The sequence below is a fragment of the Sphaerodactylus townsendi genome, linkage group LG06, assembly GCF_021028975.2.
Source record: "Sphaerodactylus townsendi isolate TG3544 linkage group LG06, MPM_Stown_v2.3, whole genome shotgun sequence".
Classification (NCBI taxonomy): domain Eukaryota; kingdom Metazoa; phylum Chordata; class Lepidosauria; order Squamata; family Sphaerodactylidae; genus Sphaerodactylus; species Sphaerodactylus townsendi.
This window is the reverse complement of record NC_059430.1, coordinates 106538848-107115563: the sequence shown is the minus strand read 5'-3', so window position 1 is coordinate 107115563 and position 576716 is coordinate 106538848. Positions and strand designations below refer to the sequence as shown.

Below are 576716 nucleotides of genomic sequence, written 5' to 3'. Positions count from 1 at the left end.
TTACCGAATTGCCACAACAAGGCCGAACCTGCCTCCTATAAAAAAAGCACCCTAAGAGATTACCTAGATGCTGAGAATTAGTGAAAGCTCATTGGCGGTAAGGGCCAAATGGGATGTCCAGAAAAAGCGTGTAGGTAAATACTCTTTAGATGTATCCCATAGTGGAACGCGTCCACCCCTCTTCCTGATGGAGAACAAGGTTAAGTGGAGAGGTGATCTCTCCTAGTAGAAAGGTCTCCTATCTTAAAAGACTGGACAGAAGGTCTTAATTTTGGTGACATAAAACAGTAATCTATAACAGTGTGCCCCAGGCCGTACCTAACAAATGTGAAATTATTAGAACAGTCATAGCATTTTAAACCATTGAGAGCCATAACATGTTATGTTTTGATAAGCCGAATGACTAGATCAGATTCCTAGCAGTGTAATTGGTCTGGGTATCCTCAGAATGACGGCTCTGATGGAAGTAAGAGTGAATAGACATAATGTCAAGTTATCATCATAACCTCTCCGCGCTTCCAAATATGAGGTTAGATTATTACCCACTCTCTGCATTGAAATCCCCAATCCATAGTAATTTCAGTTGAAGGATATTTTAGTTCCTAGCTCCTCAACAAAGCGAGGATAAATTTTGCCATCGGGTCATCACGATAGCGTTATTATTAAGCACCAGGGGGCGATATCACAGTATTAATGAATATCAGTGATGATTTGCCCCAATTAATCAGCAATGCTTGAATTAAGTGGGAGGGGGTTGATAGAATTTTTGCTGGCAGAGAAACAGAAATTAAAATGCAGAGACCACCAGAAGGACGGCCGGGCCCATGAGCGAAAGGGTATGCTCTTGTGGTGAACAACAAATTGAAACATTGGCACATCAACTGCTTTGCTGCCCTAAATCTGCTAATATCAGATCAAAATATTCCAACATTCTTTCTAGGATACCTAGTGAAATGGAAGAATCAAGTAGACTTCCTTTTCTTCTGGACAATTCTGACAATGAAACTTGTGAATTGGTTGCACAATTTTTACTGGAGGTGATGCACAATCAATAATTTATATTTTATCTTAAACCTTTGTATTTGTATACCTTTTATCTTAAACCTTTGTATTTGTATACCTTTTATCTCAGGTTTTTTATTGTGTTATGATTATTGTTATGCCAAATAAAGGCTTATTATTATTATTATATATCCCAAACCCCTCACCCATTGATCAACCATCACCCAAAGTACCGAGCAACCAAAAATGCCCTTAGAATGCCTTGTCCTCTGTTCCTTCAGAAAGGGCACAGCCAAAATGGTTCCCTGATCCCGTAGGGGGAAAAGCATTTCTGAAAGGTGAATAGAATGGCTGAAAAATAATAATAATATTCAGGGGAGCTGCACTGCAGTGCAGAAGTTGACTTTTAATTCACTGTTAGTACTCTTTGCACTTTTGCCTATTTTCCTCTGCCTGAAAATTCACCTTAAACTACAGTTTAAGAGTTGGTAATCTAGTTGGGAGACCCAGGTTTGAATCCCTACGTTGCCATGAAGGCTTGCTGACTAGCCTTGTTCCATTCACTCATTCTCAGCCTAGCCTGCCTCACAGAGACATGTGAAATGGGCTAGGCCTGTGAGGATACATGAGGAAGAGGAGAATGATGTTGTAAGCCATTTTGGGCTTCCTTGGGGAGTTAGCCATAACTTAAATAACAGGCTTCTTTCATCTTCTGGGGAGTTATGGGGCTAAGTAAAAGAGTTTCAAATCACCTCACGCTACCATGCCAAGGAGTTCAGTCACTGAGAAAGGTGGGGAAATCTGACAAAATGTACTTAGCCTGCCTCAGAAAGTTATGAGGGTGAAGGGGTCCGTCAAAACAGGATATTAGCTTGGCTTGTATTTTCATTGTAGAAAAAAAAAAACTTAGCTACAGATACAGAGGTTCTTCTGTCAACCCCCAACATAAGATTTTAAGAGTCTTCTACTCAAAGAAAAAAGTTTTTGTCAATCAGTACAGGTTCCAATACACCCTAGTTTGCCTGTACATAGAATATACAAGGATAGCCTTGAGAAGTTATAAATTGAGTTTTGTTCCAGTTTTACCTCGCTATAGAAATATGTCAGCTCAGTGTCTGCACCTGGACAAACGCACCAGCCCTGAGCTGACAGCATCTGAGTTGTAAATGAGTTTGGCTGGAGAGGGAGGAAAGAATGTTGAAGCACATGCCTGTGTGCTAGAGACATTCCTTTGCTTTGGTTCCTTGCTGCTAGATAGTTTCTAGGTCACTTAGATGGCAACAAATTCCAGCCAGGCATCTGCATTGTTTCATTCTGGAGAGCAAATATCTGAAGTCAGTGTTTCACTACTGTTTCTGCAAATACCAGCACCTGCATTTTGACCCATAAGCTGTTTGCAGATCCTTGCAAATACCACAGGCAAAAAAAGGGGGGGGAGTGGAGTAGGGAGAAGGAGAAAGCACTCTTAATTGATTACACGCTGATATGGGTGGTCTGCAAAATGCACATAAACAAATGTATAGGGCTGTCAAACATTGTGCTTGGGTTGTAGAATGCACAAGCTACCCCAGGAAGGTCTTGCTCAAACATCCTTGTGGTCTTGACTGGGGCATCCTCCTAAGTAAGAGGCAGTGGTGGGATCCAAAAATTTTAGTAACAGGTTCCCATGGTGGTGGGATTCAAACTGTGGTGTAGCGCCAATGGGGCGGGGTGGGGCACGACGGGGGCGTGGCCGGGCATTCCAGGGGCGGGGCTGTGGCAAGGACGCAGCCGCTGTGCCGGTCCTTGGGCGGGAAACGAACGCACGCCGGTGCATCTCCTGCTAGACTGCTTCAAATTCTGCGCGCTACTGCTGAGAGGAGGGGCGTAACTAAGGCAAAAATCACGTGGCAAAATCACCAATTAGTAACCCCCTCTCAGCACACACAAATAATTAGTAACCTACTCTCAGGAACCTGTGAGAACCTGCTGGATCCCACCTCTGGTAAGAGGGCATAAGGCTGCAGCCTAAGACCAGGACCAGGACAATGTGTCCTTGTATAAGTCCTAGACAGGCTTCATGTTTCTCTGGATGTGTCTGGATCTTAGCACTGACATGCATGGATCTTTAGGTTGCATCCACAGGAATGGTCAGCTAAAGAAAACAAAAGTCACAGGTTCTATGTATGGTCTGAGTCTGGCTTTCACAGTTTTGGAGGGTTTTTTGTTGACTGTAAAAGCCAGCACAAAAATTTAAGAGCCAGAATAATATTTCAACTTTCAGTATAACCACCTTTTCTAACAATGACAACAAAAAATACTAGACCCCAAATGAAATTTCTAAACACCATGGTCACCTGGTATCTGGGATTTGACAAGCTGTGGTCATTGCAGAGGGACATTCTCACACAATTTCCTTTCTGTTCTCTGAGATAAAATTAAGGAGGCTCTGTTTTGGGTGACTCATTTTAGAAGGTGGAATTGATAAGGCTTTGGAGCATGGCTTTATAGTTGTAGGTAGACTATCCATCTTCCTTCCTTCCTTCCTTCCTTCCTTCCTTCCTTCCTTCCTTCCTTCCTTCCTTCCTTCCTTCCTTCCTTCCTTCCTTCCTTCCTTGATTGCACTGTAGAGAATGCTTTGGCTAGGGTTGGCTCATTTTAATATAATTTTTGCTCTTTAGGTATGATGTTCTTTCTTTTTGTATTTGGATTGTTGGGTTGATTTTTCTATTGCCTTCAACTGAACAAATGTACACATTTGAACTAGCAATACTCAGATATATAATTCTATTACTGTTATTCTCTGTCCAAGAAGAAATAGCTCTGCATTTTGAGGGACCTTTGGGCCAGAGTCTATTTATTTTTTCAAATCATTGTATATTTGTTGCACATTCTGGAATTACCTGCAGTTTTCCTTCCTTTTTTTTGGATAGCTTTCCTAGCTTGCTTCAGAGACAGCTTCTTGTGTGTGCTAATGCACTTCTGAGCCAGCAGAAGTATTCTCTCTGGTCTATAAGCTATCCTACTGACCTGACCTGAAGTTTGCCTTGTTAACTCCTCCACTGGAGTCAGAAACAGAGAGGAACTCTTTTGTCTGCTACAAATCCAAACTTAGCTGAGCATGAATTATTGACCCTCAAGACTGTGAACAAGCTGAAGTGTCAGATAGCTGGAAATTTAAATCTGCATCAGGAAATATGGTTCATTTACTGAATAATGTATTTGTTAAGAATTGTTTGCTCAGCATCATAATAAACTCCTTTCCTGTTGGCTGCAGCATACGATATTTAGTTCTCCGCCAGTATTCCGAGAAAGGTGGGGAATAGAGGGTCCTCTGTGGGCCTATGGACTCTTGCAAAGCAGCAGCTGTTGAGGCAAAAAATTTCACAGCGAGTGTGTAAGCCTTACGAAATTGCATTGCTCACATTTTTGAACATTTCTTCAGGATAGAAGCAGTACAGTTTCCAAGCCGTAGGATTCTGTGAGCTTTACCGTGGTGTGTTTTTTTTAACCAGTTTCCAAACACCCGGCATAATGAATATTTACTAATAGATTTAGAAGGGACTTAAAATAAAATTCTTTCATATGATAATGATTATATTTGCCAAAAGGCTAATGTGGCACTTCTACGAGCCAGTGAACTAATATTTGGAAGAAAGACTGACAGAATATGAAGCCCTTCTAAATGACATCTGCTCCAAACTTTCCGTTCCATGGTGCTTTTTTTAAAAAAAAATCTAAAGGCTAACTGGCATCAAATTGTGGTGCAATAAATGTTAAATTGGAAGTCAATTAACAGAGTTTCTGAGCGTTCTAAATTTATTTTATAATGAGAGGACAGGAATTATTCCTCATGTCATACAATGGATCTTTTTGGTCAGGCCACTAAACTAGAGAGGCAACCAGCTGTAAATCAGTTTGACTGGTTGCTTACACAACAGAGCTGGAAAATACAGGATAATTATAAGTCAAGAAATAAAAATAGCTAAATTGCAAGGAGTCAAGCTCTGAAGGACTTCAGCAAGGCAATCAAGAGCATTTGAAACTGCCTTTTAAAGAGAAAATAGTCCAGTCGCAAATGCATGATTCTTTAGTAAGACATAAACTTCTAGATTCCATCAGTTAAATTGCTGCATCAGCAGTCCAAGCTGTGCATGTTCCTAGTCCATTTTGGCAGTGTAGATTTCTTCCCCTACTGTTCACCTTTGATACTTATCAGAACATTATACATCTGCTCCATGAATACATGGATGTCTGCATGCATAACACTGTAGTGTAGAAAAAATCAGCAGTGCTCCAGTGGCACAGAGTAAGGTTGCCTACTCTGGTGACCACCAATATCTCTCCCAGTACCCACTGAGATTTTCAGAAAATAGGTGGGATCATAGCTTGTTATTGACTGTTTTCATTCATATGAAGGTGTTTTCCTCAGCTGCCAGAATAGTCACAGCCACAGGAGGGTCAGGAAGATAACTGTTAACCATGGTAAACAGAACCAGCATGGTGTAGTGGTTAAGAGAAGGTGCATTTTATTCTGGACAACCAGGTTTGATTCCCCGCTCTGCCACTTGAACGGTGATGGCTTACCTGGTGAACCAGATTAACTTGTGCACTCCAACACATGCCAGCCAGTGACCTTGGGCTAGTCACAGTTCTTCAGAGCTCTCTCAGCCCCATCTACCTCACAAGATGTCTGTTGTGGGGAGAGGAAGGGAAAGGAGCTTGTAAGTCACCTTGAGTCTCATTGCAGGAGAGAAAGGGGAATATAAATCCAAACTCCTCCTCCTCTCCTCCTCCTCCTCCTCCTCCTCCTTCTTCAACAACCATGGTTGTAATACCATCCCACTTCAGGTTTTCTACTGCCTTTTCTTCTTTCCCTTCCTCCCTGCTTCATTTCTTTTTCTTCCCCTTCTGCAAGTCAGGAGGGAGGTGTTACATTTGGCTGTCCAGGAGCACCGCCTACCTCTCCAAATTCCAAATTCTGAAGAGGCCAGGAGGCACAGAAAAGTTCAAACCCCCTTCTTTAGAGACTATTCCAGCATAAACATTTGTGAGGAAGAGCTCACTTCGCCAGATGCATAAAGTGTACATCTATAAGGCCAATGAATTTATGTTAAAGGCTGCAAGCAACAGAAAGGTAGGAAAGGGAAAGATTACAGAAAGAGGATGTAACCAAATAAGCAATCAATCCACTCAGCGTGGGTTAGGACTACTGCCAGCTGTGTACAGGCATTCAAAGTAACATTCCCACACTTGGGAATAGCCTTCATTATTGGAGAAGTGAGAAAAATCTTAGCAGGTTGATTGAGATCAGTACTGGCACAGGACTTGTTCAGTCAGTTCATTCTAAGGCAGTGATTCCCAACCAGGGTTCCGTGGTACCCTGAGGTGCCGTGAGCATGTCCCAGGGGCATCGCAGCAATGCTACCAGCCCCCTTCATTTTGTGGTGTCTCCCGCCGGTGCCAGCAAGGACATGGAGCTGGCCCAGGGGGCAAGGCCTGCCGCAAGGTCAGCAGCCACTCCCCCCCAGTGCTTCCCTTCACCCTGGGAGGGGAAGGTGGGGAGGGGTGGCAAGAAGGAGCACTGGGAGGGGAAGGTGGGGGGATGGCAGGGGTGCCATGAGATATGAAGAGTGAGGTCAAGGGTACCGTGAAGTTGAAAAGGTTGGGAAACACTGCTCTAAGCGGATATGTGAACAGCTTTCTACTATTCAGAGTTGGTTGACTACTCCCCCCTACCCCACAAGTGGGGAATCAGGGATTGGCTATGACATGTGAAGGATGGAACTAGAAGCCTTCCATCACAAAGTCCTGATTCCTGGCATGTCCTGAAAGTATATTGCTACTAAAGTTCCTGGTTGGCTGCCACAGATGTCTCGTTTCCTGGCTTGAGAAACAGATATAATCGCTTTGCCAGTAAATACTAAATTCACCCTCTCCCCTTAACACTGGAAATGTTCTTGCATTTTTTTGTAAACTGCCTTGATTTTTGTTTTAAAGACAGGTAGGATAGAAAATGATTTAATAGATGAACTGTAAACAAGTTAGTATTTATCAGAGCAGAACATAAGAATATTAAATACATATTTGCATTTGCTAGAAACATTTCTCAGTGCCGTGGACTTTATGTGCAGCTGTTATTTGTAATTAAGCTGAATGTCTCCATGTGGGTAGGTGGATTAAGCAAGAGTAAAATGACATTGAAATGGCTTATTTATTATGCCTCGACATAGTTGACTAAAAACGTCATGATGCTAAGGGAATATCCAGCCAGGGAGATGAAAGCTGATAAGAATTGTCTGTGTGTCAGTATTTCCCCTCTCCTCAGTCATCTCTGACCTTGTTATTCTCTATTTACAAGGTATGTGTTCTTTCTACAATATATGTTGCACAGTTTTTACTGAAACATTCTGTTAAGACCTTGGGAGTCACAATGGATCTGTGTCTCCTGTCAGAAACAGATGTTTGTGACAGCATCTGGCTAGGAAGCTGGCTCCCTGTTAGTCGATGTCTGATCTGGTCATGCTGATCCAAGCTTCAGTAGCCTTGAGAATAGATTTCTGTAACACTTTACAGTGTTGGCTAAGAGCAGTGGACTCTAATCTGAAGAAAGAGGTTTGATTCCCCAATCGTCCACATGAAGCCTACTGAGTGACCTTGGGCTTTCAGATTTCTGTCGGCGTTCTTTCACGCTCACCTACCTCACAAGATATCTGTTTTGTAGGTGGGATGGGAAGGCAATTGTAAGCCTCTTTGAGCATCTAAAGGTAGAGAAAAGTAGATTATAAAAACCAACTCATAGCATCAGATCTACAGATATGTAAAAAGAATGGAATTACCACAAAATGGCAAACAGGAATCATTTAGAGGGGATAAATGCAGGGATAGATGAGGGGATAGAAAACATTTTGCAAGCATTCTGCAAATATTTTGGGGGATCTATGTGCAAATGGCCAGAGTTATACTAGAGAACTTTTACCAGGAGTGAGGAGGGGGAGGGGGAGGGGGAGGGCAGCCCAAGCATTGACTGGTGGGGGCATAAGGTGTTTTTAGTATGACTTTTAATATATTTGTATATCTATTATTTTAATGTTAAATTTTATCAAATTGTGTTTATATTGTTGTTACCTGGCTTGCATCTTGATATCCTCATGAGAAAGGTAATTATAAAAATATTTTAAATAATAAATCTTTCAGGAAAAAAATCTTAATTTGAATTTAACAGATATTTTGACTCCGTTCTTTCATTTTTCATCTTCATTCTAATATAAAAGCAGCCCTAGTGTTTGTGCTTAGAGAAACACTCCCATGAGAGATGCTGGCAGTCACTGGGATCTCTCAATGCTATCCTTTTGGCACAGCCTATTTCTAGGGAAAATATGCTATCAGCCCTATAGCCGAGCCCTGACTCAACGTCTGTATTTGACTCAACAGTGGAGGAAAGGAAGTCCTACCCTCCAAAGATTCAGTTCATATGCATGTGATAAGGGAGGTTAATTAACAATATTCCGCAGTACATCTTGTTTTTTCCTTGTGAAGTTATTACAGATCACAACTAACCTTTTCAATATAGATACATTGACAAAGCATTGTAAATGCCAATAAATCATTACAAGCAAACAAATACAAATGGAACTGTTTATAATTTTTACCATACCTGGACATTTCACTAGACCAAAACTTAGATTAGTGAGGTAAGTTGGATAAAAAATAAGCAAGTACATCATCCAAGATTTAGTGAGACAAGCAGGCGTATACTTAGAATTTATCCAGAATTTCAACAATTTGCTAAATTTATAAAAAGTAGTGGGATTTAAATAATTTAACAACCGGTTGTTTACAAGCACCATTTTAATAACTGGTTCTGCCAAAGTGGTGCGAACCTGCTGAATCCCACGACTGGGTACAACCTATTCCAAAGAAATAGATCAACTGGGAAAGGCGAAGGAGAAGCACTATATGTCAGGGATGATTACACGTGTGAGCAGGTCCATGACTTAAATCCTGGGAACCAGGTTGAGAGAATCTGGGTAAAGGGGGAGAAAAACAACAATGATCTCATTGTGGGGGTAAATTACAGACCCCTAAGCCAGAGTTAGATGATGCCTTCCAGGAGCACATCCCATACCATGACTGTCCTCAACTCCTCCTGCTTCCACATTTTGTTTCTTTTGGGAATGTTCATGAGTTGACTTAATCAGTCCTGGCTGAAAGTGGGATTCTTCTGCTTATTGTACTGTTCATGAAGTGCATTTTGAATGTCTCCTTTCTTGAAACAAAAGTCCAGTGGCACCTTAAGGACCAATGACATTGATTTCAATATGAGCTTTTTTTGCTCCTGCATTTTTGCTTTTGTGAGTCACAGCTCATTTCATTGTGTAGATACGTAAAATCCCATTTGGAAATGTCATGGGGGTGGAGAAGTCAAGGCATAGTGTGAATTGCACTATGAGTTCTTCAAGTGTAAATTCTTAACATAAGGGGGAAAGGGAGGAGTTAATGTAGAAAGGACAGGATGGATCCCATCATAAATCAACAGAATTAGTAGCTAACCCATAATAATTAGTAAGGGAGGTCAGAGGTTCAAACAGATAAGCAAATCAAATGGATAAGCAAATCATTTAAGTGCAAAATTAACTTATGTTGGTACAAAGTTATAATTTGAATGAACATGACTCTCCTTTATTGTCTTAGCAATTTATTTTATTGCTTTATGAGTGTTAAGGCCCCTTCGCCAGAGTTCTTTCTTGAGTGCAAAGTAAAACATTAAAATAAAAATATAAAACTGCATTAAAATCATTAGTGGTTAGTAAACAATTGAAAACTCAGCCAGAACACAAAAGCAGCATAAAATATTCAACAGCTTTAAACAATTCTCATCAAGCAATTCTCAGATTCTAAAATTGGTTTTATAAGACAAACCACTTAATTATCTCTTTTATAGTCAATAAAGATCAGCCTCTGCTTAGAAATGTCTCCTATTCTTTTTCCTAAATATTAGCACAATGCTTGCATGCACTTATACAGACTCAAATGGTCCTAGCCCTGGGCTTGAGAAGGTAGAATTTGTGAATGGCCCTTGTTTCCTGGGTGGGCTGACCATAGAAAATGAAGCAAGGAATCATTTCAGGAGCCATTCATCAAACCAACAACTTGCCATACCAAAGAGCCAGCATGAGAGAGGCTAAGGCCAGTGACTACTGTGGCCAGTAAGCTGAAGGAAACCTAACAGCGATGTATCTTGGTTTGGCAGCTGAAATCTCCAGCACTTCACAATTTCCTCTGGTTAAAAGAGAAGGTATTGGAACACCAAGGCATATTAAGAAAGGCACCACCTGCCACTGATTAGCCTCTTATGAGCAGGCCTCAGAGCAGAGATCTTTTTGGTTGTAAAAGGCAATGAGGGCATGGAATAGGGAAAAGTTGGTTGACGTAGCCTTGGCAAATGTCTCCCTGATGCTGTTTACACCCTTAAGGTCTCCTTCACATTGAGCATACATTCCTTTCAGATTGTATTCTTGGTTGCATACATGTTCACCCACTTCAGAACTCACCGGGCTCTCAGATCAGAGAATCTCCACAGTTTCTGAAAGCTCTCAAGGTGTGACCTTTCCTTTTTTTTCACAGGGAAAGTGAACGGAATCAGCATGTGTTTAGCTGTCTTCAGGTTTTCTCGCTCCTTCCTGGCTCCACTCACACAACAGCACTTTCTCCTGCTTTTCCAACCACCACTTCAGAAGGATGGCTGGGTTTTTAAAAAATCATGTTGAGGGTCCATTGCAGGAGTGACAGACCCTTGAAATTGTCATAAAATTTACATGGTCTAGTGAATTAACAGTAGACCAAAGATGGACCCACCCACCCCCCAAAAAGGCAGTAGATGGAGGTTTGTGTGAAAATGACAAGGACAAGAAAGTGGCAAGCAGGCAAAATGACAGTGAGCTCAGCTAGAGACTTTTTGCAGCTGGAGAATCCATGTAAACAAAAAACTGGGTGGGGGGGAATCCTACTGTGAAGCAAATAACTGCAGGATAAATAGTGCATGCATAAATGGCCTGAATCTTTGTAACCTGGATTCAGGTCTCAGTGGGAAGTTGTAGCCAGCCTCAGTTTGCTGCCTGGGCAACACTGCCAACATGTCCCTCATATATAGTGGAATTGGGAACGTTACAGGAGTAGTGAGGAAACTTTCAATATAGTGTACTGCTTTACTGATCATTACATGTGATAGTGTCCTCTGTCTTTAACCAGGCAAGTGTTTAAAGAATACTTCATAGTCACTTCAACTCTAATCTATTGGTATTGCACCAACACAGTTGGAGACACCAGGAACATGAACACGCTCACAACCGTATTGATAAAAATACTTCTTAAAACGTGACTAACTTATGAATTGCAGCCTCTGCAATGAAAAACTGATAGTTTTGTAGCAGGCTTTCTGAGTTTCAAGGAGAGCCGTTTCACCATTTTTATCAGTCAGGTTTTCTCCTGCCTGTTTCTTTAATCCTTTGAGAGCCACTCAGCAAATTAATGAACTGTTAACAACCTTACTACTAAGAAATCTTCGTCTGAATAATCTTTGTAGTTTGTCTTGACAGAAATAGCCATTAATGTCTCCCTCAATCACACTCAAGTGCATACTTTCCCCCGAAAGGTACCTTTTGAACAGGTTTCATAATTTCTGTTTTCTCATCAAGGTTTTAGCCACGAGCAGCCTGCAGGGCGCTAGAAGATGGTGCATATGTAACAAATGCTGTTTGTTGTGGGTTATTTGAGAATGATGAAGCTCTGGTTGGTAAACTTTCCAGGAAGTACAAGCACACCTATTTCCTGACATATTAATTACCCCAGAGCCTTTTTTCATTCTTCTTTCACAAAAAAATTGTTCCCAACCATTGATCTTTGCAAGGTTGATGAAGGTCATAACAGACCAGTTGTTTTTGTCTTACGTTGAGAATTCTGAGTTGGGAATTTCCTGGAGATTTGGGGATGGAGCCAGGAGAATGTGGGGTTTGAGGAGGGGAGGGATTTCAGCAAGGGATAATGACACAGAGTCCACCCTTCAAAGCATGTATTTTCTCCAGGGGAATTGATCTCTCTAGCCAGGAGATTGGTGGTAATTCTGGGAGGTTTCCAAGCCTCCCTGGGTAGTTGGCCAGCTTTTCTAAATGCCAGTAGAGTTTGCTTCTGTTCAGGCAACCTGATCAATTTGTCAAGTCAAGTGACATCACTTCTGATGAAACCATAGCTTGCAGTTTGTTTAATAATGGGGGAAGTTGTGAGGATCAATATATCAAGAGAATCTAAGGAAAGAAATGGTGCATAAGCTAAGATTGGATCCCAAGGCAACCCAAAGAAAGAACTGTAAGCTATCTGCATTCCTGCTCCAAGAGATCCTAGTAATGCTCTTAGATAGCTAAGAAACAAATCTCTGCTTTGCCATAGATGCTTGCTGGGTGACCTTGGGCCAATCACACACACTCAGCCTGGCGTAGTCCACAAGGTGGTTGTTGTGTTGATAAAATGGAGGAGAGGAGAACAGTGAAAGCTGTTTAGTCCCCACTGGAGAACAATAAAGTATATAAATTAATATCTTCTGTTGATGAGATCTGTTGACAGGAGTTGCCCTGTGTTTTTAAGAACAGTTGATTTTCTATACCCTGCTTTTCTCTACCTTTAAGGAGTCTCAGAGCGGCATACAAACTCCTTTCCTTCCTCTCCCCACAGTACACACCTTGGCCCCTTCCGCACATGCAATATAATGCACTTTCAATCCACTTTCACAATCGTTTGCAAGTGGATTTTGCTATTCTACACAGTAAGATTCTGGTACAAAGTGAATTGAAAGTGGATTGAAAGTGCATTATTCTGCATGTGTGGAAGGGGCCCTTGTGGGGTAGGTGGGGCTGAGAGAGTTCTGAGCGAACCTTGACTGGCCCAAGATCACCCAGAAGGCTTCATACAGAGTAAGAAAGCAAGCCCAGTTCACCAGATTAGAGTCAGCTACGCATGTGGAGGAATGGGGAATCTAACCCAGTTCTCCATATTAGAGTCCACAACTCTTAACTACCATGCCACACTACAAGTTTCTTGCAGTCATAACAATCCATTCTATTTTTACTCTGTCCTTCATTCAAGGAGCTCAGGTGTATTGAAAGTCTAGATGATTTGACTTAGAAGTATAGGAGTATGCCCAGAAAGCAGGCAATAAAATACTGAAAACTTTGGTCTTGAATGTAAATGCTTCTATTCCAGCTTTCTTGTGGTGTGCCCAGAAGGCTTTTAATATATGCACAAAGGATCTGCATAGGGATGATAAGGGAGAAATACTGAGAGGTGCTAAGCAAATATTTTAGCAAACACAAGTTGGCACAGCATAAGTGACTGGGAAAGTCTTTGAAGAAACCGCGCTTACAAAATAAGCATACTGAGAGGTCAGTGTTTGTACAGCACATCTTATACTCAATGCCTTAAATGAGATTCTTTAAAAGAAAGTTGAGCCCTATTAAAATACATTGTCGTTCCTGACTTTACTGTATACCTGAGCCTCACATATGTGAATTCAGAAAGGCACATTTTCCCATTTGCCAGCACAAAGCATGCTTGGTCAAGACATTTCTTCACTTTATGTGTTCATTCTATACTCTGGTAGATGGTTGTGCTTGGGATGCTCTGGGAGTATGTGTGGTCAAATCCCCACTACCGTCTTAGCCAGGTTTCAGAACACAAACTAACCAGGTTTGAGGGATGACCTCCCCATTGCTTGTGTGGCAGATTCCGTTTCTGGCGCTCGTTCTCCCCGTTCATCCACGTTCCGGCAGGACCTGGTTACAAGTGGCATAGACCCCATTAACACGGTTCAGAACTGACCCAAGGGGAGGGATGAAGGTTGAAACCCTGACCTGTTTCCTGCCCTGGAATGTGACGCGGAATTCAGGCAACCAATCAGCGCTGCGATGCGCATGCAGCCTTTCCTTGGTTTCATTTCTGCTTTTGCAATCGGCCAGCAGAAGGGGATGCAAACGTTAAACAATCAAACATGTAACTTTGAATCGTTAATGGTTTACACAGGTAACGATTAGCTGTTTGGAGTTAAACATTAAACTTTTATATGTTGGGTTTTTTTGATCATGCCCCGACAATGTTCGTTTCCGCAGTGGGAAAAGGTCCTGCCCCATCAAGGCATGCCAGCCAATCAGGGGAGGCCAGCAAAGCGAGCTCGCCTGGTAGTGGGGATTGCTAAGAGTTCTGCAACCGGGTGTGTCTGCTGTGTGCTTGCTGCGGTGGGGAGGGAGAAACTCCGATGAAGAGGAGATGGTTTCACAACTAACAGGTTTGGATCTGCGTGCAAATTTCAAGTGGGGATTCGACCTCTGTGTGTTTATTTATGAAAATGCCCCTGCAACCTAACAAGTTAGCATGTCAGGATTTTAGCCTGTTGTCTTTGATATGTCAGCTTTTAGTGCATATTGCGTATTTTTATATGGACAGCATTCAGACATTCTTGCAGAACAGGTGGCCCTAGCCTCATGTAACCTTGTCCCTATCTTGCTCATTGTCTCTTCCTTTAATCCTGGGCCTCTCCCCATCCTGTCTCTCTTGGAAATCTTCAGGCATTTCCCGGTCATCTGAGGATTAGGAAGTTCCAAGGCAGCTCTGGATTGGGAAATACCTGGAAGTTTGGGGGGTGATGCCTAGGGAGGGTGGGGTTGGAGGAGGATGGGGACCTCAATAGAGTATAATGCTACAGAGTCCATCCTCCAAAGCAGTCATTTTCTCAAGGGAAACTGATCTTGATTGTCTGGAGATCAAAAGATCTCTAGGTTCCACCTGGAAGTTAACTACCCTACAACCCCTGGCTCTTTTTAGTAGGCCAGCAAATGAACAGGGGGAAAAGTATTTTATTGACAGTGTGACTCATTTCTGAAGCAAACGCAGAAGTGTTGTCATGCCGCTCTAGAGCAGCATTTCCAATGACTTCATGCTGTTGTGTTGATAGCTCCCCCTTCTGGCTGGCAGCCCTAAGTGCTGGGTACCTGGCAACCAAAAGTCTGCAGAAGATGAGACGAAGGGAAAACTGTGTAATAGATGCTTTGGGAGTTTGATGGGACAGAAAGGTATCTGTTTGGCATCACTGGGGCCATTTCCATGTGGACTGTCTGACCTGGGCTTAATGCTGTTGGGAGGCTGGATTCCCTGCCCCCACACTTCCCTACAGCATTGTGGTGCATTCATTCACCCTCCTGGGTCTGCCCACTATTTTCTTTTTTAAAACTTATGGTGGGATGGCTGCCATATTGCAGAATGGCTGCCATGTGGTTGAGAAAGTTTGGGATTTTTCCATCCACATGGCAGCCATTTCCCCTCATCTTGCCACTTTGTTGGCCATTCCCCCACCACTAAGGGGATTTAAAAAAACTGGTAATTGCATATGTTATACTGATATACTGGTATAACAATAAGTGTAACATTTGCTGTGAATTCTCAGCTTCCTTTTTGTTCAAGTTAAGTTTCTAGTGCTTTCCATTGGGGAGATATAAAGAGACTTTATTTAAAAAAAATGAAACAGGAAATACACAGAACTCTTTGCAGACTGTTATAAAGGTAAATCAATGCAATTATATGAAATTGCCATTTTATTAAAAAATTGAAACCGCTCCAGTGGCACAGGAGAAAGGGAATGACTGTTGTTGGGGGACTTGGGTAGGAAAACTATGAGGAAGTCTGCCACGTTAAAACTTCATCACTGCAGCACCATACCGGCAGTCACACAAGCTGGTCCCCCTGTGAAAAATAACGTTTTTTCTCAGTCTTGTCACCAAGTTCCCCTTTGGGTACCAATATGGGGGAACAGGACAGAGGGAAACTTTTTTCTGAGAACTCAAGAGTGGCATTTGGCAATCTTAATTTATTGCAGAAGAACCCACTAGGCCGCGTTCAGGCACTGTTGGATGGTGTGCTGCTGCTGAGCCTTGGAAATAGTTTGTAGCTAGAGTGACTTCTCCACATGGGAAAATCCAGTTGCAGATGGCTACTGCATTGCGGCGCTACTTCAGTATCTAGTGACATGTGGATGTAGCCTTAGAAGGTGAAGCTTACCTATTTTCTGGACACGGCTAAGTAATGTGATCCACAGCACTATGCACAATACATCAGGAGAAAAGCTATGCAGGAGAAAGTGAACATAGCTCTTGTATCTACCATAGCAGATGCTTAAAAGCAGACATTTTCAATTGGGCATTGGGTTTCATAACTTAAACAATTACTTTGAGTGTTTAACTACAGTTTCATTCATACTTCTAGAAGACGGCAATGCACACAGTTTATTTTACCCATATGTATCTAATTATCCAATTTACATTAAAGCACTTCCAAGGAAATGTGCGGGATTTGAAGTTCAAACTCTGTTCTCATTTTGATTACAATATGGCTAGAAAAGATTTCAGTGGAACTTACTGAGAAGCTATCGGTTGTCTCTTCCTCTCTCAGTTTGTTGTTTCTGCCTCTCCCTTTTTGGTTTTTCCCTCCTGTACAATTGTAGAAACATTTCTAATAGAAGGACCTGTCACCCATTATTCTGTAAGAAGCTACCTATGTAGCCAGTATTCTTATTTCCATTGTTTTTGTTGTTATTAACCAGGGACACTTTTTTTATTTATACCCCACTTTCTTCCCACTGTGGACCCAAAAGTTTTTCCTCTATTTGATCTTCACAACAACCCTATGAGGAAGGTTAGGCTGAGAATATGTGACTGGCTAAATGTTACCCAACAAGTAGAGTGGATATTCAATCCTGGGTCTCCCCAGTTTGACACTAATCATTGTACCACACTAGCTTGTAACAAATACCTTAATACTAGGCCCTGCTGCTTGATTTTTTTCAGTAAGGCCATTTCCGCACGGGCAATGAATGGCGACCTGGAGACGGTAAAAACGCCGTCTCCAGGCCGCCATTCGCACAGGGGGCACAGCTGCAACGCAGCCGCGCCGCCCTCGCGCCGCCCACCCGGCCTGAAGCCGGCGTTTTCCCAGAGCGCTTCCCAGCGCTCTTTTTGGGGAAACGCCGCAGTGAAGCCGCTGCTGAGCGAACGGCAGCGGCTTCACGCCACCTCCCCCACCCGGCACTCACCTTGTCCCCGGCCTGCCGGTGGCGTCGCCCGGGGACACGCCTGGGGACCGGGACACCTGCCCTGGCGCCTGGAGCTGGAGCAGAAGCAGGCGGGAGAACCAGGGGCATACGTCCCTGAAACAGGCCTCGGAGACGGCGCCGAAGCTGAGTCTATGCCGGGTCGGCCGGGCGCCGGCGTTCCGTGGCGCCGGCTGCCCGGCTGTTCCCAGGACCGTCCATGCAGATGGTCCTAGCGTTGTCGGGTCGGCGTCATAAACACCGACCCGGCCGTTTCCGCCTTCGTGCAGAAACGGCCTAAGTCAGGGAGTTTCTCCTTTTCTGGTATATGGCTGATGCACCAAACATGGCTATCTCCTTTGATTTCCTTAGGCTCATTCCACACATGCAGAATAATGCACTTTCAAACTGCTTTCAGTGCTCTTTGAAGCTGTGCGGAATAGCAAAATCCACTTGCAAACAGTTGTGAAAGTGGTTTGAAAACGCATTATTTGTGTGTGCGGAAGGGGCCTTAGTTGGAGGAAGAACCCTAAGGTTCCTTGCTGTGAATTCCAGGTAGTGTTGAAAAACAGATGTGGAAGGAGATCATTACAACAGAAGGAACAGCATCTCTTCTGTCTCTGCTGCATTCTGGACTCCACCGCTCTTTTTTTGCTTGCTGGCTCCTAGATTTGATCAAAAACATTTTCAGTCTGTTAGTAATATAGTTCCAGTAATATAGTTAGACCAGCACCTTAAAGACTAACAATATTTATTCCAGTATGAGCTTTTTTTGAGTTACAGCTGACTTTCACAGATACAAAAGAAAAGAAGAAAATTATTTGCCTCACTTCAAGAAAGTTGTAGAAAGGATGAAAGGGGAAGGAGTTGGGGAAAGAGAGGCCGGAGGGTCCTAAATCAGGTATGATTCTATAATTACACACAACAGATGATGAGAAATGTCAGAGTTTTGTTTCTCTGTCCTCACCCCTGAGCCATAAGGGAAAGGATAGCCTATGAATAAATAAATTTCATCTCAAGGATATTGAGAATATATCACACATCAGCTCAAGATAAACCGGGGGTGGGGGGTGGGGGTAGGTTGTCATTTTTGTGCATCATGCAGTTCTGTTTGATCAGTGAATCTTTACAACCAGGCAGACTGACGTAAATGTAGAGTTCAGTGCAATGCTACGCATTTTTTAAAATCTACTATTCCCACTTCTCTTTGAGAATAGGAAAAACAGAATCGCTTTGGATGTTGCAGGAAGGTAATTAGTTCAGCTGTCCTAACCATCTTTCGCCCCTTCAAGGATTTTATGTTAATAACTGCCTTATTTTTAATGGATTTTGTGAACATTGCTGGCATTACTTAAACTCATTTTCCTTTTGCCTGAGGTGTATTTTTTTTCTGCTCAAGGACAAAGTTGAGTAAGGGCATCTAAATTATTTTATCTCTAGACCTACCCTTAGAGCAAGTGCCCAGGACACAGTAGACACAGAATTTCTTTGCAATGTCCATTGTATTATTGTTACTGTTGTTGTTGTTATTTTCCACTTGTTCCCAATCCCATTAAGATTGATTTTGTTTTTAATTTGTATGGCAGCACCATATTAAGAAAAGTAGAAATAATATCTACACTTTCCCCAACAAATATCCAGAGCACTTGACTGCTATTGAGAGCTCAGGGACAAACTGCAGGAAAAGTCAAGGATGGAGCCGTGATGGACGCCAGCCTCAATGGGCTACTGGGCTACCAAAAGTAGATGGGGGCACTGGGAAGGGAGAGACTGTAATTCCAGCATCAGAAGGTATGAGGAATTAAAAGCTCCCTCCCACCTGCCGCTATTCTAAAGGGTTCTATACTTCTTCCCCTATTTTTATGAACTCAGTTCCACCACACACCCCTCCTCCCACTAGGGACTTGTTTTTTACAGCTGAATTACATGTTGGAGAATCTGATCACAGATTCCAGCCCTCATATGTCACTTAGCTCTCAGACAAATGAAATATCTTTTTAATGTATTGTCGAAGGCTTTCACGGCTGGAATCACTGGGGTGTTGTGTGGTTTCCAGGCTGTATGGCCGTGTTCTAGCAGCATGCTCTCCTGACGTTTCACCTGTATCTGTGGCTGGCATCTTCAGAGGATCTGAAATCCTCTCAGATCCTCTGAAGATGCCAGCCACAGATGCAGGTGAAACGTCAGGAGAGAAGGCTGCTAGAACATGGCCATACAGCCCAGAAACCACACAGCACTCCAGAAATATCTTTTAATTTCAGCACAGAGCTCCATTAATTCCTCATTATTTTATTCCTCTGCTATTTTGGAAAGCAGGAGATTGCTGCTCCCACTTTTGTGGGTGGTGGGAAAGGACTATTATAAAGCCTACCTTCCCATGGGTGAAACAACAGGGCACTCTTGTGGACTGTCTGGTTACTCCATCCTTGGCAGGTGACTGTTCTCCCACTTCACCATCTTCTTCCTTAATTCAATGCATTTAATCTCAAAATGGAGTTGCTTGTAATTGTTGCAAAATAGCTGCAGCTCAGGCATATCCTGCAAGATCCATTATCTAGAGAGGTGGTTTTGATGTGCGGATGACAAGGAAGAAGCACGCTATTTGGTGTTTTTGTCTGCAATAAAATCAGTATACATCCACTTGCCATTTTCATGTGGCTTGGATGTGGAGGCTGTGAGACATGAAAAACTAGGATTAGGCACATCACAGAGTTTTTAAAAAGATACTCCCATTTTACCACTAAACAGCAAAACAGACAGAAATGAAATCTCATGTCCATACCAACCTGACCTAAACTACATGATAGTGGAAAGTGCCGTCAAGTCACAGCCGCCGTGGCGACCCCGTAATGATTTTAAGGCAAGAGAGTTTGGAGGTGGCTTTCCATTGCCTGCCTCTGCATGGGCTGAGAGAGTTCTGAGAGAACTCTGACTGGTCCAAGGTCGCCCAGCAAGCTTCATGTGGAGGAGTAACGAATTGAAACCACTTCTCCATATTAGAATCTGCCAGTCTTAATTACAACACTACACTGGCTCTCAAAACCAGGAACCCAGTCTAAATTAGCCCTGTTTTGCTTTCAACCTAGGATGCACATGTATAGATGGACTCCTTTTCCACCCCACCCCCAAACAAAAACAGTGAGCTGCTTAGCCAAACAGCTATCTGGGACAGTAGAAACCTATCGAGAACTTTTTCCAGTAAGGCTTAGATGTAGGAAGAACCTGACAGTAGCCATTTCTCAGGGGTGTTCTATAGGAAAACAGAATACAGTCATTTTAAGATTATCAACTCTTCTAGCATTCTTACTGACAGAAAATTGCTTTTAACACTGAAGGAATAAAAGTATTCGGAAGGGGGGGGTGGGGGGAGATGAAAGGAGCTATGCAATCTGTTGGCTGCTTCTTCCAAAGGGAATAATAATGTGAAAGGCAAGAATATAAGTTTATGGAAGCATGGAATGAATGCAGAGAAGCTGGTTTAATGTCAGAAATTATCAAGAGGTATAAGCCTAAAAACTTACATTTGAAATGCATCGTATATGAAACTCAGAATATGTGCAGGTATACTGTATACTTTGGCTTCATAATGCTTCACATTTTTTTAACTTGTGCTGCTGAGTAAAGATTAAACTGGAAGTGAAAAAGTCACCCTGAATTACAGTAAGCTTTTATGTATTCATTTAAAAATATGGCAGATTAATCTGACATTTGAGGAGGGAAATACAGTTTCTTTCAATACTTTATTCTGTTATCTAAACATGGCTTGGCTTCCATTAGCACAGGTTAGTGGATACTGTCATTTAATCTAGCTACATTTCTGGGGGAAAACTGTTAAATCCCATTCTGGTGGTTTCTGGGTTGCCTAGTAGGCCTTGTCATGTGTGGATAAATGTAGATATGATGCCAAATCTAGCAGAGCATGGGTCAGTCTCTCAGTCATGCTAGGCCTTACCTGTGGTCTCATTTTAATTTAATAATTCTCTGCTCCTGACTCAGAGCAGTCTATATGTTTAAATAGTTGCTGACATGATGTGGAAGGGAAAACATTTCATTTATTTAAAATAAATGTATATGCTGCCTTTCTCCCCTGTAGAGCTCAAGGCAGCTTACAATATCAATAAAACATAGGGTTGCTAGACACCTCCCAGGGATGGGGGATCCCCCAATTTGGAGACCCTCTCCCAGTGCTGTCCAGCTGATCACCAGGGGTCTTTCCAGGTTTATAATGAGGCCTATCCCTTGTTCCAATGTGATGATGTCACTTTTAGAGGTGATGTCATCACATCCCGAAGGGTGAAGGAAACGCTCTGGTATTTGGCAAATCTAGCTTCTACCATAGACTTTTTGCCCAAATATCCGAGCATCTTCCTTGGAGGCAGCAACATAATGATGTGTCTTCTGAATGTAACTAAGGCACAGATCACTATGGCTACATCTGACTGACCCAGGAAAGGACACAGTTGATGCACCAGCCAGAGCTGGGCAAAAGCAGTTAGAGCCACAAAAGCGGTTTTCTAAGATAACCACTATGTCAAGTAGTATTCCCAAGCTGCAAATCTGGCTTTTAAAGGAAAGTATAACCCTCTCCAAGATAAGAAAGATCTGAAGTCCCTGGCCTCTCTGTTAACCCAGATAACCTCTGTCTTGTCAGGATGAGGTTTCAGCTAATGGAGGGTAGAGAAAAATAAGGTTCACATACCCAACTGTTGAGTTCACTTTGAGTGAAGAAAAGTGTGATCTTAGTCCTTTGTGGGTGGTTACTGGGTTGGATCATATGATTTCCTCCTGCTGTGTTGGATCCCACAACTTTTGTCTGCTGTGTCTTTCTATTTCGGATGAGAAGTTGGTAAACAAGAAACCAGCTTCATGGAAAGGACTTGCTTCCAGGGAAAATAAGAAATAAACCTACGATAGAAACTGATTCATAAATTCTTCAGTAATTAATATAAGTCAGCCATTGGCATTTTCTAGGGTCAATTTTAATTGGTTTAACAAGTTTACTTCTCAGTTATCTTTGTTATAACTTGATCGGGGAGAAAAATTGGCATGCTGGGAGATAAACCAAAAGTAACACAGGCTGTGGGTAACGGCATTCTGATCCTTATATCTCTTTTTACAATGGGTGGGAGTCATTCATGCTCAGCAAATGGAATTTCTTGGAGGCTGTCAACATGATTTGCTTCAATGACTTATGCTTGCTTTAAACAGATTTCTTTAGCAAATCCCCAGTTGGCAGTTCTCTTGTGAGGATTGTGTGGCTCCGAACTGAAAAGCAAAGAATTGACAGAACAGGTGAGGATTATCAGGATAGTTTAGAGTTTCTATGTCTCCTTGAGCAACAGCCTAGTCCATGCTAATGTATGAGGAGAGATGCTGCTAATCTTTAGCTCAGCAAGCTCTTTTTAAAGCACAAACTGTTACCTGCTGCCACTGAATCTTAGGCTGCTTCTGCACGGCCATGCTGGGGGTTGGGTTGGCGTACATGACGCCTTCCAGCTGCTGCCATTCGGGAAGCGTGGTGGGAAAATGGCAGCTTCGTGTTAGTTAGTGCGCTGTAAATGGCCCATGCGGAAAGGGCCTTAGCTAGCAGTAGGATAAAGATCCATAAGGACTGAGACCGAGGGATAACATATGGCTGCAGTTAAGCTCTGTAAAAACATGTGAAGGGCTGTGCTGATTAAAAAGTTTCTGATAGTCTAATCCAATATTTTTATTTTTTAAAAAATGTATCCTAGCCACAAACACACTAATCTGGACATGAGGCAAATCACTTGTTTGAATCTCATGGGCTGTACCAATTTCCCATTGAGATTAGCAACGCTGGTTTTCTATTAAAAATCTTTAGCTATGGAAAATTAGGTTAGGAGGATAAGTTTTTGTTTCTTTTTGTTTTTTAATTGCCTCAAATTGCAAGTTGATATATTAGAAAAGAGTTAGGAAAAACGAGGAACCTATGTTGGGCTTGTGGTTAAATAAACAATGTAATAATGTTATGGATAAGACTGACAATAGGCTCTGGATGGGAAGTCAATTAGCTATATGTAGTTTATGCAGCATAAGCTTTTGTTTTGTAAGGAGAATAGGGTGGCTGGATCACATTTTTTCCTTTTTGTGTTAGTTTTGTTGTAGTTGTAAAAAACCCAATAAAATTATAATTTTTTTAAAAGAGATTAGTGACATTGGTTTTCATATCTAATCTGACCTTATTGCACATCTATTATCTGGCAAAGTTTGTACAGCTCTGATCCCCCAAATCTGCCTGGATTTGCACATATGAAATCCTACAGCCAGCCACACATATATTAATTTTCTAGTTCCTTTGTGCAGAAATGTTCCCTTTTTTTTTGTATAGGGGAGCATTCCCATTGTATTTGATCAAGTCTATCAACAGGGGAAAATACTGTACTGAAGGATGCATAAAGACATATACTAAATGAAGTATAATAAATGTAAGACAGTAACTGCTAAATATATAAAGTGTAAAGACAGAAATCAGTGTACACAAAGTCTGCAAATCACCAACAAAACACAAACTGATCATACACCAAAGGATCCACACAATATTCTACAACTTACAAAGACTTCACAATCTAAACATGTGCATTTCACAACTGGTCATATCCAGGGGTGATCAAATACAGCTCTCATCTTCAGATGGAAAAAATAATTGGACAGGTTTTCTAGATGTTTCTCTTCTGTTTCGTGGGGGAAACTCCCATTTCCCCAGCAGAGCAATAGGAATCGCTGTCCAGCCTGAAGGAGCTACAAGAATTATTCTTTGCAAGCTGCAAATATTGTAAGTACCGGTATTTGTATATATAAACGGGTACAAATTTAGGTAAAACATCTCATATCATCATTTAGTAATCACGTAATAGCAGAATTGCATAAACCATTTGTAGGTATTACCTTAAAGCCGATCAAGACTGGGTCAAGACGCAGCAGAAAAAGGTGCTTCAGTGAGCATGAGTTAGGTTTGCTGGCTGCATTATTTAAGTCTTTGCTGCATAAACAGCTAGGACTGCTATCACCATCAAAGCAATGATCCTATTTCTCTGACTAATCAATTACTTTAATAGTGCAGTGACAGATAAAGCTACTGAGGAGGAAATAGGGAAGGAGATAGATCTTATGGAATCCAGTTTAAAAAAATCAGACTCAGCCGAGTAGATTTGAGAATAGGATTCAAGAATTAGGTCTCACTAAAAGAGCTTATGGATAAACTAAAAGAATTAAAACAAAAGAAATTTACTAGAGTTACAAGAGATTATAAAGCCAATAAAGTTTATGCATGGAATCAAAATTTTTAAAAACTATTTTAAAAAATGATATGATTAGGTGAACAACTTAGCTCTTCTGAGGGAGATACTACAGATCGAGTGGAGTTAGCTACTACATCTGAGGACAGCTATGATTAAAAAATAGTAGGAGCCATTATTTTCTTGATAGGTCCAGCAAGAGAAAATTAAATCAACCCAATTTTTTTGGAGAAGCTGGAAGAAATCATAGTTGTTAACCTGTCATCTAGAGCCCTTTCACCAGAAGAGACACTTTGTTACTTTGCTTACTGGTTTTAAGGTAATTCCTTCAAGGTAAGGTAATTTGATAACAAACTTAAGGTAACTTGATGGCCAAAACCAAAATTATAAGACATTACAGTGGTTCATCTCTTACTTTCAAAAGTCTGTCAGTGGTACAGGAGGGCACATCTACACTTGGGAAGAAAATGAAATCCACACTAGAGCCAAAACTCTCCTCTGCAACAATACTGATTTTTGTTTTCAAAAAATGTGCATTTGTTATTTGTCTCTTCTATGATGCTTGCAGCGGTCTCTCATCCACATTGTTGTTTAGATCCCTTTGTGCTTAGATTTATTTCTGTAGCTCCCTGCACCCCTTACTGTGCAATCCTAAACAGAGTTACTCCCTTCTAAGCCCATTGCCTTCAGTGCCCTTAAAAATATACAATTCTATTTTCGAAACAACTCATGATAACAACAGAATTAAATAATTTCTCTTTGATCTCACTACCTTGACTGAATACTAGACATTTGGATGTTTCAAAGTTGAGAAGTTTTATGTTGTTGAGACACAGTGTTTTACCTACTAAGCTGTGGTTTGACAAACAAAATAAGATCTTAAAAGAAGTTTGCTTATGTACATGCCACAATGGCTCTTATGATACCTTGGAACACCTTTGACTGTAACAAGAAGACTGAGGAATGCAAACTCTTGATTGACCCTGTTCTCTGTAAATACCTGGGTAGAGATTTAAAACAACCCATTATCTCTTATTTTAACAACTGGATCCAATGAGAGGACAACTCTTAATATGGCCAAGTTTGCATAGTGTATCTGCAAAAGGATTTTGAACTTTTTAATTTTAAATTAGTGATTATTTTAATTCAGTCTAGATTCTAACTTAGTTTTGTATTTTCTATTGTGTATGCTTGCCAATTTTATTTTTATATGATGACTGGTCAATGACTGTACTAAACTTACTTACTCACAATTCTATTTCTACCATTCTTTTTCATGATATTTGATGGTTGACACCTACGAAAATTAAACCAAGTCATAACCAGCAAGAGTAGAGTACTTTCATCATCATCTAATATTTCATATTAATCTCAAATCTCAAAAAAAAAATGTCTTTCCTGCTCTGTCTCAAGCATTCCCCCCTCCCCCGATCACTGTGGGGAACCATCTGATCAAACTGAGCCTGTTATTTTTGGAAATGTCACAGTGACATTTCATCATAATATCTTGAAATCATGTTGAATAGTATTCATGTCTCCTCTCTGATGGTCATCTCTCATCACTGGGCTATGTCACATCAAAGAAAGATACAAGCAAGATCTGGAGCATTTTTTTCTGGCTTTCTGTTGGGATTGCTCAGCGCTTCAGGGGAAAGGTTTTGCAAGTAGAGAAACTCATCATTCATTCTCTGAGCCTCCTACCTGCTTTCACTTTTGAAGATATTTAAAATCTGTGATACACCTCTGAAGATGCCAGCCACAGATGCAGGCGAAACATTAGGAACAAGATCCACCAGACCACGGCCACACAGCCCAGAAAACCCACCAGAACCAGTTGAATTTGGCCGTGAAAGCCTTCGACAATACAAGGATATGTTTTATTCTTCCTGTCTCCCCTCACCCCCACTCTTACTTCCAGTTTCCACTGAGCAGTTCACACCTGCCATTTTCTTCCCTCTTCAGGAGATTCTTTGCTGCTACCATTTGCAGAATATACCCATAGATTTCCTCTGCTTGCAGCTCATCTGCGTGTCTTTTCAGTGTATAAAGTTCATTAATAAAGTTATTTTTTCCTGGCAATCCCATGCACATGTCCTTTTTTCTCTTTTTTGTTTTAAATGGGATATCTATGATGACACGAATTGCCTGTGATTCTCACCTGCCTTGAAGAGGGCAGAAAATGGTGGGTGTGAGCTGCTCAGTGGAAACTGGAAGTGAGAGCTGGGGTGGGGGGAGGTAGGAAAAAGAACTGCTTTCCCTGCCAGTGGTTTATTTGTCCATGCTAAATGGACAAAAAAAGCCAAAACATTTCTTTTTACAACATCTTCAAGACGTTTTATTTATGTTGTGCAGAAAGGACCATTGTCTCCCAGTGACATCAACTCAGATTTTGACCAGTTAACTGAATATACAGGTAAGTCTCCAAAGGTATTAATCATATTCAGTAATGCAAGAGTGGAAAAGTGAGGTTCCATAATGAACAGACATCTATATAAAGAACAATTTTAAAACTCAAAGAGTTATATACAGTCATGAACATTGCTTTGTCTAATGGTACAAATCAGAGGTTCCAGTCACAGACAACAAATAAGACGAAAAAAAAGGGCAACTGTGATTAGTTCCCCTCTCAAGAGGAAATGACATAGAAAATATGCCTTTAGTCAGCACCTGGATCTGGGAAATAGAAAAAAATATTCTAATCCATTTCAAAAAATTGTGAGGAAAATTAAATTTAGTCAATAAATTTTCAGTATATTTTGTCAAAAAGTTTTTTCAGCATCCAGTCAGAGGCCCCTTCATCATTACCTAAAATAATAAGTATGCTAAACCACTTTCACAATTGTTTGCAAGTGGATTTTAGTTGGTCTCACACAGCTTCAAAGAGCACTCGAAAAAAAGAAGCTTGAAAGTGGTATTATTCTGTAATAAAAGCGGAATGAGCCAGAGAGTGGCAACTTGATCAGATTTCGTACTATTTAAAGCAGCCAAATTAATGACCATCCTAAAATTATCAGAGCCTTGCCTACCTCATATAAATTGTTGCCGGTCTACATGTACCAATATTGTATCAAGCTTTTGAAGTCTGTTAGCAAGAACACCACTTAATAGCATCTACATTCATCAAAGAAATAGATATAAAAATTTGTACCTTGAGCAAAGTCTTTAGCGGGTTTGAGGATCATGGTGATACAGGTATCATATGATGACAGAGACAGTGAGACAGACTCAAAAATATTGTTATACAGTTGTTAAGTCTGGGAATTAATAAATCTGAAAAGATTTTATACCATTCAAAAGGAAAGCCATCTGGTCCTGGAGATTTGCCATTATTCATGTTCATTATCACTGCTTCTATTTCATTCATGTTCAAAGGTTCGGCAACAATCTGTTGCTGAATAATATCTAACTTTGAAAGATCAAGGTGAGAGAAAAATGTTTCTGAATGTTTTTTCCTCAACATTCCTTGCCTTTACTGCTCCATTAAAAATAAAACATAAGAAGCTGTAAAATTTATTTCAGTAGAGGCAGTATGTATTGTACTCTTTTCATCTTTGATCAAAGGAATTATTCTGTTGCTATCTTAAATGATATGATGTACCCCACCCGGGTCTCACCATTTTTTCAATATGACTTGCAACAACAAGCCACAGTGCACTCTGCTTCTCACCTGGATCGGTACAATTTCATCTATATTTGACCTTTTCCAATTCCCAGTGAAAATCTGTTGTGGAAGATTTAACAAGTTGGCTTGACAATATTTCAATTTATCTTTCAATATTACTTTTCCCATTTCTTTAAATAACTTCTTAAAAGAAGCATATACAGGGATTCTCTATCTAATAAAAGTTTTGCAAGCATCCTATTCAATAGCTTGAATACTAGCTGTTTCTTGAGTAATATTAAAATACTCTAATAACTCAACCATCCTCTGATTTTTAAAAGTCTCAGCATTAAGAAGAGAAACATTAAAATGCCATAAGCCAGTTGATCTAACTCAGAATTAAAAATGTAATATGGGACGTGATCAAAATAAGAATAACATATCCCAGGCAATAATCGGGGCATCAGACAAGCTGAAACAAGAAAATAGTCTAACTAGAAATAGAAGAAATAAAAGTATAATCTCTGTCCATCAGGTGCAATATATGCCAGGAATCAATCAAACCTAGTTCAGTCATGTAGGCTTTGAGTGGAAATCTTACTAAATATTTTATGTTTCCATGGGAGGTGTGCTTTGATCCAAAGTTGCAAGTAGTATGTATTTTAAATTCCCCCCCCCCAACCAACAGATAGCCATATCTAAAAGATCCCCTCCATTCCTTTCTTTTGGATTACCTTTTGGGTTATTTACTGAGATCCAGATCTCCCCAGCTTTTCTTCCCTTTTGGAAATCCATATAGAAAATAATAGCTTCTTATAGATTCAGCTTCTAAGTGTCTTAAATCAAGTTCTTTCCTCTGGGTTTTTCCCCTTTCTTGAGTGGAACACATTGCACAGTGTGTGGTGCTAGAAATATTTGTTATCTCATGATCACACACTTTATTATCAAGCATAAGCTTATTTTATGGTTTTAATCACGTACAGTTCACTATCTATATCTTAGCATTTAATACTGAACGCTTTGTGTAGTCTTCAGCGCTTGAATTTTGCCTAATTCTCCTGCCCCGGTCTTTGCATTATCCCCTTAAAGAATCTTTTTCTGATTTTATTCCATCCAGATTCTCTGTATTCCTTAGAAGCTTGTAGAGGTACTTCAGCACTTAGTCAAAAGATATCTTGTAACTGTTTAAGTGGGTCACTGCCCATATGAGTAAGAAGCAGTGGAAAAAGGGTTTTCTTCAGATCTGCCGTTCCCATTCTGTAATATTAGCCCCATTGTGTATTAAAGTTTGTTACTGTTTGATGGAGTTCTTTTCTTCTTCTGTAATCTGAGCAGTGGCACAAAAAACTCACAACACTGACTGCAAAGTCACTTAATTTGCAGTAAAAAACCAATTGGCCATGCTGTCAGGGGCTGATGGGAATTGTAGTCCATGAACATCTGGAGAGCCGCAGGTTGCAGATCCCTGGTCTTGGTATAATTGTCTTAAACTTTTTTCCTGTGTTTTTGCTATTTTTAAATATTGTTTCTTCTCTGAAATGGGGTTGGCCCTCTGGCCTCATCCCATAGTTGATTAATCTTCAGGTTAAGTCCTGTTGGCAGCAACAAATGACAACACACTTTTTGGTTTTCTTTTGAAAGCTCAGACGTCTCAGAACTGGAGGAGATACTCATCTCCTCAGGGCTTGGGGGAAATGACCTAATATCCTGCCTCCAGGGATTGTGGGAGAAGGAGTACTCAAATGTCAGGATGTTCTCCTCTTCCTCAAATAGAAGGAACCTTCATGCTGAGCCTAAGATTCCTTCCTCTTAGGCTATTCAACCAGTATACTATTTCCTTGAGTAGCCCCCTGACATTAAAATATTATGTTAGGTATTTGCATGCACTTGACTCAAGGCAACTCAAACAAATTACTGCTGCCTGGTGTCACAGCAAGGGTGTGTTCTGTGGAGCTACTCAGGAGCTGGACTTGGCTGCTCCTGTGGCCCCACAGTGTGGGAGATGCTGTTTGAAGTGCTGTGAATAATGTGCTTGCCTGCAAAGGCTTTCTAATGTTGGGAATAGCAGCCTATAATTCTGCATTAGTGTTAGATTAATGTGTGATGTTGCATTAACTCTGGCTGCCTTCTGAAATGTGAAACACTCTGTAATGACAGCAGATTATGCTGGACGTAGGGAAGAGGAAAGCGTTTTAGATTTATGAACTCTGAATTTCCCTGGAGCAAATATATTTCCAGCTTTATTTTGTCACTGAACTGAAGTGTTACTTCAAGTACTAAACAATCTCAGTTAACTCCCTCAAAATGTTATTTCTTTGACATCTCTGCTCATTAATATTAGGTTCAGAAGGATAAGAGAGTGTTATTTTTTGGCTGACTCTTTTTTTAAGCTGTACGGGGGGTGGGGGTCGTCTGGTTTGACAAGAAACCAATTTCACTACCTCATATTGGCAGTATTCTGTATTTTCTTCTACCCCAAGCACACGTCTTGAGAGTTCAGTAGGCACACTGTTCACCCATATCTTTGTGAAAATAACAGCTAGATACTGGGCTGCACAATTCATTTAAGATGTTTTGAGGCAGGAAATAAAATGTTTCCTTCATGGAGTTCTGCATTGTTTTTCCACCCAAAACGTTTTATTTCCAGCCTCAAAATATTTTAAATTAATCCTCTTTTTAAACAATTCTCTGGCTGAAAATGTCTTCAGTTGCTGTGCAGTCTATTGACTATGTTTCCAACACTTCTTTGCTTTCCTGAAGTTCCTCCTTGGTGCCACCTTCTGAGTTCACTCAGTTCCCCCTTGCCTGTTTATTTGCAGCATTTTGCTGTTTGTTCTTTTATTTGTGTGGGGGGGGGGGGATGCAATCTTTGAAGCATTGATTATACAAAGAGTAAGGAATGCAGCATAAGACTCTGAAGCACTGAAGTATCAATTCAACATTAAACTTTAAAAAGATGGAAAAATCAGGTAATGATAGCCCGGAATTTTTTCGGGGGGATGAGTGCAAACAAAAAAAAAGGGGGGGGAGGGTTGAAAATGTTTTACAAGATTTGTCTGAAAAGAGCCAGTATCTGAGTTTCTCAGGAAGCTTAATTCTGTGCCAGTGCAAAATCAAAGGGCACACAGAGACAGATGGTAGATGTAACCACAAGCATGTATCTTCAGCAAATGTGCTGAAATGAGTGGACAGGGGAGCCATTTCCCCCCCACAGAAGCACCTTCAGCTATGTCAGGGTTGTGCAACACAAAGGACAGAATCCTGTCTCTGGGAGTAGTAGCAAACCAACCGCACGCATAACGCTTTTCAAAAGTCCTATGTAATCTGCAACCCAAAAACTCAAGCAAGAAGAGATTTTGAGATTAACTGAACAGAGAAAGAGCAAAGCTCCTGCTGACCTAGCACACTTTCATGCAAAAATATGGTTTGGCATGAACAGTGGGGGGGGGGGGCTGCTTGTATATTTATCTAGGCTACAAGATATGCAATATATGCAATTGAGTGAAGCCTTTTGATCCTATGTTTATTTACCTTTCTGTCTTCATAGTTTTTGTTTTTAACCCCTAGAGATATTTTCCTAGCCTCTGACCAGGAATGGTGTTGTAGGGTGTGCCTTTTGCAATGCCTGCATTTTTTCCCATCTGACTCATTAAAAAGCTGATGTTTATAAGTTGTCCACAGGGTGTGGATAATATACCATCCAAAATTACTTATAATACTTTTAGAAGTTCATAGTAAAATGAAATAAATCAGGAAGAAAAGTGTGGTGTAGTGGATAAGAGCGGTGGACTCTGATCTAAAGAGCCAGGTTTTTATTTATTTACTAGCAGGGCCTGGCCACGCGTTGCTGTGGCTTATTGTGGCGAAATGGGAAAGGAACAGTAGCAGCAAATCAATTGCAGAGGCCAGCAGTACGTGCTCATGCAAACACGCAGCCTGATACTGTGCGATGTCATTGATGTGTGTGCCCACATTCCTGGGGAGGGGGGGTGGAAAGGCACCCCTCCCATACATCTAGGCTGGCTGGTCATGATCCTTTACCTGGGAGTAAGTTTGGTTGGTGGCAATGGGTGTCGCTTCTGAGGAAACCCTCTAAGGGGCGCGATGCAGCCATTCGTGCGTATGTCATGATTGCTGTAACGAGCTTACTCTCGGAGTAACGCGTTTGATTTTCTAATCTGTAACCGCAGTGTTCAGGGAATCTAGGGTGCCTGGTCCCTCCCTCCCATCCCTTGCATGTTGCCCCTCCCTCTCTTCCCTCGCTCACTTCTCTTCCCTTGCATGCCACCCCTCCCCCTCCTTCCCTTCCCTTTCCCACTCTGCTAGGGTGGGTGGGTCATATCAAGATGCTGAACCCCCCTGCCTCCTCCTCCCTTGCATGCCACCCCTTCCTGTCTCCCCTCCCTCACCTCTCTCTTCCTTGCATGCCTCCCCCTCCTCCAGGTCCCTTTCCCTCTCCCTCCCCCTCTCTCTTCCCTTGCATGCCAATTCTCCCTCTCCTTCTCCCTCCCTTCCCTCTCCCTCATCTGTATGTGTGTGTATGCGTTTGACTTCCACTTGAGTTACTGCCTATGTACTGTTTCCACTGCTCATATTTGGCCATCTGAGTGAACATTCTAAGCTGCACGAACATTCTAAGGATGACAGTTACACACAGGCAGCTGCATGTCCTTCACCATGGAGCACCAGGAAAAAGGTGTTTTACTGGGGCCAGGTGTGAAATTTCATGTATGTGAACATCTAAAAACACTCTCACCTGGCTGACTATAGTGGCTGGGAATTTTCAGAGGAATTGGCCCAGCAATTACTGAGTTATACTATCATCAACAAAAACACTGTTAGCTTTTTATATAGATAGATTTATTTATTTATTTTTTGGATTTTATAGACTGCCTTATCCCCGAAGGGCTCTAGGCGGTTCACAATACAATATCATGTGCAGTAAATTACGTAAAATACATTTAAAGCATTTAAAATTCAGTATGCAGCATAACAAATCAACTGATGGCAGCCTAAAAAACCATGTTGGCCGGGAGGGGCTGGCAGCGCCTAAGGATGAATATAGGGCACTGCCAGGGATGACAAAATATTGCAGGGGTCTCATGAGGGGGGCAGCCAATTTGCGGCCAGCCTCACCAAAGGTTGGTTTACCCACTCTTACACATGAAGCCTGCTGGATCACCTTGGGCTAGTCACAGTTCCCTCAGGACTCTCTCAGCCCCACCTACCTCACAAGGTATCTGTCGTGGGGAGAGGAAGGGAAGGAGTTTGAAACTGCTTTGTGACCGCTTACAGTTGAGAAAAGCGGGGTATAAATCTAAACACTTCTTCATCATTTTCATTTGCTTAGGGACATTTTTTGTTCCTAGGGTTCTACTATGTGATTGTCCATAGGAGGCCTCATGCCAATTGTCTCCATTGCCTGCTACTGGAGCAGCAGTGGGGGAAACATAGAAAAAACAGTTGTCAGTCTCTGTGCCAGTACAACATCCCAGAAGTGAGATAGCAATATCACCAAAGTCCCATGCCCCCTTTTATCATGGCCCCAGTCTCCAATCTTTCCTCTGATTGCCAGGCTTGCCAACCCAAGGTGCAGTCCAGGGACAATTGTATCACTCATCTTCTGCTTATGTTGTGAACATATCTGACTGCTGTGGTGAAATGGCAAAGGCTGAAGAAGCTGATACTGAATCCTGACAAGACAGAGGTAATATTGACTGAGAAGGCCACGATCCTGAAGGACATGGTGCTCTGAACCTTTGTTGGGATCCAGCTGTCGCTAATTGACTCTCACTGACTCAGCTAAAAGCCTCAGGGTGATAGGCAAGTGCCACGCAGCTGTGCAGCATCTGACCTGGAAGAGGATGCCTGCCCCAGAACCGCACCAGCATAACTGCGGACACCAGCATGACTAAGGGCAGGCTAGGAGTGTTCCCAGGGGTAGAACCAACCTGAATTGATTTTTACCAGGCTTTTGGGCCAGGAACACCCCCAGTACCATCGAGTCCATTTGGTCCTATGAGAGATTCTCTGGTGCCTGGGTTTTTCTCCTTTTCCTGTGCTGCCTGGATCCCCTCTGGGGGTGGTATGGTGGCATGCCAGCAGTGCCATCCTCCGCCACCATAGCCCTCTGGATTGGGTTGTAAAAGTCATCACTACCATAGGCCAGGCTCTTTAAAAGAGCCTAATCAAAACTAGAGGATAGTCCCTTTAGAGAAAGTTAGGTTAACATATAATTTTGACATCACAGCAATGGAACAATTGGATCTATTCATAGTTGCCAGCTACTAACTCCTTCCCTCACTGCCTTCAGGAATGGCCCAAATCATTTTTTTTTATTTCTGACATAATTTATCTTACTTGGGTTTCTTACATTAGTCAGTGTTATACAGAAATAATATCATGTGAGCTTTCCGAACAGGAGGAGCCCATTTGTCAAGTTGTGACATATTGGCTTCCTTGCAGAAATGTATATGATCCTATCAAGTGCAATCCACCATACAAAAGGAGAAAGGAATATTGATGCAGTTGTGCCATTCTGAAATATGCGTGATTAATGAGGTACAGTCTAGGCTTATTAATCTTTGGATTTTCATGTTACCTCATGAACTGTGAGGTAATTTACAAATGTACTGCTATCCTTTGATAAGTTGCTTTGATAAGCCTACATACACATGCATACACATACATATATATAATTTAAATTCACTTCCATAGTAAGTCACACTTCACATTAGTCTTCATTTTCGATATCTACTAACCATCATCTTCCCAACCAGTTGCTTCCCCAGCTGTTTGGTTACATTACATATCCAGTCAGTCTCAATATTTATCTTTTTGTTCAAGAAAACAACTTTATACTCCCTCTGTTATAGTTAGTACAATGCCAGCCCAAGTTCTTAAGTGACAGAAAGTCATTAATACCATGTTTTCACCTGCAGACCATCTTCTGGTCTTTGCACTAGGATTCCTGTTGGGAAATGTAATCACTCTGTTCATCTAGTGACTTGCTTGACATGATCCAGCCAACAATGGCAGACAGAAATTTGTTGGTCATGCTTCTGGAGGAAATTGGGAAGAATGGTTCAAATGTTAATGGTCTTGATGTTCAGTTGTCAGAATCACAGAAGCCCACTGAGATTACTGGTGTTCATTCCCAGGGAACTGGGTCGAATCTAGTCGACTCTGCAGTGGGGAATCAACCTGAGTCTCCTTACAGGAGAGAAAGGTAGGATATAAATCCAAAATCCTCCTCCTCCTCTTCTTCTGTTAGTATTGTAATGTATTGTAATGTTACTAAAGCAACAGGGGAAGTTACATCCTTTTAGCTATTTATTAATGTCTATTTCCCTCTTCGTTCTGAGGGTTCCCAGGGGTGCCTATAAGAATAACAACTGCTTTGAAATAGATCACAATAAAAGTAAGAAGGGTTTATAGCAAGAAATGACTCTCCTGGGGAGAAAGGTGAGGGAACAGCAGATATTTAACAATAAACTCTAGTGAGCTCTGCTTGTGCCTACAATATAGACCTCTTCCTTGGTGCAGCAAGACCAAGAGTGGCAGAAGCCTGACAGCAGGCGGTCAAGTCTGCGATCCAGCCTGACTTGTGCCCTCACTAAACCAGTTACAGATTTAAAATGCAGTCTTTACAAATGTACTTAAAAGTCAGGCAGCTGGTAGGTATTCTCTCTTAGGACAAATGCCGTCTGCGAAGCGGACAGGGAGCAGACGCAGGAAGTACTCAGCAGTTCAAAGCTCTGATTGGAAGCACAAACGGAGTACATTCATCTTGACTTAAATGTTTGTCTTCCTAAGAAAGCTTTTTGAAAGTGAAAAGTTCATCGGGGCTGTTCTCACAACATGTTTCGATCAATGGGCCCAAACTTTACATTCCTGGAACCCAATGACCAATTATAATATTGACTTTTTATGAAAGAGCCAGCACTCAACTTCAGTCTCTGCAAGAAAGAAGACTGGTTCCTGGTTCCAGATTGTCTTGTAGGGACTACTTTCTCCTCTCTCCCATAGATGAAAACAGTAACTGATTATATATCTACTGTAGGATCACAGTGCTGCAAAACTGCTGTAAAGTACAGTGGAACCTCGGTTTTCATTGCCTTCAGTTTTCATTGGTTTCGGTTTTCATCGATTTTTTCAGTGAAAAATTTGCCTCGGTTTTCATCAATTTGCCTCAGTTTTCATCAATTTGCAGTAGGGTGCAGGGGTTTGTGGAGAAAAATCACCCAGACAAAGCTGTTGCAGGCCATGTCTGCAACTTGTTTAATGACCATGTCTTGCCCTATTTCAGACAAATCTTAAAGAGGCATCAGAAACAGACCTCTTTGGACAGCTTTCTGGTGCGAAATCGGTCCACTGGCTCTGGAGCTGGTCCTAGTGTTATTGTTTGTTACTGTTTTCAGCATTAAAAACTATGTTTATTCACCAAAAAATGTGCTTTTGTTATGTTTTTTGGAGTGCCTAGAACGGATTAATTGGATTTTCATTGATTCCTATGGAAAAGTTTGGCTCGGTTTTCATCGGTTTCGGTTTTCATCGATTCTTTTTGGACGGATTACCAACGAAAACTGAGGTTCCACTGTATAGTGTACACTATTGAAAAATACAGTCAAACACAACCAGCAGCACCAGTTGTACTTGCACCTGTATATTAAAGATCAGAATTTTGCATTAGGAAACTCTGTGATTTCTCTAATGCTCCATTCGCCCAATTGTATTCAATGCTTGGATTTATCCCATGGTATCTTCACAATCACACCTCTGAGGCCCCTTCCGCACATGCAGAATAATGCACTTTCAATCCACTTTCACAATTGTTTGCAAGCGGATTTTGCTATTCTGCACAGTAAAATCCAGCTGCATTGAAAGTGGATTGAAAGTGCATTGTTCAGCATGTGCGGAAGGGGCCTGAGAGATTAAAAAAAGTTGATGTGATGTGCCCCTGGGCACCTGAGGGGCATTTTATGGTAGATAAATTATTGGAAAAGATGTGCAAACTGTATCTGCACTTAAGTAGCTGCACTGGATTAGATGCTAAGATCTGATTGATTCACACAGACCCATGTCCAGAGGATCCATTAGCTCACACCCAAGGTCTGCCCCATTAGTTCTATATCCACAGAGATAGTTGGTCTTTTCTTTGCTCTAGGTAAGATAGATTGCCAGAATCCCTGCTTTCCCATGACCGAGTATTAATGTGGTTCTGTTTCCTTGTCATGTGCCCCCCCCACACACACACACACACATACACAAGACAGCCCCCTGAACGAGTTGCTCCTTTTGAACCCTCTCATTCGTCTCACAGGACTGGTTGATTGTCTTCAGCCCTAGTGTTTTCCTGTCCTGTTTGTTTCTAAAATATATCTTTTCTTTAACTTTCGCACAATGTCACCATTTCCAGTTGTATATAAAATCTTTAATTTAAACTTGATTGTTATAAAATCCTCCTAGGCCATATTTCTGCCCAGGATCTTGTAAGACTTCAAATTTTTTGACCCCCTCTTCCCACAACAGCCCTCCAACTCCCCAGTCCTGCTGGGATCCCCATCTCCCTAAGAGTGGTATTGGGAAGGGGGTGAGGGGCTGAAGAAGTGACGTGGCAGTTTCAGACAAGATCCAGCCCCTGAGTTGAGCTTTCCCATAAGTCAAAGGCAAGTTATTACAACCATCTTTACAAAACTCTGTTTTTTAGTGGGCAAACAGCTCCTAATGAAAATGAGCATTCTTTTATGCATCATTTACAGACTCAGAAGATCATTTGTCATTTTGTGCTCTGTACGGTGGGTGATTTGGGGTTTGTATACATAGTTTAATTGTGTTGTTTGTGAACATTAAGCCTTCAATGGTAACGGGGAAGCATGCTTTCAGGAGGTGTAAATTCCATTAAAACCTCTCTGAGTAAATGGGTGTTCAGCTCTGGTGTCCAACTGGGTAAAAGAGAAAGCATTAAAATTTACCCTAATCTATTTTTCCCTTGGTCATTTTTCTTAGAAGGGTGTAACTATATTTCTGGACTGCATAGTAACTCATCGCTCTGAGTACGAAATGAAAAAGGAAAAAAAAGCCTCTCCAATTTAGTTCTTCATTCTAAACAAAAGAAGCAAATTCTCTTCTTGTTAATGTACTGGTTGCTCTAGAGAACAAATTCACTCACTGTTTGAGCTGCTAAGAAGCAGGTACTGACTGGTACAATAAATACCTCAAAGGCCTGATTCACTGTAACTGATCTGAAGACCTTGCTTATTGAAACCATCTGGGCTTCTAGCTGATACGGTGATGAAGAAGTTGTGTTTGCAGCTACCAAAATATATATTTAATGTTAAAGTGCATGATTCTCAATCATATCTTTAGGAAATATTGTTCAATGCCCCCCACTTCACTGAGTAGTAATAGGCTTTTGGTGTAAAGCCGTCATGGTATAGTGCAGGGGTCCCCAAACTACGGCCCGGGGGCCAAATGTGGCCCCCTGAAGGTATTTATCCGGCCCGCCAGGCATGGTGGCGATAGCTCCATTCATGTTCAGTGGGGGCTCGAGGGAGAGGAGGAACCAGCCCCAACGGCTGTTGATTGCAATTACATGATGGCACCCCCAAATCTCCATGAATTTTCTGACCCAGAGTTGGAAACCTTACATGTGGCAACTCCTGCTCTGCCCTTCCCTCTCAGCTACTCCATGTGTTGCTCTCAGGCTTTCTGTTCCGCTTCACTCCCATTGGCATCAGCCAGGCTGGTGAATAGCTCACTGGCTGCTAGGGAGGAAGAACCCAGGAAGATACCTAATCCTGGGTTAGATGGAATGCTTCATTGGGAAAGTTCTGCTTTTTTTTTTTACAGGGGAAGGTATTCCACAGCCTCCCCAACAATATTTGGAGCCCACCCTATACTTGACATATTTTGGTCACTGTTCTAAAAATAGACCATGACAGAAAGTCTGAAAGGTGAAATCAAACATTTTACAATCATTTGTGCATAGGAATTTGTTCATAGTTTTTTTTAGTCCGGCCCTCCAACAGTCTGAGGGACAGTGAACTGGCCCCCTGTTTAAAAAGTTTGGGGACCCCTGGTATAGTGGTTAAGAGCAAATGGATTCTAATCTGGAGAACCGGGTTTGATTTTCCACTCCTCCACCTGAGTGGCAGAGGCTTATCTGGTGAACCAGATGTGTTTCCGCACTCCTAATTCCTACTGGGTAACCTTGGGCTAGTCACAGTTCTTTGGAACTATCTCAGCCCCACCAACCTCACAAGATGTCTGTTATGGGGAGAGGAGGGGAAAGGAGCTTGTAAGCCACCTTGAGTCTCCTTACAGGAGAGAAATAAACTGGAGAAAACTGGAGAGTTTTATGTATGTATTTCTGTGTTGTAGTATTTGTTCATTTTGCAACAGGCAGGGAATCTTGATTATCAGTTCTGGCCTGTAAAGCAATATCCATTCCCCAAAAGTGACAAAGTATTCATGGACACACACACACCCCCAACCCCTTCTCCTTTGCTTACTAATGATGGGGCTGCTATTGCAGCATTTTCAGCTTACGGTATGTCTTGGGGAGGCTGAGAGTCTTAGGCAGGTGTACTCAGAAGTAAGTCCCCTTTTGTCAGTTGGGCTTATTCTTATAAAAGCAGCCCAAGACAGACATAGGCCATTTATGGATGCACTGCTTACCTCATGGCTGTTTGCTTTGCAGTAAGTATTTTTGGTGGGTTTTTGTTTAGACAGGGATCCCCCGGCTGTGAATAGTCCCTAGCCAAGCTAATCTGCCATTTTGCCCATCCCCCACTTCCTTGTCCTTTTAGAGTAACTTCCATCTGGGGAGGTTGCCTCTGCCATTTTGTTTTTTTAAATTTGGTGCTATCTTTGGTCTAGCCAGCGTTAATTCACTAGACCATGTACATTTTATGCGTGATTTTTAAAGCCCTTTTGATCCTTCTGAAGTGGTGTCCTGAAGAACAGGAGAAAGCACTGTGGCATGTGTGGAGGAAGGTGGGGAGGGGTGAGGAAACCCAAAGAAAGTGAATGCTGATTCCCTTTGCTTTTCCTGCGAAGGGAGAGGAAAAGGCACACTGAGGGCTTTCAGAAACCATTGGGGTTCTCTGATCTGAGAGCCCAGCGAGTTCTGAAGAGGGGGGAATGTGTGCATAACCAAGAATCCAACCGGAAGGGAATGGACCATCAATCCAAAGGAGGCCACAAGTATGTAAATGGACAGAGAGTCTATTGGAAAGTGTGTGAAGTAGTTCTGGTGGTGCGATTGTCAAAGGAGGAGCTTTTTCTCTTTGCTGCCCTTGGGGCAGTCAAGCCCTGTTCTGCTCACATCTTTGGGATTATTCAACACTTGTTGATTCCTAAAACTATTAGGAAATTATAGTGAATTGTATATTGGCTATGATTTTGCATAATTGTTTGCTGATAAAATCAGTCAGAGTAAGAGATCTTCCCAGCCTTCAGGAAGATTTGTCAAGCAAATTTTATTACTGAGAGTTTGGGAGTGACTGTTTTTCATTGGAGGCTTGTTGCTGGTTTCATATAATCTGTAATTTGGTTAATTGTTTATGTTTCATTGCTGATTCCACCATGAACTGCCCTCGTCCCTTATGTGTGTTGAGGAAAAGATGAGTTATAAATGTTTCAATAAAAATATAAGGAGGCAATAGCTGCCAGCCATCAAGACTGTTAAAAATACTTAAGGTTGTAAACTGTACAAAACTCATGACATGTGATAAGTTCCACACAAACTAAGGTTGCCAGATACACCCTGTTTCTTATACCCTTGACCCCTAGCTTTTGGGATCTTGCAAGGTTCCATCTTGTTCCCTACGCTTTTCAACATCTACATAATGCTGCTGGGTGAGGTTATCCAGAGATCTGGGTCAGGCTGTCAGCAGTATGTGGATTGCATTCAGCTGTATGTCATGCTTCTGGGCAGATCTCAGGGAGGCTGTACAAACTGTGAACTGGCAAAAACAGTTCTTGGGGGGAGGAAGCTAATCAACCAAAGCTTAATCTCAACAAGACAGAAGAGCTACTAGTATGTGGAAAACCTGGTTTGGGATTAAGGTGTTCTCTGTTCTGAACAGAGTTGCACTCTCTGTAGCTTGGGTGCTCTTGGAGCCAGGCCCACTGCTGGATAATCAGATGACAGCTGTCTTTCACCAGCTTTGACTGGTTAGCTGCAATTGTTCCTGGGTAGAAAAGAACTGGCCAAGATGCTCCATGCCCTGGTAACATCTAGATTAGATTACTGCAATGAGGCTGCTCTTCAAAAGTGGTTGTTGACTGGAGTATAGGTTGTTGGGTGGAGTGAGTTGTACTGTATCACTCCAGTCTTGGCCCATTTACCTTGGCTCCCAATTTGTTTCTGAGGACAATTCAAGGTGTTGCTGTTGACTGCTAAAGCCCTATATGACTTGGGGCCAGCATTCTTAACTGCAGTAAAAACCTAATACCATTTTTGGGGGGTTGCTTTAGGTGGCCTTGCCTTCTGAGATCAGGCAGGTGGCAAACCAGGAGAGGGCTTCCTCAGTTATGGCACCAAAATTCTGGAACTTTCTCTCCAAGGATTTCCCATCTGTTACTGTCTGCCTCCAGCAGGTGAAGATTTCTTTAAGAAATGCCTGGTGTTTCCTGCGTCATCCCTTCTTCCTGTCCTGACTTTTAACAATTGCTTTGTGTATTTTATATTTGGATTGTAATCATTTTTAAGATGTGTTTTTATTATGCTTTGTTTCAACTGTTAGCTACCTTGGTGACCCTGCACTGGGCAGAAAGATCACTTCTAAATCTTATAAATTTAAGAAAAACAACTGCAATTGAAATTCTGTGTTCATGACTTTATATCAATGGGAATTTTACTTTTAATGTGCATTAATTAGTGGAGATTATGGGTGTCAAACGTATCAAGCATGAACTTCTGAGAGTTGGAAATAATATAAAAACTTCATACTTTTTAAAAATGTTAAAGATTTGATCTGTAAATGTATTGGACTTTATTGCAGAAAGGCTGAAAAATGATATTATTGTTTGACTATTAGATTAGGGTTTTTATTAGATTATGATTACCCATCTATTATAGAATTAGGTCTATTATAGAATTAGGTGATGTGAATATTTATTTAGGGAGGCTCATGCTCCGAGGGCTAAACTGCAAACTCTGAAATGGTACAAGTGGCTTATTAGTTTTACGTGGTTATTTTTTTTTTCATGGAAATCTCATTCTCCCTGTGGGCTGCTCTGAGGGATAAGCCAGATCCACCATTCTTAGTGATCATGAACTTTGGTTTCATTAGGATTATACAAAGAACCCCGCCATAGATCTTGGCGAGTTTGCATGTTTCATACTTCTGTTGCTAAGATGTAAAAACAGACCCGTTTCAGTGACATTGTCTGCATTTGATTTATAGTCACAAAGGAACATGAACCAAGGCCTTAAAAGAGGTGGCAGAAGAAAATCAGAGCAACAAGGACAGTCATACAGGCCTACTTAAAAAAATCTAGGCAATTTTACAATGTAGTTGTGTGTCATGTTTTACAGTCTTTTGGATTCTGTGGGGGTATAGTGACTAGATCCAACTGAGACTGGGAAATGCAAACCATTATATCTGATGTCTGCAGAATGGCTCCAGTAAAATCTTGTCTGATCTTATAAAAGAAGTGTGAGGATAAATTTCTGAACATCATGAAGTTCTCATCCCCTCAAAGTACAATTATCACCCTATTTAATTTCAGATGTCTTTGTCAATTACAATTACTTTGATAGCCATGGCTTGTGGCATGCTGTGAAACACAGCACACATCTAAACAGGCCTTTGAAACAAAAGAAGAGCTTGAAGTGGGAGCATTTATCATCTTCTGGTAGGACCCACAAAGAGGAATTGTAATGCCTCAAAGTATCATTAAACCTATCTAATAAACTAGGGTTAGTAATATAATAATTAATATTGGGGTAGTGGTGCTTATTCAGCAGTTTGCATTTGGACTAATTCAAATATTAGCAAAGCCTCGAACAGCAGGGACCCAACATTATTGCTGAAGAAGCAAGTTAATGCAGCTCCAAAACAGGCTGACTCCCAGCCCATAAGATTGCCCCTTACCTTGATAAAGCTGATCTGGCCACCTGAATTTATGCCACATTAACATCAAGACTAGACGAATGCAATTCACTTTGCGGAGGTCTCCCCTCAAAATCAGTTTGGAGACTCCAGTTGGTAAGAATGTTGGCGATTATCAGGGACTAGATGGAACATGCATATTACTCCCATTCTGCAGTTACTGCACTGGCTGCCCATTAGTCACTGGGCTCAGTTCCAGGTAATGTAAGGTGACCAGATGGTCACCTTTGTAAACCAGGACGGGTGGGTAGGCGGGCAGCCGCGCACACGCACACAGCCACAGGAGCGCACTTCCTTGTGGGGCACTCCCGTTTCCTGACCTGTGACAGGGCGGGAAATGGGAGCGCCCCACAAGGCTGTGCGCTCCTGCGGCCGCGTGCACGGGAGGCTGCTGCACTGCCTTGCACCCCAGAAGGCAGTGCGGCAACCTTCCAAAAATCGGGACACTTGTAAAAACCTGCAAGACGCGGGACAAATTGTTTTAAGGCAGGACTGTCCCGCCAAAAGCGGGACGTCTGGTCAGCCTAAGGTAGTGGCATATAAAGTCTTTCATGGTCTTTGATTCCTATATCCCCCCATGCAATGCCACAACAGTCTTATTTATTTATTTATTTATTTATTTATTTATTTATTTATTTATTTATTTATTTATTTATTTATTTATTTATTTATTTATTTATTTATTTATTTATTCGATTTGATAAACCGCCCTACCCCTGGAGGGCTCAGGGCGGTGTACAACAACAAACAACAACACAATAAAACAAATCGAATAGCCCTGGTTTAGTCATCTGAGCAAGGCCTTATGCAGGTGCCAACCTCCAAATGTGTAAAATCCACTGCCCACAAACACGCCTTCTCCACTGTAGTCTCCCCTGTATAGAATGACCTGTTTGAAGAGCTCAGGGAGGTGCCCACTTCCCTAGCTTTTTATGAACTATGCAAAATTGAATTACTCAAGAGGTATTTTCTATGCAGATAATAGGGTTGCACTGTACCAGAATTGCTCAGATAAATTATGAAGGGCTGTAGTCTATACTACTATGTATAGCTTGCTATAAGTAAGATCCTACTTTGCCATTTTTTGCATCTTTTAATGTGTTCTTCCATTCTGTTTTTAGATTTTCATTGGTTCTACAACCTTAATCCAAGCATATTGTTTAGTGAACATCCCATCTTGTTGATTATACTCTGTGTAATCCACCTTGAGCTCAAGTGAGAAAGGTAGACTATAAAAGGCACAGCTAAATAAGTAAATTTTGCACCTAATTTTTTGTTTTGTAGATACACTGTTTCAATGGAATTTAGTTGCCGTTTCACTGGAGTAGAGGGTTATTTTTGAAAATAATAGCAAAAGCTGCTGAGGGCATTTTTTCCTTAAAACTATAAGTTTTAAGACTATTATCTAGGAGATGGGAATTTAACCTAAGGATTGTACTCATTTATGTAGAAACGTCTGCTTTGTCTATTCGAAGTTCCAATCTCTGGATTAATTATTCAGTGATGGAGTCACAGTGAAAACTAGACATACTGATTGCTTGACACATATTGTAACCTATTTATTACAACCTAGATATTTGTTTATGAAATGTAAGGGTCATCTTTCAGGTAGCTTCAGAATGCCAATCCTGAATAGTCCATATCTGGAAAGTTTCTTTATTGAAATTTTTTTTCCATATAATAGAAATGGATTAAATAAATTTTTACAAAAGGTTTAGAGAAAGTGTCAAGAAGGTTTGTTGGGTGTTACAGTCAATCTATTGTGTAAAACCTTTCACCTGTCTGAGCTATTGTGTAAAACCTTTCACCTGTCTGCACACCTATGAATGGAAAACGTGTAATGTGTATCAAGTGGTTTAAGTTTACATTCTTTCTGCTAACAGTCATTTGAAAGAATTTGAGATTGCAAGGATTAACTGGGTGTAGCTTGATAAAACAGTGCCCGGGGCTCACCCTGGGTGCCGTGCTCCCCCCACAGCTACACATCCCTGATCTGCACATGGAGTTTGAGAGTGGGGCCAGCCAGTTTGCCCTGCCCCCAATGCTCACATGGAGTTCTGGAGTGGGGCCAGCTGGTTCACCCTGCCTCTGATCTCCACGTGGAGTTCAGGAGTAATGCAGGCCTGTTTAATGTCAGGCTCAGCTTACCCAGGTCCAGCTTTAAACGGAAGGCTAGAAGCCTGCAGTTTAAAGCTTGATACAAGCCTCACGAGAGCCAGTGTGGTGTAGTGGTTAAAAGCAGGTGGATTCTAATCTGGAGAACCCGGTTTGATACAAGCCTCACTGAGACCAGGATCAAACTGGGTACTGGGGGCTGGTCAGGTCTAGCTTTTTTTTACCATTAGCTCCATCCTGAAGATCCACCTGGCTGAGTGAGCTGAGATCAGCATCAAATGGGCCCATGCTACACCCAAGCTCTTCATGAAGGTCAGGGGTGGGGCAAGCTGGTTGACCCCACTCCTGAACTCCATGTGGAGTTCAGAGGTGGATGAGCCCCACTTGCCAGAGTTCAACTGAGCTCCTGCAAGTTCAGGGTTGGGGCACAGTTCTGAGGGGGGGCGCAGCCCTGCATTGCGCCCCTGAGGAAGTACCACCTGGGGCTCCAGCCCCCCCCATATCCCTTTGCTATATCACTGCCCAATATAGGTATGCTGAATTCAAAGGAGACAATAAGTGCATAAATGGCCAACAAGACAAGTCTAGTGGCACCTTGAATATTAACAGCATTTATTCCTAAATTAACTTTTGTGAGTTAGAGTTCATTTCTTCAGATGCTGAAAAGAAGGAAGTAATCATATTCTGCATTTGTATTCTTCTTCACCTCCCTTCTTTGTTATTTTTTCCTATTAAATTATCCCTATGAAAGTATGATTTCTTCTTCATAGCAGCTGCAGTAGTGAGGTCTGAATCACAAACACTTTTGCTGGAATAAATGGCACCATGTCTGTTTTGTTCTGCTACAATACACTATAAAAATTTTAAAAGCTTTTAAAAAAGCTTTTTACTAATCCTCAAATCTAATTTAATAAAGTGAGGTACTGTATTCATTATCAAAAAGTACCACAGAATACAATTACAGTATACAAGAAATGGACATTTAAACATTATTAGTTCCCTAAGAAAAACTTTAGTTCCCTAAGAAAAACTGGACTAAAACTTAAACAGTCATTCACTTCTTTGCAGTTCCTACTTCTGATCTATTTAAAGATTCTTTTGTTTGTCTTAATGTTTTAAATATGTTCCTCATTTTAAACAAAATGTTCCTCATTCTCTTTTTGCTTACCTTATCAACATATTACATTTGTTTTCTAAGAACCAGCACTGCTCCTTGTTCACCTCTTTTGGGCAAGACATCTTTTTAGAAGATGTCTTGGATTTTATGGCTTTCTTGATTTGCTTATTGAGCACACTGACATTCATTGAGGCCCCTTTCACACAGCACTGGGAGAGCAGGTTGCAGGCAGGATAAAGTAACCAGCTCTCTGCTGTCCCATTTGCATGCCTCCGTGCAGAAAGCGAACAGAGCCCACAAAACCAATGAGCGCTGCCATCGTGCCTAAAAAGCTCACCTCCCACGCTATGTAGCTGCACAGGGAGAACCTTTAAAAACCGGGAAGCAAGTGCTTCTTGGGGCAGCCATAGTTAAAACGAAAGAATCGCTGATAGTGTGATTCTTGAAAAACACTGCTGATGGGGGGAACACGGGGTGGAATTGCATTAGGAGTGGGATCCATGCCAAGTTACACACATGCACACACACACACACACACACACACACACACACACACACACACACACGAGTTTTATACTGTGGTTAGCTCAGGTTTATTGGCCCGTGCAGAAGGGGCCGGAGACTTGCTGATATTGTGCGGTGCACATTTTATCTGAGCTTTCATTATTGGGGATTTAAGTAATTTCTAAGCACCCCGAAGAGATTTAACCTCTTTTAACTTCCTGACCTGGATAGCCCAGGGTAGCCTAATCTCAACAGATCTCAGAAGTTAAGCAGTGTTGACCGTTGTTAATATTTGAATGGGAGACTACTATGGAAGTTCAGCGTCACAATGCAGAGGCATGCAATTCCAAACTTCCTCTGAACGTCTGCTACCTTGAAAACCTCATAGGGTCACCATAATTCTGCTGTGACTTGACAGCGTAAAACAAAAAGCCCTCCTTTTTATTCTCTAGAGACATTTCTTTTTCTAAAATCAAATGGGGTTGTGTTAGACTGTTGGGGCAACCTCCCATTCACAGATATTCTGATTTCATTAGCATTGTGATAATCGTGCATCCTTTTGGCAATGGAAACAACAGCATCTCCATGGGGATTATTTATGATGGAAAAAACCAACTTGACGCCAGCCATCAGTTCTGCTTGCATGCGGTGGTAGTGAGGATAAAAGGGCCCATATGAGTTTGACAGTAAGTCCCATTGAAGTAAATAGGATCCACTTATGAATAGACTTCATTAGGCTTACTCACCTTGTAGGGTTGCTAGATCCAGGTTGGGAAATTCCTAGAGATTTTGGTCTTTGAGAGGGTGGAGTTTGGAAAGGGGAGGAACCTCAATGGGGCACAATGCCATAGATTCCATCTTCCAAAGCAGCTATTGCAAAGCAGCCTCTGTCATCTGGAGATCAGCTGAAATTCTAGGAGGTCTCCAAGTCTCAATGGAGGTTGCCATCTCTGTCCCTGAGGTTGTCTTCACAGAGCTCTCATGAATTGCCTCCAATTGCCTGTGATTGGGAGCCCTGAAAGACTACGCAGTATTGGTCAACCTATGCATGTCTACTGTGTTTCTCACATGTCTCTACCCCTACCCCAAGGACGTTCTGTATTTTTTCAAAGGAAAAGGGGTGTTTTTGTTTTACTTCTGTGAGCAGAAAGGTTAAATTGAAAATATCTACACAGAGTCTTCCTAGAAACCTGAGCTGTTTCAAAATGAACCCCCAGGCTTTCTGTGAAATTAGACACTGGGAAACAGTTTAACATCCTAAAGCCAATTGCTTCATTTTCCAGGGGGCTATAAAATTGAAACGTGAAACTACACTCTTCAGTATTTATATGCACACTCTGGTTGTATTTCAGAACTCTGGGACTTGAACAGAACATCAGTCTTTCATAGTCCATCTGGATACCTTGGTCTTCATGTAATGCTTCTGGATGAGTATCAAGATCGACTCTTTGTGGGAGGAAAGAACCTGGTTTATTCCCTCAGTCTAGACCAAGTCAGTGAGGATTACAAAGAGGTATAGTAACCACTTCTGTACTGTATAATAACCTCAAGAAAAATTTGTAGGGATTATATTTTAGAGAGAACAAAACATCGCTCAAATGTTTAGAAATGGAGTCCACAGAGATCCACAACCAGAGTAAGTGTATTATGAAATGTCACATTTAAATGTAGATTTCAGCAAAGCAGTTCCTGATAAATTGTTTCTAGTCCACATTGAGTTATCTATTTTATTAGCTAGCTATAAATTTTTAATCCATCCTTTTTCCAAACAGCTCAAGGTGGCATATATTTTTGTCCTCACAACAGCCCTGTGAAGTAGATAAAGCTGTGGTGACTTCCAGATAGCCTTAATGTTTTATCTCTCTCTTTTTTTACCCACCACATTATTTCCCCACATAACACCCTTGTTAGCAATTTCTTGCTGTCCCATTTTTATTTTTCCCCCACTCTTTCTGAAATCTGTTTCACATCTATCATTTTTTTCTAAAATGGCATGATTTTTATTTTGGCCTGGCAGGGTGGGATGTCAATCCTTTCTTTAAAAAAATGCATCCTAGCATTATAACCATCCAGCAGTAAACTGTGTATGTGTTGAACAGACCATCATGGCCAATCAGAAGGCATAAAACCAACAGCCAATCATTGCCTTGTTATATCATGGTACATTCTTTGGAGCACATTTCAAAAACCAAATCTGGGCATCATTTTTTAATTCTGTATGAAGTGCATGCTACAAACCTGAACAACATGTACTCAAAAGAGAAAAGCAAGACCATGGGAGTATGTGAGGGTTTCTAGGGAGAATGTGAGACCATGGACTTGCTTTTGATCTGGGGTGAGGAAATGGTACAAGAGGCACTCCTCTCCTTCCTTTGGAACATCAGTTGCTTTGAGCACATTGCAATACAAATGTCCATCCATGGCCACAGTCAATTGAGGCTGCAGTACCGCACCAAAACAAGGATACTGTGGCTCGAATATGAGATGGTTGTTGCCTGCAATAGTCGGGCACAGCACTCCTGCAACCTGCCCTTCTGACTCAGAGTTGAACTGCATTCCGCGGGGTGATGCCAGCATTAAACTCAAGACAGCAGCAAAGCTTGCAGTTCCAAATTCTGGAGGAAACAGACACTCTGCCCTTGGATTTGCAGGAAGGATACAAGGAATTCTTCACCCACGACCTAGTCACCACTAGCATTGGTGACTTGCCCGGGTCCATTTCAGAAAACCCAGGTATGTTGCTGTTATTGCGCCTTCTAGCTTTTTCCCCCATGGTCTCAATGATATCACAGTGTTGGAGAATGTTTGTGTGGTTCCCAATAGCTAGGGCTTCAAAGTTATAAAATTCTAGCTTACTATTCTGAGGGGGGGGGGAGTTAAATGGTGCTGTCTTCCAAACGGTACAATGTAAATAGCAATACTCTACATTCGCTTCTCCTTCGGAAATCCCCAGTCCACAAACCTTGACTGCACAAGGAAGAATTAGATGAAACCAAGATAGATAATTTCATTGAACAAAGCTGAGGTATCATATTTATGAGGGGGAATCGCTCATTCAAAAATGGGGTGAGGGTATGTTTATGTAGAGCCTTTTAAAGAGGAAGGATCCAGAGACAAGAGGGTTCATTGAGTGTTGGTGTTGGCTGGGAAGTCCCAATTCCAGGGAACTCTTCCAAAGATTTGATTCTGGAGATCTGTATTCCTGGTCAGGGAAGGGTTGTGAAGGCCACATTCCTTGAGAAGCTCCAAAAAACCCGACTTTCATTTTGGGCCTTGTCATCTCTAAGGAAATGACCCTCCGAGTAATATTGGGGGGGGGGGACATTCAAGGAATGATTTTATTTATTTATTCAGTGACATTGTATCTGAGGAGGAATGATTCTCAGTGCATTCCAGTGACACCCGTCCATAGTGAGACAGAAGGTTGGGAATGCTGTTATCTTGCTCATCTACATATATGGGAGGTATACCGGAAGGGAAAAAAAAACCATGGAAATCTAATTGTTACTTTTCTTCCCCACAATTGCAGTTCCAGAAGTGCTGATGAGGTGGATGTTGCTCAGCTTTCCCCCACCATTTGACGAGCCAAGTGCTCAGACTAAGAGGAGAATTATTGCTGGAATGTACAATGTTGCAAAGTGCATAATAGCCAAGCAGCAGCATAAAGAACATGCAGTTGTGGGGTGATGACTTGAGTCCTTACAAGCATGCTGTCTATCCTTCAAGCTACAACAGCCATCCTCCTCTCCCAGCATCCATAAGGTGTCAAGAGACCAATATATTCCAGTATAAATCCAAAATTGAATGCATACTCGATTCATACAATTCAAGTGGAATAGCCGAAAAGGGAATACTTTACCATTGAATTGGATTATAGTCCCGTATCGGCTAAGTTATATACATATTGAGGATGTCTTCACTGAAGAAGAATTGTTAAAAACACAAATAAACGCATGTCGCATTTTGAAGCTGCCCATTTCAGCTTTCTAGTGATGCTTTTGGAAATTATCACAGACAACTTCGATCCAGGTGCGGTTAATTACACTGTTACGTGCACTCTTCTGGAAGCCTTGAGTCAACCACATTGTCTCCTTATTTACATTGAAGTCTATTCATTTGGCCAATGACTTAGGCCGTTTCCACACGGGCATTAAATGGCGGCCTGGAGATGGTAAAAACGCCGTCTCCAGGCCGCCATTCGCACGGGGGGCGCAGCTGCAACGCAGCCTCGCCGCCCTCGCGCCGCCTGCCCGGCCTGACGCCGGCGTTTCCCCAGAGCGCTTCCCAGCGCTCTTTTTGGGGAAACGCCGCCGTGAAGCCGCTGCCGAGCGAACGGCAGCAGCTTCACGCCGCCTCCCCCACCCGGCACTTACCTTGTCCCCGGGCCTCCAGCGCGTTGCCGAGGCCTGGGGACACGCCCCCCTGCCCTGCGCCGCTGGAGCAGGCACGCAGGGCCAGGGGGCTGTCCCCAGGCCTTGGCGACGCGCCGGAGGCCCAGGGACATGCCGGGTCGGCCGGGCGCCGGCGCTCCGTGGCGCTGGCTGCCCGGCTGTTCCCAGGACCGTCCGTGTGGACGGTCCCAGCGTTGTCGGGTCGGCGTCGGAAACGCCGACCCGGCCGTTTCCGTCTTCGTGCGGAAACGGCCTTAGTTTTTGGATTATCATATTTATTGGTTACAATTTGCATTCAATTTTGGATTTATACTGGAATACACTGTCCATGGAACAGCAATAAGATATATTCACCATTCTTTGGGAGATTTTCATTTCACTGTGTTGCAGCAGTGCTGCCTGTGTGAACGGCTGCCCAGGGATCGGTGTTTTTCTGTCCCTGGGCCGCTGTTTTTGGCCCCGGGTGGAAAGGGCCAGTCAGTCTAACATACTTCACAGGGTTATTATGAGGGAGGAGGGGAGCTCCTTGGAGGTAGAGAGGGATAAAAGTGTACAAAATAAATAGACTTAATGAACTGAAACTACCACTTACGGCTCCAACGAAATAACATATGTAATACTTCCACTTTCAGTGACTATTATACTGTGGAATCAAATTAGCCATTTAAAAATTGAAATTAAAATTCTCTATTCTCATTGACTGACCTGTTGATTGAATCAAATGCCTAGTATATTAATTACGTTTTCTTCAAGTACTCTTTGCTAAGTCATTTGGATAATACATTACGGCTACAATCTGATCCAACAGCAATAATTGTGTAAAACAGGTAAATGTTTATCCGCAGTTTCCTGTTTTGGTAACAAGAGCCAAAAGTCACAGGCGAGGACTGTAATCCAGGCAGCTTCTCCCTAGACATTGTAACTCTTTTGATCTTGAGCCATGTGGGGTCAAAAAGTGATGATTTTAGCAGAGGTGTATTTACTGACGATGACACCCAAGGGCAAGCAGTGACATTGCTCCCCCCCCCACCACCACCACCACCATCTGAGAAAAATATTGGAAGGGGAGCACAGTGGCTGTAAAATTGCCCTCTTCCACCTGCCTCGGTTTGGAGGACACGTAAGCTACTCTCTTCTGCTTCCAAAAAGATCTAGCCTGTGCAGCTTTTCTTGGGATGGTAGAAGTTGCCTGCCCAGTGCACACCCTCCCATCTGCTAACCCTAGGTGCGACAGGGATTCTCCCAGGTCTGCCCAGCAGGGACAGGAGGAAGACAGGTTCCACTACATCCACATACTAGTCCCCCCTCCTTGCATTCAGGAGTCATCCATAGTGGAGCCAGCAAAGAGATCAACAGGGGCAGGAGGGTGGGGTACTGTAGGGTCTCGACCTTCTTCCTGCCTGAAATCTGACTATGTCAAAGGGGGAGGGGGGCATTTCCCAGCCAGGTTCACTGGCCTGCTCTTGCAAGATAAACAGCAAGCCTCCCTGCTCAATTTTTAGACTACTTTTCTCCCACCAGTCATGATGGCAAGGGGATGATTGGATTGTGGCTCACCTCAAAAGACCCTGAGGCTCCTTGATTCAGAGATGCACGTGCGCCTGGCAGAGGACTTCAATCCCAGGTGATCCTGCTCTCCTGCCATCTACCATGCAAAGCCAGACAGTGTAAGAAGCACAATCCCAGTGATGCCCCCCCCCCAATCCAGTATGCTTGGTTGGATTTCCCAAAGCAGCCAAGGGCTTTCTGAGCAGTCAACCAGGATTCTCCTCCGCTTGATGGGAATAAGCCTGTACTGCATGGCTGCTGGTGGTGGAAATAAATCAGGTGGGGGCCCAGCTGGGGGAAGGGAGGCCCTGTGGCTCACCTGACTATGTATTGTCTTCTTGCCCAGTTGCTTCCCCACTCTCTCACTCCCACCCGCTTCCCCATTCAACATAAGACCATTCCAGCTGCCTTCCTGGCCTGTGGGCAGTGGGGGGGAAAGAGGTGGGTAGGTGATTAAATGTGCCCCCCATGTGACCTAGCCAAGTGGTGCCTGAGGAGGTGCCTGAGGAGAGATCCCCCTCCTGCCCCCCACCAAATTTGGTTGCAGTGTTGTTCAGAAACACTGAAGAAAGTGGTTTTGAAGCTTGGCCTTCTTCAGAGCATGTGGGGCTTTAAACTGCAAAACAAAAACACTTTTATCCCAGATGCATGTCTTTTATCAATGAACAATCCAATCGTTCCTTTTCGGCCATGAGGAATCTCTTACAAATAATGTATGCATGAAATCTTAAAAGACTAGAGTGGATATAATATCCTGCATTTTTATGAAGCAACAACTTGATAATAGTGTAATTGGGAAGGAGTATGAGGTGGTCTCTCTCTCTCTTTCTCTCTCTCTGGACCCAACCATAGATGACTGTCTATTCAACTGTTCCTCAAAAGTTCACTCTTTGATTCCACAAAAGGTGAAAGATTTTAACTTATTGAACTAATAAGCACTCTGCCAATTAGGTTTTAGTTTTGGTTTATAATTTCGAAAGAAACCCACAACCTACTATAGTTCCCAAAGATTAATGGATTCCACTTCAGTTCTTAGAGTAGTAAGATCCTTCCTGAGAGAAGCCCAGGGGATCTCAAGGCTGCGTGGGAATTTAAACCCAGGTTTGCCAAGTCCCATTTTCTGTTCACTCCCTCACAATAACTTGAGCTATTCAACAAACATTTCTTTCAGTAATGATAAATTTACTCAAGAGAATACATAGAAGCTCTTGTTGCATTATCTTGAAAATAACTAGAGGTATTATGAATACTTGTTTCACATCCATTTTTTTTACATTGATATAAATGTTATATTTTACAATTTACCATTGTTCTCACCATTGAACTGAAAACAAACTACTGACAGTTTTTCCAATGTGCCACATCAAGCTTGAATGCTTTTTATACAGAATGTTTAAGGGAAGAACTGGGCAATACCGAAGACCATTGCTACTGCCAAAAACTGTATCCTTGAGTCTAATATTCAGTAGGATATTTTTTGCCTATTAATTTATGCCCATTTTTGCAAGTCCTGCATTCCGCTGCCAACAGGAACACCTCCCTGCCCTTCTCTAAGTGTAAGTCCTTCAAATCATGATCTCCTTCAATTTCCTCATCTCCAGACCAAATATTCTCAAGTCCCTCACCCTCTTCTCATAGGGGGACTTTCCCCACTCACCGTTTGTTGCATGATAACCCAGTCAAATGACCCAGGATTTTCAAGCGCTCCCCACCATGCCAGCGACGACAGCGCAGTCGCCCTGAATTTGCCGCTCTCTCCACTCCTCAGCACGCGTCAATTTTGTTGCTGTTTTGAACAGCAACTTTTGGGAAACTGCGCCCTGGGTGCAGGGGTGTGGGGAACTTCAACAGCTAGCGCGATACTGAATTTCGCGCCGCTCACCATGACGTGTGTGCTCCTGACCAATCAGGCAACAGCAGGGCGTGTCTACATGGTGACGAATCCACATCAATTTCAGGAAGGGGGGAAAAATCCTCAAAAGCGGCACAACTTCCAATCACAACGAAGACATGCCCCCCCCCCCCCCCCGCACCACCAAACACGTGGTCTTGGGGAATGCTTCATTTCCGAGCAGCACAGTATTTAGGTAAGGGTTACGATGCAAACAGTGCTGTGGGGAGCATTTTTTTGCGCTGGAAAGCAGCGGAGTGTAAAGGGATTACATGCGCTATCATTTCTGAAGTGGGGAAAGGCCCAGGGTTTGGTCTTCAGGCCTCTGATCTTCTTTGTCACTCTCCTCTGTACCTTTTCCGTACTGTCCACTTCCTTTTTGAACGAAAAAAGGTAACATTGAATAGGATTGCACTACAAGAGTGGGCATCTTTGAAATTGTTACAAATATTGTTGTCACCCCAATAACTCCCCCCTCCAAAAAAAACCCCTCAGGTGGTTTTATTGAGAAGGAGCCAAAACCAAAAATAGATAACAATGATAAGTCTATCTGAGTTCAGTTGTGCAAATGTTCAGACATCTTGGAATGGCCAGTTTTTACAGGCAACTATTTCCAGATCTATAACTTATATAATTTCCAATACCTGTTTCACTGTTTGCATAGACTTAGCAAATTTGTAAGTAGAAATTTGTGTAGCCAAATATAATATTCTTTCGCCAGCATAAAGCGTGCTTTAAAGTTGCCTCCTACTATCATTAGCTTTGCTCTTAATTATTTTTCTTTGACTTTCTGAAAAAGTTAAATATATGCATTGATGAATGTTATGAAAAATGTGTCAGACAGGGACTCATGAACGTGCCAATTATTTAATAATTCTGTTAGAATGAAAGATCACACATAAAGGCAGTGAAGTGAGTGTAACTATAATGACATCCTGGCTCAAATGCTCTTGAGAAATGATTGATCTGTTGTGATTCCTACAATGCTAAAAGGTTGTCATCTTGGCAAGCACCCAACAGTATGTAGCTTTGTATGTAGCTTTTGCAGCAGACTCTCAAGCAATACATACCAAAGCTGAAGGAATCGTTTATGATCTGCTCTTTTTTCTTTCTTTCTTCTTGCTTTGTGCACAATGCAAACACAGCTTACATTTTCTGTATGGAAAATATTTGGCAATTAAACACTTGAAATTAAGAGGAGTGACATATTTAAAAGGGCTTCAGATTCACTTATGTGCTGTTCTGTATATGCAGAAGAATCTTGGCCAAAGTGCTTTCTCCAGGCTGAGATTTATCTTTGATAAGCCTTTTGTTAGCCCAACATCCTGCCAGTGCAGAGTTAGAAAGCTTTTCAACCGGAGTACTTCGGACCACCCCCAACTACCCACCCACCAGTCCATGCTTCAGTGAATCTCAGACTAGGAAAGACAGTGGTCTGCATCTTGGCTTGAAGTTGCATACAAGCTGGTCTAACTTTTTATTTATTCTTTAATTCATTGATTTGTTTAGGGCATTTGTTGCCACCACCCTCACCAAATGGGAAATTCAAAATCTATCACAAATATGTCAATTTAAGCAATTTAAATAAACAAAATAGACCAGCCTATATCCAACAACCACAGCAACAGCAACATCCTGGGCTGGCATCCATGGGAGTGTCCATTAAGGCCCACAGCCTCTGAGTCTCAGGCAACAGCCCTTTGTCATTCATCCATATCCAGACTAGGTAACATTTTTCCCTGTTGGCAAGCAAATAAATCATGCTCACCCCTCTCTGTCGGAATAATACCGGAACAGGGGCACATAGCCAAATATCTTGAATTACTAACTGAACCCCAACAGAGATGGATTATCACAAGGGCCAGATCAAGTACCTTCCCATCGGCCATTACAAAGGGTCGTTACTTATCCATCCCTCTCCAGGATCGGGTTTGTCCACACTGTAAAAATCAAGTGGAGATTCTTGCTCACATTATTCTTGACTGTCCGAGATATGTGGGCATTAGTAATGTCTCTCCCAGGCTGGCCCTAGACGAACCTGAAAGTGACTCTGACTATTCTGTTGTGGAGCTTCTGTTAAACAACACAGATGTCATGCTCTTGGAAAAAGTAGCAAAATTGCTTTTACAAGTGACATAACTTTCTAAGGCCCTTTCCGCACGGAGGTGGAAGGGCTTGGGTCGGCGTTTCTGACGCTGACCCGACGACACTGGGACCGTCCACATGGACAGTCCCAGAAAGAACTGGGAAGACGGCGCCGCTGGGCGCCGTCGCCATGTCGACTTATCTGCTCTCCGGCCCTCCGCGCGTTGCCGGGGCCTGGGGACACGGCTCCCCTGCCCTGCGCGCCTGCTTCCATGTCACAGAGCAGGGGGGCGTGTCCCCAGGCCCCGGCGACAGGCCGGAGAGCAGGTAAGTGAAGGGAGGGAGGGGGGAATGCCGGGAAGCCTTCCAGCCGGCGTTTCCAGAAAAGTGCGCTTCCCAGCGCACTCTGAAAACACTGGCTTGGTGCCGGGCGGGCGGTGCGAGGGCGGCGTGGCTGCAAAGCAGCTGCGCCCCCTGTGCGAATGGCGGCCTGGGCCGTCCCCAGGCCGCCATATTCCGCCCGTGCGGAAACGGCCTAAGTAATGTATACTGCTATATACAGTCTTCCTGTCTGCGTTTTGAATGTACTCTTGATTTGTATTTCAAAAATGTCTGGCAATGCTCTAGAATCTATTTTTAAACACCAAATAAAGGTGGTGGTTGTTGTATTTTTCCCTGTCCCTTCTATCTTTCTGGAGAATGATTGCATTAATTAGACTAACCCACAGAGGCAAAATCCATCATGGATTATATACCTTTGTTATTCAAATGGAGCCATCATGATGATCAGAGACCTATGACAAAGACAGGGATTGGCCACATCCTGCTTTTGAGTTTCCAGAAGAAGGCAGCTGTATTAGTTAATAGAACATTCTGGGTTACACTGGGATTAGCAAAATAACTACGCACATTCATAAGAGTAAAAAGGTAAAGATAAAGGTAGACGCCTGTGCAAGCACCAAGCCATGGGGTGATGTCACATCATGATGCATTCTGGGATTTAAAGCCTGAAGTGTTTTGTTCATAAGGAAACAGAATTGTCCTTCATGAACAGTATCTCATGAACAGTCCAAAATGCACTTCAACAATTAACATGTAAAATGGCAGCCTCGATCTCATGTCTCTGGGCTTAAGTGAGAGGCACTCACTGATTTAACTTCTGGAGGCTCAGGGAAAGGAGTGGAAGCTTGAAGAATCCCAGTGAGAGCAAACTATCATTTAGAAAGAGAACAATATGACAAAAAATGTACAGTGGTTGACTAGGAAACATTGGGACTTCCCCTGGTAACTAAGGTCATCAGGGTCAGGCACATTTCAGTCATATCTCCAGTCAGACCTTTTCCTTATACTTGATTTACTCTTCATTTTCTTGTGAGTCAAGCCACAAGCATTGGGAATCAGTTTGGGCAGGGTTCTTCGTCACATCTGCTCCCCCGCCCCCGTGCATTTTTACAATTATGGAGTCAGTTTATTTTCTTCCACATAAGACTTAAATAATGAGGATTTTCAAGGCAGGGTGCTATAGTCACTGTCATTATTTGGTAACATCAGCCCCCCCCCCCATTTTAAAAAAGGCCCTAAGACAGTGGTAGCGAACCTATGGCATGTGTGCCAGAGGTGGCACTCAGAGCCCTCTCTGTGGGCACGCACGCACAGAGTTCATCATGTGGGGGGCGGAAAATCACCCCCTACATGCACACACATCTAGGCTGGCCTGGGCCACTGAGCATGACATGCGCACACCGTGGTGAGCAGGGAGGACTCACCCCCTACATACACATCTAGGCTGGCCTTGCTTCTGAGTAAACCCTCCTAGGGTTGTGATTCACCCATTCGAAGCGTTGCACGGTTGCTTCACCAAGCTTACTCCTGAGTAACATGCACCTCGGAGCAAACATTTTTTTCTAAACTAAAACCTCAGTATTCAGGTTAAATTGCCATGCTGGCATTTTGCGATAAATAAGTGGGTTTTGGGTTGCAATTTGGGCACTTGGTCTCAAAAAGGTTCGCCATCACTGCCCTAAGATATCAATATATTACTGTAGTGCTGAAATGATAGCTTAAGAAGGTTCCCTCAATTCCCAGCTTCCACTAAAAAAAAAAGTAAAAAACGAATCCTGTATCTGTTTCCCTCATGGATATAAGAAAAAAACGCATATCTCTGTGAAGGAAGAGAATAGAAATTTACTTTTAAAACCATGAAAGCTGGAAATTCAGATAACTTGCTGAAACTTATCATTATAACACTACAACAATATATCAATACTTTGGGCTGGTTTAGCAAAATTAAATCACTGATCTTGAGGTTGTCAGAGTGAGGGATGACTTAACAGTGACAACAGTCCAATCACTGAAAAGTGGGCTGAAGGTAGAAAGGATTAAAAAGGATTAAAAAAAAACTGTTGGAAACATTACACACTAGAAAAGTCAACTCAAATCAGTTTTCAGAGAAGGATTGGGGTAAAAGGGGTCCCAAAAGAGCCAGGAAAAACCCGGGGGGAAAACACACATATACACAAACGAAGTGAAAGCTAAAAGCAGGGGAAAAAAATGCTTGCAAAAACTGGTATAAACTGAAGCAGTATGTGGTCAGAACCCATGAAAAAACCTCATGGGAAAATTCCTCAGACTGTGACCAACATGCATGACTTTGTTTTATTTACAAGAAAATGGAAAACTGAAATTGGTTTAGAGGCAATCCACCTGCCATAGTGCCGCAGTATGGGCAGGAGCAATGAAAACAGAATAAAAAATCCAGATTGCTATTTATATGAGTGTTCATGTAGACTAATATCATTTGTACAGAGTATTAAAAGACTTCTTTTTTTATTACAGATTCATTGGCCTAGTACATCTGTGCAAACAGAGGAATGCAAACTCAAAGGAAGATATGCTGTAGGTATTAACAACAAAATTCCTTCATTTTCTAGTTAAAGCATGTCTTAATACCGTGTTTCCCCGAAAATAAGACAGTGTCTTATATTAATTTATGCTCCCAAAGATGTGCTATGTCTTATTTTCAGGGGATGTCTTATTTTTCCAGGGGATGTCTTATTGTTCTGCTCGGCAGGCATGCTTCCAAACAAAAACTTTGGTACGTCTTACTTTCAGGGGATGCCTTATATTTAGCACTTCAGCAAAACCTCTACTATGTCTCATTTTCAGGGGATGTCTTATTTTTGGGGAAACAGGGTAACAGTGTTGCAGGGAACTAAAATGAACTGGGAAGCAAAGTTTATGCAGCAGTTAAGCACATGCTAGCATTTTTTCTTAGAGCAAAAGGTAGAGTTATAATGACAAGCAATAACTTTATTGAGCTAATTTCAATTTCCACCCAATCAATTCAGTCTAAATACTGGTTGCCACAAGTGGCCTCTGTGCATGCTACTCTGAGCAGCAGGCATGTCTGCACTTGCCTGCTTCTCTTCATGGAAGAGTGAGAAAAGTGCATACTGGGGTTTTTTGATGTGGTGCTAGGCATTCTGCAGACAAGGGAAGAGGATGTGAATGGAGAAAGGAACGGTTCCTAGGTTACTTATAGGCAACAGAGAGAAAAATACTGTTTCTTTAGTTAAGGCAAACAGAGCGCCCCCTGCTGTCACAAAAATCTGGGGTTGCCCTGTAATAAACTGAATTATGACACCTCACAGTTTCTCCCATACCTCTCTCCTAAAGTGTCTGCTACTACAGATCATGCACCCAATTTAAGGAATGTTATGAAAAGTGTGTTGTGAGAACCAGAGGTGTATCTAGGAAAAATGGAGCCTGGAGACAAAATCTGAATTGTCTTCCCCGCCCCCCCCCCCCCCCCCGCCAGGTGCCCAGGTCTACCGCCCAGAGCCCAGGTCTATCGCCTGGAACACATGCTGGCATCCAGGTCTATTGCCTGGAGCTCTCGCCAGCATCCAGGTCTACTGCCTGCAGCTTGTGTCAGCATCCAGGTCTACCTCTTGGAGCCACCACTGGCGTCCAGGTCTTCCACCCGGAGCTGGTCCAGCGCCCCGGTCTATGTGCACCCATGTCCCCATAGGTGGTATGCCCCTTGTGAAAATCCCAGCTGAGGTACCCCTGTGGTAACTAGAGAAATCCTGGACAGCCTGTTCCAAAGTGTTCTGGCAGCCAAGGCCGTACAATAGTGAAGAAATGATAAGCCTTTCCTTGCTTCTTCTCCTGGGCTGCATGTTGGCTTGGTGGGTCACTATTTGTACCTTCCTGTACAAAACAGGACCTGGGGTGGGAGCGGGTTGAACAAGATTCCAGTGGTTGGCTGGAAAAAGCAATTTGTGTAGCTTCATCCTGCAATGGTTTCAAACATTTGTCTTTACCTCATGGATCTTCAGGAGAAGAATGAGAACCTAGAACAGTGATAGCGAACCTTTTCGAGACCGAGATCAGTTCAAAGGCTTCGATTAACAGCAGAGAGCATAAATGCACATTACATGAATAATTGTTCAAAGGTTTCCATGTTACTGTAATAACAAGTGGATTTAAAAAAATATATATCCTAAGTCCTACTTAACTGCATTCCTTATTCTCTGACAATAGGAAGAGTGTGCAAATTACATCCGTGTCCTGCATCGGTACAACAGAACACATCTCCTAGCCTGTGGGACGGGAGCCTTTGATCCCACCTGTGCTTTTATCAGAGTTGGCCATCAATCGGAGGTAAGCAGTATATCCTACTAGTCTTTTGTGGACACAAGTAAACATATCTCTATACGAAGAAAGCGTCCAACAAACATGATATTAACTACAGAGATCAAAGAAGAAGGTAGGAAATGTTTTCACATCAATGTTGTCTTAAGGGCATGAGATTCTTATCCAGGAAGGCTGGGAGTTAGACAGACAATGTTAGGCTTATACGTTGTGAGCCATGGGAGCAAGAGGGGAGCCTTTTTTTCTTTAGGTCGCCATCTCTGTGTTGGGAAATAACTGGAGATTTGGGGGGTGGGGTAGAGTCTGAGGAGGGTAGATTTTGGGGGTGGGACTTCAATGGTCTATTTTTCTACAATGGTGGTGGTTCCCTCCACCATAGGGCCTACCCCCTTGGGCATGAGACCTCCTCCCTCACTTCTGAGGCTGATCCAACCACTGGGGAGCTGGCAGAAGTGATGGGAGATGATAGCGGCAAGGCAGGCCTGGCACCAGGGGGTGCCACTGGAGCTCATTCTTGCTTTAATTTTGGTATATTTTAAATTTGGCACACTAATTGCCTTTTCTCAAGTTTTCGCATTTTTTTTTGCAAACCTAGGAGGAATGTGGCCTGGCTGTATTTGCTTCCATTGTGCAGACTTTTTGCTCTTTTGAGGACCAGTTCAACATTATGATATTTTACAAAATTACACTGAAAATAGTCACCATTGTCATGGAAAGTTTTGATTTTTCTCATGATGAAATGTATAGCAATTGTGTCAGTATATCTAACTCTGAACAGGGCGAGTGTGGATCAAAAATACACGCAGTGCGATTAGGAACAGAAGGGACATTTTTTCTGTGAACCTGAGGGAAGCTCTGGGTTTGGAGCAAAATTTGATATCTGAATCAAATGCACTAAGGTGAAATAAAAACTCCACAGAATGTCCGCTGCTATCTTGTAATACTACATTCTGAGATATTGGTGACCATTGGTGGGGGGTGCTAGGTGACCACAACATGGCTGCTGAACCATTCAAGCATTGATTTCTGTCAGTTAAAGATTGAAGGAGGATACGTTTTAAAAGTTTAAAAAATGGGAACAAGAAAAGAACACAGGGAAAAAGAGAGGCAAAAAAGATGGTGATGGTGGAGATGAAACGCTGTGTCGTGTTCTGCTTTTAAGACAGATAAGGTTTTTTATTTAAAAAAAAATATTTCAGCTGATATAACCCTGCTTCTTATCTTGCAACAGTCCAAAGAGCCATAGTTTACCAAGCAAACGGAGATTCATAGCTTGTTAAAAAGACGGAGGTTATAAAGAAAGAAAAAGACGGAGTTTATAAAGAGAGAAACTACTACTCCTGAAAGCAGCCAGAGAGAAACTCCTTGGAGCATATAAGCAACAGGGGCGCCTTTTACAGTTGGCTGTTTTTGCCAGCTGAGCATTGCTGAATGGGAGAGCCGGAATGCTTGCTACCTTTTCATCTATCTGCTAGAGATTTATGACAGCAGTTACTACTGACAGTTGGCGAACAATGGGGAAGAAAAGGTCCCTCTCCTCACCCAAGCAGCCTAAGCAGAAGCAGCCTAAACAGACTAAAACTGATCAATTTGTGTTCGATAATAATTAGGTTTATAATAATGAGGTTTATAATTATCATAATCAGAGGCGTAGCTGGGCCAGAGTGCGCCCGGTGCACACTCTGGCTTCCCACCCACCCCCCACCCCGCAGCAGCGCCCCCCCCCACTCCCACTCCCACTTACTTTAGAAAACCGAGCAGGCTGGAGAACAGGCCTTCCTGTTCTGGTGGGAACTACATTTCCCAGGGTCACACGCCCCCCCCCGTGGCGCCCCCCCCACACACACACTTATTTTAGAAAACTGAACAGGCTGCAGAACAGGCCTTCCTGTTCTGGGAAATGTAGTTCCCACCAGAACAGGAAGGCCTGTTCTCCAGCCTGCTCGGTTTTCTAAAGTAAGTGTGTGTGTGTGGGGGGGCACTGCAGGGAGCAGGGGAAAGGGGGGGCTGATGGGATTTTGCGCCCCCCACGTGACCTAAATTCATGCACCCGGTGCTTCGCGCGCACACCCCCTCCCCCTGGGAGCTTCGCCGCTGATCATAATAATGAATTCTTTTTCTGTGAAGGACTGGTGTTGTCAAATAGATACTCAGCTCTTCACTATTCTCCACTTGAGGATGCTGCCCCTTTACAGATAGCAATTCAGCCCTGAATGCAAGCCAGCAATCTGGCAACAAGCAATCTAACCCAGAGCATGTTCCTCATAGGTGCACTACGAAGAAGGAATGTTCATAGTCTGACAAAGGGAGAGAGGGAAATAATCTTACCTTATTTACCCATTCTCTACAAATGTCAGCCTGTGTACACTAACTGAACTTTTGTCTAAGGAAGTCATTCTAATGTCCACATCTCTTGACCTGCTGCTGTCTAATTTTAATAAAATTGGTCCTAAAATTTTTGATGTTAAAAATATACTCAAGCACTCTAAGTGCTCTCTGTCACACAGGCAGCAGCTAGTCAAGAAAGCCCTCTCTGTACCAACGATATTATATGTAATTCATTTGCTCTGGTGCTTCAAAGGAATCAAATAGCTATGCTAAAAGGTGGACTTTTGAGGAACCACAATAGATGGATTAGTTTTTTTAACAATAAGAAACTCCTTGAGTCAATTATTGGGTTGTGCATCTTGGGAGACCCAACTATGGATCTGTGAACTATTGCCCCAACATTTTAGCTATAAGATTGGCTATAAGTATTGACTTTTAACTCAGCGAAGCCCCCAACTTTGCTTTTGAAACATAGCCAATTTTACTTTCAACAGTTTGACATCATTGTAACGAGAGTTTTCAAAAACAATGTAAGAAGTCCACTCAGTGGGATGGCAACAAATGAATGGAGGACTGATGATTTAGTTCCTTATATTCAACCTAAAGTGCCTGCTGTGACTGTGGATGCACCACCTCAACCTCAGACTAGCATCTTTGCTCTGGAACCAGCAGAGAGGGGTAGCAGCAGAAGAGACTTGGCCAAGAAGAGCAGAGTGACCTGCTGGTGTTCATTTTGGAGGGCTTTTCTCAAAGCCACAGCTTTTAAAACAGTGTTATTTTAACAGGGGTTATCTCTTTTTCTCCTTGTAAGGCTGCTGAATCTGGAAGGTGGGGCTTAACAGGGGTTAACAGAGTTCATCTCTTGTTCCTCTTTGTCCTAAGAGGTGGGGCTTTTGTCCCTGAGAGGTGGGGCTTTAATTCAGTCTCTGGAACCAGCCTTGAGAGGAGTAGCTTGGCAGAAGAGGACTTGGCCAGGAGGAGAAGAGCAGAGTGACCTGCTGGTGTTCGATTTTGGAGGGAGCTTTTCTCAAAAGCCACAGCTTTTAAACACAGTGTTATTTTTTAACAGTGGGTTATCTCTTTGTCCCTTGTAAGGCTGCTGAATCTGGAAGGTAGGGGCTTAACAGGGGTTAACACAGGAGTTCATCTCTTGTTCCTCTTTGTCCTAAGAGGTGGGGCTGTTGTCCTGAGAGGTGGGGCTTTAATTCAGTCTCTGGAACCAGCAGAGAGGAGTAGCAGCAGAAGAGACTTGGCCAGGAAGAGCAGAGTGACCTGCTGGTGTTCATTTTGGAGGGCTTTTCTCAAAGCCACAGCTTTTAAAACAGTGTTATTTTAACAGGGGTTATCTCTTTTTGTCCTTGTAAGGCTGCTGAATCTGGAAGGTGGGGCTTAACAGGGGTTAACAGAGTTCATCAATTTAAATTTAATTTTTTAAAAAAAAATTAATAAGGACATATTTGACAGATAGTACGTGCAGATAGCTCCAGGGGGGCAGTGACTAAAAGCTTAATATCTAAATATCTAAACAAATCAGATATGAAGGCAGAAAGCCGGCAGGGGGATGGGGGGTTTCCAGTGTTTTGCTCTGAGTGTCACATGTATGCGATTACATCTGCCACTAGGACAGAAGTACGTGGGTGTGCCCACTCGCTGCAATGAGTCTCCCTGGCACCTCAAGGAACGTGTAGCGTTCTCTTGAAGCCAAGGTGGCAGACCTGGAGAGGTTAAGCTGAAAGAGGCAGAGGGAGGGTGACAGAGCCGAGGGCTATCAGGGACTCTAACAGCTCGGGTCCCATCTCCCAAAGGCAGTGACATTACATCTCTTCAGATGTCATGGAGAATGAAAGGCCTTGAGGGATGGAGGTGTGCCAGTCCTGAGTGTGGGGAAGATGCTCCCTTAGATGGGGATCCCTTCCCTTAACTGGCAGGATCAGCTATCCTTCCTCAAGCACTGAGGATACCCCCCTCGAGGAGAGGTGGGGGCCTCCTTGCTTAGTGGGTGATCTCGACTCACAGGAAATGCAGTAGAGAGTTGGGTTTGTGAGAGGCGTGATGACCGCGATGGGTGACTTCATTGGCCTGGCCCTGGTGCGTCAAGGTTGCGGATGTCACTGCCTTCGCCTAGATGGAGGCTTTTAGACAGTGGCTGGGGTGAGAGTCAGCAGTTGTGGTCCATATATGGCAATCCAACGACATTGGGAAATGTAGCCGGAAATGGAGGTTCTGGAAGCTAAATTTAGGGCTCGCTAGGAAACAGGTTGGAAGTCCAGGACCTCCAAGGTGGCATTCTTCAGAAAATGCTACCCGTTCCATCGCCAAGCAGGGCGAGCTAGGCAAGCCTGAGAGATATGGGCAGGGTCCTAACAATGCGTGGGATATGAGAGAAGGTGGTGTAAGGCAAGAGTGGTTTCTAGATTTGTCAGGAACTGGGGGAACCTTTGGGACAAGGTAGGCCTGTACAAACGGGACGGGCTTCATCTTGAACCAAAGAAGGAACCAGGTTGCTGGCTCAACATTAAAAAAGGTGGCAGAACAGCTTTTAAACCTGATCACTGGGGGAAAGTTTCCGACAGGAGCTGAGGTGACTTCTCGGTTCCGGAATACGAAAGAGTATCTATGGGGATGCAGACAGAGAGGGGAGGTTTTTTCTAAATCAACCACATACAAGCGAGGGAAACATAGCAATGTGCATGTGACAAGGGATAGGCCTGTCTAAAAGACTTGAGGGTAAAGCACATAAATCCCAGGTTAAGCATTACGACAGAGACAGGGTATACAGGGTGTCTCTATAAAGCTAATAGGTAGAAGCATTCAATTCCTAAAATGGGGAGCTAGAATACAGAGTTTTGAAGGAGGGACTTTGATATAGTGGGCATTACAGAGACATGTGGTGGAAATGAGGAGAACCAGTGGGATATGCTGTTATACCAGGCTACAGAGGAAGTCTCTATAGGAAGGATAGGACAGGGCGCATTGGGGGTGGAGTTGCCCTTTACATCAAAGCAAAGAGAGCATAAGTATCACTATAAAATAGACAATGCAAGGAGAGTTGGTTCCCCTACAGAATCACTGTGGATATCAATACCTAGGTGTGAAGGACAGTTTAATATTAGGAATATATTATCGTCCCCCTGACCACAAAGTGCAGCCAAGAGGATTCTGAGATGGAAAAAAAAAAAGAAATTAGAGAGGCCAAACAAAAGAAACAAAAAAAAAAAAAAAAATGTAGTGGTAATGTGTAAGTGATTTTTAACTATCCCCATATAAACTGGAAAAAAAAATGCATGTTCAGAGTCATAGTAAGGAGAGAGCATTCCTGGATATGCCTAAAATGACTGTATGGCTTAGGAGCAGATGGTTGTGGAACCAAACCAGGGAGAGAGGTGATCCTAGATCTAATTCTATGTGGGACCCCAGTGACCCTGGTGCAGGAAGCGTCCAGTGTTGTTGGAGCCGATAGGGAACAGCCGCACCACAATGCTAAGTCAGATCTATGGTATCTCAGCATGTGCAAACAAGTGGCAACTACTAATAGCCGTGAAGTTACATCTTCGCCTTCAGAAAGGGAGGTATTTCTCAAAGATGAGGGGAGATAGTGCGCAAAAAAGCTGAAAGGGAAAATCAAGAGAGTCAAAACTGTCCAGGATGCTTGGAGGTTATTTAAAAACACAGTAATAAAGCTCAGCTGGAAATGCAGGTTCCACAGGTTAGAAAAGCTGCAGCACCCAGTCCAAAAGAAAGCCACCATGGTTAACAAGAGAGGTTGAGGAAATTATCAGAAAAAAAAGAAAATCGTCTTTAGAAAAAATGGAAGTCCAGTTTGGCTGGATGAAGAATATGAGAGGGAAACACAAATGGTGGCAAAAGAGAAGCAAGCATTAGCTGTAAGGGAGGCAAAAAAGGATTATGAGGAACGCGATGGCTATGAACATCAAGACCAGCAACAAAACAGTTCTTCAAGTACATCAAAAGCTGGTGGAAGCCAGCAAGAGAAGCCGTAGGCCCGTTAGGGATGACAAAGGAAACAAAGGGTGTGCTAAAAGATGGCAGGGAGATTGCAGAGAAGCTGAATGAATTCTTTGCATCTGTCTTCACCCAAGAGGAGGTGAGGAACATTCCTGCACCTGAACCAAGCTTCTTAGGAGGCTAATCCGAGGAACTAGCTTAAGATAGTGATAGACAAGGAAGAAGTTCTGGCAGCCATTGATAAACTAAATGTTACCAAATCCCCTGGCCCAGATTGCATTCACCCAAGAGTTCTTAAAGAGCTCAAGCATGAAATTGCTGATCTTCTCACTTTAATATGCAACTTTATCCCTGAAATCAGGCTCCATCCCTGAAGACTGGAAGATGGCCAATGTCACACCAATCTTTAAGAAAGGATCTAGGGGGGACCCGGGAAATTACAGGCCAGTCAGTTTGACATCTGTTCCTGGTAAATTAGTAGAATCTATCATTAAAGATAAAATTCATTAAACATGTAGAGTGCCAAGACCTTGCTGGAGAAAGAGTCAGCATGGCTTTTGCAGAGGCAAATCTTGTCTTACAAACTTACTAGAATTCCTTTGAGGGTGTAAACAGGCATGTGGACAGGGGTGAACCGGTGGACATTGTCTACTTGGATTTCCAAAAGGCTTTTGACAAAGTTCCTCACCAGAGACTGCTGAGAAAACTCAGCAATGAAGGAATAATAGGGGAAGTCCTCCTATGGATTAAAAAACTGGTTGGAGAAACAGGAAACAAAGAGTGGGTGTAAAATGGGAAGTTCTCACAATGGAGAGATGTCGGGAGTGCAGTGTCCTCTAAGGATCCGCTTTGGGACCAGTGCTCTTTAACCTATTCATAAAATGACCTGGAAGTAGGGGTGGGTAGGCGTGGTGGCCAAGTTTGCAGGATGATACCAAATTAGGTAGGGTGGTGAGAACCACAAAGGATTGGCAAGAGCTCCAAGCCGGACCTTGATAAATTAGGATGAGTGGGCTCAGAAATGGCAAATGCAGTTCAATGTAGCAAAATGTAAAAGTGATGCACATAGGGGCAAAAAAAAATCCAAACTTCACATTAAGACGCTTACAGGGGTCAGTGCTATCAGTCACAGACCAGGAAAGGGATTTAGGCGCCTTAGTTGATAGTTCCATGGGAATGTCAACTCAATGCATGGCAGCTGTGAAAAAAAGGCAAACTCTCTATGCTGGGGATCATTAGAAAAGGAATTGATAATAAAACTGCAAAGATTGTCATGCCCTTATATAAAGCAGAGGTGCGACCGCATTCTGAGTACTGTGTCCAAAGGCAGTTCTATCGCCGCATCTCAAAAAGGATATTGAGGAGACAGAAAAAGTGCAGAGAAGGGCAACAAGGATGATTGAGGGACTGGGAGCACCTTCCCTATGAGGAGAGGCTGCAGCGTTTGGGACTCTTTAGTTTGGAGAGGAGGCGGCTGAGGGGGGGGATATGATTGAAGTCTACAACATTATGCATGGGGTAGAAAATGTTGACAGAGAGAAATTTTTCTCTCTTTCTCACAATACTAGAACCAGGGGGCATTCATTGAAAATGCTGGGGGGAAGAATTAGGACTAATAAAAGGAAACACTTCTTCACTAATGTGTGATTGGTGTTTGGAATATGCTGCCACAGGAGGTGGTGATGGCCACAAACCTTTATAGCTTTAAAAGGGGCTTGGACAGATTTATGGAGGAGAAGTCGATTTATGGCTACCAATCTTGATCCTCTTTGATCTTAGATTGCAAATGCCTTAACAGACCAGGTGATCGGGAGCAACAGCCGCAGAAGGCCATTGCTTTCACATCCTACATGTGAGCTCCCAAAGGCACCTGGTGGGCCACTGCGAGTAGCAGAGAGCTGGACTAGATGGACTTTGGTCTGATCCAGCTGGCTTGTTCTTATGTTCTTATGTTCTTTGTTGGACTTAAATTAAAGAGGATTGGAACCAGCTTGAGTCTATCACTAAAGAAATAGGGAACTCTCATCAAAAGATACTTCATGTATTAGAACAGTGGTTCTCAACCTTCCTAATGTCGCAACCCTTTAATACAGTTCCTCATGTTGTGGTGACCCCTAACCCTAACATTTACCCATTTTACAGATGGAGAACACTGTTGCAGAGAGTCTTAGGTGACCCCTGTGAAAGGGTCATTCGACCCTCAAAGGGGTCTCGACCCACAGGTTGAGAACCACTGTATTAGAAGGTAGCAATTTAGCTACTTCATCTGAGCTACAGATCTCGTATGATTTATTCAAATGCTTTGTCATTCTTGCCAGCCGCTACTAGAATCTCTCCGCACACAGCAGCCAACCCTCCTCCTCCACAAATACTTAACCAGCATAATAGTTACTCCTTAAAAACATCAAAGTGGGGAGGGAATGGCTGGATCTTGATTTAGATCTGAGATTCTCAAAAGTTATACAGGATAATACTCACTCATTGGAAACTGGAAAGACCTGGGCACAAGAACTGAAAGAAATAAATGAAACTTCACCTACATCAGTCCCAAGGCAACCCAATGAGTCTTATAACGTGATACCATCAAATCCCTCTAATGCATTGGTCCATGTACACTAAAGATGTTTTACCACTAGCTAATTTAGAAAATGAGGTTTATAATGATTTTATTCACTTGCCACATGATGAACAGGAAGGTATAATTGCTAGGCTGGAAACGACTAAGTCTAATTTAATTCAGCTTTTGTCCTCATGCCCTACGCCTTTGTCCCTCAAATCTTCAGGTTGTGACAAGCTAAATAATGAAAGGTCCTAATATCTCACCTAAGATTTCTTTCTCAGCTAAGCAGGACACAGATGTCATTTAGTAAATGTGTTTCTGTGTCATCTCACAATGTTAAGTCTGTGAATGGGTGTGTTGTTTACAGTGACACAGGGGATTTGGACAGGGTGGAACAACTGATCTGACTGACTAAATCAACCAAATTCTCATGCCCAAATTCAAGCTTTAAATTACTTTCATGGAATATAGCCAGGTGGGGATCCAAAAGGGATGACCATGATTTGATGGATTTGTTTCTAACTTTGATTGTGTTCTATTACAAGAAACTTGGTCAGTAGACTCTCCAAGATTGAAAGGTTTTCTCTCCTTCCATCTATCTATCTCCTTCCATCTATTTTAAGGTTAATCCAAGGGGACATCACCAAGGTGGCCTCTGTATCCTTATTAAAGAAAAATTACATTCTATTTAAAAATATCTTGAACCATGTAACCCACTTGCCCTGGCTTTAATAATGGATTTGCATCCAAAATCATTATTACTTGGCAATGTATATTTGCCTCCCAATGATATAGAATTGGAACTTGGCAATCACTGGAGACAACTTAGTGATTACCTGTCTAACTTGGAAATGATGTTTCCCAATACATTTTCTCTTATACTGGGCAATTTTAATTCCCAATTTGGTAAGGAAATTACTGATTCTCAAACACTTAATGAGTTTGACAATACTAACTTGCCTGTTTCAAGTAACTTTAATGATATAAAGTTCTGCCAAACTTACAGTAAATTAGTTCTAAATGGCTCTAACCACTTCCCTGGCTCTGGTCACTTTACCTTTATCTCTGCCAGAGGATGAAGTATAATAGATCATAGAATTTGCTCACTTAATATTATGGATCTAATTTACCATTTTGGGATTGAGAAAAGGACCAAAAGTGATCATCTATCATTAGTCATAACTGTTAAAAAATACTAGTTTTCCCCCTAAAAATACTGATAGGAATCAAACCACTTCAAAAGAGCTTTACAGGAAAATGCATTGGTCGCCTAGAATAGCTAATCTTTTATCATCAACTCTGAAATCTGAACCTTTTTTGTCTCTTAAGAGATCTGATAATCAGTTCTGAGCCTAGTTCCCTGCGTCTGGAATGTTTTTTTAGAAATAGTTTCTAAATTGCACTTGTTAGCAAAGCCTATCCAACTAAAATTGGGATCTGATCCCAGCTGGTTTGATTTTGAATGTGTTTGATCAAAAAGACACTTGAGGCAGATTTTTAAGCTTTTCTGTAATACTAATGACACTTCTTTTTGGAGTGTCTATTTACAACATAAAAAGGCACACCAGTCACTTGAACCCAGTATATTAACAAACAATGGACTATTTTATATGATACCTTAAAATCTAACGATATCAAACAATTCTGGGCATTAGTGAATGGATCTATAAGACATTCATCAGTGATAAGTGTAACAGAATCACAATGGTCTGAATACTATTCAGAACTCCTCCATGATTCCAAAGAAACATCTGGCATATGGGAGAATTCACATGGTGATAATCTCCTGTCATGGCCATCCCCTGAACTAGATGAAATCCTTCAACTAATCTGCCATCTTAAGAGAAATAAGGCTCCAGGTATTGATGGGATTCCTGGTGAGGTTCTCCTGGAACATGCCGATTGGTGGGCTCCCATATTAGTGAAGTTATTTACTTTTATTAACCAGGATGGTATAATTTCTGAAACTTGGCCATCGTTGATTGTAATGCCAATTCATAAGAAAGAACCCACAAATAGACTGGAAAATTATAGAACTATTAGCCTTCTCTCTATTTTGGGCAAACTTTATGCAAAATATCTAGAAAGTAAGTTAAAAACCTGGATAGAGAATAATATAATTGACCCGGAACAGGGAGGCTTTAGAGCTGGGAAATCTTCAATGGATCATTGGTCATTCTTTCCTTCCTTTTTGTAAGTACATTAACAAAGGACAGAAAAAACTGTACATTGCATTCTTGGATTTGAGAAATGCTTTCGATACAGTTTCTAGAAACCTTTTCCAGCTTAAACTGTCTCGTTTGGGTATGGAACCTTGCTAACTTATGCTAATCCGAAAAATGTATTATGGCATTGGCAAATTAAACTTGGCAAATTAAACTGGATCACTTAGGTTCACTATCTAATAAAATTAAAACTAGGTTAAGCAGGGCTGTGTATTAGCCCCGCATTTGTTTAATTTATATATTATTATTATTATTATTATTATTATTATTATTTATTAAACTTGCTATACCGCCCTATCCCCGGAGGGCTCAGGGCGGTGAACAACATAAAATCATACAGAACATAAAAATCTTAAAACAGGTACATTCTACAATAGGGCCCGCGAGACCCATATACCACCCTCTTCCAAAAATGAGGAGGGGTCCCAATGATGTTAGGGGACCCTACTAGCAGGGGGGGCGGGGCATTATCGGCGGCTGGACTCTCCAAAGGCCCGGTGGAATAATTCGGTTTTACAGGCCCTGCGGAACTCTCCAAGGTCCCGCAGGGCCCGAACAGCTGATGGTAATGTGTTCCACCAGGCCGGTGCCAGGGCTGTAAAGGCCCTGGCCCGTGTGGAGGCCAGCCGCGTCATCGAGGGGCCAGGGATCTCCAGTAGATTCGCCTCTGCTGATCGCAGAGGACGAGCCGGGACATATGGGGTAATGCGGTCCCGAAGGTACGAGGGTCCCAGGCCGCGTAAGGCCTTAAAGGTCAACACCCACACCTTGAACATGATTCGGAATTCGATAGGTAACCAATGCAGGCGGCGCAACACGGGGAGCTGTGTTCACGAAAGGCACCCCCTGTGAGCAACCGGGCCGCCGCATGTTGGACCAATTTCAGTTTCCGGATCAGGCGCAAGGGAAGGCCCGCGTAGAGCGAGTTACAATAGTCCAGTCTGGAGGTGACCGTTGCATGGATCACAGTGGCTAGGTCAGTGTTGGAGAGAAAGGGGGCCAGCCGACGGGCCTGTCGAAGATGGAAAAACGCAACCCGGGTTATATGGGCCACCTGGGTCTCCATTGAAAGAGACGAATCCAGGTGGACCCCCAGGCTGCGAACGGAGGGGGTCGGTGCCAATATGGCCCCCTCCCACACCGGCGGCTGGAAATCCCCAATCTCACCCCCACGACCAAGCCAAAGGATCTCCGTCTTCGATGGATTAAGTTTTAACCTGCTCTGTTGTAACCAACCAGCGACCGCCTCCAAACATTGCTGTAGAGCTGCAGGGGCAGCGGCAGCTCCCCCCTCCATCAACAGAGTGAGCTGAGTGTCATCAGCGTACTGATGGCAGATCAGCCCAAAGCTCCGTACCAGCTGAGCAAGTGGTCGCATATAGATGTTAAATAACAGTGGGGACAGCAATGCCCCCTGAGGCACACCGCAATGAAGCGGGCACCTCCGGGAAGCTTTGTCCCCACACCACACTTGCTGACTACGCCCCCGGAGGAACGAGGCAATCCACTGAAGGACAGTGCCCCGAACCCCGGAAGCGGCCAGGCGGTGGGTCAAAAGGTCGTGATCGACCATATCAAACGCTGCGGTGAGATCTAACAACACCAGCAGCGCCGATCCGCCTCGGTCTAGCTGCATACGGAGCGTATCTGTGACAGCGAGGAGAACCGTCTCCGTCCCATGCCCAGCACGGAAGCCGGACTGGAAGGGATCGAAGGCCGATGTGTCATCCAGAAAGCCCTGAAGCTGCTCCAACACCACTCTCTCAATTACCTTCCCCAGAAACGAAAGATTCGAGACGGGGCGGTAATTGGCCAGATCTCCAGGATCTAAGGATGGTCTTTTCAAGAGCGGGCGGACCACCGCCTCCTTCAACCCATCTGGAAAGACTCCTTGCTCAATGTTCTTATACTCTTATACTCTTTCTCATGGAAAGATGACAGGAGATTTATGAACAAATCCACCATTTCCTGGACATTCTTTGTTCTAGAATGCTCTGTTGGTCTTAGTGCCTTGGGGACAGAACTAGGTAAGCACCAGGACCCAAGCGGAGCATTCTAGAACAAAGAAGATCCAGGAAATGGCAGACTAATTCACAAATCTCCTGTCATCTTTCCATGAGAAAGAGTATAGCTGTATATTTTAATTGCCTTTTTATGTATCAATATATTGTAAGATTCTTATTATGTATATTCTAAATTGTAATGGCCTCTGGCTATAAGCAATGATAAACAATGATAAACTTGACACAGGTGCTTACTAGCTTGCAACAATGCAGGGAGAGAGACACCCACAGTGAATACTCAGCAAAGGGAGTGTGTGAATCAGTTCAATAGAATATTTGGGTTGGGTCTGAGGTCCTTATGTGACCATTCGTCAAACCCTACAAGAAGAAGAGGAGTAGGAGTTTGGATTTATATCCCACCTTTCTCTCCTGTAAAGAGACTCAAGGTGGCTTACAAGCTCCTTTCTCTTCCTCTCCCCACAACAGACACCTTGTGAGGTAGGTGGGGCTGGGAGAGTTCCGAAGAACTGTGACTAGACAAAGGTCACCCAGCAGGAATGTAGGAGTGCAGAAACACATCTGGTTTACCAGATAAGCCTCCGTCATCCAGCTGGAGGAGCGGGGAATCAAACCTGGTTCTCCAGATTAGAATACACCTGCTCTTAGCCACTATACCATGCTGAAAGAGTAGCATGCTAATCTCAATCTAATTCAAAGATTCTAGGCTGGCCAAAATGCTCCAAAGCAAAGCTTTTACCAGGATGGGCTCCACCTCTGGCCCCAGGTATATCATGAAGCAAAATGCTTGGTTGGTTGAGGGCTTCCCTACGGCCACTGTTCCCAATAGGCTAAGGCCAAAAAGAACTTTCCAAGGGAGTTGAGGTTGGTATATCTTTATTTGTTTGTTTGTTTGTTTATTATATTTTAGACCGCCCTCCCCAGTAGGCTCAAGGCGGTGTACATCATAATTAAAACATAAAATAAAATGTAAAACAGTAGTTCAATCTGTAATTTAAAACAATCAATATGGCGACAGTCCCCTCCCCCCAACCCCATCCACTGGAGGCCTGGATGACACGAGGGTCTGATAGCTATCCTGGCTGGCCAAATCCTGGTGGAACAGGTCCGTTTTACAGGCCCTGAGGAAACTTTGAAGGTCCCACAGGGCCCTGGTCTCCTTAGGGAGCCTGTTCCACTGGGAAGGGGCCAGGACTGTGAAAGCCCTGACCCTTGTAGAGGCCAGCCGGATCTTGACACCACAGAATTGTTATGCAAGCAAACAAAACTTAGAAAACCAAACAAAAACAAAAAAGTGCTTACACGGCCCACTTGTACCTTTCAAGAGTCGTTCATCATCTGGCTGGGTCCGGATGTGTGCTGTGCGCCCCATCGTGTGGAAGATAGCAGCATCTCTCCCCCAATAGTCACTGTAAAGCCCAGCAAATAAATCACCACCTGTGAACCAGATATATTCAGAATGAGGATGCAGGAGTGCTAGGATGGGCTTGGTCAGTTCTCTCTTGTCTGATTAAGCCCAGACAAAATAAGTATCTCTTCCTGAAGTGTATCACTGTATTGCTTAATGCTTCTTTCCCATACACTTCCTTATATGCAGAAATCAAGCACACCAGGGAGAATGGTTTAGCTTAGCCTTCTCCCTGGCATGTTATTTTGCCTCCATGGAACAGAAGAGGACCCACCCACACAGAGCCTGAAGTTTTAAAGGAGAGCAAAAGCAATAGCCACTTAATTTTGATGTTCTGGGCCTAACAATTCATAGTTGCAGGACTAAAACTTGTTAAGCACACCATCAGTGAATCAGCTCAGTATATCCACTCACTTGAAAATAAGTTAAAGGCTAAGATTAAGATTGCAAACTTTTGACGTATCTCTTTTAAGAAAAAGAGTTTATCAGATTCCATGCTTTCCTCTCCAGGATTAAAAGAGTCTTACTTTTTGGCCAGTAGATGGCTCCCTTGTGCCAGAAAATCAAAGCGGCAACTTTATGCGCAAGTTCCAGGTTAGACAGTGGAAATTTTATTGCCTCACTTCCAAATCTGTTTCCCTTTCATCCTTTTTAAAACTCTAAGCAAAACCAAGCAGAACAGGCCAATGCAGCTATCCTTGTTCGCACATTTTCCCAAGGATTTGCACATTTTCCTTGCCATTGTCATAGAAGTGTGGATTCATTCCACTCTAAGCCATGTATTGAATAGGTAATGCTATAATTCCAACCTCTGTAACTCTTATCTTTTCTTTTCATTTTTTATTGAAAGATTTTTATATAAAAAATAAAAAATGACAAGAACTGAAACAAAAAAAGATAAAAGATGCTGGAGGGGGAATACAACAAAAGTAAACTCTATAACTATACATAATGATCCTGAATACTTTACAGCAAGCTGTCAACTGTGGCAGACTCGGAGATGTTTACTGGTTTCCCTGAGCTGTCACATGACTGTAAATGGATATTAACTTGAAACAGAAAACTGTAATAGCAATGAAATAGAAATTAACAAATATGCGCCAAACAGCTACTGCTCAGAAAAAACTAAGGCCGCTTCCGCAGGGCAAAGGGGGCGTGTCCCCAGGCCTCGGTGACGCGCCGGAGGGCCGCAGGACAGGTAAGTCACCCGGTCGTGGGGGGAGGGAAGGCGCTTGGAAGCCGCTGCCATTCGCACGGCAGTGGCTCCAAGCCGCCGTTTCCCAAAAACCTCGCTTTCCAAGCGAGGTTGGGAAACGGCGGCTTTGAAGCAGCTGTGCCCCCTGTGCGAATGGCTCCCTGGGGACGGCATTTTTGCCGTCCCCAGGGCGCCATATTCTGCCCATGTGGAAGGGGCCAAAGTTAGTTCGTAGAGGAAAGGTTAACCCAATTCTTCTCAACAAAAGGTAGATGGGTCTGCCGAGTGGCTAAGATTCTTATATTTGTGTCTGTGTAGCTACAGAAATAGCTCATCAATTTAAAAAAATAGAAAAACTATAGATTGCCAGAATCAGCAGGAAGACCTAGGTACAACTATATACTTTTTGGGCTGAAAAGGTGTCCATAATCAGAGCCACCAGGGCAAACATACTAGGGCAATCTTCAGCAAATGGTGGCAGGGAGAATCCCTTCAGCTGCACACAAAATTTTGGGTGCAAGCTGAGGGTGAAACTAACCAGAGAGCAAAATAGTCAGGCAGGAAACAGCCTCTTTTCCCCTCTGTCGCCTCCACTGTCCTGAACATACACCAAAAGCCACCTTTCTTTAAGATGTCCCTTAGATGTCTTATTTTGGGTGTGCAGAGTGAAAAGAGGCAGTTGCCTCTTTTTAAGATGTCCCACAAATTTCATTTTTGTGCTGTGCAGAATGGACCATAGATTTGTGGAGGATCATAGATATTTGAAGTATACAACTTGATATGGTAACTAAAGGGAACCTCCACATCCAGAGGCAATGAACCTCTGAATACCAGTGCAAGAGGGAATGTCAATCCACTTTTGCAATTGTTTGAAAGTGGGTTTTGCTATTCTGCACAGTAAAATCCAGCTGCAAATGCATTGAAAGTGGATTGAAAGTGCATTATTTTGCATGTGCGGAAGGGGCAAGAGTATCCCCAGTCACAGAAACCTGATGCAGGCATTTTAAAACAGGGTGTCACTGGAGTCCACCCAGAGTGTGGGAGGAGCCCCAGCTGGCACCCAACCCTATTTATCTGTAATAGGGGTGTAATGGGAATCCTTGGTGGTTCCCTTCCCTATGGGATATCTTCCTCCTCTTCTGAGAAGTTTTCATTTGGTGTCAAGGATGGGGCAGCACAGAGACCATTATGTGCTTCTTCTCCCAGGCTATAGATATCCTTGGCAGAAAGAAGGGAAGGGTGAGCTGTGAGAGGAATTCTTAAGCTATATTTTCAAACATCAAACCAACTGGTGATCTTTTATTCCCTCCATGAAGTGTGCCTTGGCCAAGGATAGAGGCAAAGATGCTTCTATTCTGTTGAGCATTGAGAGGTCAGAAGATTTACAAGGGCATTTTTCGCTGTGCACAATGAAATCCTTCATGAATTGTGCTTAAAATGTAATTTATTGAAAACTGAAAGCAAAATATTAGCTATGTTACAATTACAGTAATGTTTTGAAATTAAATATAAGATAATGCTACAACGAAAGGTTCTGGGAAAATGTAAACATTCCTAGTCTGAGAAAATTAATTTTAGTTAAATTGCATACCTTCTCCATAAAATTGAACTCAAAGTGACATACAAAACTGAAAATACATCAAAGCAACACTTTCAAGAGGGTTTTTAAAAGGCAATCTAAACCTGTCCAAGACTCAGAAGTATTGAATAAGTAGGTTTTCTTTCTAAATAAACAGCTGTGTAAACTGGGTGTTACATAGATATGTAGTTTTTAAAAACATATTATCAAAAGAAAAAAAACACAAAATGTATCCAGGTTATGCTTTGATGATTAAAAGCTCCCTGTAACTGCTTTTTTAAAAAATTCATCATAACTAACTGGAAAGGTACTGCAAGATAAGCTAGCATCTGAGCTTGGAGATTCAGGTGCAACAGATACCAGATTCAGCCCAAATCTGGGTGAATCTGGGCATATTTGGGCCAAAATCAGCTCGAATATGTGCTGCCCGAATATGAACGAGTCTGAATGCAAGGTATTCAGGATTGTGGGGGGCATTTTTTGGTGTTTTTTCATGTTTCAGCCTTTAGGGGCGCATTTTTAAAGTTAGCAGCAGCAAAAATTTCCAGGTCCCTTACTGAGACTGATATTACCATCCAAGTTTGGTGAGGTTTGGTTCAGGGGAGCCAAAGTTATGGACCCTCAAAGGGGTAGCCCCCATCTCCTGCTAGCTCTCATTGGAAACATTGGACCCATTGGACCCCCTGAACCAAACTTCACCAAACCTGGGTGGTATCATTACAACTCTCTTTGAATGGTGCCACTAGCTTTAAAAATGTTCCTCCTGCAGGGCCAAATGTGAAAAAATACAAAAAAATACCCCCCAAAATCAGACAGACCCGAATTTTTGGGGTATACCCGAATATTCAGGTATATACGAATGTGTTATTTGTCTTATTCGGGCCTACAGATAATTTTATGCCCAAATAAATCCGAATGTTACCAAATTTCTAGGGTATTGACCAAGCCTACTTGCATCCTCTTGGTTAAAGCAGCATGTTCTATCTACTTTTCTGTTATTCTTTTTGAAATTCTTTTGTAATTCTTACCTTATTACCAGTTCATTGATTCAGAAATGGAATTGCATCCATTTCCTTTTAGCAGCCATAAGACAACACATGAAAAGGCCATCAAAATGTAAGACAGGAAGTTTTCAAGGCAATACATAAACCAATAGAGCTTTTAAAAAACAGGGAGCACTATATAGTCTATATTTCCTTGAGAATGCTGGTACTCTCCAATGGAAAGTGAACAGGTATTGAGAAAGTGCTTAATGTGGGCTAGATCATGCTCCAAATTTTTAACTAAAATTTAGTTAAAAGGAAAGGCAGGAAGAAAGACAGGAGGGTACTATGAGAGGAAGGACTCCCCTCCCAGGTGTGGTTGTGTGGTGCTTGGAGAGCACTGAGTCAAGAAGCAAACTGCATCCATTCTCCCTAATGCAGGGCAAGTAGTGGGAAAGACCCTTGCTTGCCTGAATCACTTCGCTTTTGAACACCAGCCGTGTTCATGTTCAAAACATGAATGAAATACAGAAATTTATCTATTACATCTGAATCAGGGGCTTACTACCCAAGGGGACATATGGGGGCAAATGTCCCTGGGATGCGGCCATTTAGTCACATAGGGAGTGGAAAATCGCCCCCAGACCCCTCCTCCCCCCTGGGTCCATACACTGACTTCAAGACCTGGTGCAAAAAAAGTTGTTTGGTCATGGTGGGGGAGGGTGGCAGCCCATACCGGGGGGGGGGGGCGCAGAAAACTCCGATTTTGCACTGGGCTACATTTCCCTAGATACGCCTCTGATCTGAATCCTGACCTTGCTCCGGGGCAGTTGACTGAGAACCTTTCGAAGGTTAGAGCCAGAGGGGTGAGGTAGTTGGAGTCCTCAACCTGTAAGAAAGGGTGAGTCTCAGACCCCCAACCATCACACCACTCTGACTCCCTAGCATGGCTAGGAGATCCTGCTCTCTCTTCCATAGGATTCAATGAGTGATCAAGGAGCAAATCCAGAAAGACCTTGGGGCATTACCAGAAAGACCTTGTGGCATAAGGCATTACCGTGGATAGTCGAGATGAAGGAGGAGCTGGAGTCAAAGGGGCATCTGCCACGGCCTCTCTCCAACTTGTGAGCTTCCAGGTGAAACAGATGGGCCTGGAAAAGCAAGACACACAGGAAGCGTTAGAAATGCAATATAGCCTTCAAAAGAATATGTCCTCCAACGTGGTTGATCACAAGCTCCGTAAATCTCGACAGGGCTGTTTCACACACCACAAGCTCTCCATGGCTCTCCATCACACAAATGTGAACATTTTGTGGAGAAGCCTAGTTCTCACTGTTTCCCCCTGCCACTAGGGCAAATGCAACAGGCAAGAACAACTGGGTGCAACAATAACCAGATGAGTTTTCATGGCATTTTGATTGTCAAGGGACAATGCTCAGCAGTAGTTCAACATACAACACAGGAATACCTCCTTTATTCCCTTTTGGTACGATTTGAGACAGAATTCTTCCACAGAGATGCAACTTAATGTCCACTCAGTTTCCTGCAATGAACTGAATCAAAACTTGCCTCCAATCATCTAGTTCCTTATTCTTGTACCCAAATAGCTCTGTTGGTGACATTTTTCCTTATCTTTTTATTTATTTATTTTGTTTATTATTTTTCACATTTTTATCCTGCCCTATCTCAAAGGGCTCAGGGTGGGGTACAACAGTTAAAACACAATAAAACAAATAACACAATATTAAGCATTAAAACTATAACAACACCCAGCACATTGAAAACAGTAGAATAAATAGCTATAAAAAATAGATGACGACTACAGAGTCTAACCGACTCACTCCCCGCCTCCCCCCTCCTTTTGTTCCCACCTTATTGGCCTTTGCATGGATGCTCCCCCAGCCCCTCTAGAGCCCCTTCTCCCCCGTCCCACTAATGGTGTAATGGTTGGCAGCAGTGGATTCTGATCTGGAGTACTGGATTTGATTTTCCACTCCTCCACATGAACGGCAGACTCTTATCTGGATTTGTTTCCCCGCTCCTCCACATGTCAGCTCATTTCTGTTTTCGAAAAAGTACTTTCTGAATATTTTGTAATCTTTTTGCATATACTGTGTTTCCCTGAAAATAAGACAGGGTCTTATATTAATTTTTCCTCCAAAAGATGTGTCAGGGCTTATTTTCATGGGATGTCTTATTTTTTTCCATGATTTTGCGCCCCCCACATGACCAGATCAGCTGCGCCAGGGAATCTGTAACTAGGGTTTATTTTTGGAGTAGGGCTTATATTTCAAGCATCCTCCAAAAATCCCGAAAAATCATGCTAGGGCTTATTTTCGAGATAGGTTTTGTTTTCGGGGAAACAGGATATTTATTTCTAGGCTTCATTACTGGACATGTGAAAAGCCAGCTGAAATAGACAAGTCTGCTCTAAAAAGCTTATAGTCTAAACTTTGAGGATGGCAACAGGAAGATTTGGGTTGGCGGGAGCAAGGAAGGCAATATGTGCAAATACGGTTTGGGTTTTTGGGGGTGGGGTAAGGTCTAGGGAATTGTGCCAAAAGGCTCCCCGGAAGAAGAGGAGGAACATGAAGGAAGAAAAAAAAGGGAGACGGAGGTAGCAAAGGACAGAGTCCTTTGAAGGAGAGTCAAGATTCCTGACCTCCACTAAACAGTTCCACCCATTAAGTTCTTTGGCACCATAGACCAGGTGAGAAGGAGATTAAAGAAAAAGCCACAGAAGTCTGAATGGAAGTTCTTCCACTCTGATAACAGAAAAGCAACACTGGTTGCATTTCGACCCAGCAGCTGAATCCCTGTGGCAGTTTTTGGCGCAATTCTGTACGGAAACACAGTGTACAGAAACGGGAGTTGCTGCAATTGTAACTGACTAATTGCTCATAGCCCATTAAAAATAATGGCTTTGATGTCTCTCTGGGCAGCAAGCACTGGAAAAGAAATCACACAGCAGATAAAAAAAGATAATAACATATTTGTTTTCTTTTTAGGACCGCATGACATTTTAAACCAGTGGTCTTTGCTGATAGAAGAGGAACATAAAAATAAATTAAGCTAAAATGAGTAGCTGGAAATGAAAAACTAATTCTATAGGGAGATACTAAAAATGTTGGCAGTATGTAGAATTGATATTTGAAACTATTTCTATAGAAAAGAAGCAGTCGAGATCTCCTCATGTTTAATTTTGCAGAACTGTTTGAATATTTTGCGGTAGATGCTCATAATTTTTTTAAACAACACCCCGTTAGACTTGCATGTACCAGAAACATTGGCCTTGACTGACAGCACGTTCTCTCTTGGCTGCTGGGACTATTTATGGTGCTTAAGAAGGAGTCCTTTTCCCTGTGCCTCCTGCAACACCAACTCTATCTCAAATGTCAAGGGGGCGCCATGTACTCATTGATTCAACATGTAAATGTATTGTATGCACTGTTAAAATTCTAGATTACATTCAGAATTTTAACTGCACACACCAAACTATATATCAGTGACGCTTGGACCCCCACTGGTGTCAGCAGTGGGACTGGATCTTCATATCTGAAGGACGGGCTCATTCCCTATGTTTCACCTCAACAGTTTTTCTCACATTTGAGTAGGGCTGTCTGAGGGTGCCAACAGGAAAAATCAACAACCACCTGGACATGTACATTCTTCTTGTGCCCCCCCCCCCTCCACAATATGCAATATCCTGCCTGAGGAACTTTTGCAAACTATGCAAAACTGAATTATTCAGGGGAGCATTCCCATTAGAGCAGGGGTAGGGAACCTGCGGCTCTCCAGATGTTCAGGATCTACAATTCCCAGCAGCCCCTACCAGCATGGCCAATTGGCCATGCTGACAGAGGCTGATAGGAATTGTAGTTCCTGAACTATCTGGGAAAAACTTGAGTTCCGGATACCAAACAAGCTGTCCGCTATAGCTCTAGCATAACTAAATGACATAGAAAGATGCCTTAAATAAGGGAAAGGGAACGTGACTATTTCTATATGACTGTTTCTATATGACCGTACTAAGTAATTTCTGCATCTTTTGACATGTCATGTCAATATTTATGCTTGGTTTCTTTGTCTCACGTTTCTGCTTGGTTTCAGATGTCTGTGATCCTAATCCTATCAAATTAATTATTGGATGTCCCAGCCTGTTGATTGTATTGACTTGCATTGTATAATCCACGGTTTAGCAATCTCAGAGGCAGTTCCGCATGGAGCCAAAAACAGTAGTGTAGGCTTTAAAACTGTGTGAAAATAATGGAGTGCTAAAAAAAGGGTTTAAAAAATGGTTGTAAACTGGGTTTTACACAACATTTTTCACGCAGTTTTCACACAGTTTTCACACCACTTTTTTTGGCCCATGTGGAATCCGCCTGAGTGGGAAAGGCAGACTATAAAAAACATATAGTTGCCAGATACATCCTGGCTATGGGCAGGGGGACTCACCAGCAGCAAACTAAAGCCTAGGCCTCTTGCTGGTAACGCATTAATATCACTTTTGGAAGTGATATTATCATGTTACCAGTGTGTAACAAGAGATTCCTCCTGCATCCTATATGAGGATCTGAATGAAACAATGTTCAAGGTTTTGCCTGTGACCAGAGACAGGAGCCACATCTGGCTCAGAGGCCAGACCTGTGGCTTGAGACTTACTCAGATCCTCTCCAGGTTGAACCCCTGGAGCCCTCCCTGTCCCTTGCTGCCGTAGGGCAGTGGCATGCTCCTCAACTGTCTTCCAGTTCCACCAGGAGCAGTGAGGCAGGGGCTGGAGCAGCAACTATGCTGCTGGAGGCCAGTTCCTGGAAATTAGGGAGGGAGAGACAGCAAATGAGTCCTCCTCCCTCCATTTTGAGGCACGTGCAGACTCTGTGGAGCTGGAGGGGTTGACCTGGGGAAAGCCAGGAGAGATGACTGTGCCATCAGGGGACGTCACAGCCTGTGCAAAACTGATTATTAGCAGAGTTCTACAAGATATATCTTATGAAAGGTGATTTATGACCTTTAACTCTGATAATACAAAAGAGTAAGGTAGAGTTCAGTTCTCTGAACTATTAACCAGCAGCCAGAACATCTGTAGAAACCTTTATGTTTTATTGAGAAAAAATATTTATGGAGCAAGACAGAAAAAAGTATAAGCATGAAAAAGTTAACCCTACAATTACTGTGAAGACAAATGTCAACATTATCAAAGTTCCTGGCACTGCTTAAACATACTATGGCAAGTACTGAAAAAAAAATCAGGTTTCAGCTTTTGTCTCACTGCTTTCATTGTTTATCTAAAATGCCATTATCTCACCTAGAGATTTCACCTATTTTTCTTCTAAGAATTCTAGCCTGAGAAATCTGATTTGCTTGTCACAAGAGTGCTCATTTATTGAAGAATATCAATCTTATCTATCTTATCCATTATAACGTGATCCATTACATGTATCATGTAATCATATCTGAATAACTGATTGGTTTATAACTAAATATGAGATAATCAACATAAGCGTAAATAAACTAAATCTTCTTCTTTATCCATTTAGTCATGTCCGACTCTTGGATACTCTGTAAACCAGTCCCCTCCATGCTTCCCTGTTTGCCACAACTTCTTTCAATTGGTCAATGTTCATGCCCATGTCCCTCTTAATGGTTTCCAACCAATGGGTCATTGGCCTACCCCGTTTCCATTTACCACTGACCATTCCAAGTAGCATCTCTTTTTCCAGTGGTTTTTCCCCCCACTGGAAAAACCAAAGCAACATGTGCATATAGGTTACATCTGATATAGGAAGATAAGAAGGCCAGTCTGAGCTGTTATGACCCAATCCTATGGGGGGAGACTGATTTGGATCGTGGAGTCAGAGTGGGGCTGCACCAACATGTTTGCCTCCTCCACTTGTGCAAGGGGCACCCCCAGAGGTGGGATCCAGCAGGTTCTCACAGGTTCCCGAGAGTAGGTTACTAATTATTTGTTTGTGCCGAGAGGGGGTTACTAATTGGTGATTTTGCCATGTGATTTTTGCCTTAGTTATGCCCCTCCTCCGCTCCTCAGCAGTAGCGTGCTGGTCGCGGCCCTACTAATTTGCTCCAGGGACACCTGCTTGAATAATGCTGCATTCGCCGCAGCACTCCGAGTGGAGTGCGCTGTGACCCTGGTAGGCACTGGGAGATTGTTGGCCTTATGGGCCTCGATTATGCAAGCCCTAATGTTAGAGCTAATGGCTGCTGAGGACATGGGCTCTCCTACTCTGGGAGGAACTACGTTAATGAAGAGAGACTCCTCGGTTCGGATAATGATCTGATCTCCTCGGTTCGGATAATGAAGGCCTTAAGCGACCTCCGAACATCTAGATGGTGCCACAGATGCTCCCTAGGATGTGAAGGGTTAGGACAGAAGTTCGGCAGGATTACCTCCTGCCTTAGATGGAACCTGGTGGCCACCTTGGGTCTAAAGGTGGGGTCAAGCTTCAGGAAAGAACTGACATAAGTTGGCATTGACTGACATAGCCCGCATCTCTGAGACCTGCCTGGCCGAGGTGATGGCCACTAAGAATAGTAACTTCATCTGGAGCCACCTAAGATGTATGGACTGCACTGGCTCAAACGGAGACTTTGTCAGTGCATCCAGTACGGCATGGAGCCGCCAAGATGGAAAGTGATGGGCTATTGGTCCCTGTGACTGCTGCACCCCTTTAATAAACTTCAGAATATCCGGGTGCCTATTCAAGGGGACCCCCTGTACCTCAAGGACAACTGTAACTAAGGCCGCCAGCTGGCAGCGAAGGGTAGCTTCATGGCCCAGGGTCAGTGGTGGTGAACCTTTGGCACTCAGATGTTATGGACTACAAATTCCCATCAGCCTTCCAGCATGGCCAATTGGCCATGCTGGAGAAGTGATAAATCCTGCTGGAACATCTGAGCTGCCCACCATTAATTATAGGTGAACCCATCCTGCAGAAACTCCAGGATGGATGGCAAGGAAGGCGACTCGGGGTCCAGGTGTTTCAACCTACACCACCTAACAAAGGCTTTCCAGGAGGAATTGTAAATCCCTATAGTGGATCACCTCCTAGCTGCCAGTATGGTATCTACCACCCTCCTAGAGTACCCCTTCTTTCTCAGGGCCCTCCACTCAAGTGCCACGCGGTCAACCTGAGCCAACTGGGATCGCGGGGGGGGGGGGGGAACAGAGAGGAGGAATTAAAATTCCAGTCACCCAAATTAGAAAGAAAAAGGGATTGCAAGTATCCCCCCACCCCCACCAGGGAGTTTGCCTTTAAGCCTGGCACCAGGGATTTCCTGAGGATGGTCTCCCACGAGAAGGACCAGGTCGGACATGCTTGTGCCAACTCCCCTGCTGCCCCTGTTGTGTGGGCGACAGCACTGAGCCCCTTCCCCGGGCGTCTGTCCATAGTAGGCAGATTGTTGTCTGTAGTATTCTGCCCAAGCCGCACTATTGTCTGGATGAGGGTTAGAACTTCTGCACTGTGACTGAGTGTCTGTCAGTTGTTTTCTACATTGCATCCTACAAGGTGGTCTACTCCGAGTAACTGCTTCAACACCCTCCCCTGCCAATGGCCAAGGGGAACCTGGCAACTCTATCTTAGGCCATCTCATCTAACATATATCTTGTGAACAGGCTTTGTAACGCCTTGCCCTTGTTGGAAGAAAGGGACTTTACGCTGTTTCCTGCCTCATCCTACAGAGGGGGTTTTTTACTTGCAAGCTAGTGACTAGATAGGGACTTAGGAATTTGTCACCTTTACTCTATCATGCTGAGTCTATCCCTTTGATGTAGACTGATACTCTTAGGGACTTCCTCCCTTGCTTCCGCTTCTTCTCGAACCTCTCCATCTTACCTTCACCATGCCTAGGGAGAGGATGTGTCTCCTACGCATCCGCCTCCATCCAGCTAGATTAGAACAGATAGTGAACCTAACTCTCCACCTTTCTATCCAGAATGGAGTTCACTAATAAATACTCTTTTCATTAGATTAGAAACTACAAATGACTCTGACTTTCTTTTGTGCCTGAAGTTCTCTCTAGCAATCTCAACCACGCGTTTGTGCTCAGGTAAGCTTCCCTGTGTTTAGCCTCTGTGCACTCTGCTACTTTTCAAGGGATACACACGCACCAGGTGTGGATCTCCCAACAGCCCTGAAGGCCAATTGTACTTGACATTCTGGAAATAAGTAAAGACAATTTTTTTCCAGGGTCTCCAACATTCTTACATTTTTATTGTTGTAGTCATACCTTTCATAGAGTTTTCCAGCTGTTAATTTGCTTTGCTTGTTTTTTTAGGGTTTTTGAATAATGGTTTCTTTTTTGTTTTTATAAATGCTTTTTATAGTTCTAGCCTTTTATGCCGCTATTGTGCCTGTTATTAAGGTTAATTTTATACATAGTCTTGAATGCTTTCATAGAAGGGCAAAATAACAGGCAGAATATAAATAAATAGAACCGATTAAAAAAACCCTGTGCCCAGATGCTCCATAGATTTTACACGGACTCTGTAAGGGAACAAACAGGACAATATGGCATCAATTCAGGCTTTACCCCAAACCTCATACCAACCATTCATTCTTAGGATGTTTAAGGTCTTGGAGACATGATCCATACAGCAGTAAATGTCAGTTCAGTGCCTAATTTATGATGTTTTTATACTCTCACTGGAAGTCCTTGTTTGAATGATAAATCTGTCAGGTAACCAGTATACCAACCTGAAATACTACTAAAATTGAGAGTCAGCTAGCTCTTGCCATTATGACCTCAGATACTGCTAGGTCTCATGCATCACCACAGCCGGATTCCACCTTTGCCATGACAGATCCAATCTTAGTGCCACCCTTAATCTGTCAAATTCCTGCAGGTTCTACCCTGAATGGCAAAGTTACCTCTTAAAAGCTCACATAAGATCTGTATTCCTGAAACAAAACTTTGCAATCTATTTCTTATGGCTACTATGTACCAGTCGGGATGCAAAAGATAAAGCAACAGAAACCAAGCTCTTGTTACTGAAATTTGTAAAATATGTGGCCTCATCCAAAGGGGTGGCCAAATCTGCCACTAAGAGAGGTGTGGGGCCATGCCAGCAGATGTGCCCTCCCTGGGGCACCATTGGCATAGCAGGGGAAGTTGGCGGGCATGGGTGGGGGAGGAGCCAATGCTCGTTGGCTCCCACCTGGCCATTGTCTCTGTTGCACTGGCAGCTGGGGCTTTGGACTCATGCCACCATTAATATCAATGGTTCATTAATATCAATGGGGACTTTCTAGTGGGTGGGGTTCTTGTGTTTTTAGCCTGCCCACGCCATCAGAAAGCCTCCTTGGGAATAGCAGGCTGGTGTGGTTGTGGCACCACAACCAGGGGCCCAGCCATTTGGATGGGACTGCCCAACATGTTGTGCGGGGGGGGGGGACCCTAATAGCTCAAGGAAGGCAACTGAACCAGAATAATTTCCCCAACAGCATGAATCTTTAAAAAGTAATTAACATTTTAAATGAATGACTACATTAAAAAGATGAAGATGGCACCCAAAGGGGCTGACCTTTTTTTAAAGCTAGGGGCGTTAAAATATCTGAAGAGGCACTTGATAAAAATCATAAATTAATTTGGGGTCCTTCAAGACTCATTCTTGAATATTATTAGCTACTTCTGAATTTATTCTGGTTGTTACCACATTATAGCATAAGGAGTTTATGAAGAAGGAAGCAAGTACAAAAACAAGACATTTACTTATTCTATCACACAGCAAGTGTAATCATTAGGGGAGCATGAAGGATCACTTGAATATGGAAAGTTAAGACACCAGTGTGGATTATTGGTAACATCTGTCAAGCAAAGCTGAGTACTTATTGTTGTCTTTAACAGATCGTAATTAACCAAAAGTTGCAAGTTTCATGTTAATAAAAGTTGGAAAAATGTCAAACCAGTAAGTATGAATTGTAAAAATTGTTGTAGAAGCTATGGCAGACAAAGATTAAACTTCCCATCTGTAGGTCTAATAATGGGAAACAGAAAGAAACCAGTGTAAGGGAAATACACATGTTCAGACATTGTTGAAGACTCTGCTATCATTGTGCGAAAGCAACACTGGGAAACAGCAGAGTAGGGAAGGAACAGCAGCTTGTGGTCAGCTTAGTCAGAAGATATCCAAGGAAACTCTGCTTAATGGGTGCTTTGGTGCTCCTTTACTGGCTCTTACCACTTATGTATCATAGCTGGCCAATTGTGAGAAGGCTCCTGCTGTGCTGAAGCTTTGGCAAAAAAAGTATACTATCTATTTGGCAGCAGAAAAGGTAAAATGCCAGAGACGTACTGGGGTTTCACGGTACATTTTATCTAGTGCATTATCTGTGGTTTCATGATCAGAGAGTTGTTTAACTGTGTTTAACCATAATATCTGGATGTAGCCAAAGTGTGCAATCCAGTTCCAGTTTTGTCATTCATTTGCACTGTCAATGGATTTCAATTTCGGGGCAGTTCTATTGCACAAGATAAATCAAAAGCAGAAGAATGCAAGAGCCCTGACAGCAACACAGGAAACCTTCCACAAAGGTGTGTCCCACAGTTGTAAACCCGCACATATTCACCAGAACGAATGTCCTACTGAAATTTATTTCTAGCTGTTATAGTGCTTGCATGTTCTCCCAAATCACCTCTGGATCTACTGGGTGCTGTTGTTTTGAAATATGTCCTATATGTGGAGCCAAACCTTTTTATTGACTCAGAAATTTTGTTTTCTCTTCCTTGTCTTTGAGGCATAGACATGTCCAGGGGAACTTGGCTGCAAGGATGCAGTCATTCTTGAGAGCTGATTCCTGAACTTGAGAGGTCAGATGAGTGAACAAGGACAGGAATGGGCTGTGAAAACATGATTTTGAATGTCAGCAAATCCCAGGGAGCCAGCCTAGTTGAAAGAATGGCACCTAGGTACAATTCCTGAAAATCAGATTGTGACTTTGTTTATAATCCTGGCTTTTTTTGTGTCTTCTCTGTAACATAACCAAACCAAATACTATCAACTGAGAACTCTGATTGTATAAATATTTATTTTTTGTTATTCTGAGCCATCTTTTCTGACATATCATTTTGCAGTCCAAACAATCGCATCCCTGTGCAATTATTTTGCCTGGATCTGTTTCCTCATGACCTCATCTCCACATTCCAGTGTACAGGAGGTTTGAGCAGGGGAACATCTGGTTTCAGTGAGCCAACAGGAGTTAGCCCTTCCCCAGATGAAAGTGTGACCAATTTTGATTTACCCAGAAGAGACTGCACGCGAGCGCGAGTGTCTGGTCAAGAAGCCAACCAACTAGAGAGCTACCAATTAAAACGGCAGGCTGTTTATCAAGTAAATCCAGTCACATAATCCAAACACAAGACCCAGCAGCTCCTCTGGATTTATTTAATGGTTGCACTCCTCTCTGGCTACACCTTTTCCAGCACCATGTTTACCATCTAAAGTGGTGCTGCATGAAAATACAACATGGACTTCAAAAGCATGTGCCCCAGAGCATAAACATGCTACGGAAAGAACTGTTAGTTTATAAACTTTAGTTTTGTGGATTATTGCTGAGGTTTGTTTTTATTACTGAGGTTTGTTTTTATTTGTTCAGAGTTTGAAAGCCAACTAATGAGCTATTTGATTGACTATCTGGCAAGGTGTCATTTTAAAGAAATGAATCATCAGTAATGATGGGGCCTTCTGAATGGAGGGAGGTAAGCACATATTTATGTCAGGAATGATGGAGAGATCCAATTACACCCAATGCAGAAAGGCAATAGAACCATCTGCCCCAGTGGAAGGAAAGAAGACTCAAGCAGATAAGAGGGCACCGAGCCGCCTCTTGGTAGGGACTAACAGTAGTCTGATTATTTAAAATGCAGTTGGAGATAATGCCTGTCCAACAAATACCATACACAGGGCATATATGACCTGAGATCTACAGTTATGCATCCATGTACACACACAGCCCACATGCACAATTCATCCATACCTTTCAATGTTTCATAATACAGATGTATGCGCATAGGCCACGAGTCCCACTTGGCAAGGAGTGAGGAAGGGAAGAAGAGTTTGCATTTCTAACCCGCTTTTCCCAAGTGTAAGGAGTCTCAAAGCAGCTTTCAAACCTTTTCCCTTCCTCTCCCCACAACAGACACCTTGTGAGGTAGGTGAGGCTGAGAGTGTTCTGAGAGAACTGTGACTAGCCCAAAGACACCCAGCAGGCTTTATGTGGGGAATCAAACCTGGTTCTCCTGACAGAATCCACATGCTCTTAACCACTACACCAAGCTGTCTCTCATGAGCCTAAACCCTGTTTCAACTTCCTCTACATGTTTATGGCAAGCATGAGTAATGACATATAAATCCCTTGTGTATATTTTTGTGTATTTTTGTGTATATTTTAAACAGGAAGATATAGCTGTTTCTTGGCATTGTAATTAAGACTGCATTATTCCACACTGGTAACCACTGATGGAGGCACTGGAATGTAAGACTCCAAGGCAGAAAAAATTAGGGAAGGCTATGACTTGTCTTTTTAAAAAATGATCTTTCCCCCCTCTTTCTTGTTCTTGTTCTGCTCCTTGTAATGAGATGTGAATAGGGTTGCCATGTTCCTGTTGGGAATGGAAGATCCCCCCCCCACCCGCTGTGAATCCTTCTCAGATGGGGGGCAGGATGAGAACAGGGGGAGAATGGGTGAGTGGTTGCTGGTGTCCTGATGTACTGGTGTCATAGAATTTGGGCTGAATGCTAAAGCATTGCCAGTGACATCATTACAACTGTGGCAAATGCCCCCCACCCATGGTTAGTCTCCCTAGTGCTGGCAACCATAGATGTGGAATGCACAAATGCTCAACAAAGCTGTGTTTTCCCTGTCCTCCTCCTGTCTTCTGTATCTTGGAAGTGTCATTCTTCCTCCTTCAAAGCGACAGTGTTAAATTTTTTCCATAATACTTTGCTACAAAAGTATTAAGACAAGTTTTCCTTGGAAAGGTCAAGTATCTGTTCTCTAAAGAAATGGTTTTGCTTAACTTAACCTGATTTAGAAATACACGTTAGCTTTAATGGTGACGATTTAACTGATGTGAGGTGCAGGAAGTCAGCAAATGTGGTCAACTTTACTACAACTAATTTTGCTTCTGGGGTGTTTAACACTTGTTTCAACAGCATTACCCACTTATTTTATAATAAGTAAATGCTGAACACAGGAAAATTAAAAAAAAAGAAACGTAGTGTTCCATCACTTTAAAAATGGGAATGAAACCCTCAAATATGGTGTTGCGCACAGACTTTAAAAAAGCAAAAAGGGGTACAAAGTTCAGAGAACAAAACTCCTGCCACTATCAATTTATTCACTTTTTAGGTACCAGAGGACTCTCTAAAAAAACTTAAACCCACCATGCTATTAGTAGACTCATGCAGTCATTTTACCTACCACAGGATGAAACAGAGTTTCAAGGCCTCATGCCTGAATAATAGAACTAATCCAGTATAACAGATGGCTTATTAATATTACAATATTCTTTTATCCACATTTACTTTGCTTGTCAGATGTAGAGAAGGGCGAGCCACAGCTTAATTTTGCTTATGGGGACCATTAATAGAGGGCTTTTCAACTCGTCAGTTGTAAGTTTTATATCTTTTTCTGTCTGTCTCCAAGGGCTCTCCCATTCCACATTTAAGCCCTGTGACAGCTGTATCTGTTCGTTTCATTATTCCCCTGTGAAAACTGGAGAATTTTGCATGTAGGCTCAGAGCACTGAAACAATTAAGGAAATCTGCTTGCATGCTGTATTCAAGGGTGGAGAGCAGAAACAGCACGTTTTGCAGCAGCATCTGAGCCCCAATAGCCCTGTGGAATTTAAAAGGAAGAACAGATACTCCTTCACAAATAACTTCACCAACAATGACATGCTTTGCTCCATCCTAAAATATGGTTAAGTGTGCATGCCCTCCTCAAGACAAGCTCCCACTCATAAAAGAAAACAAGTTCCTCCTCATAAATGAAATCATGACTAGGGCATTAATATGGCCTTCAACAAATATACTATGTTGACTGCACCCTCTGTAATTACTTAGCTAGATTTTCCTCCTAAAATACATTTGACCAATTTGTTGTTCTTGGAAAGCCGCAGATGATTGCACGCTGGTAAAAATTTCCAGATTGTACATACAAACTTCTGGCCCCCAAAATCAGCCAAGTCTTGAAATATGCTAGTTAACTGCAAGGGCCTCTGGAATGACTTGTGAGGACCTCTGGAATGACTTGTTCTGTGAGGGCCTTTGGAATGACTTGTGGCCACAGGGCTGAGAAGTGAGAGTTCATGGTGGTAGCTGGGAGCAATGATGATTGGCCACCACAGTGACATGGATAGCCAACTGGACACCTGGGCCTGCTGTTCTTAATGAGCGGCAGCCAGGTCTAGTGTCATCATTTGGTTTCAGTTTTGCCAGAGAGGAAGAGGAAGAGGGGGGCAGCAAGAGATTGAGGGATGGTGGCGGCAGTGATGTTCTCAGCAAGTTGCAAACAGCACCTTGGTTGGGCTCAGTGGCAGTGGTGAAGAGGAAAGCAGTCCATCTGCTGAATCTATTCTCAGAAGGAAATATGGACATGGCAGGAGGAGGAACAGCAGCATTAAAACAAGGGCAAAGCTGAACAGCAGTAGCAACTAGGCATTCCCAACCCACATGAGCTGTCTTTTGTTCTCCCACTTCTACCCCATATAGAGCTGAATCATTCCACCACCACCCCCACCCCTGACTGGCTGCACTGCAAGTTAAGCCCACCTCATCCCCCTCCCGGGGATGCTTCCACCCTAGCCTGAGGTCAATGTGCTGTTGTGTTACCATTTAACAGCCCAAGTAGCTCAGAAGATGAGGCCCCCTGGAAACAGGCTCCAACCAAATGGAAGTGCACCCCCTCTCTCAAAGCCTGGAAGGTGTCATGAGGAGGGAAGACATCTGATGGTGACAGGACTTCTGGTAAGTCATCCTCTGATAAGGAATCTTCCACATGACAGGGGAGTACTGGATGCCTGCTGCCCAAGTTCTAGGTGTGCTAACATGGGCTGTCCAGAGAAGGAAGGGGGGACAGGACTGGCCATCTGGGATGCTTGGTCCTCTACATTCCTCTCCTTACCCCTATCTGCCTATAGGAATCACGAAGACCCTCCTAGGCATCCACATCACCAGTAAGGTGATGAGCACATCTCTAGTAAGGTATTAGCACATCCTCAATAGATGCTACAGGGACATATTCTCATTCTTCAATCTGGAAGCCAAAGTTGGCAGGTGCAGGTCATGATTTGACCAAAAGGGATAAAAGGGAGGATGACCACACATTCCATAACTTGATGGGAGGGTATGCAGTCTTGATAAAGCTGGTTCAGTCTACTTACCCAGGCTGGGGCTGGCATCTGCCCAACCACTCCAGCAATGTTCTAAGGGCTCTGGCTTTGGTGGGTGATACCTCTGACAATGATTATAAAGAGGCACTCTGTATGGGGGCATCTCACAGCCAAGCAGCTATGATTAATGATAAAGTATGGCTCCAAATAGGTGGGCTCCAAATCAAGGGCAGACCAGAGCAGTTCTGGACATCTGAAGGGGCGGTTAGGCAGGAGTCTGCTCGGAACGTGCACTAGGCGTATAATCAGGGAAATACCGCTGTGCGTGCTGCAAATTTGGATACAATTGTGATAGCTGTTTCGGCCCCCACCCTAGGCCTTGCTGCCCTCATTCCCACAATAACTGCCGGCCCTTTTAGGGCAGCGAAGCCTCCATTGCAGCCAGTGGCAAAAAAAGGATGGGAAGGGTCAGGTATCTCCCCTGTGGCCTCCTCCAGCTCCTCAAAGTAAACCCATATTTATTGGTATGACCCTTGGCCTTCGGACCCTTCCCTCATTGTTAAAACATTAGCCTAATGAGCTGCCATCTGCTTGTCCAGGAGGGGTTCCTTCTCACTGCCCCTTCTACTCTTATAGCAGTCCCTTGACACTTTGTCACACATCATAATAACCACACAAAACACGAACCAGGCAGGAGGGCCAATAACAGTTAGTAGGGGACACTACATCAAACAAAAATATAATTACAAAAATATATGGGCCACATTCACAAGGACTTATTTAGGACACACATCTTTCTTGGGCCCCTGCTGCAAAAGTCCCTGAAAATGTTTTGTCAGTGTTTTGCAAATGATTTCAGAAACCTCCCTATTTGTCTGCACTCACCCCCTCGAAAATGCTTCCTGACCAGCATTTGGCGATTGTTCTGGGTTTCTTTTTTTAACTTCTTAGATTTGTAGCTACAAAGCTTCAAAACTCTGCAGTGATTCTCTAGGAGGTAATGTCTATGCAGGTATGTACACATGACCTCCCCCAATTTTTTTTTAAAACCTGACAAAAATACAGTGTGAGATGGCTGGCGCAAGTGCAGAAAATGATGCCAATGAGAAAGTCTGGGGAATGGGGATTGCAGGAATGTGTGGGAAACATTTTAAAGAGATCGCATAGCAAGTGAAATTGTTTTCAAAAAAGAATCGCTAGGGAACAACTTACAAATAAAACATTTTCAGGCAGGAAATAAAACGTTTTGGGCTAAAAACCATGCAGAACTCTATGGAGGAAACATTTTGTTTCCTGCCTGAAAACATTTCATTTGTCTTGTATGGAAAGGGCTCTTATCAAACAGGATACTGATGTCATTCTTATAACAACAGCTCTAACCGCAGCAACAGTGTAACACTTGGTGAACAATATGTGATGTGTATACAGTGTTTTTACACCAATGTAAATATATTTCATGAATTCTGCTTCCAGAAATTACATAGAGATGTTCAATATCCTAGGAAACAGCTGATCCTGTTCAATCTGTTTGAATTCCTCCCTGGGAAATCATTCAACATTACTTTTTTCTTGTTTGGAATTATGCCACAGCTTATATGTAAACACACATTGATTGATTGTTTATAATAACATGCAAACTATTTTGACAAACATTACAGCATGTTTGGACAGTGTTTGCAAATGGAAAGAAGAGTCCTTGGGAACTTCATTTTTTTCAGATTTCTTCCTGTGACTGAAGGGAAATCAATTGCTGTTTATACTCATAAGTCACTTGGTTCGCTTAACTGTGAGTTTAAGGTTCATGCAACAAACAGATGTAAAATTAAATTTATTTCTCCTGTCTGTATGTGATATCTTTCTTCGGTTTATAACTGGGGAACAATGACAGTAGCTAGATTATTGGTAATCCAGCATATGTCTCAAGAAAATCACGTTCTGTTGCAAGCTTGTAATGATGATTTGGAAGAGACTTATGAGATCTGTCAGTCTTCATAGCTAATTTTCTTTCCATGCAGATTAAGTTTGGATATCTTACAACTACAATTTTCTCACCAATACTAGCCCTATCCTGAAAGATTTTGGAATAAAGGCTGTTTAGGTTATCCAAACCAATTAGTCAATAGGTCATTAGATAACATTTGAGATAGTGATTCTCAAGGGACAGTGATTTCTCAAGGGTAGTTAAATATTCAGGAACTAAGAAGGAAGTTGAAGTCAGGCAAGTAACAGTTTATCCACTGTACCAAGCTTTCTCTCAATAGTACAAATCCATGCTTATGAGCTCACTGCATATGCTAATTTTTTTCATGCCGGCAGTGAAATAGGAACCTTTAAAAATGCTGGAAGTAAGGATGAGAGAGGTTGCTAAGAATGATGGAAGTAAGCTGGAAGTAAGGATGCTGGAAGTAAGGATGAGAGAGGTTGCTAAGAATGACCAAATTAATTTGGAGCCTCCATCCAGTCATAAAGTCAAGTAGGCATCATGTTGATTTTAACATGGTATAATTTGGCTCACACATTATTTCTCTCCACAGTAACAAAGACGGGTGCAGGTATACCTGAGGTTCTCTCCAGACTGAAATTTCTCCAAGAAAGTAATAAATGAACTTGAACAATGAGAGACTAAGTCCTTGTGTCACAAAATAAGGACAGTTACATTGAGTGGTTTCATTTCTGCTACAAATGCTACTGACAGCTTGAATGGGTGAAATGTTTCTTTAAAAACTAGCTGTGAATTATAACATGAGTGGATGAATCAGAGAGAGAGAGAGAGAGAGAGAGAGAGAGAGAGAGAGTCAAAAAGACTATTTCACCCATGAGCTCTCATTTCATTTTTTCCCCTATTGTATCTTAAAGTAATTTTTTCTCATCACCAGAGGAGACAAATCAAGAACACAAGTGGAGGACCAGTGAGAATTTGCAGGGCCATTTAATTGTCCTCGATAACCACCTCCTCTCACTATTTTCTCTTCCTTCTTCCCTGACACCTCAATAGCCTTTCCATGTTTCCTTCTCTCCCTCTCACCCACCCAACGTCCTACCAATATCTGTCTCGCAGTCCTCAGCTTTTGTTCTTTCAGGCAGTCTCACCCCTTTTCTTCTCTTTTGCCCATCCAATTTCCTTGTTGTATTCTGCCCCTCAACTTCTTTCTTTTTTTCACTCTTCATCTTTTATTAGCATAAAATCAACAGTAAAGAAACACCCAGCAACAAAATGCAGTCATTTTAAAATAGTCCCTAGAAATAAAGAAACTGTATAAATAACATCAGAAATGGTCCTCTAATAAGAAACGCACAGCACATTTGGAGTTTTGGATATTCCTTAGCGATAACAGAGGGTGAATTAATTGAGATCGTACATCAGCATACACATTGCACTCTAAAAGAACATGAGATGGAATTAAGAGAGCCATAATGACAAAATATTTGTTGCTTTGGAACTTGTTGGTATCTAATTTATTTATTTATTAAATTTATAGGCCGCCTCATCCCCGAAGGGCTCGATCTTCCTATTGTCCCAGCTGAAGGGAAGCTATTAAAATGGGCCAGCATGAAGGCTCAACACTGTTCAGCAGTTAGTATAGAAACAAGATCATTGGCTGTGGCCCCATACCTAGGAGTGATTCCCAAAGTTTGAGGAGAACAAACTGCAATATTAGTTGAGTAAAAGATGTGTCGCTTATGATCTCTCAACCTATCTTTAATTTGAGACAGAATAAACAGTTTGCTACTATTTTGCATGGTCAGATCAATTCCAGTTCTTTTGATTTTTGTAGTAATTGCTTCAGACCACCATAATAAATAGTTATCTTTGAGAATTATCTTTGAGAAGGTGATAAATTATATCATTCTTATCAGTTCTAAACTGAATGTTAAGCCAATACTTTACTGTGGAAATCCAGGCCTAAGTTTCCAGTAGGGATAATTTTGAGGCATAATGTGGCGAGTGTTACACTATTAGGGACACCCATAACTCTTCTCAAAAAACAGGATTGAATTTGTTCAATTGCTGAATTAAAAGCTTCAATCCATATTGTTATCCCATAGAGGATTTTTGGTATCACCTTTGCCTGGAAAATCTTTAAAGCAGGGTCCATTGATTGGCAGCCCTTCCCATAATAGAACTGTACAATGCCTAAAGATATCCCAGAGGTTACAGAACATGATCTTTGTAAAGAAGAAGAAGAAGAGTTTGGATTTATATCCCCTCTTTCTCTCCTGCAGGAGACTCAAAGGGGCTTACAATCTCCTTGCCCTTCCCCCCTCACAACAAACAGTTGGAATTATAAAAAAAAAATCAGGCCAAGGTATTTGAATGATTTAACCTGCTCTAAATAGATGTTATACATTTTCCATGTGAATAGATGCCAACGTTTCTAAAATATGACAACTTAAGATTTTACATGATTAACTTCCAATTTGTTCAAGTCACAACTCTTGTTTGCAATAAAATGGCAGTGTTATCAGCATATAACAAAAGTGAGATGGAGCTACTACCTAATTTGGGAGGGTGGCCTATCCCTAGGAACGAGGATGGACAGGTTCAGGGATACTCTGCTTCGTCCCTGGTGTTGATCAATGCCAGGTCCATAAACAATAAGACCGCAGTTCTCCGGGATTTTCTCGGAGATCTGCAAGTGGACCTGGCTTGTGTCACCGAAACCTGGGTCCGTGAAGGTGAGACCGTTGCTCTGAACGAGGTCACACCACCAGGTTTCGCGTGCCTCCACCAGTCTCGAACCCAGGGCCGGGGGGGTGGCGTGGCAATGTTCATCCGCAATTCCATCCCCTTTCAGGGCAGTCCCTGGCCCCGAGATCACTGGTATGGGAGTGTAGTCGGCCTCCAGAGTGGTTGGCCACGGAGAGGTTGGCTATCCTTCTGGTGTACCGGTCGCCTAGCGCACCGAGGGACGGCCTTCTGCGGTTGCTGGAGGTGGTGGGTCACTGGGCGCTATGTTTCCCGGACTTATTGTCTTGGGTGATCTCAACGTCTATGTCGACACCGCTTCTTGTATGGCGGTTGGGTGGACCTGGTGTCATCCATGGCTACACTGGGCCTCTCCTTAATAAATTCTGGCCCTAATGCGCATGAGGCCGGTCACATGCTGGATTTGGTCTTTGGGTCGGGGGTTAACCTGGTCGGGTCCTCTACAGACAGAGTGCCATGGTCCAAACCACTATGCCCTGAAGCTGCGGCTGGACATGCCAATGCCATTCCCGTCTAGGCGACGGGTCGATTTTTTGCCCGCTGAGACTTATGGATCCAATTGGTTTCTGGAATGCTCTTATGGGACCCTCTGAACCTGCCGGCACACTCGATGAGCAGGTGGAGGATTGGAACTCCCGCCTCTCTGATGCCATCGAGACTGTTGCTCCCTGGCGGCCCCTTCGCGCCTGGCCATGCAGGCTCTGTGGTATAATGGAGGAGCTTCGCCACATGAAACGGGTGCTCAGACATCTAGGATGAAAGTGTGGGAGGAAATTGCGTGGCGGTTAAGCTGCGCCAACATCTTATAGGATCGCTTATGAAAGCCTATGATGTATGTAATGGCGACGAAGGAGGCTTAAGAGGGCCTTCTTCTCCTCCTCTCTCGCATCTGCTAGCTCTCGCCTCGCACAATTATTCAGGATAATTCGATCTTTGACCTCTTTATCAGAGTGGTTCTACAAATCATGGATTGGTTGTTAGCTGTGAGGCTTTTATGAGTTTTTTTTCAGAGATAAGTCACGTCTCACTACAGGGACCTTCCGGCCACCTTAACTAAGCAATGAGAGCTTAACTGGAGGCTCCCTTGCCGCCTTCAGGCCCTAGTTTGGCCCAGTTTTCCCTGCTCTCTGAAGCCGCGCTTGCTGACAGGGCCCTGGCTGCTGTTAGGACCTACTACCTGTCCTCTGGATCCGCGTTCCTTCCATTGGATTAAATCGTGCCGGGAGGAGCGCCACGACCCCATCTGTTGAAGATCATCAATGACTCCTTTGAGCAAGGAGTCTTTCCAGATGGGTTAGGAAGGAGGCGGTGGTCACCGCTTCCGCCTTGAAAAGCACTTCACATCCTTAGATCCTTGAGATTCTGGCCTACTCACTCGCCTCGAATCTTTCGCTTCTGGGGAAGGTAATTTGAGAGAGTGGTGCTTGGAGCAGCTTCAGGGCTTTCTGGATGACACATCGGCCTTCGATCCCTTCCAGTCCCAAGCCTGCGTGCTGGGCATGGACGGAGACGGTTCTGCTCCTCCCGCTATCAAGAAGATACCCGTATGCAGCTAGACCGAGAGGATCGGCGCTGCTGGTGTTGTTAGGATCTCACCGCGAAGCGCTTGATATGGTCGATCACGACCTTTTGACTCCAATCCGGGCCTGGCCGCCTCCGGGGTTCGCACTGTCCTTCAGTGGATTGCCTCGCTCCTCCGGGCGTAGTCAGCAAGTGTGGTGTGGGGACAAAGCTTCCCGGGAGGTGCCCGGGCCCCATTGCGGTGTGCCTCAGGGGGGGCATTATTGCTGTCCCCACTGTTATTTAACATCTATATACCACTCCTGCTCAGCTGGTACGGAGCTTTGGGCTAATATCTGCCATCAGTACTGCTTCGATGACACTCAGCTCATTCTTCTGTTGATGGAGGGGAGCTGCCGCCGCCCCTGCAGCTCTACAGCAATGTTTGGAGGCGGTCGCCAGTTGGTTACAACAGAGCAGGTTAAAACTTAATCCATCGAAGACGGAGATCCTTTTGGCTTGGTCGCGGGGGTGATTGGGGATTTCCAGCCGCCGTGGGAGGGGGGCCATATTGGCACCGGCCCTCCGCTCGCAGCCTGGGGGTCCACCTGATTCGTCTCTTTCAATGGAGACCCAGGTGGCCCATATAACCCGGGTTGCGTTTTTCCATCTTCTATTGCGTCTGGCCCGTCGGCTGGCCCCCTTTCTCTCCAACACTGACCTAGCCACTGTGATCCATGCAACGGTCAGCCTTGGTGACTGGACTATTGTAACTCGCTCTACGCTGGCCTTTCCTTGCGCTCTCGATCCGGAAACTGAAATTGGTTCAACATGCGGCGGCCCGGAAGCGTCACAGGGGGGTGCTCTTCGTGAACACATCTCCCCTGTGTTAAGCGCTTCCTGCATTGGCTACCTATCGAATTCCGAATCATGTCTAAGGTGTGGGTGTTGACCTTTTAAGGCCTTATTACGCCCGGGACCCTCGCACCTTCGGGACCGCATACTCCCCATATGTCCCGGCAATTTCGCCCTTCCGCGCATCAGCAGAGGCTTAATCTACTGGAGATATTGGCCCTTTGATGACGTTTCGGTTGGCCTCATTATCGGCCAGGGCCTTCACAGCCCTGGCACCGGCCTGGTGGAACACATTACCACCAGTTATCTCGGTTCCCCAAGGACCTTGGAGAGTCTTCGCAGGGCCTGTAAAACCGAACTATTCCAATCAACCTTTGGAGAGTCCAGTCACGATAATGCCCCGCCCTCACTCTTTCGCTAGTAGGGTCCCCTTTAACATCAGCTGGACCCCTCCTCATTTTTGGAAGAGGGTGGTATATGGGTCTCGCGGGCCCTATTGTAGAATGTACCTGTTTTAAGATTTTTATGTTTTTTGTATGACTTTATGTTGTTCACCGCCCTGAGCCCTCCGGGGATAGGGCGGTATAGCAAGTTTAATAAATAATAATAATAATAATAATAGGACTTACTATTTTCATAGTATTTTCAGATTTCATATCTAGGCATATATTTTATCGTCCAAAGCATAAAGAGAAGTACAGTAGGTGATAAAAGGATCGATATCAGACAGAAGTGCAATCAGCTTTTCTGATTCTGGAAGGCATTGTGGACCCAATCCTTTGTCCTCAAGGGGCAATGAATATAAGAGCCATGTATACATTGATGTACACGTGCCATGCCTGTCTCATCAGGTTGCACAGGGCAGGGGAGGGACACACACTCTTGTGGGGAGAGGGCAGGAAGGTTCATAAGCTGCTTTGAGAACTTTGGTATAAATTCAAACTCTTCTTCTCCTGAAGGGAACAGCTAAGATCTTCATGGCAAACAGCTCTGGCTGCTGTAGAGCATCTTCCCTTGCTGCTCCTTATGTCCAGAACCCTTCCACAGAACATTGGCATGGTGTTCCCTTGTGCACTTATTTCAGATGGCTCTATGAATTCCACTGTTCCATGAATTCCTACACCCTATCTTCATCACCAGATGCCATTTTTTTAATATGCAGAATTGTTCACAGTCATCCTTTGCTTCCCTTCCCTCGATGTGTTCTTTCTTTACTATGGAACTTTAGGCTGTAATGTCCTTGGGGCAGAGATCTGTTTTTTTTTCTTGTTCTAAGTACTGCTGACAGCACAGCACATATTGACAGTTGCAGAGGGTTTCTTCTCTTTATCCCTTAACAAATGCTGTGAATTCAGGGTTATCTGGGGGGGGGAGGGGTAAACTCTTCTAGAGCTATATCATCGTACAGCCAAACTAGGCTTTGCTTTTGTAACAAATGCAGCTAACATGGTGAACATTTTCCTATTTCTTATTCTAAAATCATTTGCCAAAAGAATGAGTCACCCCACCCAAAGTCATCACTAGCTCAGAGATCATAATGCATGTGAGCTTTCTTTCTTTTTTGTTCTGTCACATTGACTGTTGCAGTCCAAATCTGAATCCTCATGGACCGGAAACCAAACTTTAAAAAGCGGTGGGAAAACTACAGTTCTGAGCATTGCAAGAAGATCCAGTATTGGAGCCCACCTCACATGTTGGCCACCTCTTCCTTAGGCCATTCTTTGGTTTTGGTGGTGGGGTTTAAAATTTAGTTGCCCAAACATGCACATGCGTGCAAGTATTTCCTTTCTTCCTATTAGATTCTTTTTAATAATTGTGATGTTTCTCCCTTTTTAATGTCTTAAAGAACCTAAATTTGTTAGTGCCTATATGGTTCCGGACAACGAAGACCAGGAGGATAACAAGGTGTACTATTTCTTTACCGAAAAAGCTGTCGAAGTAGAGACAGGAGCCCATGCCATCTACTCTCGAGTAGGAAGAGTCTGCGCAGTAAGTGACTCTCATGTATCATCCCAAAGCTGACGGTTGGTTTCCCTTTTATTTGTCCATATCCTTTGAGTCTGAGGAAGCTAAAGTAAAGATCCCTGTCAGTCTTCATCTCAAAGAACCACTGAGCTCCTGAGGTGAGGTGTGGGGGGGGGAGGGGTCACCCGCCTTCTTGTGGTTCTGGCATAGCTCAGATAGGAATTGCAAGGCTCGTTCCCTACTGAGGGGCATAAAATAAAGCATGATGGGAAATGTGAACAGCGTTAAAGGCAGAGAGTCTGGAAAGACAGCAGACACCTGAATGAAAGGCTCCACTGATTGGTTTGGCCTGCTCTATATCTCAATTCTGCCATGTGTGTGCTTCGGCATTTCACTCAAAGCCGATGCTGAGGGGGAAAAAAATGAATTACAAAATCTCAGTGCTAATCCTGACAGAAGAAACCAAAGAGCTTTTCTTGGTTTGGAAATGTTTGTCAGATATGAGTCACAGTTCCTCAGAAGAAAGTCCAGTGCATTGTAATAGACAGATTTCTTCTGTACAGGCTTATACCCTAGGGGGCAGAGTCGACCAGTTTGTTCAAGGGGGTTGTGTGAAAAAGATGAAAATGAGAGATTGAGTGAGGTGTTAGAAACTGCGAGAAGTCTGTGTTGTTCTTTGTCTGGAAATTATTATCCTAAGTGAGAAGTGAAGAGAATAAATCTTTATGTGGAAGGTATTAGCAAAGGGGCGAAAGGTGAAAATAAGTCTTTTTGACTAGGTTTATTTAGTGAACTTTTAGAAAGAAAGAAGACCTGCGCCTGTCTTGGAACAAGGAAGCTCGTGATCCTAAGAAAACCGTTACACTTTTTTGAACCACACTGAAACCATTATGCTATTAATCTTCTAAAAACCTCTATTTCTGTTTTTAAGTAAAGACAGATGTTTAATTTAGAGTAAAGGATCTCCTTTTACCTCACTGCTGCCCCCCTTTCCCCCACGCTGATCATTCCACCCAATATATCCTGTATTTTGGGTTTAAGTGAGAAGTCTAAGGCGAGAACCTTTAATGGCAGCAAAAAATCATTAGGGAACGCTAAGGAAGTTCAGGAGGTAGCATAATACAAGTCATTGCAGAGCATTAAACTGAGATGTTACATACCAGAGTTTCATGAAGGGGGTAAACATTCAGGCTTAAGTATTGCTGAGAGAAATGAACGTGGATCTCATATGAATCAGAGTGCAGCCTGCCAGCCCAGTTACACATGTCTTATCTTGGAGGAAATGCTTCTGAACTCTACAGGAAGCAGAATTGCCAACTTGAGGGCAGGAACCTCCTGGGGATAAGGAGGTGAAGGAGCCTGGAAGGGTACAGTATCATACCATAGAGGCCACCCTCTCAAACCACCCTTTTATCCAGGTGAACTTTGTTGTATGGAGAACAATTGTAATTTCAGGAGATTGTGGAGGTTGACAACCTGAGTGGAACTGGGTCATTGTGCATTCTCTACTAGGGTGCCCTAAAACACTTTGCTTGATTTTTCTGAAGGGTGAGACACTTGCCGTTTAGCAAAGAAATTGGCACTAATCAGTTCTCTCTTACGGCACACAACAAGCCCATCTGGCTCCCACTTCACAACTGATAATCAGATTCTGGTTCAGTGGTCATGTTTGCCCCTCCCCATTTATACACTTATTAAGTGTGGAACACAAGATGTCCAAGACATGTCTTTTGACCTATGTCTTGATCTTCAAAACAATTAATAATGCCTTCAAGTGGAGTATTCGCCTTCTTCCTTTTATTGAAATGCTGTGTGTATGTTTATTCATACATTTATCACAACATTTTCAAAAGCAGAACGGCTATAGTAATCGTATGGGGTTTCAGTGACATCGCTGAAGCCAAGTGGCAGCCAACCAGAGTCATCTACTTCTAGTGAAACAGAACTTGCAGAACTTGAAAGGCCACCCATGGTAAAGAAAGGTACTTTTGGACAGAATGTAGAACAGCCTGTTGCTCTAAAAGTGTTGGGCCTTGGTAAATATTGAGGATTGTTTTCTAGTGTCCAACTGTAGATAAGCACTTCTTATTTGTGAAAACCCTTTTTTCCATTCCACCTTCACTGCAAAGCAAGATTTTAACCTTTAAGCCTTCTAAGTTCTGATCTGATGCTTGAGAATGAAGTAACTGGGTTTTGAGTTAAACAAATCTTTTATGGTATTGCAGTTGCTGGACTAATGCTAAGGGTGATTAATAAAACAAAGAATTTAGCTGGCTTACGTATTTGGCTCACTGAATTGGCAGAAGTGACCAACCATTTTCAAGAAATTAATAATGTCTGTGCAGTTAAAACTAATCATACCCCCATGATTTTAATTAACCATTCTAACCAAACCACAGCTTTTAATGAAAAGATTGATAGCACTCTGTAGTCTGGGTAGAATATGGAGTTTGGAATAAAAACATAAGCTATGTAAGTGATTTATTGTTTCAGAGTTTATGATTTAATATAAAATAACAGGTTTTGCTGTAGAGAGCCCATTTGCCCTGATCACTATTTGAAAGAGCTTTTGAGTGGCTTTCCCGGCCATACCAACACATTTGGAAGCAGCTGCTGATTGCAGCAAAACCTCCCTTTTGATTGTGGGTGTCTCGTGACTCCCCTTTCCACACGTTGTGGCAACTGAGTGGAGGAGTTGCCATTTGGAAACATGTTCATGTGACTTCTAGTTGGAAATCATAAACTGGAGCACAGATGGAATCTTGTCTGTAGTGTGGTGGAATTAGGGCAGTGATGTGATGATGAGCAGTGAAACAGGAAGAGCCTTTGACCTGGGGAGAATGCAGAAGACATTCCCTCATGTATGGTGGTGTGGTGAACCAGGAAGCACAACTCAGTTGCACTTCCTCTTTCTCCCAAACTCATTGTCATGTTGAAACATTCTGAATGCCCAAAGCTAAGAAAAGGAGGTTGTCAGGAGCTAGACATGAACCATGCCCATTATTCAAGTTGCTACTTTGTAAATAAACTTTCTTGCATGTTACTTTCATTGTCTATAATCTCTGTTCTCGTCGTTTATATCTAGAATGACATGGGTGGACAGCGGATGCTGGTGAATAAGTGGACCACTTTTCTCAAAACCCGGTTGGTCTGCTCCGTGCCAGGAACCAATGGCATTGATACCTACTTTGATGAGCTAGGTGAGCTGGATGCTGCTTCTGGGCAGGTTGGAGATATTCTGGGAAGACTCAGAATGCTTGTAATTTCAGCATAATTACTGAAATTTTCAAAATATGATGTTTAGCTGAGTATTGAAATGGTTTCTCCATGTGTGAAATGTTCACAGAGCATTCGTGCCATTACTCTGCCACGCTCAACCCCCACCCCCCACCCCACCCCAACTTCATAATGCCTCAGTCTCGTCTGCTGCCAATCTTTTCCTCCCCTCTGTGATTGCCAGCCAGGGACATATCTTTTGCTGTTTTGTCTTAGGGTTGCTGAGAATTTTGCTGTGAACACAATCAGTGGTCAAACTTTTCATGTCTGAAGGTAGCAATTAGATGTCAGCCAATCATTTGGTCTGTTCAGTTAGTGCCAAGTAGCCATGAATGCCTGCCAAAACTGTTTGCATCAGGTTATCTGAAAACTGAACATGTGCAAGGAAGCTGCTGATGCAAAGTGATTAGCAACCATTAGCATCCCTGAGGACTACTTAGCCAAACACCAAAGGGTAAGATTTTATTGAAACACGGCACTTATAGATGATGAATTTATATGATTTATGAGTGGTATAACTATATTAAAAAGTGCCTGTTGAGCATAGCAGCTATGCAGCAAGCACGGGGAGAGAGTAGGCTTCAGTTGGTTGTGTGAGAACCTGTATGCTCGAAAAACCAGTAGTGCTGTACTGCAAGGTAACAAGCAACCTGTTTCATGTCCATAAACAGATCACTGAACTATCAAACTGCTTGTTTAAAAATCACAATCAGCAAACAGGGCACTAGCTGAACCGACAGGTATTCAGGCATCCCAACTTTCTGTGGGCAAACTCTTAAATGGATGTCCCTGAGGTGGGCGCAAATAAAGACCAAGAGACGGGGATATTTGCTTAAGGATTCTACCTCACTAACAGGTGGTTGCTAACTTTGAGTTGGGAAAATTTCTGGAGATCTGGTTGCAAAAAGTTCTGGATAACTCTGGTCAGTCCTGAGACAAGTATAGGCATGCACTTAAGAAACTCTAATCATCTCGTTAGCTTTCCTATACCAGATCATTTAACTCCTAGCCAGAATTTACACAAGTAAATCTCTGCTGCCATTCTAAGACCTTTTTTATTGAAGCATAATTATTGTGTTCTAAACATAGGCTGAATCAACAAAGCACTATACCATCCTTCGGACATTGTTACATAGATAATTGAAAGAGAGCAATTGCATGAGTCCATAAGAGTCTCTTGCCCGAAAGCAAGCAGGTCATAGGCAAGGAGCCCCTTCTGAGAAGAAACTCTCAATCAATACAACTTGCCCTATTTATACAAAATTACAATCATCTCCTTACAATAGCTAACTGTTTCATATAAGGGAGCACATTCTTGGAATTCTCAGACACCTAAATGAATTGTATCTATTGGCAATAGATGTCTTCTAATCTAGACAAAGCCATATAATTGTTGTAACTCTGTCTTCTTTTTACTGATTTTTCATGCTATTCTGTTCTGGGTCTCTAGTTTCCCTTCTTGGAATACTTTCCTGAGAGGCTAGGAATGTTCTATGTGTGCCACAACACCCTCTGTGATTTTTTTTGTTCAAGTCCAGCAACTGGTCCCTTATTTTTCTGGCCATATTTGTGACAAGAACTCCCCCCCTCGAAGATGCCATTTTTTTCTATGGGAGCTAAGCTCTGGAGTCTGGAGATCAGTTGTGATTCTGAGAGAACTCCTTGCCCCCCCCCCCCCAGCTACATCTTAAAGCTGACTTCTTTCAAAAGCAGAACCGGCTAACTCCCCCATCACACTTCTTCTTTGCAGAGGATGTCTTTTTACTCCACACTCGGGATAGCAAAAACCCAGTGATCTTTGGACTCTTCAGTACTACAAGGTAAGCAGATACAATGTGAGGGTGTGAGGTAAATGATGAAAAAGTCTTGATACATCTTGAGGAGGAACCAGTGGTGGAACTGTGTGATGGAATGGCTGCAAGCAAATGGGCAGGGAAATACACACGGACAGGTGATGGGGTGTGTGTGAACAGCTGGAGAGATCTGAACGCCAGCTGCTGCCCTACCTCAGGGTATATTGAAACTGGCCCAGTCTTCTGCATATAGCAAAGGGATGGGTGGAGGGCTTGCTGAGCATGAGATGTGCTTGTCCAGTTACTTTTCAGGAGAGATTCCTGCCTGGGTCCAAAGCATGAGAGTCAGGCTGCCCTATTGGTTGAGGCCCGAGACAAATGTGGCACAGATGGTGGAACTATATAAGGCTGATTGGAAGCACATGTAGCCCCAGTTCAAATAGGGACCATCCAAGCAAAGAGGGCTGGTCCCTGCTTGTTTCACTAATTAAACCTTCCCTTCCTGCATGTTATTTACTTTTCACTAGAAAATATTAGTCTTTCACTTTTCCTCCCTAATGGTGCAGAGGGGACGGAGGAGTATTGATAGGTAAAATCAAGTAGGGTATATCTTCACTCATCTACATGTGACCAGGGTGTGAATCAGACCATTTGCATGCAAGTTACCTTTTGTGAAGATGTGTGACCTTTGCCACATCTGTGGTGTCTCTTCAGAATTTCCCATCTATTGGGCAGAAAAATCTAGAGTGGGGGCAGTTACGCTCATATAAAAAGGGGCAGGTGCTACCTGCCACCATCCTCTGTTATGACTAAATATCTCCCTCTCCTTCCAACATCTGCTTTCTCGTTTTATGTTCTCATTCTATTGTCAATTTCCCCATTCAAACAATAACTCACTTGATGGGTTCAAGGATTTTACTGAAGACATGAGAAAGACAGGAGAAGACAGTTCTGGCGAAAAGCAGTGATAATATGTTGCAGTACATCCCCACCCCACATGTGAACCAAGACAGTTAGGAAAAGTCCAGCCTGAAGGCCCGTCCCAGCCACCGAACTCCAAGGCCAGAGAAGCAGATAAATCAGCACCTGCAAATGCTAAAGCTCTCCCCAGCAATTCCCCCCTCCCAGCAACGGCATCCTGATCACTTCAGTGAATGATGCTATTCAATGCCAGAAACATACTGTCACTTCTATAATCTACTGTAACCACTTTCAAAGGTCACATTAGCATTCCAAAGACAGTTCTGGAGCCCACCTCTGTGTTGAATTGTCTAGCACGCTGTCTAGCAGTTTAAGAACTTGACCTTCAAGGTTCTTGTGAATTCCCACCTTGTGAATTCCCAACTGCTCACTGCCCTCTACTGTCCAAGTGTGCTAAAGTGTTCAGTTTGTTCATAACAAGTTTGCATGCATACACTGATGCTTGTGGGTGAAGAGGGCTTTGCTCGTCTTACACACGTATTTGTATATGACGATTTCTGTTTTCTGCACCATATTCTATCTTCGTGTCTAATTTCATCTGGAATTTTGCTTTAGTGTATCTCCTGACTTTTATTTTATAGCAACATATTCCGAGGATATGCTATATGTGTCTATCACATGGCCAGTTTCCGTGCAGCTTTCAATGGACCGTATGCACATAAAGAAGGACCTGAATACTACTGGTCTGTATATGAAGGAAAAGTGCCATACCCAAGGCCTGGATCAGTAAGTGTGAGGGTTAGGGTTGGTCAATACTAAAAAAATTCAGTAAAATTCGGATTTGGGTATTTTGGGGCATAAAATGATTTGTATGCCCGAATCCGAATCATAGCCGATTCGGATATGCCCGAAAATTCGGGTAAATCCAAAAAATTCCCAGTCCGCTTTTATTATTTTTTTTGAATTTTCTTTGGTGTTTTTACACGTTTTAGTCTTCCAGTAGGTGCAATTTTAAAGCTAGCAGCACTAAACTTTCCTGGTGGATATCGATATCTGGAGATACCGTCCTGATGATTTTCCTTAAAGTTTGGTGCAGTTTAACATGGGGCAAAGTTATTGGACCCTCAAAGTGGTGCCCCATCCCCCTATTGTTTCCAATGGAAGCTAACAGGAAATGGGGGCTACACTTTTGAAGGTCCATAACTTTGGCCCCCCTGAACCAAACTTCACCAAACTTGGGGAGTATCATAGGGACAGTACTTGTATGATACCCTGAAATTTTGGTGACAGTAGCCTTCTTAAAACTGCACCCCCCCTCATAGTCACCCAAAGAAATTTCCCCAGATTCTGTGCTCTGTAGTGGGCTGGCTGGCCTCCATTGCAGCCAATGGGGAAATTTTGTGGGAGGGCCGTGGAGTAATATTTCTCATGGTAAACCCACGAAAACTTTCAGGGTGTTCTTCAGGAGAGTCTCTTCATGACACCATCCAGGTTTGCGACCGTTGCTATCAAAGGGGTTCAATGTTATTGGTAGGGTCCATCTCCCACTGCCCCCATAAGCAAAGTTCCTCAAACCTGGATGGTGTCATCCAAAAGCGACTCTCCTGAAGATACCCCTGAACATTTTGTGACTGTACCTTGATAAATGTGCACCCCACATTGGCCCTCCAACACCAGAAATTCCCCATTGACAAGCAACGCAGATATGTCATCGAAAAAAAAAAGAATCTTTTGGGCAAATTTTAGTGCCTGCAGGGGCGCATTTTTAGACATTGTCAGTACCTGAATATCAGGGTATTATCGGGATCGACTGTCCTGATGACAATTCCTTGCTTGGTGCAGTTTGGTTTAGGGGGGCCAAAGTTAGTGCTGACCCCTCAAAATGGTAGCCACCATCTCCTTTAGCTCTCATTAGGAAACAATGGGGGATAGAGGCCCTCCTTTGAGGGTCCATAACTTTGGCCCCTGAACCAAACCACTGCACTTCAAACTTAGTGTCATCAGGACAGTCTCCTGATGATTACTCCTGAAATTTGGTGCCGACTAGCTTTAAAAAAATTCCGGTTTTCATGTTTCACCGCCTTCCTGCAATACGAAAACCTGCTTATGGAGCAGTGAGCAGTGAAACACGCTAAAACCAGCATTTTTGAAGTTAGTGACGACCAAACTTTCAGAGTATCGAGTCAGGAGGATCACTGTCCTGCGATGATAATTCCTGAAAGCTTTGGTGCAGTTTGGTTCAGGGGAGTTAAAGTTAAGTGGACTCTCAAAGCAGTAGCCCCCTGACCCCCTGTCAGTTCCCATTGGAAACAATGGGGGATAGTAGCGACCCCTTTCGAGGGTCCATACCTGGAATCCAAACTGCACCAAACTTTGGTGGGCAACATCGGGACAGTCACCCGATGATACCCCTGATAATTTGGTGCCGATACATCTCTCAAAATACGTCCCCCTGCAGGCACCCCTCAGAAATTTTGCCCAAGATTCTTTGTTCTGCAGTGACTTAGCTAGTATTAAGCTGTCAATGGGGAATTTCTGGTAGAGGGCTGTGAGGTGCACATTTCTTGAAGGTATGGTCACAAAACTTTCAGGGTATCTTCAGGAGAGTCTCTGGATGACAATCATCCAGGTTTGGGGAATTTTGCCTTCAGGGGGTTCTAATTCCCTATGGGACCCAAAAAAGGTGGGTAGGGTCCATCTCCCCACTGCCCCCCCTTTGAAGTAAAAGTTCCCCAAACCTGGATGGTGTCATCCAGAGACTCTCCTGAAGATAATAAACTCCTGAAAAGTTTCAGTGGGTTTACCATGAAAAATGTGCACTCCATTGCAGCCCTCTATCAGAAATTCCCAATTGACAGCAATGCAGCTAAGCCACTGCAGAACAAAGAATCTTGTGCAAATTTCTAGTGCTTCGCAGGGGGTGCATTTGTAGATGTATCGGTACCAATATTTCAGTGTATCATCAGGAGACTGTCTCGATGATAATTTCCAAGTTTGGTGCAGTTTAATTCAGGGGGGGCCAAAGTTATGGGTCTCAAAAGCGGGTAGCCCTCATCTCCTGAGTTCCCATGGGAAAGAATGGGAGATAGGGACACCCCTTTTGGGGGGCCATAAATTTGGCCCCCCTAAACCAAACTGCAATTGTCTTGGAGGGTATCATCAGGACAGTCTCCTGATGATACACTGAAAATTTGGTCCTGATATGTTTAAAAATGCGCCCCCTGCAGGCCAAAACGTGAAAAAACACCAAAAAATAAAAATGCAATTCGGCTGGTGATCCGAATCTCATGGATTCGGATCTGTTAGGATTCGGACAGCTCAGATTCGGACCCTGCTCGTCCAAATCCGTCCGAATCAGTGCAGATTCGGTAAAAATTCGGATTTGGACTGTCCGAATCTCCAACCCTAGTGAGGGTTTTGATAACTAAAATGGAGGCTTGATGGCAATGTTGGGGCAGCTGGCAGGTTTTGTGCTTACCTGAGCGTGCCCTTTGCATCCCCCTATCTTGCATTTGGAACTCGACTATGGTGAAGGCAAAAACAGACACAGGTTGACTAGCCTCTAGTAGCAGAAATTCTACTGGGGAAGTAAGATCTCTGGTGCAGCAGAAGCATTCTACATGCATAGCTAATGCAGATTTGCATCCACATCTACACTGAAAGTCTCACATTGTGCCTCTTTGACATGACCAGGCATGGCCTTTGTCATAGATAGGCATGCCATACGCCCTTTCCACTTCTGCTAGCTGCTGTTTGAGGCTACAATGGGACTTCAAGGAGATTTTCTGTGTTGCCACCAAGGACTAGAATATGTAGGCTTCCCTCCTCCAACCTCTCCTCTCTTGTCACTGAGATGGATAAGTGCTACATGGTACTGAAGGGGATGTTCTGGCACAGATCTGTATGCAGACATGATGGAAAAGATTTTGAACTGAGTCTGAGTGACAGAATCCTCCATAGCCTACTCCTTGGGGTTTCACTTGGTTCCATCCAGTTAGTTCTGCAGTCGTGTTCCCATGTGCACTGGAACAGCATCTTCCGTTCAGTCAAAATATTGTTTCAGTGGTTGAGCAAAAGCCACCTATGAATGACTATTGAGAAGAAGGTCAACCTTTCGGAGGCATTTCCCTCTAGAACTCGATGAAAGCTTTGCTGTTGCATCAATTTAATTATTTGATTTCTGGGAGGATACTTGTGAAAATGACCCTACGCAAACAGCTGCAGAAGGCTATGAAACATCAAGCCCGAATATGCTAACATGCCAGTAGCTCACTAAACCATTTAGAGTTTTTTTTTCAAATTTCTTGCTTTAATTCAACTAAACATTATGTTCTCAAACCTTGCTCAAGTTGGAACTTTTCAATGAGATTTGGCGTTCCTGTTCCCTTGGCTTCGGTTGTGTGTGGAAAATCAGCCATTCAAGCTTTACTGAAAGTCACAGACTTTACCTTCTGTGATAAGCAGCCAGTAAAAATTCCACCGCTGGTGGATTAGAAAATTTGTTTCAAAAACAACATAGAACAATTTCTTCAGAGTAGCAAGCAAAATAAATATAGACCCATTTGACGAGTGCAGGAAGTTATGAATGTCAGTTTTTGCCTAATGCAAATTTCTCGCTGGCTCTTTTGAGTAAACATAAAGAGTATTTTATTTCCCTTTATTGACTAAAAATCCTATTTAAATAGAGAGAGGCTGCTACTGTGGTTGTGCTTGAAATGTTTCTTCAAACCACAGTGTTCTCAAGTGCCATGGAGGAAATAAATGACTGCTATAATATTTCTAGCAGAATCCTTGAATGGTGCTGATTAAAAAGCACAAGGCAACTTTTGAATTGAAGCATCCATGTTGAATTGGGGGATATGAACCATTATTTTTATTAAAGAGTTAAAACTTTCTTTTTCAAGAAAATGATGTTTTTTGAAAGCAACACAAAACAGAAGCTGGCATAGTTGAACTGCAGAAGGAAAGGTGTGATTACTTTACCCTTCTCTTGAAGCATATACTTGCATGACACTTAGACCCCTTCTGCACATGCAGAATAACGTACTTTCAATCCACCTCCAATGCACTTTGCAGTGCAGAGTAGCAAAATCCACTTACAATTGTGAAAGTGGATTGAAAGTGCATTATTCTGCATGTGCAGAAGGGGCCTTACGTGTCCACACATGATTTTGATGATCCAAGTAAGAGTATCAGTAATGCAGTCTTCTCTGCCTTGTGTTTGCCAGTGTGCCAGCAAAGTGAACGGAGGTCTATATGGAAGTACCAAAGACTATCCTGATGAAGCAATTCATTTTGCTCGAAGTCATCCCCTGATGCATCAGCCTCTTAAGCCTGTTCATAAGAGACCAGTCCTTGTGAAGACGGATGGGAGATACAGTCTCAAACAAATAGCGGTAGATAGAGTGGAAGCAGAAGATGGACAATACGATGTCTTATTTATTGGGACAGGTAAATAAAGGCAGAGAAAAGCTGTGAAATTCACACTGGCTGGAAACAGTCAAAGTGGTTACATCAATCCACTTTCAATGCACTTTGCAGCTGTGCGGAATAGCAAAATCCACTTGCAAACAATTGTGAAAGTGGATTGAAAGTGCATTATTCTGCATGTGCAGAAGGGGCCTTAGGCATTGTACTCCATTGAAGAAGAGTTTGCATTTCTATACCCCCCTTTCTCTCCTGCAAGGAGACTCAAAGGGGCTTACAATCTCTTTTCCCTTCCCCCCCCCACACAAACACCCTGTGACGGTGGGTGGGGCTGAGAGAGCGCCAAAGAACTGTGACTAGCCCAAGGTCACCCAGCTGGCATGTGTTGGAGTTCACAAGCTAATCAGGTACCCCAGATAAACTTGCACAGCTCAAGTGGCACCGCGGGGAATCAAACCCGGTTCTCCAGATTAGAGTGCACCTGCTCTTAACCACTACACCACGCTGAAGTCCATCTTCTGCCCAAAACCCACACTTCTCACACTCTACCCCCAAAATCTCCAGGTGTTCCCCAACCCAGAGCCAGCAATCCTACTATAAATGCCCCCCAAACATACCATTTCTTTGCCGGAATACCTCCCCTCTTGCTTTTTAGACATTTCCCTAAGATCTTCAACCATTGCTTCAATCTGACCACCCTCCCTTCCCCCTCCTCTCTTTCCAAGGCTGGAAAGTAAAGAAGCTTGTTTTTGGACCTATGTGCTTTCCTTATAATTGGCACTTGTTTCATCACACGCTCTGCCATGTTGCTTTGCCTGTCTCCAAAGCAGCCCAACTATTTCTCTGGTGTTGTAGCTATTTTTGGCGAAACACTAATTATTCTATTCCTTCAACCTCATCCGCTCCACAGTTGTGTCGATAATGAGTAACCTGTCTTTCAAAATAGTTATAAGGGTTCCTTAGCTCAGCTTTGAATGCTTTGATTATGTGCAGCTTTGAATGCATGAAATTAAGAAGAAGAAAAGTTTCGATGTATACCCCACTTTTCAATAAGTGCTGTTCGACAGTGGAATACAGTGCCTCGGAAGGTGGTGGAGTCTCCTTTCTTGGAGGTTTTTAAACAGGCTGGATGGCCATCTGTCAAGGGTGTTTTGATTGCATATTCCTGCATGGCAGGGGGTTGGACTTGATGGCCCTTGTGGTCTTTTCCAACTCTATGATTCTCAACTGTAAGGAGTCTCAAAGCAGCTTACAAACTCCTTCTCTTCCTCTCCCAACAACAGACATCTTGGGAGGTAGGTGGGGCTGAGAGAGTACTGAATGAACTAGTCCATGGTCGCCCAGCAGTCTTCATGTGTAGGAGAGGGGAATCAAACCAGGTTCTCCAGATGAGAATCCACCACTCTCAACCAATACACCATTCTGATTACACAGATGTTACTTTTGTCCATCCCCTGTGTCTCATATTGGCACCCAGATGTGCAGAGGTTCCATCTGGTGAATAACCACAGGACACGTCTTGGAATTAAAATGGGCCGCAGCCTTTTTTATTGAGGCAGAAGCTGGGCAAGCAAGAGGAGCACATCCGTTTAGCAGCCGGTCAGCACCTCTGGCTGACCCCGGCACCGACCCCAATCCATATTGGGGGGGATAGAGGTACTGGGCCACCTGGGCGCCCACCCGTTGTCGCCCCCTTCCTGCTGGGGTGCCAGGCTAGATTGCAGAGGCCTCCGCGGCATGCACCATGAGCGTGCCCCACCCCAAGCCTCTTATGGAGGCCCCCAACCGCGGGACATCCGGTGCACAAGCTGGGCCTCTCCATAATGATGCGTTCCTCTGCCCAAACCACCAAGGCTGCGACAAAATATAGCAGCAAACCCTGCCCAAATAGGGGGGGTGGGTGGGTCTAGTGCTGTTATTTATATTTTCATATTTTGATTATAGCATCCTTTACTTTGGCAACAGATACAAAAATAGTTATCTGTGTTAAATTCTATTTGTTTGGGGTTTTTTTAATCTACCTTCAGATAATGGGATTGTTCTGAAAGTCATTACAATTTACAACCCAGACACAGAATCAATGGAAGAAGTGATTCTCGAAGAGCTGCAAGTGTTCAAAGTAAGTTGCTTTTTTCCTATCTTATCACACTCAACAGCCCCTACAAATCATACCTCTGCACACTGTGGAGGCTTCTGAAATAACAGCAAATAGCATCCAGGCAGACTAACTATATATTGTCAAGAGCACCTCAGGATTTCATGGTAAACATGGCAACTATGGGACTGTCTCACGTAATAACAGGCCCCACACACTGTGCAGGTCATATTTTTGATTTGGTGCTTTGTTCTCAGCAGGAAAAAGGTAATCTGAAGGGGGTGGGGGATTGAAGATAGTTCCCCTGTCATTGACAGATCACTGCTTTCTGGGGTTTAAACTTACAGGAATACCAAAGCTCCACAGAGGTGGAAGATTGATTATGATGGTCCATCCCCATAGCCTGATGGATTCAGTAGGTTTTCAGACTGGGGATTTTCCTGTTGATATGGTTGGAGCTCCTGTCAATGCCCTGGTTAACTTCCGAATGGGAAAATGACCCAGGCAATTTACATAATTGCACCTAGGTGCCCTCTCTCAGATCTCTTGAATCATTTAGGGGCTGCAAGGGAGATGGCTAGAGCGATGGTGGAGAACATCTCGGGACAAATCTGACAAGGCGCAGGGTAGAGCTCATTTGAAAGCCTACTCCATGGTAGTGATTGCATCAGAGAAACAATATTTTTCCACCACCATTGTATTCATATGGTGTAGACCTTCAGAACTCTTTCAGGTGGTCAGAAGCCTACTAGGTTTTGGCTGAAAGTAGGACGTAGACAGCTCTGCAGCCTGCTACAATCATTTCGCTATGTATTGTGCAGATAAAATCTCTCACATCCATTCTGACTTTGACTCTACATTAGCTGCAATGGGACCAAATTGTCCAAGGGTTCTGATTTGTCCAGTGATGTGGAATACCTTTCAGCTTATCCAGTATGAGGATATAGACAGGATTCTTAAATGTTTGAGAATCACAGCCCAATCCAGAGGAGTGGGGTGAATGGAATCGTGGAAGCGGATCAGGCTTACGCTGATGTGGGTGCCCCTCCCACTGGCATTGTGGGCAAACATGCAGGTGGGTGAGTGCAGTGCACCTCTGTGAAGCCTGAACCTGAAGGAGCCCACCATCCCACAATTACACCAGTGTACGAGGTCACACTGGCACACTGCAGGGGGGGGGTAGCCTGGGGGCATTCCCAAGGGTGGAAATGACTTTAGTTAGCTTCTATTGGGCTTTCAGACTGAAATCACCCCCTCCCCAGCCACAGACTTATGCCACCAGACTTACGCCACCGTAAGTCATTTTAATCAGTGAGGGTTTTTTTTCAGATGGCTAGTGTGAGTGTATGTCGGGGGGTGGGTGTTTTTGTTTTTTGGCCTTCACTGGTCATATGAAACTCCCATGGAGGTTCTTCTGCCGCCCCCCCCCCCCTCAAGTGTCTCTGCTTGAGGTGCCCTGTTTTTGGTTGGGACAGAAAGGGGGAATGCAAGCCAGTTTCTACAGTTCTTAAAATGGCTTCATTCAAGGAAAGAAAGAAGACCCTAACTCCTCCCAGGGTCTAACTAAACAGAGTACTTGCTTATCCTCAGGCTGTAGGAAGCTGCAGACTTGGTTCTTATCTGGCTGCTGTTGGATGGTTGACAGTCTCTTGCTTCCTTGTAGCTCTGGAATCCTTGCTCTTTGCTCTCACTGTAGATAAACTTGGCTTGCTCTCTTTTTAGCCCACCATATAAACCTATGGACCTCTCTTAAAACTACCCTAAGGTTATATGGACGTTACAAACAGTGCGGACATCCTCACCCTTAGCACCTCATTGACTAACTGAACAAACTAACACAGAGGGTTTCTGGGTGGGGAAAAGGAAACTGCCTGCTGGGAAAAAGTCTTAAAGGGGCAAGGTCTAACTAGAACACTCTCCCGAGAAAGACTTAACAATAAGGCAGAACCAAACTGACTAAGGGTGAACTAAATCTTAAAAGGGAAATAAACAAAGGCTCTGTGGGGGCATGACAAAGGTGGTGCAATGGCACAGAAGCAGTGCCATCCCTGACCACCATGCACTCTAGATTGGATTGTTACTACCTGTTTGTACAACCCTTGCCCCTTCTGACTGCTTAAATTTGATGGTGCAGGGGCGGGGGGGTGGGCAGTGCTGATAAACTGAGTCTGGGAGACAGAAAATTACTCCCTGACAGATGAGATGGTTGATTCTGCCTAAAGAAATAGACTTTGGATGAGACTGCTAATCCATACCTAATAATCACCTGGTCCTCTAGAATTGAGAAACAGTTCCATGAAATAATAAACAGTTAAATCTTTCTGGAATTGTGGTGTGAAAACAGTGCAGACTGAGTCATGATCTGACTCACTTCTGCGCTCTTATGAAAGAATACCGAACATTAAGGCTTTATATGCTACTAATACTAACCAACAAGCAAGGAAAGTTAAAAGACTATTGCTAGATGGCTTTGACCAAAAATGCCAACAATGAAAACACCGGCTACGAGCCATATACTTAAGATAGAGAGCTGCCAATGAACCTGTGCATTAAATTAAAGGGGACAAATGTCTTTATTCCTAGGTGCCAGTTCCTATTATCTCAATTGAAATTTCTTCAAAAAGGGTGAGTACAGAAGATATGGGTCTGATGATGAGTGCAATTAAAAATGCAGTTGCCTGTGAATCTTCTTTAAATCAAAATTCAGTGACTTTAGTGAGCCCTTTTCTGAGAAAACTTCTATAGGATATGTAAAGAAAGCTACAAGAATGAACACAAAACTAGAACATGTAAAGGATATTTTGTACATACCCAAGGTCTGCTTCTCACTGAAGTGGTAAATCTGTGTCTGGGCTGTTTTTCTATATGAAATACATTGTCCACTCATCTAAGGGACTGAGGTTCTGAACTAGCCTTTTGTATAGCATGGTGGCTTGCTATTTGTCGGGATTCTTTTGTATAGATCAGGGGTAGGGAACCTGCGGCTCTCCAGATGTTCAGGAACTACAATTCCCATCAGCCTCTGTCAGCATGGCCAATTGGCCATGCTGGTAGGGGCTGATGGGAATTGTAGTTCCTGAACATCTGGAGAGCCGCAGGTTCCCTACCCCTGGTATAGATGAACCTTTCATAAGGAAGGCATGCCATCTCTCACCTGCAATAGTCTTAAGTGGTACTACAGCCCAGTGTTTTACTGAAATTTACCTATAATGAAGGTGGCAATTTGGGAGGTCCTATGCAGGTAAAATTTCAGTTGAAATTCTGAAGGCTGTTCAAAGAATTTTAGAGAAATTAGTGAAATTATTCAGGGGGAGTTTGTCTAACGATGCTCAATCTTCATGATTTGTACAGGATAGGAATTTTACCACACATTCTACCTGTACTGTGAGTCACATCAAGCTCTCTGGATGGGATGTATTAAAAATTTCATGAGCTCTTTCCCCCCACCCCCCCAAAAAAAAGCACCTCCACACTTCCCTTCTCAAAGGTCTAAGACAGAGTACAATTATTAACCATGCTGCTTGTTCTGCCTACTGGCTGGAATTCAACTCTCAATTAGAATGAACACAGGAGTTGTAATTCTGCCTCAGTTTCAGCCAGTTGAAACTGCTACCTCCAGACACTGCTGAAATTCAGTCAGAGATTGTTATATTAGCAAGCAGGCCAACAAACCAGTTCCTCAGAACTTTCCTCCAGTGGAAGGAAAGAAAGATGCATCTGTGGCCCTGAGCTGATGATGTCATGGAAGTTCAGAATTGGAGCATGCTGAGAAAAAATGCAATTCAATAAACACCAAATAATTATCAGCCAAACCACCTTTGAAATTTGGACACAGCTTCTGAAAGGCTCCCCAGATCCCAGCTGCTCAGAAGTTTTCCTTACCACCAACTCCCCTCCCACCAGTGACAAAGGGAGGGGAAACTACGCCCGGGGCATGAGCTGCCTACGCGCCCTCCCACCCCCGAAATGGCCCCGCCCCATCGCCATTGCCGCTACAGTTGCCATCTAAGGGTGGAACTCATTCCAGACCAAGTCCCTGTCTAAATAACTACACCACACTTTTGTCAATTGGCCACAGTCAATTGGTCATAGCCATTCTTTATTAATCAAGCAGAAGTGTGAGGCATAGCATGGGTCTTGATCTGATCATATAAACATCACAGCGAAACGCCCATGGGCGGATACCCCGTACTGGAGCTTCGTTCCGCTGTGGGGCTTTGCTGGGCAGTCGTTCCTGGCAAGAGGTGCTCCCCAGATGCCCTGTTTGGCAGGGCAGTTGCCCCTTGCCACTGTCTGCCATTCCCAAGGGGAAGTGGTAGCTCGCTAGCTCCCTTCCCCTGGCCCTTCCAGATCAATACCTATGTGCCAAAACCGCCGATGGCTATGACAAGTTAGCATGCATTAACAAAGCCAGGCAAAATTAGGGAGAGGTGGGCGGGCAAATTGCTAGCCGGCCCAAGCACATGGCCAGCACAAAGGAGGGCCTGGCCCTTTAAAGGCTTGGACCAACCCTCCCCTTTCCTGACGTGACCTGTGGGCAGCCGGCGCACCAGCGCTGCCCTGGCCCAACATGGCCATCCGCCTGTTTCCGCCCCCATTGAGGTCAGAACAGGAAAACTCCACCTTACCCACCCCAAGTGGCAACTGCGGCCCGTGGTGATTTACCGTTGTTTATGTCTCCATTGCTGCTATGCGTCTGCCTCCCACACAATTCAACATTGCTAAATGGTAGGGCTGGCAACAGCAGGGGAGATGTTATGTTTAAAATCTAGGAGATTGACCAGAGCATGCATGAATGCCACATAGCAAGGAAGCTGACATTTCTAGTGCTTCTTGACTCAAAGGCTTAAGAGGGATGCATAGAAATGTTATTCCAGCCCCCACACAAGTCCATAAAAGATCCATAAAGAGGGGTTTAGGTAAATTTATCTAATGTGTATCCTTCTCCCTTGCAAGTGTATGGGTTAGAAAAGTGGGATTCAACTTTTTTGGAAATACTGAAAAATTTTCAGGTCTGTTATACCCAGGTCTGTTATACCCAAATCCAAAAAATACTGATGGGTTTTTTGGCACACCTCTAGAACCCCATTCATCCCATTTAAAGAGGGGCACCAGACAGGAAGCCTCTAAATTAGCCCAAGATGGACAGTCCAACTAAGAAAAGCAATCTCAATAATAGATTCAGAAATATGACTCACAACATAAACTAAAATCAGGAAAACAAAATCATCTTTCATTAAATGGGAGTTTCATCCTCTTTAAGGAAATCCTGGTAAGGGACCTCATATAACTTTCAAAATAAATTATTAATTTTGTGAATATATCTGTAAAGTATATGAAAAGGAATTGCATGTAAAACATATATAATCCAAATTATAATTTTTATTAGTGTATTAACTTTACTCCATATCAAAAGGTCGCCCATCTCTTCAAATCCTAAAATAAATCCGCAATCAACTAGTTAACATTTACCCTAATTATGTGCTTAATTGTTCTAAGAATCAATATTCCAAGATAAGTAATAACATCTGGGCACCATCAAAAATGTCCATCAGCAAATACACTCCATTATATATTGTCTCCCAATGGCCTTAACTCAGATTTTGTCCAATTAATTGAGTAACCGGACAAATCTTGGGTTGGATATAAGTTGAAAGTCTGGGAGAATGCCAGCCCCTATCTAGAGATTCCACCATAATGACAAAGGGGGGGTGGGGGTGGAATTATGTAGCTGAAGTCAGAACAATCTAGTAATTGCACAAGTCAAGGCTAGCAGTTATCCTTATGAGAGTTATTTTGTATCAAGGAATCCTCAGGAACCTTGAAGGGTATTAATTGACTGTGACTGAAAGACATCTGGACTCTCTTAGAATGAATTTGATGTTCTCTGGTTACACTAGAGGATTAAGAGGTTTTGCATGTACATACTGCTGAGTCATTATATGAGTTTGAATGTTATTGTAAGAAATTTATAGGCATATAGTACACATTTTTTTGTTGATACAATCAAAACTGTCTAGTTGGTTTTGAAGTTTCACTTTCATGTTTGACTGCTAGCCTTGACTTGTACAATTACTAGATTGTTCCTACCTGGAGACTGGCAGTCCTACCTCAAACACAGCTAGCTATCTGTGATTTGCATTGGGAGTAGTATCCAGGATTTTTAACAGCTGCATTTCAGACAGAAATTCAACAGGTGATACTTACTTCCACTATATCGTATGCCAAGAACAGTTTCTCCTGTTTAATGTCTGCCATGCAGCTTTTAAAGACAAACATTTCAGTCGACACAAGATGTATTCTCACAAGACTAACCAGGTAGAGTCCCTGGAGTTCTTCTCTAGATGGAAAAAAAATGATGTACCTCTTAGCAACCCTGAGAGATTACAACTGGATTTTTCAAATAAAAATAGAATAATCCATTATTATTAAAACTGTTTCAGTTTGATAAAAACAGGACAGAGTTTGCCCCTCAAAACCAGTTTCCCTTCTCTCACCCTTCCCCCAACAATTTTTTTGGACTGCTACATTTTCTTCAGTTTTTTCTTCAGCTTCCAAAGCAGTGAGCATATGGACTTGCTACCGTTTTGCACCTTATTATCTCATACACCATGATTGTTCATTGCACGATGTTTGGAATTCTAAAGTGCCTACTTGTTATGATCTGCAACCCTGTGAAATGTTCCAATACCTCCTTCCCCACCCCACCCACCCCATATTCATACACAGAAAAAGAAACTTCATGACACCGCAGTTGTTAATGTGACTCACTCAAGTGAGTGAAGACAAAAGATTCAGCCTGAATGTGAATAAGATTCCTGTGAATAAGATTCCCCTGAATATGAAGATTCAAATAAAACAGCATATTTTAGTTATTAAATATATGTTTCCATGGTTCCGCTGCACTCTCATGTTAGTAAGAAATGGCATCCTCTGAGGGTGTTGTGAAAATGTAGTGCATGAAAGGACGGGGCTGGGCTTATAGGAGTTAGATCAAATCTCAACTCTGATGCAAACTCACCTCTGATGCAAACATAGGCTAGCCACCATTTTTCAGCCCCATCAATGTGGCAGTCATGATCCTCACTTACCTCCTTCAAAGACCTCTCCTGAGTTGGGGAAATTATTCCTTTCCCAGCTCAAAATTAGCTGACAGGCTATTCTAGGCTGGATCACTATTATCCAACACTAGTTTTATCAGCAAAATTTCTCTGTTATGTCAAGGTGCCAGTTTGTGTGCTATATAAATTAGACTAAAGATTACTATTTTGTTTTATTTAATGGATCATCTACATATGTCAAGCTTGGTCTCTTCTGAACAGGGTTGCCAGCCTCCAGGTAGGTTTCAATAGAACATATTGAGACCAGAGTGGAGTATCAGGCCAGAGTCTCTGTCCTGGAGAGCCAGTTCTTATACAGCAGTGCATAAAAGAACCTTAAGGATTTTTGGTAGCCTTTTTAGAAGAGGATTTGTTTGGAAAATTACAAGCTAACAGGCCACTGTGAAGGTTTCACAAAGTCATTCAACAACCGGGGAATGACAGCCCATGTACACATGGTTTATGTTAATTTGTTGTTGTGAGCCCACTGTAGAGGGAGTATTTGGTTTAGGAATCTTTGTGTAAATTATCACACAAAAATAAGCCTGTGTACATATTGTTTATGCTGTTAAGTTTAACACAATATAAAAGCTTATTTCTAATTGTTTAAGTGTTTATTGAATCTTAGAGATACTGGCACGACATACAGGTGCTTGCTTGGATTTCTAATCTTTGAGCAACCTACCTACCACTTTCAGTATGGTAGCTTCCAGGTAGAACCTGGAGATCTTCTGAAACTACAAACAATCTCTAGACTGCAGAGATCAGTTCTCCTGAAGAAAATGGCTTCTTTGATGATTGGACTGTATAGCATTATATCCTGTTGAGAGCCCTCCCCACCTACAAGCCCCAACCCCATATATCCAGTAATTTCCCAAATCATATATCCAGTAATTTCCCACAGTTGGCAACCATTCTTCTGGATGGCAGTGCACAATATAGTGCCTGATTCTTTGAGCATGCTGAAGTACAATGTTGGTCCTGTCCTTTCCTTTCAGCAACAAATTTACGTTGGTTCTGAGTCGGCCGTGGCCCAGCTGAAGTTCCATCAATGTGACATGTATGGGACAGCCTGTGCTGATTGCTGCCTGGCAAGAGATCCTTACTGTGCTTGGGATGGGATTACTTGTTCCAGATACTACCCCACAGGGACACAGGCGAAGAGGTGAGACACACCTGGCATTCAAGATCACACAACAAATTAGTTCCCTACAAAAGGTGTCTATTCCAGCCTGAGATGGTACTGCTGAGGCCATACTTGCTGAGCTGTTTCCCATTTGTAAGTCTAATGACAAAACAGAATGAATAATACATGTTTGAAAGGGTGAAATGGTTTTTTGATGATATGCATTGCTTCACTTGAAGTAATGTAGGCATCAAAATTCGGCGGTAATCTGAATGCTGAAAAAAGAAAATCTCGACCAAATATCTTTCATATATAGGGAGCAACTATAAGGTTTAAAAAAAGGTATCAGGGCATGACCCCAACCTACCTTCAACCTGACAGACCTCTCAGCAAATCAAGCACAAGAGATCTTGTCATTCCTAGTTGGCTCTGTGATCTCCTTTTCGTGACCACAACTTAGCTTCTGCTTCTTCTCTGTCTATGGCGGGTGAAAACACAGACTGCCATGCTGCAGGGGGCTTGCAGCGATTGTGAATGTCTGAGCTAGTGGGCAGAAACAAGACTGCCAGTCGATGGCCAAACCTTCAGCTCTGGCACTTCAGATCTGAAGGTGAAAGTCTAGCACATCTGAATTTTCTTCTGCTTTCAGACTAATATGCAGTGGCGTACCGCCTATGGAGACATGGGGCCACCCATGATGCTGGGCACACGCCTGTGGGGGTGCCCAGCCGGCTCCTGACCACCACCTGCCACCGCCGCACCGCTGCTGCCACCCATCTGCCTGGCCAGCCAGCCGGCCAGCCCCCTCACTCACTTACCCTTTCCTTTCCCCCCAGGCTCTGAGGCTCGGCTCCAGGGAAGCTGCCTCTCGGGCAGCCTGTCTCTATGGCTTTCTATTTTCAGACGTTCATTCCCTTACACGTAGTAGAATAGTCCTTTCATCACTATCTCCTATGAATTTGCTGATTCTGGAATGTGCTTCTGATTGACAAAATGTCACCTTCTATTGGTAACCATACCAGTATGGTATGGTTCAGTGCAGTCTCAACAACAAGTCCCAACACTAACACCTGAGGTGTGGGCTTAACCCTATTTTGGTTGCCATAAACATGATTTTTTTTTAGTTTCAGGTAGGAAACTTAAGGACTGCTTTGTTTCAAAGTGTTTACTTTAGCTATGGGTAATTTCTCCCCCCCCCCCAATCTTTGGCTGAGCTGCTGCCTGTTAAACTAAAATGTTTGTAAAGAGAAAATGTGTTCAGAAAAACACAAAATGAAGGCAGAGTAATAAGCAAATGACTGCACAAGGAACATTGGTAGAGGGAGAAATCAACCCAGCATTTATTTATCTGCACATTGTAGGCCAGTCATGTTCCACATGCGTCATTTCTCAATGCCTACATGCCGATTCCTCCACAAATTCACAACATGGATGAGCTAAACTGTAAAGGAGCCTTCCTTGAATAAAAATAGAGGTCAGATGCCCTTCAATGCTGCCTTGGATACCAAGCATAGAATTTCATCAAGCACTGCTAAGGAGTTCTTGTCATATTCCATCCAGACACCAGTTGTAGCAGAGAAACTATTTGATTAAACTGATTCCCTTCACAAACTGGGTAAGGCTTCTAAAGTTAGCTAATAGCAAGCTTGAGAATCTCTTCTCATTTTTTCCCTCTTTTCTAGACGTTTCCGCAGACAAGATGTACGACATGGAAATGCAGCTCAGCAGTGCATTGGCCAGCAATATATCGGTAATTGTCATGCTTTAGTGAGTACATAGAGTTTGATGGTAGTGGCTTTCATCAGAAGAATCCACAACCAGTTTCATGAAATCCAGTGATGTAGGTGTAGATTTTTTATGGAGGGGGGTTCGGGGGCAAGGCCACACCCCCACCTACCCCTGGGGGCATGGTCACATCTCCCCAAGCCCCACCCCTGGCCTCAGTGCTTATAAAAGCAGCTCTCCGAGGCCAGAGATGGCAGACTCCCCTGACCACCCCGCCCCGCCCCCCCACCGGCTGGGCTCCCAGCTGGTAGCTGGCAGTCCCTTTTCCCTCCCCTCCAGGCAGAGGGGTAGCTAGGGAAAATGGAGCCCAGTGCAAAACCTGAGGTTTGTGCCCCCCTTCCCTACATGGGTGGCTGCTGTCATGCTGGAATCCACCCCCAAACAGCATCACTTTCAATGGTGTTTAAATTAAGGAGCTCAGATTCTCCTTTTAAATCCACCTTAAAGGGAGAATCTGGAGTCCCCAGTTAAAACAACATTGAAAGTGATGCTGTTTTGGGGTGGATTATCCCCCAACCTGAAACAGCATCACTTTCAAGGTTTAATCTGGAGAACTCCATGCCGAAGGGGTTGGATTCAAAAGAAGAATCTGGGGAAATTTGGGGGGTGCCTGCTGGCTGGGGTCAATTGTTAAGCTTGCATCACCAAACTTTCAGGGTATTTTAGGAGACTCTCCTGATGATACCCCCCAGGTTTGGTGAAGTTTGGTTCAGGGGGTCCAAAGTTATGGACCTTCAAAGGTGTAGCCCCCATCTTCTATTTAGCTCCCATTGGAAACAATGGGGGATGGGGCACCCCTTTTGGTAGTCCATAACTTTGGACCCCCTGACCCAACCTTCACCAAACCGGGTGCTATCAGCAGGAACCTCTCCTGATGATATCACCTAGATTTAGTGAAGTTTGGTTCAGGGGGTCCAAAGATATGGACCCTCAAAAGGGTAGCCTCATCTACTATTAGCTCCCATTGGAAACAATGGGGGATGGGGCACCCCCTTTGGGGGTCCATAACTTTAAACCTCCTGCACCAAACTGCACCAAACTTGGCTGGTATCATCAGGGGTTTGAACCCGAGAACCCCCCCCCCTTACCCCCCTTGATGAAATCTCACAACATTAATCGTGTATTTCTTCCTGTCTAGTGTATTCTAAATGCCATATTTCTGGATATTCTCCCATATGCCAACTGTGATCTGCAGACAGCTTTCTGCTTGTGCACTTGTCCCTTAGGGCAACTCATACAGTCACAGGCTTCCTCTGTGGTAGCCCCAGTCCTTTGGAATGGCTTATCAGTGTGGGTGCTGAGAGTATATTCTGAGAGTATATGCTGAGAGTGGCTACATTTAGGGAGTTTGGGATGGGTAGCCTGCAGTAGTAGATCAAAGTTCAAGCCCACTTGCACCTTGAAGACCAACAACATATGTAAAAAAATAGTATGTGATGAATGAAATAAACCCATGAAAGCTGGAGAATGTTGTTGGTCTTTAAGGTGCTTCTGGACTCCAACTTTTTTCTGCATTTAAAAAGACAATTCTGTCTCAGGGCATTTGGGAGAAGGGATTTTTCCCCCAGAAGACTGAGGTGTGTGCTTTTAATGTACACACTGTACTAATACTGTTTTGTATCCTTGCAACTTGTTCTTGTGCTGTTAGCAATGCTCCCTGTAAACCGCACGGGTGCATGGCCACAGGTGTCACGCAGGTAACAGGCCAACCAGCAGGGGGAGCTCTCCCAGGCAGCTCAGTTCCACTCAGTGATTTGGAAGTTCCACTCACTGGTGCGGAGTGATTAGAGGGATATTGGCTTTTTAGCCACCCTAAGACACAATATTTTAAATAATAATAAATCTGAAAAATTGAGCTAGGCCACTGTTTAGGCATATTTTAGTAATGAAAACTGTGCAGCATACCAAGAAAGAGTGCTTAGTTTGTAAAAAAAGAAAGAAAGAAAAGAAACCAGTGTCTTAAATGTGGGGGCTCTAGCTTGGGAACTTCACCCTTCAGAGGAGTCCTCAAGGCTTCAGAGAAGAGAAAGTAAAAAGAATAGCATTTTCTCAGGAACTCTTGTAGCACCATGCACAGGCACACATGTGCATTTCCTCCACATTCATTGGTCCTTTTGTATCCTCATAACCCAATGCAGATATAAATGCTCCCAGATCAGGAGCAGCAGCCAGACTCTGGCATTGTTACCTGCATGACTCTGATGCTCTGTATGCGTAGCCTCCTGACAGTTTTCTCAATCTGGCACCTTCTGTGTCAGTCTGTTCCTGAATCTTCCTGCCAGCTGCCCTCCTGGTTTCAGTCTCATCCTGGGCTTAGAACAAAAGGCAGAGCTGAAAGAAGGCGAGGCTCTAAGAATCAGCAACCAGCAACTTCAGGAGTTCAGGATCTAGCATCTGGAGCCAAAGTTAGGCAAAGATTCTGTCAGGTTAATCTGGCCACTGTAAGAATGTGTTTTATTCTTCTAAATAGGGACTGATCTGTTGAGTGGAAGCTATTCTGTATGCCTGCATACTGTCAAAAGAAATATGTCAAAGAAATGCTAAAGGCCTTAATGCATTCACAACTTCTGTGAATCATTACCAATACCAAGAATCACATAAGTGAATTATTGTCTTTGTTACCACCAACTGTTCCAATTGCAACATTACAATGCACTCCTAAACAAGGTTTCACCTCTCTTCTGGGGATTTAGAAGGGTATAATTCTGCCTAGGAGTGCACTGTTAGATAGATGTCTGATAAATCTAACACAGAAGAGTCAGCATTTTGTTTTTACTTTGCTAGATACCTTGCCAGAAAAAACAGGAGTTTTGTGCCAATCAGATTAGAATTTAGAAGGGAAATATTTCATAACACAAATATCTGGCATATTTGTCCTGTGATGTAAGGAAATTCCATGCTGTTGTCTGAAGAGCTTGATGCTGATCAATGTCAGTAGAATGTAGAATGTATGTGAAGACCTGTTGACAGATAGCATGCACAGCAAAGCCAGGTCAGACTCTAAACTGCCCCAAGGATCTTTGACTTGGAATGTGACTGACAGATAATTTTTATAAGGAAAGAGTTTATAATTCTTTACAGTCCTCTTACACCTCTGTTCCAAAAGCTGCTAGCAGAAGGATGAACAAATGCTATCTCCAGCAAATGACAATCCAGCATTGTATGGTTCAAGGGCCATGTTAATATTGCAGTCGCAAATATGGTGCCAAACAAAGTAGAAAGAAAGAATGTTCATTTCAGCACAGATTTTCTAGATAAGGTTGGAACCATGGATCTGTCCTGCTAACGGAAGCACTTCTCTACAGCTGAAGAAAAGCATTTCTACTAGCAAAACAGAGTTGTGGGATCCATGCCCACGGCAACAAAAATTACTTCATGCTTTTAGGTGAATTCTAAATGCTTCCATTAATCACTGGGATAACTATGTTTTAGTTTTGGTTTGAAAAGTGGACTCCAAATGTGTTCCCAGAAATTCAACAACAGCTCTGCAAGAATTGCTGAGCTCAGGTGTTGTGTGTTTTCTGCTTTGTAGGAGAAACTCTGGATCGGACTGAAGAGCGAGTAGTGTACGGCATTCAACACAACAGCACTCTCCTGGAATGCACTCCCAGGAGCTTGCAAGCCAAGGTGATCTGGTTTGTGCAGAGATCACATGAAGCTAGAAGAGAAGAGGTACGTCCTCACTCAGTTGAGGAGAAAAGTTTGCATTGGAGACAAAAGCCCTTTCCACACAAACAAAATAAAACATTTTGAGGCAGGAAATGTTTCCTCCAAGGAGTTCCATATGTTTTTTAGCCCAAAACATTTTATTTCTCCCTCAACATATTTTATTTGCATACTGGTCCCGATTTTTGAAAACAGTTTTCCAGAAGCAATTATTTTGTGGAAGTGATCTGGGCAGATTTCTTTAAAACATTTCCCACGCCACTCTGGAGTCCCCAGACTTCCTCGTTGATGCCCTTTTCCTAGTTCATGCTGGCTGTCTCATGCTGAATGTATGTCATTTTTTTAAAATGGGGGAGTCGTGTCTACATAGCTACGTAGTCATGATCCCTAGAGAATCACAGCATGAGATTTTGAAGCCTCATAGCACTGGATCTAAGAAGAAGTTTTTTAAAAGGAATTATCACACAATGGTGACCAGGAAGTGTTTTCAAGGGGATGAAACAGGAGATTTTGAAGACGACATCTTTTGAAGACATTTTGGAAACGTTTGCAAAAAAATGTTCAGGGGCTTGTGCGGAAAGGGCCAAAATTTCTTTCCTGTTGTTTCATCTTATGTTACAATGATCATCATGCTCATATGGCAACCATCATAACAACATTAAATCATAAGAAGCAACATTTCAAGACTTTCTATTGTACATTAGGGTTGGTAGATTGGAAAAAAATTTGGCCGCAGGTCGGGTTCTGGCCCAGTTCAGGTGTGTGGGGTCGGATCTCCCGAGATCTGAGCCTGCCAGGCTTGGATCCACCGAAATTACAGCAGCATCCGAGATTCTTGGATGCGTTTTTATTTTTTTTGGTGTTTTTTGTGTTTCGGCCTGCAGGGGTGCATTTTTAGATGTATTGGTACCAAAATTTCAGTGTATCATCAGGAGACTGTCTTCATGATACCCCCCAGGTTTGGTGAATTTTGGTTCAGGGGGGCCAAAGTTATGGACTCTCAAAAGGGTAGCCCCCATCTCCTTAGCTCCCATTGGAAAGAATGGGGGATAAGAGCACCCCTTATGGGGGTTCATAACTTTGGCCCTCCGGAACCAAACTGTACCAATCTCGGGAGGTATCATCAGGACAGTCTCCTGATGGTACCCTGAAATTTTGGTGCTGATATGTTTAGAAATGCGCCCCCTGCAGGCCAAAATGTGAAAAAACACCCCAAAAATTAAAACACAATTCGGCTGGTGATCCGAATCCCATGGATCAGATGGGATTCGGACATCTCAGATTCAGACCCTGCTCATCCGAATCCATCCGAATCAATGCAGATTCAGTCAAAATCCAGATTTGGACTGTCCGAATCTCCAACCCTCTTACATATTTCACAAGAAAAGGAATGGCATATGACCAAACAAACTTTTCATCAATTGCCTCCCAGAGAGGGATTGCAAGTTTGGTACTGTACATAATACATCATTGGGGTGATGTCATGATGGGGCCATTGGGGGGGGGATTTGCTTTTGCTTTTGCAGGTGCTGTGTTATCACTTCTAGCTGTGGCCTTGGAGTTCTGTGGCTGGGTAGAGACTCCAGGCTTGACAATGTGAACTGTCTGCTTCTCATATGGGGGTGGGGAACTCTTACTCATATTATCGAGAATTTGGTGTGTTTTTAGCCAGAACTCTCTTCCTATGTTCCTGACATGTCTACAATAACAGCCTTGAACCAATCAAGGGAATTATTGTCTGAATGGGGAATCTGATATTAAGAGAGTTCTGGTGAAAAACATGCTATGTCAATCTCCAAAAGCCACAGTGGGAAGAGATCATACTCCCAAAGAGATGGCCTCTTCTGATCTAAGGTTTTCTTTTTGTCCCCTATTTCATCCAAGCAGGGAAAGGAACAGAAAAGTGGTAGGGCTGATAAGGAATTAAATTCTAATTCATGTGAAACGCACACACACGTGTGCGTGTGTGTACATGCATATATACATACACACACTTATACATCTATAAACACACACACATATACATATATGTTTGTGTATACGTATATATGCACATATGTGTGTATATGTATATATGAACTATAGACAGAATCTTTTTTATCCTTACACAATTTTATACATTTTCTCAGGTGAAGATTGATGATCGGCTATTCAAGGTGGACCTAGGCCTCTTGTTCTTAAGACTGCACAAGACAGATGCGGGGATATACTTTTGCCAGACAGTGGAACACAGCATTGTCCATACAGTAAGAAAGATCACACTTGAAGTTGTGGAAGAAGACCGTGTAGATGACTTGTTCAACAAAGACTATGAGGAGAATGTTTCCCAAAAGATGCCCTGCCCCGTGCAGAGCAGCATCTCCCAGGCCTCTAGGCCATGGTACAAGGAATTTTTGCAGCTCATAGGTTACGGCAACTTCCAGAGAGTAGAGGAGTATTGTGAAAAAGTGTGGTGTACAGATAAGAAGAGGAGACGGCTGAAGATGTCTCCATCCAAGTGGAAGTATGCTAACCCACAAGAGAAGAAGGCCCGGAACAAGGCTGAGCATTATCGTGTCCCCAGGCATACTGCTGCCTCCTGATGGAGAAGATGTTTATTCATTCAAGATGATTCTTTTTTTTCTCTTTCCTTTTTTCTTTTTGGACCCAAGGAAAGGGGATGGAACTCAGTCTTGTATTTGATAATATAAAATGTTGAGACTGGAAATGGGGGGGATAGAGTGTTTTAGTAAGTTATACACCTGGTGTTTGCTTAGGTGCATTTTTTTTTAAAAAAATCTGCATAATGCTTACTCTTATATGTCCTGAGGTCTGCTTTCATTTAAGGGAAGCCTTTCCGCCTTCATGTTTCCCACATTCGGTCCAGCCAGGAACAGGTGTTTTGTACATTTGAGTCTGTTGTGAGGATATGTTAGTGAATACAAATGCCGAACCACTGGCCATCAGAGCAACTCCATAATGTATAACTTCTTGTGTCTTTCACGTTCTGTTGTTTGTTTGTTTTTCATATGACATGTCCTATGTGGACTTTTGGAATTCACACAGAAAATCAGAGGGCTCGTAGCAAAAACGATGACAGATCACCAATCCAGGTTAAAAGTAAAGAGAAAGCAAAAACCTATGGAATGTGATGAATGTGACTCATCAAAAGTTAATCATGATTACCTCTCACTGCAAGACCGCAGAATGAGTTCTGAGTAACCCTAAAGCCCCTCTGATTGGGCACGTGTGTTTCACAATTCATTTCTGCTGGCCTGTGCCCAAAATATTTAATGTTCCTAAGACAATGCAACAAGAATTGTTGAAGCTGTGCAGGGGTGTACCAGGGGGAAATGCCGCCCGGGGGCAACACCTGGCCAAGCGCAGCCTGATGGTGCCGGCACAATCCCCTGGCAGGGGAGGGGCCTCCTGACTGCGTGGCTGGGCCCAGCCTCAGGCGCCGGCCATAGTCAGCATGGCCTGATGGCGCCAGCAAGATCCCCCATGTGGGAGGGGTCTTCCTGGCTGCACAGTTGGGCCTGGGCCTCAGCACAAGGGGAGCGCCTGGGAGCTGCTCAGGTCACAGGAGAGACCAGGCGTGGGGGCTCGGCGCCCCCCCCCCCGGTGACCCAATAGCATGTGCCCAGGTACACCACTGAAGCTGTGCAACAGGGTTTTTTTGCTAAGAATATTGTAGAGCAATTCCTCTGTGCCCACCTAAGGTAATTTGGAATCTGCCGTTTTTGTAGAAATGATATCCAACTGAAGGAAATGGGCCAGTTCTTTGCCTCACCCTCCTCTCTCCATCATGTGCCACTTCTTCTTGCAGAGGATTCTCCTGCTATTGAATCGCTCTGTTCCGTATTAATTTGCCTTCTGTGAGGGCCACATGTGTCTGTTTATGTGCATAGAACAAACTATTCTTAAGAAATGTAGAATAAATATATCCCAGGATGTGTTTCCTTAATATCACAGTAACCAACAAATTGCCATCTGTCCTTTATTACAACCACCCACGCAATTAAGTGCAGGAAATTTCTACATGTTTCTGCCTTTGACTTAGTGTTAGTATTCAGCCCACCACACCTCTTTATTACAAGTCAGGTGCACGCAAATGCACCCTTTTTTCCTCTTAAAAGGTTGAAATAGGGACTCTAGGAAGCCATTTGCACAGCATCTGTAATATGGGTGCCCTCTTGTGGCAAAGGAAGCGTATTTTTCTCTGCTCTATCCAGTCCTTCAAACTTCAGCACACAACAGGTAGGTCTGCCCAAAGTTACACGGAGTTGTTCACGTTAATTTTTGTGAGCACTTAAAATTACCTCCCGTGGGCAAGACTTTTCAAAACTTGTTGCAAAATCGCACTCCTGTTTGAATATGTTCTCAGTGCCACATTATTTTTTTGCCTATGCCAGTGGTGGCGAACCTTTGGCATTCCAGATACAGGATTGGACTACAATTTTATCAGCCCCTGCCAGCAATGCAGGCAGTGGGCCGACAAACGTAGCCCATGATGGGAATTGTAGTCCATAACATCTGGAGTGCCAAAGGTTCGCCACCACAGGCCTATGCCTTCACTGTTCTGGGCTGCATTTGCCCTGACTATTGCGTAATCTGAGACAATCTGTTGCTCCGAGATTGTTGTGGCATTGTTAATGGTTTTTATCGGCACGAGTAGACACAATGTTGTGTTGTTCAACTGCCACAGCATCCTGTGAGGCAGACCATTAATGCTCCCGTTTGATGGGGGGCTAGATGGGTGGCAGAGGATGAGTGTGACTCTTCCAGAAGAACAGAGATTCAAATCAGGGTCTCCAGGATCTCTTTCCAACATTGGCTCAGATTTGTTTGGTTGGAGTAGCACTTGATACATTTGCTTAAAGAAGCCTTGCTTTGCCAAGTCTAGCACTCAAGTGGTTCTGGTGTTGTTGTACAAAGGACAGTGAATACTATAAGGAAGTGCCATGCTTGCTTCTTCAAGAAGAGACAGTCCTGAGATCCAATTACTTCATGGAACAAGGCCTGCATGGTGAGTTACCCTATTAAGAGTTCTAACAAGGTAATATGCCTTTCTGTTACTTCAGTAGAAGAGAGGCCAGTGTAAATGTTAATTATTATTCCTACCTAAAACTAGCTTCTCTTTGTATTGACTAATTAAATGTGACTTGAACTGTCTGATATCTCCAAGTGGTGTGTGTGGATTATTGTGCAATCACGAGATGGCTGTGGTGATGGGGCAAATGAGTTTGAATACAGATCTGATTCATTTCAGTTGGATTTGGTGGGGAGATCTTCACCGTGCCCCAGGCATGGTCCTGAGAAGAGATGGGCAGCTGTCTACTTGTGATGGCGTCCTTAAGTCTCATGGCTTGGTCTTCAAGGACTGAAGCATGGGAAGGAGAGATCCAGTTAGTCCCTCTGGCTTTCCTTTCTGCTTCCATGAAAAGCAGAGATGGATTCACTCAAGTCATTGTGGTTGTCTAGCTGCAACAAATAACAGGCCAACTGTTCTAAAATGTAGTTTTGTCACAAGTAAAAGTGCAAATCCAGCTGGGGTCCTGGGTATAAAAGTGGGTGCTGTGTTGGGGGGTTTGCAGGGTGAGAGCCCAGGATGAGGCTTCAGGGAGGAGAGGCTCCCATAAAGTCAACAAAGACACTTCAGGCCACACTGTAGCAACAAATACTTCTTTATTGCACTGATCTGATGTGATGTAGCTGCACCCAACACAGAGATAGTTGCCCCTCACTTCCCTGCTTTCTCTGCACCTTGGCTCCCTAGCTCTGTTGCTGCCACATGTTGCTTGGCCAGATCTTCCTCCACCAGTTCTGTCCAGCTTGTGCACGCTATTTCTTTTAAGGCCTGCCCCAGAAGCTGGAAGATGCACAAAAACACACTGTAGGCATTTTGCACAAGCATAGTGGCTGGATGCTTTTGCTCTGCAACCCATCTTTCAGTCACTGTAGCAATGAGAATTTCTACAGTGATGCAGTTTTTCAAGATGCTTGGATATCAGCTGGCCTACAAAGTCTACATTTTACCATCCACAAAGCAACTGCTAATCCAGAAGTGACATCACATTGCTCCAAAGACTGAGGCCCCTTCCGCACATGCAGAATAATGCACTTTCAGTGCACTTTGCAGCTGGATTTTACTGTGCGAAATAAGCAAAATCCACTTTCAAACAATTGTGAAAGTGGATTGAAAGTGCTTTATTCTGCATGTGCGGAAGGGGCCTTAATCAGTATTTGCCCCTTACTTAATTTACTTTGTTTACAGTCTGCCTTCCTCACCAAGGCTAAAGGTAGATTGCAGTATTATAAAACAATGCATTATTGCAGTATTATAAAAACCCCTTTGAGGGTTGGGCGGTATAGAAAAATTAATAAATAATAATTAAAAAAGTATAAAACATGCAATAAAAACAATAAGCTAATATAGTTTTTGCAGGCGTTAAAGCTACAACCCAATTCCCTTCATAAAATGTCCTCTAGAATAGCCAACATGGTGTAGAGCAGTGGTTCTCAACCTTCCTAATGCCGTGACCCTTTAATACAGTTCCTCATGTTTAAGGTGACCAGATTGTCACCTTTGTAAACTGGGACGGGCGGGCGGGTGGGCGGCCGTGCACGCGCATGCATGCACAGCCGCAGGAGTGCACTGCCTTCTGGGGCGCTCCCGTTGCCCGCCCTGTCACAGAGCGGGAAACGGGAGCGCCCCAGAAGGCAGTGCTTTTGTGGCCGCGTGCGTGGGAGGCTGCCGCACTGCCTTCTGGGGCGCTCCCGGTTTCCTGTCCTGTGACAGGGTGGGAAACTGGGGAGTGCCCCAGAAGGCAGTGCGCTCCTGCGGCCGTGTGCGCGGGAGGCTGCCGCACTGCCTTGCGCCCCAGAAGGCAGTGCGGCAGCCTTCCAAAAATTGGGACAGTTCAAAAAACCCGCGGGATACGGGACAAATTGTTTTAAGTTGGGACTGTCCCGCCAAAAGCGGGACGTCTGGTCACCGTATTCATGTTGTGGTGACCCCCAACCCTAACATTTATCCATTTTACAGGTGGAGAACACTGATTCAGAAAGTATTAGGCAACCTCTGTGAAAGAATCATTCGACCCCTAAACGGGTCGCAACCCACAGGTTGAGAACCGCTGGTGTAGAGGTTAAGGTGTCAGATTAAGACCTGGGAAACCCAGGTTCAAATAACCACTTGTGCCATGGAAGTTTACTTGGTGACACTGGGCCAGTCATGCAATCTAAGCCCTGATAGAATGATAGAATACGCTATGTTGACTTCATGAACTGTTAATGATTAACTACACTCTTATATTAGTTTTACATTGTTCTCATGAATGTCTGAATATTCCTCTAACCCCTCTGCACACATAAAATCCCAACCCAAGCAGCAAGTTTTTTAGCCTAGCCTTTTCTCAGACATTTTTAAATATACAGCACACATAATTCTGACATGGGAAACACCAAACACACCTCATGGTCCTTTGCAGCCTGATAAAAGTACAGCCCAAGAAACACTTTATGTGGTAAATACACAGCTAGAAGCTAAAATGACTTAACTGAAGCTACTGCACTTTAGTCAATGGAAAAGACAATAATGCTAGAGACTGTATGAAGAAAGTAGGAAGATGGTAGGCAAAGAGGAAGACCCACCATGAGATGGGTTGACTAAATAAAGGATTGCAAGACCTGAGCAAGGCAGTTAATGAGAGGACATTTTGGAGGTCATTGATTCCCTGCCTGTCCCTTGGAAGTTTACTGGGTGACATTGGGCCAGTCATAGACTCTAAACCCTGACTCTGGGGCCCTTTCCGCACCACAACAGTGCAGGGGTGCATCGGCGTAAACAATGCTGACGCACTCCCCTGGGACCATTCACATGGACGGTCCCAGGAGAGCGGCAGGCGGCGGCACAGCCTTCGCACAGGCTGCGCCGTCGCCGAATGCCTACCTTGTCTCCTAGCTTCCAGCTCGTCGCAGAAACCAGGGGACATGCCCCCGCAGCCTGGAGCGACAGCTCTGGAGTCGCAGGCCGGGGGGGGTGTCCCCTGGCCTCTGCGACAAGCCGGAAGCCAGGAGACAAGGTAGGCGTTCAGGAAAGGGGGGGATGGCGTCTTCCAGCCGCTGCCATGCGAACGGCAGCAGCTGGAAGCCGCTGTTTCCGAAACCCATGGAGCGAGGTTTGGAAACAGCGGCATCATGTTGCTGGGGGATTGTGTTTTTAGCTGTTTTTAGCGTCCCTGGGTTGCTGTATTCCGCCCGTGCGGAAACAGCCTGGCTTTTAAATGTTAGAACAAATATTAGCATAAATCAGTAACAACTTGATGGCAAATAATGCCCATGAATTGACCTCAACCTCCCCCTTTCTCAAGGTGCAAAATCAGGCTCTTTGGGAAAGGCCAAGCCTATCAGATGAGGAGGCAGATCTACTCATGGCCTTTGGCAAAGCCAAGCATAACACAGCTCACAGTTTTAAAACCAGAAGTGGGGAAAGCGAAGAGTCTGTCATCTTCTCCTTTAGCTCTTTCAGCTTCAGGGTGCTCCAGGGCAAGGGGGTGGGAAAGAGGGGCACATGAGGCATTCTAAACCATTAATAGGCACCAGGCTCCAAAACTCTTCTTCCCTTGTGAGTGTTTACAATGTGCCTTAAGCCCCATCTCCAAAAGGCTCCTGTGCCACAGCCACTGTCCATGCAGGTAGACAAGGGATTGGAAGGCCTTGCAGGTGAAAAAGCAGAGGGTACCTCGGCCAGGGGAAGAAGGGAGATTACCAAAACCAAGGAAGGTTAACTGAGGACCTATGCCTCCCTCTATATAGAACTTGACATAAACTGAAGCTGAATTCCACTAACTTCAGTACGTGTACAGTTTATATTCCAAGTTCAAATGATACTTGCTTGTAACTGCATCACACCGGATCATGAGTTTTTAATTATATAACTACTTTATAGAGATATATGAAATGATTAACAGATTCTGTCAGGCCTACGTGAAGATTTGGGACATTGAGGTTAATCCAGTATTTTCTCTGTGAACAAACCTCCTCAGTCTAACGAAAACTCTTAAAACACGTCAGTAATCCTTCACTGAAATGGTAACCCTGCATAAGATAAGGTTGTACCAATTTCCAACAACAGAGCAAAGCGAGATGGCCGTCTTGCTTGGAACTGTCAGGCCAAGAGGAAAAGATGGATAGAAAATACAATTTACTGTGAAATATGGAAACAGGCCAGCATAGGAGTTGGTTCTAGTGGGTGACAGCCAGAGGTGGGATCCAGCAGGTTCTCACAGGTTCCCGAGAGTAGGTTACTAATTATTTGTGTGTGCCGAGAGGGGGTTACTAATTGGTGATTTTGCCATGTGATTTTTGCCTTAGTTACGCCCTCCTCTCAGCAGTAGCGCGCAGAACATGAAGCAGTCCCGCAGGAGGTGCACCGGCGTGCGTGGCAGCCTGCGCCTGCGTGCATTCGTTTCCCACCCAAGGACCGGCGCAGCAGCTGCATCCTTGCCACAGCCCCGCCCAGGAATGCCCCGCCCCCGGAATGCCCCGCCACGGCCACGTCGTGCCCTGCCCAGCCCCATTGGCACTATGCCACAGTTTGAATCCCACCACCATGGGAACCTGTTAATAAAATTTTTGGATCCCACCACTGGTGACAGCCACTTGCATACTGTTTCTATGGGGTAAATTCCTCCTTGGTCAATGATACAGACCTCGCCCAGCTCCTTCCTCCTGGAATGCACCACCAGCCCATCCCCTATCCAAAACATACAGAATAGTTGTGAGCATTGTCTGATTATTGCTGGTTCTGACAACCTTCCTGTCCATGAGGCAAACACATAGCCAACACCATTTTCAGTAGCTAGAAACTCCCTTTTGTCCAGTCCAGGAAGCACTACATCCTTGTTGAGAAAACCGAGACACCATTCAGCATACATCCTTATCTTAACTAATGTCTCTTATTGTTTCCTAAGTCAGTTTTGAAATGGGTTTTTGATGCATCTTATAACATACTGGAGATAGGATGAGCATGCAGAATGACAAATGCAAAATGACTCTGTGTCATAAGGTGCTGATACAGTCACCTTGAAACAACATATGTGTATTTCAAGGCAGGGGATTCCATAACATGTAGCATTCATATGCACATTGATTTGGAAATAAATCAAGGCCCTGGGGCTACAATGCCCAGGGGCATGGCTGGAAGTGGCATGGCTGGAGGCATTCCTAGGGCATGGTTTCTGGAGGTAGAACCAGTGGAGTGAACTATCCAGGAGGTTTATGGCCTGATGGGGTGACCCTCTGGTCCCAATGTAGTAATGATTGGGGTGAGCACTGACACTGTGGGCAGAGCATCCACAAACATTTGGCAAGGCCTGATAGCTTGTGACAGGGACTCTCAGGAGGCACTTAGCAGCTGAACCATGCCTTTTACCCTTGGAATCCTTGTTGAAGGCTTAGGAGACTGTGATGGGGTGGTTGCACAGATGTTGTTCACTCATGACCTCAATGGCAGAAAACCCTTAAATAACTTTTAATAAACAGGGAAACAGTTTTAGTCTGTCCCTCTTCAGAGGCATGTCATGATAAGATGTGTATCTCTCCGTGACATGCCTCTGAAGATGCCAGCCATAGATGCAAGTGAAATGTTAGGAGCAAAAGCTACCAGACCACAGCCACACAGCCTGGAAAACCCACAACGGACAGTTGATTCCAATCATGAAAGCCCTTGACAATACAATCAAAGCTCCAATCATCAAATGCTTGAAGAAGGCAGCTTTCACACTCAAAACCTTATACCCCCAAAATCTTGTGGGTTGTTACGGGGCTACTGGACTTGAATCTAAGGCCCCTTCCGCACATACAGAATAATGCACTTTCAATCCACTTTCAATGCACTTTGCAGCTGGATTTTGCAGTGCGGAATAGCAAAATCCACTTGCAAACAATTGTGAAAGTGGATTGAAAGTGCATTATTCTGCATGTGCGGAAGGGGCCTTTACTTTTTGATCATGTTATGCCTTTATGGAGGGAAAGGATTAGTTCTGGAGTGGTGAAGAACTGTATCTATTGGAACACAACAGCCAACTAACTAAGCCACAGCTAGGTCTCAGTGACTGTGACGACTCCTCTAGTAGGCGAGCTTGAACTGACATCTAGCTCACTAGCAGAGCTTGAACTGACATCTAGCTCACTAGCAGAACTGACTCACTAGCAGAACTGACATCTAAAATGGATCCCCGCTATATATGTGCTTCTGAGAATGATCAATGACATGTTTTTACAGAAGTACTAGGTGGATATAACATAACTACCAGGAAGCCTGCTCAGCCCAGCCCATGAAAAGCTAATTTCTTTAATAGCTGAAATAGATGTTACACTAGTTAGTAAAGGGACCCAAATGCCATGACTATGCTTACAATGTAAACAGGGTGTTAAGTTTAAAAATAGACATCCCTAAAGTCACCATATGGAAGGAACAATATTGCCAAGAAGCAAGAAATCCATGAAGTTAAAAGAGGGGGCTGCTATGCAGACGGATGCCTCTCATGCAGTGATGCGATCCTGGAGAACTTAGCAACTGCTCGTGACACTCTGTGTATGTTCTTCTGCTTGATCGAATAAATTACTCCTCTTGGCTTCTGTTGCCTTCAGCTTTGCACTGAAAGAAAGAGACACTTTTAAAATTTATTTTGCAATTCACTTAAAGGCAACATTTGATTTTTGTCTTTGTCAACAAATGCACTTTGTGTAACCACGCTTTGAAAAGCCAGCTGGAAAAGCTCTCCTGGATTTCAAATGAAAGAATAAATCAATACTCTTAGTATAATTTAACTAAGTGACTATTTCACTTCAGGCTAAAGCACTTTTTTTTTTAAGTAGCCGTGTTAGAGTCTGCAGTGCTAAAAAAGCCTTTGCTGAAGAAGAAGAAGAAGAAGAAGAAGGAGGAGGAGGAGGAGGAGGAGGAGGAGGAGGAGGAGTTTGGATTTATATTCCCCTTTTCTCTCCTGTAGGAGACTCAAAGGGGCTTACAATCTCCTTGCCCTTCCCCCCTCACAACAAACACCCTGTGAGGTAGGTGGGGCTGAGAGAGCTCCGAGAAGCTGTGACTAGCCCAAGGTCACCCATCTGGCGTGTGTGGGAGTGCACAGTCTAATCTGAATTCCCCAGATAAGCCTCCACAGCTCAGGCGGCAGAGCAGAGAATCAAACCTGGTTCCTCCAGATTAGATACAACGAGCTCTTAACCTCCTATGCCACTGCTGCTCCTTTGATGGTGGACATGAAACAAATAGAAGGGACTAGCTATGAGGTCAGGGGGTGCTCATTCAAATCTCTCCTATGCTGTGGACTGGCACATTTACTGATTTGGAGAGGTTTTGCTTGCCATGGGGTGCAGAAAGCTTTTTTTTCTTTTGCCCCACCATTACTCAAGTGCTTGTCATTGGCCCTTTCTGTACAGACACTTTAAAACATTTTGAGGCTGGAAATAAAACGCTTCCTCCAAGGAGCTCCATGTGGCTTTTACCCCGAAAGGTTTTATTTGCAGCCTGAAAACAGTGTCAATGCATCCTCAAGGACAGCCATTCTTTTGCTGAAACATTTTGAAAACTTCCTTAGTTGCTGTGCGTATCTCTTTTAAAAGGTTTCTAAGCCTCTCTGCAGTCCCCAGACTGCAGTCCCCTTGGTGCCATTTTTAGAGCTCACACCATTCCATGTCACCTATTTATTTTCGTTCAGATTCTTTCTTTCTTTTTAATTTTGGAGAGTGAAATCTATGAAGCATTGATTACACGATCTATGGCGAATTGCAAGACAAAGCAGTAAAGCACAGAACCATCAAATCCACAAAGAATTTTTAAAAGACAAGATTAGTTCAAGGTGGTGAGTGTGGACAAACGGAGGAGAGGGGTCGAAGGGGGGGATACTTGTGAATATTGGATAGCAGGCACACATCCTACCAGAGCCACATGATTCTTATCCTACAAAATATGCTATCAAATCATTCTCTATCTATCAATCTGAACTGGTTCCACTATAAAAGATGGCATTAAAACTGGGTGGATTGCCTTTCCACAAGAACACCAATGCTTGTATTACTTGTACGGATCCTAGCAGTGCTTCAATTTTCCAGCAGTCACTCCCAGAGCACTGTTTGATCACAGTTCTTGTTTGCCTGATATTTGCTCAGTAAATATAATGGATTGAGTTTTAATTGCATAATGCAGCAAACCACCATCTCACTATTGCAATAGGGTACAAAGCCATAGAGTTCATAGAATGTCATGATACACAGAGATATTCCAACACCATCATTTAATCAGCAAATACATCTGTGCTTAATGACATTACAAAAATTGTTTATTAGTACATGATGGATCTGCTCCAATATAGAGTCTAAGTTCAGAATAGAGAGGTTAATTCCCAATTCCCAATATGCATATTGATCACATTAATATTGTTATTGATCTAAGTTCGAGCTGCGTTCGACCTAAGTGCTCCGCACAACCACTGGGATCGACGTGGTTTTGTACCAGCTTCGCCCCATGTAATGGTCAAATTTCTGACTCCAGTTGGGAACTATTACTTTTTCAGGGAACCACGCTCAAACTCAGCTCGATTCCAGTAAAGTGCGGAATCTCTGGTGCCTGGAGTCCCCCATTCAGCCAATCATAGCTGAGTGTTTCGGGCATGCGTACAGCTGGAGAACCGCCGTGGTGAAAATTACACCTAATTTTTCCCCCTCTTCTTTTTAGTTGTTTAAACAAAAAATCATTACAACTCACTTACTGATCAGTCATCGCAAACATTGTTGTCTCTGCCTTGCAAACATTGTAGTCACATGCAAGTTTGAATGATTTACTTTGGTGAACGATTAGAGAAACATTTTTTGTATGTACATTATAAAGATTGTAAAGATTTTAAAAATTATAAAGATTATGAAGATTTTCAATCCTTGTCTTGGGACAAGTGAATTAGCCTGTTTGGGTGGGAAAGTGGATTGACTGTACTTATATAGAGCACTCACCCCAAAATAATATTTTGAATATGGTAGAATCATTCTTGTTGTTGCCTGCTGCCCTCACTGTGTTCAATGACCTTTACCAGATGGTCACCTTTGTGAACCGGGATGGGCGGCCCCGCGCACATGCGCGCGCAGCCGCAGGAGCACACGGCCTTCTGGGGCGCTCCCGTTTCCCGCCCTGTCACAGAGCGGGAAACGGGAGTGCCCCAGAAGGCAGTGCTTTTGTGGCCGCGTGCGTGGGAGGCTGCCACACTGCCTTGAGCCCCAGAAGGCAGTGCGGCAGCCTTCCAAAAATAGGGACAATTGAAATAACCTGCGGGACGCGGGACAAATTGTTTGAAGGCGGAACTGTCCCGCCAAAAGCGGGACGTCTGGTCAGCCTAGGCATACAGAGTAATAAATAAATAAAAATGCAGTAAGTAATATAAGCAGGTCATGTTCCTTGCTATTTTCAGCCGTCTTTTCCAGTGTCTCCTGTTTCTTGCTGTTGAGAAGGAAGTTAATTTGCAAGTCAGCTGGACTGTGTTAATTAGCGATCTCTGCTGTTGCATATATACTCAGTCTGAAAAGCCAAAAGAGATGAAGGGATTAAAGAGACAGATATATCACAGGCTAACCTCTTTGCTGAGCACATTCACAGGAAGGGGGGTAGTTCCTGCTTTGTCCACTATAGCCAGAAACAGTGCACCTGGAAGACCACTACACTGCGAGGACTGAGCCTGATTTAAGGTATGCGGTTTTGTGTAATTAATCCCAAATGTTCATGTTAACCTTTCCCTGAGAAAGTGCTTGAATCAGTCTTGGGAGGATTTTGAGTAAGGAGTTGTATAATTCGCATTATGGTTTGTGAATCTGACCAGCCTAGAAATCTAAATGTTAGCTGGTACATTCAGGTGGATGGATCTGAGTCAGAAATACAAACAAAAAGTACATAACGCTTGGTATTTTTTCCATCTGTGGAAGTGTGTGTCACAACACATTATGAAAGCCATTTAATGGTGCAAGAATAAACTTATTTAAGTATAATTATACAACTGGGATGATCATTTCATAGTAGTTAAGTAATTTGAATACCATCTGTTAAGTGAAATTAGAATCTGTGATTTGAAATTATATGTTTTATAATTTATATTATATATATTATTATTATATATATATTATACTGTAATGCATTGTTGTTGGAAGACGCTCTGAGTCTGATGTGGCTGGGAAGGAGTGGAGTATGAACTGAATAAATATAATAAAATTTTAAAAATAAATAATCCACCTCCCTTTCCACATGGATGCCCCTGAATCAAACTGGTGTTAACAGGTCACATTATTAAGCTGAGGAATAAGAAGAGTTTGCAGTTAGGCAAGTTAAATGTGGTTTAAATACTGCCAGCATGATGTAGCAGTTAAGAGCGTTGGACTCTAATCTGGTGAACTGGGCTTATTTCCCCACTCCTATACATGAAGCTTGTTGGGTGACTTGGACTAGTCACAGTTCTCTCGGAACTCACTCAGCTCCTCACCTACCTCACAAGGTATCTGTTGTAGGGAGGGGAAGGGAAGGTGATTGTAAGCCACTCTGAGGCTCATTCTGCACATGCAGAATAATGCACTTTCAAACTGCTTTCAGTGCTCTTTGAAGCTGTGCAGAATAGCAAAATCCACTTGCAAACAGTTGTGAAAGTGGTTTGAAAATGCATTATTTTGCGTGTGCGGAAGGGGCCTGAGTTTCCTTAAAGATAGAAAAAGTGGGGTATAAAAACAAACTCTTCTTCTTTTAAATGTTACTCAGGGGAATACAGATTATTTGTAGCATCTTAATAGTGTGAAGTTATTTATAAAGAAGTAGAAGTGTTTGCTATTTTTTTTCTACTGTGGTTCCAGTTCCTTCAACAACTGTGGCACCCCAGCTCTTGATACAGCGCTTTTTCAAAGTTTCCTAGAATCTTTTGAACTGATAGGACAGATATTTTTCAGTTCTGGATAAATCATTCTTTCATTCATCAACATTCAGAGTTTTTCTGGTTGCTATTTGTTCCTTTCCTAGCCTCCATTATTATCACCTATATACTAATAGTCCCCTTGCAAGAGCTCCCTCGGGTCACAGCACAGGGTCATCTCTAGTAGGTACTCAGGTGGGTTGTCTTCTGCTGCTGAGGGTGCTGCTGAAAGCCAGCTAGGTTCCTTCAAGCTGCTGGACTCCTGAGTGGATTCCCTTTAGGTTGCGACCTGACAGGTGATTTCCCCAGCAGCGGGGCTTCCAGCTGCAATCCACCTGCAGTCCTCAGAGGTAAATGCAGGGGCAAAGGTCTCACCCCAGGACAGTGTATTTGATCCTTTTTGTCCAGGGGTGGACTGATCAACTAGAAAAAAGCAAACCGTATAGATTTTAGTAGATTTGATCATAATGCAGGGTATTATGTGAACTGTGGGTTGCATCTAGAATGGCCCTGGGGAGAAAGTATCACAGTGGCCCCCAGAAATACCATTCTGTTCCCTGCTGCTCACCAGCTGCTGCTGCTGCTGCAAAAAAGAAGAGATTCCATCTAAACATTAGGAAGTATTTCCTGACGATAAGGGCTGTTCAGCAGTGGAATACACTGTCGGAGGGTGGAGTCTCCTTCTTTGGAGGTTTTTAAGCAAAAGCTGGATAGTCATCGGTTTGGAGTGCTTTGATCGTGTGTTCCTGCACGGCAGGGGGTTGGACTGGCCCTTGTGGTGCCGTACAACTCTATGATTCTAAACTTCCTCCTTGAGCCTGCTGCGCCAAGAGAGCCTTCTGCATCGTTCTTCTTTATTATGTATCATTTCTTGTGGATTAGTGTCCCAAGCAGGTAGCAGATTTGAGAACATTTGTCATCCAGCTGGAAGGAAGAAAACAGCAACTGTCAGGATAAGGTGGTGCCTCATTAATTCAATTACCTGTGAACACCAGCTATTTATATCTATGCGGTACTGCTTGGGGGGAGGGTTGTGCTTTTGAATACCAAGTTAAGGCTATTGTCAATATGCAAACCCATTCCCTTTTGGTTGTTGTAGGTTTTCCAGGTTGTGTGACCGTGGTCTGGTAGATCTTGTTCCTAATGTTTCGCCTGCATCTGTGGCTGGCATCTTTAGAGGTGTATCACAGAGGGAAGTCTGCTACACACTGTGCCCAGTGAGAAGGGAATGTTTTTAGTGGGGTATAAATTGTCCATGTCCCAGGGTGGGGAACCAATCAGTAAGTGTTCGGGTGGAACTTGCTATGCAAAGGTGTGGTTGACTGCATTGTCTTGTGGGTGGGGTTTTTCAGTCCAGGGAGTGATTCACATTTGCATTTCCTGCAGCAGCAACAGTCTTAGAGAATGCAAGCCCTGTGTCTGGGTGGAGTCCATTGTCCATGAACATAGTATGCCCTTGGCCTTTGATTCTGGCGTATTTAATTGCTGGTAGCCAAGTTTTGTTAATTCTCAAAGTCTCTTCCCTCAATTCTTCAAAGTCTCTTCCTGCTTTCAAATAGAATGTTATGTCCAATTTTGTTTAGAGCATGTTCTGCAACTGCAGATTTTTCAGGATGGATAAGCCGATAGTGTCTTTCGAGGTCCTTAATGCGAGTCTGAATGCTGTGTTTTGTAGTTCCAATGTAAACCTTTCCACAGCTGCAAGGTATGCAATAGACTCCTGCAGAAGTGAGAGGGTCTCTCTTGTCCTTCGCTGAGTGTAGCATCTGCTGTATTTTTCTGGTAGGTTTGAAGATGGTTTGTAGGTCATGTTGTTTCATCAGTTTCTCTATTTGATCTGTGATTCCCTTGAGGTATGGTAAAAATATTTTTTCCTGTTTCTCCTCAGTCTTCTGGATTTCTCTTGGTCTTAAAGCTCTTCTGATTTCTGTTGTGGAGTAGCCATTAGCCTGCAGAACCCAGTCTAGATGATTGATTTCATCAGGGAGGAGGTGAGGTTCACAAATTTGTTTTGCACAATCTGTCAAAGTTTTGATTATGCCCCTTTTTTGTTGTGAGTGGTGGTTGGAGTTTTTATGTAGATACCGATCTGTGTGTGTTGGTTTTCTGTATACTGTGTGGCCCAATTGATGGTTGGGTTTGCAAAAGACCAAGACATCTTTAAAAAGGCAGTTTTCCTTCTTTTTCAGTTTCCATGATAAATTGGATGTTTGGGTGGATGCCGTTAAGGTGGTCCATTCCCTTTTGGTAGCCCCACTGGGTATGACCACTCCAGCCATATAAGTCAGACTTAAAGTTGCCAACTTCAAGTTGGGAAATTCCTGGAGATTCAAGGTGGGATGGGGGGCTGGAAAGGGCAGGGCTTGAGCAGGGGAGGTAACATGACATACAACCCTCCTTCCAAAGTGGCCATTTTGTTCATGGGAACTCATCTCTATCCTTTGGAGATCGGTTGTAATTGTGTGAGATCTCCAGGTGCCCCCTGGATGTTAGCAGCCACAGCCACGTTCCAGATTTGGCCCATGACCCCCCCCCCCAATCCAAGGTTCACTTTCCCAATAGGGTTTATGTTTCAGAGGTGAGGAGGGGTATACCCCGAGGAGAAGCATTTGGGAAAAAAATGAGGACACAAATGTTAGGGGAAAAAAATCAATGTAATATTTACAGAAAATAGTTATATCACCAGTACCCCTGAATAGCATACTGGGGAGAAGCATTCCAGTGCGTCATGGGTGTGGGGGAGAAGTGTCCCAATCTCAACAAGAGGGAAAATGAGAATGAGACAAAGTTCTCCTTTCGACTATCAACAAGCTGATCAGCTGGAACAAAAGGCACATCATGCGCACTGCAAGCTGTTTCTGTGATTGGAACGTAGAAGCTGGTGCCTGTAGAGGGACAGGGCTTCAAAGAGGGACAGTTGGTTTTATGTGGCTTAGCAGCATTTCCAGGGGTAGCATTTCTGGGCGTCGTTGATTTTTTTCTATTGGGGCTTTTCCACACTACGTGTTTGCTCCAGCTTGGCTTCTTAACTGCATCAGTTTTTCCACTCCCTAACACATAGTATGGCTTGTTGTCACTCCTCTCCCATTCTGGGGGCAGGTTTGGGTTTTTGCTGTTGTTTTTTTGGTTTAAAAAACTGGGATATCAGCTGGTGGGAAAGAACACTGTGTGTAAGGAAGGGGCAAAATGACACGGTTACGAATCCAAATTGGAACAGAAACTCAGAGCAGAAAAGGCCTGGCTGTCCAAGGGTTGCCACTGCCAGCCTCTGAGTGGTGCAGGGAAATGTCCTGCAACTACAACTAATTTCCCACAACTACAACTGATCTCTAGAGATCAGCTCCTAAGAAAATGATTGCTTTTAAGAGTGAATTGAATGGCATTATACTCCACTGAGGTTCCTCCTTTCTCCAAACCTATGGTGACCAGACGTCCCGCTTTTGGCGGGACAGTCCCACCTTAAAACAATTTGTCCTAAGGCCCTCGCGGGTTTTTTTTTGAACCGGCCCCGGCATTTTTTTTTGCACTACAGCTTCTGGAAGCCTCCAGAAGGCAGTGCTTTGAAGCTCTTAGCGCCACAAGACGTCGGTACAGGGAGCGCACCTGCCTCTCTAGGGGGCAGCCAGATCCCGGTTTACAAAGGTGACAATCTGGTCACCTTATCCAAACCCCACCCTCCCCAGGTTCCTCCCAGGGCTGGCAGTCCTAACATTGGATGTGCTTCGCCCTGTGCCTTTACCCATGGAATGACAAATTTAAATTCAACACATGTATGGAAATGATGCAGTGATAGGAAAAAATCCCCTCTCTATGAGCCTGGCTCTTTACCAGCTGTTAGAAGCACGAGGCCCTTGCCAAACAAACCCGGACCACAGAGAACTCCATGGTAGTTAATTGGGCTGGCAACCATTTCTATTTTCCAGCAGGGCTTTTGTTCCCTTACCAGCTGCATGATGACAAGCAGAGATGAGGCAAGTAAATAGAGGTGCCAGTCTTCAGGTAGGGCTTTGGTATCTCCTGCTGATATAACTAATCTTGAGGCTACAGGAATCAGTTCCCCTGGAGAAAATGACTCCTTTGGAAGGTGGACTTATGGCATTGTGTCCTGCTGGGGTCCCTCTGCTCCCCAAACCCTGCCCTCCCCAGGTTCCACACCCCAAATCTCCAGTTATTTCCCAATCCAGAACTGGCAACCCTTCAAGTGATGCAATTCCTATCATTGTATTTGCATACAACTTTACTGCCTTATCTTCTTAAAGATGTAGGCATTCTTCCAGGAAAACACAGGCAGCCGTTTCTTTGACAGCAAGAAGGTGAGAGAATCTCTGGACAGATGAGAAAAGCATCTGTCACTAATTCTGCCTAAATCAGGCCTTCCCACTGTGTCGTTCAATAAGCCAAATGCTGCAATGTGGTATAGTGGGCTGAGTAGTGAACTACAACCTCAGAGACTCAGGTTCAGATTCTCTGCAATCAACATGAAGCTTGCTGGGTGATCTTGGGCCAGCCACCTCATCAACTTAGCCTATCTCACAAGGTCGGTGTGAGTATGAAAGGAGGAAGACGACTCATGCATGTCACTGAGAGCTTCTTGGGGGAAGGGAAGAATAAAAATGTATTATATAGATGAATCCAGAATATATCTAGACAGACAGATTCATTCAATTTGGCACCAGAGATGCTTGACAAATCTCTTTTTGCCAGTGGTCTGAGACTAAAAAACTGGGGAGGGGGATGTCAAGCAGTTGGCGTGGTTGGTTGGGTACTACTGTCTCAGTGTGTAACCCTGTTTTAATCATGAGTGTAACAATTGGAGGCTGTGTAAGGCATGTGTTTGAGAAAGAGAGAAAACTTTTTCCCATTGAAGCTATGTGATAACTGTTCAGGAACTTAAGGAGCTCATATATTGAGATTTTTCTGGGCTTTGATATTTGCATCTAGAATTCTGCAGCTTTATCATTAGTAGTTTTCAAAAACTGAGTAAGAGTGTTTAAGGATCTGATGTCTGCATATGTTTTCTATCCAGTTCTTTGGTTTACTAGTTCAGTATTTTGCCCTAATTAGTAAAATCATAAAGGTACTGTAAAATTTCTCGTGATCTATCTTTATTACTGCCCGTGTGCCTTTAATCATGTAGAAGACCTTGCCTGTTATTTTTTCTAGTGTCCATTATGTGACAGTATTCAATCTAGACTGAACCAAGCTGTTCCACAATCTTTGGGTTCAAATGAGGATTGCATCTGTTTTCTTTTGGCAGATGTAAACCCAGCAATTACATATAGGGTTGCCACTTTTATGGAAAAGATTTGTGCATGTCAGCCTTCAAAAACAGATCTTTCAGTCCTATTTTGTCTATGGTTTATCTCATTGTATATTTTATTTTTTGTATCTTTTACTAATACACATAAGTATGATTTTATGTTATGTTGTTAAGGCCTGTGGCTATAATGCTTAATAAATATTTACATTCACATTACATAATGGTATTTAAAATCCCAAAAGTGCAGAGTGTAAAGACACCCACTGAAATAATAACTAACAACTGCTTTTAATATTGTATTTTATTCTAGAATAGAAATGGCAAACTCTAGATAGTGCATTATTGATAAGAAATTTACATTATAAGATTCATGCATGCATAGGCCTGTTTCTGCTTAAGTCTCTGATCACTAAATAATAAAATTCTGGTAAATGACATAGGTTAATAGTTCTTTTAGTGCAAGATGGCCAGTAAAACTCTGAATCCAGGAGAATGAATGGCAGGGTTCTCTTCAGGATGAGCAAGATGGGGTTGCTGTTGGCAGAGTGATTAGAAATGTGAATGGTGCACAATCTGGTTAAAGTATGGATAAAGTTTTGTCTCCAAGTCATAGTTGACTCATGGCAACCCCTAGTGGAGTATTCAAGGCAAGGGACATTCAGAAGTGGTTTGCCATTGCCTGCCTCCATTTCACCATGGTATTCCTTGGAGGTCTCCCATCCAAATACTTGCCATGGTTGAGGTTGAGAGTGTGTGATTGGCCCAAGGTCATTCAGCTTCCATGGTGCGAAAGGGGATCTGAATCTGACTCCTTAATCACTATACTGCCCTGGCTCTACCATACTTGATATTACTGAGTAGAGAGATATAGGCTCATTCCGCACATGCAAAATAATGCACTTTCAAACTGCTTTCAGTGCTCTTTGAAGCTGTGTGGAATGGCAAAATCCACTTGCAAACAGTTGTGAAAGTGGTTTGAAAACGCATTATTTTGCGTGTGCAGAAGGGGCCATTGTCTCCTACTACATAACTAGAAGAGGAAAAGGTGTTATACTCTCTGCTCTCTCTCAGCAAGTGGTGTAGTGGTTAAGAGCGGAGGGCTCTAATCTGGTGAAGAAGGTTTGTTCCCCTTCTCCTACACATAAATCCTACTGGGTGGCCTTGGGCTAGTCACACTTCTCTGAGAACTCTCTCAGGGCCACAAGGTATCTGTTATGGGGAGAGGAAGGGAAAAGGAGTTTGTAAGCTGTCTCGAGACTCCTTAAAGGTAGAGAAAGGTGGATTAGAAAAGCCAACTAATTCTCTTCTTGTCTTATGTAAAATCTTTTCTTTCTTTTTTTTTTGGGAAAAATATAAATAAATTATTCAAAAGAGAATTCCAACCCTTCCCCCCCTTAAAAAAATAGAATCCAAATAATCTAGACTACTCATAGGGAAACCCATTCTGAATAAAAAAAAACTTCACACTGTTTTCAAGTGCACCTCCTTATTGACTGGCCCAAGGTCACCTGGCAAACTTCCATGGCAGATTGAGGATTTGAACCAGGGTCTTCTAGATCCTGACCTGATATTGTAACCACTATATTACATTGCCTGTCAGCTTTCCCTTCTCTCTCTCTCTCCCCCCGCCCCCAGCTGCTTTTCACCTGGAAAAGTTTGGTCCAGTTGCAAATGCAGGTGGAAAAGCTGGTACTTCCAAGTTATTCAGGTTATTCAGGTGAGCTTTGCGTTTCCACTGTCAGGCCCAGCCAAATTGCACATAATGTGTGGAGGCTGCCCCTAGGTCCATGCAACTTGTGTGGCATTGATTTGTCTGGTAGTCACTCTTGCCCCCAGGTGAATAGCACACATTTGTATGGGTAGACGTTTTCCTGGTGGTTGCTGCTGAGACGGTCCTGATGAGTACTCCTTCTAGGGCAGGACAGATCAGGAGTGCATTGGAAAGCCAAAATAGCCCTGGAAAGGACCCTCCTCCTTGCATTTTACTGACAGGAACCAACATCGGAAGGGTGGCGATATTATGGTTGCCTAGCAACTCTCATAATGGATAGTGAGATCTCAGAGGATATCCATTTCTTAGCAGCACTGCTTGTAATATGGGGTGTTAATTCCGCCCCCAATTTTATTTTCTTTGTATTTCATATTTTCCTACAAACCTGCATCTTTTCTTGGGTTTGTCCAAACACCAGTCTTCTTTGTTAACAGCTCCACTCTTTGGATATAAGGATCCCAGGTAATCATATTTTTCTTAATTCTTTCAGACTCGGATTTTTGTAAGTTATACAACCTTTTTATCAGGAATTTCTCATTTTTGCACAGATTATCTCATAACAGATATAAGGATCCACAGAGAGTCAGTGTTGATAATTAGATCTATTGATGATGGTGAAATAGAGTTGCCATCCCCCACCCCCCCACCCCCCGCTGGTGGGGGTAGGTTTGCCAGATCCAGGTTGGGAAGCTCCTGAAGGTTTTGGCATGAAGCCTGGGGAGGACTGGGACCTCAGGAAGTTACACTGCCATAGAATCTATGGCCCCTTCCGCACACGCAAAATAATGCGTTTTCAAACCACTTTCACAACTGTTTGCAAGTGGATTTTGCCATTCTGCACAGCTTCAAAGAGCATTGAAAGCAGTTTGAAAGTGCATTATTCTGCATGTGCGGAAGGAGCCTATGCTCCAGAACATCCATTTTCTCCATGATCTCTGTAACCTGGAGATTAATTTCATTCCAGGGAACCCCCAGATCTTATCCGGCGGTGACATCCCTGTGTTGAGAAGCAAAACACAGATTGTAAAGAGCTCCACAATGATCTCTTCCATCAGCTGAGTAGGCAACAATATACCACAAGAAGTTCAGTGCTCAAGAGATCCCGAGGTCATGGCAGACAGATTGCTGAAAATGTCAACATTATCAACATCAGTGGAGAGAAAAAAAGCCAACTCCGTGCCAGATATTATTAGGAAAGGGACTGAAAACAAAACTGCCGCTACCAGTATATGGCTATGTTTTGAATCCTGTGTACAGTTTTAGTTGCTGTATCTTCGACATGATACTGAAACACTGGAAAAGGTGCCAAAAATGATGAAGTACCCAGCTTTAGCTTAGTACCCAGCTAAGCAGAAATTCCAAGGAGTCTGGGGTTTTTCAGTTTAAATTACCACCAGGAGAGAGACATAACAAAGGTTTATAAAAGTATGCATGGGGTATAGCAAGCAGGTAGAAGAAATGTTTCTCCTTCTTCCATAATACTAAAAAATGCAGGCAGCACTGAAGTCCATTGCAATAGACAGAACACTCAAAGCATTGTGTGTTGACACAAACTCATGGAGTTCATCAGTAGCCATCAGCCACAATGACTAAATGGAACCTCCATGTTCAGTGGCAGAAACCTTACAAATACTAGTACTAGAGGCAATGGGGGAGGGGTTGAAATGGCATGCTGGACTAACTGTACCATTAGTCTGTTTTCACGCAACTGTTATGATGTGTTCTTAAGAGAGGATTGGAGTCTCAATGGGCTGAGAGAAGGAAGCAGCTAGAAGCAAAACTATCAATTTGACACCAAGATTCTTGAGGAGGGGGGAGTTCAGCAATGAAAAAGCAGCAAATGCATTGAAATTATACACTATGACCGTGGTGGCGAACCTTTGGCACTCCAGATGTTATGGACTACAATTTCCATGGACTACAATTGGCCATGCTGGCAGGGGCTGATGGGAATTGCAGTCCATAACATCTGGAGTGCCAAAGGTTCGCCATCACTGCACTATGTCAATGTCTCTGTCTTTGAGAGAATGTGCAAACTTAAGGGACCAAAATGACAAGAAGGTGCTACATAGTGTACGGTTGTGAGTTGTTCTAGCAGCCTCTGTGGCGTAACATGATGGTTAAGAGTAATAGAGAACCAGGTTTGATTCTAATCTGGTGAACGGGATGTGTTTCCCCACTGTTCCATATGAATCCTGCTGGATGACCTTGGGTTAGTCACAGTTCTCTCAGAACTCCCTCAGCTCCACCTACCTCCCCCCCACCCGTATCTGTTCTGGAGAGAGGAAGGGAAGGAGCTTGTAAGCTGTTCTGACATTCCTTACAGTTGAGAAAAGCAGGGTATAAATCCAAACTGGACTGTCTGTTGTAGGCCAAATGTAGTTCTGATTTTGCTATTTTTATGGGGGTGGGGTGGGGTAATCTATCCTTGCAATTTAATAGTTTTGTATTTCTTGCAACATCGTAAGATGGCCTCAGGGACCCTTTGAGTTAAGAAGCAGGATAGAAATGTGAAATATTTACATCAACCCTATCTTCAGAGCATGTTTCAAAAGTACAGAGGTGGGTATATGTGGGTGCATATGTACATGTGTGCTGTGTGTATATACACACTTGCACACGGGCACACACAGAGGATGGTAAATAATTATTTGTACTGATGACTGTCCTGGGTTTCTGCTGCCATAAACAGGCTTAAAAGGGACGAGGTTAGGACTGTTTTCTGTGGGTGGCTATGCATGGTGTCCCCCGAGTCTCTCCTGCAGTGTGTGTGTTGCGGGCCCTTTAAATGCTGGCCTGCAGGGCGGGAGCAGCTGCTCCGACTGCAGGGGGAGGCGAGGCGAGGCGCCGCACGGAGCTGCTCGCCTTCTGCACGGCGGAGCATGCGCGCTGTGGCTCAGGCGGGGGAGAGTGGAGGAGGAGGAGCGCGCGCCGGGCCCTTTTCTGTTCCTCCGGCAGCGGAGGGAAGGGGGCAGCCCAACCCATCCCAGCAGTGAGGAGACGCCGCCGGACCGAGACGCGGGGGACGCCCAGGAGGCTGGAGCGGCGCGCCTTCCCGGGGCCAACTGCAGGGCGCCATGGGCAACGAGGCGAGCCTGGAGGGCGAGGGGGCCGAAGGCGCGGCGGACGGCGGGTCCCGAGGGCCGGCCTCCATCCCAGCCGGCGTGCAGGAGGACCTGAGCCGGCTCAGCGAGGAGGAGAGGAAGCAGATCGCCGCCGTCATGGCCAGGGCGCAGCAGGGCCCCCCCGGCGCGGAGCCGCCCCCCATGCCGAAGCACGCTCTGGCTGCCAGCGGGTGGGTGGCCGGGGGGGTGTCTCGGGCTCCAAACGCGCGCGCACGCGGCCCACCTCACTGGAGAGTCTGACTGGGCGAGGCCAGAGACCCAACAGCCCAGGGACCCCGCTCTGCCTCCCCACCCCACCCCACCCCACCCCACCCCGGCCCGGCCCAGAATCTTCCTCGCCTGTGCTGGGCTCCCTGAGCTAATATGGAAGCCCGCGAGACTTCCGCCGGGCTGCGGAGCCCCCGCGCCTCCGCTTCTGGGCCCTCAGCCCCGGGCGTGCCCGGCTCCTTCGCAGCCGGGGGGCCCCAGGCTCGCCTGGGCTGTGGAGCTGTTCGCCAGGCTGCCGCCTTTCAGCAGCGCTGTCCATGGTGCTGAAATGGCTCGCGCTCGAGCGCAGCAGGGATTTCCCAGCCTTTGGTTGCTGCGGTGCCCACGGAAGGGCAGTCTGGGCGCGAGAAAGCAGCCTTTGAGTTGTGACCAGACTGCAATAATTAAATCCTGTCTAGGGCCCAGCACCCTTTCCTGCATGGAGCCTTGCAGTTTATCTTGCAAACTCTCTTCTGACCTGCCCTAGATAAATGTCAATTACATTTATGCCATGCAAGACTTATGTAAGCAAATTCTGGGGGAGGAAAAAGGATTTGATATTTGGACATGACTAGCACTACAGAATTGCAGCCAGATTAATAGCATCCCTCCTGTTGGATGGTGCTGGCTTCTTTATCTATGACTGTGCAGAGATGCTGTTGCTTGTGGCACACATGATAATTACACTGTATCCCAGCATGGTGTGTGGTCACATGGATTTCAAAGAAAAAGCTTAAATTGTCTTTCCCTTTCTCAGGGAGGACAGGCAATTCCATGATAAGCTGTGTATTATTTTTGTGACTGTTGCAGACACGGATTGGGTAATTTCTGCAAATGAAGCATTTTCCCTTCCAGTTTCTTACGCCCTGCTCTTTGTTGTTTCTGTGGAGACCATACAGGTTAGAGGTCTGTTTAAATTTAGTGTGCAACAAGATGAATTCATGTGGGATTCCCCTCCCCTTTAAATGTACAAGGGTTCCTGAACTTGACCCAGTCTGAAATTGCTTGTGATTTGGTTCCATCAGTTTACCATGCAGTTGGTTATTTTATGTTGAACCTTGGACAAGCAGCTGCTTTTGGAGATCAGGGAAATAAAGCTCAACAAGTTCCCATTTCCCTGAATGGAGCTCCCTACATACATTCTTGCTATTTATACAGTTGTCAAGCTATTGATGCTGCGTCAGGGCTGGCGTTTCACAACCATTAACATGGAAATTGTTCCACAGAAGAAGTTTTCTGTATAGATCTTGTAGCATATTAATAATTCACAGTTGAACATACAGATAGTTTTTTTAAACAAAAAATCCCAGAAGTCCATAACTAGTCACTCTATCAAGATAAAATAACGACTTTCTTGTGTTGGATGCATTTTTATCAGTCAATAGGATTATTTTTAAGGAGCCATGTCCATTTTATTGAATTGTCTGTATATGCAAGAGGGGAAGGGGTGTCTGTTTCTTCCTCTTGCCAACAATTTTGAAAAGGCTTTTAATTAGATCGCTACTATTTCACATGTATATTACCTTTAAATGGCATGAATAGTGCCATCTCTCTTTAAATATTTAATTTCCCTGCTTCCTGAGCAGTGGTCGTTTAATAATCATCCTCAGAGCGTAATAATAACCTGTTTGTTTTATCATTCAGTGTATGAAATTGTATTGACTGCTTGACTGTCTGGCCAGGAGTGAGGGGTTGTCAGTCATTTGCCCCTTTTCCTTTTGGATTTGGTTGAAGGTCCCTGTGAAGGTGGATGTAACATCTGTGAAGGTGGATGTAACATCTGCCCCAGCAAAGCGCAGAGTTACTAGTGTTTGGTTTTGTTTATGCATTGCTTGTGTTGAGTACCAGAGACTGTGTGGTACCACAGGGTGCTCTGGTGGAACTGGTGGAGTGATCTTGGGCATGATGCTGGAAACCCTTAGGATGATGGCTCTGGGAAATGTAAACTTTCAGACCAAAATTATTTTTCATGTTGTGCTCATGGGTTTCTGGTTGCTCCACAGAGTTGTGTGAGAACACATACAGTGAGTGTGCATTTTTTCACCAGTCACTTCGTTGGTGATCTGCTTAAGGTGATAAATGTCTTAAAACTTGGTATTCTAGTGACTAAAAGGGTAGTGCCAGTAGTGGCAGGGATGCTGGGATGCTGCCACAGCATCCACGCCATGTCCCAGCACTGGGGGAGGGCGACAGCAGTCATATGGTGGCAGTTTTGATCCTCTGCTGAGGTAAGCGCCCCCAAGAGGACAAATCCACTGGTGTGTCACCACTACTCTGTCAAGTGGATTCAGTCACCCCCTCTTTGGATTGGGCTCTTCCTCGCTTATACCAGACGTTCATTGCCTATTCCAACATTGTACACCAGACGTTCATTGCCTATTCCGACAATTATGTTGTGGAAGACACTGCCCGTGAATACAATGATGGTGGTGAGCTTTAAGGGAGAATTAATGGAAGAGAGGTCCTTTAGTTGCTACTAACCATGGTGACTAAAAATAACTTCCATATTCAGGCATGATAAACCTGTGACTATCAGAGCTGTGTGGCAACATCAAGGGGAGGCCTGAGCCTCTCTGCTCTGTTTTTTGGCCCTCCAGGACAAATGTTTGGCCACTGTGTGAAAGAGGATGCTGGACTATATGGACTGATCCAACAGAGCTCTTTTTATGTTGATGGATAACTCACTCTAAAGTAGACAGACCCCACCACAGAATGCAGTTGTTGGTCTGCGAAATGGTAGTGATGGCAGTTCTTCTTTGCCTCCATTTCCTCCAAAGCATTTCAAGCAGCACAACTGTTCAATGTAGTCCGTTGGTTGGGAACACATAGAAGCAAGCCCCCATCCGAGGGTGGCTCAGCCCAGTTCTGTGAAGCTTTACCCACCAGCTCTGCTAGTCCATTCCACAATATCAGGGCAGGAAGATGAACCCTCTCTGCTTCTGACCAATCTGAATGCAAGAGGCATCAGCAGCATCCGCTTTTCGGAGTTATATGTGTTGTTTCAGGTTGAATTTTCTGATCTCTGTGGGCAGGATTTTTGGGGTTATGCCTCCATCTTCCAGTTAGTTGTTTGCCCTTCCTGGATGATAACAATCACACCAAGTAACGTTAAAAGCTGCTGCCAAAACTACTGGTGGAAGGTGTTATCCCAGGTTCAGTTCAGTGCTGGTTTTACCTTTAAACTGCTGCCCTTTGTTAAAGATGGGAGACTTGTGGGTCCTCTGTTCTTCCTCTTCTCGTTGGCCTTCCGACCTTCACGCTGGCAATAAAAGCAAAGCCATATCAGCTGAATTCAGTTACTTGTTGCTTTGTCTCTGTTGGAAGAAATCTCAAGCTGCATTTCATCACGTAGGGCCAGGATTCTTCAACTGCAACCTACATTGTTCCATGGCCCAATTTTCACTTTCCTGGAGTCTCCAAGGCCAGATGTAAAGAATAGAAGATACTGCTGAACAGCCCATGAGCAGACAGTAAGGCAGGCCATTTAAAATATATCTCCTCATGCAGGCCATTTAAGGCTCTTTCAGCCCAGGTGGTCAGCAAAGGAATTGGCATGTACCTTTTCCATGTCAAAACAGTCCTGAATAATAGCAACGCAACTGAAATCTCTGTCAATGAACCTGGGGCATGTACAGACCAGAGAGCAGATTGAATGTTGATGTTAATTTTTAAAACTTCCAAATGTTCTTACACAGAGAGGCCATAACATTATAAAGAAAATAACGTCTGAAGAACATGCAAATTAAAATATATATGTATATAATAAAGAGAACAGTGTTGCTCTGTAACCCTAACCATACTTGCCAGGAATGAAGATGTTGACAATTTTATGTTAACATTCTTAGAATCAAGTGGAGTTTGACCAGTTCCACAAGAGGATATCTGCCAGTCTCTCTTGTAACTAGAACAATGCTGTGTCTTTAGCCACCTGGAAGATGAATCAACTTAAGGTGGCATAAACAATGGCTGCAATAATTATATTTAAAATATCTCTCTCAATACCTTGAGACTGGGATGCAGAATATGTCAGGAACTACAGTTCTTCTGTGAATGGCTTTTTTCAAACACAGCCTCAATAACATATGCCATACATTTTGCAAGAGGCCAGTGGAATTTTCTGGTAATTTAGGTAGTACAGGAGACAGGGAAACCCTTATTCTCCATGCAATTTGGAGCAATATCTCATTTCAAATTGTGATTTTTATTCCTTAGTAATATCCGATTCATTGGCCCCCTTATTTGTTGAATTGACTTTTCTTAAAGTTGTAATGTGTGTTAGAGGCCATCTAGCCTAACCTCCAGCCTCCTTTTAAGAAATCCAAAGCCAGAGCATCCCTCACAGATGGCTGTTCAGCATCGAGGACTGCCATCAGCTCTGGAGAAAAATATGCTGTCCCCTTGATAGAGGCTTGATGGGATACGATTGACCTCTGGCTATGAAAAGCTTCAGTTGCACATTTCTGCACTTTCCCCCCCTCCAGGTAGTTGACAGCCTATCTGGACCTGCTTGTGAACCATAATTAATTTCTGCAGGGCTCCCTGAGAGCAGAACGACCCATTGAGCAACAGGATTTTGTATTCCCTTCTATGCTTGTCTCAGAGGAGGTGAGTCCACACCTTTTGAGATCAGTCGAGGGATGCATATTCTGACCTAGCCATCTGCTGATCCCCATCCTGCTTGGTTCCAGTCATACTTTTTTTTTTACAATAAGAGCTGTTCAACAGTGGAATCAGCTGCCTAGGGAGGTAGTGAGCTCACAGACAGCCTTTAAGCAGCGGCTGGATGAACACTTGTTAGAGATGCTCTAAGCTGATCCTGCATTGAGCAGGGGGTTGAACTGGATGGCCTGTATGGCCCTCTCAACTCTATGATTCTACTTTGTACTGTGGGTGTTTTCCACAGCTTTAGTTTGAGAGGGCAACCACTTTCAGTCACCAAGCCGAATATCTTTAAGCACAGCTTTGCAGGGGATTTAGTCCATTGAACAAAGAGGAAGTGGTTTGTGTTTTATCATCTGCAAAGCTGGCTTCCTACTGTGTGCCTGAGAGTTTTGAAGGAGAGGAGAAAGGATGTTTAGCTTTTCCAGGGGTGCATATTGGCTATAATCTGTTGTGCCAAATCGAGAATGGCAGAAAGTGCTATTGTTCCCTGAATGCCATGTTACCCATATTTTTGACTAAAGTTTAATGTAGCATCATAAGCTTGTTCACTTGATAGTACGTTTCTTGCACTGCCAAAAGAAGAATTGTGCAAGCAGGGGCTTAACTGGGGTTACTTCTGGCAAGAGTTTGCTGGTTTCCTCGGCTTATAAGAAATCACCAATGAGAATTTTCTGAGGTATACATGGGATGCGGTGGTTTGACTAGAACAGTTTAGTTGCAAAATGATACTTAGTCCTTGGAGATCTACTGATCCCTAATATCAGGAACAAGTATATTCTGAAAAACGTAAGCATTGTTAATAATAATGGGTACCACTGTATAGGTGTGTGCTTTCAAAATTGCTGCCTGGTATTACTTGGATTTATCCCTCTTGAGCAACTTAAATGAGTTTGGTGTAGTGATACAATACATGTCTACTCAGAAGTAAACCCCACCTTTGCTCAGTGGTGCTTAATTTCAGGTCAATACACACACATATACAAGATAAGGCTAAGCTTTAGTAACCCTGAATGTGCATTAAACAGCTATCTGTATCCAGCCTTTTCAAGGTTTTTTATTCCAGTTTCTTGCTCTGAGTCAAAGAAATCTGTAGTAAACATCAATAGTAGTAATATTTCTGCATTTCCACCAAACTCAGTAGTTTATGTGGATCAGTGTTATATAGGAACCAGGATCTAAAAGCGAAAACCTAAAGATTAGTAATTATGCCTACAGCTAGTTTTATGTGCATATACGATTAGGAAAGTGTTATCTTAATTATGAAATGTGGGACTTGGAACTTTGTAAGGCCAGCTGAGAATTCCTCGGGGCTTTTCTCGCTTGTGATATACTTACGTCCTAAAAGTTGTTTTATGAGTGAAGCAGGTGCCTGTGGAGCTGGTTTTATGAATCAGTAGATAAAATAACAATTTAAACCCCATTTTACAGAGGGGTGGTGGGCAGGCTAGTCTCAGAAGCCTTTTCACAGTGGGAAGGCTTGCCAGAAATGTACAAATTCTAGCCAATCATTAACTCAGTCCAGTTTGTGATACTATTTTTAATGTTCTCAGAAATGTTTAAAGTATTTTTTTCTGGTAAGATGGCAACAGTATTAATAAGCCCATTTCCTAACAGAATGCTGCTTTACCTGCTAGACGAATAAATATTGGAATAAACAATAGTTCAGAACAAGGTTGGAGCCTATGGGAAATTGGAAGAGGGGCAACTGTTGAAAAATCCTACAAAAATCATCCTGTCCAGAGTTTTGCAAGCTTTGAGGGGCCTGAGCAGGCTGACTTCTTCCCCTCTTCCTGTTTTGTTTTAGTGAACTTGGCTCCTCAAAAGATTTGGTGATCCTGAGTTATTGTAATCCTTGTTAGGTGTGTTTGTTTTTTCCCTTTTGGGTTCATTTATAAGGTAATATTTTTCTGCAAATGGAGAAGACCTCCTGAGGTGCATAGTAACCCATTATCTTATTTATTTTAGGTTTTATTCTACCCTTCTCCCAGGGAGCTTGGGTCAGCCTACCTATTGCTGTTCCCTATGATTGGCAGCCTTGAGATCTCCCAGCATTATAATTGATCTCCATTATACCTTGCTGAGATCCCTTCCCTCCCCAAAATTTGCCCCCTTCCCCCAGGAACCAGCCCCAAATCTCCAGAAATTTCTTAACTGGGAGTTGGCAGTCCAGGTCTCTCACATCCTACCAGAGGTCTGCAACCTGCGGCTCTCCAGATGTTCATGGACTACAAATCCCATCAGCCTCTGCCAGCATCGCCAATTGGCCATGAACATCTCCATGAACATCTGGAGAGCCGCAGGTTGCAGACCCCACCTAGTCCATCCCTGTAACCACGATCCTGCCCTATCAGATACAGTGATCTTCTTGACAAGGTTTCTGGCCTATTTTAAATGCCTAATAAAGGTTGTGTTGTTGTTGTTTCTGGCATTGCCGAATCATACCGATGCCCGTCTAGGCCAGCCTTTTGATTCCAACAGAAGCATCCAGGAAGGAAAGAGATGGCAATCTCTTCTGCCTTTTTGGAATCTGGTATTCAAAGTTTTATAGGAGCTCCATGTAGCTGTCAAGGTGGACAGCTGTTCATAGACCTGAGAGTTTGTCTAATCCTTCTAAGAAACCAGCGAAACTAATGGCCATGATCGTACATTGAGAGAATGTGTTCAGTGAGTTAATGATGCATTGAGTGAAAAAGTACTTCATTTTACTATTTTAATCCTTTCCCCAGTTAACTCTGTTTAATGACACTGAATTCTGATATTACAGAGGTATTAATACACATATTAATCGGACCCCTCAAGCACTTCTGCTCAGTCAGCGGAGTGTGGAACTTGGCCATCTGGTTTGGCCCAGGTCCCAAGTAACTAGACATCAGTGAGTTCAGCTTTGCCATCAGCAGAAATAAGTAAAGATCTATGGTTTTTTGTTACTCTGTTAGCCAGAAGACTTCCAAAAAATAGATTCTGAAATGCCTTTCCAAGAAGATAAAATATTATTTTAATTGTTAGATCCTAGCTCATTTAATAAGCAGCCAGTTCTGATCACCATTTGGGATAATTGCAGCTTTTGTCAGATCCTAAATTTTAACAGTAAGGTTCATTTGTATATATAGCTTTTTGGAGAGGCAGGATAAAAAACATTCCAAATATTTTTTTAAAAAAAATCTTGAAGTTTGGGTTTTTTCCCCTTGAAAGGAAAAAACATGCAGCCAAACACCTGCATATTTATTAAGAGATGGGTTTACAGGGAAAAAGTATGACTCAGTGATTTGCACATACAGAGTGTATCTGACAGCGTCTCCAATTCAAGGGCCTTTGGTGACAGCTGTTGAGACCAGGGTGATGACTTATTTAGGACTGCTGGCTTGATACTTGCAGAGAACATTCATGCACAAGAGAAAATACACTCTGTTTGGCCCAAGATGCAGAGGCTATAGTCACAGAACTGATGCCTCATCCAAAGCCCTGTGGCCTCAAGGGGTTGCCATGTAAGGAAATAGGGGAGCCAGCAGGGTGTAGTGGGTAAGAGTGGTGGACTCTAATCTAGAGAACCGGGTTTGATTTCCTGCTCCTCCACATGAAGTGGGTGACTTTGGACCAGTCACAGTTTTTTTTCAGAATTCTCTCAGCCCCACCTACCTGTCATGGGGAGAGGTCAGGAAGGAGATTATGCTTTGAAATTTTTTTCATGACAGAAAAGCAGGGTATAAATCCAAACTACCATTCCTACTACTACTACTACTTCCTTCATTATGTTCATGGAATAATAATTATTATTATTATTCATCGACATAGCAGTCCCCGGTGACAGCAGATACCGTGATTTGAAAATCGAGCTTCAGCATCTATGGCACAAACCAGCTGAGGTCGTCCCAGTGGTAATCAGCACGCTGGGCGCCATCCCAAAAACACTAGGGCAGCACTTGAAACATCTTCGAATTGACAAAATTAACATTCAAATTCAGAAGGCAGCCTGCTGGGATCCACACGAATACTACACCGATACATTACAACTTCCTAGCCTCTGGGTGAGGCTCGAATTGTAATGAAGACCAACAACCAGCTAAAGATCTGGCAGCTGTGAAATCAACAACAACAACAACAATAATAAAAGAGTTTGGATTTATATCCCCCCTTTTCCTTTATATCTCCTTTTCCTTCCCCCCTCACAGCAAACACCCTATGAGGTAGGTGGGGCTGAGAGAGCGCAGAAGAACTGTGACTAGCCCAAGGTCACCCAGCTGGGGTGTGTGGGAGTGCACAGGCTAATCTGAATTCCCCAGATAAGCCTCCCCAGCTCAGGCGGCAGAGCAGGGAATCAAACCCGGTTCCTCCAGATTAGAATGCCCCTCCTCTTAACCACTATGCCACTGCTGCTTCTCTGCCCCATGTTTCAAGAAAGTGTACAAGGCTTAGAGCTGCCATTCTCTTACTGGGGGGCAGAGGATCCCCCACCTCCTATGGGTGCTTCCTTGCTGGCATGTTGAATGGAGAGGGCTTGCTGGCATGTTGATGTCTGTAGTAGCTCAGGCTCTCTATGGCAAGTTCGTACAAGGTCATCAGCACTTTCCTAGTATATTTAGAACATTGCTTTGCTGAAACCTAACCAGAGAAGCTCAAATGAGAGCAGCACTAGTCAGAGAAGCTCTTAAACAATAAGATTTTGAAAGCTTCATTAATATTGTGTACCCATATTTGGCAAGTACGTATGCATGCAAGAGAAATGGACATAGGATCATTAAATGGAAGTTATACCTGGGAACCCAACACAAACATTGTTGGAGCATAGCTATGTCGTATTTCTGTTTGTGGACACTTAACGTTTACTTTATTCACTTCATGTGATTCTCTGTACTGTGCTCGATTTGCACATTGCATTTATTAAAATCACACTGCGCTGTCATGAGTTGCATTGTTTTGCCTGCAGCTGTGGTAGTGTTGATATCTCTTATTGCTTTAGTTCTACCACACCATTGGTTTTGGGTTTTTTACATTGCTGAAATCTTGACATATATAAATAAATTGGAACCTTTCCATTGACAATCCACTATCATAAATAACACACTACCTAGAAATATTAAACTAATACGGAGAAACATTTTGTGACATCCCGTTGTTTAAAACCTACCGGTATCCTGCTGGCCTCCCAAAGGACACAAAGGTCAGTTATTTTATATATAACTATATATAGTAGAATAGTATAAATATAGTATAGTATAGTATATATAACGGCAGGCAGGCAGGCAGGCAGGCAGGCAGGCAGGCAGGCAGGCAGGCAGACAGACAGACAGACAGACAGACAAGAACAAACAAAGAAATTGGACTATTTATAACAAATTTTAAACATACAAACTAGGCCAAAATTGAAACTTGTTGCAAATACAGGTGATGGTCTCTGTGACTGAGTTGGTTGATACGCATAAAGAAAGCCATTTGGAACAATATTGCATGTCTCACTGTTTATTTAGCATGAACGGTTCATTTCTAATGCAACTCTTAGTAAAAAAAAATATTGAACAGTTGTTTGTTTCTCAGGCTGGGGAATTCGTAATAGGTTTGAAAAAGCTATTTGCCATAGGGAATAAGATGAGTTTATGGACTGCTGGCTATTGCTGTGGATGGCTGAGAACTTAAACATAAGCACAGTGAATGTGCTGAGGATCACTGTGCCCTCTAGAAGAAGAAAAAACTGCATTGCCTTTCAGCAATAGTGAAGTGGTACTCCAGTGAACACATGAAAATTACTTTCTGACTTCTTTCCTGCAAGGCTGGGCCTGTAAAAATGCTGTATTTCTGCTACACCTAGAGGCATTTTAAGTGTCTTTCAGTCTCTGCCTGAGTCTGTGCTAGTTCATAATGAGGATTTTTAAAATTAGCATTTGACCTGTAATTACAGATTCTGCTGTCATAGACAAAGTCATAAACTTTTTTTTCCTTTGATACAATTTGTGTTCGGCAATAAAAGACCTGAAAATTGTAGTTAAAGCTGGAAAAAGGTTGATTCAGGGTATCGGCTTTCTTGACTTCTCCAATAATTTTCACGTTTGCTGAACCTGAACAGTAAGCCCCACACAGTTGGATGCAGCAGTATTCACTTGTGCAGGGCTGCGGTGAGGAGGGGTTGCTTGCAGAGAACAGGGAGATCTACTTTCTGCATGCAACCCAGTTTCCTCCTTCTCCAGCAGCCAAGACAAGCAAGGACTTGCTTCTAGAGAATGCAACTAAGATAGACCAAAGCCAGAATAGACCAAGATAGACCAAAGCCAAAATTGTCTATTCGGCTTTTTCAGCACCAGGCTCATTCAGCTCTGCTGAATAACCCCTCATAAGGGTTGAGGGGGTTGGGGTGATTTGGGTTTACCACCACCTCTGAGTTTCAAATGCTCTCCTGAATACACAAGTTTGTGCAAATGAGGAGCCTGATAGAACCATTTGCCTCTGCCTCAACAAACCTTTGCTGCCTGCTGGGACAGTGAAAATAGAAGGGGGTCATTACCACTTCTTATTAGGGGTTTATGAGCCCAGAAGAAAATGACAGGGTTTTTTTCTATCCTGGATCTGCTTTTTGATGTTTAAATGTGGCCTGATGTGTGTTCTGTCCCTTTAAATGATGAGGGAATATGGAAGATGTCTGCAGATTTACTGGGAGCTCCTGTTGACTGTTGTGTTCATCGGTTAACATCAGAATTGCCAAGGAGCTCCCTTTTGGACTTCTTTAAAGCTACTGTATAGATCATAGGTGTCAAACTCAGGCCCTCCAGGTGTTCATGGCCTACAATTCCCAGCAGGCCCTGCTAGCGTGGTCAATTGGCCCTGCTGGCATGAGCTGATGGGAATCGTAGAACACCTGGAGGGCCTGAGTTGAAACCTATGGTATAGATGATGCATCCATGCATTGTCTTACTGTGCAGGGAGGGGGTGGGTGCATGAGCTCTGTGGCCTTGCCCCACTGCTTTTGTGTGATCACTGATTTGTCCGCATGGTGCAAATGCATGGAGGAAGTGTCCACCCTATGTTTTCTCCCTGTGATCAGTGATGCTGCAGCCCAAATGTTGATGATCAATGGGGGGAGGGGACATAGGCCTGGACCCTTCCTCCATATGTTCTTGCTGTATAGATGACTATGGGGTGATCATGGGGTTTGTGCCCACTCCCCAGATGATAAAGGGGTGTGTGACCAGGTTCTCGGTACAGGGCTCAAATCTTAAGTATTGCAAGGAATGTTCCAATATTCACCATGCTCCTGATGCCTATCACAATGTACCTGTCTGGCTAATGTATCTCTTTCTTTTGGCAGGCATCCTCCCCTTGATAGCAGCCAGCAGCCAAGACAAGCAAGCAAACCTCCAGACCCCAGACCCACCACTCTGAGCAAAAGCAGAACAGTTGATACACTGAAAACAGAGCAGCGGGTACCTGGGAGGAGCCCATCGGCCACGAGTCTGAGACAGTCTCAGTCAAGGACTGATTTCAAAGAGGATCCCAAGCCAAGCATGATGCCCAGCTTCCTCTCTGATGCCAACCCATTCGGCGCAGTCACTTCAGTTGTAAACAAATTCAACCCATTTGATTTGATATCTGACTCAGATTCAGCCCAGGAAGGAGCTGCCAAAACCCAGAAATCTGTTCAAAAGGAGCAGGAGAGGCCTGAGCAGCAAAAAGGACCCCCCAAGCAACCCACTCAACAATCTCCAAAGCTAACTGGTCCGGTCCAAGGAGCCGTTCCTCAGAAAACAGGACCTTCCAAACAACAGCAGCCCCCTGGAGTATCTAAACAAGGTCCACCTCGAGGTCCTAGCCAACCAGCAGGTCCTCACGCAGAAGAAACCAAACAGCCACAAGGGCCACCCAAAACTCAGCCCCAGCGGCAAGACCCTGCAAAACCTGTGCAGCAGCAGAGCCCTGCAAAGCCCCCTGCACAACAAGCAGGTGCCACAAAACCATCCTCCCAGCGACCTGATGCTGCTGAACCATCTTCCCAGGCCCCTGCTCCCACTAAGCCAGGAGCTCAGCAAGGCAAGCCTCCAGGCAAACCACTATCTCAGCAGCCTGGTGGGCCTACAAAAGCCATCCCTCAAGCAGCAGGGCCCAGTAAACCATTGTCCCAACATCCAGGAGGTCCTGCAAAGCTGCCTCCTCAGACGGCCAGCCCTGCGGCGCCACCTTCAGGGCAGCCTAGCAGTCCGCAGCCAGAAAGAGCTGGAAAACCCTCCAGGGTGCAACCAGGACCCGGGAAGGTTTCTCAGCAGCACCCTGTAGCTCCATCTCAGCAGGGGGCCCCACCTGCAGAACCAGCTCCAAAGAAAGTTTTCTGCTCTCTCTGCAACACCACTGAACTGTTGTCGTACCCACCAGACAAGGCCAATTGCAACACTTGCACCCAGTGTCAAACGGTCGTCTGCAGCCTGTGTGGGTTCAATCCTAATCCACACATAACAGAGGTAAGTCGCCCCTTCTCATAAAGTAGGGCCCCAGCATAAAAAAATGAAAGATTGAACATTTACCTGTGGGCGGGCGGGCCCTGCCTGGTCTGAGCTGCTTCTTCAGCTGCCTCAGCTGTGGGCTTGCTGGGCCTAAGCCTCCTCTCTTCCCTGCCTTCCCCTTTGAACAAGGCTTCTGAGGCCTCTAAGGCCTTCACCCTCCCTGCAAGAGGCTCCTCTGCAGCCCTCCCATCTCCCGCAGTGCCACCTGGTGCGGGACTCAGTGGGGTAAGTCCGGGCACTGTAGCCGAGCTCGGACACAACCTTTCTGTTCAGCAAAATGAGACTACTTGGTGCTTGTCAGATGTGTCTTTAACTGGGCCGAGTGCATTAAAAATCCAATTTTTTAAACAATCTTCTTTTTTTTAAGAAAATAATTTTATTATGCAGTTTACAACCATAGATATTTTATGACAGTCTACTAGTACTTGCCTATTCAATTAAAAATATTGAAGCATAAAATTCAGGAATTGCAATTGCAAACTGCAGATCTCTAAATGGTACTTCATCTAATTCCATTTAATTTGAGAACATCTGAGAGGTATAAAAGAAAACAATGACCACATAATACCCTGTTAGATATTATTTAATTTTGAGAGGAATCCAAGGACTCTTAAAAAGTATTCCATTTTGGACGTTTGGTGAGAGACCCAATTTTCTTTTACAGTCCCTGGGCAAGCATCTCACTCCAGAAGGGAATGCAATGGATGTACTAAAATGAACACCGCAGTTTCCAAAGTGCTTGATTACATACATATGTAAGAGGCAATCTAAATTGCATATTATTCCCTGCATATATATAGATGTGCTGTCAAGTAGGCCTCCGTCAGACTTTCATGTGGAGGTTCCTAGTTCTCCATGGCTGCATAGTCTAGTTCTCCTTTTCACCTGCTCTCTGGTATGTTGTGGTGCACCAGACATTCCTTTGCAATCAGGCTTTCTCTGAGCTGAGAAAAGCCTATAAAAACATCATGACCTGAAAGTGCTGGCATTTCACCAGGGAGCCACATCATGACTTGGCCAGAAACTCCATTGAGTTTTTCAGGAGAGTGCTAAAGTGTCTTTGTCCTGTGCCCGGGATGGGGTCCCCATTGGGGGCCCAGTTGCCAACCCACCTTCCCCTGCCCGGATGTTGGAATCTCCAGCCTCACTCCCATTCTCCGGGGAGTGGACTAAGTGGGACAGCCGCTTTAACCACAGGTTGAGCTAGCTGCCCAAAGCTGACCTAGGGTCCGCAGAAAGCTAGGGAGAGAGAGTGAGGCAGCCCCCCTATCAGCCTCTGGGCAGCTGGTTTCTCCTTCCCTCTCAGTTCTTGCCCCCTCTGACTGTCCGCCGCTTCCCTTCCTCTCCAAGACCTTCACCGCTGTTGTCCCCTCCTCTCCTCCACTTGGTCTCCCCCACTGTCATGCTCCTTGTCCCACTCCTTCCTTCTCTTTCCCCTGCCACACACGCACATACTCCCTCCTTCTCGCCCTTCTCCCCTCCGTCCTCGTGCTTCCTCCCTTTTATCCCCTCTGCACTCCGTGGGGTTGAAAACCCCGCCCCCATGCCCCCGCGCTTCCTCCCACCTTCCGGATTTGGCCCAACAGGGCCCAGCTGTCCCCACCCTCCATCCGGGAGAGCCAGGTGTCGCTCTGCTCCCCGGCTGCCCCGTCGACAGGGCTCGGAGCCGACTCGTCCCTCATTGGTGCAGTGACGGGGCTCCCCTCCTATCACGGCAGCGCCCTGCGTCCTGGGGGATGCGCCCGCCATCTGTGGGCAGAGCTGTGAGTCCGGGGAGGGGGTGGGAGCAACCTCCGCTGGCCGCAGGCAAGGCCGTAAGTCTGGGAAGGGGGTGGGGGCTACCCCCACTCCCAGACAATCTCCCAAGGACAATGCCAGTGCTTCTATGTCATACCGGAAGTAATGTCATCATAGTAAGTCCCCACCTCTCCCTATCTCCCATTGGTTTCCAGACCATGTCTGTCAATCCTAGCTGATGGACTGTGGTGGAGCTAGTCCCCAAATCAAGGAGAACATTGAAAGTTGTTTTCTTTTTTGACACATTCTCAGTTGAAAGTCCCCTAGGAATCTGTCACTATATAGCTCTGGATGTCTAACAAATGAGGAGATAACACTACAAAGTAGAAATTCATTCTACATCCACACAAAAATAAATAAAGACTGGTTGGCCAGGGAATGCCCCAATTCATCTTGGATTCTCAATATTCTCTCAGTGTTGAACATTCACATCTTTTTTTTCCCTCTGACCATTAACAGATCAAGGGTGACACAGGTGATCATTGAGGCTTGGTAATTTTAATTAATGATGCTCAGAGACAAGGCCAAAATAACACTGCAGTACTTGACGTTTTTATCAAACTTTGCAGTCTAATTGAGTCATCCAAGACACTATGGAGTTCTGTTACTACTATTTGATCTATAAACTCTCCTAGAAAAAGGGAGATTTCTAGACTCCAACTGGCCATCGTTTTCTCATATGAAGAAGGCTTCTAGAACAAAGGATGAATCACTGCCTCCCTCTAACAAGTCCCCTTAGACAAAGAAGCATTGATCATTTTTGTTAGAAACTCCCCCACTTTTTCCTCCACTGCAAGTTTTTATTATCTGGGAAGGAGAAGTAAATTAAATGGGTTTAGGACTGAGGAGTAAAGAGAACAACAATGCAGGAAGAACTGGTGGCGATATTTTTAATTATATGAACTAAAATAGTAGTGGCTCAGATTCTAAGTTGGAGTTGAGAAGTTGTTCTCTTATCTGTGTCAGCCTTGCCTTGCTTGATGTAGAAGAAGAGGAGGAAGAGTCTGAATTTATACCCTCCCTTTTCTCTCTTGTACGGAAAGTCAAAGGGGCTTACAAACTCTTTTCCCTTCCCCTCCCCATTACAGAGATCTTGTGAGGTAGTAGGGGCTAAGAGAGTTCTGAAAACTGTAACTAGACCAAGGTCACCCAGCAGGAATGTTGGAGTGAGCAAACAAATCTGGTTCAGCAGATAAGACTCTGCCACTCATGTGGAGGAGTGGGGAATCAAACTGGGTTTTCCAGATGAAGACAATTGTAGCTGAATCAGATAGTCAAATGTGCAACACATATTATGTCATCATCTAATTTTAAGATGGAGGTTGAAGCTGATTGTTGATTGTTGTGTTTAACTGAAAAAGTTGTTTTAGTTATCATGATTTAATGTGATGGTTTTATTGGTTGTACATCGCCCACAGCCCTTTGTGTATGGGGAGGTGTATTAAATCTGACAAACAATAAATAAATAAATAAATAAGAAATGTTGAGACATTTGTTCAAACTTCTGGTTTGTTTTAAGTCTTTAAATGATTGTTAGCACAATCCTCTGTTACAATAGCAGATGTCCAATAAATAAGCCAGCTTATGTGAAACAGTACAACAATATTGGTTATGTTGCTCGCTGTACCTGAATGTAGTAATTATCTTGTTAAAGTACGCTTATAATCAACAGGTGGATTTGATCAAGTTGGCCATTTCCTTTTTGGAATATGTAATGTTGGCATTTTCTGAATTAATTATTTAATTCTTTCAAGCTAATTGAACTTCTGTTGTTGCTGTTGTTCATTCAGATTAAAGAATGGCTCTGCTTAAACTGCCAGATGCAAAGAGCGTTGGGTGGTGACTTAGCTCCAGTTCATGGCCATGGACCACAGCCCACCTCACCCAAGCCCAAAACTCCCACTCCGCCCTCAGCAACCAAACCACCTTCTCAGCCACAGAAGCCCATCTTGACTAAGTCACCAGAACCCCCAAAGCCACAAACTCCATTGAAAACTCTGGTAGCTGAAGTTCAGTCTGTGGAATCCCCACCTAAATCCAGCCAGGCCAAACCACCAGTGACGGAAGTTGAACAGAAGCAATCAAGAATGCAAAAATCCACAAGCGGTGCTGTGCCTACCCAGGTAGCTTCAGAGACCAAGAAGGATGCCCCTGTTCCCAAAGCAACACCATCCCAACCACAAGTGACAACTCCTCAGAGATCAGAGCCTGCCAAGCCATCTCAACCCACAGCCCCCGCAGATTCCAAAATCACACCGCAAGTGTCTCAGCAGAAGCCTGACCCCAAAGCTGTTTCTCAGCCTGTGCCCAGCCCAGATGTTAAAGCTCAAATGCAAGCTGAGAGAGTGGAAATGAAAGAAAGTCCGAAGAAAGCACCACCCCATGTGAGCCCTCAGCCAGATACCCAGAAGCATCCCAAAGGGCAGCAGACTCCCGCCGGTCAAAAGCCTGCTCCATCTCAGCCACAAGCTCCTCCTCAGCAGCCACAGGTGACACCAGAGCCATCTCGGCGCTTTAGTCTTAATGTGGGTGGCATCACTGATACCCCGAAGCCACAGCCAACAACCCCTCAAGAAACAGTGACTGGGAAGCTCTTTGGATTTGGGGCTTCCATTTTTAGCCAGGCTTCCAATTTAATCTCCACAGGGCCACAGCCAGGGGCTCAGTCATCGGGTCCTCCCTCTGGGTCCCCATCAAAGCAGCCTCCTCCTCCAGCCCAGCCAGCTTCCCAGAAAGATGCCCCTCGGGCTCAGCCATCTCCCAAAGCAACTCCTGTGAAAAGAACCGTCGGGCCTTCTGCACCAGGAAAGCCTGAGATACCCAAAACAGAAGGTCCCCCCACTGTCAAAGAAGGTGAAGGGGATAAGAAGCCTGTGCCTGGCAAAGATACCAGACCCCAAACTGCTACAGCAAAACCAAGTGTGGAGGAGACTTCACTGCCAGCCGCTGCTTGCCCTCTCTGTAAAACTGGACTCAATGTGGGCTCTACGGATCAACCCAATTACCAGCAATGCACAGAATGCAAGAATGTTGTATGCAACCTCTGTGGATTTAACCCCATGCCGCACATCACAGAGGTAGGCAAAACTGTATTAATACTCTCTTAATAAGTTTTCTTAATAATAAGGCTTCTGCCAGTTTTAAGTATAAGACGGCCAAACTAGAAGTTTCTGTATCCATGGGTCTGATCTGTGTATGCTGACACCATTCAAAGGTTGAAGTTGTCCATTTAAAAATGCTGTCAGCGCCCAATCTTGGTAAGGCCCACAGTGTGGTGATACCAGGTGATGTGCCCCCCCAGTGCCTTCTTCAAGTACTGAAACACTGTTTCCTGAGGGTACTGTAAGGTTTAATTTGGCTCACAATTTGTCACCAGAGTTACTTCTTGTTTCTTTGTAAGACTTGGCTCTGGTAGTTTTTGGTTCCTTTAAAGGGTTGCATCTATGAGTTTTTCCTTTCTTTGTGAAGCTAGAAGGTACTCTTGGTATGAAAAGGATCCAAAGAAGCTAATACAAGAAAAGGGAATGAACACAGCGAAGACACTGTAGTAATTTGTGGTGTGGACATGTCTGCTATTCTAGTATGGCAAGAATATTTGCTCTTCTTTCACAAGACAGGATGATGGATGTTTTTGGTGTTTATTTCTTAGTCACAGAGGGTTCAGCTCAGCAGATAACATGGAGGACCTCAGTCTCTTCCTTTTTTGAATTTTGTGTTTGGGACATGTTGCCATCATAAATAAAATGTTGCCTTGTAAAATGAATTTCTTGCTCCTCTGAGGAGGGGGATTTTACTATGGAATGGCTTCCTTAGTCTGATGCAATATGGGTATCCATCAGGATTATACTGTAATTTGAAACCAATGGAAGGGAAGCAGTGAGCATCTCAAGGCTTTTTCTGTACTCACAAGTAGGTGGTGGGCAAAATGCAGGTGAATGAATACGCTCCTGCCACTGCAACTTTCTGCTCTGCTTATAGCCAGAGGGATCCTTCCAAATAGAAACCCAGGGCAAGATTCTGAGTGGATGTAAAATTAATGATTCTGTATGAGGGAACACTTATTTACCCAACAGCTGTGTGTCCAGTGTTTGAAATCTTTCTCAGAGAAATAGAAGTGGGTTTGTTTGTTTAAGCCAGGATAAATACATTTATCTGAATGGAAACTTGTCTGAAGGGTACTAAATTGCTGATTACTGAATAAATGATACTGGATAGATTGCAAAGGCTTATAGGGCCATGTGGGATAGATTAGCATGGATGCTAGTTTATGTTCTCCCCCACCTCCAGTTTACTTCTCGAGGAGGAATTCTGTTTACCAACCCTTTAATGAACCTTCCTGTCATTCTCCTGGTATTAATTTTAGCATCCAACACAAGAAGATATGTCAGCTGCAGGAGCAGGGAGCCCGAGTGACCATTTTGTGCAGAATTTTCTGTCTCAGCGTTTCCTTCTGGGAACATAAATGAGGATCCGTCACAAGTCAATACAATTTTGATTAATTTCATGGACTAGAAAGTTGCGGGGAGGGGGGCTGCTGGGAAGATCAGGAACTTGAATGAACAAAACAAACCAAGTACTGTTCCCTCCCCATAACAATCTCTTTAAAAGAAAAAAAAGGAGTGAAAGAAAAGAACATTAATGTTTTTGTTCAAGCTGTATAGGAAATGGTGGTTGTGGGGAGGGGACAATCTGGATATTTCATCCCTTAAAAATAAACACACACACAATCTGCAGAAACATATCCGTTCAAGGTATGGCTTCAAGTGATTGGTTCTCAGAGATGTAATCTGAAGGTCTGAATGTGAAATCTGTTGTCTTTAATTCTACTTTACCTGACTCCTGATGGGCTTTCTTTACCTGTGAGCTTCTCCTTTACTTGTGAGTGACAATATCCAGATCCTGTACATTTTGGAGTAACAGGGAAGAGTGTATGATTTACAGGTTGGCTTGAGTTGCAGCCTATTTTCATTGAAGCAATTAAGCATTGACTGTGACACTTGTCACTCACAGAATGAGCAATTTTGAGAGCCATAATTGCCCAGGATGACTTCCATCATCGTTTATTTCGATTACCTACATTAAGCCCTGGCATAATAGGCTGCTGGAGAAATAATGCATCTAACGGTCGATTCTTGTTGCATCAAGGCATACAAAGTCTGCCAAACTGAACTAGAATGGCAAATATAATCAAGACCTACAAGTGATATCACAGCCTTAATTGACTTCCCAGGAAATCCTACAGCATCTCTTGATGTCGTGATAGCACTTCCAGTTCTTAAACCCTTCTTCCAAAAGCCCCTGCCTATACTGGGTACAGGTTTGGCAAGTCTAGCCTTGGTATTTAGTTTGCTGATCCCAAGCCTCCACTTTGTAGCCAAGTTCCTTGACTTCCCCTTCAGCAAGTCTGCAGGGCAGTTTCACTATAGAGTTGAAAAGGGAGAAAGATCTATTAAACATGCTTAGGAACATTCCGCATGTCCAGCAGATTTGAGGATAACACACCCGCCACACCCAAAGCAGAACCTTAGTTTCAGACAAAAGGGGTCAACTATATCCTATTTTGAAAATGCGTGTGATACTTCATAGTTGTCGTTGGGGGTGGGGGGTTGCCCATGCATGACCTCTGTTCAGGAGGAAATGGTTAAAATTTGGACTACACACCCCAGTTCAGATTTACACACCTCCAGTTGACATGTCTGAAAAAACAGGGATATCCAAAACACTGGGCAGTTTCCACTTACACTGGAGACCATGAAGTGTGTGGTTAGCTAAAATAAATTGTCAACCCAGTGCACTGCAGTGGTTTAAAAAGGCTGGGGTTTATTAGGAAAGGGATTGAAAACAAAGAGGCCAATTTTATAATTCCCCTGTGTAGATCTATGATGTGACATCATTCAGAATACTATGTGCAGTTCTGGTAATTGTATCTAACGGGGGCATTGCAGGGCTGGGAAAAGTACAGTAGAGGGGAACCAAGACAGTTAAGGTGATGGAGCACCTTCTTTTAAAATTTTAAATTATGGAATTGGTATATCATAATATCTGTAAATGGTTATTGACTGAATTGCCCCCTGAGCCCCAAAGGGAAGGTCGACACAAAGATCTAATTAATCTAAAATCATATGAGGAAAGGTTGAAGAATCTGGGACTTTTCAGTTTAGAAAAGAGATTACTAAGTAGAGACGATGGAGGTTTATACAATTATGTATAGGGTGGAGAATGTGGAAAGAGATAACTTTTTCTCTCTCCCAAAGTCCTAGAACTTGAGAGCGTCCAATGAAGTTGATGAACAGCGGGCGCATCAGGGGAGTTTTCCGGGGAGGGGTGGGAAGTTAGTGAGTTACTTTTAATTTTTTTTAAAGCCACACCATTAAACCAGTTTTTAGGCGTTTAAGCGCTGCGATGTCTGGTGCAAATCAAGACACACAAAATGCAAGCATTTCCAGGGATGAAAGTGTTCAATTGCCTGCAACAAGCCAAGGTTATGTTTTACCTGAAGGGAAAATCATGCCAAATTCAATTTTTGTAGGAGGAATAGATATACGGATGGATGAGACTGAAATCCGGAGCTTCTTTGCTCGATATGGCACTGTTAAAGAAGTAAAAATAATCACAGATAGGACTGGTGTGTCCAAGGGGTATGGATTTGTATCGTTTTTGGACAACGTTGATGTACAAAAAATTGTTGAATCGCAAATAAACTTCCATGGAAAGAAACTCAAGCTGGGACCTGCAATAAGAAAACACCCGAATTTATGTACCTATCATGTGCAGTCTAGGCCGGTACTTATTAATTCACCTACACCTCAGTTCCACAGTGTTTGGAGTAACCAAGAGACATATATGCATCCTCCAGCTGTGATGAGCCCTATAACACAATATGTTCAGGCATATCCTTATGGTTCACCAACTTTACTAATTCAGCAGCAAGTCCCTGTAGGATACCAACCAACTTACAATTACCAGGTTCCACCCCAGTGGCCTCCTGGAGAGCCAAGAAATTACATCATGCCTCCGGCTTATACCACTGTCAATTATGGTGGTGAAATGGATCGTGGCCTGAACCATGGAATATTCTATGGCTGATCCATCACAATCGTGTGCAAACAGTCCACAAAAGGAGAAGAGGGCACATCATTTCAGAAGAAGCCGCGCTGTACTTAAAAGTGTTTGACTTGATACTTTCACTGAAGACCTGAAGTATTACTGAGATACTGTCATCTGGTTTAATTCCAATTCGGAAGTCATAGCAAACCAAAAATGCTTGACAGTTATGTAGCCTTACTAACAAAGGTTCCTTCAAGTTGAAGTTGATTTGCAGTTAGATGTTATCTATTTCTCAATGTCTATTTTATCTTGTTGAGATGTTTATGTTCTGTTTCTAAATAGAATTTCTAATAGTTGGAGTTCTTACTGTTGCATTGTGTTTCTATTTAAAGCAATATTTTACTTCTTGTTGGCACTTAGCCATTTCTTACATTTTAACTTTTTACTAATCTGACTACTACTAACTGCTAAGAGTTCTTGTTGGAGGTGGTTGTTTTAAAACTACTTGAATCAGTGGAATAGATCTCAGTTGCACCTCATTAGTGCCTTAAATAAATAATGGTGCATTTGCCAATTCAATCAGTGCGGACTTCATTCAGTGACTGTTTCTTGGTGGACTTAGAGTTGGATATAGTAATCTGTTGGTGCATAAACTGAATCTGTCCTGGATTTCCCTTTTTTCCTCTTAGTCCTTTGATGGACAGTTGATTCTAAGACAGGGTACACATGGGAGAATAGCTGCATGGGTTGAGGCTGTAGTTTATGTGTGGGGGTGTGAAACTTTCATTTTCTATCTTTTTTGTAAGGAAGTGAACTTGATACCTTATTCCTCCCACTGTGGCCCTCTGACCGTCTAATTCACATGTGTCCCTTGAATCAACTTTCTTATGGTAGGGAGGGGATACAGGAAAGAGCTGCAAACAGCAGCACTTTCCACTGATAGATGACTTGATTGAACCCTTTGTTTAAATGTACACTATCACTTTTTGAGATCTGATAATAAAAAGTGTACTCAAGGATGTAACTAGCAGTATTAATTATACTTGGTGAGTTACTTTTTTTATATTGAACCAACTTAAATACCTGTATTGTAATTGTGAGTATTACATGTAGTCTCTTGTGTGTTTAAATTGGTCAACTTTAAATCAAAGAACTTAGAAGAAACTGTTTAATTATGTAAACTTTAGTTTTGTATCAGAATTAAAAGTTGATGAACAAAAGGAAAGATTTCTTTACAGAGCAAGTGATTAAAATGTGGAATTCTCTGCTAGAGGATGTGGTGATGGCCACAGACATAGACTCAGTCCCTATGCCTTGCTGTTGGGCCTCCAGAGGAATTAATTGGCCACTGTGTGATACAGGATGCTGGAGTAGATGAACCACTGGTCTGATCCAGCGGGGTCTTGTTACATTCTGTTGTCATGTTCTTATTTCATAATAATAAGGCTGGACTGGAAAATTAGGGGAGAATGTTAAAAAAAGGAGAACTTCCTTAATTTGACAGCATCAACAACCTTATTTACTTCATATAAACGGTTCTATTTTATATATTCTGCAAAATGGGGGGAGTCTTTCTGATTTTATCAGGCACACTGTTCCACCAAGTGAAAGCCACTACAGAGAATGCTCAGGTTTGGGCAACTGATGATTGCACCAGTTGGCAGAATGGCACATTTAGCAGGTTTTGCCTTGATGAGTGGAGCTGCCCAGAGGAGAGACAGTCCAGCAGGTGTGCAGGCCCTAGCCCATGAAAGGACTTTTACAGGTGGATTTTACCTGAAAATTAATCCGTAGTCAATGGAGAGACTAGATAAACATGTTAATAGAGTCCTAGTAGTGATGATTCATGTGTTGATTCATGTGCTAGAAGGAGACTTAACAGGGCAGTCCAGAACACAGTTACTCCGGTCTAAGCCCATTGAAGTCAATGGACCTAGACTGCAATAACTCTGTTTCAGATTGCATTGTCAGTTACCTAAGAATGGTGTTCTTTACATATCCAATTCATTGTTCGACTAGATGGTGAGGTCTTTTTTGAAACTCAGCCTTGCGTCTAGCAAAAACTCTATCATAACCCATTCCAGAAGAATAGCTGTGTAAAGTTGCTGGCAGCACAAACATCAAAGGGCATTTATGTGTAAATGTATTTGTATCTTTCTCACACACACCCCTTGAATGTAGAAAAAGTAGTGGCTTTTTTGGAAGGTGAGGTCAAAAGGCATGCAAAGTATGATGGAAATGGGAACAGCAGTCAAAAGAGGAACATGGCCAAATGATCCAGGATTGGACGGCTCAGATTTAGGAAGTACAAAGTCAGGAACTAGCTTTGGTAGCAAACCCTGAAACCCATCTCTTCCCCACTGGCATGTTCACAAAACCCATCAATATCAGCCATGCCAGTTCTCCAGTGCGTATGCTGTCATGTGCTAGTAATGGCCTTCTGCCATTTACATGCGCTCTAGTGACAAAGAATGGCTGCAGAAGATAATTGTCCATCTTGGGACAATTGCCTCTGCGTCAACATTCAGTAAGTAGTTGTTCTTTGTCTTTGGAAGACAGTGATGTTTTCCTGATTAGTCTTGATTCACCTTGTATCATTTGACCAGCTTGTGTGTGATCACAAGCTAAATGTTTGCAAAACTGTGGTGTGGAGGCAGAAAGAACAGCTTTTGTGCTCAGCTGTGATGGATGCAAATGGCTCTGATTCTAAAAGAAGAATGCCTTGTGGGTAGTAAAGGCACATGGCAGGATGACGAGGCAATGCTCAACTGGAAATAAGCTTCTTTCTTTTTCTTTGCCAGGCTTACAAATAGCCCCAAGGTCTTAAATCTGGAATTCATTGTTAGGAGAGCAATGCTTTCTCCACTTCTCTGAACACTGGGAAGTTGCTGGGCAGCACGTCGGGCATGTAGCGGAAGCCATCATAGGACATTATTCCGATATTTGCTTTATTTTCCAATACACAAATATGACATAGGTGGAGGAAAGAGGTACACCTGTAGGGCAGCATATCCACTACCTATGTCAGAGCTATAGAGAGGGAGAGAGTCCTGTTCCCCCAAGATGTTTCACTACTGCCAGCTCACAAATCTGTTTCTCTGCTTCTTCTTCTTCCAAATGGTTATTTTCCCACACTCATGTGTACCTGACCCCTCCCTTCAGCTGCCGTACTTTTTAGTAGAGTCTCCCTCAGAGACCTCTGAATCAATATTTGAATCTTCTCCTCTGATCTGTAGGAAGAACAGCAAGATTGCCAGCCCAAATTCCTTAGCTCAACCCTTTTAAACCTGTGGGTATTACTGAAAGTCTAACACAACCTGAAGGCTACAGCCATGAAATGGTTGCCATGAAATGGCTGCCACAGGATGCTAAGCCTACCACAAAATGGCTGCCACAGCTTATTTTCAGTCACACAGTGAAGATCCTTATGCTGTATTGGCAGCTGCTGCCCAAGCAATATTTTAAAAAACCAATCAAACCTTCAGTGCCCAGTCAGGAACATTACTGGGAAAAGATCCTCCTGACTCTTAAAAAGCCCATGGCAGGTGCCTGGAAAGTTGTGGTGGGCACCACTACACCCATGGGTACCATGTTGGGGACCCCTGGCCTAAGGGGACCCTTGTGAGCTGCCTTTGTAGGCCAAAATGTAGTTGCTGCATCCCAAAGTCCCACCTGTGTGAGGGTCATGTTCTTAGATTAGGAGTGAGGGGTTTGGAGATACTTAGGAGGTGGTACGATTGCCTCCTTCCATTACCTAGAAGGATGCCATATGGAGGATGGGACAGATAAGTTTTCAGTCATGTTGGATAATAGTACTCAGATTAATGGATATAAATTGTATCCAAAAGAAGAGGAAAAGTTTGGATTTATACCCCACCTTTCTCTCCCGTAAGGAGTCTCAGAATGGCTTACAAACTCCTTCCCTTCCTCTCCCCATAACAGGCACCTTGTGAGGTAGGTGGAGCTGAGAGAGTTCTGAGAGGACTGTGACTAGTCCCATTTCACCCAGTAGGCTTCATGTGTAAGAGTGGGGAAACAAATCCAGTTCACCAGATAAGAGTCCACTGCTCATGTGGAGGTGTTCCAGTATAAAGTCCACTCCTCAACCAGTAAATCTGAGGAAGAACTTCCGGGTGGTCAGGTGTATTCAACATTGAATCATTCTCCCTTATGTAAAAGTAGATTCTTTGTTGCTGGTTGTTTTTAGCTATTGATTGGATACCTACTTGTCAGAAATACTATTGATGTACTATCTGCATGGGCAGGGGTTGGACTAGGTAGCTGTGGTGGTCCCTTCCTATGCTGAGATTAAATAAACAAACAAACAAATAAACTCAATTTTCATTCATATGATTTGGGAATATCCAACAATCCCAGGTTTTTTATATTTTCTGTTTGTTGTTTTATTTCTGTTTTCTTGTGCCCTGTGTCACACATTATTACTTTCAGGGTTTGTTTGTCTGTTTTGAATTGTATTGTTTTAAGCATTATTATCAGTTCTTTTTTGGGGCGGGGGGGGCCCTGGGCTTCAAATTGCAATATTCTGCTGAACTGAACTGATAATATCCTTCTCAGTGACTTTACTGTGGGTGCACTTTGGATTGTGTGACACCATAGCAGCTTGGGATTTTGACACATACAAGGGAAGTTGGCTTAGTTGGCATGTGGAGCTGTTAAACTGGCAAAGTTTAGGGATGCCTTCTTGGATCATAGACAAGACCTGGTGACTTTGGCTACCGATGAAACAGTCTTTTTTGTTAACAGCTGTATGTCTAGATACATTTGTTCTCACCCAAGGTTTCTATGTAACTTAACAAAAAGACTGAATAACAGGCAGCCCCATCCAGAGGGCTGGACACCCAAATGCAGCACTGCAGCCACGCTGCCCTGCCATTCCCAAGGGGGATTTCCAGTTGTGTGGGGAGGCAAAGAACACGGAAAAGCCTCCTTGCCACCGGAAAGCTCCCATTGGACTTAACGGACTTATGCCACCTCCTGGACACATCTCCATCCTAAGATGTTTGAATGGGGTATTTCCAAAAAGACTGGTTTAGGAAAGTTAGAACAAAGCAAAGTTAAAACCTGGAGCATGGGCAAATGGATGATGACTAACTCCATAGTCTGTCTCAGAAAAAGATATTAGTAGGAGTGTATATTCCTCCACCACAGAATTCAACATGGTGGACTTTCTTTGTTAACGAATACTACAACATCCTAGTGCCTACCCAGCCCTGCTCCCCCCGCCCCAACCCATTTGAAAGTAAAAATACATGCTCTTGTATCAAAGTACTATGTTCAATAGGGCACATAATAATGGTCTTGACAAAGGCAGCATGTAAAAATGAATGATAAGTCTCAAATTCATTCTGGACTATATTCTAGTGTGGAAGCATACAATTTTCTCAATCAGTGCACCTCAACTAACTGTACTAACATCTTTTTCTGAGACAGAGTATAGATAGTTAACTGCTGCCAATTTTTGTAACCAGAAGTACTATGTTAGCAAAAAATGATAAGACATAGCTTCTGAAGCTTTCTATCTTGGAGTATGATAGTAGAAAGCCACTGATTTTAAGAGAAATGGGAGTATCTAATAGTTCTTGTTGTGGACTCATTGAATATGCTCTCTTTGGATGAGACCTTTAAAATGGCTAAAAATTGTTGGACATAGAGTTCCAAAGCTTAATGTTGCCGATCCAGAAAACATGTTCCCCAACTAGCATGGATTTCCCAAATCCTAAACAAAGACGAGCCCTGGCAATTGCAAGGTTTAATGTATTACCATCAGCTTTTCTAACTGGAAGATGTAAGAAAATCGAACATACTAAAATATTCTGTCCCTGTAATAATGGCATTGTGGAAATGCTTATGCATTCCTTAGGTTAAAGTTTAAGGATACGATTTTGTATAAGGATAGTATAAAGGATACGAGCTGTTTATGGTTGCTGAAATACTAGAGAATACCTCACCTGCTGAATAATAATGTTTTGCTATTCTGAGACTGTTGCAAAAAAATTTTTTAGAAATAATGAAAGTGTAATAGCTTTTTTAAAAAATGTGCATACATATTGTTAGGGAATGGGCAATTCCATGAAACTTCTGGGACAGGTTTGGTATGCTGTTAGTTGTACCCTGTGTCCCCGAAAATAAGACATCCCCTGAAAATAAGACGTAGTAGAAGTTTTGCTGAAGTGCTAAATATAAAGCATCCCCCGAAAGTAAGACGTAGCAAAGTTTTTGTTTGGAAGCATGCCTGCCGAACAGAACACCAGAGCATGCAGCTGTGGAGCGGAAAAATAAGACAACCCCTGAAAATAAGACATAGCGCATCTTTGGGAGCAATAATTAATATAAGACACTGTCTTATTCTCGGGGAAACACAGTATGCATTGGCTCAAGTTCCTTCAGAAGCCAACATTTTCACCAAGAAATCGTAGTCTGAGCAAGAAATTTCAACAAGAAATTATAGTCTAAGCAAGATGTCATTGAACTTGATCATGTTATACGCCAGTAATTTGATATGATACCTTTGTGTTATGTAATTATCATACCCGTGGAACTTATGTAATCATTTTGAGAGAGATCAATGGCTTTATCCTTGATATGCTAAAACCTTTAGCTTTCCTTACTACTCTTTTTTATGTTCTGCCAAAGGACCGACAGTCATAAAATTGATTGTCAGCCTCTTATTTTCCTTTTTTTCTGGAGCACATGAACCTGACTCTTCTATAAGAAATGTAAGATCTGAACACTTGGCAGGCAGGTAGGTTGACTTGACAATAATAGCCACATCATTTCCACGTGGAGGAACAGTCTAGCAAGGCCATTCCATCTGTTCAAAGATTCCTCCATTCTACCAGTAATGCAAAATTGAGTCATGCAAAGAAGTGCCTTTGTTGAGTCATACCCAAAATGTTGCTTGAGATATTGCTGAGGCAGATGGGAAGGCAAGCCAAACATTTCGTTCCATTTATATTCTAATTGTTTGGGCTTAATATATGAACCAAACTTCTCATAGTGACTGGCAGTACCATCCTAAGACCATGTGTTATTGTCACAAGCTTTTTTTGTGGGTCCACATGGCAAATATTTCTGTATGAAGCTAGGAAAACTTCATGGTCCAAAGTTAATGAAATACAGGAAGTTCAGGGTCAGATGCAATTCAAATGTAACCAAGAAAAAGCAGAGACCATTCAGAATAGCGTTAACAACTAACATCAGCTCCACTCCCAGGAACACCTCTCACACACACCCCCCCCACACACACACACACAACTCTGGTATACAAGAGGGATGCTAGCACAACCTTGCTACAGCCCAGACTTCAGGTTTTGCATCAGTGGGGCTGTGGGATTGGCAGTCACTGGCTCGTCTGCCCTCTCTGCTGGAGAGAGTGCCCTGGGGAGGGCAATGCACCAGTGACTGTCTATCCCGCAGCCCCACTGATGCAGAATCTGAAATCTGGGCTGTAGCGAGGTTGTGCTAGCATCCCTCTTGTACACCAGAGTCATTGGGGGCAGGGGTGAGGTGTTCCTGGGGGTGGAGCTGATGCTAGTTGGTTCCCACCTGGGATAGAGGGCTGGGGGACAGTGCCTTAACCCTTGGACTTATGCCACCTTTTCAGTGGTCCAAGTCTTGCATGCCCTATGGGGCTTTTCAGTGGTGTATGCTTCAGGGCTTTTACTGCTCCCTGTGCTGCCGATAAACTTTCTTGGAGGCAGCGGGGTGATACCGCACCACTCCCTGAAGTCCTTTTGCCTCCCCACCTTTGGATGGTGCCATTAATCAGTTAACACCTGTATTTGAATTTGAATGTTTATTTAGGTTAACAACCAGTAATATAATAATTCATAAAAGGCCGAATTCCAAATTTTATGAACACTTGTAACAAGAGAGCCAGAGTGATGTAGTGGTTAAGTACAGTAGATTCCTAATCCGGAGAACTGATTTTGATTTCCCTTTCTCTCACATGAAGTCTGCTAGGTGACCTTGAAGCAGTCACAATTCTCCCAGCCTCTCCTGCCTCATAAGGTGCCTGTTGTGGGGAGAAGAAGGGAATGCTATTTTAAGCCACATTGAGACTTCTTAAGGTAGAGAAAAGCAGGGTATAAAACCTACTCTTCTTCTTCTGTAATGACTGAGGAATCCCAGGTCATTTAAAAGTCCTTGGGAGAAATAAAGACTCTTGATAAAGATTAATGTAGTAGTTCAGGCACAAAAACAAAACAAAAAAGGATAGCTGCAGAAGGAAACTATAACAAAATTGTTGCCTGGATTCAATCCTTTCTTCTTGTAATGTGGACAAATTCAGTTCCATTCCAGATAAAATAACTGATGTGAAATCCCAAGTATGTTGAATCCACGTTCCAGTTGTGCCTTATTTACTCCAACCATGTGTGTTTGATGTCCATTCGTTATTTTTTCTGACAGGTGTCTGATCCAAGGCATCAGTTATACTGTGTGTGCGTTAAAAGTGTTAAACCGGACAGTGAGCGCTAGGCTAAATATTTCATGAACCACAAGTGATACTCTGTTGGGTTTTAAATAACTGATTGGCCCTTTTATTTTGAAACAACCTCACACCACAAGATTTTCAGAAGTGTAGTAAGTTAACTGTCAGTATCGAAGCACGCGGAGCAAAAGTTGTATTTTACTAGTTTTCTGGCCATCCCCCAGGGAAAATATAAATGGTTCTGCCCTCCTTTATTTTACCTCCCAGCAACCCTGTGAGGTAGACTGGTCTGAAAGAGAATGACTGCTTAAGATCACCTAATTCATTTTTAGACAGCAGGGATTTGAGCACAGCTGTCCCCAGGCCTGGTCTAAAACTCTAACTGCTACACTGCATTGGATGTAGCTTGCTTGGTATTGGATAACTAGATATGCTGGGGGTGGGAATTAACAAGCAGCAAAATGCCCACTTGCCTTCCCTCTATGTGTGTGTCTGTGTAAAGTTTATCTTCTGTCTATTAGTATATATAGTGGCATATACATAGGGTTTTGTATATTTCATACCAGGGAGAATTAGAAAAAAATGTCATAAATATATTGGACTGGATCAAAAAAGGAAAAGAGCAGCTACTGCTAGACTGTATGTGTGTGCATATACATACCACATACACGCATGCAACGCATTAACAGGTATGTTCTAAATCTGTTCTGCCTCCATGTTTGCAGGAGCTTGTTCAAAATCTTGCGCATGCCAAAGAACATCTTTACACTGAGTTTTAGTTTCTTGAAACCATACTTTACTGGAACAAGACGTGAAGCAGCATAGAGCAAAGAAAAGTACATTGATTTCATTCTGAGAAATTTAAACACATGCCTTTAATTCCTTTAAGCATTCTCTGACAGTGAATAAGACTTCCTTCTTTAGATGGCCTTCAAGTTGCCACTTCCTGGGTGTTCCCTGCTTCAGGCATCAACCATTCTCCACTGTAGCTCCCACCTTATTGAATGGGCTTCCTGGGGAGTTTTCCTTTAGAGACTTTAAGGAGGTGCTACAAGACCATTTTATTTGTGGGGGCTTTTAATGGGATGTGGGCTGCAGGCATTTTTAAAGTGGGTTTCTTTGGGGATTTATTGTACTATATATGTTTTTAATTTGCATTTCTAAGCTATTAACGAGAACCAGCATGGTGTAGTAGTTAAGAGCAGGTGGATTCTAATCTGAAGAACCGGGTTTGATCCTCCACTCCTCTACCTGAGTGGCAAAGGCTTATTTGGTGAACCAGATGTGGTTCTGAATTCCTACATTCCTGCTGGGTGACCTTGGGCTAGTCACAGTTCTTCGGAACTCTCTCAGCCCCACCTGCCTCACAAGGTGTCTGTTGTGGGGAGAGGAATGGAAAGGGGCTTGTAAGCCACCTTGAATCTCCTTACAGGAGAGAAAGGTGGGATATAAATCCAAACTCTTCTTCTCTTCTTCTTCTACTTTAAGACTAGATATAAATATTTTTAACAAATATACAGTACTGGCTGTTGTGAGTTTTCTGGGCTGTGTAACCATGATCTGGTAGTTTTTGCTCCTAACGTTTCACCACATCTGTGACTGTCACCTGGGCATGTCATGGTGATGCAACGTGTCACTAAAGATGCCAGTCACAGATGTGAGAAAAGCTTTAGGAGCAAAAACTTACCAGACCATGACCAGATAGCCTGGAAAACCCACAACAGGCAGTTGATTCTGGATGTGAAAGTGTTCGGCAATACAAATGTACTGTACCTTTATTAGACTGGGGGTGGCTACCTGTACCCCATGAAATTTTCATGCTATTCAAGACTTTTTAAGTAAAAATAAGCTACACCTTAGCACCAATTTACCTTTATTGGACCAATTTATCTTTATTGAATTTCTGACCAAGTGGAATAAATGATTTATTTGCATTCCTATGGTTCAAGATACATAGATTACTTACTTTTAAAGGGCTGGGGTCCACTGCTCTTGAATACAAAGGGTCTGTTCATCAGTTAATTAAAGAGCAACTTTGTCACTGCATGTTTTCAGGACAGTTTGGTTGGCATAATTAAATTAGACCTAGGAAGGAAAGGTTGACAATCATGTCTTTGAGAAACTAAAGTTACTGACAAAGTTGATGACGATGACGATGATGATGATTGGTGTTGGACAAATTCGTATTTACTCACTGACAAACATTTGGGTCCTATATCTAGGATGATTTTTTGTGTGTGTTCATATTCTTAGGCAGTTTAGTTACAGATATCTTATATTAGATGCTTCTGAAAACAGACTTTAAAAAAATCCTTCATATTGATTCAGTGATTTTAGATTTTTGAGATTCCCCTTTCCAAGAGATAACATTACTTAGGACAGGATAAAGCCAGGATAAATCACCTGTACCTTACAGCTCAGTTTACGCAACCAGCGATGGCACCTGCCTGTTAGAATCACCATATGATTTTGACACTCGCAGACATTTCAAATATAGTTGGCTTTTTAACACATTTTGTTGGTTGTATTCCAAATATTTTTGCACATGAGCTCTTTTGTAGCTGTCCTTGCCCCCCCCCCCCCCCGGGTACACCCAATTGGCATTATCAGCTTTTCTTGGTTGTCTTGGGTCAACTGGTTGAGTTGGGCTGTATGGCTTATAATTTCAGTGGGCTCCACTTGACCATTTTGTCTGTCTGGCTTTCAAAACTGAGCATGTTTCCATTAATCCAGGGTTCTAGATGAGGTCACAAATAGTTCATTTCATTTCATTTATTAGATTTTATAGACCACCCAACCCCTGAAGGGCTCTGGGCGGTGTACAAGAAACAATCAATACACAATAAAATATAAATTATGAACAACAAACATTAAAATCCCTTAAAACACAATAGCAGCAGTATCATAGAACCAATGACAATTCATATTAATCATTAATAATCAGTAGTAATCAATGGCGTCTGATCCTAAGGCCGGGAGGGGACCAGCAATGCCAACAACAGAGATGGAATACACGGCAGTGCCGGAGATGCAATACACGGCATCAAGAGGAGGCAGGCAATCCGTGGCTAGCCTCCCCCAAAGCCCGGTGGAATAATTCAGTTTTACAGGCCCTGCGTAGCAACAGTCTTTCATGTTTGGGGCATACTTTGGTCTGCCTGCAAATTGTCCAACAATCCAATATATTCTGAGGGTGAATGCTGGTGAAAATGCAAGAAGTCAATTGTGAGCATGTGTCAATAGTTACTACTCTGCCGGCTGACGTGCCCAATTCTACCAACTGTACCAATGCAACATTATTCAAAACACTACTTGTTTCACCTCATAACCCAGCAATTAGTATTATCTTGTAAGGTGTCTTACTCAAGACAAAATGGGGATTCTGAGCAGGGTAGGTTCAATTTTGGAATGCATTGTTTCCAAAGATGACTCAGCTGCACAATAGGACTTTCTCATATAATTAGATAGCTCCTGCCTATGTGGAATTAACTCTACATGCGTGCAAGAAATCTTTTGGAGCGAAACTGTTTCTGTATGAGGTTATTTGCATTAAACATCCTTGTGGAAGTTTTAGTGTGGTCTGATGAAATTTATTTTGTACTTTTTCAGCAGGAAATGCTAAGCTGACTGTATCCTTTTATAGATTTAAAAATACTCTCCCTATTTTCACAGCTGCTATTGCTCATATGTCACAATTGCATATGCCAACTGGAAGTGTAAATTCTGTATCAGAGCTTTGGACATTCAGTAAGCCTGAACCAGGAAAAAAAAGATATTGTCAGTATTTTTTGGGGGGAGGGGGGTTCACCTGAATAAAAGGCAATAAGTAGGAGGAGCCAAAAAAATCAGATCCTGAAAAATTTCCGGGGGGTCCATTTAGCCTGCCACCTAGAAAAGAAGAAAGAAAACTCCTCCACCTCATTTACTTGGACTACTTGCAGCCTAAAGGTCCAGTGTTGAACTGCGCGTGCTGCCTCCAAAGTCCACATGGCCTTTGGAGGTAGAGTCATCAATTTAAAGCTGGACCCAGCCAGGCTGAGCCCAGCATTCAACTGTGGATTCCACTGTTGAAGTCCACGTGGGTTTCAAAGGCAGAGCCCATAGTCTAAAGCTGGACCCGGACAGGTAGAGCCCACAGTTCAATGCTGGGCTCAACCTGGCTGCAGTTGAAAGCTGGGCTAAGTCTGACCAGTCCCAGCATTCAATTCTGCACCTGCATCCAAGACCCACATGATATTCAAAGACAGGTATATTTTTCAGGTTCAATTTTAATTTCCAAACATTTTGGGGGGATGGGTTTTTTTTTTAATTTCTGGGTTTATTAAATCTAAACCCCCCAAAATACCAAAAAAGGTAGCTGTCCCTACTCAGTAAGTGTATTTAGTTATTTCTTTTTTCCATTTATACCCCACTTTTCTCCACAGTGGAGACCCAAGGTGACTTCCAAGTAGCTTGCTACATTTAAATGGCCACTTTTTGTTTTCAGTTTAGACTAGAATGCTGTTAAACTGGACTCAGGTTGATATAAACTCTGGTCCCACTAAAGTTGGGAAAATTCCAGAAGATGTATTAGGTCAGCCCATGCTCACTGAGCCACAAATCTTCACAGAATCCTGGGGAAGCCCCCCCCCCCCAAAGGAAATGTCACCACAAATTGAGAAATTTATATGATTCATTATGTGGATGTGATGGTGGAAAATGCCATCAAGTCACATCTGATTTACAGGGACCCCATAAGGTTTTCAAGGTAAGAGGTGTTCAGAGGGGATTTGCCAGTGCCTGCCTCCGTGTGGACTTAGAGAGTTCTGAGAGAACTAGGGCTGTCCCACGATCATCCAGCAGGCTTCATGTGGAGTCGTAGGGAATCAAACCCATTTCTTCAGATTGTAGAGTCCACCACTCTTAACCAGAGAGATTTTAAAACTCATTTACAATTACACGGGGAATTAAGGTTGAGAGTGTGTATAGAATGTGTTGATCCTCGACTGCAATTTGCTGTATAGAATTTGTCGATCCCTGACTGTAATTTGCTGGTCTTTGACTGTAATAAAGTGGGAAAAAAATGAAACTCATTGTGGAGCGTTCATGGAGCCCAGACTCCAAATAAAATGTGTTTCTTGACAAAAGAAACGTCTAGGATTTCCTTCATGCCAACCAAGTTGAGCAGACAGATGAAACAGCAAACAGAAATGTACTGAGAATGAAATTCTTGAGACTTCCTTCTGAAATAGCCGTTTAATTAAAGACAGGTAGAATACGGGCAAAACTGTTAAGATGATAGTTGAAAATGTTGTGCTGGAGTGTTTGTTTTTTTAAGCCAAGTCTCTCTTGTATTATAAGAAAGAGCCAAATGCAAAAAGTGCAGAAATAAAATGTTCTAAAGAAACTAGTAGAGAAAATGGAAAACCTTTGGTCCTCTGCAAAATTATTTGTTTTTTTTAGTTGCGTGTGTTTTTCAGAACATAGCTTTCTCTCCAGGTCCCTCATTGGGCTAATGAAAGAATTAACAAAAGTATAATCATTCTATTAGTTCTGCTTGGGTGTTCAACTATTTAGTTAATGAGATGTGTGCCTTGTAGTAGTACAGAGACCACGGCTGTTTCCACACACACACCGACTTTCTCCCCAGACGGAGAAGTGGTTCCTCACGGAGCTGCCTCTCCGTCGGCCCCCTTCACTCACCGTCCCATCCAGCACTGCTCTGGAGGCAGTGATGGGATTCAAAACCGAATAAACTGTCTGGGTGGTGGGATTCAAACAATTCCCACAGCTGGAGCCATTTATAAGCACCATTCTTAATAACCGGTTCTCCCAAGCAAAGTGGTGCTAACCTGTTGAATTTATCCACTGTCTGGAGAGCTGGAGGGACACACCCACGCTGCCTCCGACCCCTGGGCATGTTCCCCAGCCCTCCAGAGCAACGCAGGACAGGATGGTGAGTGGAGGGAAGGGGGGAAATGGCATCTTCCCAGTGGTGAAGTGTCTACACTTGCAACTGTGGGAAGACATGCTTTAAAACTCCCCTTCATGAATGCTTCCTCAGGATTGTTTTTGCTGGCCCTGGGGTGCTCGACTCACTCATGGGGTAGAAAGAGCCCAAGATTCTTAGGCAGCTGGAATGCTTCAGGGGTGTCAGGAGAAATATCTGGCCAAACCTAACCTGACCATTGCTACCTTGTGGCTGCCATATTCTGCAGCAAAAGAAATTGTGAACTCAAATCAGTATGTGAAATCTATCTGTCCTCCACTTGGAAAGCATTTTGGCTCTAGAACGCCCAGCCAGATGCTGCAACCTGACAGCAGAGACCACAACTAGCAGACTGTGTCTAAGGACCCTGTCCCAGAAATAAGCCTAACTGAATAACTTGAGGGTTACTTTGATGGAGATCCACGTAGGCTCGCTCTTGTGTCTGTCAGGGTCCAGGCTCTCATCCTTGCGCCCCTTTCTTTTAGCCACTATGTCTCTTGAGCAACTAATTTGTCTCCCTCCCTCGTCCTTCTGTGAGATACACGTTCTTGACTTGGGGATGAAAAACTGTCCCATCACTCACCGAAGCTGAACTGCAAATTGTTTACTGCACCACTATTTACAGTGGATCACCAACCCTAAATTATAGCGAGCTTTTAAACACCGGCCTGATTCCACCCACGCCCTTCTATGCTGCCTCCCATGGCAGATATCAAATAAATTGATAAAACAGAGGAGGCTATGTCCATGCAATATGGGTCAGGTGGAGACACTCGATCATACCCTCTTTCATTGTGTAAGGTTTGCAAAAATCAGAATGTCACAATCTGCACTTCTATCCTAATTTCTGTATAACAATCTAACTGATGCTCTTAAGATACCTATGCTTTTGAACAACATGGATCCCACAGTGTGTGAGAATGTAGCAAAATTTCTGCTAACAATAATAGACGTAAGTCTAGACGAATACCAACCAATGTCTATGTATTATGACCACATATAGCCAGCAGTAATTTTGCTAGCTTCTGTCAGTATCTGATGACGTTTAAGTGAGTTAACTTAGCTGAAGCTGGGAAAGTCCCAGGTTACAGAAGGATCCATGTATATATTCTAGTATTTAGTATCTTTAGCAATTCAGTGTCTATAATTGTGAGTAATAATGGGCAAAATTTTGTGCATGCTGATTTTGTACAAGGTTTATTTTATGCCAATAGTTGGCCTATGACTGGCACTGCACCACCAAAATGTAAATTCAGTGGATATTAGCTGAGACGATGAAATAATTTGGTTGGATGTATTGGCTTGGAGCTCATGGAGGGCTACTGTGGACAGAGGGACAGTTTTTAACAATTCTGATCTTCCACCCCAGACCTCTAAAGTTCTCTGTTTTGTTTCTGGGGGACTCTGTCCTTCTGAAGCAGCATTTGTGGGAGTGTACATGTCCTTGTGTTTAGTAATTTCTGCCTAGGTTTCTGCAGCACCTCTTCTGTTCTAGCCCTTGAATTACATGGGAGCAAAGGATGGTCCACCATTCAGATCTTCTAATGGGCTGCAGTGTTTAGAAAGTTTCCTTATTCTCTATTCAAAGCATCCTCCCACTCCCAGCTCACTTTTCTGGAGTTCTCTGCCCTATCTTTCCATGCCTGGTCAAGCAGGGCAGTCTGGCATTCACCCTGAATGACTGTTTCCTCCATCCAGATCCACCATATTATGGCCCCAGTAGGACTTCTCTTGAGCCTGGCTGCCTGCCCACCAACCACCCATTTCTATTCTCCTGTCTATACCTTGTTCACATGTTGCAGTGAGCACCCATACAACCTCCACATACCTGTGTACATTTTTAAAGAAAGAACCAATGTGTGTTTACTCAATGCATTTGTAAAGATCAAGTGTACACTGTACACTGTTTGTTCATGTGTTCACTTTATCTTGTGAACAGTGCTATACACTTTCTTGGGTCAAATAGTTCCTCCTCTTATTCACACCTCAAAGGTTTCAGCTGTTCAGACCCTGGCTGGGGGAACTTCCCAGCCTCCCTAACTACTTTCAGACTTTCATTTCGAATATTGGACTGTTTCATTCTGAAATACATTTCTGGAACCAATATTTGTGGGCTCTGCAAGCAACCCTGCCTGAATCACATTCACGAACATCTGGGAAAAAAATATCAAGATTCTGTGATCTCATTAGATCTGTATTATTTGCCACCTTTATTTCAGTTTCATGTAAAAAAATATCTTAAATGTTAGCTGTCCTAATGTACTTGCTAATGAGACGTTTGAATTATTCTTGCCTTTTTATAAATGAACTTTTCGTGTCACAGCTGTTATCGATTAGGGCTAACTCTAATTTGTCTGCAACAAAGGACAGGATGTTTTGGCGTTAGCAAAATCCAAATGATGGTGATTGAATTAAAATTCCTTCTGTTTCCTCACAATAATTTCTCAGTTGTAATTACATGTGAAAACAATAGTTACTATTTTGGGGTTGCTGTGCCATCAGTCTGTGAAATGATCTTTAGAACAGATGAACTCTGGTAAATTTTGCCTTGTGTACATTCTCTGGAATGGGTCCTCTGAAGTGACTGTGTCCACCTCCACTTCCGCACGGCCATGCTGGGGGTTGGGTCAGCGTACATGACGCCGACCCAACCCCCCCCGGGACCGTTCACACGAATGGTCCCGGTAACAACAGGGAAGAGCGAGCATCTGCATAGCGATAAGCAATCGACTTACCGGGATTCCCTCTGCGACGCTTCCGGTATTTCGCTGAGGCCAGGACATGCCTCCCTGCCCTGCGTGACCGCTCGGAGTCATAGGGCAGGAGAGCGGTCCCTGTGGCTTCAGCGACGGCAACTGGGCGTCGCGAAGCTAAATCAATCAGGAAAGGGGGATGGCGCCTTCCAGCTGCTGCCGTTAAGCCGCGGCAGCGGCTGGAAGCTGCACCGTTCGAAAAAAAAAAACCCGTGCTTTCGAGGTGAGGGTGAAAATGGGCGACTTCGGCAAGGCTGAAACGAGCGAGGCTGACGCAGCTTGCTAAGAAGCTGTGCTCCCCCCCATGCAAAACAGCTCCCCCTAAGGCGGTGCGGTTTTGCTGTCCCACAAATTTTAGGGCGCTGTAAACAGCCCGTGCGGAAAAGGAAAGGGCTTTCCTAAGGTAGAGTTGCCAGTCCTGGCCTAGCCTGTCAGTGGCTCACTGGGGGTAGGGGGAGAGTGGGGGATGGCCATCAGAGCAGTATGACATGACAACTCTCTAGGAAAAACAGGAAACTTTATGGTAAACCCATAGGGGTTTTTATTTTGTAACGAGGACTGACATCACTTTCAGGTTTTCTCAGAAGTGTTGTCATATAGATAGCAGTTCCACTAATTCTCCCATCAGTTGCTGAAGTGCCAGTGGGCAAGACTGATAGGCACAGGGAAATAGCCCTGCCCCCGAGGCAAAAGCCGGTTACCAATAACCATCCAAAAGCTCCTTCAGTTTTGGTGCTGTGTGGTTTCCGGGCTTATGGCCGTGTTCTAGCAGCATTCCTCTCCCTTGACGCTTAAGCCTTGCATCTGTGGCTGGCATCTTCAGAGGGATCCTGATGTTGGGAAAGCAAGCGGAGTATATATATCTGTTGGAGTGTCCAGGGTGGGTGGAGAAACATTGTCTGTGAGTAACAAAGAAGGCAACCAGGTCAATAGTTGAGGGCATCTGAATAGAAGTATGAGTAACAATGAAGACTATAGCATGGGAGTAACAATGGAGATAGCAAGGTCACTGGTGGGAGCATCTGAATAGAAGTATCCTGGCCTTTGTTTCTTTTGTCTATGGTCATCCTGTGTTTGTGTGGAGCTGGTTAGACACTGTCTTGACTCTAGTATTTTTCAACACTGGCAGCCAAGTTCTGTTCATTTTCAACTTGCTATAGTCTTCATTGTTACTCCTTGCTTCTATTCAGATGCCCTCAACTATTGACCTGGTTGCGCCTTCTTTGTTACTCACAGACAATGTTTCTCCACCCACCCTGGACACTCCAACAGAATTATATATATACTCGCTTTGCTTTCTCCCAACATCAGATCCCTCTGAAGATGCCAGCCGTACAAATGCAGAAGTGAAACGTCAGGAGATAATGCTGCTAGAATGCGGCCATAAGCAGCCCGGAAACCAACCATTACCAGCACCCAAATGATTCCGGCCGTGAAAGCCTTCGACAGCTCCTTCAGTGTTCAGAGATGTATTGTTTTTTCCCCAATTCTGCGCAGAAGAGGAAACTCTCCTTTGTCAAGCAGGACAGAGAGGAGGTTCGAAGCATTGCTGTCTGCGTAACTTAATTTAAACCCTCTTACAAACATCCCTCCTTGTCTTTTGGCCATTGGCTGGGTCAAACTGCCCATCATGTTACCCATTTTTCTCTTCTCCCTATACTTACTTGTTAGTATACTTTGTCTCTACCTATTGGCTGGGCTACTCCTAAAATCTCCCCCCTTTCCAAAGCCCACCTTGCTTTCCACAATTGGGCATATATTCTTTATGTCATCTTGCCCCGTTCAGAGATTTTGGTTGCTATATCAACTAAGCCTTTATTTCACCCTTGTCAAATGTTTTCTGAGCTTCTGCTAACTTCTTACGCCCCTACTGAGGGGCCCTTGTTTTCCCAAACCTTCTGAAAAGCTCAGTGTCAGACTGCCCCATGAGTTTCGTTTCTTCCAATTAAAGTAAGTTTCTGAAGTGCTTGGTCCCCTGTGAATTACTCTCATACAACTTGTATGATTAAATACAATGGCTTAAAACATGATAAGCTAGCATATCCATATCAAGACCTTCCAAGGGCAGGTATTCCACCTCCCCTCAAATGTCAACCCTAGTCTAAGGCCTTTTCCCTTACAATGGTGAGCCTGCATTTGAACTTCTAACTGCACTGGTTGGAGGTTCTTATAACTGTGATCAATCATCACACCCACAAAAGCATTAAGAATAAATAACAAGTGGTAAAGCACACCACTGGTCTTCTAGAGCAGGGGTAGGGAACCTGCGGCTCTCCAGATGTTCAGGAACTACAATTCCCATCAGCCTCTGTCAGCATGGCCAATTGGCCATGCTGGTAGGGGCTGATGGGAATTGTAGTTCCTGAACATCTGGAGAGCCGCAGGTTCCCTACCCCTGTTCTAGAGAATGTTTTCTCCATTTATGCCCTCATGTGTTAGAATAAAGAAGCAGGGATTCAGTGCTTTTCATAGAAAGGAAGTGATGATCAGGAGAAGGGGTTTGCGCTCAGGTTGCCCAGTGAAGGAAACAAGCTTGGGATTGCCCAAAAAATGTGTGTACCTGCCTGCAGTGGTGAGGATGACTTTGTGATTGACTAGAAAAACCTGTTGCCCCCTGGCATCTTGTCTCTAAAAGTAGGACCCATGAGAAAAACCTTTTTCTCATGTTGTGTAACAATTTGTTGATCTTTAATTACAATTTAGATAACTTTGCAGGCACTTCTGGAGGCGTTATGAAACAAAGGCATAGTTCTTGAATTCAAAAACAAAAGATCTTCAGCAGAAAGCAGTTCTGCTGCTAGTTCTTTGCCAGCAAGCCCACGTGGGGGGGGGGGAGAGACTGCTGAAGGGTGTGTGTGTGTGCTGAATATACAGAGACCTGAACAGATCAAGTTTGCATCATCCCTTCTTGTGGATTCTCTCCTTCCTCCGAGCAATCCTTGTCATATGCATGCTTTCTCTCTTGGGCAGAGGATGCCTCAAACGAATCAATTTCGAAGTATTTTAAATTAAAGCAGCTGTTGCTGTTCACTTCTGGAAGAGAAAGAAAAATAGGGCTACACCAAAGCAAAATGACAGCAAAAACAAAAATAGAAAAAAAGATTCCAGGTGACAGCTTTGTTATCATGTAAAACCTCTCTGCATTTTGCTGTATAAGCTTCATCCGTGGGGGTATATAAAAGCTTATAATTTTGCTGGAAATAAAAATAGTAGAAGAACTACTCATAAAATATAACTACCTATATACTGCAGTAGTACTTAAGCTGCGACCGATGTATAAGGCGAAAGGCACCTTTATTTTTAAATACCACCAAAACCTGGGAAACTTATTGACTCACAGTAATAAGCCAAGGCGTGGAAAATGCAGCATCTTAGTTTTAGTTTATTGATTTGGATACTGCTCCCTCCCCTCCTCACCGAGAGCTCAAGGCATGGCTTGAGCCTCTTGCACGGAGGTCTATGGCTGGCTGGGGAAGAGGTGAAGATCTTCTCCTCTTCCCCAGCCAGCTGGGCAGCTCTCGATGAAGCGAGGGTGCCAAGTCAGCAACCCTTGACTGGAAGCCTCTGCACGGAGGTCTCTCGGCTGGCTGGGGAAGAGAGGGAGATCTCCCCTCTTCCTCAGCCAGCTGGTCAGCCTCCGTGACTCGCGTATAAGCCAAGGGGGGCATTTTTCAGCCCGGAAAATGGGCTGAAAAACTCGGCTTATGCGCGAGTATATACGGTATCTCAACCATATACATATAGATCATTTAAAAGAATTCCTCTCTGAATATACACATTTCCCCCCAGAATAACCCATATACAAATTAGTAACCTCCATTGCCATAGAGGACCCCATGGCAATACCCTGAACCTGCCCAGAAAATTTATTTGAAAGAAAAATAATTATCAGTTAATACAATGTTATTGTAGGTGAATGGCAGTCTTGGCTCTTCATTAGCGTATTTTCTATAACCCATAGTGCTTCTAATGTGGAATATTTGTATACTTCTAACCTTGCTTAGCTTATCTCCTTATTTAAAATATCAAAAACAAAACGCTTCATCATTCTTCACTCAGTAATAGAACACAATTACCGTGGAAGGATTCAGCTCAAAGTGGCTCTGATCTGTATTTGTTTTATATATTTGTATTGTCTTGCTTCATGTCCAATATATAGCTTATTTATCTTATTTCCTATTCTGATTAATATGTGTCCTTTCTTGACTTAATTGTATCCTGTCTTTTAAATTCACATTAATTTCAGTTGTTTATAACATTTTTAAAATGTGGTTTTTCTAGTTGTATTTACTGAAAAAAATGATTTTAAAGATCCCCTGAGGAAGCTTATACAGCAATACACATAGGGACTTTAAATTACATTTAAGCTGTTCAACTATTAATCCCTCTTTTTACTGTTTAACTGTTCTTCTGTGAAGGAAAATGGCATTTCTTGCACATGTACATCAGTGATCTTACCACCAATGAGAGAACCCTTCAGCCAATCAGGTGTGAACTTAACTAAAACATTTCTCATTGTAGGTGGTAATTTTGAACATTGTAGAAAAAATATTTTCATGGCACTAAGAAGTTACATTTCTCAGTTACATTTCCAGAATCTGGAGATTCTCTCTCTAAATGGCTACCAGAAGAAATCAACAAAGCTTGTGAACCATTTTTGAAATATATATGTGTGTGTGTGCAATGACCATACCAAGCCAATTCTGATGCTTGGTTACAGGTTGTTAAGAAAATCTGTAGTAAATCAAGCATACCGAAAAGTCCTGTGTGACTGAAGGTAGGCCATCACAACTATTTTGTGCATGACGATGCCTCCTGCAGCAGCCATTTTGTGGTGGTGCCCATTACTTTGGATCAGATTTCTAAAGGTGTCTACAGTCTCAGAAAGCTTAGGAACCCAAGCTGTAAGAAATGTCAGGTTTCTGGCGGTTTTCAGTCTGCTTGCTTTATTGTAATTGACCAATGAGGAAAACTGGTAAAGAATTATAGTAAATAAATACTACAGAAACATAATAAGCAAACCAAAACTTCATGATATGATTTTCTGTATGTGATTTTCTGAGTGGCAATATGTAGCCACTCAGTAGTTCATTTTGTATCTAGATCTGGTAGTAGATTAAAATAGTATAGTATATGAAGTATTCTTTTACAATTGTGTAACTGCACAATTGTGTAACTTAAATTTTATCCTCTTAGAGTAAGAGGAAGTAAACAAAGACAAAATCATGGGTTCCAGGGAGGAAAAAAAATCAGAGTAAATTCTCTGAGGTTTAAGCCTGAAATCTAGTTGACATCTTCCTGCCTCTGAAATTCATAAGGAACATTGTTCTGACAGTGCTCTCATAATCATCCACTGTTGTGTCACTTCAAAATGCAGGTGGAGAAACATTTTAGGATCACTTTATGAAAAAGTGTGGACTACTTCAAACTACTGTTCTGTTCAGGGTTTTATGATTTCAGAAGCATGTTGTTCGTGATTATCTTTTACTGCCCTGTGTCTGTGCAAACCCAACGAGTAGTACTAAAAGCAGATACGCTGTTTATCTATGTCTATATCAAGTACAAATACAAAAGAAAAATTTAATATAGTGAGGAAAATATAATACAAGGAAAATACTATACTGTGGCTACAAAATAGAAAAAACAATATATAAGGTGTTTAATAAAGTAATAATCATGCAGGAACAAGCAAAACACATTCAACAAATTTGACTATACTGATATATATACACTGTGTCTAAAAAGACTATGTAATCTCAATAAATAACCCGTGTCAATGTCAGAATCCAGAAAATGCCATACGAAAGGGAATAAATCTCAAATTCCCGATATAATCCAGTCCACAGCATATAATCCAGATAATATAATAATCCCTCTTTTGTAAGGAGAAAGAAAACTCCCGTCTTCCTCAGCAAAGAACTGTATATCAGGGAGATTAACCCCTCCTCAAGATCAATTTGTGTGGCACCAAATCAGCCTGTAGTAACTGTCATGTCTACATATGCTGCTGCCAGTAGACGCTTCACCAGATCAAAGTTCACATACTCTACAGCTGTTAGCGGATAAGCTATCCCAGCAACTCAGAAACAACGCTGCAAGGCTTGTCAGTCCATAGCACAGGTGTGATGATATAAAGGGTAGAGAATCTAGTAATGTCACAGGGTGGGCCATAGTGAGGACCTAAATATTTGTGTTGAGTGGTTAGTTCTTCCATACACTACTACCCATTATACTACGCAGTATTTGGGAATGTATGCCATTGCAGACATGTGGCTTTGAAAAGATTGACTGTTAATCATCCTTACGATTTTTTTAAAATCAAGAAATGTGGACTACCTGTTAACTATAGCTGAGCTGTTAGTATTGGGTTATTGCCTGCCATTTCCAGGTGACATGTGGAGCCCTACATTGATGATGATGATGATGATAAAGAGTTGGTTTTTATATGCTGCATTTCTGTGCCTTGAAGGAATTTAAAAGTGGCTTACATACACCTTGCCTTCCCCTCCCCACAACAGACACCTTATGAGGTAGGTGATGCTGGAAGAGTTCTGAGAGAACTGTGACTAGTTGAAGATCATCCAGCAGACTTCAGGTGTAAGACTGGGGAAATAAACCTGATTCACCAGGTTAGAGTATGCCGCTCATGAGGAAAACTGGGGAATCAAACTTTGTTCTCCAGATCAGTGTCTGCTGCCCTGAATCATTATGCCATGCTGGTTTCTTCTGGTATTTTGAATATGTGGGCTGACTTCCCTTAAGAAGGCCAAGGCCTCAGGCCTCACCTCAGAACTCCCCCCAGATCTGGGATTACTCTACAACCAAAAATGCATAGTAGTCATCAGATTTGAACATCTGAACCGCTCAGTACAGAAAAAAATTCTCTCGGTCAAAAATTTTGAAGGGCATGATATCCAGGCAGTCTGAAGCACTCTCACTACAGAAAAATTGGGTATTTGGAAGGAGCTAAATAGATTTGTGCCAAAAATAACCAATTGTCTGAAGATGTTTTATATTGTCTGTCAATCCATATCCTGCCAAATCCTTGCTAAGATCACTCTACTGTGCCCTAGTGTAACATATATAGACGCTTAGGCACCTTCGGGCAGTAGAGTATTGAGAGCCCAAGGGGTTAACATAGAACTTCACATGGTTGGCTAGAGAGAACTGCTTAGCCTCACCTACCTTACAAGGTGTATGTTGTGGGAAGAGGAAGGGAAAGGAGTTTGTAAACCCCTTTGAGTCTCCTTACAGGAGAGAAAGGGGGGTGTAAATCTAAAACTCTTCTCATAATCTGGGCACCACAATTCAAGAAGGATATTGACAAGCTGGAGCATGTCCAGAGGAGCACAACCAACATGGTAAAAGGTCTGGAATCCATACCATGGAGAAGAGACCGTTAAGGAGTGACAGGATAGCCATGTTTACATATCTGAAGGGATACCATGTTGAAGAGGGAGCAAACTTATATGCTGCTGCTCTAGAGATTAGCACACTCAGTATTGGGTCCAAACTACAAGACAAGAGGTTCCACCTAAACGTTAGGAAGAATTTCCTGATGGTAAAGGCTGTTCAACAGTGGAATATGCTGCCTTGAAGGGTAGTAGCATCTCCTTCCTTGGAGATTTTTAAACAGAGGCTGGATAACCATCTGTCAGGACTCCATGACAGAGGTTTCGACTGGATGGTCTCTGCCAACTCTAAGATTCTATGTTAATCTTTCTTTAGAGGACTTAACCAACTGTGTTAAATTCCTATGAAAATGGGGAAAGGTTTAAGGTTTTTTTGTTTGTCTCTGTTATCTTGTTTTCTGTGTGAGTTATTTTATTTGAGTTGTGTTTTCATTTATAATTACTGATATTTGTTTACATTTATTATTCACATTTAAATTATTTATATTCTCAAATGATCAGTAGTTGTTCAGAGGGGGAGTGGCTGACTGCTCTTGATTGTCTCTGGCATTGTCTCAGGTTCATTCTACTTTATTAGTTTTGTATGTTTTATTTCTTGCCAGGAGCCTTCAATTGATGATGTATTATTAAGAGGTAATTGATTACCTCTTTGAAGACAACACCACTAGATGCTGCCATAGTGTATTTAGGGAACATTTTATAGGATTTTGCTGTTTTGCTGTTTGGACTCAATCCAGTCTTCTTGGTTTTATTATGCAGTTTTTAATAACTGGATTTAAATAGAACTAATGTAATTATTTAGTTCTTTATTAATTACAGGATCTATTTTTATTTATTTATCTGCCATAACCAGGTTTTACTATATATTATATATTAAGCTTTGGGGGAAGAAAAAAAGGACTTCCAGAGGGGAACATTTTCTTCCAGTAAGTAAATCACAAGAAGCTTGAGTTAGTTGTGGTTAGGAAACTTTTGAGCCAAAAAATATACGCGAAAATTCCTGTTTTGGGTTGTTAATTTGGTTTCCCGGAACAGTATTAAGAATCTGGGCTTCTCAGTGAAAACAAAACAACGCTCCCTGACAATCCATGTTGTTTGGAGTTTGGGTACTTATCCAGCCAGCAGGAGTATGTACATACATATGTCTTCTTGTTTAATTCTGTTCATTTTTCAAGCAATGGCATCATTCCTTCTAATTAAATCCTGGCAAGGGTCTGGCATTGAAATGCATGTTGTCTGCAGTTTGCACTTGAAGAAATGAGCTATTTTGGGGCAAGCAGGTAGAACACAGCTGCTTTGCTTCGTGTGCTTGGGGTTTTATGTGTCAATAAAGCGATCACCTGGCATCTTTTTTTCCTTTTCTGATTTGCTGGCATGTTGCTAGATATAGCCCTATTTTTGTTTTTTCTAACTGCATTATCAGATTGTTATTGGAGAGCTACTGTCTATCAGTCAGAGCAGACTAGATTGGCCAGGACAGTCCAAGAGTCTGACTCTGCAGGAGGCAGCTTCTGGTATTCAAGTACTATACTTTTCCTATTGGTCACCTTCCCATCTTTTTCTCTGAAATTACTCTCCAGTTAGCCTCTTACAGATTAGCAGATTGCTTTTTCTGAAACAGTTCATCAGCTGATTTCTTTGAAATGTGATATTCCATGAAAATCAGTCAAGTTTTCGGAGACTGTTCCTACACAAGGGGTGGGGTGGGAAAAGTAGCGAATGCTGAAGAAGTGAGGACACATGAGAACAGTGTACCCTGTCCCCATACTGCTTGCTGCTCTCACCACCCTACCACCCCCACTCCTTTATCATGTCGGTGCAGAAATATAGATAGGATGCAAATTTTGCTTGGCTCCCTTGTGGACTGTTCCCCTTCCCCTTAACAACTGAGCCGCTCACAGCCATCCCATAGTTTCCCCTTTGAGCAGGAGTAAGCTTCTGCCTAAAGGGGAAAGCCCCAGGAGGCAAACACCTCATGCTTGGAATAAGTGCAACATCATGTGGAAGCGAAATTAAATTACTGCAGTGGAGGGAAAGTGCAGCCAAAGCTCAGTGAAGAAGGCACTACATCTAGAAGAGTTACTCTGAACTTGGCAGGAACTCAAAAGAGCTTTTCAGGTCCCCTGTTTAGGACAGCTCCACTTTGCATGTATAATAAGGAGGCCCACAAAAAAATGCCCTCCCCAAAAGAAGTGGAAATCACCACGGGCGATACAACTGGGTACATGAGTCATTTCGTGGTGAAATAAATTTGTAATTCCACATCAGAACTGTGTCTTGCATCACATTTGTTCTATGAAAAGCGAATATGAAGAGACATATGCTTAAACTTTAATCTTTTATTGAACAAAGAAAAGATTATTTTTATTGAGCAAGACAGAAAAAATGAAGGCAAAGAAGAATTAACTCCACAAGTACTGTTGAAATGAGTGGTAAAGTTTCCGTCATTGCCACATCTTATTACTCCTAATGGTAGTTTTAAAACAAATCATGTTTCAGCTTTCATCTCACTGCTTTTAGGGATTATAAAAAAAAATCCCAAAATACCCCAAATCTTACCAAGAGATCTCGCCTCCTAGTCCTCTGAGATTTCCAGACAGAGAAATCTGGCTTGTCACAGGAATACTTATTTATAGAAAAATATCAGTTTTATCTTTCTCTAAATTTGAATTATCACGATCATGTGGTTATTTCTGGGTATCTGATTGGTTACCACTAAATCAGAGATAAACAACATAAATGTTAATAACCAATCAACAAGAGTATGTGTGAGGTCATCTGATGCAGCAAGATAAGAAGGCCAATCAAAACTCTTAAAAAGCCATTGATCTAGTGTTTTTCTGTCACTGTTCCAACCAACCGTCTAAAATAAAGGAAGTTCTAAGCAACAGGTGTGTAATCTCTTAATTTGCAAATTCAGCAAGAAAAGGGAAGTGATATCATTGCAATGTGACACCCTTGTTATTCTTTAGTGTGGTGTAGTGGTTAAGAGCAGTGGATGTTGATCTGGAGAACTGAGTTTGATTCTCCACTCTTCCACCTGAGCGGCAGACCCTTATTTGGTGAACTGGATTTGCTCCCCACTCTGACATATGAAGCCCACTGGGTGACCTTGGACTAGTCACCAGTGACAAAGGGAGGGGAAACTGTGCCCGGGACATAAACTGCTCGGTTCCTGCCTGGGTCTGCAAAACCTGGTGATGTTAAAAGGGCCTCTGGGTTGGGCATAACTGTATCTGCACATAGCATAGGTGCTGAAGAATGTATCAATATATCTACTTCTCAATGTGGCCAGTTCTGTGCAGACATAAATCTGAAGACAGGAGTCATGAACAGGCAAGACGATCTTTCTACAAACCTGAGAAAAGCCCCAGGTTTACAGGGGGAAAAATCTGATTGGGGGACGTGGTAGCTCTTCTAAAACACCTCTCAGAGCTCATCCTTTTGTCTGTCTCAGAGCTAATGCGAGGGAGGGAGCAGCAGTGGCATAGTGGTTAAGAGCAGGTGCATTCTGATCTGGAGGAACCGGGTTTGATTCCCTGTGGAGGCTTATCTGGGGAATTCAGATTAGCCTGTACACTCCCACACATGCCAGCTGGGTGACCTTGGGTTAGTCACAGTTCTTCTGAGCTCTCTCAACCCCACCTACCTCACAGGGTGTTTGTTGTGAGGGGGGGAAGGGCAAGGAGATTGTAAGCCCCTTTGAGTCTCTTTGCGGGAGAGAAAGGGGGGATATAAATCCAAACTCTTCTTCTTCTTCTAATGCTGCTTGCCACCTGGTTACCATTATCTTTATAGGCAGGGTGGCAAGTCACCTGTGCCTATTAAGAGTTCTTGCAGTCTCTGGGGGTTCTTGAAGCATCACTTAGCCTGCAAAGCTTGCCCCATGGTCTTTAAAGGTCCCTGAGAAATCAGATAGAAATGTAGACTGCTCTTGCTTCTGATAGGCAGCAAGGATGGTGAGAGGCAGTGAGGTGGCTGGGCAGAAAGAGATGTGTCTGGGGCACTGATCAGGAGGGGGAAGCATGAAGTAGCAGGAACTGGGGAGGTGGGCTCAGGTAGCTAATGCGTTAAATGTGCCTGTTGTATTCTGTGTTTCGATTCTGAATCTCCAAGGAGCATCATTTGCTTAATTGGCCTACTAATTATTGTGCTGCATTAAGATCAAACACATTTTAATTTTCTTATGCTGCCTTTTTAGTCATTTTCCTATACTTGAGTAAAATTTAATTTTTACTCCGTTAATTAGACAACATCTGAGAGCATCTTTGAAGTTGAAACACACAACTGAAGTGGCTGCAAGGAGATATCATTTTTAAAACCCCAGCATTTTATTCTCTTTCGAGAAGTCCTCTTACAGACCATGTTGTATACATTTGGCTTAGTACCCTACATACAAAGGGTCTGGTATGGAATTAGAAGAGCCATTTAGATCATTATCCCAACAGACCGGAATGAATTTTGAATTTCTTCCGAAGAAGCTGGTTGGTAGGAGAGTATTTACTGAAGTTATGACTCTGCCTTCTGAATGGGCTTTTCCATTTGATGCCCAACAGTACTTGTTGGGAACATTTCCATTTTCAGACACTTTGACAGGAAATGCACATTGAAAGTGTAGATGTTTCTCTGTATAACTCTGTTTGATGTGTACTTCTGATTCATCAGCTCCACAGAAGACCTTTGCATGGCTTCATTCCAACTGGATAAGGGCTCTTTTTAAGGAGGAGGGTTAAAATGAAAGAGCCTTTGTTTCACTTTTCTTGATCCACCTTTGACAGCCATGTTGACTGCAAGCACGTGTGCTGCCCTGTTCTCCTTTGAGTACAGTAGAATGAAAATGTGATACATTGAATGATCAGTTTGTTTTATTGGGGGGAAAACAGTTAAAAACCTTTGCCTATGAAACTCAATAAAAACAAGTTTTTTAAAAAAGAAAACAGGTGTAGGAAACTGGGAATCAGTAAAACATACTATTGTCGAAGGTTTTCACGGCCGGATTCAACTGGTTCTGGTGGGTTTTCCAGGCTGTGTGGCCGTGGTCTGGTGGATCTTGTTCCTAACTTTTCGCCTGCATCTGTGGCTGGAATCTTCAGAGGTGTATCACAGAGGGAAGTCTGTTACATATGTGGACTTCCCTCTGTGATACACCTCTGAAGATGCCAGCCACAGATACAGGTGAAACGTTAGGAACAAGATCCACCAGATCACGGCCACACAGCCCAGAAAACCCATCAGAACCAGTAAAACAGACTGTTTATAATCCTTCATTTTCCATCTGATCAGTCCCTGTGACCAGCCAGCCATCTTAGGGTGTCCACTTGCATTCGTATAGTCAGGCATAAAACACTGGGGCAAAATTGGAATTGTCCAGTCTATTATCTGCACAACTCCCAGATGCATGTAGTAAATCTATTAGGCAATAAAAGAAGCCAGGGAGACAAAGCACTCAACCAGCAAAAAATTACATTACCCTAACAAGATACAGATTAGAAACTAAGAGATCAGAGGGAAAATAAAGGCAATAAGCAATAACATGACAAAAGCCAAAACATATTTTCCAACCATAATATTTATTATGTTTTGTTTATTATGTTATTTTTAGTAATGCATGATATATTTATTATGACACTTTTAACTTTAAAATACCCAAATAATATTAAATTCTGTTCCTCTCCATAGTGTTTTCTATTATGCTTTTCTGTTTGTGTGGTGTTTAGTAATGCATAATGACACATTTCTTTTGATACTTTTAGCTTTGAAAATACCCAAATAATAACAAATCGTGTTCCTCTCTATTGGCTAGTCCAGAGCAGTCCAACCTAGAGAAAGGAAATAAGTGATATACTGTTTAGGATGGGGAGAAAAGCTGTTGTGGGGGAAATAGAATGGAGCCTCAGAAAGAATGGAAGGATTCCATGACCAGTTGGCTATGGGGAGAGATTGGCTGGCTGGTGGACAGACTGATTCTGAACAAGAGAAAGAGAAGATAAGCAAAAAAAAAGATAATGTAGGTTAAAAAATTGAATTGAAGCAAAATGGGAGAGGATGAATTATGTTCCACCTGTCTTGAAGAACTGAAGGTCCAGGTTTGCAGTGTTGTGGTAGCAGAAGATGGCTGGATGACACCATTGCCAGAGTTTGGGTGGCACTATGCCATTCTTATCGACCTGTGTTTCAGTGGTGACACCTAACCATTGGCCTGATTGAGAAATTTGCAGTACTCATTGGTGGATTTGGGGCTACAGTCTGACTAGTGCAGGTGAAAGCCTGATGACATTGTTGGTGCAGTGGTCAGAATCCAAGCTGTAGATGGCTGACTGGGGCTAACTTATGAGGGAACGGGTACCTGAATATTTTTAACACCACCTGTGGCAGGCAGTAGGTTTTCATTTAATGGTTTTCTGGTACTCAGGAGATGAGCCAACTTCCATTTCTGGCAGATAAGTACATAAGAACATAAGAACTAGCCTGCTGGATCAGACCAGAGTCCATCTAGTCCAGCACTCTGCTACTCGCAGTGGCCCACCAGGTGCCTTTGGGAGCTCACGTGCAGGATGTGAAAGCATTGGCCTTCTGCTGCTGCTGCTCCCGAGCACCTGGTCTGCTAAGGCATTTGCAATCTCAGATCAAGGAGGATCAAGGTTGGTAGCCATAGATCGACTTCTCCTCCATAAATCTGTCCAAGCCCTTTTTAAAGCTATCCAGGTTAGTGGCCATCACCACCTCCTGTGGCAGCATATTCCAAACACCAATCACACATTGTGTGAAGAAGTGTTTCCTTTTATTAGTCTTAATTCTTCCCCCCAGCATTTTCAATGAATGCCCCCTGGTTCTAGTATTTCTTTGCTTGGAATTTTATTTGCAAGTGAGAAACAAAAGGGCCTTTGGTTATGTTGTCTTGCAAGCCGAGGTCATTGTAGGTTAGCCAAAAAGTGTGAAGGGCTCATAGGGTAATCAGAGAAACCTGTGATGATTCTGTCCTGCTACCATTTAGGTGTCAAATGGGCTTCCTTGCTGTTTTTCTGTCTTTCATTCAATATTTATGATTCTTGAGATTTTAAAAAAAGAATGTTTTTCTCTTCACCTCTGTTACCCATAGACCAGAAATTGTCGAAGTCTTCAGGTCAAAAAACCCCAAGTTGGGGTGCTGCCAGACTCTGTATGAAAGAAGGATATTTTCTGGGGCACTTTTCCCCATTGCTAGAATAGGGATGCAAGCTATATTAACATCTGTTTTCATTCATTATGGTAAAGTTACCCCAGTGCTGCAAGTGGAGCTTCCTCTTGGTTTGAGAAATGGATCTAACAAGCTTTCACGTGGGCACGCAGACAAGCCCTTGGAGCGAGACATATAGAAAGCACAGTCTGCTGACCTAGCCTACTTCCCCATCCCAACCTCCATGTATTCACTAGATTTTGCCCAGCATTCACACCCCTACTTGTACCAGTCTGTTTCCAAGCTCAGTTCAAGGTACTGGTTATGATCTTTAAAACCATTCATGATCTGGAACCGACATATTTGAAGGACGTTCTTTTTCCAGATGTTCCTGTGTACCAATCAGGCAGTCATCTGTTGGCTGTGCCATCACTTAGCGCAGCCCATCTAGCGACAACGGGAGCCCAGGCTTTTTCTGTTGTGTCTCTGACTCTGTGGGATGGACTGTCTGAAGATGTGAGAGGGGAAGGCCTCCCTGGAGATCTTCAGGAGGCACTGCAAGGCCGGCTTGTCTGCCAGGACTTTTGAGGGATATTAAACAGCTGGCATCTTTTACGGGGAAGGAGGAGAGATTTGGAGTTTGCTATTTTATTTTGGTTTTCACTGACAGTGTTTTTAACTATTATTGTAAACCGGCTTGAACCAAGAGGAACTGCAGGATATAAATATTTTAATGCACATTAAAGTGCAGGTGATGTGCATCTGAGACTATGTGCAGAGGCACTACACATGGGACATTTCAACAAGTGAAGTTGGCGGGTGGATTGGACCCGCCTAAGAGAGCCTGATTTTCCTTCTCCTTGTGTGCAACACAAATAAAATGTTGTGAGGCTGGTAAATCAAACGTTTTCCTGCAGGATTTCCACATGGTTTTTATTTTTCCCACCTGAGTTTAAAGCTTCCACTTTCATTTTCTTCACAGCTCACCCCCCCCCCATTTTTCTGCCACTGCAGGGATTCTCTGTTCTGCCCATTATTTGCTGCATGTGTTTCCCACAGAGGTTTCTTCTGCTTGCATCGTAGTCGCCCGCCTTTTCAGTATCTAAAGTACATGAATAAAGTTAATCCTTCCTGTCAATTCTGCGCATGTGTGGGTTTTTTTCCCTTTTTTTCCAATGAGGTGTCTTTGAAGCTACACAGATTCGATATTAGAATCAGCAATAAGTGCATAATTTGAGTCTCTGTAGCTTCAAAGGCATCTCACTGAAAACAAAAAAGGAGAAACAACACGTGCGCAGAATCAGCAAGAAAAACTAATTCTATTCATGTAATTTAAACACTGAATAGGCGGACGGCTGCAATGCAAGCAGAGGAAATTGTGGGAAATGCAGCAAATGGCAGGCAGCATGGAGAACACAAGCAGCAGAAAATGGTGGGCGAGACAAGTGACTGGAAAAAGAACCGTTTTCACTGAGAACACTTTATTTTTCCATGCTATGTGGACAAAAAAAAAGCCAAAATGGTCCTTTTAAAAATGTTTAAACAACATTTTAAATGGTCTGTGCAGAAAAAGCCCCAGACATATAGGTATACATGTTTCTTTCCAAAAGAAAGGAATGCCTGCCCAGATCAATGGTTTTAAATTGTTTAACAACTTCCAAAGAAGGAGACTCCACTACACTCCAAGGAAGTGCATTCCACTGTCAAACAGCCCTGACAGCCAGGAAGTTTTTCCTAATGTTTAGGTGGAATCTCTTGCACCTTGAACCCATTACGCTGTGTCCTCATCTCTGAGGCAGCAGAAAACAAGCTTGCTCCCTCTTTGACATGGGATCCTTCAGATATTTAAACATAGCTATCATGTCCCCCTTAACCTTCGCTTCGCCAGTCTAAACATCCCCAGCTCCCTAAGCTTCTCTTCATAGGACATGGACTCTAGACCTTTTACCATTTTTGTTGCCCTCCTCTGGACCCATTCCAGCTTCTCAATATCCTTCTTAAATTGTGTTGCCCAGAACTGTACACAATATTCCAGGTGAGGTCTAACCAATGCAGAATAGAGAGGTACAATTACATCCCTCGATCTTCACACTGTACTACTATTGATACAGCCCAAAATTGCATTGGCTTTCTTGGCCGCCGCATCACACTGCTGACTCATGTTTAGTTTATGGTCCACTAAGACTCCCAGATCCTTTTCACATGTAGTGTTGTCAAGCCAGGTGTCACCCATCCTTTTGTGTGATAGTAGTGGGTCTTTTTCCTTCCTCTTCTATATTAGCCTTAATTTCATGTGTGTTATTGCAGGAACATAATGCTGTTTTAAAGCAACAGTGATCACAATGTTCAAATTTGGTTCTGAAGTTGTGAAATTGACAGAACTCTTCATACTTCATTAACTGGCCACGGAAAATTCAGCAGTAATGAAGCAGAATGTGTGCATGACCAGTGAAAGATTCTTAAGGAATCCTTTGTTCTGATTGCTCTGATAATGTCTTTTCTCTACAACACAATGACTGACAGTTACCTCCTTGATTTTTTTCTGAAGGAAATGGATCAGTACTTCATATCATTATGGGATTGCCTATAGCCTGCCTTGACCATCTCCTTGGAGAACCACTTGAATAGCACCTCACTATAATACAGGCTTGTTTATCTCTCCTAAACTGCTTTGCAGAGTCAAAGGCCAAATAAATACCCCAGCCTTGCCATTAATCTGCTGTTCAGCCTTCAGTTTTTTAGACTTGAAATCCTGACTGTCTTTGGCCATAAGCAAACAAGGCATTCCTTGTGCTTAAGTGGATCATGAGTGAGGTCTTGCTTGGAGAAAGTTTTGTTGCAGAGTGTGGCTCGGATCATTCACACCTAATTGTTTCCATGGATCTTTCTGGGAAGGGTGATTTCTGAGAGTCAGGTGTAAATGACTGCAGGGTGAGAGAAATGACTGCTTATGTTCAAGGAGGAAGGACTCATGTGGAGGATTTGCACAATTTGTTTTCCGTTCAGTGTGGTGGAGTGGTTAAGAGTGATGGACTCTAATCTAGAGACCCGGGTTGGATTCCCCACATCTCCACATGAGTGGCAGAGTCTAATCTGGTGAATGAGTGTTTCCTTACTTCTCCACACATGAAGCTTGCTGGATTACCTTGGGCCAGTCACAGTTCTCTCAGAACTCTCTCAGCCCCTCCAAAGGTGTCTGTTGTGGGGAGAGGAAGATCAGAAAGTTGTAAGCCATTTTGAGACTCCTGAAGGACAGATAAAAGCAGGGAATAAATCCAAACTCTTTTTCTTCATCCAGCCCCTTGTAGAATAGGATTTTTTAGGGAAATGAAATTATAAATTTACTGTCATATTCTTCCAAAAATATTATACACATTAGCTGGAGACCCCCTACATTCTGAGGCCCTAGGCTCCAGTCTGCTAAGCCTATAGGTAAATCTGGCACTGTTCAGCTGATATTAGGAGGAAAAGCATTGCTATAAATTATTATTGAGTCCTTGAAAAATATTTCTCCAAACTATTGTATATGTGCTGGTTTAGTGCTTGCTGTCTTGGTGAGGGCTTCCTTCTGCGAGCACATCAAAATATGCACTATCCATACAAACCAAAGATATTTAGCCTTTTTAAAAAAACAGATATGTGTTTGGGTGAAATTCTCACTGTAGGAGTTTTTGGCATACTCTGTTCTTTCACTCAGCTCTCCTTCCACCCCCATACCCAAATTTTCAGCTGTTTGTTCTGTACTTTTCTGGGCCTTGTGTCTGAATTAAATGTTCTGCCTCACCAGTGAACATTCTGGCCTTGATACATTATAGGAAGTTTGTGCTGATTTGAAGCAGAAATTGTATAAAGGTACATCTATCCTGTGTCTTGGTAGGCATGCCTAAGAAGTGTTTGAATTTATACCCCACCTTTTTCTCCTGTACGGAGACTCAAGGCAGTTTACAAATTCCTTCCCTTCCTCTCCCCACCACAGAAATATTTTGAGATAAGTGGGGCTGAGAGAGTTCTGGTAGAACTGTGACTAGCCCAAGGTCACCCGTGTAGGAGTGGGGAACAAATCCAGTTCGCCAGCTAAGAGTCTGCTGCTCATGTAGAGGAGTGGGGAAATCACACCCACTGGCGCTCAAAGTTCATCAAAGGCAGTGGGGATTGTGTGCATATTTGATGGGAAGGTTGTACGTCGGTTTTATCTTAAAATGTGAACAGGGATGGAATTTTCACTGAATGTAGATGATAAATGCCTTAGAATTCTTGGCATGCTTTAGAGCTACATGTGTTTCAGTCTGAGAGAAAGGAAGGCAGTCTACAGGACATTGTAACCACTCTGTTGTAGAGGCAGGCAGCCACTCCAGCACCCAGTGGAGGGGAATCCAAGACCCTGTGCAGACAGTGGAGTGGGAGGCAGGCTCCTGTGCAGACTTGCATGGATTTTGTGGAAGGGCTCCTCCTCACCAGGCCAGCCTTTTCCCATACTAGGGAACCCAAGTATGGGTTGAGCTCTCTGGATTTTCACTTTTAGGAAAGATACCCATTTTGCTGCTTTTTCTTCCTCTGATTATGCTCCATCCCTCTTTCCCCTCTAGTTTTCTGCTTTAGGACCCCCACACTAAGGAGCAATCAGAAACCTCCAGGACTGGAGTTGCGCTGGGGCATTCCCACCTCTTCCAGCTGAGATCATGGGCCTGGCCTGAGCCAGCAAGGACCAAGCATGCTTTCTGCTGCTATCATGGCAACAGCACATCTCCTTTCAGTGATGAGAGCCATCTTCCAACCTCATGGCAACTAGTAGCTGAGTCATCAAACAGCTCGAGCACTTGGCAACATGAGAGAGAGAGAGAGAGAGAGTGTGTGTGTGAGTGTGTGTGAGTGTGTGTGAGTGTGTGAGTGTGTGAGTGTGTGTGAGTGTGTGTGTGTGTGTGTGAGTGTGTGAGTGTGTGAGTGTGTGTGTGTGTGTGTGTGTGTGTGTGTGTGTGTGTGTGTGTGTGTGTGTGTGTGTGTGTGTGTGTGTGTGTGTGTGTGTGTGTGTGTGTGTGTGTGTGGCCCGTTAGCCACAAAGCTGCTGTCTCTAAGCCGGGCAGGATTCTGTAAGTGTCGTCTTGCAAGGTAGTTCAATGAATAAAAGGTCATAGAATTCAGAGAAACGAAGCAACAAAGTGGTAGGGGAATCACAAAGAATCTCTGGGGCCCACAAGATTGTAAGATTCATTACAAGATCCTAAGAAGTTATAATTTCCTGTGTTTGCTCAAATCTTGCTTGTTCCACCAGAAAGGGGCTGGCGCAGGCTGAACCTTGACAGAACCTCAAAGGTTTCTAAACCCACCTTGTCTAGATGGGTCCAGGTTCTCCACTTTAGATGCCAGGCCAAAACACTTGTTTTTACCCAGACTTAACATTTTAGGCTGTCAGGTGGTCAATAGTCCCTCTAATTGTTCCCCAGACACTGAGTCGCCTGGAATGGTTCCCCCTGCCAGGCGGCCTCTTATCTCCACAACACCAATATGGTAGCCATGTGACATACAGAGAACATTGCAAGTGGTACTTTATGCTATTTTTATACTTGCCTATATGATACTAGTTTTATGACTTTATTGTACTGTTCATACCTCATGAGCCACTTCAAGTAGGTCTGAAGAGGCGGCATATACATTTTGTAAATCCATCTATAAAACTGCTGGCTGTTTCCCTATAGCAGTTATCCACAACTGGATTTTCCTGTGTCATTGTGAGTGATTGTGATAATGCGCAATCTCCAGCAATGTATGATCACAACCTACCCTTATATTGCCTTGCTGTGTTAATGTACCGTCATGTAGTGGCAAAGATTTTAACTCTGTTTCCATAATGTCCCAAGAAATTGCCTCCTAACAGACTTTGTGACTTAAGGAGGTAGTATAAAAAAAGCACATGGAAGATTTTTGATCTAAAGGTCATCTTCTGACTTACCACTTAAATAACTTCTAGAGCCACAGCATTCTCTAGCTTGTGTGATTTATTTTGGAGTACTGCTGTATATCAGCTTGCAGCGACAATTTGGTTTCCCTTCCACTTAGAAAGCATCTGGTGGCATCATAACACCAATGACTATCATCTAGCAATGCAGCACATAGGCTCTGCATGGATGTGATGTTTCAGGATAGAATGCATGGCCCTCCTGAGCTGGCTGTTATTACCTGCATTCATTCAGTTCCTATAACTCATTCAGATGGTCTAATCCACATTAGCAAGGATAATTATGTTAGAATGGATGGGCCTCATTGTCAGCAGCAGAAGGGTATTGTGCTAGGATAAGGTTGCCACCCTCCAGGTTGTAACTGGAGCTCTCCTGGGATTACAGATGATCTCCATGTGACAGAGATCAGTTCACCCGGAGGAAATGACTGGTTTGGAAGCTGAACTCTGACATTATACATGACTGAAGCCCTTCTCCACTCCAGAGCTTGCCTTTCTCAGGCTGCAACCCCAAAATCTCCAGAACTGGCAAGAAAAAAAGAGATTACTCTGCTTTTCTCTACATAAGGAGTCTCAAAGTAGCTTATCAGTATCCCGACACACACACACACACACACACACACAGAGAGAGAGAGAGAGAGAGAGAGAGAGAGAGAACCTTGTGATGTAGGTGCGGCTGAGAGTTCTGAGAGGCTTCATGTGGACAAGTGGGGAATTGAACCTGGTTTTCCAGATCAGAGTCTGCCACTCTTAACCACTGCACTACACTGTCCAGGTAGCATTCAGGGGGTTTGCTGAGAATTCTGGAAGCTGGTGGGTAAAGATCATCCTCCAGAAAGGTATATTTCTCTATAGAGGCAAGAGGCCAAAATTAATCCAACTTTTGTATCAATTAGCACCTTATGTTTTCGTGCTGTGCCCAAAACTTAGATGGTGTTCTCCAAAGTGATCTCCTGATTCTCCTAGAAACAAGTACTGTAAGTCATTAACTGGTGCCAATGATACAGATGTAACTGACTAGTATATGTGTTTATGCCATATTTGTCGCATAAACTTAACTATCTCAGCCTATATAATTCACGATCATGCAAACTGACCCAACGGCAAACCCTCAACCAGTGGGCATGCAATGGGCATGCAGGAGTCTGCCCTGTGCGCCCACTGATTGAGGGTTCGTCCCACTTAAAACACAGCAAGAGGCCACCTAGCCAGTCTGGAAAGTCCTACCGGGTCTGCGAACAACCTCCCCCATCTGCCCTCCCCTCCCACTTCCCACAAACCCTCTCCCCACCACTACATCAAGCCTCAGAGAGACGGCACAAAGTCAGCAAATCCCCACCAGCCCAGAAAAAGCCATCCTGCTTCCCCGCACTCTCTCCCAACCCCCAACCCAGAAGCAACCTGTCTGCAGTGGGCCAAAAGCAGCAGGCCACCCTCCCTCCCAGCCTGGGAAACCCTCCTCATCCCCCCAGCAGCTGACCCAGGAGCCCATCGCTTGCAGTGGGGCAAAGGTGGCAGTCTGCCCTCCCCCTTTGCAGTTGCAGCTTCTTTCAGACTACACAGGGAAGCCAGTGAAATCCACAAACACTGGGACAGTTTCAACAAAAAGGAAGAGAGTCTAAAAATCAACAAAACCTGGCTACCAGTACTAAAAAACACCAAACTCACACATTCAAACTCAGACATTCAAATGCAACTACAAATGCAACCGTACCTGGACACATGCTAATGTGATTGAAAATGCAGTTGCAAATACGATTGTAAATGTGGTTGCAGATTCAACTGCAGATTCAACTGCAGATGTAGATGCAATTGCAAATGAACTTCACCTGGACTCCACCTGGACACATGCAAATATGCCTCATACCACTCCCACCTGTGAGGTGGACAAAACATATACTCCACCACACAATCACTCCAAACTGTGCCATGAAGAGAAACATGTCTTACCATGACGTGCCACATTCATATATATATCCTTGTGTGTGTGTGTATGTGTGTATGGTAGCCATGTGACATACAGAGAACATTGCAAGTGATACTTTATGCTATTTTATACTTGCCTATATGTGTGTGTGTGTGTGTGTGTGTGTGTGTGTGTGTGTGTGTGTGTGTGTGTGTGTGTGTGTGTGTGTGTGTGTGTGTGTGTGTGTGTGTGTGTATGCGTGTGTGTGTATATATATATATATATATATAGGCAAGTATAAAATAGCATAAAGTATCACTTGCAATGTTCTCTGTATGTCACATGGCTACCATACACATATACATATATACATATATGTATGTATGTATGTATGTATGTATGTATGTATGTATGTATGTATGTATGTAAAGAATGCTGTAACAAAACAAGCTGCTAGGTTCATTTTTAATGCTTGAAAAAAATAAGATTTTTGCAGCAGTTTTAGCGGGCTATACTGAGAACATGTCAGTACAAATATATCTAGTTTCCAGCAGTTTGGGAGCTGTTAATGAAGACCATGTAATGCTTCTGTAACAGAGAGAAAGAAGCCAAACTAGTGAGTCCTATCTCAAAATGTAAAATGTTACTTTGTTTCTAACCATGTGACTTTTGCCCATTGGAGGTGGGAGACACTGTAACTAATGGGGAAGGAAAGTGGCTTTTGATGCATGCACCATCATGTGGTTTTTTTCCCCACAATCAAACCTGCTGGAATTCATCAAACACAGATGATCAGTGTGCAAAACATTCCACTCCAGTGATCACAAGTTGAGAGAAGGACACAGCTGAGATTTCCTTTGGGAGTGAACATTTCAGATAGTAAAACATTTCAAACAGTAAATGTTCATTAGCTATTTAAAAGTACATAAAACATATAAATAGACAAACAGGAGGGCTAATAAGAGTTATTGAGGGAATGCCAAATGAAACTAAAAGTTTTCACCCACTAGTGAAGGGTAACCATAGAGGGAGACAGTTGGCTCTCCCTCTGTCTCTTTTGTCTCCCTCTACAAACTGGTGAGCATCTTGCTTGCTTATTCATAAGCATCTAGTTGCACTTATATCACTGTATGGAAGTGGAACTGGGAATTTATATTTATACTCTTATGGGCACCTATGTGGAGCTTTATGAAAGCAAAGGTCGACCTATGCAGCATCAAAGAAGATAGAGTACCCTCATCCCCAAAGCCACCGAGTTTTCTAAGGCACTGAAAAGATACAGCTGCCACTGCTTGACCAAATATACACCAAAGCTGCTAGATTGGGAAAGAACTTATAGAAAGTATTTTGGGTGTCAATTAATTATACCATGTTTTGAGGAAATAATTAAATGGTTATGCTCAGCTGTTCCTCTGTTGCTTTTTCATAGCCACCAGGACTTAGTTGAGATTGAATAGTGGCAGTTCGTAGTAACTGGAAAGTTCATACCACAACTTCACCAGTGCCCAGAGGCTCTGAATCAGAACTTCCACTTAGGGACTCATTTGTGTAGCACTCATACTCTCAGGCAAAGTGACATTTATCACATGAAACCGCAAGCATACCTGGACTTCTGCAGGCTTCATCTTGAAGAAGGTTCTTCTGGCTCCCGCTAATGCTGCAGATGTGTATTTTTCTGAAACTATTTTGTTGCCATAGTTACTCCTAACAAGTTATATAAAACAAATTGCTTATTGATGCACAACAGCAAAATATGTGTATTTTCTTTTGGTCTTTTCCATATGCCCTTGAGCATGCTTGCTTTAAATGCTGCATTGCGTTTGACTGAAAAACTGATAATGCTGTTCAGTTTGATGGCTGTTGTTTTTAACCGCAGGCCAATTGTAGCTTTCTTTTCATTCCTGCTGTTCTCCCCTGAGATTATATGATTGCCCCACCTTAATATGGCAATAAGTTAATTGGCTTATTTTGAGTCTTGCTTTGCTAATATTTACTTTCCCCTTGAAAAGTTACAAGGCAAAAACTGAGGCACACATTACAGCTGCATTAAGACTGGTAGTGGCCCAAGAGCAGTAATGATTCTGGGGAGTTGCAGATGTTTGGTAGCCACCCATGTTTCCCCATATACACAATGGAAATCCTAGTTTTGGTTCATCTTGCACAAAAGCTCCTGTGAAATGAAAGTGTCCCATTAAAAGCTTGTTTTATCATAGTGTTCCTTAACGTGGATTCTACCTTATCTAATGTTTGTTTGTTGCCCACTCCAAAATGAGACTTAAGTAGCTCTTGGGGGGAGGTCCACCAGGCCTCCTGATCAGCAGACATTCTGACACACACACACACACACACACCCTAGATTTTGCTTTCATCAGCTATGGGATCACTTCTTAGAGGGCCTGGTCTACCCAGGACAGCTGACTTGTAGATTGTTTCTAGACTTCGTCTTCAGTCTGCAAGTGCAATCTGTATCAGAAGAAGAAGAGGAGAAGAGTTTGGATTTATATCCTCCCTTTCTCTCCTGCAGGAGACTCAAAGGGGCTTACAATCTCCTTGCCCTTCCCCCCTCACAACAAACACCCTGTGAGGTAGGTGGGGCTGAGAGAGCTCTGAGAAGCTGTGACTAGCCCAAGGTCACCCAGCTGGCGTGTGTGGGAGTGTACAGGCTAATCTGAATTCCCCAGATAAGCCTCCACAGCTCAGGCGGCAGAGCTGGGAATCAAACCAGGTTCCTCCAGATTAGATACATGAGCTCTTAACCTCCTACGCCACTGCTGCTCCATCAGTGGATAACATTAACTTTTTATCTATCAGAAAATCAGTATGGGCATATCAATGCCTCAGAAGTGTCAGAAAGTCAGAGTCACAGTTTCTACTTCCCTTCATTGTTGTTTTCACAGTCAGAAGCTCTGGCAAAGGGGAACTCTCACAATATGTATTTAAAGTTATTTGCCTTTAATATCATTGCAACACTCTCTATGCTCGTTTGGTGTTTGATGTCAATCAGGGAGTGAAAAATTGTTGGAAACATATATGATCACAAGCTGGCCTTCTGGAGTCACCAACTCTGAGGGAAATACCTGGAGATTTTGTTTTGTGGAATCTGAGGAGGGCAGAATTTGGGGATAGAAAGGGACTTCGGTAGGCATAGTGACATAGAATCCACTCTCCAGAGCAGCCATTTTCTCCAAGGGAACTTATCTTTGTTGCCTGGAGATCAATTGCAATAGTGGGAGATCTCCAATCCCCATGTGGAGGTTGGCAGCCCAACTTCTTTCTACATTTTCTTAATATTCTATGTATTTTATGTCCTAAAGCGGTTTACCTCATCTCCTCCATTTTGTCCTCACAACAACTCTGTGTAGTAGGTCAGGCTGAGAATATGTAACTGGCCTAAGTTCACCCAGCACATTTCGCTGGCAAAGTGGGGACTCGAACTGGATATCTCAGATCACAGTCCAACAGCATTACCAATATGTGCCTGAGTGGAAAGAACAGTAGCTGTACTGAAGGCAGCCAGTGGAGCAAACTAGACACCTTAGAACTGGAACAAGGATGCCAGTGTGGGGAAGGGACAGACTAAGGCATTTCTGGGGGTGGAGCCAAAGCTAGTCGGCTCCCTCCTCAGCTTTGCAGGCACATACAATCCAGCTTGGGGCTTTCAGGTGGCATAAGTCCATTTAGCATTATGGAGAATTTTCTGATGGCAGGGGGGATTTTTCTGCTTCCCCGCACCACTGGAAAACCCTCTGGAGAGACAGGGCAGCACGGCAGCGGCACCGTCCCTGGCCACCCTGGGCTGTGGATTGGGCTGTAAACCTTGCAAATACACTTGAAACAAAAGTTGCAAACATGAGAGTAAACTTAATGCATATCAGTCCATTGAAATCTAAATTTTAAACTATTGATTGCCCCTCTACCACCTTTCTTTCCTTCTAGTTTTGGCTCACTTTCCTAGCAAGCAAGCTGCAGTTTCATAGCTGCTGTTCCAGGGAAGTTAAAAAGACAGGAGTCTCACAAGTTTGTGAGCCTCTCAGCCCTCAAGTAGGAAGATACCAGCATGGGAGTCCAGGAGTGCAGAGCACAGCAGCTTTCGGCCTGTCCAGACCCAAAGTTCCTTAGAAAGAAAAGCTCTTAAAAAGTATGCTTCATATATATGGGAAGAGCAAAACCTACTGGAATAAAGACCAAAAATGTAAACATATACAGAAAACTGCTCACGTTAACAAGAGACTAAGTCCCAGATTTTAAGTCCCAGAAATGGGCCTCTGAAGGTAGCAAGGCTGAATCCACAGTCAAGTGGATCCCAAGATGCAAAGAGCCTACTCTCATCTAAGGTCTTAATATCTTTTGCTTGAGTGTTACCAGGATGGTTCCTGTACCCATCGACCCTGGCATATTTAGGGTGAGGCAAGCCAGGATATGAGCCCCAGGCACTACTTGCATGGGATACCCTGGCTGCCCCTTTGCAAAGCAGGAGTCACTGCGCTGGAGAGGGGGTCTACACAAAGTTAAAAGCAGTGGGTAGACCTGGCCACCACAAAGGCCAGGTCTACCAGTTCTTAACAGCAAGAATTCATTTTAATGGCAAGTAAACCCACTCTCTGGAGAGCTGGTCTACCTTCAGTTGAAAGCAATGGGTAGATCTGGCTGCCTTAGAGCTTTCAGTACTTGCAGTGGGTGTCATTTTCTGTAGGATGGAGAAACAGATGTGGACATGTAATTTCCCTTCATTTATTGTTTACTCTGGCACCCAAATGTCCATTCCTCAATACCATTGTTTCAGTATCACAAAACAATATGCCAGTCCATGCTGTTTCTATTGGTCATGGACCTGGTTTTCTTGTTTGTCAGAATTGCAGACATATTTGTGAATCTTCATGCTCTGGTCAGTAATCAGCCATGCACTCTGGGGACTTCCAATGATAAGTTTCAGACTAGGTTGAAGGGAAAGTACTCCTGTATAGCATGATTATGCATGCCAGTATTCAGGGGGGTATTATTTCCCCCCTTAGGTGTACAATACAATTCTGTGTAATCTGGTTCTCCTGGCATCTCAGCAGCTGCTTATCTTAAAACCTCAGTCAACACAGTAGTTTCTGGACTCCTCCAGCTACATCCACAAATTTCCCCAAAGCTACTGGAACAATCCAACAAAGTAGGATCAAAAACCAATCAATCCATGCTTCTTCTCACTTCAGGATAACAGTTAGGGTCAAACATCATTGCGGTCTTCTTATGGGAGGAGGTCTTCTGTTGCTAAAATCCATTTGGATAAGTTTTACATGTTTTAGGCAAGTTTGAGGCAAGCCCCCCCCCCCAAATACCAAAAGCTTTATCTCAGTATTAAAAGGTGTTTCGCCAGTATTTACAGCAACTTGCCATTAAATGTTCCTTTTGAAATGCACAACAATCACTCGGTGCCGTATCATTGCAGTCTCGACAAAAGTCACAGTTTCTAATGGGAAACTACACAAAGTCAGCTCTGGAATCCATAGTGTTCAAAGACAAAGGCTGTAACTTGGCCAATTTGCAGTAAAAATGTACCAGATTAAAAGTGGCCAGCTGGAATGAATGATAGCTGAAAATCAGTTTTATTGCTTCTCAGGTGACTGAAACTTGGACTTTCCTTGACCTGTACATCATAGACAATTAAGACAGACCAGTTCAGTGAAATAGCCTTATGTGCCCTGGATGCAAGTCAATGCAATGGTCACAGATGGCTAACTCCTAGTATGCTTGAAAAGCTCAAGAATTTTACAATATAGTGATATGACTATGTACTTGTCATGTAGCTATCAAAATATGATGATCGCCAGCGCTGTCTTCTTCCCAGTCTACAAACATATTTCATGTAGTGTCCTCCTTACTATGTTCCCTAGTTAATTTTCACAGAATAGATGTGTTCAGCCCACACAGAGACAAGTTTCACCTTATAATTCAGGACATGTGACATGAAGAAAATGCTTCTTTACTCGATAAATAATTAAAAAGTGGAACTCACTGCCAATGGATCATAGTGTTTGCCACAAGAATAGATGGGTTTAGAAGTGGATTAGACAGATTCATGGAGGAAGGGTCCATCAATGACTGCTGGCCATAATGTCTAAAGGGAACCTCCAGATATATATAGCTGCATTTCATGATAATACAGTCTGCTACGCTGGTTAATGGCTGAGCAGACTTCTTGGTGACTTCAAATTCTGCAGTTCCTCTTGTTGAGAAATTGTGACATTTAGACCAGTAAGAGTGTGTTTCAGGACACTGAGTTTTTCCTCTCACTGGTTTCTCAATATCATCGGTTTTAATGTCAGGTTTGATTTATTCTTCACAAAGGGACTGGCTTGTTTGCCAAAGGCATTCTTGACACACAGAAATTCCCAATTCTCAGATTGAACTCTACCCACCTGAAATCCAATAGTCCTGTCCTCTAGAAAAAGAGAGAGCAAGTCCTTGCCTCCTTTCTTATGCCCTTCGGTTAATTGAAGTGTGCAATCTTGTCCACCATCAATCTCTCTTCCCCCCCCAAAGTTCAACAAACCTCTTCCCTTCAACCTTTCTGCATAAAATGTGTTTTCTGCATCTTTCTCAATGGGTGACAGCCAAAGCTTGGATTCAGGGCATGAGACTGACTGACAGTGTGGCCAGGCTAAATCCAAGACCAAAGAAAGCAAAGCCCAATGCTGACGGTGCAGTAGGAAAGGGAATATTGACTATATAGATACTGAAAAAATCACTTGCTCATTTCTGGGGCAGCTTCATCTAGGGTCTGAAACACGGTAAGAAAGAAATATTAATAAAATTATATGAAACAATAAAATGCAAAAGACACATTTAGAAGGAACATGAATGAAAGACAAGATAGAATATGAAATTGAAAAAAAATTCATTATCAAATTGCAAGCAATAAAACATGTACGCAAAGCAATATAGAACTTCATCTAATAAAGCATGCAGTTCAGGTCATGCCTGAGGAATAAAGTGTCACATAATAATACTTGGACCAGGGAAGTAACCCTTTCCCCACAGCCTTTTCCCCCCACAGGTTCTGAGTAAACATTGAAAAGAGAAGAGAATGCAGTTTGTCTTTTATCTATGCTGATTGTAAAAGACCCAGGTCCTCATTTAACCCACAAGGAATCAAAGTTAACAGTTTCAAAATCCATTCAGCCTCTTTTTCACGCAACAATTTTATCAGTATGATTAGCTAGTCTGTCCCATGTGCCATTGGCAGTCTCTGGAGCCATGGATGACCTCCCTTTTCATCTGTCAAATGAATTTATTATTATTATATACAAAATAGCTCTTTCTGAGAGTAATTTCTGCTAGTAGCATAAAAAAATTAAGTCAGTCGGTGTCTAACTTGTCGTCTACTGACAGCATTTTCAATCATTCTTAGTGCCTCCATCTTGGAGATGATATAGGGCTGTGGTGGCGAACCTTTGGCACTCCAGATGTTATGGACTACAATTCCCATCAGCCCCTGCCAGCATGGCCAATTGTCTATGCTGGCAGGGGCTTATGGGAATTGTAGTCCATAACATCTGGAGTGCCAAAGGTTCGCCACCACTGATATAGGGAGATGATATCTATGGTAGCTAGGAGAACATCCTCACTGACATGTAATATTCCTACCAACTTGTTAATAAAATCCACGGTATCAAAGGAACAAAAGAAATCTGTATACTTGGGAATCCAAAACACATTCAGAGACAATACTCTCCTGAAGGAAAGAAAACATTCTTGTGAATTTTGAGAAAAACATCAAGTGCCGGGATTACGGGACTATACAAAAACTGTATCTCCCAGGTCTAACTCTTGTCATAACTCTTCTAGAATAATGTGGATATGATGTAAAGATCCCCTTGGGTTATGGCTGCATGACAACATTGGTTGTTAAAATTCTCATAACTTTAAATTCATAATCCTGTCTATTCTGAATCATTACAGTTCACTATTTGTTCACTTCTTTGGTTGTATATTCATAACACAGGCCAGGCTTTTCACCACCACTTTTTTTCATTGTGTTTTAAATTACTTTGGTTAAGATTTTTTTCAAGGTTTTTTTTTCCAAATCATGAGATAATTTGTTCTCAGAAACCTGTATGTCAGGTGGCAGGTGAAATAGGGGCTGGTTGTAAAAACCATGATATGGGTGGAAAAGAGCGAGGCTAAGAGTCCCTTGCTGAGTGTTTTTTGAAATATGCCTTCAACCTAAGAGTTCTAATAAATGTAAACATTTCTACATCAGAAGTCTATGGATCATATCTTGGAGTCAGTACAAAGGCTAGCTCCCTAGTCAAGATATTTTGGAGTCAGGACAAAGGCTAGCTCCCTCTTTGAGACATTCAGAGTTCTGTGAGATAAATTTAAAATCAAAGTAACCATCTCAACCGGCTGATGATGTGTCTTCTCTTGAAACTGACTTCTTTTTCTTGCTGGATAAAATGTTTCTGATGGAGTGAAATTGTAGATCTTCTGAAAAAGAAGCTGAGGAGGAGCTGTTGTTACCTGCGTCTTCATTTACATTGCTGTTATCCTCTGTGTTGTTAAGTCCAAAGTATCTAAAGAATCAGTACCCAGTGTGGAAATTCATGATATTTTGGTCAACCAGGGTTGAATTCTGTTGGTCAAACAGGGGTGAATTCCATTCTATCCGGTAGGAATTTTTAAAATTCATATCCTTCAGTTCTTCATCAAAATGTTCATTTTCCTCATTTAGTTGTTTTCAGCTGAATCCAGAGCTGTCAGGTGGGTGGGGATGTTGACACTTCAGTGGCACTTCACCCACTCCACAAGGCTTTCCTGCAGCATGGGAAGCCCAAAAAAGAAAAAAAAGCCCTCACCTCCAAATCCCCCATAGGGCAGAATACAGATATCTGAAATGCTCATGAAATAACTTGCCAGAAGAGAGAAGAGATTTTAGATCTAGCTGTCTGAGTAAATTGGAGCCAGTAAATTGGAGTAAATTAGCATGTAATGTCCATTTTTGAGCTTGTAATTCAGGAGGAATGGTTCTGGTATTCGTCAGCCTACATAAATTGAACTGGAATATCAATTGTTTCTTGACTATCAAATACTCTTGGTCAAACCAGGATTTCAAGGTGTGTTTTACTGTTGGATTTCAATACCCTTGAAAAGCCACCCATACTTTGATTTTGGCAGTGTGCATAAATTTTCCTGGTTACTTGATAACCAGAGGTGGGATCCAACCAGTTCTCACCACTTCTCTGGGGTTGAATACCCACTACCATCTTAGCCAGGTTTCAGAACACAAACTAACCAGGTTTGAGGGACGACCTTCCCGGTCGAATCCCCACTGCCGTCTTAGCCAGGTTTCAGAACACAAACTAACGGTCGTTTGTGTTCTGAAACCTGGCTAAGACGATAGTGGGGATTCGACCGAGGAGGTCGTCCCTCAAACCTGGTTAGTTTGTGTTCTGAAACCTGGCTAAGACAGTAGTGAGAATTCGACCTAGAAGTGGTTACTAATTTTTTCTGAGTGCCGAAAAGGGGTTACTAAAGCAACCTCCCTGCCCAATAGAGACTGGAGGTGCGTGTGTGCAGCGGCGCCACTGTTTGAATCCCACCACCATCGGAACCTGTTATTAAAATTTTTGGATCCCACCACTGTTGATTACTGAAAAGTCAGAAAATTAACTGTAACTTTTAAAAGCAGTGGATGGTGTAAAATGACACTTCGAGATAGTTGCAATGATACTCTGGACAATTTTTTGCATTGGTATAAGAAGATTTATGTTCATGTCGCATTACAGCCAAAGAAATTGCAATTTGTAAAGTTGAAATCTTGTTTTCAGTTCTAAGTACAATATGAACATTTTAATAAAATGTGTACTTTATTAATTTAATCCTATTTTTTGTTATAGGTACAAGAATGGCTGTGCTTAAATTGCCAGACACAGAGAGCATTAAAAGGACAACTTGGAGATATGAGCCAGGTGAAATCTTCTGCGCTTCCAAAATCACCATCCAAACCATCAGTCACTGCTCTAAGCCAGCCTAAGCTTGCTGAATCATCTCCCCAGCAAAAGACTACAGTACAACCTTCTCAGGTACTGGAAAAACCAAAAGAAGGCCGAGAAATTCAGAAGGAAGCTCCAAAACTTCAACAGAAAAAATTGGCAAAGGACATTTCTGCTGATAAAATTCAAGAGACTGTTGAAAAGGAAAGTTTGACAGCTCAACAAAAACAACTGGAAAAAACAAAGTCAGCTGATAAAATCACACATATCATTCAAGGAGAGGACTCAAAAATTCAGAAGGTCGAATTGGCAAAATCACCCTCTGCTGATCAAATTCCAAAGGAAGAGCTTAAACTGATCACAAAGCTATCTGCAGATAAGACGCCAGAAATCATGCGAAAGCAAGAGCCAGGTGACCTGGCAAAAATATTGCCATCTGATAAAATTCAGGAAGGTGTACCGGCTAAGACACCATCACCCAAAGAAGCTCAAAAAGGAAATCAAGAGCCTACAGTTACTCAGACACAATCTGCCGATCAAATTCAGAAGAACGATACAAATCTTCAACAGGTTAAACTGGCCAAAGCACCATCTACTGATCATATTCAAAAGGAGAAGATCCAGCAGGAAAAACTGGCAAAAACTTCATCCACTGATAAGATTGTACAGCAGTTTCAAAACGAAAATATGAAACACCAGCAAGAAAAACCGACAGAAGTACCATCTACCAGTGAACCAAAGAGACCAGACCCAGCATTGAAGCAGGCAAAACTTGACAAAATGCCATCTGCTGATCAGATTTGGAAGGATGAATCAAAAGCGCAACGAGGCAAAATAGCAAAGGCATCCTCTGCAGATCACCTTCATTTGGATGATCTGAAACCTCTGCAGGTAAAATTGGTAAAGTCACCTGTGGTGGGTCCAGTTTCTTGCAAGTCAAGTACTGATCAGGCTCAACTGGCAAGAATAGCGGAGGATGATACTGCGAGGCACTCTCCATCAGTGACGGGTGGAGCCAAAGAGAAAGTGGGAGCCAAAGTGCCTGAAGAAGCAAGAAAAGAGGAGGTTTCAACCACTGGGATGCTAGAGACCTTCTCTGAAGATCAGAAATTCCCAAGGGAAATTTCAGTTCCAGCAATACCATTATCAAAGCCTGATCACATTGAGGCACTAAAAGGAAAATCAGTAAGTTTTCATTTTCATTTCCTATCTCCTACCAACCCCTCCAATAATATTGCAATGGATCCTAGAAACAATGGGAGTCATCCCACCAAATTTCCCAATTCTTAATTCCCATTTATCTTACTGCGTAGCAGGTGCTTAAAATAACTGGATAACTAGGACTTCAGTGATTAGCTTGGCTGTTTTGTTGTAGGCTTGCTTGGGTCACGCAAGGTTTGCTGATGCCATCCAGTGACTAGTCTTCACGAGTTGTTTTGGTATGTTTGACTGAAGTGTATCAAAGAGGCACAGCAATTAACTTGCGTCATGCAGTTTTTCCAGAACCGCTGTTCTCAGCAAATAATGAAACATAAAGCTAGGACGAAGGAACCAGGATGACTGCCAAGAAATCTTTCCACAGTCTTCTAAAATATCTGTAATGATCCATCGTTTCAGACGAAATGTAGTGGACCTTTGACCAGTGCTCAAATTATGGGGGCAAAGACAGGAGGCACTTCCTGAAATGCATACGCCCCATCCCCTGGCCCTGGGGTTACCAACTCCAGGGTTACTGGAGATTTCAGGTGGAGCCTAAATAAATTTTGTGGAGGGGGAGGGATTTCAGCAAGGTGTCCTGCTATTGAATTCACCCTCCAAAGCAGTCATTTTCTCCAGGGGATCTGATCTCTACATTCTGGAAATCATAAGAACATAAGAACATAAGAACATAAGAACAAGCCAGCTGGATCAGACCAAAGTCCATCTAGTCCAGCTCTCTGCTACTCGCAGTGGCCCACCAGGTGCCTTTGGGAGCTCATATGTAGGATGTGAACGCAATGGCCTTCTGCGGCTGTTGCTCCCAATCACCTGGTCTGTTAAGGCATTTGCAATCTCAGATCAAGGAGGATCAAGATTGGTAGCCATAAATCGACTTCTCCTCCATAAATCTGTCCAAGCCCCTTTTAAAGCTATCCAGGTTAGTGGCCATCACCACCTCCTGTGGCAGCATATTCCAAACACCAATCACACGTTGCGTGAAGAAGTGTTTCCTTTTATCAGTCCTAATTCTTCCTCCCAGCATTTTCAATGAATGCCCCCTGGTTCTAGTATTGTGAGAAAGAGAGAAAAATGTCTCTCTGTCAACATTTTCTACCCCATGCATAATTTTGTAGACTTCAATCATATCCCCCCTCAGCCGCCTCCTCTCCAAACTAAAGAGTCCCAAACGCTGCAGCCTCTCCTCATAGGGAAGGTGCTCCAGTCCCTCAATCATCCTTGTTGCCCTTCTCTGCACTTTTTCTATCACCTCAATATCCTTTTTGAGATGCGGCGACCAGAACTGGACACAGTACTCCAAGTGCGGTCGCACCACTGCTTTATATAAGGGCATGACAATCTTTGCAGTTTTATTATCAATTCCTTTTCTAATGATCCCCAGCATAGAGTTTGCCTCTTTTACAGCTGCCATGCATTGAGTTGACATTCCCATGGAACTATCAACTAAGATGCCTAAATCCCTTTCTTGGTCTGTGACTGATAGCACTGACCCCTGTAGCGTGTATGTGAAGTTTGGATTTTTTGCCCCTATGTGCATCACTTTACATTTTGCTACACTGAACTGCATTTTCCATTTCTGGGCCCACTCACCTAATTTATCAAGGTCCGCTTGGAGCTCTTCGCAATCTTTTGTGGTTCTCACCACCCTACATAATTTGGTATCATCTGCAAACTTGGCTACCACGCTACCCACCCCTACTTCCAGGTCATTTATGAATAGGTTAAAGAGCACTGGTCCCAAAACGGATCCTTGGGGGACACCACTCCCGACATCTCTCCATTATGAGAACTTCCCATTTACACCCACTCTTTGTTTCCTGTTTCTCAACCAGTTTTTAATCCATAGGAGGACTTCCCCTCTTATTCCTTCATTGCTGAGTTTTCTCAACAGTCTCTGGTGAGGAACTTTGTCAAAAGCCTTTTGGAAATCCAAGTAGACAATGTCCACTGGTTCCCCCTTATCCACATGTCTGCTTACACCCTCAAAGAACTCTAGTAAGTTTGTAAGACAGGATTTGCCTCTGCAAAAGCCATGCTGACTCTTTCTCAGCAGGTCTTGCTTTTCTACATGTTTTATAATTTTATCTTTAATGATAGATTCTACTAATTTACCAGGAACAGATGTCAAACTGACTGGCCTGTAATTTCCCGGGTCCCCCCTAGATCCTTTCTTAAAGATTGGTGTGACATTGGCCATCTTCCAGTCTTCAGGGATGGAGCCTGATTTCAGGGATAAGTTGCATATTAAAGAGAGAAGATCAGCAATTTCATGCTTGAGCTCTTTAAGAACTCTGGGTGAATGCAATCTGGGCCAGGGGATTTGGTAACATTTAGTTTATCAATGGCTGCCAGAACTTCTTCCTTGTCTACCACTATCTTCGCTAGTTCCTCGGATTCGCCTCCTAAGAAGCTTGGTTCAGGTGCAGGAATGTTCCTCACCTCCTCTTGGGTGAAGACAGATGCAAAGAATTCATTCAGCTTCTCTGCAATCTCCCTGCCATCTTTTAGCACACCCTTTGTTCCTTTGTCATCTAACGGGCCTACCGCTTCCCTTGCTGGCTTCCTGCATTTGATGTACTTGAAGAACTGTTTGTTGCTGGTCTTGATGTTCGCAGCCATGCGTTCCTCATAATCCTTTTTTGCCTCCCTTACAGCTAACTTGCTTCTCTTTTGCCACCATTTGTGTTCCCTCTCATATTCTTCATCAGCCAAACTGGACTTCCATTTTCTAAAAGACATTTTCTTTTTTCTGATAATTTCCTCAACCTCTCTTGTTAACCATGGTGGCTTTCTTTTGGACTGGGTGCTGCCTTTTCTAACCTGTGGAACACATTCCAGCTGAGCTTTTATTACTGTGTTTTAAATAACCTCCAAGCATCCTGGACAGTTTTGAGTCTCTTTGATTTTCCCTTTCAGCTTCCTGTGCACTATCCCCCCTCATCTTTGAAATTTCTCTTTCTGAAGGCTAATGTAACTACATTAGTAGTTGCCACTTGTTCGCATGCTGAGATACTGAATCTGACAGCATTGTGGTCACTGTTCCCTATCGGCTCAACAACACTGACTTCCTGCACCAGGTCCTGGGTCCCACATAGAATTAGATCTAGGATCACCTCTCCCCTGGTTGGTTCCACAACCACCTGCTCTAAGCCACAGTCATTTAGCATATCCAGGAATGCTCTCCTTACCATGACCTGAACATGCATTTTTCCAGTTTATATGGGGATAGTTAAAATCACCCATTACCACTACATTTTTGTTTTTGTTGGCCTCTCTAATTTCTTTTTCCATCTCAGAATCCTCTTGCGCACTTTGGTCAGGGGGACGATAATATATTCCTAATATTAAACTGTCCTTCACACCTGGTATTGATATCCACAGTGATTCTGTAGGGGAACCAGCTCCCCTTGCATTGTCTATTTTATGTGATACTATGCTCTCTTTGATGTAAAGGGCAACTCCACCCCCAATGCGCCCTGTCCTATCCTTCCTGTAGAGCCTGTAGCCTGGTATAACAGCATCCCACTGGTTCTCCTCATTCCACCATGTCTCTGTAATGCCCACTATATCAAAGTCCTCCTTCAAAACTCTGTACTCTAGCTCCCCCATTTTAGGTCGAATGCTTCTACTATTAGCTTCTACTATTACTATTCTAGATGTTCAGGCCCCATCTGGAGGCTGGCAACCCTACTTGGCCTCCAGTTTTAGCCTTTCCATTGGGCTAAAATGTCCATCTCTGTCTCTCAAATGTTCTGTGCAAACTGTTGGACAAGTGACCCTCTCCTTCTATGGCAGTGGTTCTCAACCTGGGGGTCGCGACCCCTTTGGGGGGGCCGAACAACTCTTTCACAGGCATCGCCTAAGACCATCGAAAAACGGTCTTTTTATATTTTATATATACCAATTTTATGGTTGGGGGTCATCACAACATGAGGAACTGTATTAAAGGGTCACAGCATTAGGAAGGTTGAGAACCACTGTTCTATGGCTTAATGGCACAGGGAATAAAGAGAAAGCAACATGATTCTTCTGACCTTTGTGTCTGAGTGATTATTCCAAAGAAGAACAATTGATCAGCAATCAGGGGTGTATCTATAGAAAATAGCATCTATGACAAATCTTCTGTTCACCTTGTTGGTGCTTCAAGAGCCTCTCCCCAAAGCTTGGTTTGGCATAGGGTGGGTGTGGCACCATTAGTGGCTGAGCAGCACTGAAGGGCCAGGCACCAGGCAGAGCAAGATAAGGCACACGGATTGTGTGGCTGTGGCAGACACGCAGGGATGGTGTCCCCCTTCAAGTGGCCCCCATGGCCTTCCCCCATACCATAGATATGCCACTGTCAGCAATTGCTCTTTTTTTCTTCTGTGTTCATGGCTTGTGAGATGTGAGTTCATGATGGGAGATCCCACCACAATTTTGAGCTTGCCATCTGAGAATTGCCTGGAGAACAACCGCCAGCCCAGTGGGAATGTGGAGGGAAAGGCACAGTGGCGATGATGGAGAGTGGATTATTCCTCCCACTAATCAAGTGAAGTTGTGTCCTGACTCTAACTTGTAACAGTGCCATCATTTATCTTTTAACTGGTCTACCCCCATCCTCCTGCAGTTCCATAAGTTCCAGGAAGGATTTGTATGCCATTTCCCTCCTCCAACGGGTCCAAAACAACTCACAGAAAGATTCCAAAGTAGAGTTTAACTGCCAATTTTTAAAAAATCATATAATGTAAACAAGCATCTTGGGTTGGTCCTTGTTTGCTGGATTGCTGAACACAGGCCCCAGGCTGTGAACCACAGGCCAAAAGCCCAGGGCCCCGAATCATTTGCTTAAGGGCCTCTGTGCCTCTGGCTACACTCAGGCTAAGTACTTGCAAGCAGAAGATAATCTGAACCCAGAATTTACTCAGCAACTGATAGCAAGCTACCAAGAGTTCTGCCTTTCCTCTTTTGCCACAGATCTCCATTGATCTTTGAAAGCAAAATTGCAACTGTGCGGGATCCCTCCAGCAGGTCAATTTGATTAGAAAACTGCAAGGGGATGGAAGGGTCAAACTTCTTTCTCTTCCCTTGCTCTTCCCACTAGGCCCCTTTCCAAAGAGGGATCCCGCACAGTTGCTTTCTGTAACTAGATATTTGATCAGGACTAAAACGGAATTTGATTGTGGTTCTTCAGCATCTAGATTGCATCACTGCATTTTGCTGGCAGATTTCTTCATAACTGGCTATTACTTGAATATTTGCACCATCTTTAGATATTCTTAATAATTTGGCAGTGATCATAAGCACCTGGATAAAATAAAAAATGTTCTAGAAATGCTTCAAAAATGTTGACTAGATTTGCCAAATAAAATCATGACAAAATTAGCAGTTTCTGGATTTTTGCAGGAAGCATAATTATACTGAATGAGGAAAGTAATTATTCAAATATCTTTTTACGTCCCTAGATAAGAAGATCAGTACATTTTCCTACTTCTAGTTTAATCTGACTTTTAAAATCATGATAATCCTTTGTTTTGAACATCCGCGTTATTCTTCATTAGTCTTACTGTTATATAACTTCTTTGAGATGTATGTGTTGTGTTTATTTATTCTATCTATTAGGAAAAAGACGAGGACAAATCAGACACTTCAAGTTCACAGCAGCAGAAAAGTCCGCAAGGCCTGAGTGACACGGGATACTCATCGGACGGCATATCAAGTTCACTCGGTGAAATCCCTAGTCTTATCCCAAGTGATGAAAAGGATATGCTGAAAGAACCTTATAAACAAGAAACACTTTCACAAGAAAGTACCCCAACAAGTCCTTCTGATCTTGCTAAGCTAGAAAGCACGGTCTTATCGATTTTGGAAGCTCAAGCATGTACCCTTGCTGAAGAGAAATCTGGAAAGACTGAAGTCCCTTCAGGTATTTATGTTGAACCGACAAAAGACCCACGCAGAACAAAACCTCTACCTATTACACCAGAATCCTGCAGTTCAGATGATGAAGATTTAACAGTGCCAAAAATCCAAGGGGGAAATGGAAGAACTTCTGCAGAAGATGGTAAACAAAGCACATCCGCTCGGAAGGAGTACAAGCAAAGGGCAGGAGCAATGGAAGATGCATCAACCAGAAGGCAACGCTATGACTCTGTAGAAGATAGCAGTGAGAGTGAGAATTCACCAGTCCCTCGGAGAAAAAGGCGTACTAGTGTTGGTTCTTCCAGCAGTGATGAATATAAACCAGAAGATAGTCCAGGCTCAGGGGATGAAGAAGAATTCATTCGAAAGCAGATTTTGGAAATGAGTGCGGATGAGGATGCTTCGGGCTCTGATGATGACAAGTTCATCAGGAGTCAGCTGAAGGAAATCAGTGCAAGTGAAAGCCCAGTGAAGGAAGAAGTGAAGAGTAAAAAAGTAACAGTGGGAAAACATAAGAGGATGACACACAAAAGTAGTGTAGACTATGAAGAGGATTCTGGCAGGTGCCGTTCTTGGCATGATGATGATGATGAGACTTTTGATGAAAGTCCAGAGTCAAAATATAGGGAAACAAAAAGTCAGGACAGTGAGGAGATTACCACAGGAGGCCTTCGTCGTTTCAAAACAATAGAACTTAACAGCACAGTAGCAAATAAATATGCCGAGGAATCTGAACAAACCAAGAGGAGCCTGTATTTTGATGAAGAACCAGAGTTAGAGATGGAGAGTCTTACGGATTCACCGGAGGATAGGTCCCGGGGAGAAGGATCTTCTAGCCTGCATGCCTCCAGTTTCACACCAGGTACCTCTCCTACCTCTGTGTCATCGCTTGATGAAGACAGTGACAGTAGTCCAAGTCACAAAAAAATGGGAGGAGAAAGTAAACAGCATCGTAAAGCCAGACATCGAACACATGGTCCTCTTCTTCCAACTATTGAAGACTCTTCAGAAGAAGAGGAGCTCCGGGAGGAGGAAGAACTGCTAAAAGAGCAAGAAAAACAACGTGAGCTAGAGCAGCAGCAAAGAAAGAGCTCTAGCAAAAAATCTAAGAAGGACAAGGATGAGCTCCGAGCCCAGAGAAGAAGAGAACGTCCGAAGACACCACCTAGTAATCTTTCTCCAATTGAAGATGCTTCTCCAACGGAAGAGCTGCGTCAGGCAGCAGAAATGGAGGAACTACATCGATCTTCCTGCTCTGAATATTCCCCAAGTATTGAATCAGATCCTGAAGCCTTTGAAATCAGTCCTGAAAAAATAATAGAAGTTCAAAAGTTTTATAAATTGCCTACATCTGTCTCTTTATATTCTCCTACAGAGGAACAGCCTCATGAGATAGTTAAAGAAGACAATGGTCTAAAGACTTTAAAAAGCGCTGAAGAAGTATATGAAGAAATGCTGCAAACATCCCACAAAGTTCAGAAATTTGGAGATGTTATTGAAAAAGATGAAGTGTTTGAAAAAGAGCCCTTGTATGGTGGTATGCTCATAGAGGACTATATTTATGAATCTTTGATGGAAGATGCCTACAGTGGAGTTCCTGAAGCTAGTTTTATTGCGAGACAAGATGAGAGTGATGAAGCTACCCATCAGAAAGAAAAAGAGAAGAAAACAAAACCTCCTGGTCAGTTGGGTGAAAGGCCTATGCAAATATCTACAGATGTACATAAAGAGTATTATAGAATAGAGTCGTTGCATTCTGTTATACCTCAAGAAGACATTGTGTCTAGTTCTTTCATCATGCCAGAAAGCCATGAAATAGTTGTTTTGGATAGTGAGGCACCATCTTCAAGTGATGAAAAACAGTTGTTAGATGCAGATGCTGCTTATGAAGAGCTTATGAAGCGACAAGAAATGCAACTGAGCCCAAGCGCCAGTCCTACTCAGCTATCTCCAGAATTCATTCTTCTCTCAGATACAAAGACATCCGTTGAAGCACCAGAGAGAACATTGTGGACATCTAACATCCCTTCAGCAGTTTTAGATACATCTTTACTGAGTTCTGCTGTGCTCCCTATTCCAGATGTCAAAATTACTCAGCATTTTACAACGGAAGAAATAGAAGATGAATATCTCACAGATTATGCCCAGGAGATTGAAGAAATTATTTCCCACGAGACAGCCATGCTGACATACTCAGAGGCCTCAGAAAGTGCTGCATCTATTTTACCTTCAGATGCATCGTCCCTCACATCATCTACTTCTTCAGTTTACACCACTGGTAGTTCTTCACCTGTAGCTGGACCAGATGGTGTGACTTTAGGCTATGCAGAAACAGTAGATACTATAAGCAAGTTATCAGATTCCGATAGAACAACTTCAGTGAGCCAGGTTACCATAACTTCTACAAAAGAGCATTCTGAGTCTGCTGTGTTACTCCCAGAGAAGACACTTTTAGCCGAAGATGTAACACATGAAGATCAGGTTTCAGTTTCCTTACCTGAAATTGAGTCCTTTATAGCATCGTCTGCAGTTACAAAACCCAAACCTGTTATACCTGTCTCTGTTGCCTTGGAAACCATCTTACCCATAGAGGACAAAACTAGAACAGTGGTGACCACACCTCAGGTGGTGAGGGGGCTTTATGAAGAGGAACAGAGAAGAGCTGCTGTCCGCCTAGCAAGGACAACTTCTGCATCTGGTGAAAAGTTTACATTTGCAGCACCTGCTACGAAGCCAACACCAATCATATCCTCCTTTACTTCTGCTGTGCCTACGTTGCCATCGACAGTTTCACCATTTTCCCCTGTGGCATCCAAAACATTCTCATTTGTCAGAAGTTCTTCTTTAGATTCACCTGCTCAGCCATCTCCTCTTCCACCCTCCCGACCTCCCCCTCCTCCTCCCCCTCCACCACCACCTCCACCGCCTATTCTTCCTAAGCCAACTCTTTATCCTAAAAAGAAGCCACTGGCTACAGTTCCACTGACATCAGCTCCTGCAGTAGAACCACCTGTTAGCACTGTCAAATCAGTAGAGGCAAGTTCTGCCATAAAAACCAACGGGACACTTGTCACAAGAACATGTACTTCCACACCCCCTCCTGTCCCTCCTAAACCAGCTTCCATTCCATCAGGACTTGTGTTCACACACAGACCCCCTGAAGTAATTAAGCCTCCCATTGCTCCCAAACCTGCAATTTCTCAGTTGCCAACAAGTGCTCACAGATCAGCAGAACTACAGTCCAAGCCAATAGGCTTGACTTTAACTAGTGGTATGTCTTTGAACTTGGTTTCCCCTGCTGAGTACAAACTGACATCTCCGACTTCTCCACTGTCTCCACATTCTAACAAATCTTCACCCAGGCTATCAAAATCCACTCAGGAAACTTATGTTGTTATCACCTTGCCCTCTGAGCCTGGAACTCCAACTGAGTCCGTTACCAGTCAGGCAATTATAAGTTGGCCTTCAGCATCATCCCCAAAGGAACAGGCTCCGCTGACCGCACAACCATTATTTATTCCAACCATGAGTGCTCTGCAGATTCAAAGCACAAGTGATCCACTCCGTCCTGCTATTCCTATCACTGCCCGCTCCATTTTTGAAATAGTCCCTAGCTCAGCAACACAGTTAATAACAACAGAGGTTGCCAAAACTTCAGTGTCTTTGGTAAAAAGTGCTGGCTTAGGTGGTGTTTCCATAACTATACCCCCAGAACCACCGCAGTTAGTAGATCCATCCAGATATAGAGAAAATGGAAGATTCCATCTCTTTACTGATGTTATTGACCTTCGCACTTTAACTAAAATGGATGTGGAAAGGACGGATGGCTGTATGGATCTGTCTGCTGCTCCCATTGATATAAGGAGGCAAACCATGGCAAGTGACATATTTGGACGGCCAATAAGCACCATTCAACCAGCTATTATAAATCTCAGCACTGCATCAATAGCAGAGCCTTCTTTGGCTCCAGTTACTGAAACAATTACAATAGTAACCTGCACAACTACTGTAAGCTATAGTTCTAGTTCAGAAAGCCTTGTAGACCTTGGACATGCAATGTCAACCCCACTGCAACTAACATCGCAACATTTTGAACTTAGATCTAGAGCAGCAGATAGCCAGGCACTCTCTGCAGACAGGGATGAAGCGCCCATCAATCTGTCCCTAGGTCCTCCAGGGCATGCCGTGACCTGGGCTTCTACAAAGCCAGTGACTGTCCCTCCTGTGGGTGTAACCAATGGTTGGGTTGATATTGGCACTGCTCATGAACCTACGGAGAGTGGAGTAGTTGATCTCAGTACTTCAAAATCCCACAGGACAATGGTGTCAGTAGATGAAATGACTTCAGGAATTGTTACCACTGTAATAGAAGATGATGAAAAACCTGTGGATTTGACCGCAGGGAGAAGGGCTGTTTGTTGTGATGTGATCTACAAGCTACCATTTAGCAGGAGCTGTACCGCCCAAGCTCCTGCAACAACCCTACCTGAAGATCGTTTTGGTTACAGGGATGATCACTATCAGTATGACCGCTCAGGGTCCTATGGTTACAGAGCCATTGGGGGTATGAAACCTTCTATGTCAGACACCAATTTATCTGAAGCTGGACTTTTTCTTTACAAAAGCAAGAATACCTTTGACTACCCAGTTGGGGAGACTGACGTAGCAGTAGACTTAACTTCTGGCAGAGTAATGACAGGTCAGTATGACAAGGCATCCGACCTTTCTTTGAAATATAATAATGGTGTTGCTCATCTCATTTCAGGATGAATTATTTTTATTTTATATTTTTTCCTTTTCCTTTTTACTATACTTTATGTTGAATGATGTGGAAACTATGCTGCAATTTACACATTTTTTTGTTACTGCTTTTTACGTCAAGTGTTTTGCTCAAGGGATTCCTGCATGTGCCTGCATGTTCAGCAAATGATTTTTTTTCTTCCCTATCACCTGCCTAAAATAGATCATTGAAATGAAGATTTGCATGACACCCTCTCCCCATTCAATTTACTCATCTCCATGTGATGGCATTCAGAATCCACGAGAAATGCTTTGTGTTGGGGGAAAAAAGGACAATAACTCTGCCATGTAATTTCAGGTGAAATTCTGGATTACTCAAGCAAGATTACTGGTCCTTATCCAGAGACTCGGCAAGTTGTTTCTGGCATGGGGATCAGTGCGCCTCAGTATTCCCAAGCAAGAATAGTGCCAACTCTAGGAACCCCATACAGCATTGGGAGTGTCTTGAGATCATCCAGTGGAGTTGTGTATTCATCAGTTGCAACTCCAGTCCCGTCACCCTATGCCATCACAACGCAACCAGGTTCTATTTTCAGTACTTCAGTTAGAGACCTATCTGCTCACCCGACAGCTGACAAAATGCCTGCATTATCAGCCTTGGAACAGAGCCAGGCACTCTCAGAATCATACAGTTTCTTGACAACTATGGCATCAGACAAAGAGGGTGAGATTACTAACATAGACCTTGAGCCAGGGTTACATCCTCTCCCTATGGAAACTATCACAAATGAGCCCATCGACTTGTTACCTGTCTTTACTACAGCTTCAGAAGCTTTCATGGATGTTATTCAGGATGACCCTTCACTTCTCCTTGCCCCTCAAGAAGGCAAACAGCAACATCTTGATTTAGAGCGTGAGCTTCTAGAGCTTGAAAAACTGAAACAGCAGCGCTTTGCAGAGGAGCTAGAGTGGGAACGCCAGGAGATACAAAGGTTCAGAGAACAGGAACAATTTATGGTTCAAAAAAAGCTTGAGGAATTGCAGTCTATGAAGCACCATCTTCTCTATCAGCAGGAGGAAGAGCGGCAGGCTCAGTTCATGATGAGACAGGAAACATTAGCTCAGCAGCAACTACACATCGAACAAATCCATCAACTTCAACAGCAGCTTCACCAACACTTGGAAGAACAAAAAATCCAGCAGATCTATCAGTATAATTATGATCCTTCAGGAACTGTGTCTCCACCAACGACCACCGATCAAGTCATTACTGAAGACCAATATGCAGCTGCTGTAAATGGCCAGTTCTGGACTGGTGAGGAAGCTATTACAACCACTTCTGCTGTTCTGGGCATTGAAATTCCACAAAGCCAAGCCTGGTACACAGTTCAGTCAGATGGTGTCACTCAGTACATTCCTAGGCCTGGTATACTAAGCTCTGTTTCAGAGATGTCTCTTAAGGACATTGATATGAGAGAGGAAAAGCAACTGAAAAAGAGGAGCTCCATGCCAAAGCTGCTTGGCCCATATGAGGAACTTGATGAAACCATGGAAGAAGAGCCCAGATGTCTCAAAAAAATAGCGGAGAGCGGCGTTCAAACTGACGATGAGGATAGCGCAGATATGAGCTACCCGGACCGAAGACAAAGAACTAAAAAGGGCGTTGATACAAGTGTCCAGACAGATGATGAGGACCAAGATGAATGGGACCAATCCAGCAGATCAAGAAGAAAAACTCCTGGAGGGAAATACGAAGTTACTACTGAGGTGGACAAGGCTAAACCATTCTCCAAATTCTCCAGTGTTGCAGTACAGACAGTAGCAGAGATTTCTGTACAAACAGAACCTGTAGGGATGATAAGGACCCCATCGATAAGGGCCCAACTGGATGCTAAGGTAGAAATAATAAAACACATTTCAGCTCCAGAAAAGACGTATAAAGGCAGAAGTTTGGGATGTCAGACAGAAGCAGACTCAGACTCTCAAAGCCCCCAATACCTCACAGACACCTCCCCTCAAAAAGACAAAAAAAGGCCTACGCCCTTAGAAATAGGTTATTCAACCCACCTTCGGCCAGAACCCACACTCCAGGTAGCACCTTCCCCTCCAAAATCCCCCAAAGTTCTCTATTCTCCCATTTCCCCTGTTTCTCCAGCTGCAGTCATAGAGTTAGCATTTGTACCCTATGAAAAACCCGTAAGTGAAGACATTAGTCCTCAGAAGATTGTGCATGCTGATGTCACCAAGATTCCTCAGCTGAGCCCAAAGTCTGCCAAGGTGATGCAACGTTCCTTGTCTGACCCCAAACCTCTGAGCCCAACAGCTGAAGATCCCTCCAGAGGTCATTTTCAGTACTCTGATGGTTTCTTGGTAAGAGCTCATTTTTTTTATAATACAAGATTGTCCTCAGTGACATTCTACACATTTTAATGAGCCCCCATTTACTAAACAGATCCATATAGGTGAGTTGTTCAGTCACCCATTCAGGAAATGAAGCTCTGATATGCTAGAAACCTGATAGGGGAATTAATGTTCTTTTCATTGTTTTTTTTTAATTTTTCTTTTTAACTAGATCATGTTTTAGACTTGGGGATACAGAAATAATGCACCAAGCTGCTTCCTCAGAGCAAGGAGGCATTGCCCTGAAACAGAAATTAATTGTGAAAAAAATATAAGAAAAAAGTTAGTAGTTTCTTCACATATTTCCCCACAAGGAAGCATGGGTGTGCGTTAAGGTATACTTTTATCTTTCCTCATTTTTTGCTCACTTAGTGAGTGTGAGACAGAAAGAGAGGCAGAAAGATGAAATTTCAGTTTGATACAGTTCCTAAATATATGTAAATTAATATGTCTAATACTACTACATCCAAGAATGAGCAGCAAATGTAAGTAAGTACAGGTTGATGCATGATAGAACAAAAAAAACCTAACTTTAATTATATACATATATAATTGTAAACTGAGTTGTAAACTGAGACTGAGATTGAAAAAGATCTTGAGGCTATAGTAAATAGTTCAATGAAAATGTTGATTCAGTATACATATCAATTCAGTGTACAGCAGTGGTAAAAAAGACAACTTCCATGTTGGGGATTATTACAAAAAGAACTGAAAATGAAATGATTGCTATTATGATGTCACTAAATAGATTTATCATACAGCTTTATTTGGAATGTTGTGTGCAGTTTTGGTTGCTGAGTCTCAGAAAAAGGTATTACTGAGCTGGAAAATGTGCAGAAGATCAATAGTTTGCAACTGGATTTTCCTGTTACATACATAAAAATCCACTTGCAAATGCTTACTATAGTGTGTCGAGGGTGCATTATCCAATTATGTATGAAAACAGCCCAAGACAAGTAAGGGATTGGAGCACCTTTCTTTTGAGGAAAGACTGAAGAGTCTGGAACTTTTCAGTTTAGAAGAAAGGCAATTAACGGAAATATGACACAGAGTTATAAAACTATATATGTGGTGGATAGATAACTCTTGTTCCCTTTCTTGTCAGACTAGAACTTGGGGCACCTAATGAAGTTTATGGCCATAAACTCAGCACAAAAGAAAGTCCTTAGCCCAGTCAGTAAAAAAAAACTGGAAATTTTACTGCTAGTGGGGTGGCTCCAGAGGTGGGATCCAACCAGTTCTCACCACTTCTCTAGAAGTGGTTACTAATTTTTTCTGAGTGCCGAGAAGGGGTTACTAAAGCAACCTCCCTGCCCAATAGGGACTGGAGGTGCGTGTGTGCAGCGGCGCCACTGTTTAAATCCCACCACCATCGGAACCTGTTATTAAAATTTTGGGATCCCACCACTGGGTGGCTCCTACCCCTAACCTATCACTCCACTGAACAAAGTTTGAAGTTTTCCTCCCCCATAACTGTATTTGTTTATATCAGTGTTCTCTTTCGGCTTTTGTGGCCTGCCACTAATTTTGTCTCTGAACTGTGCATACTTACACTGTGATCCTTACTTGGGGACTCTAATGGGGGAGAATGGATGATTGATGGGGGAGAATGGATGATTGAGTCAGTAGACCTTAGGTACATTCCTACGTATATGTGGTGACAGGTAAGACCTTTGCAGTAGTCAAAATGTAATGTAGGTGATCCCTATCTCTTGCTTGCCTGAGTGGAGTACACTGTCATATCCTAGTGACAGAGTATAGGACCCAGTTTGTGTTTGTATCCTGAACTGCAGTACTTGTAAATCTTCCAAGCACAGCAATGTTAGCAATTTGCTATAACAGTGATTGTCCCTTTCCTTAGGAGGTTGTGCCAAGTGCCCTTTCTCTAGAATTCCTATCACCAAGAACACTAAGCTGCTGCAATCTTCTTTTAAATTATTTTATTGTTATTTTCCAAAATATTAAACAGTACAGAAAATACTTGAAACAAGAAAACAGAGACAAGAAAATACAAAAAAGGAATTAAGACTAAAGTATACAGATATCAACCCACAATTATATTAAGTACACGTTACATAGTTACATGGATCCCATTATTTTTTTTACATGATCAGATCAGATTCATATGAAAAGTAGAGACCCCATTTTTCACTGAATTCTAATTTCTTGCAGGGCTGCTGGTGTGAGTCTCCTAAAAGGAACCAGCCAACTTTGCTAAAGTTTGCTTGGGAGGGGCAAATGCTGTGGACACCCAGTTAAAGGTGAACTTGATGTCCACAGATTGAGTGCCCAGCCATCCAAACTTTAGCAAAGTTGGCTGGTTCCTTTCAGGAGACTCACACCAGCAGCCCTGTAGGAAATCAGATGTCCCTATCCAGAACAACAGAGAACAACCCCCCCTCCCCGAGCCCCTTCCCAAATCTCCAGCATAGAGCCAGCTGGGCATAGCAGCAAGCCCCATTGAAGTCTATGGTGGGAAAATTTAATTAATTTTTCCCACCATAGAACTTGCTGAAGAGCCTGGCAGATTCTGTGCTCTGCAGTAGCTGAATTGTACCCAATAGGGAATTTCTGTGCAGGCTGCACATTTTTTAAGATAGAGGTACCAGACTTTCAACGTGGCTCCAGGAGGCCCTCCTGGTAATAGCATCCAGGCTTGGTAAACTTTGCTTTTGCGGGAGGTGGAGGGGCGGCTGAGATTGTTCTGAGAGAACTCAGCCAGCAGGCTTCATGTGTAGGAGCGGGGAAACAAAATAAGCCTTTTGGGGGCCCATAAAATTTAACCCCCAATACTCTGGTGCAGTCTGGATACAGGAAGACATCAGATCCCCAATCCACCTAATGTAACTCATCTGTGTGTGAGATGCACACAAAGCACTTTGTTGTGATGAAACTTGGGAACAGTTCATACATTAGACTGTTGTGAGTTCCTTGCACAGTAGGGCTTTTGGTTGGCATATGGTTTGTACTTTGAAATAGCTGCCACTGTCAGGATAGGTAACCTACAAGCCTCACTTAGATGCATGCTTCATGCCAGGAGTGGAACAAATGTGGCTCTTCTGGTTGATGGTAATTATGAATGATGGCTCTCGGTGAGAAGCAAAATGAGCACCATTCTGAACCCTGGGCAACATCATTCTCTTGACGGGTCAGGCAAACATCATCATCTACATGTTCCGAGACTCCACTCATGCACAGTAGTCAGAGGTGAGACAGCATCTCACTCACCCGTCACATAGGATGCTTCCCAGGGGTTTAAAGATTGATAAGTGTTTACTTTGGTGGGATTTGTTGGAAACTACTTATACATTCTCTTAGAACCACATCAGTGAGTCACTAAAGAGCAACATTTGGCTCTTCACCCTGCCAGTTGTGGTTCTTCTGAGCAAAAAAGACTGCTTGAGTGAATCAATGTTTAATTGTCACCCAAGAGATTGAACCAAGGACTCTTGTCTGACAAAGGGGGCTTTGGCTCTCAAAGGCTTGGGACTCTTGTTGGCCTGTAAGGTGCTACTCGACCTGAATCTAACTGTTTCACACTTCCTATCATCTACCCCCCGATCCATGTGGCCAGATCAGCAGGTCTAAAAAGGCTGACAGATTAGATGCTGCTGGCAGAAAGTGCTCTTGGCCACTGTGCCAACCTGTTTTTCAAACATCAAGGCTGGGTCCATAAGCACCCCCTAGCTCTTAACCTGCTCTGTAGAAAGCCAACTACACTCCATTCAGGACAAGTGAATCACCCCTCTAGAACATCAGCATTCCCGATTAACATTTGTTCAGTCTGGATTCAGCTTCCGTTCTGCAAATCAAAGCACCAGTTCAAAACAAAGATGGATGCATCTGGAGGCTTGGATCGTGAAATATATGCTGGGTGTCATTTGTATATTGATGACACCTTACCCCCAAAACTGCAGATGATGTCAGTCAGTGGCTTCACCCATATGTTAAAGAGCACTCTGCAGGACAAATCCAACCCAGCTGATTCTACAACTCCAGAAGAAATTATTTGCGTCTGATCAGGCAGAAAAAAATCCAGGCCACCAAAGGGCTCCTCCTTTCATGCCAACTCCATATTGCAGTTGGTGGATAAGAATAGAGTAGTCAACTGCATCAAAGATCTAAGACAGTGGTGGCAAACCTATGGCACGGGTGCCAGAGGTGGCACTCAGAGCCCCCTCAGAGCGCAAACAGAGTGGGGTCCCCCCCCCACATCTAGGTTGGCCTGGGCCACTGGGCTCAATTATTAGCATTAAACCTAAGACCTAGTTTTGGGGAAGCTGTGTAGGTAACCCTGTTAAGCAGTGTTAAACCCCACTGATTTTGATGCGAAGAACTACAGCGCAATCCTTTACATGGGAGTAAGCTCGGTTGCTGGCAATGGGGCTTGCTTCTGAGTAAACCCTGCTAGGGTCGTGATTCACCAGTTGGAAGAGTAGCACGGTTGCTTCAAAGCAAAGCCGGCCACTACCACCAAGCTTACTCCTGAGTAATGCACGCCTTGGAGCCAACCGTTTTTTCCTAAACTAAAACCTAAGTATTCAGGTTAAATTGCTGTGTTGGCACTTTGCGATAAATAAGTGGGTCTTGGGTTGCAATTTGGGCACTCGGTCTCGAAAAGGTTCGCCATCACTGATCTAAGAGTATCAACAGTGCCTAACAGTATCAGCAGGGATAAATGATCCCAGTCCAGATTTAAATAAAGGTCACCCACCAATGCAACTCAAGCTGCCTCAGTTCTAAATCCAGACCTGAAACCAGATTGAAATGGGTCAAAGGCAGATGAGTCATCCAGGATATTGATGTGGGGCATTTTTCCCCATTAGGATATGTATATTATTGGATACTTTAACTCCTGTAGAAATAATTTAGAAACATTGACTCATACATCATAGATATATATAGATGTTCCCCATATATCAATAGGTATTTGGGGTTTTTTTTAATCATTTTATTAGATTTTTACAAGTACTAAGACTAACATAGAAGGGGGAAAACAGAGGTATGTGTGATTGCTATTTCTAACCAGAATTTGAGGGGGAGGAAATCAAAACAGGCCGAACTTAAAATATAACAAATTGCTTTTGATTATAGCTGCATGCTGAGAGAAAATGTCTCTCTTTGATTTATTGGCATAGCATGGGGTTTGGGGGAACGCTACAATAAAGCTAAAAAGATGACCTGACATCTGATGAAATTTAAAAACCAGCAGAATATGGAGGGAATTTAAATGAAGGGGAGGAGTTGACAGGCATAGTAGCTCAAAAGGTGGCAGGAGTAAATAAGAAATACACAGGGGACTATGCAAGTTCTGGCCACCTGCACAGAGAATTCTAGTTCTGTGACTATGACCAGCCACTCCTTCCTCCCTTCAACAGTTTTAATTGTTCTTTCTTCTTCACAAGATAAGGACAGGGACAATGGCCCTTCCCTTTTCTTTCTTTGAAGCCATGGTTAGAAAAATTCAAGTTTAGGCCGTTTCTGCACAGCCAATTACAGCATTGCACCATCGCATGAGCGGGCGCTCCGTAGACAGGTAGCGCATTGGCTGAACCTGGCGCTTCACATGGCTGTGCTTTTCAAACAGCATTATTTTTCCCCAAGGTAGACATCATGGACGTTCGGCACCAGGATCAGCTAGTGGGCCACCATTGTGGGGGGAGGGCTCTGTGGCACCAATTCCTGGTGGATGCTTCGCACGATGCCGACTGCAGAGCGCTGTTGTTGAAAAGACATGCTTGGTGAGCAATTTTTGAATAACCTGTTGTGGGCCCACTGGAACATTGCCATATTGCTGCAGCGTCGTTTCTGCAGCAATGGCCATGCAAAATCTTCCTATAACACTGTTTTTACCATCCTTTTACAAATACATTCCATATGATAGATATTGAGTTCATGTTGGTTGAAGATCCTCTGACATCACCTTGACAGCCTAGTTAATTGCCCCATAATTTGACTGGGGTAGATGCACCAGAGACTGTTGCTCATGGAGGTGTCATAAATAGGAGGGAAGAATCCCCCCCCCCCATGCACACACCCCTTACTCCATCTTGGCTCTTCTAGGATGTCTGTTTCTGAAACCAAGAACACACACTCAAAAATAATTTAGGATCAGGACTGTGTGGAATGAAGAGTCTCTTTAGTTCAGAAACCGGTGCACACATAACCCAATGTACATGCTATACATTTTGCTACTTAATCTGGTTCAAGTTGGAAACATGGGCTGCAGTTCACTCACATCTACTCTCTTTAATTCCCGTGTAGCCATCTCCTGATCATGCTGTGAGAGATAGCATCCTCATTTCAGAGTGAGGGTCTTTGCTTATACCTGGAACAGAGACTTAGGTTGGTGAAATCACTTGATTGATTTATGTGGTCTCCACAGAACTGAGAGCATCAAAGTGCTTGTATCAAAGTGCTCCAGATGGAATCCATGGAAGAAGCAGTTGCTTCTTGATGATCTTTTGGTTGTTTCTTCATTGTGTTATACCATTCTTGAACAAAAAAGTCAAGAGACTTTGTGCAAGATCAGACAGGATGGATAGACTTTTCTTTTTGCCCAAACAATGGCAAACTATTTAGTGTAAGACATGCAAAGTAAACAAATATCCATGTTTTTCCTCAGTAGATAGGAAGGGTCATAAACTTGATAATTCAGGCAGAATTATGTATGCTTCATCCATTCTTATTTTCAAGACTGCAAATTACCAAGTTATAATTTTTTTCTTATGGGAAAGAATATCCCATTTTCTTCCATTATTTCCAAAAACAAATAAACTAAGGCCGTTTCCGCACGAAGGCGGAAGCGGCCGGGTTGGCGTTTACGACGCCGACCCGACGACGCTGGGACCGTCCGCACGGACGGTCCTGGAAGCAGCCAGGCAGCCGGTGCCGCAGAGCGCCGGCGCCCGGCCAACCCGGCATGTCCCTGGGCCTCCGGTGCGTCGCCGAGGCCTGGGGACACGCCCCCCTGGCCCTGTGCGCCTGCTCCAGCGGCGCAGGGCAGGGGGGCGTGTCCCCAGGCCTCGGCGACGCGCCGGAGGCCCGGGGACAAGATAAGTGCTGGGTGGGGGAGGGGTCGCGAAGCCGCTGCCGTTCGCTCGGCAGCGGCTTCGAGGCGGCGTTTCCCCAAAAAGAGCGCTTCCAAGCGCTCTGGGGAAACGCCGGCTTCGCGACGGACGGACGGGCGGCGCGGCTGCGCCCCCTGTGCGAATGGCAGCCTGGAGACGGCGTTTTTACCGTCTCCAGGCCGCCATTCATTGCCCGTGCGGAAACGGCCTGAGCTCTTCTAACTAGAAGCCATGAAGCTTTCAGAACAAGAAATTAACACAGGCAAGCATGACTGATTGTGCATACCTGCAATATGATGAGGGCAGCAAATGTGGTTCTAATCCAAAGTCTCACCAAATGAAATCAAAATGAGAGCAAAGGACCTTCAATTCAAGTCTACTGAATTCTGGTGAAGACATAGGAAACAGCATATTTGATGTCTGTCTTGTTGAAGGCTTCCACAGCGGTTTGTGTGGCCATGGTCTAGTAGTTTTTGCTCCTAATGTTTCACCCACAGCACATGCAAATGTGCCTCAACTGCCCATGGGGTTCACAAAACATATACACAACACAATCACTCCACACTGTGCCGGAGAGAGAAATATAACTCAGCATGACATGCCTCTGAAGATGCCAGCCATAGATGCAGGTGAAACATTAGGAGCTACCAGACATGGCTACACAGCCTGGAAATCCCACAAAAGAGCATATTTACTGCCGGAACTCCTGAGCATCACCTTTTGTAATCTGGTCAACTACAAACTCAAAACATTTCTAGATACCACACTCAGTATCATTGTTATAATAGATATGTTCATAGTCAGATTGTATTCATTGCCTAAGTCTAGCCATGGTTTTTAATGGTAGCAGGGGAGAAAAATAAGTCCCTAAATCTAAGGGAAAATCAAGATCTCAATTCTCCAGAGACACCCAAATTAGGACAAACAGGAATTTTTCACTAGATAAGTTTGGTCTTAATTCTGGCTTTTAAAAAATGAAAACAATCTTGTCTTTCTTGGAAAAGTGGGGAGAGTTCACTGCTATTGGGTGCTATCTGTGATAATAAAGTCTTGAATCTTAAAGTTTACCTCAGTCTCCAGTCATAGACCTTTGAGTACCATTCCTTTTCAAATACCAGTTTGACTTCTGGAAGAAATTACCTATGTCACTTTAAATGGGAGAAGTAGAGTTGTTCCCTTGAAGCAAATGTAGAAAGGTTTTCAGTCCAGTTATTTTTTGTTGATGAGAAAGCTGGTTAGGAAAAGGCTAATTTTGGATTTGAGCAGTTTCAGTGAATTAAGGTCTCAAGAAGTTGTGTTTGGTTTCTTAAGTATTCCTAATTGGGAATAAATATTTGGCTTTCTGTTTTAGACCTTAACTATGTTTATTATTTTCATTTGCCTTATTCATAGAAAATGCTTTCCATTTCAGTGCAGGGATCTTACTTTTCAGTATATGCATTCTCCTTTTTGCATTGGCTACTGCCACTCAGGTATTTCCAAAAAGCATAACAAGAATGCATATGTTTTCTTACTTTGACAACTGGCTCACCACTATATCTCTTGAAGGTACTCTGAGCACGTGAACTTCATCTTTAGAATTCATTAGCTTTTCATAAATTGGGAAAGATTATAGGATCTGTTTTGAATTCCGTTGCTGGAAGCCTTTTCTACTCGTAGACATGTGCAATTTCAGACAGCCGTAGCCTCTTCGATCACAATCAGTTCAAAACATTCAACATCCGTTGGGTCTTCTGGTTTCTACAGCAACAATAGTGCTGCTTGCTCACTTGAATGTGAGGCTGATACGGGTTTTTTAAAACAACTCTTGTAGTCACAGTTAAAGGAGAAGTGTTCTTAGAAAAGCAATCAAGTCCCTGTTGTGGTGGAGCCAGGAGAACAAACTTATTACTTTGGGTTAAGACCCCTGATAATTGTCACAACAGATGCATCCCTAGACGTTAATTGCAGAAGACACACAGTTAATAGTTATTTAGGGGGAAAGGTTTACTCGTAATTATGTTCAGAGCTGAAGGCAAAAAGAGATGCTTTGGCATCATTTACAGTGATGTTGCAAGGAAAGATGATCCCAGTAACTATGGATGTGTTACTTCAGCAAGCCAGAGGGAACATCATCACAGAGCCATTGAAAAACGGCTGTGGCTATTTGAGAATGGAGTACAATTCAACAGGGTATGCTGTAAGTGTTTCACATTGTTTCAGTAGACAATGTTTTGGCAAACCCTCTAAGCAAGTCTTTGGATGGAAATCATAGGTGGCCATTGCAAGCCAAGTTCAATAGGCCAAACATTCCATTCCCTACTGATTTTCTCTCTATAGGAGATGGCTCCGGAAGAATTGTTATGATGTTTTTCCTACTATTCCTCTGTTAAAGAGTGCTATTCAAGATGAAATGAGAAATGCTTGCTGCATTCTTTTGATATGGAACCAGTGAGAGGGTGTTCCATTCACACGACCCAATAATTTCTGATGTGCTACAATACCATGATGTCCTTAGCGCTGCATCTGTTTGGTACATTCAACCACAAGACTTCATACTCTATAACCAGAAAAAAAGTGTATTGGTTTACTTGAACAGGATAAAGGGCATTTAGGAAGGATCAACATATTTTTCTGGAGGTAAACAAAATTTCTGAAAGCCTCTGCTGAACTTGTTTTCATATGATAACGTATGACAAATTGAAAGTGGACAGTGCCCTTTAAAAGAGAGCACTCGCTCCACCAGTACTCAGACAACATTGGATGCATTTTGGAAGAAAGTATTAGTTAAGGGTTCTATAACATATATCTCTAAGTAGGCTGTGATCCACAAAACTTTGTATTTAAATAGATATTACTAGTCTTTTAGGTACCAATGAATTTTTGTTTTATTTTGCTAAGACAGATTAACATGAGTACCAATAATGTGCACCTTTTCCACATCCACAGCTTACTACAGATTTTCCCAGTGGTCAAATGTTTTTGGAAATATTTTCTGTAAAATCAGTCCTCACACCTCATTTGCCTCTGTTGTATTCCCCTTTGCTTCATCAGTTGCATTTATTCCACATGCCTCTGCGGAAAAGGGATTATTTTTTAAGGTGGTGGGATATTATCCATGACAACCCTCCTCCTTTCTTTTGCTCAGCTGCTGTAGCAAACTGAACAGTTCTATTTCTCTGCCCCCATTTCTACTATTAAGAACTACAAGCCCCAAATGGAAACCAAAACAACTCCTGGATTCCTGGAGCAGAATGGAGCAGTCATTATTACCTTAAAGAACAGAAATATGTAGGTCACATGCTTCCCCTGCCACCCGACCCCATCCCCCGCCACCTGACCCCACACACATTTGTGGTGAGCAGTGCCCAATAATATGCAGCGATTTCTCCTAGTACTCTTTATCAGTTGCCTCCAGCTTCAAAATTACTCGCAGTCCTAATGTGACATCAGTAGTTTGATGTGAAATTGACAACGCTGATCCAATTGACCATGCTAGTTTGTATCACTTCCTCAATGTTACATTGTTAGTTTGATATGACAAAGGGAAAACAAATTAAAATTTGAAAACAAAGGAGGGGAGGAGAAAAGGACTGAAGAGAGGTTGGGCAACTACACAGTGGTGTGGATGAGGACCAAGATGAGCGCCAGCCTGATGTAATAGTTAAGAGCAGTGGACTCTGGAGAACCCAGTTGAATTCCCCACTCCTCCACATGAGCAGCAGACTTTTATCTGGTAAACTGGATTTGTTTTCCCGCTATTACACATAAAGCCTGCTGGGTGACCTTGGGCTAGTCACAGTTCTTCAGAACTTCTTCAGCCCCACATACCTCATAAGATATCTGTTGTGGGGAGAGCAAGGGAAAGGAGTTTGTAAGCTGCCTTGAATCTCCTTGCAGGAGAGTAAGGCAAAGTATAAATCCAAACTATTCTCTTCAGGTTTTTGGTGGGATGGAGAAATAAAGACCATCTCAACATGATCATGTACTCAAGGGAAGCTGACTCAGAAACTGATTTTTAAAATGGTGGTAAAAGTGCTCAAAAACAGAGGAAAAATGATGGATTTTTTTTTCTTGAACCAAAGGGAGGAAAAAATGTGCAGAATTCAAGTAAAAATGTAGCATTTCCTGTCAAGATATGCTGTAACTAACTCATGTAGAAATAGCCTTATGGCCATCTGCTTCACCGTTCACTTTGCTATAGATGTTAATGCTAGAAAGGAAGCAGATGTTAGCAAAGCAGTAGCTCGTACAGCTGAGGGTTCCACACCTTCCATCCAGACTAACTCATTAGTATTCACCTGATGTGAGACCACACAAAAGATATGGAGATGGAAACAGGGCTGCAGTTCCCTGACACTGCTGACCAGTGGTGTATCTGCCTAGGGACAAGGGGTACCCCTTGTCCCCGGGCACCACTCTTCTGGTCACGTGGGGGGTGCAAAATCGGCCCCCCACGGGACCAGGAAGTCCTGCTGTCTCGTCGTTTTCGCAAAAATGACGAAACAGCAGGACTTCCTGCTACCTCCAAGCCCCCTCAACCCCACCCTGGACTCCTCCCTCCCTCCCTCCCTCCCCCCCTGCCAGCTGGGTCGAGGGAAGTGTGGGCGGAGCTGAGGTGGGCGGGGCAGGGGCAGAGCCTGGGGGCATCCTTGAGACAATTTGTTTCCGGGCGCCATTCACCCCTGGTATGCCTCTGCTGCTGACCTTCAAGGGATCCTCTGTGCAGTCCCACATCCCTCCCCCCAGCACCTCTGTAAGTTCTCATGCAAGGATTCCTGCCGCAGCCAAAGAGAACAGAGAAAAGGGGTACTCTTCCCCACTTTGATCACATGGTTAAAGAGGGATAGGAGAGAGCCTACGTGCACTTGGAAAAGTTTTAGAATGTCCTCCACAACTAACCTTTTCTTGCTCAACTGTTGTTATGTCACTGCATAGCACATCATTGGATGAACAGCAGTGACAGGTAATTGCAACTTTTTTTCCTGTGACAAATGGTGCTGCATTTATCATTGTGAGCAAGTTAGATTAAGTGATGGAAATGGTGTGGGGGTGGGGGAGAATGGCCCAGTTTCCTTTTCAAGTTGTCAAAGCTATTCAGTAAGTATCCAAATTGGGTAATTACTGAGTGATTACCATAGATTTTATTTGATGTCAAATAATTCTATTAAAAATCAAGGCACATTGAGAAGTGTTTGTAGTATGGAAAGTAATAAGCACAAGTTTGCTCTACCATATTTAAGAACAGCCGATACAATAAGAGTGTTGCATGAAATCACACAAGGGTGTAAAGATGTTGTGTATCCCCCACCCCTGGTGCAGTAATGCAACTCTGCTGAGCCCCAAAACTCGATTTGGAGCTTCCCCCCTGCTGAGTCTTTTCCCTTAAAATACTTCTTAAAATATAAACATGAAACTGACACAACCAAAATTCTATGAAACAGACTTCAGAATTGCTTAGTTCTGAATGTCAGCAATATCACAGTACAGCACAATCATCCTTCGGAACCTGCCCATCTAGCTGTGATCCTGTCTGGTACAAAAGACACTTGCCTCTCTCTTCCTGTGCTGTGAGGGAGCATTTGGGAGTGAAGTTGGGGGAGTGGGGTTGGAGAAGGTGTGCCTCAGGTCAAGCACCTATACATCCTAATTTTAACCCCATTCCAGAATTGCTAGAGGCTGGTTGTGTGTGTATGCTTTTCCTCCAATCCTAGAATCATAAAGTTGGAAGTGACCACAAGGGTCATCAAGTTCAACCCCATGCCATGCAGGATTACAAAATCAAAGCACTCCTGAAAAATGGTCATCCAGCCTCTGTTTAAAAACCTAAAAAGGAGACCCCATCACCCTCCAAGGCAGTGTATTCCACTCTCCAACAGCCCTTATCATCAGGAAATTCTTCCTAATGTTTAGGTGAAATCTCTTTTCCTGTACCTTGAAACCATTACTCCTTGTCCTAGCCTACGGAGCAACATAAAACAAGTTTGCTCCATCTTCAAAATGGCATTCCTTCAAATATTTAAAGATGGCTATCATGTCACCCCTTAACCTTACCTTCTGCAGACTAAACATATCTAGCTCTTAAGCTGTTCCTCATAGGGCATGGAACCGAGACCTTTTACAATTTGGGTCATCCTCCTCTGGACCCATTCCAGCTTGTCAATATCCTTCTTGAATTGTGATGTCCAGAACTGGACACTGTATTCTAGGTGAGTTCTGACCAATGCAGAGCAGAGTGGTACTATTATGTCCCTTGATCTAGAGTAGACACAATACTCATATTGATGCAGTCCTGAATTGCATTGGCTTACTTGGATGCTACATCACTCCACTGACTCATGTTTAGTTTGTGGACTACTAAGACTCCCAGATCCCTTTCACATGTTCTGTTGTCAAGCCAGGTGTCACCCATCCTATATCTGCATTTCATTTTTTCTACCTAGTGTCTTACATTAACCTCTGTGTAGTATCTTACATTTATCTCTGTTGAAATTCATTTTGTTAGTTTTGGCCCAGCTCTCTAATCTTTCCAGGTCATTTTGAATTCAGACCCTATCTTCTAGGGCATTAGCTATCCTAATTTGGTGTCATCTGCAAATTTGATTAGCATGCCCTCTATTCCATCATCTAAGATGTTGATTAAAATATTGAACAGCACTGGGCCCAGGACAGAACCCTGTGGCACCCCACTACTCCCCAGGATGAAGATGAGCCATTGGTGAGCAACCTTTGAGTTTGGTTAGTCAACCAATTACAAATCAATCATCCATATTTAGAAGTCTGAAATAAGTCTCCCTTTCAAAATGTCCTCCACTAAACTCCCCCACAAAGTGAGTGTTAGCCTTGCCTGTTAGCCAAGCTCCTGCTCACTCCGGGGACTGAGACCTAGTGGCTGAAGCCTCTGCCCCAATCAAATCTCTATTACCTTCTACTCTCTCCTGATATACTGGTTATTATTGATAAAATTGTATGTGCTTGTAGGTGCACACCCTTAAGGGCCTTTCAGAAAGTGCTTAAAAGAGCTGGATGGCAGTTAATTGGAGCTGGTGACTCACCAGAAGCCCCATCTCTCAGAAGCCTATGGCAAGCATATGGCCAAAAACAAAGAAAAGCCCCCAAACAAACAAAAGCCTTCCCAAGCCCTCAAAAACTCACAAATATAAGCCCTCAAAAAGCACAGGCCCCTTCCACACATGAAGAATAATGCACTTTCAATCCACTTTCACAATTGTTTGCAAGTGACTTTTGCTATTCCACACAGTAAAATCCAGCTTCAAAGTGCATTGGATGTGGATTGAAAGTGCATGTGCGGAAAGGGCCACTGTTTAAAGAATTAAATTTAAAGATTTAAGGACAACCCCCCAAAAAACAGGGCTGACCTTTTGCTTTCTGTACTTCTCCATTCTGCTGCCTCTCAGAGAGCCACCAGTGCTGATTCCCTCCACAATGGCCCTGTTAGCTTCACAATCAATTAATTATTTTTAATCTGAATTGTATATTGCTATGTTGATTTTAAACTGCATTGTGAATGGTGGAAGCCGCCCTGTGCCCTGCGGTGGAGAGGCAACATGTAAAAGTAATAATAGTAATAATAACAACAATGCTCAGGCCCTTTAGAACAGTGGTTCCCAAAGTGGGTGGTAACATCCCCTGGTGGGTGGAGTTACTTCAGGTGCACTAAGAGGCAAGGGGACATGCGGGGGGGGGGTCTTTAACGTTGTTCACTTATTTATGATTGACTAGGCTGTGGCACTATGCTGCTAAATGGTACTCCAAGTTTCTGCCTCTGCATAATACTGAAATCTGGTGGAAACTATTAATAAATATTGTCAGAGCTCTAGTCAGGTCAGTATATGCGTTTTGAAAATCTGTCATCGCTGTGTGTGTTTTTGTCTCTCAGTCATTTTTCAAGTTTTGCTGGCAATGGATATGTAGAAGCAGTCTGGAAAGCACCAAAACTTGACAGCTTTTCAGAAGGACTCTTATTGTTTTTAAGGGGCTCTTCTGTAAGGGGAGATTTTAAATTGAGTCTGAACTAGTTTTTTCTGGGAGACCATCGGATTAGTGTTGTTTCCTTTGGAAAGTTTGTTATTTTTATAAGTGTTTTAACTATGTGATGGTCTTTTTTTGTAAGCTGCCTTAGACTAAAGAGGAAAGTCAGGAAATAATGTTTAATTAAATAGTGTCATGAACCATCTAAATATATGGCTTTCGGTGCTCTTTGAAGCTATGCGGAATAGCAAAATCCACTTGCAAACAGTTGTGAAAGTGATTTGAAAATGCATTATTTTGCGTGTGCGGAAGGGGCCTATTATTAGTCAAAGCCTGAATGCCTTGTAATACACCAAACCAAATATAATCCAGCAACTGCTTATGGTGGCCCACTGAAGCCTCAAGAAACAAAAGAGGAACAAGTTCAATATAGTCCCATATCCTGATTCCAGTTGTGGTCAGCTGGATACATGCCTAGTCTTTGCATGAGCCTGCCACCTCTGCACCTGGAGTTCTAGTTAGCTACCATAGCTAGGAGCCATTCATCAATTGCACTCCATGAATTTGTCTGACCCCAATAGCTGTCATGACATCTCTTGACAGATAATTCCATAAGTGCACTGTGTGGAAAAAAAACATTTTCTTTGGTTTCTTTCTGCTGCCGATCAATGTTATTGGTTGACCCTGTATTCTGGAGTATGTTCACTTGCTTCAAATAAAGTATAATTTCACTGAGCTCTATCACATCCTACTTAGTTGCCTTCTTTAAAAAATGAATGAAGTACCGCAACCCACAGATCATTTTGATCATTCTTTAAAATATGTTTTCCAGTTCAACAATAACCTTTTTTGAGATGGGGAATCAGAACTGTGCACACTTTTGTTTTCTATCTGTCTACATGAGACCACAAAACCTCAAGAACTGTCAAGAATGTGACAGAAAGTAATTCATGACTGGTAGGCTGAGTTCAGCTTGGTTATCCTGGCAATTTTGCCCGAATAATTATTCAATATTGTTTCTTGTATTGCAGGCCACAAGCTCTTCAAGTGTTGCATCAGGAATGCAAAAGAAGGTCAAAAGAACTTTGCCCAACCCGCCTCCAGAAGACGTTACTGTAGGAACACAGTCTGCCTTTACCACTGTGGGGTCGGTTTCACGCCGGAGAATCTGTAGAAGCAATACTATGGCCAGAGCTAAAATTCTTCAGGATATAGATAGAGAACTGGATCTAGTAGAACGAGAGTCAGCCAAACTTCGTAAGAAGCAAGCAGAGCTAGATGAGGAAGAGAAGGAAATAGATGCAAAGCTTCGATATTTAGAAATGGGTATCAACCGACGAAAGGAAGCATTGCTTAAAGAAAGAGAAAAGAGAGAGCGTGCCTATCTTCAAGGAGTAGCAGAGGAACGGGATTATATGTCAGACAGTGAAGTTAGCAGCACCAGGCCTTCCAGGATAGAAACTCAGCATGCCTTGGAAAGGCCTCGGACCGCTCCCCAAGCAGAGTTTGATCAATTTATACCTGCACAGACTCAGCCTGAAACTCAGTTTGCAACTCCTACAAGCCCTTATACACAGTATCAGTATTCGTCACCTGCCCTTCCCACTCAAGCATCGACTCAGTACACACAGCAATCACATTACCAACAGCAGCCGTCTTTATATCAACCACAGGTTTCTCCTTATCAGACCCAGTCAGCATTCCAGACAGTGGCGACTATGTCCTTTACACCTCAGGCTCAGCCACCGCCAATCCAACAGCCTTCCTATCAGCTCTCATCACAGTTGGTGGTTATCCCACAGAAAACAAGGCAAAGTTCACTATACCTGGAACCCAAGATAACAACAAACTACGACGTAATTCGCAACCAGCCTCTCATGATAACACCTTCATCTTCGGATAATACATATGCAGGGTCCCACCTGAGTAATAAATACAGCACCTTGGACTTAAGAATGGGACTGGACGAGAGGAGCAGCATGGCCAGCAGTCCTATCTCCAGCATATCCGGTGATTCATTCTATGCAGATATAGACCACCATACACCACGCAATTATGTGCTGCTTGATGATATCGGGGATCTCACTAAAGGGACATCATCTCTGAGCTCTGCTTATGGACTTCACGAGAAGGATTTAACCAAAACTGACCGGCTTCTCCGAACAACTGAGGCCCGGAGGGTGCAAGATGTCTCAGATTTATTCCCATCATTGCAACCCTCTTCTCGGTTGCATAGTTACATGAAAGCTGATGAAGACCCAATGGAAGACCCTTATGAACTGAAGCTTCTCAAGCATCAGATTAAGCAGGAGTTCCGCCGGGGTGCAGAAAGCTTGGATCATGTGGCGGGCCTTTCACAGTATTACCATGGAGATACTAGCTACAGACATTTCCCCAAGTCTGAGAAATACAGCATAAGTAGGCTGACCTTAGAGAAACAAGCTGCCAAACAGCTCCCAGCAGCTCTCCTTTACCAGAAGCAGTCCAAGCATAAAAAAGCCTTGATCGATCCCAAATTGTCTAAATTTTCACCCATCCAGGAAAGCAGGGACCTTGAGCTGGATTATTCAACCTATCTGTCGTCCAGCACTTCTTCACTTGGGGGCATCACCTCCAGAGCAAGGCTTCTCCAGGATGACATCACATTTGGTCTTCGAAAAAATATCACGGACCAACAGAAGTTTATGGGGCCCACCCTTGTACATTCCCTTGGTACAAGCCTTGGAGCTGCTCTGAGCTCATCAATGAGATCCACTTTTCAAGACGATGCTGACAAACCCTATGGCAGTGGCAGCCGATCAAGGCCTTCCTCCCGGCCATCATCAGTGTATGGGATTGACTTATCACTGAAAAGAGATTCTTCAAGCTCTTCTTTAAGGCTGAAAGCCCAAGAGGCTGAGCATATGGATGTTTCTTTCAGCCACGCAGCCCCCTCTGGAAGAACTAAACCAACCAGTCTGCCTATAAGTCAGAGCAGGGGACGAATCCCAATAGTTGCACAGAATTCCGAAGAGGAAAGTCCCTTAAGCCCCGTGGGTCAGCCAATGGGAATGGCAAGAGCAGCAGCAGGTCCACTACCACCAATATCTGCAGACACTAGGGACCAGTTTGGATCAAGTCATTCATTGCCTGAAGTTCAACAGCATATGAGGGAAGAATCACGAGCTCGGGGCTACGACCGGGATATTGCCTTCATCATGGATGACTTCCAGCATGCCATGTCAGACAGTGAAGGTAAACCAGACTTCAGACTGCTTTATCACATTTACAATACAAATCCTCATTTCTATGCATGTGTCTAATTTCATCATCTTTTGGGGACTACTACTTTTTTCCTTTCTGCCTTTTGTTTTGTTGTGTGTTGTATATGCATATAAATATACATTTGGTTGGCCAGTTGATTTAACAGTGTGCTCAATTTTTGAATGGGAATACAGTTAGATTTGCATGTTCAAGTCATACTCTTTTGTTGTTGTTGTTGTTTCATTTCAGTTTGTATTTGCATTTTCTTGCTGTGTACCTTTCTTTACAAGCATTTTGACTGGGCTTTTGAAAAACACTAGTTATTGGCCTAACGTCTTCCATGCAAGTGAGTGGAATTAGTTTCCAGTGAAACCAACTAAGGCTGAAAATACCATTCAAAATAAATGTAGTAGTTTTATCTATCCTTATATGAAGTCATTATATGACGTGATTTTCAGCAATCTAAAATATCCCAATTATGACAGGGTTGTGTTTGCGAACAAATTCCTTTCTAAAAGTAAATTCTCTTACATATTTCAGTGATGAATTGTTGTTTTAAGCCCTGATAGAAACAATAGTGTGATTATGAATATTGTACTTCTAAGAAAGTTATTATCGCATGCTTGCAACCACACCTTTTTAAACTGTCTGTGTGGACTTTTGTACACTAGAAATTCTGATGATATAAAAATGTTGTATTATTTAGACAGCTGGGATAATTAATATTTTCAGTAAACTTGTGCAGAGTTACAGACCATCCTTTTGGTGGCTTACCCATATGTGTAAATTACCTGTATGAATGACAGTATAAAATTTTTCCATAATTATAATTATAAATTTATCCTTTCTGTGAAGAATATTTGGCACTTATCCATCTGATCTTCAGGTTTCTGAGAAGCAGAGACAGGCAGGATCTCATCACTTTTCTGAAAAATTCTAAGTAAATATTCAAAGAAAAGTTCATTTGATTGCACATTCAAATAAATGTTCATTTGTAAAGTCCACAGATAAATGCAGAAATATATCTCACAAAGGGAACTGTTTGATATATTCATTTTTAAATGATGCAGTTAAGAAGTACTGCTTTTTAAAAAGCAAAGGAGAATATTATGCTGATGTTAACTGTTAAACTGTAAGTTGTGTATCAGTTTTGTTCGAATTTAGTAACGCTTTTAATATAATTAAAGACTATTTCAGAAACCATTTCAAAAAGACATTTCGAAAGAAAATTAGTTACTTACTTGCTTTTTTCTTTGTATGTGCTCTATTAAGTGCTCATTCATATTGTTCAATAAAATAAACTGCATGTGCTCACATTTGCCAGTAGCAGTGATTGCTGTACAAGAAGGACTTGGATGAGTCTGAAGTATGAAAACATATTCTCCTTCCACATTCTTATCTAATTAGAAGTCATTACTTTAGGAAAAATGCCTGCCTATAAAAATAATTATTATGGTAAAAGAATAAGTTTGCTTCCCTTCTGTCCTGTTATCTTTCTTCCATGTCACAAAAAAACCCCAATTTTTTTCAGATTTGTATTTAACTTGGCTGCACAGTTGTTTTTTTCCAGAGAGTAGCTTTGGTGATCTATTGCAGCAAAGAAAATGAAAGTCCTCTGACACTTCAAAGACTTAACAAGATTTTATTCCAGAATAAACTATTAGGGCCTACAGTCCATTTTGCTAGATGTACTTAGCAGGGTCTCACTGCACATATATAGGAGATTATAAAAAAGAAAAGTTGATACAGCAGGATCAAATAACCTTTTTAATTTTAAAATTGTGACTTTTATTATTTTGCTTAGGGGATGTTTTTTGTCTTGCCTTTAGAGAAGAAAGGCATTGTTCACACACACACACACACACACACACACACACACACACACACAATTAAGAGCTGAAAGGAGCCTTAAGGACATCTAGCATAAGCTCCTGAAAATCAGAAGTGAGAGTATTCCCAGGCGATGGGTGTCCAGCCTCATCGTGAAAATACCGAATAATGCAGAGCCCACCCCCATTAGATCCACAGAGCTATTCTACTGTTAGAAATGTCCTCTTAGGGGGATGCATTCAGAAAAAGTCAAACCCTCCAAAACTCAAAACATACCTTAAAGTAATGTTTTGAGGATTTTTTTGTCTTGGAAAAAAAACGGCAGTGATTTAAGGGAGTCAAAAAGTAAATCCAGAATAATGCTGAATTTTTTTCAGCCAAAAAGATCTCTCTCCCAACCCTCCCTTTCTCCCTCACTTACCTGCTGGCTGGGTCTTGAAGCCGCAGGTGGCGCAGAGCTGAAGCAGACCCAACATTCAGTCCTGCACCCTGCCAGAGTCCAAGTGGTCTTGGAGGCAGCAGGCTCGAGAAGCCCAGTGTTTAGTTCTGTGCCATGGCTGCCTCCAAGCTCAGAATGAGTTTAGAGGCAGATGGGATTTTTCAGGTTTGGGTTTAAAGACTTGAAAATTGTCAGTTTCCCCCAAAAGCCAATGTGGGGATTCATCTTTTTTCGGAGGGGTTTTTTTCCCCAAAAAATTTATGGGACTTTTAAACTCATCCTCAAAAAATACCAAAAAGTAGCACACACCCCAGTTCCACCTAATCTTCATTCAAAATATGCAGTCCTGTAACTTCAGTCCATTCAATCTAGTCCTGTCCTCTGGAGCTAAAGAGACCAAGGTCTCTCTTCACATGCAGAATGATACACTTTCACAATTGTTTGAAAATGGATTTTGCTATTCTGCACAGTAAAATCCAGCTGCATAGTGGATTGAAAGTGCATTATTCTGCATGTGTGAAAGGGGCCCAAGTTCTTGATCCCTTCCCTATGACAGCCTTTTGGGTATTTAAAGAATGAAACCTTGTCTGCTCCCTAGGCCCTTTCTGCATAGGCACTGGGGGGGGGGGGGGGTGCGTCGGCATAGTTTATGCCAGCGCATCCCCGCGGGACCATTCGCATGGACGGTCCCGCTGAAAGCAGCAGCGGTAGCGTAGCCTTCGCACAGGCTGCGCCGCTCCCAAACACTCCTTACGTCCAGTCGCCTTCTTTCGTGTTGTGGAGGCCAGGGGACACGCCCCCCCCCCCCCTTGCCAGAGCGATGACGCTGGAGAATGAGGCCAGGGAGCATGTCTCCTGGTCTGCACAATGTCACAGAAGGCGACCAGAGGTAAGGAGCGTTTGGGAGGGCTGGGAGAGAAACACCGGCTTCCACCCGGTGCCGTTCACATGGCACCGAAGGGAAGCCGGCATTTCCAAAATACCTCGCTCCCTGAGCAAGATTCAAAAACACTGTTTTGGCAGGAGCCGGGAGCCGCTGCAGCAATTTGGCAGCGGTGCCTGTGCGAACAGTCCCTGCCAAAACGCTGTTTTACCGGCCCACCACCGCCGCTTTTGGCCCATGCGGAAAGGGCCATATTCTTTTCTCCTGGAAGTTAAATAATCCTCTTTCCTTCAACCTTTCCCCATAAAACCCATTTTCCAGACTGCAAAATGGTCTGGAAAAAGTAGGGAGCCAGAACAAGTAGGGAGAGTCTAGGTAACGCAAACTTCAGGCAAGAAAGCTCGAGAGTCTCTTCAATGTCCTGACAATATGCACGTGTTCTATCTTGAGGTGGAATATTCAACGTTTGGCCCTTAAGAACGGCAGAGGGGGATGTGTTACATCTAGCTCGAGTAATGATCAATCTCTGCTTGGTCTCTGACAGTTGGGATAGATATTTAGCTGTAAGGCTAATTTCAGGATAGATTCCATTGTGCCAGGCAGAACAAGATGTCCTGGCTGCACTCAACAGCAACTGGTATTCCTGGTCCAGAAGACTTCTTTTTAGGGATAGCCAAATTTCATTTGCAGATTGCATTTAAAAAGTTTCTAAGGAGGCGTAGCTGGGCCTGAGTGCGCCCGGTGCGCACTTTGGCTTTTTGCCCCCCCCCCCCACGGTGCCCTCCCCCCGCACTTTGGCTTTCCCCCCCCCCACTCTTACTCCTGCTCCCACTTACTTTAGGAAGTCGAGCAGACTGAAGAACAGGCCTTCCTGTTCTGGTGGGAACTACATTTCCCAGGGGCTCCTGGGAAATGTAGTTCCCACCATAACAGGAAGGCCTGTTCTGCAGCCTGCTCAGTTTCCTAAAGTAAGTGTGGGGGTGCTGTGGGAGGAATCACGCCGGCCCCCCCACAGCACCCCCCCCACTCCCACTTACTTTAGAAAACCAAGCAGGCTGGAGAACAGGCCTTCCTACATTTCCCAGGGTCTCCTGGGAAATGTAGTTCCCACCAGAACAGGAAGGCCTGTTCTGCAGCCTGCTCGGTTTCCTAAAGTAAGTGTGGGGGGTGCCGCGGGGGGGCGCTGTGGGGGGGGGGGAACCACATCTGTCCCCTGCGGCACCCCCCCCCCAACACACTTACTTCAAATAATTTAACAACCAGCTTGTTGCAATTATTTAACATAATTTGAAATAATTTTGTAAGTAGCGGAAGATTTATATAATAATAACTACCTGTAATTGTATAATAATGACTAATGATAATAATGATTTTGGAGCAATATAAAACCTGATTTGATCTTCTTAGTAAATAAGGTCTTAAAGCAGATCAAAAATAGCTGTTCGTGCATATTTATCCATATTTTATATACTGGGGAAATATCCAAGATACAGATTGGTTTACTCTTAATCTTTGCATGAAGAACCATCTTATATCGTTTCATCCAAACCACTTCCTTCAATGTCTGGAAGTTTCAAGGACAACCAGTCAGTTTTCTTGCGAGGAGACCATACTGAAGGTGTGTTTGTAAGGTAGGGTCATATCTGTTTGTTTAAACACATACAACCACATCCAGGAGGTTCCAGAAATCTCCCTAGCAGACCATGCTAGTCAGCTCCTGCAAAAGCAGAGTGTTCCCTCCCTTCTCTTTCAGCTGGCTGCTGAAACTCACAATTTATTTTATTCACCAGCTACATTCAAACAGGCAAACCATTCCATTCCATACCCCTCCCAAACAGAAGTGAGGTTTTCATAGACTATGAAGCAAGCATCTGTTGCTGTTATGCTGTACAAAACCTAGATGTAGTCATCCTTTCTCTTGTCAGAAGACATCATCCCATAAGACTGGGATAGAGACTATCATCTTTCTCAACTATCCCAGTTATAGGGCACAGCAGAACATGCCCTCGTGAACCTGCTAGCTTCACTTTTGAAGTAAGTTATTAATCAACTCTCAATTAGCCTCATTTTTCACACCAATGTGTATAAGATGGAAGCAGGCTCTCTGGTCAAGCCTTCTCCCCCTCCCCCATGCAAGAGTGCAGCATTAGGCTACAGCAAAAACCTGTATTAGATCAGCCTATGTAAAGCGTGTGTACCTGAAGGGCTGGGTACATCCCAACCCCTTTCTTCTCTTTCTTAAACTCCTTCTCTCTGACCACCCTCACTAAGCTCAGACTTCCTGCTTCTTCTGGACAGCCAGAATGTCTCATTTGCTCTGCAGCATGCAGAGATCTGGGATCTTCAAGGAAGGCTGTGGAATATATTTGTTGGAGGAAAAGCATTATGTGCTGATGCTCTCTTGTTTAAATAATAATAACAACTAGTAGTGGCAGTAGTAGTATTTGAATAGCAAGCCTTTATTGGCATAGACAACAGTTACAACAATAATAAAAAACGGATTAAAAAGCATATACAATACAGGGAATTAATGTTAGGTCGAAGGAAATCTACTGGCGTTCAGTAATTTCCAAGAGAAAGTCTGCCACTATCATACAGAGAGAAGGATCAGGATTGTCCAACAAGTAGTGTAATCTTTGGCTAAGATCAAGTGTAGTATCTGTTCTTATCAGTATTTGAATAACTGCTTCATCATATGCATTGCTGCTGTAAGCCCGTCTTGCTGTGGTTGCCTTATTAAAATTCTCCTCTAATGGATGTCAAAAGTAATGATAGTCCTGGCGGATTTGGGACTGGTCTCTCACATCTTCAGCACAGCAGGTACAATTCAATTACCACTTCTACTGTATCTCTCATTTCTGCCAGTTTGTTGGGATTCTATCAGCAGGTGCACTCTGATCTGGAGGAACCAGGTTTGATTCCCAGCTCTGCCGCTTGAGTTGTGGAGGCTTATCTGGGGAATTCAGATTAGCCTGTACACTCCCACACACGCCAGCTGGGTGACCTTGGGCTAGTCACAGCTTTTCGGAGCTCTCTCAGCCTCGCCCACCTCACAGGGTGTTTGTTGTGAGGGGGGAAAGGGCAAGCAGATTGTAAGCCCCTTTGAGTCTCCTACAGGAGAGAAAGGGGGGATATAAATCCAAACTCTTCTTCTTCTTCTACATAGTGAACTGCTTGCTGCTTGAACCAATTCACACAACCCTCGATGAGTATCAAAATCTGTGCAGATGGCCACTTCCCATAAAGGGAGAATGATACCTGAGCACATAACATCCCCGTTTCTTACACTGACAAAGCTCCAGAGGTCAGTTTCTGCAGCAGAGATTGCTTGGAAGCACCATATTAACTCAGCTCCTCAAAGGAAAATCAGAACATGCGTGATAAAAAATAAAAAGTTAATTAAAGACCCAGTAGCTGGTTTCAACCAAACCAGCTTTGGAAAGAGGTGGTTGCTTCCCATGCCCACCATCTTTCTGCCAGAATCTCCCCCACCCATTGCTGCTACTGCAAACTGGCTGGTTTTCTTCCTGCAGGGTTCCACATAAACCAGGAGCCAGCATAGTGTAGTGTAGTGGTTAGTGTAGTGGTAGACTCTAAGCTGGAGAACTGGCTGTCATGGAATTACCTCTGCAAGAGGTAGAGCCAGTTATAAAGTGGTTGCCACATCTTGCTTTCAGTCTCACAGTGAATATCCTTGTGCTTCGTTGGCAACTGTAACACATGTTTTTTTAAAATATCTCCACAGTCAATCAAAAGCCTTGCTGGGCAAATGCCCCACCTGGCCTTGCCCACTTTATAAAAGCACTTGGTGGCCACCATGTTGGTGGGCCCTGGCTTATGAGTTGACAGTGTTGCAATTTTATTACTTGCCTTTGCATTTGCCCTGAGAGGTAAGCCAAGTGCAGGAGAAGGACATTCTTTTTTGCTCCTTTGTGTATTAACATTTTGTGGGGAGTGGGTATATCTACAGGGAAAGGTGGAAGAACTGCCTAATTTAGAGCACACTATAGATTTCATATAAACAGCTCAGTGGTGGATCTCAAGAACCTTGCTGGTTTACTTCCTCCCAGTAAGAACTTGTGTGTCCATAAGAGCTTCAGTCCAGAGAAAAGTCTGATCTCACCCACTGTGCCACAATCACTTGGGGTCCTCTCTTAACACTGATTATAGTGTAATTGTGCCCAGTCTTGTATTCTGTAGTAATTACTAGTAGACTGATCATTGCAGGACAGCAGATGGACTGAACATTGGGAGCATCTCTCAAAAATGGAACCCTGAAGGACAGAGGAATCTCATCAGAGTGAAAATATGGGAAGACTGTGATAAGATTTAAAGCACTTTGATTCATTGTTTATAAATGTCTACCTTATCTTGCAGGCTCAAGACAGACACTGATGACTAACAATTAATATACATATAATAATTCATCCACTGATTTCCAGTGTAAGAAAAGTTTTCTGTCATTTGTGGGGAAAGGCCAGACTTGAACTTTAGTGAACCTAAATATGAAGGGTGCTTCAGAACTTGGGAGCAACCACCAGCAAGGTTTCTGTATGCTTTGTGCAAGAATGGTATGGTGACATTCGCAACTGTGATAGAGTTGAGGGCAGGAGATGATCCCTGAGTATGCAGAATTCTGACCAGCTTATTTAATCACCCAAATGAGGCTATGGAAGTGGTTGTAACACTCTGAGGTCTCTTCTCCTAGGTATCCACAATCAACAAGACTACATCTTCTCTCTATCACTTACTACTAACCTGAGCTTTTCTGTTCTACTTTTGCCTGTTGTTTTGAGTTCAATGCATGGCCACTTATTACCCGCTATCTATGCATGTTGACTGCACATCCTGGAATATTGCTCTTCTCGCATCTGTGGTTCAGAACCTATGACATGTCCTTGGTTTTCAAAGCCTACCACCTTCGCCAGGAAGAAACGGACTGGTTTGACAAACCTCGGGAGTCTCACGGTTTTGATAGAAGGCTACCAGACAAGCTTGTCCACTCGAGACCACCAAGCCAGCATCAAGATCAAGTAAGAAAGCTGTGTTTTTAACAAGTGGTTTTTTTCCTTATTGCCAACTAGTCAGTTTGCCAGAGTAAAGGCCATCGTTTATCTAATTCTGAATTTGGCCGGCGGAGGGTGGGTGGTGGGTGGGTGGTGTTATCTTTTTTTAAAAGAGGATGGGAAGAAATGAAGAAAAATTAAGTGTTAGGCTCTCACTCAATTATATCATGAGGTCTTGGTGAAAGGCAAAACTTAACTGGGAGAGCAGAAAGAAGATGGAGCAAAAAATGGGAGTTGGAGGGTGGGAAGAAAGTAGAAAGCCACAGAGGCTGCCAGGAAGGTGGGGGAACGACTGAAGGACAGGAGGGAAAGTGACAGATATGAGGAACAAGACAGGTTGCAGAGAAGGAAGGACTCATGGAAAGAGCTGCAAGACAGAAGAAAGGAGGAAAAGAGAGAGGAGGAGGACTTGTGTGCTGGGGGCTGAGATTCTCCACCCCAAATGAGTACCAGCAAGGTGTAGCGGTTAAGAGAGGTGGACTCTAATATGGGGAATGGGTTTGATTCCCCACTCCTCCACATGAGCAACAGATTCTATGATGAACCAGGTTGGTTTCGCTGCTCCTTCACATAAAGTCCGCTGGGTGGTCTTGGGCTAGTCACAGTTCACTCAGAACTCTCTCAGCCCCACTTACCTCACAAGGTGTCCATTATGAGGAGAGGATGGGAAGGATCTTGTGAATCACTTACGGATGAGAAAAGTGGGGTAGAAATACAAACTCTTCTCCTTTTTCTACCTATAACAACCCTCCTTTTGTATGACAATGAAAATATCTCCATTACTCCAACCATCTATTGCTAAAAAAATAATTATCTCAGCTACTGATACTACTAAGCCATTGATAATCTTCTAAGCTATTGATTATGATCCTTCAAATCCAGTCCCCAAATTTTGCAGCCCTGAATTGCAAGTACTATCCTTCTGCTGCTATGTGTCATGACCTCTACCCAAAGTCACCTGATTGTACAAGCACTTCCAGTCACCATACCAGGCAGTCCTGCACCAAAGGTATGGGAGGCTCAATTTTCCCTGGGAAAGTTGACACCGTGGATGGAAGAAAAACTGCTGCTTTCTCCTCTTGTACATATTATTTGCCCTGGTCACTGTCCTTGTTACTTTGACCTGTGGCTCACTGAGCAGGCAAAGGCAATGCTTCCTCGTTGTCAAGGGAACTGGGCTCAGGCTCCCTTGCGCTGGAATGTGTGTGTGTTGTTCAAAGTGATACAGTTCACAGGAATGTGCATCCATATCTTACCTCTGAATGAGGCTGTTTATTCCTCCAGAGTGCATTACTTTCAATGGGATGCACATCTATGGATCATCAGCCTAATGGCTTCACAGTGGGAAAGTATTCTTTCACCCTGGAGCCCACCCACTTCCGCCATTTCACACAAAGATGTCAAGACCTGCCCCAAAGAGGTGCGAATATAGGAAGAACTGAAAAGGTGGGTGAAACATACAAAAATCAGGTGACAAGACTTTTAAGCAAATCTGTGCAGAAGCACTGTGAGCTTTGTATAGAAAATGTGTGTGCCATCTTAAGAACATAAGAACATAAGAAAGAGCCTGCTGGATCAGACCAGAGTCCATCTAGTCCAGCTCTCTGCTACTGGCAGTGGCCCACCAGGTGCCTTGGGGAGCTCACACACAGGATGTGAAAGCAATGGCCTTCTGCTGCTGCTGTTCCTGAGCACCTGGTCTGCTAAGGCATTTGCAATCTCAGATCAAGGAGGATCAAGATTGGTAGCCATAGATTGACTTCTCCTCCATAAATCTGTCCAAGCCCTTTTTAAAGCTATCCAGGCTAGAGACAATCACCACCTCCTGTGGCAGCATATTCCAAACACCAATCACACGTTGCTTGGATCTTAGATCTCCTCAAGGCAACTCACAACAATAAAACAAAATAAAATTAAATAGACAATAAGAACAAATCATACTAGTAATAACATGTTAGTAAAATAATCCAAGTCAACAACATAAAGCAAATCTATTAAAATGTCAATAAAAGCCACTGATTAGAAATGGGCCTTGGATATATCCACACAAGATGCTACAGGAATCCAGAAGAACATAAGAACCATGTTGGATCAGACCAATGTTCCATCTAATCCAGCATCCTGTCTCACACTGTGACTAACCAGTTTCTCTGGAGATCCAGAAACAGGACGTGGAAGTTGCCTCTTGGCACTGGTATTCAGTTTTACACCCTCTGAGTGTTTACTCCCTTCTTGGATCACATGGTGTCATAGATGAAGCCTTTCCTCACTTAACTCTGCAGAATTTCAGGTTTCAGAATCTGCAGGCAGGTTAGGAAGCCAAATGATTTACATACTACAGTCCCTAGCATGTGGACTAATTCCAGTAGCCGATTGCCATGTTGGAATGCTGGGTTACATAACAGTGTCATAAATATATTTGGCATGTAAACTGTATCTTAAATTATTGTAAGGCCCAGCACTCATTATACTAAATTTGGGGGGAGGGGGGGGCGTTATCTGATTAACACATTAGGTTTGTACATCAAGCCACATCTGGAACATGTAGAATATAATTCGGTTCAGTGTCAGTGGCTTTTGCACAACACTGTGTCCTGTGCTTGCAGCTGAAGAGCAGTGATGTGAGATGAATCACATTTGCAAGTAAATTACATTATAGGAATGCAGCCAAACCCCTCCAGACTGTGGGAGAGGGAATTAACCAGCTGATGCAGGGTCAGCTAGACAGTTATTTCCCTAGAAAGTGATTGTGGTGATTCTGATGTTCATCAGACATTGATTCAAGAGCCTGCATTTTAGATTTTTAAAAAAGTCTCATGCTCAGTGACTTTTTGTCATTTCAGCTAATAAAGACAGAATGTTTATAGCACAAAACCACACTGAACAATCCACAGTAGCCCAGCTGAGATCACAAATTTATCCATATTCTCGTACGCATTTTTACTCATTTAGAGTGCACCCATCTATGCCCAGCTTGCTAGCATCAGTCAGATGCCCAAGTACTTCATTTGATCACTCTGACCTAGATCCTCTCTTTACTTTAATTCTGACAGATACCGACAGATGGTGCTTCAAGCAATATCAAAGTAAAGGCCAAAAGACATTTGACATTTTTGGGAGTTCAGGACTGAAATTTCTGACAAGTTTTCAAGGATGTGAATAGGGCCTCATTGGGGGAGAGAAAATTTAACTCTGTCCCCTCCCTGGCATTCCCACCACTACCTTTAGCTTCAAAGGGGTAGGACCATAGACTATTGGGGGGGGGGTTTCACTCTCTCATGGCAGGAGCGTAACGAGGCAAACTGTAGCCCCGGGCAAAACCTGAGTTGGATGCCCCCCACCACCACCACATGGGTCGCCACTCCACCACGACCAATTTTTTTTTGCACCAGGACATTGGTGCCTGCATGAGGTGCATTTTTAGACACATCAGCACCACAATTTCAGTGTATCATCAGGAGACTGTCCTTATGCTACCCCCCAAGTTTGGTGAGGTTTGGTTCAAGAAGTCCAAAGTTATGGGGTGCCTCATCCCCCATTGTTTCCAATGGGAGCTAATAGGAGATTATGCTACCCTTTTGAGGGTCCATAACTTTGGACCCCCTGAACCAAACTGCACCATTCTCTTCCCATTGGTAGCTTTTAGGACTATAAGACACACACATTTCCAGGCAGGGCATTCCATCATTTAGTTTTTTTTCCCCAGGATGGTATCACTTCAGATGAAAAGGACCTATGTATAAATATTGCATTGGATCCCACAATTCATCAGCGCAAAGGAGCATGGATGGTTCCCAAGCCTGCCCTGCCACTTACAGTCCTTGCTGAACCTTGGAAAGTTGGGGTCAAGCCAACGTGGACAAGTAACCCCACAAATGGGAAGGCTGCAGTGAAGAGGGTGAAACAGCGTCAGCACCGGGGTATGCAGGGACTGCTTGGAGAAGGGAATGTGGCAAACATCCATATTTCTTATTTAGGCGGATTGTTGGATCCAACCCATTCTTTTTTTAAAAAAAGCTTGCACATGGGAACCTTTCAAGCTAAGAAGAAGGGATTCAAACGAGTGTTGTCTTTGTTGTTCTAGTTTTCCATGTGCAGATAATTGTTTTACATACTGGGGAGCACTTAAACATGCAATTCACCACCTCGAGTCAGTAGTGGAGTCTTAAACTGGCCTATGCAAATTTTCATATGCATTTTCATTACATCTAAAATATTCATATTTAAAGGGTGGTTCCTGCTTTAAAGTGTTTTAATGGTTCCTGTCTGGGTTTTAGACTACCAGGAACAATTCCATTAGCATTTCCAAGCACCATCTGCGAGGAACATATGTGCTTAGTACCATTTTGGTCTGTAGCACTCGACAGCTGAGATCTGTCCTGAGGTTATAATAAAGACATCAGAGTCTCCCACCCACACATCTAGAAGTTCACTGCCAGCCACTTAGCTTTGCACATGTTCCTCCAGTTGAAACCCATCCACAGTGAAGGCAGAGATGCCATCACATTCACTGAACTTTTTTCCCCCAAAACTGGACCATGGGACAATGTAGTGCTGCCAATGTTGAATTTCAAAGAAACAAGGCAACTGGGTCAAAACTGTGACTGCAGAACTTTCAGCAGATAAAGGTGAAGCATTGTGAGTGGGGGAAATCCAAATACGCCCTCTCGTCCTGTCTCCAAAATAGGTCACCCTTTGCTTCCTCCTCTTTGTCCACTTCCTTCCTGTGCCCTCACGTGCTTCCCCAGTGGCCCCTTTCTATTTTTATTTTATTAAATTTGCTACTCCACTGTTCCAAGTCAGACAGCCTGGCCCACAGCTCTCAATTCTCTCCCTCAAGATCAATCTCCTCCTCAAGTTCACTTCCCTCTTAGCCTGTCTCATTCATCAGGGCACTCCATTGTCCTCCTGTCCAGGGTCATTGCTCTGGATCCTGCACTTACCTGAGAGAAAGAGGAAGCAGCCACTGGAGTCGTTGGATCTTGGCTATGCAATGCCAGTCCAACACCACGGGAGCAACTCCTCCATTGCATCAAGGCTTGGAGGGACCCAGCAGGACATAGAAGGCAGCAGCAAGTGTGTTTGTGTGTGTGCGTGTGTGTGTGCGTGTGCGTGTGCGTGTGTGCTGGATCAATAGGAATTCACAGCCAGAAGGAGCCATGGCACAAGCAGCGCCTTGTGAATTATACAAATGAACCAGCTGGCCATCTATGATGTCCTTAAGGTAGTCACTTTTCACTGCTTCGAGATAACTAGGGAAACCCTTCAGCAGCATTTCAGAGACTGATGGTATTAAAAGAGCAACCATTCCCAGCTGGTAGTCTCAGAATTGACTGACTTGGCCACTTGATGGTTGGAGCCCAAGAATCCAGGAGAAGCGATACCAATGGAGAAGGTGGTGGAGGATCAGGTACTACAGACAGTACCAGCAGAGGTTAGGACCCGGATGCTCTAAAGTATCCTGGAGAACTATGAAGCTGCAGATGCCACTACCAAAAGTGGGAAAGCATCAGGTGGTAGCCCCATACATACTAGTCAACAAAGCAAGCTGCCAGCCTGGCTCTCTAGGACCTAGGAAAGGTCAACCAGGCCCCTATCAAGTGAGAGGCATTAGAACAACTCATACACAGTGCTTTTCTGATGCAGCTGTTCTGCAGTGAATTCTGTTACCTGCAACAGCCCCATCAGCTAATGCTGGGGGACCAGGAACCGATCGGGACCCTTTTTACACCTGCAGAAATGTAGGGCGCTATAAGCATGAGTGGCCTGTGATGGAGTGTGACACTGGACTCAAGGAAGTATTATCCAGCCAAGCAGTACCCACTGAACAGCTTTTGCCACAATCATTACCATATTTGGAAAGAAGCTGAGAACCCTCCTAGTCTCCAGCAATACCATCTCCATGGTATTCCAAGAGCCTCCCAGTTCAGCCCTGGACCAGAGTAAGGTCTGTCCCAGCACGTCCATGAGTGGCCAGCAGTGAGAATCCCAGTGATACAGGGTGGTTCACTCTAAGATTTAGAGATTTATAACCTGCCATACCCAGTCTTCTTGGTGGGACATACCAGAGTTCTCAGCATCCTTCATCAAGCCAGGGGGAAAAGGTCCTTCCTGGGAATGATGACAGAGAGAGCCTGAGTCCTAAACCTCAAGCAGCAGAAGTGGAGGTGTCATGATGGCAAGCTTAGGAAGCCAATCCCTGCTTCCTCACAGCACAGGAGATGGACAACACTCTTCACTGGATGAGAAACAAGGTTACAGTAAGTGAGATGCAGGTGCAGGATCCTCATGCCAAATGTCTCCTTTGGGTAAAACAGAACAAAGGGGTCTAGACCCAAGCCACCAAAGTTTCTTGGGGTTGGAAGAAGTCTAATAACTTCTGGTGCCTTCCTCATGTCACCCAGAAGTCTTATAATTTGCCCACAACCATGGGTGGGCTGGCCATCGAGGAATGACCAAAACCCTGGCTTGGGTCCCAGATAATTTATTTTAGGTGGCTGATTTCTGGACAGGAAATCCTACTGCCAATCATTCCCAATATGCCAAAAAGTGTCCTCCCAGTCACTGCCCAGAGCCCCTCTACTGTCTCTGCCTGTAAGACCCATGCTTTTCCACTGGGTAATGAGAGACATTGTGAGTCTGCTGCCTCAGATTCCTCAGGGTGGCTATGCCACCCAGATGCCTGTTATCCCCTCTGCACAGTGAAGACTACCAGGGTCACTAAGGTGCTGTTACGTTTCTTTTCTATGATGGGGTTGCCAGAAGCAATCACGAAAGACCAGGGTATGCCTTTACATGAGGCAATTATATAGGTCCCTGGGAATTAAGCAGATTTTCTTGTCACTCTACCATCCACAGCTGGATGGAGGGATGGACTGATAGAGTGCTTCAACCAAACCCTAAAGAATGTCCTGCAGAAGTTGGCACAGACTGACCAGGCCAGTGGGACTCCATAAGCCTCCATGGAGTTCATCCCATTTGTGATCCTGTATTTCGCACTCCAGGAGATCCTAGCCCTCATGGAAAGTCGGGTGGCCCCAGCTTTCACCAAAGGTTTGCCTCCAGACCTGATCATCTGCCAGTTGCAAGAAAAAATGGAATAGCCCAGGATAGAGGCTCAGTGGTGGCCGACCATAACCCAACAGCTATAACCCAGGAATGTGACTTCAGTAGTTTGCCCCAGAGAACACAGTTCCTATGCATTTTCATGCTTCTCCAAGGTGAGAAGGGGACAACCCCTGACAGGGGCTACTGGCTTTTGTTCAGGCCATCGGCCCAAGCACATATGACACATGGTACTTCCCCATGAAGCAATAGTACAAGCAGCCAGTAGAGGAGTGTGGACTTGTCAAAGACCCTCCAGAGCCGGAGAAAGGATACCTCCCTTGGTTGGTGGACATGCTGACAGAACACCCCAAAATCAATCTTGCTTTACCCCAGTGCAAGTCAAGGAGGTGAAAGCCCTTCTCAGAGGAGTCCCTGTGGTGTTTTCCAGGATTCCATGGAAAACCAAAATGATCCAGGCATCTTGGTGACATATCCCTTGGAAACACTGGGAGGAAGTGACCTTGGAAACAGAGGAAATGCTGCAGTTGGGGGGTGGATCGTTGAACCCCCCCCTAGTATGTGTCACAGCACAATTGTGTTTGTCCCCAGGCTGGATAGGAGGATAAGGTTTTTTGATGATTATAAAGAACTGAACAATGTTGCTCACTTCAACTCCCATTCCATGCCACAAGCCAACATACTAATTGATCAACTGGGAGCAGCCCACTTCTTGATCAGCCTTAATCTGACAAAAGGCTACTGGCAGATCCCAGTCCAGATAGAAGACTAAGAGAAGATGACCTTCACAACCTCTCAAGGGTTCTTCCATTTTAAGGTGTTGTTTACACTGCATGGTACTGGTGCTACAGACCAAGACTTCAAAGTTAGATCTGAGTGCTATATTTTCCCAAGAACAGAACAAGGAGGAGTTCCCCATCATACTCCTGAGCCACAAACTGTATCCCACAGAAATCCATTATGCTACAGCAGAGCAAGAGGTCTGAGCTGTCAAGTGGGTTGTTGGAGCTATATAGCATTACTTCCCACCAACTCTTTTGTCCTTATAGCTGACCACGCTCCACTCCAGTGGCTTTCACACATGAAGGATCACAACAATTGGGTTCTGAGGTAGTATTTGTCCCTCTCTCTGGCAAGTGTCACTTGAACGTGGACTGCTTATTACATCTCTTCAAGCCAGCCAATCCACTATCTATGACAAACTGGAGGGGGCCAGGGCTGATGCTCTCAACTCCATATTTAACTGGGAGGAAAAGGAAATGGCATCAAGTCCCACTGCAGTAATCACCGAACTTTGGCCATGCAAGACCAGCCAGACACTGGGGGACAGCATCTCTCCATCTTGTGGCAATTCCTGAATGTGGCAGGAGGCAGCAGCAAGTGAGGGTGGACCTATAGCAACAACCTTCAGAAAGATGCAGCTGAAAGACACAGCCCTACTCAGGAAACCAAAGAACAAAGCGGAATCAGTGGCACAACCAAGCCCTTCAACCCAAGGGGGCAGGAGACAAGGACCGCTAAGGCAGTACAAGGGGACAAGCTGGTAAGCTTCAGCCCTAAGCCAACATGCCATTGGGCCAAGGGCTGACCACACTCTCAAGAGCAACTCCAGGGCCAGAGTGATTGGAGGAGACTAGGAACTGACCCTCAGGAACTCCTTTAAAAGATGCACTTTGGGAAAGCCAGGGAGAAAAAAACAGACCTCACCTGAGGCATACAAGGAGAGGTAACTGGCAAGAGGGAGAGAGGCGCCCAGGTCCAGCGAAGACCCCTCTCCTCACTCTTTTCTGAGCCCCCTCCTAGGGCAGATTTACTTAAAGGAAATGCTGGAGGGCACAACAGCTCTGGACTCTGGCCAGACTCTGGTACAGTCGGCCACATTGTGATGAGTTTTTCCTCCTTTCAGCTGTGTACCTTTAAAAAAAATTTTTCTCATGCCTGTTTCTCCACCTCCCCAGCCACGTAACCTTCAAACCCCAATCTGTTCACTGCCCCATTTTCCCTCCGCACACCTCAGCCATTTGGCCATTTTCTTCATCCACCTGCCAAAACAATACATGATGATCCTTAGGAGAGGTGACTATGTCCATACATAGTGACTTGGCTTTAAGTTTGGGGCGGGGTATGTGAGTGTGGGAATAAGCACAGCTCTAGAGATATTGGAATGACATTTTGTTTTGGGAAATCCCAAATAGGTGGCATAATCAGGTGAGGTAGGACAGCCAGGGTTGATGGTGCCCACTGTAAATTTAAGAGTTCAGGGGCACCTTCTTGTACTGCTGATGCACATCATTCTGTGTCCAGCTTAAACATTCAGAGCCCTCTGCAACAGAGACGAAAGGCTAACAGAGTAGATCCCTTAGAAGGTCAAGGCAAGTGTGGCAAAATGATGCCCCTGATCATGCTAGGCCTACCTCACGTGTTTGAAGCATCTAAGGCAGGTAATCTCCACAGCCATCTGGATTCTTCCAGTGCCCCAAGGACAATGTGGGGTGGGGATGGAGAGAAAGGGAATCAGCTTGCCTTCTGATTACCTTCCTCACAAGGTTGGGTGCAACCAATTTTCCAGGCTAGGAGATGAGATGAGCCCAACCTCCCTGCAGTCAGCTCAGAGTACATTTGCTGTGTACACAACAAAATTTCCCTGCAGGAAATAAAAACTGACTCCCAGATGACCTCTCATCAGCTGGGAGTTGGCTTCCACCACAAACTGCAAAATTCCCCCTTCCTACCTCAATAGTATGAGGCGTCAAATACATGGGATGCTGGGAGTTCTGAGAATGGTGCTCACAGTGTTTTGTTTTCCTCTGGAAACCAGGTGCTGAGAGTCCTGATTCAGGTGGGGATGGGAATGCAAAGGGGGGGATTAACCTCCTCACCTGCCCACTTATCTTGATCTGAAATGGCCCCTTGGAGTGCCTTGGGGAAACATAAGGGTATTGAAAATGACAGTAGCATGTTATTTTTGTTTTTGACTTCTTGAAAGCATACAATTTGGTTATTCAGTGTGGACTGTTTGACTAAGGCTACTTCCTAGTTGTGACACACTTCAAGCAAGAAACTACTGAAAAGGGTAATTTATGACTGCATAAATTGGGGATATCAAATGCAAATGGTTTGGAAGGACAAACATTGAACCAGGACAAAATGAGACAAAGAGGTGGGCAGTCTGCCCTGAGCTGCATGATAATCAATTCTTCAAAGATTTTATCCCAAAAAATATTTCAAAAGCACAGAAATGATAAAAATAAACAGGCAAAGGGGAACAGAGTGAGCTCAGCGGCACAATAAAATGGCACTAAGGGGAAAATTCAGGAACAGCATAGAGGCATGGGAAACATCGCACAACAAGTGAAGATGTTTTGAAAACATTTAAGGCTAAAGATTCCTTTTAAAGGGGGATTCATTTAAAACATTTTGAGGTTGGAAATTAAATTTTTCTGGGAGGTAAGGAGGAAAAAAACAAATGTGGGACTCCATGGAGGAAACATTTTATTTCCTGCCTCAAAATGTTTTTAAAGGTTTGTATAGAAAGGGCCAAAGTCGGTTTCTGATTTCCTCCATAGGAGCATTCACTTGAGGAAGGCACATTTCATACTACATAAATACATGAGTTGTGGCCCAAAGCACTACACCAGTAGGTGAGTTGTGGCCCAAAGCCTCCACCAATTCTGGCAGCTTAGAGAGTGTTTCTGCATTCTGTGTCCCCAGATGGCTTCAGTCTTGAACAGAGCCAGTTCAGTAAGGTCATGGCAGCTGGGTGCCCCCGAAGCACACAAACAGATGCCTGGCAAGCTGTCAAGAAGAGCTGATGCCTGGATATGTGGTCAAGGCACCTCCTCAGGTCTCCCTCATCCTCATGGAAGCCCCAATCTCAGGACAGAGCCCATGCAGAATTTATGGTTTGCTGCAATTTATTTAAAGAGGTTTGGAAACTGGCCTCTTGCTAGGAGGCAACTGGCAGGCACAGAACAGAGGGGCAGTGGCAGTGCTGATGGCATGAGGTAGGAGGAAGAAAGGAGGACAGAGAAGTCCAGAAGTGCCATAGAGTCCTGATCCTCTGCCCTGCTCACTTTCTCAATTGATTTCATGCACTGAGATGACAGAGAAGAGTCACGTTTAAGTTTTGCCAAAACCTCTGCATCCCAATCCCCTACCTGACATCATAGGGTGGAGCCTGATGACATCACATACTTCCACAATGCATCCTGCTTAGCTCCAGCCCAGGTTGATTCTGGTCCATGGAACTGTTTGAGTGAAGAGCTCCTGTGGAACCACAATGCTCCCTTTGGACCTTCAAGCATCTAAAAATGCAGTGTTGGGCAAGTCTTGAAATCATAATGCCCACTTTCTGAGGTAGCCTCATAACAAATGCGCTGAGCTACATCTGGGTATTCCTCTTCCCCTCGTAGTGTTTTTGGATGGGCATAGAACTAATTCACCAAATGTCTGTCAGCATGGTGTAGTTGTTCAGAGTGGTGGACACTAATCTGGAGAATCGGGCTTGATTCCCTACTTCTCCACATGAGCATCAGCTCTAATCTGGAGAAAAAAGGTCTGCTTCATCTCTTATCCGCATGAACAGCAGATTCTATTCTGGAGCAACAGGTTTGGTTCCCCACTCCTCTACATGAAGCTTGCTGGGTGACCGTGGGCAAGTCACAATTCTCACAGAACTCTCTCAGCCCCACCTTTCTCCCAAGGTGTTTGTTGTGAGGAGAGGAAGGGAAGGAGTTTGTAAGCTGCTTTGAGACCCCTTAAGGTAAAGAAAACTGGGATATCGAAACAAACTCTTCCTCTTCTTCTGCTTTCTGTCCACTTTCCTGGTCCCCTCAGAAACATTGTTGTGTGGATGAACTGCCTTAATGGTCACCACAGCTTAGGCACATTGTTTCCCACAAGCGATAAGAAGGCACCTGGTCACTATTAATCCTGCATTTGTATGTTTATATGTTACCAAGATTTCTCCTGCAGGTGGGTAATGGAAATGTAATGACCTAGGGCAAATATCCTTTCGATTTCTTAGATGTACATACTTGTGAATTAACAATTAGTGACAAAGAATGTACACTGCAGCCTTCTTTAATATGCATATATATGAGGAAGAGGCTGTCCTCTTATGTATGCACACTCCTGCCCCCCACTAAGTGTTGACTGTATGCCATTGTCACCTGAGCACACCTGAGCACAATCCTTGAATGTCCCCAGAACAGTGGCGTAGCACCAATGGGATGGGGGGTGCAATGCCCCACGCATACACTGTGGTGGGAGCGGTCTGGGGAGTTCCCGGGGCGGGCAGCACTGCAACGGGGCAAAGGGCATGCGCATGCCCCAGGCACAGTCCCCCCTCGCTCCGCCCCTGCCCTAGACCCATTTGCACAACCAGATTGTTTCAGATATTGCTGTTGTTAAAGCAGCCATGACACAGGACTTCTCGCACTACTGAGGGCCATGTTGGAAACAGTCTTCACCATGATTTAAAACAGATGTTATTGGGGGAGGGGTGATGAGAGAGAGCTTCTAAACATAACATGCTTCGTGACTATTGTTTTGCATGTAAGTCATTTTAAGGACACTTTAATGTTTAATTGGCCTTCATCTTTTATATCTTCTAGATAAATGGGAAGCCAATGCAATACATCTTTCCCCATGCAAGAGTGAAACTTCCAAGGGACCCAAAGGATCGCTCAGTTTCAGGTACAGCAAATGGCAGCAGCTTCTGGATTTATTAGTTGATTTCTTACGTGGTGTGCTGAGACCGTCTGAGAGGGCAAACAGCGTCGTCCTCTATTTAAGGGTGATGTTATCCCATTAGCTCAGGACATATTGACTCTGCATCCTGCTTTGACCATTGTGCAGTGTTTTTTGGCTTGTTGAAAGATGCTGGTCATGTGTGAATAGAGCTTCCTGCTGCCAGAGGTATGTGCTCCTCCACCAAAGACTGTCTCTGCCACAGAAAAGGGTGCCACAGGAGCAAAGCCATCGGCTCAAAGCCATTGATATTTATTAGGAGCACAACATTTGCTTCCAACTAAGAATGGGGTTACCTGAAGAGGGTTGTTGAAGGAATGCTATCTACAAATGCCATTGCTTGTAATATATGTTGAGATGCTATTCCTCTACACCCCTCTTTTTCCATGGATTAATCCCTGCATTTTGAAGCCATTCTCATACTTACACAGTGCTCTGAAAATAGGCCAAGACTCAAGGGACAATTAGATGCCTTCAAAATTAATCAATCGTCCTAGCCACTGTGCTGAAGCAAGAGACACTGTATGCAAATAATAGAAAGTAGGTCCTCAATAGGAACATCAAAACTACATTTCCCAGGATTACCCCCATACATGTCAGTGGGCAAGAGAAGAATTTAATGGCTCCCTGCAAATAGCCCCCATTCCATCCACCACCCACTTCCCATTAGCATTTCTCATACAGAGTAAGTAAAATCAGTGCCTTCGAGGTATCCTAACTCTGCCTGGACTGCGACTTAACGGTTGGTTTCTCTTGGGGGTAAGGACTGAGGGGTTGTCAGAAACTTCCGCAAAGTGAACAAGGGGGCCATTTGAAGCAGAGAGGGGTGATATCATGCTAGTTTTCTTGGCAGCAATTCCAGATGTACAGGAGCAGCAGGAGAGCAGGTGGACACACTGAATATTCAAGTCTCTGTTGTGCAACATTGCTAACAGCAGCTGAAGACATTTGTGCTGTTTGTGTAGACTGGTAAAGATGCTATACCAGGTGTTACGTCTGTAGATGTTTCATAATGTTGAAACTAAGTATGGTGCAGTGGTTAGAGTGTTGGACTAGGATCTGAGAAAACTAGATTCAAATGCCTGCTTGGCCATGGAAGTTCACCAGGTGACCTTGGGCCAGTCATATTGTCTTAGCCTAATGTACCTCGCAGGGTTGTTGTGAGAATAAAATGAAGAACAGAAAAATGACGTGAGCTGCTTTGGGTCCCCATTGCGGGAAAGGTAGGCATACATGAAGTAAAGAGAAATTAAAAAGTTGTTCCTCCAAGACCTTGTTGAATTACATGTGTGACAGACTTCCCTCTGTGATACACCTCTGAAGATGCCAGCCACAGATGCAGGCGAAACGTTAGGAACAAGATCTACCAGACCACGGCCACACAGCCTGGAAAGCCCACAACAACCAACTACATGCTTTCTTCTTTGGTAACAGATTTCGTTTGTCCTGTGCACAGGGCTTCTCAGCCAGGCATTTGGGATTTTCTAGCAGAACATTTGTGCTTCTCTTGCGCTGCTGTAGAAAATTATACTGGTAAATGTCAAAACCTGTGGAGATGTAACTATTGCTGCCAGCCATCACTTTCCTCCAGCATTAAATGGAAAAAGACATCATGCTTTCCTGTCTCACTAAATGATGTTTCCCCAAGCACACTTCAAGTGCTCATTTCCCAGTTTCCTCCCTCCCCCATTCCACATTCACAGACCATCATTTCCTTCATTTTTACTGAGGTTTTCCTATTTTATGCAAATGAACGACCTGATTTAGACCACAGGGCCAAAGATTTTGCTCCACAGGTATTTTTTGGAATCTGCCCTATAAGACCATGGTGGCAAACCTTTGGCACTCCAGATGTAATGGACTGCAATTCCCACCAGCCCCTGCCGATGGGAATTGTAGTCCATAACATCTGGAGTGCCAAAGGTTTGCCACCACTGCTATAAGATCTTAGGTGGTATGGTTTAAAGACATGTACTAGAGAATGCTTTTCTTAATGAGGCAGTGGTAAGATCAACTCAGAAATGGAAGAAAATATTACTTTTCTTAACCAGAGAATACCACAAGGAAAGCTTTAATTGGCAAACCGTGCTAATATCACGAAGGGCATCTTTTTCAAGAAGCCATTTGCGCCCAGATGTGCAGAGGTTTCATTTGGTGAATAACCACAGGACACGTCTTGGAATTAAAATGGCCTACAGCCCTTTTTGTTATCAAAGCAGAAGCTGGGCAAGCAAGAGGAGCACATTGTTCAGCAGCAGGTCAGCTGATCCCGGGAACAACCCCAATCCCTATTGGGGAGGACAGAGTGGTACTGGGCCACCGGGGCGCCCGCCCTTGTGGCCTCCTAACTGCTGGGGTGTCAGAGGCCTCCGCAGCATGCGCCATGAGCCCGCCCCACCCCAAGCCTCTTAAGGAGGCCCCCAATCACGGGGAGGTCGGCGCACAACTTCAGCCTCCCCACCAGGATGTGCTCCTCTGCCCAAACTGCCACAGAGCTGACCCTTCAGCTCCCACCACAGCTTCGCAAGCCTTCCAACCAGTCCAAGAGCGCTCACTGTACAGCACGCAGCCAAATTTCCAGCCCTCTTTCAGATAGGTGCACACCATCCAAACAAAAGAGTGCATGCTCCCAGGTGGTTATCACAGGGTGCGGGATAATGCTACCACCGAGCTCCCAGACCTTGCACACCTGCGTTCCCGCCTTGCACACTTTGCGGCATGCCGCATCCACTTTTTTCGGCTCCCATGCAGCTTTCCATCATAGCCTTGGGAGAAGGCAGGACAAATGTCCAGAATCAACTCCAGGACTTCACGGAGGCCAGCCGCCATCCACAAGGACAGTTCCAGGCCCTTCAAAGCTGGGAGGTCATTCTCACCCAGGTGAATGACTAGCCCCTGAGGTGCACCAAACCTCTGAAGCACCTCCCAAATAGCTGGCAACGCCTCCCAACGCATGCCCCGGTGGCCGAGCCAAATGACGTCCACACCCTTCCCAAGGTTCAGGTCTGTGCCCCAAGGAGTTGAGTGCACGTAAGCGCCAGCCCAGTGGACGTTAGTATGCCCAATGATCCAAATCTGGGTCCGACTTTCCTGCGGCTCTGCGTAAACAGTAAAAACAAGAGGTGAGGTCACACATCCAGCTTAAAGCTAAAAAAAACGCCGACCCCACTGCTAGATTCCAAAAGTAGACACATAGTCATAGAGTAATATTGAGAGGCACAGGCTATGGAAGTGAATATGATGTGGAGAACATTTTTGTCAAGCCTAGCTTGTCTGGAAAGAGTGAGACAAATGACTCCTACTTCTTTTACACCAGGGGTCAGCAACCTTTATCACCCAAAGAGCCATTTGGACCCGTTTTCCATTGCCCCAAAGATCTACCAAGCTGGAGCCTCCAGTTTCGCCCCTCCACTCACCTTTCCTGGAGGGACACACCCATGCTACCCTCTGACCTCCGGGCCACGTGGAGCTGCAGTATAAGGCTGAAAGAGCCGGTTGCAGAACACTGCGGGTTGCAGAGCCGCGGGTTGCAGCCACGGGTTTTACACAATTATGATGGCTTCTATAGGTACAAGGGCCCTGCTCACAGTGGTTAACAATAGTTTGAATACTGAATGATCAGTTCTTCCACCTGCCTGACGGGATGCAGCAATACTTCAAGCAACAATAATAACTGTCATCCATTTTTCGGTGAACTGTAGGCAAAATTTGATTTATAATATATGTCCTACCCACTACTCCCAGTTTGATCTCCCTCTACCTCCTCATCCAGATCATTTATTAAAAATATTGAAAAGTACTAGACTGAGAACTGAGCCCTGTGGCACCCCACTGGAACCTCCTCCAGTCAGAAGAAATGCCATTGACAACTACTCTTTATGTGCAGTTTTCCAAACAGTTCCCCATCCACCTAATTAACCTACAATCCAATCTGCAGTCCTCCATCTTACCTATCAGAAGATCATGGGAAACTGTCAAAAGCTTTCATGAAAATCTAGGTCCACCCCATGGATGGAGTGCAGCAGAATTCAATTAATCAAATATGTGTAAGTTGCAGCTCCAAAATGTCTAAGCTGTGACTCCTAAGCCTATAAATAAGTCCAACCTGAGCAATTTCTTCTGCACAAAACTCCCATCTGTTTTCTTTTGCTGAAGAAGCTTCATAATTTACCAAAACATTCCAGGAAAACAGATAAAATAAGGCAACTTTCAAGTAGAGCGCTTCCAGTGAGCACTTATATTTTAACTAGCATTTGTTTCTCGACTCAAATAATTATCCACAAAGGAGCTCTGAATTTAGGTGTCCACCATCTTCAGGGTAGAACTGGAAGCCTATTATTATATATAACTTTTAAAGAAGCCAAACGAAGTACATTCTGGAATTTAGAACTGAATATCCCAATCTCAGTGGCAAAATATACATAAATCAATTAAAGCGACTGGTGTAGAGATCTATTTCACTACATATATATTCAAGGTTTACTTAGTCTAGAACTCCAGTGTTTTCTCCAGATGTTCAGGGACTCCATCAGCTCTCACCAGCATGGCCACCACGCGGGACAGAGGCTGGGATGGAATTGCAGTTCCTGAACATCTGGGGAGCCGCAGGTTCCCTACCCCTGTTCTAGTCTCAGTGGCAAAATACACATAAATCGATTAAATCTACTGCATTAGATTTGCATTTAAAGGCTTTTCATCCAAAATATTTTGCCACCTAGGTTTTGCTGAGAAGGATACCTGTTGGCACTGCCAACTCCTGGAGCCAATCTGGTTCGTATGTTTTGGAGTGCCCCAACATTGTGCATTTCTGGCAAGATGTTGAATCTCAGATTAATCTCACATGATCCACTCACAGCTAATAATCTAATGCTAGGACATATTCCATCTCTACGGGCACTTCCCAAATGTCAAGTGCTATAAATTCAAAGGGTAGCCTTGATTGCCAAGGGGAATATCTTGCAGCACTGGAAATCCTGTGTTTTTCCCTCTGTGAATGATTGGGTCAGTGATATGTTAGATCTCTGTGTAAGGGAAAGAATTGCACGCAACAGACCAGAAGCCCCTCTTCCATCTGGCCAGCTCTCTTGTAACTCTTTGAGCACTTGTGCCTCACCTTCTCCATTCTTGCTTAGCTGGATTCATATTGCCACCTCTTATTTCCCCTTACTTATTTCTCACTCTCCCTCTGTTTCCCTCTTTTTTCTCTTCATCTTTATGCTTACCTACTTGAGTATTTGTAGCTCTTTTTTCTTCTTCTTGATAGCGTATGTTGAGAAAGCGGGCTCGGGGAGGGGAAAGTAGAGTTGCACAGGATTTGGTATTATATTTACTATCTGGAGTGGGAACACAACGTGAAAATCGTATTTTTTAAAAAAAACAGTTTTAGTTACTTAGAAAAGTTTAATCTGCCCAAGCAAAACTGCCCAAGATTGGGATGATTTTCATTCCGTGGGATATTCAAACTGCGTTTGGGTTGCCTGGTTGGCTGGCCCAAAAGTATAAATATTTTTACATAAGACGAAGAGCTTGAGAGGAGCAGATAGCTTTCTTTTCTTGTAGATCACCAGTTGCCTTCCTCTGATGACTTTAATATAGCTTGACAGCAATATTAGGAGCCAGGGCCTTGAATTCAGTATCGTCTTGACTTGATCCCTATGGGCAATCTTTCAGTTCTCTCCCCAAAGTACTACAACAAACAGTGAAACAAGCAACTTATTACCCTGCCTTGCTGGAGGCAATGCTCGTATTTTCCAGGGTATGTTTATTACTTAAATGTGACTAATTTTGATCTAATAACTTCCAAGTAGCAGACCTGTGCCAAACAACAGGGCATCCCTGATTGCCTCTCCTTGGGTTTGGATTTGCTCCACTATGGCCAATCTCTTACTTTGGAATAGTCTCTCTGAATAGCAGATAGGTTTCTACTATGCCTGTTTTCAGGAGAGAATGTAGAACACAACTGCGTTGGAGGGCATTTAGTTGGCACTGAACTGGGTTCAGTAATAGGTTTATTGCTTTGATTTTCCACAGTAAGGGCTTTTGCTGGTTATATAATTTGTGTTATGTCGTTGGTCATTCTGTTATTTTTATTATTGTTATTGTGCTTTTATATTTAATGGACTATTGTTACCTACCTCGGGTTCAGCAGAAGCTTAGAAACAATTCCAGTTCTACAAAAGTAAGCACAGTTCTTAGTATTTTAGTGTGCTTTTCAAATCATTAGTACCCATGTTTTATGCACTGATTTTACTAGAAAAGTACGTACAAATGCTATAGATAGATAAATCTTGGCTTTTCTTTTCCTCCTTTCCTGAATGCAGGCAATGGGCTGGGGATCCGAGTTGTAGGTGGGAAAGACATCCCTGGAGCCAATGGCGAAATTGGTGCTTACGTTGCTAAGATCCTGCCTGGTGGAAGTGCTGAACAGACGGGGAAAGTTATGGAAGGTAAGGTGACAAATAATACCAAAAAAATAGCGTGCCGGCAAATATCTCTGCGCACTGTTTGTGTTCAAAAATTTAGCCATACTTTCCCACTGACTGCACTTTGTCAAGAATTCAGATATCTCTCTATTTTCCTGTGTTGTTATGTTCTAGGGAGTGAAAGGGTTAAAATAGTGGTCGCTTTTATGACAATACAAAGCAGTAAATAAATAAATGCAGGACATTTTAGCCCACCTCTCCCCACCCGCTACTGCAAACTTCAGATGACTAACAATATCTAAGAACAGTCATTTTAAAAGTTAGTTATATAATGTATACATTAGAATGTCTAAATAAATATAATTATTAGTCATAATCCTTGCCCAGTCTTGCAAAAATTAAGAACAGATACCCTCCTGACAATTAGAGATGGGGATGTTTCAGTAAATCAATGCATTCCATGAGGACCCATGAATTACTATCACTAAGGCTTAAGAAAGAACAGGGGCAGAGAGAGGAGACAATTTGAAATGGATATTAATTATGAATAGGAGAGAAAATTAGGGTCTCTGTAGCCATAATGAGCTCCAGCATGATTCATGCAGAAATAAAATTAGCACGGTGAATTTCATATGTATTTTTGTAAGCATCAGAAAGTCTCAGTAAATATAAAAGTTAAGATAAATGGTACAGCTGTTTCAGTATGTCCGAATGAGAAGTCATATAAATATAGATGCATATAGGAAAATGTGGAATGTTATGTATGGTTATATGTTAATTGATAAATCATAAATTGTAACAAATTTTTGATACTATGTAATGCTTTTTAATGAGTGGATTAATAAACTTACATTTATACCAAAAAAAGTTTCAGTAATAAAGAAAAACTGCCACAAAGAACCTAGAAGTGCATCTCACCATCGCACCCAAAGTCATAACCACATCCTTGACCAATAGGAGCAGCAGTGGCGTAGGAGGTTAAGAGCTCGTGTATCTAATCTGGAGGAACCGGGTTTGATTCTCTGCTCTGCCGCCTGAGCTGTGGAAGCTTATCTGGGGAATTCAGATTAGCCTGTACACTCCCACACACGCCAGCTGGGTGACCTTGGGCTAGTCACAGCTTCTCGGAGCTCTCTCAGCCCCACCTACCTCACAGGGTATTTGTTGTGAGGGGGGAAGGGCAAGGAGATTGTAAGCCCCTTTGAGTCTCCTGCAGGAGAGAAAGGGGGGATATGAATCCAAAACTCTTCTTCTTCTTCAATGTGCCACTGGAATTAGGAAGGCTCAAAAGAGTCAATCATTAGCCAGGCCAATCACTGGCTGTTTCCACACAAGTCACCTAAAACATTTGAAAATGTTTTAGATCCCCCTGAATAACATGATTTTTGTTCATACTCACCACAGTGAGACAATTCCTGGCTGCCCTTTTCTGTGTTTCTGTTATTTCCCTGTGCAGGGATAAATTGGTGCTTCCATGCTCTGTAGCCTCATGCTGCAATTCCCTGAGTCTTCTGTAGTTGATGCTGTGAAGACTTAGCCCCCCAAAATCTCAAAACCGCTCTGAAATGCTCCAAATTCAGGTCAAGGGGCCTCTGCAGGCAAGGAGTAAGCTCACAAATGATGCCGATGAGGCAATGCAGGGAAGGCAGAGGGGCTGGAAAACGTCTAAAAGGGACAGCACAGGCAAATGAAGGCCTTTTTAGAACGTTTCAGCCAAAAGAATCACTAGCAAAGAGGATGCATTTCAAATGTTTTGGGGAAACATCAATTCAGAATTCCTTGGAGGAAGCGTTTTAGTTCCTGCCCCAAAAAGTTTTAAAGTGCCTGTGTGGAAAGGGCCATTGACTGTTGATGCTTCCGGTTCCCTGGAGTAGTATTTCCATTTTCCTGCTCTGGGGTACATGAAACTTTAGGTTGAAGCACGCATAAAACTGACTTATGCTGAATCAAACTATTTTGTTAATCAGTCTTATGCCTCTGACTGGCAGCAACCTTCCAGAGTCTCAAGTAGGATTCACACCTTTTAACCTCAGCTTCTTCCTTTTTTTTTGCATAGCAAATTTACATTTGAAAAACTTGTGATGGGTTTCACACCAACCTTAGTGCAGCTTCCAGAGGTATGACAAATGATTGATGCCCTGCCCCTTTTTGCACCGCCATGGTTATGGGCCTGCCCATAAGATTCCCCTTCTGTATCAATCCAAGCCAAGGATTCCTTGAGCCTCTGTACAATCTTGTTGTCTGTTGGTACAGGGAGGATAGATGGTTTTTCAAATCTATTAAACTGGTATCTTAATAGTTGGTCTCAGGGTTGGTACATTCTGGGTTTATTAATCACTCCTGGAACTTCTTAACTAACATGCACAGAGGTGGGATCCAGCAGGTTCTCACAGGTTCCCGAGAGTAGGTTACTCATTATTTGCGTGTGCCGAGAGGGGGTTACTAATTGGTGATTTTGCCATGTGATTTTTGCCTTAGTTACGCCCCTCCTCTCAGCAGTAGCGTAGAACTTGAAGCAGTCTAGCAGGAGGTGCACCGGTGTGCGTGGCAGCCTGCACCTGCGTGCATTCGTTTCCCACCCAAGGACCGGCGCAGTGGCTGCATCCTTGCCACATCCCTGCCCAGCAGTGCCTCGCTTCCAGAATGCCCGGCCACACCCCTGTCGTGCCCCGCGCAGCCCCATTGGCGCTACGCCACTGTTTGAATCCCACCACCATGGGAACCTGTTACTAAAATGTTTGGATCCCACCACTGAACATGCATAATACATGTCATTCATGGAAGCCCAGAGGAGTTGAGGTCAGGTGGTTCCTGAATATAGTATCTGCTCACAAAGAACATTATTGGGTTTGACCATTATCCTTGTAAAGCAGTACCTTGGATCCTGTGGCCACAGAGGTGGAGCAAGGGGGAACTGCGCCTGTACCCCTGCTGCAGCGCCGTCCGCCCCAGAATGCCACGCCACGCCATTCTCCCTCTGCAGCCTGGCCATGCCCCCTCCGCTGTTCCACCCGGGGCGTCGCGCTCGTTGGCACTACGCCACTGCGTGGTCATACTTTGTAGTCTAATATTTTGCAGCAAACAAGTTTGTACCTTCAGTCTTCCTTAAGCAAGTTTTGCATTGTCATTTTTCATATTGTGAATTTATTTATTTTTAATTTAATCATCTTCTCTTCTCTTTTTGTTTCCTCATTTATCATGTGCACAGCTTCTCAAAATACACATACGACCAGTTAAGCAATTCTATTTTATCTGTGTAAGTAGAAGCAGATAAAGGAGTTGTGGCTTTCTTGCTGTGAAAATGCAGTGATGTTTGATTTTGCATAGTTATCTTTATCAGTTTAAAACACTGTCTTCTGTAAAGCTAAACAAACAAATAAATAAAGCACTCCTGCAGGCAAATGACTGGTAGATATGCACATGTACTGCATGATAGATTTTTAGACTTAGTAAGTTGCCCTGTAAAAACTTATTCTATTTATGTCTCCAAAGGTTATATCATACTTCCTTTAGCTGTACTGGAGCATAGCTTTTTTTTTCCATTTGTCTCTTTGAGTACCAAGAAAAGGCAGCATGTATCTTTATTCGGCAACATTTGAAAATTTCTTCCAGCCTAAAAAACCTTCTATTATGTAAAGCAGTTCTTGCAATGTGTTCACATGGTGTAGCAAAATGGGTGAAATAACTCCATGCCCAGCATGAATTTCACACAATTAAACTGCTTAAGGGGAATCAGAAGTCCTTTCTACCCTCACAGCACCATTCTGAACTCGTTTGGGCTCTCCTTTTCTTTCTTTTTTAAAGAAACAGTTCCCTGGAGCTGTTGTGTGTCTGCAGGGAACACTTGAAAGTGTGTGAAAACACATGAAAGAAAGGTAACATCCAGTTTGGCTCTCAGGCTCTTGCATCAGCAGGAAGTCCTCAAACTTTTGCTGAGTGGTGGGATACAGATCATGATTCTAGAAATGGAAATGTCTCTAGGTATCTGTACAGAAGGATTCTGCTTTAAAATCGTGGTTTCCACCACTACCACCCCCAATAGCCTAGCAAAGAAGGGCTTAGGAAAGACTTCTTTTAGAAAATGCCTGCCCATCACGCTCTTGCCATCTCTGACTAACCAAGCAGAGGTTGCCAACCTTTTTGGTAAGGAGGTGCCAACCAAGTCCAGACTATGGGGGAGGACTACTTTTGTGCTCACTGCTGTATATTGCAGTTCTCTCCCCTTGTTTGGTTTTCTTTATCTCCTTGGCATCTTCCAGAGAGAAAGTAACAGTATACAGCAATGCAGGCCTGACTGCTCAACAGCTGAGCCTCAGAGCCCTCAGAGTTAGGGCGGATGGCCTACAAACGCCTCTTTGCAGCACCCGTGCTACAAATTGGCTGCCTGTAGGGATTTTGCTATCCTGCCCTTACCTTTAGTAGAAACAGGTGGTAAAGGCTTTTCCTGGACTGTATCTCTTCCTGCTGTGGAGCTTGGGTGCGGTATTGTTTCAAGGTTCCCCTGAATGCAGAAGGAACCACGCGGGAAGCATATCATAAGTGCCCCAAGAGCTGCCACACAGGATTCTGCCAACTGTGCCTGCTCAGTTGGACCCGTCCTCTCCCCTCCTGCCGGATTACCAGCCTCATCTCTTCCTAGCTTTGTGCCAAAGACCTCTTTCATGAAGGCATGATTCTCGATTTTGATTTATTAATTGCAGTCACTGGCCAGAACAAATACAATAAATAAATATTCTATGGCATAATACATAAAACACCTCGGCAAAACATTAAAACACCTTGACAAAACATTAAAATGCTGCGACTAGTCATTAAAAAAAAAATACAGAAAACAGTACCACAACAGTGAGGAAAGATCTAACTTTACTCAAGGATTATTGTATCAGAGTATCTTCTTCCAGTTATTTGTAATCCTAATTGCTAGTCAAGTATTCTTGGCAACATTATAAGTTAACTCCTGGTTCGTATCTAAGGTCCCTTCCACACACGCAAAATAATGCGTTTTCAAACCACTTTCACAACTGTTTGCAAGTGGATTTTGCCATTCCGCACAGCTTCAAAGAGCATTGAAAGCAGTTTGAAAGTGACACTACTTGTTGGACAACCCTGATCCTTCTCTCTGTATGATAGTGGCAGACTTTCTCCTGGAAATTACCAAACGCCAGTAGATTTCCTTCGACCTAACATTTATTTCCTGTATTGTATGTGCTTTTTAATCCGTTTTTTATTATTGTTGTACTGTTGTCTATGCCAATAAAGGCTTGCTTCTTATCTTCTTTCCCCCCAGTTTGAAAGTGCATTATTCTGCATGTGCGGAATGAACCTAATAGTAATGTTTTCAGTCTGTGTTTCCTCTGATTAAGAGGGCACTCAATGAGTACGGTTGACAAAGGGCCCTTCTGTATATAAAGACATGATTTTCATTGCTGGTATTTTTCCATTCTCCCATGATCCTTATTCCCTTTCTTTTTTGGCTCAGTTACTTGGGTAAGTGAAGATGCATCAAGGGTTACCTGTTAGGCCATGTACAGAGTTAAGTTGGCACATTGGTGCTGTTTAAAAATCATGTCATTGTGCAGTGAAAAGTCTTTGAAGATATCAGGCTAATTCTACACGTCAGATTGATCACGAGTTGCAATTGTTATAAATGAACTCGTTTTCCCTTTTAATAAATCTAATAAATCGTTTAATAATTTGTTATAAATCTGCTGGGTGGAATCTACCTCAAGGACAAGCTGAAACTGAATTATTCCAAATTTATCTTCAAATCTTCCACTTTAACATATGGTAAAGACCTTAGACAAAATCTAGGATGTTGTATAACTCTATTTCACCATGTTATGCCCTCCCTAGGAATGCAAGTGCTGGAATGGAACGGCATTCCCTTGACTGGCAAAACATATGAAGAAGTTCAGAGTATCATCAATCTACAGAGTGGGGAAGCAGAAATATGTGTAAGATTGTGAGTTTTTCCCCATCTTTTTGTTTCCATTTTTTTCAGCTTGTCATGGCTTTTTTATTCACAATTATCAAAAAGGAGCTTTTGGTACTTTGAAGCATCTTTGTATATATTAAAACTTGGTGCAAGTTTTAAAGGAAGATGCTGTGTGGTTTCTGGGCTGTATGGCCGTGTTCTAGCAGCATTCTCTCCTGACGTTTCACCTGCATCTGTGGCTGTCATCTTCAGAGGATCTTCCTCTGAAGATGCCAGCCACAGATGCAGGTGAAACATCAGGAGAGAATGCTGCTAGAACACGGCCATACAGCCCGGAAACCACACAGCACCTAAGTGATTCCGGCCGTGAAAGCCTTCGACAATCCTTTAAAGGAAGATTTATTTGTTCTTTATAATAGACAAATATGAAAAGTAAGGTTGTCTTCAAACACGATCCACGTTCTACTGTAAATGATTGCAAATCACATGTGGGGTTTAATGAATCTCTTTCTTTTTGGGAATTCGATTATCTCTGACTAAAAAAACAAAATCCAATTGGGGCTGGTTCCAAACTAACTGTTTAATCCACAGTTGTTGTGATTTGTTCCGATGGTGTAGTGGTTAAGAGCGGTTTTCTCTAATCTGGAGAACCGGGCTTGATTCCTCACTCCTGCATGTAAGCGGTAGACTCTAATCTGGTGAACTGGATTTGCTTCCCCACTCCTATACTTGAAGCATACTGGGTGAAGTTAGGCCAGTCACAATTCTCTCCAAACTCTCTCAACCCCACCTGGCTCACCAGGCTCATATTGTGAGGAGAGGAAGGGAAGGAGTATGTAAGACATTTTGAGACTCCTTAAAGGTAGAGGAAAGTGTGGCATAAAAAAACAACTCTTCTTCTTATGAACAGATGACGTTGCAGTCAACCTGTTACATTCCATTTTATGTCATTTCCTGCCTTTTTTTCAGATCTTAAGAGATTTTTTTCACACTTGAAGTTAAATTGGACTGTCAACCACCCATTTGTTGAATGTCTGCAAATCTCTTTCCCTTTAAACTCTAGCAACATGTGCCTTTCAATTAATGAGGAAAATATCTTCAAGGGAAGTTATACCCCAGTACTTGACCACAAATTTTCCACAAAACTTCAGTTTCTTACTACTTGCTTCTCAAGTGTAGTATGGAAGTTTCTAAGAGGAGAGAGAGATCAGCCTCATAAACTGTTCAGAAGCAGGATTTAGGGTTTTGTTGTGGATGGTTCCACATATATAAAATTTTGCTTTAATGGGATTTTTAACATACCATTTATACTCGTGTATAAGCCGACTCGTGCATAAGCCGAGGCACACCTAATTTTACTACCAAAACCTGGGAAAACATATTGACTTCGCCTAAGGTGGGAAGCCGGGAGGCAGAGGGGGCTCCTTATTTGGGCAGTGACTCCCCCTGATGTCATTGCCCAAATAAGGAGCTCCCTCTACCTCCGGGCAGACTGGGCTTCCTCAAACCCAGCCAGGAGGTGGAGGGAGCTCCTTATTTGGGCAATGACATCAGGGGGAGTCACTGCCCAAATAAGGAGCTCCCTCTGCCTCCTGGGGTTTGAGGAAGCCCAACCAGCCAGGGTTCCCCCTTCACCCTCCGAGGAGGGCAGCAACAAGCGGCTTGTGCAGCCGCAGGGAGGTTGTCCCTGCCACGCCCCCAGCCTCGCCAGAGGCCTGAAGAGCCAGCTGGTAAGCAGTGACTCGTGTATAAGCCAAGGGGGCATTTTTCAGCCTTAAAACAGGGCTGAAAAACTCGGCTTATACGCGAGTATATACGGTATATCACCTTAACTGATCTTTAATCAATGTATACCTTACATAAATATTAAGGACATACAGTTACCTTTAATTTGACCTATGAATGGTGGCTGTACAATAGTTCCTAAACAAGTTAAAACCAATTTACTGAGCAAATATTTTTGGCCATTTTGATTGCTGCCCCAAACTTGCAGCACTTGTGTGTCTGAGAAAATTTGGTGGTAGTAGGGAGATCTTCAACAAACACCATTCTACAATATGCATCACAAATTTCCCGTGGAAAACCATTTGCTCCTCCACTACCATCTTTGCTGATTTAAAGCAGCCCCTGATTTTTCTGCGCTATTTAATTGATTACTTCCTGTCTACTCATGGAGTCAACAACAACAACAACAACAAGCCTTTATTGGCATATGAAACAGGTGTACCTGGAGTCCTGGTGTACCTGAACAGATTCCCTTCCTACGAATGGATGTAGATAGGGAAGGTTTCAATTCTTCCATTGCACTTAGCCACAACTTGCTCGTATTTTATTGCTCATAATATTTTGTATTTGTAATTATGTGATCATGAAGAGTTTCTTTTTTAAAAAAATGATCACATTTGTTGCAAACAATAAAGGCATACTTCTAGCTTCCCCATTCCTGCCCCTCCCAAAGGATCTATTGTTGAGCTCCTGAGATTTCCAGGAAGTAATTAGCTAACTCCAAGAAGCAGAAAAGTCTGGCAAGTTAGTATAAACAGAAAGTAGGGGAGGGGGATTCGCTGAACCTGATTTACTTTCAAATAAATGTAACAGTAGAATCTTGCCCTTGGGGCTGGGAATTAGCAGATTTTATAGATGAAATTTATTAAGTTCCATATGGAAATGCAACCCTGAGCAATTTTCGGCAAGCAATTATAGCTCAGGTTAATGATTTGCAGAATAATGCACAGGACTGTTGTAAAGCAGTTTGTGAGTGAAAGTATTTTTAAAAGATAAACAATGCATGGAAATGGTAATTATAAATGAAATTAAGAAATGTTTGTAATCTGCATTGAGCCACTCCAAGCCACTGTTTGTTTCTGCAGCGCTCCAGATGTGAAATTTCAGCCTCAAAAGGTTATGCTTAGGAGCTTCGTTCTGCCATATCTCATGTCTCATTTAATTATTCTAATGATACAGTGAGGGTTTACAAGAAGAGCTCCTTTTGTCTCAGGTTTTTATTGCTTCCTATAGGGATCTCAATATGCTGTCAGATGCTGAGAATCCCCAACATCTGGAATTGCTTGACCCAGGAAAAACTGGTAAGTGAAATTATATGTGCCCCAAACTCTGCTAGCAAACACGTTGGGTTCCTTTAGAAAATGACTTGACTGCATCTACTGGGCAGAAAGTTCCCTCGTAAACCTTCTTTGTAGGTAGAGGACACTTGAAGAATGGCCACATTATTCAGTTGTCCAAAGTAAAGTGGAGGATAATTTTGGCTGAAATTTTGCTAATGCTGATGAAGGAACAGTGTGACAAGTAGTTGTTTGTAATATGGTGGACATTCAAAAAATTAAAAAGAACATTAAAAAGAGGGAAACTATATTTGCCAGAATTGACAGGACAAGCAAAATACAACTATGTACTTTTGGGGCTGAAAAGATGCCCAGCAGCGGAGCCTGCAGAGCAGATATCCCAGGGAAATCTTAAGCAAAAAGCTGCAGGCACAGAGAATTCCTGCAGCACCATGAAACGCCAGGTGCCAGTAGCAGAGGAAACTGGCAAGAGAGTTTAATGGTTGGGTGGGAAAAATGAGACTTCTCCTCAGCTCCTGCCAGGAGACAGCAGGAAGGAGATGACTTGCACATAACTTCAGAAAAAAAAAGTCCACATTGTAGCGGCTTCAAAAAAAAGATGACTCGAGCTGAAATAAGGCATCCTGAGGACATCTCGGGGGGGAAAGCTGTGCAAAGTTCCTGCCCAAGATGCCTTTTTTCCCATCCTCAGGACGTCTTATTTGTGCTGTGCAGAATGGACCTATATCTCCTGTGAAATCAAGAAGAGCCATACATTTATTTATTTATTCATTCAGTTGTTTGTTTTATAGGCCGCCAATCAGGCTCAGGGCAGTGTACAACGTTAATTAAAAACCCTTAAGTCCACAACATATCCTGGCACCATTAATGCCACTAAGGCCGTGGTGGTGAACCTTTGGCACTCCAGATGTTGTGGACTATAATTCCCAGTTGGCCGTGCTGGAAGGGACTGATGGGAATTGTAGTCCATAACATCTGGAGCGCCAAAGGTTCGCCACCACTGCACTAAGGGATACCATTAAAATTGAACTCTGTCCCTTAAAAACCACATTCATACAAATGGAAGGATGGATAAAAAGGATAGGCAACAGGGGAGGAAAAGGGAAGGGAAGGTCAAGTTCCTTTCATTTTGAAATTGATAGTAATTGTTATTTGTGAGATGAGAATTGCAGAACTCAGCACAAAAATCCCTTCTACCTGCAGTGGAAAAAACTAAGTCCCCAGGAGTTGATCCAAAGCAATTGGCTGCGGAGCTGCAAAAGGTCTCCCTACAGCAGGCCCCCCTAGTGGCCTCCTCAGCAATGGACAAGGGCTCTTGTGCTCCCTCTGGCACCACATCAGCCACTTCCAGTTCTGTTCCCAGCCCCGGCCAGCCTGGTTCTCCTTCAGTCAGCAAGAAACGACACAGCGGCAAGGTACAGGATGACTTTTTTCAATTACACATGAGGACCGTAGATTGATGTAAACACTATGTATGATATAAACACTGTGCATATTGATGTAAATGCTGCAAGTCTTCACATTCCCATTAGTGGGCTGAGAATACTTCATTATGGGTCACTGTTAAGCTTCTCACTGTGGGAGTCTGACTTCGCGTGCTCCATTATACATAAGATGGCCTCTCATACGCTTCGATGAAAATGTAGGAGCTTTGGGTCTCACTGGGTTCTCTTGCTTAACAGGAACCTCTTTGTAATCCTTTTGGGGTTTATTATTATTATTGTAGATTTCACAGCTGCCAGATCTTTAGCTGGTTGTTGGCCTTCATTACAATTCGAGCCTCACCCAGAGGCCTAGGAAGCTGTAATGTATCGGCGTAGTATTCGTGCGGATCCCAGCAGGACTGCCTTCTGAATTTGACAGATGTTAATTTTGTCAATTCGAAGATGTTTCAAGTGCTGCTTTAGTGTTTTTTGGGATGGCGCCCAGCATGCCGATTACCACTGGGATGACCTCAGCTGGTTTGTGCCATAGATGCTGAAGCTCTATTTTCAAATCGCGGTATCTAGTGACCTTCTCGTGTTCTTTTTCAATGACCCTGCTGTCACCGGGGACTGCTATGTCGATGATGCTCACTTTCTTGTCCTTTTGTTTATTTTATTTTCAATCCCTTTCTTAATGGTACCTAGCATAATTTCTATTTTCACTGCTGCGGCACACTGGGTCAAATTTTCATTGAGCTAACCACTAAGACTGCAAGGTCTCTTTCTCGGCCCATTCTGCACGGACCGCAGGAACGACGGTGCCGTTTGCACGCTGTCCTGCATCCAGTGCCCCAGTGGCCTGCAAGGCCACCTTTGCATGGGGCCCGCCACTTCAGGTCCCTTCTTACCTTCTCCCGGTGAAGTCATGCCCGCGACGCCGCAAGGAAGAGACGAGACGCGGAGATATCATCTGGTGGAGAGAGCCAGTAGCAGGAAGCGCGGGATCCCGTGATCCTGGCAACTCTGCCCTGCGCCAGTTTCTCGCACCTTTTATTAGGGTTTCATTAGGGGCGTGTAAAGGGGTCGGATAGGCGGGAGACCGGGAGACCGGGAGAGCGGGAGATGATCATGTGATGCATGATCTCACCAGGCTGCTACGTGCAGGAGGAAGCATCCGCGTCTGGGTCTAATCCTCACCTGGGGGCAAGAGCCCTTTTGTCCCTTTGTCTGGGACACCTGGTGACCGTGAGTCAGGTAGTTCATGACCCGTGACTCAAGGGGGAACGGGGGTTGGGGGAGCGAGTGCGCCCAGAAGGCCATAGCTGGCACCGGCATTCCAGGAGCTCTTTCTACGGTTCTGCTGGGTTCGCGGGCTCACCCCTACATCCCGGCTGCCATCACTCTGCAGAGGCCAGGGGACACACCCCCGTGGCCATGGTGATGACTCCAGGGGCAGAGGCCAGGAGGCATGTTCCCTGGCTTCTGCAGAGTGGCAGTAGCCAGGAGATGGTAAGAGAGGAACTAAAGTGGAACAGGGAAAATAGTGGCATCCACCCGGTGCTGTTCACAAAAGACTTGCTCAATGAATACGTTGTTGTGAGGGAGGTGGGCTGTTGTGGCTTCGCTCCAGCTGTGGCTGCTGTGTGAAGTCCTCCCCCACAATGGTGTTTTTACCAGTCCCACACCAGTCTTTATGGCCCGTGTGGAATGGGCCTCAGTCTCAGCAAATTCAGACCCCATCAGCATATCAAGTTCAGGTTCTGGTTGGATATGCACTGTGATTAGGAGTATGCACTATTTTTTCTGGTATTTTTTTACATTTGAGTTTATTGAACCCCCCCCCCCCAATAGCTGAAAACCCATACCAGAAAATTGCAGGGGAGGGGGGAGAGAGAGCTGTTTGTTTGTTTGTGGCTTTTCCATATATCTGAAAAATGTTGGCTCCATTAAAGTCTATGGGAATTTTTTCAAGGCTCTGGGGGAAGCTGTTTTTTAAGGTAGAGGCACCCAGTTTGCAGCATATCTACAGATGACTTTCCTTAGAAGAACCCCCACATTTGGTGGCATTTGGTTTATGGGTCCCCAAAAGGCCCATCTTCCACTGGAAGCAATTGAAAAATCTAATAGAAGATGGCGACACCCTATTTGGGGACCCATAAAATTGGACCTCCATAATCAAACACTACCAAACTTGAGGGTTCTTCTAAAGAAAGTTACCTGCAGCTGTGCTTCAAATATGATGCCTCTACCTTGAAAAACAGTCTCCTCAGAGCCCCCCAAAATTCCCCATAGACTTTAATGGGCTAATGTCACACTCAAGCATCTCAAGGAGAAATTCCCACCATTGATTTCAATGGAAGTAGATGGCTAACTGTTTTGCTCCATTTGCATTCAATGGGAGATATTTGCAAGGCTCTGGGGACTGTTTTTTCAAAGTAAAGACCCCAGATTTGCAGCACATCTGTTGGTGACTGTCAGGAGAACCAGTAATGGTAATTACAATTATAACAATGAGGTAAACATATTTGACACTGATTATGCTTTTTTAAATATAATTTAGCAACCCGCTGAAGCCACGAAGACAAGTTCCCATCCAGTTACTGGAGAAATTCAGGTAGCAGTCTGGTATTAACATTTAAAATATATATATGATATATATATAAATGTATGTGCAGAGCAGGCATCTATTCTTTTTATTGTTTCTAGGCTGTGATATTGGACAGGTGTGTACTGGGGGGTGGGGTGGTAGGGGAAAACATGTTGTGCAAAGGGAAAGCTCAGTCATCTCACTGGACATTGCCAAGTCTTTGGGCATAGTGAAAGTAGCTCTTTGGATTGTGGACACTATCTGGAATTACTATTATGCTGCTAAAGCCAGGTAAGAAAGTATAGATCAGGTATTGGCTTACCAGTTACCCTCCATCGTGCGGAGGGGCACCCATGATCAGTTGCTTAGCTCATTTTTTAGAACCTTCTATTTCCAACTTTCATATTTCATTCCCAAAAATGTAAACATATGGCCAGTTTGTTAGATTTCGTTTAGAGTCATGGATATGCCCAGTAGTGTGTGTGACTGCAGTTTATAGAAAGTTCTCCAGAGACATAAATGTAAAAGGTAAAACTTACATTCATTCAATCATCTTCAGTTCACAACTTTGTTCCAAGAAAAGGTAAATAGAAAGAACCCTATCTAAAGAGATTACTTTCCCTATGACAAGTGGGCACAACTAACGCGCCATCACGTGTGTGGAAGTGAGTGGATGCTGCAGTGGCAAAGGCCCCACTGAGCAGGCTGCCATTGACCATGCGCTCGGGTCAAAGGCTAGAGCAGAAGTGAAGACTAGCATGGGGAAGAAAGGAAGTTAGTGGGCGGTCTCCTGGCCCAGACAAGGAGGGGAAACAAGAGAGGTAACATCACAGAGTGAGATACACAGCACCCCCCAGTGTCCAGGCATGCAGAAGTCGCTTATTCCAACACAGTTATCATAAACGTAATTCACAATATTAAACTCATTAAACATTACACAAGTAATAATAATTATAAGGCAGTATCAATGTTGTTGTTGTAAAATCAACATGGTTTAATTGCTATGTTAATATTTTAAGAACAGCATTGTTATGAAGAAGCCTTTAAACTACTCTTTTAAAATGTGAAGGCATAGAAATGTATAATGGCTCAGAAAGAATGCAATAGCATTTGTGTCTTTTGGCTAACAAAGTTTATTAAAACTGATAATATGTCTGCCTTGAAAGGGCACTGTTGTGAATTCTTCAACCCACACATCATCCAACCTGGCTTTGCTTTTCCAAACCTTCATGGTGAAACATGTTTGGGAAAGATTGTAGAAAAGACAAGGAAATGAGGAGATACACAAATATACCACAATGCTGTAGAGAACAAAGGAAAAAACCACTCCCCAACTACATAAAATTGAAGGCAAATGACACATGTGGAAACTCCAGTAGCCTGTTGTTTTTAAATTGTGATGTTTTCAATTGGTACAAAAAAATTTAAACATCACATTCTCAAACTGGGTAGCTTTAAAATGTTTCAAATAAATAAAACCAAGTCTCCACTGTGTAGTGAACGATAATCCACTCAGACTGGGCAGCTTTCAAATGTTTCAGATGAATAAAACCCAGTGTCCATTTTCTTTCTGTGTAGTTAACGATAATCAACTTAAAATAAACTTTTTCTCAGATCCATTTATGAAACTGTAGAATTCGCCTACTGAGATGCAGAGTCAGGAAATCGTATTTGGTTTTATTAGCAGCATTATTTGGATAAAATGGGAGAGAGTCGCTAACCTTAATTCATGTTTCCTTAGCTGCAAATCAACTATGACAAGCACCTTGGTAATCTGATCATTCATGTGCTTCAAGCAAGAAACCTTAGTCCCCGGGACAACAATGGCTATTCTGACCCATTCGTCAAGGTCTATCTTCTGCCTGGAAGAGGGTAAGTGGAGGGTAAATTTCAGTATTGAACTACTCTTGGAAGTCATGGTTTGGACAAGTTCCAAGTTCAAGAAGCATTTTCCTTATGATCTCATCTGTCAAGGACCTCAACACATGTGCCTCTCAAATCCCTGAACATTTGCTAGACAGGTTGTGGTGGGGTTTCCGGGCTGTGTGGCCATGGTCTGGTAGATTTTGTTCCTAACCTTTTGCCTGAATCAAACAACATCAAAACTGATAAGTCTGTCGCAATCTCCATCTCAAATCTAGCGACAGACTTATCAGCTTTGATGTTGTCTCACTGTTCACCTAAATTCCAGTGAAAGATACACTCGCACTCATCGGTCAGATTTTTCCAGATGACATCACAGTTTTGTTTCAATACTGCCTAACAACCAGCTACTTTTAATGGGACAATGATTACTATGAGCAGACAGATGGGGTAGCCATAGGAAGCCCCCTTCATCCAGTGATAGCCAATTTTTACATGAAACATTTTGAGAAACGAGCCCTCAAAACAGCACCCAGGAAACCCACAACTTGGTTCCAATTTATGGATGACACTTTTGCAATCTGGGGCCATGGTGAGGAGGAACTGCTGAATTTTCTGGACTACCTTAACAGCATCCACCCAAACATCCAGTTTACCATGGAAATTGAAAAAGAAGGAAAACTGCCTTTTTTAGATGTCTTGGTCTCTCACGGACCCACCACCAATTGGGCCACACAGTATACAGAAAACCAACACACACAAACCGGTATCTTCATAAAAACTCCAACCACCATCCACAACAGAAAAGGGGCATAATCAAAACTCTGACAGATCGTGCAAAACGAATTTGTGAACCTCACCTCCTCCCTGTTGAAATCAATCATCTTGACTGGGCTCTGCAGGCTAATGGCTACTCCACAACAGAAATCAGAAGAGCTTTAAGACCAAGACAAATCCAGAGGACTGAGGAGAAACAGCCCACCACAGGAAAAATATTTCTACCATACATCAAGGGAATCACAGATCAAATAGGGAAACTGATGAAAAAACACAACCTACAAACCATCTTCAAACCTACCAGGAAAATATAGCAGATGCTACGCTCAGCAAAAGATAAGAGAGATCCCCTCACTTCTGCAGGAGTCTATCGCATACCCTGCAGCTGTGGGAAGGTCTACATGACAACCACAAAATGCAACATTCAGACTTGCATTAAGGAGCACGAAAAACACTGTCAGCTTAATCATCCTGAAAAATCTGCAGTTGCAGAACATGTGTTAAAACTGGATATAACATTTTATTTGAGAACACTGAAATTCTGGACAATTTGGAAGGTTACTATGTCAGACTACATAGGGAGCCCATTGAAATTCACAAACACCAAGACAACTTCAACAAGAAAGAAGAGACTCTGAAAATTAGCAAAGCTTGGCTACCAGTACTTAAAAAATGGACTGATAACCCCACCCGCAATACAGTGCAGTCAGCCACACCTTTGCATAGCAAGTTCCACCCAAACACTTACTGATTGGTTCCCCACCCTGAAACATGGACAATATACCCCACAACTTTCTCTTCTCACTAGACACAGTGTGAAACAGACTTTTCTCTATGATACACCTCTGAAGATGCCAGCCACAGATGCAGGTGAAACGTTAGGAACAAGATCTACCAGACCACGGCCACACAGCCCAAAAAACCCACCAGAACCAGTTGAATCCGGCCATGAAAGCCTTCAACAATACATTTGCTAGACAGCCTGTATCTGCATCCTAGTTAGCAGTTTCTCATTGAAAGTAGTTGGATCTGATTATAATTTGGTAGAAGAAAGATGCATCACACAAAAACTTTTTCATGTTTCTCTGGCCCCTTCCGCACACGCAAAATAATGCATTTTCAAACCACTTTCACAACTGTTTGCAAGTGGATTTTGCCATTCCGCACAGCTTCAAAGAGCACTGAAAGCAGTTTGAAAGTGCATTATTCTGCATGTGCGGAATGAGCCACAGTGTTTTTTTCTCATAGTTACATGTCACTTAGGCTGTGATGCGTTGATTGTGCCTGAGAATCAATCACAGTGTCCATTTGTTGCCATCTAGAACACAATTGTCTACTGCAAGTAGTTTTCATCTCCTTGCAGAATTAGATCTGTTGAGTCATGTATTATATTTCTTCAGAAATATGAGTTGACTCCTTGTAAATAAGTTTAATAATCTGGAGATGTAAATGAAGCTGGAGAGAGCAATGTGGTAAATCACAAGTTTTAATTCAACTGGAGTGATTAAAAAACTGGTAAAATAATATCTCACTTCATTATTTTCTGTATTTAGTTACCGCTGCTAAGAATAACCACGCTGAAGAAACAAAGGTGCTACTGTATGCCCTGTTGACTTACTGAGTGCTAATTAGTTTTAAAGGTTTCTGCATGTCCAATTGCCTAGGCCACTTAACCTTTCTACTTCATAATTCTGATGTGAACATTCACCTTCAATTGCTTTCCTCTCTTTTTATCTGATTTCTCTTATTTTGCCTCCTGTCTTTCCCCGTAATATTCAATGCCTTCTCTGGATTCTTGCAGTCAAGTAATGGTTGTCCAGAATGCAAGGTAGAGTAGATATCCTTAAATTGCTTTCTGGTGTCTTTCTGTGTGAAATGGCTTATATTTTGTGCATAAGTTGCAATGACTGATGATACAACTAACAAACACTTCTCTCGGTGATGGATTTGTTGTTCATTGTCTCTGGTCACTGAAAAATCCAAACCTGGCAAAGAGCTTATTTCTTAGGAGCCAGTCTTTCAAAAGAGGTGAAAAAATGAACTTAGGGAGTCTTTTTTTTTTTTCAGGGACTCCAGCAGTGGGTTTTTACTGATACATGGAGCAGCAATGGACTGGGAAATTCTACCATATTTATTTTATTGAAATTTTGAATTGAAAAAGTGGTTAATTTAAGAGTGTGCTGGTTCTACCCATCACTCTTCCCTCTTTGTTCAACTAAATCTTCATGATATCTACCCAATCAGACTCCTCATTCAGTATCAAGTTCCGGATAAGGGATGTTTTGTTTTGAACCAACCTGGAATTCAACAGCAACACTTTCAGGCAAAGGGCACCTTCACACATGCAAAATAATGCAATGTTAATCCACTTTCAATGCACTTTAACAATTGTTTGCAAGTGGATTTTGCAGTTTCGCACAGTAAAATCCAGCTGCAAAGTGCATTGAAAGTGGACTGAAAGTGCATTATTCTGCATGTGCGAAAATGCTCTAAGTGGGTGATCAGCAAAATTGCCAGGGACTCCTCAGTTGGAAGCAGGAGCAGTAGAATGGATGGGCACAACCTGCCAATCTTTTCTTTTGTTTACGTGACCTGTCCTTCTTCCATCACCATTCACCGGTTCATCAATAGTGGCATCTCTAGAGGTGCAGTTATCCAAGCACATTTCAATTTGATTTTAACCGCTGTTTTTAAAAAGGGATTGGTAATTTATTTGTATGGACGTTTAATTGTTTAATCTTGTTTGTGTTTAGCTGTATTATGATTTGATTTTGCTGTGCACCACCCAGAGCCCTCCGGGGATAGGGCGGTATATAAGATTAAACAATAAATAGATAGATAGATAGATAGATAGATAGATAGATAGATAGATAGATAGATAGATAGATAGATAGATAGATAGATAGATAGATAGATAGATAGATAGATAGATAGCTAGATAGATAGATAGATAGATAGATAGATAGATAGATAGATAGATAGATAGATAGATAGATAGATAGATAGATAGATAGATAGATAGATAGATAGATAGATAGATAGATAGATAGATAGATAGATAGATAGATAGATAGATAGATAGATAGATGGACGGGTGGACGGGTGGACGGGTGGACGGGTGGGTGGGTGGGTGGGTGGGTGGATGGATGGATGGATGGATGGATGGATGGATGGATGGATGGATGGATGGATGGATGGATGGATGGATGGATGGATGGATGGATGGATGGATGGATGGATGGATAAAATATACAGCGTAAAAAACTTTCCAGGAATCTTGGCTATCAACCACCAAATGGGATCTGTTCACTCCTGGCACTGTAACATTGAGCCAATGCTCTTCTTTATGACGGTGTACTGGCTAACCCACTTGGAGAGGACAGAGACAACTGGACCCCAACATTAGTCAGTCTGTCTCCTGTCCTGTCCCTGGTGGCATTCCTATTGCTGTAGGAACCAAAAACCAAGACCCTCAGTTCTTGCCCTTTGGCAAGCTGGCTAGTTTAAGCATTGCCTGTTAAAAGACAGGAGGCTATCAGTCCTTGGAGGTCTTACAACTGGCCCAGCGTGCTCGCATTACTGGCTTATTTAAAAGCACTTCCTGTTTTTTTAAAAAAATGACCTGAGACAATATAGCAAAAATGAAAAAGCTGTTCCAGGGTGGAGAAATAGCCCTTTTAAGCTTTTTGAGTTCAGAAAATGTCATCAGCTCTTGGAATTTTCTTACTTTATTTTAATTTGGGGGGGGGGGGCAGGTACCCTGCTGCTTTTCTCAGCAAAGTGTGAAGCCTTTCTCAACTTGAGTGGCTGTTCCACAAGAGGAAGTGTTGCTTAAGTTGGAAAGTGCTCTTTAGACTGGAGAAAATCTTCCAGCTTTGTTGTGTAGAGCTGTTGGATACAAACCATTAAAATGGTTGTGGTGGGTTTTACGAGCTGTGTGGCCATGGTCTGGAGCACTGGTTCCCAAACTTATTTGGCCTACCGCCCCCTTTCCAGAAAAAATAGTACTTAGCGCCCCCTGGAAATTAATTTTTTTTTAATTTTAATAGCAATATAACAGAAAGATGTATGTATTGATGTTTATACCTGTGGCCATCATCGCCCCCCTGGATCGCTGCAGCACCCACCAGGGGTGGTGGCGCCCACTTTGGGAATCACTGGTCTGGAGCCTGGAAAACCCACCACAACCAGTTGAATCTGTCCGTGAAAGCCTTCGACAATACATTAAACCATTAAAATGTTCTTTTGTGATCTTGCAGTAGAGCCACAGATGTTGGGATGCGATATAGGATCTACTGTCAAATGTGATGTGTGGTCTACTGTCAACAGCTTGTAGAGGAAAAGGGATTCATAGTTAGTTGTATTTTGCCATGTTCTCAAGGTCCAGGAAACAAAATATTGAAAATCAGGTAATTCAGCAAAAGACCTGAAGTACCGTATAGAAAAAGGAGCTTTTGCTGGTCTTCTGGGTTTATTTTTTGCCCTAGGTAACAGGAAAGGATCAATCTTGAATTAATGGTTCTATCATTAGCAGGATATTTATTTTTACCTAAGCTTCCTTTTACCATTTTCAAGGGATAATTTTCTGATGATTAAAGGCTACCAAATAAAAATGTAACGGATTAAATCCCTTTCTGCTTGATGGATGGAAGAAAGCTTTAAAAAAAATCAATTCCCATTTATTCTTATAATGAGACCTATCTCTGAAAAGCACAAGGAATAATTTTTTTCTTAATATAGCACAGGTATTTGTGATGTTTTGTCCATCAAAGGCTGAGGTTGAAAAGTTTCTTAATAGGTAGAGTTACATTTTCATCGAATGAACTAGGGGAGTTGCAGGCAAATCATTATCTGAAACAGCAGAGTGATTCTTCTATCATTATATTGAGCTGCCCTGAATTCTAAGTTTTATTTATTTCTTTTGTCATTGTTTCGATCTTAAAACAGGAGAAGATGAGTAAAAAATCACTAATTATCTTTCTTGCTTTGTCCCAATGCAGTGTTGAGAACAAGAGGAGAACGAAATATGTACAGAAAACCTTGAATCCTGAATGGAACCAGACAGTCATTTATAAAAACATCTCCACAGAGCAGGTCTGTGACTCTTCTGTTCCTTACCAGATATAGTAAAAGTTTGGCTCCCAACTCATGAGAAGCTCAATATAATACATTCCCAGAACTAGTGCTTCATGCTGCTAAGACTCTTGTCTGTCTTTTCACCTTCTTTTTTCTAAGCTTCCTTAGGAGTATGGCATTTTTACACTGAGGGGCAAAACAGAAAAATTAACACAAGTGATAAACCGAATGGCACCACATCAGCCCTTTGTGTTTGGCAAACAATGAAAAACAAATGATATTCTCAGGCCCCTTCCGCACACGCAAAATAATGCGTTTTCAAACCACTTTCACAACTGTTTGCAAGTGGATTTTGCTATTCCACACAGCTTCAAAGAGCACTGAAAGTAGTTTGAAAGTGCATTATTCTGCATGTGCGGAATGAGCCTCAGTGTCCCCAGCACTTATTTAAATGGAGAGTGCCTTGTGCTGAACTGGCAAGCAAACCTTGATAAACATTCTGTTACCCTCAACAGTCTCCACTCAAGTTGGGGGAATTAGCTGGCGCCAGAGCGTTAGGTGGTAACTAGGATCAATAACTTATGTATACCAGGACTGTCCCAGGTGAAAACTCTTAAATGAACAGGTAGTTGTTGAAACAGAAATGAGTTTTATCGAAATAAAATAAACAATAAAACATAAACAGATAAAGCACACAAGAGCTAACAAGAGAAAAGGGAGGATGTTGTATAGCCTTTAGGGATGGGTAATAATTACCAGTCCTGGAGGACCTGTCCATGGAAGCAGTGTTGTGGAGGGGAAACAACCAGTGTCTCTGGAAACAAAGAGCATATCCATACAGAAGTGGGTTGAGCGCACAAATCCAATGCACACACATACGAAGGGGGACAAATAACCTGTTTTATACCCCAAACAAATCCTGAGGCAGTATAAGGTATTCTGGCTGGAAACTCAGAGATGAAAGAACTGATTGCTTTCCGGGGTTTTGGACAAAAAGATAGAAAAGCTTAATAGTTTGTTCATGTTTGGCTGATGGGATGCAGATCCAAGTCCTGGACCATTTTCTTAACTGCCAATGGATTAGAGGGATGGATGCAGATGAATAGTCTGCTTGGAGACCTGATTAAATGGAGTATAGTTAATGGAATATAGTTAAGCCAGGCATACATTCAGAGCAGCCCTGGTTAGTACTTGGATGGAAGACCGCCAAGAAAGTCAAGGAGTATTATGCAGAGGCAGGCAATGGCAAACCACCTTTGAACATCTCTTGCCTAGAAAACCCTACAAGGGCTCATTCCGCACATGCAGAATAATGCACTTTCAAACTTCTTTCAGTGCTCTTTGAAGCTGTACAGAATAGCAAAATCCACTTGCAAACAGTTGTGAAAGTGGTTTGAAAACGCATTATTTTGCATGTGCGGAAGGGGCCAAGGTCACCATAATTCAGTTTTGACTTGATGGCACTTTCTACCAACAATGAGGGGCAACTTCAGGCAGTCAATAAAGTCCAATCTTAAATACTTTCCAGGACCATATCACTTTGGGCTACAAGTACAAGGAATCACAAATTAATATTCCCCCCCCCCCAAAAAAAAATCCAGTGTTGATTGGATTCTGCCCTTAGTTTTTGACTTCACTGCAAAAAATCATAGTGTAGAAAGTAACTCTCTCAAATAAGATATTATGGGTCAGATTAGTGTATCACAATATAGTGAGTGCCCATGCAATTTCTCAGCTTCTGTTCCTGTGGGCAGGTATCTCCAAATTACTGGAGACATTTTTCACCCAGGCATTGAAGCCAACTTTACAGACAATTTTCAAAGGGAAATTTTCATTTAGCACTCTCACTACCATTATTTGTTGCGTCTTTTTTAAAAGATGTGAATTATTTTTTAATAATATGAGGAATTACTATACACATTAAAAATGTATGAGGAAACCAGCCCACGACACCAATTAATGCAATGAAAGTGCATATTTCACATTTTTAAAAGGAGAAAAACACATTTTTATGTAAATGCCTAGCTAGCACATTTTCCATTAATCTTCCCCTCCTCTTGCATTACTTACCTTGTGTTAGTTAATTATTTAGGTTCCATGTTTACTTAAAGGTAAACAGGTAGCAGGACACTTCTCCCAAATTCATTCCTCCTCCTGTTTCTTTTCCCACCTTCCTTCACTTCCATCTGTGGGGCACAAAGTGGAGCTTGGCATATGGCAGCAGGCAGGGGAGAAGAGATGGGGAAGGGACTGGTGGAGGACCAAGGTAGAGCTGCTCTCTTGGCTCCTGGCTGGTAACTGTGCAGCCCTGCAGAAGATAAGCAATAAAGAGAGACTCTTACGGTGCAACCCTAAGGAGGTGATAGTTGTGCGGCTGGTGACAGCTCAGCTGCGCTAACGCCCAAGAGGCTTGCTGCGTCATAGGCACCAAGGCAAAAGCAGCGTTCCCCTGACCTCTGTGAAATCCTCCAATGTAGCACAATGGACTGTGGTTATCTTTTTGCTGACATATGGGGTCATTCCTGTTCCGAAAGGGCTGACTAAAGCTGACTCCACCCCCAGGAACACCCCCATTGCTACCAGCTCCCCTATCCCATAGTAATGCAAAGAGCTGCCCATGAGGGCAGAGTCCTTTTATTTACCACCTGTCTGGAGATAGTGGCCTCTGCTGTTCTGTGCCTTGACCTGCTTGCCTAAACTGACAGGAGCCTCGCTAGGATGAGTCAGAAGGCAATAATTCCATGGAATGACACATGCTCTCACCTGGCTACTTAGTTACAAAGTATATTTGGGGTGGATATTGTCTGTCTGTATTGTCCTTCCTGCACTGGCTCAGCAAACCAGGGAAATATATATTACTTTCCATCATGGAATGTTACACATTACCAACCAACTAACAGTTACCTGCACTCTGTATGCTAGAGCTTTCCTGCCTGCTGCCAGCTAATGCAGCCCACTGAGCTCTATGAAATGCTCCTCTTGGGGATCAGTGACCCTGAGGAACAATATGAGGGGAGCCTCCAACTGGACGGGGAAATTGTAGGGATGCCCATTTAGTTTGGCTCCAACCCTGTTGCGAATAATGGAAGAAGGAAGGAAAGAATCCCAGCAGATAACAAACCTTCTGTGTACTTGTTGGCTGCATGTTTAAGAAGGTCTGGATCAGATACTGAAGATCCATTCACTGTTGTTGATCTATTCACTGTTGTTTAACAAATGCTATGGAATGCCCTTGTTGTGCAGCATTACTCTGGATCTAGTCAGGCAAGGAACTTTACTTCTGAGAAATCTTCTTAATAACCGTGATGCCTGATGTTAAGATAGGTGGCAGATCTGTTGTTCCTGAATCTGGGAAAAGTATTGTTTGAAATGGTCTTGTGAAGTGACACAGCCATGTCCCAATAACCTTTTACAGTCAGGGCTTCACACTAAGTACTATGGGAAGATGAGCAGCTGCTATCAACTTTTTAATAGTCAGAGTGTGGGAGCAGGGCCAAGTATTGCACAAGAACCACGCCGAGTTCGCTAAGCCGAGCTCATCCATCTTGAGAGGACATTTCAGCTTTGCCCAAAACTAGTTTTCCAAGGCCAAGGTTGACATGTGGACAGTAAATTGCCTGGCTGTCCTGCTGAAAAAGTGTTGGGGGCAGGTGACAAGAAGAGCTTATTTTATGTGTTGGACTTGGCAGCTTCAAGGTTTGTTTGTTTGTTTGAATTTTAACTCTAGCTGAAGAAGAAAACCTTAGAAGTTACAGTCTGGGACTATGATAGATTCTCCTCCAATGACTTGCTTGGTGAGGTGAGTATTCCATTTTGCTAGCTTCACTGTTTTTTTCTCACAACACAGGGCCGTTAACCAAGAGCACATACCCACTCTATGTTTTTCATTAACACAAACAATTCTGTTATCCTTGAGAGATGATGTGCTTATGTGGAGAAAGGTAATGAGTTTTCCTGAACCTTTCCATACATTGATTGAGTTTTGTACCAGGGATCTTTGCCACCTTCTATTTCCCTGCACGCTTTGAAATGCTGCACCTGGTGTTCCTTTGTGAGAGGCTGCAGCAAATGCTCTCATACACATGAAACAAGTCCTGCAAATGCAACAAAGGCTTGCACAAAGGCGTGGGAGTGATTTCTGCCCATTTTGCTCTTCTTCTGTAGCCCCCCCTTCCCTCGCCAACAGGTATTCATCTCATTATTGCCTGTCTACTATGTCCCTTTCTCCTGCGTCTCCCTGAAATTTCCATGGGCCTGATTTTTGAATCTCTGTAAAGAGGTTCTTGTTTCGACAGCATAATAATAGGAGTCTCTCCAGGCCAACATATGGAAAAATTAGAAGGGAAAATATCTAAGAAATGTTTCTTGCAGCCCAATACAGAGTGGGGGTTGTGGGAGTAGCGCAGGCTTGCGCTGACATGGGTACCCATCCCACCAGTGTAAGGAACACCTACGCCAGCAAAGACAACAAACACGCCAATGGGAGAACACCACATGACTCTGGAAGATCTCACTGCTCTGAAGCTACACGAGCATTGGAGAGCATGCTGCTGCAGCAGAGGGTGAGCTGTGGGCATTTCCAGGGTGGAGTTGGTTTCCACCAAGTTCCACTTTAGTTGGTTTCCACCAAGCTTTCAGCCTGGGAATGCCCTGCTCCCTGCCTGCAGACTTACACCACTAGAAACTGTGGCATAAGTCCTTTTTCAATGTTGTTGTTTTTTCAGATGGTGGGGTCTGTTTGTTTTCAGACTTTCCCACGCTGCCTAAAGTCCCATTGGAAGCAATGCAGAAATGGCACCAATGCTGTCTGCCACACCCTCTGGATTAGGCTGCCCATATTCTATTTGTTCAGGAATGTTCTCTGCCTTTGTATTATGTGCCAGGTGTATGTTTGTAGCCTGCTTACCATTCTGCTTTGTTTTGACTGAAGAAAACTTTGACCTGCATGCACATCAGCCATGAGGATTCATTCTGGAAACTTACTGTCTGTGCCACTGTGCAGGTGTTAATTGAGCTATCTAGTGCCTCTCAACTGGATAACACTCCTCGGTGGTATCCACTGAAGGAGCAAAGTGAAAGCATTGACCACGGGAAACCTCACTCTGGACAGAGTAGCCAGCAGTCACCAAAACCATCTGTTATCAAGAGCAGAAGTCATGGGATTTTTCCTGATCCATCCAAAGGTAAGAAATTTCTCTCTCTCTCTCTCTCTCTCTCTCTCTCTGTATGTATGTATGTATGTATGTATGTATGTATGTATGTATGTATGTATGTATGTATGTATGTATGTATGTATGTATGTATGTATGTATGTATGTATATGGAGGCTTACTGTGGGAAAGGCCCTCTTCTCCTTCCCTCTGTTAGTCCAAGCTGAAGCTCAGCACCAAGTGTTTGTTGCACTAAATGACCCTCACCATAAGAACAGGTTCTGAGCAATGAGTTTCCTCTGAGGCTGCTTCTGCGCATGCAGAATAATGCACTTCCAGTCCACTTTCACAGTTGTTTGCAAGTGGATTTTGCTATTCCGCACAGTAAAATCCAGCTGCAAAGTGCATTCAAAGTGGATTGAAAGTGCATTATTCTGCATGTGCAGAAGGGGCCTGAGGAGATCTTTAGTCACTGGAGCTTTTGGGATCAGCTACAGCGACTGTTGTTTTATACCCATGAAGCAGAGACTGATAACAAGACTATTCCTGCTGGATAATCACACCATTTTCCCTTGCCCATCAGACATGCAGGTACCCACCATTGAGAAGTCCCACAGCAGTCCTGGAAGCTCTAAATCATCCTCTGAAGGACACCTACGCTCTCATGGCCCATCCCGCAGCCAAAGCAAAACCAGCGTCACTCAAACTCACCTTGAAGATGCTGGGGCAGCCATCGCCGCTGCTGAAGCAGCTGTCCAACAGCTCCGCCTTCAACCAAGTAAAAGACGCAAATAAAATTCCTCAGCATGGCAGCTTAATATTCATCTGTTGCTCCCCTCCCCGTCCCCACCTGTCCTTTCCTTGCTGGGCTTTTCTTTCGGTTTTCAGCACACCGAGTCAACATACCTCTCTTTGTCTGTGTGTCAATATATATAAATATATTCCTCCTCTTTAGCTCTACTCTTTTATTTACATACACGGCTGCAAAACTGGCTGTTTCTCTGCATCTCGGTCCATCGTCTAGTCCACAGTGCCCAATGTGGGAAAATTCTGTTGTGTGCCATTGATTTAGCGGGAATAAACTCCTCAACCAATAATTCAGATGTATTGCTTCTAGCTCTCCACCCACACCTAACTGAGAAAACCAGGTTGTGTGCATTAGAGTGCGAACAAGAACCTGAAAACCTTTAAGAACTCCATAAAACAATTTCAGCCTTTATTACTGAACATGGCTCAGTTTGGCTCTGGCAAGCAGTGGCCATTTTATTTTTGACATGATTGTTAAAGACAACATCCTTGAGGTATTTGTAAGCCTTGAGGTATTTGTAAGCTAGCTTAGCTGAGTCTACATTATGCCAGGGGTGGGCTTGATTTTTCTTTTTTAGTGCAGTGATTCTTAAAATGCGGACAGGTTTGACAAATCGCAGCACCATCTTAGCTCCCCAGACTGCAAGTCACCCCTCCTGGAATTGCTGGTTGAGGGTTGGATTGTGGGAAAATGAGCATTATCCATCTGTGGTATCCTTGTGTTGTCCTCATGATGATCATAAAGTCACTGGGGTGTAATGCAGAAAGAAGGAAACGAACATTCTCTGTCTTCTTCCTCTTTTGTGTTGTTGTTGTTTAAAAGAAACAGCCAGTTTAATTGCCCTCTTTTAATGCTGTGCATGTGATGTCTCTTTGGTGTTCAGACACTTACATATTTAAATATGGAAAGGAACCCCCTCCCACTTCTGTTTGCATGACTGACATTTAAGCTGGTTCCATCTGAGGATACATACTCTGGGTTTCCATTTCACCCACACTGCCACAGCAGCACATAAAAGCGGTCAATCTAATAATGCAAGGAAGCAGCACAGACACAGCATTGCAGGAGTCCTCCCCATTCAAAGAACTCAGTCTGACAATCTGCCTCCACCAGCCAGTGACAGCAAAGACCAAAACCAGCTTGCCCTCAGGAAAGTGATGTCTGATGGACCAGCCAAGCCTGAAGGAGGTGAGCACAAAGCCAGGCTGAAGAAGTCAACATTGCAAATGCCACCTTTCTTTCTTTCTTTCTTTTGTTCTTTCTTACAGTACTTATAGATTACCTTTCTCTCGACAAACCAATACCGTACTTCTTGCCGTGTCTGCTAATTTAGCAGAGATTGAAATTCAACCCTCTTTCCACAGTGCTCAGTTTGAGAAACAAAAGAAAAATGTTTCCCAATCTTACTACTCAGGAAAAACGCCCCACTTTGAAAGGCTGCCTGAATTAGAGAGCATTTGGATTCCAGGAACCTTTTTTCCCAAAAGTGGATTGTCTCTGCTGACATTGCTTACTAAATAGCATGCGGTGAACATGCGTCCTTCCCTAAAGGCAACAAACATCAGTGTATCCATTCTCACTTGTTTCTCTGAGAACCGTTTCTGAGATGATGATCATGGCCTTGTGAGATAAATGGTTTGAAAGGTTACAAAAGAATCAGCCCTGAGGATGGATTTTGTAAGGTAAAATCGTTACAGATAAACGAATACTTTTAACTCCTTCGTTATCAAATATGTGTCAGTTCTTCAATCTGCTGTTTCAAAAATAGCTTAGCTGTTAAGGTAATGAGTTTTGCCAGTTCACACCAATTAATAATAGATCATTTTTGGTTCGTGTGACAGGCCCAAAAAAGCATTCCGGTTTATAATACTATCAAAACTTGAAAGTTTAAAATTGTAGTTGAAGTTTATATTCTTTCTCCACGGCCTTTTCTAAAGAAGTTAATCGCAGGATTTGTTTCATGATAAAGAAACTCAGCATACTTCACAAATTACCAAAAGAAATCAGGATGAAACATGCAAAGTAATTACCCATGAGATATACCACCTTTCCATGAATAGAAATTCAGTAGTATTTAATGTCATGGAGCAGTAAACCCAGGAAGGGGGACACACTTGTCACTAATTCAGTGTGACAAGTCACACACACGCAAACACCCCAGGTGAAATCTCTGCTGTAAGGAGTGTTGCAGTCATTGAAAGCTGGGACCGTGGCTCAGTGGCAGAGCATCTGCTTTGCATGCCAAAGGCCCCAGATTTAATCCAGTTATTTCTAGCACAACATAGGTGACAAAAAAGACCTTGGTCGATTCCCCATGGGGAAAATCATCCTGGGATTGGACCGTGACCATAAAGTACAGTACCTTTTGTTCCCGGTCTGTCACTCCCCTTGGCAGCCGAGGTCTGGAGTTGAAACAGTAATCAGAGCTCGGGATCATCTTGTCACCTCTTCTATTCCTCGTTCCCGATTGGCTGTTGCTTCAGGGCGGGAACATGAATGGGCGTTCCCTTTTTTTGTTTGTTTTTTTAAGGTAACTGCTACGTACCTATGTCGTCACAAAGCACAGAGCTTCGTAGCCAGAAACAGCACACAAACGTGCACCTATTAATTGCATGCTCGTGGCTTTGTATGCAAGAAAAAAAATTAAGACTCGTTCCTGCCCGCCCTGAGTATCCCATTCTGCGCATGCCCAGTAGACTTAGCTGTGATTGGCTGACAGAACGAATGGAGACTCAAGGTGGGAAAACAATTCCCCATGATACCGGGCTCATCCCGTGTTCGCCGGAAAATGCCAGAAGTGATGTACCCTCCTGGCAGTTTCTGAAAAACCCTGGTTGAGAGGGGTATTGCAGGGCTGGCACGGGACTAAGCCAAATTCAACCCAAGAGCCGTGGGGAGCTCTCCCGTTGTCCCGAGACACCTACCAGAGCTATCACACATTATTTCCACCATGGGGAATTGACCCTTGACTTCAGACCACAGAGAGCCCCTGCCAAAGAAGATGGTTTTGACCTTGGGGACATAAAAGTTTGGCCTAGCATAAGCCAGTTGTGTGGGTTCATCATGTACTTAAAAATCCAGATGGCTTTTCCAGCGAAGGCTCTCCAAGCAAACAAAAATGAATTTGTAACTTGTATTGTCAAAGGCTTTCACGGCCGGATTCAACTGGTTCTGGTGGGTTTTCCAGGCTGTGTGTCCGTGGTCTGGTGGATCTTGTTCCTAACGTTTCGCCTGCATCTGTGGCTGGCATCTTCGGAGGTGTATCACAAAGTCTGTTTCACACTGTGTCTAAGTGAGAAGGGAAAGTTTAGTGTGGTATATTGTCCATGTCCCAGGGTGGGGAACCAATCATTAAGTGTTTGGGTGGAACTTCCTATGCAAAGGTGTGGTTGAGTGATTTGCATAGCAAGTTCCACCCAAACACTTAATGATTGGTTCCCCATCCTGGGACATGGACAATATGCCACACTAAACTTTCCCTTCTCACTTAGACACAGTGTGAAACAGACTTCTCTCTGTGATACACCTCCGAAGATGCCAGCCACAGATGCAGGCGAAACGTTAGGAACAAAATCCACCAGACCACGGCCACACAGCCCGGAAAACCCACCAGAACCAATTTGTAGCTTGTAAGTTCCCTCTTTCTTGAGAAAAAATATTACATTTTGTAAAGGAGAGGGATAATGTACAGAGGGAAAGTGTGGCGGACTGCAGGACAGACTTCTTACAACTGTAATTTCTCGCTATTTCAAGTCCATTCTTTAAAACCCAGCCTTCCCTGATGCTTCCTCATAGCACTTCTGTTCAGAAGTTTACAGCTTCTGAATACAGTTACATTTAATTACCATAGCATTCATTAACTGATCCCTCTATAAAGCCATCTGTGCTTGTAGCCATTGCTACCTCCCCTGGCAGCACATTCCACAATTTAATTACTCATTGAATAGAGAAATATTTCCTTTTGTTGGTCCTGAATCTTTTGCCCATCAACTTCATTGGATGCCCGCAAGCCTTGGTATTATGGGAGAGTGGAAACAATTCCTTTTGTCCACTTTCTGAACCCTATACATAATTATACAAACCTCTGTCTTAACCTTGTTTACTTATTTTCTCTTTGAACTTAAAAAATCCCAATCTCCTTAATTTATCCTCATAGGGAAGATCACTTGATCATCTTGGCTGTCCTGTTTTGCACTTTTTACAACTCTGCAGTATCTTTTTGAAGATTTAGCAACCAGAGGTGTACACAGCATTCCACGTGAGGTTGCACTTATGGGAGCATCATAGCATTTTCGGTCCCATATCTAATAATCCCAGAATAGTTTTTTGACTGCTCTGAGTTTGCTTTCATTGAGCTATCCACACCAATCCCAAGATTTCTTTCCCCCTCAATCTTGACCAGTTCAATATATATTTAAAGTTAGGATTTTTTGTTCCAGTGTGCATTGCCTTACATTTATTTACATTGAGCATCTTCTGCCTTATAGCCAACTCACCCAATTTAGGAGATCTTGCTAGAGCTCTTCACACCCTGCTTTGGTTTTCACTATCCTGAATAATCTGTTATCATCCACAAACTTGGTTATTATGCTACACTGCTCAACTCCAATTCTTGATCATTAATGAACAAATTTAATAGCACTGGGTGCAATAACAATCTTTGTGGGATCTCGCTGCTCACTTCTCTTCATTGAGAGAACTATCCATTTCTTTCTACTCTCTGCTTGCTGTCATTTAACCAGTCCACCAGAGGATCCATGACTGCTGAGCTTCCTCAGAAGATTTTGATGAGGGACCTTTTCAAAAGCCTTTGAGAATAATATAATAGCCACCAGGGTATCTTTATTCACATGCTTGTTAACATTCCCAAACAATTCTAAGCATTTAATGAGGTTGGACTTCTTTGCTGAAGGCTTTGCTCCTCTATGTGATTGATTTTATTGTTGATTTTATTGTTGATATTATTTGTAAGCCACCTGGAGCTCGTCAAGGGAAGGACAGACTAGAAATCAAATTGTAAATAAATAAATGATGGGCTTAATAATTCTATCTTCGTTAACATGTTCTGCTGTTAATGAAATAGATGTTAGATTATCTGACTTCTCAGATACCATCCACAACGTTGGTGTTTGTGACTTCTAAGTCAGCTTGTCCTAAAACATATTCCAATGCAATGGGCAAATGAACTTATCACTTAATTTGTTTATCTGCATATTTATTTTTTGTCCATCATTAACATCCCTGGAACTGAGGAAATACATGCAAGCACTCAAGGAGATAAGGGACTCCATGTGTATAAAGTCTGTTTAGAGTAACCAAATTGTGGTTTGACTGTGATGTCTGAACTGGACATGAAGTGAAAGAGGCGAGAATCATATAATCATAAGTATCCTAAAAAATGGGCAGGATCAATTTTAATAGGTTTTCTAAGGCAATACATTCCCATTTGCCGTGGTATCACACTTGAGAGTGTGCATTGATACCACTGTAATTGTTATTGATGGACTCCAAATATACAAATTTCAGGGTATATACAAATTCCTTCTAAGTACAAAATTAAGACACAGAGTTATAGGAAAACACCATAATGAAATCATTTCATTTCGTCTTCTTAACAACTCTGTGATGTAGGTTTTTGTGAGACAGGGACGCCACAGGGATGTAGCTTGGTGGGAATTTGAACCTAGTTCTTCCATTCTTAAGGTTCCCACCAGTGTTCCACACTGTTGTTGAGTGTGTTGCAAGGATTCCCATAATGTCCAGTGAGCCCAAAAACTGTGCTATGTTACATTTATTTGCTTGCTTTTTTTTGTATTTTTAGTTTTCTATTCTTATTATTGTCATTTATACTTTCTTCCTGTTGGGGACCCAAATCATCCTTCATCATTGTCCTCTCCTCCATGTTAGTCACACAACAGTCCTGTGTGGTAGGTTAAGGTTAAAGTGTGTGACTGCCCCAAGGTCACCCAGCAAGCTTAAACAGCAAACTGGAGATTTGTACCTGGGTCTCTCAGATCATAGTCTGACACTCCAACCACTATACCATGCTGATTCTCTTTGATGTCTTTTTACACCTGCATTTAGTGGTAGATAATTTTGAAAGTAATTCTACACTTTGCTCTTGTGTGTGAGTGTGTGCGCACATACTTAAATTTTCTGTTATTGGCCCCTTCCGCACATGCAGAATAATGCACTTTCAGTCCACTTTTCAGCTGTGCAGAATAGCAAAATCTACTTGCAAACAATTGTGAAAGTGGATTGAAAGTGCATTATTCTGCATGTGCGGAAGGGGCCATTGTCCTTGACAATTATGTTTAAAATGTGAACTAATGCAAAGCTTCATTGGCAGATGTTATGTTGTGAGATATTGACTTTTCAGCATATTTTCTAGCTGGGCTAACATTGGAAAGGGTAATAAATTGAGATACATTATAAGAGGAAAACGGAGTAAATATATGCTCCCAAATACCTCCAGTATTTTTTGGAAAGGACACAGTTTTTCACATGAATTCAGAATACACACACAGTGCTTTGAAATTTTTTCTAAAAGAGTTTTCCGAAAGGCAGGGTTTTTTACTGTAACGCTATCTGTAAGCTTGTTTGAATTTTTAATGAGCAGTTGAGAAATGTATTCAAGTAGTTATGAGGCATTTATGTATTTATTTATCCTTATATTTATATCCCACCCTTGCCCTGCATAGCAGGACTCAGGACCGTAGCAACAATTTAAAATACACTAAATTAATCCATTGATTTAAACTAAATTAAAACAGCACAATAGGTGGTGCTGAAAAGTAAGTGTGTCTAGATAATGCGGAAGGGGCCACGAGATCTCGGCCAGCCAACAGATTTGCTTTATACCATCACTGCGCTCAACTATATGCCTGGCGGGACAGCTCCACCTTGAGAGCACAATTAAACTGAACGAGGCCATTTAAAGCTCAGACCTCCCTAGGTAGACCATTCTACCAGGTAAGGGGCCTGAGCTGAGAAAGACCTGGCCCTAGTCGAGGACAACCGGATAGCCAATATTTCTTATATAATTTCTGTGGTACCGAATGACAAAGCGTTTCATCTCGGTTTTTTGTGATATTCCCTTTTTTAAAAGCTGCCCAGCAGAATGAGTGAGTGACTCAGGCCCTTTCCCCACTCACCGTTTGCTGCGCGCTACTCTCGCCGAGTAGCGTGGGGTCCAACTGCACTCCCCACTACAGGGGCGGCTACAACACAGCCGCCCCGACTCTGCTGCTCTTGCGCCCCCTCAGCGCGGGTCAAAACGGCGCCTTTTGATGACCCCGCGCGGGGCAGTGGGGAAGCCCGGGGAACACGATCCTCGCACTAAAAAAGTCCTGGACAAAGACGAAGCGGACGTCATTTTAAAAGTGGGGAAATGGCCTCGATTAGTGCGGCGGATTGTACGTAATTAGCAAATGAGAGCTCTTTACCAGTTGCGAGGAAATTGGAATTTTTAAAATGATGCCACCTAATGAATTACTTAACCTCAGTGCAAAACTGCTGAACAGGTTAACCAGGTTAACCAGGGAAGAATAATGAGCTAATGGAAATTAGGAACAACAGGTGAAAAGATCTGGGTTTTGTTTTGGGCTTGTGTTTTGTCTGCTTGTTCATTTTTGGCCTCTTACCTCTTGAACAGCCAGGTGGTATTAATGCTGTTTTCCCTGACGCCAAGCCAGCTTGTCTGATAACCTGCCATTCCTACTTTGTACAGCAAAGCCCACCAACCACCGACCAGCAGAAAGCTCCGTCTCCACAGGCTCATCAGCCAGTAGTTTTGGCAGCGGATACAGTGTGGACAGTGAGGGGAGCTCCAGCACCACCGGGGACAGCAATTTATTTCCCATTCCAAGAATGTAAGGCTTTTTTCAAACTGCTTTTGCTATACATGGGAAAGACCAGTGACTGGACTGAAGTGCCTATAGAAACTCTGTTTCAGATAAAGATGTTAGTATGGTCAGTTGAGGTGCAACAGTTGAGAACATTGTATTCTCCATGTTAGAATATAGTCCAAACGAATATGAGAATTATCATTCATTTTTACATGCTACCTTTGTCAAAACCATTATTTTGTGCACTATAGAACACAATACTTTGATACAGGAGCATGTATAGTCCATGGAATGACTATCATCAAACTTTCAAACAGATGTGGGGAGCAGGTATAGGTAGGCACCAGGACCAGGTGGAGTATTCTACAATAAAGAAGGTCCAGCATGTTGAGTTCTGTGGCAGAGGAATATACAATCTACTAACATATTTTTGTGAGACGGAGCATAGTCTTCAGCAAACTGATGTCCTTTCCCCCTTGAGACAATCATGCCTGCCAGGTTTACTCAGAAGTAAGTCAATGGGACTTATCTCCAGTAAAGTATGCATGGGATTGCAGCCTTCATTTATTTGTTTTAAACTTACAGACCGATCTTACAACATTAAGCAGTTAGAATTCAGCAAGAAGTCCTAGAAGGCTCATGTTGGAAACAGAACAAACATTATGCCCAACTTCAGCCTAGAACTCCCTCAGATTTTGGTGAAATTATTCAGCTACATGACACTGCCAAGGAGGTGTCCTCAGAATATTCCCAGAGCATGTTGAAACTGCTCTGGAGATTTTTAAAACAGACACACCTAAGTTGTCCTGTTGAAACAGAGCATAGGAAGGGAAGATACCCACTACTAAATCAGGTGTACATTCCAGCCAATGTGGAGACCCCTGTGGCTTCTATCTCCCCACCACCACCACCACCACCTACAATCAGATACTAGCTCAAGGTTAAAGAATGCTTAATTATATTTTTGAACAGAGGAAAGATGAACCAGAATGGCCAAGAAGCAGTGAAGCCGCCGGGAGTAGGGTTAACAGAATCTGAAGGTAAATGAATATGTTAATGTAACCTCTATCTGTGGGTTCTGTGGGGCAGAACTTGGAATGAGTTTGCAACAACAATTTTTAAAAACAAAATGGTTTACTTTCTTAACATATAACATCAACATTTAACATCACACTTCAAGGTCCTGTTCAGGTTGCATTTTCAAGTCCTTATATTTACAGTCTACTGATACTGCCAAGTCCAATTCTTCTTTGCAAGTGGGTTGGCTCCTGAAGACTCCAAGGGCTTGATGAACAGGATTCAACATGATGAAGGTTTCCAGGAGAACTCTCACCCATTACAAACATAAAAAGAAACCCTGAAACAATAAACTCCAACATTTACAACATAGCAAAAATAAACAACTACCTTCCCAGTAGTTCCCAACAACATTGCAGTTACCTTAACAAGGTGTTAAGGGCTTATAGAAATCAAGGTCCGAGTCTGGTAGCTTTGTCTCCTCCAACTACATGAGGTCTGCAGCCTCTGCTGTTTTGAGTCTCCACCCCTTACTGGGTCAACCCATTCTGAGCATGGGGGTTACATTAACTTTACAGATACCTTTTGTTACAAACATCTTTTGTGCATGCTGTGTTTTATTTCTCCCCATAGGAAAGTATAACAGCTACTGACTTATACAAGCAAAAACAAAGGCCTGTAATGAGGGATGAGGGGCTAAATGTGTTCTCTGGCCTTCGTGATCGTAATGGCCGCTGTGATAAGCTGTGAGATCTGGCAAATCATGCTTACTTGGTCAGCATAATCCCCTGGGTCTCACACGACTCCCTCCACATATTGTAGGAGCACATGGACCAGAGATGCACAGTTGTCCCATTGCATGTAGGTTTGACTCATCTCAATTTGTGGATGTGTCTTGGCTGCATGGGTCCTTCAGCTGAAAGTAATGTAATTAATTCCTTCCATTGGAGACTTTTGGAGAACATTCAGCCTCCTAGATTCTTTTGCAGCTTGAGCTGTACAAATCTTCTCTTGTCTGGAACTGTGAGCCTCAAAAATGTTATTCTGTTCTTCACATTGCTCCAAGACACTGGAGCAAAAAAGCAGCCAGCTTGAAGTCTTTAAGAGTGCAGACAGTGGTGTTGATGGGATGTCTATTTTTAGTCTTCCAAGTGCAGAGAGCTTGAGATTACAAAAACCTCTCAAAGGCTGTTTGTCAGATCCCAACAAATCAAGCATCACAGTGAGAGACCCAAATGGTAATGATTACTACTGAACATTGTTAATGTCAACACTTTGTTCTCTCTTCGTATCTGTTATAACCCCACCATTAAGCATATTCAGTTCATCACGATTTTTCTACTCTCTTTGCTGATGAACCAGTGCATATCCTCCAATGTGTTAGGGGCTGGATAATTCTGGGCTACAGAGATTTAGGGTGTTACCCAAGATGGAAAGCCTTGAGTTTAGAGGAGGGAGGGTCCCGTGGGATACAATGCCAAAGCAGTCACTCTCCAAAGCAGCTATGTTATCCAGGAAAAATGTAGCATTAGTTCAGGTATAAGTTTGCATCCACACAGGGATGATTCTCAATGTATCTCTTGTTGCTGCTGAGAATGCAGAGGCATTGACAAGCAATAGCTGTGGTGCATCTACACCAGGGGTGGCCAACCTATGGCGCTCCAGATGTTCATGGCCATGCTGGCAGGGGCTGATGGGAATTGTAGTCCATGAACATCTGGAGAGCTGCAGGTTGCAGACCCTTGATCTACACCCACACTTTCCATTTTTAAGTTTATGGTTAACGTTCATGTCTGGGGGGGAGAGAAGAGAAAGCTATTGTCTGCATCATACCTGACCTTTTATCACATTAAAAATATTGCTTCTCGGCCTATCGGCTAAGATCAAGTATAGTACCTGTTCTTATCAGTTTCATACAAACATAGTTCTTCAAGTTTCCTTGGAAAATTCGGTAACCAGTAGAGATCTTGACTGGTGATCTGATGAACAATTTGCTGGAGTTTTAGCTCCTTCTTTTATGAATGGAAGGAACCTGGTCCCAGAGAAGGTTTGGCTGTCCTGACTTGCAATTGGGCGAAGATAAAAAGTGTCAATTTTAGTGGCAGGTTTAAAGTTCAGTGCTGTTCAGTGTTTGGTTGGGGAAAATTGGTAATATTGCCTTGATTAGACTATTGTTAGCCAAATCTGCATGGGCACAAAGATCCAGGTGAGGCAAAAATGACTAATAAAGTTAAGGAGAAGGGCAACTTAATTATTTAAGTGTTCTCCTTGATTAGACATGGCTTAATTTTCTGACTAGATTAAGTCACTGACCTTGAGCAGGGTAGACATCACCAGAGTTTATGTGGTTATTAGATAATATCCTTAGTGCTGAAAGAACTTCTATTCTTGGGAAATGTGTCACGGAGCTAATGGAAATTGCATTTAGCCAGTTTTAATTCCAGCAACACACTTCCTCGTTCCTGAGATTCTCCAATGTCACAGCAGAACCCAGGTGGCTTGTGAAACTCCTCAAGTTTCAGATCCCCTGACCTTAGGTTGTAAAAGGAGCTGTCTATTCAAACAACAAAGTCCAAAATAAAAGTGTGACCCTAATATCTAAGGATTCTCAGCTGGAAAAGTGGGGAAGGTCCTCACAGTTCTAACAGAAGACCCTGCTTTAATTTGCTTAAGATATCGGATATACAGTTGGAGACTGATGTGTAATTTTTATGAAAAATCTCACATAACATTCAAATATTATAGTGTTCTCTCTCTTTCAAAGAAGCAAGCCAGAAGTATTTTCCCTTTGCTATATCACATGTGAATTTTTCCTTTATTTGCAGGTAAAACCCAGATGGTGGGTGAAATAAAGATTGCTCTAAAGAAGGAAATGAAGACAGATGGTGAACAACTAATAGTGGAGATCCTTCAGTGTAGAAATATCACATACAAGTTTAAATCTCCAGATCACTTACCAGGTACCAGCTGCACATAAGCATTTTAATATGGAAATGATGTTACAGTTATTAATTCATATATACTCATCATTAACTACTGTGTTCTTGTAACCTTTACAGAGTCAGGACTTTGGGGCAAGTTCTCTTATTAGTGGAAAATATCTTTGCAGTGAAATGCATGGTCTAGGAAAGAATGTAGGTCCAGGGGGAAATGTAGATCTAGGACAGGGGTCTGCAACTTGAAGCTCTCCAGATGTTCATGGACTACAAATCCCATCTTCCCCTGCCAGCATGGCCAATTGGCCATACTGGCAGGGGCTGATGGGAATTGTAGTCCATGAGCATCTGGAGAGCCGCAGGTTGCAGACCCCTGATCTAGAAAAAAAGGTGCCATGGAGAGAAACAAACCTTCACTGTGACATGACTCTGAAGGTGCCATCCATAGATGCGAGCAAAACATTAGGAGCAAAAACTACCAGACCGTGGTCATATAGCCTGGAAAACCCACAAAAACCAGTTAATTCCAGTCTTGAAAGATTCTGACAATACAAAAAAAAGTAGCGTTTTTTAAGATCAAAGTGAATGCAACTTCACAAGTGCCCATAATATTATCTCGCCTCCTTGCAGTGACAGCACACAAATGAAGCCTTTAAAAAAAAATTCAGTCAAAAGAATCGCTAGAAAAGGGGATTCATTTAAAACGTTTTGAGGCTGGAAATAAAATGTTTTGGTGGGGGAAACTGCAGAATTCCACCCCCCAAAATTATTTTTTTTCCATCCTGAAAATGTTTTTTTCCATCCTGAAAATGTTTTATTTGTGCTGTGTGGAAATAGCCAATTACAGGAAAGTTGAACTTTGCTTCGGTTTAAAAGAAATTTCCTTAATGGGGGAACAATCATTGCTAACTAACTAGGATCCAAGAATTTAGAATGTTGACCCTCCTGAGGCCACATTTTCAATCTATACCACTTGTTCTACTATCCTACACTATCAAAGTATGTCAACAAACTACAAACAACTGGGAGTCATTTCCATCACCTTACACATATCTTTTCAGACTTGGATATAATACAGCCTAAACAGAAAAAATAAATAGAATAAATCTATAGCAATAATTCTACCATTTAACACTATCAAAGAAAAATAATATAAATAGAATATCTGATAAAATAAACTAGTCTTGTGGCACCTTGAACAAGATTCAAGTTTTCATGGACTAGAGCCCTTTTTATCAGATGCATGAAGTGGCTCCTCAGGTAAAGAAGTGGGGAGGGAAACCCAGCTAGATCAAGTGGGTATGATGTTGACCTCTTCTTTCCCCATACCTTCTGTGGTAAACTGAAGAAACTGTAGTAAACATTGTTCCTACTTCTGCACTTGGGGTCCATGCTTCAAGAACTGCCATTTTTTAAATACTAATAAGACATCATATCCATATGTTTTTGTGTTCCTCCATATTTATGTAATCTATAACAATTTTATGGGTAATGTTAGACAGTAAAGGCATTCTTTGATTAGTAGGAAGCTAATGTTGATTGTGCCCATGTAATGATGGCTCAGTTGAATCTCTGGCCCACCAATTACTACACCGTCTCAGATTCAAGGAAATCAGATCCAAGTATGTGAATCTTACTCCTTTACATTTACCCAATCTCCCTGACTTAATTAGATTACACTACTTGTTGGACAATCCTGATCCTTCTCTCTGTATGATAGTGGCAAACTTTCTCCTAGAAATTACTTGGGTCCTTGGGTCCTCCTGCTAGAGAAGAACGCTTACGGGTTTTATTTTTCTCCAGCAGGCGGGTTGGAGGAATGTTTCACTGGGGGACAGCACTCGTGCTGCCCAGTGCACAAATCAGATCCCATGCTGCGCCTCACACTTCTTTGCATTCTTTGTCAATAAAACTCCTTGGCTCTGGCCAAAATCTTACCCCACAGACAAGAGTGTTGTGTTGTTATTTTGGTTGAGGACTCTGAGCAATACCAATCCTGCCCTCGGGTGGGAATATTGTTTGTATGACCTGTGTAAGGCTGGCAAACAATATACATTACTTACACCTTTCGTGTATAACTAAGGGATTTTCCCACTGCCCCTACTATTTTTGGCCTACCAGCATGCAGTGGATTAACAGACTTCTGAGTGATATGTTGAACTGTTTCTTTGAACAGATCTGTATGTGAAGCTGTACGTTGTCAACCTTGCTACTCAAAAGAGAGTGATGAAGAAGAAAACAAGAGTATGCAGGCATGACCGAGAACCTTCATTCAATGAAACATTTAGATTTAGTTTGAATCCAAGCGGACATTCCCTTCAGGTAATTCTCCATTTTAACATATGTCATCTGCTGCTATTTGAGAGTCTTCCACTAATTTTCTTAATCATAAACCAAAAAATGTATTTGAGGGATAGAATAGTAGCAGCCCAGAGGTTTCCACCTAGCAACGTCTGTGCCACTTGTAGGGGGAGAATTATTGCCAAAAGGTAGCTAGGTTCAGAGACAGTGGCCAACCCCCAAGTCACCAAGTAAGCTCTGTGGCTTTACCTTCTGAAACCAATATTCTAACTGCTAACTCACACTGGCTGTTTCCTCTTCCTCATAGCCCACCTATTCTTTATTTTCTGTTTCTAGATTCTCCTTGTTTCCAATGGAGGAAAGTTTATGAAGAAGACTTTAATTGGTGAGGCATATATCTGGCTTGACAAAGTGGACCTCAGGAAAAGAATAGTAAACTGGCACAAACTTATGGTCAGCTCCACACAGGCGCATTGAGCAAACATGTCTCCTTAGGGCAGCTAGGCATTTGAGGTGTCTGTCCATGTGATTCCAAGACTCTAGTCTGATATTGTGTTTAGCTAGGTTTTCAGAATACTGAGGAGGAACAGCAAGTTTCCACCAGGGCTATTTATGTGTTCTGCTGTATTTGAAAGAAATTTTAAAAACACAGCAAACAAAAAAATATATACCACCCTGGGCCCACAAGTCAAAGTGACTGTGCTTGAAAAGAGCTCTGTGATGCTTGAATCTATGTGGCTATGAGGAGAAAGCATTTGAAGGCAGATATTGGATCAGGCTGCAGCTGAAGGCGGAATCTCTGCATGGAAGAGAGATGTCTCAGTTGGTGTCTTGGTGTGATCAGAGGAGAGCTCATTTTATGCAACAGCACCTAAGCCTTTCCGATTCTCAACGTATGGGAAGACTCATCCATGTTCTTCTTCACTTCAGACTGTCTGGTGACTGTCTATAGATGATGCTCCAGAAAGGCCAAGGGGCAAAATACTTCATTTGAAATGATTAAACAATTCTTTTTCATATCATTAGTAATATGCAATGGATGATAAGTTCGAAACGATAATTTCTGTATTAGAACTGTGAAATGACCACCTTGAAATGTGAAGTATAAAAAGCACAGAAGCCGCTATTTTGGAAGGGGAAGACTAATTTGTGGGATAATTTGGCACCATCTCAGGAAAAGAGACTGACGATAGTTTAGCCTACCTTTCTGAGGTAGTACTTTACAATAAGGGCTTTTCCAAGTGCTGGAATGAATATTGTTGCTTTGACTAATCTGTCTTGCCTATGTGAACTTGAAGGGGTTGGTCTCTCAAAATGTTCAATTAGTCCAAGTGGAATTCTCAGCACCTATTTAGTTAATCTCAGCTGCACCTTTTGCTTGGCTTTGATGTGAAGTTTCCTTACAGACTGGCTTTCTCATGGACATATGTAACCATGAAAAGAGTGTACGGGTATCTTTGTTCACAAGCAAATGAGTTTTTTCACTTGGGAAGATTAAGGTCTTGGAGGAACCACTTCCGCAGCATAAGGCCAAATCTTGCTTTTAAGATGATGAGTCCAGCAGCATCCATCATCACGGAAAAGAAGTGTTTATAGAGGCTTGAGAAATGGGGCGAAGATGGTGACTTTTTAGAGGTTAAGTGAAATAAAAAAAATTCCTACAACAACTAATGTGACTGTCCTTTACTAAACTGATTGGCTTTTTAGTTTTATCTCAAGAACTGAACATCTCAGGCACAGTCAGCAAATTTGTACAAGCAAGTGCCCAAGAAGACCATACAATTTTATTTCAAATGACAGCATAACTTGTTTTCATAACAAAATCAGAGAAGATCCTAAATAAAAGAGAGGCAACATGACATCAGATTCATGGTCAGTTTTAATTCCAAATGTTTAGCAGGAGGAAAATATCTCAGTTCTGGAAAATAAATTCCTCAAAAATGCACTGGAACACACTGTTTTCACCAAATCAGTTACAACCCAAATGAATAACCAATTTGACCTTTGAATGCTGAGTATATTATTTTCATTGCATTTGGTTGGGAGAGGATCTCAGTTCATTACCCATTTCCTAGCAATTATTTCAGTTTCAATCCTTCCCTCCCCCACAGCAAGGTGCTGTGCCTCGTGCAAATTATCTTCTGCATCATAACTACATTTACATTATTGAAAACAACGGCAAAAGAAGAGATGTGTCATTGGATCTGTACTTCCCTCAAACATCCAGGTTCAATTAGTAAGCAAATTATATATGGCATTCAACTGGATAGTTGGATCCTGTTACAGCTGCCATGGAGATTTCCAGTAGCAGCAAAAACTGGCGGGAGGCTTACAAGGAAGCCGGCGGCCTTTCCTTAACCAGACTGCGACACATAGATCTGTGGGTAGAGTAAAGCATGCAAGCACAAGCAATGAAAGCTTCATATCAGGATTGCCAGGGTTTTCCACAGGCTTCTACGGCTTCTACCTCAACAACTGCCTTCCTCAGCCAATGGCTAAAGGCCTTGGTTCCAAGGCTGACTCAAAGCAGCCGGTTGGGGCAGAGCCTAAACTCTGGGGGCCATGTTTATTGTATGTGGGAATCAGAGCCTGAGGTAGTAGCTGTTAGGGAAAGTGGTTTCTATAGGCACTGGTTTGTTCCACCCCACTACAATAAATATACGTGTGGTCCACATGCGCGGCATCATCGCTGAGACTAGATGATGCCTCCAGTTTTCATTTTGATTAAATGTCTGGGTTGTGCTGGGATAATTCTATGCAACAATGAATCACGTTTAAATGCAGTCTTGTTATGAATGAAAATGACGAAATCCTTCTTCTGGCATTTTTTTTAAAGAAATAAACTCACATAGAGACTTTGGGTATTTTAAAAATGTATAGCTATTTCAGCATTTTTTTTAGTTTTCCTTTTTTTAAATAATCTCATTTTGTGGGACTTTTATATGTCAGAAGTGCTTAGACAGCACAATACTTGGAAAGATGGAATGGAAATCAGGTAGTGGCTTTCTTTTAGAATAAAGATTGTGGCTCGCACAAGAGTGATATTTACCTCCAAGTCTGCTGAGCTGGAGAGAAAAGTTGTATCCTACAGAATGCGTTCTTACATTGAAAACATGCTTGAAATCTGAGCTAAAGCACAGTTTTTTGTGTGTATTGACAAGTGGCAGGGATTGTTTCTCTAATGGGGGTAATTTCTCTTCTGCATTCCACTGTGCAGTAGCCAGATCTTGCATTATTTTTCTTGATCCAAAGTCCACGTTTCTGTGAAGAATGTTGTTGAGCCAGTCTGTTATTCCTTTAAAGGGACAGTATCCAGGAGAAAAAATGAATGCTGTTTCTTTATTATTGACTACTTTTTGTAATGTTATTTCACTATTGCTTAATATGTATACCAGGAGGAGCATATGGGAGATTTCTATATAGATTCTAAATCAGAAACCTCATTGTCAGTAATTTTCTGGATACTTAACTGTGAAACAGTTTGACTGTTCGGGATGGTGTGAGATGGGGGTGAGAGCTGTAGCTGGTAACCAGCCGATACTGCTTCATCCTCTAAGGGTGAAGAAAATGTAAACGCCTCCTATATCGTATGCAAGCAAGCTCGATAGAAAATTGTTTAATTAGCATTTTGTTTCTTGGAAATACCATACAGATGTTAAGTATATTTTTATCTTTTTATTTGATTAATGCATAATATGATTCAGGCAATTTATCTTCACAACTACTGTCGAATGTTCTGCAGTTCTTTGAGTGTCCATATATGTACATACATAAATGTATATGAGAGGGAAATAGTGAATATGAGTAACCAAATCTTTGAAGTGTAAAGCAGAAAGGAAATGTATGTATACACTGACATTCTATTTTCATTCATTTCTGGCCAATTTTCAATGCAGTTCTTGAGATATATTACTATTAGATGGAAACAATAAAAACTGGATACTTTCTCTTTAAATTATATGATTTTTCCACGTTCTGTTGACAAATAACACACCCATGGATTTTAAAATTATATGCTATACATAGATATATATATATAAAAACATGAAATAAGACGTGAAAGGAAGCTGTTTTCTTAATTTGTTATCTTGTAAATATACATTTTGTATTAAAAAGCAAAAGAAAGTTTGGATTCCAAACCCCATCATGTTTGAAGCATGTCTGTGTCAATAAAAGTTGACCTTATCTTGTATAGTTGGTTGGTGTGCCCAGGTGTTCAGCAATCCCTGAATGGCATATGTGCCATCATGCGTTCAGACAATGTACCTCATGTGGGCTGGGGAATCTACCATCAACAATAAAACTAAAAAGCAACCACAACTATTAGTCCTTGGAGAGATGTAATAATTCCACAATGATTGTTGCATGCACTGGTCTGATAATTTTCTTTTTCATTTGAATGAATTATGATTCCTTGATTTCTGATTCTCCAAGAAAAAAATGATGTTCACAGTTTAGCCTAAAAGTTTCATAACAGGAAATAACAACAAAAAAAGTAAAACAAGTTGTATATTGAGAAATATGCTCAATTTTCACACTGTGTATAAAATCAACGTCATGGTTTTGTGATTGTATACTTGTACAATCCTGTATGCAGGATGTAATTTGAGAATTTATGCAAATTGTGTTGTATAAAGGCTGTTAATCCCAGTCCAATTAATAAATATTTAAAATAACATGTTATGGTTTTATTTCCTGCCATCCAGTTGCACTATCAACTCAGCAGGGTTGAACGCACAATGTCATTGCGCTATAAAACTTCTGACTCTAGCCTAGCTTCTCAGCACAAACAACTGCCTTGCCCCACTGGTAGAGCCAACTCAATTATAGTGCCATCTGCAGCAGCGTCGCCTCTTCCATATCCAGACCACATGCTCAATTTGTTGACTGGGTGAGTGAGTAGGGATAATAGTTAAGCGAAGCAACAGCAACTTTCTTATATGACTTATCTGCTGGACAGATGTAGCTCCTTGCCACTATTACTCAGCCACATCTGGTGCATTTCAATCAACTAATTCGCTACCCATTTGAGTCTCTTGCTCTGAGTGGTATAATTATTTTACATAGCTCTTTAGAGACAACCCCATGATCCCAAAAGTAAGCAATCTCATACCAATTGAGAGAACTCCCTAATGGTCCCGTTTCCACAGCAGAAGTTAGGGGGCTCATTGACCAATTGAAGTGTAATAAATCACCTGGGTCTGATTCTCACCCTCTGGAGCTATTTAAGACATTCACAGACTGGTGGGCTCCTATATTAGCATGCTTATTCACCTTAGTTGATAAAACAGGAATTATACTTGCTGTATGGGACAGGGTATAATTGAGAGTCTTAGGCATTAGGAGTCAGAGCTTTAAGAAGAGTTCTCTGATGTTAGCTTCAGATTGTATTGGCATCTTCAGAGGATCTGAAGATGCCAGCCACAGATGCAGGCGAAACGTCAGGAGAGAATGCTGCTAGAACACGGCCATACAGCCCGGAAACCACACAGCACCCCAGTGATTCCGGCCGTGAAAGCCTTCGACAATCATAGTTCTAATTTTTAAGGAGGAGGGCTGTACACCCCCTGTAAATTATTGTCCCATAAGCCTTCCTTCGATTACAGGGAAGTTCTACGCAGACCATTTACTTAATAAACTGCTGATCTGAGCACAACATAATTGGCCCTGACCAGATCAGATTTAAACATGTAAGGGCTATTTTGGACCATTGTACAGTTTTGAATGCCATCATCTATAAATATACACTGAAGAACAAATCAAAATTATGTGCTGCCTTTCTCGATCTCAAGGCAGCTGTTGATTCTGTCTCCAGAGATCTTCTGGACCAAGATCTCGCTTGGTCCAAGAGACTGGCAACCCTAGGTCTGGAAGCAACTTCTGCGTGACATGAGACCACTAGGCTTGCGTGAATCCACTAAGCCCGGCTGCTTGCTACTTGTTCAAAAGCAGCCTTCTATAAAAGCCAGCATGGTGTAAAGCTTCAGAACAGGGGCTGAGAGGCCCAGGTTCAAATCCCCACCTTGCTGTGGAAGTTCACTGGATGGTTATGACCAGTCACATACTTGCAACCTAACCTACTGTACAGAGTTGTTGTGTGGATAAGGAGGAGAGGGAACTAATATAAACAGTGCGTTGCTCTCCACTATGGAGAAAGGCCATTGTTCTCCAAGGTAGAGGCTGCAGATAAAAGGTAGGTTGGGTGTTAGATAGGGTTGCCATCTCCAAATTGGGAAATTCCTGGAGATTTGAGGGGTGGAGCCTGAGGAAAGTGGGGTTTTGAGAGGGGAGGGATCTCATAAGGGTATAATGGCATGAATTCGTCCCTCCAAGGCAGCCTCATCCTCCAGGGGAACTACTGTTGCCAACCTCCAGGTGAAAGTCAGACATCACTCAGAATTCCAGTTCCTCTCCAGATGAGACAGATCAGGTGGAGAAAATGGCTGCTTTGGGGGTTGAGTTCTATGGTATTATATCCTGCTGATTTGTCTTCCCCTCCCGAACCTCATTCTTCCAAGGCTCCAACCCCAATCTTCAGGAATTTCCCAACTTGGAGCTGACAACCCTAAGGGGAACTGATCTCTGTAGTTGGGAAATCCATGATGATTCCAGGACAGCTGTTGTTGCCACTGATCCTGTGGGGTGCAGGAGGCAGGTGGGCAGTTGAGAGCAGAAGAAGAGTTTGGATTTATACATCACCTTTCTATGCTGTAAGAAGACTCAAACTCCTTCCCTTCCTGTCCCTACAACAGACTCCATGTGAGGTACGTAAACCTAAGAGAGTTCAGAGAGAATTGTGACCAGCCCAAGGTCACCCAACAGGCTTCATGTGGGGGAGTGGGAAAACAAATCAAGTTACCAGATCAAAGTCTGCCGTTGGTGTAGAGGAGTGAGGAATCGAACCTGGTTCTCCAGATTGGAGGCCAGCGCATCTCACTGGGAAAGTGATGGAGGCAGAAAGAGTAGTGGGGAGGGGTGGAAAGAGAAAGTGACAGACATAGAGAAGAGAGTAAGAAAAGGGATGGCAGGAGGCAGAAAGAGTGAGAGATTGCAAGATGTATGGGGAGAGGGAAGTAAGCAAAGATTGCGGTAATTGAATAGCTGCTCCTGTAATTTTTTGTGGGTCCCCAAGACATGCAGGGGGGTAAAAAAAGCATCTACAAGTGGGGAGATGGGGAGTCAGACAACCCTGGGTGCCCCCATTACCTGGTCATCATGTGGGGCACAAGCAAAAAATTTAGGATTAACAGGGTTTGTGCTGCTTTTGTATTTTTTAGTGTATTTTCAGTTTTTGGTACCTGCAGGGGTCAGAAGCCTTTGTCTAGGCATAGGACCTGGCGGTTTCTCCACCTGGGACCACCCATCAGCCTGCCTCAGCATGGCCAATTGGCCATGCTGGTAGGGGCTGATGGGAATTGTAGTTCCTGAACATCTGGAGAGCCGCAGGTTCCCTACCCCTGGTCTAGCAGCACCACAATTTCAGGGATTTTCCGGGAGACTATCCTGATGATACCATCCAGGTTTGGTGAGAATTGGTTCAGGGGGTCCAAAGTTATAGACTCCCAAAGAGGGTGCCCCATTCCCCATTGTTTCCAATAGGAGCTAATAGGAGCTGTGGGCTACACCTTTGAGGGTCCATAACTTTGGATTTCCCAAACCAAACTTCACCAAACCTGGGTGGTATCATCAGGAGAGTCTCCTAAAGATACCCGGAAATTTTGGTGCTACTAGCTTAACAATTGCACCCCTGACAGCAGGCACCTCCCAAATTTCCCCAGATTTGTTGACATTGTACTTGGAGTCCAACAAGGAGATAGCTTTGTCTTCCTGGCCCCTCAGAGTGCTGAGATGGACTGTTTAGCTGGTACAGTTTGGCAGAGGACCCTTACAGTTCAGGAGCCTGGTTCCTTTCAGATGTAGGTGTCTCTAAGCAAACTCATACTCCATCCTTGGTGCTAGCAGTAGTTGGTGCATTTCCAAACTTTTTTTCAGCATAGATTATCTATTTTTTTAAATTCCTGCTGCCTCTGAAGATAGAGGATCCATTCAAAGGACATTGACAGACATTTCACTTGCCACATATTTTCCTTCTTTTAAGCTCTCTGTGCTAGCAACTATCAAAGCATCTCATGGCTACAAATTCCATAAGCTGATTATATCTTTGGTGGAAAACTTATTACTCTTCCTCATGATATTTCTGTCTTGTTTTTGAGGCAGCATGACCATGTAGGAATCCTATTTCATCTTCATAACAGTCCCATGAGGTAGGATGAGCTGGAAGAGGCATTTGAATTTGGGTGTTGCAGTACAAGCCCAACACTGGTATCTTTTCTTGCTGTAAGGGTCTATCAAGTAACCTAATAAAACATCCATTTCACCTTGAATTGAAGTTAGAAAAAGAGACTGCCATTCAAAATTTCATCTCCACTAAACAAATTTTGTGGGAAGGGTTTTGTATTGCTTCTAAAGCTTGCAAAACCTGTTTGACCAGTGGATACATTTGAACACCTGATAGCTTTCTAAACAAGTTTCAGTTCTCTTTCTCTTTTTTTTTAAAAAAAACCCCTACTGTATCTCCAACCTTCCTTTTTTCATCTTGCAACTGAGTAATCACTGCTGAGTAAAGGAAAGGTGACCAGACTCAGTTTAGTTACTACTAGCAATTAGTACAGCAATAACAACTACCGGTAATTGTGTTCTACTGAATGTTTCCGGTTGTTCAGGAGGAATTTTCTGAAGAAGAGCCTTGTGTGACTCACAAATTTCCACCATTCAGAATAAAACTAAACCACATGCCTGCTCTGCGTTGCTCTTTCCGGTGAAGTTACATTTCCATTCTGGCTGAACGTATCACAGTCTCCTTCACTTGACAGATGAAAAATATACTTGTGACAACCCTGCTTCCGTGTGAAAAATTGTTGCTTGAGCTCCTTCATAAGGTTCTGCAGAAGGCTCTATTCTGTCTGCTCTGCATCTAATCCTAATCCTGCAGTCTGCCATAGCGTGCCTTGCACTATTTGAAAAGTCAGGAGTTTGGTTAGAGCTCACTTGTGAGCTGGTTTAGAGTAGTAGTTGTAGTGTTGGACTAGAGCCAGGTAAACTCAGGTTCAAATCCTTGCTTGCTCAGTCATTAAAGTCACCGGGTGACTTTGGGTTTATCACTTTTTCTCACCCAACCTACTTTACCAAGTTGTTGTAAAGATGAAACAGAGTATAAAGCCACTGCTCTGAGCTCTTTGGAAGAAGGTCAAGAGGATAATAAAATAGTTATGATCAGCAAACCAGAACTGTCCTGCAAACTGTTGTCAAGAGTTCTACCTGTAGGTGTGGTGTACAAAGGGACCGGCTGCGGGCTGCCAAATACCTGAGTGTTTATGTGCATATACATTTATGTAGCTGTGCATTTGAGACACCATGAATCTTCCTCCATTCAGAAATCCAGATTCTGAGAACGGAGAGAAACATAATTTAGGTTTGTTTGTTTGTTTCAACAAGGCACATCCGAAAGCTAAACAGGAGGGGCAGTTATTGACCCAGGGCTGTGTGAGGTATGTAGTTGTGTTGGGCTATCCGTAGTCCCTTTAACACCAATAAAGAGCTTTGACTCTCTACCTCGGGAACCTAGCAACCCCAGACATTCTGGTGGTGTTCCATTCATGAATCTGGAAGCCCACCAGTTGCACATCTTGGGAACATGATACACATGATACTGTAATGTCTGAGTTGGGCAATCAAGAAAAGCAGAGTTCTGGTCCACATGAATAGAAGCTATACTCATGTGGAAAATCCATGCATGTGTCAGTTCACATGCTACAGGATCATCTGTACTGTGTGCTTTGCAGGGACAGCCACACACTCCTGGTACATGTTTCCAATGGGCTCTCACAGTACAGGAATGTGTTCTGAAACCTGGCTAAGATGGTAGTGGGGATTCGACCAGGGAGGTCGTCCCTCAAACCTGGTTAGTTTGTGTTCCAGAACACAACCTGGCTAAGACGGTAGTGGGGATTCGACCTCTGTGAAGATCTAAGAAGAAGGGATGTGCTTCTGGTTTGACCAGTGATGAAGACTTTTGTCATCTCAGCGCATCTGTTCCTTGGTTTGAATTTTGTGCATTTGAAGAGACAGCTTTAGACATGTTTGCAGTATTTTAGATAATTTCAAAATAATATGTATTTGTGTTGTATTTATATCCCGCCCTACCCCCCTGGTTATATTAATTTTGTTTCTGCTTCAAACTTGAGCCTTGGAGAACTTACAAAGCGTGGCCAAAAGATACGAGTTCCGTCAATGCAGGGTATGCTGCCTGACACCCTCGTTATTGACAAATAGCACTCAGTTGTTTTTCAGGTACTTTTAAACGGGGAGGCTTTCATGCACAGGTACTGTGAACACCTTACAAGAAAATCAAAGGCACAATTGAGTGCCTGCTTTAAGGCTGCCTGGGTGCTCTTGGGTTATATAACTCTCAGTCAAAATTACCTGACAAGTTCGTTGTTGTTGTTGTTGTTTATTGTATATCGACTAGAGAATTTTTATCATGCCATACAAGTAAGTGGTTGGAAAGTTTCACCTATGACGTTTTGGTGTGTCAGAAATATCTTCAGTAGAGAGCATTGGAAAACAGTTAAAATGACAATTCAGAATAAAAAACCTTTAATAGCATTTTTTTTAAAAGAAGCACAGGCCCAATTGGTCTTTATTACATATAATAATGATGTCAAGATATAAATTTTTACATAATATCACATTGTCCGAAAGACTAACCCTCGTATTGGTGTTCCTCTTTTTAGTTCAGGATATTGGAGGTGCTGGATATAACACCATAAGATATTGTCGAAGGCTTTCACGGCCGGAATCACTGGGGTGCTGTGTGGTTTCCGGGCTGTATGGCCGTGTTCTAGCAGCATTCTCTCCTGATGTTTCGCCTGCATCTGTGGCTGGCATCTTAAGAGGATCTGATAGTAGGAAAGGAAAGCAAGTGGAGTATATATACCTGTGAGTAAAGGTCAATAGGTGAGGGCATCTGAATAGGAGTGGTCTGGCAAGAGAGTAACAGTGAAGTGTAGCATGTGAGTAACAAATGGAGATAACAAGGTCACATAGAGTGAAGCATGCATCTGAATAGGAAGTAGTCTGGCCTTTGTCTCCCTTTGGATTGTCTATAGTCATCCTGTGTTCTGTGTGGAGCTGATTAGTCACTGGTTCCTTGACTCCTAGTGTTTTTTGTTTTCTAAAACTGGCAGCCAAATTCTGTTCATTTTCATGGTTTCTTTCCCTCTTTCTGTTGAAATTGTCCATGTGCTTCTGTGGGATTCTCAATGGCTTCTCTGTGTAATGATCTGGACATAGTGGGTTGTCAGGAGTGGTCCAGGGAAATTTTCTGTGTTTTCAAATAATATTCTGTGGGTCCAGGTTGGTTTATTATGTGTTCTGCTATTGCTGATTTTTCTGGCTGAAATAGTCTGCAGTGCCTTTCGTGTTCTTTGATTCGTGTCTGAGCACTACATTTGGTGGTTCCTATGTAGACTTGTCCACAGCTACATGGTATGCGGTAGACTCCTGCAGAAGCTAGAGGATCCCTCTTATCCTTTGCTGAATGTAGCATTTGTTGAATTTTCTTAGTGGGTCTGTAGATTGTTTGTAAGTTATGCTTACTGATGAAGAAACTGATGAAACGTCAGGAGAGAATGCTGCTAGAACACAGCCATACAGCCCGGAAACCACACAGCACCCCAACGCCATAAGAGTTTTCACAGCAGTAATAAAACATTTTAAAAGCATTTTGAGAATGTTGTCAAAAATTTTGATTTCTGCTGAGTGGCATGGACTATTGCTGTGTTCCAATTTGTGAGTTGGGGCATTTTCTATAATGTGATGATGATTTAGAAATGACCTGGTGTAAAAAATCATTATGGTGGGGAGAGGGTGGCCGCCCATGGGGGGGGGGGGGGGCGCCAAACTCAGGTTTTGCCCATGGGCTCCAGTTCGCCTAGAAACGCCTCTGAGTTTCAGTGATCTCAATAATCACCTTCTGACCACAAAACTTATCTCACACCAGTGAACCCAAAACCTACACACTTGCTACATATAGAATATCTGGAAACTGAGGGGGAGGTTTATAATTCAACATGAACCTAGAGCCCCAAAATCTTAGGAAGTGGTGTGTGTCCCCTCAGTAGGGAAAAAAAGGCTTGTCAGAGCCCCTAAAAAGATTTTCTATGCCAAACACTTCTGCTGGAATAAGCTTGGTTTGTCTTACAGATGTCACTTGATTTCTCTTGATTTTGCTCTTTTTTAAAAAAACTCAGCTGGCAAATACTATTTTGTGTAAGTTTTGTCTTCTGTAAGTACACACACCACCTGAAGAAACAGACAGATTTTGGGCACTGCCTGTAGGATGTGTGCAAAAACTTTATTGAAAACGCTTCATTAGCTCATAGGTTGAGGGACAATACTGGCCATACAACTGAGCTAGTAACGCTTTAGAGGTGATATCAAGTTGCATCCCTTGACTTTTCTTGTGCCAGACATGGGCTGCATAGGTATGTTTGAACAGCTGTGAAAGCTCTGATGCTTTGATCTCTTCAAAATATTTCCTCCAGTCCTGCCAACGAATGGGATAAAAGGCTTCTTGCGGAAGAACAGTGACACCTCTGCACCCTTTGCTGCTCTGGAGGCTCCGAATGGAACACCATTTCTTAAACACCCGGGTGAAGAGTTGTGGGCCCTGGTTTCCCCAGATCCATCTGCTGTAATTGGCCACAAAGTCTTGCATACAGAGCTCTATGAATCTATGTCTTGGTGCAAAAGAGAGGAAAGCCCCATTCAGTAAATATTTGCTCTGGATACCAAGCGTGTTGGTGAGGTTTTTTAAACTCTTAAAGACAATGACATCTGTGTCTAAATAGATTCCTCCAAATTTCCACATGACGGCTAATCGGCAGGCATCAGAAAGAACAGGCAAGAAAAAAGGTTCCCATCTCTGTTGCGCAACTGAGTACCAGTTAGCCAGGGGAGTGTCCATTAAAATGTCCTTCATGTCCAAAGGCTTGATTTCGATATTACTGAAACACCTGAACAAGGAAATGCCCAAGCAGTTTGGTAAAGTAAAATTTTGCTTTGCCATGCCCTTCATAAGTACAATAATTTTGGCTTCTGGGTGAACTCTGGCTGCTGATTCAACAGAGCACATAAACAGAAAGTTGGGTTTGGTTTGTTCTGAGGTCTCCAGAAAGTATACATTCTTCGGCAAAAGAGAAGACCAGGCAGATGGAGGAGAGATAGAAGGTGCAGCGAGGGGACATTTATAATCGCTAGGCAAGCTGTAGAGCCAGGTCTTGTCTTTGGGGCCACTGGTGATTCGCCAGTAAAATATGATGGCGATGGACGTGAACTTACAGGTGACAACAAACACAACCCATGGTTTGTGTTTGGCCCAAATCTTGGTTAATTTGTTCATAGCCTGCTTTCTGTAAATAAAGCCAGGGTGAACTGCAAAAAGGAAATAGAATGAGTTAACATGATGATCAAGATAAAACACATTGACAACAAAAAAATTCTTAATTTCAAATATGGATGTTCACTGGGAATTCTTGGGATGCGAAAGTAATATCTTGTGGCACCTTATAAACTAACAGCATATAACTTTCATAGGCTAGAACACCACAATTCTCCAGCTGCAGGGTGGATCTTTACTATGAAGGGTGTGATCAAGAGTCTACAAAACAGCCAGTGCAGACTGGAAGTGAATTATGTAAAATGCAAGAAAACTAGAGTGAGACCATTAACTACGTGTACCCATAATATATACCAGAAATACATGTAAATACAGCGTTGAGTGAAGAGTCCCAGTGATGGCTAAGATAGTTAATTTTAAGTTATAAATTGCAGGTCCAAAAATATGTTTGGCACCAGATTTGTCTCAATTGACACCTTTTACTATGCAATCTTCTCAAGCCGTGTTTGTCCTGCAGGCAAATCAAAGGTTTGGAGGCAAATCAAACCTTTGGCAAATCAAAGGTTTGGAGGAGGACCTTCTTTTATACTTGTTATTAAATTTCTCTATAAAGAAAGTTCATGTAAATTAGTTTGGTAAAATTACAGGAGCCATACTACCATACATACAGTATGTTCCCACCTGGTAACTTTGAGTAGTGGAACATGTTATATAAAATTATTATTTTAGAGTAGAAAAGCAAAGGACGCAGAGATGGTAGGAGGGAGGACTCTACCATGTCAGACAGTCAGTTCTCTCAACCTATTAACTAATATTAAGTTGTATTATCAGGCTGCAGGACTGGTCTGGATATCAGATTGGATTAAAAATCCAGAACAAAGAATTATTAAATTGGCAACTGCAGAGTTCAATGTAGGAATGATTTTTATGGACAGAGTAAGAAGGCCAGATGAAGTGTTTATTACACCCATGTAATAAGAAATGGGCTTATGGATATTTGAATAAAAACATATAAAAGACTAAGCTCCCCAGTTTCACCATTAATGTCACTATTGGACGCCTATTATGATAGAAATGTGAAAAAAATAACAACAGCACAATTGCTAAAGAAATGATTAATACACAAGGGAAATTTAAATGGCAAGAGGTGAAAGATTTTTAATTAGTTAGTTGGTTTTATTTATTTATTTATTTATTGGTTCGATTTATATACCGCCCTCCCCCAAAGGGCTCAGTACGCTGTCTCTCCCCCTTTCATTGTATATGCAATAAGACATTCAAAAGTAGCTACTATATGCTCATTTAGTAATGCAAGATGGCAGAAACAACATACAATCCATTTGAAGGACTGGTGGTGGACTGGATGGTACAGGGGGAGGCCAGATTGCGTCATATCTCCCTGAACCATATGCCTGGTGGAGAGCTCTATGTTAACTTAAATATATGGGGTATACTGTCTTATATTATATTATTGTTTTTATATTAATATTGATGGTAAAAGATTTTAATTATTTTAATGAAGAAAGTAAGATAATTTACAGTATTTCTTTAATTGTTGATGTTCAGTGTGTAGTCAAATTATTCAGTGTCTAGCAGGTACCTTTTTAAAAAGAAGGTTAAACTTAAAAGAATAATTTTAAAAGAATAATCTTAAAAGAATAATAATAATTGATAAGAAAGGCTTTATAAAATTTAGAATATGGCAAATACCAAGATACACTTTTTTACACAGGTGTATTTCTGTTGCTTTTATCTGTAAAGGTCTGTTGTTAAGTTTACATGTATATTTCATGTTTTATTACTCTTTTTATTATAATTATTATAATTACCAGAGTAAAAAAAAATAGAACAAGAAAACGATGAAGAAGGGATCTGTGCAGTGGTGGGATTCAAATAATTTAACAACCAGTTCCGGTGGTGGGATTCAAATAATTTAACAACTGGTTGTTTACAAGTACCATTTTAATAACCAGTTCTGCCGAAGTGGTGCAAACCTGCTGAATCCCACCACTGGATCTGTGCCACAAGATTAAAGAATTCAAAAGGAAATTTAAACCACACCAAGGGTTTAAAAGATCAGTATGGAAATACATTGACTGAACAGGATAAAATAAAGAAAACATGGGAATAATACGCTGAGTGACACCAAATTTGCAGGAATCCTAGAGCTGCCTGTCTGCTAAAGATCCCTCAAATTTCAAGCAACTTCAATTTCAATTTTATCAGCCCCTGAACAAGGTGCCCCCCAGCCATCCAACTACTTTTCCTTTCAAAAAGCTATAACAAACTCAAAGAGGTGGTCAAATTAGGAGTTCCGGTACAAAAAATGTGTGATTGGGGCAGCATCCAAATAGCGAGCAGCAAAGATCCTATCTAATAAGTTTGAAAGTTCTTTCCAAAAACTAGGAAGGCTAGAAAGGGCAAGGAATGAGGCAAGAGTAGAAAGAAGAGGTCTCTTTGGGATGCTAAAAAAGAACCTGTGGCAGTTTTTAAGTCAAATCATCTATATGGGTGTCACACAGGATTACAAAAACTGACAGATAACACAACCCCCCATACACATACCCAGCCCATCAATTGCCACCCAAAGATTTCTACCCATAGTGGACCATGGGTAGAACGTCTATACCTATACCATTAGCAGCAATAGGGGCAAGAAAGTCAAGTTACAAAGCCCTAATGCTCAGTTCCATTTCACTTATGACTACCAGTTAATTTTTAAAAACCTCACAAGACAACTTGGGTCTGTGATACAGAAACAAATAAAGATTACTGATGGCCTCTTCACCTCTGCTTGTAATGGAGGTCTTCAAAACGCAAACAAGTTTGCCCCAAGATTAGTCAGAAATCACCCTTGCATTCCCACCCTTGTATTTTGCATTTCATATCTCCAGTTAAACCTTCCCAATTGCATTTATCATAAACTTCCACAACCAAAATACGTAAATGATAAAAATACAACTTGATACCTTGTGAAATCTACCTTTCTTGCCACAGAAACTTATTTGCGAGTTCTTCTTTCCTGTGCTAGTGCCGAGCACGGCTTCCTGGCTGGACGTTATGCTCAAACTCACAAGAACATTTTCGTTGTATCAAATCGGAATCCAGTTTTCAGGCATCAAGCAGCCACCCACTCACAAACAAAGCAGGGAGACCGTGGCTGGTCCCCTGCTCACAGATCTACTGTTTCTGAACAATGAAGTTCTCTTTACCTGCTGTTTGCCACATATGTTTTGTTGAAGCTGCCTGCTAATGGCTGGCTTGGATCCAGCAATGTAAATAGGCGTAACACAATTTCACAGTGGACGAACTGCTTTCCCCATTGATTCCCAGATGTAGTTATCACAAGCGGATACTTCAGACAACCCCATCAAGGGTATTTTCCCCCCACACTTCTGCTACGCATTGCAATATGGAAATAAAAGTCTCACCTGCTTGCCAAGTTTCTAAATAAGGTTTTGGTAACTTGAAGAGGAAAGTTCTTCCAAATGCCAGTTTGCCTCGCCTTCAAACCCACCTTTTTGAAGCAACAGTGGAGAAGCGGCAGCACAGTGGCTAAGAGCAGGTGCACTCTAATCTGGAGAAACTGGGTTTGATTCCCCACTCTGCCGCTTGAGCTGTGGAGGCTGATCTGGGGAATTCAGATTAGTCGGTGCACTCCCAACACATGCCAGCTGGGTGACCTTGAGCTAGTCACATCTCAGCCACACCTACCTCACAGGGTGTTTGCTGTGAGGGGGGGAAGGGAAAGGAGTTTGAAAGCCCCTTTGAGTCACCTACAGGAGAGAAAGGAGGGATATAAACCCAACTCTTCTTCTTCCTTTACTCCAATGATGTTGCCATTATTGCCTATTGACTTCCCATGTTCTGCTTACCAGAAAGACATCATACAAACTGACAGCGGAGCTTTTGAAACCTACAGAGCTGATGGTAACCAACAAGGCATGCAGTATCCTCTCCAATCTTCAATGAACTGACAATTAAACTGCAATTAGTTGACTGCTGTTTGTGAATTAGGGGATTAAATTTTTTAATCCTTGCCCCCTGTGATTCCTATTGAACCTACACGGTAAATGTAATATGATAACCAAGCCAGCAATCCAAATGGAATTGCTTTGTTTCTTTCCTTGCTCCAACTGATTCCTTACCCATCAAGACCAGCATAGATAATTTAAAATTACAGGTAAGAAAATTACTGGTAAGAAAATTGCGAACTGTTCTTCAGCAAATAAATTGCAGCTCCCAGGAGACTTAACTAGAGCAGCAGTTGAAAGGATGTGAGCTTTCTATGTCCCTCCTCATATGGTATCTCAGGTCCTTGAGCAGTCCTACCAGATAAACAGGAGCTATTTACAGCAGTAGGTGCACTCTTAAGGGATCTGCCCAGAATCTGAAAGGAACACAAAAATATATATATAATCCATATATATCTATCCATATATATCCATCCATATATATATATATATGGATGGACTGGACCTAGAGAAGGGAAAATTAGTTTTTAAAAGGTTCCAAAAAGAAATAACATGAGACCTTGTAGTCTCTGTATACCGGGGTGGATCTCAGTAGGGATACTCTAAAATGAAATTATGAAGAAAGAGAGTATGAGCAAATAACTTTATTGCATACAAAATAAAATAAAAATGTAAGTAACTTGCATTAAGACAACCAGTATGGTGTAGTGGTTAAGAATGGTGGACTCTAATCTGGAGAATCAGGTCTGATTTCCCACACTTCTGTCCATAAAAGAAGGATTCACAGATCCAGCAAATGGTTCCTCAGAATAAAAACTGGTTTTATTTTCACTGGGTACAATTAATGGTTTTGTATCCTACTCCTAAAAATCTTCCTAAATCATCATTCACAACTTAAGTTTGGCTTAATTTGGGATTAATGTATGAAGCAATACCATTTTTCTTCATGTCAATAGAAGAAAGTCTTTACTTAGAACTGAGTTATTCGATAATTTCACATCTTTTTTCCTTGTGTGTGTTCCTTGTATTGCTACAATATCAAGTTTTTGCTTCTTTAAAAAATGAAACATCTTTCTCCTCTTCTCTGGAGTGTTAAGACCATTCACATTTCAGGAAGCAATCCTAAACTCCAGTTTTGTTTAACAGAAATGTAAGCAAGAAGAGGTACACTTACTTATCAAGTCCGCAGTTAAGATTTTCAAAAACACATCTAACAGTATCAGCAATATAAACCATTTAGGTACTACCCTCCAAAGTATCAGCAGTACCAGAGTTACTTTTGCTCAGCTTTTCTGCCTTTCCAGCAAGGGAAGCATTCTCAGGGCATGTGTAACCTCTATCTGTGGGTTCTGTGGGGCAGAACTTGGAATGAGTTTGCAACAACAATTTTTTTAAAAAACCAAAATGGTTTACTTTCTTAACACATAACATTAAACATCAACATTTAACATCACACTTCAAGTCCTGTTCAGGTTGCATTTTCAAGTCCTTAAATTTACAGTCTACTGATACTGCCAAGTCCAATTCTTCTTTGCAAGTGGGTTGACTCCTGAAGACTCCAATGGCTTGATGAACAGGATTCAACATGATGAAGGTTTCCAGGAGAACTCTCACCCATTACAACCACAAAAAACCCTGAAACAATAAACTCCAACATTTACAACATAGCAAAAATAAACTACCACCTTCCCAGTAGTTCCCAACAACATTGCAGTTACCTTAACAAGGTGTTAAGGGCTTATAGAAATCAAGGTCTGAGTCTGGTAGCCTTGTCTCCTCCAAAGAGCTCTGCAGCCTTCTGCTGCTTTGAGTCTCCACCCCTTTCTGGGTCAACCCGTTCTGAGCATGGGGGTTACACATGCACAAGAGCAAAGATGGGAGTCAGTCTCCCAGGGATTAGCTTCCATGAGAGAGATCTCCATGAGAGAGATCAACTACATGAACAGGCCCTAAGTCCTGCTTTGACAACAGGTTGTCTATTTTGTTGAGAAATGGAAGTTAGCTACCAAAGATAGATGGGTCCTTTCCATAATTATGAACAGTTTCTTTTTGGTATTCAAATCCCTGCCTCCTTATCTTGCATGTCCTTTGACTGAAGGCTCCTCCCGCCACCCAACTCAGTTATAACTTATCTTGCACGTCCTTTGACTGAAGGCTCCTCCCGCCACCCAACTCAGTTATAACAAGAGGTATCCAACTTGTTGACTAAATGTGCAATGAACTAGTTCGCTTACCTGAAAGTCATCAAAATTTATATTCCAGATATATTCTTAATAAACAACAAAAGGAAGAGGGGGAGACCAACCATGGACCTAAGGCAATTCAATCAATTCCTGGGGTTCCATAGGTTTAGAATGTCATTCAGTGGCGTGATGTATTGCCACTTTCAAGTATGAGCGCATGGTTTGTGGGCCTTGGCCTCAAGAGCACATATTTTCACATAGCTTTATATGAAGGTTTGTAGAAGATTCGTGTCTAACTGTAAAGGTCATTCTTATATGTTTACTGACCTGCCATTTGTGTTAGTCACAGCCCCAAGGATTTTTGTAAAGTGTGTTAAGGAAGCAGTGGGACATCTGAAGTTACAAGGGTGTTGCATTGATCTTTATTTGAATGGTTGGCTCTTTGTAGATCACTCATGCAATGCTCTTCTTCAACAGTGCTCTTCACTTGTTAACAACCTAGAAGAGTTATTAATCATGACAAATCACACCTAGAGCCTGCTCAACTTATTGGATTCATTGGGGCTCATTTGAATTCCTCTGCCAAGAGGGCCTATCTACCTCTGGAAAAGGTGAGAGCCATCCAGAATCAAGTCTTCCTAACATAAATCCATGTGGCCAGAAAGAGCAATGTGGCAGTAGACACAAGCAGACACAGGGGTAGACCACAAATGGTCTCTCAACCGTCACTACCTAGAGCTGATTTTCAAAGAATAGGGGCATCCTACCAGAGATTTAGGAGCTGCGTGGCATAGTGGTTCAGTGCTTGCACTGCCACTCACATGGTCAGGAGTTCGAGTCCTCTGTGGGTCAGATATCCTGGCAGCTGGCTCATGGTCAACTCAGCCATCCATCCATTCCTTGGTCGGTAAATGAGTACCTAGCTCATTGCTAGGGGGTAAAGAATAGCCGGGGAAAGCAATGGCAAACTACCCCACAAAAGAGGCTTTCCTATAAAATCACTGCTTGCAGTGGTACCCCAGCATCAGACATGACTGAAGGGGAAACTTTACTTTTACCAGAGATTTCTGCCACTTCACAGAAAACCAAAGGTAACCATTTCTATTCCCGTCATCACTGGACAAAAACTGATTGAGGATGCTTTCCAGCACTGTTGCTGGGGTACCCTGTCCTGTCTTTCCCACTTTCCTCTTGCTTCACAAGGTTGAGTCAAAGTTGAAAGTAGACACAACTACCTGAATACTCAAGTAGACACAACTACCTGAATATTGCTTTCTACTGGCCCAAAAGAGTATGTTTCACAACACCGTGGAAACTACCACAAGGGGCATTCAGGACTCTTCCCTTGGAGGAGGACTTATTAACCAACAGGCCACTCACTACGATGGGTCCTCCCTCCACTTGGGTTCACTACGATGGGTCCTCCCTTCCACTTGAGAGCATGGCTGATCCAACAGTAGTGTTCAAAGTAACAGAGGTCTTCCTGTCTCAGGCAGGAAGCTCTTGACAAGGAAGTCGTACAATGCCAAGTGGTGCTATGTTTCTGAGTGGGTCTGTCAGCATTCCGTTAGGGTAGAGAGCGCCTCACTTCCTCAGGTTTTTAAATATTTATTGGGTCATAAGGATGCAGATTTATTGACATCCTCAGGAAAGGTTCACATGGCCACAATCTTTGTTTTTCGTGTTGGGTTGGACTCTTCCATAGTGTTCTCTCACCAACATTCAAAAAGTTTTTGAAAGATCTTAATAATCTGTAACCTCCTAAAAACCATGCATGCCCCAACAAAGTTTATCTTTTGTTCTTGCGCAACATCTGTGCAACTGTCGAATCAATAGCGCCTTTCAATTTGTCGTTCTTCTCATTTAAGGCCATTATTAGCGGCCATCACATTGGCCCAGGTGATGAGAGCTGTGGGCGCTGCTCTTGTACCCCCCTTTTCTTCAGCTCCACCAGGACTAAGTAGTTTTACATCCCAGCTTTGAGCCCCCCCCTCCACAAAGTAGTGTCCAAATTCCATACTGCTCAGGATAACACCTTGCCTACATTTCTTCTCCAAAGCTCAAACATTTGCAGAAAAATGTTCGCACTCATTAGACATAAGAAGAGTGTTGTTTTATTCACCCTGTACTGTGACATTTAGGAGGACAAGAAGCCTCTTCATATGTTTTAAGGAAAAAAACAAAGAGGATCAGGTTTTATCCTAAACACTTTCCAGGTAGATGGTTTCAGCAATCACAATAACCTAAGCCAAGACCAATGTGGACTCCCCCTGGCCCCTGAAAACTCACTCATCCAGAGCACAAGCTTCCTCTACCACAGTGGTTCTCGACCTGGGGGATGGGACCCCTTTGGGGGTCCAACGACCCTTTCACAGGGGTCGTCTTAAAACTCTCTGCATCAGTGTTCTCCACCTGTAAAATGGATAAATGTTAGGGTTGGGGGTCACCACAACATGAGGAACTGTATTAAAGGGTCGCGGCATTAGGAAGGTTGAGAACCACTGCTCTACCACCTTCAACTCCGAGATCGACCTTCATGACATCGGAGGAGCAGCAACTTAGTCATCCCTTCCACATTTGTGAGGCAATATTCCACTGATGTGGATTTCAGGAGAGAAATGGCTATTGGGAGAGCAATTAGTCTTTGACGACCAAGCCACGCTCACCTCCTTGGTAAATGAGCTTGTTATTCTTCCATGTGGGACTGCACAGAATAAATGACGATGAAAACAAGGTTGCATTTACCTGTACTGTTGTCCATTGAGTGTCCTTTGTGCAGGCATGAATCTTCCCTCTTTCCCTTGCTGAGGACTGCAGCATAGATTTTTTTTCACGTGACCATTTAGGTGGGAATAGACACTACAATGGCTCTGGATGGGAGGGGGAGAGTGCTCCATTGCATTTTCAGATTTTCTAGAAGCTAGCAAATCCTGTCTCTGTAGCTGGCCTGCACCTGTGCAGTCTAATGTGAGCCTTCACAGAGGACACTCCATTAACAACAGTTATAAGTAAGTGCACCCTTGGTTTATAGAAAAAGTGTCTTAAGAGTGCCTCACCCAAGAAAGATACACTTTGCAATCTTTCACTTGTCAGTTGTGTTTCCTATCTGATCTGTTTGCTCTCTTATGTGCTCTTCTGAAGATGAAGAGCAACGGCAGTAGCCCCCACCAGAGTCTAGTATCATGCAGAGTTAGTACTTGTAATCAACTCTATCAATTTCCTTGTGTATTCTTGAGGTTTGATTCAATGGGGGTTCAAGGAACAGGCCTTGATGCCTTCCATCTGCATTTCTATATGAATCAATTTTTGGGTAAAGCAAGGGAAAAGTTAAGAATAATTATGTTAAGTGGAGTAAGTTCAGTTAAGCAGTGCAATTCTGTCCAATAATTTTTTTCTCACTACCAGGACTGCAAGGATTCCCAGACATTTTCTCAAGTCGGGCTTTTAGTGAAATGGCGTTTCATTCTGGTTGAGCCTCTGAGCACTCCCACACTACACACTGCTGATAGGGGCTATTTTTGCCAGCTAAAGAGCAAGTTTTTCTTAGCTCTTTCCTCCCCAGATATTGGGGACCTTACATTTGACAGGTGGACTGGAAGATTCTGGATTTTAGACCCACTAGTTCTGAAAAAATCCAGAAGGCAATGTGGGTAAACTGTAGACCTCTTGGAAACAGCCGCCCCCCCCCTTATTGTTGCTCTTCTCATTAGTCTTTTTGTATCTTTCTTTCTCTCTCTCTTTCTTTCTTCTTCGCTTTTGTATTATTATTATTACTGTTATGTTTGTTCTACTTACTTTTAAAAAAAAACTTTATTTTCTTTTCCTGCAATTCTTTGTTGATAAAATAAAAATTATTTTAAAAATGAAAGAAGCTTTCCCAAGTGCTTAAACCTTGGGAAAAAGAAATGTCGTTTGGCACCAACAGGATGCAATCCTTGAGCCTTTTGAAGGATGGACCTTAGTAGCTGAGTCAGGAACTTCTATGCGGAAGGAAGACCAGCAGGAATGAACTTCTCCATTACGAAGCAAGTTCATGACACTTTATGCAACATTCAGTTCGAATGCATGATGAATCTTAAGGTGAGACAAAACAAACTTTTTTCATTTAAAATTACAATTTATTTCAAAAGTATTACAAGTTGAAACATTTGGCAGCAGTTAAAGATACAGAACTGTCACTAGAGGCTTCATCTGTTATCTCTCAGACAATAACATTTTCTATTAGGGTTGTTTTCAACGGTTATTGTTCTATGCTATCTAAAGATTTCTTTTTGTTGCACATATTCAATATCAATATCCCTTTTAAATCTGCAAGACTGTGCTTAATTCTTATGAACATTCTTTTGTACCAGTATGTTTGGTCCAGTAAATTTATACACACACACATTATCCTTCATTACATTTTAATGGATTGTTATAACTGTTTGAGTAGAAAAACAGCAATTTAAAAGAAATGTCATGAACAAACCATTTTTGGAAAAATGAAATTTTCAGCTCAAAATGGAGTTGTCCTCCCTATAATATTCTCTCGAAAAATGTATTTAGATGATAATGCTTTAAATATTCCCTTATTTTTATATGAAATATCACAGCAAATAAAACACTTATTGTTTTCTGTCAAGGGGAACCAGTAACTATCTTTAAAACTGTTAACATACCTGAGCTACAGACTTAAGTGCGACTGAAATTTTCTTTGAAATTAAGGAACGCTGAATTCTGTACCAGATTATGGTTTCTTCCCTGGGTCAGTTAGGGTGTTCTTTCTCTGCTTACTTCTAGGGATGGCACGTCCCCCCTTCCCACTCCCTTCTAGCACAGTCTAAACTGGGAAATGCCATAGCTCAGTGGTGGCGAACCTTTGGCACTCCAGATGTTATGGACAACAATTCCCAACAACCCCTGCCAGCATGGCCAATTGGCCATGCTGGCAGGGGCTGATGGGAATTGTAGTCCATAACATCTGGAGTGCCAAAGGTTCGCCACCATGGCCATAGCTGAATTATTTCTGCAGGATTTCCTCTTAGCCTGGCAATTCAATAATTAGGTAAAGGAAGATTCTGCATGCCATTATCTGCAGGATCTCTTGAACCTACCCATCAAAAGTAGGAGAACACAACCCCAAAGGAGACTCCCAATTATGGAAGCAGGACTATCAATTTGAGATCTCCACTATGAAGACTTGTTATCAGCTCCTTTCTTCTATGAGGAAACTAAAGCTTATGAACAAGTATTTATTGCTAGTGTCTATGCCTACTCTGTGTAAGATCTAACAGCATACATCATATCCTTGCCTCATGCCCACAAGAGGGCGGGGAGGGGGAGAGACAAAGACATAATTCATAACAGAATAAGCACATGGGCAATTTTAGAAAGGAGGAGTAACAACGAATTACTACATTAAAGTAAAGTGTTATAGGAACTAGAAGGACATGCAGTAAAACTATTGGTGCCAAATCAACCAGAATAACATATTCTACAAATGTTAAGGCAGCCTTAATTTTACGATCTGCGGGATGATCACCAGCAGACATATATTAACCATAAGAAAGCCTTCTTCTGTGTTCGAGGTTTATTGGAATGCAAACATTACGATCCATACCGGTCCTGTTGGAGAAGTGAAAAGAAATGAACAGTTAACATCTCTTTTCAGGAAATGAGTGCAGCAATTAAGAGTTGCCAGTCATTTATCTCTCTCTGTGGGTGAGATGTTTGTGTGTGTGTGTGTGTGGATAGCGTCATCAAGTTGTAGCCAATTTATAGGGAACCCCTAGGACTTTTAAGGCAAAAGTCAGACTTATTATACCAAATTCATTTTGCCCTCCTGCTCAGCCTTTCACTGTTTCGTATCACGGTCAGCCACAAAATCAAAAAAAGTCCTTCCAAACTAGCCTTCTGAATCCAACCACAGTCATTTACAGACACTGGCCATAACCCAGCAAGGCACCCCCCAAGAAGGAATGTGTAATGGAATAGTACTGTAAAACTAGCAGAATCACACCTACATGTTAAAATTGGCCTTTGATCTCAAGACCTCCGGATGGAGAAACCAAAAGGCCATGGAAATTTACCCAGGACAGGAAGATGCCCAAATAAGGCATTTCAAACATTGGGGGGACCGCATGGCAAGGGGGAAAGTTTTCTTGGAGACTAAGAACAAAGACCTAGGTGACTCTATCATGGGCTAAGCTAGGAGCAGCACCTCTTGGCTGGGTGTCCAGAGAGATCCAAAGAATGTATTCAGCTGAGCAATCTCTATGCATTTATGTTTTATTTCTTTTATTTCTGTTTTTCAATAAATCTTTGAGAACTCGGTTGGTTGGAGTTATTGGAGAAAAGGACCCAGATTTTTACTGAAACAAGCATGGCTCTCCCAGGCGTGGTTTCGTGATAGAATGTTATTAACAATACAATATTTCTCTGCTGCTCTGCCTCCCCCACCACCAAAGCCTACGACAACAACACCCACACAGCAACCACCACCCAGATAAAAGTTCAAAACAGTCAACATACAGGTATATGGATAGGAGTAACCCACTGAGCCCTTGGACCTCTGTAAACATATGGGGCTACATAGAGCCAGCTTGGTGTAATGCTTACAACAGGTATCTCCCACATGGTGCCCGGGGAGCCATAGCACCCAATGATGCCTTTCATCGCTGCCAGTTTTTAGAAAGTGAGTGCAGCCGTGCAGCGCTGTTGCCTAGCAGGGCTTCTAATTGGCCACGGGAGATCTGATCAGGTGTACAGGTTAAAATAGTTGCTGCAGGTTAGTGTAAATTGTATTCTCATCTGTGACTGTGGCCACTGTGATCCATGCAACGGTCACCTCCAGGCTGGACTATTGTAACTCGCTGTACGCCGGCCTTCCCTTGCGTTTGATTCAGAAGTTAAAAACTGGTCCAACATGCGGCAGCACGCCTGCTCACAGGAGGCGCCTTCAGAGAACACATCCAGCTCCAGGCTATGCATAGCTGCATTGGCTCCCCGGGTTGAATTCCGGGAATCATCTTCAAGGTGTGGTTTTGACCTTGCTGCCTTTATAGCTGCCTGGGACCCTCGTGACCTCGGGACCGTGACACCGAGCAGTGTCTCCTAACCCTGCCTCTGCAGAGGCCAACCACTGGGTGGCCCCCGCCCCTCTATGATGCGGTTGGTTCCACGCTGCCAGACCTCGTACGGCACTGGGTCTCCGCCTGGTGGAACACCCTTCTCCAGTCCGGGACTTCCAAGTGGGACCTGGGTGAGTTCCTTAGGGCCCGTAAGACTGTGTTGTTCCAAAACGGGCCCTTTGGAGTGTCCAGCTGCTGACATGGTGCTCCCCCCACTGCCCCTGCCCTAGGGTAGTGTTACATCAGGGTCTCCCCATACTGAGGGGTCCTCCACATCCTTCCCATGGGGTAGGTTTTAAATTGGGGTCGACGCCTTTTATCCTAGGGGAAGTATTTGATATTAGGTAACGAAGCCACCTATACCTATGCCTCTAGTTTTCTTTTATTCATTTCATACTTAAATGTTAATGTGTAGTTATTTCGGCTGTTTTTATAAGTTTTAGTTTTATTTATGATATTTTATATTGTATCCATTATATATTGTAAGGCCACCTAGATTCCTTTCGGGGACAGGTTGGATAGAAATTTGAAACATAAATAAATAAATAAATAAATAAATAAATAAATAAATAAATAAATAAATAAATAAATAAATAAATAAATAAATCTGCCGGCGTATTTAATTTTTATCCTCATCTGCTGCACTCAGGCTTCCTCTGTGTGTATGGTTTCATCTTTAAGGTCCTGTCCACTTGTAATTTGGAAATCACTGCCCTAAGCAGAAATACCCAAAAGTGCCCAAAAGGTTGGGGAATCCTAAAGGAGCAATAAGCTGTAAGTTTACTAACCTGAATAGAAGTCATGACTCCATTGGCCAAGACAGAAAGTTTTCCAGCGACTGATTTCACTCCTTGTTTAAACTGAGCCATATCTGGAGCAGACTGCAGGACATTTGAAATGGTGTAACTTCCTAAGGACAGGGAAAACAACAACATGCCATGAAATACACACAAATTCACTGCATGCAGCAACTCCTATATTTCTTTTAAATATACAGAACAGTTCAAATGCCCAGAAGTAAAATGTCAGTTCACCAACACCTGCTGATGCTAACCACCCATGTTTTTTTAGAAAACTCCCCTGACTCTGGAAAAATCATGTTAGATTTGTAAAGTTGTCTTTGAAATAACTGCTGTTCCAGCACACAATGAATATCGTGTTCCCAGACCCTCATGACTCTTCAGTATTAAATTGCTGCCACTTCAGAGTATCTAGTTGCAAGTTTCCAGTTCCATGCCAGGCTCCATCTTAATTGATAATGAAGGTTCACGGTGCTACTTAATAAAACAACTCTTTGCAGATATTCCCAGCTAACCCTCCTTTGAAATAAGCCACATACATGCCAAAGCCACACAGCAACTGCCTCTGCCAGGACAGGCACAAAACTCTAGGTAAACACGACCTGCACACTGTTTCAAGGTTTTGTTGGAGCAGATGTCCATACAACGGTCGCATTCAAATTTATGGACAACTTCTGTTTGAATAATTCGGCGCGGCATAGAGCAACTGAGCTGCTGCCTCGCACAAAATTAATGGCAGCTGGTCGCATTGGCTGCCCTCAGACAGAAAAAAAAAAAAAAAACCATAAGATGCATCATTACCTTCAACATATGGATTTATGAGCCGAATCATACAGGACAAACGAGTTACAGAAAACTTGACCTGTTCTAACATAAGGTCCCTTCCAAGGCTGATCACTGGTGAATTGCCGAACATCATAATTTTGGATTTTGTATAATTGATATTTAAATCTTTTGATGCACCTGTGAAGATGTCTCTTTAAAGCTGGGAATGATAACCGCTTCTCCAAATGGACATGACTATTGGGAGGTATTGACCATGCAGGCCAACAATGGAGCCCACATGCAAATACTGGTTTTGAGTAATTCAGCTGGAACATCAATGCCAGAAGCCTTTCTGTTTTGAAGGTGTGTTGTTGTTGTTGTTTGTTTATTTAACTTATTATACCGCCCACCCCTGAAGGGCTCTGGGTGGTGTACAATAAAACACTTTAAAAGGTATAAAAACAATTAAAACAGCATAATATAAAAATAGAGGCAACATAATTCAGAATCTAATATTGGACCCCAACCCATAAAAGACCTCCTGGGAGAGGACCAGGTGCGATAAATCGCAGCCCACAGAGATGGTATACGTGGGCAAGTGGGTAGGTGGGTGGCAATCAGCAGCCGGCCTCCCCAAAGGCCCGGTGTTTTACAGGCCCTGCGGAACTGTCCAATGTCCCGCAGGGCCCTGACATTAGTTCAACAACTTCTCAACAGATACTGGATCCCAGCATGGGATTTCAGAGAATATGCTCATGCTCCATATTGTTCCAGGCACTGTTATTGGCATCAGAAAAAAAATCTGAAATGATCTTCCTAGACTTGTGCAGGTATAACACAATCTGGGGCTTGGGGTCGAAAATACAGAGCACCTGCAACTATTTGCCAGAAGATCTGCAGAAGAAAGAAGCCAACTAGCTGATGATTTTCTATATTCTAAGTACATATTTCTAAGAGTTCTTTTTTTGCCAGCAGCATTCCTTGTCAAACCATTTGGGGGCTGCTGTATTTATGAGAGGGGTAAGACTTAATCCAATGAGTTAGGTCATCCTATGATATACAAATGAGTTCATCATGCTTTTCTACAGAATCTGAGATAGATTGTTTAGATATTATTTCAGATCTTAAAATAATTGACAGTTTGGAGTTTAGTCTCCTCATAATTGAATTACCTGATTCAACCGACCATTTGAATTTTGACTTCTGTAAACTAGTCTGAGAAAGATTGGGTAAATGGTCTTGGGATAGTCACAATTTGTGCTGAGGATCAGCTAAAGTTAAGAATATTAGCTGATGATCGGACTCAATTCTAGAAGCTACATTAAAATATGAAATGAAAGGGAGGCCTGCGGAAAAGACAGTGACCAGATAGCAACTCCGGTCACAACACTCTGCAAGTTTGCTTTCTTTTAAGGCATTTATATCACTTCAGTTATTTTGCCACTGCAGTGCTAATTTTGGGAATCTATACCTTTCTCGAGAAGGATGGAGCACGGCAAGAGCTTGTGAATTTTAATTGCTCAAGCTATTATGTTATCTGTGTTTCTGTGCAAACTGTTTGAAACTGCAAATGACTGATGGTTGTTGGAAACTGTGGCTAATACTTAAAACTGGTCATTTTTAATCTTTAGCACACAGCTGTGACTGTTATCTGCCTTCTAGAAACACCTAGGATCTAGGGGGGACCCGGGAAATTACAGGCCAGTCAGTTTGACATCTGTTCCTGGTAAATTAGTAGAATCTATCATTAAAGATAAAATTATAAAACATGTAGAAAAGCAAGACCTGCTGAGAAAGAGTCAGCATGGCTTTTGCAGAGGCAAATCCTGTCTTACAAACTTACTAGAGTTCTTTGAGGGTGTAAACAGACAGGTGTGATAAGGGGGAAGTCCAGTGGACATTGTCTACTCTGGATTTCCACAAGGCTTTTGACAAAGTTCCTCACCAGAGAGTGTTGAGAAAACTCAGCAATGAAGGAATCAAGAGGGGAAGTCCTCCCATGGATTAAAAAAACTATGGTTGAGAAACAGGAAACAAAGAGTGGGTGTAAATGGGAAGTTCTACTAATGGAGAGATGTCGGGAGTGGTGTCCCCAAGGCGATCCGCTTTGGGACCAGTGCTCTTTAACCTATTCATAAATGACCTGGAAGTAGGGTAGTGGGTAGCTGGTGGCCAAGCTCTTGCAGAAGATACCAAATTATGTAGGGTGCAGTGAGAAACCACAAAGCGATTTTAAGAGCTCCAAGCTGACCTTGATAAATTAGGTGAGTGGGCCCAGAAATGGTAAAATGCACCAATGTAGCAAAATGTAAAGTGATGCACATGAAGCAAAAAAAAATCCAAACTTCACATACACGCTACAGGGGTCAGTGCTATCAGTCACAGACCAGGAAAGGGATTTAGGCTGCCTTTAGCTGATAGTTCCATGGGAATGTCAACTCAATGCATGGCAGCTGTGAAAAAGGAAAACTCTATGCTGGGGATCGTTAGGAAAGGAGTTGATCATAAAACTGCAAAGATTGTCATGTCCCTTATATAGCGCAAGTGGTGCTAACGCACTTTGGGAGCAATTGTGTCCAGTTCTGGTCAGCCGCATCTCAAAAAGGATATTGAGGAGATAGAAAAAAGTGCAGAGAAGGGCAACAAGCGATGGATTGAGGGACCTGGAGCACCTTCCCTATGAGGGAGAGGCTGCAGCCGCTTGGGACCTTTAGTTTGGAGAGGAGGCGGCTGAGGGGGGATATGATTGAAGCTCTACAAAATTATGCATGGAGTAGTGAGGTACCGGACAGAGAGAAATTTTTCTCTCTTTCTCACAATACTAGAACCAGGGGGCATTCATTGAAAATGCTGGGGGGAAGAATTAGGACTAATAAAAGGAAACACTTCTTCACGCAATCGTGTGATTGGTGTTTGGAATATGCTGCCACAGGAGGTGGTGATGGCCACTAACCTGGATAGCTTTAAAAGGGGCTTGGACAGATTTATGGAGGAGAAGTCGATTTATGGCTACCAATCTTGATCCTCCTTGATCTCAGATTGCAAATGCCTTAGCAGACCAGGTGATCGGGAGCAACAGCCGCAGAAGGCCATTGCGTTCACATCCTACATGTGATCTCCCAAAGGCACCTGGTGGGCCACTGCGAGTAGCAGAGAGCTGGACTAGATGGACTTTGGTCTGATCCAGCTGGCTTGTTCTTATGTTCTTATGTTCTTCTTGAAACACCTTGCTAATTAGAGTTGTAACCATCCATCAGTACTCTGTCTCCTTTGAATGTTAACAGTTTGCTAATAATCATGACCAAAAGGAAGAACAGAACAAACTCCCCAACTGCTGCTAGTCCTCAGCCAGAACAAAAACAAACTGGATACTTTTATTAACAAGCAATCCCAATGTCTCCAGACATTGAGTTCCCAACTACAAACATTTACTCCTCTGGAGGAAGTAGTGGAACTGGAGTCTGATTTAGGTCAGCTGGGAAATACAGCTGTACCTTCAACTCTTCTCTGTGACCCTTTAGAAAATACTTTGGAGGAAAGAATTTTAGTGGATTCTTCCTCAGATAATTTCCTCATGAGACTGCTTATTGAGTTTGCAGATCAGTGCTTACCGACAGCAAGGATGCTTCAGCATATTGGAAGACAGACTAGAGCAAATGTTCAATCTAATTAGCAATCACACAGCGAAGTTTTCGAACTTATCTGACTCTTCCCAAGAAAAAGCCCATCTGACTTAATGTTAGTCCTAAATAACATGAAACTGACTGCCTATAAAGTAATTTCTTCATGCCCCATGTTTTGCTGTGGATTACTAATTGGTTCAACAGTAGTTCTACTTGCAAGGAATGAGGGCAAGTAGTGCCTGCTAGTATAAGAAGTATGTGCAACATGGCCACTTAACATAGCCACTTAATGAACTACTTAAAACAGCAATCAAATAGATCTTTGAAGATTATGTAAAGAGGCCAGAAATAAATATTTACTGATAATATATGCAATGCATCTTCAGCCCACACTCTTTCCACACAGAGTAGCACACATCCTCCCATCCCATCCTCCTCTGCACCATCACAACAACCGTGTGAGATAGCTTTCGCTCAAAGAGTATGACTGGCACAAGGCCATACAGTAGTTGTAATGACAAGTGGAATTTGAAACCAGGTGTCTCTGATCCTACTTTAATCCCAGAACTCATGAAAAGTTTGCACTTCCTAGGAAGCATTTAGGATTGCAACTATAAAGACCACGGTGGAATGGTGCTCTCAAGTGGGAGGCAACCTGAACTGGAATAATGGCACCAGGCCTAAGAAATGGCCTTTGTGCATTTGCACAATTTAGCCCAACCGCATCTGTCTTTTTCATTATTTCTTTTCATACCTGACGGCTGTTTCTTCTGCTCTTCGAACAGGTCCGCAGAGCTTATGGCAGAGCTTCCAGAAAGTCTCTCTAACCGAGCTCTAGCTTCATACTATGGAAGGATAAAGAAAAATTCAGCAACACTGCAGCAACCTCCCATGTCAAAGTGAGGTCATTCACACTGTCACATTGCGAAGAGGTAGGACTTCAAAACATGAAGCCAGTGCTAGCTACCAGCACTAAACAGCCCTACTTAATCAGTTCAGCTCTCAGTTCACTTGGTCCACAGCAAACTCCAAAACCAGGAGCCGCGTAGCATCTTTTATTAAATCAGCCAAAATAGACACAGTATGTTGTACAAACTTTCAAGTTCTCCAGAAGCCTTCATCAGTTACAGAGCAAGAAAAAGGAAGGGGGGAGTCTTTAGGCCATGACCCTGCGGCCTCTCTGTATCTTTTGAGTAGGCTGCTTTGCTGATTTCACTAGGCACGGGATGTGGCTTCCAGGAGTCAATAATTTCCCAGCATGCCAATGGAATGACTTGATACCAGTCTACCACAACCCATTTTCGTTGAAGTTAACCAAGCATCCTACACAAGATGCAGATAGAGAGGTCTCGTGTGCAAGGTAAACCTGCAACCTGATGAAGACTTCTGGAAAACTCAAAAGCTTTTACAAGATGGTTTCTGCTTTTGTTTTGTTTGAGTTTGGAACAGCCAGAGGGAGAAGCAGACAGCTGTGAGTTGGCTAGAGCACAGCAAGAATACAACAACAACAACAAATACAAAACCTTTAATGGCATGTAATACACAGCAAGAATACATGATCTTTCCCCGAGGATCTGACATAGTTGCCTCTCAGGAGTGCCTCTTTGCCTCCACCTAAGCTCCATGTGAGCATTTGTATATAAAACAATACAATTGAAGTGCTCCACCTCCACCTGCCAAAGAGAGCTAAACAAGGCAGCTGTCTTTGGCACTTCTTATGCTAGGAAAGCGGGCAGCGTGCAACAATACTTTCTGGTTTCAACTTGATTAGAACATTTCTGTCCACATGTTTCACAAGGACATAGGCCGGGGCAGGCAAACTTTTCAGTGCTTGGCTCTGCACTGTCTGTCTTTGAAAATGCTGATGGCCTCTCAACCAAGTAGTGACTGAAGGAAAGATGGACTGTCCCTGCTGGTCTCCCTGGGAGCAAGCTGAGCCCTAGCAACGCGGTCAGTGAGTGGCCCAGCCCGGTGTGATAAGCAGAATGGTCACATTTGCTGCCTAACTCTGACAACACCTGGATGCTCTTTTCCCCTAACAGAGGTAATCCCCTTAAGAATATTTTACTTAGGGGAAAAGGCATCCTGCATAATATTGAAGATAAATGCATTTCTCCTTGTCACTCCCTATTTTGAGAAAACTGAAAAAAAAAGGGGGGTGGGCAGAGGAAAGAAAGGAAATTAAATTTTCTCAAAATCTGCTCTGGCAAAAACTATAACAACTTTGCTATAACCACAACAAATACATCCACGAACACCAAGACTAATCACACAAGGTCAGTATGAGAGCTTATTGACCTTGATTAGTCTTGGGCTGTTCCTGCACAGCAGCAGAACCAGCTGTCTGTCAGCATAATTAATGCCAGTAGAGCCACGGGACCGTTCGCACGGTCTTGTGCGGGCGGCCCCAAAACTGCAGAGAACCGCGGAGCCAGTTTTGCATGGAGCTGCCTCCGTTTTGCATGTGGTGTTGATCTTGTCTTCCCTCCGAGGCTCCAGAGGGAGGAAGTGACACACCCACTCTGCCCCCTGATTCACAGGGGTCGGAGGGCAGCATGAGCGTGTCCCTTCTCCCTCCGGAGACTCGGAGGGAAGACAAGGTAAACTAAAAGCTGCACCCTCACACCGGGGTGCTTCGCACGGCGCCAGTGGGAAGACGCTGCTTTCCAAAAAACATGCTCACGGGGTGTGTTTTGAAAGCAGCGTTTTCGCGCCGTGGGGTGTGTGTGAGCACAGCAGCACCTCGGGGACGGTTTTTTTACCGTCCCTAGGGTGCTGGTTTTGGGCCGTGCAGAAGCAGCCTTGGTGTTCCCAAACTAGTCAACGACAGGAAAGGGTTTGAAACTTACTTCAGTATGGTCTTGCTTTCCAAAATACATATCTGAAGAAATAGCTTTAACATTTCCAAATTTCTTCTGAGCCTCATCAGTGTTTGCAGAAGGTTCGTACTCAGGTTTACGGCGAGAGGCAGGCCTGTAAAACATTGTTTTCAGATGGTCACATGTAACACACAGGCTCCAGTTTAAGAGAAAGAAACATTACAGAAATCATAGATGTGACAAAATATTGGATGCCATGTAGATATTAAGCGTTGGATTCAAACTAAACTTTCTGCTGTCAGAAAGGAACATCTGATTTCCACAAACTCGTGCCTTTTCTGAGGGTCCCCTGTTCCCCAGGGGCAGTCTTTGAGGGAGATCAAGTGGGAAGGGGAAGCAGGAACATTCTGGCCCACTGCCACAAATGCCTTCTATCAGTGGAAAATTCAGTCTGCTTCCAGCCCTAAATTAGCAGAATTAGTAGATGATAAGTATTCATATAAGTAACAGACAGAGCTGGGCATTCAGTAAATCCAAACTGCCGAAAACCCTGGGGAAAAAAAATACCGGCTTTTTCAGGGTGAGGTTTTTTTTCCATCGGAGGGGTTTGAGACAACAAATCATTTTACAAATCATTTGGTTTATGTCATTTTTGTATGCTTAACTTCTTTCCTTGGGCCTGTTGGTGGAATAGGCCCCACTGAGGTCTGTTTTGCATTCTGGTATGTTTTGACAATTGATTTTTGGTTCTGCTTGCAAAGGTTTCATATCTGGTTTTATGTTTCCTTGGTTTCCCACAACTGTTGAAGAGTTTTTGTGGGGGTTTCTTTCTGTGGGTTAGAGGTTTTTGGGGAAAAGCTTTCTGGTTTCCCAGACAATTATTCCTTCCTTCCTTTTTATTTCTACTACTTGCTTGCTTGCCTCTCTGTTGTATAGTTGAGGGGTGTTGCTACTATGGAATTGGTACTGTTTCCTCTACAGTTCATAGGATTGGGGTGGGGATTCTGTTGATCGTTGCTCTGCAGCGGAGTTATTTTGTTGGCAAATCCCATTTTCACCATTGAAATTTTTTTTTGATGTTTGATAGATGGAAATGGAGGCTAGCTTAATAAGGGCCCATTAGGAATTGGTGTTAAAAAAGCTTTAACTTTAGAATGTGGAATGTAGAACTGGACCTCTGTGTGGCTTTGTGTGGGATGATAATCATGCCCCCAAGCCTTCAGGTACCTGGCATGGTTTGGTTGGCCATGATGTCTGTTAAGGTTGTGCCCCCAGAATGCCCCTGGGTTTTGATGGATTGGCTTGAACCTTTGTCTGGAATGGTAAAAGCGCCCCCTGTTTTGGTACTGTTGTATGTGTGTCTGTGTTGCACTGACTTTGATTGTTAGACTTTGCCTTGATTGACAATGGCATGTTGCAGTTCTGCTGAACTGGATTCTTCTGGTGTGGTTCTGGTGTGGGTTCTGGTGTGGGTTCTTGGGGTAGGTTCTTTGCTCTTCCCCTGGAGGTAAAAATGATGTGGGGGATGGGGAGCTGTTGTTTTGCCTCAATTACATTGTGCTGGAGGTTTTGGAGGGGTTCTGGGGAAAGGGCTGTTCTTTTATTTAGGAGCACCAAATTTAAAGAATAGCTGTTGGTGACTCTCCTCAAAAGTACCTCCAAAGTTTGGGTGGGGATCTAAGTCAGCATTTGCCGACATACACACTTTTCCATGCAAGTCTGTCCTATGCATGCCTACTATGATGTAAATTAAACAATAAACTTATTTGAATAAAGAGTACAGCCTTAGATAATTTAACCAGAACGTATTTGAATAAAGAGTACAGCCTTAGATAATTTAACCAGAAACTTATTTGAATAAAGAGTACAGCATTAGATACAAATGCTTAATTATTACAAATGATTTACTCCACTGGGATTGCACTCAAAGCAGAGGCGTTTTGCTTATCAGGACATGGGGTCACCCTTGTTCACGGGTGCATGCCTTTTAGTCACAGCCACAACAACAGCCCCCCACTCACGTGATGAAACAGTGTGCACCCCAGCTGCACGCCACCGAGGCCTGCCCCCTACACGCCTCCCTGCAGGCCAGCTCAGGAACTGGCCTACAGGGAGACAGGGAGGGCTGCTGCCGAGCCCCACTGCCATGGCCTCCATGCAGGCTGGCTTTTCCTCTCCCCAGCCAGGAGTCGACCTGCACCGGGGGGCGGCAGGGCTTGGGGGCACACAGAGGAGGTGTTGTCCCTGGGCACCATTTCCCCCCATACGCCTTTGACTCAAAGCAATGCATATCTAAGTCAGTGGAGTTCAACCACATGAACAGAAGATTGCATTAGGGGTGGACTGTGATGTTCCTCATGTACCTGTCTGAATAATCCACAGTTTTCAAAGACCGAGTGGTGTCCACATATCTGTTGCTGCTTTCTTTCTTCCAGTAAGAATCAGAGTTGTCATCCCATTTGGAGAAAGGGCTGCTCCTGAGGTCTGCCGAGTCAAAATATCTGGATGAAGGAAAAAAGAAATAATTTCCTTAATAAATGCACAGCATCTCACAGTGCCTGAGAAAGATGGGAAGGGTACCAACAATGGAGATTAAATAACAGAGTTTTGAAATTCAAACTTGTATTGCTCCTATGGCTCAATGTACACTTTATTCATTTATTTATAGTCCTTTCTTGCTGAAACTCAAGACAGACTACAAAAATTAAAGCCACCCAACCTGAGACACAGTAAGCGACACACTGGATTACAAAATTAGAAAAATTATGCAATAAGACTTGTTGTTGTGGGTTTTCCAGGCTTTTTGGCCATGGTCTGGTAGTTTTTGCTCCTAAAGTTTAGCCCACATCTATGGCTAGCATCTGTGAGAGGAACACTTTTCACTGTGAATGCCTCTGAAGACGCCTGCCACAGATGCAGCCAAAATGAAAGGAGTAAAAATGAGCTTCCACAGAAAGATGGGGATTGTAACTTGGGTCTCATAGACCCTGCTCTGAAGCTCTAACTGCCACACCATATTAGCTTTCATAGGACGGCTGTGGTTGAACAATAGCAAGCAGCCATGTCTAGCTGAGTCATGGAAATCAGGTGGCAGCAATTTACCCAGGATTGCTTGCAGGTCTAAAGTTGCTAAAGTAAGACCTGGAGATCTCCCAGAATTACAACTGAATTCCAGACAACAGAGATAGGTCCTCAAGAAAATAACTGCTTTGGACGTTGAATTCTAAGGCATTACATGTGACTGAAACCTTTCCCCTCTCCAAAGACTACCCTCAGACTCCCACCACAAAAACTCCAGGAATTTTCCAACCTGGAGCTGGCAACTTGTCAGGCCTGGTCCCAATGAGTCCTCCTCATAAGAACATAAGAACAAGCCAGCTGGATCAGACCAGAGTCCATCTAGTCCAGCTCTCTGCTACTCGCAGTGGCCCACCAGGTGCCATTGGGAGCACACATGCAGGATGTGAAAGCAATGGCCTTCTGCTGCTGCTGCTCCTGAGCACCTGGTCTGCTAAGGCATTTGCAATCTGAGATCAAGGTGGATCAAGATTGGTAGCCATAGATCGACTTCTCCATAAATCTGTCCAAGCCCCTTTTAAAGCTATCCAGGTTAGTGGCCATCACCACCTCCTCAAAGCCCAAAATAAAGCAGGAAAGGGCCCTGCTCCCTTCTCCTGCCTTTTAGTGACACAGCCAAGCCTTGGAACACTATAGTTGCCCAGCAACAGCCACTGAAGAAATCTGCAGCGTAAAGATAGAAGCACTCTGTCACGAGGCCACTGCCGCTGATACCGCTCCAAATAGGGTTTCCGTTTCAGCCCTTAAGCCAAAGGAGCAAGGAACCCTTTTCTCCACAAGCCAGAGGAGAAATGGAGAGACAGATTTCCCAGCTAACAAAGCCACAGCCGAATTTAAAGAAAAGACTTTATTTCTTAAACCAGCATAGGTCTTGTCAGCACCAGGAGAGCTGCCCTGAACTGTTGAAAGTCCAGGGCTTTTAAAGGGTTTCGACTGGCTACATCAAAGCAAACGCCATATACATTTCGAAGAGATTTAGGATTGCAGCAAATTATCACACGTCAAACATCTTCAGGAACTCCCAAACATCCAGGATGTTCTTAAACAATGTAAGCTGTAAGTGTAAGACTGTCTGCTCATCTACATCCTGATTACTACATTCCTGCATCGATATCAGGATGTTTATGGTACTCTGTATACAAGTGATAAGAAGAGGTGTCAGACATCTGGGCTGTTTACAGGAAGGCAGGGGTATTCAGGAGCTGTTATCTTTCTCGCTGCCAAGGGGCTCCTCTGGGTCTGCCAGAGGATGCGAATGTAGCATCTAAAACTATCAGCAAAAGAATGTGACCTGTGGTCTTATAATTCAGTCTCTAACTCTGGGGTATTGCTCACACCGCCATGACACGAGATCAAGACTGTGGGCTTCAGCCTTGCCTCTACAAATCCGGGTTCTGTTCCAACCTGGCACTCCAACTGCTGAGTTTTTAAAGTCTTTATTTCAAACAATAAAATAAGAAAGACTGCTTTTACATAGTTTCCTCAGCATAGTACATTCTCATAGGATTCCTTTGTTTCAAAACTCAAGAGCCATGGCAGGGAGCTGGTTCCCTTAGCCTGGCCCAAGGTGGAATCTCCTTAGCCTTTGTCTCTCATGGCTCAAGAAAACTCTGTTTCGGCCACGAGGTAATTTAGGCCTTTTGAAGTTTACTCTGGTACATTTGCATAAGATTTCAGGATCTCTCTCCTGAGATCAAAACTACTTCTCATGCCTATGTTACCTTTTGGCTTCTGAATCTCTCCATCACACACTCCTTTTATCATTTCCAGGGGTTTCTAATCCCCCAATGTATTTTTTTTCAGATTTTTTCTCTGCAAATCTGGGGCATTTTTACAGCCACAATTACCAGATTTAGGTATCCTCATATTTAACCAACTTTACTATTTGAATACGAGATATTATTTTATAGTACAGTATTATGATTTCACAGTATAATAATACTCTACTATAATTGGATCATATTGTCTTGTAGTCAAAAAGCTGTTCGTGCAACTGTGAGTACATTCATAAATGTGGGAGGGCAGCGACTCTAATTGTTGCTGATTCCTCTGCCCAGGTACAACTCTTCCCAGGTACAACTCATCTTGTCATTTCATCTTGTCATTTCATCTTGTCCTTGGGCCTTCACAGGTAAACAGTCTGACACAAGTTAAATCACAGGTACCAAGCCAATCTCTCAGTCACACATTCACATGGGAACTAACTTTTTAAAGCCTCACCATCCCAGCCTGTCGCTCCAACATTGCAAGGTGAAAGGAGGCTCTTCAGGTTCTCTCTTGTGTTGTTTTTGCCAAGGGAAATGGCCATGTGGCAAACAGCTCCCCCTCCCATTCTGCAGTCATCTCCTGTAGTCGACCCACGCGGTCAGCGTAAGAACGAGACGAGACGCGGAGATAACATCTGGTGGAGATCGCCAGCAGCGGGAGACCGGAGGTCCGTGTTCCTAGCGAGTCTCCCGTCTGCCGGTTCCTGGCACCTTTTATTGTTACTCTATCGGGGGCGTGTAGGAGGGAGGACTGTTCCGGGAGAGCTGGAAGGAGGTCGGGAGATCATCATGTGATGCATGATCTCATCTGGCTACGTGCGGAGAGGAGCGTACGCGTCTGAGCCTAATCCTCACCTGGGGGCAAGACCATTGTCCCTGCGCCCGGTGATTGAGCCAGACAGTTCACGACCCGCGGACTCATGGGGGGATGAGGAGTGGGGTGCGATGCTACCTGCAAGGCACAAGCAGGTCCAAGCTACATGTCCCAACGTTCTACTATGGCACTGCTGGGTCGGCAGTGCACTACTACAATCTCCACTCATGTCAACAGTGCAGTGGAGAACCCTGAAGCCTCCACTTCCCCCTCACAACATTTGGAGCCAAGCTCAGCAACGGCATTCTTAAAGGTTAGCCTCCATGTGAATGTGACTGAGTCCGATTGGCAATCTGTGACAGAACTCATCTCATGCATACCATCCATTCTGGCTCTTTAAAATAGCCGTTTAGGAGCAGAAAGGGACTAGAATGGGATGGAGGCAGGGAAACCCCCATTGTGAAAGTGGAACTCTGCCTGCATTTCCTTGAATCCAAGAAACTGTCTTCAGAATTTGTAAAACAGGTACCAAAGCAGATCTCTCACTGATGATCAACATATTAAATTCAGCCTAGCTATTTGTGAGACAGCGCGGATCAGCCATATTTCCCCATCACTCTTTCAACCACTAGCGCAGATTGGAATGCTTGCTCTCATTTATTTTCTCAATCAATAGAGCATGTATGATTAAAAAAACCTGAACCAGAAGGACCAAACATGTCACCAAGCTGTGTAACTGTAATCTGGAGCAACCTCAAATGAACATAAGAACCTAAGAAAGAGCCTGCTGGATCAGACCAGAGTCCATCTAGTCCAGCACTCTGCTACTCGCAGTGGCCCACCAGGTGCCTTTGGGAGCTCACGTGCAGGATGTGAAAGCAATGGCCTTCTACTGCTGCTGCTCCTGAGCACCTGGTTTGCTAAGGCATTTGCAATCTGAGATCAAGGTGGATCAAGATTGGTAGCCATAGATCGACTTCTCCTCCATAAATCTGTCCAAGCCCTTTTTAAAGCTATCCAGGTTGGTGGCCATCACCACCTCCTGTGGCAGCACATTCCAAACACCAATCACACGTTGTGTGAAGAAGTGTTTCCTTTTATTAGTCCTAATTCTTCCCCCCAGCATTTTTCACAATGGATGCTCTGAGACCTGGTTCTAGGTATTGTGGAGAAAGAGAGAAAAAAATTTCTCTCTGTCAAGCTTTTTCACCCCCCATGCATAATTTTTTATAGACTGTCGTAATCATAACCCCCCCTCAGACTGCCTTCCTTTCCAAACTAAAGGAGTCCCAAACGCTGCGAAAGCCTCTCCTCATAAAGAAGCAAGGAGTGCTCCAATCCTTCAACTCATCCTCGCTTGCCCTTTCTCTGCACTTTTTTTTTCTATCTCTTTGATATATACTTTTTTTGAGATGTGGCGACCTCAGAGACTGAACACAAGTACTCCGGTCGCGGGGTCGCATCTTCACTGCTTTATATAAGGGCATGACAATCTTTGCAGTTTTATTATCAATTCCTTTCCTAATTATCCCCAGCACAGAGTTTGCCTACGCCAGTCCCGGTCACAAATAAACAAAAAGTTACCTTGAACTGGGCAAAGAAAAATAAGAGTCCTCATCGTCGTACTTTTTCCTTGGTTTTGCAACTGCAGGTGTTTCTTGTTCTATGATCTGCATATCTGAGGTTACCGAATGGGATATGCCACTGTATTAAAAAAAACATTGTCAATTAGCTTAGTGAGCACAAAGAGTCAGGTGAAGGGCAAACACAGGCTCATCATATCTCAGGAGACATCCAAACTGGTTTAAACACAGTAAAAATGAAGCTTAACACTACAAACCACATTTCAAATTTCATGACATCGTGCCCCATGATGCTCAGAAAAGATACTCTAAAGTGGGAGTGGGCCAGACACCACTTGCGGACGGCAGGCACTTGTAGTGGCTTTTACTTTCCTGCCTGCTCCTGTTCGGGTACTGCTGCCAGGAGCCAACAGGCACTCTTAAAGGCTTGGGTATGCCCAGGAGGGTTTGCATCTCCTGTAACCGCAACCCCATCACTGACAAAAATTCATTATGTCAAAATAAAGCGTGCCTTGCTATGCAATATTATAGGGTGGAACAATGGCTGATCTGGTGCTGTGCAGAAGGAAAGCGTTTTTGTACTCTTCATACTCATGCAATGGAGACCAGTGATTTTTTTTAAGTATTTATAAACATTGCTTACGGAGACTTGAAGCAGATGGCCCAGTGTAAGTCAATCGATCCAAAGAAAAAGAATTCTTAGATCCAGCCAGTCATTATGGATATCTAGCCACATGATTGGGAGGCATCATCTTGAGAGATGCCTCTACATGACCCTGCATCAACCACTAAAGTGAGTACTTTGCTGTGAAAAGTGACAAATATCAGATTCCACAGGAATTCAAAACAAGAGAATCATATTCTTTTGGCACTCTCTGCTTTGGCATTAAACTGGACCACCCATTGTCCTGAGTGTTAATAATACACAGCTAAAGGGTTACGCATACCTTCGATTGCTGCTAAATCCCATGCCGAGTCTTTCTGCTTCTGTTTTCTTTTTAGCAGGCAAATTCAATTGGTCTTCCTTCAGCTGAATTTCAAGGTCTTTGTAGGCCAGTCGTAAAGATGACACACTACAAAACACATCGGGTGTCATTTATAGATCAGGTGAGGAGAGATCAGATAGGCATAAATAGGTAGGGAAACCACAAAGCTTTCGTCATCAACTCAGCAATGGCAGGAAGAGGTGGAGTGGTGTTAGGTCTCGGACCCTTAAGCCAACAGACTATGACAGGACTGCAGTCAGGGTAAACCACACTTACCCCATCAGCACTCCAGATGTTCATGGACTACAATTCCCATCAGCCCCTGCCAGCATGGTCAATTGGCCGTGCTGGCACGGGCTGATGGGAATTGTAGTCCATGAACATCTGGAGTGCCATAGGTTCGCCACCACTGCCCTAGACATCAACCCCCTGACAAGAGGGTCTTCTAATGTTTATGATGTTTTTCAATTGAATATGCTAGGATTGTATGCAATTTCCACGTGACTTTTGTCACGGGGCAAGAGGACAACTGACCCAAGATCCTTTTCTACGTCCTTGCTTATGAAGTGCTTAGGTAAACATATGTAGTCAAGAGTGCCACAAGAGGGAAAAGTGCCCAAGATAATGGGTTTTTCCCAAAGGATTGCTAGCGCTGTAGAATGGGGGCATCAAAGGATGAAAAGATGCATGTCAATACCACCAGATCAAGAACAGTGACAATTTAATGAACAGACCAGAGGCATAATGGGAAAGGGCTGTGATGTGATATAAAAAAGGGGTGTGATATGGGAAAGGGCTGTGATGTGATATAAAGAAGGGGGTCTTTGAACCTGAGATTGTTTAGTACACAGGAGTTAGATGAGTGGGCTTTTACTGAAGCTTCTTCATGGCATCTAAAGGGCAAACATAGCAACAGTCTATCAGACAGAAATAATTAATGTGACCAGTCCGTTCACACTATTTTAAATGTTGGACAGCCACACCTAAGGTTGCCTTTTTTTCTTAAAACCCATGGCCCTAGACTTACTTGGGGTCCTGTTTGTGGGCCCACAGCGGGCGAAAAGGAGGGGAGGGTGCCTTCCTAGTGTGGGCTCATGGTCCATGCAGCAGCTAGCCAGACAGGGAGAACAGCAGCTGGTTTCTGGCTGTCTGGCCCTTCTTCTGGGCCAAGCAACCTTCTTCCAGGCTGGGGACCTTCCCAGCATGGCTGCTGACCTTCTTCCTGCCTGGCTGGCCGATCTGTTGCTGCTTGGAAGGCTCCCGGGGTGGGGTTGGGGTCCTTGCTAGGCCCCCTTTAGGCACCTCCACTCTCCCTGGGCATCATTCAAATCATGATTATATTTCCCAATATAGAGAACGTGTTCCCAGCGTATATTTCAATCATCCCCAAAGAGGTAACCAAGAGGCTCTTCCAGGCTCAGTGGCTGCCATGAGATCCAGAACCGGGAAGTAGATCTGGAACTTTCATGTCTCCCTTACAGGGAGAAAGAACAGAAACCATCTGGGATGCATACATAAGAAAAGCACCAAAACAAGAAAAGTCCTTCTTTGGTGCCATTTTGTAGTCCTCCGTTGCATGAATTATTTATATAAGGCAGGCGTGTCCATCTCTGGTGGCCCAGATGTTCATGGACTGCAATTCCCATTAGCCCCTGCCAGAATGACCAATTGGCCATGCTGGCAGGGACTGATGGGAATTGTAGTCAGTGGTGTAGCGCCCACAGCGTGAGGGCACGGGATGCCCCAGATGGAGCAGTAGCGGAGGCGTGGCCAGGCCGTCAAGGGGGCAGCTGACGCCGCAGCAGGGGCAGGGGCACAGGGCATGTGCACGCCCTGGGCACAGTTTTCCCTAACTTAGCCTCTGATCATAGTCCAGGAACATTTGGGGCGCCAGAGTTGGACACCCCTGATATAAGGAAATGACAAGTATACCTTAATAATACATCACAAATATATTAGTCTAGTGCAATATCTGGATTAGAGAAGTATAAAAAATACATAAATTCGGCTCACAGAGTTGAATGCATGCATTAATCAAATGACAACATTATTGTTATTTTCTGTCTATCATTAATAGCTAGATTTTCATTTACATTCAATTATGTTCATTACGCTCTATCAAATCTCTTACGGTGATACACACAACTAGGAAATGCATGATGATTGATGAAACAAAATGACCCTCAGCAAAGTATCTCTGAACATTTGATACTTTGAACCTCACCAGATAATAAAACTTAAAAAGAAGCTGATGGAAGCTGGAGTGATTGTAACAGTTGAACAAATGAACATGTGTTAGTAAGAATAATTTCATTTGAAGGTGTTTTCCGGTTAAAAAATCCCTTCTGTAAGCCGTGCATATATGCTGCAAATAGTTTCACTGTCAACGTGCATTTTGATTTCTCAATCACAGAACAAAACCACACTTACTTTTTATCTCTCTCTGATAGCATTAACAAAATCAAGAAAGTGAGAACAGTATGTTTCTGGCAGGCAAGGTGAAATGCTTTTGTAAAATCACCTTGACCATATAATAATATAATTATATAATAAACATAATTTGGAAAGGGGTACAATTACGTTATCAGCAATAAACTCCTAATGTGACAGCATGGGTTTTAACAAATTACAGCAGAAATTAATCATGTCATGATCTAATTATTAATGAAAAGATTCAAACTATGTTCTACAATGCAGTCATAATTTAAAAAATGGCAAACTGTAAAACTCAAGGTGGCTTACAAGCTCTTTTCCCTTCCTCTCCTCCTCACAACAGACACCTTGTGAAGTAGGTGGGGCTGAGAGTGTTTCGAAGAACTGTGACTAGCCGAAGGTCACCCAGTAGGAATGTAGGAGTGCAGAAACACATCCGGTTCACCAGATAAGCCTCTGCCACTCAGGTGGAGGAGTGGGGAATCAAACCCGGTTCCCCAGATTAAAATCCACCTGCTCTTAACCACTACACCATCTTCAAACACTACTTACATTGAGAGAAGCCTTTTTTACTACTCAATTTTCTTTTACCACAGTACAGTCAAGATTAAGAAACACTTCTGTATTTCTTTCTTTTTTTGCTCCAGAGATTCAAAGCATTTTTCTGTATATGATATGCAGAGTATTAAGTAGTTAGCAGAACTGCAAAGACAACTAAATTATCTATACTTACAGTGGCTCTTCTCTCTCACTTCTGCCGACGTGTGCATCTTCCTGCTCTTTCATTTTATCCACGGCTTGTGCTTGCTTTTCAAGCTCATTAAAACTCTTGCTGCTCATTTTCTGGGCCCTCAAACCACCTTTCTTGGCCCCAGACTTTAAGAAAAAAACATGGTTTTACTAGTATGTCAGCCAGTAATTTAAGCAGAAATTGGAAATCAACATGAAATAAAACACAGGTACACAAATACTGATATGCTTGAAATGCAGATATTCGGGCAGTTTAGATGAAATGGAAAAAGTTGTTGAAATGGTGGGAAAGGAAAGATGTGTGGAGGCCCAGTTCAGACATCACAGATAGGCAAGGGCTGGGTCACTGGGAATATGAGGCAGTCTGATCTGCTCCCCCTCTCCTCATGCCAAACCTTTCCTGTCTTTGATTTACTGAAACCAAATACATTCAAACTAGTTACCCTTTTAGGAAGAAAGGTTTCTGGAAGAAATCAGGTTATCCCTGTAGGAAGGAAGATTTCTGTGCTCATCCATTTAGCAGCTATTGCCACACAAAAGCAGGCTTCTGCATTTTGTACCTAGCTGCATTAATTGGGTATCTGAGAAAGAACTGGGAGAATTGGATCCATTTTCTTCTATGCTAAGCAGGTACTTAGCTGAATGTTTGCTTTTTTAAAAAGGCTCTGGCTGTTCCATGTGAGTTTCTCTTTGATCAAAGACTCAGGATTTGTTCTGGATTTTTATACCTCCTTATCAAGAAGCTTAAAACAATGTACAAAGGACTAACTTGAAACCCATTTTTGCTAAAACACATACACAATATGGCATGAAGTAACTATACACATACATGCAAAAACAAACACATCAGATCAAGTCTAAGCACCTACCCCCTTTTTCATTTGATTTGGTTTCTTCTTTATCATGGAGCCAATCTCTGTAAAGACGAATGCATATTCTATTATAGTACAGATCATACTGTGACAAATATTATAACAACTGCAGTATCGGCAAAACCGTAATTGAAATATTAAAATGTTCACCCTTCAATTTGCTTAAGTGAAGTACAACGATCTCATTAGGAATGTCAGGCACATGAAGTAGCATTTAGCTCAGCCGACAGTCCAAACAGAATTTCCACAACCTATCCAATTTACAATAAGTAGGAAAGCAATTGCGACACAATGCTGAAGAACGGTCCCCGCTGAGGAGGTAGCAGATTTGCTGGATTTTCCATATGTTAAATTAGAAAAAATCGTTAGGCCCAAACTTGGAAACAAAACTTGCATTCTAAGCCTGTATCATTTTAATCGGAAGTCTTCTCCAACACTTGTAAGGACAAATCATAGCAATGATTCAGGAATTTTTAAAAGCTACAAACCTTTTAAATGTTCTAATTCCCAAGAGATTTTACAGCATCAGTGTTTAACTGATTTATTCCAGCGTGCATATGCATTACCCTTATGGATATGAATCCCCATACTGAAAAGTGCTGGAGGGGAGCAGGGGCAGAAATTCTGCACAAAACACTGAAGGCTGGATGCTGAGATAGTTGCTCCTGCAGCAGCCAAGAACCTCTTAAGGTACATGGCTGTCTCATTGGGGAATCTCTTCTGGTACAGTCAGTCTGGTACAGTACATCTCAGTCTGGTACAGTTCTGCTAGCAGCCAGGTAAAGCCATCAACATGGCCCTTAACCAAGAACCAACTGCAGACCATTTACTTTGTAGGCAGAAGATTGAGTGCTTCAAAATGCCCTGAAACGTTATGTACTGTACGCTGACTTTCTAGCCATGTTCAATATGATGAATCAGCAACTTAGTGTCTACATTTATTAATTAGCTGCCTGACATTCTTTGGATTTCTTAAACAAAAAATTCTTCCCACATACACTGAATCCCAGATGCTGGTAACTATGACAACTGCTTTTTCTTGTTTGTGTGCTTTGAACCTTCTGATTGTGATGGCTTTGCTGGTTTTGCATTGGAACTTAGAGTCTCTAAGTTGCCAAGCTCTCTACATGCACTTTTGAAATTGAGATACTATTAATTAAAAGGACTGTTAGATTACAAGTGCACTACACTTGGAGGAGTGGGGAATCAAACTCAGCAGCTGCTCATTATAATGTATCTGCTACTGTGCACACAAAAACTTGGAGGCTGTTAAGACTGCTAATTTGAATAAGCATGTTGGGATTCTGACACTACTAATTAAAAACATTCCATGGTAATGCATGCACTTTAGTTCTGACACCTTGAACAGGAAGTGTCAGTAAAACCCCAAAAAATCTGATTATCATGTATGTTTCTTCTTCTCTTGCTGCTTGTTTTAAAAGATAATGGCTGTGAGATACTTGAAATCCAGATGCCCTTAAAATTGTATAACCAGATTATATGTATAATTTTTCAAGTACAAATAATCCAAGCCTGTGGGACATAGTGGTTAAATGTAGTGCCAAGTTAGGATTTTGGAGACCCAGCTTTGAATCCCCACTTTGCCATGGAAGCTTTCTTTGGGTCATTCATCCTCTCTCAGTCTTGCCTATCTCACATGGTTGTTGTGAGTATAAATTGGGGGAGAGGAAAATGAAGTAAGCTGTTTTGGATCCCCATTGGGAAGACAGTAAATAAAATCCTAACCAATAAAAGACTAAGCGACAGAATGTCCTGATGAACTCTTCACTGATCAGTGAGCAGGACTCACAGAGACATAAAAAATCTCTGAAGTATGGTCGGTAAAGTTGCACAATAACACCAAGGTTTTGGGTTCTAGTACATAATACCTGAAAAACTATCAGTTCAATCCAAAAGGGGAGGGGGAATGAATGGGTTTGTGGAGTCCATTTGGCAAATACACCAGTGGGGTAGACAAACTAGGAGGGGGGGGATGGACATTGGCAGCACCCATCCCAGAAGGGAGGCTGGTCCTCAGAGTTGCACTGGCGTCCAGCACAGCTGGGAGCGTTTTGTCAGCATTCCCAGGGGTGGTGCTGACACTAATCTGCTTCCAACGGCCTTTGGAGCCAGGAGTGCAGAACCAGAGCTCTCAGAGTTATGGTGCCCCCAGGTGACTGATTGGGCTGTCTCCTGTGATCTATCTATTTTGAAAAATAGCTAAATGGGAACATATTCATTTAATAAAGAATATAATTATCGCTGCTGGAATGACATTAGTACATCTGTGAAAAAGGCAGGTGAGCCCAGGGGAAGAGAGACTACAGTAAAAGGGTGTTACAGCTGATTGAACATTGACATCCTGTAAAGAGAGAATGCTAGACCCTCAAAACGTTTATCCAAAGATGGTTTCCCTTTATATAGATCTGGATATATTTTGCTTAAGTGAAGTACAATGATCTCATTATTTTATCAATAGAAATAAAGAAACAAGTCACAGAACATATTTAGGGCTTTTTCCCCTTCATTGTGTATGTATCTTTATTTTTCTTTCTTTATTGATCGATTTTATGGGACAGATATATTTTGTTCATGATTAAATGGGTTATATGACACTTAGGTCAACACTGTTAGTTTTAAGGACATGCATCTAGATTATTTTGAATGTTTATTATCAGTGGTGTCTTTTTATTACTATTAAATTTAAGAACTTAGTGCCCTACACTGCCAAATGTAGGTTGGCGCTATCAGCTCTGATCATTTGCTCGGGTGAGAAGACCAAATCCAATTTCGCCTACACCACCTTCAAACGGTAAGAACAGAAATCCATTTCTTGGCTGTATCTCAGCATATCAAGAAAAAGATCGACATGCTAATTTTGTTCTCAACCTTGAGCCTCAGCAAGAAAAGCAGGCTATAAATAAAAGGAAGGAAGGAGGTTGCCGTCATAAAGTTTGACAAAAACTACTTAAGAATTTTAATTCTGACAGTAAAAGATGCATTTGCGTAAGACAATAGTGCAAATTATGAGAATTGCTGTAATCCTCTATTCCACGGATGTACTAAATGTGGAAACCGAAGCAGCCAATCACGGTATCTAAAATGTCCACAATCACCTTTGATAGGTGTGATGCTTGAAGTATTTATGTTCTCCAAGTTGGCTAAAATAAGACATAAAAACAAGCATACATCACTAACTAAACCAGTAAACGTTTCACAAAAAACTGTATTTCTATTAGGTAACTGCACAATTGGGGGAAAATACAAGTGATACTGTCTGCAGAGGAATGTACAACTTCAGAGTGCAGGACAGGAATGCGGTATGTCACAAAATCCACAGCGACAGAAAACTGCTACCAATGTGTCAGGTATGCTGGTTTTCTGTGCAGAGTGCTTTGCTGTGGAAGAGCACTCAGAAACAAAATCCCTTTGTTTGCATTGCGAACTGGTAGAGCTCCAGGAGAATTGCACCAGACGAAAAAAGTCATCGTGAAATAAATGTCAGGAATGAAGTCCAACAATCACAGTTTGATGACTGTATGTAAGCAAGTTTGCACTGCTACTCGAAGACCATCCAAGAACTAGACCTCTACTATGTCTGGGGTTGGCACAGTCTCCCAATGCTCAAAAGACCATATAGTTTAACTGAGACCAGAAACCGTGGAAGGAACCAGGAAATCCTAAAAACATGCCCGATTACAAAGTCATCTATGCCTGGGAAAATCGACTTTGCTCACACGTAGCAATTTATAGCCATGACGGAACAATATCAATAGCATAAAGATCTACCCATTTTTATTTAAGTTATGCCTCCAGAAATGCTGGCTACTCTGTGGACTGAGATGCCAATTCAGGACTGAACTGAAAATCCAGCTAAACCAAAGCATAGTTTGCACTCTCTCTCTCTTCTAAGCCATTGTTTTGTCAAAGAAACAAGCAGAATTTCTATTTTTGCTGTAGACTGATTACCTAATGAAGCTTGCGGAGACATGCTAAGACAATCAACGCTTGGTCCATGTTCATGTTCTTCTGGAAATAAAAGAAAATTGAGAACAAATAATACTTTTTAGAATGATTATGGAGAACTTTTTGCTACAGAGAAAATTTTCTCAGCCTCCAAGCCCACGAAAAAGATTTAGAATAGCCTCCTGACATGAGGTCAGCTTATGTTGAATCAGACCAACTGCGGGTGATTCTGCACAGGACAAATATAACAGGTTCAGGACTTTTTAAAAAGTGTATTGGGGAGAAGTCCCCAGAACTCATACCTCCCATATGCTTCTGATCTGTTATATTTGCCTGGACCCGGGTTTAGCGACTAAATTAGCGACTTTTCCCCTTTAGTTGAAGTTTCAAATGCTTCCTACTTGCCTGTGCAAACCACGGCAAGCAAGAAGCGTTCTATGCCCGCCCCCTTCCGTTCACCATTATGATGGATTCCCCAGGTGGCAGCCGCCATGTTGTGCTGGCAGGTGGGAGGATTCTCGAGGTGGATTCTCAAGGAGGGGGATTCTTGGCTGTGCGGTTCGCATGGAAACACTGCGTTTCCTATGTGAACTGTGCTGCCTCCTGCCACCAGGATCCCAGCAATCCCGGCTGACCCTTGCACGTTCCGTGCAAACGGTGGCACAGGCAACACGAGTTCATGTAACCCATCTCAGCTGCCTGTGCAGAATCAGCCAAGGTCCGCACTGTCCACTCCGATTGGCACTGACTCTCTGGGGTATCCAGCTATCTGAACCAGGTAGCTGGCAGGCAGTGTAACTGAACCAGGGCAACTCAGAATACACTGGTGCAGCAAAGCAAGATCAGAGGTTTAGTCCAAAAACACTGAGCACCAACTGACAATATAGCCTTTGTTTCATGGAGACAGGTGTGCTCTGGTTGTGATGGGAACTGGCTTTCCTAGGCTGAACGCTTTGTCTTTTCCTAATTGCTTTAGGAAGGGCGAGGCTGGCTATTTGCTAGTTAATGGTGGCAGCAGTCTTGCCCAGGCAGGTTCTTGTCCTCTTGTCTCACTAAAGAGGCCCAGGATTGAAATGGAAGCCTTCTGCATGACTAGCAGCTGCTCTGTCACTAACCTAAGCTGCTCTGTCACTAACCCCACCTGACTCTAGACTACTGCTTAGTAGACATTTCAAACCAGCTTCCTCTCATACCCCACATTAAAAAATCAACTACAACATTAAGGAGCTGGAATTGAAAGAAATTCAAATTTTTATAACTGTATATGATTTAGTGTAATCGATCTCAAGTTTAACACTGTAATTTTTACAAGGTGCATTTCAAGTTTAAACACAGTACCAATAACTAGGATAGTTTGTATACATATACTATAAAGCAGTCCTCCTTTTGTGAGCAGGCTTGTTAAATCGTCAGCTGTGAAATGCAGATATCAACAGTTAGCCTCTCTTTTTATAATGTTAGGCAACAGCAGAAATTAAGGGCATGAAATAAATAGGACCTAAATACCTTAACTTTGGATGAACTGGGTGCCCTTGAAAAATCAATTGACCATTCTTCTGGCATTATAAAAAAGTTAGCAATAATATACCTTGTTTGATTTCTGAAGAACATTGATTTAGATTCATTGTCTCTGGTTGGGATGATATCCACTGAGTACTAATAGCCTACAAAAAAAGGAAAAATCATGTATATATTTGGACATTAAGAGATACTTGGTTAACACTGAAAACACTGAACTCTTCAAAGAAGATGCTAGATGTATCTCTAATATACATAGAAATTATTATCTAACACAGTGGTTCTCAACCTCGAACGACCCTTTCACAGGGCTCGCCTAAGACTCTCTGCATCAGTGTTCTCCATCTGTAAAATGGATAAATGTTAGGGTTGGCGGTCACCACAACATGAGGAACTGTATTAAAGGGTTGCGGCATTAGGAAGGTTGAGAACCACTGATCTAACACTTAGACTGCCTTGCGTAAAAATTTTCATACCACACATTTTGAGGAAAATCTTGATTTTCATTTCACTCATTCTAAGAAAAACAAAACATAACATACTCTTGGAGTAGGGAAAAAATAGGGAAGTCTTCAGATTTTTTTCATGCTATGCATTTAGAGTGTGAAAAGCCTCCCTTCAAGAACCATTCACTTATTCTAAAGAGAAAATATTTCATACGAGCTTTTTTCAGTTTTTGGAGAAACATCTTCAAGGGGAAAAAAAACCTTTCTAAATCCTGTTTTCCTAGGCCTTCACATCTCTATACATAATGAATACACTGCATTTATTCCATACCTCAGAAGCGGCATGTGAGGCAAAGAAGTCATCTTCTTTTTCTTGAGGTGATAGAGGAGCTCCACAGCTGTTTAGCCACAACTAAAACAACACAACATGTCAGTTCATGATGCTCCCCCATTACTGTATTACTGTTTTAGGTATAATCAAACTGGGATAGATAAATCAGATTTCCCCCTGCATTCCCTTCCCTATGCAACCCACTGTGCTCCTCAGAATGCTGCTGCTCCTTATGCTTAGGACATGAGACATGATAATTCACCATCGATATGAATGGAAACATGTTCCACCCCCAATACTCGTATCGACTTTCTTTGCCTACAAAGTACACATAAAGAAATCACGGGAAGGCCCAAAGTTGCTAAGTTCCTGGTGAATTAAACATGTTCTTAATACAACTATAAGCACCGACTGACTCAAAATTTAATGCTGGCCCTTAAAACATACTTCAGTTCACATATTTTAACGTAGACCATTGCCCCAACAAATTTGATGGGAGAAGAATTCAACTACCATATTTAACTTATCTTCTCAACACCAAGTTTCCTGACCAGGGACCCACGTATTTGTAGAGCCACATCTCTCCATGTAAGTACGTGTGGAGCATTCTCATTTAACCAATGAACAATTGCAAGGTCCAGTCACAAGAAGTCACTACTCTCTGGGACACTTTACCAGAAGACAGTGTCTCTACATTGCCTTTGTGAACTTTTTCATTTGGCTGAGTGAGTTTTAATATTATCAAATGCTGTTCAGTGTTCGATTGTGCTTTTACTGTTTTTTTAGTAAAGCTGTGCTTTTTTTACTTATTAGCAAACTTCTAGCCACACGAAAACACAATCAATGACTCATCACTTACATCTGTACCATGTTTCCGCGTTGCTTGCGTTGCAAGAGATTTAATCTTTTCCCTGTAAAGTTGAGCAGCCCGACTGCTGTACTTGGCATTGGCGTCGTTTGTTGTGCAGCCATGCTGATGGAAAAACGCAGACTACAAAAAAGGGAAGAAAATGTAATAGGTTTTTTTAAAAAAAATCTGGCTGTTTTCCACTCAAATGACAGTAAGTTAAAGCTATCCTCAAAGATGATTCTCTGCTTCCCCACCTGAACCAATTAAGTCCCTCTGCCAGTGTCATGCTGTGTCAGAAAGGTCTTCAGTAACTAACAGCCAAATCCAGAGATGCCGGTGGGTGGTGGTGGTGCGGAAGCACCCCACCCCCTCCAAAGTGCATCCCGTGGCACAGGAAGCTCAAAAAATAAAAGTTTCTTTTTTAAAAGTCCTATAGGCAAGAATAGAACTGCGCCACGAAAATCGTGACATAGCTCCGCCGACTAATCTGCCGGTGCACAGGGCTCAGCTGGGCAATAGAGGCTGATGAAGGTTGGCCATGTACCCCAGCCTGTCCCCAGTCATGCCAGTGCAGTGTTTTGCCCCAGCAGGCCTGGGCAATAGCTAGGGCTTCTGAATGAGATGCCATGCAGCTGCGCAGCATCCACCTGCCTGGATAAGTTGCCCCTCTGCTGGTGCATTTGCCCCTTGCGCCAGGGCGCACCAGTTCCAGAGAGGGATTGCCCCCTCCCCCCCGCCTCTGGATTGGGGTGCCCATGTTTGAGAATAGAACAGAAGAAATCTCCTGGTGTAGTTCAAGAGAGAATAAAAGGTTCATTGGACACTTGCTCTAAAAGTTCCTTTTACTCCTTTTAATTATCAACTTCCTGTGTTTGGTGGTTATCCTGCTCCTCAGTTCAGCAGTTTCCTCACCTGGGGACACTTTTATTCATTTCAAACTTGTAATAGATTGAAACCTAAAAGGAAGGTTTTAGTGCCAATGAAGGTGGCGCTAAAAATCATGAACAGGTAAGAATAGGAACATAGAGCCAAAAAAGGAAATACAGGCCAAAGCACCTCAAAATTGCAAAAGATAGACTAGCCTTTCAAAATTTCCCCTCTTAAGCCACAACGGACAAGATGCCCTCCCTAACTTTGAACAGAAAATAAACCCTTAGCATTTACATGGTCGCTATAGTGCGTAGATTTTCTTCCATTAGTTTATGACACTGTTGGCTTTTTGCCGTTATTGTCCTAGCCATTTCCATTTGTAAGTTATGCAATTTTATTTATTTATTTATATATCAGATTTAATATACCGCTCTGGGAGGTGTACAACCAATAGAACAATCACATTAAATCATGATCCATAAAACAACATTTTAAAATACCAGTTAAACGCAATTAACAACCAGCTCCAACCTACATCTTAAAATCAGAAGATGACATAAACAATGGACTCATTGGGCGGTTGGCATAATATGGACAAGCCCCCAAGGTGGAATATGGGGCGCACCTTCGGCCGACCTCCCCAAAAGCCCGGCCGAACAACTCCATCTTGCAGGCCCTGCGGAACTGTTCTAGGTCATGCAGGGTCCGGATGACAGGTGTTTTACCAGGTTGGGGCCAGGGCACTAAAGGCCCTGGCCCAGGTAGAGGCCAGCCGTATCATGAAGGGGCCTGGGACAACCAGCAAATTGGCCTCTGCCAAATGCAGAGGTCAAATAGGGACATATGGGGATAGACGGTCCCTAAGATATGAAGGCCCCAGGCTGCGGATTGCCTTAAAGGTTAAAACCAACACCTTGAAGATGATTCGGAATTCCAGCGGAAGCCAGTGCAGGACATTTCAAGAGGCATAAGAACAAACCAATTGCAGAGCATTGTCCTCCCTGATTGTAGCCATTATTGTATTTTGAAAAACCCTGACCTGCCTTTAACAGCCGTGAAGTTTAATGAGGCCAGTTGGTTAATTATCTAGAATCTGGTAGCTGTTATATTTACATTGAGATTACATTGCCGTGCCGTTCTAACTTATGTTTATATATATTACTCCAATGGGAGAATGAAAACAATTTTTCCAAAACATTTTCCAATTTTTCCAAAACATTTGGTTACTGTTTGTAAAATTATAAATTTATTTTGGTTACTTAAAAGTAAATTGCTACTCCAGTGGGAGAACTAATTTTTTGAAGTCTTCGTTGTAGCCTGTTGGTACAAGTTTTCTTCATTTTCACAGCGCAGGAAGCGCAGCATGGGCGAGATATGATCTCACGATGAACTGCCCATATTACACAAATTAGGCCAATGTTAAATTTTTGTTGGACACAATTTATTCATCAGTTTTTTGTTATTTTGCCAAATTTATACTAGGTCTATTAGTCATGGGAGACAAGGACATGTAAGCCCTGTTCCCAGCCAATGAAGAGTGAAGATTTCTGAGATTTCTGTGGGTGCTAGTCATCCTTTTTTGACACATACATTTCTTACTCTGATAGTTTTTTCTTAAAAGAAATCTCATATTCTCAGAAAAAGGGACACTGCAAAACTTACAGCACTAGCATTTCCTCCAACTTGCATACACCTTAGCTGAAACCAAGACCAGTTAGAATCCAATTCTGTAGACCTGCAACAACAAAATAGGGAGGTTTTAAAGAGTGATTCTGCAAAACTCTACTTGAAACGCTGTCTTCAATGTGCACACAGATGTATATGTTCAGAATTAGAAAACATCAGATCTTTTAAATTAAAATTCCAAGGCTTTGAGAAAATGTATCCTTTAACTTGCAACCTCTAATATTCTATTTACAGACCAGGGTTAATCAGAGGGTCTCCTCAGGCATCAGGTTTCTTGGAAGCAATTTAAACTGTGCAGCCATTAGGCTGAGATCTGAATTTCAAAATCAGTAACCAAGAAAGCCATCCAAATAGCCTCTCTGCAACAGCCCCTGTTTTCCTCCTCCCTCTGCTTTGACAGGTCTTGGGCACTGCAGACTGAGACACATTTAGCACAGCGCCATGTTGTAACAGGGCACCCCTATGAAGGCTAAGTGCAGAGATCTTTTTGCCCTTGGACAACTAGCTCTGAAGATGGAGTTTAACGTGAACAAAGCACACAAATAACTTGCATAGCATCTTTCCATGCACTACACACATGGCCAGAACTTCTAGGAAAAACAGAGATTCCACCCTAAACTAGAAGAAGAGAAGAAAAAGTTTGGAGTTATATCCCACTTTTCTCAACCATAAGGAGTCTCAAAGCGGCTTACAAACTCCTTTTCCCTTCCTCTCTCCGCAACAGATACCTTGTGAGGTAGGTGGGGCTGAGAGAGTTCTGAGAGAACTGTGACTAGCCCAAGGTCACCCAGCAGACTTTGTGTGTAGGAGTGGGGAAACAAATCCAGTTCATCAAATAAGGGTCCACCACTCATGTGGAGGAGAGGGAAATCAAACCCAGCCTACCTGCTTTTAATCACTACACCATGCTGGCAACACCTGCAGTGTGGCACACACATGTTCACTTCTAACCAGGGAGCAGGAAAGTAGAAAAAGAGCTTGGGAGTCTCCAACAAATCTACCGGCAAAGGCAGCAGGCAGAACTATAAAACCTGCAATTCCACAGCCTTTGATCTGTGTTGTACAGGTCATTTGTTTTAATTGCTGGTTTAATATGAATGTACTGTTTTTTGAAATTGCTGTTTAATCTCTCATACTTGCTTACTGCCTTGAAGGCCCTAACCGGGCAGAAAGGCAGCTTACAAATATTTTACATATAAATAAATAGCAGCAGAAGGCAGAAAATGGGGGGGGGGGGGAGTTCAGTTTAACTCTTTATTTACTGGTCCAAAAAGCAGTACAAGAGCATCAGAAGAACCCTGCTGGATCAGACCAGCATTCCATCCCACACAGTGGCCAACCAATTCTTCTGGATATCCAACATCAAGTTATAGAGGCTGAGCCTTTCCCCTGATGTCGCCTCCTGGCAAAGATATTCATATGTCTCTTTAGGCACCATGGCTATACTCTGTCCCATCAAAAGATTAAAATGTGGTTCTGTGTTGTTTGAAGGAAGTGAAAGTAGTGTGCCTCCACTGTAGAAAAAAGTTCCGATATTACAATGGCTGCCACAGAAAAAAAACGCCTGTATCTGTGGAATCCCTTGGGCTATCACAGCGGTTTTAACTGCATTCTGCTTGAACCCAAAGGAGAAACACACGTTGTACATGTTTCAACACCAACCAGACACCGTACCCAGATGGCAAATATGCCCAAGAAGGAAAAGTCGCTTTATGACTATTATTATTATTTATATGTTTTAATGGATGTTTAAATGTTTTATTATTAAGCGTATATATAAATGCTGTATGCTGCCCAAGGCCTGGAAGGGGAGTGGCAACCTATTAAATCTAAATAAATAAAATAAACATTAATAGTGTGTAAAAGGCTGCGTCATACTAGCTCCTGTAAACAGAACAAGCCTCTTTCGACAGTTATTAGACTATCTGAAGTTACAAAACAGAATAATACTGTTCAAATATTTTCTCAGACTATATAGAATGGTTGCACAATTTATAATTATATCCTCCACAGAACAATATATAAACCTAATATTTTTATTTATTTATTTATTTTATTGTTTAAACTTTTATACCGCCCCATTCCCTAGGGGCTCTGGGCGGTGTACAACAACTTAAAACATAATAAATAAATTATTAAAATCTTTAAACAGCGGTAACATAATACTGATAGTAATAATAATAGGGAGGCGTCCGACCAACCCCATTTTTCATTAAAATTCTCCCAAGAGGAAAGCGGGGGGGGGGGGGTGGCGAGCCACATTAGATGGTAGCCTAGATGACAAGCCGGCTGGGGCAGTTCATTTAATTAATAAAGGCAGTCAAAACTGATATGGAAACTAAATTCAACTCCCCCTTCTCAGTTTTCCATCTCCAAGGCAAGTATGAATAACTGTTTCAGTTTAGGAGTCTTGAATCATAAAAGGATTTTAATAAAATATGATTGAATTAACCCTCCCCCACAAACCCAGTAAGTAGATGTCTTACCTAATAAAACTCAGGTGGACACCAAGAGATCTATGGGTCCCTGAGCAATCAATGCACAGGAAAACACCATATGTTATGCTTGCCCAGCTTGGGTTTTTTACTCCACAGTCAAAGCAGGCCTAGGAAAAAACAATTACAATTAGGTACAATGACACTGAGACTTATTCAGTAGGCTAATTCCTACACAGGAACATCTGGCACAAGAATTTCTCCACTTGAAGTTAACAATTTAGCATGTATCTATCCATGCATTTCCCCAGATGGAATGGTATTTCCATTTGTGGAAGGAGAAGGAGTGATATCCACTGATTATCCATTTAGTTGCAGATCTCCTCTTTGTCCCTATGATGTTCAAGTTTTGTCCTGAAACAACATTTCAGTGGGCTGCATTAATGGGTGAGGGAAGAATTTCCATTCTCCAAAGTCTGCAGACCCAGAAATATTTTGCTGTTAATAGGGCCAGTAAAGATACAAAAAAACTGCTGGCAGCTAAAATGTACTGCCCTTTTTCTCACATTTTTTAAAAAGGGAGTTTTTCATTTTCTTCCATAACATTTATCAAATTTATGATGTCACCAATGTGAACATAAAGCGACACCAATAAATCAATTATTAATGCATCTTGTCCACAATGCAATGTATCTTTGAACTCTGAACAGAGTTCTGTTATTGCTATGTGCAAATTTCACCTCTCTTTGAAGTCAGCTGATATTTTTTTCCAGCATGAATTTAAACTGCATAACGAACACCAGCAGGTTGAGGAGTTAGTACTCTATGATTTAGCAGTTTTTAAAGGGAGAAGTCATGAACAACTGTTAATAATTGCACATTTTGTTTTTCAATGTGAGTTCAATTTCTGATATAAAGCATTAATGTGGTCCAAGAATGAAAATACACTATTGTTAAAAATGCCATCTCTTTAATTGAAACATATAAAAAGACAACAGCCCCACCCAACGCAAAAGTCAGGGCAGGTTGTTTTGTCCCAAGCTCTTTTTTTCAAAGAATTTTTTTATTTCAAAAGAGCATTGAATATAAAAACACCAACAGCTGTGAACAGATCAGGGGCTGGAAAGGCCCAGCATGGCATACTAGCGCTACAATCCTAATAAGAACATTTTCATGCAAGTAAGTTCCATTGACAAAAATAGGACCTACTACTGAGAAGACCTGCTTAGGATTCCTCCCTAAATCACCCATTCACCAGCATTCCAAACAGGAGAGGGCAAAGGCCACAGCCAGTCAGCGCACTTGGTCTTTCCTGCATTGGTCTCAGTGCCGGTTTTAGGGGAAGAGAGGCCCCAGGCCGGGGATCTCCAACCTATAGTTCTCACAAGTGGAATAGCCTAGGGCAGGGGTCTCTAATCCAGAGGTTCTCAACCTGTGGGTTGGGACCCCTTTGGGGGTCCAACGACCCTTTCACAGGGGTCGCCTAAGACTCTCTGCATCAGTGTTCTCCATCTGTAAAATGGATAAATGTTAGGGTTGGGGGTCACCACAACATGAGGAACTGTATTAAAGGGTCGCAGCATTAGGAAGATTGAGAACCACTGCTCTAACCTCTGGATGTTCATGGATTATGATTCCCATCAGGCCCTACCACCATGGCCAATTGGCAGAGCTGATGGGAATTGTAGTGCATGGTGGAAGGGGCTAATGAGAATCATAATCCATGAATATCTGGAGGTTGGAGACCCCTGCCCTATTCCATTGGTGAGGCCCCTCCCAACCCCCACCCTCAAAACTAGATGAAGATGGAAGAATGTTTTATACAAAAATGTGTAAAGCCGAGGATAATAATGGGTGTTTAAAATCCCACCAATTCTCCTCTAAAGGACATAAGATGTTACTATTAAATACTGTGGTGATTAATAAAAATGTATGAGTGAAGAGCATGCACTTGACAGCCCTACGACAGTGTCAAAAATATTATACACCTGGGCTGGAGGCCCCCTAGATTTTGAGGCCTTGGCCTTTCCCCAGTCTCAGCTCTGCCCAGCTGGCAGCCGAGGGAAAATGCCGAGAGGAAACGGCAAAGCTTAGGACCGCGCAGGGCTTCGGTAAACAGGGGGTCACCCACGAAGCCCCGCCCCCTTGAGGAAGCCGACCCGTCGCTACTCGAGTGGCCAGCGGGAGGCTGAAAGGCGGGATTTGGAAGCCCGGCCTCCCTCACTAGTCCCGCCCCCGAGCTGCGCGACGTGTCCCTGGCGAGGATCGGTCCCCCGCCCTCCCCCCAATCACCTTGTTGGTCGGCACGGCACGAAGCCGCTTGAAAATGGCGCCGATGTCCTGCTTGCTAGGCTCGCACATCCTCTTTCTCCTCTCCCTCCTCCGTCGTCTGCTAGCCGCTCAGCTAGCGCCGCGCCTGTGATCCTGTCGGCTGACGGGAAGCCCAACTCCACACTGATGACACAGGGGCGGGGCCCCGCAGGTGGGCGGACATGGTGGCACGCATGCGCACGAGCGGTTTGGCGGCGGGGGCACGCCCGCGCGTGGTCTTTTGCGTTGCCCAGGCGACGCGACTCGTGTCTGGGCGGGGCGGGGCTCATCGGCAAACCGGCTGCCGTTCTCCTGGGCACGCCCAGACGGACGTCACGTAGGAAGTGACACGTGTGCGGAAGCGCTGGGCCACGTCCGCGCCTTCGATTCGTGAATCTGTACCCGGTTGTTGTGGCTGCTTCTCTGCCGAGCAAAAGGAGCGTCGCCTATGGGCGTGTCGTGTGCCGATTGAGGGGTTTGACTTGAACCCAGAACCCTGGTTTGGTTTGAGCAGCCAGGCGGGTTTAGAGAGCGCTTTTTCCTCAAGGGCTGGGTTTAGAACATTGTTAACTGCTCGCCAGGCTTCTTGGGGACCCTTGATGGAGAAATGGCCGGGAGACTTTACCCCATTGTTCTGATTGATTAGCGCCTATGAGGATTGGTCCGGACTTGGTAAACTCCTTGGATTAATCTAGGGCACTGGATCTGCCTTAGAAACCTATCCTGAGGAATCTAACACTTGTTCTATGGGCTTTGTCTTCCAGACCCCTTTCAAAGTATAAGTGGGTAAGAGAGCAGCAGGGTTAAACCTAGCCATGTAAACCTACCCTTGAACTGAAGCCTAGGGGTGCCTTGGTTTGGAGATGGATAAAACGAATGAACCGATTGTCCACTGAGAATCAAGGGTAATGTTGGCATGGCAGTTAAATATAATGGGAGTCAGGAATGCCAGTTGACTTCGTGGGCCCATAGAAATACAGAGTTGCATTGCGAATGTAGAACAGTTTGAATGACGATCTCTGATCCAAGATAGACTGTACTGGAGCTGGAATGACTACCCCCAAAGTGGAAGGACAGCCCCTAGGAGTGGCATAGTGTTCTGGCAGCCCTCAGAGTAGAATGATAGTCCCTCGAAATAGCAGAGATTTGTTGGGTCTAGAATGACACCCCAGCTCTGCCAGGTGGAATGACTATGCATGGAATGACAGCCCCCACCCAGAATGACTTGACAGTATATAAGCATTTTGGGCCTCGAATGATGGTCCCGAGAGGAATAACAGTCCCTTAGGGGACTGGAATGGAATTCTGGCACTGGAATGATGCTCGCCCCCCATTGAGCAGTGACAGTTCTGAGTGGGATAGCAATCCCTGGCAATAATGTTCTGGGACTGAATTGAAGCCCCACTGTCCACCCCCACAACGGACCCTAGTAATAGAATCAGTTTTCTAGATTGGAAGTAGTATAAGTGTTCTGGATGTGGAATGCCAAGAACTACCATTTAGCTGGTGGGGCGGGGCTGTCATTCCAGCTTCATTAGGTACCCTTGAGTTCTAGTATGTTGGGAGAGGGAGAAAAGTTCTAGTTGTTAACTCTCTCCAACCTCTGCATAATTTCATAAACCTCTGTCATAGCCCCCCTTAGTCATCTATTTTCAGCCTTTCGTCATAAGGAAGGTGCTCCAGCCGCCTGATCATCTTGTTGCCCTCTTTAGGATTATTGTCTAGCTCTGCAATGTCATTTTTGAGATATGGTGACCGGAACTGTGCACAGTACTCTGTGAGGCTGCACCATAGATCTATACAGGGTAGTTATAATATCAGCTGATTTATTTTCCATCTCTCTCCTAATAATCTGTAACATAAAATTTGCCTTCTTCACTTGCTTCAGCAGACTGTGTTATTGTCATTGAGTTACCTATTACAACCGCAAGATCTTTCCCACTCAGTCTCAGCAAGTTCAAGCCTCATTAGTCTGTTCTTGAAGTAGTGATTTTGAATGACTGTACTGTACATTTTGAAAGACTGTACTTTACGGTATGTGTATTTTACAATTTATACCACTGAGGTAGGCCTGTTGGCTGAAACATGTTTGGTTTTAGGGTCTTTTTAAATTACTTACAGTATATTAAAGCTTTGTCTAATTTTTGAATGTAACTCATTATTCTGCCCATCATTTAGGGTTTTTTGTCAGCTTTTTGATTACCCATTGTTTCTGAGTTGAAGATTTTATTTCCACTCTGTTTGTGTTAAGATGACTGTGAGAATACACATGCCCCTATTGTTCTCATTCTAGACTGCCTGCTTTCTTGTGCTATTGTCAGAGACAGAAGAAGACACTGTCCTTGAAAGAAGTGGCAAACATGAAAGCAATCTAAAATTCTGCATGTACAACTGGCTTTTTTACACAATCAAGATTCCAGGCTAAGTTTGTCAAACATTTGTGTTAGTCATAATGCCTATTATGGAGCAGGGGATTGGGCTAGATGGCCTACATGGCTCCTTCCAAGTCTGTGATTCTACTTGTGCATCAAACCAGCAGAGGACTGTACTGGAGATACTCAAACGACCTTGTTGTTGATGCTTCTCAAGATAATTCAGTATGGGGAAATCCACTAAAGGCTTAGCAGTCATGAGACAGCCATTTCCCCATGCCCAATGCAGTTTTGCAATTCTTGAAAATATAAACATTGTTAATAAGTGGAAGGATGTATATGCATGTCTGAAGCCAGATATTCCACCTGAAGTGTCTAGGGAACAGCAGCCACATCAGCATTTGATTTTCATATGCTTTCATCCCACCAGGTTCAAAAAACAAAGCTACTCTGTAGGACAAGAATCTGCTTAGTTCAGAGGAAATTTCTCCCTTCCCTGTCCAGTCTCAACCATCGGGTACAATGAAGCTATACAGAGAAATCAAGCCATCTTCCTACCCAACAAAGAAGCCACCAGAGCAAGTTACAGAAAAATTCAATTAGCATAGCTATCTCAAGATTGCTTTCTGCTGCTTCAAGATGTTCACTCCTGAATGCATAAACAAATACATTAGGCCTTGTATAATGAGAAAGTGCTACAAAGCATTATTTGACCTATTTTAAGACCGCATTCAATTCCTCTTGTAAAGGTATATAAATAGCCAAGGCCACCCGTGGTTTGCACTGCTGGGACAAACAGCTGTTGTACATCTAATTGAAACACTCCAGTTACTCATCTCAGGAACACAACACTTACAACAAGGCACTGTAAAAATATTTTTGCTGACCAAATATGTTCAGTATTTTAAAGATTTTATTATTTCTAAAATATTGTACTGCACAGAAAAATATTCCACACTCTTATTCCTGACCAGTTCTGGTGAATCGCCTTTTGCTAAATTAACAACTCTGTCAGAATATTGTAACAGAAAGATCTAGTTCTTAGCTGGATATATAATTTTACTTTAGAGAGTAATAAATATATCAGTCTACACAAGCAAATGGAATAACCAGGGAGCATTTACAGCATTAACATGTTACTTCAATTACAGTGTAGTTTCCTAACATAGCATTTCTACTTACCTGATATTTAGCTTTTCTATAAAGCAATTTGTTTTACAGGTTCGCAATTCAGCTATTCCAAGATATACAATTTGATACTTCTGTAGCTGGTTTGCCATTGCGAACAAGTAGTAGGAAGATTTTACAGTGTTCTGCTACAATAATCCACAGCAGAGACTAGGTTTCCATTATGCCCAAAGAGATCCCCTCCTAATGCTGTTCCTTTTGTGCACTGAAATGAGCCACTGGTCTATCTTACAGCCAGCGGAGTATGCACTAACAGAGCAACTTTCAATAAGCCTACAACTGAAACTGCTCTGTTTACTCTAAGGAGGCAATGCATAGTCCATTGAGGTCTATAGCAAACTCCCATTAGTGAAAATTCACACTAGCAGATCAAACTAACCCACAATCAATAAAAGCCTAGTTAGTTATGACATGCTCTTTACATTTCTATCAAATCATATATACATATACACAACTGAAAGAACATCTTAATAAAAGCATTTATCTATTTTACAGTTTCTTGCTTGAAAAAATAATCATATATATTTAACTTTCCAAATCACACAATAATTAACAACTGGCAAAGAAAAATTTCTCAGCAAAAATTTGGTGGAAACTGGCTTAACTTTTTTTCAAAGAAATGTCCCCCAAAGTCATCATTCAGAAAATTAATATGTCAGCTATTAAAACACATTGGAAGCATCAACAAGAAACACTCAAATTGCAGTATTTAGAGACAATTCTGCTACGATACTCTGTAACAGACACTGAACACCGACAACATTCTCTGGTCCAGATAGCATGGGAAGACACAGTGTAGACGCATGGAAGGAGTATTTTGCAAAACATCTGAGTCATAATTGAAGTAGTAATAATTCAGTAAATAAGCATGAAAAGGTGGCACATGGCCTTTACATTTTAAAAATTACATCTTTCAGATTTCCCTATGAACAGATACAAAATGAACTGTAATTTTAAAAAAATCAAGTTGCAAATAACTGAAGTTCATTTAAAATAAGTGATTAAACCATAGTCAAATAAGGCCACAACAAAGAATGCTGGAAGGCATTAACTCATGATGGAGGAAATTGGCAACAAGGGCTAAGAGATCATTTCCTTGCCGGTTTTTTTTTTCACTCTGTCCTGGTTGTTTGTGCTGTGTATAAGTGGCACAACATTTCCCCCAGTCCATTTTGCTTGACTTTGTTAGATGATTTCTCTGCAGACAAGAACTCAGTTCATCATTCAATTGGCATTACAAAAAAAATATACATACATATTGTGTCCCCCCTCATTTTGAGCCACACATATTGTGCAGATTAACAATTTCTGCAGTACTTATAAAGGTAAGTCGTCACTGTATTGGTTCCACGTAGTTTGCTGGATATAGACCAACTCGTCCACTATCCAGACGTCCCTTGCACCAGCCCTGTTCATCTTCATCTTCTATTTTAGTTAGCTCTTCCCCTGGGGGACAAAGAAATTTGAGAAAATAATAAAAGTCGCTAGAAGCATATAGTGTTGGATTAATACTATATCTTGCCATAGCAGCTCTACTATTCCCTAATACACCAATCGGCACCAGAAGGTAAGAACTCAGCGATGAACTGATCCCTCAGAATACTGGTGGGGAAAACCAAGCATCCATTAAGCAGCAAAGTGGCTGGATTAAAAAATCGATATAGGTAAAAACAGGGCTGCACTTATTTGTAACTGTTGCTCATTGACTAATTACTGCACACACAGAGGTTATCACGGAGAGGTTTCTGAGGCACAAAAAAACCCCTTGGGGGGGCTCTAGCCCGCCCCCATGTTGTTTCCCACCTTTTCCAGTATGATAAATACGGGGCAGAACACCTCTCGGTTCCTTTCTGCCACCACCAGTGTGAGATAAAGTAATTAGCAGGAGAGAGGGACATGTGAAAGCTCAGGTTGACTACTCAATGAACAAAATAAACAGGTAAATGCAACCCTGTTTTCATGTTTGTGGTACCTGCGCAGTACCAGATGGAAGAATAGTGAGCTGGCCTGCCAGTCTTAGGAAGGCAGTTGAAGAGACTGTAGAACTGCCATGTCTCTTGTGGCATCTATGTCATCTATGGTGAAGGTGCATGGTGATGACTCCACAGCCTCAGAGATGGAGGCAGTGGAGAGACCACGATAAAAAGCAGCTCAGTCCTCAATCAGATTGTGTTCGAACAGAGTGATTGTGAAGCTGCAATGCACAGTCAACTCAGGTTAATTTGTAACACAATTTGATTGAGGTGATTAACTATCTAGAAGTGGATTGTGCTGACAGGTTCTTACTGAAATTAGGACCTAAGAAGGATATGAAAAGATATTTTTGATTCTGTGGATGCAACTATAGCACCAGTAGCATAATTTTGGTTTAAGTGAAATTTGGACGTTATCTTAGGAGGAATTGGAACAAGGTTCATAGACGTAATCTGGCATCCATAGTAAATTGAAATATCAGGCCCCTTCCACACGGGCCAATAAACATGGGTGTAGGACACTAAAAAACCCATTTGGGGGGCTTCACACAGATCCCACCCCCAAAACGATTCTGCCTTGTGTTATTTCCCCCAAACCGTTTTTTTTTTTTAAATCGCTAAACAAGCAAGTCTTTTCAAAAATCCCAGGTTGCAGCCGCTTGCGAGCGAATGGCCAGGCAGGAGGCCCTTTATTCACCTCCATTTTCCTTTTTAAAAAATGCTGTGGCTTGCATTTGTGCAGCTGCATAGCAAGTGCAGATAGTTGTATTGTGGGACATCGGCATGGCTGTGGGGGTTCATCTGTGCACGCCAGAGTAGCTACGCATGTGTGGGAAGTAATTAAAAAAACAGACATGTCTCCATGCAAAAGCACAATAGAAACCCCCATTGTTTCCCACCGAGTGGTCAGATTCCTCACACATTTCTTTCACGGCAGAGAAAAGACAGTTGACGATGATAGATGCTTACCAATCTTAAAGCTGAGCTCATCATGCTCTTGACCTTCATAATCATACAGGGCTCGAACTCGCACCTCCAAGGTAGGTGAGGCCTCTTCCTCATCAAAAGGATTTGTTTCTGCTTGTGCATCCGTGGAGGAAAACGGATTGCTGGTTTCTTCATCAGACCACTCGGTGGGGTAACTTTGGTTTCTCTCAGAGCTGCTAACACTAAACACACAAAGAAAAATCATTTAGACTGTCTCAATTACTCACCTGAGTAACCAAGCCAACACCACACCACCAGGGCCACCTATGTGCTAAGAAATGCCATGCTTCGGCATTTCCGACATCCAGAGTAATAACTCATTTCAGGTGTAAATGCATTTAGAGAGTGTGCACGTGATATTAGAAACCAATGCAACATGAAATACCACAATAAGACGATGTTCATATGGGGGAAACGTTAGGCAGAGAGAGAGAGCCTCAGCAGAGGACATATCCAGTGAAAACAGACAGCATCTAAGCTCCTGCGGTAGTTGACCCAGCACACTGCTATAGTTAGCTGTCGTGGAACCAGTGAAAGAAGAAAACAACAACCAGAAAACAGTAGATGCAGCAGTGTTGTATTAGTCTCCACAATGGCTTCATGCACTGTGCAACATAACGCCTTGGTAGAAAACCCAGAGGTGGAAATCCTGGACAGAAGAAGTATAAGCATGAAAAGCAGTTTGAGAACAGTCTTTCACCAACTTTTTGATTTTATTGTCCTCCTTTTCACTGATAGTACTTCCAGTATCCTCTTCGTCTTCAAAGGGATTGTAACTTGACTGTACTGACTGCACTGTGTTACACGGGACACTAAGGTTGCTATTTGGGAGAGAAAAAGCATTAAGGTGACCCTATCATTTCATGGTGCCACTACATACATACAGCACAGTATGTCCCCTCTGTTAATGACCCCCTAGTTGCAATGCTGGGCTCCGGTGAAAGGACCCATGCAGATGGGAAAGATAATTTCTAGCTGGTTTCTTCTAAAAATGCAGTAGCATTTTTACCAAAACTACAGTTTGGGAGCTTTTTTTCAGAAAGAGTAGCACTCAACCACACTCTGAAGACCAATTTATGTTATGAAAGCAACTTAGGCCCCTTCCGCACATGCAGAATAATGCACTTTCAATCCGCTTTCAATCACTTTGCAGCTAGATTTTACTGTGTGGAATAGCAAAATCCACTTGCAAACAATTGTGAAAGTGAAGTGGATTGAAAGTGCATTATTCTGCATGTGTAGAAGGGTCCTGTGTGATCTGACAGGTGAGCCGTGTTTATCCCTTTAAATCTAACACTCCTGAATAGTTATTTATACATTACTTATCCTGGACAGCGACTAAAATTCACCTCTACACAAGTTTAAACCCCCACCCCCCTAAATCCACTTTCCCATACAGTTTATTTTTAATAGAGCAAAAATGATAATAAAACATTATGGATTAAAACAAAGCTCTGTGGGGGTTTCATTGGTCACGGGGAGCACTACGTTCCATGTCCTCATGGGGAATGGTGATTTCCTATAATACATGGAGAATATTTCCTGACTTGTGGAACTGTGGCAGCCAGCCTCAAGCAAGCTGCTGAAAAACTACCTGCACAGCCCCTGAACTGCTCAAGGCATCATTCCTTTGCCAATGAAAGACGGGACAGATTCTGCTCCTTTCAGACTGTGATGCAAAACAGACAGCAGCACAAGAGTTTTTACAGCTATCAGAACGACCGCACCTTAATAAACCAGTAACTGGGGGTATTTTCACTTAAGACATTTTGTGTTACTCCCAAGCAGTCTTGATCAGTATAGCATACGATCATGAGGATAACCCCGATATTAGGTAGCTCAGCCAGCAAGTCCCATAAATGATGAGATCTGGAATATTGCCCTGATGTGGATGTATCCATGATCATCTCATTTACTTCTTAAATTGGGTCCTCTCTGGTAGGGGCAGCCACGACCATTCACACACATACCAAAGAATTCCATGTGAACTGGTCCCTAGTGTTCCCTCAATGAGAGGTGGTTAGCTGCCCACTATTTAAGTTAGAGGAAACATTATTCTTCTACCTAATCTAAGAACATGTAGCTTCCCTGTGAAGCCCATCTTAGCACTGTTCACAAGTGCTTCTCAGAAGGACAAAAGCTGTTTAAGCTACAGTGGTTTAAAATCTAGATTAGAGACCAAATGCAAATCTGCTTATTACAGCATTCTGGATGATATCTGTCACTCACTGTTTATATATTTTCTTATACTATCAGACTATTACAAAAGCCCTACACCAGCTTGGTGTAGTGGTTAGCATGCTGGACTAGGGAACCCAGGTTCAAATCTCTACTCTACCACAATTTCGGGCCACTGGTTCAGTTCTTGCCATCTTCAAGTGGATAGTTTCACAGCTGCAAGCCCAGAAGAAAACATCTGCAAGACAGCCTGAATTATGTATGTCAGGGTAAACAAAGCGGTCCTAGGCCTGGTGTAAGTCAGTATAAAACTGCTCTCTTATCCATTTCTACCTTCACCACTACCATTGAAAGACCGTTCCTTTCATGTATTATGCTGAAACCTAACCAAACATATGCTGCTGAGCATTTTTTGATGACTGTTTTAAGTGGTGGACAGAGTAACCCAAAATAAGCCATGTTTCTGTAAAAAGATTTGGATCTACAACACTCTTCTTTACATAGGGTTTTGCTTCAATGCTTTCTCACAACCCCATTTGCATCCAGCAAGCCAGAAAATTGCTGGAGTAAGTCTCTGGCCCCTTCGCACATGCAGAATAATGCACCTTCAATCCACTTCCAATGCACTTTGCAGCTGGATTTTACTGTGCGGAACAGCAAAATTCACTTTCAAACAATTGTGAAAGTGGATTGACAGTGCATTATTCTGCATGTGCGGAAGGGGCCTCTGACTCACACACTTCCAGCCAAATCCCTACCCAGACAGGCCGTTCCACCTTCTAAAAATATCCTTTCACCTTGGGAGATTAAAGGCCTTAAAATCTTGTACAGGGTCAGGGGAGATTTTGTACCCAAATAACGGCAAGGTCTCTAAGATCTGTCATATGCTGCCTCTCGGGGGAAGCAGGAGAAAGTCTCGGGGATTAGCACGAGCACACAAGACTCTTTGAGGACAGCGATGGGGAAAAAGTGTCCTGATGTGTCCCAGATCTCTTTTTTCCCCCAATGTGCTATCCGAAAGCTCAGCTTTTAATCAGCACCCTGAAAGGCCATATCAGACTTGCCAACCTGCTGTTTTTGTTGTGCTGGTCTCCCATCTGGTTAATGCCAGTCAGGGTCACGCCATCTGTAGCCTTTTTCTTCTCTCGTCTGCTGAGAGTGCGGTTCAGGTCAGCTGACCATTCCTGCACAAAGACAGAAATAAACATTAAAGCAACTATCTTAAGAATTGCATGTCAAACATGCAGAGCGGAAACAAACAAGATTTTAAGCACCTTTGCTTCTCCCATTTCTGCACATCGTCTCCCCACCCCCATGCTTGAAAGTTGGAAAAACCACCGCCACCTCACTAACTGACTGCAAGCTATTGTCGAAGGCTTTCACGGCCGGAATCACTTGGGTGCTGTGTGGTTTCCGGGCTGTATGGCCGTGTTCTAGCAGCATTCTCTCCTGACATTTCACCTGCATCTGTGGCTGGCATCAGATCCTCTGAAGATGCCAGCCACAGATGCAGGCGAAACGTCAGGAGAGAATGCTGCTAGAACACGGCCATACTGACTGCAAGCTGTTTATGGCCACGTAGTTTGAAAATGAGAGGGAAACCATAAACAGGTCAGGCTATATATCAATTTGTAAAGCTTCCTGAAGTTAAAATCAGCCTTCAGTTCAAACACTCAGCCAGACAGGCCCCTCCTTTACTTCAAAGTCGTCAAGTTGTAAAAAAGACGTGCCTAAATGGTTTTTTTAAATAAAACAAAGTGAGAATAAATTGCTGAGATATCCTCTTTGAGATAAAGTGTTGACAAAACAAACTCCATGCTAAAACAGAGCATCTCAACCTGGCTATTCCTCAGCACCAAGACAGACACACACTGTTTTAAAAATTGAATTAAAAAAGATCTTTAAACATGTTAATTGGATTACCGTATATACTCGTATATAAGTCGACCCGCATATAAGTTGAGGCACCTAATTTTACCACAAAAAACTGGGAAAACTTATTGACTCGTGTATAAGTCGAGGCTGGGAAATGCAGCAGCTACTGGTAAATTTCAAAAATAAAAATAGATACCAATAAAATTACATTAATTGAGGCATCAGTAGGGTAAATGTTTTTGAATATTTATTTCAAAGAGAAACAGTACACTAGCTCTGTAAGTGGAAAAGAGGGTCAACAAGAACAATATGGTACCAACAAAAACTTTAAAAGTACAAAAACCTTAGCTTTTTTGTAAGGAAGGGTTTTAAACAATGGATCTTACAATAAAAACTGGAATGAACATGCCTGTTCACTGTGACTCAAAACTACCCTGCTTTTCAAAAGAATAGTTCATTATTTTAGTGTACATATTTTTAAAATTGCACATGGCAGGTGTCATTTTAGAAGGAACATCAGTCCACATCGTAACCTGTCAGGGAAGGAATGTTTATGTTAGCAATACCAACATTTCAGAGTATCTTTGGGAGACCCTCCTGATGATACCACCCAGGTTTGGAGAAGTTTGGTTCAGGGGGTCCAGGTAGCCCTATCTGCTATTAGCTTCCATTGGAAACAATGGGAAATGGGGGCACCCCCTTTGGGGGTCCATAACTTTGGACCCCTTGAACCAAACTTCACCAAACTTGGCTGGTATCATCAGGAGTGTCATCTGATGATACCCTGAAATTTTAGTGCTGCTAGCTTAAAAACTGTGCCCCCTGGCAGCCAACAAAATAAAAACCCTAAAATATTTTTAAAAATACACCTGATTCGTATATTTTAAAGTCGAGGGGGAGGGGTTTCAGCACAAAAATGTGCTGAAAAACTCGACTTATACACGAGTATATACGGTAGAATTATTTTGTGATTTCCAATGTAATTTGCACTTTTGAAAACAGTCTGGATTAACTATGTCACAAAGATATACTCTCTTACAATATCCAGTGGCAGAACAGAGGCCTGACAGCGTACCGGGCGTGTGTGTGTGTGTGTTTCCCCTATTACCCAGTGAGGCATCAATTCAATTTCACTTTATTACAGTCAAAGACCAGCAAATTACAGTCAGGGACCGACAAATTCTATAGCATCACCAATTAGTAGGGTAGGAAGATGATTCCTGTTTTGGGGCTTCCTACAAGTTCAGCCACTGTGTGAACAGAATGGCAACTGGGCAACAAAGGTGGGAGGAGGATCCATCTCTTCTCCACTCACACGCAGACACACACAGAGCTCCATGAAGGAAACATGAGATAATGAAGCCTGTTAAGGTGAAAGCGTCGTTTTCCTACCCTGAGGCTTACTCCCTTACGAGGCCACTAATCCAGGGTAGACAGGGTCCCAGTGACAATTGCATTCACAGGAAAGTTCTGTAGCTGTTTCTTTCGTAAAGTCAGGCTTCTATGCTGCTTTTTCAAAGCGAAAAGAAGGGCTGTTTTTCTTGCTGACAAAAGTTCCTTGCGAAGAAACAGCAGAGGACAAAAGGGCAAAACAGCACCTCTCTCATGATTTCTCTTCTTGAAAAAACTGCATTTGCAACAGAAGTCATTTAAAATTAACACAGAAGTAATGGAATTGTATGGGTGCTCTTCCCTTATCCACGACAACTTATAATTGTTTTTCTCAAAGCTACCTCAGTGACCAGTCTGAGAATGTGAACTCTTTTGTGGGGTGGGAGAGGGGAGATGCCCTGCAGATTTAAATCCCTCTGCCCTGGTCAGTGATAATGGCCTACTGCTGGTACTATTATGTATCAAAAACAAGAATATCTCAAATCACCTTTCAGCCACTACTCCAAATAAGTACAATTCCCCACATTACTACCAAAAGCCAAGCACAGATACATTCCATGGAAGACTGTCAAATTACTTAGGAGCATGCTTTAACAACAAGATTATACAGAAATACATGACTAGCAGGCTGAAAACAACTTGTACAAGCAGCACAAGCTTGGCAAGTTTTTGTGGTCATTTACAAAGCCTGAACAGTATGAGTAGTTTATATAGCGGTCTGAAACTTACTTCATCCTTGTTGCATGAAAAGCAAACAAAACGTTAGTTAGAAAAGTTATAAGTTTTATTTAAGGTATTTGTACTTCAGAATTCAATGCCTTAACTCTGCTCAAATGCAGAACGGATACAACTAGACCCATTCCCACCCTTATACTTCAAACAGGATGAATTCAGAGAATGTTTTATTAATCTTAATCTAGTGAATTTCAAAATGAGGCTGCTATGAAGTATGTTGCCTAAGAATGGAAATTTTGCATTAGTGAGATCACCCAGGCAGAACATTTTGTGTATGATGTACCCTCAGAAGTCTATATCTAATTGAATTCTTACAACTTAATCACCTTGTATTACCAAGCACCTGACAACTACCGTGTTTCCTCGAAAATAAGACAGGGTCTTATATTAATTTTTGCTCCAAAAGATGCATTAGGGCTTATTTTTAGGGGGTGTCTTATTTTTTTTCCATGATCTTGTGTTCCCCAGATGACCAGATCACTTGTGCTGCGGAATAAGTAACTAGGGCTTATTTTTGGAGTAGGGCTTATATTTCAAGTATCCTCCAAAAAATCATGCTAGGGTTTATTTTCAGGGTAGGTCTTGTTTTCGGGGAAACAGGATATCTTCTACAATTTAAAATTTGAATTGATACCTAAAGTGACTGCATTTGGACATTTTGGGGATAAAAACTGGCAGTCAGGCTGAATGTGCCTTTACCTGGCTTCTAACCCATCCCTCCCACCACCTCAGCCTGCACAACTCATGATAGACTTAAACTTAACTCCAGATACCCATGACATGTGAACGGAGATCATCTTCCTTCCACAATCGTGAGTTATAAACCAAGCAGACCACCAATGTGTAAGGAGAAACTGATTTTGATAGAGCAGCATGCCTGTCCCCTCCTCCCTCCTGCCCCGCAAACTGTTGTACTATGACTTTCTTCTGGGTCTTGTGAAACAGAGGAGCGTCTTCTCTCAATCTAGGGATAGTATGCACATTTTCCTCTCCCCACAGGCACCAAACAGAGGAATTTCAGCTCACTTCTGGATCCTCTTGCCATTAGTGGCACATGCAAAACCGCCTTTAGGAAAAAGCTTTAAAAAGTGCCACAAGTTAAAGTCCTTACCTCAAACTGTGGCCAGTTCATCGACATGCCTGGACCATGATTGGCCCTGAACCACCTCAGATCTTCAACAGCATCAGCTCCTTTGATGTTCTGCTCCAGTTCGCAATAAATATTTTTGTAGCTGCAAATAATGCACATCAATTTAGAAGTCATCACAAATCTGGTAGCAAGAAAACTAACAGCGTTAATTTTTTCGATCGTAACGTACAATAATATTTAATTAAAACAATAAAGTTCATTAGCCTATAGTAAGTAATTTCTCTTGCAAACATTTAAATTCCTGATGAGCCTGGATGCTTTATAACTTCCCCTTGCAGAACAGTATAAGCACAGGATTGCACAGTATCCACCGTCTTAGAGAGAGAGAGAGAGAGAGATCAAGATACAGCAATCTTAGCCCAGCAGGAGACAAATTCTTAATGCACAATGGACACATTATTTTATTGCTAACGATGAAGGTGGGGTCATTGCTTGTGTTATTAGATTGCAGCACTTAAAAGTGATGAAACCGAGTCTAACAACATTCCTGCAATCCATTTCAGCATAACTAAAAACAAACTCTGTGGAGATAAAGGCAGTGCTCAAGCATAGCACTCAAGTAACTCTAACACACACCGGCAATATTAGCCTTGGCTCAATGTACGCAGCAAGAGGGTCTGAGCACCCTGGCTCCACCTGTTTGCCAAGTTGTTTGCATAGTGTGAACATGAGGAAGTGATACTTCCCACCCACCCCACCCCGATCCCAAGTAATCAACAACATTTGGAAAGCAGCTGATCACAGGAAGGGGATATATGTTGCACCAGGCAGAAAATTCAGCAATCCGGGGGGGGGGGGGGGGCAGGGGCATGCCTGCTATCCCTCCCCACATGTTGAGTCAACACAGAGACAGATTGACTACACTGGGCTATCGTTTCAACTTAGTAATATATGAGAGAGGAAGGAGAGAGGCTACCTGCTTTTACTGCCTGGTTCTTTTACATGGCACAATCTTCTGCCTCACTGGGCCACTTGGTCCTTTCACAGGTTCTTATCCCCCATGCTTTTCTATCTTTGGCCAATAGCCGAGACAGCCATATGGAGCCTTCTGGGATCAGAGGAAAAATGCCCCCAACTGCCAGATTCCTGCAGAACAGCCAGAGTTGCTTGCAGGCACTGCCTGTGAGCATCCCTGTGGCATTCAAACAGGATGCTGGGCTAGAGGGACAATTGGACTAATCCAGCAGGGCTACCCAGCTTCTGATATAACTGATTTTCATTTTTCTTCACACCGAGACTTCAGTGTGACATGGCTTGTGCTTCACACATTTACCTTCCAATAGTAGATAAGTCCAGATGTTTCTGAACTTCCAGCAGCACTTCTCGGAAAAAACGGAGGCGTTTTTCTTCAAACTGCTGACATTGCTCAAAAACTTGCTCCATGTTTTCCATATACTGCGGTGTTGCATTGTCCAACTCTTTAAGAGATTTTTCATACTTTTCTTTTGTCTTAAAAAAAAAACAGGCATATTAACTTACTATGAATACCAGATTGTCAACTGTGTAGTTAACCTAACCGATGCATATGCAGCAGACTTTAACAATAAATATTTTGTAACATTCAGAATATTTATATAGTATTGTTAAATTTTGTTCTCCCTCTAAGGAGCTCACAGTGACATACATGTTTCTCTCCCTCCTCTATCACAACAACTTTGGGAGGAGGGCTACGTTGAGACAGGAGATGACCCAAAGTCACCAAATTAGTTTCATAGTGAGTTCTTGGTGCTAGTTTATCACCCTAATCACTACATCACACAAAAATTAAAATTCTATGCCATGCACCATTTCCCAAAAGGGATTCATTTCTCTTTACTTGGAAAAGACCATTTTGATAATGGAATTGATGAATAAGGAGGCGAGTTTGGATCTATACCCAACTTTTCTCAACCATAAGGAGTCTCAACGTGGCTTACAACTCCTTCCCTTCCTCTCCCCACGACAGACACTTTGTGGGGTAGATGGGGCTGAAAGAGTTCTGAGAACTGTGATTAACCCAAGGTCACCCAGCAGGCTTCATGTGCAGGAACGGGGAAACAAATCCTATTCACCAGATAAGAGTCATGTGGAGGATTAGAAATTAGGCTGGAGTTGGGTCAGTCAGCTCTGACTGTAAGCAATAAAGGACAGTTAACTTGTTATTGCGGCAGCAATCCAGGACATAACAAGAAAATTGTATCTCATGTACTACTCAGATTTTTTTTCTCAAAAAGCAAGAGGGAAACAGAAAGACTCTACTTAAAGCTAACAGACAACCAACATCTAAAAGTCTGATACTGTCTCAAGGGAGCACTAAAGGCAGCAACTGAAATATTAATTCAGGGGCTACTGCACATATGTGGAATGACAGAGACTTCTTTGAAACATCAGATGAAGAAAAGAAAGAGAAAGAGTATTTAGCAGATGGGAAAATACTCTGTGCTAAGGGGGCACTGGCTCTAGTCACTGTTTTGCAAAATCCGGTACAGTGAAATCAGAGAACATCTTGTTACTGTCTGTATGTCCCGATGCTAGAAAATAATCTTATCTCCCTAAAAGGAAACTTTGTTAGTGAGAGATGTTTTGTTAGTGATAAAACTGATTGGATCACCAAGGGCAATTTGAGTCGTGATTTGTATAAACTTAAATATCACAGAGAAAAGGTAAACCTCATCAAAGAGTGCAATCACCAGAATTGTTCCAGGTTGTGGCACAGAGAATTAGGTCATAAAATGATGTGATAAGGCTAACTTGAAAGGAATAACGGAAGGCATGCTAAGTGCTTGTCCAGAGAAGGGTGAGAGTACGCTGTATCAAAACGAAGGGGACTATACCAAGTTCTAACAAGCATGGCACAAGCCAAACTCACCCGCTCTCTCACTGAAATGCCCAGATGTACGCTTCTTTAGGCAAAGTTACCTGAGAATTATTGAGAAGAAGCAAGCAATATCACTACCTACCTGCAAAACTGACTGCCTACTAAGGACACCATTTGAACTGTGGTATCACCTTCTTTCCCAAGCAAAAGAAACCTTTACGATCAGTCCAATGTTTTATAGCAAGTCCAATATTTTAGAGCAAGTGCGGTGTTAGCGGTTAAGAGAAGTGAACTCTAATCTGAACTGGCTTTGATTCCCCACTCCTCCACAAGAGGACGGACTCTAATCTAATGAACTGGATTTGTCATCCCCCATGCCCACAAAACAAACAGAAAGTCACTTCTGAAATCAACGAGTTAAACAGTTAAACATTTTCCTATTCTAGATCAACAAGGAAAGGGTCAGTAGCCATGAGGGACATGGATTCTATGTTTTACCAGTGTCTTTTCTGGGAATTCAGAAAGGAAAGATGAGAAACTGTCAGAAGATGGACCGCCCTCTACGCCCCCCCCCCTTCCAGACACACACACACACCCTCAGCAGACTTTCAAGCTTTTTTCCCCAGAAAGAGCTTCTTCCTTTATTATTAAAAGCCCTTTTTTCCCAAAAAAGGGCCACTCTGCCAGCATAAGCTAGATCAGAATGTTGTTTATTTCCTAAATAGGGAAACTACACATCCAAACAAGACAGACCAATTGGGAAATGCTGAAAATCTGTCAAGCTGTGGCAGAGGAATGGCTGACCAAGAGGGCAAGGCTAAAATTAGGCCTAAAAATTATCAGGATTCCATAAAGGCATACCTCCTAAACAAGGTTCTGATCTGATCTGACACTTATTCAGTTTTCAAAGAATTTACAAGCAGAGAAGACAAGTTTTCTGAATCAGGTTTACTGTTTGGTGAATGCAGTTTCTAACAGGTATACACACCATACTACTAAAATACAATAGCTTTTGCTTTAGGGTTTAAAAATATTGGTGTTAAATACAGTAGAATCTCGGTTTTCGTTGGTAATCCGTCCAAAAAGAATCGATGAAAACCGAAACTGATGAAAACCGAAGCAAACTTTTCCATAGGAATCAATGAAAATCAAATTAATCCGTTCTAGGCACTCCAAAAAACATACCAAAACCACATTTTTGGTGAATAAACATAGTGTTTAATGCTGAAAACAGTAACAAACAAGAACATTAGGACCAGCTTCAGCGACAGTGGACCAATGTTACACCAGAAAGCTGTCCAAAGAGATCTGTTTCTGATGCCTCTTTATGATTTGTCTGAAATGGGGCAAGACATTGTCATTAAACAAGTTGCAGACACGGCCTGCAACAGCTTTGTACAGGTGATTTTTCTCCACAAACTCCTGCACCTTACTGCAAATAGATGAAAACCAAGGCAAATCAATGAAAAGGGAGACAAATTTTTCACTGAAAAAATCAATGAAAACCGAAGGCAATGAAAACCGAGGTTCCACTGTATACATTCCAGTTCAGGCTAGAATTCATGTTCTAGTTTTTCCCTTGGTATCTCATGCAATATCGGACTTTCACACATAACTTAAGACAATGGGGTGGATCCAACCATCCTCCAAGGAGCCTCCCTCCAAATTAAATAGGTTCTTCCATTTGAAGAATTGCCGTTCAAGCGAGAGGAAGGCTTCATACTTTATTAGGGTGGGGTGATCGTATCCATCCCATAATTCATCCAGTTTTATTACCATTTTGATTCCTAGCTCTGATTTTGTCTTAAGACTCTCAACAAAATCAAACCCACTACTCAAGTTAATCCTAGATATTTCATCATAATGTACTTTCCTAAATGGAGCAAGGAACTGGTTTTTCATGTAACTGGGAGGGGGAGGGGGCTGGAGGGAGTGTGATGGGCACAGTGCTACAATACACAGTGCTAGTCTGCACCAACGAATGTGCTCATAGCATAAAACAAATACGAAACAATTTTGAGCCTCACTCCAGGGATCACTCCCACAGCACAGAGCAAACTGTACCTTACTGACATAGCATAATGCAGTGGTTCTCAACCTTTCTAATGCCGTGACCCTTTAATACAATTCCTCATGTTGTGGTGACCCTCAACCCTAACATTTATCCATTTTACAGATGGAGAACACTGATGCAGAGAGTCTTAGGTGACCCCTGTGAAAGGGTCGTTCGACTCCCAAAGGGGTCCTGACCCACAGGTTGAGAACCACTGGCATAATGGAAGCAATACAGCACACGATCTGTTAACCAGCGTATTTGATCACTCAGAACTCCCATTCCAAAAGCTTTTAATGTATGGCTATCTGCCCTCTTCCGAAACCAAACTGTAAAGCATCTCAGCGCATCCAATTTACCTTCAGCACATCCTGTTTGCTTTTATCCATTTTGTCCTGCAATTTCTTCAGCTGTTCTGGGTTCAGGGTTGGGTCAGCTTTACTGTTAGCCTCTCTGGATACTGCAAGTTTTTCTTCTTTGCAGGCCGCATGGTATGCTTTCTTGGAAGCTTCCACCTAAATGGAAAAGATCATTTAGTATTAAAAGTGCTTCAACAAGTATTAAAAGTGCTTAAAAAGATTTATTACAGAAAATTAACATTGTTTTAAGACTCATGGAGATCTTTAATTTTTTTTAAAAAAAACCCTGCTTTCTAGGACTAAAAAACCAACACATACAAATCAGTTTAGATACACACAGGAGAGGAGAGAGAGCATGAGGACAGGAACTTACCTTTGGCCCTTTACTCCTTTCTCTTCCCTAATGGCCAGTGGCAGCTCTTGCTTTCACTCCTGACCACCACCACTTATTGCCCCTTTCCTCCACTCCACAATGGGTCTTTGACCACTATCACGGGGCCTCCAAGCTCCCTTCTTGATTGCTGCTGCCTGGTTGGCATGGGTTTGTGTACTCTTCTAAGTTCCCATAGCCAGCCCATTGGCCTTTCTTCAGCAATGACTAAATGTGTCCAGGTGTTGCTATCAACATTTGGAGAATGTACCCCCAAATTAGCAACTTTTAAAAACAGCCTCGCCAGCTTAGGTATTAACACTGGAATTGCAGACCTCTAAATTATAGCTTTTGCCTTCTTGTGCTGAATTGCCTATCTGCATGATTGTGAGCCCCGCGCAGTTAGGTACAGGGATAAACAATGGAACACTACCAATTGTTCCAAAAATAATAATGGATTACAACAGGAGTAAGTTTCCCACTTCCAGTACCAAACTGTAGCACCATGCCACTTGCATCATGACCTTCATTTTACAATTAAGTTGATTAAATCATTAAAAGGCAACTGACTGATCCATTACATTTTAAAAAGTGTGTATGTTAATTTAGAAAACAATTATGCCACCTCTCCAGAAACCTGTCTTGGGCAGCTTACAAAATTTAAAATAACAAAGTAAAACATTAAAAGATATTAATTAAAATCCAGGATTTAAAAAACAGCCCTGAATAAAAACAAACCATTAAAATAGACCGTGGTCAGCTCAAAACAACAGTTTCCAGGCTTAAGCAGTATTAAAAGATCAACCACTTAATTAAAAGCCCGAGTTAACAAGCATGTTCTGGCCTGGTACTTAACAGAAAACAATGCAGGCACTGGGTGAGGCTCAATAGGGGCATTTCATAAGTATGGTGCCACTACTGAAAAAGCCCTGTCTCCGGTTGTCACCTGCCTCATCTCCAAAGTAGGCAGATAGAGCAAGGGCCAATCTTAACTACACGAGCAGGTGGTCCTTCAAGTACCCTGGGCTTTAAAGGTAAGAACCAGCATTTTTAAATTCTGCCCAGAAACAAACAGGCAACCAGTATAAATCTTTCAGCACCAGGATTATACAATCCCTGCATCCCACCCCCAACTATATCCTGGCTGCCGCATTTTGGACAAACTGAAGTATCTGAATCATTTCCAAAAGCAGCTCCACATAAAGCTAATTACAGTAACCTATCCTGGATATTAGGGGCAGAGCGAGGGGAAACTGCGCCTGGTGCACATGTGCACCCGGCCCCTGCCACGCCCTGTCCGCCCCGCAATGCCCCCTCAGGGGTGCGCACCTGGTGCATGCCCCCCGGCCCCTTGGCGCTACGCCACTGCTGGATATGACCAAAGCTGGATCACTGTAGCGAGATCCACAGCTGGCTGGCATATCAGCCAAAACTAATAAAAGGAACTATTTGGCACAGAGGAGATTTGAAATTCCAACTATAGGGCAGGATCAGGCCATACTCCCAAGCGACAATTCTGTTCCTTCAGGGGAATGATATCCCCTCAGCTGTTATGGAGAAATAGAGCTACTCCACATGCTGGTGACAGTGCACTCCCAGTGGGCTCAGTTTAGATGTTAAATAGCATCGCAGACAAGAGAGAATCCTGCAGGATCTCACAGCATTAGAGCCGTGGAGCTGAGCGATAGTTGGCTTATTTGGCTACGCAAATAAGCGTGGAACCTGTGATGCACTGTATCTCCCATTCCCAACTTACAACCCAACTTCCTTTAGGTATAAAAGGATATTTTATCCAAGGATGCATCCTTAATTTACCTTCATCTTCTGAAAGGTGCTAACTGATAAAGACGAGACTGCTATGGTACAGAAGCCTGAGGGTCATAGGAACACTCTGTGCTATGTGTACAGGGCAGAAACAGGGCAGAAAAATCACATCACATGGCAAGCTTTGTGGTGCAGACACAAGCTGGCCACGTAGAGCAGCAGCCCCATGTCTTCTGCAATCTACTTCTGCCCAGAAAAGAATGAACTTGCCCATCTCTCGTCCTTCCTGTCCCTTATAGTTGTAAGGCTAGCCGCTAGACGGTAAAAAGGAAGATATGAAAACAACCAGACAAGATGAAGCAGGAGGCTGGGTGACCTCCTTATTCTGAACCCTAAGTTGCAGAGTTTGCTAAGGCATTTATGGTGTGAAGCTTACCTCTTTCATTTTTTTGGCCCAGGGCTTCTGGGCTTTCCTAAAGCCATCTTCTGCTTCTTTCATCTCCTTAAATCCACCTATCATCTGCTTGTGAAAGGCCTCCTTTTGCCAGTTTTTAATCTTTTCATAGTCTTCATTCATTAGGGCACCTTTTACATCAAGGTGTAGCTCGCTCACTTTTTCCGCTTCAAGCATAAATGCGTGCCAAGCCTTTTCAACTGTTCCATACTGAGGACCTGAATTCAACCAAAGATGAAAGTGTCAGCAAAATCAGAAACTTTTAAACCACTGCAGTCTGAATTACTAATGAAATAATAATTTTAAATTAGGAAGAAACAGAATCTTTGGCTCTTGCAATAAATAAAGTTTCCCCATCCATGTTACAGTATCATGGCATACCAGTTTCAAAGTATAAGAAACCACCTAAATGAATGGATTATTATTCCAGTACACAAACTCTTTTGTCTCACAGGTCTGGAAGCATTGCTTCCAGATAACCCTACATCCTTAAGCAATTACTCTCCAGCAACAGTGGACTGCCACGGAAATCCTTGGGGTGAATTCCTGCCATGACTGCCTTGGAGTAAATCCCTGCCACCAGTCTGGAGACCCTCTCTCACCTCATAAGAACTTAATTTACTAGAAGATCCAAGAGCACTAACCACACTATAAAAGACAAATCCACTAACACAGTGGTCTTCAACCCACCCACTCTCAGGTGACTTGTGAAGCCCCTACAGAGCTGCCTTTCTCTCCGCTGCTTTTTTTTTTAAGGACCTGCTGCTGAAAGCACAACAGTGCCACACCTTCCACTTTTCTTGCACACACACACACACACACACACACCAAGAAGAGCAAACAGCAAAGCAAAGTCATGTAGCAGTGGAGGGAAGTCATGTTCCCGGTGTCTTCCTCTTCCACAACATGACCTATTGTGCATTTACAACTCAGTGGATCTCATGCTGCCGCTTGGGGTTAAAAAAAAGTTTTATTACTTTTTAAAAGCAATGACATTACTGTCCACATGAACAGACTCTAGAATAAAACAAAGTCTTTGAACAGAGCCCTGCAGTTCCTTACACAGCAGGAGGAGGATATGGCATGTAGGTAACTTCATACTGTGCAACTGGATGCACTGAGAGCTGGGTTGGATAGGGGTATGGCCGACGAGGAGCAGAGAGTGGGCAGGGAGGATTTAGTGAAGACTGGTACAATGGGCAGGGGGAGCTACATTGCAAACCAAGGTCTGGTGTAAAAGGTTGTGCCATTTGTTGAGGATACACGGAAAAGTCCTGGGAAACGTTGGGTGGGACTCCAGGATTGTATGACAAGAAGGGAACTGAATGCTGGAAACTTTGCCTGAGTTCTTTGAGCTCCCTCTTAAACTTCTTCCTGTGGTTCTGGAATCAGATTTTGACCTGTGTAATAGACAGGTCCAACAAAATAGCCGGCTGACAAATTTCTGGAACAGTCACATAGTATTGCTTTTGGAAGATATTCTCCAACGTCTTCTGTTGCTCCAAGCTGAAAGAGGCACCTGCTTTCTTTTTCGGTTGCTGCTGGGGGTCAGTTTTTACTGGCAGAGGAGGAAAAGAATCTCCAGAAGGGGCGCTCGTGCTTTCCTGCTCACGCCATTCATTCACACCGGTCCAGTTGCTTTCAGTGGCTGTGATTATGACCTTGGAGGAGGCTTTTTTTTTTTTTTTGACTAGGAGGGCCCTGAATTCAGTGGTGGCATTCAACTAATTTAACAACCGGTTCCGGTGGTAGGATTCAAATAATTTAACAACTAGTTGCATACAAGCACCATTTTAACAACCGGTTCTGCCGAAGTGGTGCGAACCTGCTGAATGCCACCACTGCCTGAATTCCTTCGGGTGTAGTTTGACAAGTGGATCTCAGTGTTGCGGAGGGGTGGTGGTGGTAGGTAATGGTCTTTGGCCGCTTGGGGTTAAAGGTGGGTCCTGGGTCTGAAAAGATTGAAGACCATTGCTCTAACTATGCTCTCACATTTCAACAGTGCTCTTGTGCCATTTACATTGGCTAAACTGGATGGTCTGCACATGGGATTACAAACTGACACAAATGAAGAGAGGGAGGGAGGGAGGGAGGGAGGGAGGGAGGGAGGGAGGGAGGGAGGGAGGGAGGAAGGGAGGGAGGGAGGGAGGAAGGAAGGAAGGAAGGAAGGAAGGAAGGAAGGAAGGAAGGAAGGAAGGAAGGAAGGAAGGAAGGAAGGAAGGAAGGAAGGAAGGAAGGAAGGAAGGAAGGAAGGAAGGAAGGAAGGAAGGAAGGAAGGAAGGAAGGAAGGAAGGAAGGAAGGAAGGAAGGAAGGAAGGAAGGAAGGAAGGAAGGAAGGAAGGAAGGAAGGAAGGAAGGAAGGAAGGAAGGAAGGAAGGAAGGAAGGAAGGAAGGAAGGAAGGTGCCTCGCTGTAGAATAGTCTTGCCTTTGTAGAGATGCTTGTCAGGAGAGCCAGAACACAGAGAACATGGGTCATGGACCCAGCTGAGCATATAGTAACCAAGAAGCCTATTTCAGTAGACTAAATGTAAGTCTCCCAATTCAGCCCAACCCGAGATATGGCCCTATACCTTGATACAGCTGATCTAGCCACCTGAATCCACACCATAGTAACAACAAGATTAGACTACTGTAATGAAGTGTACATCAGACTCCCCTCAATACCAATCTGGAAATTCCAATTGGTGCAGAATGTCATGGCTTGGCTAGTATCAGGAGCTAGACAGAGCATGAATATCACTCCCATTCTAGTCACTCCACTGGCTGCCCAACAGCTGCTGGGATCTATTTAAGGCACTGTCCATCATGCACAAAGCCCTTCATGACCTTGGATCCTCATATCTGCAGGACTGCCTCTCCCACTATGCAATGCCACAACATCATCTGAGCAAGGTCTTCTTCAGGTGCCAACCAGCAAATGGGCAGAATCAACAACTGCCTCCGTTGTGGCCCTCACCTTATGGACTGGTCTGCCTGAGGAAGTCAGGAAGGCTTCCACTCTCCGAGCTTTCCACAAACTATGCAAAACTGAATTATTTAAGACAGCTGTTCTATGCAGGCAACAGAATTGCACGGTACTAAATTATTCACATAGTTATTTGGATGAAGAATTAGGGACTGTGATCAATACTAGTGTGTTTAGCTGGCTTGAATTAGAATCATACTATGCAATGTTTGAATTATTTAATATGCCATTTTAATACTTATGCTTTGCTTCACTTCTGTTTTTAGATTTCTGATTGCACCTACAATTTTAATCCTATTCTATTGTTTACTGAATGTCCTATCCTGTCAATTATACTGACCCACTCCGCGTAATCCACTTTGAGACAAGTGAGAAAGACCACAAATAAAATAAATAAAAACAAACACATAAATAAATAGAATAATATGGAATCAAAAGAGGGGGAAAAACTTACAAAATTCTTCAGTCTAGAGAAGACCAAATTGGAGAAGAGGAGAAAAATACTGAAGAGTATTTAAGACAATGAAATATGGAAGAAAAGCGTTCTCTAACAGAACTTTTTAAGGAGGATATTTCTAATCGTTGGCGTCGTAAACAAAAGAACGGAACAGGAAACCACAACTTAACCACCCTGGACATGCACACTAGTAGGAGACTTAAAAGGGAGGAGGATTTAATGCCTAAAAACCTGGTATGTTCCAAACTGAAACTGTGTGCAATCACAGAAACCAAAGTTGTGAATGTGTGGGGTCAAAGAAGCAACAATCATTTGTCATGTCACATTTATGCACAATTATTCAGATTCAACCTACTTGGGAATACCCATATCAATGAGGCGGTTTGTTTGTAATGGTTTGGAGGGCATATCTGGTTGGCCCTCATGTGAAACTATATAAACCACTGATCTAATCCAGCACTGCTCTTCTTATGGCTAAAGTCCTTGAGCTTTTTAATTTAGGGGGGAGAAAAAATAACTATGAGTCCACATAATGGTAGTATGAGGGAAGTTAACAGAATTATTTCTCCCTCTGTCTAGGCTTTTGAGCTCCAGTACCTCAGGCCCACATCAAGCCTGGCTACCAGTAATGACATGATAAGACGCATGTGGGAGGAGACTTGAAAAGATCTGTCACTTCTGTGTGCAAGAGACCACGTGTGGAACTGCAGAAAAGGCTATCCCAAAGGTCCAGCAAACCACTCCATCTGCAAACCTCTGATGAGGGGCGGGGCAGAAGCTCAGGATTTATAACTCTCAATAGCTTAGCAACCTTTCTATATTTTTTCCCTTAGGCTGAATTCATAGAACTGGAACTGTATTTTATTATGAAGCTGTATAATGTAGAGATAAAGTGGATTTTAAATTAAGGCGCTTTGACTTGATTGCTATTCACATGCTCTAGACTACTTGCAATGGTACAGAATAAACCCAGGGATGTTGTATTTCTAGACAGCGACAGGGAGCAGGGGATGTTACTGGAGCTAACCCAGAGGTGGTGGCAGTGTTATCTGAAGGAGAACTCCAAATCCCACCCTAGAAGGGAGTTGGTGAGTTTAAAAAAATGGCTTTTGGCCCAGGTTAGAAGGAGAGCTATTGTTTCACCCAACTCCTTGATTGCTACTTGCCAGAAGGGGCAGGAAGAACATCCTGCTGGAATGCTAGGCAGAAAAACAATATAGTTCAGTAATTCAGTATGACAAAATTCCATTGTGGTAGGCCTTTACCCAGTACACTGGGACCATCAGGTAAGTTGTGGAGTCCTACTTGTTTGCACTGCAAGCTCTCCTATAACAGAAAGATGTTGTACATTGTATATTCCTCCCACACAGAACTCGACATGCTGGACCCCCTTTGTTCTAGACTGCTTCACCTGGGTCCCAGTGCCTACTTAGCCCTGCTCCCGCCATTCATTTAAAAGTTTTATGATAGTATTTCAATGAATTATAAATGCTCTTGTATCAAAGTACCACATTCAATAATGCACAAAATAATGCTTTTGACAAAGGCAGCACGTGAAAATGAATGATAATTTTCATACTCGTTTGGGACTATATTCTAATGTGAAAGCATTCAATTTTCTCGACTGTTGCATCTCAACTGACAATACTAACATCTTTTTCTGAGACAAAGTACAGCATTTTTTTCTGCCTTTTGGAAAGACCTGTTGCTGGTGCTGCACGCAGGCAGCACCAGCAGATGGCGAGAAATTCACTCAACCATGGGGATGATTCCTTCATAGGTCTGACTTTTGGCTTATTCCACACAACTGTATACATCTTGAGGCTTGGCTTGTGTTTCCTGTCCCTGATACTCTTAGTCTTCTGCCCGCAGACCTGGCCATGACACTGGTCCACCCCCTCTTCATGTCATATAACTGATGTCATGTTCACACAACTCAGTGGGTCCAGGTCTAGAAAGGCCAAAGCACACTTTAGCATGGTGCTAATTCAACATGAGCCAACATGAAGGAAATGCCCTTGTCAGGTGCAGCATACCTCTCGCTACCAGACCTTTTATGCCCTGCATCTTGGAGGAAAGGCTTAGGGAACTGGGGATGTTTAGTCTGGAGAAGCGAAGGTTAAGGGGGGACATGATAGCTATGTTTAAATATCTGAAGGGCTGCCATGTCGAAGAGAGAGCAAGCTTGTTTTCTGCTGCCTCAGAGACTAGGACATGGAGTAATGGATTCAAGGTGCAGGAAAAGAGATTCCACCTAAACATTAGGAGAAACTTTCTGACTGTCAAGGCTGCTCGACAGTGGAATTCACTGCCTCAGAGAGTGGTGGAGTCTTCCTTTTTTGGAGGTTTTTAAACAGAGGCTAGATGAACATGTCGGGAGTGCTTTGTGTGTCCTTGCATAGCAGGGGGTTGGACTTGATGGCCCTTGGGGTCTCTTCGAACTCTATAATTCTGTGATCATTTTGGCCTCTGAAGGAAACAGGATGCTAGATGAGCTGGCCTTTGGTTTGATCCAATAGGACTCTTGATATCAATTATAGCACCTTGGTGAGGGAGAGGAAAATGTAAGTAGAAGAGCCATGGTTTGACAATCCAATTAAAATAAGACATTATCAAGGTGATGTATCATCTAAGCTTCTGTAAGTATGAATGTCCACAGGGTCTAACGATAGCTGTACCAATTATAGGTATAATATGATATTCACTATATTTGTCAGTCCTCATAACTCCTGGAGTTTTTGTTTTAACCCTTCCTCTAGACCAGGGATATCCCACTCTGGCACTTCAGATGTTCATGGACGACAATTCCCATCAGACCCTGCCAATTGGCCATGCCAGAATGGGACACCCCTGGTCTAGACTATTGGGTGAGGGGGAGAAAGCAGTTATACTTGACTACATTTTTCACTGCTGGAGTCTTCATATTTCTATGTATGAATACAAACCAGAATACTAAATGGGAGACAAGGTAGATACCATTCTCCCCGCCCCACCATTGGCCCTCTTTCCCTCATTATGTTTTTAATCCTAGAACTGCAAATGGAATTGACCCTGAAGCAAAAGATGGGAGTACAAATATTTCACAAGCAAATAAAGCAGGCTTTTCGGGATTATTTAATGCTTCTGTACAATCAATTAAACTACCCTAAGATAGTTAAGTGGGTTTGTATTTTGTAAATCACAGTACACATGCAAGGTCTACTTACCTTTCTCTACAAGTTGCTTCCACCTTTTTGCCCATTCTGTTAGCTGCTGAGCATAGGACTTCTCTATTCTAGCACGCTCATGAATACAGTTCATGAGATCACTGCAAAGTCTATGACCATCTTCAATGCGTTTTACCGTCCGCTTATAATTTCCAACCTAAAAAGAATAATATGAACAGAGAAACCTTTACGGTCACGAAAGCCAAAACAGTACCAGTGTCTTTTTTTTTTTAAACAACAGAACACATGTAATTGGCAGACAACCTTATATTTACAGAGACCCCTTCTGCACATGTAGAATAATGCCTTTCAAGCTACTTTCAATGCACTTTGCAGCTGGATTTTACTGTGCAGAATAGCAAAATCCACTTTCAAACAACTGTGAAAGTGGACTGAAAGTGCATTATTCTGCGTATGCGGAAGGGGCCTAAGATGCATTACACTTTTGTGTGTAAAAGTTTAATTTGAATTTCCTAGAACACTGATATCCTGGCCACTTGACACATCAAATCCTGCAATCTGGTCATCTATATAACAAGTGTCATACGCCAGGAACCAAGAACACTCTTATGCAGATGACAGCCTCTTCATTGCCTCAAATGACAGCAAAGGGTGGAGGAGAGCAGCTGCTATGAGAAATGCACATTATTAAGGAGAGGAACCTCCTGGCCGAGAGCCACACTTTAAAAGCAACCTAACCTTTGAGCAGTTATGTGTTTTGCTTTGTTTTAATTAAGCTTGTAAATATTAGCCCTGTTCATTTGTTTTAGTGCATTTCTGTGCTACCTCTCTAGGGAACTCACTGGAATTCCAAGTGAAAGCAAAGAAAACTGATCTCTTGAGCAAAGTACAGTGTTTGAATATGAATATTTCAGATGTTTAAGTGGAGGGGGGGGCAACCTTCTATATTAGGTATATCCTGGGCCTTTTTGTTACAGAAAACAAACACTTGAAAAAAGTGGGAAGCACACTTACAACCCCCCACATCTCTGCATGTGTATTAGATTCCTGTCAGTACAAATCTTTTTTCTGCTCAGTAGTAGCTCTATGTTGGGGCTGGGGGGGGGGCGGGGTTAGGGAGAGAGGGGCCCCCTCCGCACATGTAGAATAATGCACTTTCAATTCAATTCTGCACAGCTGCGAAGTACATTGAAAGTGGATAGAAAGTAGTCCCCGCACAGTTTCACAGGGAGGCAGGGCCATCCCCAGGGCCATATTATGGCCCGTTCCCCCTGTGTGGCTGCGCAGGTGGGAGCTGGGGGCTGTGATTCTCGAGTTTGATCACAGCCCCCGAACGCAGCTTCTAGCCGCCTTGAAATAAAAGAATAGCTGAAAACGCAATTCTCAAAAAACCCGCCCTGCGGCCAATAGAGTGGGTTAGGGGCAAGTTAGACCTGTGTTAGGGGTGGGAACCATGTGAAGTTCTCGCCCAACATAGGTTTTATCCCACCCTTCATCTGCATTTATTGACCTGTGCGGAAAGGGCCTATGAAGGGCATCACCTTCTCACATGCTCCTTTGACAAGGACTGGTCTTTGTGCTGGCTTCCACTACTCCAGGGCTTGAGTGTATTGGGCACTTTAGTTCTCAAGGGCAAATGCACAAAAGGAAAACTATTTATATTACCTTTATATCAACTGCACATTTTAAAAATAACTGAAAATAATAATTCTCCCTTTTAGGGAGAATAAGTGCTACATTCATTAATATATGGGCTATCCCTCTTGCTCATTGGATGATTTGCTTGAAGAAAAGAGAAACCTTTCAAAAGTTCTTGGTGTGTCAGCTGTTTGAAGAATTATCTTATATTTCTTAGCGTGTTATTCGGAAGCACCATCATTTTATATTGACTGGTCACACAATGGTTGCGGTAGTACTTCATTGGTATCTTAGATTGGTTTATGTATTACACTCTCAGAGCACTGCCACTTTATAGATAACTGGGTGCATAAATCTTTATGGGCATGTGCACTTTAACTATGCTGAAAAGTTGATTAGATTATACTTCATATTATTCATTGGGTTTTTAAGTAATGCTATTCCATTGGGGTTTTTTTAAATGTGTGTGCTTGCTGACTTTTGTTTTTATGCTGGCAACGGATTCTTTTTTGTTATGTGTTAACTTTGTTAGAAATATGACAATACCAACACCAAGCTAAAAATTATAATGCACTAATTTGTTTGGAGGTTTAGGGTGAGAGAAGGAAAGTTTTAAATGATTAAAAATCCTTCAATGCCAAGGATACTCAGGACAGTAGCCCAGATCCACCTCTCACAGCTGACCCCTTGTCAAAAAATCAACAAACTGCTTGACTTTGTATAACCCAGGGCTACTCATTTCCATTAATGTGCTAAACCTACACATTTCAACTATCATGATCTCTATCTCCAGTTCACTGGTCTCCAGTTATTGCCAATTATCTTAATTATTGGTCCTTCACAAATTGAACTTTATTCTCACTTGTTATGACTATTATTTATATAACTCCAGAGTATGTTTCACTAAAAATGCATATGCCTTGAGCAGCCTATTTAGGAGAAGAGCTAATCTTATAGATCTAAGCACAACAGAAAGTATTACTTTTAAGACAACAGGAATCCCCTTGTTGCTATTGACTCAGTGATAGAGACTGAATCAGATGAATATGATGGGAATATTTCCAACCCAAGTGTTTGCTAACTCCATAATATCTCCACTTCTGACAACAGAAACTCAAGCGGAGGGCATAGCTTCACCCAAAGGAGAGCCACTGAAGACAGTGGAGGGCACAGTCTCAGCCAAAGGAGAGTCGTTAAAGACGGTTTAACAGGAACTAATTAGTGAATTGGCACAACCAGAACTGCCCACTTGTGGAATTTGGAGAATTCAGAAGAGGACTTACTGCAGTCCTTTAGGAATTTGCCAGCCTCCAAACAAACTGCACTTAGTAATAGATTAGGCAAACTTAGAAATAATTTGCTGAGAATTAAAGAGAATTATTCAATACTGGAGCCATTACAGATGCTGAAATGTAGCCAAATTATGATGCCTTTTACAGCTATGGCACCAATGGGTCTTACTTCAGAGTCTTATTCCATTCTTAAAGATATGAACCCTGGTAATCAAGAAGAAATACTCCAAGACCAACAGAAGAACAACATACAAGAGAAGAAGTAACTATTGCTAAAGAAGAAGACACGGCATTCTACACCAAAGAACGAATGCATTTTTAATGATATATTGGGCCAGTTGGATCTTATCACTCTGGATTGACTGACAAAGACACTCTCAAAAAGGCCTTCTTCCAACAGCCAGAAGATACTACCCTTATTCTGGAATGTTATGGGTTGGGTTAATACACTGTCTGATTCAGCAACATATAATTACTTGTCTAGTTTTAATTTAACCTTGATGCAAGAGCTTTGGCTGCTATGTGTATCCTTACTGCTTGGCTATAAATCTTTTGCTTTGCCTGCTGAGGCATCTACACATGGCAGAGCTAAAATCTGGGCATTTTAATATCCACAAAGTTAATGGCAAAGATTGTACAACTTTCCCATTATGGACATTTGGCTATGACAATAGTTTTAATGTTTATTATTTTAATTTAATATCTAATATTTCCTTAGAATTCCCTATTGTTTGAGCTCCAGTCATGTAGCAGTGAATATACTATGATTTCAGGCCATGCACTGAGAGCCAGAATAGTGTTGTGGTTAAGAGTGGTGGACTCTATCTGGAGAACTGGGTTTGATTCTCCACTCCTTTACACGAGAAGCAGACTCTTATCTGGAGAACTGGATTTGTTTCCCAACTCCTACACATGACGCCTGCAGGGTGACCTTGGGCTAGTCACAGTCTCACAGAACTCTCTGAGCCCCACCTCCCTCACAAGTGTTTGCTGTGGGGAGAGGAAGGGATGGAGCTTATAAGCTGCTGTAAGACTCCTTACAGGAGAAAGGTGGGGTATAAATCCAAACTCTTCTCTTCTTTGTCACTTATCCCTTTCAGTTTTCAAAAGGTGGCACCCAAACCAAGAGATCTTGTTGTCAAATTAATGCATTTGCCTCCTGATTTGGGCATTATTTTCTACAAGGAATTGTTAGGGATAGGAAAAAGGCGAGGGGAGAAGCAGAGGCTTGGTCCTGATGTTCCTGCACTTGCGTGAGACACCAAAGAACATATAATCCAAAACAGTCCCATAAATGGCTTAAGTCGCATTTTACTAAATACACAGGTATAACAATTAACAGAATGCGACACTAAAAAAATACAATGGGATTAGACTTATAGAACAAATCAGGAATCTAAAAAGAGAAGTGAAGCAAAGTATAAACGTAAGAACATGACACATTAAATGATACAAAATTACATAGTAGGATCTCTGTCTCAGTAAGCTAAACACAACACATTAAATGATGCAAAAATTATATAATTTTTTTTAGAAATTAAAATATGTACTATGGCATAAGTTTTTATTTTGTCAGAAGCACATAGTGCTAACATCAGAGGGAATTTGGAAGATACATGCACAAATGTTAAATTACCTCCCAGAAACTATCACTAGAAACCTCAAATCCAAGAGAATCATCGTATGTGCTAGACATGTCTAGTTGTCCAAGTTTGGAGTCTGGTATCTTGTAAATACTGGACCTTCAGTCTGCAGAAGAAAAAGAAATTATTTAAGACAAAAATCCACCTATTTCATTCAAATAAATGTAGCTATTGATCTGATTCTGCCCTTCCTCAGAATTAAAGATTTTACAAAAGCCCCCCCCACCCCCACCCCCGGCCCAATATTATGACATGTACAAACAGGCCTGAGGAGAACTGTTAAAAAGATATGTGTCATTTAAAAAATTCAGAGTTCCAAAGCCATTACATTTCTGAAACTCTGAACACTTGAGTTACACCAGGGTATGAATATCCTCAGAAAAATAGGTCTGTGGGTGCCTTTAGGTAACAACCAAGTGAGTACACAACTTAGGATGAGGAACAGCAAGCCTCCAGTTCAAAATTATCCTTCCAACATTAACAGGGATGTCAACATGCTACAGTCAAACCAAAATGGTATTAGAGACAAATACAGTTCACTTATGAAAAAGATGCACAGGTTGAGCCTAGTCCCTGAATGTCACAATAAAACACACTTTGTTTCAAAAGCAAAGTAACAGGTACGCCCTGAATCAGCAATATTAAAGCCAAGCAAGATCAGCAGTGGCAGAGTCATTCAAAGTCTACAGCCAAATACCAGATTTCGCATACTTCTGGATGCATCTCAGTATCTCTCCATCAAAAAGGTGGTAGCAATCATCCAGAGAACCCTGCTGACAGCGATGGATAAAATTCTCCTATTCCTGAGGCACACTTCTCACTTTCTCTATCTACACTTCACCTCAAGGCTGCAAAATTTCCTTCGCATCTGCCCAGAAGTGACCAGACAGGGAAAATGAGAACATACCCTATGGCTCCATAAAGATTCATCTGATACAAGTAGATCATCACGAAGGTGCAGCTTACTGATGAACACAGGATCAGTGTTTTATAAGACAGCACACATATAACAGCAGGGCAGGGATTTGAGCACTTGTGATTAATCAACCAACTTGAAGGGGTTTTTTTCCACTTAGTGCAGAAACTGCGGTATATGAATGTTAAAAGTTCTGTAAAACTTTACATATCAATATAACAAATGTACGATGGTTGCTGGAGCATACCAGAGAATTTCAGAAGACAATCAATTTGTGTTTTAGAAATTACACCAAAGGATTTAGACTGTGCAAATCATGAAAAGCTATGAGCAGTTTTGTCTTATCTAAAAAAAAGGGAACAGCAACTGTTTTTCTAAAAAAAATTATATTCAAAAGTTGTTAATGGATGAAAGGATGAAAACAATTGATTTATTTTTTAATGGCCTAAATAGATCCTGGAAACTTATTTTAGGTTGTGTCTATGCTCCAAATAATAACTAAACATCTTTTTGTTGCACATCAAAGAGTAACAGAATAGATGACAGAATTGATAATACTAGGGGATATGAAAGGGATTATGAAAACCAAGTTTGAGTCATCCACGAGAAATACCTCTAAGATTCCAAAAAACTTCAAAGATAGTTAAATGATATTATAATTAAATCATTTATAATTACAGATTAGACAGCTGATTGAAAAAATAAAAGAAGAAACATCCTTTTTTCAAATGATACTCAAGATGTTCATTGGATAGCAGTTTGGAGTTCATCTAAAGCTTAGGATGAGTTATTTAATGTCTCAAGATAGTTATTATACAAACCAAAGAGAAAAACTGAGACAAGAATTAATAAATGATACTACACAGAGAAGTAAAAACATTAGATAACTAGGAGCCCGTCCAAAGTGGGGGGGGGGGGGGCGCCAAATCCACCTGTGGGAGTGGCACAGGTAAATCTGCCCTCCCCCAGGGCACTTGCCCCGGCAGAGGGACTGATCCGCTGGCTGGAGTAGCAGAGGCAGTTTGGGGGCGTGGCCAGGGAAGGAGCCTACAGTAGTGGCCAGGACTACAGACTTATACCGCAATTCTATTAATTCCAACGAGGACTTCCCAGCAACAGGGGGGCTTTTTGGCATTTTAAGCCTCCCTGTACTGCCAGGAAATCTCCATGGGAATGGCAGCCTGATGTGTCTGCAGCGCCACGGTCAGGTGCCTGGCGTTTAGGATGGGGCTGTAACTGGTGGAATTCAAATAATTCAACAACCAGTTCCAGTGGTGGGATTTAAATAATTTAACAACTGTTTGTTAACAAGCACCATTTTAACAACCCGTTCTACCGAAGTGGTGCGAACCTGCTGAATCCCACCACTGGCTGTAGAGCTAAAGAGGACAGAATACACTGGGAAACAGCAAAATATCAACTGAAATTGCATGATGCTTTCAAGGAAGCCAAATTGTTGCTTAAAGCTAAACAAACTATGTTTGATTACGGATTTGCAATGGCACAGATTTTGTAAATTTCAATCTGGTTAAGAACAGATAGTTAGTTCTTCATTACCACCCATAATATGAGTTGCTGAATGAATAGAGACTGCTATCTTGCAGTAATGTGACCTACATTTGATTGGAGACTCACAATCAACCTTTCTACTGGATACTTCGACTTTAGTACTAATTTGTATTGCATGATAAATACTGTTTGTGTGTCTACATACTGTGACCTCTAAAAAAAAACTATCAGATGGAAACGTGTCAGGTTAATTCATATGAGTGACATGAAATCAATTTGATATTTTGCTGTAGTTGGAGATGCAATCATTTGATCCACATTTCTATTGAATTATAATTTGAAGTGTTTAACATTGTTTTAAACATTTTTAAGCATCATCCAATAAAGACATATTGTATACACTACACTGGTATTCTTCATACAAATTTATAAAAGGTAGACTAATGACATGGAAATACTAGGCAACTGATTATCTTAATCTAGTTCAGATAAGAGGCACACCTACAGTGGTACATTTTATCTATGATGAAAAAGTATTTGATAGAATAGATTGGGCTTTCTTTACAGAAGTATAAAGGTGTTTTAATTTTGGGAATAAATTTTGTAAATGGGTAGATATATCAATTACCTTAGGCAAAAATATTGACCGGTCCCTATTTTTCATTAAAAAGGAGAGTAAGTGCTAGTCAATATTTTTCATTAAAAGGGAGAGTAGGCAGAGTTGCCCTATTTTTCCCTTATTGTTTAATTTATCCATTGAAATGTTTGTATTAGCTATGAAATAGATAATATAAAGAGAATTTGAATACCAAGTTAATATTACTAAATTATGATTATATACAGATGATCTAGTATTTTGTCTTGCAAGATCCAAAAGAATCTACTGAGCAAAATATTAAAATTCTAAATGATTCCATTGAATATCTGGGTATAAAATAAGTAATTAAAAACAGATATTGATGGGATAAATACATTTAAGGAAACTAAATGAATATTCTGATTCTGACCAGTTCTTCTTGGAAAAACAGTGAGATTCAGTATTTAGGTGTGGTTGTTTCTGACAATGTAGAGAAAGCAATTCAGCAGAATCTGAATTCCTTATTTAAAAGGACAGTTAATGATCTAATGGTCCCATCCAAACGGGTGGGTGGGTGAATCCTGTGTTGGAAGTTGCACAGGTCTATGCCAGTGGACTTGCCCTGGCAGAGGAGTAGATCGACTGTCAACTGGCCACCGTGGCCTGCCAAATTAGTCGGGCACAGTGGTGCCCCTGCTAGTGCCCCTGAGTTCCCATTGTCTGCACTGGTGTTGCAAGTTCTGGAGGTATGGCCAGAGGTGGAACTGATGGTAATTAGCTTCCACCCCCCACTTCACCGGCAGAAACACCAGAGTCCAGCTCCTGGACTTACGCCACCTTTTCGGTGGTGTAAATCCATGGGAGCCCTGTGGAGGGCTTTTTGATGGCAGGCGGTTTCTTTTGCTGTTTTGGCTCCCTGCATCGTTGGAAAACCATCCTGGGGATGATGCAATAGGGCAGCTGGGGCTGCCCAGCAATTAATTTAATTCTAAGTTATAAGGTTAGGAAGAATCTTAAAATGAAAGTTTTGATAAAAGTACTTTTTATTATGATTACACTCTCATTAGAAGTTAGTACTTCTACATTACGAAAGATTCAAAGTATGTCCAATAAATAAATCTGGGATTGGAAAACCTAGATTACATCTGTAAGTAATGCAACAAGAATGGGACAGAGGAGGATTGGCTGCTCCAACCATAAAAAGACATTAAGATGCCATTTGTCTTGCTGCATTTTCTATCAGTTTAACAAAAACAAGATTGAGAGAATATGGAAGGATGAACATATGGGAGTGACCATGCTCATTCAGTAGCTGGATTTGGTTAGAAATAAGCAGAGATCTAAAGTAGTCCAGTCAGCATTATCTATACATTAGGATAAAAGTAAGATTCAGATTAAAACTGCAATCTTCTATTCCAACGTGTAGATTTTTCTGAGATCTTTTAGCTAAGAAATTTCGATGTCTGGGAAAAAGCAGGCTTGAGCAGAATAAAAAAACTTCATTAAGGAAGGTATAATTATGTATTTTGCAGAAATACAGCATACACATAAAAATGCGGTGTTGCTCTTTTTTCCTATGTTTACACATCAAAAGCTTCATTTAGAGTACACAATCACAAATCCTGGCCTCTCGAATCAATTCTAGTATATCCGGCTAAACAGAGTTGTTTGATAGTATCTATTTATGCCACAGTTGCTGATGTGGGGTTAAAACTAACTATATATAAGGAAAGGGATTTACTCGAGAACATATCTGAAGCCAATTAATTAGTCTCCATAAAGCTATCTAAAAATGTTAATGAATGTTGACGTAAGGGAGACTATCACCTATACTAAAACAATGTTGGAGGTATAAGGAGGTTGAGAGATCTTTGATACATATCTAGTAGCAATGCACAATTATGACGCTCTTTTAAATATTGTGCCAAAAGGAACTTCATTCTAGTTGGATTTGTTTATTGGGAAATGTATTTACGGATACCAGAATGTTGATAGGGCAAAGCATGGAAACAAGAAGAAGTACCTGTAACTGACCAATGGTTAAAGAAAATGCTTATGGGGAAAATTTTGTGTACAGAAAGTTTTGGGAAGGGAAAAGGCATTCACAAAGTAAAATTTTGGTGTCACTTTATTATACACTTGAACAAGATTAAAGCACAAGAATTAGTAAATATGGACCAGATGAGGATGTAATCCAAATATGGGTGGAGCCTCACCCCTGCCTCTCGAAACCAAACAACCAGGTTGACAAAAATGTTTGAGAAGACTCTGGGAGCAGTACAGAGCCCAAAGCGCAGGCTTGGAACTGAAAATGTTCACCTCCTACACAGAATCAGAGGAAACGACTGGGGGGGGGGGGGGGGGATGGGCACATGCAGATAAGAGTCCATAAGGTCAGTCAATGTGAAGAGCTCTCTGGGTGGGGAGAGTTCTCTCGGCAATGGAATCTCCATTCTGAAGTGTTGTAACTTGATGAACTTGTTCATGAAATTCAGATCAAGAATGGCACATTCCTCTCCATTGGGCACAGTGCACAGAATCAAATTCACATCTATCCCTCTCTTGGGAGGAGGACCCACTCTATAGCACCTCCCAGGTGATTGATTGCCTCAATTGTGCTTGTCCTTTTGGATGGGTTGTTGGAGAGGAGAGATACCATTATCCTCTCAGGAGGGGTGGGGAGGAATTCAATCACGTACCCAGACAACACGACTTCCCTTGTCCAGGCATCTGTGTCAGACTGAAAGCCTCTTAGAACAGTAGCAGACACACACACACACGGCCAACTGGCATCATGCCCCCTTGGGTTGGAACTTGCTGTTGTAGAAGTCCTGCTGCTGAGACTGGTTCCAGGAGGGTCTTCAGGAGTCAAGCAAGGCAGGACATGTTGCATATGAAAGAAATAACTGATGTTAGCCAGTCTCCAATTGAACCTTCTGAGAGTCCTGAGAATTGCCTCGGTTTTATCCTTCGTGTCAACCAAGATCTCCTTCAACAGAAGATCTCCAAACAGAAGATTCCATTGAAAGGAGTAGGTGGCAAAACCAGTGACTTAGACTGTTGATCTGCCTGCCAGGCCCGTAGCTACAGAAGCCTTCTGGCGGCGGCTGCAGAGGCGAGGGCTCAAGTGGAACAGTAAGTGTGTGAAGCATGGTGCCAGCAGCAAAGGAAGCAGCCTTCAGTATTCTGCTGGCACCCTCCAGCGTACCATCCACGAACCAACTAGACCATCTTACCAGACCAGATGATGGCTGCCCTAGAAACTATGGAGGCTGCCACTGAAGCCCTGATCATCATGGCGATGGCCTCATCGGTTCACCTGGAGATCTGGTCAACCTTGCGGTTCAAGGCATGCTTGATCTGTCCTTCATCGTTCTCTGAGACCAAGCCTGCTGTCTGAAGCACTGCCTCGGGGGTGTCTATAAGAGGAACTTGAAGCATATCATTAGTATACTTGGGCATCACATATAATTTACAAATGAACCCCGGAAACTGTCTACTAGAGATGGGCTTCTCCCATTTCTTCTGCACCTGTTTCTTAAAAAAACTCAAGGAATGGAAAGACCTTCACAGTCACACTGGGAAAGAATTCCTTATTCTGGGCAAACTCTGGGTCTTTTTCAAGCCACTTTGGTCAGCCAGTCCAAGGGGCCAGCTGACTGTTGTTGGCCTGAGCTGGAAGGCCCTTGAAGAGCACAGGGCGGGTCTGGAGGGTCTACTTCCAAGGTGCTGCTGGAACAGGTCAGCCATTTCCTCTCTCATGGCTCCCAAAATAAAACCAATTATTTCATCATTTAACTGGCTTTTTGCGGCCAACAGGTACTTTACTGGCTGCCGAATCAGGTGGCTGGGTGGTTGAGGAAATCTGAGGAGTTGACCTCTGCAATGTTCTTCCATGCCTCCGAGCCCTTCAGATGGTTAGTGAAGAGGCGGGGTTTGCGGTGAGGCTGGACACCACATTTTCGCACCATTTTTAGAGGTGTGAAAAGCTGCCTCTAAAAATGAGAAAAGAGCAGTAGCAGCCCAAATCTCCCCTTGTTCTTCACGGGCCACAAGGGAAGCTTGAACAGCTCACTGTCAAGTGAAAGAATGTCCCCCTATTGTTCCATTCCATCCATCCAGCAAGCAAGCAGCAATGAGCTACTAACAAAATGCTAAAAGCACCAGAGTCACCCCACGCACAGCTCAACGGGCTGTGAGTGTCTCCTCAAATTTACCACCAAGGATAGAGGAGTGGAGTTAGAGTCAACAGAAGACACAGTCAGAGATGAGCAATTAAGTAAAGAATGAGGAAAGGCCAAAAAAAAGATTGTAAGAATAAATCAGGATGAAGGCAACTAGAGAATTGCTCTCCCTGGAGGCAGGAGATCTGGGGAAGAAGGGGAGTGTCTCACAGATATATCAGAAGCAAAAGGTTTTTTCCTGCCTCCTGATTGGACACCCAGATGTCTTCAAGCTCAGTGGGAGAACCCAACTGGGTCATCACAAGTCATCTGTGACTTGGCAGCAAAAAAACAAACAGCTTTGAATACATATGATTTCCTGTGTATGGATTGTTCATAGGACACTTATCTCAATGAACCTGGAGAATTTATAATATGCATGTATTTATAATCTTTCTGACTCACTAAGATTTAGGATGTTTAAAAGTTTCTGATTTACTAAGATTTAGAATGTTTAAATGTGCATTCATCATGTTTTGCACTATATGTATGCAAAAGAAAACCCTAATAAAAAACTATGGACAGTTTTAAGAAATGGGTGTGCTGCAACCTATACTCTGAGCAAAAGACCAGGAGAGAATATGGAGGAAAAGAATGGTTTCCAATGAGCAAAAGTGTCAAGACAAGATGAGTATTATCTCCCCTACCTGTTCAATCTGCATGCAAAGCATATCATCATGAAAACTGGATTAGATTTAGATGAAGGTGGAGAGCAAATTGGTGGCAGGAACATTAACAATTTGAGATATACAGATAGCACCACCTTACTGGAAAAAATAATGAAGACTTGAAATGACTACTGATGAAGGCAGAAAGTTCCAAAGCAAGATTTCAGCTGAGCATGAAGACAAAAGTAATGATGTCTGAAGAATTACACCATTTTAAGATTGATGAAAAATTGAAATTGTTCAAGATTTTCTATCCCTTAGCTCAGTGGTTCTCAAATGGTGTGGCGCGGCACACTAGCGCGCCTTAAGAGGTGTCTAGGTGTGCCGTGAACTGTTGTTCCCTGTAAGGTTCCTGATGGCACAGAAATTCACAGCCCCCAGCTTTCTCGATCAGCACAGGAGGGCAAAAGATCAGAAGTGACAGGAAGCAAGGAGTGGCTTCCTTTCAGCATCGGGTAAGCTATATGGAGTCCAGCATGCTCTCTGCTGCCAACTCAAAAGCGCAGCAAAAGGGACTGCACAGGCACTGGCATATTTATTGGGGGGCCCAGAGACCTCAGGCGCTGCTTAGGGGGGAACCTGGCAGTCCAGAGCCCCCCACCCCGAAGTGAGAACACTTATCCTCCAATGCAGCCACCCAGTCCTCCACTGTGTGCTGCGCTGTACTCCTCCCCCATTCCTTCTCGTCCTTTCTGAGACTCAAGCACCAGCACCCCGTTGAAAGAGAGACATCATCCAACAGGATTCCACAGCAAAGGATTTGAACCTGGCTCTCTCCAATCCCATTCTGACCACCCACAATCTGGCCACATTCCAAGATCAGTGGAAGAGCCTCTGCTTGGAATGCAGAAGATCCCAGTTTCTATCCCTGGAAATTCCACTTTAAAAAATCAGGCAATAAGTGATGTGAAAGACCTCTGCATGAGATCCTGTAAAGCTGCAGCCAGCTGAAGTATTAACTACTGAGTTTGACGGTTCAATGGTCTGATTCCATATAAGACAGTTTCAGGTGTACAGAAAGAGGATTGTGGGGCATTCTGTGATTGAAAGTGATTTGAAAGAACAAGGCAGAATAATTACAGCATAATCCATTGTGAACGATGGTCCAGTTTTGGTGATCAGGAACGTTCTTCAGATATTTCTTGATGATACTGCCCACTGCGTTAATCATTCTTTTCAGTGAACATAGTGTTATGTGAAGCAGGCTAGGCTGAGAGAGGGGGACTGGGCCGAGGTCACCCAAGGATGAGAGAGAGATTTCAAAGATCCTAACGCAGCACTCTTAACCACTGTACTTGGCTGGTTCTTTGAAACTAACCAAAAATTATTTCAGGGGATGCTTCAGGTGTCCCCAACTTGTGTAAGGAGCTTGATTTGTATTTTTGAGCAAATATTATTAAACAGTTATCTAAAATATGATTGTCGCATGTTTGGGGGAGAGGGTACAATTTCAGTTCTTTGACCCGGGCAACATTTTCTGTAGGTATGCCCCTATGCACAGGGAAGCCTTCTCTCCTTTGCTTTCGAAGGTGGGGGGTTGAAACATAGGGAGAGTGCCTGAACATTCGAGATGTAAGAGACTGGGGGGGAGGGGCTTTCTCTCTGTCTCTCTCCCTCCCCTTGTTTTTTTTATCAAAACAAGGTTATTAACAGTTTTCTGAAGTTTGCTACTTTTATTCAGAGGAACTGTTTCTAACGGGAGATTTTGGCAACCCCCTGAACTAAGCTTCACTAAACCTGAATGCTCTTCTCATGAGAGTCTCCCAAGCCCACAATGCAAGTTTGGTGCCTCTAACTTGAAAAACACTTCCCCCTACAGATGGAAACCCAAAAAAAATCTCCATAGGCTAAAATGGAGCTGAATATTTTCAAGTTTTTGGGAAACCCAAACATATTCAGGATACAGGTATTCAGGCTTTTTGGCTTCACTGATAATTTTAAAGCTGAAAAATTCAAACCCAAAGTTTACCAATTTTTTGTTTTGTTTTGTTCAAGCCTAGTTTAAATTGCTACTGCAATGCTTCTGCTACTGTTTCACGTCACGTTGTTTTCAAGGAATTAGTATTTTATAGAATTTTTAACCGCATTACTAAGTTGTTATCCTCTAGGAAGGACTTTCTTGTTGACAACCTCTGGTCTGTGCTTCAGTTTCTTAGAAAATAACTGAGCATAGTGTGGCCATTTATCCAGACAGCAATCAAAATATGTTGAACACTCACAGAATTGGGGCAAACAGCCCCTGCTGACCAAAAGGTAGTGCCATTCAAATTCTACACAATGATGATTAATCAGAAATTCCAATGCTTGTATTTTTTTAACTATCTATACAAGATTAGAAGCAACAATTTGGAAAATGCTATCCATATAAATAAATATACACAAAAATCAGAACTACACAAACACTGATATTCAGATTTAAACTGTACTGGCAAGGGTACACTTTCTGCAGCAATTTTCACCAATATGACCAGAGAAGAATTAAAAATAGACAGCCTTTTTGTAATGTGTCAGTATTTACTGGTATTTCATCTACCACAACCTGCATTTGGCACAGTATAATAAAGATATTAAGGCTGTCTACTTTTCCCAGAAAAAGCAAGGTACCATCAATGATACAGCATCTCTCACTGCTTCCCATGATACACCAAACAACCTTCTCTACAGAGAGATGGGTCAGAGGGAGGGAAAAGGTCCTGGCACTGTCCCAGCTACAAGCTCGCCAACTAGTGTTCCTTTAAAAAGAAATACTAAGATTCATAAAGCAGAAATCATTGGTGTTCATTACAATTCAGCAGAAAATAACCTGAGAATCATATAAGAGGATTTTCCTCCTGCTTAATACATAAGTGACAAATAATAATTCAAGTAGCCATTCCAGATTGGTTATAGAATGGACCTTAAGGTTTGGAGTTCCATATGACTGATTTTCATATCTTTTGATTTACTGCTCAGATTGTACTGCCATTTTGGTTTGCCTCTTAACGTCAACCCTTTTGCCAGCTCACAAGAGCAACCTGCCTGGGGCAGATCCAAGATTCATTTAGCCAAGAATACTGTTTCCTACAATGACCAGTCAGAGGCCTCTTGAGAAGTCCCTTAAAAAGAGAACATGAGCAAACTTTAATTTTGCATGCCTCTAGAATTTGGTATTTTACTTTTTTACATGGAGATTCAATTGAGTGATCATGGCTATCAGACCTTTATGAACATGTATAATAAATGTATAAGACTATGATTGAAGTTAGAACTATAATCACGTCTTGCAAAATGCTGTGCTATTTCCTCACTGTGCCACAATATGCTATACTGTGCTGCTGAAGCTGTTAATGCCTTTATTGAGTTTTCAACAATATTTGAATGTGAGACCTCCAAGGAATACCAAGACCGTAATGGAGAAGCAGGCAATGACAAACCATCTCCAAACATTTTTGTCTTGAAAACCCTAGGAGGTTGCCATGACTTGACGGCACTTTACACATACACACCAATGGGTGGCCATAGTGCCAGGTGGTTCTGGCCCTAGTTTGACCCTGAACAAAGCTAGCAGTAAACTGGATAGATACAAGAAAGTATTAGAAAATTGTGCTTCTATATGAAATTCAATATTTAATGTAGCATAGAAAATCAATTACTTCTCAGTATCACTTTTTTCCATTGCTAAGAATAGCAACGCCTTAAGGCAAAAGTGCTTTCACCTTTGGTTGTTTCATTGTATGAAGTCCTTTTGCAAATATGAGATAAGGAGCAGGCTTTCCTTCTGTGCAAAAAATCGACCATAGGAGATTGGAATATATGGTATGCAGTCCAACAAGAAAAAGAACTTGATTTCCCTAACTTATTGCTACACATTTCTAAAGAGGTGGTCCAAGTAAAAGAACAACTGAAAGCAGTCTGTGGCTAATTGCAATGCAACGTCCTGAATCAACAAAACATGAGAGAAAGGACTTATGTATTGTTTACAAATATTTTTAATGTTATTCTTAGTATCCTGAAGATTATGCTTCAGAAATCATATTCTGCATGACAGTAACCAACTGCAAGACCAACTATTTACTCTCCATGACTTCTACCACTAACTTTACCCTTCAACTTCATTCTCTATGGCAGGATACAAACCTATGTAATGATGTCAATGGCAAGATTTTGTATTTGACTATTATACAATGAGGTTTTTAATGCTGTTGTAAAACAGACACTACTCATCACCAGAGATACTGGGAAAATAGAAATGTTTACGAGTGTTTCATGAGAGATATCATTTCTTTGACACATTATTTATTTGTTCCATGCTCAGAGCTGTACCAAAAAGCACTGAGTTCCATCTACATTCCCCCGCTGTGCAGCAGCTAGGGTTCAGTTGAACACTGCTATCACCAAAGAATTCCCCTCCTCATACCCACCCTGGCCTGGCAAACTCCCTTCATTAATAGATACCTCAAGATGCCTGCCAACATTCTTCTGCCCATCTTATTTTTGAAAAAAAAAATTACTTCTAGATGCATTGTTTCATGAAATCAACAACAATTATCAGATGCCTGTGTCAAAACTAATTCCCCTGAACTAAGAGGCCTGGTATCATGAACCTGAGGCGGTTGATTTGTATCAAGCCTTTCTTCGCTCAGCTTCTCCCTTTCCCTCTTCCCCTTCTGCAATTTTCTGCACAAAAATGAGGAAAAGGATTTGCTGCCTTCCCATGCGATTTGAGGAAGTAAGCTCTGACTCATGAAAGCTCACACCAATATAAATACTGCTAGTTTTTAAGGTGCCCCTGGACTTGTTTTGTTTTAAACCTACAAAACAGTTGTTCTGTAAAGGCAAGCCCACATTTTATGCTACTGCCACACAACAAAGGAGTCTGATCCAACCCTATGGCCACCAAAAAGGGTTATGTCATGGGGCCTGCACTTACAAAAGCCATGTGGAGCAGGAGGTAAAGTCAAGTGGGGCATCCAGATTGAATGATGTAAGACAGGGGCCTGCAACCTGCGGCTCTCCAGATGTTCATGGACTACAAATCCCATCAGCCCCTGCCAGAATGGCCAACTGGCCATGCTGGCAGGGGCTGATGGGAATTATAGTCCATGAACATCTGGAGAGCCGCAGGTTGCAGACCCCTGATGTAAGATCATCTCCTTTTGACCTCTGGGGGAGGGGGGTGGGAGATGTGGTGACGGAGATATGTATTGTCTATAACCATCTGTTGTATTTATTAGGCATTGGGATTTTTATTGTTTTATTATTTTTAATATTTGCATTTGCTATTTTAATGGTTTTATTGATTGTTTACCTTTATGTTGTGACTTGCCCTGAGCCCTGTGGGGATAGGGCGGGATATAAATTTAATTAATAAATAAAGTCCAGAATGGAACTGGGGCTGAAGTCAAATTTGGTTGGATTCAACCAAGGATGCCTGGGGAGACAGGCAGCTAAGCAACCATGCATTTTGAGCATCAGAACTACTGAAAAAAGATTTACCCATAATTTAACTAGATATAAAACTGTTAGGACAAGTGACAATTCAGAATGGCCTTCAATGTCTTGTACAATTAAAAGCAGAGACAAAGGAGCAGAAGTACCTATAATCACTGGCTGGAACCTACCAAAATTTAACAGACAGAAGGATTTCAATCAGCAGAATGTGACATTCCTGCCTCCCCCTTCCAAAACATCGCTCCCAAAGGACAGGGATATCTAGGAAAAGCATAAGGAAGGAATTACAGGTCTGGAGCAGGAGTGAGAAATTGGCAAGTATCACCCACCCTTCTATCCCCAGTAACGTTAAGTGGGATCCAACCCACTTATTTTCCTCAGTTGATTATTATGACTACAGTCCTTCATCTTAAAAAATCTATATAAAATATCAACTAGACCCAGAAATTTACTACAGTCTCTCATATTTACACCACTTTCTAAACCACTTCAGACGAAGAAGAAGAAGAAGAAGAGGAGGAGGAGGAGTTTGGATTTATATCCCCCCTTTCTCTCCTGTAGGAGACTCAAAGGGGCTTACAATCTCCTTGCCCTTCCCCCCTCACAACAAACACCCTGTGAGGTAGGTGGGGCTGAGAGAGCTCCGAGAAGCTGTGACTAGCCCAAGGTCACCCAGCTGGTGTGTGTGGGAGTGTACAGGCCAGGGGTAGGGAACCTGCGGCTCTCCAGATGTTCAGGAACTACAATTCCCATCAGCCCCTACCAGCATGGCCAATTGGCCATGCTGGTGAAACTGATAAAATGTAGTTCCTGGTATCTGGAAGAAGCTTAAGGTCCCCTATTACAGGCTAATGTGAATTCCCCAAATAAGCCTCCACAGCTCAGGTGGCAGAGCGGAGAATCAAACCCGGTTCCTCCAGATTAGATACACAAGCTCTTAACCTCCTACGCCACTGCTGCTCTGCCACGAAGATATTCCATTCAATTTTATAAGAGTAGATGTCTGTAGCAATCCACAGTTCAAAAGCTAACAATTATTTATTCTGAAGGAGAGCTAAAAATTAGCCAGAAATTTAGGATAAGGTTTATTTTTTCAAATGCATTTACAAAATAAAATGACTGCCAGAAATATTTTCCCACAGTTCTTATAACATGCAGCCAACTGCTACAAAACTGGAACAAATAATCATAGTATCATCAAGAATACAAAGACAGGGTGTGACACGAGCTTCTGTGACAGCTGGCATTTAAGATGACAAAACATAATATTCAAAAGCATTGGTTACATCACCATCATTTACAGCCACCAAACTACTCACAGAATGAATTACTGATACAGGATGCACCAGGAACTGTCTCCAAGTTTACTAAGGAGCAGGATCTGAGACTTCCTGGTGTAAGATGATTATTATGGTAAAAAGGATTTAGGAGACTGTACCATAGATAAGACTACATTGACAATTTAAAAGTTGACTTGGTTGTATGTTGCAGAGAAACGCCACCAACCTAGAGATCATGTTCATATTTCAGTAATTGGGTTCGGTCCAACTATGAAATTGGGGGAGGAGGGCTTTGGTAGTGATTGATTCAGTTATTAGGAATGTAAAAAGGGTGATCTGTTAAAAGAGTTTTGATCAAATGGTGATGTCTTCCCAGAGAAGATACACGAGATACTCGCTTTTAGGACATCATGGGCTACTTCAAGGTGTGGATTCTGACCTTCAAGGCATTACGCGGTCTGGGACCCTCGTACCTTCGGGGACCCGCATCACCCCATATGTCCCTACAATTTGCTGGTGGTCCCCGGCCCCTCAATGATGCGGCTGGCCTCCACACGGGCCAGGACTTTCACAGCGCTAGCCCCGGCCTGGTGGAACACCCTCCCACCAACTGTCCAGGGGCCCCTCGCGGAGGACCTTGTGGTGAGTTCCGCTTGGGGCCTGTAAAGACTGTGCTGTTCCACCGGGCCTTTGGAGTGTCCAGCCGCTGATATGGTGCCCCCCCACTGCTCCTGCTTTGGCACTGGTACAACAGAGCTCCTCATATTGAGGGGCCTGCCGTCCCCCCCTTCTTGGGGTGAGTTTTTAAATTGAGCCTGGACGCCTCTTGTTTAATTTGCTAATTGTTAGCCGCTGTTTTTATGTATTTTAAGATGTTTTATTGACGGAGCCTATGTTTGCATTTTACTGGATTTGCTCCTTTTTATTGTTTATATATTATGTTGTTCACCGCCCGGAGCCCTTTGGGGATCGGGCGGTATAGAAATTGAATAAATAATAATAATAATAATAGCCAGTAAGAGGGAGGAGTTGGCACCAATGATATTGGAAAATACATTGACATGATCCTGGAGGAAAATATGTAGACTACTTGGCAGAAGGTTAAAAGCCAGGACCTCTAAAGTAGCATTCTCAGAATTGCTACCAGTTCCACAAGCAGGACTGGTTAGACAGGTGGAAATTAGGGGTCTCAATGTGCAAGGAAGTGCTAACAAGAAAGGTTTACATTTGTTAGGCACTAGAGAATTTTCTGGGATTAGCCAAACATGTACAAGAGACTGGCTTCACTTGAATGGAAAGAGACCCAAGCTGCTAGTATTTAACGTCGAAAAGGTGATATAACAGTTTAAAGTAACTCCTGGAAGAAAGCCAAAAGGAGTTGGAGAACCTCCAGCTCAGAATGACTCATTCCAAAGGGTTGTTGTGGTAAATTCTTGAGGAAAAACAGGAGAAAGAACTCTAAAACTGGCAGTGAAGAAGGACCATGTAAGGAAACCTAAGGACTGAAGGCAGTGGGGACACCTGGAGAAAAAAATCAGGCACAGGTGCCTGTTTGCTAATCTTAGAAGCGTCCAAGCCAAGATAGGCGAGCTAGAATGCTTGGTGCTAAATAATAACTTAGATATAATGGGATCTCAGAAACTTGTTGGAAGGGGGGAAATCATCCCTGGCTATAAACAGTATACTCTGTTTTCCCAAAAATAAGCTCTATCCCAAAAATAAGCCCTAGCATGATTTTTTGGGGATTTTTGGAGGATGCTTAAAATATAAGCCCTACTCCAAAAATAAGCCCTAGTTACGGATTTCCCAGCGCAGCTGATCTGGTCACATGAGGGGCACAAAATCACGGGGAAAAAATAAGACATCCCCTGAAAATAAGCCCTAACGCATCTTTTGGAGCAAAAATTAATATAAGACCCTGTCTTATTTTCAAGGAAACACAGTAGTGAGAACAGGGAGGGACATGTGAAAATGGTGTTCCGGTTATCAGAGGGGTCAAAAAGTCAAATAAGATGTATCTTATGGGAAATATGGGAAATAAACTCCCTCACAGAATCATTCTGCAAGGGTTACTTAAAGATGGGGGTGTATTATCATTCACTGGAACAAAATCATTGAGATGGAGAAGGAAATATGGAAAGTGACTAAAGCAGAAAATCCTGTAATACTAGGCGACATCAAATATCTTCACACTGAATAGGCAAATGCGTAATAGAGTCATAACAAAGAAATAGGATTCCTAGATATCATAAATGAACATGTATGGGAACAGTTAGGCACAGAGCCAGCCACAGTGACCTTGGACTTGGTTCTGAGCAGGACTCAAGATCTGGTGAGAGATGCAAATGTTGCTGCACTAATTGGAAACACTGACACACTGGTCTTATTGTCAATAGAAAGTTGCTCCCAAAGGTCTGAACTATCAGGTATGGCTTCAAAAGACGAAACTTTACAAACATTAGAGAATCAAGGAGAAAGGTTAAAAGGTAAAAATAAGACATTCAAGTCTCTCTGGGACGTCTTGAAACTATTAAAAACCTGTGGGGTTAAGTCAAAACAATCAGAAAAAGCAAAAGGTCTCAGGTTAAAGGAACATTGTTGATCTACTAACCTGTACCTACTCACTTAAATTGGCCTCTATACCAGAGGACTGGGAGGTAGCAAAGGTTATGGCAGTTTTTAAAAGGGGGTCAATAGGTCATCCAGGACATTACAGACCATTTAGCCTAACAGGTAAATCAGGAGAAACTGTTATTAAGGAAGAACTTGCACAGAAAAACAAAACCTGCTGGCATGGAAATGTAATTGTTCCCTGTTTTTAGACTCAGCTGACCTAGCTATGCTAATCCGTGCTACGGTTACCAGGACACTGGGCTACCACCATGCGCTCCGTGTGGGGCTGCCCTTGAGGAAAACATAGAAGTTACAATTGGGGCAGAGTGGGGCACTGCATTGACAGGAATTGAATGAATCTGCAGGACTGCCACAACCCTTGCATACTCTCAAGGCAGATTCAATCAACCGATTATCAATTCCCCCACAAAAGTCATTCAGAAGTTTGGCCTTCTCAGTAGCCAAGGGTAGAAGGAGATTCCTGAGGACACAGGAAAGTCCCAACCTTACAAAGAAACAGTGGAGACTGCAGAGGATTTGTAAGGCAGAGTTTTCCAACTTGCTTTTGGTGGCTTGTGAGTGGAGGTCATTATTATGATAGAGCAGCTCACTTGCTCTAATGTTATTTGCACTATATTTTTGTGAAATAAGGTTTTAACTGGTTTCAATGAAGTAACCCACTGGGAGTTACACTGACTAGGGAGAAAAGAGGAATAAAAATATTATAACTCATGCTCTTCAAAGCGTCAAGGAAAATGCATAAAAACATTTCACACAGCACTTAAGGTTTGTTTTGCTGTAAATTTCAGTAAAGACCATGATCAAACTTATTTGAATAATTACAGAGGAGCTAAACAAAATACACATCAAGGGATAGAATTATCCTAACCAGTCTGTGATTTCAGTCAGAAGGGTTGGCTGGCCCCCAGAAAAGCTAAATTTCTTGAAACTGTGTAAATGACTAGGTGAAATGTCTTCCCTAAGCAATTTGTCTCTTCCAAATGATGCAGACAGAAACAAGTAACGCTACAGGATCAGTATCTGATACACTACAAACACAGCCCAAAACTGTCTGAGCTGGATTCTAAAACTACCACCCCAAAAATCACTAGTCCAACAAAAGAGTCATTATTTTTTATATTTACCGGGTCCGTTTCAGTCAACTGTGACACACAAGGAGGTGTTACTGTTTACTGCATCACAAGATTACAAGGTTGGATTCCTTTTAACAAACACCACTGGCTGTAGGACATTTCAAGACTTCCGATTAATATATAACTGCTACTCAGAAGGCATCACTTACATGCAATCAAGGGTCATCACAGCATTTATTTACTTCGTTTGTACTATGCCTTTCTCTCCAGTAGGGACCCAAAACAGCTTATACCATTCTCCTCCCCTCCATTTTATCCTCACAACTATCATGTGAAGGTTAGGCTGAGAGTGTGCGACTGTCCCAAAAACAAGCAGAAAACGTCCATGGCAGTGTAAAGATTTGAACCTGACACACTAGATCAGGGATGTCAAACCCATTTGTTACAAGGACCAGATATGACATAAATGTGACTTGGTCAGGCCGGGCCCAGGGGGCTGACTGCCACAGCTGGCTTCAGAATGGCATGGGGGGGGGGTGGTGGTGGTTAGGAATATGCCTAGATATGCGAGCCCTCAGCAGAATGGCTACCTTGAAAGGGAATCAGAACCATGAGTCAGCTGAGGCAACCCCCTTTACTCCCAACCACCAGGTCAGATCAGAAGCTGGGGGGGGGTTGCCTCACCTGGCTCACAGGTCCAATAAGCCCTCTCAGTGGGCCGGATTCAGCCCCCAAGCCACATGTTTATCACCTCTACCCTGGATCCTAGTACCACGCCAGTGCCCCTTGGGCAGGGGGAGGCACTGGGGGCCAACAGTTAACTGTCAGATCATCAGAAACATCATTTCCCCCCAAAAAAGTCACTGAAAGATTTTCAGCGATCAAGAAGAAATAATTACCACCATTTTTAGACTTTAATCTTGCACCCTAACTACTTCTAAACATTCCATACAATTACAATTTCTGTTTTACCTTTCTCATTTACCTGAATGAGAGAACAAACACAAATAATCGGTTTCTCTTTGGACCAACATGGCTCACTGCAATCTCCAAATATTATAATAAAAAATGACCACAAAATGTAAGAAGTTTGTCATAACCAAGAAAATGACATTCTACAACAAAAAAACCTGCAAAAAATGTTAGGACACAGAAGAGTAAGTCACAGTGACATCAGCTATACACCAAAAACCAGCTTCTGCGGCACGATAAAAGGGATTGCTCCAGAGATTAACAATTCAGTCAGTAAGCAGCAAAATTCAGCCACACAAGGCTAGAAAGGAACAAGACCTGTTCCAGAAACGCTGCCAACTTGAGGTGATCATGGAGGATTGGTGTTTTGGAACTGTGGAACGGAAAATGTTCCAGAAGGTTTCCTATTTTGTAAAAATTTCCATCACTTTATATGTTCTGTTTCTAAAGAGTCACTGTTTCACAGGAGTAACAACAAACAAATGGGAGCCACTGGCAACATATGAAGCAAGCTTGGCAATTTCAAATTCCTACTTAGATAAAGTACCAGTTCATTACTGGCCCATGGGGTGTCATCTCACCCATGCGGTGTCATGATGTTTACTGGGTGGTCTGCCATTGCCTTCCTCAGTTACCTACACTTCACCCACAGCGAACTAGATACTCATTTTACCAACACTGAAAGGATGAAACGCTGAGTCAATCTTCAGCCAGTTACACGAAAAGGATCGAAACTCAGATCCTGAGCAGAGCTTTGACCACAGTACTGCAGCTTGCCACTCTGCACCACGAAGCTCACTAAATTTCTAATAATCCAAACATTTTTAAATCACATTATGAAGCCACCTGACTGGTTTCAATTCAACTTACACCGCCAAAGCTTAAATGTTTATTGATGTGTCTTCTCTAAGAAGATAGAAAGGATATTATATTAATCTAGTATGGAACTGTAATAAGTAATGCAAGCGATAATATGCCCAAGTAACCTATGAGGATGAGGGTTACATTTTTAATTAGATAAGCTAACAGATAACCAAATCCATGATATATCATTCAAGCTTCTTTGGGTGTGCTTATTTATTTACTCATTTAGAAAATGTACATGTGGCTTCTGTTCAAGGTGACATATAACTAAAACAATAAGACAAAACCATTAAAAAGGCAGACATTGAAAACAAGTTGTACATTAAAACAGCATAATACTTAATGGCTAAAATGATACTGATAAAATAGTCCTCAGATCAGAAGCAGACCATATCACAACTAAAAAAAGCTACAACTCCTTAGTAAAAAAAACTAAGTAAAAATAAATGTTTTGACCTTGTGCGTGAAGGACAGCAAAGTAGCCTTAATGGGGAAGACACTGAAAAATTAAAGTGCCACATATACATTTTTAAAGTGAAATTAAAGTGAAAAAGATTAAAGTGAAAAAATCCTATCTCTGGTCACCACCTACCTCACCTTTGAAGGAAGGGACACAGACAGCGGAGCTTCAGAAAAATTAATTAGTTTATTTTGGTATGAATAACCCTGCTTTTCTCCCCTTGTCTGGACTGACATTCAGTTGACTGGCTTGCATACATAGCATTTTATCTTCTCGAAGCATTTCATTCAGGACTTCCACAGACCAACCCCTCTCAGCTGTCAATCAGAAATGGATCTGGGAGTCATCTGCACACTGGTGGCACTGCACTCCACATTCCACAATAACCTCTTCCAGTAGTTTCATGTAGACATTAAAGCAGTCCAAGACACAAGCTGGAGCCTCGTGGGGACCCCCCCCCCTCCCCAAGCCCAAACATCACAGGAACAAGCAGCAGTCCTCAGCACCACCCACCTCCTGGAAAGGGTCAACCAGAATCACACTTTCACAGAGGAGGAACATCATTCCGGGTGACCAAGGTCAACTCAGTTCCAAACCTAGATTAAAACGTATCCAAAATGTTTAGTCTCCTGCCCAAAGCTACGTAACCACCACCCATTCAGCAGCACCACTTGCTCAAGAATGGGCAATGATAACCATTGAAAGACAGTTATAGAAGATGTTCGGGTCCAGGGTCACCTTCTCCAATAGGAATCAAGCCCACCCACATACACACACCTTTCAGAGGAGTCAGAGCACCAGGCTGCAAAGAGACATTTTTCCCCCTTCTCCTTGACCTACTCAACCAATTTAACTCAACACTATTTAACTGCAAGGAACAAGCCATCACCCAGTACCCAAGCACTTTCCAGTTGAGAAGATAAGACAGCTCTGCATGCTCAGGGACTGTAAGGGGGTGTCCCCCACCATCCTGTCCTGAGACTCACTGGGCTGGCGACCACAATTTAAGGACACAAACAGGATGACTGCAAGGTCATCTTCCATCAGAAGGAAGATCTGACTTCACCTCAGATACAGACAGGGGATTCCAACAGTCACACCTAACCACTCTGCAACTGATCTAGCTCAGCAATGACACCAGGCATTACAGGCACTGTCAGCAACTCCACAACCACTGCGGCAGGCAGGCCCGGGTTCAAACCCCAGCTTAAGTCTTAGAGGTTACAACACCCTAACGGTGAAGCTGAACCAGACTCTTTTCGGCCAGCCAAGTCTGCCCCACATCAGCCAACAAAAAAGCACCCTCAACAAGAAAAGGTCATTATAAACAAAGGGATTTGTACAAAAGTCAAATAAAAGTTGCTGGTCCCCAGATTAATCCTGTGTTCCACAGGATCAGTCTGGCGACTTTTGTCTGTTTCACAGGAGCAGTCTGGTGATTCTTGTGTGTGTTAAGTGAAAATTACGGGGGGAAAGTCTCACAATTTTTTGTCCAGCAACCTGTACTGAACCTTTGTACAAAATCTCCTCGCTTGCAAAAAAACCCAAAACCCTTTTTCTTGTTGCGGGAGCCTTTTTGTGGATTTAATCCGGCACCCCCCCTCGTTGTTTGCAATACAGTCTACCTAGCAGGGCTGTTGAGAAGGAGGAACGGGTGGCTCCCCCCCCCCCTCCAACAACCAGCGCCAAGAGGGTTGGTCACTCCCTCCCTTCCTCTCACGCAGCCCACCCGAGAGCCTCCAAGGGCACACAGGCTGGCCGCGATGGAAGCAGCGCCTCTTTCTCGACCCATCTCTGAGGACGAAGGGGACAAATGGCCGCCGCTCCCACGGCGCCCCCCTTCCCTCCTGGGGGGCTCCCCCCTCAAGCCAGCGCTGCCCCCACTCACCTCACGAAGCACCGCGCTGACGAGGCTCTCCAGCAGAGCCACTCCCAGCGCCGGTCGGCCGGTCCCGCCCTGTTCTACCCAGCACTGCTCGACCCAGCCTGGCCCGTCCGCCTCAGGCCGCGCCGTCCCAGCCACTCTCCACTCTGTGGCCCAGGACGCTCTGGTCCCGCCCCTCCGCAACTCTGATTGCCCCCGCTGCGGTTTCGGGGGCTATGATTGGGCGACGCCTGCACCTGCTGCTGTGATTGGGTGCCATCGAATCAGTAGCCACGCCCACCTCCGTCTCCGCTGGGTACCGCCCTTGATAGAGCGCGCGGGAGGAACCAGTAGGGGGCGCTAAAGAGGATCTTGAGCAGAGAAGTGAGTTGGCCTGTGCTGTTTGCTGCCATTAGCAAGGGGTTGTGTTGTGTCTGTCTTGTGGTGTGTCTGTCTTGCTGTCTTCTGTACGCCGTTGCGATTCCGTGGTATTTTCGTCACTTTTGACGTCTAGTTTGAGGTGATTTTAAACTTCAGCCACGATTTGCCGCCACGTGGGCAGCCGCGTCGCTGCAGAGGCTTCCGGTGTTTTGGCATCTCCCTGTGAAAATGTAAAGTCCATCTCTACTCACCTGAGCTGCAAAAGACAGCACAACTTCTTTATTGCAACTGAAGTTCAATACTGGGAGCAAGAGAAACTGGGAGCAAGAGAAAAGAACAGTTCAGGGGGTGGGGTTTTGCTCCAACCTATAACCAGCTTCCAGTTCACTTTACTATCCATTTTACTACATTCCCTCCCCCATTAAATTTTTTCCCCTTTAAACAATTGCTCAACTATTGTCTTCCAAATAACCAGGTCTTCTTGCTGTCAGTGCATAACGGTGTGCTTCCACTGCCTCATCATCTGGTCTGGAAAGTTCAATTTCTTCATTTTGAAACTTTCCTAATTGATGACCTGGTATGGAGATTTTTCAGGCTGTTCTTCCAGCATGACCCAAGTTTTCTGCTCAGGTCTGCCCATTTTTTCCTAAATAAAATTACAAGCTGTTACTTTAGCTGGCTATCAAATAAAACAACAATCTACTTTCCAGTGCAATATGACAGGCATTCTGCAATTTGGGTGGTATGGTGTCCAAACCCGCACGCAACTGAAATGCAAATATAAGCTAACATCTCACCTGATACTATTGAAGGACTACAACGATGTGACCCCCAATGCACTTAGTTTTTTTTAATTAAATGGATATGCTGCCATTTCCCAGCAAAGCCCTTTGAGAGGTAGGCGAGAGACTGAAGGCACCCTTTACCTTTGCTTCTCCGCAGGGCCCAATTGGGTGGGGGGCGCAATTTGGGGGGGGGGGAGGCACGCCACTGAAACTAATAAATTAATGAATGAAAAGGTAAAAAATGTGTTATAACAGTCTCAAAGCAAAGAGAAAGAGAACAGGACAGTGGTCCTACAGACCTCATATTTCTTATTTTTGACAGAATAGGAGGAAAATAGTAAGGGCTTAAGGCTCAGACATGAGTGAGCTTATCTTGCTTTGCTTAGACTTTATTTGTGTTGTTTATAGTCTGCCTTTCTCACTCAACAACACATAAGTATTAAACATAACATGCTAATTCATTCAGAACAGTAGCATAGTTATTTTTCAGGGCTTGGTATTGCTTGGCTGTCTCCCAACCAAATAATGACTACAGCAAACCCTGGTTCGCTTCGGGCAACCCAATCCAGGGGGGCAAATCCCGCTCTGGAGCCAGCGCACCCCTGCCCCGGCATGGGTGCCTATCTTGCCAGTGCAAGCATGGCCGGGGGTATAGCTGACCTTAGCTGACTTCCACTGCCCAGCGGGGCTCCATGTGCCGGCATAATCACTGGCTGAGATTTTGGCATATCTCTATACCCCTCGTGAGGGATTTTCAGCCCAATTTTTTCTCTTTTTTGGAGCTTCGTGCACTGCAGGAAAACCCTTGGAGGGGGCACAGTGGTGCCGGAGCAGCGCCATCACAGCCCTTTAGCCCACTCTGGATTTGGCTATGACAGCAGGCTAATCTGGGCTATCCAGCTCATGGCATAACCCTGTTACCTTCATAGAAATGCCTTCCTGAACCATTGTCTTTTAGATAGTTTGCAAAAGGCCAACTGCGTGGGAGCCTTCCTGACCTCCTCAGGCTACCCTGTAGGAATCTGTATTCATGAGAGGGCTGTGGTGTTTGCTTTGAGGGTGAAAAGGGGCTAGGAAAGAGTCCCTCCCTTGTGGGCAGCTCAAGGAGGCTTGTTGGAAACTTTATGTTGTGACAGCCAGTAGCAGTTCCTCTGGATATCTCCTCTATGCAGGAGCTCTGAGCAATTCAGATCCCCCCCCACACCCGCTCCAACATTACCTCTGAGATTACAATCCACATGGGGACTGTGTGCAGGTTTATTAAGCCTAAAGACATTTATCTGAGATCAATGTCTGAGCACATTATTTACCTTAGATAAAAAAGGAGACAAATGATAAAGAACTTTGCATCCATATAGTTGCATGTGGCATAAACAATATAGCAAAAAAAACCCCAAAACACATTTTCAGTTTGAGTGTGACTTTGGTCACCTAGTGAACTTATATGGCAGAATGGGGGTTCAAATCCAATTTTACATCATTACTATTTTTAAACGGTGCCTGGTCACTATATTTTCCATAACCTACCTAACAAGCTTGCTTTGAGAATTCCATTAGAACATAGCCTGTATCTGCTTTTGAGGTCATTAGAAATAGGATATCATACAGCCGTCGTAAGTAAATGTATTTCTGTCTGAAGACAAGCACACCAGTTTAACTTGTTATACAAGTCAAGTCTTTAATTTGTATACTGTGCCAACATGTGCTGGGTGATGTGCTGAGAGGACAGAAAAGTGCCTAGTGTGTAGTGGTTAATGTGTCAGACTGCAGAGACCCAGATTCATCTACCATGAAGTTCACTGGATGACCTTGGACCTATCAATCTCCCTGCATCTGAACAACCTCACAAGGCTGGTGTGATGACAAAATAGGGACCGTGTATGTCACCCCAAGTTCATTGGAGAAAAGGGTGGGATAAAAATGAAACAAATGTGTACTCCAAGTGATTAACAAGTACATCAGAGAAAAACACATTTTCAGAGAAACATAGGTGGGACGAATTTAGAAAATGTATTATGAACTCTACTACCTAGAGATTTTCAAACTGGACAAAGCCATTTTTTTGATGCTCATTTGAGCATTCTGAATTGCTAGAATACATTAATAGCACAACTTAGAATTTATGTGACACTTTTCAACCACTTCACACACATTATCTCAGTAGTTCTTTTAATAGAATTGTCTTTTGAAGCAAAGCGAGGTCCATTCTGTCTTCCATGCTGTTTGACATCTACATGAAGCCACTGGGAGATACCATCCAGATATGAGAATATAAGAAGAATGTCCTCATGGGTCCACTCCATGCAACTATACTCTGTTCCACAGAAAGATGACAGTTCGGTCAGTTGAGGTACAGCAGTTGAAGACATTGTATGCTTTCCCAAGTATAGTCCTGAACAAATATGTGAATTATCATCCATTTTTATGCACTGCATTTGTCAAAATAATTATTTTGTGCATTACTGAACATGGTACTTGATAACAGCATTTATGCCAAAATTTATTTTACTGTCAAACAAATGGGGGGAAGCAGGGCTAGGTAGGCATTAGGACTCAGGCGGCGTATTCTACAACAAAGAAGAACTGACATGCTTTGTTTTGTGGTGGAGGAATATACAATCTACCATCATTCCCCCTCTATTTCCCAATACAATTTCCCAACCTCTTCCAATGTAACTAGATCCCCAGCAGGAAATTATAAGAGAGGCTGCAGTTCAAGGGATGGAATCTGGATTGACAACACAGGTAAAACCGACAGGCACAAGATGGTTTGCTTTCTACAAGCGAACAACAGTTTATTTAGCAAGAAATGCACAAATGGAGGTAAATATTAACAATCTGACCCCTCACCAATTGATATATACAAATATATAATATATGGTCCCATCCTACTGATCTTGTTGAAAAGATTTTAGGGACTAAGCAACGCAAAATTTAATTGTTTATTTAAAATATTTACCTGACAAATCCAAACAATTGCTAAGACGCAGGAATCCCACCTGGAGCATCTGGGACCCTACATTACATCACAAAAAAGGTCCATCCCACATTGGACCCTGCTGGCGGACTGGATCCCTTCTGGACAAAGGACAAGACAAATTAGGCTAGACCAGGTATTTGCCATGGAGGTTCAGAGCCATTACCAGGTCTTTGGTGGAGGTGGGATATGGCTCTGATCGGTAAAAGTAGCTTCTGATTGATATAATAGAGGGGAATTTGCATGTGATTGGAGAAAGCTGCTTGTTAGTATTAGAAAGGAGGCTGGTTTAGGCACAACTCAATTTAGCATGAATTGGGATTTTCCCTTATCTTCAGTTTTCAGTCTTCTGTAGAAACTGGATCCACCAGAAATTGGATAGCGATTAAGCACTCCTTCAACTTCCTGTTACTAGAAGGAACTCTGCACCAACTCTGAGGAACTAGCAGCAGCATAGGTATCATGCTTACCTCAGTTATTGCAACTGTATTGCTTTTTATTTGAATATAACTGTGTTGTGTTGCTGCTTTTGCCTTTTTCCCACCCCCCAGTACCACTTTCCCTTTTTTCCTCTCTTTTTTTTACAATAAACCTTTTTATAAAGACTATTTTAGCATCACTTGGTACAATCCATTTCTCTGGGATATATCTCTTCATCCCTTCCCTATATTCTTCACTGCATAGCTGCTACCAGGTTGGTTATATGTTATTTTGTTATTGTCCTAGTGCTGCGCTGGAAGCGGGCCTCAGCAGGTCAGTCTAGAGATTCTCAGGAGGTCCTAAGGGGTGGTGGCTGGTTACCAGGGTACTTTCCAGGGAACCCTTTGTTCCAGCAAGGAAAAGCACTATTTTCCACTTCCTACTGTAACAATTTATATGCCACTTTTCTATTACATAGAACCCAAAGCCACTTACAAACTTCAAAATAATGAAACTGAAATCAAAAGTAATTCTTTAAACACATCTGATAAATACAAATGTGAAGAAGAAGAGTTGGATTTATATCCCCCTTTTCTCTCCTGCAAAGAGACTCAAAGGGGCTTACAAACTCCTTTCCCCTCCCCCCTCACAACAAACACCTTGTGAGGTGGGTGGGGCTGAAAGAGCTCAGAAGAACTGTGACTCGCCCAAGGTCCCCCAGCTGGCGTGTGTTGGAGTGCACAGGCTAATTTGAATTCCCCAGATAAGTTTCCACAGCTCAAGTGGCAGAGTGGGGAATCAAACCTGGTTCCTACAGATTAGAGTATACCTGTTCTTAACCACTACGCCACTGCTGTATTAAATACAAAATATATAAGTCAAACACAAGTGTTACTTTATGCAGATGAGAAACATGTTTCCTTCTAAAAGACAGAAAATTACAAACTACACATTTTTATTCTCAGTTCCTCATTTTAGTGTCATTTCCCTTAGTTAAGACCTCCACTTTTGCAAGTATATGGTTTGCATCATCTAGTTAACAAAGAATTTCATGCAGTCCCTATTCTGTTTATACAAGTCCAATTTGTGAACTTCAGAGGTATCATTCAACTTGCCTGACTTTTTTTTTTGCTTCTCTGCATTTTCCAATCTTAATGTACCGTAGGTATCACTGATGAAAGTTATAATCCAGACTGTCCAATTTGTGAGAAAATAAAGGAATGTACTAATGGCCCATTAAGTAGTACTAAAGTAACAAAAGGAGATTTCCAGGCAGGAAAGTGCCAGTGAAGAGTTTCTGTTCAGTCTGCCTGGGTCCTTCATACCTCGTATTCAACCTTACAGCAAGGCATACTCCTACCAGCTTAGGCCACTGCCTGGTGGTGTAGGATACTATGGATCCTCTCTAGCCAAGCCGTTGTGTCAGAGAGGTGGAAGCCAGCAAGATCTTTGCCTGCTCTGAGGCAGAAGGAAGCAAGGGGTTGTGGGACTGGAAGCTCCACAGAAGGGACCTCCTCTCCACAGCATTGTTGCCTGTGTGGCTGCTCCCTTTCCCTCTCCCATTGCTCTGCCAGTTCTTTATGCCTCACTGCTGCAAGGGGGTGGTGCCATCAGTGCAGTCATCAGTCGTGTCACGTCACCTCCAGTCCAGCCATTTTTACTCTTGGTCAGGCTCTGCTGCAGAGCTGCCGCTTGGCACCCGCAAGCTTGCTGCCTCATCCAATCAATACAATTTATTATTAAATATTTATAACCTGCGTCTCTCCCATTCCAAAGAAGGAACCTCACTTACTGAAATGATATTGCTTTAGCGGCCCACCGGCCACAAGCAGCATTACAGTAATATAATCCCCAAAGGAATTATCTCCGGTTATATTTAATTACCGCCTACAAAAACTTAGCAATTAGTTGCTTAATCTTATTATCTGAGTCAGATAAGAAAAATTGAGGTAGACTTTGGATAAAATGTATAAAATAAAAGCTGGCCGGAGTATTTCTGCCTCAGATCTCCCCAGCGACTACAAGTCACCAAAATATGTCCCACAGTATCAGTATGGCCATCTCCACATTCACACCTTTTATCCCAATAGGGGATACCTGTGTAATGAAAAAGAAGGAACCAAGGCAGGTCACAGCATAAGTTAAAAAAAAAAGAATAATGCACAAAAAAATTGTAAAACCCAGCAAACACAAAAGCAGCATGACCACACACTCAAAGCTTGCATTTTTGTTACATTGATTGCATTTGCTGCCCTCATCCATCACCAAATGCCCTCCTAAGCAATTTGATTCTCCGTCATTTCTTAGAGGTCATGAGGGTGAGGCCTTCCTCACATTTCCTGGCAGGACTGGAGCCACTGCTGTAAACATTCACAATCTGACAGTGGTTGAACTCACAGCTCTGTAAGAGAGACAATGGGCACTGCCAAGTGGTTTTAAGCAGTCCCTCAAGTATGAGGGTTTTAAGTAATGAATGGCTTTAAAGATCCCTTTAATTGACTGTAGAAATAGATAGACAATTAATGCAAAGATTTTAAAGGAGTGAGGTAAGTTTCATAATACATGAAAGTAAAAAAGGTACGCTGATCTGGTTTTCTACTCATAAAGTTGAAAGCTATCCAATAAAATCCCAAGATTTTCACTGAGACAGTCACGGAAAGACTCACCCCATAAAGGGCTCAGTCTTCTTCTCAACATCAGCTTTGCTAGCCAGTTTCACCTTTGTTTTGTTTGGATTCATCTTGTTGGCACAAAGTATCCAGGCACAGCGGCACCCAGTTACCATCCCAGGAAAAAGACATCCACTTAGGGAGCCTTGTCCAAAGAATTATAAGAATTTAGAATCATTTGCAAAATAATGACATCCAAAGTCCTGGATGATCTTGAAAAGAGATTGCAAAACCCATTGTCCAAAATATGTTGCAAATCACAGGAGTTTCTTTCTTTAAAAACAGCTTTGCCCATGACTTAGGTTCTCAGACATAAGCATATGAATACAAGAATTCTGATCAGGTCCACCAAGTTCAGTGTCCTGTTTCCAGCACTGGCCCACCAAATTATTTAAAGAGGTTTACAAGCAAGGCACAATTATGATGATTTCTCATTTTTATCCCCCAAAGAGTGGCATTCAGAGGCATTCACCTCTTGAAACTATCATGGCTAGTTGCAGGAAATAGACCCCCCCCCACAAGGATGTTCCCCCATTGGAAACCGGAGTCTGCACCCCAAGATCCTCTGGCCCAGTGCAATAAAATGTTTGAGGGAATCTTTGGCTTGACATCAAGCAATGGTTTCTCTGTCAAGCCATATATCACCCCAGGAACCTACGAGATGAAACAGCCTGGACACAATGAGAATTCTGGGGGCCCTACCTTCTTTTGTGCAACCTTCCAAGACCTTTACACCCTGACAATAAATAACAACCCAAGTGTGCAGAATGATAATCCATCCTCTCAGAACATCCCTTTACAATACAGACTTTGCTGCACACCTAATCAGGTGCATGGGGAGAAACAACCACCCATATTTTGACCCATTACGGATAAGCATTAATCTTGCTGCCTGCCAGAGTAGCTCCATCATCTCAACCAAGCCCATCTTTCCTTCCCATTGTATCATTTAGATGCATCCGATACCAGCTACAAAATAAGGTTTAAATTCTAATATAAGTGGACTTTTTATGGCTCCTGGCATACATGCTGATCACTAAGAAGCCTCTGTCTCTATAGCTTACAGACCATACCTCATACACCATAGATCTTTTAAAAAATCACCAGCAAAAAAAAATCCTGCTAACCCCACTAAAAAAAGGTTTAAGCATCCTACAGGAGAAAAAGCCTTTGAGATAATAAATAACCAAGGGGAAAGCATCCTGCTAAACCAAATCAGACTTTTCCCTGCCCTGACAGAGTCTAAAACAAAGCATCTTTAGTTCTACCTTGCATCTTGGACTTCCTGTTGTGCTTGTGGCCACCAAGTTCCCAATAAAGATTCTTCCTCTGTTCTTTGGTGATCTGATGTATGATTATTTCTGCTTTATTTTCCCCACCTGTTCTTTAGTTCCTCTTGTACTTCCCTCCCCGAACAATCCATAACAAAAGCCCTAAATTTCAAGGTTTTTTTAAAAAAACTTTTAGAGTTTAACTTCTGCCGTGGTCACGGAGTCAACCCTCACTTTCACACATGCTGAATAATGCATGTTAACTATCGTTTGCGAGTGGATTTTGCCATTTCACACAGTAAAATCCAGCAGCAAAGTGGATTGAAAGTGTGTTACCGTATTTCACATGTTTGAAAGCACCCAACATCTCTGGTTCCGCCCCCTTTACCCCTGGGCTGAAATGGGCACTGGGTTCACTCCCCACCACACTTGGCAGCCTGACTGGTTCTGCCTGCCTGGTCCATCACAGGCCACTGTCTTGCCACAACTTCTACATGGGACTCTATGGCACAGTTGTTGAAAACACTGATGCAGTTGTGGTCACTGAAATCCAATTACTCACTCTTTTTCCATGTTGGCCGCCCCTCAAGATTGCTGTTAGAAGATCGATCCTGGGTATATATATAACTCATACACTCACCCTTTTTCCAATATAAGCATTTTCCTTGTGAATATATTTAATTATTCAAGAGTATAAAAAATGACAGCATGTTGATTAAAAAAGGAGTTTCCATTTTTAAAGGCTTATGATTTTTATGATTTTGAGGCCTTTAACAACTGGAAATTTTGTTTTTAATTCAAAATTTTAAAACTCTAGTAAAAGTTTGGTTTAAGACGCTTTCCTATCCCTTAAAATAAATCCAGAATGCATTTTTGTGAGCGCAGTGTGAAAAAGAACAGTTATTTAAGAAATTAGCATACCTTGAAAATGAGTTGTTTTTAAAAGTTTAATTTGACTCAGAATAAATTAATAGCATTGTTTAATACTACATATAGCATAACAATCGGGCAGTAAATCTGTAACAAATGGATGGTTAAACATGCCACTAAGTCAATTTTGATCAGATCTCCACTGTATGTCACCAGAGCACAGAAAGGTTTCTTGTTTGTTTCAACAAGATTACCTTCCCCTTTCAGCGCATTCAGCAAAAGAAAAGAGTGTCATCCAAAATCATTTCACAAGAACTTCCTACCAAAACCACAGCCCTTAATTTCAGAAAATACTGGCCTCGAGTTCATTCTGTAGTTACTTCCATGTAATGGGCCCTGGTTTTCCAGAGTCTCTGGCTCGGTTTCCTTTAAGTCCAATAGACTGTCCAGCACGACTTCTGAAATCACGATCTGGTCCTTCGCTTTGGGCCATCTCTTCATCATATCTAAGAAGAGAAGAACAGACACTGGCATCTAGCAAGGTTATACAATCGCCAGACTAACTAAGATCTAAATATTTGAAAGATGGGGTACCATAAAGGGTCAGTTTAAGTAGCAGATATGAAGGCTGACCTTAAATCCAAAGCAGAGTTCTGTTAATATTCTAAGTCTCATATAGAAAGGCTATACTCTCCCCTCCCCTAAAATTTTCACTGTCCTTTCCACCGAATAAAACATACTTTTATAACGCTGTCATGTGTGCTGAATGTGAACTACTGCCCATCAGAGGATACAGAAAACTAGCTCTATCGATAACTTGTTGCCGGTAGCTGATGATAATTTATATTTCATCAGTTTGTGTCCAGCTGTTCAAGTGTGATGCTATGCCGTGTGTAAATCTGTACATCCTAAGGTTGGCACAGGGCTTTAATTCAGGCATTCTTCCACTGCAATTCAGCATGGGCAATTTATGAACATACTTGCTTCCCTTAGTAGCACGCTTTGGAGAAAAAAATAGGGCAACAGATTTCAATTTCTTTGATACTGAAAAACCATACGTATATTTCTATAATTGGATTGGGATTAAGAAATTAATAAAAGGCATTTTGAATCCATATGTTAGGATAATTACACCACAGAGTTAAATGATTAATTACACTTTTTCTATTCTTTAAAATGATTCATCTACAACTTCACTTTGCAAGACATGAGCAAAGCTGTTAATGACAGAAAGTTCTGGAATCATAGAGTCACTGTAATCAGAAATGATTTGATGGTATATAACACACCCAGATGAGAAAGACAGAAGGGTCTTTTGTCACTGGAGCAATGAAACTTCAGCCCAAACATGAAAGACTGAAGTATGTTAGTAACGCACTCCACAAATATGCAGCAAAATGTTTAGAAACGCATCAATACTTCTTGGAGTAGGTTTCATTAAATTGGTACAATGGTTCATGCATGGTGGATCTGTTTGACAGTAAAACATTTCTCCAATCTGCATTTACCTAGATCAGCAAAAATATTCAAAATCAGATTTTTATCTAATATTATTTAATATTGTATTGTTGGTTTTAATTGTATAATTTATATTGTTCACTGCTCTAAGACGGTCTAATGGGGAGAGGGGTGTAGAAATTGAATAAATCTAATCTATTGTTTATCAATTGGTTCATAAAGTTACAAAAATCAAATAATAAAAGGGTTTTTTTAAATAGAGGAACTCTGGATATGATTTTCTGAAACTATGTTAAGATATACCTATGACAGTGAAAAACACCTCAAGAGCATATTTCACATGACTGCTTTTTTCTGCCTTGAGTTGATGATTTAGCACCACTCTATGGCTAAGTGTAACGGACTTGCCCCACCTTGAAGGGCTGGTGTGAAGCAGGCCTGCTTGAAAAGGCCTTAGTGACAGCGAAACAGAAGGCCCCACTATACAAGAGAACCCACTTGATTGGTCGAGCAGAGGCACAGTTGCCTATGGCCAGGGATAGGGGGAGCCAAAGTGCTAGCAGTATAAGTAGACAGTGCAGTGCCTGTCAGAGTGGACTCAAAATTGTGAGTCAAGTTTGGGAGAGAGATTCAGGAAGAGCCAGAGTTTGACAGAGAACTGAAGGATTCTGTCTCAGCCAAGTTAGCTGACAGAAGTCCAGTCACTCTACAAGCTGAGGAGGCTTGTCAGAGAAAGAAGGCCCTGAGTTTGGTGCAAAGTGACGCGCCAGTCAGTGGCTTGACAGTGAATACTGTCCAGACCTGGAGTCTGCCATACCCATGTGTAGCACCAGTCTGGGAAAAGCCCGATCCAGAGGCAGTGAAGCCAAATTGGGATTAGTGTGAGAGAGGGAGGCTTTGTATGCCAGAATCTCACAGAGCATAGACTGTTTGTGTATTTAGTGGGTTGTGGATCAGAAAGGACTAGTGTCTGTCTGTGAAGAAATTTAGTAGATCTAAAGCAAAATCGTTCCTGAAGAGATACCTGTGTGTGTCTGGGTGTGTGAAACCTAAGTAACATCTGAAGCTCTGTCATTTTTAAGTGAAAATAACTTCTCTGAAACCATCAAGCGTCAGTACCTCTCTGAGCCAGTTTAAGAAGCCTTTCTTTTGTTTTAAAAATAAATTTCAATTATTGTGTCCAAGCTATCCTCGTGCCAGCCTGCGTTTGTGTGTGAGAGATTGAAGAGTGCCGGTTTGTGAGACTAGAATCCCAGCCAATTTTGAGTTCCCTCCATTTTTGTTTATGGGACTCTGAAGGACATTCCCCTCAGACCAAGAGTGAATGTGAGGTGGGATCCTTTAACATATTGGTGGCTAGCAGCACTCTGGGATTCCGAGTGTCTCTTTAAGTTTAATGGTGGCAGCAGAGTAAAAAGAAGATCCCTGAACACTAGCCTGGGATATTTTGGGTGGCAATGGAAACCCCACTGGTCAGTTTAGTGGGAACCCTGATTGTAGGCTACACGTCCCGTTACAATTGGTGGCTAGTGGTGGGATAATATCTCTCCCTCGCCTGGAATATAAAGGACCCCATTACACTAAGTTCTACATACAATCTGGTTCTATGACTGGTCCAATGCAGTCCCTCAACAAGTCGACAAGGTTTTAAAAACTTGCAGACTCTCAATGTCTTGTCTTACAATCTGAACTAGTGCTGAGCCATAACATCACCAGGATATGATCTGTGTCACAATGTAATCCTAGTAAGTAGCTTGAAACGATTATTTATGAACAATCTGGTACTTACAAAATCTCGTAATTTCCAAGAGCTTCCTTGGGGGGTGATTTATTCCATTTATAATCCGGAATTTCTCCATTGGGCACAGCAATGTTAAGGGTGTCATTAATAAGGTTATATTTGAGAATACGGTCATTGGCAGTGCTGGAAGTAAGAGATGGAGAAGCATTGACCTATGGGAGGTGCAGAAAAGAAAGAGAAGTTGTTCACATTTATCCTGAAAATAGATAACTGTTGAAAACTCTGAAAATCTTTCTGCGAAGCTGACTAACTTGTATGGTCTTACAGTCTGGTCCAGTATAGCACATGCTGCTTCTTGGAATGATAACATTTAAAATGAAAGTTATTACCAAAATAAGCAAACAGAATATATATGTTTGGAGAATAATGAATCAATTAAAATAATCATTAATGAATCAACTATAAAACAGAGGTGTATCTAGGCAACCCCCGCTATGGGCAGCCACCCTCCCCCACCACGTCCAAACAATTATTTTTTGTACCAGCTCACAAAATACTTCCCATCCCCAGCAAAACATACATGGCTCTCTCTCCACCAACTCTCTTTCCTAATTTTGTCCTCATCCCAACCCTACGAGGTAGGTTGTTAGACTGAGAAACAGCTCCAAGCCAGTGCAAGTGGGTATTAAGCATGTAAATCTCTCACAAATCACACACACCCCGCAAAACATTTACCAAACAAATGTCAGCATCATTTCTCACAAAACACCTCCAGTGGAATCCACCCCCAAACAGCATCACTTTAAATGGTGTTTAAACTAGGGCGTAAAAATTTCAGATTCGTTTTTGGCCTAAAGGGGTCAAAATACACAAACGAACCTGAAATTTTTGTGCACCCCCCCCACGTGATCAAATGGGGGATGCCCAGCAAATACGCCTCTGCTATGCAATATTAGAAGTTCATTTTCACAAGTTTTGTTATCCAGTTGTTGCTCTGAAAAAGGGAATCATTAGTCTTCAAGAAGCAGGACTTTTTTTTGCTATATTTCCTTCAAGAAGAAAACTGAAGATCACATAAGCTATTTACCTCAATAAGCCAAGGTTTAAGCTTGTCATCAATTATGATGTCATATCCATAGCATTCAAAGCAGTGCTTATCATTGTTCATTACAGGCTGAAAGAGAGAAAAGTACATCTGTCATCATTCACAAAGTCAGATTGGAAAGAATAAGGCTGAGGCATATTTACTGTATATTGAGTATTAGCTACACCACTTACACAATTTATTAGGCATTTCAAATTCAATGGATCAACAACTGGCCATCCCTGATGTTCAGTTCCAGCAGGATCATGCCTCTCTCCTTCCCAAGATGAAAGGTATGCCTTACAGAGACTCGAGAACAGGGTTCTTCGATGTGGTGCCCACTGGAACCATGGTGCCCACCAGTACTTTCTGTGGTACCTGCTGAGCTTTTCAGAATGCAGGCAAGACCACTGAAAGGTAGGGCTTTTCACTGGAAGTCCTTTTCAAATGAAAGGTTTTTCCACGGTTGCAATAAGAGCTAGTGGCTACTGAAGAACCAGGAGAACTGGTAAGCAGCTGGTTTTGTGGTTTCATTCACCCATCATGCTTTCCTTTTTTAAATCCCCTCTTCCCTTTCTCCCTTCCTTTCAACCTTTACTTCATTTCTTTTTATTCCTCTTTTGTGATTCTCCTACAAAGCAAGAAGGGAGGTATTTTCTTTAGCTCCGACTCCTGAGGGGGGGGGGGAGCCATTTTGGATTTGGTTTCACCTCCTGCAGAACCATTTTGTGTTTGGAACTCACCATTCCTTCTGAAAATTCCAAAAGTGCCTACAGACTCAGAAAATTTGGGGGGTGGGAGGTCCCAGTTTAGAACATGGTTACCAATGGAGACCAGCATCTATACTGGTGGGCTCCTGATTATATGTGGATTCAGAATGTGAAAAAATATAAATAAAGAATAAAATGTATAATACACAAACTCCTATATTTCTTATATGTCTACAGTCAGCTCCTTCACAGTTTAGTGAGCTCTGACTTTTTAAGCTTGGTCCTGAAAAGAAAGAAAACTCATCATCACGACATAAATATTTGGGGAAATGGGGAAAGTGACCTTTTAAAAATTACTTTTCTCTACACTTACTGCAACAGCTTTCAGTGACTGCACAATTATCCAGTGTATTTCATCAAAGAGCTTATTGGTGACTTCTTTCCCTCGGATGCTTTCTAGATACAAGCGAAGATTGCTCACAGTCCATTTGCCACCATGGATATGATTGTAATCATCCTACATGGTTAAGACATTAAGTTAAAGTCGTCAGGCAATAGAGTACTTTAACATATTGAAGCAGATTAGCCAACAGAAGGTATATCGACTGTGATGCAGAATTTATTTTATTTTACAAAATGCATTTCCCTTTTTTTTTTGCCCTTACAAGGACTACCAAGGTGGCTAATAAAGCTGCATAAAAGCAGACTACTTCCCTTTCCTTTTTAGAACTCCTAACTAGATCTGAGACAATTACTAGAAGAGTATTAAATTAGTTTCCAAAGGAAAATATGATAGACAGAAATTTAGCAACCAATAAGGTTCTCTCTGGACCACTGTCTGGCATCAGATAGGGAATAACATCCCTTCGAAAGTTATTGAACAAAAAACAAGACAAAACAGGAAAAATCAAGTGAGTCCTAAAAACAGTAAAAAAAGGAGATATCCAGTTATTTTATGAGATAAAGTATCAATTTTACCCTGGCCACAAAGACAAAGATGTTCTGAATATAGAGGTCCATTCTGCACAAACAAAATATAATGTTTTGAGGCAGGAAATAAACGTATCCTCGGAGGAGTTCCACAACATTTTTAGCCCAAAATGTTTTATTTCTAGCCTAGAAACATTTTAAATGCATGCTGGATTTTAGATATTATTTTACTAAAAACATTTTCAAAACATTTTCATTTGCTGTGTGATCTCTTTCAAATGTTTCCCATGCCTCTCTTCAGCGCCATTTTTGAAGCTTTGAAACATTGATCCCACAGAACTTTTTTTAAAAAAAAAAACAAGAGTAAGCAGAAAATGGCAGCCAGGAATAATTTCAAGGGGGTGAGTGTGAATAAGTGGGGGGTGGGTTGAAAATGTTTTGCAAACATTTTCAGAGACTTGTGCAGAAAAGGACAGAGTACTACAAAACCTCTCATGCAATACTTCAGTGGGGTTATGGTTTAGATCAGTGGTTCTCAACCTTCTTAATGCCGCGATCCTTTATTACAGTTCCTCATGTTGTGGTGACCCCCAACCCAAACATTTATCCATTTTACAGATGGAGAACACTGATGCAGAGAGTCTTAGGCGACCCCTGTGAAAGGGTCATTCGACTCCCAGGTTGAGAACCACTGGTTTAGATGAACTAAAGCAAATGCCTATGATGAGGAACCATTACATGTCTTGTATAAGGAGGCAAAGATGTTTGCAAAACAAGCATGGTGAAATATCACAGACTTGGTTTCAATAAACTCTACCAGCAGGAATTACCGTGCCATCATTAATCAAGCTCAGTAAACCGATTCTTGACAATAGAGAGAGGAACTTTGTCTTATCCAGATGGAAAAAAGGAACCTGTTCCAGCCCACAGCAATCTGACAGATTTTAATCCACATTTCCCTCTGGTTATACTCTTAAAGACTACAAAATAACTTCTGTGAAAGAATTATCATTATCATTTTCAACATTATCATTATCAACATGACATCTCAGGCTCTGTATGTAAAACACCATGGGTTAGCTAGAGAGGCAGAAGAGTTCTACACAAGGATTCTGCCCTTTGAGGCAGGATGCCCCAGGTTTTATGGAACCACTGTTGGATGTAGCAATGTCTAATGTGCAAAGGAACTGAGAAGAAGACCCAAGGAGGGAGGGGGGGGCAAGTGGTCATCTAGAGAGTGCTGTAAAGTTAGTGACAGCTCCATCCTTTTGTGTCACCTCTTGTCTGTCCTTAGACGGGCCATTTCCGCACGGCCACGATTGGGGGGTGCGTCAGCGTACATGACGCCGACGCACCCCCCCGGGACCGTCGACGCACAAACGGTCCCAGTAGGGGAGGGGAAGATGGCACAGCCTGTGCGGAGGCTATGCCGTCGCCCGAACACCTTACCTTCCCTCCGACGCGTCGCCCAAGCCAGGGCACACGCCCCCCTGTCCTGCACGACAGCTCTGGAGTTGCAGGGCGGGGGGGCGTGTCCCCAGGCATGGGCGATGCACCGGAAGGTCGGAGGGAAGGTAAGGCATTCGGGAAAGGGGGGATGGCGCCTTCTAGCCGCTGCCGTTTGCACAGCAGCGGTTGGAAGCTGCTTTTTCTGAAAAACCTTGCCCAGGGAGCGAGGTTCAGTAACAGCGGCTTCGCGCTGTTCGGGGGTTGCGAGACTGCCACTGCTGCGATGCGGTGGCGGCTGTGTGAATCCCTCTCCAGGGACGCTGTTTTTAGCATCCCTGGGTCGCTGTATTCCGCCCGTGCGGAAACAGCCAGGTACTCTCTGGTCTAATATCCTGCTTCTTTTTGGAAGTTAGTTGCAGAAACTTTTCTAGCTATCTGAGATTGGGGCAAAAAAACACTGCTCTTTTAATTTTTTATTTATTTATTTATTATTTCGATTTCTATACCCCATCCCCAAGGGGCTCCGGGCGGTGCACAACAAATTAATACAAACAAATAAGAAGGCAAACCATGCAATTAAAACAACAACAACCCATACAGCTCCAACATTAAAATATACTAAATTACATTAAAACAGCAGTAATATCATAATAAAAGGCACCTGGTAAATCATTTCTTTAAAACTCTCCCCTAGGGAGCAACCGGACTCCTCCATAGGAGGATGTAATCTTGATGTAATCGAACAGGGGCGCCATACTCAGCGGCTGGTTGCTCCAAAGGCCCGGCGGAACAACAGGCCCTGTGGAATTCACCGAGATCCTGCAGGGCCCGGACAGTTGGTGGAAGAGTGTTCCACCAGGCCGGGGCCAGGGTCGTAAAGGTCCTGGCCCGCGTGGAGGCCAGCTGCATCACAGAGGGGCCGTGGCATATGGGGCGAGTAGGGGCATATGGGGTAATGCGGTCCCGAAGGTACGATGGTCCCAGACCGCGTAAGGCCTTAAAGGTCAAAACCCAAACCTTGAAAATGATTCGGAATTCCACCAGAAGCCAGTGCAGCTGGCGCAGCACAGGCTGAATGTGATCACGAAAGGCGCCCCCTGTGAGCAGACGTGCCGCTGCATGCTGGACCAGTTTCAATTTCCGAATCAAATGCAAGGGGAGACCCGCGTAGAGCAAGTTACAATAGTCCAGCCTGGAGGTGATCAGTGCAATGAAGTCCTGGATGCCCTTAACCAAAAACTTCATCAGATTGTACTGAAGGAGGACTTGATTTAGGCAAAGCAGAACCTGTACTCAAGATGCAGAGACAAGAGAGACTCAAATTCTGACTTATGTGGATGATTTGATCGTATGCTATGAAAGCAAAGAAGACTGATGAAATAGTTCAGCATTTGAGCCAACCACATGGATGTGAAATATCTCATGAGAAACCTGTGTGAAGTCAGGCTTCTTGACTTGCAATACTGTCCTACAGGAGACGTGGAGAGGAGTTTGAGAGTTTGCATAAGAAGATTAATCTTGTAGACTTTGCATACTAGATCTTGAGAAGGGGTGTTGGACGTGGCAATGTCTAATGCGCAAAGGAACTGAAAAGAAGACCTAGCAGGGGGTGGGCAAGTGGTCAGCTGGATAGGGCTGTAAAGTTAGTGATCCCTCCATCCTTTTGTGTCACCTCTTGCCTGTTCTTAGACTGATACCCTCAGATCTAGTATCCCGGTTCTTCTCGGAAGTCACCTGCAGAGACTGCTCCTAGCTAGCAAGACAGCAGCATGCTACCTCCCCCTATACACTACCCTAAACATACTTCCTAATAAACATTTATCTTTTGCCCTTTTAATTAATGTGTCAGCCGCTTCTCTGTGCAGTAAACTCCAGCAGCCTTCACAGAACACTGTGCTCGTTCCAAGCATGAGTCATAATGTTCCCTCCTTTACTTCAAGTTGAAAAAGGGTGGGGAGGTTGCAGGACCTCCATTTGGAAGCTCCACTCACCACCAATCCAGGGAGAGACTGAGCTAAATTTTGTCTTCAATATGGTGAAGCTAAGCTCTGTTTTTCTCTCACACTTTAGCTTTTTAATAGGCCTTTTTTTAGTGTGTCCCTTTAACTGGAACCTAGTTGTGAAGGGAAACAGGAAGGGCTGGTTGGTGGAATGTGTGTGTGATGGCTGGTGTTTCTTTCCCCAGGCAAGAACTTGTTGTTGGGTGGGGCTGGGATCAGCAGCGATTGGTGCAAGGATTAGCCATGCAGACCCAGACTCCACCAGCTCATATCCCATTCTTTACAGCAGAGATGCCCACAGTGACATTATGGCCCACTTCAGAAGACATGAACAAACCATCACCAGGGTTGCTACACAGAGGCCTGCAACAGCAAACCACCTGTTTGTTTCTCGCCTTGAAATCCCTATGGAGTCACTATGTCAGCAGCAACTTAATGGCTTACTACCACCACTCTTCAAAGAATCATCATATAGATTAAAAGAGTGTTGAATTGTTAGCCACCTATCTAAAAATGAAATTAAAATGCACGTGCTTTCCTGTCATATAGTGAAGTCCAAACATCTCTTACATTTATTTCCTACAGTGCTTCACCTTCAAATAAATGTACCCCAATGATTTCCCCCTTTCCCATTAGATTTAAATTATCACTTAGTACTAAGCACTCCAGTGCCCCATCTTGGCTTGGAGGCTTCTAATATTGGCATTTGGGCAACTGTATCTTGTTTTCTTCTCTAGGTGACCTTCAGACTTTCCTAAATGGCCCTTCTTTACTGTCCTACTTTTACTCTCAGGTTCTAGTCTGTCCCACCAATATTTTTGGTATGAGTCATTATGAACTGGAGTTTCTTTGGCTCCTGTTAACTTCCCCCCACGAGCTAGTTTAAACCGCTTTGCCACCTTCTGAATATTGTGCTAGCAGCCTGATTCCCTTTTGGTTCAAGTGAAACCTGTCTCTTTTGTACGGATTCAGCTTATCCCAGAAAGTTCCCCAGGGCCTAACAATCTAAACCCTTCCTCCCGGCACTACTTTCTTTTCCATACATTGAGACCCCTAAGCACCACCTGTCTAACTGGTCCTGTGTGTTGACCCAGTAGCAATTCTGAGAATGTTGCCTTGAGGCTGGAGACAATCAGGCTGAAGAGGGTGCAAATAATCCCTTAGAAGGGTTTATTGGAAGTCCTGGCCTTTGACCTTCTGCTAAGTAACCTACACTTTTTCCTCCAGGACACATGACTATATTTCCCATTGTCATTGATGCCAACTCCTCTCCCACACTAGTTATCAGACTATTTAGGCACCACAAGATGTCTACAACCTTCATACCAGGTAGGCAAATCAAAACCTCTCACAGGCAAATTTTAAAAAAAACCTCTCACAGACCCTGCTCTCTATAGTCCTAATGATCAAATCTCCCACTACCAAAAGCCTACCCCTACCCAGGGTATGAAAGGGTATTCTCAGTATGAGCGGATATTGGTTTGTTGTGCAAGGGAGGGATCCTTTCCTTGACCCCCATGACATCATAGGAACGGGACTGTTCTAGAATGCCTTAAAGTCTCATCCACTTCTCTCTCCCTCTCCCCTCATCAACTTCTCCAGGTCAGCAATCCTAGCCTCAAGGAAACAAACCTGTTCCTTGAGAGCCAAGAGCTTCATGCATCAAGCATACACCCACAATTTCTGTCCAGTGGGCATATAAACATACATGCTGGTTAGCTTTCACTCCCTGTTGGCATTCTACTTTCATAGCTATTTTTGTTGCTTAAAAGGTCTTAAGGGTTCAGAAAGGATGCTCATCAACCTCTAAAAAGGAACTACTTTCTACTCTTTCTAAGCCACCACAAATCTCCTTAAGGAATGTAACACATTTTAGTGCATAACACTTTAGATAAGAGATGCTAAGAGTCAATGACAGGGAAAGGAATGTGGTATTGATACAAGTGCTACATATGTTTTTCTCTGCAGAATCTAATAGTGCTTCCAGCCAAAGAACAGAACAACAGGGAAGCAGCTCCCACCTCCAGCTCCTGCCTGATCTCAGCTGTTTTCAGCCTGTGGCTCATACTGAGAGTGGACTAAGGGGATCATCCAAGAGTTGAACATGTATGAACTAACTGGAGGGGAGATACTGGTAGTTGAAAGCACATCAAGGTGGCACACACCTTCAGATCATGCAAGCTGCATCATGGGCGAGAGGGGTAGGCTGATGGAGGAGAAGGAATGCTGGGATGAATGGCAGTAATGAGTTCCCCACGTGCAGCAGGCACATGGGGCACTACTGGCCAAGTATTAGTATTAATACTAATTGCTAATACTGACTACTGGCCAAAATGCTTGGGGTGGGGCACAGCCCATCAGTCTGAGTGGTCCATCCCCAGTGGCTATGTTTGATGGTGCAACACCTCAGCTATGTCTGGAATTCCTTTCAAGGATAACTGGTAACTAGCCCCATCCTGCTGTTCATGTGTTCCTGGAGAGACTGTTCTTTTGTCTGCAAAGCACAAGCTTTAGAGTGACCTCTTCCCTATATTTGACTGCTGATCAGCTTGTTGCTGGGCAGAGGTGGGGTCTGCCTTCTTGTTGGCATTCCTTTAGAAGGCTCCCATTTGCCATATGGGTTCTCATTCCCTGGGAACTATTGGGGAGTCATCTTGCTTGTGGGCTTCCTAGAAGCAGCTGGTTGGCCACTGTGTGAACTTGATTGATGTTTGTCTGATCTAGCATGGCTTTTCTTGTGTTCTTATGACAGAAGAAAGCTTCTGTGAATGTGCAGTTGTGTACTCTCTTACTGCTGCCCTGCAAAATTCCACCTGTTACCTCTCAAAGCTCTGGTGCTGCTAAGTTCCGCCCCCAGAATCAAACCTTTATTGAGTGTTTTGTCTGGACCCTCTCTGCTAAGTGGGCTGCAGGTACATAGGCTACAGTGGCTGCAATCAGTGGCATATTTGCCTATTGGACAAGGTGGGCAGTTGCCCAGGGCACCCCCTTGTGGCGGGCGCCAAAAATGCAAATACATTTATGGTTTTTTTGGTATTTTTAGAATTTTTCCATTCTTGGCCTGCAGGGGGAACAGTTTTTAGGATAGTAGCATCAAAATTTCAGGGATTTTTCGGGAGACTCTCCTGATGATATCGCCCAAGTTTGGTGAGGTTCAGTTCAGGGAGTCCAAAGTTATGGACTCCCAAAGGGAGTGCCCCCAATTGTTTCCAATGGGAGCTAATAGGAGATGGGGGCTACACCTTTGAGAGTCCATAACTTTGGACCCCCTGAACAAAACTTCACCAAACCTGGGTGGTATCTTAATAATTGCACCCCTGACAGCAGGGACCCCCTAAATTCCCCCAGATGCTTCTTTTAAATCCACCCCCTTCCTGCCAATGCTTGTTTTCTTTCTTTCTTTTATTCCCTCAATGCCTAATAAAGGTTATTATTATTATTAAATCCACCCCTTTCGACATGGATTTAAAGGGAGAATCTGAGGTTCCCAGTTTAAACACTGAAAGTGATGCTGTTTCAGGGTGGGGGAGAATCTACCCCAAAATAGCATCACTTTCAATGTTGTTTAAACTGGGAACCCCAGATTCTCCCTTTAAGATGGATTTAAAAGGAGAATCTGGGCTCCCTAGTTTAAACACCATTGAAAATGATGATTTTGGGGGTGGATTCCAGCATCAGTTGTTTAAACAAGGGAGCCCAGATTCTCCTTTTAAATCCACCTTAAAGGGAGAATCTGGGGTCCCCAGTTTAAATAGCATTGAAAGTGATGCTGTTTCACCCAATTGAGGGTACTGGATACAACACCATGAAATGTTTTCATAGCAGTAACAAAACATTTTGAAAGCATTTTGAAAATGCCACACAGCAGAAATAGATTATTCAGTCATAAATTGTAACTAAAATAGTAACAAAAAATGAATTAAATAAAAATAATAAGTTAGGGTTAGAGTTCAGGCAAGGGCAGGGGCTCAGGGTTGCCTTAATGTTACGTTGAGTTCTAGGGCACAGTCCATGAATAGGGCTATGGTCAGTTTGTGACAGAATTTATATCAATTTATGACTGAAAAAATTCAATAAAAATAATAAGTTAGGGTTAACACAAGGGCAAGGGTTCAGGATTGCATTAGTGCTATGGTGAGTTCTAGGATGCAGTCCAATAATAGCATGATTATCACTTTTAGGTTTTGGGTTTTTGTTACAAATTTCGGAACAATTTATGACTGAATAAATTAAATACAAATGAAAAGTTAGGGTTGGGGTTCAAGCAATTGCAAGGGTTAAGGAAAAACCCCGAAACCTGAAACTGACCATAGCCCTATTCACGGACTGCGCCCTAGAACTCAATGTAACACTAAGGCAAGACTGAGCCCCCCTGCTCTTGCCTGAACCCTAACCCTAACTTACTATTTATATTTAATTTTTTCAGTCATAAATGGTCCCCAAAATTGTCATAAAAATACGAAACTGAAACTCACCATAGCCCTATTCACGAACTGCGCCCTAGAATTCAACATAACACTAAGGCAAGCCCGAGACCGTGCTCTTTCCTTAACCCTAACCCTAACTTATTGTTTTTATTTAATTCATTCAGCCATAAATTGTTCCCAAAATTGTAACAAAAAATAAATTAAATAAAAATAATAAGCTAGGGTTAGGGTTAAGGCAAAGGTAGGGGCTCAGGCTTGCCTAAGTGTTATGTTGAGTTCTAGGGGGTACTCCAATAATAGTGTGATGGTCAGTTTTAAGTTTCGGCCTTTTGTTACAATTTTGGGAACAATTTATGACTGAAAAAACTAAATAAAAATAGTAAGTTATGGGTTAACGCAAGGGCAGGGGCTCAGGCTTGCCTTAGTGGTACGTTGAGGTCAAGGGTGCAGACCATGAATAGGGCTATGGTCAGTTTCAGGTTTCGGGGTTTTGCCTTAACCCTTGCAATTGCTGGAACCCTAACCCTAACTTTTTATTTTTACTTAATTTATTCAGTCATAAATTAAAGCTTGTAGAGCTACTGTGGCGGGTGTGGAGAATTTCTTTTTTACAAAATGTAACAGGTTTATTCCTGCTGCACTGAAAGTCTTCAATATGAAAGTTATTCCTCAATTGTTGTATGGGATCCCCTTTTGGGTCAATGCTTAGAATCATAAAGTTGAGAGGATTCAATCAGCTTTCCTATATAAAATATTTGGAGTGCCACATTGTATTCCATATACCGCACTCTGTCTGGAAGCGGGACAACATCTCCTGGCTACGAAAGCCTGGCTGGTTACCTTGAAGTTTTGGGTTCGCCTGTGCTTTAACTCGGACACTGACAGTCTTATCTATCTTATCCTCCCCCAATTTCATGTATCTAAGTGGTGGCGGGCAGTGGAAACTAAAATACTTTCCCTGGGATTTTCCTGGGAAGCCTTGCAAATGCTGCCTGCTTCTGAAATCTTTTCTCAATTAAAAAGGCAACTGTTAGATCAAGAGTTTCAAGTTCCGCAGGACAAGGCGAGAAGCAATTGCACCCCCCCTCTTTTTTAACATAAAATTTAAAATCAATCTCATGGCAGATTATTTGAGTCTACTTCGGGATAATTACTAGGACTCGTTGTAACTCCTTCCCTTGCTCTATTTTACAAGGGAGGTTCCGAAAAATCGACCTGCAAGAGCGGAAATGTCATTGTATCACAGCGATTCAAACCATGGAACATATATTGCTCGACTTCCCCAAATACGAGGGATCTAGGACCAGACTTTTTGCTCTTTGTCCTGTAGTGCTTAATGAATACAACGCTGTGGGGAAGATTAAGTTTCTACTAAACAATTCCGCCTGTGAGATTTTAATCTTTGTAGCTAGGTTTCTTATAGAAACTTTGGAATGATTACTTGTGATGGTTCTCATGTATGGGATACTTGTTTGGACAGTGTTGGCTGTTACATGGATTCTATGCCTAATAAAGGTTTATATATATAGATATACAGTCATAAATTGTTCCCAAATTTGTAACAAAAACTCGAAACCAAAAAGTGACCATTGCGCTATTATTGGACTGCGCCCTAGAACTCAATATAACACTAATGCAAGCCTGAGCCCCTGCCCTTCAGTTAACCCTAACCCTAACTTATTATTTTAAGTTAATTTATTCAGTCTTGAATTGTTCCCAAATTTGTAACAAAAACCCGAAACCTAAAACTGACCATTGCGCTATTATTGGATTGCCCCCTAGAACTCAACGTAACACTAAGGCAAGCCCAAGCCCCTGCACTTGCCTGAACCCTAACCTTAACTTATCGTTTTTATTTAATTTATTCAGTCATACATTGTTTCCAAATTTGTAACAAAAACCTGAAATCTAAAACTGACCATCGCACTATTATTGGACTGTGCCCTAGAACTCAACGTAACACGAAGGCAAGCCCGAGCCCCTGCACTTGCCTGAATCTTAACCCTAACCCTAACCCTAACTTACTATTTTTATTTAATTTTTCAGTCATAAATTGTTCCCAAAATTGTTATAAAAACCCGAAATCTGAAACTCTCCATAGCCCTACTCACGGACTGCACCCTAGAACTCAACATAACATTAAGGCAAGACTGACCTCCTGCTCTTGCCTGAACCCAAACCCTAACTTACTATTTTTGTTAAATTTTTTCAGTCATAAACGGTCCCCAATATTGTCATAAAAACACAAAACCTGAAAATGACCATAGCCCTATTCACGGACTGTGCCCTAGAACGCAACCTAACAGTAGGGCAAGCCCGAGAACCTGCTCTTCCCTTAACCCTAACCCTAACTTGGAAATCATGCTATTGGGGGTGGATTCCAGCATCACTTGTTTAAAGTAGGGAGCCCATATTCTCCTTTTAAATCCACCTTAAAGGGAAAATCTGGGGTCCCCAGTTTAAATAACATTAAAAGTGATGATGGTTCCTCGAATTGGGGGGACTGGATACAACACCATAAAATGTTTTCATAGTAGCAATAAAACATTTTGAAAGCATTTTGAAAATGTTTTCAAAAAAAATATTTCTGCTGTGTGGCATGGCCCATTGCTGTGTTCAGAGTTGTGAGTTGGGGCATGTTCTATAATGAAACGATGTGTAAAAAATCGACTTTGAAACTATGTGTAAAAAATCATTGTTTGGTCATGGTGGGGGAGGGCGGCTGTCCATGGGGGCGCGGCAGGGCTCCAAACTCAGGTTTTGCCCATGGGCTCCAGTTTGCCTAGATAAGCCCTTGGCTGGAATGGCTATTCACCTTGAAAAATTGAAAACATGGCTGCAGGAGGGGCCACAAACCTGCATCAATAGAATTCCCTGATGCCATTCCAGGGTTTATCCCACTCATGCCACATCCTCCTCACTGTAAGGGGTGCTGTGTTCCCTTTGTTCCTTCTTTTAATGTGTTCTGCAAGGGGGCCACCTGTAGGCTGACAACAGGGGGGTTAAACTACACCAGTGTGTGCCAGCTGGCTGTTTCCATGTCTCTCTGTCTCAAGAACACTGTCAGAATGCGAAGTCACAATTGCAATGGAACTGCTATGGACTTTCATGTAATTGCTATGCTCTTAGCAACTTAGCATGAAGCCTTTTATTTACTTTCCTCTCCTCTGCTGAAAGGGTGTACGGCAGACCTATGGCACTATGCAGAGTTGTGGGTTTTAGGATTGGACTGTGAATCTGACTAACGTTAGAAAGGAGGTCATAATCCCAAAAATGAATTCATTTAATAAAATATTGTTCAGATCACAGATTCATTTCAAATAATCTAGATTGAGGAGACATGAAAAACTTTAATTTACCCCGTGCTTCTGAATGGCCACATTTGTAAGATGCACAAACATGTTGTCCAGTTCACTTGTACTTGGTGTATACTTGACTGTGCAAAACCGACAAAACCCAAGTTTATACCTTAAACACAAGAAAAGGGAGATGAATATTAATATACAATTTAAAACAGTTACAAAAAAAGAGATGCTTTTAACATACAATAAACAATTTGTACCTTAGATCAGTTAATCAAGGAGCTAAGAAAGTAGAATTCAGATTCATTCTAATATCCCAGATCTGTCCTTGACACAGTAGGTGCAGCTTATAGCTGATCCTGGATAGTGACCCTGAGTATGATCTTTACTTTCAGGTTTTGCGATGGGAAACATCAGTATGAATGAATGAATATTTATTGACAGTCACTAACCTGACTGAATTTACATTCATAAAGATTAATTTAAAAACTACAAAACTACAATTTAAATTTAAATTTAAGAAAAAAACCGTACCCATCAGATGTATTAAATTCAAACTGAGTTATTTAAGCATAGTCGTAATTATACATACAGACCAATTTAATACCTATTTTTGCTGATTAAAAACCATATTTATTGGTTTAAACTTTTAAAATAAAAGTAGTTGAAAACGCGAGTCACAAATGACTAATACACTAAATTCATTATCAGTTATCTGTTACATTCTTGATTTTGCTGACAATCCAGGCAAATTTTGCTACTTGGGGAACATCCAAGTATCTCACTGATGAAGTGTTAACTTCCCTACAATGTTCTTTGTGAAACCTATCATTTTTCTAGTATTGCATTAAACAATCTAGAATAGATCAAAGAGAGATCATAAAAGACTACAGTTAGGAACTGATAAGTTAACAAGATGGCAGTGTCAGATGGTATTTACCCAAAAGAAAAGGGTGATGACTAACTCACAACTCAAAATCAGCGTTCTTACTAAGGAAGTGGTAGAGATGCCAACAAACATCAATTAAAAAAATAATCCCTACAGACTGCAGTCTAACTTCTGCCACAAGTAAATGAGCAGAAAGCATGATAGAAAGTTTTCCATTAGGGAAAAAATAAGGTTGGATGAGAAAGAATCAGCAGGGCTATTGGTCAGGGAAACCCTTTCCCTCCAATGTTTCACAAATCTTTGATGTCAACAAACACCTAGACAGGGGTCATTCAACTGACATCATACTTGGATTTGAACAATGGTTCCTTAAAAAGGCCTTAGCTACCACAAGGAAAGAAACCAATTTTCACTACATGGAAGCAGACCCCACACTCTCCCTAACTATTTAGCTTATTCATAAATAGTCCAGAGTCATCAGTTAAACAGCAGGGTAGCCAGCATTTCAGGTGACACCAAATTCCTCAAAAGCAAAGACTTGCAAAGCTAACCAGAAGCAGAAAGAATCCAGCAGAATTCTGCAAAGGGAACACATCTTTAACCACTGGTCATAAATGTTTTCCATTAGGGAAAAAATAAACTTTTGATAAGTACATAAATATTTATCCTTTTTATTTTGTTTTGTTAAAGACCTGATCTGCTTTTGGAATATGAACAAACTGCCCTCCTTGGGCACCTTGGCAGTGTATCCAAGCAACATGAGATATGGATGACTTTCGTTTCCCTGATATGTGCTGGGAGGCTAACTCTGCTAAGCATCCAGAGGCACACAACTTCCAGACCTGCCTGACCAACAACTTTCTTTTTTTTTCAAATAGCAGAGGAAATTACAAGGGGCTCGGTTATGGTTGACTTAATTTTAACCAACCAGCAAATTCAGTAGGTGGGTGAAAGTGGTAGAGACTTTAGGGGGAAATGTCCATGTCCTTTTAAAATTCCTTTTGCTGTGAGGGACCAAGGAAGTTCATAGCCAGACATGTACATTAGGTTTTTGAAGACTTTAATGAACTCAGAGACACGATGAGAGTCATTCCATGCTCTGGAATGCTAGAAGGTAGAGGAGCAAGTGAAGGGTAGGATCTCTTAAAACAAGAGCTCCTGCAAGGGTGAATGTTATCCCAATCTTCAAAAAAGGGAGGAGGGATGGCCCAGGAAATTACAGGCAAGTCAGTTTGACCTCTGTCCCAGGGAAGATACTAGAGTGGATTTTATAGGGATCTGGAGGACAATTCAGTTATCTAGGGAAACCAGCACAAATTTGTCCCAACAGGCCCTGCAAGACCAACCCTTGTTTCCTTCTTTGATCTAGTTACTAGCTTACTGGATCATGGGAATGCTGTCAATGTTGTTTACCTGGATTTCAGTAAACCTTTCCTCATGATGTTCTGATGGGTAAACTGGAGGACTGTGCACTGGACTCTAGGATAGTTAGGTGGATAAACAACTGGCTGGAGAACCACACTCAAAGAGTAATTGTCAGTGGCATTACATCTGATTGGAGGGAGGTGTCCAGCAGGTGTCACAGGCTTGGGTCTGGACCTAGTACTTTTCAATATTTTTATAAATGATCTGGATGAGAGGGTGGAGGGACAACTATTAAATGTCCAGGTGACACTGAATTGGGAGTAGTAGTAAAAACACCAGAAGATAGTCAATTCAGTGAGATCTGAACACACCGGAAAAATGGCTGGATGTGAGAAAGACGCAATTCAACAACGACAAAATGAAAAGCACCCATACTGGATGGAGGATACACTTCTGAGTGGCAGTGTGTGTGAACAAGATCTTGGGATAGGTAGACTGTAAACTAAATATGTGATGTGTCAGTGTGATGCAGCAGCAAAAAAGGCTAATGTGGACATGGGGCACATGTGGCGTAGGAGCAGTAGTGGCGTAGGAGGTTAAGAGCTCATGTATCTAATCTGGAGGAACCAGGTTTGATTCCCAGCTCTGCCGCCTGAGCTGTGGAGGCTTATCTGGGGAATTCAGATTAGCCTGTACACTCCCACACATGCCAGCTGGGTGACCTTGGGCTAGTCACAGCTTCTCAGAGCTCTCTCAGCCCCGCCCACTTCACAGGGTGTTTGTTGTGAGGGGGGAAGGGCAAGGAGATTGTAAACCCCTTTGAGTCTCCTGCAGGAGAGAAAGGGGGGATATAAATCCAAACTCTTCTTCTTCTTCATATCAACAGGCACGGAATCCTAATCACAAAACATCATGGTCTTGCTGTACACAGCATTGGTCAGGGTGCACCTGGAGTACTTTGTGCAGTTTTGGAGGTCTCACTTCAAAAAGGATGTAGACAGAATGGAGCGGGTACAGAGGAAAGCATTGAAGATGATCGGGGCCTGGAAGACCAAGCCTTATCAGGAAAGGCTGAGTGAGGGAATGGGCAGTGTTCAGTCTGGAAAAGAGGAAAGAGAGGGGAGAAAATGATTGTTCTCTTTAAGTATTTGAAAGGCTGTCGTACAGAAGAGGGCAGGGAGCTGTTCCTGTTGGCAGTAGAGGATAGGACTCGCAATAATGGGTTTAAATGATGGGCAGACAGGTGCCAGCTAGATATTAGGAAAAAAGATTTTACAGTAAGAATAGTGCAGGTGCAGCAATGGAATCATCTGCTTAGAGTGGTGGTGAGCACCCCCTCACTGGCATCTTCAAACAGCAGCTGGACAAATATTTGTCAAGGCAACTTGAGGCTGATCCTACATTGAGCAGGGGGTTGGATTAGACCGGGGTTGATGGGAATTGTAGTCCATGGACATCTGGAGAGCCGTAGGTTGCAGACCCCTGGATTAGACAAAGTTGGAAGGGGCCATGCAGGCTATGATTCTACTCTCCCCCCACCCCTTACATTCCCAGAATAGCATAGAGAGGGTTGATAGGAAACCAAAACAGAAATCCAACTTACATGTAACATCTCAGAGGGCGGTAAGTAGATACTAATACATACAAACGCAGATCAAATTTCTTTCCACCAATCAGTAGCGGATTATTGATATACAGGGAAATCACATATGCTTCTTTGGAGGACTGAGATACAAACCTAGATAAATTAAATTATGTGTTTTTGTATGTGTTAGTTGTTTTAAACATTTTTTCTTCTTTTAAAAGCTGTGGAAATGAGGACAAACTCAAATTACATTTTAGTGCAAAAATGCAGTCAAAACTGAACAAGGCCGTTTATTAAGATTCTACAAGAAAGTACTTTTCTGTATCACAGTGAATAAAAGCTAGAAAGGTCAATATGCATCTCACTCACGATGCTTCATCATGCTAATCATTAACAAGATCCTCAATATTTTTGCAGGTTTATGAAAAGGTAGAAGTTTTATGAATACAGAGATGCATTTTAACCATTATTGCTTTTCCATGCTTCTATCGAAGGAATAGATTCTGATCCTTTATCCCTGATAATGGGCATGTGATGCTTCCCCTAAGGAAAAGCATAAGGAACTTATACAAATAAAATAAGGCAACTAGTGTCAAAGTATATAATGAATCATGCGCCTCACTCCTTTATACAGTTACTACTGAATTATTTTTAATCTTACACAAGCAAAGGTGCCTACATAACTGTAGCATGCAACGATTGTAAGCAGTGGTGGGATTCAAATAATTTAACAACTGGTTGTTTACAAGCACCGTTTTAACAACCGGTTCTGCCAAAGTGGTGCGAACCTGCTGAATCCCACCACTGATTGTAAGCCACTTTCAACGAGAGATAAGAAACTGCTCCTTTAATGGAACGTGACTGATTTACACAAGCATACAAACTGTAAAACAATGTCAAAGAGGAAGGAGTTATTCCTTTTCCATAGAAACTTACGAAGATGTTTTGCTGTCTCGAGACCACTTTTTAATTTGCGAAAGTTTATTGATCAGGAATATCCCTTTCCCTTGAGCTTTTCCACAGGGTTTCATAATCCAAGTACTGGATGGGTTTTTACGGAATTCTTCAACAAATAGATTGTAATCCGCCGGGAGCATAAAAGTGACAGGCACAAAGTCTAAAAGGACAGCACAAAGTTGTCAAAGATGTCAAAATGTTCAAGAGTTCTCTTCTCTGACTATCCATTTCTACCTAGATACCACAAAGGCAGTGAGCATGCCCTCCACCCCCGGGTTACCAACCATACTCTTTTAAGAGTACACATACTCTTCTTCAGGTGCTAAAAGAGCATATTCTTATTTTCCAATCATTTAAGCCTGATGTACTCTCTCAAACAGATTATCTAACCAAATTTTATTAATTTATTTATGTTTGTTATTTATTTAAAAAATCATGCTTGTACTCTGTCATTAACGGATTTGTGCCTGCACAGAGGACCTTTTGAAACAACAGATGTAGGTAAGTGCAACCATGCCCTCATCGCTGTGCTTTTTGTGCAGTCCCACATTGGGACAATGTATAGTAGGCTAACAAATGCCAAAAAGAAAACTGGCCCCCAGATCATCATCTTCTTTTAAAGAGTGTATTTGTATATTCTTTCCTTATGATCCAGGGATGGGACCCCCCCTCCCCCCAACATGGGAGCCAAGATAACTTTGTGTGCAAGGTTGAGACACAGCCTTTTAATTCATGACTGTAACCTGCAATAAGTTACTCAGCCCACAGGTTGCTTTTGATTTCCTGCAATGCCTTCAAGGGCCAGAAGAAATTAAAATCAGGAATCGGACATGGATGTTTGTTTTCTTTACGTATCTGAAAGAGCTTAGGTCTTGTATATAGTTTGCTTCACAAAGGAATACTGTCTAGTTTAGTAAGAAGGGTGTATTGTGTGTTCTCACAATTATTTAAGCACAGTCAGCCTTTCTTGCCGAGACTCAAGGGGGATTATGAGATAATGCAATGCAATCCGACGGCATGAGACAACTAATGCCCAATGCAATAGAACTAGGTGTAGAAAATAATGTGAACGACATACCTAAGGCAAGTTGTATTATACATAATATGGACAGTGGATCACAAGGTATAAGACGATGCAGTAAAAGCAAGGTCATGATGGCAGACTACAATTTTGTTCCATTATGAAGGAGCTCTCCTGGACTGTTCTGTTCTATTACAATACTAATCTCAACCTCTTGAACATTACTTGGTGGAACATGCTCCCGATTGAGATCAGGGCCCTGCGGGTTATGAACAATTTCCACAAGACCTGTAAGACGGAGCTGGTCCGCCAGGCTTTCCCTGATGGCTAGCCAGGTTAATAGTTATAACAGCTTTTTTGGCCCGGGGGTGGGGGTGTTACATGGGGTAGAAAGATAAGTAAGTAAGTAAGTAAGTAAGTAAGTAAGCAAGTAAGCAAGTAAGTATTGTTTTGCACATTTTGCAGAATGACTGAAGTGTGGGAAACTTCTCAGAAAGGCCATTCCAAAAGTCGGGAGCCACCACTGATAAAGAACAGGAATAGGAAGTTGCTGATCATACCCATTTAGCAGGAGGCATCTTTAAAAGGCAAAGCTGTTGCAGCAGACCAGAGCCGGAAGGGCAGTCATACATGTACGTGTATCCAAGGTTACTAAGAGCTTTGTAGGTGATAACCAGAACCTTGCACTGAACTTGGTAACCAACTGAATGTCTCCAGAATGGGTATAATGTGCTTGTTCCACTGGGTTTCTGATAGTAGCTGGGCTGGAATGATCAGCACCAGCTGAAGCTTCTGCACTGTCTTTAAGGCTACCCAAGCAGAATGTCTAACAACAGTCCAGTTTTGAGGTAATCATACCATGGACCGACATGGCCACATCAGCTGAGTCAAGATAGTAGCCATCTTCCAGGCTAAATGAAGCTAGTAGATTCAATGTATTGTTGAAAGCTTTCACAGCCTGATTCAACTGGTCGTTGTGGATTTTCTGGGCTGTGTGGCCGTGGTCTAGTAGATCTTGTTCCTAACATTTTGCCTGCATCTTGGCTGGCGCCTTCAGAGGGTATCACAGAGAGAAATGTGTTACACACTGTGTCCAGTGAGAAGGTAATGTTTAGTGGGGTATATATTGTCCATGTTCCAGGGTGGGGAACCAATCAGTAAATGTTGGGTGGAACTTGCTATGCAAAAGTGTGGTTGACTGCATTGAATTGCAAGTGGGGTTTTCAACCAGTAAGTGTTTGGGTAGTAGATTAAGTTCACATTCAGCCTTTTTTTACAGCTGTATTAACTTGCTTCTCCAATAGTAGTGCTGGATCCAGTATAACTCCAAGGCTCTTAACCAGTGAGTATCAGGTATATGAGGGCCTTGATGGTCTATATTGCTGTGTATAGCTTACTGCAATCCTAGTTATGTAATCTGTGTACTTAGGCTATGCTTCAGTTCTTTCTAGTGGTTCTAGACTTCTAAAACCCTAAAGCATTGGTTCTCAAACATCCCATTTTGTTAACTGTATTGACTCAACTATGTGTAATCCGCCTTGAGTCCCTGTGAGAAAGGCAGACTATTATTAAGGTAGGTAAGTAGGTAAATAAATGAATAAGGCCCATGTTTCTACAAAGTGGTTGCAGAATGCAGTTGTGATTGTGATTAACAGATTGATACGTTGTAGAATTCTACAATGCGGTTAGGTCACATCCTTATCCTACCCCAATCCCCTTTTCCCAACTGTGTTACCTACTTTGCTTCATGCAACACTTATGTGAAGATGAGCTGTTGGCTGGGAATTGAACTTGCCAAAGCTATGAGAAGTTAAGACCTACGCTGCTAAGACTTTGTAAGTGTATCTAGCAGGGACGGAGCGAGGAGGAAATGCGCCTGGTGCGCGTGCACACTGCGCGCTCCTCCAAGCTGTTGGAACGCCCTGTCCCTCCCTAGAACGCCCCGTCCACCCCGGAAAGGAGTCAAAGCTGATGTCACGTTCTAGCTTTCACCCCAGTATCTTGCCACTCCCGTCTGCATGGCTGCCTTGTCACATATCATACCCTTACATAGGGTAGCACTGAACAGTGCTAACTATGGGTTGCTGCAACACTCAACATCCTATCCACTGTAGAGTGTGCAGTATTGATGCAGGTCCTGAGTATCCTAGCAGATTATGCAGAATATCACCATCTGAAATATTTTATCAAATATAGTATCTAGGAGAGTTGTCATGGATTTAAAAATACCTAAAAATAATTCCCTCCTTCATACCGAAAAGTTCAAGCCATGAAGGCAGCACTCAATATAATTCAGAGCTTTAAGTACCTCTCTCCTGTCTTAATAATTAAGCTGTTGTCTTGAGCCTGGAGAGAGGAGTAAGATGCTCAGTTCAATGGAAATGTAAAAATAGGAAGAACTAAATCAGCAAGAATCGAGTATGTTATGACATGTAAAATCATAACATTTAGGATTTCTCATTTTTTGGATTACAAAAAGTGGATTACAAAAAGTCATGCTAATCAACCATACCAACTTACCTAAATAAAGGTATTTTCCATTTTCATCTTTCTCAGCTAGAGGACTACCTTCTTTTTCTAGTTCTTTTCTATACCTCTTGATATTCTTGACCATTAAGTCCTTCCGAGTGAGCTCGTAGTGGTTTGGAAAGTGGTTGACAATCTGGTCATCGGAGAGGCGGTAGCCTGTTTCAACACTGAAAACGTTCCGAATCGTTTGCACGCTCATCCTGTAAAAACAAAACGGTTGCTAGATCTTCATCAAACGACTTAAATTGTGATATAAACAAAGCATATTGGGCTTTTGGGTTAAAATGCCACTGCTTTTTTAAAAAGGTGACCAGAGATCTTCTACTGCTCTGTAAAAATAAACCCTATCACTCTTCCTATCACCACCCCTTTCCCACAGTCAATAATTAAGAAAAATCATTCTAGATGGTTGATGCAACTCCCTAAAATTTGGCACACATTTTCCAAACCCCTACACTTATGACTTGACCTGGATCGCCCCAGGTTGGCCTGATCTCTTCAGATCTCAGAAGCTAAGCAGGATCAACCCTAGCTAGTATTTTGGATGGAAGACCTCTATGGAATACCAGGGTCATGACATGGAGGTAGCAATGCAAACTATCTTTGAACATCTCTTGCCTTGAAAACCCTGTAGGGTTGCCATAAACTGGCTGTGACTTGACAACACAACAACAACACCACTTATGGCATGAAGAAAGAAAAGAGCAAGGTAGCACTTTCTGAATTGCTGATCCTCATACTTTACAGTGCAACTCCATTAGTTATGCTGTACTACAAGCCCTGCTTCCTCAGAAATTGCCACTTTAGCTCAGCCTTTGTCTTTTCAAAACAGTGGTATTCAAAGGATCATGGGATATCTTTAAATGCTCTCTAGATAACTGACATGAACTGCTGATGAACTGAGCTTCCTTTTTCACGTGCTGAATTAAACAGGAATCTGGCAGAGGCCCCCAATTAATAGATGGGGCAAAGCTTGAGAAAAGGGGCAAGATGAGGCCTGGAACCAAAGCCCAAGATCCTCAAAAGGGCTCAAAAATAAATCAAGCAAAACAGTAATCAAACTTTTTGGACATACTTCTAGGAGAGGTTTTAGAGCTGCCAGAGGCCTACAATCTGCAAACAGAGAGAGCTCACCATGCACTGGTCAACAGACCTAGCCTCCTCCCCCCGCCTCCCCACACACACACTGAGAAAGTGGACAGAGCATGTGGTAAAGGCTCTTGAAATCAGATGACAACAACCAGGCCCTGTATTTGTTCAAGAGTTCCCCAAAGAAGTTAGGAATCAGAGACTCAGGCAAGGCTTCATTGAAAAAATATCTGAATTTCAATTTCAAACATTTAGCACCACTGTGTATTTGACACAATAATCAGCTGATGTGATTAACACATCAAATGCTGCAAAGAAATACCTGAGGCTGCGATGAAATACCCAGCCTTTTACCACTGTGCCAGAAACCAGCTGCTATTTGTTTTTAAACCTGCATAATGCTCAGATAAGGATTTCATACTTGTCATCTAGAAGATATTTTCCTTCACTATCTTAATGGTGCACAGGTTTACTGACTGAATATACAGTAAAAGTTTGTCTTGGGCAGTTAACAAGCAACTGTCCAGCCAGCCTACCCTTGGGATATATGACACAGACTCTCCTATTCTCCTTTTAGCTAACCTTGATGAAAACAACCAATGCATTTTAAAAACTGTCTTGATTGGGAAAGTTGTTCTGCGCTGTTTCACTTCACGAATAAGATACTTATTCTAATAGTAAATAAACTTGTGCTGTTAGCAACTTTAAAATAGTCAGATTTGGAGGAATATATTTTGTACTGCTTTGTTTAAACTTAGCCTATTGGAATTGCATCTTGTATTAGCTGCATAGTCTACCTCAAAATGTATTATGTGAATACTGAGAAGTACTTGCACAGTAAGCAATGTGCCTTTGTTCTACATTGTATTATAACTTATGGCAGTGATGGCAAACCTTTTGGGCTCAGAATGTCAAAAATTAGGAAAATGACTAATTCAGTTCTGCTGGCATGTCACCTCCCCACCCCTCTCCAAACAAAAGAAAAACAATTCTTTACACATTCATTCATTTTTTAAAAAATTGAGCCCAATCACATGTGGTGCTTTGTATTATATGGAAAAACATCAAATAATTTAAAAAATGACTCACACTCAAACATGGAGAAGTGCTGGCATGTTACCCAAAATGATGTGGTGTTTCACCTTTGACACACGTGTCATAGGTTCGCCATCATGGAGCTGGCCTCTAAGAAAAGTGCTGATGTGACACAGATTCACCCTCAGTCTAAAGTTGTAATTGTGTAATCGTTCAAGATTATTTAGAGAATCTTCAACCCTACCAGTCTCCACAAACTTAATGCACATGATCAGACCAGGATATATTTAATTAAACAACGACTACCACAATTACACAATTGCCACAACGACTACCAAGGAAAATGAAAGTTCTCTTAGCAAAAGCACTAAATACTTAATAGGGCAGTGCTGGACAGCTCCAATGGCTAGAGAAGGAAATATCAGCTATTTTCCAAAATTAGCTAAAATATACAGTGGACCAATTAAACAAGGAAACAAGGTTTGCAATTGGTCATTCAGTATAATTTCAGAAACACCCCTCACCCACCCACAACAATATATATAAGCTGCTAGCTCCCAATAAATTCTTTAAAAATTTACAGGGCTCAGAATTTAATCAGGCTAAAGAACTACAAGCAACTTTACCCCCACACAAACGCACTCCCCCCGCACCCCCATAATGATGGCTACTCACCAGTAAAAATTCCAGTCTTCGTTTTCTGTCACTTGGACCCAGCCTCTCTTCTCAAAGTTGTTTATTAGCACCGACTTCTCTATATCAGTCACCCATTTTACTTTTCCTGCCATTGTCCTAAAAGAAACAAACTAGTTAGATCCCAGAACACAAAATCCTTCATCTGTATTTCCCAGTGTAATTTCAATACAATAAAAGCAGTGGAGTTAAGAAATATGAAGACAGGATAGTGGAAGCTCAAGGGAGGAAAGTTAGTTTGATGGGTAATGGTTGGCACTTTTCTTTTTATTTGTTCTGTGGATGAAGATTTTAGCAATCTGAGCTGCTTTAAGTCCTGTCAACTGAGTAATAAACAGGATATCAACACTTTAAATATACTTAAAGAATAGGGGAAATTATGGATCAGCTCAACACATACCCCTCAATTCTGCAAATATAATTATGACATTCAATTACCAGCTTTAGCCTTGAACCCCCTATTGAGTCTCCATAAATTGGTTGCGACTTCACAGCAAAAACAAAAAAAGTTGCAGGTTTAACATAGAGGACCTCATTGCGAGCATTAATTTTGGAGAAAGTAGTGGGGCTCAAGACACACACCCCACCTCCCGGAGGGGGCAATGACCCTCTTCTTCCCACAAGCACCTGGTTAGCTCTATGGTTAAACAGCTGGTGCTGAAAGTGCGAGACATGGGGTGAAGTCCAGTCTCTTCTTCATGCTTTGCCACTCTACTTGCTGCTGGGAAAAAGGCAGGTTTTGCCTTTTGCCCAGCATCTCTCTTTCAGGAAATTAAACCCATGCCTCCCATTAGTCATATATGTGCCCTTCCCTAGAGAGATATGGGCACGGACGGGGGGAAAATGGCTCAGCCTTTGTTGAAAGTATTGTTGAGCATCCTCTAACTGCTGTTCAACAGTCTCAAGGCCTCTTGGCCGGGAAAAACTGAACTTGGGTGCAGGAGGAAGCTTGAACCTGCATCTATGGCACTGCCATTGCAATGAGTCAACTCCAGAGCACCTGATTACACTATTGGCCTCCTTGGGAGTTGTGGGGTCAGCAGGTCTTTCTTTCCAGTCTTCTGGCATTATGTTTGTGGGCAGGGAAGCCATAGCATCAGGGACCCATGGTGGCATGAGCAGACAGCAGGTAACCATACCTGTTGCTGGAAATTTGGGCATGGTCAGTGTGTGTTTTAGACCCTGCAGAGGGATGTAGGTTGTTCCTTTGTCCTCTAGGGAACAGCAATAGGATGCTAACTGTGCTGTGGTTGAGATGCCAAGAACTGCTTAGGAGAAGGCCACTCACTTATCAACTTCTCCATGCACAGTAATGAAAATTCATTTTGTTAACTCTGTGTCTATTTCTGTAATAGTCGTTTTTTAAGAACACAGTACATATTATTTTTCTTCCTCTTCAGTTCTGATTAAAAAGCATCCCATTTGCCATCTCGTCTAAAACAAATGTTTAGTTTTGAAAACTGGGGAGAGGGGGGGAATAAACCATATTTCCAGTGGGGATGGGGTTGTTCCAGGAGAGTTTCTGCCTGCGTATTTCTTAACAACAAACCTTGTTTTCAAAGAATTCAACTGTACTGCAGGTGTGAAACAAATGATCTCTTAACAAACCTGACGGGGGGGGGGGCACAACAGACTTGCATTTGTGCCAGTGGGACACCAAGAGAAACCCATGTCTAGCCTAGGGTGTGCCAAGGATTTTCTATCCCCCCCCCCCTCCAAAAAAAATGCAGCCTTCTGCCCTTACTCAGGGGTGCCAAATAGCCCTGCCAAGGGATGGCTCTTGTCCAGGGTGGGGCCGCAGTGTGGATATGCCCTACGGGACTTCTCAGACATCATCTTGCGCTGCTTTCTCGTGCAAAAGCCAGGCCGGGGCGCGGGGGGGCGAACCCCCTGCCCACCTACCTTGCCCGTAGCTAGGAGACGGAGCGTCCGAAGGGGGGTGGCGGAGGGAGGCGCTTCGAGAGAAGGCGGAGGAGAGGAGGCTACAAGGCCTCGCCCATCTTTGCGGTTTTTGTCCAGCCTCTGAGGCCCACCGGCTGCCGGGAGAAGGAGCCTGACTTGCCTCAGCCGAAGCGCAGCCTTCTCTCTTCCCCAACTTCAGGAGCCCCCGCTCGGCCTGCCCCACGGCGGCCTTCGCACACCTTGTAATCCCAAAAAGGGGCCAGAGCAAGGCCGCTCTGGATCCCACACGAAGGGGCAAACTCGGAGACGGAGCGGCTCTCCCGCGGCAAGAAGCGGGGCGGGACCCGCCATGAGTCCCGCCCCGCTCTCTCTCTCGGTCTTCAATAGCTCACATTATTTTAAAAATCTAGAATACACACAGATAGCTGTATGGGACAGGCAGCCATTCAACAGGTGCAGCTTTTCCTGAATGGTGAATGGGAGCAGTCATGTCTGTGGAATGCACGGAGCTTCTGTTAGAAAACAGAAAGGCGCTTAAAGGAGGTCTGGTGTTCCTGACACAAATTCAGCCTTGTGGCTTCTCCTAAAATCCTGACAGGGCAATCCCATGCAGACTTGCTTCAACCTAAGCCTGTGGTTTCCAGGGGTTTGATTCTGCAGAGATCTGTGAGCCCTGCTGTAGCATGCAGCCCAGGAACTCTTTGTTGTATGCCATTTAAAAACAATTCTGGAGGACTCTTTGGCCCCTTCCGCACACGCAAAATAATGCGTTTTCAAACCACTTTCACAACTGTTTGCAAGTGGATTTTGCCATTCCGCACAGCTTCAAAGAGCACTGAAAGCAGTTTGAAAGTGCATTATTCTGCATGTGCGGAATGAGCCTGTGAGACTAACCAAGTTTGATCCAGCAGAAGGTTTCATGAGCCGTATCACACTTCTTCATATACATCTATAATAGGTATTTTAAAGGCGTTTGTAACTAAAATTACAGAAAAGGGGGGGTAGGGGGAGTTGTGGCAGAGAGACCTGTTGTACATTGCTCAGGTGTGATTTTTGTGCAAGGGACTGTTCTTAATGATGAAAGAGTTCAAGGGCTCGATTCAAGTTTCCACTCTGCTATGAAAAATACTGGGTGATTTTGGGTCAATCACTCATAGGGTTGTAAGACTAAAATCAGGGCAGGATGACTATATGTGCCACCCTGGTCTCTTTGGAGGAAAAACAGGATGAAAATATGCAAAAATAAATATGCATCTTCAGGATCCTGTGAAGATGCCAGTCACAGATGCAGGCAAAACATCAGGAGAAAATGCTACTATGATACAACACAGCCATACAGCCCGGAAACCACACAACACCCCAAAGAGCTCAAAGGATCTGGCCTGTAGGATATATAACAATGTCTCAGTATGAAGCATGAGGAATGGATGACAGTGAGAATCAGCATGACTTGATTACCAACCAGTATCCCTGGGAAGGGGGCTGCTGAATTATTAGCCACTATAGTTAGTTTAGGAACCCCAAATTTGTTTAAGATGGTGTATAATCTCATAATGAATTTCTAATTCAGAACTTTTGCATTGGAGTATAACCTGTGTTTCTTCTATTCATTAACAGTAATTACATTATATGCTTCACTCATATAATAAGGATCTGGTGTTTCTTCTTATTTTTTAGTTCTTTGGGTCTTTGATCCAAGGCTTGGTCTTGCCCCTTCCTAGGATTGCCCCAACCAGCCCACTCACCAAAATTAAGAAGTCTCCACACAGTTGCATAGTAAAACCAAGAGGAAATGTTTTATTCAAGTGATCCTTGTGACAGTGATTTGAACTCAGGTGGTCTCCCATGCCGCAAGCATTTGACAGAACAGGATAAGGCCCAACTAAACTTGTGGCTGCTACTAGTATGCTGTCACCATTTTAGAGATTTTTAAATGCCCAATGGCCCATTCCTGCAGAATGGCGTTCTTCCTCCCTGCCTTGTTTTGTCAACTGCCAAAATTGTCTGTCACACCACACAGCTCAATTGACACTTGAAAAGGTATGGGGGAGTCACAATCAGACCTTTGCAGCATTTTAAAATTACTTTTCAATGGTGGTGGCAAACTCAGGGCAGTCAAGAGTTCTTCATCACACAGTTTGGCTCTTAAGTTCATTATCATTATTTATTGGCATAAGAATGTTAAATACAAAACTTTAAAATCAGCTGTTGTTCTGTTAATCTTATAGCTAAGGCAATAAATTTAGCCACTATATTAGAAACAAGTGGGTTTTAAATCAACTAATAAATAGATCACAATTCTCAACACTAAGTTGCCGGCTGATGGATCTTTCAACTGTGGAGAAGAAACTTGTGTTGCTTTTAAAAAGACATTTACGAAGAGAATACAGGTACAGGCAATGAGTATTCCGTTAATCCAATTCATTATTTTAGATGTATCAGACAAGATGCATTACAACAGTTCTCATTTCCAATACTCTCATTTATTGAGAAATCCAACTTCCTCCTTATTTTAGATTCCATGTCACACTTAGGCCCCTTCTGCACGTGCAGAAAAATGCACTTTCAATCCACTTTCACAATTGTTTGCAAGTGGATTTTGCTATTCTGCACAGTGTCCAGCTGCAAAGTGCATTGAAAGTGCATTACTCTGCATTACTTAGTCACGTGGTCTAGGTATTAGGAAAAACTTAACTTATATGGCTGATTAAAAAAAAATACCATATATTTCATATGGAGATCATCTAGTGCCTCTTGTTCATCAGACCCTCTCCTTTCCTCAAACTGCCTAGACTTTCTCTTTCAATTGAATTGTTATTCTGAAAGGCTGTTTTTATGTAAATAACTACCAGTGAGCTTCACCCCAGAGATACCTATCTGGAAATGTCACTTGATTGCAACAGCACAAGATTCTAGGCCCCTATACTAAAGATTTCAAGTGTAACAGGACTATAGTTGGTGTAAGCAGAGTTTCAATACAGACTGGATTCTTTTTCGGCAGAGATGAACACTTCATGCACACACTTTTTTATCTCACACAGAAAAGCATTCTGATGTGAAATGATAAGTAAGCTTTGTACCTTGGCTGATTGTCTCAAAGAAAAACTATAATAAAATCACTGCTGAAAATACTAGGTGTCACAGTGAAATTTCTAGGTGTTGGGAGTATATATAACAGAGTAGAACAGATTCTTCGTTGCTTTTTCTTTATGAGTTTACTATAAAGGGAGGATTACATGGAGATAAAATAAGAAATCCTTTCCTGTTACACTTCTACATTACTGTTCATTTGGTTACATCTTGGTACCTACCTGCTGTCTCGTGCTCATGGTTGTGGTGGGGGTGTGCTCAAACAAAGAAACAGAGTTAACTTCATAACTTCAGATCTACATGCTCACTAACATGTAAGCAATGGCTATCTCACTGACCAATAGCTAATCAATAGATCAGGTCATGAACAATGACTTCAGCAACTCGTTTACATACAAACAGTTAACCTTTCTATAACTGAGCTGTGATAGACACTTGCAATATTCCAAAACTAGGTGCCATGGCAAACCTGATACTTAGGATTTTTATTGATTCCTAGGGCGGGAGCTTAATTTCTCTGTGTTTATTGTGCAGCAAGTGGTGGAACAGGGCACTTCGGACTGACATGGTGCAATACTGATCAAAGAGAAGTCATTGATATTTATGGATAAGAACAGGGAATCAAAGTTCAAACACCCATTTAGCAAAGTTTTTTCAGTGAATCAGAACTGAATTGGAATGAGCTCCTTAAACACAAGCGACTTGCAAACAAAAATACAGAGGGACAAATTCAACAGCTCCTGGGGTGGGAAAGATTGGGTCCAACTCTCATATGAAAGAAAGCAAGTAACAAAGTTAGATGATTTTAAAATCAGTTTTATTTTTTCAAGACTTTTTCAGATTTAAACTTTTTATCAAACAGTGAAATATTAAAAAGGATGACCAGCATTCTTTCTGTTACCTTCCCAAACTCCATTTTTTTAAAAAAAAACTCTTTCCACTTGAAACAGGAAATGTATAAAATACAGACTTTAATCACTTGAACATACATATTTCAAAAAGAGAGATCCAGGTAGTCAACCAGCAACAACCCCATATTAGCATTTTAAAAAGTATGAAAACAGTAGTGACCCAGCACTAGCCTACATTTTAAATAGAAAAAACAAAAGCTTGTCGGAGAGGATTTTAAAAAGCAATCGGCACCTCCTGGGTGTGATGTAGATTGGTCAAAGTCCAGCAGTGACCTTCAATGACAATTCTTGATACTAGTCCTGCAGGTCATAAATGACTAGGCACCACATCAAAAGAGCAAAGACGGTGGCTGGCACCCATCTCCGGTACACATATTTAAGAGGAACCCAAAGAATCTGTTCATGGAGAGAATACAGGATTTGGTTAAAAACCAGGAGAAATTCAGAGTAAGAACTCGAGAAGAAGACGAAGTAGAAGAAGAGTTTGGATTTATATCCCCCCTTTCTCTCCTGTAGGAGACTCAAAGGGGTTTAAAATCTCCTTGCCCTTCCCCCCCTCACAACAAACACCCTGAGAGAGCTCCGAAAAGCTGTGACTAGCCCAAGGTCACCCAGCTGGCGTGTGTGGGAGTGCACAGGCTAATTGAATTCCCCAGATAAGCCTCCACAGCTCAAGCGGCAGAGCGGGAATCAAACCTGGTTTCTCCATATTAGAATGCACCTGCTCTTAACCACTACGCCACTGCTGCTTCAAAAGACACTCTGAAAAACCATTTAGCCCTGAAGAAATTGCATTTTCCAATGCTTTCCAACATGAAAAGCTCCCTCTACCTGTGAAAACCACTCCCTCTACCTGTGAAATTGCATTTTCCAATGCTTTCCAACATGAAAAGCTCCCTCTACCTGTGAAAAGGGGAAAAAAGCTACAGATGCCAACACTTACCCATCGTCCAGAATCAATAATCTTTCTCCATCCATTGTTGAAGAAACTTCCAAAAGTTTTCATAGCAGCACCCTTAAAATTACTCCAAATGCAACTTTGGAAAACACTGGTTACTAGTCTATAAAGTAACAAAAGAACAGGAGAAATTACTTTATTATAATTCAGTTTAAAAATCCGCTCTAATGCTTTTCTTCAAAATATGTGAAAGGAATTAATAATTACACATGGAAAAAAATTACTTCAGCCGGCTGACTAATTTCCCATTATCAAACTGACTTTGGAAATGAACATTTTCTACTTTCTCAATACCAATGGTGTGAATTGCTACAGACATAGCTGGCTTATGAAAGGACCCCAAATGGGAGTCACAGTGGGCCTGTATGCCAGGACATATTTGGAATTTTTACAAAGGGTAGTGACCTCGACTGCTTTATTTGTTTGTTTATTTGTTAGACTTATAAACCGCCCTCTCCCAAAGGGCTCAGGGTGATAGACAACAAAATAAAGCAATAAAATCCTAAAAATGCATACAATAATAAAAACCAGGATAAAACCATACTCAGATAAAATACCATAAAATAGGAGCAGTACTGTAACAGATGGTGACAAAAACCTACCCTCCTCTGTGCCCATGAGAGGCCTAGATGGAATGGAGCTTAGAACTGTCAACCCTGCTGGCCAAATGCCTGGCAGGTCCGTTTTGCAGGCACTGTGGAAACCTTGCAAGCCCCACAAGGCCATGGTCTCTCTTGGGAGCCTGTTCCACCAAGTAGGGCCAGGGCTGTAAAAGCCCTGGCCCTTGTAGAGGCCAGCTGGATGTCCTTTGGGCCATGGACCGCTAATAGGTTCTCCTCCAAGGAGCAGAGGGACCTTGCAGGGCAATACGGGGAGACCCGGTCCCTCAGGTATGCAGGTCCAAGGCCACTTATAGCCTTAAAGGTTGCAACCAATATTTTGAACATGATCCGGAACTCAATGGGCAGCCAGTGCAGATGGTTTAGAACCGGCATAATCCGGTCCTGGCTAGATGTTCCAGTATGGAGTCTGGCTGCCGCATTTGCACGAGTTTTAGTTTCTGGCTCACAGTCAAAGGCAGGCCAGCGTAAAGTGAGTTACAATAATCAAGCCTACAGGTGACATGGATCACTGTGCCCAGGTCAGAACAAGAGATGTGGGGCCAGTTGCCATGCCTGGTGCAGATGATAGAACACTACCTGGGCTGTCCGAGTGACCTGGGTCTCAAGCAACAGCGTCGGGTCCAAAGTCACTCCCAGGCTTGTGACAGACAAGGCTAAGTGCAAAGCCTCGCCATCGAGCGTAGGAAGGCAAAAGTCCACCAGTCGCTCCCCTCGACCCAACCACAGGACCTCCGCTTTGCAGGATTTAACTTCATCTGACTCACTCTCAATCATCCAGCCACAACCTCATTTCACCTGGGGACTGCAGGTGACATTGGAGCTCCAGGGGCCGAAGACGGGCAACCCTCCATCGTGAAAGCGAGCTGAGTGTCATCCACATATTGGTGACACTGCAGCCCAAAGCTCAAACTCACCAGGGGGTGCATGTAGATGTTGAAAAGAATTGGAGAGAGGATCGCCCCCTGTGGCACCCCACAGACTATGGGATGACACCTGGAGTTCTCTCCCCACAATGTCACCTGCAGTCCCCAGTCTTGGAGAAATGAGGTCAGCCAACTCAAGGCTGACCCTTGGACTCCGATATCGGTGAAGCGGTGGACCAAAAGGTCATGATCTATGACATCAAACACTGTGGTGAGATCTAACAACACCAGCAGCGCCGAACAGCCTCTATCCAAGTGGAGCTGGAGTTTGTCCACAACAGTGACCAGAACCGTTTTGGTCCCATGGCTGGCACATGTGGCAACACATATATTACACAGAAGAAATTATATGCAGCAATACACTCAAATGACACTGAAAATTTCAAACTCTTGTGTCTGTAACCATAGTACAGGACCAATACAGAAATTCACTACTGCAGATACAATGCAAACAGTTACTGACTCATCTTTCAATAGTCTTGTTGATTTGGATCAGCAGTGGTGCGAGGGGTAGATATGGCAATGTTTTGCCTTGCGGAAGTGGGAATGGCTAAATAGCTGGCTTATAGAGCTATTTTAAGTAGACCTACTCTGAAGTAAAGCTCATGTTATACTAGGATCATTTATCAATAGGAAACACAAGTACCATAATCAGATGGTTTACTGACTTCAATGTTAAACTGATTTGCAAATGGGTTTCAATCTATGCTTTCCAATTTTACAGACCATAGTTTGTCAACTCAGACCATAGTTTGTCAACTTGCAGACCATAGTTTGTCAACTCAGATACAGCTGAACTGAAAACAGGCTTTGGCTTCGCAAAACTTCGGTGTTGTATTTGAACTGCCTCTTGAGTTCAGTTCAAACCAACTCTTCCAAGCAGGCCACTGCGGAACCTCACTTTCTCTATCCCTCTATGTGGCATAGCAATCTTGGACGTGAGTGAAATAAAGTGGACTTAACTGGGACATTTTCAGTCTGAAAATCACCAGGTATTTTAGAAGAAGTGGAGTTGCTTCAATACTGAGGTGATGCATAAGCAGTCAGGGGGTATAATGAAAAGTCTGACAGAATAACATCAGTGAGACTTCATAGAAAGCCTATCATTATAACATTGTTCAAGTTTATGTCCCAACTATAGATGTTGATGATGCAGACATTGAAAGTTTTCATGCAAGGATCCAGGAAGAAATTGATCACTCACATAGGCAGGATGTGATTGTAATCATAAGTGACTGGGATGCAAAAGCAGAGTACAAAGTAAAATCAAATATTGTTGGAAGATTTGGACAAGGAGCATGAATGAAGCAGGAGAGAAACTCACAGAATCATGAAAAGACAACAGTATGTTCATTGCAAATACACATTTCAGGCAACCATATAGACGGTGGTAATTAGAAGCAGAAGAAGAAAAAGCTCCATATTCTCTGCTAAAACAAGATCAGGAGTTAATTATGGTACAGACCATGACTTATTAATATTGAAAATCAGAGTAAAGCTGAAATATAACACCAAAACATTCATAGTGCCACAATCTAAACAACATTATCTTGTCTTTAAAGTCTTCAGGAAAGAACAGATTTGCATTACTAAATTTAGGTGAACACGAACCGGAACTTTGGATTGAAACCAGAGATATTATCAAGGAAGAGTACACAAAGGCTATTTCTGTAGCCAAAAAATATGAAAAGACTCAATGGATGGCTGCTAAAGATAGACAAGAAACAAGAGTAAAAGGTGACAGGAATAGAATCAGACGTGTAATTGTAGTGTTCCTGTGACTGGCACGTAGAGACAAAGAGAACTATTATAATAAAGAAACAGAAGTGAAAAAAGGAAAGAACAGATTTGTTATACAAGATGCAAGAAATCCAAGCACAGTTAGGAATGCTGTAAGATCAATATGGAAACACATTAACTGACCAGGACAAAATAAAGAAAAGATGGGAGCAATGCACTAAAAAAAAAAGATGTAAAAGACTGCAGCATTTCTTGGACCATCACAATAATTTCCCACTCAAGGAAAGTGATGCTCAAATCAACAGTTACCATATATGGAAAGAGAAATGCCATAGATTACAGCAAAGATTCTGACTGTGTGGATCATGAAAAGCAACAGTTGGTTTTGAAAGAAATGGGTGTGTCACAACATCTGATTGTTTTGATGTACAACTTGTGCTCTGGCCACCGTTAGGACATGACATGGAGAAACAGAGTGGTTTCCAGTTTGCAAAGGTGTCAGACAATGATGTATACTATCTTCTTATCTGTATTCAGAACATATCATAAGGAAAACTAAAAAGATTTAGATGAAAGTGGAGTGAAAATTGGCGGAAGGAAGATTAACAATTTAAGATATGCAGATGACACCACATTAGTGGCAGAAAATAGTGAAGACTTGAAACAACTACTGATGAAAGTTAAAGCAGAAAGTGCCAAAAGCAGAACACAGCTGAACATCAAGACAAAAGTAATGGGAAATTACACAACTTTAAGGATTACAATGATGATAGTGAAATTATTAAAGATTTTCTATTTCTTGGCTCAGTCATCAACCAAAAGGGAAAACACACCCAAGAAATCAGGAGATTGAGACTAGGAGGGCAACCATGAAGGATAGAAAAGATCCTTAAGTGTAAGGATGTTCCACTGGCAACTAAAATAGTTCATGCCATAATATTTTCCAACATCATGTATGGAGGTGAAAGTTGGACACTGAAGAAAGTTAATTAACTTGAAATGAGGTGGAGGAGAGTTTTATGGATACCGAGGACAAATAATATGACAAATAAGTAGATTCTAGATCAGATGAAACCGGAACTCTCCTTAGAAGCTGAAGTGACTAAACTGAGGCTGTCATACTGTGGTTGCATTTATGAGAAGACAAGACTCACTGGAAAAGACAACTAGGAAAAGCTGAAGGCAGCAGGAAAAGAGGAAGATCCAACAAGATAGATTGACTCAATCAATGAAGCTACGGCTTCCAGTCTGAAAGACCTGAGCAAGGCTGTTAACAATAAGATGTCTTGAAGGTCAATAATTCACTTAGCACACACATACATACACAATGTAGCATCATTACTTGTTAATTCACCATCAGATTGGTATTTACAATATCCCTTCTACCAAGTGAGAAGAGCTAGATAAAGAAAAAATGTAGTTTTGGCCTTGATTTAACTTGCACTGCCAATCAGGTGAATTTAACCTAAACCGCCAATTCAGCAAAACACAAAATTTCTAGGAATAGCCACCTAAAAACACTAAATCAGTACTTTGAAACTGACAAACTTGCCTGGCATGGTATTGGCAAAGGGGTTCATTATTTGTTTTATGAAAGAAAGGATTTTTTTAAAATTGGAAAAACTCCACCCCACATCCCTGCAGAGAGAAAGGTTTTAGGCCAGCTTCTGTTTTGCTATTTTTTAATGTACAAATAGGATTGTTGGGTTTCTTTTAATATAGAGGAACTTTCAAAAATGGCATTCCTCTCCTGCAGGCTGAAGGTTACTACAGATATTAGAATATGAGGAAATATTTTAGGTAGTTCTTACCCTTTTCCAAGGCAAAACAGTGAATCCTCCAGCTTCCTACTGTACGACCTGTTACACTCGTCCCCAATCATTGCAAGTTGACGGCCGACGTGGGCCATAGCACTGCAGGGATTGAATACAAACAAATGATTATTTATGACTGTTTTTTCTCAACAGCAAAATAAAAATGTAATGCATGGGGTCATTGGTGAACATAAGCATAGAACTATGGCCCTGTCAGCTTGAAAAGGGGCTCATAGCATTAGAAAGGTTCAGAAAAGGGCTTGGAACATCTGTCTTATGAGGAAAGACCAAAAGCATTGAGGTTTCAGAAAATGGGCAGCTAATATTAAAAGAGGACACAGCAGAAGGTCATATGATTATAGAATCATTGGATAAGGATATACTGACTTAGTAGCGCTGCTTATTTAAGGTCAGCAGTGTGGAAACTTAATAAATACACTGAGAAGAAAACTGTATTTGAATTTACTGCTCCCAAACCAATTTCAAATATTATCAAGCAAAAACATTAACAGCAGCAGAAACCAGTGTTTCCACAATGCCCCACTTCGAACCTAAGACATCAGAAAACCAGAATAAATTGTAAAGGAAAATGTCTATCATCTAACAGTTGTAATATTTAGAACAGGTTCCCCCCCCCCAATATATTGTGGTGAGATAAAAGTTCTACAGAGCCACCCACTGTTTGCAGAAGCCTCCAACAGATCAGAGGACAATTTCACAGGTGATTATAAGGACACTTATCCAGAGGTGGGATCCAGCAGGTTCTCACAGGTTCCCGAGAGTAGGTTACTAACTATTTGTGTGTGCCGAGAGGGGGTTACTAATTGGTGATTTTGCCACATGATTTTTGCCTTAGTTACGCCCCTCCTCTCAGCAGTAGTGCGCAGAACTTGAAGCAGTCTAGCAGGAGGTGCACCGGCGTGCGTGGCAGCCTGCGCCTGCGTGCATTCGTTTCCTGCCCAAGGACCGGCGCAGCAGCTGCGTCCTTGCCACAGCCCCGCCCAGGAATGCCCTGACCCCCGTCGTGCCCAGCCCAGCCCCATTGGCATTACACCACAGTTTGAATCCCACCACCATGGGAACCTGTTACTAAAATTTTTGGATCCCACCACTGCACATCTAGAGAATGCACAAAACATGGCCGCATTCTATGGGGGATAGGCTTCTAATGAACAGCCATGTGTGTGACCTCATGGAGATTAAAAAGTGGTAGGAAGTAGGAAGATCTGACCACTGCAGGTCACCTGGAAGCGTACCATCGATATTAAGTTACTCACTTAATATACAAGCATACATATAAATATGCTTGAAGAAAAAGAAAGGTATTTTAAGAAAAAAAAGGAATAAGTGGCATGTGATACCTGACATCAATCTCAATTTGCTGTGCAACATCTGGAATGGCTACAGATCTCATGTGGATGTCATCTTCGGACACTGTAGCAACATTCTGGTAGCTGAAGAGGAGAAGGTATCTGGAGGTTTGTCCTGCATGAGTCATTTCTTCCAACTGAAAGAGCTATAAAATTAAATTAAGTTTTTCCATTAAAGTTAAGACAAATTTGTACACATAGATATAGGTATGCAATGATTTCAGGTTAGTCTTCTCTGCTAATATAATAATATTATAATAATTATCTGCTAATGTTATAATAATATTTTAATAGTAGTAGTAGTTGTTCATATCGCTTAGCTGAATAGTTCCATTTTGTAAAATATTTATCAAATTCAGCATTCATCTGCTGTTTGACAATCCCACTGACAAAGTGATTCTTCTTCGGCTCTTTGGTAAGGTAATACGTCCATGTGATTTCAGTTGTTACAGCCGGCACATGCCTGTTTTACTCAAGACTCATTCCCCTGAGCTAAATCCAAAATCCTTTTGTCTTCTTGTTGTCAAAATGGCTGACTTGAATAACAGGTTATATGGATAACTGTCCGAGATGTATGTGCATTTTTGACAACAGGAAAACCAATCTAATTGGCAGAAGAAATTTGCCAACTTGTCCTTACCATTTCAATAGTACACAACAGCCCACACAATAGCCTACACAACTAGTTCTGCATGATTATGCATGATGGTTTATACCCAAGTATTTCAAGTAAAGAGCTCCTTTACCTGCAGCCCAAGTTCAGAGTGGGGACAAGAGAAATCAGCTAGGTTTCTCATCACCTCCCCACCTCCAAATTTGATGTATCTTAGTAAGAATGAAAAACAGGCAGCAAAGCATTCAGGAAAGGAGATTAGGAAATAACTGATTTGCAGCTGATCAGCTGGAATTTCTGTTCCTGATTCCTCTATCTCTTAAAAAAAACACCTTTGCCCTGACCTGGATTTTTAATTAGTCTGTTTCTACCATTACACACAAACAGGACTGTGTTTCTGTAACATTTTTATCTTGTGTGTTATTACTGGTACTAAATTTGAATTAGATTCATTTTTCTCTAATACTACAGGCCAAATCAGAATGTTTCTAGGGACCTTCTTCAATTACATGTTTCAATTTTGCACAATCCATATTTATCCATATTTTCTAGACTGGCTTTATACCATTTGAGCTAGGAGTATTTTTTTACTTCTTTACATTGGACTACATTTACAGCCACATCCAGAAGAAAGGCCAAAAGTTCTTGAGGGAGTGGCACAGCCTTGTGCCATTGTGCTTGTCCTCCCCAGGGCATTTAGCCCAGCGGATGAGGCAGACACGCTGGCAGCTGACCACCCCTCAGTCTTGCTGTCACAAAATCCAGGACCCCTTCCATACACGCAAAATAATGCATTTTCAAACCACTTTCACAATTGTTTGCAAGTGGATTTTGCTATTCCGCACAGCTTCAAAGAGCACTGAAAGCAGGTTGAAAGTGCATTATTCTGCATGTGCGGAATGAGCCCAGAAGTCTGGGCCACAGTAACTGCATTAGCCTCCCAATCAGATGTCAGTGTGGGAGGAAGGGGGTGGGCCAAGGCGTTCTTGGGGGTGGAGTTGACATTAGTCAACTCCCACCTGGGGTTTAGGGCCAGACGCATGGTGCCTTATAAGACCTATGAAACGATTTCTGGCGACAAGGTGGGGTGGGAGGTTTTTTTGCATTTTGTGCTTCCTGTACTGCAGAAAAGCCTTCTTGGGCCCCTTCTGCACACGCAGAATAATGCACTTTCAATCCGTTTTCAATGCGCTTTGAAGCTGTGCGGGATAGCAAAATCCACTTGCAAACAGTTGTGAAAGTGGATTGAAAATGCATTATTCTGTGTGTGCGGAAGGGGCCTCGGAGATGGCGGGGCAGCGCTGCAGTGATGCCACATCCCACCACTGAGGGTTTTGGATGCGGTTGCTAGTTTTGTTGCTTACTGCCTATGTACAAGATACTTGCTATATACAAAACAAAAGTTGCAATGGCTTACAGCTGGAAAACAATAATATGCTGGAGCTCAAGTAACTCAAATAAAAATAAAAAAATGAATAGAAGATTCTGAGCCTCTTGTACTTTAGCACTATACAGCTGCTCTTGTATGCCTAAGAGGCATAAGAGATTCTATTCAACATAGCTCCCTCCCCCACCCCATATGCTACAGTTGACTTGGCCACTCAACCTACATCAAGCTACTATACATCTGATAAACATCTCATCAAAATGTTTTTATTTCTACTACAGAAATAAGTATTTGTTTTGGATTCATGCAGCAGAAATAGAAGTGTCCCTATACACAACAAACTGTAAATATTGGAGAATAACTATGACCACAAAAATCAGATATGGAACCAAATAATGCTGTACTAGGGCAAAACCCATCTGAAGTACAACAAATATTTGTTATATTAGCTGGCTAACAAATAAGCCACCATAGATATTAGTTTATGCAACCTAAAATTCAGCTGCCATTTCATACATCGTTTCATTAGCCAGTGAGGGGGGGGGGGTTCTGCGGGGGAAACTTTCCAATGCTCTAAATATTGTGGTTCAAAAAAAAATTCTGTAGAAAATGTTGTACTCCACATTTATTGCTATACAATGTTTTAAATTTAAAAAGTCAAGAAAGCCAGGGTGGGAGGACAGACAAGACAGATATAACAAAGATGGTATGCAGACGAGTTATACTGCCCTAAATTCCTAGGCAGGATAAAAATGTGACACATGGTAGCTTAGCGTGCGTGCCAGGCAGTCCTTGGTCCTACAGTCATGTTGGCCATAAATTCAACAAGGTACTCTTAAAATAGCGTCATCAGAAATACTTAAAGAGAATGCAGATCTGCTTTACAGGATTAAGAATTACTGAGATAGTTTCACCTAAATCATATGGACACTTAAAATACATTCTGTGAACGTATACGGTAAGACCACTATAAATTTGGATCATATCTCAACTTCCTATGGAACTCACCCCAGAAGCCTGTTAGAATAATCACAAGCTCTCACATGGTATAACTTTGGGTCAAGCACATTCTAAAAACTGAGGAACTCACAAATCTAAACCAGGCTGACATTATTACATTCTACTTCATAAACACTAATTGTCAGATAATGTTATCTTGGCCACGGGTGCCAAACATTAGGTCCATGGGCCTGATCTGGCCCGTGAGGTTTTCCAGTACTGGAATCAAAATGGTCATGTAGTTCTCTCTAGCCAATCACAGGAGGTCTATGTTAACCCTCTGGCCTCTCAACATTCTATTGCCTGAATGTGCCTAAGTCTGTATACATTACGGATGTTAATAAATCCAAAGTAAGTTCTCAGTTTACAGAGACACATCTGAATAGTGTACTCAAAATTGCTACAGTACAGACTTTGACTCCAGATTTTGATGCACTAGTTCAGAGCAAGAGATATCAATTATCAAAGAAGACACTGTGAGAATGTTATTGTTTTAAGCATGTTTGTATTTTAAGTAAAAATAATATCAATATCAACAGCTTTCCTGTGTCTTCTATAGAGTTTGTATCTCCAGTACCTGGATTACATTTTATGGTTCACATGGCCTGGCCTGACCAAGTGATATTTATGTCATTTCCAGCTCTCATATCAAATAAGTTTGACAGCCCTGATCTACGCACTAGTTTTGAACAGTGTCATTCATAATAATAGTGATGAAGGGCACTAGTTCTGATGGCTTCTTATTTGCCTTTTGGCTTCCTGAGAATCATGACCATTTTGATTCCAGCAAACAAGTTCTGGCCCTACCTAGAGTGGGGGTATGGCAGAAATTCTGCTTTATTACCTGTTGCTATCTAAGCTGATATTTTAGCCTCTTTGGTTGTTCGAGCCCTTGCCAGAAAATTCTCACAGAATGGAAAATTCCCTATATCAAACACCATTTTTACACAGTTTTGTATTGTTCTATGTTTAGAGTCTGGGTCCTATGGAACAGAATTTGATCCAATCCTAATCCAGTTATTTAAAGTCATGCGCTCAACAAAGACAGCCTTCCTCCCCACGTGGCAATCCTGCTATGTTAACTAAGGGAGAGGAGAAACGGGGACTTCTAGATTATTATTGCTAAAATTTTTGACTGGACCAAGTTATTTACTCATTCTAGCATGAGGTTTTTCCTTTGAAGTACCAGAATGGTGCCTCTCAGGTTTTTTACTCTTAATGTTAGGCTTACCTTTAAAATTTCATTTCCTGGTTTGCTAATAGTAAAAACAAGGAAACACATTTGTGTGGCAGCAAACATGTTCAAACCCACCGGTCAATTTCTGTGTTCTTGAGAGCCATTTTATTCTCCAGGGGTCAGACATAGAGGCAGAAAGAAATGAAGTAAGCGATGGTTTACATGCAAAAGGTCCTAGATTCAACTTGGCATTGCTGGCATAGGAGAAAGGCCCCATCCAGAGAACTTAGATACCTGCTAACTTCCCAGAGTTTCAGCCTATATAGGTCAATTTCCTGGCTCAAAGTAAGGCAACTGTTCTTTTATATCTAAGCATATGTTGCTCTGGGGAGGGAAGGCAATATGGTATAGCCCAACCTTGACATTATCTTGGAAGTTAAGCAAGGTCAGTACTTGGGAGACCACCAAAGGGAGGCAATGGCAAACCTCCTCTCCTTCTGACTTGCCTTGAAAGCCTCTTGCTGGGATTGTCACATCCAAGTCATAATGTAGCACGGTATAGTATACAAGAGCAAGTGTGGTATAGTGGTTACAGTGTTGGACTAGGATCTGGGAAATGCAGGTTTGAATCCCCACTATGGGACAAACAAAGTACACATTCAGGTGATTAATTAGTTCAATCCAGGTTCCCTGCAGGAGATACATAGTTCAAGACTGGACAGTTGGTTAGACAAAGCACTTAGGTATGAAAGCTAACTGTTTAGCAATTTACTTTGTGTTAGCAGTTTTCCACAAGATGTGACCTGAAGCGGTGTACTGGATTTTGCCTAAGGGGAGGTTACTTTGCTGCGCTTCATGTCAATTGTGAAAACAACATTAACTCTTCCTAAAAGTTGCCAACTGAATGTTCTTATTATTTGTTATGGGTTCCAAATCCTCTTTTCGCGTAAAACTTCTAGAAAATCAGGCACACCGGTTCTGTTTTAGCAGAAGTAAAAAATAAATAGCCTGCTATCTGAAACACGGCAAGGAGCATTTCAGATTCCAAGGCAAAAAGCAAAGCGTGGCGAGAGAGCATTCTGTTAAAATGATCAGGAAAAAGGAACTTCAAGGCGCAGAGGCGCTAACAGAGTTTGCAATGTTCCCGAGCAAACACTCGCTACGTTCACCATAACAAGTGCCTTTCTTCCTGTTTTCCCTCCAACAAACACAGGTGCGATCCCGGAAATAGGACTCGGACCAGCCCTTGGCTTTCTACCTCTGCAGCAGATCTCCAGTTCTTCCTGCCCTCCGGGACAAGCAATCCCCGGTCAGAAAGAGGTGGAAGGCGGACTCCCGCATTAACGGAAACAACTTTTCTTTGAAACACTTTGCGCCAGTTGGGAGCGGCTGCCCGATCACGGAACTCGGAGTTCACCGCATAGTTTTTAAAGGGTCCATTTTTTTTATTAATCCCGAAATAACACAGTATAAAGCAGCTCCCTCGGCCCCCCCCCCCCCCCCCCCCCCCCCCCCGCCGCAGACAACCGCCCAGCCCAGCGCCATATCCTCTCCGGCTCACCTGGGCTTCCCTCCGCGCTCCGTCTTTTGGGGGAGAGGGAAAGCGACGGCCTCCTTGCAGATTAAGAGAGGGGCGAGGAGAAGAGCGACGGAGCCGCTGTCGGACTTGTTTCCCGCTCCAGGCGGGTCTCCTCCAGGTGCCGCCGTGCGCCACCGGGCACTGCCTCCTCCCACTATGGCGCGCCTCCTCCTGCAAGCCCAGCGCCCGGGAGCCGGCCGGGCGCTGCTTTGCTTGGGCGTCGCCCCGGGCGCAGCAGCTCGCGCCGGCTGGGGAGAGGGCGCGCGGAGGCCTTGTTGCTTTCAAGCGCCAGCCCAGCCAGCCTGCAGCGTTGCTCCGGGAGAGCAATTGCTCCAGGTGGCTGAGCAAGGAAACAGGTGGCACGGGACCCGGGGATTATTAGGCCTCGCTCGGCACAACCATAAGGCTTTTTAAAAAATATATTATTAACTTCCCCCCCCCCCCCCCCACACACACACACAAAGGTATTTGGGTGGCTGACAGTAAGATCAGAATAATAAAACCTACCAATAAATAACTCATAAACACAAAAGTAAAGCATGACAAGAAAAATATCATGAAATTAAATCCAATACCTGCTCCCCCAGACCAGCCAGGGTGGCATAGTGGTTAAGAGCAGGTAGATTCTAATCTGGAGAACCGGGTTTGATTCTCCATTCCTCGATCAGAGTGGCAGAGGCTTAACTGGTGTTTCCACACTCCTACATTCCTGTTGGGTGACCTTGGGCTAGTCACAGTTCTCTCAGAACTCTCCCAGGCACACCTATCTCACAAGGTGTCTGATGTCGGGAGAGGAAGGGAAAGGAGCTTGTAAGCCACCTTGAGTCTCCTTACAGGAAAGAAATGTGGGATATAAATCCTTACTACTACTACTACTCTTCTTCCAGAAGAGCTTCCAGGGAGGTGAGCCAAATCCCTGATAAAGAGGAAAGTCTTTGCCATGCGCCTAAATATGTGAAAGGAAGGTGCCCAGCAAATATCTAAGGGGAGAATGTTCCAGAGCTTCAGGAATCAGACTTTTCAGTAGCATTTCTGTCTTGTTATGATTAAGCTTCATCTTATTCGCTCACAGCAACTCCAAAACTGCCTCCAGGCACTGGTTCTGAACTTCTCCAGTCTCCTCAGATCAGTCGGAAGTGCAGGACAGACCTGAGTATTATCCATAGATTGGTGACAATCCAGCCCAAATCTCTGGATGACCTCACCAAGCAAATTCATTGCAGATGTTAAAAAGCACAGGAGACCAGATGGAACCTGGGGAGATGCCACAGACCAGAGGCTAAGAGACTGAGCAGAAGTCCCCCAGAACCACTTTCTGAAACCTACCTCCAAGTAGGACCAGAAGGACCACAGAATAATGCCTCCAAATCCCAGCCTGGAATGGTGGTCCAGAAGGAAATAATAATCCAGGGGTCCCCAGCCTTTGGAACCTTTGGAATTCTGACACAGGGTGGTGGGTGTGACCACAAAATTGCCATGATGGGAAGCAAAGCCAATCACAACCACAGAGGAAGCCATGTGCATGGACAAGAGGATGAAAAATACCTTGGGAATGAGGGGGCAGAGGCAGAATAAAACCAACTGTGTAGTGGCAGCTATCTGCACAGCCAATCAGATCTCTAGTGGGCAATCAGAAGCCTACCTGAGCCCACTTTCTAAAAGTAATTGGCAAGTGTTGGAAAAGGTGTTGGCAGATGACATAGCGCCTCTAGACACCACGATGGGCCGCCCTACCATAACTGATGGTATTAAAACACTGTGAGAGATCCAGGAGAATCAACACAGCCACATTCCCTCTATCTCCTGACGACCAAGGCTGTTTCAGTCCCATCATCGGGCCAAAACCAGACTGTAATTGAGCTAAACTATTTGCCTCATCTGGAAAAGCTTAATGTTGTCCAGACACCACCTGTTCAATCACCTTGCTCAAGGAGGAACATTTGAGACTGGTTATGGGGATCTCCTGGGTCCATGACAGACTTTAGACATGGGTATACTGTAGTCTGTTTCAAGGAATCATTACCTCTCTCGGCCCAGTCATTGAACCCCATTCCCAACAGATTCAATTAGCGAGAAAGGAAAATGTCATACAAGCAGGTGATAGGCCTCAATGGATCCTGTCCACATCCTCAGACTGAATAACGAAAAAGTATCTCAAGTTCAGTAGGTCCTGTTTGTCTTTGTAGCAACTTAGTGAGTTATCAAGAGGCACAGAGCTGGTTTTGTTTGTTTTAGTAAAGGTAAGAAAGGAGGGGACCTTAAGTGATGCTGGGAGTGGAGGCAAAGATGGACGGAACCGGTGAAATCTGGAGGGGTGTGTGTGCAAAACCTGTTGCCCAGATATTGAAAGTTGGTGGGGAAGAGAAGGGGACTGTGAGCCGCATGGTAGAAATTAAGTTGATTTTGGCATCCTGGTACCTGCTCTAGAAAAAAAGAAAGGAGGGAGATGGGAATATTTCTGTCTACCTATTTTTGTTTGTATGACAGACAGGAGGCTGCTCTGCCCCTGCAAGGAAAAAAGCCACACAGCTGGGGGGTTTTTTTCTCCTGAGTCTATGGGAGTGTGGCTCCAGCAGCCACACATTTTGGGGGGCGGAAATGGAATATTGGGAGGAAACGCAGCAGGAGTTAGTTCAGATCTGCTTCAGGGAGAGTTCAGTGAGTTTGCATCTACCACAGCAAGACAGAAGTTTGACAGGTAGCTCTGCCTGGTAGTGTAGCGGAATGGTTTAGCTCTACCTTTAAGATAGAATATCTGATCGTTAGGCATGTCTCTGTGATGAGCAGAGCTTGTACCATTCAGTCTGACTCTTTGATGGCAACCCTGCACACAGAACTGCTACCACAAATTCTAATTTGTCCTCAGAGTGCGGGGATTTGTACCCAGATTTTCTAAACGGATATGGCATCTAGATCAGCTGTGATGCATACTTCGTTCCCTCCCCACTTCTCGTTTCCCGCTTTTCATTCCCCTTTTTGTGCTGTAGTGAATGTTTTGCTTCGCTTGGGAGACAGCCCCAAGATCAGTGATCCTGGAAGCCTGACAACGCTTATGGGAATGCTGGGGCCACCTAGCATGGAGGAGGATGGGTGGGAAGAGAGGAATAAACAAAGGTTATATGCGGGGCTTTTGTGAGCCAAGATTTAACCTTACCATTAGATCGCTGAATGTGCTTTTTATCCTGATTGCTGTCAGGATAAAAGATTTCCTATCCATCAAAATCTCATTATTGGGAAAACCAGGGAAACACGACAGTTTGGCAAGGTTGTTTTTAGTACCTATCCCCGTGGTGGCGCACTATTGGCACTCCAGATGTTATGGACTACAATTCCCATCAGCCCCTGCCAGCATGGCCACCACTGACCTATCCTGTTTGTTATTCTTAATGCCAAGGCCAATGAGGATCAAGCAATTGGAGGTACCACTGACCAGATGGGGATTGTTCCTGTCAAGCTAGGTGAAAAGGGTGAATATCTGTCATCCCTCAAGGGAGATGGGACTGGCAGTCGTCCCCTTATGACTCCATTCCACTTCGGCAGACCCTTGTATTAAGCGCGATCCCCAAAGCGTCGCCCTCTGCATTGATAGCAAATGAGCAGCAGTGATTGACACTTCGGAAGCCCTTCACCACTTAAAGTAGTGAAGACTCGTAATGATAAGCAAGCAGCCCAGCAGCTGGCTCCTCCTTGAAAAAGTGAGAATGGTCCAGAGAACAAAGGGGACCCAATGTTGCAGAGGCTGATCCAAGCCAAAATGCCAGGGGACATGGAGCTGGAGTGTTTAAAAGTTGCAAACCAAACTAATATTTCCTGTTCATCAAAATCCAATTATTGGGCAGACCAGAGGAACACAACAAATATAGAAATACTGTGCTGGATTCAGCCAGTTTTTTGATGGTGAAGAGAGGGACTCCTCTTTGACCCCCCCAAAATGCTACCCTGGTGATCCTGGGACCTGCATGTGAGATGGAGGCTGGAATAAAGATGGGATATGGACAAGACTGATTGAAAAATCTGGCTGGATGCAACTCATTTTTCCGTAACTCTTGACATACAACCCAATGGACTGTAAAACCAATTAAGAGATGTTTTTAATCTCAGACTCTTAAATGCCAACATTTGATACTGAACAGAAGTCATCACAAGTCTTAGGTTTATTTAAAATGATCAACATGTCAGTTAAATGTACACATACCAGGTTTCTAAAGTCTTGCACTGAAGGCTTCCTGTGGGCAACCTTTTCAGCTTGAAGAACCAGGACCCGTTTGACGCTCCTTTTGTTGGTGGGAGCATGCAACTTAACTGCACAGCTTCCGTGCCCAGCTCTGCCTGGAGATGGGATGTCTTCTATCAGTTCTCCTGTTGTCGGTTGGTGACTGCTTACAGCAGCCCAATTGACATTCCTCTGCAAACAAGGACTTATGTAACATTTAGTATGGCAGCAGCAGAATCTACCATAAAAACATTTTCTTGCCAATATCTCTATGTTTCTTCTGTTTCCTCATCTTCAAAAAAATCAACAGTTTTATAGAATTTCCAGGCCTTCACATTGCACTTTTGGAGCATCATTCCAAGCTGTCCACCAGGCCCTACCTCATAAGTGAAAGGAAACCCTACTCCTTTTCTCCTCTCATACATGGCATGCATCGTCTGTTCCCACTTCACTGGTGAAATAAGCTGCTTTGCTAACAAATTCTTGATCTGTTTTGGCTGCATGTATCTCTGGCTGGTCACATTTGAATAAACAGGGACGAGAGGCTTTTGGATGCTGATTAATTCGAGGGCTTCAGATAAAGGCCCAACTGCTGACTCCATAAGTCGAGTATGAAAAGCTCCACTGACTGGCAACATTTTCGCACGTGCAAATGAGTATTTTTTGGCATTTTGTTGCAAAAACTCCAGAGCCTGCAAGATGGAGGGAGAGAAAGTATTACTTCACCTAATCTAAACTGGGTATTAATATATCATTAAAAAGTCACTGTAAATGCGTGCTTTCTGTCTGTATGGGCACCAAAAAAGACACAGGAAACATACCAATCAATAACAGTAGTGATTAACAGAACATTTGGCTGCTCATGATCATGTTTAGCAGGGCCAAAGCGGCTGACATTTTCAGTTTTAGTCGGAAAACTGATGATTTTTGTGCACTTACTGCTTGCCTCAAGGCTATTTGCTTCATAGTGGGTTTTTCTCGCAGTTTTCTGTTACACACAAGAGACTGGGCTGGAATATTCACAGTTCTCAGGTCCGTTCAGTAAAGACATGCTAGTCCACAGGGTGGCTTTTATTTGCAAAGAAGCGATTTACTAAGGGAGAACTAGAAACCAAGAACTCCACCCTGTTAGGACCAAACTAAATCACACAGATAATAGGAGAGGATTAGAGTCCTTTTGCCTGCATTGCTGCATTTTAAAAGAGTTCTTTTCTTCTTATCTAAAGTAATCCTGCCAGTCCAACAGTTTTTTTCTTGCAACCCCCTCTCACTTTTCCCTGGCATCTGATAATTCAATAGACTAGTTCTTTGCTCCAGTGTTAGACATGCATTTAAAAAAGAACACTGCACAGCTTCCCTGCTCTGCCCCATGGTCACTTCAGAAAGGGCAAAAAACAATGCACAGTGAAGGAAAGGTAAGCTGGCTGCAAGGCAGAACACAAGTGCATAAATGGCCTAAAAATCGAAGATCAAGGATAAAAGCAAGAATGAAGAGCAAGTAAATGGGCCACACTTGGTCCATTTGACTTTCAGAAGAGAGGAGTTTGGATTTATACCCTGCTTTACTCAATGGTAAGGAATCTCCAAGCAGCTTACAAGCTCCTTCCCTTGATTTTGCCACAACATATACCTTGTAAAGTAGGTGGGACTGAGAGAGTTCTGAGAAAACTGTGACTAGCCCAAGGTCACCCAGCAGGCATCATGGGACCTGCATGTGAGATGGAGGCCCACTCCCGCTTCATCAGTGGGTAATCAAAACCAGTTGTCCAGATTAGAGTCCACTGCTCTTAACCACTACACCATGCTGGCTCACGTACTTTGTTCATATGTCATTAAATGTTGTCAGCAGGACTGCAGTAAAATAACATGAGGCTGTCAATGAACACATTTCAGAAACACAAGAATACAGATGCATAGCGTCAGCAAGGCAAAGTTACTGAAAATACCTAACTAGTTTCTGAGCTCAATTCAAGGTGCTGATTCTACATTTTAGATGCACTGAACAGGGTGGACTCATGTTACAAAGGGAGTTTTTAAAGTTTTATACATTTTTAAACATTTTATGAAAGTTTACATGATGGCATGTCTGTTATACCTTTTTCCACAGAAAGATAAAAGTAGAATTGGACATCCATCTGCCACATCCTAGACCAGGGGTAGGGAACCTGCGGCTCTCCAGATGTTCAGAAACTACAATTCCCATCAGCCCCTACCAGCATGGCCAATTGGCCATGCTGACAGAGGCTGATGGGAATTGTAGTTCCTGAACATCTGGAGAGCCGCAGGTTCCCTACCCCTGTCCTAGACCTTCTTTGTTGTAAAATGCTCTGCTTGGGTCCTAGTGCCTACTTAGTTCTGTTCCCTCCCTCCCCCCCAAATAAAAATTAAAAACCCCACCCTCACAACTTTGTTGGTGACTGAGGCAGACAGGGAGAGCATGTTAGCCGTAGGCTCTGTTTAATTTTCCCACACTTTCTAGTTTCTCCTGCTTGTGCTGTTTTCACTCTTTCCTCCTCGCTCTTATTTGATTTTCTGTACCTCACTCTCTTCCCCCTCAGCCTTAGTTGGAAGCTTGAGAGTCTTTTCAGTGAAGCTCTTTTTTGGCACCAAAAGGCAGCTCCTGCAGTATGGAGTATAGAACAAAGGGCTTCCTTCCTGAAGGAGAGCTACAAGCCCCACTAACAGGAGTAGAGGCTACTCTGTGCAGCAGGCAGTTTAACACTTGCCCAGGACCCTGTCTTCTGGGCTACACTGAGGCTGGGAGCAACACGCTCGGGCAGCATGACATGAAGCAGTGCCTTTCTCCCCAGCCAAGGAGGGACTCTGCTGCCATTTGAAGGGTGAGGAGAGTTCTTTGCAGAGCTTGAAAAGCACACTCCCACTTCATCAACCACTTTTTCAATGGGAAAGTATGATGGCATTTGAAAAAGGAAAGTTTTACCAAAAGTCGTTCGAGGCACTACAAATGTTCCTTAGGAGCAGCAGTGGCGTAGGAGGTTAAGAGCTCGTGTATCTAATCTGGAGAAACCGGGTTTGATTCCCAGCTCTGCCGCCTGAGCTGCGGAGGCTTATCTGGGGAACTCAGATTAGCCTGTACACTCCCACACACGCCAGCTGGGTGACCTTGAGCTAGTCCCAGCTTCTCGGAGCTCTCTCAGCCCCACCTACCTCACAAGGTGTTTGTTGTGAGGGGGGAAGGGCAAGGAGATTGTAAGCCCCTTTGAGTCTCCTGCAGGAGAGAAAGGGGGGATATAAATCCAAATTCCTCTTCTTTATCACTGTACCATGTTTAATAATGTATAGAATGATAGTTTTGATGACTGCTGTGCTTAAAATGAATCGTAATGTTTATAGACATTCGGGACTATTATCTATTGTGGAAACATGTGACTTTCTCTTCTGCTGCAACACTACTGATGGCACTGATATCTTTTGGTGGAAAATAGTACAGTCACTTTGGGGACTGTCTGCATACAAACAGGATAAAAATACATGAAAACAAACTTTTAACCTAAAAAAAAAGAACTGTAAATAAAACAGGCTGTAGTAGTATTGAGTTATTATACTCTGGTTTTTCTTCAGATCATATAAGGCCAACAGCAGAAACAAATGTCTCCTTATATTTGTCATTTAACTCTAATGAAAACTCCATGAATTCTAAAATAGTGAGAAACATCATTCTAAAATAATACCTGCAAATGGCCTGCAATGACTCTGCCATCAGGAAACAGGTAGTTTGAAACTTCACATACAGGATCTTCTATGCCCACTGATTTACAATGCTGGGAAGCTTCTACGCAGGCAGAAACATAATCTGAATTACGTCGGCCAATGACAGACAGCATTCCACTTGGAACAGCTTCTGATGCCTCTTGCATGGCTTCAGCACGTACCTTTACTGCATATAAAGCTTAAAACAAACAACAAGAAAATTTAGGCTTAAGAAATGTCAAAGAAAAACTGGCTCGTGTCACATAAGGCAACAGGTATTGTAGTGAAAAATTGCTACAACTTCCAAATCCTCATACCTGCTAGTATATAGGGGAAAGGTCAAAAACTGTAACACTGTGGACGCCAGGATTCGGCTATGGTGATTATTCTCTGTAACCTTTCTGTTGTCAGGGGATCCCGGTTGGCTAAGGACGCAGCACATTGTAGGGAAATATCGGTAGTGACAGAGAAGCTATCTTTTATTTATTTATTTATATATTAAATTTGTTAAACCGCCCACCCCCGAAGGGCTCTGGGCAGTGTACAATAGGCCAAGAACCACATTGCATCCAATGAACCAGGAACAACATAATAACAATAAGTTAAGTTAAATTAAAACAATTTACAAAATCTATAAAAACATAAAACATAGCAGCATTAGACAGAAAGCATGACGATAGTACAAAAAGCATGGCGCCCAATCCCCAAAGCCGGGAGGGGACAGCAATGCTAGTCTGATATTATATTAGACGTGTTAATGATGGAGTAGCACGCAACACAGGGGCATCCTGGAGGGGGAATCTGCGACCGGTCTCCCCAAAGGCCCGATGGAACAAAACCGTTTTGCAGGCCCTGTGGAATTCACTGAGTTTTACAGAACTTTGTCCCCTATTTCCTTCAACAAGGTTCCAATGAATCCCAAAGTTCATCACCAGTGATGCAGAGTGAAGGTGACCAGAAGAGGGCAGTCTAGATTCCTGCCACAGGGGCTTTAAAAAACTCAAAACAATTTTTTCATGTTTTCACTCTGGTTGTTACATGCACTGGTTCAGTTAAGACATCACTCAAACTGCGGCAAAGAAGGATAACAACAGCCTGGCATCTGAACTGACAAAGCACGTTTTATGATCAGCTCACAAACCAGAAGTACAAGAATTACGGTTAGAAGTAAGCTTGCGAACAATGATCTCCATTAATTTGTTAACCATTAATAGTTTGGCATGTTAATAAATTGAATGACAGTCTGTCTGGAAACAGCTTATTTTTTAATACATTTTCTAATAGGGTGAGCTAATTCTGCATTCTAATTGTCAGAAACGCAGCTGCATGGAAGCCAAAATGAAGAATCTTTGTACTTTGGCCTTTGGTAATTACAAAGAACAATCCTTTATCCCTCATAGTAATAACGAATTCAAATCTCCAAAACACCCTACATTGGTCAGCGCAGATATGATATTGACTGTAAACAAAAGCCAGAGCAAACAGCAAGTACCGCATTCGTACTGACATTGCAATTTTACACAAGGGCAAGCATTTAACATACTAATGCTTTAATACCTTCTGCATACTCCATAGCTCCTGCAAAAACCAGAGCTGCATATTCTCCAATGCTGAATCCAGCGGCTGCAACACAATTCTCAATTACCTAAAGAAATCAGATAAAGACATTACAGAATGCCAGAAATATAAAATTTAAAGCAAACCACTCTAGGGGGCGGTGGTCAACTAGAAAACTTCAAACTGTGTACTCCTTGAGTTTGAGCTCCTTCTAACGATTTGCAATCAGCAATGATCGGCATTTGAGGGAAATTATCTTCTGTGAGCAATTGCCCTAAGCCCTGACGGTGATCAGTATTTCTGGAATTTTCAACATTTGAAGAGTCAGGGTTCCTTGTCACAGCGCAAGCAAAGCCGAAGTAAGTTCGGTGAAGCCGAGGCTTCTCAGAGGCACAGAGGTTTTTTGACTCCCTCGAGGCACCGGGAAACCTCTTTGCGGGTGGCAGCCAGGCACTGCTGCAGTGACTCAGCTGGGCACCCAGCTCATGGATAGGGCTGCCTGTAAAGTAGTAAGTAAAGCGAGAGAAGCCCCGGAGAAAGAACTGTGACGAATTCCAGAGCTTTCAAACGAAAGCAGGCTGGTATAGCAGTGCGTAATCCGTGCTGGATCCCCAGATAAGAGTCCACTGCTTTTAGCCACTACTCCACACCTGTTCTGAAAAAAACCCTCTTTTTTACATGACAGGTGGAAGCTCAATGTTCTGAAACACGTTCAATTACACCCTGAGGAGAATATGCGATCTGGAAAATGGGACAGTAAGAAAGCAGGAGACTTTGGGAAGGGCATGGCAGACAAAAGACTCTTGCTGCCACCCACTTTCTTCCAGGGGCTTAGTCTAACACACTGGCGTAATGCCCATTGGGCATTACGTTTTTGGGTATTTTAGTGGTTTTCCATTTTTGGCCTGCAGGGGGCGCAGTTTTTAGGCTAGCAACACCAAAATTTCAGCGTATCATCAGGAGACTGTCCTTATGCTACCCCCCATGTTTGGTGAGGTTTGGTTCATGGAGTCCGTAGCGCTGCGGATTCCCAAAGGTGGTGCCTCTATTATCCCCATTGCTCGGGAATGGTTTCTAATAGGAGATGGGGGCTACAGTTTTGAGGGTCCATAATTTTGGCCCCCTGAACCAAACTGCACCAAACTTGGGGGGTATCATTAGGGCAGTCTCCTGATGATACATCCCCGAAAGCTCGGTGATGGTGCCTTCAGAAATGTGCCCCCCACAGCCTGCAACCCCCATTGACAGCAATGCAGAAAACTCAGTGCAGAACAAAGATTCTTGGGCAAATTTCTAGGATGTTCCTGCAGGCGGTGTATTTTTTGATGTATCGGCACCAAAATTTCAGGGCACTATCTGGAGATGATACACCCCCCCTGCTGCAGTTAGGTTCCCGGAAAGGCATAGTTACGTGAACTCTAAACTGTAGCCCCCATCTCCCATTTAGCTCCCACTGGAAATAATGGGGGATGGGGCAAATTTCGGGAGTCCACAATCCTGGACTCCCTGGAACCAAACCTTACCAAACTTGGGGAGTAGCATAAGGACAGTCTCCTGATGATATGCTGGGAGTTTACGGGTGCTGATATGTCTAAAAATGCACCCCCTGCAGGCACCAATGTCCTGGTGCAAAACAAATTTGGTTGTGGTGGAGTGGCCGCCCATGGGGGGGGGGGGGGCATCCAACTTAGGTTTTGCCCAGGGCTACAGTTTGCCTAGGGCTGCCTTGTTACGCCTCTGGTCTAACATGAGGGTGAAATGCTGTCCCAGTTCAGAGAGACCAAGAAGCCCACTCTTTGCTGACATCCTGCCCAGAGCCCAGGTGGTAGAAGAAGAGTTTGGATTTATACCCCACCTTTCTCTGCTATAAGGAGACTCAAGGTGGTTCACAAACTCCTTTCCCTTCCTCTTCCCACAACCTTGTGAGGCAGGTGGAGCTGAGAGAGTTCTGAGAGAACCGTGACAACCCAAGGGTCACCTAGCTGGAATGTAGGAGTGCAAAAACACATCTGCTTCACTCAGGTGGAGGAGCGGGGAATCAAACCCGGTTCTCCAGATTAGAATCCACCTTCTCTCAACCACTACGGCACGCTGGATAATTTCTGAATACAAGTCCACGCCTGCCTTTTTCCCCAGGGCATCGGGAGGCCGAGGGGCTACGGTGGGTTTGGGGGTCGCCATAAGTAGTCCTGCGCCCCGCCAAGCTCACCGCGGGTTGCTGCTGGTGCAGCTTCTCCACGGCGGCCAGCGAGCAGACAAAGACGGCGGGCTGGCTGTGCACCGTGCGGTCGAGCTGGGCGGGCGGGCCACTCAAGCACAAGTCCAGCAGGTCGTAGCCCAGCACGCGCTCGGCGACTCGGAAGAGCTCGCGAGCGGCCGGGCAGCCCAGCAGCTCCTTGCCCATGCCCACGCGCTGGCTGCCTTGCCCGGGGAACAGCAGCACGGAGCCCTCTTCCGGGGCCCGCCGCTCGCGCCTCGACACCTCCTGCTCTTCATCCGCCGCCTCCTCCACAGTCGCGTTCCGCAAGAGCTCTTCCGGAGAGACCTCGCCCAGCCACGGCGGCACGCGGCCTCGGCATAGCCACCGACGAGCCGCCACGACCCTCGGCATGTGGCCGGCCATGGCGCACAGGGTGTAGCGGTGATTGCTTAGCAACTGAACCGGAAGGTCTGTCGGATGTTGAGTCCGTTGCCAAAGGCTTCCCCTGCAAGAAAAACAGTTCCTACTTCTAAAAGTACCGGGGAGGGGGTGCCTTGGGGGAATCCACGGTCAATCACCATAGTGTGGTTTACTGGTTAAGAGTAGGTGGACTCTAATCTGGAGAACCGGGTTTGGTTTTCTAGTCCTACACACGATTGGTAGACTCTTATCTGGTGAACTAGTTTCCCCACTCCTGCACATGAAGCCTACTGGGTGACCTTGGGCTCGTCCCACTTGTCTCAGAACTCTCAGTCTCAGCAACCTCACAAGGTATTTGTTGTGGGGAGAGAAATGAAAAGAGTTTGTACGCCACTTTGAGACTCCTTATGGTTGACTTCTTATGTCTGCCGGAGGTGTGTGGCATGAAGGACAAACCCTGCGCTAACCCAAAGGCTTCCTTTTTCCACCCTTTTTCTAAACACAAAGTATTTAGGTCCCCTCTCACTGGTGGTAGGGAATGGGGAAGAGTAGCATTGCCAAACCCAGGTTGAGAAATTCTTGGAGAATTCTGGAGGGAGCCAGGGGGGACTTCATTGGGGTTCAGTGTCAGAGTCCACCCTCCAAAGCATCCATCCACCTTATTCAGGGAAATTGATCTCTGTAGAGCTGTAATTCTGGAGAATCCCTAGATCTCACATGGTGGCTGCCATCCCTACTTGAGAGCCATATTGGGCAAATGGACTAGAATTCTCTGAAGTTTAGATGGTGGCTGCTATCAGCCACTTTTGCTTGGGGAGAGGAGCGTTCCTGCCCTTTTTGAATGCTTAATGCATCATTAGGGTTTGGTACACAGTGAAGGCAGTGTTTCCAGTAGGATTGCAAGATTCAGAGACAGGGAAACAACCTCCATTTCAAGCATTTTTTTCCTTCTTGTATTCAAGTCTTTATGTTTTTGGATTTGTATTAAAACTCTTTGGAACAGGAAGGTATAAATTAGTTCGGGGTTTTTTTTAATGGTTCTCTCCTACTTTCATTTAACATTAGCAAAATTCACACATAGGACAAATCACTGATTAGAGACTATCAAATATGTTTAAGTAAGTACAGCTTAATTACTTCCTTATAAGTGTGCTCTGCTAAATTTTCACATTAGACCAGCGGTTCTCAACCTGTGGATCGCGACCCCCTTGGGGGTCGAACGACCCTTTCACAGGGGTCACCTGAGACCATCAGAAAACCCATGCTATACCATGCTTCAAGAAAAAATTTCATTTATTTGTAATTAGAAATAAATATTTCACAATATATAATTACATGTTGTTTTTGTGATTAATCACTTGCTTTAATCATGTTCAATTTGTAACAATGAAAATGCATCCTGCATATCAGATATTTACATTGCGATTCATAACAGTAGCAAAATTACAGTTATGAAGTAGCAACGAAAATAATTTTATGGTTGGGGGTCACCACAACATGAGGAACTGTATTAAAGGGTCGCGGCATTAGGAAGGTTGAGAATCACTGCATTAGACCGAGGCTCCGCTCATAAAGAGCGGGAAGAAACAAAAACAGAATAGACTCAATTTATACAGTTCCTCCCTCAGTCAGTAATATTGCCCACCTGGCACAAGATATTGACCAGGGGCAAAAATTACAAGGCATGAAACAGCTATTTTTCTTCTTGACCTTATTAACATGAATACATTCAGATTCATAGACATAAAATGGGAGATAAATATAGATCAGTGATGGCGAACCTATGGCACGGGTGCCAGAGGTGGCACTCGGAGCCCTCTCTGTGGGCACGCGCACACAGAGTTTGTCATGTGGGGGGCGGAAAATCACCCCCCCCCACACACACACACACACACATCTAGGCTGGCCTGGGCCACTGAGCATGACATGCGGCCACCGCAGTGAGCAGAGAGGACTCAGCTTGCGGGCCTGGTGCCTGTGCTCCAGGTGGCTGTTGCCTGGGAGGGGGCGCAGAGGAGGCAGAGATGCTAGAGAGTCACAGAGCGGTGCACAAGACACTTGCTGGAGGCTAGAGCAGGCTGGCCCCTGCTCGAGTGGGTGGGGTGGAGGAAGAGGAAGCCAACTGGTTTTTTCTATACCAAAACCTCAGCATTCAGGTTAAATTGCCGGGTTGGCACTTTGCGATAAATAAGTGGGGTTTGGGTTGCAATTCTGTAAGCACTCAGTCTCAAAAAGGTTCACCATCACTGATATAGATGGTCTGCCCCAGGAGGATGATGCCAGGTTAAATTTGTCACCAAAGTCTTTATAGGTGCATTTTCCAGATGTTGAGGGAAATTGGAGCATTCAGATAGAAAATATTTTAAGCACATGTTGCTTACTTCTGTAAGAACTTCTCCATGTAGCTTTTTTTGGTTAGGTTTGACATGGGCTCAATTCTTCCTTGTTTTAGGAAAAGGAATGGAGGGGTAAAACCAAGTGAGCATGATCCATCATGACTGGGAGAGGATGAAGCAATAACACATATTACCAGGAATATGCAGCTGCACGTATGACACAAGGGAGATTCTCATAACATACTAAAATTAAATTAACAATGTGCTAAATAAAATTTTCTGCACGTGTTGGGCATCAGTGGTTGTGCAATGTCCCCATGTGCTTATATCGTTGAATGGTAACCCTTGTCTCGTTTACCTGGTGCTGGCCCGAAAACAAAACAACCCAGGCCGTTTATTTAAACCTGTTCAACTGGTAACCTTCACAACCAGGAATCAGTTTCTTCAACACAGGCAGTCTTCATTTAAGTGCATCGAGATTCCAAACGATCTCCCTGCTCAGCATTTCATCAGTTGTAGTACACAGTTCAGCCAGTGATTTCATAAAAACTGCCTGCCTGGTTGTGGCATAGCCCAGAGAAAGATGATCCCTCAACAAGAAGGCGGAGTTTAAATCCAGAGCAAAGAGTGCAGTCCCTCATCCCACGCTAGCCTAGCAAAAGGCACTCCTCCCATTTGTTCTCAACAGGGAGCAAAGTCTGAAGAGACAAAGATTTATTTCACCCTTCAAGGGCAAGACTCAGAACAGCCAAGCTTGCTGAGAGACCGCCCTCAATTACGGCACTTGGGTGTGGAAGTGTCAAATCCACACCCATCTTGTTTGTCGCTGATTCACTTTTCTTTCTTCTTGAGAGAACTTCAAGCAGCAGCAGAAGCAGCAGGTAACTCCCTCTGATTTTTTCACAATAATTCTGGAGATATCAGATTTTTTGAAAAAATCTCCATCTTGTCTTTGTTTTATCCTGTCCAGTTACTGTATTTCAATGCTGATCCAAACCTACTAATAACTACAAGAAGCCTGTATGCTATTATGCAAGAGATTCTTGCAGCTAGCACCCCCTTCCTGATGCACACTGACAGAGAATGCAGAGGTCAGCAGCTGGAGGTCCCTGGCCTCAATCCAAGCCTGAGAGTTGCCAATTTAGAGGCAAACGGAGGCAGAGGAAGTGGAATCTATAGAAACAGAACTTCCTGGTAATCCATTTCAAAAGGCAGAGATTTGCTGTAATGCGATATTTCTTTATCAGAGTGGGAAAGGAAGGGACTGTAGTTCAGTCGTAAAGCATCCGCTTAGCATGCCAAAGGTCCAGATTCAATCCCTTGCAGTTGAAAAAAAAATCAGGCAATAGGTTATGGAAAAGACCTCCACCTGAGACCCAGCAGAGCTACTGCCAGTAGCAGAGTAGACGATACTTGCTTTGATTAACTGAGGGGCTAATAAGGTGCAAGGCAGCTTTGTGTATTCATGTATTTTTTCATCTCCTAGAGCAACAGGCTAACAACAGTTCAAGCTCAGCACTGGAGCCTGTAAATCTAGTGCATACTTTGAAAAGGGCTGTAAGTTATCACCAGATCGTGACTAAGTGCCGTAGCTTCACCTGTAGCAAAAAAGAGGGAGGGATTGTGGGACCTACGTGGACCAATGCCAGTACCGAAAGTGTCTAGGAACTGGAAGAGTCTGAATGGTAAAATTGGTAGGATCTGATTACTAGGGTTGAATGAATAAATAGGCTGCACAAGTTACACGTGGTGTCTCTTTGCTGGTAGATGATGTTCATCCCTGTGTGATGAACATGTGTCTCTTTGCTGGTAGATGATGTTCATCCCTGTGTGATGATACATCCCCCCTGTATTTTTCTCTCCCATTTGAACGGGGCCACTTGGCACACTACCTGTATTGCTTAATAAACCCTGTTCAAAGGAGAGCCATCATGCTCGCCAGGTTTAATGTTATGCCTTCTGCCTTGTTACGTGGCAGATTTAATAAGCAAGAAAAGGCTAAAAGATTGTGCCCATGTAACGATGGCTCAGTTGAATCTCTGGCCCACCAAGTACTTCCCTGTCTCAGATTCAAGGAAATCAGATCCAAGTATGTGAATCTCACTCCTTTACATTTACCCGATCTCCCCGATTTATTTAGATTACACTACTTGTTGGACAACCCTGATCCTTCTCTCTGTATGATAGTGGCAGACTTTCTCCTGGAAATTACTAAATGCCAGTAGATTTCCTTCGTCCTAACATGTATATCCTGTATTGTATATGCTTTTTAATCTGTTTTTATTATTGTTGTACTGCTGTCTATGCCAATAAAGGCTTGCTTCTTCCTGTGTGAAAAGTAAACCATGCTTTGGATTCCTTTAAAATTCCTCCAGAAAAATATAACAGCAAATCTAACTTGTGGGTATCAGTGCTGGAACAAAGCATGGAGGCGGCATAGGGTTCTTTTAACCTGTCCTCTGAACATTATTTCTGTGTAAATAGAAGTAATCTAACTTGTCCAAACTGGTAAAGCTTTAAGCATCCTGAGTTTCTTTGAGGAACAGGAATAGTGGGTTTGTGGAAACTCCCACACTAGGTTGAAACATTTTGGCAAGAGGTTTTGCAGGGATCTTTATCAGAGGATTTGCGTTGGAAACTATGAACTTAAATCTATATATACTAACTCAAAAGCCTTGTGGACCTTGTGACACATTATTGTGGCAGAAGCTTTAGTGAGATCTGGCTCACAGAAGTTTCTACAATTCCCTTGCTCACCTTCAAAGTTTTCATTTCAGTAAGTGGTAGGAGTCCCCTCTGGAACTACATGCAAACTCGCTTTAGAGTCCCTTGGATACTTTTTCCTGGGGGGTGTTGTTCATAGAGATGCATCTTCCGTGCTTTTCAGCATGACACTAAAATGATGGGGGGAATTATGCTTTCTGCTACATTCCTACACATTGGGCAGCTGTTAAAAGCACCGAAATAGCCCAGGAAAAGCTCCTTGGTTGATAGACAAGCCCTAGATCATGCTGGTGTGCTAGGACACAAGAATTAATAGACACACAATCTCGTTGTGGCAACTAAAATGCTTCATTTTTTTCTAATAATAATTTATAAAATGGAAGGGACTCAATACAGTTTCAAAGGAGCAGGACCATAGAGAACCTAAGGTTAAATTGTTTAGAAAAGGCACAGCTAAGCAGAGCTGCCAGCTGTTTCTCACCTGTAACAGCTGGAGTGAATTTGCCTAGTTCTCCATTAATCTGCCAACCAGGTTCCTGCACCTTCAGTGGCAGCCCATGGCACTTTCCCTTCATGCAGGAAAAAGCCCTTCAGCAGCTGCATTTCTACATGTCAAGCTGTTGCTAGAAGTATAAGGAAAGGACTAGTAAAAGCTTCATCATCTCTTTTCTTTTATCCTTAGATAGGCATGAGTTTACTGTTGCCAGGGAGTAAAACTGGCAGAAAGGCATGAGTGAAAGTGTCTTCTGCTTTGCAAAAGTAGATCTTTGGATCCAAGCCTCTAACAATCAGGGTCATTTAACTTCAGCAGAAGGCCTTTCATTCAGTGTTGACTGACTAACAACACCCGCGCTGTTTCTTGTTTGCAGACACTGTGCAATGCCATTTTGAAGCACTGTAGATTAAGTTAGACATGTGCTTTAGGAGAACAGTCCTCCCCAGTACAAAGGCCCATGACAGTGTAGTGGTGTAGTGGTGTGGTAGGAAAGGGCCTGAGACTAGAGTCCAGTCCTGTTCTCCTAGTCCTACCTAAAACTCATTAAATTAATTTGTAATTGTTGCAGGAAAAGGTGCTCCCTGGCTCTCTGCAGGATAGAAAGTTTGCTAGACTACTAGGTCAGATTACACATCTCTCTTGGCCTCTGAAGCTAAGGCGGAAGGCAGCAGAGGTGCTTCAGGCAGCTGAGTTGTTCAAAATATCGTGCTGCAAAGTTTCCAGAGGGTAATCAAACAATGTGAAATGGTCCAAAGTTGAATGTTAGTCAGAAGAGTAGTAGCAGTACTTGTTGCGACCATGCCTTACAGTGGCTTCTAGGAGCCTTTTATAACCTTGCTCCCAATGCTATAGCCACAGTCCTGCAAGAACTCAACTTTGCAGTCAGCAGGCAGATGAGCCAGGAGAAGAGCACTGTGCTGCCGAGCTTGCAGATCCATCATCAGCCTCTTCCTACATCTCTCCAAAGGTTTAAGTGATTTGGGAGTGTTCGCCTGCTGGGTCAGGACTGGAGGATGTGGTTTTGTGCCATATTGGCTACATCTTGTTATCTTGCTGGTTGCCTTCTGCTGGCCCTGGGCTAGCTACACAGGGCCCCTGTTTGTCTGATGAACTGCCACTGAGCAAGTCCTGGCTGACCCACGACACTTGGGAAGACATTCAACATTTTTGAGAGTCCAAAGTACTTCACCCATTCTTCTTCTGTAAGTGCTCTGAGTCAGGCTGGCTAGAAAGAAAGCCAGTAACTCTGAGTGCTGGATGCCAGGTGGCAGGGAAACAGCTTCCCAAAGACCTTTTTGCCAGAAACCTCAGCACTGCTAGGACATCAAGAGAGCTTACCGCTGTCCTGTGCCTTTAATAGGTAGATGAGCCAGAGAAGTTACTTTCAATTTATCTTCCTGCCAGGAAACTCCTTCACCCACTCAATTTCTCTGTCTAGAGCCATGATGGCGAACCTTTGGCACTCCAGATGTTATGGACTACAATTCCCATCAGCCCCTTCCAGCATGGCCAATTGGACATGGCCAATTGGCCATGCTGGCACCCCCCCCCCCCCCCACCCCCCCCCCCCCCCACCCCCCCCCCCCCCCACCCCCCCCCCCCCCCACCCCCCCCCCCCCCCACCCCCCCCCCCCCCCACCCCCCCCCCCCCCCACCCCCCCCCCCCCCCACCCCCCCCCCCCCCCACCCCCCCCCCCCCCCACCCCCCCCCCCCCCCACCCCCCCCCCCCCCCACCCCCCCCCCCCCCCACCCCCCCCCCCCCCCAACCCCCCCCCCCCCCACCCCCCGCCGCCCAACCCCCCCCCCCCCCCCCCCCCCCCCCCCCCCCCCCCCCCCCCCCCCCCCCCCCCCCCCCCTCTGCGCCCCCCCCCCCCCCCCCCCCAAACCCCCCTTGGACCCCCCACCCCCCCCCCCCCACCCCCCCCCCAAGGGCCAGATGGGAATTGTAGTCCATAACATCTGGAGTGCCAAAGGTTCGCCACCACTGGTCTAGAGGCATTCTTAAAGACACAGGATCAGAACCAGCAAGGGGAGAAAAAGGTGACAAGGCTATTCAGTGGTATTCTAGCAAAAACACTTTTTATGAGAGGTGCATGTTAGAAATTGGGGGGTTGACTAGTTACATGAACAACCTGATGGTTTATTTATTTTGTATATTTTTATTCCACTCAATGGAGACTCAACATGGGTTATGAAAAATATACTTTTAAACCAATTTATTTAATGCAATATTAAAAACAAAGCATCATGAACTGGTGTCCACCCACTGAATCCACCAGGCTGAGTCTGTGGGCTATGGTGCGTCAGGAGGCTGGTGAGGCCTGAGGCTGCAGGTACTCCTCGCAGCCCTAAGCTAATGCTTTAGCCACCCGTGAGCAGGTATTGGACAATGCCGCTCTCCCTAACCCTTTCAGTTTCTCCCTTAGAAGCTCAACTGGGAATAGCTTATGCAGGGCATAAGGTTGGTCATAGATTGATTGATTGATTTAGTCCAGCATCTTATTTTTAAAAACACTTGACGGGTACCATAAAAAGTGTGGTCATGTACCATGGCACCACAAGCACCACAGTGGGGACCCCTGAATGTTATGATTGCAGGGGGGAGGGTAAAGGGTATGCAGTATTTGTGGTTCTTTTGGTCCAGTAATTGTGAATATGGCTCTCCAGGAGTCACAGAGTAAGTACCATTGTCCTACATGGATCGAAATACCTTCTAAGGAATTTTCTGGTGGATCCGAGTCGTTGTAATTAAATATTATAATATGTTGAGTCTCATCTGCTGAAAATACATAGCTGAAAATACATCCCTTTCCCACTCTCTTGCCTCTTTCTCTCTCTTGATCTAACCTGAAAATACATAGCTCTCACCAATTTTATGTATCTATTTCACCTCAGCAATGGAAGAGGCACAGTCAATGACCCCGCTCGTTGGGTTCGTGCTCTTGCCCCATGTAGGAAGCATATGGGGGGCCAGGATAACCAAGAAGGAAATACCTAACTGGTATGAATCCCTTGAGAAGCCATCATGGAACCCACCAAACTGGATTTTCGCACCTGTCTGGGGAACTTTGTATTCATCAATGGGGTATGTTATTGTTCTTCATTTTTTGGTTGCTTACAGGAACAGTTTTTCATTTTTTTTAAAATCCAGACATTCTGCACTAGTAAGCTGAATCTGCCCATTGGAAAGGCTTTCCCATTTTAGATGCTACCTGCAGTTCTTTTCATTTGAACTACCACTGTTGTCAGAACTTGCTTTAAGCGGCAGTTCTGATTCTCAGGACACTGCATCTTCAGCCAGTGCCCATATCCATGTCTTTTCTGCATCTGTATGGCTTTTCAGACTACATACAGCTCCCTTGACTTGAGGTGGAGGCAAGAGGCTAATGAGGCCAAGAGAAAGAACTTGTGTGCAAACAGCAGCCCGCTTCAGAGCTGCAGCCGCAAGCCAGACAGCAGGTGAGAACTTGCTTAGAGGAGCCTCTAAAGGCACAGAGGTGACTCTGCCCTGGCACAGTCCCCTATTCAGGCAAATTAATTAAACACAGAGATTTGGAACCCAGTCTTTGACTTGATTTTCTTCCACTGGAGGAAAGCCAGCAGCAGGTATTTGAATGAAAGAGGAAAGTCTGTGGTTTGCTTATGCAGAATGTTCCAGCCATTATAATGATGTGTTTATGTATCACTGGGGATGTGCATTTGAAACAAATTTGGAGTTTTTCAGATTTGAATTTCAAGAATGGTTACCATTCTGGTATTCTTGATTTATTTTGGTCAACTGTCAAATCAGAGAATCCCAGCAGAATTATGGGACTGTCCAACACAAATGATGCCAAACCAAAGAATGCAAGCCAAACTAACTTAAACAAGGGATACTGTTTCAAGCCCAACCAAATCTATGCAATTGAAGAAAAAAAGCTCGGAAACCTTAAAATGCCAGCCCTGACTATTCCTTGATATCTCTAGATTTTTTTGGGTATTCCAAAAAATCTGGATATCACCTCATATAAATGAATATATTTGAAAAATAAGGATCAGGTATCTTTTGGATATGTATTGGGACCAGAAATATCCAAATGCACATCCTTGTATTTCTTTCATGTCTGCCAAATAGAATGGCAAAGCATTTTGTGGAGCAAACTGACTGCAAATGTGCCAAATGTTAGTTGAAGCTGTTAGAAACCAGCAATTCTGCTTCAGCTTCCTCTCTCGAGACCTGCCCCCGATAGCTCAGAGCAAAAGCAGTATAACAATAAGATCATTTTAAAAAACACACTGGTACAAACATCATCTGGGTCCCCCAGATTGTAGCCTGATACTCTTAATTGCTACAACCACACTGGCTTGTTATCAGTTTTAGCTGCAGTCCCGGCCCCTCTGCATTTGTGCTATTTCTGCAAAAGTGGATTCCACACAGCATATTTATAACAAGTTGCAATTGTTATAAATGAATTAATTTCCCCTTTTATATAAATGGAAAATGAATTCATTCATAACAATTTCAACTCATTATAAACGTACTGTGCAGAATCCACCAGAATCACCATTTGGATGAGGCTTGTGAATAAATGTCCTCACAAGCCCCTCCTGTTACTTCTGGTTTGCCTTTGTGATGGACAAAAGAAGAAGAGTTTGGGTTTATATCCTGCCTTTCTCTCCTGTAAGAAGACGCAAACCCCTTTCCCTTCCTCTCTCCATAACAGACACCTTGTGAGGTAGATGGGGCTGAGAGAGTTCAGCAAGAACTGTGACTAGCCCTACTCTGAAGGAAAAAAACAGCCATTCAGATGAGCCTGTAGGAATGCTACTCCAGCATCCAGCATCCAGTCATCTTTGAGAAGGGGAATTAAATATTGGCAAAGACAGGGAGCTTAGATCTGCCTCAGGGAGAGAACAGTCATAACTCAGATCTGACTCAGCAAAAGAGTAGATAGACTAAAGGGTAGCTCTGCCTGGTAGTGTGGCAGAATGGTTTAGCTCTACCTGTGGAAGAGAATAGAGTACCCTATCATTGGGCCTGCCTTTGGGGATGAGCAGACTTTGCACAATTTAGTCAAACTCTTGGGAAAGAGCTAGCTGATGTGGGTGGAATCCTCTGTGTGTGAGAGGATCCAACCTAGTGGCTAGTCAGCAAAAGACTGTTTATGCCTGAAAGCATTTTAGAAAATGCAAACTACTCCCTGAAGCCATAATTTGTTTAAATTTATGTGCCTCAGCCTGGTTTCTCCTTTGTCTACCAGGAGACTTGCGCTGCTGACTTCTGCCTTTAAACCCACCAGTAAATAAATAAATCTTCTTGTTATATACCAAATCCTACCTCAGTGATCTCAATAACCTCCTTGTGACCATAAAGCTTACCTCAAGCAGCAAACCCAAAGCCTATGTACTTGCTGCCTTGCTGTCTCACTGGACACAGTGTGTAACAGACTTCCCTCTGTGATACACCTCTGAAGATGCCAGCCACAGTTGCAGGTGAAACGTTAGGAACAAGATCTACCGGACCACGGCCACAGACCGGAAAACCCACAACAACCATATTAACCTGTTTTTTTCTTGAAATTCAAATCCATTTTCCATTCTCTGAGCATTCATTTATAGGCATCGAAAAGCCATGAACATCACGCTCCAATGTCCTTCCTGTTACATTATGCATTTTTGAGTGACAACAGAGCTCCTCAGTTCCTCCTGTAGCACTCATCCTTGTCTTTGGGACTGATATTCTGTCTGCAGTGCACTGCTCACAGGGTTTGGTTTAAAGTCTTCTTGGTCACTCTGCCAGACTTCTTCCAGACACCTTTTTTAGTCCTCGAGGAAGACAGTCAAAATGCAGACAAGAAAAGCCAGTCTTTTAAAGTATCATATGCTTTTACTGAAGAAAATTTAGTGTTTTCATACATGTTGCCCATTTTGTGTGATCTTTTCCGCTTTCAGATATGGCTCTTACTTGGTATGGAAGGAGCTGGGAGGTTTCAATGAGAAGTCCATGGTTCCACTTGGACTGTATGCTGGACAACTAGCCTTAAATTGGTCGTGGACTCCCATATTTTTTGGCAAACACAAACTAGGATGGGTAAGTATGTGGATGTATTTCTTGTGTCATTCTCTGGTGCGGGAGGTTAGAGCAATGGTTTCAAAACCTGAGGGAATCTTTCAGACACAGATCACATTTCCATTGTTTTTACCCTACCCTTCCTCCAAGGAGCTTAGGAGTGCTCCTCCCCTCCCAATTTCATTCCCCCTACATTATTAGGAAGACTGGAAAAAAGAGACAAAACGTGTGCATCCGAAGTCGCCAAATAGCCCATGGCTGAATGGGGATCTGACCCCAGCCCTAATCTGACTTGTTATACCACAACAGCCCAAGATAAGGTCACAACCCAAACCACTGCATAGAAAATATCACAAAAGCCATAAAAAGTACGAAAGCAAGTTTCCCATGAAGGATGGAAGCCAGGCAACCCCATCCAAGAGGCCGTGCTCCCGGCTGTGGCTGTGCTGGGCCGCTACCCCCACCCAAGAGACTTCTTGGTGGTGTGGGGAGGACGGAAAGGTGAAAAAGCCTCCCCACCACCAAGAAGCCCCCATTGGCCGTAATAGACTTAACGCCACGCTTTTTGGTGCCATAAGTCTGAGGCCTTGTCCACCAGTGTAACGTGGCAAACAGCCAGTGGGAAGCTGACTAATGGCAGCTCCTCCCCTGGCCACATTGCCACTATGCTGGCAGCATCCCAGCGCTGGAAGGGCAGCAGTATCACCCTTCTGCCTGGGTAGGTACCGCAGGGAGTGCAAGTCTGCTACTGCAGCCATGCACCACTCCCACAGGTGGAGGCCCCCACTCTTGGGATGGGACTCTTAAGCTGCAATTCTAGCAGCTACAGCCCAGTTTCCAGTTACACCAAATTCTCTCACAAGAGGAGCTGGGACCAGAATTGCAAAAGTCACGGTGAGACCTGATGCACGTCTAGAAATGTAGTATTAAAACTGTACCCTCATGCAGGAGAAAGGAGTGTTTGGCTTTTTCTCTGGGTTTTCCCAGAAAGAGTGGAAGTTTCCCTTAACACAATCAGCAAGCACGGGAGCTGTAAGAGGAGGAGGTTGCTAAAGATGAGATTCCCAATGGCTGCCTTTCCAAACAGAATCTTGACAGAGGCCTTGAGCAAAAGGCATGAAGGGAAGGGCTTTCCTACCAGGGGTAGCAAGTGAGGAATTTCCTTAGGTGCCCATCTTTGGGTAGGATCATTCGGACGCCTCCCCAAAATAATGGGTTTTATGTGGGTTATAATGCTGCTGCTTTTTAAATTGGATTTTAATCTATTGTTTATTGTGCTGTTGGATTTGTTGTATATACTGTTGCTGTTGTTTTATTGTTCACCGCCCAGAGCCCTTTAGGGGATTGGGCGGTATACCAAATCCAATAAATAAATAAAATATAAAGCTAACAAGATGCAATCCTTAAGGAGCAGAGCATCTCAGTTTACCCAAAAGAGATGATCCACTGGCAACTCTCTCATGAATAGCTGTGTTCCCATCTGAAGGCAATAGAAGACCAAAAGATACCAGCGACAAGCAAGTGATAATAGCACTGAACAAAGACAAAGAGAACAGCAGCTTCCCTTAGAGCCTCTGCTAACAAATTGTTTTTGCCAGGTCAGAGGAACTTGCATCTTCTTACACTGATCTTCCTAAACCAGTGAAGGATTAGTTATTGGCTGTGCTCATGGCTGACTTGTCTCTGGACGTTTTCTGACTTTGGCATGAGGCTACCATCCCAAGATTACAGGCTAGCTTAGAGGGTACATCCCTAGTACATCCCTGGGCCCTATTTGGAGATCCTCTCAAGGCAAAACTTGAAAGTAGCATTGTTAAGCTCTGTAAGAAAGGCAGCTACCATAATAAGCATTTTATATGAATAAATAAATGAAAGTACTTAATGCCTTATAGCCAAATTTCTCCCTGAAATCCAACAATCCATTTCTTTTCAGGAATTTGGAGTCTAGTTTGAATCGACTCTTTTTTGATAAAAAGACATTTATAAAGAAGACGGTGGGCAGGGAGTTTCTGACAGAATTTCACACTGCAGATGCTCACAGGCAAGACAATGTCCTCCCCAAATCATCTTATCTTCGTGCTACAACAACAACAACAAAACCATGAAAGGGCTGAATTTACAAAAGGGCACATGAGGTGGAACAGAAAACTACAAAAAAGGAATCTAACAACATTTAAATTAAAAAATCCTCTTTTGTTAAGAGAATAAGAGGAATCATTGGCTATATCAAAACAAATGCATTTTGGGAAAAGAAATACCATCCCTCATAACAACACATAGAAAGGCTTCCAAGAAGGAAGAAATCAAAATCAGAACAGCCATTTCATGTCTCCCAACAACTGCAGAGAGCTGGTGCTTTTAACTGTTCAAGAACTAGATGGCAATCACCCAAACCTCTGCACACAGCAAATATGACCAGGAAACCTGACTTCCCACATGCATAGGAGGCCATCTACTGCTGTTTGCAGGTCACTGCTGGCAACAGTAGTATGGACCAGGAAGAACGTAATTTTTCAATGAGTTCCAAGGACCAGTTGAGGAATAAGGGGAAACATCTCCACAGCAGGAAGACAATTGACTATCTTTCAGCCATAGGGCATTCAAACCGGTACAGGAAAGGAGTATGCTATTGACTCATCCCCAGAGTTGCCATTTGGTGTTCCCCAGGAGGGGTGATGGGTTTGCAACATCAGGTGAAACATTACCTCACCTGAGCATTGCAGATCTGCTCTTAAAGGCTGTAAGACTTTGTACAAGCTGCCATTTTGTGAGTGGCTCCGCCCTCCAAAGCTCCATTTTATTTCTGGTAACTGCAAAGGCCCTTGACAAAAATTAAGTGACTTCAGAAACATAAAAGTCTGCCCTCCCCTGCCACAAGGGTTCCAGAGTGCCTCTTCTGTGGTTTTGTAAATTGGGCAGAGGGTGTTCTAGCTCTTTCCCATTGTTTTCAAGTTGACCTTGCCTCTTCATCCAGCAGGTAGTACTCCGAAAGTATCCCAAAGTCCCCAAAATGCCCTTCAGTAAATAGGAATTCACTGGAAGAAAATTCACTGAGCTTTGCTTCTCCCCTCATAGATGAACAATACTGTTTGAATAAAGCAAGTTTATGGATCTTTATACAGGTTATGGACTTTGACAGGTAAAATCACCTAGTTGGGGAGGGAAAAGTTTCTCAGCAGAATGGAAGCTTTCCCTCCTCCACGCCCCAAAGTGATATTTTCTCTAGCATATAAGGAGGACTTCAGAGAGGGGTGATACATGGTGTGAGCACAAATTTATAAGCCAAGCCAAGAAATTATCTAAAGCAGTAAATACAGATAGGTGGACACTCAGAAACTGGTATGCATGTGCTGTTTCTGGAGAAAAGGACTTAGTATATTGCGGAAATGAACGCTAGTAGAAACAAAGACCCCTCTTATATAGTCTTGTAAGTACTGAAGAAGTTGATCTTTTTCAGTCTGTACCCTGTTGGCCTTGCCTGAAAATCTCATTCAAACTTCTCTAATGTGTTTCAGGGGCTGGTCACTGTGTTACTTACCGCAGGAGCAGCAACAGCTACAACTACAGTCTGGCATCACGTCAACAAAACAGCCTCCTATTTGATGTACCCTTATTTAGCCTGGTTGACTTTTGCCTCAGTGCTGAACTACCGTCTGTGGAAGGACAATCGCGACAAGAAGCACCCGGATGCCAGTGAATAAATGTCCTCCATCACATTACAATTCCATATTTTTTTCATAAAACCATGTTTCACACCATTGCAAAATGTAATGTCCATGTTGACGTAAAAATATATATATTTGCTAGATCAAACTGCAATAAAATTGAGAGTCTGGAGAACTGTGGATCTTAGTAATGTGCTTGTGTATTCCTTGAGTGGCACAATCAGGTCTTTTATCTGGGCAAGCAAATAAATCCCCAAGACCCACTGGCTTCACACATGCATGTTCAGTCACTTGCTTGCTCCTCGTCTAGGCTCATTCTGCACATGCAGAATAATGCACTTTCAAACTGCTTTCAGTGCTCTTTGAAATTACGGAATAGCAAAATCCACTTGCAAACAGTTGTGAAAGTGGTTTGAAAACGCATTATTTTGTTTGTGCGGAAGGGGCCTTAGATTTCATTGGGAAAAGCCTGGTGTTTGAGGCTACAGGTGGTCTTCACAATACAGGTGAATGCGTGGCCTGTTCTGGGAATGGGCTTCAGTGAATCACATGCAGTTCTCCAGCTGGGAGTTTCCTCAACTAACACAAGACTTTTCTTTTAACAATCTTGAATGAGCCTATACATTACACATTTAAGTTTCCTACTTCAAAGAACAGATTTTGTTCTGTGACTTAAACAAGGAAGTTTAGCACAAAGCTAGTAGAAGGGTGCCGAACAATCTAAGCAAGAAATATATGTAGATATCTAACAGCACCTCAGCTATACTCTGTCTCACCGAAAAATAAAACCAGAATTGTATTATCCCCATGGTACTAGGACTCAAGCGGAGAATTCTAGACAAAGGTGGTCCAGGAAATTGCAGATTAATATACATTTCTGGTTTTATATTTCAGTGAGACAGAATATCATAGAGATCAGATTGATTTAATATTAATGTAGGATTTGAGAGGAGTTGTTCAGTGTGCCAAATTTCTTAACAATGCCTACTCCTGCCTTGCTGCAAATCTTGTCCACAACTGTGCTAGGTTTTGAATCCCGCCCTGTGTAAACTCACTGCTGCCTCTACTGAACAACACTCTCATCTAGGGTCTTACAAAACTACTTGTAGTGGCCAAAGAGCAAAACATATAATAAATGTTATTACATTAGAGGAGTTTAAAGTACAAGGCCTGGTTGAGAACCAGGTCTAAATGGAGTTGTACTGTGGATAACAAAGGGATATATTTTTTAATTTAGTGTATTTTTGCCCCACCTGGCTCCCAAAGCAGTCGATACCAATAACATGATGAGCAGGAACTGGAAGGAGATAAAGGACTCTCAGAGTTGTTGGATAGATACAGGCATGGTGGAAGAATGCAATGGAAAATGCGACGATTTTTCTTTCAAGGATGTTTGGGATATTTTTATAAGATGGATAGATTTTGCTTACCACTGGTGGTCAGGCATATGTTTACTCTTTGCATATGCAGATCATAGAATCACAGAGTTGGAAAAGACCACAAAGGTCATCAAGTCCAACCCCCTGCCATGTAGGAATACACAATCAAAGCACTCCTGTCAGACAGCCATATCACCTCTGTTTAAAAACCTCGAAAGAAGGAGACTCCAGGACAGTGTGTTCCACTATTGAACAGCCCTCACAGTCAGGAAGGAGATGTATGAGACCACCAAGAAGTTCAGGGTTGCTAGGTGGAGGCAGATAATGGTAAATCACCTCTGAACATCTCTTGCCTTGAAAACCCTACAGGGTCAACGTATGTCTGCTGCAACTTGACACCACTTTCCACCACACAGACAAAGAATGTGGTCCTACTCCTTGACAGAGCCCATGTTCTCAAAACAAATCTCAGAAACTCTACCTTCTTTGTACCTAGTCTTGACAGATTTAACACCAACTGGAGCCAGACGTCCCAGGTAGCAGAACTCTGACATACTTCTCTGAACTCAGTAATGTTAACACAGCAATCATGTTAACATAGCAATGACCGACATACCGACCACCATTATTTTTTGAGGAGACGAAGAAAAAATACTGCAAAATTGTACATGAATGAAGAAACATAGTCCCACAGCAAAATCATTTTGCAGTTTACCAGAACTTAAATGACCCAGCAAGATGTAGCCAAAGGACCACGTAGAAAATGTTATTTTTGTTATTTTTCATAACTGATTTGCAAAATATTATAGCCTTTGAGTAGCACAGGGAAACTTCATTTCTTTGGCTATATCTTACCAGAGTTGGCCTGGCTAACTCAATATGAATTAAGAGCAGTTCACCTTCTACTAACACTTCAAATGCAATGCCCTATTTCAAAAGTGTTTGTGGAATCTCTGAGAGCCAGAAATATTCATTCCACATCCTTGTGCTGATTTCCTTTTTATCCACCTCTCCACTGCATATCTAAAACTACAGTGACTTAGAGCAACATCCCATGACTGGTATCTATTCTAAGTTAGACAACAACTGGTGTCTCATCCAAATGCCCATTCACCACCATGGCTGAATGGTGCCATAAATTCCAGCGTTAGAAAAAGAGGAATGGATATAGAATTCAGTTTTCTAAGAAAAAAAGTCTGAGAAACTGTGGTCCTTGGGGCTGAAAAGCCATTTGGCCAAAGCCAGATGCTGGAACAGATGCAAAATAAGAATACTATTGGCCAGAGCTCTGGAGCCCCACACAACCCCTCTCGTGACTAGCAGAAGTGGAATCCATAATACAAGAAACTGGTCCACTCTCTCTAGTTACCACGCCCTTGACTGCTGCAATCTATTCCACTTGGACTGAATATTGTCCTTTACCTGACCCCTAAGGTGCTGAATTGCATGGCAGGCCAGACAGGACAAAACCTAAGCTCAAGGACATTTCACTTCTCAGTGCTCATTCTTCCCCTGGTCATTCTCAACTCATTGTCTTCTACCTTTTTCATTCTACAAACTTTGTATCAGGTGTTACAAATAACAACAATCACTGCAGCATCTTATTTTATATACTAAGTTCATCTTTCCCCAAGATAGTATAAGCGCTACATTAACTACCTGGCTTAAAATCAAACACAATTTCTGGTGTTTTGCTGTGACGCTGTTTATTAGAATTCTGAAATAAAAACTGGTCACATGAGCTAGCTGCTGCCTGAAAACAAATTGTTTCATATTCGTTTGTTTAAAAAAAACACTTTAAGAGACAGGAAGCCAATCATATTAGGAGGAAGGCCACTGCCCTCAGTTACTTGATGCAGAAAATTGTAGAACAGGCAAAAGGCTATACAGATAATTTTTGTATGCAAACAGACTTAACTACCAAGAAATGCAGCAGCAATTGATTTGCTCTTGAATTTCTAAGATCTTCAATAGACAAATTGTATATCTGAAGGGGAAAAAAGCCAATGATAACATGTCTTGGAGCTGGCAGGAAAGAAAAAAAAGCAGACCGCTGCTTCCAAGGAGGCTCTGTGCATTTTCACCCAATACCAGAGGCATTCAGTGGGGTCAAGCCATGTGCAGCTAGGCAATGGAAGTCACATGGCAATTGTTGGGGTCATCCAGGAAAAGTGTGCTGAAGACATCATTGAAGAAGGATGGATGGTATTTGCAAGCTCTATCACAGTCAGGGTTGAAATTCACTTCCAGAATCTGGGGCTGCATAAATGGTTTCCCTGCAGGATAGATAACATAACCCTCTTTTTAACACAAAAGGGCTCAAACCCGGCAGAACAACCCGTCTCGCAACAATATTGTTTCTTGGTGTTTAGTGCTTAAAATTGTTCAAATCTGTATCACGTACATCTTGTTTCAAGTCCTTCAGACATCCCAATAGAGGAAGTTTCATTCATTCATTCATTCATTCATTCATTCATTCATTCATTCATTCATTCATTCATTCATTCATTCATTCATTCATTCATTCATTCATTCATTCATTCACATTTCGAATCGAGTACCTTTAATGGCATATAAATAGTTCAGCATCAACATCAACACCACAAGACAACAGCCTTTACAATTTCGGATGAGTTAAAAACCATAGCATTTAGTAAAAATTTGAAGCCACTGCTTCCAACAACTCGTAGCTTTGGCTGTTTAAAAGATAGATAACCTTCTGGTTATCTGTAATGTCTTCATTTCCATGCAAGAAGGGGATTATGTGCTTCTTCATCTCTATCTCATAAAAGGGACAATTCAACAGCATATGAGATACTGTTTCCATAGAACCCATAATTCACATTGGCATTTCCTGTCTTTATGTGGAATTCCAAGGTGGCTGGCCCAAGACTAAAGCTGAAGAAGGCAGGGCATGTTCACCTAGCTAAAGTGATTGCTCTATGCACTTGTCAGGGCCTACCAACGACAAGGAGATAAAGGTACTGGGCTACAGTTAACCTATCCAAGGGTATTCCCAGGGAGATCGGAGAACAGGTTTTGTCAGCTTCCTCTAGTATCTGTTGGAACTCTCTGTCAAAAAGTCTCTTCTTAATAATCCCATAAACCTCCTGCTCTGTTAACATTAGCAGGTCCTCCAAGGGAATGCCCAACTCATTAAGTTTGCCTTCGATTTTAACCCATCACTGAGTTGTGTGGAGAATGGTGAGTCCCTGGGATGTATAGTCCAGTTCATCCCAATTAAAGCAAATCCTGGCCCAAAACTTGAATGTTTGGTACCAGGCCAGAGTTTCCAGCCAATGCTGGCCTGTTGCTAAGCACAGGGCCGCGTAGGGGATAGAATGGGGCAAGCCGAGGATTTTATACAGAAAGTACGACTGGACCCTTTCAACCTCTCTGCTCCATGCCCCTATCCAAATGGGGATCCCATAAAGGATTTGTTGACTCACTTTGGCATTAAATGCTCTCAATGCCGCAGGAATGTATCCTCGGCCTTTCCCATAGAGGAAGCGTATAATGGCTGAGGCACTTAATTTAGCGGTGGAAATGGCTCAGTTCCTATGCAGTGTCCAAGAAGCCTATGATGTGGTAGGTAAGCCCTAGGTATTTATATGACTGCACCTGCTCGAAACTGCTGTGGGCTATCCGCCAATTGGTGGCTTTCCATTTATGAGTAAATACCACAATTCATTCATTCATTCATTCATTCATTCATTCATTCATTCATTCATTCATTCATTCATTCATTCATTCATTCGTGACCTTTTATTGGCATAAGTAAACCAGAATTAAGATAAAATACTAAATAAGATCAGTCGTTATAACTAAATTAAATTAAAAAGTAGTTGGACAAATCCTGGATTGAATCTGCTGGGCCAATGCCAGAAATTTTGCTACGTCCAGAGACCTCTGTGGGTATTGGTTGCAGAGCAAGTAGAAGGTCTTGGCCCTGGCCGAGAATAAAACACACTTCTGGGAGTGAAGATCAATGTACAAACTTCTGAGAGAGACATAAAGCTCACAGTCTAAAAGAACCTGTTCAACTGATTCAATAGCCTTCCGTGGGCAGGGGCAGGTTCTTTTGTAATACAGGGTCTGTTGAAACTTGCCTTTCAAAACCATCAAAGGCAGCACATTCAGTCAGGCCAGCACAGGAAGTTACACGCTTATCCCTACATTGCTGGAGGGAGGACAAGCGGCTAAGAAAACGTGGCTTACTAAAGCTTCCTGGGCTGACTGTGCAATTGGGGGTGGGGATGAAGCCACACTAGATGCAGTGTGACACCTGTGCTGGTGCCAGAGCCCATTGTGCCATGCAAATTATGGACATTGGTGTACAGGCACTTAGACCAGTTACAACAAGTTAAGAGCAGGTGTACTCTAATCTGGATAACTGGGTTTGATTCCCCACTCTTCCACATGAGCTGCAGACTCTTAGGCCGTTTCCGCACGGCCCCCCAGGCATGCGCCCGGCAAGAATTCTTACCGGCGCTGAAGGCGGTTTAGTTCGCTGATTAAAGCGTGCGGGCTGGCCTCAGGAGAGGTCCGGTAGCGAGACAACGAAGCGGCTCCAGATGGAGGCGCCTCTGCTTCCTTCCCTTTCCCACTCCACCTTGTCCCCGTCGTGGAGCCTGCTGGCCTCTGAAGTCCCTGCCCACGCTGCCTCCGATACCTCCAGGGAGTCGGAGATAGACAGTGATAAGGAAACCGATTTCGCAGGCCAGTCGCAAACTGGTCGGAGACAAGGTGAGTAAGAAAGTGGAAGGAAACAGCGTGATATTCCCCCGGGAAGAGCGCCTGTTCCCTCAAAAACAACCCTTTAAAGGGTTGTTTTTAAAGCGGAAACCTGATGTCTTCCGCCTGAGGGAGGGAAGGGCAGCCAGGTTACGGCGTTAAGGGCGTTTCAGCAGCGCCGCCTGTCGCGACGCTGCTGCGGCCTGGAAGAGGCGTTTTACACACACGCCCCCAGGCCGCCGTTTTTAGCCCATCTTGGCGGAAAGCGGCGCTTAGCTGGTGAACCAGATTTGTTTTCCAAATTCTCTGCTGGGCACTGATTTTGGAGCCGTGAGTCGCCAAAGGTGCACTTTTTTTCAGCCCCACCAATCTCACAAGGTGTCTGTTGTGGGGAGAGGAAGGGAAAGGAGTTTGTAAGCTGCCTTGAGTCTCCTTACAGGAGAGAAAGGCAAGGTATAAATCCAAACTCTTCTTCTTGCAGGGAAGCAGAGCAGCAGTGCAACACCCGAACCCAGAAATAAGGTCGGACACTGTTGCTGCTACGCTGTTCAATCCAGCACTGGCATCCAGGGGCATTCCCAGGGGAAGAGCTGACTTCAGTCAGCTTCCAGTGGCATTTCAGCCCAAGAATACACCCTTTCAGGAGTGCAGACTTATGTATGCAAAGAGCAAGGGGCAAGCCTGCATAGGGAATGGCCTAACCAGGGAGAGGTGCGTGTTTTCTCTCTCTCTGCTGGTGCCCGTGCCACTGATTTCCCCCTTTGGGAGCGGCACCGCAGCACTGTCCTTGGCTGCTCACCCAATTGGACTTGGCTGTGAGACGAGATTTGGGCTAAACACTCTGGGCCACAACACCTCACTAGCAAGTATGGAGTGTGGAAGACAGCAAACACTGAGAAATAGCAGTTGTTGGTCCAATGAAGGAAGTAGCCAGGGAGAACACACAGTCCGACCGTCCAATTGTGGCCAAGCGACTCCTCTCTCCCGACACAAAGTACCAGTAGCAAAAGAATTTTTCATACTTTTCATACAAAGGACCAGCAGCAGAAGAACTTTGTAGGGCAATCCTCCTCTTTACATATGTTAAACATACAGATAAGTTTTAAAGGAAACACTGTTCTGAAATATTCTAACATCCATTCCATTCCTGCTCCTCCCACACCTAACCATGAGCTTTCTTTTCAGAGATTAAATGAAATATCTCTTTTTCTGGCAACAGTTGTCATCCAAACAATCTTTGTGCATGCGCCCAAAACACTTTTACAGTCGTGGCTCCTCAACAGTAATTAAAATCTCATTCCAACATTCAGAGGAGTTCTCAAAAGTCAACAGCCAAAATTACCGTTGCTGCTGGTATCCCACTTTAGCATCAGGTCAATGCAGCAAGATGGCTTAGGTGATAATTAGATAATCACAGATGATACTAAAGAGGGCAGGTTTTTGCGTTACAGAGCTGCTTGGAATAAAGCATCCACGAAACGCCTTGTGAGAGATATTCCCTCCTGAAATGGAAAAGAAGACACATTTGAAGATGAACCTGCAAACAAATTAACTTGAACGATACCTGTCCTTTAAAAAGCTGGAACGGTGAGTAAAGAATGGATTGGGGGGGTGGGGGGTGTCTGTGGGGCACATTCTGAGAGGAATATACTGTGAGAAACTGTGCACTGGGTAGTGGGGGTAATCCAGGGGAGGAGTTGACACTAGTTGACTGAATTCTATAAAATTATGCATGGGGTAGAAAATGTTGACAGAGACATTTTTCTCTCTTTCTCACAATACTAGAACCAGGGGGCATACATTGAAAATGCTGGGGGGAAGAATTAGGACTAATAAAAGGAAACATTTTTTTCACGCAACGTGTGATTGGTGTTTGGAATATGCTGCCACAGGAGGTGGTGATGGCCACTAACCTGGATAGCTTTAAAAGGGGCTTGGACAGATTTATGGAGGAGAAGTCGATTTATGGCTATCAATCTTGATCCTCTTTGATCTGAGATTGCAAATGCCTTAACAGTCCAGGTGCTCGGGAGCAGCAGCAGCCGCAGAAGGCCATTGCTTTCACATCCTGCATGTGATCTCCCAATGGCACCTGGTAGGCCACTGCGAGTAGCAGAGAGCTAGACTAGATGGACTCTGGTCTGATCCAGCTGGCTTGTTCTTATGTTCTTATGACTCCCTCCTGGCCATTGCTGCCACTGTACCAGTGGCCCAGGCTTAGGACCTTTGCCACCAAAAAAGTGGTGCAAGTCCATTAAGCCCAAGGGGGGCTTCCAAACAGTGGGGAGACTTTTTTGGGCTTCAAGTCTCCCCACACTGCCAGGAAGCCTCCATGGGAGCAACAGGCTGACACAGCCATGCGGCCGCGGCCAGGCACCCAGCCTCCTGGAAAGGACTGTTTGCTTAAAAGGGCGAAGCTTCAAATCTTCGCTTAAATCTTCTTTCACTGGAAAAGGACACAACGATAAAAACATTTAGCAAATCCTTCACTTTAAACATCCCAAGGAAGGAAAAATAAAAAAACCCTCTCCTATAACTCACTTTCAGAAAGAATAAACTTTCGTTGTTGATATTATTAAAAATAATCAAGGCACAATTGTATCTAGTCAATGAAGAAGGAGGGAAAGAGGCAGAAAGGAGAATTTTTTAAAAGCGTTGGCACAACTCCAGTCTTGCAAAAGCCTAAACAGCAGACAATTTAAAATGGCACAAAAATCTTGAAAAGGCCACACAGCAGACAAATCTACAGATTCACAAAGCTAGTTTTTGAAAATCGAAACAGTAAGCAAATCTCAGGAGTTAATTTTTTAAATAAGAGACCTGTAAATGGGGCTTAGACTATAGAGCTCACTGGGCCTTATCCAGTCTTGTTAAATAAGCTGCTTAAAACCACATGGTCTTCATTCCATGAAGTATTGTTCCAACAGGAAAGGAAATACACCGAATGTTGTTTCACACTTGAAGTGTACATCTGGGGAACTTTCAGATGGCATCAGGAGTCATCAAAAAATAAGGGCTAGAGGGACAGTTTTCTTGGAGTTCCAACACAGCAACTGGTAGCCACAGCAGGAAGAAGGGCAGATCATCTACTGTGTGGAAGGGGGGAATGGTCAAGTACCCTCCACTCCTCTCCCACACATACTAGCCATCACTACTAAAATACTCCACCTATAGAAGGAAACAGAAACTCTAAGATAGTGGTATTTCCTCTGATTGTGGAGAGTCCCATTCACATTTACCACCAACCAAAAGAGCTTCATGGCTACTATATGCCCTGTGCTCCACCCACCAAATCCATGCATACAATAATACAAAATAAAAATATCAAATATACAAGCATGACCTTGTTAATTGCCAGAGTACCTTTGGACAGATAGCGCTATTAAATCGTGACCAGCTCTTGCATGATCAGGGAACTGGGGGAAGGGCTTCCTCACTGGCCTTTTGTTTTCTCTTCAGCTAGAGAAGGGAGTCAGATTGTCAAGGATCTCAGAGGGGACCAAGCTGGCTATGGAGAAAGGGAACAGAAAACCAGCAGCACCCAACCTGGCCCAGCTTGCTCTTTTCCTGAGCAGTTGCCATGACGGTGATAGATGTACCCTCCCCCCTCTGGGGCCACACTGCTCTCTTCCTGGGAGCCACCTGGGTCCTGGGAGGCAAAGGAGGTGGATGTGGGGCTGTTGAAAAATACAGGTACTTGAATTCTATACTTGACAGAGTGCCTAGAGTGTGTTGCTTATCTGTCCTCCAGACCCTGTGAAACTGTTTCAAAGTGGGAACGCGCTGGTGCTACACTTGGGAACAGTGCTCAGAAGAGCCACAGGTGGCTCACAAGCCACTGAATCAGTATGATGGTTCCAAGAATGTTAACAAAATATGAAAAATTATACCACTTAATTGATAGTGACTTACTTCAACGGATTTCCAAGAACACTCAGGATACTGTTTCTCAAAGAGGGGAATAAACTGGTCATAGTGAATCTGAAAATAACATGTCAACTGATTATCCATGATTATCCTTTAAGCATAGGTTTTACAATTCTCATCTCTCCCAGTCTGACAAGCTCCTTGCAATTTAGGCTGTTATACTTCTATCTCTTTTCCTAAAAAGTAACTAAATGCTTTGTTTAAATGCACAGGCTGACGTCTTGCATTTCAACCCCAGAAAGCTCCAAAAGCACAAATCTAAGTAACATTTATTGTGCTTCCCAGATGAAAGTTATATGTAGCATGAGCAGAATGAACTACTCAACACCAGAACAGGGAGAGATCTGGCAGGCGCTTGATTGTATAAAGTGAGGCTAAAGACCTTTCTTCAGGTACCACTTCCTGAGACAAAGGAAGGCCCCTTGCCCTACCTTCAGTATATCACCTGCCATAAATCTATTCTTTTTAAATTCAGCAATGCTCAGCTAATGCCACATACTTCTTCTAACAAAATATTTCATTTCTTTATTTATTTCTGCAAATTTATATCTTGTCCATCACCCCATGGTGGGTTACAATCATAAAAGCACAATTTAAAATACAATTACATAAAATACCATTATAAAATTATATAAAATACAAATTATAAAAATATCTAAAACCTAGGAGAGAGCTGGTACAGATCCCCAACAAAAAGGGAATATGGGGGGTGGAGGGAAGGGGAGGCACCACTCAGAAGGGGTCAGCCTTATTCCTGGGTGGTCTTAGGTCAGGCATCTAAACTCCTAGAGTCGGTGCCTAGTGGACCTCTGAGGGGAGAGTGTTCCAAAGTGCTGGGGTCACTGCAGAGAAGGCCCTCTGGGTGGTCCCAACCCCCCGAATCTCAGAAGGTGATGGGACCACGAGGAGACACCCCCACTGACCTCAGGCTACAACCTGCATGACTTGAGAACAGTTAGAAGTATATAGTACCTTTGAGAATTTTTCCACTTATGAAAAACCCTCCCCTGGTTATACCACATATATACCAAATTGTACAAATGTTTTGTGAGAAGCTGGTAGTTTGCCTTTGCTTCTGCAGAGTAAACCCCATGTTTCATTTAGCTCAGAGGTCTGCAACCTGAGGCTCCGGAGCCGCATGCGGCTCTTTCAGCCTTATACTGTGGCTCCGCGTGGCCTGGAGGTTGGAGGGTAGAGTGGGCGTGTCCCTCCAGCCCTCCAGAGCAGTGCTGGAAGGAAAGGTGAGTGGAGGGGCCGAACCAAAGGAGACTCCGTGAGTGAGGGCGCAGCTTTTCGTGTCCCCTCCACTCACCTCTCCTTCCAGCGCTGCTCTGGAGGACTGGAGGGACATGCCCACCCTGCCCTCTGATCCCTGGAGGTTGGAGGGTAGAGTGGGGATGTCCCTCCAGAGCAGCCACCATCCCCGCTCTGCCATCCCCACAGCCACCATCCCCCCTCTGCCCCACGGAGCAAGCAAAGCAGAGGGGGTTTCCCTGCCCAGCGCCACTGTCTCCCACAACGCAAGAGGTGGCAGCACCAGGCAGGCCGCGACCGCCATCCCCCGACCGCCATCCCCCCTCTGCCCCACGGTGCAGGCGGCTGAGGGGGTTTCCCTGCCTGGTGCCTCCGCCTCCCAGTGCTGGAAGGAAAGGTGAGTGGAGGGGCCGAACCAGCGGTGGCTCTGTGCGGAGCCGCCTCTCCGGCTCAGTAGATCTTCGAGGCCATGGAAAACGAGTCCAAATGGCTCTTTGAGTGGTAAAGGTTGCCTATCCCTGATTTAGCTGGACTCCGGTAGCAGTTTCTATTTTGACCCCCTTTCTTCCAAGAAGCAAAAAAAAGGCCTCCCATCCATATACTGACCAAATACATTCTGCCAAGCTTTACCCAAGTTGATGCAGAATATGCCCTCATGATCAAACCTGTGGATAAAATGGTGTGTGGGGAATTCAAACTCACTCAAACTAACACTACCTATGCCACCATGCTCTTAATGTTCATTGGCGGACAAGCTGTCCTTTTTCTATATCATTTACTCACTTGTTTTAATGGTACCCCTGGCGCATAGTTCATGACTGTAAAATGCTTCTCATAGTCATCCAAATCATCAAGTGAGAAAGGCCTTTTATATATAAAAAGAAAAAAGTTAGTTCAGATTCTGAAAGTTCAGCAATGTCACAAAATTAGTATGGCCCCTTCCGCACACGCAGAATAATGCGTTTTCAAACCACTTTCACAACTGTTTGCAAGTGGATTTTGCTATTCCGCACAGCTTCAAAGAGCACTGAAAGCAGTTTGAAAGTGCATTATTCTGCATGTGCGGAATGAGCCTATGTTTACAAACAGAGTTGGTTCTTACCGATTTGAAAATCGTAGCCAAAACACATCATAAACATACAATTTAAGCGGTTTCACTGATCGCAGAAGCACAATGTAACGAATGTCAAATTTAACCAGACCAACATCTTCCAGATGAAACAACACAGGGTTCTCAATATACTTAGACACCACCTAAACCAAAATAAAGACAAGAACAGCCATAATTCCATAAAATATTTATAGTAACAGACACGTTTATTTATTTTATTTATTATTAGATTTATTTACCACTTTTCCCTGGAAGGCCCAGGGCAGTTTACAATAAAAATAATAACTTGCTACCTACTAGAACAAATTTAAAGCTTGCTCCCTCTCTGTCACCTTGAATCTTCTCCATTCAAAAAAAGGACTCTATGAAGGCCAATATTCAAAGTCATATAAACATATATGCTAAGTTAATACTTCTGAACTGACTTAGATCTAGTTTTATTCACTCAGCGGAATAAAATGGTGAAGCTTTCTGTGGATGAAACCACTTCTCCATGGTGGGGAGGAGCACAGAAAAGAATTGCAAGTATGAATATGTCCTCATGAAAAACTCCTACTACATGCTAAAAGGGCATGCTAAGGTAATCTTCCCAATGCACGTGATAATTTGCATCCTAAAGTTGTACTTTCCAAGAAAACATTACCGGTCAATGTATTGTGGAAGGCTTCCATGACCAGAATCAATTGGCTGTTGTGCATTTTCCAGGCTGTGTGACCATGGTCTGGTAGTTTTTGCTCTTAACATTTCATTTGCATCTAGGGCTGGCATCTTCAGAGGCCTAAATGTGGGTGAAATGTTAGGAGCAAAAACTACCAGACCATGGCCACACAGCCCAGAAAATGCTCAACTGCCAATACAAGTCAATTCTGCACACTGTATAAAATGGCAAAAGTCACCCAAAAAATCCTTGGCATCACAGGGATGAGTGAGGGGAAAACACACCTACTCTGAAAGTCAATTCTATGTAAAACCCAAAGGTGATGGAGCAGCACTCCATCACCTAGGCCCGTGGTGAGCCCGAACCTTTGCGGCACTCCCAGATGTCGTTATGGACCACAATTCCCGTGAAGCTACCTGCCCTAGCAAGGCGACAGTGGCCATGCTGGCGAGGCTAATGGGAATTGTGAATCATAACATCTGGAAGTGCCAAAGGTTCTCCTACTATTCAGCTTCGAAGATTACCGCGGTGCCAAAGCAGCAGTGGTGAAAATGGTGTAACAGTATAAACATTTACCGTTTTACACCGTTTTCACACCGACGCTCGGGATGCCGTGATGGTGCTGGAATCAACAGCCCTCTAGATAAACACCAGAAACCTTTGCCGCAGGAGTTTGCGCTGTGACGGACTGTTCGCGGTATGGGACTGGACTAGCGAACGGCAGTGCTACAGACCATTTAAAGCCCTGTTACCAAATCTTAAAGAAACAGACGCATAGATTCAACTGGTTTTGCTCCATAACAAATGAAGGTCCGATAAGCCGGCCAGATTACACTATCCCTAGAGGGAGACTTTTAGTTGTAGTTTCCACCTGTTCTTCTCAGAACCACGTGAGCAAAAAGAGTTAAAAGTGAGACCCAACACCCCTCAGATCCAACAGGAACGGGACAGAAGGAATACAGAAGATCCAAAGGCCATGGACACTCTTCAGAACTGGTGACAAAAATCTGACCAGTCACAATATCAGGCACCTCATCAGTCTCTGAGTCACACACAGGGGCTGTGGCTTGCACTTAGATCTGGGGCTCTGCAAAGAGGCCTGTGTTGCCAGTTGATCAATAGATCAGGCACTGCAGATCTCCCGGTGAGTCACTTAAGCACATATAACGCCTTACCATTCCTGCCCGCTGGAGTTACTCCTGATTTTCTTGGGAGTCAATCCATGAGCTCTAGAAACAGTTGGGAAAGGTTCTTTTGCACATCCACCCTCCCTGTGCATGTTTACAGTTCTGGAGTAAGTTCTGAGGGTTTTCAAGGGAGGGTTCTGTCAATATTGGTGTCATTATTGGTGGATTCACAGCACCTCCCTTTAAAAAAGGCCCTAAAATATCAATATAACGCCGTAGTGTTGTGATGACAGTTTCAACAGGTTCTCTGAATTCCCAGCTTTCATTTTAATACAGTAAATATCTAGCCCCGTGGTGGCGAACCTTTGGCACTCCAGATGTTATGGACTACAATTCCCATCAGCCCCTGCCAGCATGGCCAATTGTCCTTGCTGGCAGGGGCTGATGGGAATTGTAGTCCATAACATCTGGAGTGCCAAAGGTTCGCCACCACTGACTAGCCTCTTCATTGCAGAGATATAAGGGAAAAGGCATATCTCTGTTAGGAAAGGCACTAAAGACTTACCTTTTTTTTAAAAAAAAGCTTGAAATTCAGAGAATCTGGTGAAACTATCATCACAACACTACAGCATTATATCGATATTTTAGGGCTTTCAAAAACTGACGCCACTGGTGTGGCAAGGGAATGGTTTAACAATGAAGATAGCTCTGTCATTGAAATGTGAGCTGGAAAAGGGGGGAAGTGGGCAGGACAAAGAAAATAAGATGGAAATATTACATACTATGAAAAGGAGATTCAAAAACTGGCTTCCAAAAAAAGATCAGGGTAAAAGTGGTCTCAAAAGAGCTGGAAAAAATCTGTCAAAGGTGTCCTCTTCAGCGTGAGAAACTATATTTTAAAGATTACTTATTTCTGATGTAGTAAGCTAAACGACGAATTTGAAAAGAAACTGCAAAAACTTGATTAGAGTGGAGAAAAGCAGTGAGGCAGGTAATATAGTAACTAGGATTAACAATAATAGTAATACATGTTACAATACTATCAAATGAAGTTTTTATTACTGTTTCAAACGCAGCTAGAGATGCTTTAGATATTGTTCTGTGATGTCTATTGTGAAGAACTCTGATCACAGTCTATTAAGAACGTATTCATGACGCAGCAGATACTTTGCTTTTTAAAAAAAAATTAAAGAAAAAACCATTTTCACTGGTTTCTTTTGGCAATAAGATGCCCCATTTACACAGCCTGTTTCCACTCTTACCTTTGGGCTGCTCTCTCTCTGCCTGATGATACTGTGAAGGCTCTTGGTGACATAAGTGTCCAGACTCCTGGCCAGGTTCCAGGGCTTGCATATCCAATGATTGTCTTCTCCTCTAAAATAAAATCCAAGGGAGGAGATGGGAGACTGAACAAGTATTCCTCCTAATAGTATCCTGGCTGGGATAACAGGGCATCTTGGGTTCACAGGCCTGGTGTGGAGAATTCTGAAGCTCTTTACAGTATGTGAGGTGTTCCCTCATGCCAATTTCCCGCCCTTTCAAAGAGAAGGATGGTAGGACTGGGCTACCCCTCAATTCCTTGAGGTCGCTGCCAGAGACCAAAAAGTTAGAAAGCTCACAGCAGAGGTGGAGAGAGGGACATGTCACTGCACTCATGACCACTGAACATAATGCAACCATGTTTCCTTGTTGCAGTTATTGTGCAGTCCCACGTGGGAGATTAGCAAGCTGACTTTTTGCACACGGATGAATGTAGGACTGCCTTTCAAACTTCTGCTTACTTGCCGCCTAAATTTGCCACATCATTTTCAAGAATCAGCAAGGGTGGTAAAGGCTGCCCAGGTTTCCCAATGCAGAAGCATGTTCTGAGCCAGCTAGCTACTTCCCTCTCTGCCTTCTTGTTTTCAATCCAGCATGAGGCCCAGATGCTCAAGCAAGACTTCCAATGTGCCCAGAGGAGAGTGAGCTGGCTGTGGATAAAAATCAATTTCTCAGTCTATCTATTTTCTGTATACTTAATACCTGCCCATCACTGAAGTCCCTGGGAGGGGTACAGTTATAAAACACATAAAACAATCTTAAAATCATCATAAATATACTTTATACTTTGGCCTTGGGGGTGCCAGCCGCAGACTGCCTGCCCCCTCTGAAGCCCCCACGACAGTTTTGCCATCTTCAGCATTGCCTGATTGCTGATTCCATCCATTTTTGGGCAATGCTGGCCCTCCTGGGCCAGGAATAAACATCCCGCCACTCCACTCTGGCCAGCTTGCTTTTTTCCTGGTAGTCATTTTATTTTCCTCTGTGGCTAGTTTACTGTTCTGCTGGGAGCCACCTAGATGCTGAGATAAACAAATGAATGATCCCCCCCACCCTTCTCAGCAGCTTCTGCCCTCTCATCTCAGTTTAGGAGGTGTGGAGTACAAAGTGTGCACAGTGTGGTTTTGGCTCCAAGCTTCTACTCTACCACTGCTAGCCAAGTGACTGGGTTTGGAGTACAGTGTGTTGGATTCACTTTCCTTTCCAAGTCATAATTTAATTCTTAGGCTGGGCTCCAAATCTCTGCATGTGCAAGCAGAAACAGATTCCATGCACATGTGAGAAAGGGGAGCATACTGGTTTTTGTGGGAGCTCCTCAAATCTCATACCATGCTGCTTCAGAGAGATCGCAGACCATGGGTACAGGAAGGACTTTTCTCCTGCAAGTCTGTAAATGAAAATTTCCCACAAGGGATCGGAAGACATCCTGCAGCAGTCTAGATTTCATCCGTGGTATTTTGAAAGCAAAAAGTAGAATGAAACATGGTTACTACATACATGACCATTAAGAATTTTTCACACAAAATCAGACACATTTTTGAAGTATGGAAAAAGCTGAGTTCACCAAGAGACTCACTGAGGTGATGGGATTGTTTTATACTGGCAAAATGAGCTAGCAGCAAATCCAATATATAAAACTGCATATTTTGTTTCAACAGAAAAACCAGAGATACCATATGTGTGTTTGAGCAATTATTTGTATTGTACTACAATGATGTGCTTACCTTCTCTCACGCTGCTGAAAGTAACTGATGAACTGCGGCAATTCTGTTAGAAGGTTAAAAGTATGAGGCAACCATTTTGGCCCCTCAGAGCCTCCAACCCGTCTTGAGATGTAGGCTAGACAATCCTTCACTGTCAAGAGGTTCTCACATGGAAACTGATTCAGCATCACATGAGGTCTTTCTTCACTTAGTTTCCTACAAAATAAAATGATGTGTAAAAACAGAGAGCTCTAAGGCCAAATTTGTGCATATTGGACAGGTAAGAAAATGTGCTACTTGCAGGGAAATTGCTGTAACCTGTAATCTTTGAAGTGAGAAAAGCTGTAGAGTATATCCGCCTCTTGCTCAGCATCAGTAAATTCAAAGCGTGAGTGAGTCAAATTCTGAAGCACCTGCTGAAGGTCCGTATAAACTCTGAGAAAAGGAAAAATGTACAGTGAAAGGGATTTTTAGATTCTGCCAGAAAAAAATTCTGAGAATTATTTCTTTGACATTTTTGAGTGTGAGAAAACACTTGTCTTACAAAAAGCATTTCACTCATTCCAAATGCACACCATGAAATCTAAGGACTTTCTAAACGTTTTTAAGCAGGAAAAATTGGGAAATTTCGGGGAACACTAAAAACACACTGTAGATAGATAGAACATTTTCAATTTTTTTTGTTTAAATGTACATAATTCTGGTAATAATTAATGTGCTATAATGTTGAATTGCACCATTCAAGAGTTCAGTATTTTCAATGTTATCAAGTTTAGCTTAATATCCAAACATGCTGGCAGTGCTACCATGATTCCATGAGAGCACCTTGGTTCAAATAATACCCTTTGGTTTGTTTACTACAGAATTTACCTTCTATCTTCAAGTTCTGTTTTTCATACCTCTTAGATGGCAAAAATTAAAGATACACATGCTATAGTATCATAGGTTGTGGTGGTTTGCATCTACCATATATACTCGTGTATAAGTCGACCCGCATATAAGTCGAGGCACCTAATTTTACCACAAAAAACTGTGAAAACTTATTGACTCGCGTATAAGTCGAGGGTGGGAAATGCAGCATCAATTGAGGCATCAGTAGGTTAAATGTTTTTGAATATTAATTTCAAAGAAAAACAGTAAACTGGCTCTGTAAGTGGAAAAGAGGGTCAACAAGAACAATATGGTATCAACAATAACTTTAGAAGTACAAAAACCTTAGCTCAACCAGCAACCAAGCTAAAACACAAGAGTTAAAATCCTTCAAAACTGGATTCCTCATCATCATCTGTATGTCCAAATGTAACCCAACTTAGATTTTAAGAGGGATATTATCAGAAATGAAAAATCTACTATTAGCTTCCATTGTAAACAATGGGGGATGGGGCACCTCCTTTGGGGGTCCATAACTTTGGACCCCCTGAACCAAACTTTACCGAGCTTGGCTGGTATCATCAGGAGAGTCTTCTGAGGGTACCCTGAAATTTTGGTGCCTCTAGCATAAAAACTGCGCCCCCTGCTGGCCGGCAAAGTAAAAACACACAAAAAAATTTAATGACCCGCATATAAGTCGAGGGGAGCTTTTCCAGCATTAAAAATGTGCTGAAAAATTCGACTTATACATGAGTATATATGGTAGTTCTCAAGTACTGAATACATTTACTGTTTTTCTTATTGAAATTTAAGATACTTATACTTTTAAATCCACAAATATGCCAAATAGTTTCTATGCTAAGTTGTGATTCATGCATTTGATGTTCAACCAGGCCACTAGGCAAATATATCTCCAATTTCCAACCTTCTTGTGGCAGCAAAATCTTGTATGACCTTAGGATGGGGTTAAGTAAAGCTAGAGAAATGAAATTTTCATGAAGATCTAGTAACTTGAGACCTGCGTTGAGTCAGTAAATTCCACACACATACACCCCATGTCAGAAAGCAGTGCCTACAGGCAGAGGTGGGATTCAAATAATTTAACAACCGGTTCCAGTGGTGGAATTAAAATAGTTTAACAACTGGTTATTTACAAGCACCATTTTAACAACCAGTTCTGCCAAAGTGGTGTGAACCTGCTGAATCCCACCACTGCCTACAGGGCCTACTGTAACTATACAATACATAATTTTATAATGTGTAACCCAGACTTTTGGGTCTTTCCTCACAGGAAAGGTGCTCCAAACTCTTAACCATTTTGATTGTCCTCTTCTGGCCATCTTTTTGGAGATATGCAAATTAGAATCTTACATAGTGTCCCAAATCAGGTTACATCACAGGCATTACAATACTGACCATTTCATTTTCATTCCCTTTCCTAATCACTCCCATCATGGAGTTCATCTTTTTTGACAACTACTGTGTATGACCCTAAGTTGTTTTTCCTTCTCAGTCATGTCCAATTCAGACTCCACCAGCATATGTTTAAGTTGGGATGTCTTTATTCCAACATGCATCACTTACCTATGTTGAATTTCAGTTGGCATGATGTTGCCTACTCACCTCATTTGTGGAGAACCCCCTGGAGGTCTTTGCAGTTGGCCTTGGTTGTCACCATCTGGAATGACTTTGTGTCATCTGCAAACTTGGCTACTACACAGCTCACTCCCAATTCCAAATCATTTATATACAAATTCTATAGCACTATTTTTTGTCTTTCCACACCCAATATAGGATTGATATCCTATAAACCAGTCCAATTTCACACAAACTACCCATTCTCAAAAATTTCAGAGCAAGAAGCTTCCTATTTCAGTCTCCTTTCTTTTCTGCTACAGGACATCTCATACTAAAATAGAGTTTAAAAATAAAATGCTGAAAAGCAATCACAAAAGTTTGTTTGCTGTAAAGCCATGCGTTTGCAAATACATACTTGAAAACTTTATCTGTGTCATACATAGGAAGCTTTATTGAAATTGGTAGTTTTTCTTTGTTTTCATCTAAAATTGTCTAAAACGAAACAAAAAAAGTCAAATTTATTACTGGTGATAACCGAAGGCTGTTACAACCTTGACATGAAAATTAAAATAACCCTCCCCCAGAATTATGGAAGCTGGTTCACTCACAGTTCAGAAAACAGAATAGGGAAACTTGGTAAGAATTATTTGCAGCCAGATCTTGAGTGTTTACTCAACATATGCCCCCTGAGTACAACAAGGCTTACTCTCAGGAGCGCAAACAAAACTGAAGCTACAAGCACACAGGCTGCAAATAGTCTCCCTCAATTAATCTTCCTGTACAGAAGCTGTACAAAGTCTCTGCTGGTGGGTGGTGATGGAAAGTGCCAATTGGCCATGCTGGCAGGGACTGATGGGAATTGTAGTCCATAACATCTGGAGTGCCAAAGGTTCGCCACCACTGACCTATGGCAACCCTGTAGGATTTTCAAGACATGAGAAGTTCAGAGGTGGTTTGCTAATGTCTGTCTCTGCATAGCAACCTTCCTTGGTGGTCTTCCATCCAAATACTAACCAGTGCCACCCCTGCTTAGCTTCTGAGATTTGACACAATTGGTCTACCCAGGGCCATCCATGTCAAGACTCTTCTCTCAAAATATATTTTGAGTGATTGGCAGTCTGAAATTTTTTTGTATATTGACATTTCAAGATACTTTACAGGAGACTGTGAAGATGGTGACGATCATCAACATCTGCCTGTTGATCACCCCAGTCCCCATCTGGGATATGGACACACAGTCTCCATTAAATGGGGGTTTCATGTTTTACTGCACATTTGAAACCAGACCAGCCTGTTTGGTTTTTTAAAAAGTATTGCTCCACACACAACAGAGTGAACCCACAAAAAGGTTCTGATCTCTGAAATATAGTTAGAAGGCCACTGGCATTACATCTGTGCTTGGAACTTCACTCCCAGGATTTTGTGAAGAAGCAGAGCCTGGGTACATGATAATGAATGCCAAAGTTAGCTGAGCTGCAGAACAAGCAGCTCCTACAAATAAATAACTGGTTTAAGTGGAAATTGTACCTGGTAATGCTCATCTGATGGCTCCCTGATAAAGTGGTTGATATCTTGAAACACTCCTGGTAGCCATGGTAAAAGCCGGCATTTTCTGATTAAACGATCCGTTTCCCCATAGGCAAAGTCACGGGTTACTTCCTCTGTAACAAAGTGAAAAGTTCATATAAATTTTTTTGTGAACTTATCCATCACTGATGGGAACACTGCAATAATCCATCTGATAGGTACGTGCAAAAAATATGCAGATGAGTTATTAAAAACAATGGAACTTGAATGCATTTCTTCATTACAGTCTATGCCAGGTACAATTCCGCTTTATAGATAAAATACAAAATAAATAAAATAATGTAATATAAAATACAAAATAAATAAAATATAATAAAATACAAAATAATAAAATAAATACAAAATATAAAGTACAAAATAAATAAAATTGATGTAATTTTATAGGCAAGCATATATAGTGGGAAACAAAGTAGAACAAGATATTGTTGGAAAATTTGGGCTCAGAGCATGAAATGGAGAGGGACAGCGACTCACAGAGTTCTGTGACAACAACCAGTAGTTCACTGAGAACATGTATTTCAGGAAACCAAAAGGACAATTGTATACATGATGATCACTGCATGGCCAATACCCAAATCACATTACATAATCGGAAGCAGAAGATGGAGTTGTATTCTCTCTGCTAAAACAACACCAGAAGCTGACTGTGATACAGACCATTCACTGTTAATGTTGGAAATCAGAATAAAGCTGAAGAAAAACATTAGAACATTCATAGTGCCAAAATACAGAACTCCCGAAGAATGTAAAGACGATGTAAAAGACTTGCATCACTAACTTCAAATGAACATGAACTGGAAGATATGTGTTGAAACTAGTGATATCATCAAGGAAGAATGTGCAAAGACTACTGCTGTAGCCAAAAGAAATGAAAAGCCTCAAAAGATTGACTGGTGATACTTTGATGAAAAGGGTAAAAGGTAAATGTTTATTAGAAACTACATTTAGGATAGGAAAGATTAAAAGCTAGTACGCTGCTATCTTGCTAGCTAGGAACAGTCTCTGCAACTGACTTCTAAGAAGCAGGGTATCAGACCAGAGGGTATCAGTCTAAGGACAGACAAGAGGTGACACAAAAAGACAGAGGCGTCACTAACTCTCTGTAGCTGCCCGCTTGCCCATTCCCAGCGGGGTTTTCTTCTCAGTTTCTTTGCACATCAGGCATTGCTACAAAGAAGATATCTGATGCACACACACTTACCACCAGTATCAAGGTCTCTTAAGGGCCAGAGAACTGTGTAAGCAATCTGTTGTGGCATGTAAAACAAAGGGGCAATTGCAAAAGAGGGATCATCTGAGTGCTGGATTCTTGATCCAAATTCATCCATAATGTACCAGACAGGAACCTTTTCTTCGGCAGTCTGTACAAAAAACCAAAGAACCCTCAGAGTCACATGACACAAATGGCAGAATGGTGCAGAAGACTGTCCATCAAGATGCTATTCTGATATGCACTTTAAAATCTTAATAAATGCGTATTTCCCACCTGTCCTATTTGTTGTGCCTAAATTACATCTATTTTCAGTCAAGGAAGTAAGGTCTCAATTTATTTGATCTACAGATTGCCCTGGCCCAACTCTTGGTAGAGGCTCCAAGAGAAAGTAAATTACCCCCACACTCAAGGCAAAATATTTTGTCCCTGAGGCTCCAATAAAATATCTGCTATTTGTGTTGGCAATCACCATGGTGATGAAGTGCTCTAAGATGGCACATCTCATGACGTCCCCCACCCCACCCCTCATAAGAGACCAAGATAATATCACTGAATGACAACAGCAAAAGGACTTTACAAAAATGTCTAGAACCCACATTTTCTCTTTGTTGTTATTATTATTTATATATCCTAGGCCCTCCCCTTATTGGTTCAGGGCAGTGGACAACAGGATTAAAACAAAGTAAAAACATTTAAAACATTTGACAACTCATCAATAAATACAGCATAACAAGAAGTGACACAACCAGTATTTAAATTTTGTGTTTTCTTTTTGATTTTCTTTGCCTGAGGGGAAAACTGTATTTAATTTTGTTTAATTGTACAGGTTTAAAAAAAAAAGTTTAAAAGACATTTTAATTGTTATTACAGTACAGAAACATTTCCCAACTAGGATTACTAACTGGCAAGTTTCCATTCCATTCCATGGCCAGTTTTCAAATAAAGAACCCCCCCCCCCCCGGGCATATAACAGAGATGAGTCAGTTTTCTACACAGTATCTTAAAGAGCTGCTTGAAGCCAATTTTAACTTTCATTTTCAGTGGAGGGTTTTTTTGTTTCTCAAAAGCACTTTCTCTTTTCCTTGCAATGTATCATCATTCAGAAACAGCTGGATACAGTGAAGACAGAGACAGCATCCCACCCCACCCCATTTCCAACCTCTGCTTTTGTGCTACCTGGCAGACAGGAATAAAGTCTGTTCATTGTTAAAAGTGAAATCTGCTACTGATTTCACTGCAGCCACTTACTGAATCAACATTTTCAGCAAGCTATCTATGGCAGCCCCAAGATCTCTTTCCCTCAGTTTCAGCCAGTTCATGTGCAAATAAGTAAACCTGAGTTTTTTTCTGCGTGCATCACATTATACTTACTTAGAACTTCATCTGCACTCAATGCAGAGATTCTATTGGAGCTTTTCAATTAGCTACCACATTCACTTTGCTCCCCCCCTATACTATACTGCAGTTTGTGCAGTCTCATCTACAAGGAGAAGGGTGTACAAAACATGTTGCCCTTTTGGAGAAGCACATTTTCTCATTTCAGAAACCTCTGCATCTCTCATTCCTTGCACATAATTATCCAATATCCAAATCCAAGCACTGAAAGCAATGACAGGCTCACCAGGACTTTGAAGATAGGGCATAAATGGGTTCAGAGACAGAAGATATGTCTTTGTTGCCACAATCAACAGTATTGCAGTATCAAGCAATTGAGTACAATTTAGGTTCCATATATGGCTTATTGTAATTCTTAAACAGGCACAACAAATTGTTTTCCAGAATGTATTTTAAATGCTTAACTCCTTAACAACCAATTACACACATGTAAGATATAATGGGAATAATCATAAACTACAGAACCATCTTAAACTATTATTATTATTATTATTATTATTATTATTATTATTATTATTATTATTATTATTATTATTATTATTAATTCGATTCGTTAAACCGCCCTACCCCCGAAGGGCTCACGGCGGTGTACAATAGCAAATGACAAGACAATAAAACAAATCGAATAGCCCCAATTAAAAACAATACAAAACCTTAAAACTATAGCAGCAGTAACCTACAAAAAATGAATAATAATAATAATCTTTTTTAGTTCTTGCTTTGTCCTGGTAGCAGAATAGGAATCCGGACTGTGACAGGTTTGTTTGGGCCTGCTGTGACATACGGATACATAGCTGGCTGAGAGATTAAAAAGTGGGAGGAACCATTCACCTTAAAATCTTTTTCTGTTGACTCTGTTCTTTCATATACATCAGTTCTCCTCCCCCCTTGACCCACAAGTCATACACTTGCCACATATGTGCCTTTCAATGCTATCCCCCACACTCTCTACAGCAAAATTTGTCTGAAAATGAACTCACTTCAACACAGTACCCTGCTGATAACATTAAAACATAGCATTAGAAAGGTATTTATATCCCCCCTTTCAGCTTTTAAGAAATCCTTATAGTTAATTTCTCTTCACCAACAATTTCTACTGAATTTCTCTCTTCTGACTTATGTGCAGTAATAAAAAGCTGAACTAATGGTTGTAAGGATGATCTCAAAGAAACTTTTGCAGCACCAAAATACTCTTAGAAGACTATTAACAATTTTAACATTCGTATGATCCTCCTACCCCATGAGACAGCTGATAGGTCTGATTGTATTTCCACATATCCTCCAACACCTGGTCAACAACTGTCTCATCTGGTACTTCGCCATGGAAGTCTATACCCATCAAACTGGCCAATCTGTGAAGCAGACCAGGAACCTGACGCAGCTGCTGGCTGGCGTGTTCAATTCGGTATGTCCATGCATGGTCAATGAGAAAAATGCTTTGAAGACAAGAACAAAATATGCTGCGTAAGTCAAAATGTTCAGAGGTAATTTTAAGTCTCCATTATGCTTTCCAAATAAGAACATAAGAACAAGCCAGCTGGATCAGACCAGAGTCCATCTAGTCCAGCTCTCTGCTACTCGCAGTGGTCCACCAGGTGCCTTTGGGAGCTCACGCGCAGGATGTGAAAGCAATGGCCTTCTGCTGCTGCTGCTCCTGAGCACCTGGTCTGTTAAGGCATTTGCAATCTCAGATCAAAGAGGATCAAAAATAGTTACTGAAGTGCTACAATTCTGTACTGATAGCATCAACAGCTGCAAGAACATGGTTCCATCTCTCACTCTTATTACGGGTTTAGATGTTTATTTTCAAACAGATCTCCCTTTCTGCTTTCCCTTCCATTCATGATCAGTCTCTGAGTGAGGACAAAGCTTAGCTGTTTTCTATGTATATAACCAGAACTCTGACTTTCCTGAGAAATATCACCAGTACCCTTTTAAAAAAAACTGAGAGCAGTAGCATGAAAGGTCCATGAAAAATTCCAGTTCTAGTACAGTACTCAACTTTGGGCACTAATAATACCTTTTTGGGTAAGGGGAGAGGACACCAAGATATGGGCTTTATTTGCCTTTGGGAGCCTAGGGCCCCTTCCGCACAGCAAATATATAACTGGTTGCAGTCGAGTAACCCGTTTTCGTGTTTTTGCGTTCACATGCATCCTTGCAGGCTGCGATTGGAGCACACGGAAACAATCTGGGTTGCTGTCGCGTCTTCAAATGGAGATGTGCCTTTTCCTTTACTTCCCACAGATGCGTAGCTATACAGGCATGCACAAATGAACCTCCACAGCCATGCTGATGTCTTACAATATGCGAAATTTTTAAAAAGGAAGATGGAGGCGAATAAAGCGCCTCTTGTCCAGCCATTTGCTTACAAGTGGATGCAACCTGGGATTTTTTTTAAAAGACTCACTAAGGTGGATTCCACATGGGCCAAAAACCACGGTGTGAAAACAGTGTGAAAAGATTTTAAACGGTGTAAAAGGGTTTACACCGTTTTCACACTGCTGTTTTTGGCCCATGCGGAATCCGGCTAAGAGCACAATTCTCAAAAAACTTGGTTTGGGGGAAATAACATGGACTCATTTTAGGGTGGAATCTGTGCAAAAGTTTCCCCCAAAAAAGGGGTTTTTACTGTCCTATATCCATGTTTATTGGCCCATGCAGAATGGGTCTAGGTCTCACATGACCCAAGTTACCTGTTCTCTGAGACATCCTAAAACCTCGAGTCAACATCCTCATTTTCTAGCGTCAAAGCAGTGATAAATGAACAGAGTTTTCTTTGTGGTGGTGCCCTTGCTGTGGAATTATCTCCTCAAACACACTACTGTATCAAATCTTTACTCTATAAGAAGGAACACTGTAAATGTTTTCCTTCAGGATTTTAAACCATTGATCAGGCTTTAGTGCTTCTGACTGTATTTAATTAGAGCTTTTGCATATATATTTGCCTCATTTATTTTTGTGACTGATTATTTCTATAAGCTGATTTGAAGGCTCTCTATGAAAAGAAAGTAAGAATAGAAATGAATGCTTTAGCTAAATGTTTTAACTAAGAAAATAATACTGTGGTCGTGGGTGGATGTGGCGTCAAGATGTTGAGCGGTGAGAGGTAGGGGTTCCATAGCCACCTGGTCTGTGGTTGGCAGCTCTTCCCCGGGTCCCCTGATCCTCCCTTGACTCTCTGCACTGAGAGACCCCCTTTTCCCCCAGCCGGCAACTTTCAGATTGGGGATGCTGTCTTCAAAGGTGCCCAAGGCGGACGTCACAGCAGGCGTAAGTTACTTGCCTTGTTTCTTCCACATCACATACTCAGAATGCAGAGTGCATCTAAATTGATGGCTTACCTATTAGGGTTTGCTGCTTCAAGTCCATTTTCATTCGTCACAATCACTTTGTAGCAGAGCTCATTCCCTGGATTTGCTTTCCTTTCCATTTTTTCTTGCATGTCCTCATCACCCCCTTCCTCTTCTTCCACCTCCTCCACTTGCATGATTCCAAAATATTCACCAGCATCAAACACCTGAAATCGCAACGAAGAACTCTGTTAGGTGACGTGCAACACCACGAACTGGGGTCTAAGAGTAGAACTTGAAAGTTATAAAGTCATGATGAATACTTCACTGCTATACAGTGATTATTCATATGTTGGGCATGATGGGTCAAGAACAGTCAAGCCACGGGGAGGCAGTAGGAAGTTCATCCCCACCTATCCTGCTCAGTGAACCTTATGTCTGCAACATAATAAAAACACATATGCAGGAAGAGTTTGATATTCATAGCTCCCCCCCCCCCAACTCCCTCCTCTACTAGTTCTGCTGAGTAGGGATTAGAGTCCGAGTTCATACATACTATACTCTCAATGAAAATACATCACTTAAATTTGGCATCAGTGTTCATTTGATATGCCATGTGACTCTCCCTTTTTGCTGGCATATAACCAAGGGTCAGAACTAAGTACCCACACCTCTGCCTTTGGCATTGTCTACCTGAAAAAAAAAACAGAATAGAGGCATCTATTTAACAGGATGTAACTCTTTTCCATCCAGGTAATGGTAGTGCAATCCTAAGTCACACTGCACCCTTCTACTGAAGTCCACTGAAGTAAATGACTGTTGAATGGTGAAGAGTACAACTCAGGGATGTTAGACATGAGGCCTGGGAGCCAGATCTAGCCTCTTGAGAGGACCCACCATGAGCCAGCTGTGGCAACCCCCCTTGCTCCCAATCTGGCATGGTAACCCCCCCCCCCCCGTTCCCAGGTGCTGATCTGGGCTAGTGAGCCTGTTGTGGGCTTGCCAGCTGAGGCATCCAACCCTCCAGTGCTGGATATCTTTCCCAGTGCCAATCTGGGCTGGCGAACCTGCTGCAGGCTCACCAGCTGTGGCAGCCACCATCCCCCCAGTGCCACCAATCTTCCCCAGAACTGTTCTGAGCTGGTGAGCCTGCTGAGAGATTGCCAGCTGCAGCAGGCGCCCCCCCCCCCCCCCGATCTGGGCGGGTGAGACTGCTGCGGGCTTGGCAGTCGAGGCAGCCACTTCCTCCCCCCTCCCCGCACCGGCCAGGTCCAACCAAGTCACATTTACATCATATCTGACCCTGGTAACAAAAGTGTTCAACACTCCTGGTGTAACTCTTTTTAGAATTGTACTGCAGGACATCTTAGTTTCACTGTCACTGCTAAGGCAATGCTTGCATTGTTTCTTCTATACCATACTGATGATTACACTATCCTTTACAACATTTAAGAAAAAAAATCATATAGATAATAATTATTTGGGTCTGACTTGATCTGGTTAATCTAGTCAATTCAAAACTAGATTTCTTGGATTATTATATATATTTGTAGTTTTATTTATCACACACACACCACACACACAATCAATAACACATACATGTGTGCTCTCACATTGTTCCTAGGAATAATTGTCTGAGGTTGACAAGCTTGCCTCAGATGCTATGGCATCCATCCATTCATTGTTCGTTTGTTTTTTAATGAAACAAAGATGTGAAGTGAGGCAGCACCAAATACACAGATGACACACAGCTCTACTTCTCTTTAACAGCTGTCATGTAGATGGCAGAGTCTGAAAGTAACCTATGCATAAACTGATTACTAAAATGTATAAGATGCTACTAAAGTGAGAGACGGAGGAAGAGTGGGTAAAATCAGTGATAGTAAAATGAGCTAGTAACGTGGGGAAAAACATACAAGTGGAACAGTGGGAAAGATTATGGAAAAAAGATCTGAAAATTACAGCTTGTTATAATCTGAAAGAAAACTACTATAAAACGATGTATAGATGGAGTTTAGCATTGAAAAAATTGTCTAAAATGTACAAAGGGTTATCAAACAAATGATGGAAATGTCAACAATAGGATGGTTCTTTATTCATATGTGGTAGACATGTAAAGAGGAAAAATTGTTTTGGAATATGATTTTAAAAGCAAAAGAAAAAATTATAAAAATAACAACTGAGGAAAAACTTGAGGCAGTCTTGTTGGGGTTAGTGGGGGAGGATATCTCAGATCACTATAGAAGACTTTTTATGTACACAACAACAGCGGCAAGGGTTTTATATGCATGCAAATGGAGGGACAATAAAATTCCAACAAGACTGGATTTCAAAAGTAACAGAATATGCAGAGATGGCAAAACTGACGGTGTTTATATCAGACAAGGATATGGACAATTTCCTTAAAGATTGGAAACTCTTTGGGGACTACCCACTGACAGCATATACAAATAGAGAAATAATGGCAGGATTTTGAGATTTAAATGAAAACAGCAGATGGATTAAAATAGTTTTATTAGGACTACAAGTGGAGGGAATGCTGATATCAGCTATAAGCACCAAACTAGATTTGAGTTCGGATCCATAACGAGGTAGCTGGAAGTCACCATACATGTATGTCATGATGTCTTGAATTGTGGGTTTTTAAAAGTATCATTATTATTATAATGGGGGAGGGGAGATTAGATTTGGGTTTTTTCCCCTTTTTTCTGTAGGTGATGTTTATAAGGCTGACCCCTTGTGAGGCCCCTGCCATATTTCGCCATCCGCGGCAATGCCTTTTTCATCTTTTGGCACTGCTGCCCCCTCCCAACCTTAGGAACGGGCGCCACCAATATGGGATTTTTAAGCTGTCTCTGTTTAGAGATTGGTACGCTGCTTATTGAATTTTAAGGGTTTTTAATTGTTGTTTTAATTATTGATTATGGATGTTGTTGTTGTAAACCACCTAGAGCCCTTCGGGGATGAGGCGGTCCATGAAATCCAAATTCTTATTATTATTAATAACAATAACAACAACAACAATAATATGTGTAAAAAAATTTAAAAAAACAACAATAGTTGAATTGGTGGGTTTGACCAAGTCCCAAAAAGGTACCTGGAGACAGTACTGGGAAGAACGATGGCCAATAAAATGAAACTAAATCTAGACAAGACTGAGATGCTGTTGATCTATGCCAAGCTTCCTTGGGTGGATGATTTTTGTTTAAAACTGAAGAGGGTGTAGCCATCCCTGCTGACACTGGCAGATTTATCAGTGACCCCTGATACAGTTGTCCACATCATCCTTACCCACTGGTCTGTATGTGGTGTTGGGTGCTACAGGGAAGTAATGCTTTAATGGTTTTGGCCTTTCATCTCTGGCCCTTTCTGCACCGCAATGGTGCGGGGATGCGTCGGCATAAACAATGCCGACGCACTCCCCTGGGACCGTTCACACAGACGGTCCCGGGAGGGTGGCAGGCAGCGGCGCAGCCTTTGCACAGGCTGCGCCGTTGTTGAATGCTTACGTCGTCTCCTGGCTTCCAGCTTGTCACAGAGGCCACGGGACACGCCCCCGCAGGCTGGAGTGATAGCTCTGGAGTCGCAGGTCAGGGATGTGTGTCCCCTGGCCCCTGCGATGAGCCGGAAGCCAGGAGATGAGGTAAGCTTTCAGGGACAGTGCGGGGGAAATGGTGTCTTCCAGCTGCTGCTGTTCGCATGACAGCAGTTGGAATATGCTACTTCCGAAAAACCTCACTCAGGGAGCGAGGTTCGAAAGCAGTGTCTTCGCGCTGCTCGAGGGTTGTGAGCCCGGTGGCGGCCGTGCGAACCCCTCCCTAGGGACGCTGTTTTTAGTGTCCCTGGGGAACTCTTTACCACCTGTGCGGAAATCTGATCAAACACAAAAAGTTTCCACTTGAGGAGCAGGGGGTGGGGGAATCTATCCTGTGGAGTGTGCTAGGATTTCACTCTGTAACTCATGCTCTTTTGTATCTTTAATGATGACACGAACTGAGATTGTTTGGAGCTTTGGAGCTGGATGTCAACAATAAGCAAAAAGCTCTGTGTTCCATCATCAACCTCTGTCTTGGTCCTGAACCGGTGCTTTGAGGGTGTGATTAAATGACTGAAAAGCTGAAGTCAGAAAGAGGTAATGCTGGATAGGAAGGCTGATGCTATGGATGGACTGAACCTGCTTCTGGTGGATGGAACGAAGTTAGCATTTGCTAAGCAGGTTAGGAGCTTAGGGGTGTTTACTGACCAAACTTGCTGTCCGAAAAGCAGGTTGGTTGTAATGGCATCTGGTTCATCAGTTCTCTTTCTTGGACTCAGCCCATCAAGACACTCTAATCCTTTTGTTTGTTTGTTTGTTTTGCAGCCTTACAGGTTGAGCACTGTAATATCCTGACTGATGGGATCATATCTTGTCTATTCTAAAAACAGGTACAATGGCTGCCAGATCAGTTATGACTTCCAAAGCCCTTCATAGCCTAGGACCCTAGTATCAAAAGGGCTATCTCTGTCATATGTCCCTATCAAGAGGATTGTCTCTGCCCATACAATCTTCAGCCCGCCAACCATTCCACTGCTTAAGACAGCCCACCCAGCATTAATCTGATCTTATGCATGTTTGATTGTAGCTCCAAATCCGAAGAATAGGCTATCTGGGGTGAGTGGGAGACGCCTCTAGAAATTTATAAGAGGAACTGCAAAGCCAATTTATTTCATAGGCCTACAGACTTTTTAAGGGGGCAAGAATTAGTATGGGTCTTACTTTATCCAGCATTAAATTATGATTTTCAAGTCTCCTGAGGCACTTCCACCTCAGTTCCTCCCTGTTTTAGCAGCATTCATGGAGTTGCTAAGCAGCTCCCAAACAGCAGATGAAATCTCACAATACAGCATTGTGAGATTTCCCCCCTCATAAACTGCAATCAGATTCAGCAAGTTTTCGTTTTTAATCATTTAATTATTAGATTTTTTTTGCAAATTTGGACTGGAATCCCTTGGCAGGCAAAGCTCTGTGTCAAGCTCTCTAACCTTCACAATTGCTGACAGGTGGAGTTTAGCATACAATAAGCGTGTATTGGTGAGTGGCCAATAATTGTAGATATTAAAAAGGCTGGATAAAAAGTTACTGTGTGGACCTGCAGATGGCACCCCAAGTTTTCGGGGCATGATTTATACATTCTACCGTTTGTTTTTATTTACAGACCCCTTGTTTTAACAATTATTAGTTGTCTCTTCCACATAAGGTTAAACCACTTATTTTGGTTGAATCTTTGTAAAAGCGTAACAGTTATGCAACTTCACAATTCGTTTAAGTATGGATGCAAGGTTACACCCATGCCCGGAGCTACAAAACTGGCAGGCTGCTTCTTCTCATGAGAGACACCCAGTGGTTTTATCCCTGATTCTTTCACTGTTGCTTTCTGAATACTGATAGGGATAACGGGAGTTTGAACTTTATGACTCCCCAGGTTGATCACCCCAATTCAGATTCTGAAGATAAGGTTAGCTGGTATCTTCAGACTCTACCTCAATCCTCTCCCCCAGATGCAACTCAGTGCCTCCGACCTAACAAAGGCTTCTTCAACCTATCTTGATCAGTTGTCTACTTTTCTGCCTGAGTCCTAATTGACTACTTGACTCCATTCCTCATCTTCTAATCCTGCTGCACAAAAGATCCATGGACTCTCATTGGCTGGAAGCTCTAAGAATTTACATACACCTTTCCAGAGGATCAGGGACTGGCTGTCCTACCTGGAGGGCAGAGTGGGAAGGCATCCTTCACACTCTAGCTGGAAAGCTCAAGAGGTGCTGCTTGTCTGGACTTGTGATGGGATTAGAACATCAGCCTGGGAGGGTTGGGGTTGGTTTTCATCTGTAATGTTTTTTTTATTAAGTTTTGCAAGCTGCTTAGATCCAAGAGAGAAGGAGGAGTATAGATATATAGATTTTACAAGAACCTAGATGTTATTCAGAAAGCGTGCAAAAATATAATGATCTGCAACCCTTTGGCAACATGATGCACAGGACAGACGGACAAGACCTGCAGGCTATTCTTTCCAGAAGCTGCTAAACACAGAGCCTCTAGGAACACATACTGCCCAAGAGATAGAACAGGACTCTTCAACATGGTGCCCACCAATTATTTCCCTGGCACCTGCCAACTGTTTTTAGAAAATTGGAGGGGCCAAGTGGGGCTTTTGCCCAATTCATGTGAAGAGGACAGACAGGTTAGATGCCTTCAAAATGAAACCAGGGGTTCTTATCTAGGTCAATACGTATACGCATTTGGTATGTGAAAAAAATATTTTTAAACACCACGTTCATTTTAAAAAGCACCTTGTTAAACAGAGATTCTGTTTGAAATGTAAGTTATGCATAACTCCATCCCCTGACATTTCATGGTTGGCTCTGCCTCCTTCAGCAACCTACCACACTGAGTCAGAATTTCAAAGGTGGCCACAGGGCCAAAAGGATTGGGGACCCCAGGGCTAGTGACTCCAACTAGGATTGTATCGTGATTCACCTCAGAAGACCTTAAACAGGTAAAAGTAGTCCCCTGCACAAGCACCGGGTCATTACTGACCCAAGGAGTGACATCACATCACTGGGAAGACCATTGTCTCCCCCATTCATCTACACCAGGGGTAGGGCCATGCTGACAGAGGCTGATGGGAATTGTAGTTCCTGAACATCTGGAGAGCCGCAGGTTCCCTACCCCTGATCTACACTTTACTTTCCAATAAGCTCTATAGGTGTTCTAGATGAACCTGAATTTCCTCCATCCATGTTCAAGTCAGAAAGTTTCTAGATTCTGAACTGAAGCAAGCAGCCCCACCAGCCACCTCTCACCTTTACAAGGGCCAAATCAAAAGGAAAGTGGTAACCCTTGCCCCGTACCAGGGAGGCTTTGTGGCCCCTTCCCAAGGCAACCCCTGAACAACCAACCTGCAACCTGGGCCAGCAGCAGCCATCACCTGAGACTACAGAATATATTTCTTACATGGGCTAGCCTCAGGAAAGACTTTACCATTGCTCAGTACCCATAACAAGACGCTGCGCCCCCAAAAGCAAAGCTGCCCTGACCCTAATCTGACTTAATGGGTTTCCAGGAAAAAAAAGGTCTCTCTCTCCTCTTCTTCCCCCTAACCAATCTTTAAAGGGGATCAGCGGCCAGTCAATCAACACCCCAGGCAGGCTCCCCGTCCCGGCTTCCTTCAGAGCCTGCAGAAGCTGGAACGTGGCTTTGGAGAAGGCGCCCCGCAAGGGACCCCTTGCAAAGCCAGCCAGCCAGCCTCACCCCAGGAGACGGAGGGGAGGAAGGGGAGGAGCGGGGCCCACTGCAAGGAGACCAGGCGGGCTTTCCTTGACTCTCCGTAGGCCTCAGTCCGTGCACGGAAGCGTCCCCACTTTCCAGTCTCGCCACCGACCCACCTCATTCTCCAATTTGTGCCACAGGCTGGGCCAGTGGCGCGCCGGGACGGCAGAGGCGGTCAGCGCCGCCCCGTGCAGCGCAACGAAGGCCTCGTAGGTGGACGAGGGAGGTGCCGCCATGCCTAGGCTCTCGCTCCGGGTCCCGCCAGGCCTGGAAGCGCGGAAGGTGGAGCTGAGGCGGGGCAGGAGGAGGAGAAGGACCCGGGGCCAAGGCGGCCGCCCAGCGCTCCTGCTGGGCTGGGCAGGGTTTGGCGGAGGCGCGCGCGCGCGGCGCCTGCCCGGGGATGGTCTGGTCACGTTCGCGCACTGGAAACGCCGCTGGTTTCTGCACCATTAAACGCACGTAGATGCTAATCGCATTTGTCCGGGAGAAAATCCTCCTCCGTTGCAGCCTCTCAGGTTGTGATTTATGTTCTTACTTGGGAGTAAGTCTCACTGAGCTGAACTCGGTAGTCGCGAGTTACTTCTAGGTAAAGCCAGGAGCATCAGCTGCATGCACCACCTTGGGCTCATCAGCCGGTGGCATCGTCTCTCCAGTGTCCCTACACACATAGCACGCGTACGCACCCACACACAAGTCACAGTTCTGACATTCAAAGTGACCATTCCTAACGCTCACTGACCTACATGTCACAAATCTATATAAAGAATTGAATCATTCTGTGCCAAGGTATCGCAAGACCCCTCCTTCCCAATGCTATTTTTATTGAAACATATGGTTGACTGTGGCAGACATAACTAATCTAAAAATAAAACTTTGGGTTGTCAGCATGATCACTGGAGTTGTCCTGCCAAAGGTGAATTAGCTCTACAACATCTCTCTGCAATGGAAGCAAAGGGTTACTCATGACATGAGAAAAGGTGTAATGTAGTGGACTGAGACAATCCAGATACAAATCACCACTCTGCCATGGAAGGCTGTTGGCTTTCTAGGTCAGTCTCACACTCTGACACAGGCCTACCTCACAGGATCAACGTGAGGATAAAATGGAGGAGTGAAAAATGTGAGCCACTGTGTGTTGCAATTAGAGGGAAAGATAGCACAGACAGGGAAGGTGGAAAATGTCCCTTCCCCTACCGAATGAAGGGAGTTTAGAATCTCTTTGAGCTATCAGAGCCATCAGACTGGCTTTGTGGGTGGAGTGTCTGACCAGCATCTGAGTGTCTGACCAGGAGTATCTGACCAGCATCAAGGAGGTCTAGGTTCTAGTTCATACTTTCTCACGTGCTTAGCTTAACTGGTCTAGGGGTCAGGTTGGGGGGGTGTTGAGGTTGAAGTTATTTTAAGGATATTTTTGTTGTTGTTTTAATTGTAATATTTTATTGATGTTTTTATTATGGTTTTAAAATTTTAACTTACGTAACCTGCCTAGAGTCGCTAGTATGAGACAGGGTATAAATATAAATAAATAAATAGGGTCAACCTGGAAGACAAATGTAAGCTATGACATTTATTATAAACCTAATTTTGCCTACTGTTTGTTAGGAAAGGATGATCTCTGAGGTTGTTGCTTCATCTGGTGTTGCTACAGCTCTTTTGTCAGGAGGAAGAACTAGGGTTGTCAAATCTGGGCTGAGAAATTCCTGGAGATTTGGGGAATCAAGGTTAGGGAAGGTAGGCCCAATTCTATCTCCTACTCAACACAGTTTCTCTGGTTCACCTGCCCTGTAGATAGTGATAACTAAACACCAAGAAAAAACCAACTGTAAGGGATGCTTCAAGAAGTCTGTTCAAATTCCAGGTTAGAGCGTAATGAGAGATTCCCTCCCACATCTTATTAGAGAATCTGCTCTAAACAATTTAAAAGGCTTTACCTGTGCCAAGTTGTTTAGCGGGGAGTTCTTCAGGATTTATCTGTTGAAAGGAGATTAAAAACCTTCTGGGGAAGGCAATGACACACCACCCATAAACAAAGTCTGTGTAGTAAACGTCATGACGTAACATCACCTTGTGGGTTAGTAATGACCTCGTGCTTTATTAATTCTGATCATATAACAAAGTAAGGGATTGAATTCAATGCTTTGAACGATTAATCAGCAAACCAGACAGAACATCTTCACTTTTATCTTTATTGAGATAAGAAAACATTATTTTAATTGAATAAGACAGAAAAAAACCTGCAGGCATGAAAAAATAAACCCTACAATTGCCCGGAAGAGAAATGTTATCAAAGTCCCCAGCATTGCTTATTCATATTATAGCAGGTAATAGTTTTATAAACTAATCAGGTTTCAGCTCGTCTCACTGCTTATAGGGATTATCAAAAAGCCCACATTATCCCACCTAGTCGTCTTCTGAGACGTCCATCCACAGAAATCAAATTTGCTTGTCACAGGAATGCATATTTATAAAAAACTAGCGGGCCCAGCCACGCATTGCTGTGGCAATTGTCCTTCTCATCACAGTCCGCAACCCACACAGATGTCCATGCAGGTCCAATGATACCCAGCATAGCCTTTTGGGGTGGTCAAATGGAATCCCCCTTTCCCTTTTCAATGCACATCGTTAGATGGTGGTGTCTTGTTTTTTTAGTATAAGGTAACCCTTCCCATTCCACAACGGAACTGTCCAGAGTGCGAATACCGTTGTCCATGAGGCTGGTTGACACGCACAGTCCTAGCTTGGGTGAGGCAGAACTGGGGCAAGCAGGCTATCCCAGTCAGGCAGCAGAGGCAGGGTGGTGAGGCGCTCAGATCGAGGCCAGCTCCCTGGGTTCGTAAAGGGCCATGTGCAAAAGAAGCGGAGCAGGTAGTGTTGGTTTGCCCCCACCCCACGGATTTTCTTAGAAGAAAAAGGCAAACTCCAACTCGCTTTTAGTAAAAGAGAGCTGTGGCGAATATGGGTGAGGAAGTGGGTAAGTGGTGTTTGGATGTGAGGGAGGGCAGAGTGAGGTGTGTGAGGATGAGCTGGATGTGTGTTGTGTGGTAGCAGTGGGTGAGGCACAGAGAGTGAAAGTTACCTGTGTGTGAGGGGGGGAACCCCACCTGACGTCTCACACGGCAAAGTGTGTATGTGTTTCACTTCCACTCGTATTACCTAACAGTATTACCTATTTACTGTTTCCACTGCTCATCTCTGCCCATCTGCACGAACATTCTAAGCCCTCAGGCCACAGACAGACCTAGTCTGCACGAACATTCTAAGGGTGTCTGTGTTTAAACAGAGGCAGCTTCATGGCCTGGTGCGCCAGGAAAAAGATGTTTTACCTGGCTCAGGTATGGACTTTCGGCGGTTTGAAGGTCCGAGTACCTGCCAGCAACAGGGAGGGACGTCATGTGAAAATTTGGAGGCGATCCGTCCAGCAGCTTCTGAGGGAGACCATCAGGGACAAACACACTGTTAGATTTATATATATATATAGATATCATTCTTATTTTTCTCTAAATCTGTTCTGTCATAATCACACGGTCATATCTAGATAACTGATTGACTCACAACTAAATATGAGATAATCAACATAAGTGCATGTAATGGTTTTAATGTATGTATGTGTGTGTGACTTTAAACTGAGAGCTGAGTTCGAGAGAAAGCGGGATGAGAAGGGGATGAGAGAGTGATATGATTGGTTGATTCTAAAGTGTGCATATGGGAGGGCTGTTCTGGACTAGCAAAAGGTGTCAGAGCGTCAGTGATTGCAGAAGGTGACAGGATTTCAGAGTGAAAGGACTGGGAGTTTCAAAATGCTAGTCAGAGAGAGAGACTTGAACCCCTGTGTGAGCATGGCAGAATGTGTTAGGGCTTCTGAGTGAAAAGATCCAGTGCTGAGAGAATTAGTCAGCGTGTTAGAGGGTATACAGAGAACATCAGAGCCTCAATAAACTGTTAAACAAAATAGACAGAGAATCTGAGAGAACTATGAGAGAGAAGCTCTCAGAAAGTGTCGAAGTGAATTTATGTTGAGTGAAGTCTTCAAAGTATTTGTTGCCTCCGTTTGATTTTATTATATTTTGTAACTATTTAGCTTGAAACCTTGAAGTTACCTATCAGTGATAATTAAAATCTTACTTGCTTTGAAGAGGTACCGTGTTTCCCCGAATATAAGACAGTGTCTTATATTAATTTTTGCTCCCAAAGATGCGCTATGTCTTATTTTCAGGGGATGTCTTATTTTTCTGTGTTCTGTTTGTCGGGCATGCTTCCAAACAAAAACTTTGCTATGTCTTACTTTCGGGGGATGCCTTATATTTCGTACTTCAGCAAAACCTCTACTACGTCTTATTTTTCGGGAATGTCTTATATTTGGGGGAAACAGGGTATTAGAATCCTTAATTTTCTTAGGATCACATAGGCCATTCACTTTGCCCTGTAGGCTCATACTAAAAGGCAGAGGCGTAGCAAGGGGGAAAGCGCCCGGTGCACCAGTGCATTCTCCACCCCATGCCATGCCCTTACCACACCCCCACAGGGGCACACACCTGGTGCATCGCCCCCCCGTTCCCTTGGAGCTACGCCTTTGCTAAAAGGAGATAAGGGGTTGGGTTTTTTGGGGAATTTATATTCCTGGTGGCAGCTACCACATGGAGAAGAATTAAGGGACAAATATTAGTTAGCACTTATTATATATTTATTTATAAAGAAAAAAAAAGGTGGACATCACTTTTGGTGATTGCAGTTGGAAGTGCCATCACAATGCAAATTTTATTTATTTATTGTTTCTGCTTGTATCTTAGTGTTAGCCTCCCCCATCTAGCAGGGCTCAAGGTGGCTAACAACATACTTTACCACCACACAATAAAACTTAACTATTAAAACCACAATGAACATGATGAATTCATGTTCAACAAGGTGGTCAGCATTTGTATATGAGAGGGGGATATAGCAAGATAAGGCCTATCTCAACTTCTAACTTTTATTAAAAAGCTATTAATTGGTTTATTCTGTAACTGTTCCAGTTAGCTGTCCAAGATAAAAGCTGCCTTAAGCAAACAAGATTCATTGACAGTTGAAAGCAGAGGTGGGATCCAGCAGGTTCTCACCAGTTCCCGAGAGGGGGTTACTAATTATCTGTGTGTGCCAAGAGGGGGTTACTAACTGGGTCCGCTTTTCCGTTAGAAATCCCACTAGGTCCAAAGATCATAAAGTCCTGATGCTTCCTATGTGGCTGGTTAGCGAAGGTAGAAAACGGGATCATTCTCCCTGTTAGGCTGTTTTAAAAACATGTTTTAGAAATATGGTTCCTTGTTTGAGGAAAGTCTCCTTCTTTTGATTTCTAGAAACAAAATTAAGTATTTGAAAGTATTAAGTATTTGACAGGCAGTCAATTAGAGGAGAAGTAGTTGTTTCTGTTGGCAGCAGACGATAGGACTTGCTAGAATGAGTTTAAATTATGGACAGAAAGATACCAGCTGGAAATTAGGAACTTTTTTTTTACAGTAAGAGTTTTTTACAGTAACAGAGAAATTATTAATGCCCCGCCCCCCGAATGCCTGGCCATGCCCCTGTTGTGCCCCGCCCCGCTCCATTGGTGCTACGCCACTGTTTGAATCCCACCACCATGGGAACCTGTTACTAAAATTTTTGGATCCCACCACTGGTTGAAAGGTATTTGAACTTTCGGTTAATTTCCAAACTCAGCAATGAAAGAACAGTGGTATCATAGCTACCACTACAAGAGGTTCAAGGATTCGCCATCCGGAATAGTGGGAGTGAGGGGAGAGCCAAGATGTTGTGAAGCTGTTTCCATTTTCTCCATGTCCTCTCCATGTTGGTTTGGCTCCAGGTGTTTTCTTTCTTTTTTCCTGTTTCTGTCTTTCTCATCCCAGATCAATACAAAAATAAAATACAAAGCAACAGCAGAATAATTAAGTTTATTTATTTAAAATATTTACAGTATGCACTCATCTTTCTCCCAGGCATCCATGGACTCAAGACAGGTAAAAACAATGTAAAAACAGTACAAAACAATTTAATAAAACACATTAAAAACAAGATTAAAAGCAATCAATGCCCCAACCAGCAGAGTTTTCCCTCCATTGGGAGGGTAGTCCCAGCCAATAAAGAAACGTTACTGACATCTTGAAGATAAAGGGAATAGCAGGAGACTGTCTCAGCAGGCACCATGAGGTAAACGGCAGAATTAGGCCTCACTTGGACTCTATGCCTTATGCAACATCTCAAATTTATCTCCTAAGGTAATACAATAACTGCCAAGCATTTTCTGTAGTTCCTTCAAAAAATGGATTTAGAGTCTCACTGATTAAGAGAGTAATTAGAGACAAGTGCTGGGTTTTGTTAATGGTTATGCATTTGATCCAGCAAGATTCCACCAAACCTTTGGGTGAAATCTGCATATCACTGATGGTAAGAACAACCCCATTTAAAGCAGTGGCCATTCCAGCAACCATCACCTCCATCTTATCTTCATTCAGCTTCAGTTCATTTTCACTCAGTCTACCACATCTGGACACCAGGCCAGGGCAGCTGCAGTTGATGGCTTATTCATGGCACTTTGTAGTTAGGTATCATCACCTCTTTGTGCCGTTCTGTTGTCTGAATATGCATGAACATTCACTTTTGTAGGATCACTTACTACACATTCTAAATGCGAACTCCTAATTTTTCAGCATTTCCAGATGCAGAAGTCAGTGTCCACATCGGCACACTCAAGAAAAAGTGTATGGAATATAACACAATCCTTACCTGAATAGTGATCTTGGAAGGTAAGCAGGGTTGGCCCTAGTTAGTATTTGGATGGGAGAACACCAACAAAATCCAGGGTTGCTATGCAGAGGCAGGCAATGGCAAACCACCTCTGAAGTCTCATCTTGAAAACCCTACGAGGTCGCCATAATGTAAAAAAAAAAAGTGTAACACAAAGACCTTACTTGTGGAAAGAGACATGATACCCAGAAATGACATTTGGAGTTTTGAAATCATAGGTGTGCCTGTAGGCGAAATCCATTTTATCATATTCTTTTGAGCAGATTTTGGTACCCCACCCCCAACGTCTGCTGCACGTCTAAATATGCAAGAGCCTGCTTAAAATCCTTTAGTGCCTTCTCTCATTTTCATACCCAATGCAGAAGTTTTTAAAAGGGCAAACGTTCTCCATTCTTTCAGTTGGTTGGTTACAATAAGTCTATCCTGATTTTATCTGCTATATTCAATGCTGACACTGCAAGACAACCTGAGTGACTAATAGTAGTGGTAGGTTTTAGTAGTAGTCCTGGATGATTATGAACTCATACTCATGGTTTAAAGCCATGTTGTCTCCCTGCTACCACTTCCTGCTGTTTAATTAGCTATCTTTCCCGTTATGCAATAAGTCATTTGAATCAGGCTTTAAAAAGTTTTCTTCATCATTCTTGCTTCCTTCATCAGTGCGCTTCAGGTGGTGATCAAAGCTAAAGCTCAAATGACAGTGTCAGATCCATAGGTGAGGGGAGAATCTCATACATCTGCCCACTGCCTCTCTCCACCAACTGCTAACCTCACTCAGCTGATGGGAGAGCACTTGTTGAAACAGATGGCATTCAGTGTTCCCTTAGCCAAGTGCTTTATATGGCATTGGGAAAAGCCTGGACATAAACAATGAGGTCTGCTTCATCCTGTGTAGTTAATGTTGGGCGTTTTCCCACTTACCTTCTGTCCCACGCTACTGTAGGCAAGTAGCGCGGGATCCCCCGGCACTCCCCACTACAGGGGCGGCGACAACACAGCCGCCCCGATGCTGCCGCTGTCGCGTCCCCTCAGCACGTGTCATTCCTGGTGCTCTTCCAAACGGCGGCTTTTGATGGCGTGGGGAAGCCCGGGCGCGCGCCAGAAATGACGCACGCTGAGAGCAGCGCACGGCATACAGGGGGTCGTGGCAAGTGGGGAAACGCCCGTTGTGATCTACTACAGAGACAGCTACAGCAGAGAGCCTGCCACCCCAAATCACTTTGGTGTGGTGGGGGTGGGGTCTCCATGCCATTTCTAGAAACACACTTAAAAATGCTGGTATCCATCCTTCACCCAAGAAGAATCAACACTGCAGTCTCACACATTATTAGCATTATGAACTGTTTTCCCCTACCAATATACAGGTCAGTAATATTTCATGTGTGAATTTATAAACTTCACAATGGACCACACATTATGTCCTAATGTTTATTCCTTGATCCAAAGGATAACATATAGAAAAATTATTTATCATTTAAAGAAAGTCAGAAAAGCTAAAACATGGTCCTTGATTAAAATCAGTGTTTCCTGTTGATGGTTAGTGACTTCCCAGTAGCTGTTCAAGTCATGCTTCTCACCATTAAGTGAGACAAACACATATTAAACAACATTACTTCTTAACTGTACTCCTGGTACTGGAAACACAATGCTGTAAAATATCTACAAACCTTTGAGGGTATATGGAATAAGTCTGACTGGAAGGAATATTATGAAACATTAACATTTGTAAATGTAGCGATTTTCTGAGGAAAGATGTTCTAAATCAGATTACCCAAAGAGAATATCTGTATATACATGTTGTAGTTAGATATACACACATACCCAGAATTAAAGAGTAGTACTAGCAGAATGGCACAAGAGGAATAAATAAAAGAAAAAAAGCAAACATGAGGCACATGAATTCAGGTACTCCAATAAACAATTTTTGCTGAAGAGTTTATCTTCCTATACATATCTGTTCAAAGGAAAACTATGATACATAAAATATTTTTCAAACCAACTTGGAACAATGTCTTATTCTGATACTGACCAAGTTTCCTTTCTTATTCCAAGTACTTACAAAATTATTTCACCCTAAGCAGTTTTAAAATGCCTTTCGATTCTATTTTGCCTTGTGATTGAGGTCTTCTCTGCGCAAGGCCTCACATCTGTAAATTCTACAATAGTGAGAAGAAGAAGCTTTGCAGGGAACATTTAATACACAGTGGGGCCTTGGCATATACATGCAGGGTAAGTGGCCATGCTGCTAGAGTCTGCCTTCTGTGAAAAAAGAATGTACATAAGTGGACATTTTTGAACCTTGGCCCCAGTCTATACTCAAGATTCTGTGTGTGGCAGGGGAGGATGAGTATGAAATTTGTTTCTGAACTCCACTATGTCTGTAGAGTCTTTGTGCTGAAGTCATACTTGAACTGGCCTTACGAATTCAAAGCACAGCTGCTGGGAAAGCAGTGGAGATGATTTTCAACATGCTGCAAAGATTCGCATATCACAAGACATGCCCATAACTACAAGAAAAGCAGGCTTCTAAAGTATATATTGAGATATAAATGTTTCACTACATAACCTCCCTCATTGACAATCTTTAGTGTTGGCTTGCTAAATGCATCATGAAAGTCAGCTGTTGGGGCAGCTCAAGTCAGAATCTCAATTATAAAGTGATGTTTCGCCTAACAAAGTGAACGCATTTCCATCTCCAGCTCCCTTAAACTGCCTTTCAACAGCTCTATAGGGTTCAATGAGAAGTTTGGGAGAAGTCACCAAAGAAAGATGGTGTGTGTGGCTCAGTCATTTCACTGTCTGGACTGTGGAGCTCAGCTATCAGGGGAAAGTACAAACGTTCCCCCCAATTATGTGATTTCAAATTTTAAATAGCTAATTATTTATGCCCTGATTACTATTTCTTTAAAGACTGAATTTACGCCGAGGCTTTTAAGAAAAACATGGATGTTATTAAAACAACAGTGAAAGTGACTGAGTTGCTCTATATTCTGTTCCACAGAAATAGTAGTGTTATATATTTCTCTGCCACAGAACAAAGCATTACGGACCTTCTTTGTTGCAGAATGCTCTGCCTGGATCCTATTGCCTTCCTAGCCCCCCTCCCCCCCTCCATTTGAAAGTTTGAAAGTAAAAATACATTCTGTATCTGTATCAAAGTATCACACACAAAATAATTGTTTTGACAAAGGCAGCGCATAAAAATGATGTTAATTCTCATATTTGTTCCGGACTATATTCTAATATTCTCAACTGCTCCACCTCAACTGACCGCACACTACTATCTATCTGTAGAACAGAGTATAGTAGGCAAATAACAGTGCAATGCTATGAACTCTTATCTGTTACCTCCACCTACCCGGCATGGCTCCCCCTCCCCCTCCAGCTCCCACAGCAGGCGAATGGAAGCATGTTGTCTGTGCAAGCACAAACATACCTCTGTGGTAGTTTTTTAAACTCTTGGGATTTTTCGGCAAACTTGGTAGTTACCCCAGGCCCATAGAAATAGCCAATTTCTACATGGCCCCAGTTCACAGGTTTAAGGAACCACAGGTAGGCCACATTGAGGGTTTGATATAATGAAGTCAGTTTCACAAAGTCCTCTGATGCTGACTAGGGGCAGATCCATGGTTCAGTGGTGGAGCATCTGCGTGGCATGCAAAAGATTACAGGTTTAATCCCTGGTATGTCCAATTAAAAGAATCAGATAATGTGAAAGATCTTTCCCTGGAGAGTCATGTCCAGTCTGAGTGGGCAGTTCTCTGACCTTGATGGAACAAAAGTCTGATTCAGTATAAGACAGCTTCATGTGCCCACAATCAGTGACACGCAGCAAATTATTATTTAGAGAATTTGTATGGTGTCTTCCCAGAACTTGTATGAAGAGGCATTCTGTGGATTTTGCCATTAACATCTTCAAGCTTCTAGTTACTCCAGTCTGCACAGCTTGATACTTTTTTTGGGGAAAAATATCTAGGAGTAGTTTACCAACATTTTGCTACATCAGTAAGTGCAGAGTACAAGGGAGGTTAAATAAGTGCTACAGGTCCAACTTTGCAAACAAGAAGAAGAGTTTGGATTTATATACCCCCTTTCTCTCCTGAAAGGAGACTCAAAGGGGCTTACAATCTCCTTGCCCTTCCCCCCTCATAACAAACACCCTGTGAGGTAGGTGGGGCTGAGAGAGCTCCGAAAAGCTGTGACTAGCCCAAGGTCACCCAGCTGGCATGTGTGGGAGTGTACAGGCTAATCTGAATTCCCCAGATAAGCCTCCACAGCTCAGGCAGAAGAGCGGGGAATCAAACCCGGTTCCTCCAGATTAGAATGCACCTGCTCTTAACCACTACACCACTGCTGCTCCACAACCAACCATAGTAGGTCATGACCCATTAAAGCTTTGCTTTCTCTTGTTTTTACAGAGAGCTATGCATGAAGTCAATCGATTCTAATAAAGAGACTTAAAAGTCTCCAACATTCGCAAATTAAACAAGAAGCTGTTTAAGGATATCATATCAAACCTCCAGAAATTAATTTCAAATTGCCTTGTAAAAACGATAAATGCAATGGCACATTAAATAAGATCTAGATATAAGTTCTATTTAGATGCAATTTTTTTTCTTTGCAGTTTGCATCTTTCGAAATCAAGGCGGTTTACTTTGATCGTAACTGGTTGCAAAAATATAGTTTTCTAAACACACCTTAACAAAAGGTTAGGAGAGTGACATTGAAACCAAATTTTCTGCCAT

At 43.0% G+C, this 576716-nt stretch overlaps 11 protein-coding genes and 1 pseudogene across 25 annotated transcripts; 6 read left to right on the top strand and 6 right to left on the bottom strand.

Annotated features, from left to right (window-relative positions):
• Positions 1-23881: 23881 nt before the first annotated feature.
• On the top strand, positions 23882-62237 carry LOC125435427 (semaphorin-3E-like). The gene is made up of 6 exons (XM_048501627.1): positions 23882-23903; positions 26719-26779; positions 48178-48338; positions 59576-59635; positions 61286-61405; positions 61992-62237. The coding sequence occupies exons 3-6, from the start codon at positions 48243-48245 to the stop codon at positions 62235-62237; spliced, it is 522 nt and encodes a 173-aa protein (XP_048357584.1). The 5' UTR covers positions 23882-23903; positions 26719-26779; positions 48178-48242.
• Positions 62238-103894: 41657 nt separating this feature from the next.
• LOC125434950 (semaphorin-3E-like) lies at positions 103895-136395 on the top strand. Its single transcript, XM_048500834.1, has 12 exons — positions 103895-104064; positions 107126-107240; positions 109067-109136; positions 110672-110816; positions 115259-115481; positions 117485-117576; positions 120136-120177; positions 125651-125817; positions 127461-127528; positions 131096-131235; positions 133359-135625; positions 135759-136395. The coding sequence occupies exons 1-11, from the start codon at positions 103945-103947 to the stop codon at positions 133809-133811; spliced, it is 1635 nt and encodes a 544-aa protein (XP_048356791.1). The 5' UTR covers positions 103895-103944; the 3' UTR covers positions 133812-135625; positions 135759-136395.
• Positions 136396-157120: 20725 nt separating this feature from the next.
• PCLO (piccolo presynaptic cytomatrix protein) lies at positions 157121-334611 on the top strand. 3 transcript variants are annotated; one of them, XM_048501407.1, is made up of 26 exons: positions 157121-157493; positions 169526-170669; positions 174299-175585; positions 229040-230320; positions 235952-240950; positions 241350-243361; positions 259464-261666; positions 269739-269860; positions 282574-282655; positions 289030-289155; positions 294985-295093; positions 298085-298152; positions 299353-299564; positions 302134-302187; positions 303902-304032; positions 306602-306628; positions 309801-309894; positions 313604-313675; positions 314879-315059; positions 315610-315804; positions 316843-317022; positions 323564-323705; positions 324654-324721; positions 327524-327658; positions 329811-329956; positions 330272-334611. In XM_048501407.1, the coding sequence occupies exons 1-26, from the start codon at positions 157276-157278 to the stop codon at positions 330410-330412; spliced, it is 15429 nt and encodes a 5142-aa protein (XP_048357364.1). In that variant the 5' UTR covers positions 157121-157275; the 3' UTR covers positions 330413-334611. The 3 variants fall into 3 exon arrangements, with proteins under 3 accessions (XP_048357364.1, XP_048357363.1, XP_048357365.1); XM_048501406.1 differs by having other exon boundaries at positions 316840-317022; XM_048501408.1 differs by lacking the exon at positions 316843-317022.
• LOC125435242 (deleted in azoospermia-like) lies at positions 178909-185795 on the top strand. 2 transcript variants are annotated; one of them, XM_048501410.1, is made up of 2 exons: positions 178909-179617; positions 185785-185795. In XM_048501410.1, exon 1 carries the CDS (start codon positions 178911-178913, stop codon positions 179592-179594), a length of 684 nt encoding a protein of 227 aa, XP_048357367.1. In that variant the 5' UTR covers positions 178909-178910; the 3' UTR covers positions 179595-179617; positions 185785-185795. The 2 variants fall into 2 exon arrangements, with proteins under 2 accessions (XP_048357367.1, XP_048357366.1); XM_048501409.1 differs by lacking the exon at positions 185785-185795 and adding an exon at positions 179823-179869 and having other exon boundaries at positions 178909-179638.
• Positions 326556-326735, top strand: LOC125435973 (annotated as a pseudogene).
• A 7199-nt stretch (positions 334612-341810) lies between the features above and the next one.
• Positions 341811-346410, bottom strand: A4GALT (alpha 1,4-galactosyltransferase (P blood group)). Its single transcript, XM_048501879.1, has 2 exons — positions 346364-346410; positions 341811-343429 (listed from the first exon to the last, which is right to left on the bottom strand). The coding sequence occupies exon 2, from the start codon at positions 343395-343397 to the stop codon at positions 342351-342353; it is 1047 nt and encodes a 348-aa protein (XP_048357836.1). The 5' UTR covers positions 343398-343429; positions 346364-346410; the 3' UTR covers positions 341811-342350.
• Positions 346411-354547: 8137 nt separating this feature from the next.
• ARFGAP3 (ADP ribosylation factor GTPase activating protein 3) lies at positions 354548-391552 on the bottom strand. Of its 4 annotated transcripts, none has more exons than XM_048499431.1 (17): positions 391344-391552; positions 389103-389221; positions 386593-386665; positions 384070-384201; positions 383211-383291; positions 382504-382579; positions 380919-380978; positions 380066-380110; positions 376947-376993; positions 376061-376203; positions 372856-372981; positions 371910-372029; positions 367031-367168; positions 364698-364821; positions 362603-362693; positions 357449-357570; positions 354548-355155 (listed from the first exon to the last, which is right to left on the bottom strand). In XM_048499431.1, the coding sequence occupies exons 1-17, from the start codon at positions 391410-391412 to the stop codon at positions 355138-355140; spliced, it is 1584 nt and encodes a 527-aa protein (XP_048355388.1). In that variant the 5' UTR covers positions 391413-391552; the 3' UTR covers positions 354548-355137. The 4 variants fall into 4 exon arrangements, with proteins under 4 accessions (XP_048355388.1, XP_048355389.1, XP_048355391.1 ...); XM_048499432.1 differs by having other exon boundaries at positions 380919-380975; XM_048499434.1 differs by lacking the exon at positions 380066-380110 and having other exon boundaries at positions 380919-380975.
• Positions 391553-394628: 3076 nt separating this feature from the next.
• PACSIN2 (protein kinase C and casein kinase substrate in neurons 2) lies at positions 394629-446811 on the bottom strand. 4 transcript variants are annotated; one of them, XM_048499435.1, is made up of 12 exons: positions 446666-446811; positions 424165-424277; positions 419638-419794; positions 412991-413226; positions 410421-410576; positions 406485-406660; positions 405173-405293; positions 404056-404061; positions 401128-401243; positions 398586-398702; positions 397864-398063; positions 394629-396367 (listed from the first exon to the last, which is right to left on the bottom strand). In XM_048499435.1, the coding sequence occupies exons 2-12, from the start codon at positions 424222-424224 to the stop codon at positions 396255-396257; spliced, it is 1458 nt and encodes a 485-aa protein (XP_048355392.1). In that variant the 5' UTR covers positions 424225-424277; positions 446666-446811; the 3' UTR covers positions 394629-396254. The 4 variants fall into 4 exon arrangements, with proteins under 4 accessions (XP_048355392.1, XP_048355394.1, XP_048355393.1 ...); XM_048499437.1 differs by lacking the exon at positions 398586-398702; XM_048499436.1 differs by lacking the exon at positions 404056-404061.
• A 9266-nt stretch (positions 446812-456077) lies between these two features.
• TTLL1 (TTL family tubulin polyglutamylase complex subunit L1) lies at positions 456078-486514 on the bottom strand. 4 transcript variants are annotated; one of them, XM_048502378.1, is made up of 10 exons: positions 486181-486514; positions 484261-484377; positions 481453-481661; positions 477891-478071; positions 476973-477107; positions 473173-473281; positions 461381-461524; positions 460301-460387; positions 459262-459425; positions 456078-456520 (listed from the first exon to the last, which is right to left on the bottom strand). In XM_048502378.1, exons 2-10 carry the CDS (start codon positions 484371-484373, stop codon positions 456391-456393), a joined length of 1272 nt encoding a protein of 423 aa, XP_048358335.1. In that variant the 5' UTR covers positions 484374-484377; positions 486181-486514; the 3' UTR covers positions 456078-456390. The 4 variants fall into 4 exon arrangements, with proteins under 4 accessions (XP_048358335.1, XP_048358336.1, XP_048358334.1 ...); XM_048502379.1 differs by having other exon boundaries at positions 486341-486514; XM_048502377.1 differs by lacking the exon at positions 486181-486514 and adding an exon at positions 486023-486142.
• A 20986-nt stretch (positions 486515-507500) lies between these two features.
• Positions 507501-515496, bottom strand: MCAT (malonyl-CoA-acyl carrier protein transacylase). The gene is made up of 4 exons (XM_048501954.1): positions 515055-515496; positions 512846-512933; positions 511270-511487; positions 507501-508269 (listed from the first exon to the last, which is right to left on the bottom strand). The coding sequence occupies exons 1-4, from the start codon at positions 515466-515468 to the stop codon at positions 507847-507849; spliced, it is 1143 nt and encodes a 380-aa protein (XP_048357911.1). The 5' UTR covers positions 515469-515496; the 3' UTR covers positions 507501-507846.
• TSPO (translocator protein) lies at positions 508980-530916 on the top strand. 2 transcript variants are annotated; one of them, XM_048501956.1, is made up of 5 exons: positions 508980-508992; positions 521693-521722; positions 523913-524107; positions 526954-527092; positions 530587-530916. In XM_048501956.1, the coding sequence occupies exons 3-5, from the start codon at positions 523920-523922 to the stop codon at positions 530770-530772; spliced, it is 513 nt and encodes a 170-aa protein (XP_048357913.1). In that variant the 5' UTR covers positions 508980-508992; positions 521693-521722; positions 523913-523919; the 3' UTR covers positions 530773-530916. The 2 variants fall into 2 exon arrangements, with proteins under 2 accessions (XP_048357913.1, XP_048357912.1); XM_048501955.1 differs by lacking the exons at positions 508980-508992; positions 521693-521722 and adding an exon at positions 518444-518682 and having other exon boundaries at positions 523918-524107.
• Positions 530917-540675: 9759 nt separating this feature from the next.
• On the bottom strand, positions 540676-565578 carry TTLL12 (tubulin tyrosine ligase like 12). Of its 2 annotated transcripts, XM_048501398.1 has the most exons (12): positions 565311-565577; positions 557937-558112; positions 555830-556028; positions 553186-553345; positions 551925-552058; positions 550813-550889; positions 548268-548384; positions 547971-548165; positions 546189-546300; positions 543133-543284; positions 542814-542895; positions 540676-540830 (listed from the first exon to the last, which is right to left on the bottom strand). In XM_048501398.1, the coding sequence occupies exons 1-12, from the start codon at positions 565428-565430 to the stop codon at positions 540693-540695; spliced, it is 1662 nt and encodes a 553-aa protein (XP_048357355.1). In that variant the 5' UTR covers positions 565431-565577; the 3' UTR covers positions 540676-540692. The 2 variants fall into 2 exon arrangements, with proteins under 2 accessions (XP_048357355.1, XP_048357357.1); XM_048501400.1 differs by lacking the exon at positions 540676-540830 and having other exon boundaries at positions 542858-542964; positions 543109-543284; positions 565311-565578.
• Positions 565579-576716: the final 11138 nt, after the last annotated feature.

Coding starts and splice junctions, on each gene's coding strand:
- LOC125435427 (XM_048501627.1), top strand. CDS start 48,243: ATGCTTCTGGATGAGTATCAAGATCGACTCTTTGTGGGAGGAAAGAAC. Junction 59,636..61,285: donor AACTCAAAGGAAGATATGCT/GTAGGTATTAAC, acceptor CTCTGACAATAG/GAAGAGTGTGCAAATTACAT. Junction 61,406..61,991: donor GAGTTGGCCATCAATCGGAG/GTAAGCAGTATA, acceptor TTGCAAACCTAG/GAGGAATGTGGCCTGGCTGT.
- LOC125434950 (XM_048500834.1), top strand. CDS start 103,945: ATGGTTCCGGACAACGAAGACCAGGAGGATAACAAGGTGTACTATTTC. Junction 104,065..107,125: donor GAGTAGGAAGAGTCTGCGCA/GTAAGTGACTCT, acceptor GTTTATATCTAG/AATGACATGGGTGGACAGCG. Junction 131,236..133,358: donor ATGAAGCTAGAAGAGAAGAG/GTACGTCCTCAC, acceptor ACATTTTCTCAG/GTGAAGATTGATGATCGGCT.
- PCLO (XM_048501406.1), top strand. CDS start 157,276: ATGGGCAACGAGGCGAGCCTGGAGGGCGAGGGGGCCGAAGGCGCGGCG. Junction 295,094..298,084: donor GCAGAAATATGTGTAAGATT/GTGAGTTTTTCC, acceptor TGCTTCCTATAG/GGATCTCAATATGCTGTCAG. Junction 315,060..315,609: donor TTTTCCTGATCCATCCAAAG/GTAAGAAATTTC, acceptor CTTGCCCATCAG/ACATGCAGGTACCCACCATT.
- LOC125435242 (XM_048501410.1), top strand. CDS start 178,911: ATGTCTGGTGCAAATCAAGACACACAAAATGCAAGCATTTCCAGGGAT.
- A4GALT (XM_048501879.1), bottom strand. CDS start 343,397: ATGAACAAATTAACCAAGATTTGGGCCAAACACAAACCATGGGTTGTG.
- ARFGAP3 (XM_048499431.1), bottom strand. CDS start 391,412: ATGTGCGAGCCTAGCAAGCAGGACATCGGCGCCATTTTCAAGCGGCTT. Junction 367,169..371,909: donor TTTTCTTTGCCCAGTTCAAG/GTAACTTTTTGT, acceptor TCCTTCATCCAG/ATATTTTGACTCGGCAGACC. Junction 362,694..364,697: donor GAAAGCAAGACCATACTGAA/GTAAGTTTCAAA, acceptor ATCCTTCCATAG/TATGAAGCTAGAGCTCGGTT.
- PACSIN2 (XM_048499435.1), bottom strand. CDS start 424,224: ATGTCTAGCACATACGATGATTCTCTTGGATTTGAGGTTTCTAGTGAT. Junction 405,294..406,484: donor GACTTATCTACTATTGGAAG/GTAAATGTGTGA, acceptor CATTATTTGCAG/CTACAAAAATATTTATTGCG. Junction 398,703..401,127: donor CAGCACAACAAAAACAGCAG/GTTGGCAAGTCT, acceptor TCTCCCAAATAG/CAACCTTAGTGTCCCGTGTA.
- TTLL1 (XM_048502377.1), bottom strand. CDS start 486,114: ATGATGTCTGAGAAGTCCCGTAGGGCATATCCACACTGCGGCCCCACC. Junction 484,378..486,022: donor GGGCTATTTGGCACCCCTGA/GTAAGGGCAGAA, acceptor TGTTTCTTTTAG/GACAATGGCAGGAAAAGTAA. Junction 460,388..461,380: donor AGTCACTGAAAGCTGTTGCA/GTAAGTGTAGAG, acceptor TCTCTCTTTCAG/CCTGTAATGAACAATGATAA.
- MCAT (XM_048501954.1), bottom strand. CDS start 515,468: ATGGCCGGCCACATGCCGAGGGTCGTGGCGGCTCGTCGGTGGCTATGC. Junction 511,488..512,845: donor AGCTATGGAGTATGCAGAAG/GTATTAAAGCAT, acceptor GTTTGTTTTAAG/CTTTATATGCAGTAAAGGTA. Junction 508,270..511,269: donor TCATTGCAGGCCATTTGCAG/GTATTATTTTAG, acceptor TCCATCTTGCAG/GCTCTGGAGTTTTTGCAACA.
- TSPO (XM_048501956.1), top strand. CDS start 523,920: ATGGAAGAGGCACAGTCAATGACCCCGCTCGTTGGGTTCGTGCTCTTG. Junction 524,108..526,953: donor ACTTTGTATTCATCAATGGG/GTATGTTATTGT, acceptor TTCCGCTTTCAG/ATATGGCTCTTACTTGGTAT. Junction 527,093..530,586: donor GCAAACACAAACTAGGATGG/GTAAGTATGTGG, acceptor AATGTGTTTCAG/GGGCTGGTCACTGTGTTACT.
- TTLL12 (XM_048501398.1), bottom strand. CDS start 565,430: ATGGCGGCACCTCCCTCGTCCACCTACGAGGCCTTCGTTGCGCTGCAC. Junction 558,113..565,310: donor GGCACAAATTGGAGAATGAG/GTGGGTCGGTGG, acceptor TTGCGATTTCAG/GTGTTTGATGCTGGTGAATA. Junction 546,301..547,970: donor TTTCAGCAGCGTGAGAGAAG/GTAAGCACATCA, acceptor ATTTTATTTTAG/AGGAGAAGACAATCATTGGA.